This window comes from Acromyrmex echinatior, chromosome 2 (genome assembly GCF_024713525.1).
Source record: "Acromyrmex echinatior isolate Ae372 chromosome 2, ASM2471352v2, whole genome shotgun sequence".
In the NCBI taxonomy this organism is placed as follows: Eukaryota; Metazoa; Arthropoda; class Insecta; order Hymenoptera; family Formicidae; genus Acromyrmex; species Acromyrmex echinatior.
This window is the reverse complement of record NC_141853.1, coordinates 11,988,121-12,412,599: the sequence shown is the minus strand read 5'-3', so window position 1 is coordinate 12,412,599 and position 424,479 is coordinate 11,988,121. Positions and strand designations below refer to the sequence as shown.

General features: G+C 35.9%; 36 protein-coding genes, 7 long non-coding RNA genes and 1 other non-coding gene across 125 annotated transcripts in view; 22 read left to right on the top strand and 22 right to left on the bottom strand.

Annotated features, from left to right (window-relative positions):
• The window catches only part of cert (ceramide transfer protein), a 5,870-nt gene extending 1,553 nt beyond the window's left edge, over positions 1-4,317 (bottom strand). The window contains exons 1-7 of one of the 2 annotated variants that reach the window (XM_011067280.2): positions 4,185-4,317; positions 3,471-4,006; positions 3,235-3,354; positions 2,733-2,970; positions 2,259-2,542; positions 338-505; positions 1-74 (exon numbers count right to left, since the gene is read on the bottom strand). The exon at positions 1-74 is cut by the window's left edge and continues 358 nt beyond it. In XM_011067280.2, the coding sequence (XP_011065582.1) occupies positions 1-74; positions 338-505; positions 2,259-2,542; positions 2,733-2,970; positions 3,235-3,354; positions 3,471-3,743 (1,157 nt within the window). In that variant the 5' untranslated portion in view covers positions 3,744-4,006; positions 4,185-4,317. Of the gene's footprint in view, positions 75-337; positions 506-2,258; positions 2,543-2,732; positions 2,971-3,234; positions 3,355-3,470; positions 4,084-4,184 lie in introns of those variants that run through there. The other variant, XM_011067279.2, reaches the window with a different exon arrangement.
• Positions 4,318-4,838: 521 nt separating this feature from the next.
• On the bottom strand, positions 4,839-10,800 carry ari-2 (E3 ubiquitin-protein ligase ari-2). Of its 5 annotated transcripts, XM_087403623.1 has the most exons (8): positions 10,672-10,800; positions 8,244-8,757; positions 7,924-8,155; positions 7,721-7,838; positions 7,416-7,640; positions 7,112-7,324; positions 6,865-7,014; positions 4,839-6,546 (listed from the first exon to the last, which is right to left on the bottom strand). In XM_087403623.1, the coding sequence occupies exons 1-8, from the start codon at positions 10,798-10,800 to the stop codon at positions 6,544-6,546; spliced, it is 1,584 nt and encodes a 527-aa protein (XP_087259749.1). In that variant the 3' UTR covers positions 4,839-6,543. The 5 variants fall into 5 exon arrangements, with proteins under 5 accessions (XP_087259749.1, XP_011065703.2, XP_087259752.1 ...); XM_011067401.2 differs by having other exon boundaries at positions 4,839-7,014; XM_087403626.1 differs by lacking the exon at positions 10,672-10,800 and adding an exon at positions 9,839-9,919 and having other exon boundaries at positions 4,839-7,014.
• A 135-nt stretch (positions 10,801-10,935) lies between these two features.
• LOC105152811 (band 4.1-like protein 4) lies at positions 10,936-24,540 on the top strand. Of its 10 annotated transcripts, XM_087403614.1 has the most exons (19): positions 10,941-11,567; positions 11,853-12,064; positions 12,204-13,740; positions 14,170-14,384; positions 14,482-14,577; positions 17,444-17,548; positions 17,734-17,873; positions 18,772-18,869; positions 19,547-19,667; positions 19,993-20,080; positions 20,164-20,280; positions 20,499-21,002; positions 21,296-21,510; positions 21,842-21,920; positions 21,990-22,075; positions 22,302-22,457; positions 23,285-23,555; positions 23,994-24,100; positions 24,342-24,540. In XM_087403614.1, exons 4-19 carry the CDS (start codon positions 14,271-14,273, stop codon positions 24,382-24,384), a joined length of 2,340 nt encoding a protein of 779 aa, XP_087259740.1. In that variant the 5' UTR covers positions 10,941-11,567; positions 11,853-12,064; positions 12,204-13,740; positions 14,170-14,270; the 3' UTR covers positions 24,385-24,540. The 10 variants fall into 10 exon arrangements, with proteins under 10 accessions (XP_087259746.1, XP_087259747.1, XP_087259744.1 ...); XM_087403615.1 differs by lacking the exon at positions 12,204-13,740; XM_087403618.1 differs by lacking the exons at positions 11,853-12,064; positions 12,204-13,740 and having other exon boundaries at positions 10,940-11,567; positions 21,845-21,920.
• Positions 14,656-17,437, bottom strand: LOC147910502 (uncharacterized). The gene is made up of 2 exons (XR_015544294.1): positions 16,690-17,437; positions 14,656-16,615 (listed from the first exon to the last, which is right to left on the bottom strand). It is a non-coding gene; the product is annotated as an uncharacterized LOC147910502 (long non-coding RNA).
• Srp9 (signal recognition particle 9) lies at positions 24,161-25,636 on the bottom strand. The gene is made up of 3 exons (XM_011067278.2): positions 25,346-25,636; positions 24,762-24,830; positions 24,161-24,661 (listed from the first exon to the last, which is right to left on the bottom strand). Exons 1-3 carry the CDS (start codon positions 25,415-25,417, stop codon positions 24,566-24,568), a joined length of 237 nt encoding a protein of 78 aa, XP_011065580.1. The 5' UTR covers positions 25,418-25,636; the 3' UTR covers positions 24,161-24,565.
• Positions 25,637-30,970: 5,334 nt separating this feature from the next.
• Positions 30,971-33,761, top strand: LOC105152810 (hypothetical protein). Of its 2 annotated transcripts, none has more exons than XM_011067269.2 (4): positions 30,971-31,692; positions 32,054-32,355; positions 32,456-32,931; positions 33,235-33,761. In XM_011067269.2, the coding sequence occupies exons 1-4, from the start codon at positions 31,535-31,537 to the stop codon at positions 33,517-33,519; spliced, it is 1,221 nt and encodes a 406-aa protein (XP_011065571.1). In that variant the 5' UTR covers positions 30,971-31,534; the 3' UTR covers positions 33,520-33,761. The 2 variants fall into 2 exon arrangements, with proteins under 2 accessions (XP_011065571.1, XP_011065570.1); XM_011067268.2 differs by having other exon boundaries at positions 33,232-33,761.
• A 1,005-nt stretch (positions 33,762-34,766) lies between these two features.
• On the top strand, positions 34,767-35,441 carry LOC147910501 (uncharacterized). Its single transcript, XR_015544110.1, has 3 exons — positions 34,767-34,972; positions 35,062-35,172; positions 35,412-35,441. It is a non-coding gene; the product is annotated as an uncharacterized LOC147910501 (long non-coding RNA).
• A 1,546-nt stretch (positions 35,442-36,987) lies between these two features.
• Fkbp39 (FK506-binding protein 39kD) lies at positions 36,988-41,397 on the bottom strand. The gene is made up of 4 exons (XM_087402534.1): positions 39,330-41,397; positions 39,144-39,233; positions 37,660-38,725; positions 36,988-37,500 (listed from the first exon to the last, which is right to left on the bottom strand). The coding sequence occupies exons 1-4, from the start codon at positions 39,346-39,348 to the stop codon at positions 37,419-37,421; spliced, it is 1,257 nt and encodes a 418-aa protein (XP_087258660.1). The 5' UTR covers positions 39,349-41,397; the 3' UTR covers positions 36,988-37,418.
• A 175-nt stretch (positions 41,398-41,572) lies between these two features.
• On the top strand, positions 41,573-45,869 carry drongo (Arf GTPase activating protein drongo). 2 transcript variants are annotated; one of them, XM_011067266.2, is made up of 6 exons: positions 41,573-41,975; positions 44,003-44,520; positions 44,616-44,810; positions 44,916-45,098; positions 45,371-45,498; positions 45,593-45,869. In XM_011067266.2, exons 1-6 carry the CDS (start codon positions 41,812-41,814, stop codon positions 45,644-45,646), a joined length of 1,242 nt encoding a protein of 413 aa, XP_011065568.1. In that variant the 5' UTR covers positions 41,573-41,811; the 3' UTR covers positions 45,647-45,869. The 2 variants fall into 2 exon arrangements, with proteins under 2 accessions (XP_011065568.1, XP_011065569.1); XM_011067267.2 differs by having other exon boundaries at positions 41,827-41,968.
• Positions 45,870-46,128: 259 nt separating this feature from the next.
• dock (SH2/SH3 adaptor protein dock) lies at positions 46,129-51,337 on the bottom strand. 2 transcript variants are annotated; one of them, XM_011067263.2, is made up of 4 exons: positions 50,149-50,410; positions 48,795-49,080; positions 47,238-48,175; positions 46,129-46,922 (listed from the first exon to the last, which is right to left on the bottom strand). In XM_011067263.2, the coding sequence occupies exons 2-4, from the start codon at positions 48,811-48,813 to the stop codon at positions 46,701-46,703; spliced, it is 1,179 nt and encodes a 392-aa protein (XP_011065565.1). In that variant the 5' UTR covers positions 48,814-49,080; positions 50,149-50,410; the 3' UTR covers positions 46,129-46,700. The 2 variants fall into 2 exon arrangements, with proteins under 2 accessions (XP_011065565.1, XP_011065566.1); XM_011067264.2 differs by lacking the exons at positions 48,795-49,080; positions 50,149-50,410 and adding an exon at positions 50,736-51,337.
• Positions 51,338-53,043: 1,706 nt separating this feature from the next.
• On the top strand, positions 53,044-61,387 carry LOC105152807 (ras GTPase-activating-like protein IQGAP1). The gene is made up of 19 exons (XM_087403388.1): positions 53,044-53,205; positions 53,901-53,991; positions 54,121-54,355; positions 54,477-54,621; positions 54,780-54,937; positions 55,006-55,140; positions 55,226-55,310; positions 55,385-55,476; positions 55,563-55,728; positions 55,807-55,970; positions 56,078-56,212; positions 56,285-56,441; positions 56,525-56,770; positions 56,876-57,039; positions 57,117-57,260; positions 57,334-57,654; positions 57,737-57,901; positions 57,982-58,095; positions 58,172-61,387. Exons 1-19 carry the CDS (start codon positions 53,046-53,048, stop codon positions 60,347-60,349), a joined length of 5,055 nt encoding a protein of 1,684 aa, XP_087259514.1. The 5' UTR covers positions 53,044-53,045; the 3' UTR covers positions 60,350-61,387.
• LOC147910500 (uncharacterized) lies at positions 57,650-60,151 on the bottom strand. Its single transcript, XR_015544240.1, has 2 exons — positions 60,017-60,151; positions 57,650-57,889 (listed from the first exon to the last, which is right to left on the bottom strand). It is a non-coding gene; the product is annotated as an uncharacterized LOC147910500 (long non-coding RNA).
• A 503-nt stretch (positions 61,388-61,890) lies between the features above and the next one.
• Positions 61,891-64,073, top strand: Xpac (DNA repair protein complementing XP-A cells homolog Xpac). Of its 2 annotated transcripts, XM_087403398.1 has the most exons (7): positions 61,891-62,099; positions 62,287-62,325; positions 62,401-62,603; positions 62,913-63,024; positions 63,104-63,228; positions 63,343-63,619; positions 63,691-64,073. In XM_087403398.1, the coding sequence occupies exons 3-7, from the start codon at positions 62,464-62,466 to the stop codon at positions 63,850-63,852; spliced, it is 816 nt and encodes a 271-aa protein (XP_087259524.1). In that variant the 5' UTR covers positions 61,891-62,099; positions 62,287-62,325; positions 62,401-62,463; the 3' UTR covers positions 63,853-64,073. The 2 variants fall into 2 exon arrangements, with proteins under 2 accessions (XP_087259524.1, XP_011065561.1); XM_011067259.2 differs by lacking the exon at positions 62,287-62,325 and having other exon boundaries at positions 61,892-62,099.
• Positions 64,074-64,833: 760 nt separating this feature from the next.
• Positions 64,834-94,466, bottom strand: Hmgcr (HMG coenzyme A reductase). Of its 3 annotated transcripts, none has more exons than XM_011067255.2 (9): positions 94,230-94,466; positions 72,421-72,633; positions 72,040-72,151; positions 70,964-71,051; positions 70,577-70,874; positions 69,929-70,080; positions 67,021-67,615; positions 65,705-66,945; positions 64,834-65,337 (listed from the first exon to the last, which is right to left on the bottom strand). In XM_011067255.2, the coding sequence occupies exons 2-9, from the start codon at positions 72,598-72,600 to the stop codon at positions 65,247-65,249; spliced, it is 2,757 nt and encodes a 918-aa protein (XP_011065557.1). In that variant the 5' UTR covers positions 72,601-72,633; positions 94,230-94,466; the 3' UTR covers positions 64,834-65,246. The 3 variants fall into 3 exon arrangements, with proteins under 3 accessions (XP_011065557.1, XP_011065560.1, XP_011065558.1); XM_011067258.2 differs by lacking the exon at positions 94,230-94,466 and adding an exon at positions 81,029-81,139; XM_011067256.2 differs by lacking the exon at positions 94,230-94,466 and adding an exon at positions 80,737-81,019.
• Positions 81,333-92,388, top strand: LOC147910499 (uncharacterized). The gene is made up of 2 exons (XR_015544239.1): positions 81,333-89,876; positions 90,020-92,388. It is a non-coding gene; the product is annotated as an uncharacterized LOC147910499 (long non-coding RNA).
• Positions 94,467-95,602: 1,136 nt separating the features above from the next.
• LOC105152803 (BLOC-1-related complex subunit 8 homolog) lies at positions 95,603-97,118 on the bottom strand. The gene is made up of 2 exons (XM_011067254.2): positions 96,659-97,118; positions 95,603-96,194 (listed from the first exon to the last, which is right to left on the bottom strand). Exons 1-2 carry the CDS (start codon positions 96,807-96,809, stop codon positions 95,725-95,727), a joined length of 621 nt encoding a protein of 206 aa, XP_011065556.1. The 5' UTR covers positions 96,810-97,118; the 3' UTR covers positions 95,603-95,724.
• Positions 97,119-97,571: 453 nt separating this feature from the next.
• Positions 97,572-99,846, top strand: SsRbeta (signal sequence receptor beta). The gene is made up of 4 exons (XM_011067253.2): positions 97,572-97,813; positions 98,230-98,374; positions 98,831-99,145; positions 99,597-99,846. The coding sequence occupies exons 2-4, from the start codon at positions 98,231-98,233 to the stop codon at positions 99,711-99,713; spliced, it is 576 nt and encodes a 191-aa protein (XP_011065555.1). The 5' UTR covers positions 97,572-97,813; position 98,230; the 3' UTR covers positions 99,714-99,846.
• A 99-nt stretch (positions 99,847-99,945) lies between these two features.
• Positions 99,946-108,653, bottom strand: Gp210 (nucleoporin 210). Its single transcript, XM_011067251.2, has 9 exons — positions 108,445-108,653; positions 106,358-107,581; positions 102,733-106,075; positions 102,394-102,649; positions 102,060-102,298; positions 101,607-101,753; positions 101,394-101,520; positions 101,263-101,319; positions 99,946-101,148 (listed from the first exon to the last, which is right to left on the bottom strand). The coding sequence occupies exons 1-9, from the start codon at positions 108,621-108,623 to the stop codon at positions 100,958-100,960; spliced, it is 5,763 nt and encodes a 1,920-aa protein (XP_011065553.1). The 5' UTR covers positions 108,624-108,653; the 3' UTR covers positions 99,946-100,957.
• Positions 108,654-109,103: 450 nt separating this feature from the next.
• Positions 109,104-112,851, top strand: fsd (transmembrane protein fates-shifted). 10 transcript variants are annotated; one of them, XM_087403397.1, is made up of 8 exons: positions 109,468-110,053; positions 110,495-110,578; positions 110,745-110,882; positions 110,996-111,134; positions 111,342-111,543; positions 111,708-111,872; positions 111,999-112,128; positions 112,732-112,851. In XM_087403397.1, exons 1-8 carry the CDS (start codon positions 109,981-109,983, stop codon positions 112,764-112,766), a joined length of 966 nt encoding a protein of 321 aa, XP_087259523.1. In that variant the 5' UTR covers positions 109,468-109,980; the 3' UTR covers positions 112,767-112,851. The 10 variants fall into 10 exon arrangements, with proteins under 10 accessions (XP_011065550.1, XP_087259523.1, XP_087259518.1 ...); XM_011067248.2 differs by lacking the exon at positions 109,468-110,053 and adding an exon at positions 109,104-109,279 and having other exon boundaries at positions 110,498-110,578; positions 111,999-112,851; XM_087403392.1 differs by having other exon boundaries at positions 109,473-109,865; positions 111,999-112,851.
• Positions 112,472-115,992, bottom strand: Cog2 (conserved oligomeric Golgi complex subunit 2). The gene is made up of 11 exons (XM_011067244.2): positions 115,750-115,992; positions 115,431-115,658; positions 115,013-115,279; positions 114,616-114,917; positions 114,392-114,509; positions 113,999-114,321; positions 113,840-113,906; positions 113,531-113,711; positions 113,175-113,454; positions 112,863-113,043; positions 112,472-112,801 (listed from the first exon to the last, which is right to left on the bottom strand). The coding sequence occupies exons 1-11, from the start codon at positions 115,819-115,821 to the stop codon at positions 112,718-112,720; spliced, it is 2,103 nt and encodes a 700-aa protein (XP_011065546.1). The 5' UTR covers positions 115,822-115,992; the 3' UTR covers positions 112,472-112,717.
• A 141-nt stretch (positions 115,993-116,133) lies between these two features.
• On the top strand, positions 116,134-119,361 carry LOC105152797 (NF-kappa-B-repressing factor). The gene is made up of 7 exons (XM_011067241.2): positions 116,134-116,538; positions 117,324-117,457; positions 117,623-118,034; positions 118,202-118,328; positions 118,543-118,727; positions 118,820-118,996; positions 119,067-119,361. Exons 1-7 carry the CDS (start codon positions 116,369-116,371, stop codon positions 119,257-119,259), a joined length of 1,398 nt encoding a protein of 465 aa, XP_011065543.1. The 5' UTR covers positions 116,134-116,368; the 3' UTR covers positions 119,260-119,361.
• Positions 119,353-131,996, bottom strand: LOC105152796 (IDLSRF-like peptide). Of its 2 annotated transcripts, XM_087403400.1 has the most exons (5): positions 131,551-131,996; positions 131,175-131,463; positions 126,203-126,331; positions 125,463-125,615; positions 119,353-125,097 (listed from the first exon to the last, which is right to left on the bottom strand). In XM_087403400.1, the coding sequence occupies exons 2-5, from the start codon at positions 131,302-131,304 to the stop codon at positions 124,904-124,906; spliced, it is 606 nt and encodes a 201-aa protein (XP_087259526.1). In that variant the 5' UTR covers positions 131,305-131,463; positions 131,551-131,996; the 3' UTR covers positions 119,353-124,903. The 2 variants fall into 2 exon arrangements, with proteins under 2 accessions (XP_087259526.1, XP_011065542.1); XM_011067240.2 differs by having other exon boundaries at positions 131,175-131,996.
• A 2,561-nt stretch (positions 131,997-134,557) lies between these two features.
• Positions 134,558-135,764, bottom strand: LOC105152872 (uncharacterized). 2 transcript variants are annotated; one of them, XM_011067398.2, is made up of 4 exons: positions 135,625-135,764; positions 135,401-135,557; positions 135,175-135,213; positions 134,558-134,924 (listed from the first exon to the last, which is right to left on the bottom strand). In XM_011067398.2, exons 2-4 carry the CDS (start codon positions 135,407-135,409, stop codon positions 134,607-134,609), a joined length of 366 nt encoding a protein of 121 aa, XP_011065700.2. In that variant the 5' UTR covers positions 135,410-135,557; positions 135,625-135,764; the 3' UTR covers positions 134,558-134,606. The 2 variants fall into 2 exon arrangements, with proteins under 2 accessions (XP_011065700.2, XP_087273070.1); XM_087416944.1 differs by having other exon boundaries at positions 135,401-135,552; positions 135,625-135,757.
• Positions 135,765-135,846: 82 nt separating this feature from the next.
• Vps50 (vacuolar protein sorting 50) lies at positions 135,847-141,255 on the top strand. Its single transcript, XM_011067239.2, has 9 exons — positions 135,847-136,075; positions 136,651-137,166; positions 137,457-138,139; positions 138,220-138,595; positions 138,695-138,982; positions 139,058-139,531; positions 139,632-139,753; positions 139,847-140,036; positions 140,180-141,255. The coding sequence occupies exons 1-9, from the start codon at positions 136,007-136,009 to the stop codon at positions 140,288-140,290; spliced, it is 2,829 nt and encodes a 942-aa protein (XP_011065541.1). The 5' UTR covers positions 135,847-136,006; the 3' UTR covers positions 140,291-141,255.
• A 103-nt stretch (positions 141,256-141,358) lies between these two features.
• Arf51F (ADP-ribosylation factor 6) lies at positions 141,359-148,005 on the bottom strand. Of its 4 annotated transcripts, none has more exons than XM_011067238.2 (5): positions 147,727-148,005; positions 145,634-145,750; positions 145,303-145,406; positions 145,029-145,227; positions 141,359-144,884 (listed from the first exon to the last, which is right to left on the bottom strand). In XM_011067238.2, exons 2-5 carry the CDS (start codon positions 145,713-145,715, stop codon positions 144,742-144,744), a joined length of 528 nt encoding a protein of 175 aa, XP_011065540.1. In that variant the 5' UTR covers positions 145,716-145,750; positions 147,727-148,005; the 3' UTR covers positions 141,359-144,741. The 4 variants fall into 4 exon arrangements, with proteins under 4 accessions (XP_011065540.1, XP_011065539.1, XP_011065538.1 ...); XM_011067237.2 differs by having other exon boundaries at positions 145,634-145,745; XM_011067236.2 differs by lacking the exon at positions 147,727-148,005 and adding an exon at positions 146,137-146,354 and having other exon boundaries at positions 145,634-145,745.
• Positions 148,006-155,149: 7,144 nt separating this feature from the next.
• On the bottom strand, positions 155,150-157,154 carry LOC147910498 (uncharacterized). Its single transcript, XR_015544109.1, has 2 exons — positions 156,844-157,154; positions 155,150-156,716 (listed from the first exon to the last, which is right to left on the bottom strand). It is a non-coding gene; the product is annotated as an uncharacterized LOC147910498 (long non-coding RNA).
• Positions 157,155-160,386: 3,232 nt separating this feature from the next.
• sog (chordin short gastrulation) lies at positions 160,387-197,015 on the top strand. 2 transcript variants are annotated; one of them, XM_087403058.1, is made up of 8 exons: positions 160,387-162,708; positions 180,454-180,557; positions 183,698-183,818; positions 188,073-188,138; positions 188,584-190,374; positions 190,640-190,770; positions 191,560-191,895; positions 193,055-197,015. In XM_087403058.1, exons 1-8 carry the CDS (start codon positions 162,579-162,581, stop codon positions 193,253-193,255), a joined length of 2,880 nt encoding a protein of 959 aa, XP_087259184.1. In that variant the 5' UTR covers positions 160,387-162,578; the 3' UTR covers positions 193,256-197,015. The 2 variants fall into 2 exon arrangements, with proteins under 2 accessions (XP_087259184.1, XP_087259183.1); XM_087403057.1 differs by having other exon boundaries at positions 160,389-162,708; positions 183,698-183,827.
• Positions 197,016-197,106: 91 nt separating this feature from the next.
• Positions 197,107-198,897, bottom strand: Agxt (Alanine-glyoxylate aminotransferase; the record flags this gene model as incomplete). Its single annotated transcript, XM_087403688.1, is given in 7 exon segments — positions 197,107-197,516; positions 197,519-197,563; positions 197,658-197,746; positions 197,748-198,015; positions 198,095-198,132; positions 198,269-198,615; positions 198,796-198,897. Coding segments are annotated over 7 exon segments (1,032 nt in total), but the record flags the coding sequence as incomplete, so codon positions are not given.
• Positions 198,898-199,688: 791 nt separating this feature from the next.
• LOC105147195 (rho guanine nucleotide exchange factor 10-like protein) lies at positions 199,689-222,349 on the top strand. Of its 7 annotated transcripts, none has more exons than XM_011058060.2 (15): positions 199,689-199,823; positions 203,151-203,330; positions 203,555-203,910; positions 204,649-204,936; positions 205,013-205,236; positions 215,208-215,421; positions 215,496-215,733; positions 215,837-216,019; positions 216,102-216,398; positions 216,468-216,560; positions 216,641-216,865; positions 216,939-217,100; positions 217,222-217,431; positions 217,581-217,895; positions 217,991-222,349. In XM_011058060.2, the coding sequence occupies exons 2-15, from the start codon at positions 203,223-203,225 to the stop codon at positions 219,857-219,859; spliced, it is 4,782 nt and encodes a 1,593-aa protein (XP_011056362.1). In that variant the 5' UTR covers positions 199,689-199,823; positions 203,151-203,222; the 3' UTR covers positions 219,860-222,349. The 7 variants fall into 7 exon arrangements, with proteins under 7 accessions (XP_011056362.1, XP_011056379.1, XP_011056370.1 ...); XM_011058077.2 differs by lacking the exon at positions 199,689-199,823 and adding an exon at positions 200,095-200,735; XM_011058068.2 differs by lacking the exon at positions 199,689-199,823 and adding an exon at positions 200,095-200,744.
• A 132-nt stretch (positions 222,350-222,481) lies between these two features.
• On the bottom strand, positions 222,482-245,611 carry LOC105147177 (Golgi microtubule-associated protein). 3 transcript variants are annotated; one of them, XM_011058026.2, is made up of 13 exons: positions 245,024-245,608; positions 243,972-244,051; positions 242,464-242,538; positions 230,749-230,916; positions 230,576-230,680; positions 229,682-230,087; positions 226,857-229,553; positions 226,561-226,664; positions 226,369-226,468; positions 223,262-223,343; positions 223,007-223,190; positions 222,782-222,877; positions 222,482-222,707 (listed from the first exon to the last, which is right to left on the bottom strand). In XM_011058026.2, exons 1-13 carry the CDS (start codon positions 245,124-245,126, stop codon positions 222,552-222,554), a joined length of 4,356 nt encoding a protein of 1,451 aa, XP_011056328.1. In that variant the 5' UTR covers positions 245,127-245,608; the 3' UTR covers positions 222,482-222,551. The 3 variants fall into 3 exon arrangements, with proteins under 3 accessions (XP_011056328.1, XP_087259167.1, XP_011056337.1); XM_087403041.1 differs by lacking the exon at positions 242,464-242,538 and having other exon boundaries at positions 245,024-245,611; XM_011058035.2 differs by lacking the exons at positions 242,464-242,538; positions 243,972-244,051; positions 245,024-245,608 and adding an exon at positions 237,819-238,115.
• On the top strand, positions 238,267-239,588 carry LOC105147187 (uncharacterized). The gene is made up of 2 exons (XR_015544143.1): positions 238,267-238,635; positions 238,771-239,588. It is a non-coding gene; the product is annotated as an uncharacterized LOC105147187 (long non-coding RNA).
• A 2,752-nt stretch (positions 245,612-248,363) lies between the features above and the next one.
• LOC105147129 (uncharacterized) lies at positions 248,364-290,638 on the top strand. Of its 15 annotated transcripts, XM_087403044.1 has the most exons (18): positions 248,364-248,553; positions 249,762-249,981; positions 251,829-251,983; positions 267,921-268,234; positions 269,079-269,369; positions 273,340-273,531; positions 273,628-274,141; positions 274,214-274,447; positions 274,534-274,830; positions 275,099-275,233; positions 275,606-276,351; positions 276,537-276,726; positions 277,019-277,327; positions 278,416-278,452; positions 279,771-279,913; positions 284,252-284,686; positions 284,979-285,452; positions 285,562-290,638. In XM_087403044.1, exons 4-18 carry the CDS (start codon positions 267,960-267,962, stop codon positions 285,631-285,633), a joined length of 4,344 nt encoding a protein of 1,447 aa, XP_087259170.1. In that variant the 5' UTR covers positions 248,364-248,553; positions 249,762-249,981; positions 251,829-251,983; positions 267,921-267,959; the 3' UTR covers positions 285,634-290,638. The 15 variants fall into 15 exon arrangements, with proteins under 15 accessions (XP_087259170.1, XP_087259171.1, XP_087259177.1 ...); XM_087403045.1 differs by lacking the exon at positions 249,762-249,981; XM_087403043.1 differs by lacking the exon at positions 248,364-248,553 and having other exon boundaries at positions 249,336-249,981.
• A 1,947-nt stretch (positions 290,639-292,585) lies between these two features.
• Positions 292,586-297,317, bottom strand: LOC105147108 (ubiquitin-conjugating enzyme E2 N). Of its 4 annotated transcripts, none has more exons than XM_011057905.2 (3): positions 296,722-297,317; positions 294,644-294,906; positions 292,586-294,360 (listed from the first exon to the last, which is right to left on the bottom strand). In XM_011057905.2, the coding sequence occupies exons 2-3, from the start codon at positions 294,889-294,891 to the stop codon at positions 294,150-294,152; spliced, it is 459 nt and encodes a 152-aa protein (XP_011056207.1). In that variant the 5' UTR covers positions 294,892-294,906; positions 296,722-297,317; the 3' UTR covers positions 292,586-294,149. The 4 variants fall into 4 exon arrangements, with proteins under 4 accessions (XP_011056207.1, XP_011056198.1, XP_011056214.1 ...); XM_011057896.2 differs by having other exon boundaries at positions 296,640-297,315; XM_011057912.2 differs by lacking the exon at positions 296,722-297,317 and adding an exon at positions 296,015-296,526.
• Positions 297,318-298,098: 781 nt separating this feature from the next.
• On the top strand, positions 298,099-304,218 carry Elp1 (elongator complex protein 1). Of its 4 annotated transcripts, none has more exons than XM_011057855.2 (13): positions 298,099-298,338; positions 298,437-298,961; positions 299,499-299,927; positions 300,001-300,507; positions 300,587-300,819; positions 300,908-301,311; positions 301,391-302,513; positions 302,621-302,814; positions 303,011-303,272; positions 303,345-303,481; positions 303,677-303,831; positions 303,906-303,969; positions 304,044-304,218. In XM_011057855.2, exons 2-13 carry the CDS (start codon positions 298,524-298,526, stop codon positions 304,103-304,105), a joined length of 4,008 nt encoding a protein of 1,335 aa, XP_011056157.1. In that variant the 5' UTR covers positions 298,099-298,338; positions 298,437-298,523; the 3' UTR covers positions 304,106-304,218. The 4 variants fall into 4 exon arrangements, with proteins under 4 accessions (XP_011056157.1, XP_087259381.1, XP_011056173.1 ...); XM_011057871.2 differs by lacking the exon at positions 298,099-298,338 and having other exon boundaries at positions 298,556-298,683; positions 298,767-298,961; XM_087403255.1 differs by having other exon boundaries at positions 298,099-298,961.
• Positions 304,219-304,584: 366 nt separating this feature from the next.
• On the bottom strand, positions 304,585-307,769 carry LOC105146976 (G2/mitotic-specific cyclin-B). Its single transcript, XM_011057657.2, has 5 exons — positions 307,629-307,769; positions 306,124-306,729; positions 305,776-306,015; positions 305,560-305,678; positions 304,585-305,491 (listed from the first exon to the last, which is right to left on the bottom strand). The coding sequence occupies exons 1-5, from the start codon at positions 307,656-307,658 to the stop codon at positions 305,236-305,238; spliced, it is 1,251 nt and encodes a 416-aa protein (XP_011055959.1). The 5' UTR covers positions 307,659-307,769; the 3' UTR covers positions 304,585-305,235.
• Positions 307,770-307,876: 107 nt separating this feature from the next.
• On the bottom strand, positions 307,877-348,073 carry LOC105146997 (Poly(ADP-ribose) polymerase 16). Of its 6 annotated transcripts, none has more exons than XM_087403260.1 (7): positions 313,107-313,396; positions 312,083-312,427; positions 311,863-312,018; positions 311,560-311,769; positions 311,248-311,413; positions 311,033-311,165; positions 307,877-308,012 (listed from the first exon to the last, which is right to left on the bottom strand). In XM_087403260.1, exons 2-7 carry the CDS (start codon positions 312,404-312,406, stop codon positions 307,913-307,915), a joined length of 1,089 nt encoding a protein of 362 aa, XP_087259386.1. In that variant the 5' UTR covers positions 312,407-312,427; positions 313,107-313,396; the 3' UTR covers positions 307,877-307,912. The 6 variants fall into 6 exon arrangements, with proteins under 6 accessions (XP_087259386.1, XP_011056029.1, XP_011056020.1 ...); XM_011057727.2 differs by lacking the exons at positions 307,877-308,012; positions 313,107-313,396 and adding exons at positions 310,459-310,955; positions 347,644-348,073; XM_011057718.2 differs by lacking the exons at positions 307,877-308,012; positions 313,107-313,396 and adding exons at positions 310,459-310,955; positions 318,899-319,702.
• LOC105146986 (vacuolar protein sorting-associated protein 26C) lies at positions 308,367-310,761 on the top strand. 2 transcript variants are annotated; one of them, XM_011057673.2, is made up of 6 exons: positions 308,447-309,035; positions 309,113-309,256; positions 309,433-309,825; positions 309,893-309,989; positions 310,094-310,219; positions 310,294-310,761. In XM_011057673.2, the coding sequence occupies exons 1-6, from the start codon at positions 308,979-308,981 to the stop codon at positions 310,374-310,376; spliced, it is 900 nt and encodes a 299-aa protein (XP_011055975.1). In that variant the 5' UTR covers positions 308,447-308,978; the 3' UTR covers positions 310,377-310,761. The 2 variants fall into 2 exon arrangements, with proteins under 2 accessions (XP_011055967.1, XP_011055975.1); XM_011057665.2 differs by having other exon boundaries at positions 308,367-309,035; positions 310,094-310,761.
• Positions 318,277-387,014, top strand: Mef2 (myocyte enhancer factor 2). 7 transcript variants are annotated; one of them, XM_087403258.1, is made up of 8 exons: positions 318,277-318,864; positions 381,639-381,757; positions 382,337-382,540; positions 383,399-383,557; positions 384,559-384,694; positions 384,783-385,039; positions 385,352-385,488; positions 386,315-387,014. In XM_087403258.1, exons 2-8 carry the CDS (start codon positions 381,704-381,706, stop codon positions 386,757-386,759), a joined length of 1,392 nt encoding a protein of 463 aa, XP_087259384.1. In that variant the 5' UTR covers positions 318,277-318,864; positions 381,639-381,703; the 3' UTR covers positions 386,760-387,014. The 7 variants fall into 7 exon arrangements, with proteins under 7 accessions (XP_087259384.1, XP_087259383.1, XP_087259382.1 ...); XM_087403257.1 differs by having other exon boundaries at positions 318,278-318,864; positions 383,414-383,557; positions 385,352-385,536; XM_087403256.1 differs by having other exon boundaries at positions 318,278-318,864; positions 383,411-383,557; positions 385,352-385,536.
• On the bottom strand, positions 368,867-371,057 carry LOC105147053 (uncharacterized). The gene is made up of 2 exons (XR_846257.2): positions 370,564-371,057; positions 368,867-369,803 (listed from the first exon to the last, which is right to left on the bottom strand). It is a non-coding gene; the product is annotated as an uncharacterized LOC105147053 (long non-coding RNA).
• Positions 387,015-394,749: 7,735 nt separating the features above from the next.
• LOC105146966 (UPF0488 protein CG14286) lies at positions 394,750-396,985 on the top strand. Its single transcript, XM_011057646.2, has 2 exons — positions 394,750-395,953; positions 396,160-396,985. The coding sequence occupies exons 1-2, from the start codon at positions 395,933-395,935 to the stop codon at positions 396,670-396,672; spliced, it is 534 nt and encodes a 177-aa protein (XP_011055948.1). The 5' UTR covers positions 394,750-395,932; the 3' UTR covers positions 396,673-396,985.
• Positions 396,986-397,191: 206 nt separating this feature from the next.
• Positions 397,192-397,264, top strand: TRNAR-ACG (transfer RNA arginine (anticodon ACG)). Its single transcript has one exon. It is a non-coding gene; the product is annotated as a tRNA-Arg (tRNA).
• A 1,635-nt stretch (positions 397,265-398,899) lies between these two features.
• Positions 398,900-402,677, top strand: ThrRS (threonine--tRNA ligase). Of its 2 annotated transcripts, none has more exons than XM_011057635.2 (5): positions 398,900-399,056; positions 399,468-399,551; positions 400,173-401,728; positions 401,804-402,093; positions 402,211-402,677. In XM_011057635.2, exons 1-5 carry the CDS (start codon positions 399,003-399,005, stop codon positions 402,354-402,356), a joined length of 2,130 nt encoding a protein of 709 aa, XP_011055937.1. In that variant the 5' UTR covers positions 398,900-399,002; the 3' UTR covers positions 402,357-402,677. The 2 variants fall into 2 exon arrangements, with proteins under 2 accessions (XP_011055937.1, XP_011055929.1); XM_011057627.2 differs by having other exon boundaries at positions 398,919-399,188.
• A 1,100-nt stretch (positions 402,678-403,777) lies between these two features.
• Positions 403,778-417,739, top strand: d4 (double PHD fingers d4). 4 transcript variants are annotated; one of them, XM_011057587.2, is made up of 10 exons: positions 403,778-403,996; positions 404,079-404,188; positions 404,666-404,902; positions 405,012-405,217; positions 405,944-406,013; positions 407,746-407,901; positions 408,475-408,507; positions 410,720-411,154; positions 415,442-415,554; positions 415,936-417,739. In XM_011057587.2, exons 1-10 carry the CDS (start codon positions 403,905-403,907, stop codon positions 416,065-416,067), a joined length of 1,584 nt encoding a protein of 527 aa, XP_011055889.1. In that variant the 5' UTR covers positions 403,778-403,904; the 3' UTR covers positions 416,068-417,739. The 4 variants fall into 4 exon arrangements, with proteins under 4 accessions (XP_011055889.1, XP_011055899.1, XP_011055918.1 ...); XM_011057597.2 differs by lacking the exon at positions 408,475-408,507 and having other exon boundaries at positions 403,779-403,996; XM_011057616.2 differs by lacking the exons at positions 415,442-415,554; positions 415,936-417,739 and adding an exon at positions 411,914-415,113 and having other exon boundaries at positions 403,779-403,996.
• Positions 417,321-423,943, bottom strand: Iyd (Iodotyrosine deiodinase). Of its 3 annotated transcripts, none has more exons than XM_087403004.1 (4): positions 423,895-423,943; positions 419,159-419,365; positions 418,538-418,854; positions 417,321-418,068 (listed from the first exon to the last, which is right to left on the bottom strand). In XM_087403004.1, the coding sequence occupies exons 1-4, from the start codon at positions 423,926-423,928 to the stop codon at positions 417,883-417,885; spliced, it is 744 nt and encodes a 247-aa protein (XP_087259130.1). In that variant the 5' UTR covers positions 423,929-423,943; the 3' UTR covers positions 417,321-417,882. The 3 variants fall into 3 exon arrangements, with proteins under 3 accessions (XP_087259130.1, XP_087259131.1, XP_011055855.1); XM_087403005.1 differs by lacking the exon at positions 423,895-423,943 and adding an exon at positions 423,687-423,829; XM_011057553.2 differs by lacking the exon at positions 423,895-423,943 and adding an exon at positions 420,460-420,836.
• Between the last annotated feature and the right edge of the window lie 536 nt (positions 423,944-424,479).

Here is a 424,479-nt window from a genome sequence, read left to right as displayed (position 1 = left end):
AATAATTGCCAACCACCCGCTCCGCCTACGCCGAGCCGAGCATAATGCAGCTGTTCCATCGTAATGTTTTCTATCTACAAATTGATAATATGAAGTAATAAAAAGTTTGATACAATGAATATTTATAAATAATTAATAATTACTTTTATATTTGGAATTAATATTGTTAGGAATTTATTTAACGTATATCTGATACCACAATGATATTACTATTAATTGATGTTGCAAATTAATTTTTTATATAATCATTAATATGCGATAATCATTAATATGCGAGTAAAATTTCAAAGTGTTGCGATAAATTAGAAAAATGCAAAATATAAAAAGAGATAATTACTTCTGGCCATAGTCTGTGCGTAGATGCTGTTGTGGTGGGAGATGTCAAAATTGAGACAGATTTCTGTTTTAAACGATCCCTTAATTGATTCTCCTCCTCGATTTTGTCCAAACCCGTTTCGACGGCATCGTAAAATTCTTCATCGCAAAGAGCACTATGCGGACCTTCCTTAAAAACGAAATTTTAAATGTTATTGAAAAAAAATATATGCAAGTTACTATTTCTCTGAATCTTAACTTATAATTCATTATAAACATAAACGCATAAAGAAATTCCATGTACATTTAAATATCGCTTTTCTACAATTAAGGTCGCGTTCAAAGAATGCGTTATTAACGCTAATGCGTTATTTTAGCCTTATTTTACGTTCAACGAATGATAAAGATACAACGACACGATAGCATTGATAACGTGCGCTTCGAATGCAGCCTAAGACTCACATTATAAAACTTGATCTTCAACTTCATTTTTTAATATTCAAATTGAAATGATATACACAAATGTTTATGCGAAGAGTAAATACATAAGTTTTACTCTTTGGTGGTCTGAAGAATACTAAGCAAGTAAAAGATTTCCAAAGTAGTGACCTAATTCATAATTACGAAATATGGCCAGAAACGTATTTCTCTTACTTTCTATCACATAAGCGCTACTTATGTCATCTACAGAGAAGTTCAATATGTTGTCATAACAGATTTATTATATTAGGTGTTGGAATTAATTCGTAGCGTTTTTAATGAAAGAATGTTATTTATTTCACATGAGCATTAAAAAATACATTAATGAAAGTACTTCCCATCACTTGTAAAACGCTACGAATTAATTCCAACACCTAATAAATAAGTAATTATTAAAAATATTTATATAAAAATATTTAACAAGAAAAGACTCACAGATTTGAGATCAAAGACTAAAGATCAAAGAATTTAAAGAAAAAGTAATAACTGATTTTTGTATATAATGTTCTGAAATCCGCGAATCAAAATACTGCAAGAAGAAAGTTTGTGGGGAAATAAGTTGTAAAAGTACTTGCCATTTGTCGTTCCGAGCAATTGTTTTTGTGGCATAAAAACGACCGTTCAATCATAATCTATAATTGGCTAATTTTAACATTTATATCTCAAAAACCTATTGATTGACACGACGAGTGGCAAATACTTGTATAACTTTTTTTTAATTTACTTATTGTAGTATTTTGATTAAAAAATTTTGGAACACTTGTATATATGAATAGAAATAGAGAAAATTCTGAAGAACTCTTATCATCAAAAATAATAATACTAAGTGATAGTTATCAAAAAAATGGATAATTATGTATAATAAAATGTATAAGTATGTTGAAGTTTAAAATATTTTTCTAGCAAGAGTGGTACTCATTTAAGTCATCAATTTCATATATCTCTCTAGTTTTTACTTCTTTTAAAAGCTATCATAATGATTGTGTAAAGGATAATTATATATGTGCTGTTAATGTATTATATAATATAGTGGACAAACAATTTGATACATGATGTCCACATATCATTGTTGGAGATCTCAACCACGTACAAAAAATATTTTAATTCTTAAATATATATATATTTAATTATTTTAAATATATATATTTTATATATATATATAAATTTGTGTATAACTTAAAAATTCTAAAATAAGAATTTCATTAAATAGAAATTCAGGACGACGCATGACTTTGTACAGAAAAAAGCGGTGGATTCGACAAAACTCTGATCCAATCCCTTTCATCTCATATGCTATGATTTATTTACATTGTGCTTTTCGATTTTAAAAACGAATACTTCATTGAGAATACGATTGTGTAGTATGAAATTATAATTTCGAGAACAATAAATTAGTCCATATACATAAATCCATATATACAAATTGAAATGGCACAGCGATTGTGAAAAAAAAAACAACTAACCTCGTAATCAGGACCTCCGTGTATAACAACCCTAGGCCTCGGAGAGCCGTTATGATGCATGGCAATTTGATCTTTCAGAGCTTTATAAAGTTCTTGCAATTTTCGTTTCTTTTCAATTTCCTTCTCCCATCTACGGCGCCATGCATCCTCTCGCTGTACCATCAATTCGACGCAATGTTGTAAGGTTGCCAGCACCCCTTCACTGGTCGCTTTAAATGTTATCGCTTCCCCTTTGAAATCCACCGATTGTTCAGCTGGATTAAACATTGTCTCAATTACTTTTTCTGAAATTTATCGCAACAAAATTAATGAAATGTTAAGGTTTTTCCTATCTATTTCATATAATAATTATAATTATGTATTTAAAATTGCGCATTGTATATTTACATCATAAATTTACATTATAAATTTATTCTAAATATTTGAAACAAGAGACAGAAACATATGAAGAATTTACAAGTTAAAAGTTATTACCTTCCTTAGAAGTATTCTTGGCATTTTCTGCACAATTGTCGAAATACTTCTGCAGAGTATCGATCTGCTTGATTAGAATATCTCTAAACGTTTCAATTTCGGCCAACTTTTCCTTCAATCCTCTAATGCCACGTTTAGTAAGGCTACCGGCGCTGGTTGTCGATTGTGTATTTGATACGAGCGAAATGGCACTACCATGTCGTTTGAGACTATTCTCGCTTCCATAGCCGGATTCTGACTATTTGCGACAAATAAAAATTGCTAATCATCGAGCACAAATTTTTTCAGTGGAATTTTAATTTTTATTTACAAATATTGAAACAAAAATTTAATAAAAATACAAGTATATAAGTATGAAGTATATAATAAAAAAAGATTGCAATATTTAAGACAAGAGACTTTAGCACATAGTATTAAAATAATTGTATAATTTCTATTATTATAATATAACAAAAAATAAACTATTATCTGGAGACAAAATGTCTCGGTGCTATATCATTACCTTGTAAGATTTTAAGACATCTACCCATCGCTGCTTCTCTTCTGGATTATTTGCTCTTAAATACCAAACCAAACAATCGTTTACGGACACATCGAATCTACATTCGTCAAACTGATGTGCCTGTTAAACAGATAATTTAATGTAATGATTAATGTCATGACTGTTTGCGTCATTATGTTTGCAATGTTAAACATACATATTTGCTAAGACATATCTCATCTCGCATGACCTCTCACCTTGATATTAGCTTTATATAAACTAATCGAACCACGACATCCATATCCACTGTCCTGCTCGGATTTGTAATAAGACAAAGTACCATCTTTGAGTACAATAAATCTAGTTTGCCAGCCATGTATGTAATTTGTCCATTTGGATAGTGTACCCTGAAGTTCTGGAACTATGACCCCGTCGGAGTCATCATCATCGCCGTCGATCTCGGCGTCAACGATGCACTCGGTGTCCTCATTATTGAGGCCCCGTGGTGTTTCCACCAGCTCATCGGTCATTCTCAAAAGGTCTCGATTACGACAAATCACGATTTAGCGCTCGGCCGAGAGTGCACTTCCTGACATTGCCTGGAAGGCGAGTACGGAACTGCGAACTCGGAAAGGGCGTGCGTGAAGACAACGACTCCGGACTCTGGTGGATTCCGGTCCAGACGGGAAGTGGAGCAGAGACTCACGGACGGGACAAGTGAGACGGGTCAGCGAATTGTCACGACGAGACAAGACGTCTCAAAACATTGTCTTTGACAACCGTCGTACATAACCTATATGCCAAAATCTCTTATCAAGTGAAACGTCAATCGAGAAAGAAGTGCTGATATGACTGGTATACTACACAAGTACATACATACATGTACGCGTTAAGTATGACGAGTCGGGGGGAGGGGTAAGAAGGATGATATCAGTTTTATCATAAAGTCTTCAATCGTAGTTCATACATACCTTGTGCTGCGGAAAATAATACGCACTTTACACCACGAGGAAATGTCTCATGGTTCGGTTTAACGTTATTGGTCGCAATGTAGCCACTCACAGCTTACAGCAACCGTTGTGATTGGAATTTTTCCACTTAGCCCAACCAATCAGCAAGTTTTGTGTTGAATTAAATTGGTCACGTTCAGCAACTCAACTTGATGTATTCTCCTGGATCATCCAATAGCAGCGAGCGCTCATGCAACAGTTAAAGCGGACGGTGGAATCCATTGGAATCCATATTGGTAGAAACAGGCGAAACACGCCACTTAACCGCAGTTACCGCACATCGAATCACGTGACGCCATCTTGAAATTTCAAATGTGCACCGATAATGTGATAAAAATGGCGCCAACGCGCAGCGACTTTAGATTTCAAACACGCTGAAACAATCAGCTTTTTAGAATCATATAAATACATATGACACTGAAAATTTGAAAAAAAACTCCGGTTCGGAGATCTTTAGTAAATAATTAAATATTGCGCATCACTCTTTCGAGTTAAAATAATTTCTCTTTCGCGAACTACAGGATTTAATTTTCATTTGATATTTATATTTTTTTATTGCGAAATATAGGAGAATATGTTATGGTAATATAAATAAATTCATTCTCAGTAAAAAACTTTTGTTCAACCAGGGATGTATTCTCGACGGGTTAAATAATAAATATATACATTAATGTACTCTTTCTTGATACGATCTGGACATTCTTGGCGAACAAATAAAATGTAATTCTTTAAAAAAAAAAGCAAAAAATATCTTTTTAACAATAAAATTTAAATTGAGAAGACAAAATTATCTGAATTTGTATATATATATATATATATATATATATATATATATATATATATGTATGTATATATATATATGTATATGATTATTATTATTAGTATTAATTTATACAAATACTTTAATATTCTTATGCGGTAATGATTACTTCCCACATTGCACATTCGAGAAGTTCTACATACAAGGAGGGACAAATCAAGAGACTTATCACTCGCACTCGGTTCTCTCTGCTTTTCGATTTTCCGGAAACTATCATCTTATTGTTATCTTAGTTTTATGTTGAAAGATCTTATTCCTCTTATCGAGACATTAGTTATTACATTGCGTTTCGAAGAACTTTGAAATTTAGACTTTTGAATACCTACATCCCTCCTCGCGCTTGTAGGGCGAAGTAAAAGTTATAATGGTACGGTGAATCCTTGTTTTTTTTTTAAATAGCTTAGAAAATATGTAAGTTCGATTACGGCTAGGTGTGTCGCGGATATCTTTGATCGTTGCATGTATCTTTAAAATCTAGTTTAAATCAAAAGTAAAAAATCCGTCGCGTTCCTCCTTCTATTCCTCGACGTACATGTTTAATTCTGCTTAGTATGTACACGGCGGGATGGTACCGTCATCTCTTGGCACCGGAGTACTTAAATTAGGCTACCGTTTCTTTCTTTCTTTAGTCGATCATTGGGCGTAAAGGTATCTTAAGCATTAACAATACTTCGAAAAAGGTTCAGAGAGAGGATCGCGAACAGCAGCAAAGACATAGTACAGTTCTCTGATACTTTTCGTATCACCTCCTATGCGGTGCCTTCTATCGAACTGTGCGATTAGCGTCAGTAGAAATGTATAGCTGCGTTCAGCAGACAAAGCTCAGTGAGCGTTCAGAAGCTTTATTCTCGAAAAATATCGCGTAAGAAAATACCGTATAGTATATTTTCGTATGTGATATTATAATTTCAGAATATAGGCCCAGTTTTATTTATTTATCCAGATTCTTTTATTACGATTTTTATTTAAATCCAGTAAATAATTAAAAACAAGGATCAATCATATTTAAAAAATTATTGAACGCTTACTGAATTGCTTTATTTGTTGAATTGCATCTTTTGTATACTTGGGTGAATATACAATAGAATCAGAAAAGGAAAGGGAGCGTTCCGTTGTGACGCGCTTTTGAAAAATACTCTTAGACTAGGAAAAGGATATACGCTTTCGTCATCGAATTTATCATTGATAAATCAGTCGTCGATACGGTTAATACTTTCCTTATCGATTTCGTCATGAGAATAATATTTTTGGAATTTAAATAAAGTCTAGTCTTTGTCGTCGCATAAGTCAAGTTACCCTAAAGATTATTTTGGTGAAACGTGAAAAAATTCGTCTTTAACTTGAAACCAATACTACTATACATGATATTGTTACAATCTCTATGTCATATCAGATTCAAACAATGATTGAGGACATGGCGCTGCTAAATTATTTCCTGTACTGATAATACTCAGACAAAATCACATCCTTTTAGTCTTTACAGTCGCATCCCACATTGTCTTACTACAAAACAAAAATATTCTTTCTCAGAACTGAGCTACTTATAATTATTCTTAATTAATACCGCATAACAATTTTATATCAGTTACGTAACACACAATCGTGTCTTTTGTACATACAAACATGTATATACGTATACATTTAAATATATAAATATATACATATATGAATGTATATATGTATATACATGTATATATGAAATGCTTTGCAAATTGCTAATAGACGGTATTTGAAAAATAAAATATTACAATTATGATCCAATTTTAGATCAGATTTCATAGACTACAACTAAGAATGAAGCTAATACTCAATTAATTATACCTCGAGGAAATCCTTCAATAAAGTAACACGACGCTTTTCTGCGATGTCCATTTGATTTTCTAAATCTCCTCGATCTGTTGTTTCCGCTCGTTCAATCTTCCACGAGAGATTCTCTATTTCTGCTTCTAATTGAGCTTGTTGATATTCGAACTGTTAGCAAAACAATTCAATATCCATTTATATTATCATATGTATATTTTGTTGTTGAATATTATTATCTTTTGTCATTATTATCGCGAGATCTTACCAGTTCTTTACGCGGACCAGATTCCATGTAATAGGCATATGGGTACGTGTACTGTAAAGTATAACGACAACGCGCTAAAAGCGACGCCGCCTCAAATAGATGTTGCCAATCTATCCATGTACCACTAGCTTTCATCACTTTATTATTAATTCTCATCTTAATCCCCTCTAACGTTTGCTCCTCCAACTTTAATGATTTGCTATGATTCTCCCACTAAAAACAGCACAAAGTGTAGCGAATAAAACATAAAAAATAAAGCAAAAATTATAATCCAATGGCTACATCATTATCAAGTGAAACTTACTCGCTCATAATAGTGAAGGTACTTTTTAAGAGCTTCTCTCGCTTGTGCGTGAACGCTCTCATGTGCAATATTTGGATTCTCCTTGTAACGCGAACATTCGTAATATTCGCTACCATGTGCTTTCCAATCTCCAAGGCACATCCAGCAGAAATCATGCTTACAATTGTAACATTGCATGTGATTGCAACCACCGTTCTTCTCTATGCAGATATGACATTTTGGACACTGCAAAAACATTTTACGATACATTAAGCGTTTCCTGTTGTACTTTAGAAACAATTCTACAAACAATAAGAAATAATCACATCTTTGGTATGAGCACTAATGTAATTCGCCGTCTCCGAATCATCCGCACATTTCGTTAACCATTTTTTAATTGTACTGCAATCGGTAGGTGCATGGTAATCCATACCACATCGGAAGCTGGAATTTGCAACAGTATTCTCTCATTGTCAGTCTTGTAACATAAAATACTCGTCATATATAACACGTATCCACGACTATTTACCAGAATACAGTTTTACACGATGAACATTTGACTCTCTTTGCGCGTTGTTCCTTAGAGCGCAAAACAATTTGGCAATTTGGACCAGGGCAAAATCGAAGTTGTGGATGAGACTTGACATAATCACAGAAGGCAAACTGCTGATACCTTTCTCTCATGTTAGGCTTAGTAAGTAGGGAAAGGACAAAGTCCTCTGGAGCTAGAACATCGCAATCTTGTGCCATGCAGCTTATACCTAAGGTAAGACAAATATCAGAGATAGATTTTTGACAAAAATTACCGAAACAAGTACAACTACAACTGTGTGAAGGAATACTACTTACCAGTGGATATACCTTGAGTTATTTGTACTTCAAAATGCATACACCAACAGTCTTTGCAAAAAGAATGTCCACACGTGAGTGTAGCAAATTTGTCTGCGGGACAAACCATGACGCAAACCAAACACACGCTGCCCCGCTGACTCTTTGTTCCTGGCACTTGTTCCGGGGTAGGCTTAATCTTTGAATTTATTAATAAAGTGGAAGCATTGGTACGATACTTGGTGGCAATATCCTGTGACGCCCAGTTGTGTGCGTGCAGTAATACTTTGGCTAGGGATGGCGTGACATGAAGGCTAGTACTTAACACCTCTACGCTCTCATTCAGAAGCCGTTCCACTTGTTCGACTCGTAAACAATCGTACACTGCATACTCAGGATCTCTCCTGTTTTGCTCCGGGTCTACGTCGTTATCCACGTCGCCTCCCCATGGCTGGATGTTATAATAGTCCTCATAGCCCGGATCTCCGCAGTCAGAGTCCGAGCAATCCATCTCGCTGTCATTCTCGCTCGACATCTGCATAGAAAACATTCTACACGTTAGCAGACGATCAAACGCCGTGAATGTTACACGGATATCATGACGCGGAGATGAATGTCAAAGGAGAGCAGGAGAGCACTTTTCGGCATAACCTTTGCAACCGTGAAAGTTCAAGCGTATTCCGAGCTCCGCAATCGCGAGAAACGGCTTGGATGAATTTGGACGAGACACGAGAGGGAGTGAATTATCAAGCACGAGAGTCGCTTTGAAGCATTCGGGAACGGAACAGAACGGAGTCTCTTGACAGTCTTTCACGCGAAATGAAAACGATTTTTTCACGCGTTATGACGAACTCGTCGAGAGTGTTTCGAGCACGCGTCGAGACATCGAGACGTCGAGGCATCGAGGAGAGAGAACTTTCGTGAATTTACAATTCGCGTTCTTTTTTTTCGTAACCGTCTGTCTGGAAGTCTGCCCTCGAGCTTTCTCTCTCTCTCTCTCTCTCTCTCTCTCTCTCTCTCTCTCTCTCTCTCTCTTTCTCGCGTGCTCTCTCACGCGCTGCTTCGACAAATGGCAATACCGTCGCATGGATGCGTTAGAGTGAGGGTGCGTTGCGACGGTGAGTCGCGTTTCGAGTGATCGACAGGGAAGGGAAGGAGAGTCGAGGGAGCAATGTTTCTTTTTTTTCTACAGGGAGAGAGAGAGAGAGAGATAGAGAGAGAGAGAGAGAAACCTACCTTCTCGGTCGGCTGCGCCCGCCCGGTTATCAAGAGAGATGCATTTATGCGACCGTTTCCGCGTGCGAATTGATCCGTGCGCGGCCGTGGAAAGGAGGCTTCCTGAACGAATTATTCTCAATCGGCCGAGAGAGAGAGTACGAACTGTCGTAAGCGGGCGGACAGCGGACACACGAGCAGTACACGAGCACGCGACGCGAGCGAGAGCGTATCGCGTCTCCCTCTCCCTTTTCTCTTCCGACGATCACATCACCCCCTTCTTCATGCGCGCGCGTATGTGGGAATGTGAAATCGTGTACATGCACATAGTCAGCGACTCGCGTAGTTGTAACAGATGATCCTTATTTAACTGCATAGCAGATAAGAACGTCAAAAGTCACCTGACACGAAACAGCTGAGCACGATCATACGATGGCCGAAGATGAAGAATCGTTCCATCTCCTCCGCTCGTTTTATTATATACGTTAAGTTACTTTTTCTTTTCAGCTTCTCAGCGGAAGCAAATAAATATATATATATATATATATATATATATATATATATATATATATATAATTTGAGGAGATTGAGAGAGAGAGAGATGGAGAAAACAAACCGCTCGGGGAACGATTAATGACGTCACTGCACAGCTTTGCCTTGGGTTAATTCCTAGTATAATAGGATTCTCAGTATAGCTCGCTTCTTCGAAGTGCTTAGGCAAATGCGACTAATATATACTTGCGATAAGCGCGATTCAACCGTGTGATGCTACGTGTTAACTAAAGGTCAAATGTTTATTATTTGTTGATCAATTATTTCAAATTCTTCGTCAAAATCTACAATTTTTGAAACGAAATCATTTGTCCTATTAAAAGTTCTCGATTAGAAAATCACTTAATTTATAGATTCTCCTGTATTCTCGATTATTTTAACACCTGTTGTTCTTTGCTTGAGATTCAAATAAAACAATTTTGTCGCAACAAAGGACAACTAGTCCAATTAAAATTGATTATAAAATCAATCACTGAGAAACGTGAAATTGATTAGCGTGGCGCGTTGAAACCGTACAATTTTTAAATTTTCGCAGTTATCGACCGAGATCGGATGGCGCGACCTGCATTATCGATAATTTTGTACGATTGATCTGACTTATCGTCAGACAGATGGAGACATCGACGAGGTTCGTAAGGTTCGTTGCCTCGCTTCTCGCGCCCATTCCTCTTTGTCTCCTTACTTTCCGCTCCTTAGTCCTTTCTTTCCCACTGTTTCCCTCTCCACACTCCACACTGTTCGCGAAGCAGATCGCGAAGCGAAGGCGAACCTGGCGAACCTGGCGAACCATTGGCCGCCTCGCCCACTTCATCCCATTCCCTCCAGCCCCTCCCGACAGTCCCGACCACTCCCGACTTCCGACGACGTCTTTTCGGCTCGCGTCGGCCGCGTCGCTGCGCGCCGCGCCGCGCCGAACAACTTGAAAACTCTCGCGTCCATCGCGCAACGCGATGCGACTTCGTAGTTGGTTGAAATACGCGGAACTGTCAATCGCGACTCGCGAGTCTTCCTTTCCGTCGCGAACGTCACGATCGGCGCGAGTACGCGCCGCGGATCGCGTACGATTTCTCAGTTCCCGGTATCGCGCCTCCAAGAGACGCGCGAGATCGACGATCGCCGATCGCCGATAAAAGTATCTACGATCATGCCCCAATCGCACACGCGCGGTACCGAATGACGACGACTTGATTCCGCTTGACTTGACTCGACGGACGTAGTCCGTACCGAACAGTACCGAACGCCTCGTACAGCGTACTTTATACGTGCTGGTGCGCACACCCAGTGAAACGCAAGTGTACGTGTTTATAAAGAAAAGACGCCGCTCCTTTTCTTCTTTTTCCTCTTCCTTCCTTCCTTCCTTTCTTTCTTTCTTTCTTACGCGCGCATTCTCTACATGTACATGCCGGTCGTTGGTACGTTCCACGAGATATAAGTATACAATAAAGAAAATTTGCGTTACGATCCCAAGGTTCTAGTTGGTACCGGAAGTGCTGCGAGTGTCGAAAAGTGCCGGAAGTGCCGACCGATTCCACCAAGCCATCACGCGACATTTCTGAACGTAAATCGCAACGTACGGAGGTGCGTACTTTGCAATTCTTGGATACCTGACATTTTTTTTATTTATTTACCTTCTTTTACGACGTTTTAATCGCGTCTTTATTTTTACGCGAGACGTTTGATTGCAATGTGTATGAATAGAGAGAAGTGGAAGTACGTTTGTCTAAAACGAAAACATTTTTTAATTCCAAGGAGCATATATCGGATTGAAACAGTTTTCAATAAAAACCGAAAGATTTTTAATTTTATAAAATTTTTATAAAATGTTATAAATTGTGAAACTATAATATAACGTTTTATTTGTAGAAAACGTTGTTTGTGAAATTCGAATTTCACAAAGAGGATACATTTATTAATCTGTTGCTTACATTAATCAAGTTTTAATGGAAACAATATCGAGGAATGTCGAGTAACAAGAAAAACGGAGTAGAAATGCAACCGAATGAGAATTGTAATTATTTTGTCATCTTCTTCACGCTGTCTTTATAGTTACCCAACTAGGAAACAAATTTTAATAAGTAATAATTTATTATTATTATTATTATTATTATTATTATTATTATTATTATTATACAAATGTTGAATCATAATATGAAAATTTTTCAAAGCTCATTGTGCCATAAAATTATTGACTCGACAATTATTTATTTTTTACAGTAATTTCAATAAAAAAAGGATTGTTATTGTTAGCCATCGCTGTCTCTCGCGTCGTTCTCTTTTCAATTGCGAGGCCGGAAGTATGCGTCAGAAAATACTTTTTCAGTGAAAGAGTCACGCGTGTTTTTACACGCGATGCAAATCACACGCTAATTAGACGACGTCGTCGGAATGCCGGATTGCGAAAGGGAAGGCGAGTCAAGTGGAAAAAAAACATCTAACTATATTTTTCATCTACAAGAACATTTCATATCACCGGAATATCTACGAGATAAATAATGACCCTCGGGTGTTGCGAGAATTTCTATGCTAATATACCGATCGTTAGACGGCGGTAGTCAACACGACACTTGAAGAAAAGCAAAAAAGGAACGAAGAAAGAAAGAGAAAGAAAGGGAAACTTCGTTTACTCGTCGTATTTATATTTACGTGAATATTTTACTGATGTTTATTAAAAAAAAAGAAGAAAAAGATCGACGTGTAATATATACTTCCGAATGCACCGTTGGATTATTCATGTCGATTTCTACTAATGTAAATTAATCTCGTTTAACTTATTTTGTATGTTTTCTTACTTATGTCTATGTGTTTATCAATATAGATTAACTATAATCTCGATTTAATTTACTCTTTATCTTCCTACTTCTTACCAGTCTATTTCTACTAATATAGATTTCAATTTAAATTTCGATTTAATACGTATACTTTTTTCCTAAAATTAAAAAAGGATAATAAATAAATCGAGATTAAAGTTAATCTAAATTAAAATGGACACGAGTATCTTAACTGTGTATCGAGAGTATAATATATGCCGATTTCTTTTTCTTCTTTTTTTTTTTAAGAGCCCAAGACATCGATCACATTAGCAAACGTTCGGCAAAGCTTCTTCCTTCCTTCCTTCCTGTTTGCTCTTATCAGAAAAAAGCCGCGATGCCGTCCCCGTTAATCGTTTAATCGGGCCAAAGGGTTCATCAGCTTCTATTATCTCTCCTATATCAAGCGCGATTGCGAGAGAGATTCTGGATTCGAAACCAGTTCCATTCGACGCGACTACGCAAAGCCCGTACGTCTCCGCTCCTCACCGAGTTCAATGGCACTCGCACCACACTTGGGCCACATTGTGTGTACGGGCATTTTTCTCAAGCGACGGCTCGTATACACGCGAGGACAAAAGGTGTACTTGAATCCCCGCCCGTCTCTCGTTGCGAGACGCCACGTGTCTCTCGATTCTCGAACGGCGAATGTCGGTTCACTTATACCGCTATACGTTTCGAGAGACTCCTCCGCAACTACCCGCGTAATAGGAGCCGCCTCCTCTCGAGAGACTCGAGAGCATATTTCATACAAATGCGAGATATTTTCTATTTATTTTATTTATCTGTATCTACTTTTTTCCATAGTCTCTCCTTCCTCATCAATAAGATGCGCGCGACTTCAAGTTACTGACGCGCAATCAGAACGATCGAGTGTCTGATACATATTATCACGCCGAAGCGCCGAGACTTATGCCCATTACAGATCGTTCACCATTCAAGCGGTAACTATAAAGTATAACGGTGAACACCGTCCGGCCGATCACCGCTATTTATGACAGTTTCATATTCTCCAACTGTCGTTGGAATAACATCCACGCGGAAAATCGTAGAATCTTAAACGCGATAGCAGAGCCTCTCTTGAAAGCTTCTCGTGGATATTCATTCCTATCCATCAGACTTTTTATCGATCGAATTTTTTATTCGTATATATAATATTATATTAATATTAATGTAAAACGTCTAGGTGTGATAAGGAATGCGGAGGGACAGAATCCGTGATCTTTGCACTTTTGACATTTTTACTTGATTGAGTTGCAGTTTATTGCGCTGGTACCTTATAATATATAATACTATTCATAAAGCACATTGCAGCTTATGTTAATTCAAAGCGAATTGAAAGCGACAGGAAGAACGTTTGTATGTATTTTCAGAATGAGCGTTAACCCAAACGCGCCGAGTACGAGTGGATAAACGCAAGAGTCAGCGCAGGTATATACAAAATCGAATCCTTGGCCAAGGAAGGAGGGAAGCGATGGTGGTAGAGTGGCTATGCCCTGGACTCAGGCCGACCAGGAGCAACAGGCCCCGTCTTTTGCATTGCAAGGTGATTCTTCTGGACGAGCACGAATTACTGCAGGATATCCTGGTAAGTTCGGGTCTCGATCATCTTCGACCTCGATCAACTTTTTCCAACTTTTCTAGCTATTATTGACCGTCCTTTCCTCATCACTGATTCTCTTTAGAGACGCAGGACGACTGCCGGTCGCGTGCGTGCGCGCGATATCGTCCTCATCGAGAGTACGATTCAGCATATTCGCGAGCTGTTGGTACGGATGAAGGTATGCGGCGTAATCCTTTTACCCTATCCCGTAATTCGTGCGCGTAGCCAAGTTGTAATTTAGTGAATTAATAGCACATTTTCTTTCCCAGTCCGTTTCTGGATGGTTGTTTCGGTGCCCTCGGACTACTCGTGCCCGCCGGCACCGTGCCACGGTGGGTTATGCCCGGTTATGGCCGACTGTCGGCGGCTCCGCGCACGAGAAGAGGCGCGTACATATCTCAGGGGGGTATACCCGGAATTCCTTCGGTCTTCTCTGTTATTAGACGATATGCCAAAATTGGCGGTGGGCCACCGTGGGCCACGACGGCCACGACGGTGGTAACGCCATACCTCCTCCGCATCGCCGACCGCCGACGGCCGACAGCCGTGCCGCACACTAATTCTCGCGTCTTTTCAACCTACCCGTTTCCCTTTCCCCCTTCTTTCTTTTTTCTTCCTCTCGAAATCTCTCTCTCTCTCTCTTCCTTTCTTTCTCTTTTCCTCTTATCCTCTCGCCGCTTCCCTTTCACCATCTAGCTCATTTTGTCGATTAACATTCCGGACCTGTATAAGCACGAATCTTTCATTGTGTGTATCGCATATACGTGTAACGCCCGTAAGGCCGAACGCAAATCGAAATTCAGTAGGGCGTGTTAAAAACGAGAAGATTTTGTTCCTCGAGAAGGGATATCGAACGTTGAGTTGATCCCCAATGATTATGCCGGATAGCGAATAGTATCCATCATATTCGTGAATTTTTTAGGCAAATACACTCAACACACATACACAAAGCAATGATATACGTTCAAGAAGAAACGACTACGATAGAAACTGCCGTTTCAAGAAATATCGAAGGAAACATATATTAGAAACGATGATCCAATCGTCAATATCCTGGTGTAATCAAATGATGCATGAAAGTAGAAAAAAAGGTCGTTACAAAATGTCGAAGATGCAACCGAGAAATACGAAGGGGGAAACGATCATTGATAAGTGCGATATGCATAGGTGGTATCACGCGCTATCGTTACACCGGTATCCAAATCCGTATATCTTTCCGGTTTTATACCGTCAGTCGTAGAACCAGTCTCCCCGTAATTGCGGCATAATAGCGCGAAAGAATGACCATACGTCAAGATAGTGCGACCAGATAAACGTGTGTAACTTTTTTTTCTTCTTTTTCTTTCCAGCAGAATCAGATACCCCGCGTCGTTCCATCGTCGCGGTAGCAATTTCAATGGAATTAGCATAAGGCATCAAAATTCTGCGAGATACGGAGAACGGTTCCCCGAGAATCGACGAGAATTTTCATTCGAGACATCTGCTGGACACCCTATCGATATCCTCAAATTTATTCTCAACATCAACGTAACGCGACACGTAACCCTCTAAACTCCACTGTCCTTAGTTTAATAGATACTTGCGAAATATCAATCCCGTGATAATCGGAGCTCTTATCTCCGGGAGGAAAGAAACCAAAAACAAAAAAAAAAGTAACAGACAAAATGCAACCTCGTTTGCGTAGGAATTCCTTGAATTCTTGTAACATTACCATTCTCGCACCGTCGAAATCACCTCCTTGCTTCTTCGACGTCCAATTACACAAATGGCGCTTAGTACCCGCCGCGGGCGGTATAACAATTTTCTCTTTTTCCTTTTCTCCTGTCACGATCGTTGCTATACTTTTCATTGACGTTACCGTATCTGATCACGATATACCTGGAGGCAGAAATGAATCTTCTGTACAAAGCGAGTTAGCTGGTTGCTGTCACCGTTTTTTCTCTCTCATGATGTATCGTTTGTCAAGGACGTGATTTCTATTTTTGCAACTATCCTTTTATTACTACTCTTCTTCCTGTTTTACGGAATCTATATTTTCCGTTTCTCTTTATACATATTTGTATGGTTTGGCGTCTTCGACAATGAGAGAATTGTCGATCGTCCGGTAAAGAGGCCCTGATATTCCGAGCGATTTATCGCAAAGCAATCTTTCTCGGAGCTGGTCTTCGCGGGGACCAGTCAATCTCCGGTTGGTGTTTCGATTCCCACAACAAGCTCTAGGCGGGAAAGATTAGAATGCCTAAATAAATGTTTAAATTACACCGTACATGAAAAATGAAAGAATACTCACTGGAATAATCGACCGAAAGAGAAGAGAGAGAGAGAGAGAGAGAGAGAGAGAGAGAGAGAGAGAGAGAGAGAAATAAAGGAGGAATGAGCAAAAAAAGGACAAGGATCGTTCGGAACACGCAAGTTGGAGATGATTACCCATCTCCTGAACCTATACTCGACTCTTCTAAGCCTTAGGCAAAAGAAAAAGGGCGAGGTCTTTCGTCTTCTTCTCCTCCTTCTTCCGTCTCTTCCATCGCTCTCCTCGGCGATTTCTCTCGCTGTATTGTTAAACGTCTGCCACTTTCATTACGCCGCACGTATTTCGCGTTTCCTTTCGTTTATCGACTCGTCCGGTCTAATCTCTATCGATCGCTTCCCTCACTGCACTTTACGTTTGCTAAAAAAAAAAGAGAGGATACATTTACGCGTTAGATTCATGTATTTGCTTCTATAGCGTCGCGTATCGTCGAAACGCATAAATCACGGAGCGAAATGGGAAGATAATAACAAGCGTGTAAAACCTAACGATGAAAAACACATCCATTCGAGAGATCCCGTTTGTTTCCCTCGGGGAGGAAACAAACGAATGAACGTCACGGTTCGCAACACCAGTGGGAAACCGTCCTTCTGATTTTAATCTCACTGGGGTGATTTAACCATCGTGCAACAAGCACTCTCTCGCACTTGTATAAAATTCGAAGAGTTAATAATGCATTTTATTATGTATATGCATACTTATCTTCGGTGTTAGTAAGTACGTATACGTTTTCCAGAGCTCGAACCTGGGCCAGGAATTGTTGGATAGAGTGTTCAAGCACCTTAACTTGCTGGAAACTTCTTATTTCGGGTTACGCTATCTCGATCACGGGAATCAGACGGTAGGATACAATTTATTTTATCTTACAATCTTGTAACAAATTACTTTTGATTATCCAGCGACATAATTTAAGATACGAGATCGAGATTTTCAATTTGCACTGTGCTAAAATATGCGAATCCTGATATTAAAATAATTTTCCGCTAAACATCGTAATTGTCTACGTACAATATATACACATTTTAGCAATGGCTCGATCAAAGCAAAAAACTCGGCAAGCAACTGAAGATTCATAAAGGAGATCCTGGATCGGATGTTCATACTCTCTACTTCGGTGTGAAATTTTATGCGGCGGATCCGTGCAAGCTCATTGAAGAAATTACCAGGTATTTCTCCGAATCTTTGTTCAAGGAGACATACGCTTCTATTTGAATAATTTTTTTTTAATATTTATCTTCTTCAAAAGTATATTCTGTTACGCGATAACTTGCCTCGCATATATTTCTACAATCTTTGTTATTGACGAGCGAATCTTCTTTTAAAGCTTTGATTGCTCGTTTGTGACATCCTAAATGTTCTCATTTCGTGTCCATTTCCACTAAGAAACATAAGACGTGTAGATTAACTTTAATCTTGATTTACACTTCATCTCTTCCAGTTCTTGGAATTAAAAAAAAAATGAAAAGTAAACTGAACCGAAATTAAAATTAATTTACATTGGTATATAGAAACGGCTTTTCGATGACAACAGGATATATTTTTTGAATTGACACAAGGAAGAGAATATTGAGAAAAACCATCGCGAGAGTTCGTTCCGCAGCGGGCACGTTATGTGGATAATACGAACGATTTTTATTCGATGTCACGCTGCCGTGCAAACGATCCTTTCACGCTCGGTGTCTCGAAATTCCAGGAAATTCCAGGGACATCACGGTACATCGCGGACGCACGAGAATTCCACGTGCGTCGAATTTCTTGAAGCGCCCTTACGTACATACATACATGCACGCGCGTATACGATTCGTGGCTCGCGTCAGCGTTTCGCGGTGTTTCTTATCCGCTCGTACTTCTACCGTTCTATACTCTACCTATCTACTTGATTCTTGCGTTCTGTAGCACGTAAGATAAACGCGTAAAAATTATATTATATTTTCCACTTCGATACTTTCCGGTACGCGCCTTGGCCTTGTCTTCTATTTAAGATCGTTTTTACAACGAAGTGAAGAAAGGGAGGTGGAGAAATCATTAGCATGATGAATCATTTCTGACTTGTATATTCCACAGGTATCAATTCTTTCTCCAAATAAAGCAAGATATTCTGCAAGGAAGACTGCCCGTATCCTTTGATCTAGCCGCAGAATTGGGAGCCTACGTTGTCCAATGTAAGATATGTTACCTCTTATCAAAGCGTATATTAAATACACACACGCTTCTTATTTCTTGCGCACACTCGAATGCCATTCATCTTTGTAAAAAAAAAAGCAAATAAAGTATTAAAATTACGTGAGAGAGGTAGCATTCGCAATAGATGTAGAGAATAGAAAAATTTACATGTATATTTATTTATGGTAAGACGCAGCTAAACGCGAGCAAACAGAACACACACCGGTGGTCCACTCGTTATAGTTATCTGTTGGGGAGATTCAAAGATAAAAAAAGGAGAAGGCAAACTGAAATACATCCATGTTTGCATCTCATTGCCATCAAAAGAGACGAAATGAATATCCTCTTTTCTCTATTCAACTATAATGTACGTATATGGCGGAAAAAAGCATAAGGAGAAGAAAGAGAAACGGAAAATAGAGTGGTTTTAGAAAAAAACATGCTTCTTTTCTCGCAGTGATATAGCAATAAAATTGCATTTTGGCAATACTTTTATCATCATTTATTTTGTGCAACAATATTTTTTCCGCAATATGATCTTTTATATTCGAGCTTATCGAGACGATTTTGTATGAAGTAGTAGACGTAACTCCAAATCGATGCGCATATTTCTCTCCATGCGATATAAATAATTACTTTTCCTTTCACGTCCGAGAATAATGTGCTGTTATTTCAGCGGAACTTGGAGATTATGATCCTAGACGACACTCGCCCGGATACGTCACCGAATTTCGATTTCTCGCCAACCAAACCACGGAACTGGAGAATCGTATAGTAGAGATTCACAAAACTCTTATGTATGTCAACCGTGATGTTTAAAATTCGAATAATGTGCATTAAAACTGTCCGATGTGTTTACGATGAAGTGTCTACATTGTGACTATCCATAGTCTATAGCTTATATCTTATTTATAAAGTACTGATTCGAGTCCTTATAACAAAATATTATAATAGAAAATCGAATCATGCAAAAATTTTAAAAGAACCATATATTTTTTCGCGTTAGCAAGATTAAACAATTGATATATTTATTTTATTATATTAGTGATATTTTATTTATGTAAGTAGCAGAAAAATGTAAATTTAATTTTTGAATGTGCATATATTTGCGATTTTTTTCAGAGGACAATTACCTTCAGCAGCGGAATTAAATTATTTGGATAAAGTGAAGTGGCTGGAAATGTACGGGGTAGATTTGCATCCCGTATTGGTACGTAAGCGTGTTATTGATGTCGACATGACTAATGCCGCGATTATGCATTAATCTCGCAATATTGTAACTTTCGTTCGTAGGGTGAGGATAGTGTGGAATATTTTCTGGGTCTAACACCGAGTGGAATAATATTGTTACGGAACAAAACCAAAGTGGGAAATTATTACTGGCCTCGAATAAATAAAATCTACTATAAGGTATAATTTATAATTTCTGCAGTGTTATTAACTCGCTAAAATTGCTGCCTCTCTTTCTTTCTCTTTAAGTGCTTAATTCTCAAGTAAATTCGAAACCTGATTTTACAATAAAACATTGAAACGCATAAGAATATGACACAGTACTGCCAAATATTGATTTTTCCTTCATATTTCTTTCTTGTTTTACGAAATGCCAAAAAGAATGCATCAATTTTCAGGGCAGATACTTTATGCTAAGGGTAAGCGAAAAAAATTCTGAGGAGAGAACGCATGGCTTCGAAACACCATCGAAAGGAGCCTGTCGTCACCTCTGGAAATGTTGCTTGGAACATCAAGCTTTTTTCCGGTTAATGGCGACCGGTCCACCACCCCTTAGTCCGTACTCTCGCTTTCATTCGTACAGTCCTCCATCTACTTTGGAAAAGCACGCGGGCATTAGACGAAATCCACCGCCGTTTCAAAGGACTCCCAGTCGAAGAGCGCAGAGACGAGTCGTTGAAGGTCAAGAAATGGTCGGTTCGTTTGTTGAAACACCCGTCACCGTAATCTCAAATCCAAGCAACAATCCATCCAGCGGTAATATACTGTGCAATACGCAAAGACAGATAAATACATCGAGTCCGAGAAGCACAAGAAGCGCGCCGTGGACGCAGAGTCAACCTCGCGGCCTTTACACCTCGTCTAGTCCTCGCTCCGTTCGCTCCGCGGGAACGGCGCCGGCGGTTAGTTGATGATTATATTATATTCGCCTGTATATCAATGATAAATCTATGCTTAATTCAACTATAAAGTTGATCACAACATTTACTTAAATGAGAACGTTATATATATGCGTATGGCTTAAGCCTGGTTTTTTATTTAGTTAACTTTATCAAGTTAATCAGATGGTGAAAAACCGGGTAATCATAATAAACAAAAGAATCAACTTGTTGACGGGTCAAACATATTCGCGCAGTGCATTATATAAAAGTTTCCGCATCTGAACTGCCTAATAAATTGCTGTCTGTCGACGTAGCTCCTAAGTAGACTTCAACGTCGGAGCAGTTCGGTGGAGAGTCAAAGTTCGGGGGATAGTCATAGTCGAAGTGGTCACCGTAGACGAAGTCATAGTCATAGTCATCGTCGACATAGCAGACATTCCGATTGCGAGTCTGAGCTTTCGAGAGGTTCAGATACGAGATCCGGCCATCGAAAACATCGCAGAAAACACAGAAACTCTCGTTCCTCTAGGTACATTTACATATTAACTTTAGTTACGTAGCGTTACATTCTCTCTCTCTCATCGCGATAACATCTCGTTCTCATAATTGTTTCGTAAATAAAGTACCTCCTTGATGAATTCAAATCACGAACCCTTATAAGCATTAGTGTGTAATTAAAGCAGTTTGATTATAATGAGTCTTGTTCCCATCAATAACGGGTTCATTAATCTTTCCTAACATCATTATTTTTGCATACATTTTTCCTTAATAAAAGAATTTCTTTTCTATACAGGAGGAATTTTTTCTTTTAGATTAGATCAATAAATGCTAACTTAATCCTAATATATTATTTTTCACAGTAGACACGAGTTGGTAGATTCGGAGCCGCAATGGAGAGAGGCGCAGAAACGAAAAGGAGAAGGTGTGCAAAAAGCTATTGTAAGTATCATTATTCGCGATCGCTACACAAGATTATCTTGTTTATGATATTTGATTAATATGCCATAGGTGAGTCACACGGAACCCAGAAGAAGACACAGAAGCAGACATCGAAGCCCTTCTCAAAAACAACCATTGCCGGATGAACTTCGAAAGTAAATATATTATATATCTCAAATACTATGAATGTTACCGTCGTAGTTTTACGACATATTTGCAGGCTTACACTGACCGCAAAAAACAATTCATACATAGATTTTTTTCTTTAATACGAATTGCAATTTGAATTTACTGAACAAATTTTATTTTTGTTAGTCCATGCTTTTATGACTGCTGACATTTATCGATCGTGAGAATTAAAAGTATAACATATTCTTTCAGACACTTGGAATTTGGCCTAATCGACACTAGTGGAATGAGCGAGCAGCAACGTCGAGAGATATCCTACACGGTGGTACAGTCGCAATCTGTACAGCAATCTCCCTTACAGTCAAACAATTCTCGATTGGACGACACAGATTCATCGTCCCTGCCTAGGTACGATGATCTCAAGACGGCCTGCAATCTTCACAACCATCCTCCGCAATTGGAGGATGAGACGGGATCCGTAGTCATTGTTTAGTTACCCCCTCATCCTGATTTCCCCCTTGCATGTATTTTTTTTTTATTTATTTCGAGCATGTATATTATCTACTTTAAGCATGCCCCTTATTATTTATTTGAAGCATGACGAATCCTTAATAAATAAGTGAGATTAACTGCTTGTCGCACCTATTTATTTTTACGTCCTAGCTGTGGCACTCATTCGCTTCTGGCTGTGTTCCATGGAATTTCAAAGGCGATGCGTGCCGATCGCCTTCATACTGGGGTCATATTTTATCCGTGTGTTTTTATTTCTCATGCATTATGTATATTATACAGTATGCGCCATGTATTTGTGTAATAAATGTTGGTAATTTGGGAGGACGGACGATGTCAACGTTCGAGGCTCGGGACACTTCATGTTCCGAGTCTTTCTTATGACATTCCTCGTATATCCCATTCGATTCCCTACACGTACCCGGCGCATCTTGTGCATTTTATTATTTTACAATCTCTTTGTATCTTCAAAAAGTTATGCTTTAAAATGCGCTGCGATACAGTTTACAAAAAAAAAAGCGAATGTATTAATGGAGTTTGTGATTTTACGTTAATTTTGATAACGTGTGCACCGTAAGAATATAATCGAAGTGTGTGTAAATTAACTGTATACTAAAACAAACAAAAAAAAAAAGAAAAGCAGGCATCAATCTGAGTCAAGTACAGTGGACCTACTAGTCGCTAAAACGACTGAGGTACCAAGACTGTCAAAGATTCCCTTTCAGAACTGTCGGATCCGTTGGCAAAAGGGAAAGAAGACACATGCGGCATTATCGTGATGGAAGTTATAACTTACTGTCGGCAACGTCCAATCGAGTTGAGGCAAAGTATCCCGGAGCTCGAAACGAATATAGCACGAAGAAGGACTTTTATTATACTCGTAGCAACCGAATGTCAATAGGCAATAATGCAGACAGTGGACTCGGGGAAAGCACACCGCAGGACTTTTCAAGTTGCTGCTCAAGTTCTGCTGACAGCAATAAGCCTATTCACGTAGTACGTATTCCAGTTTGCTCGCATTTTTATTATATCATATCTCTGTTAATATTTGTTTTAAAATAAGCAACGATCGAGCGATGCACATTTTACTTTATAATCAGCTACTTAAAAATAATAAAAATTGATGAGTAAACACGAATTTTATATAATTCGTGCTTACTTCTCAACAAAAATTTAATGGAAAAAAATCACCAAGTGCTTCTATATACAGATGTGTGGCTAAGGTTTCCTACTAGTTTCCTACAAGTTTTGGCTAATCACGTCATAAATATCCGAGATAGCGGCATTAGAATCGCGCATACCCTTTCCAGCGATACATTTTCGTATATGCATGCTAGTACACGTAATAGCTTCATTTTATGAAGTAATAACATAATGTGGAATGATACTATTCTTCTAAATAGTAGATTAGTAAAACGGTTTTGTTTGGTATAGACACAATTGCAATTAGGGGGAGAGGTACACTATGAATTGCCTTCAAATCAAGAAATCTACCCTCCTGTTGATACTACTCTGGATGCTGTTCTCCAACCCATTATATCGTAAGTGCTTGTTTTTGTGCTTTGTGCTTTTTCTTACTCAAGTATTAAATCAGATCTCGATTTGATTTGTATCTGGCTTTATTAATATCTAATACATTATGCATCACTTAAGGACACACTTTGGATATAGATATAAAAAAGTTAATACATTATAAATATTGAAAAATCCTCTTTATATTATATCTTCGATAGTATCGATAGTATATTAATTTAATATACACAATGAATTTGATTGTTTCAGAACATTAACGAGGAGGCAACGGAGTCACCCAAAACAATCATAAAATTTTAATACAAAACGAAACAGTTTTATATGCTCCTGTTGTACATGTAAAATAACGTTCATACCTTAATTAAAATTGATATGGATCGTTGGATCATGTGAGGCGAGAAGAAAATATTGTTGAATAAAAGTAGTATGTTTTAGTCTCCATGATAAACATATTCCTTACATACAAATCTTATTTAAATGTCTTTGGATGCCATGTGTCTCATGAGATTGCCTATGAACTTTTCCATTTTCTTTAAGTCCTGAGCTATTTCTGTTCTATATTGGAGGCACTGTAAACAGTTTTGATTATTGTTGGTGTTCTTAATAATAGGAACAAATACATAAACTGTTTACATTCTTTGATCTTAAGATACATTTAAAATTGCTTACCCGTCGATTATCTGTTAACTTTAGACATAAAACTCCTTTACTGTGACAATACTTCATCGTATATCGAGTCTGAAATAAGACAGAAAGAGAAGTCAATATGTTACCTAAATAGTTATTCACTCAATTATATTTATACACAGCACTTTATTTTGCAATTTTGTATACATCATATGCTACTAGATTATATTTTATTTTTTTCTTTCTTCAATGCTTTCATTGCAATATTAAAAGGCAAAAGAAGATTGAAAATAATTGATGAAAAAGGAACAAATAATCTTATACATTATGCAGGAAACATTACAAATTTAAACAAAACCTTATAACAAATATATATATTTTTTTGTCATCATTCTTTAGTTCGCAGTTATGTAAATAATTACAAACTGAATGAGTGGGCATTTTCAAAGTGGTACAAAACGTCATATTGATACTAGAACATATCAAAGTACAAGCTTTTCTGGCATGCGTTATCATAATCTCTTATATACATGATATACGAATTGAGAGATTTTTGTGAAGTGTCGAAAGAACAAACAGCATTAAAGATTTTAAAGAAATTATATTTATAGTTTTGTAAAACGTACGTTCATCGGATCCTGCAGGTATAACCTCTCGGCGCCTCTTTCGAATTCTTCCCACGAACTCAGATACGTCATCTTTATCACTGATAAGACGACGTGTGTTTATTTTCGCGAGTAAAAAATATACACGAGGTGAATTAATGTTTTTACCGGGTTTCACCAAACAATGCTAAAGAGCCATTCACAAGATTATTGAAGATTATCATCGATGACACCGATTGTCAGTATCGTCACACGTGTATACACGTGTATACTCGACGACTCTGGCGACAAAGACGCTTTCCAACGTGTTTTGGAACACAACGATATCACGATCGTCCATTGACCGAAGGAAGTAAATGATGCACAAATCGACCAATCACAATTAAGAGCTCACTTCCACTTTCAAATTCACGACTGGGATTGGCCAATTCAATTGCTGCTTTGGTCGAAGTTTTCTTCGACCAAAACTTCAATTGACCGTCTCTAAATTTATTCTTTAGCATTGTTCGTTTTGAATCATGACCGATCGAAATGAACCATTTCGGCATTCATCATAATAATGAATGTTAGATGTACGTAATGTGAATCCTGTATTTCTGTTGAAAGTTTCTAAATAAATTGAATACATGATTCATTTAAGTCCAGTCACATTTAATTAGAACAGAACTTATAATCGGAAAGAAAGCAAAAGAGGAACAAAAGCTTTAAAAAACATCACAGTGTAATCTTAACAATAATCTTAATATCAAGTCAAATAAGCAGAGATCAATTGTAGTACTTCGTATAATAACAAATTGCTTATTTTCCTGCGAACAAGAATGGATTAAAATGGATTGAAATTTTTTTCTATCCGAATGCGTATTTTAAAAAAATAACACAAATACTTTTTTGGATTTAATTGGATTCAATTGAATTCAATTAGATTCAATTGGATATAGTTGGATTGAAAAACTGCATTTCCTATTCAAAATTATGAATTGAACACAATTGTGTTGTATTCACAATTGTGTTGTTGTGCACAGAAAAAGCTAATATTATTTTTAGATTGAAAGGCATAGAGATATGCTCCATGCAATTCCTATAAATGAATAAAAATTCAAGATTGAAAAGCATTCATTTTAACACTCGTGAATCAATAGTTCTGGAAATTTGAATCCATTTCAATTCATTTCAATCCATTCTCGTTTGCTGGGACCAACAGATCGATATTATAATTCATATTCTTAACAATTTCAAGTACGGGGTTCATTCGGAGCGACCCCGATTCGAGCAGCTCCCGAGAGACAAAACGAACAATACTTTTCTTTCCATGTGTTACAAAGAAAAAGATCGAATTTATTGAAATCTATTGTGTTACAAAAAAAGATAAATCTATTGACATTAACAAAATACAGATGTTATTCGATAAGATAATTAAATCAATTAAATTAATGATCAAAATTTGAAGTCATCCCAAATGTTGGGAATTCATTGTTCGTGCATTTGAGGCAGCTCATCAAAGATATCTTTTGAGAAAAATTTAAGTATATATACTTAACACTGTAAATTTATTGAAGGTTACGAAATCGAAAAAAAATAGAAAATGAAAGTTAGATACACGCATGCTTTCCGAAGCAAAATTATCATATGAGAATATATTTAGACATAAGAGATAACGAGAGTTGAAATTTGAGTCTACAGAAGTATAGTAAAAAGAACAATTATTATTCGGAGATTCATAATATATTTCGATAAGGTACGTTCAAACTGATAATTACAAAAATTAATGTCCTAATCAACATTACTTTCCCAACAATATAGAACTTATAGCAATATTGCTGCAAGTTTTGTTAATAAAATATTAAAATACACATATATTCATTTATATTGGAAAAAATGTGTCTGAAACACAAAATATTTTATTGAGATTTTGTCATTTCATCATAGTACGTAAATGAACAACACGCGAAACGGGGATTAAGTGCGAAAGGGAGCAAAAAATATGAAAGAGATGGAATAAACAAATTAGCCATGCAAAAGAAGACGAACGGTCAGGATACAACCCCGACGATCCCCACAATCTCCACGATACGAAAGAAGGCGATCTCGGTGCCGCTGATCACTCGTCGAACGTCGAGTCTTTCAGTTTCTTTTGGACCGTCGCGCCGCGAACGCGGGCAGTGAATTTACGGCACGATGCGCGTGTGAAAGTTCGCACATCCGTGTGCACGTCCTCTATACGGATACGGAGATGAGAAGTAGAAGGATGACAGAGAGAGAATAAGTAAAAGGACAGAGAGGTATAATTATACGATACGCCATCAGAGAACACGTAAAAACACACGGCAATAAACGAGGATCGCATTCATCGAATACGAATCCTCTTATTTCCGCGCGTTTAAACGTGGAATTATACCGTGCACGCATTTTTTTTGTGAGCCGCGTACGGAAAGAAATACTCTGTATTTTCCATAAGAATAAGCAAGCAGGAAAAAACGCGTATCTTTCTTCGTATATTACTTTAATTGTTTTTCGCAATGCCGCGCCGTTACGAGGAATCTCTCTACATTTCTTATTGCAGTTATTATCTGTTACTTAATCAACGACAGCATAAGTCATTGTCACTTTCTTTCTTTATGTTCCAAGTAGCTCCTACGGCGCGTAGGATTGTGTTGCAATCGGCAACAAATGTCGCTCCTGCGTTCTCCAAGCAACAATTCGAATCTGTCGCGTGTTAACACCTCAAACGAGAATAGATTAAAATGGATTGAAATTTTTTCCTATCCGAATGCGTATTTTAAAAATAGCGAATACTTTTTTTTGGATTCAATTGGATTCAATTGGATTCAATTGGATGCAATTGGATTGAAAAACTGCATTTTCCAAAATTTTGAATTGAAGTATTCACAGAACTGTACAGAAAAAGCTAATATTATTTTTAGATTGAAAGACATAGAGATATGCTCCATGCAATTCCTATAAATGTATAAAAATGCATTCAGGATTGAAAAAGATTTATTTTAACATTCGTGAGTCAATATTTCCGAAAATTTGAATCCATTTCAATTCATTTCAATCCATTCTCGTTTGCTGGGACCGCACTTAGAAATGAAAGTACCCGCGTCGGATGTTTGATTTCGCGGCAGATCCGATGAACGGCGTGAACAATGAATAAATTTGAATCGACGCGGAAGAACGAGATATGAGACGAAATGAAGCTGCGTGGACAAAACTTTTTCGTATTGCTCGATGATTATGCGAAGCTCTGATTATCACAGTCCATATATTACACAGAATTGCCAATAATAGACAGGGATCATCCCATGTTTGAAGGACACGATATATCATAAACCGCGACAATTTCTTCAGAACGCCAAAACGGTCGGAAATGTCATCCACACGTTTCGACATTTGCGAAAGCGATCTTGCTTAAAGATCTTTCAGTGACCGATCCCGATCCCGATCCCGAGCCAGATCGGAGGCGAAACGAGACGGCACGGACGACGTGCGCGGTGCGGCCTGCAGTAACGATCTTTTTTCCGTCGACGGTCCTAAATGAGTGCGAGTGAAAGTCCGTGAGTTAAATATTTTTCGCGGTTTCATTACATTTCGCGGGCTGCATACCGTTCGCCGCTTGCCGTTGGCGATGGTGGCGGCGATAGCGATAGCCATACGTTATTATTGTGCGTGAACTTGCGTATCCACCTGCGTTGTTTCTGTTCATATATGCAATACTACCTTCCTTATATGCATATATATAACACCCGTCGCCATAGAAAGGCCGTAGAATTTTCTGAGGAGAAAATATGCTAAAATCTTGCATTATTATTTCTTTCGCGCGTCAACAACCCGTATGAAAATCGTATTCATTATCATTGCCGGGACGAAATGGCAAGCGATATTGTGTGAGTTAAGTTTAGAAAAGATTCCATTATTTATTTATTCTACACGTACGAAAAAATATTCTCACTCAATCGGTGCTGTAACTCACGTACGATATGTATTCACGTAAACAATGGTAGAAAAAATAAAACTTTGTGAAAACCTGCTTACCGTTGTAAATATTTTTCATTATGATTGATTATACATTTCATCCAGCAATTAAAAATTAAAGACGAGAATCAATTAGAGAATTATTCGAGAATCAATAGTTGCAAAGATGCTTCTTCTATTAAACGCAACCAATTAATAACATGCGTCTTCGCGTTTGCTTTTCATTCTCGACATTTATATAAAAGATTATGTAAAAGATTATTATACATACGATCTCTCTGTTACGTGACGTTTATACACCAAATATATATACATGTTTTTAATTTAGAAATGAAAACAGCCGTAATTGGATTGTCAGTTTCTATCCCCGTTTCTATACCAATGTAGATTAACTTTGTAATCTCAGTTTATCTAACTTTATATCTTTTTTAAATTCTCAGAATTAGAAAAATCATGCTGATAACGCGAAAGTTAATCTACATTCGTATAAGAAACGGGTATGAGTCGACGAAGTTACACAGGAAAAATTGTTGTGAAAGTAATCACATTAATTTTTGCAGAGATAATTCGAATTCGTTGAAAGTCAGTTATATCGATGTATCCAGCAAACGAGAATGGATTAAAATGGATTAAAATTTTTTTCTATCCAAATGCGTATTTTAAATAGCGAATATTTTTTTTTATTTAATTGGATTCAATTGGATGCAATTGGATTGAAAAACATGCATTGAAAAACTTCATTTCCTATTCAAAATTTTGAATTGAACAGTATTCACAATGTGTGTGCACAGAAAAAGCTAATATTATTTTTAGATTGAAAAGCATAGAGATATGCTGCATGCAATTCCTGTAAATGAATAAAAATACATTCAGGATTGAAAAGCTTTCATTTTAACATTCGTGAATCAATATTTCTGAAAATCTGTATTCATTTCAATTCATTTCAATCCATTCTCGTTTGCTGGGTATATATGAAGACTATTCTACTATTACGAAGCTTTTATATTAACATTATCCGATATTTTAGGGTGCACGGTGTTAATATACGTAAACATTGGCGAACGTGCCGTGCTGATGTGAAAGTGGTTGACTACTACCTGGCCCGACTGGCCGTCTGGCTGCTGATGATGGAATGTACAACGATCGAACGTTGCAACGTGCACACTGATCTACATGTCTCCTAGGTAATTACGTACATACATTACGGATATACGTATCTCTTGCGTTATGAGGTAATGCTCACCAATGCTAAATGCTCATCGAACGTTGATCAGCAAACGACCGATCGATTTCCCGAAATCGTGATACTTTGAGGATTGGCTCCGAAAAATACCGAGTGGCTGGTGAATAATTGGGCATCATATCGTGGTATATATATATATATATATATATATATATATATATATATATATATATATATATATACGAGTATATGAATGACACGCGCAGCGGAATTTAATGCAACAAACACAAAGGGCGCTTTCCATTACTCAAGTTGACCTAATTCGAAAGCTATTCTCGCATATCCGCTTTCTCTTCGCCTCGTACGTCACGTTGTCGAAATTTGACACGGCGACGCCGCGGAGAGGAGTCTCTCAGAGGCTCGCTCGTGCCGAGGATACCGATAACTACGTCACGCGGAGGAGAATCGAGAGGAGGACGTCAAATAAAGTTTGCAATAACGTAAGCTCGAAGAAAAAGAACGACGATGACCTCCATTAACGTTCGCTCGTTCGACACGTCTCGAATAATACGTAATAGGCGTTTTACACTGGCCGATTTCTTACGTGAACACAACGAATGTGAAAGCGACCTTGAAACGTGGATCATCCGTGGATCACATACATGCATTCGATAAGATCGTTTGGTGAAGTAAACGTGTATAGAGACGGTAGTGACGTAGGTTCGGCGCTAAGCCACGCGCAACGACACTACCGTGGCTACTTTACGCGAGCGAGACCGCGAAGAATTGCGGGGGATAATTGAGATTATTAGATAGATTCAATAACGGCTGAATAAATTGATACATAAAGCGCGATTCGCTTTCGATAAGAGGCAGAAGAGACCGATCGCTATGGCCCATAGGAATCCACGTGGTCCGTCGATGACAAAAGCGCAGCTGATGATTGAGCATGCAGCGATGGTTCCAGCAGCTGGCTTTGGACGAGCTTACGTCCGATCTCTGCGGTAGCGTCCGGTAGTGTCCGAAGTCCGAATGCCACCGAGTGCCGTCGGGGGATGCGTCCGAGTGCCGGCGTAGCGAGGCGAGCAGCGATCCCGCGCGATCCTGGAGACCCTGGAGTCAGGAGTCGGATCGATCCTGAAGGTGCAGAAGTCGATATTAAGCGTGTTTATGCCGCGTCACCTACGATCGAACCTACGTACGACATCGAATGGTATACAAGTCTTCAATTATATTACATTATCTTGAGAAAAATTTTAAAAATTGAAAATTATATCAGTCCTTATCTATAATCCAATCAATGCGAGAAAAATTTCCAACAATTGCAAAATAAATTCTACTAAACGCGGCCGAATTGAAACCGAATGATGATTTTCTCAATTAATAAAATTCTCGATTAATATAAAAATGGAAGTTGTACTTTTTATTCGAAATTAAATTTTATACGAGAAACGCGACATACCTACTTTTTTCCAATTTTATAGAAATATTCAATGATATATATATATATATATATGTGTGTGTATGTATTTATCACATGTGTCCATTATACTCGACGGAATATAATTTTCCAGGATAAGATCGGATTTGGCAGACATAGAAATTTCTAAATTCGTGAGCGGTATCGCAGGCAGCAAGTCAACGGCGTCGCGCAATAATCCACGAAGATATTACAGAACGTCGACGAGCTCCGGTTATTCGAGTCATTCACCGCCGTTGTCAGCCGGCTCGTACTCTTATTATGCATCAGCGTCAACGAGAGATCCATCGTACGGTAGCCTAGCGGTGATTCACGAGAGCGAAGCGATACCACGGCCGATTTGGCCTTCCATCATCTATCATCATACCGAGGATCGCAGTGCAGGCGGTTATGAAGGTATAAACGGAATTAGTGACGATTTCACGCTGTATAGTTCACTTTCACTTTACAAAAATCTCGTTTATCGCACGTTAACATTTTTCTTTTATCGTAACAGGTATTTATACATGCCACGTATGCGGTTGCACGTATAAGTATTCGCCATCGCAGCCGCAGCTGATATCATCGAAAGCTCATGAGGTGCTGCTCGAATTATCCCAAACTCTCAATTCTGTGATAGACGGCAATGTTACGGCGCCACCGGAAGATATCTTGCGCGATATATCGCGCATTGTTTCCTTAGAGATTGGCACGAGGAACGACAACGTGTACGAGTATATTTGCCCATCCTGGGCGTTCAGTGATAAGAATCCAACGGTATCGCCGAGCTGCGTGAAGAACGTACCGTCGAAAGTGAATCCAATCAACTCAAAACTTTGTGTCAGTCCTCGTTGCCTCTACGAGTACAACTCGGCGCGATCCGCGCCGTCGCTCAAGAATGACAGGACGACGAGACGTGAAGGCGACAGCGATATGAGAAACAAGTCCAGCCTCGCGAGAAAGAAACCTTGCGCAACAGAGTCCAAATATTCGGTGAGTACTAGTTTCGTATAGCTTCTTCGATTAGCGTATAGCTTCTTCGAAAGACTCTTCGAATTTACGTTGTTTGATTAGTTGTTTCCATCAACGTAGATTAAATCTTTTATCTTAATTTATCTTTCTCTTTATCTTTTTTTAATTCTAAAAATTAGAAAAAAAAATGAAAAATTGAACGTGGATTAAAATATATTAATCTACATTTTGGTGGAAACGGACATAAATACGTTTTAATCAATGTTCAGCAAGTGTATAATATATACAGTCATAGCTGTATGGAGGAACATATTATTTCAGCAGCTAGTATGCAGCGACGTCGGGTCGTCTGTAACCGAAGGAACAATTGCTTCGTTGAGCGCGAACAACTGGAACCATCGCTTAGCTGGAGGCTTGGGCGAGGATTTTGATTTCACGCTCGACGTGACACAGGTCGAGCGTTTAGGCCGGACGATTGCGAGAGCGAAACGGAAGCGGCAATGGTGCAGAGCCCTGACCACTCTCTTCGGTCTAGTTTTCTTCGTGTTGAGCGTCGTCGTCGTCTCGTTATCTGTAACGAGGGGTCGTAAGGTGTTTGGAAGCATGTAAGAGTCAAAAGAACTTATGCATAATCTAATTAATATTTATTCGGCTTATAATGCTTTTCCTCGTGAAATTAAAGGAACTGATTAGTCGAATTGACGTCTGGAACATTTTAAACACTTCGATATAGCTCTTACCACAAACATTTTGCGATACGAATTCTCTCGTTCCATTATATACTATATATGGCTATTTTCAGTGCCTTATTTAAAAAATATATGCATATATATATATATATATATATATATATATATATATTAGGTGTTGGAATTAATTCGTAGCGTTTTACAAGTGATGGGAAGTACTTTCATTAATGTATTTTTTAATGCTCATGTGAAATAAATAACATTCTTTCATTAAAAAACGCTACGAATTAATTCCAACACCTAATATATATATATGTGTGTATACACTTAAATGTAATGAAACACGAAGAAGATCCTGCAATCACGATATATGGCTGTGACCATGTTCTTTTGCATGCGTATAATGTTAAATATCGTATAGCGCATCATGATCGTGTTAAATATGGATAAATTAGACTTCTCATAAGGACAGGTGCGAATAGCGTTACCAGTTGATTGATGTCGCGCAGAAAGAAACGGGTACTTATGTAGAACAAGGACGACTTCGACTAAACAACTCTAATTAACATAATCGGGCGATTAATTCGTAGCAGAAGTGCTCGAAGTGAAAATGTACAATTCGTTGTCTTTAAACTGTATATGTTAACTTTGGGATGCTGGTTTGTTCAAATTTATTGTATGATCATATCATTTGGACCAATGTGATTTAAAGCTCTGATAAAATAAAAAATAAATTTTATAGAAAATATATTTACATAGAAAATATATTTTACATTAATAAACGGAGTTAATGGAATAAAATTTTTTAAATAAAATATTAGTAAGAAGATAAATTACATTTTGAATCAAATAAACTCGAACAGACCAATAGAGTTAAGCAATAAAAAATAATAATCCACGTTAATAAAATATTACTTAATAAAATTAATTATCGATTATTAATTCAGTATGTTATTGAATTGCTTACTAAAATTTCTGACTAAATAAATTTTTATCGTTTTTGATCCAATCTTTTTGTTTTCCATATTTTAAATAACAGATATAATTCTAAATTAAGAAAATACAAATGTTGCTTGACAAATTATTCTTTAATCAAGTTAATCAGAGTTTAGTCGGAGCCATTCCAAAACTAGCTAGTAACTTGCGCGCGTCAATTTGACACTAGTCCAAGCACACTCCAAGAGTTCAAGCTAATCGCGCTTGGCGCGGCGCTGCGAACGACAGGCGAAGGAAGTCGAATAATGGATATGTGTCGTGTACTTCTGTGTATGTGTTGGTTTATGTTTGTTGTGTATTACGATCGCGAGTGACAGATCGAGCAAATTGTCGAAGGGATGAAACATTAAAATTAGAGGGACGAGTCAACATTCCAAGTAATCATCTCTCCCAGTGATTTCTAGCTCGATACATGATAATATCTGTTCTTAATATTCTTATCGACATATTTTCTGTATCCGTCAAGAACATTCCAGATTTTTTTACTCTACGTTCTCGTCCAGGTTATGCTCATATCGATCTCTCTCACATTTATCCGATTGTTATCTCGTGGAGGCTCGATATTCCTTTTCTCGAGGTAAGAGAGAATCATCCTGCTTTCCGCACCTTTGAAAGTGAACGTACGTAGCAAACACAGTAATGATAAGAAATAAAATGATTGATTGTGCGATCTATGAAGCTGCAGATTTGAGATGAACATTTGACATTTCTCTCTCTCTCTCTCTCTCTCTCTCTCTCTCTCTCTCTCTCTCTCTCTCTCTCTCTCTCTCTCTCTCTCTCTCTCTTTCTCTGAAAATTGCTTCTCTATAATTTTAGATTATAAAAATAAGTTAGAATGGTGTGCGTGCCATGCTTCGCGGTTCCTATAATCCTAATAATATGGAGGTTCCTTATACAACCGTTATTGATCAAGTGGTGGCAATTGAGAAATAAAGGACAGGAGGTCAAAGGAGATCAGCTATGTCCAGATTTGATAAAGGAATGCAAAAATGGGACATGTACCCTATCATGGAAAGATAAAGGTGATGCGGTAAAAAAAAATGAATGAAGAACAGCCGAGTTGCTTTTCCTTAGGATATGCAGTTTGCTCAATTGACATGGGTTAATTCAACATTTACATTTTTGTTAAACAATCAAAAGTTAATAATTTAAATATATTCTATTGACACAATTACAAATCGCACTTAAGACATTGATCGATCTGTATTCAACTAAAAATAAGATAATCTGTTGTTTTAGTTAATCGAATTATGTATGTTCTCTGTATATGATGATATTTGATGTCAACGTAATAAAACACATTAAATCATAAAGATTAGCTATGTGGTTTGTAAGGGTCTTTTTGTTATACATACATGAACATGTCAAGATTTGTTAAATGGAATTATCTTATGTATAATAGAATAAATATATAATATATATATATAAATGTTCTCTTATCATTTTACTCTAATATTATTTTAATTTAATTTATGATTTGAAGCTACAAAATTTTAAGGAATGTGCATGTCAAAATATTAAAACAACATAGTATAGCAATGCTTTTATTTACAAACAGTTTTCTTAATTCTTAATACTAAACTCCAATAATGCTAATCAACCTATGATATTAAATTTATAACTTGATATTATATTTGTATCATATATATGTTTATACAACGTAATATTTCAATTAAATTTACGTTTCAATCATCGAGCTCTCGATTTTATTATGTATGAAAGACCATAGGAAAAGTATAATTACATTATAGAATACAGTTAGTATAATAGAATATAATTGTACTATAGAGATGTGCTAATTTATGAAATATTCATAAATTGTAAATTTAATGTTCAAATTATTACATAATCTATTCACAGACATTTTTATAGAATTATCAAAACATTATCTCTCTTTTGAAATTCGTCAATTAATAATTATAACTATTTATTCTGAATTATTCTTATAAACGATACCTTATCCTCTTTTTCATAATAAACTTAAATCTAAAACTTTGAAAGATTCACTCTAAAAATCATTTGCAATAAACTTTAAACTATAAAGTTTTTAAATAAAAAGATCAGAAGATTTATGTAATATGTGTATATATATATATATATATATATATATATATACATATTACATAAATATATCATAGACATATATATATATATATAGACATATATATATATATATATATATATAGACATATATATATATATATATATATATATATATATATATGTCTTCATCTTTCTACCATCTGTGAATGATTATATATATATTATACATATTATAATTTAATATTAAATCACATGAAATATTAAAATTATATATGTATATCAATTTTATATAAAAACTTTTCCATTTTATTTACTTAATTCTCTAAAAAAACATTTCCCATAAGCATATATCAAACATTAGATAAAAAAAGACTATATATTCTAATAAGATAGCAGTTGTAAGGTTAATTAATAACTCGACTTTTGATGAATTTAATTTCACTTATAACAAGTATGAAATAAAGAGCATATCGAGTTCAAACCTTCTGTTTCAAATACAAAAAAAATTGATTTACATTCTAATGAGACAAATAAACAATCATGAAGTTAAAAAAGTTCCTTAAATTATTCATAAATATTTAAATTATTAAAATTTACTCAAGTTTTATAAGTATATCATATATAAGTATCAAATAAAGAAAAACATGTCGAAAATTTAAGAGTCTCTGATTAAAATACAAGATAAAAAATGTCATATTCATAAGGTAGCAGTTGTGAAATTCATTTAAAAAATTCTTAGACTATTCATAAGTTAGTCATCAATATATAAATTATTGACACTTATTCGACTTTCTTAAGTTCAACATCATATATAACTGTTAAATTAGGTGGAACTTTGAGTCCATAACCTTCATCTCCATATCTGTAAAAAAAATATAGCACTAATACGTTTATACGTTTTCAAACTGTGATCGGACATTGTACTTGAATAAAGAAATTTTTTTTAAATTATGAAACTGACTCAATGCGAAACGGATTGGAATATATGAGTAAAAAGCATAAGTAAGAATGCTACACATACGCCATATTGGGTGGCATTATAAGACGACGTTTTTCATCAATTTTCATTCCAATTATTCCTACATCCAAGCCCTTGATCACGAATCCTGCACCGAGTTTAAATCTAAAACCAAGATTTTCAAATCGATCAAATTCTTCCAATATTTGTCCGGTCTTCATATAAGCTACATAAAAGATTGTGACATATTTGCCCACTTCTGCGATTTTGCCAGTACCAGGTCTTAACTCTCGCATTTTTACACCATCCTTTATAATTCTTTCAGCTTGCTGCTTGCTATTCTTTTTTGTTTTATTAGGATTTTCCTTCGATTTTTTCTCGATTACTTTAGCTTTCTGTTGTTTCTCTTTTATTTCTTGCTTTTTAGATTCTTTCTTTCTTTTTTGCATCATCTTATTTTCATTTTTTCTTTCATTTTTCTGTCTATTTTTTGATCTAAAATGATATATTGACTTATTTTCTTTATCATTTTTTTCAACATCGTCATTACTTTCCATAAAAGAATCCTTAGAAAAACTCTCAGAAGATTCCTCAGACGAAATCTCAGAAGAATTCTCAGAAGAAACATTATTAAAATTAATATTTTCATTGCAATGAAATAATGACTTTACGCACTTTGCTTTTTTCGTTCTGTTGTTATCTTTCACAAAACTTTTTTTTTTTAAGTTTGGAACTTGAACAAGTTCTCTATCTTTTTGGATTTGTTTCTTTTTAATAGAGTATGGTGTAACTATCCATTTTTCCACGATTTTTACTGTTGTATATTTATTCAAATATTCAGTTAATTCTTCTGGAGAAGTTCCTTTATTTTTTAGTTCATTTATTTTTTCGTCTAAGATGTGCCAAGATAAAGTTGTTATCCAGTTTGGGTTAAATGGAATTTTTATCAAATCAATTTTATAATGTCCAATTAGATAAACGTAACTTTCACCATCGCATGAAAGGGTTACAACAGTTTTCTTTTGCACAAGAACGTCGAGTTGAACTTGCCATGGTTTATCTTTGTGTAAAGTACAAAGCAAAAATCTTGTCTGCTCATAAGTCATCATTACTTGTATCGGTTTGTCACCTGCAAAGAAGGTAATGCGCGCGCGATTTTCAGGCACGTAAACAACTCTCAGACGCAGGATACATTCACTATGTAAATAAAACACATGATACAACGCACATCTAATCTTAATCTTGATCTACTGAACAACTTGTAATACTTCTCTCTGTTAAAATGTAGCGTTAAAATTAATATATAATTATATATTATATGTTATTATATATTAGAATTAATATGTAATAATATATAATATATAATTAATATATAAATATTAATAATTAATATATAGTGCGCCACATATTGTATCTGACTATTTTACATGTACACGAAAGCGTAAAGATATGTCAAGACAGAGGCAGGAATTAATGGAGTTTACGGGGATGAGTTTCAGGTATGCCATCACGAAGTTTCACGAAAGAGTTCAGAAGTTGTGTCTTACTAGCATGTGTGATATCCAAACTTGCCATAGTTATACAAAAGGACTCATTCACGTATTGCGAGTATTTATTTCCCGGTTGTAAAGTCAGCGCTGTAATATGAATAACGACGTTGGTTGGATGAGACATTTCGCCACAATATTCATGGATTTTATTAGTATTTACAATTGAGAAGCAAATCATCTTACCCCAAAATGATGACCCCATTATATCTCCAAATTACAACGAAAAACTAATCAGATCAGAAAAAGAATGTGGAATCTATTCGCAACAGCTTCTAGCAAATGAGTATATGAGTTAGTCACGATCACTATGATCAGCAAGATCGAAGTAGATTCGAATTTATTTCGTACGTGCTTCCATCGATCGAGAGAAATTCTGCGCATGCGTAAGAGCGTCAATTTAACAATGCCTATTCTTTTTTTTGTATTAAGATGGAATGCGTGGTATATATTATATTTTGTGTACTTGGCTTCTTTAACCTTTTTTGTTATTCTTTATTCGTTATTTGGTTTTCTATTTTGTTATTCTTACAATAATTATTTTTTTATATATTTATTTGTATATACACACACACACACACACACACACACACACACACATATATATAATATAGATATGTGTACCTAAGTTAATTAATTATCTGTTCATACAATACATAATTCCTCAAGTATAAATGTCCTGAAGATGCCTATCGACTGATAAGGATGTCATCTAGACCTTCTTAGAACATCTGTTGGAGAATTGTATTGAATGTTTTACGTATTATGTAATTTATTATTTGTACATTTGGTAATACAAATATACATAAATTATTAAATAAAAATTGAAGAAATTCGAAAGAATACATGTGCCGATATAAAATCGATGATATTATCGACAAGAGGTCTACTGTTTATGTTGCTTGAAATCTTCCAAATTTTTTGTACTTAAAAAGAGACAAATTATTCAGATATTGAAAATATGCGAAGATGCTGAGTACAAAAAGTACAAGTAAATAAATTTAAAAAACGATCGATCTTGACTGTGTTCCAAAATTCACTGCCAGCTAAAAATCTATATAAGCTGCGTTTCGTTTTCACTATGAGTACTGAAAATTTATATAGTTCACTGCCCAGCAAACGAGAATGGATTGAAATGAATTGAAATGGATTCAAATTTTCAGAAATATGGATTCACGAATGTTAAAATGAATGCTTTTCAATCCTGAATGCATTTTTATTCATTTATAGGAATTGCATGGAGTCTCTCTATGCCTTTCAATTTAAAAATAACATTAATTTTTTCTGTGCACACACATTGCGAATACTGTTCAATTCAAAATTTTGAATAGGAAATGTAGTTTTTCATTCCAATTGCATCCAATTGAATCCAATTAAATCTAAAAAAAAGTATTCGCTATTTAAAATACACATTCGTATAGAAAAAAAATTTCAATCCATTTTAATCCATTCTCATTTGCTAGATGCACTATACATATATAAGATTTTTGACATTAGCAGTGAATTTTGGAAAACACAGTTCTTGTAGCTCTTTCTATTGAATTCGCATGACTTAAAAAATTTGAATTAATGTCCGTTTCTACCAAGATAGATAACTTCAATCTCGATTCAACTTTTCATCTCTTTTTTAATTCTTAAAACTAGAAAAGGATGAAGAGCTTGAACCAAAATTAAATTTATACATTAAACGATTGATAGAAACGACATAGACTCGTGTGTCGAATAAGTAAACAGATTACTCAGCTTTTTAATCTCGGTCTTACTTACTCAATCTTTATCTTTTTCTGATTGTTAGATCTATAACAGGATAAAAAGTAAGTTTAACCAAGATTAAAGTTAGAATTGTACATCATTAATTGTTATTTGTTTCAGGTTTATTCACGCGGGCGACAACCGCGTAGAAAAAATGCAGTTTTGCGATATACGCGATGATAGCATTGCGTTATCAATATATGTACGTTTAACTTATGTGTAAAGTATCTATACAATAGTCTTCATGAATTTAACTCAATACTGTATAATTAATCTAGCTAAAGATTTTGCTGTAATTAAACAATTCCACGGATCGATTTAAATGCCAATTAAATTTATCGGATTTTAATCGAAGTCGCCCTCTGGCTGTGACGTATGCACATATAAATACAGCTGACTCCTCTAACGTGGATTTCACACTCCATTCGACATCCAATGAGAAGATTCGTTTCCTAGGAACGAAAATGGCGTCTTAAACAATCCCTAGGATCCGCACGCTTCCATTGGATATCTCGCGTATCCTTGCTTGTCAAAATACTTGTCAATTGCCGAACTGCCGAAGTGAGGGAAGGAAAAGGAGTAAGAGCGAGCGAGCAAGTGAGAAGGAAGAATGAAAGAGAGAAAGAGAGTGAATGCAGCAGCATTGCGCATCGCAGTCAGTTTTGTAGGCGCGGCGTGATAGGTGGTTCGTACAATCCAGTACAATCCTTGGAACCTAGGGATCGCGCCCGCGTTCGACATAGCTCGAGCAAGCTCGAGGCTCGAGTAGCTCGAGTGGCTCGAGTAGTCGACTGAGCTCGACGACCTGGGTAAGGCCGTTCATCTCGAGGTTGTCTCGAGGCGCAAACAGCAAACCAGTGCAAACTCATTGCCGCCGCGCGCGAGCGCGCGTATAGTGTATACCCACGCAGACGGGATGGCGTCCACAAAGAGGAAACAGGACGAGAGGAACTTGAAGACGCTCCGCGAATTGGTCTCGCAGCCGGGCAACAAGGAATGCTTCGATTGCAACCAGCGCGGGCCGACTTACGTCAACATGACGATCGGTTCGTTCGTCTGCACCTCTTGCTCTGGTATGCTGTAAGTAGCTCCGGCTCCAATAAATTCTCTGTTCATCGCCGTCTCTTTCTCTTTTTCTCTCTCTCTCTCTCTCTCTCTTTCTCCCCCTCTCTCCTCCCCTCTACTTCCCCGACCTCGTCGATGTTTCCTCGATCGCGTGCAGCTTAACCGCTGTTAAGTATGCCCTTCTCGTCCCCTCCCCTCCCCTCCTCCCCGTCCTCTGTCCCCGAGACGTGACATTGGGCAAATGTCATACAATCATCGTCTCGGATGCGAATCTAGGAGAACCTAAGACACTCGCAGATCACCCTCGAAACGGTTTCATTGTCAGAGAAGGGCATGACAACGGTCAGCCCTGCGAATCGGAACTCGGAACACGGCGAGGTCAGCAAGTGCGCTACCACGATCGATGGTATCGCGATCATCGCGAATAGCCGTCTCTACCCCGCTCCAAATCCTAGTTTTGACCATGATTCGTGTGACGACTATAAATAGAAAGAGAAAATCCGTGCCGCGTGACCGCCGAGTGGGCAGATGGTCCTGGTGAACACAACGCCGTTATCCTCAGAAATGTCCTTTTATGTGGGACGCAGCCTCCGCGTGAAAATCGCTTCGGGCGACGTACACGTGTACAGGCTTCTTCCAGTCGTCTTCGTAAGCGTTTCGATGCGAAGAGAAAGAAGAGAGAAAGAGGGAAAGAGAGAGAGAGAGAGAGAGAGGGAGAGAAAGCGAGCGAGAGACTGTGCGCTCTCGCGCACGGACTCCAAATGAGTCATCGCGTTAAAACGTCGGTGTCCACGGCCAGGAAGTTAGCGCTATCAGCGACGTCGACGTCGACGTTTTCTTTGTGCGCAGTTCTAGTTATCATTGGTCAAAATGTTACGTGCAAAATGTTACCGCTAAAGAAAAAGAAATGCATTTTTTATTCTCGTCCCTTTTTCCCTCATTTCTCTTTTTTCTTTTGGTTTTCTCTCTTTCTCTCTCTCTCTCTCTCTCTCTCTATATATATATATATATATATCTATCTATCTGTCTGTCTATCTATCCATTTATCTATCTATCTATCTATCTATCTATCTATCTATCTATCTATCTATCTATCTATCTATCTATTTATCTATCTATCTATATATTTCTCTTGTTTCCTTCCCAGGAAACTGCAATCGCTGACGCGTGATACGCGAAGTACCGATTATCGACTCGCGCTCTTTAATCGGTCAAGTCGCATTGCACCGCTCCGCGTCGCATTGCACTGCACACGCGCGCACGTGCGGATTTTTAAATCTCGCTGTACTGTATTCGCAAACCTATATGACGTATTACTAACACGCGAGCCTCGTTATTATTCGTCACGGAAACTTAACGATTGACGTACGGGTATAAGCCGAGGGACGAAAGTCCCTCCATTCCAGAGCGAGCCGCGATTTGAAAAATGGAATATCTGTATGACGTAATTACAATGGCTAAGCACTCATTGATTTTCCGCGAATTTCTCTCCTCTCTCTTTCTCGTTCTTGTTTCTCATTTTTTAACAAATAATTTCAAATTGATAAGAGCATAGAAACGCTCAGTTTCCAAAATACAAGATAACGGATATTTCTCTGTTACCACTGATCAGCTAATTATTGTAAATATTTTTGTGAAAAAGATATCGCAATGATGATAATTTGTTCAACTATGAGGAACTGTAAATATATTTACGAGAGCTCTGTTTTTTGATGAATATTTTGAATTGGTGTACGCTAATACAATATCGTCTTAATAAGTATCTTAATAGTGCACTCCAACTTACTGCACCAATATACACCAGTTAGAATATCTTTCGAAAAGAACAGACCTTAAGATAAATTTCTCTATTATCGCCGGTGAGCTAATGTTTTTGTGGAAATGATATTACGATACTTATATTTTTTAAAACTGAAACTATAAGTGCGTGTTTACATAACTCACGTCACGATAAGCAAGATTTTCCTGTCTGCTCTATCAATCCGATTTCTGCGTCAATGAATCAAAATCCTGATCTACAAACCCTCGTGTTGCATTTCCAGACGAGGCCTGACTCCACCACACAGGGTAAAGTCCATTTCTATGGCGACGTTCACCCAGGATGAGATAGACTTCATAAAGGAGCATGGCAACGAGTACTGCAGAAGAATATGGTTGGGCCTGATGAACTCAAACTCCCCACAGAACTTGGATACTAAGGACGAACAAAAGATGAAGGATCTGATGAGCGCCAAGTACGAGCTTAAAAGATATTATCTGGACCCGTCAATCGCAAATCAAAATACGGTAACGACACAGCCAAAGTCACAGTCCACGAGCAGCATTCCGAGGGTACCGAACTCGGGAACATCCACGACGTTGCCCGCACCGGTCAGCCAGAAGCCGAGCACGGATGCATTAAACAATTCCAACAATTTCTCGACGGACTTCGTCGCCGACTTTAGCAAAGTTCCTGATCCCTTCTGCCCGACGACGACGGCACCGATCGGTCAACAGACGATCGCACCACAGCCGTTCTTCGCTAATTTTGACAATAATCCAGTCTTCAATAACTCGAAGAGTGAGTAGCGGTATCGGAGTGTCTCTGTCTCTTTTACGTTAGAATGTCGAAATTGTAACAACGCTTGTCTTATAATGAACAATTTTATTATTGAGGTATGGAAACGTCCGCAATGTTTAATCAGGTCGGTGGAAACGCCACGATGAACATGAATGGGATACACGCGCCACCCTCGGAAGATCGTTACGCGGCACTTAAAGACTTAGACTCATTGATGAAGCAAACGCAATTGAAAGAAGAGACAACTGGAACCTTATCTGCATCTACATGGAATGCAAATAATTCAAATGGTGAATATTGCTAACTTGCAAGTTTGGAACAAAGCGCCGATTAATTATACTCTTGTCGCTCTATTAAGAGGAAGCATTCAGAGGATATAAAATTCTCAATTGCAGCACCAAATGCTACATGGAGTATAGGAGTAAATAATCAAACACACGTCATCTCAAACCCGTTCACGGGTGGTGATTTATGGCGACCGTCTGCGAACATAGTCAACAATAATACTCAATCCGTCGATAGCTCTCTGTACAACCCCGCAAATCCGTTTAAATCGACTCAGTTTCCTGTAAATAATGGTAAGATATGAGAAAATTCATTTCTAAACTAAAATTCTTAAAAAATATAGCTACTAACTTTCATATAACGCAATTATTTTTCAAATTATTTTTTATTAGTATTATATGTATTTGTTTTGATCTTTTCAAAATTAAAAAAAAATCAATAAGGGGGAGGAGGAGTGTTAGTAGTGATATAAACAGTAGAAATTGTATTTATATTTACCGTCAGTAATTTTAGTTTGCAATAATGGTTAGTGTTCAGTCTAATACTGAAAAGATTAAACTTTCAGATTCGCAATGGATAGGCATTGGCACACCTAGTAACGGAGACGTACTCCAATTAAGTCAACTCATGACGCCGTTAGCGAACAAAGTATGGCAACCGACAGTACCAGCATATCATGCAAATCCATTCATGGTAAATCATAATTTTGTTTGAATTCTCTGTGAATGAATTCGGCAAATTTGTTCCTCGATAAATTTTGTTCATTTGTCGTTAATCATCGTTACAGGTGGGCACGGGAGTAAGTAACATGACAAGGAATTCAAACAATCCCTTCTTATGATTATGTACGCATAACCTTTCAATGGAGTTACGAACAAATAATGCGAATTAAAATTTATTTAGATTTAGGCAAATTGTTATATACGTGACCTTATTGGCAATTAGTGCCATTAACTTTTATCCCCAGGAGCACCAATCTCATATCTATATAAATAAAAAAGAATAATACTTTTATTTATGAATATATAATATACACGTTAATAAAGATTAATATTTGTTACTAATCGTGAATATTACTTGGCGATACTTCCAACTTCTTGGCGTTAATTTTTATATGAGAAATTTTTTTTTTTTTCATTTATTTTTCTTAACAACATACATGTATCTAAAAAACTAATTCTTCAACGTAGTAATGACGATGTGTTTAGTTGGAAAAGAAATAAAAAGTTTATTGTAGCGTAACAATTCTAAATGCATACGTATCAATATTGTACCTATTATTGAAAATAGAGGAAAGTTAAGAAAACAAGTTAAGAGGATACATTTTGTCTTATGCACACTTAAATACGGTTTATTTACTTAAAAACTTCTAATATAAATACAAAATCACAAATGAACACTTAGTCTTTGTTATAATTCAATACCAATAGCTCTAGAGTAGAGATCCACTTAATCGTTCATAATTGCATGATAATTAATTATTACTTGATCATTACACTTGCAGTCTATATTATATGCAGTTGTAATATATTATTAATCGTAATAACAGTCGGTTCGCGTTTTACAATTATAATATGAATATAAAGATAAGCCTTGTGTCAATTAGTTCACGTAGCTGCCGTATTAATGTTTCTTTGTTCGTTTGCTGAGTAATCTGGAAGCTCCGAGGAGTGTAATACGAGTTACCGATTCACTTAGAGTAATAAATTATATTTCACTGTATAAATGGTGAAAACAATCGAGAAACACTAATATATGAGTAGACCAATTATATTAATTGATATTGTATAAACGTACGAGATGAGTGATATTGATATTACTAGGCAGGCGTCGCGTATCTTAGCGATACATCTGAAAGCGCATGGACTGTCTCCTTCTTCATGGCACGAATTCATCTAGCAACCGTTGCTACTGGCATTGCCTTTTGGTAGTGGGCGCACCAAGTACAACTTCTCTCCCTGTTTATTGGTGTAGATTGGGGCCCTCTGATAATGATCTACAAGCTGATCTAACGTGTGGAACTTCCTCTGACCAATGCAGTATAGCGCTCCTTCCACGTGTACCCTAAAGTGCTTGTTACGTCCCGGTGCTTTCAAGGATACCGAATAGTCGCCCATCTAAAAATTGACAATAATTAGAGCGATGAGCAATAACATCATTCTCGCTATACTCACTTCGTTAAATTAATTGCGAACTGAATGAGCAAATTTTTGGAGTTATAATCAAATGTTGGAGATATGCGAATTTTATTGAAATACAAGCAGAAATTATATATATATATGAGTAAATAAGAACAAGAGCTATGCAGAAATCTTCAAGTATAAAACTTGGATAAAAAATACAAAATAACTGATTGCATCTCGTCGGAAATTTGTTAAAGCCGATTAAGAACGAGGTTCCGATTTAATCGTGACGATAGTTGTTATACTCACATTGGTTTCACTATCCCTGATTAGAAAATCTCCGTCGTGGCCGTGTTGATTGAGCAACGTGTCGCATTGCGAGCGCGTAATACTACCGTAGTACCAAGGCTTACCGACGAGATGCGGTCGATCGCCAGGATCCGGCCTCCGTTCGAGAGAATCCCCCTGGCTGATCTCGCTACTAGTCATACCACGCTCACGGTATGGTTGTGTCAAATACTCGCTGAGCTCCTGGAGATAATTGCGCGGTACCAGTCCGACCTGTCCCTGACTGTTTCTCGCCTTATACCACTCGGGATCCGCCGGTGGACGATCGAGGATCTCGAGGCGATCGCCCTTTTCAAACGATAGCTCTTGATCGTTGTTAGACGAGAACGAATAGAGAGCCACCACAATGTCGAGCACATTCTCGGCCATCGCATATGTATGAAGCGTATCGTCGGCATCGCCTTCCTCCTGGGTGTAATTTGATGGAAACCAGCCGGCCTGAGTGCCGCTCTGACCCCGCCACCAGCCATCATTGCTCTTCTCGAGTATCAGAATCCTGGTGCCCTTCACGAGGGACAGCTCGTCCGCCTGCTGCGCCTGATAATTGTATTTGACGACTGCGGTACCGATCGCCTCACTCGGATCGGCCGGCAGACGTCGCGCCATAATGGGGGATTCGACCGCCCGGGACGGCGAGTTACTGGATGGTAGGGTCTTAGAGCCAGAGCCCTTTTTGACCTTCTTCTTAATACTATCGAATAACGAGGGCTTCTCCTTCTTAACATAGTTGCTTGGTACATAGCCCGCCTGTCCTCTCGCGCTCTGCACTCGCCACCAATGCTTTGAATCATCCAGCAGCAAATAACGATCATTCTTACGTAAATCTAGCTCTTGGGCACCTTGTGCCCCATAATCATATTTGGCGACAACGTAACATACGTCGTCTTGACTCGTCTTGCCTGAAATGTATCATGATTATTATCATTGTACATTGTATGTACACGTAATAAAGGTGCGTAAGAAATGATTACGTTAAACTATTTCACTTTTATTAATGTTTGTTTAATGATCGTTTAGTAATATGTACATGATATTTATTACAAGCACTGCTATGATTTATGAACTATCAATTTCCAACTCTGATTTCTATAATTTTTGAATATCCAGAAAGTTTATCGTTATAATTTAAAATAAAATTATACAAGATCATCAGGTTCATGTACTATTTTTGATAAGACATAATAATGATAATAAGACATACAGAACCAAACTTACTGTTCTTCTTCATCACACAAATTACAATATACTTCAATAATTTACGCAACAAATCACAATCAATGCAAAATCTATTATTAACGCAGCAATCCAATTTGAGATCGAATGTCAAAGATAATACGAAAATAAAAATCCCCAATATTCTCGAGGAACCGAGAAATGTACAATAAAATTTATCAAAGTACACAAGAACAAGTTATGATCAAAGTAATACTCATGTGGACCTGATGAAAACGTCATCGAGATTTGTGAATCAAAAGAAAAATTTACATACAAAGCAAAGCGTACAAAAATAAAACGTACCATGCTTCATGGCTGCCATGTGCGTAAAAATAAATACATATATATGTACCACAATATATATGTATTTAGATTTTGTATGTACAGCTGAGTGTGGCGTGAGTAGCTGCTCACGTACTACTTCAACAAATCTTTTAAGTCTGCTTGTACAGAGTTGACGGCGTGAGTGCAGCAGGCATTCATTATTTAGTTTTTGCTTTTTTTTTTGTTCAGTGCTGATGCACCTGCTGATTTCTTTGGTCAGAATCCATCGTTCTCAAGGGTAGCGCAAGCAAGTGCATTACCAACACTTTGGGGGAAAACAAAATAAACGATCATTAGCACGAGATTATCAGAGTATAAAACTTCATTTTTATTATAGTACTTAAAGAGCTACGCATGTCATAGAGTGCATTATGTATCCCAGAATATTTGCGACTTTCAAAAAATTACAAAGTTTCTAAGAAAGTTCATAATAACAGTCATTTTATTTTAACTGTGCAAGATACTTATTACAATAATGACATTCATGTCAGTATATAATTTTGAATAATGAGTTTAAAGTTATACAAAGAATCAAAGACATTATGGTAAAAAAAATGAAATAATACGGATATACGTTGAAGATTCACTCTATGGCATGCATCTACTTTTCTAAAACTTTTATTCTTTTATAAACATGCAATATATTCTATAACTGAAATAATACTATCATGATAAATATGCTGTAACAAAACTATTTATAAACTATAAATACAAGCGACTCAATGCCATGTAAATAATAACATTATAAACTAGTTGGAAACTGTTATAAGCAATGTATATAAATCAGTGATCTGTATGATCATCATACTGTTTATCACATTATTTGAATTGAGTGACGGTTATGCTAATATAATAATACTGTTCTATAGACAATGCATAATCTACCATGAGAGATGCTAATACAAATGTATATTCATGCAATAGACATAAAGAAATGTCCTACTTAAACTAATAATTAACAAATGGTGCGAGAAATATACTAGAAATATCAGTTATATATATTATATAATATATTCAATATATTTATCAGTATAGCTAAGAGAAAAGACGTATTATCTGTATCAATCTAGTAATTTAATTCTCCTAATCAAATAAAGGCTCGACAGAAATTCATTTTCGTCAAATAAAATGTACGCAATAATATTAATATGCAATAATATTAAAATTTTTCCCTGCTTTTCTATCCTGTATCTTATCTGTGAAAGATCCCTCCGCATTCTGAGAGGAAGGAGAGTGTCCAAAGTGACGTGTGATCCAAATTCTAAAGGATCAATCAAACGTCATTCTTGAGCGACGATCTGCACCGATGCAATTGTGCTCCACCAAAACTTACGATTCAATTTCGCGTAAAACATAAGAGATGCAAATGCGAGTTCCTCGAAGTTGAAGGCACTTTAAATAAAACTGGTCACGTCAATTCGAATTCTCTCCTTCCGGTACGGTACATCTCGCGCAAGTAACAAACATAATCTAATGAAAAGCTACGAAAAGCGAGCGAAACATCTCGGCGAGAAACACGAGGACGAATCCCGCCGTGTGTTATGTTATGTGTATGAGAAATGCCCGGTGTCGTATCTGTGCGCACAATCAATCGTGATTCACACCGTGTTAGCGAACTTAGTGAGAGCACCGGCGAATTGGAAAACCACCGGCGATGGCGAGGTCGGCGAGGTATTACCAAGAGAAAATTGACTGGCCGAAGCGACACTGACTCAACTAACAAGCAACCGTGGTTCTCTACTTCTCCTTCTCTGTTTCTCTTCTACCTTGCGAAAAGGAGAAATAATCGAGGAGGAGACGACACAAGCTTCGCGCTTACGAACCGTGCGACTTGCGAGAAGCACAAGAAGCGAAGCGAACAGACAGATGGACAGATGGACGGACGCGCGCGCGCGCCGGTCGACCGTGTATTGGACTTACCAATTTTTAAACTTGACATATTCCTGCATAAAGAGCTTTTGGGATCTTACGTCGTTAGACGGCTTGTTTTCCCCCACCCCGAGCAGCAGCCATGAACGACTGGAGCGTACCTACGTGCCGGGGGGGCTGGTGCGTGTCTGTCTCCCTATCGCTCTTCCCTTCTTTTTTTCTCTCTCTCTCTCTCTCTCTTCCTCTCACTCTTTCTTGATATGCAAGCGAGAGCGGGGAGTCAAGGAAGAAGCGCGCGGTGAGCGCCGCGTTTCATCCGCTTTCAATCGTCGTCGTCCTTCCGTCACCTCCCGTTTGTCCCCGGGACACGCGAGCGATCAGCGGACGATCTTTCACGCGGAGCCGCCCTTCCTCCACGCCACTTCCCGTCCTGTCCCGAGAGTACGGCGCGAGACGGCGACTCGAAGCGATGCTCACGACGCCGATTCGCCACAGGTTCGCCGCGGCCGCGCTCGTACGCGACCCCTCCCGCAGGAAGAACAGACCCACCCTTAGGCCGGAGGTGCGGACCGAGGATATCGTGGATATCGGACTCGGATAGACAGCCCCCTCGAACCCCGGCTGTGCCCACCCGTGATCCGCTACGGATCGCCTGCCATCTCGCGACGAAACACGAAAAGAGATTCTTGTTATGCGCCTATTAAAGCTTAAACACAATAGGTACGGGCAACAGGGAATAACGAGCCGTCCAATTAGAGCTTTGGTGCGATTTAAATTCGATATTATATCCCAAAGCACTGATTGAACAGCTTGTTATTCCCTGTTCATCGTGCTGTTGTGTTTAAGCCTTTATGTTCACGCGAGATGATGCGAGGTAAAGTCTTAAATTTATAAGAGAAGCGTGACTGGTGTTAAATGTTCTGATTGATCATTGCGATTAAGTGATTAGCAGCCAATGATAAATTTATTTCTGTATACTAAAAATAGTTGCTTAAGGCCCTGCACAAAATAAATAGAATTTCTTAATAAGGAATTAGGAATAAAGAATAAACGATTTCAATCTATCAGAAATCGAATATATCGGAATAAAGAGCCTTACAAGAAGAGAGTGGCAAACTGCATCACCGTGACCCGTCTCCTCTGATTGGGTATGGGCATCAAAGCTCCATATGCATGGAAAAGATTGGAGAAATCTGATCACGTGATCCCGTCTTGATTAGACATGAGCATTCACGTGATGCAATTTGCCACATAGAACTCTAAGCTCAATATCCATGATGTTAGAAATCGGTCGGAAATCTTGGACAGAGAAAAATTTAACAAATCACATTTAAACAATTTAATCAAATGACCATTGCGATCGATCAATTCTTTCTCCAAAGTCTCGAACCGATTTCTAGCACCGTGAACACAAGGCTTTAAGATGTCATGAACCAATCAGAGTGCCGTAATAGCATCTTAAGACATTATAAAATGATCTTGGAATAAAAACTGATTATGCTAAATTCACATTGGATCTGACGTGCATCGTACGACGCTCTGCAACTAATCAGAAAATAGGATTTTGCTTCGTATCATCGATACGAAATAAAATCCTGCTTTCTCGATATCAATCATGAAACTTTATCCTAGGATGGAAAGTAAAAAGTAAAAATTTCAATCAATGATGTTAAAATTGAAATTAATCAATGATGGAAAAATTTTTCACTTTTCACTTTTTATTCTAGGAAAAAAATGATTAAAACCCTGTTTTGGTTGCAGAGTGTTGTACGACGCACGTTAGATTCAGTGTGAACCAATCTAGGTGCATCCAGAAGCATGACCGCTTACTGACCGGCTCAATGAACTCTTGTATTTGTTTGGTCTATATTTTTAGATCTAATAGAATATGCCAATCAGATGCAAGAGCTCAATGAGCTCTTAGTGAGTGGTCGTGCTTCTGGGGGTCGAGTGTATATCTTGAAAAGTGAACAAATACACTAGAATATTCATAATTTAATTGGTCAATACCTAGTAATCTTTGCTCACTTTTTTAATTTTCAATATACACAATCGAGCCCCTAAATATAACAACCAATCACTGAGCGCTTAGGTTGTGTTCGTTTTGTTGCTCACAAAAATGACGCTTTAAGTTTCATCCTTGTTATTTAGTAAATATTAAACAAAGATAAATGATGCTCACAAGTGTTGCCATAGCGAACACAGTGAGCTCAGTGAGCCTCAGTGAGCTCTTTCATCTGATTGGTCTGTATTTTAGGATCTAATGGAATATGCCAATCGAGCGCGTTCCATTTAAATACTCGTACAGCGTCTATAGCGTCGTGACTTTTGCTCTTTATCGTTGTCAACACTGATCTTACCATGGGCCATAGGATAATAAATTTGAATTTGGAAGAGTGTAACGTATCGGTATTACCTGATGTTTTTCACCTGTTGCTTTCAATTTTTTATGTGACAGCCGTGTTCACGTTCTCTCCCACGATGGTTAATGTGACTGGCATTTTGACAAAAGATAGGAAAGGTGAAGATACTTACATTATTTTATCATATTAATTAATTGTGGGTACATACACATATTTTATTAACGACTCATAGATTTCCTTCATCTTGTCAAACTATTGTTGAATAAATCGTAGATAATTTATTAATTTAATTACGCACGTAATTGTAATTTTGCACATGCGTATATGAATATATAGTCTCGTATATGAATTGAGTTTGAAATTAATAGAATCCTTGATAGAAAAATGTTGTTGAAATTATTTCATGTTTTGGAACACTTCAACAAAATTTCAGCATTTCTAAAAAATTTAAGTTTAATTTCAGTGATTTTTAGCTGAAAAGTTCATTTTCGACAAAGTTTCAGAAAAATTTCAGCAAAATTTTCAGACAAATTTCAGCAAGAATTTCAAAAAAATTCAATTGAATTTCAGTGATTTTTCAGTATGTTAGCTGAAAAATTCACTTTCAGTGAAGTTTCAGCAAATTTTCAGCAATTTCGCTGAAATGTTCCAAAACGTGGAATAATTTCAGTGAAACTTTTTCACCAGTGAAGATTGAAATATTGTACATAGGAAAATATTATATTTGTGGTATTGACTTTAATGAAAAAATTTGAGTACTGTATTGTAAATACTATACCTCGATATGGACAAAATATGTACTTTCTTACATGAGCTCTAAAATATTTAGAAATATTATATATATATACTTTAGATGACATGAGAACATCTGCAGAAAATATGGACGAGGAACGTAAAAGAGAACTATCGTATCTCTATCTCTGTCATTTGGAAGAAGCTAAAAAGTAAATATACATATATATAATGAATAAGTTCTGCCATATTTATTTATTTTATTAAGTATTTATATTTACAAAGAATTTACATTTTATTAGAAAAGTAAATAAAATATTATCATCTACTTTCTTCTATAGATGGATGGAAGCTTGCTTAAGAGAGCCATTACCTCCATCGATTGAGTTGGAGGAGAATCTTCGTAATGGAGTGTACTTGGCTAAACTCGGTCACTTTATGGCACCCAATATTTTACCAGTAAATAAAATTTACGATACTGAACAGCGTAGATATAAAGCTGCTGGATTGCAATTTCGTCATACAGACAATATAAATTATTTTCTGAAATGCTTGGAATCTGAGCAGCTACCGCTGGTATGTACAAAATAATTTTATTACAGTACGAGAATATGTTGTAATTTATATATATAAAATTATGCAGAATATATTGGCACAATTTTAAAATAAGTTGACAATATTTGATTTTTTTTTACAGATATTTCTGCCAGAAACAACAGACATATATGATAAAAAGAATATGCCGCGACTGATATATTGTATCCATGCTCTTAGCAAGCATTTATTTAAATATGGGAAAGCACCACCAATGCCAGATTTATATGGAAAAGTAAATTTTTCTGGTATGTATTTTTGTTCTACTATATTATCTTGAAAATGCAGAAGTATTGAATGTGAATGATTACTAAAATGTATTTTGGATATTATTTCTTTCTCTTTCTTAATTTTGGATCACATAGAGATATTTATACCTACTATTTTTATACCTACATTCTTTCAGAGCAAGAAATTGATATCGTTACTAAAGAACTGCAAAAACATGGCAATCAAATGCCTGCTTTTCAAAAAATAGGAGGTTTATTGACGAACAGCGCTACTATGGATACAGCTACTCTTCATGATTCCGTGATCGCAATTAATCAAGCTGTGATAGATAATGTATACTTGTTCCATTTTGTTTACAAAACATTTTGCATGGTAATACTAATATAATTTTATATTTTTAGGACAACGATAAAATTTTACAAAAACTTCGAAGTAAAGAGATGCAATTAAATAATGTTAAAATTGCTTATATAGAAAAATACATGAAGGCATTGTCGGAAGCTAAAACTGCAAAAACAGAGGCAGCACTTAACAAGGTATTTGATGCTTACATAATTTCGTGTTGTATGTTTACATTTAGGTAATTTAATTGATATAATTTATAATTTATATAATGTTTAGTCCCTTAATGATAGTTACGTAGCAGATGAATACGATGAGTTATTAACACAAGCAGAAATACAAGGACACATTAATTATGTAAATGGTAAATACTGTCAAATTTCGGCGATTATTACAAAATTGTATCCAGTTTAATTTATGACGAGATATATATTTTAGCCTCGTGTGCATTGGAAATCATTGTTTCATCTTTATCATATGACAACACAGAAATAATAGCTGCTTTGAAAGTGCCAGCATTATCTTTCAAGGTATAGTAAAAAGTTTTTTTTTTTGTATAATGTAATAACTATTTACTAAAATTTCGATCATAACGTTACATATGATTATTCCACAGAATATATATTCTGAGAATGTTGAAGATTATAAAGAACAACTAATGCTAATATTGAATAAATTTGAGTGGAATGATGTATATCCATCTGAAAGCATTCAGTATTGGACAGAAATATTTCAGAATGCGATTAACAAAGGAAACGAGAACGCACAACGACGTCGCAAACGTTAACATTATTAAATTAACGTATACTATTTTATAGTAAATTTTAGAGAGATGTATTACAAATTTTTATTTGTTACAGGAGAGAAAACTATCGAACATTTGAATATGGCTTTAGAATCTGCGAACAAAGAAAAATTTTATGAGCTCTTGCAAACTCCGTCTCTAGAAATCTCTCATTATATTGATGAATTTGCAGTTCCATTGTATTATCAGGAGATGAAGGAAGATCATATAGAATCTGGGGTAAGATCACATATCTATATTTATTTTATTAATTTCTTAGAAATAAAAGCTAAAATTTTCTTAGAGTTTTTTTAAATTAATAATACTGATGATTTTTTTTCTAATAGACCAATATCACTTATGATGACATAATCGGTTGTATATCTGTTTTATCTGTTATTGCCGCTATTACCAAAGCGGTGGACACAGGAAATCCAGATTTCGTGTATGAAACGCTGTCGAATCCTAATGCACGTTTAGCTGTAAGTATAATAACCATTCTTTTTCCATAGACATTGAAGCAAACTTTTAACATATTATTATCATTATTATAGGGATTGGATGAATTTAATAAAGTAAAGTATGCTCGAGAATTAATAACGGCTCGGCAAGCAAAGTTAAGAGCGTCCCAAGAATGTTCTATATTAACTTATAGCGATATTCAAGAATGCATTGATTTGGTGAACGTACAATGCGACGAAGGTTTTGAAGGTATAACAAAACTGCTACATAAATACAATGACTACGTTTATGTATCACATGTTGATTTAATATAATTAATTTTGTTTAATTAGTTATACAGGTTTTGCAACAAATTAATCGAGCCGTAGCAGCGAATGATCATGAGAATATGATGAAAGCTTTAAAAATGATAACCGCAAAGTTTGATATACCTACATATCCACACGATGCATCGTTTTATTTGAAGCTGTTGAAGAAACGTTTATTTGAAAAAGAATTTGACGGATCTGAACTATGGCTGGAAGATGTCAAAGCTATAGCGAAGGCAGTGACATCAGAGATCGAAGAAATGCAAGAAAGTAGGTCATACGTTCTCAATGTGTTTTTCTTCGTTTTCATTGACTTTATTGAATTAGAAAATTGATTTTAATAAATATACAATTTTTATTTACGACGTATTACAGTGATAGCATTTTTATGTAACATCAACACTTATGTGGAGAATGATAATATGATAGATACTCTCGACTGCCTAGAAACGCTCGGTATATCTGAAAAATTTAATGGATTTACTGAAGAATGTCAAGAGAGATGTTTTTTAGCATTGCGACAATTACAAAGATGGAAGGTATATATAAAGTATTTTTATTAAGTACATAAGATGTATGCTTAGTATAAATATCGAATATTTTATTTGTACCATAGCACGAAATGTACAGTTGTCCATATGTTTGCTATACTACTAACAAAGGAAATAAAATTTATATGGATTTAAAAGGCGGAAGATATACATGGGAGCGTCCGATAGATTTTACGAAAACTTGTCATCTCACCATAGATGATATAAATGTATGTATGTGTTCTTTCAAGTTTTATACCTAATAAACAATACGTATCGTTAATTTTGTTTGTATGCTCGTAGGAAACAATTAAATCTATTTTAGCAGAGAAACATGAAGAAGTTTATATGATATATGATGAAAAATTGTTTATTAATCTTCAAGCTTGTATTAAAGGATTTTTGTTACGTAAAAGGATTGCTGATAGATATGCTTATTTCGACGATAATTTGAGAAAAATCATCATGATACAAGCATGGTGGAGAGGCGTTAGGCAACGAAAACAATATCGTAAATTGTTAAAAAGAAAGAGACAAAATATATTGTTACATCAAAGTAAAAACAAATTATTAATTGCAAGAGCAAACGACAAGATTGATAAATTAAGTCGATATAAAAGACATGTAAGCTCGAATTTTTTAATATTTTAATACAGTTGCATTTAATGATTTCTAGGAAATTTCATTTGTTTATTATATCACATAGGAGGATAAAATAATTAAGATACAAGCTCTATGGCGTGGCCGAGCATCGAGGAAAGCCTTTCGCTCCTTATTGCACTCAGAGAAACCGTCGTTCCCTGTTGTCAGATATTTTTCAACGGTATTAGGTTTTAGCGCCGAGGATTATGACAAGGATCTGGAATTACAAGTACGATAACTTTTATATTATTTGCACATCACAACTCTATTCTTGCATATTATAGTTCTGCTATATTATGACTGTTTTAGAAATTAAAACACGAAGTCGTCCAATGTATAAGGCATAATCAGAATCTATCGGAGCAGTTAAATAGTATGTTCGTCAAAATAGGATTACTGATTCAGAACAGAATAGCATTACAGGTATAATCTCTAAAGTTTGAACGTTTTTACGAAGATTTCTGAATTTTGCTAAAAAATATCTCTTATTTCTATCTAGGATGTCGTGGCGCATGGCAAAAGTCTAGATACTCTTGCGAAGGAGAAGAACGTGAGCAAGGATCAAAACACTTTAAACGATATTGCTACGATGACACACAAAGGTCTCAAATCATTAACGAGGGAAGGTCGTAAGATGTTGGAGGGTTATCAGCATTTGTTTTACGCATTGCAGACGAATCCGCAATATTTGTCTAAGCTGTTATATTTGCCCCCTAGCAACAAATCAAACAAGCTGTTCCTGAAGAATATCATCTTGACGTTGTTTAATTTCGGATCAAACACTCGAGAAGACTATTTATTGCTGAAACTATTTGGTTGCGCGTTGAGAGAAGAAATCAAGTGCAATTGCCATCAGCCCTCCGACGTATTGACCGGCAAGCCTTTGGTTCGCGAGATGGTGGTCAATTACGCGAAACAATTCAACGGTCAAGCGGCATTAAAGCAGATCGTAGGTCCATTAATCGAAAAGGTTTTGGAGGAAAAAGATTTGTGCATAGAAACAAATCCAGTAGACATATACAAGCTTTGGCGGAATCAATTAGAAATGGAATGCGGCCAGTCTTTGGATATGCCTCATGCGGTGTCTCAGGAACAAGCGCTGAAACACATTCCAGTACAGGAGTCGCTCACAAGAGCGATAAATCAATTGAAGAAGATATCTCTTGAATTTCTTGATAGGATAACACAATCCCGCGATCTGATCCCTTATGGGATGCTCTACGTTTCAAAGGTCCTATATAACACGTTGCTAGAGAAGTTTCCGTATGCTCCCGAGAAAGATTTCTTGAAGGCGGTCGGCAATTTGATTTACTATCACTTCATCAACGCCGCAATCGTGGCACCGGACACATTCGACATCGTCACATTGCCGGTGGACAGAACATTGTCTTCTTGCCAGAGGAAGAATCTGGCCAGTATAGCCAAGGTACTGCAATTCTCTACTTCAAAGAAAGGTTTCGGCGAGGAGGCACCGCATTTGGAATGTTTAAATTCGTTTATAATTGCTTGTCATGAGAAGTTTAAAGACTTCTTCCGATATTGCTGCCAAGTGGAGGATCTCGAGGAGCACTTCGATATTCATGAATACACGGAGGCGACGTTGATACAAAGTCCGGAGATATGCATATCTTTACAGGAAATATGTGAGATGCATGTTCTGATGTTGAATTATGAGGATCAAATAGCACTGGATCCATCTGATCCTCTACATGACTTATTGGATGATCTGGGTCCAGCACCGACTGTAGCATCATTGCTTGGGATATCTAAAGCGACGTATGATGCAAATTTGGCGCGATACAGCAAGCAAGAGGTGTGCCTGGTATTGACCAACAAATTTCAAGTGCCACGGAATGACGACACGAATCTGAGCAACCTCTTTGTAAAGACGAAGGAGTTACTCGTGTCGGTTATTCCGTTCTTAAAGAAGCCGACCCTTGTGGAGTCTTTAGAAACCACAACTTCTCCGATGTGCGTAAAATTGTTCGACTATTCGTCCGTATCGCCGACAGTTCGCGAAAGTTCATCTATAAATGATTGTAAAATGCAGTTACGTGCGTATCTGAATAAACTGGAGCTCGAGGGATGGATCAGTCGCGCGGATGGTTATCAGACGATCGTAACCGCAATAGCAAGAGATATTTGCAACAAGAGCAAGTACCGCGTTGCGAGAGACAAGGAGTTGCAGACGCTACGAGCGACTAAGGACCGATTAGATGAGAAGACGCGATACTATCAAGATCAAGTCGGATTCTATAATGAATATATAAAGGGTTGTCTCCAAAATCTGCACAGTGGAAAGAGTTCGCTCCGTGCATATCGGATGACGCAGAAGGATACATACACGCAGTGCAAATTGAGATCCAAGATGACCGTGAAGTATTCCGCATGGAAGCTGCAGGAGAAGGGCGTGTTGATGGAGGTTGATCAGGCATTGAGTCCGACGGAGATGAAAAACGTGATTTTCGAGATAAGTCCAACAGAGCACAGTGGTGTATTTGCCGTACGCTGTAAATTCATGGGTGTTGAGTTGGAGAAGCTTGATATTAGCATACAAGAGCTTCTCGAACTGCAGTATGAGGGCAGATCTTGCATGGATATGTTCGGTAGAGCTAAGGTTAACGTAAACTTGCTCCTGTATCTGCTGAATCGAAAATTTTATGGCAAAAAAAGTTGAAGGAACTGTCTTAACATTCTTCTAATAGAATTCGGAACAACCGAGTCGATTCATGCGTGTTACATGTGCAATTCATTGCTAGCACAACGTGTTCAGAGCAAAAGCTTCATTGGTATTTTATCATCGCGACGAGTGTCGATGGTCTAATAAGTATTTTTCGTATCTTGAGGCTTCTTTCTGAGAATGATGATATATTTTGATGCAGAAAACTTCATATAATACATGGAGTACGGGGAAGTTTGTGAGATTTTACTTTCTCTTTGAGAATAAAGAGAAAGCCAATTATCTTTTTTTCATGACACAAGTACAATTATTTGAACGTGCGTCGTGTACAAAAGGTCTATTTTTTTTTACTACAAAATACTTTCTTCCAATTCTTTCCTTTTAATTTCTCCATCCTATTTTCTTCTCTTTTTCTGATGTAATTATATATTTATTTTTGAATGAAGAAAACCAGAAACAGACAAAAAAACAGACCGAAATTAATTACGTTTCAAATCACACAATATTAGGAATGCAATTAATTTTTTATGCAGATAATTTAAATTATTGGAAATTATTTTGCTATCTTAAAATATCAGAGCGATGGTGTTTTATGTATTTTTTTTTAATAAGCTGGAAGATATAATGTATTACGATTTGTCACTGATTTTATTTCACGTGACTTTAATTCGAAGTTATTCGCATGCATTGCTAACGATGTCTTACAAACTGCCGCATCCCAGTAACCTGTTTAACAGCAATCTATCTAGTCTATGATATAGCATGCGTTTTATAAATAATCATGTTCGTGAATGTTCGAAGTACCAATAATGCAACAATGATTACTTGACATCACATATATATGTACGACGAGTCTTTGCATTTGTATATATGGACTCTGATGTGTAAATCTGAAAATTATTAATACTCTCTCTGTTTTATGTTATAATAGAATAAGGATGCTTCGATTGGCATTGTAATATACGGTTTTAACAGTCGAAGGATTAAGTCGACAAATTTTAACAAATTTTAATAAAATTATATTTTTAAACATAATTTTGTTCTTAATTTTGTGGCGTGTATTTGTATAAATCTTTGTTGAATCATTAATTTAATTATTAACTAAAAGAAATTTTTTAATAATAAAACAGAACATTTGAAGGTATCAGAAAATAATATAATTAACATACACACAATTAGTTTATCGAAAAGATAATTATTAATAATTTTGAATATTGGATATCAAATCTGTTGTTCCTTACTTTATTTTTTTCAAATGTTCTATTTGTGTGTAATGATACTAAATTACACATTTGGATAAAAAATTTAAGATTTATTCCAATCAAGTATTTAAATGTTTATAATATTTATATTAAAAACTAACACATATATTTTGAGCATATTATAAATTAACATGTTGCGGTCTTTTTCGAAAAATTTCTTATTTTTTAGCTTAGCAGCTTTTTTCTCAATTTTGCAATTTAATTCATGGATACGTTTTTACAATATTAAGCTATCCTCTGTCTATATGTATGTATCAGTATGTATCTTGTATTGAAGTGTAGAAAGTGTAGAAAACAGCTGAACGAACAGGACATTCAGGACGCATCACATAAAATAATTTGAATAATTCACTTTGCCGTGAATAATTCTTCTGATCTAATTATCTCAGTTTATGTTATAATTTATAACTTGTTACGAATTGAGTTTTTGGTTAACGTCATTATTATTGTATAATTTAGAACTTCAAATGGATAACTCGGTGTTGGTAAGTAACCTCGCTATTATATGGAATACAACTTTTCATTTTTACATTCTAATTTTGCTTATAATTCTAATTATATAATCTTTCAAACAAATATTAACGATATGAGACTTTTAATGATCTGTTAAAAGTATAAAAAATTTTGATTTCTTTAATTTATCTAGGCATCATATTAACCTCTTTGTTATAGATAATTTTACAGTCAAGATTCCGAAATAACTTCTTATACGTAATATTCTTTGAATATTTACAATTTAAAAAAATAACTGACAAATATGTTTATACATTATTTACTTATTTTCAGGATATAATCCTTTAAAAATACATATATGTTATTGACATAAGAATTCAATGTTTTCATTAAGAAATGGCTAGTGTGGAAAATAATTCTAACATGAGTGGAAATAACACAGAGATAGAGAAGCAGCTCAAAGAGAGAGCTGAAAGAAATCGTCAGAGAGCACTCTTGTTAAAAAAATCTAAGGTTGTAACTCATCCATATGCAAGGTATATTAAGCATATACACAATTAATGTATTTAAAATGCAATAAAATCATCTTCTATGCTGATTCTACAATGAATCGGTGGTTCCAAGTTTTATCAGTGAAGTTGACCAATTTATTTATCCAACTTGTATGACTAATGCTGATTGACCAACTTCATCAATTAAGAAGACTAATTGAATGACTTCCAATTAGCAACTTATTGTAGAATCAGCATTAGTAATCAATTCTTTGACAGTTTTAAAATAAACATTTTTTATTTAAAAATTTAGTTAGAATCTCTTTACTAGTATTCTTATTAATATGCCTATAGAGAAAATAATGGTTCTACAAAAGAGAGAATGTTAAAAGTTCAAGGGCAACGTGTTATCGATAGCGGAGGAGGCTTCTTAATAGAAGAAAATGATGAATTAGAGCAGCAAATGGTATACATATGTATATAATTATATCTATAATATTACATTTATGATATCTATAATATTCCATTTATGTTTATTTATTTAGTTGAAGATTAGGACCGAGCCAGCACCAGATATCGGTAAATTTAATGAATGTGAGGAATGTCAACAGAAATTTAGAGACTCGTATCTTTTACAAACATTTGATCTGACCGTTTGTGATAAATGCAGGTAGAGTAGCGGCATTTAAAGTGAATATTTTCACTTATGTACGATATCTATTTCCTTTTTCGTATATCTTTTGAGAATAAGTCACGAATATTATATCGTTTTATATTATTTTAGAGATAAAGAAGGAAAACACTCCTTAATTACTAAAACTGAAGCTAAACAAGAATACCTGTTGAAGGATTGCGATCTCGATCGACGAGAACCGGTGCTTAAGTATATTGTACGAAAAAATCCTCACAATGTGAATTGGGGTGAGATGAAGTTATATCTGCATCTCCAGATAGAACAGAGGGCTTTGGAAGTTTGGGGTTCGGAAGAAAACCTGTTGAAGGAAAAAGAAGCACGCGAAACAAAACGAGAGGGAGCTAAAATAAAGAAATTCAATAAAAAGGTATCTTAATTTATATGTCATTTTATTATATCTTCTCTTGCTAAACCAAATCTTATTCTATGGAAACAAAGATCAAACAGCTGCGAATGCAAGTGAGAAGTTCATTGTATGATAAAACGACTAAAGCGTCGCATGTTCACGAGTTTGGAGAAGACACATACAATGAAGAAGATGATACGTATACACATACTTGCACAACGTGCGGTTATGAAGAAATCTATGAAAAAATGTGAAAAAATGCCCGACTATTATTCGCAAAACTATGAATCAATGTGTATTTGATATTACTTTACATGAAAAAGAATACAGTTTTCCCTTGAATCTTTGAAATGTTTTGCTTCTTGAAAATTTGGATGCATTTCTCGATCTTTATTGATCAATAGTAATTTTGATTTATACATCTTTTTTTATATTTTAAAAAAATTAGATTTAAATAAATTTTATTTTTTATTAATTATGTCTCTATTTATTAATTATATCTCATATTTTTCTCATTAATTTTTTAAGTCTATTACACATGAATATATTTTTATCTCATTTACATTAAAAACATTTTTATATTGGGTCATCTAAAAAATATCCGCGGTTTTTTGTCACTAGATGTGTGTTGATGGACATATATCTGTGACAAAGTACCGCGGATACTTTTTAGATGACCCAATATTAAAAAATTACTGTATACAAAAATAAAAAAATTTATATATAATTATAAAATTGGAAATTTTGATTGCTATTTTTTTATACTTACGTTATGAAATAATATATTTTCTTTGTCTAAAGATAAGGGAATTAAATTTTAATGTTCAGCAGACGACAATGCTAAAATAATTTGTGGTATCATGTAAACATGAAATACAAGCTTTATTTAATTCTTTTACGCAAACTTCATTTGATCTGAAATTTATTTTTCTATTTACACAATAAATGGACATATACTTACTGAAGAAAAAACTGAGAAAAAAATTTATAAACAGATAACGCCAAACGATCGCGTTGAAAATATCTATGTAATCTATTATTGTCCATTGTTGTTTAATTCTTAATAAGACTTTGATCAGTTAAAATTATATTATCACTATTGTATCGCTTATTTACAGAATTTCGAATAAAGGAAATCTTTGTTATGCAACTACATAATTATTATTTATACATTATAACATAAATTATAATGCAATTTATATGTTATAATTATATGTTGTAATAAATAATACAGATTAGTTTCATCTTTATTTCTTTATTTTCTTAAAATTTGCATGCGTTCGTTTTTTTAATTCGATATTCAGTTTATGAACGAATTAAATCCTCTGATTAATATAATATAGATATTTCAAAACAATTAAAAAAGTTTATTATTTACATCACCAGAGAGGGGAGGGGGGAAGGAGACAGTTGAACACTTCTCCAACGAAACACTTCTTCCATATACATATTTACAGATGGAATATATACATTATAGAATTCGACCAACATCTCATCGCAGCAGAAACATGCATACTTGACTAATTGTTTCTTTGGAACACTAATGAGGCAGGTGCGAAATGTAAACAACAGGCCGCTTTATAGAGAAATGATAAAAATATATGTTTGCCATGTACTAAAGCTTTTACGCAAAATCTGCACAAAAGTCTTAGAATGGCAAAATTTTTGGCACAGTTAGCTTGTTGCCATCCGTACTACCGTGAATAGTATGCACCGAGTTACTAATTAGGACAGATGATCTGTAACAAAAAGAGAAATGTGCAAATCATTACTTGTGAAAAAATATTTAATTATTAATAATAACTAATAATTGTTTCATAATTTGAGTCTTATCGACAAACTGTCTTAAATTTACATTATATAATTAATATGCATTGTATAATTTACAAATTTTTTCATAACTTTTATAAATTTAAATGGAAATCAATATCTTTAATTCGTTTTAATATTTTATGGTTTTTTTTATTTTAACTATTAAACTCTTCAAAAAATAAAGTTTTGTCTAGAAAGATTTTTAATAATATTACTAATAACATACACACTGATCCAATTCTTTTCATTTCAGTTGTATAAATTTAACAAGATTCAGACGTTCAAGTCACGTACCTATTATGCCTCAAATGACTCTTGACCAAATCTCCGGAAGCCAATGCGGCCATCAATGATAGCTCTGCGGCAAGCACGGTGGCGCAAACAATTCGAGAGAGTTTTCTTGCGTTCTGGCCGGGTTCTGTAGGATGTGCACCCTTGATCCCTAACATCGCTAGGCATGCTCCTTGCGCAGGCAGACCGGTACCACCACCTACCGTTCCGACTTCTATGCTAGGCATTGTGCACGTTATACGCAGATCTTTGCCATCCACTCCCCACGGTTCCATCAACGTTAAACAATTACTGCTGCTAACATTCTGAGCGGGATCTTGTCCAGTAGCAATGAAAATTGCGGTCACGATATTGGCGGCGTGCGCGTTGAAGCCGCCTATACTACCTGCCAAGGCTGAACCCGTCAAATTCTTCTTGTTATTGAGTTCGACAAGTTCGTGGACTGAAGTTTTCAGTACGCGCATAACGACATCCGCAGGTATAATCGCTTCGCACACCACACTCTTACCCCTCCCCTCAATCCAGTTGACAGCCGCGGGCTTCTTGTCGGTACAGAGATTCCCACTGAGGGAAATTATTTCCATATCTGGAAAATAAGTTTGTAATGTCTGCAAAGATCTCTCTGTCCCCTTCGATAACATGTTCATGCCCATAGCGTCACCGGTTGTGGCAACAAAGCGTAGATGCAAATCTCGACCGGCTATGCGTGGATGAATTTTTTTTAAACGAGCGAAGCGACTGGTTTGATCAAAGCTGTTCTTTAGTTCTTCAAAATTCTGTGGCTGTTCTATCCATGACATCGCCTCGCATGCACGCACAATATCTGGGAATTGTACCACGGGCGCTCGGGTCATTCCGTCCGCCGTTACACGAGTGATCACGCCACATTTCAAAAGTGCACGGCTACCGCGATTAGTAGATGCCACTAGGCAACCCTCTGTCGTCGCCATCGGCACATGATACAGCTGACCGTCGATCAGCAATGGCCCAACGATGCCAACTGGTACCGGTACGTACCCGATTACGTTTTCACAGCAGGCGCCGAGTACCTTGCTGTAATCATAGTGCTTATATGGCAAATCGATCATTTCTTCGGTGAACTTGCCAGCATCACCCACGACGAGACGCCTAATATCGACACCGCGCTCCATGTTGCCTACTGCTTTTTCTAATTGATAAGCAGCTATGTTCTTATGTTTCACCAATTGTATCACCTCCTCATTCGTCAGGGCACTGGCTCCAAGCTTACATATAACAATATTTATATTATATATATATATGTAATGATGTAATTATAATCTACCTTATTATTCTCTTACCTCTGACTTATATATCTCGAGACAATCTTCCACGCTTCTGGGAGCTTCAGACTTCTTCAGCGACGAATCAATTTCGCCGAAATCGCTCGCGTCACGATTTATTAATTCAGTTTGTATCTCCTTATCAGCGTATTCCACATCACTCTCATCACCCCATCCACCCACACCAGACAAAGGAAAGACCGGTGGCTGCTCTTGGATCGTCGGTAACGTTACGCCGAAACGTTCTCGTAACCATATATTCATAGTGGTATCTATATCGTTTAGATTGGAACCAAGAAGTTCCATTTTCTCCTCCACTGTCGCCTCCTCTTTTTCCTCGTCCTCTTCCTCCTTCTCCTCTTCCTCTTCCTCTTCTTCTTTGAATCTTAGTTGTCTGACAACATCGTTTCTGTCCTCGAAGAAAATGAATTTTACCGCCAGTGCTAACAGCAATATCGATATCACAATGTTGTCCGCGCTAACTGATAGCCAAGATGTCATCAGATGTTTATTTAACTCGGAGTTTTCGGTATCAGAATCGTTAGTTGCATTCGAGCTCGTGTATGTCATTGTTTTCGTCATGACCTCGCTTTCGTTCTTAAAGGGCCATCGGCTGCAATGTGGAACAAAAACATTAATATATATCAATACTATATAAATTAAAGCAATCTAATCTAGACATTTAAAGCAAAATAAATGTTTTATTATTATAATAATATAAAAAATATTATATACATGTATAATATTTTATATTATTTTCTGTATACATACACAAGATATGATTATATATTATATTATTATATTTCACAAGATTGTAAAAATAAATTTATTACATGCTTCATATTTTTCTGTTGATGTAATATTGATACACTCTACAAAGTTAAAAGATTACTTGTTCCCTACAAAAATAGGCAAATTTCAAGATAGTGTAACTTTGTCAAAAATCATCGTATCGAGATGTTTAAAAAAGCATTTTAAAGCTTGAAATCTTTACTTTTTAGATCGGTACTTTAAAAATCGGTCTTGATGATATTTTATGAAGTTACATAAACATAAATGAAAATGATAAGATCAGATTAAACAAATTTTTACGAAATTTGTGAAATTCCATGGCGTGAATTAAAAATTGTATACAGATACGGTTTACATGATTCGAATAAGTGAATCTTTACATAAAATTTCTTTTTTTATGAAGCTTCGTACGATTTGTTTTCATCACAACAATCCTTTTTGCTTCAATGTTGAATAATTCGATGAAATAAATCGTACAGAGGTCAATTGAGTATTATCATCTCTTGATAAATTACTTCTTGATAGCGTATCCGCATGTCGATAAATCGCCAGATTAAATTCTGTGGAATTTCGCCAGATTCATTGCAAAATATCCAATTAAAACTCAATTAAAACTTAATTTTAAAATTCACGCACGCGCGCGCGCGCACACACACGAGGTGTAAATCCGACCGCGTAACTTCCCCGTGGTACACCACGGGTAATGCTAATACCGGCGGCAAAATTTTGAGAAATTTTTAGAGAAAAAACTAGAAAATGTATTATTCACTTCAAATTACTCATCTAGTAGAAAAGTAGAGATTTCAAGCTTTAAAATACTTTTTTAAACATCTCGATATGATAATTTTTGACAAAGTTATATTATCTTGAAATTTGCCTATTTTTATAGGATGGAACAAGTGATTCTTTAATTTTGTTGAGTAGCGTATTATAAGTACAATTCTAATGAAATGACAATTAAGACTGCTAATCATAATTGTGTAAAAATATTTGATTAGTGAAATATTTAATTGTGTAAAAATTTTTTATTAGTATTTAAAAAGTGCCTTATATATATCTACACTGCGATGTAATTAGTATTATGTGAATGAAGAAATAAGAAAAATTCGTTTTGATCGAAAAGCGAAGCGAACGGAACAACACTTTTTCACAAACTAAAACGTAACCCAGAATGATATCCGGTATACAAACGGAGAGAGAATACTCAAAGAATTCTCTACCATCACCACCCAATAATGTCACTTATTTTTGGATTCTCATTTTACTTTGTATGGACTAACAGTTGATCCTTTGTACACGCGTTATTATTAACGTCTCATGCAATATTAAAATACACCACCATTCATACGGATTTCGCACATGAAAGCATAGTTCTCTCGATACATTAAATATTAAAAAATATTTACATATACGATTGTATAATAATGGAATTATATAATGTTACGCGTTATTTCGAATTAATACTTCTATTATTCAACGATCTCAATGAAGAAGTACCGTAACTTTAAAAACCTTTTACAAGACTCATTTATTTTTCATCGAAAATAGAATTATAAAAAATCCAGAGTTACATCCAAATTGATATTTGAATATGATATTTTATTCCTCTAATCTCTTATACACGTATTTGCGATTCGATCTTAAAACGACAAAAGACCGTCACAAAGAATTTTTTTCCAATAATTTAAAATTCTATGCCATTTCGCCTCCTATCTTTGTAAATATTCATCCAACGCGAGAATAACAATGAAAATATGAATGATTTTTTCGTTCGTTGCCAATTTATTATACAAATAACTCTTTGAAAACGCCCAAACTTGTCGCTCAAATAAGATCTTTCTTCCTATACGGAAAGCTTCATTTGAATATGGATATTTTATTGAATAGAAGTCCAATGCTAAAAGCGTTCACAAATGACTCGACGTTGAAATTAGAGACGTCAAAACTGTTCAACAAAGGCAAACATAAAAAAAAGTAATGGGGGTCAGAAGTACAATACATCCTCGGCCATCGTTTCCTGCTCCGTCGCGTACGATATACATTGTCGTACCCAACCGCTACATATCTTAAAGTTTGCATAAAAAAAACGAACAGATTCTTTTTTATTATATCATCGCAAGAGATAAAAGTATACCTGTTTGCATATACTACGAATAGGCCGGCGATCATGATCATCTTGACTCGCTCCACCACAGGATTCGGTTTTTGATCCTCCTCGTTTAATGGCTGCATTATGAATATCTTGTCCGCGCTCAATTGGCCCATATTATTATTCCCGCGAGAAAGCTATATTGGTACAATAATATTCTTTATCTATTCTTTATACTGATAAATATACATTCGATATATAACAATATAAGTATTACCGCGTTATATTGGATTATATTGGTCGATTAAATTCTTTTTGAAGATTTTCTGATTTCATATCTTAATATAAAATATTTTAGAATAACATTTTTGAAACTTTGATGAATTGAAAATTTGATGTTTATTTAAGTATCGAAAAAAAAACAGTAAGCGTTAATTACTATATATTTTTTACATATTTAACATTTGACTGATAATACGTTTGATGATAATACGTTTTAATTATTTGATAATATTCAATTTTTTTGACGATAACAGACTTTTTCAAATCTATATCTTTTAATTTCGCCGCGTTACGCTTTCTGCGTTCAAAATAGAATAATCATATATCCGCGACAATTTGAAGGAGAAAAACCTTATAAAAGCGGGAAAAAGGAATTATTCCAATAAAAATATCGAATTAATGGTTCTGTACCTCAAGTATGAGCGACAAGCAGGCTGGATAGAATGTCATAAAGACGACGTAGTTGACGATCACTCCGAAGCACGCAAAGGTGCAAAGGATCTCCAGTCTTCTCATACCTGATAAGGCTCCTGTGCCGATGACGAGGGTCTCCACGAGGGTGTTCAGAGTGATACCTGGTCCCAGTAAAGACATGCCGCGTGCAATGTTCGCTTTGACTTCCTCTTGGTTCCGCGAACTTAGCGCGTATTGCGCTAATGTTGCGGCCTTCGTGAGATCAATAAGAAGCAGAAAGAAAAATAAGGCGTCTCTAAAAGAATAATAACGTTCCATTACTTCGCCAATCGCGAAGACAGGAGCTTTATTCTCCTTAAAAAAATTAAATGATGGCGCGCTCACTTCAAGTCTGCGACGTCACTGCGGCTAAAATTTACTACGCTGGAAGTGAACACAACGCTAGAGAACACGGTAAACAGGCCAGCGATACCTGGAACACAAGTAACAAATTTGCTGAATGTAATTAAAGTATTATGATAATTGAAGAAGCTAAACGAAATTGAAGTGCTATATCTCGATAGAACCGCTATGATTTCGATGTAAAAGATGTGTAAAGAAAAGATGGATAGTCGTTTCATTTGTCCGTGATCCGATCGTGAAGGAAGAATTCTTATATGTGCAGTGTCCGCAATACAACTCGGTGTATATTATGATTATGAATTATATCGATTATATTCATCTCTTTCAATCTTCCAATCAATCATTACTACATCAATTGACTACATAGTTTTGCATTTTACGTGGTGAGATTTCGCGACGAATTAAATTATCGACCTATACCGACGCGCATAACATGCAGAATTAAGTGGTGCGTAAAATTCTTTCAGTAACCGAATTCAGTAATTGAACATAACACTTCGTACGAAACGTTATTGCTTTCCATAAAACTTTCACTATGCGCCATCGTGAGCTTTCACGCGCTACTCGGGAGGATCCGGTTTTATGAATGGTCTTGACATGCACGATTATTACACATTTTTCTCCGTGTGATTCCATCGTGATGTAGCAATGTATACAGTACCAATAATCATGAAAAAAATATTTCTATTCTCGATGAAGTAAAAAATTGAAACGCACTTAATCGTTGCCCAATTCATGTAATGCCGATTGATTTATTTTTATGATAATTTTTATAATTTTTAATTATTAGAAAACACATTCGGATCTCCTATTTACATAGCTTATAAAAAATATACATAGCTTATAAAAAAAAAGATTATTTAAAGAAAATTTTGTCGCGTGCTTCTTCAATCAATTCGATTTTTCCTTAAAAAATACACGTATACATATTTATATATGCAAATATATAATAACAAAAATATATTATAATAAAAATATCATATGACATAATGACAAATCACCTAAAATTGATGCGATATAAAATGCATGTCAAGCGCTTTATTAATTATTAATCTTACCTAGAATATATTTAGATCCCATTTTTTGCAAATTACGGAAATGATGATAAGTAAATAGCACCGCCAAGCAGCGTATTATTGTCATCACTATAATGTCAGCCGATTTTAAATTCTGTCAAACAACATATGTGTATATGTTAAAAATTTTTTCTATTAGAATAAATAAAAAAATAGATAAAAAAGTAGAAAATAACGTGCATAAAAATTTTGTTCGATCAAACAATTATAATAATTTTGTCAAATATTTAATGTAAATAAATATTTTTTAATATAATGCAAAGTATCTAGTACAATACTAATATAGTTGTACAAACATCATACAAACTACGATTTTATATGAAAGAAGTTAACATTCATTTCACATCAAAACAATCTGCTTACCATAGTATCGCATCTGTTGTGACGACAGTATGTCGCATCAGATAAGTTTTCTTCGTGTGCTTGTCCACTTCCTGTGTCCATATTAAGCATACATGCCGTCAAAGTGAAGATCGTCACGATTACCTCAAAGGGATAACCGGCACAGAACCGACCGTGCTTTTCAAACACTTGCGCAAACATCGTTATGGCCCCCGCGAAAAATTTGTACGAAATCTGTAACATATTAACATGAACGTGTTGAATAAGATTTAATATATATATATAAGATATTAAATAAATCTTTTAAGTAATGTAATAAATACACAATAAATAGGAAATAAAGGCCAGTCAAGCTGAATAGTATTAGTTAGTACTTAAATAATTCGGTGAATTTATATACTATATATCTCTAATCCTGCAAACTGTGCGCTAAATTTAATTTTCAGTCTTGAAACGAATCTTGATAGAACTAGAATAGTAACATCACAAATTAAATTGACAAGTAATTTATTAATAATATTAATAATATTGATGCTTACAGGTATCTCTTAGAAAGATTGTAACAATCTGATTCTAAAACCTATAAATTATTTTATTGCCTCAATCAAAAAATATTACCTCAATCGGAGTTTGAACTCGGATCTCCTTATTTAATATATATAGTTTATCGAAAAAAAAGACGGTTTAAAGATTTGTCGCGTGTTTCTTCAGTCAATCTGAAGTCGATTTTTCATTAAAATGCGCGCGCGCACGCACACACACATGCACGCACGCATATATATCTGTATAATAGCATTTTTTATTGATAGAATTAATGCGCATTCAGTGCATTTTAAAACCGCTGTACAATCGATGTAAAGATGTATAGTTAATAAAAATATAAAAACGAGTTAAACCGCAAAATACTCAATACATTTTATTATGTTATTTGATAAAATATAGTTTAGGCATTTTATCACGTCAGGTATCTCATTTTATTTTTACATTTTTACATTTAGATTAAAGTTGTGTACAACAGCTTTAATATGCACTGAGTGCGCACAAGTTTTGTCAATGAAAAACATATATATAATATTCTATTAGTGTCAAGAAAAATAACGAAAAAGTAACAACTTACATTTTGAGTGACGGTAAAGTAACGATAATGAGTTATTTTTATAAGGTAACGTTGCTAACCCTATATATATGTATACATTCAAACATGTTTATTTCAACAAATAAATTCTCTTTATTTGTTTGCCATTTCGTTTACGAAGAGATTCGAAATTTCTTTCGAGAATTAAATAATATATGCATAATTGTGCAACTAGAAAATTCATAAATTGCATTATATACGATTTATATGCAGCATTGAGAGACGATATTCAGATTTGGGAAAAGTAACAGTTGCATCATTTTTGCGAGTGTCAACATTCTATACGTATTAGCTTTTAGTCAATTAACTTATATAATTGTCGAATATTTTTTAGTATAGTTTTTTCTCTATAAATTAATCGGAAACGTTTCGACTATACTAATGCTTAAATAATGTTTTTAAGCATAATCGTAAGGTTCATAATATATTCAGTTTCTTATTAGCCATAAAATTTAAAATAAATTATAATACTTTATATATTAATTATGATACATTAATTATGATACTTATGAATAATCGTATTATGATATATACACATTAGAATACTAATCATAAGTTCTTATAAGTTTCATACATAAGTTTTTTTTTTATGAAAACACGTTACGAATCTTACGATTCTGCTTAGAATTGATCCATAAATCAATATAAATAAATAGAAGAACTACAAGTTAGTTAAAAATAAATTAAGAACATTTAATATTCCAAAATAAATACAAAGAAATACAATAACAATCGTTTCGACGTCGATCGGGTCATTCTCAATGTTAAGATACATTCAAAAAATTATAATATTACATAAGTTATGTAGTAAAATAGAATAAAGTAGTAACGTTGTCTGATATTGTCGGAATTATTTGTTCTCTGCTTTGATAGCGCATTAAGGCTTATATGGATTGTAATAACTATTGAATTTTTCTTTTTAAAGTTTGGTTCACAACAGTTTGACTAAAGCTGTTAAAAAATTGTTGGTGAACAGAATAGTTTTTCAAAGAGGAAACATGAAATTACCATTTGTATTTCTTTATATTATGATTTTACACTATTATCTTTATAATATTGTATTTTTCTCATATTTGTACATTAATTGCATACCTGAGAGATTTGATACAACCGAAGATTATGATACAAGAATAGATGAAATAAATTCTGAATGACATAAAATATGCGACATCATTAATAATTTGAATTTACAAAAATTTATTTCAATTTATTTAAAATTTATTTAAATTTTCGTGAACTCGTAAAATACAATTTTATTTAATTAACTTGATAACCTTTACAAATGTTGGATAACATTGCAATCAACGCACGACGTCAAATTCGATAATGCTATGCGATAATTACTGCGAAGTGCAATATCGTATCTCTTGACGACTCAGTTCACTTGCTAATTGATCGCTAGTTATCGAGAAAAAAATTATTGAAAAAAATCAAATTCCATACAAATATCTAAATTTAAAATATTGACCAGCAGATCCTCGAAATATGTATCAGATAAAGAAATGCATGCTCCAACAGGATAATCCTTCAATCATAAATATTGGGCAAGTTCTAGGGTGTCTTATGCATCAACGTATTTAGATAATCGAGATTTTTTTACATATCCAGTAATGATATGCTTGTTGATTATGAAGAAAGAGCACTAATTCACCGGCGTAACACGAAATGTCTGTCAAGGTCGGTGACTTTCCAAGTGTCGAGAAATACAAATATTTCTACATCCAATTGAACAATTATCCTCTTCTGCTAACAACTATCATAGAAATATTTTTTCTTATTGGCTACAATCTACGCTCATTATTGTAAAAACATTATTGTAAAAGCGGATATTATCAATTGAAAAATTGTCGTATTTACTTTGATATAAAACAAATAAACTATATTTATGTAATATAATAAAAGTTACAATACTGTAATTTTTTTCTCTTGAAAATAAACGCATATTAATTACCAGAAATAATTTGACTTTTTAAATTTGTCAAATTTCTTAACAATAATTTGTTTATTTTATTTTTATGTATATCATGCAGCAACATATTGTTCTCTTACTTCAAAAGTAACACAACTCAAGACATTAAGTTTCCTAGAAAAGAGGAAAAAATTATTTTTGAACTTGATATGAAATTATTGATCATTAAAATAATATTGGAAATAATATTAATATAAAAAAAAAATATTTTTAACATAAAAAACGTCATTTTTTATTTTTTAAAATTAAGTTAGTTCATAATAATTGTGATGGTAATATAATAATTTACTTAGCTCCATATTTGATTTAATGATTGATGATGATGTAATAATAAATTATTTCAAGTTAACTTATGCTTAACTTATTCATGCTAGCAATTAAAAAATTCCTTTGAACTATTTCTGAAGTGAGAAAACGCGATATACATATATTCTATGACGTATTCAGAATTTTCTTATAATAATGTTAGCGAGCATTTAACAAAATGATAATGTCAACATGACAGATATATACGGAATATAAAATGTCTGACAAAAAATAGGCTGTGGAAAGGATTAAAACACATGTTGTACATTTGTACAGTTGTGTTTTTTTACACAAACACTGTAAGTTTATGCTCTGTATGTAACATATATGATTGCTGAGAAAAGCAAGAGGTTGTTTAAAAAAAAAAAATTAATTGGGCTGTTAAGCAAATATTTGTTAATTCAATACAATAACACATTTTAAATTACAAGATTGTATTAATCTAAATATATAATTATTTAAATAATCATTATGAACGAAAGTTTTTAAAAATAAACTTGTTTTTCTTCAATTATACAGTAATTATACAGAGAATATATATATATATATATATTTCGGAGCTGAAGTTTTTTTGTCTTTCATAAATTATAGATCTGTTTTTTGATTGATTCTCCATCGATTGAAAAAAAATTGAAATATATCATCTGAGACGTTTGAGAGTCACACTCATGTAATTGAAGTATTCAATCAACTATCAAAACTTATTGCTGAAATATTGTCATCGTTCATAAAAAAAAATTTGTTATATAACAATAGGATGGTCATATGCATCTCTTATACAGGATGATATTACAGGATGACACCATGATCATCTCACACGCTTATATCAATTATATTAATAACTGAATAAAGACATATCTAGCAACGAATTCATAAATATTAATGAAAGAATGATAGAAGGTTAAAATTTCACACTATGCGATCAAGGAGCGAAAAATTAAATCTGTCTAATTTTTGAGAAATGTAAAATGTTTACAATAATTTATATTAAAATCAATTTCTTACATGTATATATATAATTGAATGTCACACTGAAGATGACAAGATAAATGTGTCGAAACGTTTATAAATAACTTGATTCAATTCCGAAAAATTATATAATAATTTCACAAAAATATCCAGCATTAGCTTTTTGTGCTCTTTAGTATTAAAATTGAAATATATACATTTCTGGTGAAGTTACAACAATAGGATCTTGCTTTTGTATTATAATTGAGATTCCCAGGATCCTAGTATGTACTTTATATATAAGCAAAAAAAGAGCGTATATACCTAAAGTATTAAATCACGTTGAAACATGATAAAAATTATTATTGAAATAAAAAAAAAAAAAAAATAAGCAATTGCATCACATAAGTAAAAAATGAATTAGTCGACACGGATTCTTCTTTCAGTTTCAATTGACCGAAATATTAGCGTTTTAGAATCGCAGAAAAAGGAGCATTTCTTTTAATTCAATTCCAATTTCTAATTGATATCCATAATCGAGAGAGAAAGCCACGATGTACATTTTACACATATATACTTCTCTCTCTCTCTCTCTCTCTCTCTCTCTCTCTCTCTCTCTCATACTTCCATTTTTGGCATATATAGTATGTTCAGAGGCGAAATTTCCTGTACTTTTCCATATACAGTTGAGGAATAACTACTTTCTTTACTCCTTCACGTTCCAGGAACGTTCACTTCTCTCCTGGCACATTAATGCAACATCGTCGCCTCATCGCAACGGCGTCGCTTCATCGCGTTGCTTACTTTTTCCGCGATACGTTTCTCTCCCGCGACCGGGTGACCCTGAAGTAAATGAAATTTACTTTCTTCGACGGTACAACAAACGATATGAACTCTAATGCGCCTCTAGTTTGAGTTTTCTTTTTTTCTTTTTTGATATAATTTTGCTGTTTGATTTATTGATATTAATCTGGCGCAGTTGTATATACGTGCGGGTGCATACTAAACACGCTATTACGTAAAGGGCAGGAAGAGAAACTTTTTGTGCATGTGTGACATGATGCTTGTTAATTTATTGTATATTGAATATCATTTTCTTTACTAAATGAAATTTTATGAATTCATAATATTAGCAGCTGTTTGCAAATCTTTAGAAGGCTATATATAATTTCCTTTGAAATATGGAAGAAACTTTAGAGCGAGAATTAGATTCAGTTAAATGTAAAGTTTTAGGTAAATTAGAGAAGGAAAGGAAAAAAGAGATCAAGAAAAGAAAAACGGAAGAAAAGACAACTAGCGAGGTAAAGGAGAAATAATATATTTAGGCAGGTGAACAAAGTTGCGTCTAGAAGTATGTGAGACATTTAGAAATGCTGTGATATAATATTAGAAATTTATATTGTACTGCGACATATTTATGTATAGTTGTAGCTATAAATCGTACTATTGTATTATATTGTATTATGATCAGGCTATGATAGGTAATAATATTATAAGATAGAGGAACATACACTGTGATATTCAGAGCTGAGATAGAATAGAGTAAAATAATGTCGACAAATAGAGAACAAGAATAAATAAGAATAAGAATAAGAAATGAAAATAAGATTAAGAAATTTATTTTTTTTTTTTTAGAGTTAGGTACTAGCAGTGTGGAAGGATGAGTGTGGATAAGGAATTTATGTAAACCAAGTCCTCTTCTTGACTATGTAAATGTTGAAGAATAATAAATTCTATTCTATTCAGTTTCCTCTAGATATGCTGAACAGCCAGTTGTCTGGCTGTTCAGAGGAAGAGTTTTCATTGGAACATCTAACTCCGAGTACTTATGCCGAAATTTGTGTGCAACATAATCAGCTATATAAATTTTAATTTTTCATTTTAATTTCATGATATAGTTAACCTGAAACGCTATATTTGAGTTCAATTATACCGTTCTGTATATGTAGACAAATCGCTCTCAAACTCTCTACGTCCACGTCGTTAGCTTTGGATAAAGCTGAAGGAGAATTCTACCCAAGATTTATTTTACTGCTACATTTTACATTACATGCAATAATGGCTTCAGCATTCAAAATTATCATTTTCTGACATCGTCACAGTTAGTGACCTCAAAAATCATTACATATGCATTATTTACAAATTTAAACAATTTTAATTTTTTTCATAACTTTCCCCGCTGGAAAGCCGATATATCGACTCAAGCCGTGAAACATTATAGAATATCCTTGATACAAACACATGTTACTTTTCAATGAGATTTTGATAACTTGTAATGCCGGCGGTCTGAAGGTTAAACCTTCTATTCCACTACCAATACGATTCTTGCAATTTTTAATGCAACGCACTAGCATTTTAATAATCTATTAATCTCCCGTGTAAGCAGCCATACTAAATCTCGCATAAAAGCTCAAAGTGTAATTGGCTGATTGTCCCCCATTAATTTTAGTCTACTGTACATCACCTTAGTTCATTTTTCTTCTTACATCATGGTTGAGATATACTAAAAATTGGCTTACAATTGACTATCGAATCTTGAGAAAAATATCAAGAACCCTGGAAAGTCCTGTAAAAAGTGCCTTCTTCTTAGGATGACTGAAAGTTGATAAATAAACTTTTCTAAAACTGAGACTCGTGGAGTCTCCAAAACATTTTTTTTCAATGTACAAAATAAATATCTCTAATAAAAATGTATGTTATTCCTATATATATTTTATATATATATATATATATTTAATACTTGAATCGCATCTTTATTAGTTTGAATTGTACTATTCTAGTTGAATCTACTTAAATTCCAATAAATGCAACGAGACTTTTTTCCAATTTATACATATATATATATATATATATATATATATATATATATATATATTTCGGTAATTAATAAATATAATTAAACAACTAACTAATAGTACTTGTTAGTCTTTTTTCGGCAGCTATACATATAAGATTAGTTATGTAACTTGTCTTTCATAAGAGTTGGTCCTCAGCGAGAAAGCGAGAAAACTTTTAACCACAAATGACGACGGCCGAAAAAGAATAAAATTAGAAATTATACGCACAACTTCACAATTTCAACAACTCTCGCTTATATACCTATAAATAGATACATCTAATCTATTTTCCGTTTATCAAATATCCTTTACAATCAATAAAACACTCAAATAATGATGATCATAAAAATCGATGTAAAACATGCTAAACGAATACAGTAATATTGTACTGTTTGAAAATTTTATTATAATTTTATTTTAAATTTAAATTTTAATCAAAGACATATTTAATACTAAAATCAAGAAATTTGCATGAATAATTGAACATTGAATTTTCATCGAGAGAAGATAAATTTCGATTTTTATAATATAAAGACTTAATAATTGAAAACAAAGTTTCTATGTTCACAATGCTAGTAAAAATGAAAAAAAAAAAATGAAAGTATAGATTTCGTATAAATTTTGTTAATAAATCTTTCAATCTATAATTTCATAAAGTATTTTACTTTCATAAATAAATGATATTAATTTATCAATATAAAGTTAAAATTTTTTTACTTTTTATTGGCGTAAGAACGACAGGATTATCATGTCCAACAATAAAGATAAATAAGTTTCGTTTTTGATCCAGATCAAGACTTGTTTATTTGGGCAAATTGTCTATTAGAAGTTTTTGATTTAATTAAAATATTCGATTGTACAAACATGAAAAATCTATCAAAAATTTATTTAGTGAAATAGAAATTAGCGTGATATTGCAAGTACAATAGCACACAATATCCACATTAGTAGGAATATCAGAAAGTATAGATATTTTTTACAGAAACCCAATTTAATACTGATCAATTTAATATTGAAAGATCAATGAAAGACTAATGATCAATTACTTATTTTGAGTACTAAAAGCACTGAAGAACAGTGTACAGTTATACAAAATAAATAATTACTAATAATGCAGAAGTCATACCTGCGCAAACACATACCTGATTTGAAATAGAGAAAATTTATTGGTTTTTTGATATCTGTCGCACACGTTTTGACTAGTAAGATACTACTTTCGAAGTGTTCTTTAGTAAATCTCTCAGCTCATCTCTTTTTCTACGGTCCCTCGAAGATGAGATAACACGTATTGAGTACGACGTGTCACGGTATACCTGGTACCACGGTATACTTTACATTCGTATACGCGGGTACGATGAGTAACAGTCTTCACGAATTCATTGAACGGCTCGACGTATGCATAAGAAAGAAGTTGAACAATCGCGAACCAAATACCTGGCCGCCCGGTGATAAACTGAACGTGGAGAGGCCAAGTATCGGCTTTAGTCTGCGACTTGATGCTGCAGACGCAAGAGATATAAACCTTCCCACCAAATCATGCGGCGTCCGACTGATTTGACGTTGGCAATGGACTGGGCTAGACTTAGACAATGCTCACAATTGCCGCCATGTTATATCTCGGCCGTCTCCGCGAGTGTTCGAATACACTCGAGATAGTCGCTAGTCGGGGCACGCATGCGTACACCAATCCGAATGATTTGAATGTACTATGACCGATATATTCACAGATATTATAATTAAGATAGTAAGTAATATCTTAATACTAATCAATTTTATAATTAAGTTAATCAAGTTTATAACATCTTAATACTTTGACGGCAAGAGTGTTACGTACATGTGATTTTTACTGCCAGCGATCAACACGTACAGACACACACACACACACACACACACACATCCAGTTGAGATCGTGTTAAGTCGGTTCTACATTAGTTACAAGCCGATCGCAAGTTCGTTGCAACAATTAATATGAAGCATTGATTTCAAAATGCAAGCTTCAGATTGACTGAAAAAACTTGCGATCAGCATGAAACTAATGTAGAATCGGCTTTATAGGGCAGAAGTCACAGTACTTAGTTCTTATTTTAAGACCTTCTTAAGTAATGTCTTAAGATGCTTATGCGACTCTTTCATTGATTCATGACATTTTAAAACTCTGTACTTAAGATGTCTTAAATATAATATCCGACTATGAATACTCGGCCATAATGTATGCAGTGAGTTTCCTTCTAAATTTTTGAATATTCTATTATTTAAAGATTTTAAATGCGTACACCAATCCGAATGATTTGAATACACTATGGCCGATTTTATAATTAAGACATATTCAGATTTTATAATTAAGTAATATCTTAATATTAATTGATTCTATCTGCGAAAAATGCTCTCTGTGAAAGAGTTAAGACAACCTTAAATATAAAAATAGATATACCGGTTTTTTTTTATGTAATTTGAGAATCTCTAATGAGATAAATCTGTAATGTTTATTCTTTTTTCATTCCATTTTTTCAATCTATGGAAATGGAATGAAACAATGATCGCACTCGAATTTCTTTATTTTTAACACATCTATATCTTTTTGTAATTTTAATGCTTCCCCTGTTCTGCTCTGTTGCTAATATTCAAGTCCCTATTTTGTAACTTTCAGTTCCGAAACATAGTAAGTGTAGTAAGTTTGCCATAAGATATTGATTAATCACAGTTTGAATTTGAATTGAATAATCGACTATAATTGATTAATTTTTTAAGGCTTACACCTATTGTGTTTCGGAGCTTAATGACAGTGCGAGTATTATATTGTTATTGCGCCATGTTTTTACTACGCTACTACAAAGAGTGTGCAATGACAGTATAATAACAGTATCGTAACTACTCAAGAATTATAGAATATAAATTATATATAGGTATATGAATCACATAAATGTAAAACAAATGAAATATGAATATAGGTATATAGGTATATAGGTATATGAATATAGGTATATGAACCACATAAATGTAAAACGAATAAAATAATAGTGTCATAAGAAAAGTGAACAATCTCTCGTTAGCATGCAGATGAAAACGATCCCATAAGTAAATTTTTTTCTACGATGCACCATTGTCACGATATTCGTCTTTAAGATTTAAAAAGCATTAAAAAAAAACTTTTATACTACTCTCCAAATGTCGATAATTTATGATAATTATTTTTATATTAGGCATTTCGTATTTATTAACTAATAACTTAAATTATTAATTCAAAGAAAAAATAAGTCAAAAGACCAATGACTGTAAGTATAAAAATAAATAAAAAAACGCTTAAAATTAATCAATTTAAAATAATGACCAATCAAAAATATACAGTTATGCAGCAGTAAAATATTTTTCATTTAAATTAAAGATACAAAATATAATATTTCAACATTGATTTGAAAAAGAGATGTCACAACTTTGTTTGACAAAATTATTTATTTTTCTGCTGCATAAATTTTATTCTTCATTTTTGTTTATATATACAGCAATGACGCTCGCAAGTAAAATCAGATATAAAAATCTTCAGTTTCTTATGAAACAATATTTATAATGTATGAGTAATGCATTAAATTTAAGAATTTAAATTTAATTTAAATTTATAATGACTGCTATAATCCGCACATATAAGTTACAATCAAAATTAATAAATAAATGAAGAAGAATAAAAATTTAACATTAAGTCACCTCTAGAATTAAAGAAAAAAGTAATCAATATGCAAATACCTACTTGTACGTGTGCAGCAGTTCGAAAAACAAATTCTATTCAATGTTAATATCCAGTTGTAATGTTTTTCAATAATTATATTTTCGATAATGTAAAATTATCTCTTGCAAAAAAAATAAAAAAAAAAAGATATGTGCACGTATACGGTCTAGCTGTTGTAAGTCATCCGATCATTACGGATGGTAATTTCGCAATTCGTAAGCGCATTAAGAAAGTAGGAATGCAGTGGAGCAATAGTGCAAAATTTTTTAGTTTGACGATCGAAAGGAAGAAAATTTTATACGACTAATCTGATGTAAAGTCAAACTTCATTCCGATTTAAAAAAGGGGAACTATCGGAAATGTTTAAAATCAAAAAGAGATTGACTGAAACTGAACAAAAAATTATCTCAATTAGAAAAAGGAGAATTATTAAAAACAATTATTCAAATCAATCGTTCAGAAAGAGATTCCAACAGCAGACCAAAAATCTAACGGAGAGAACACGGATTTTATTACGTTATTTAAATTGATTGCTATACTTTACGGTACAGTAGAATATAACGACGCTATTGAAATAGTACACAATTTTCTCAAAGCTATTTTTTTAGTGTCCTTTAGAATTAGATTAGATTAAATAGAAATAAATTTTATGTCGCAACATCGTGTGTGTTGGATGAAAATATTTTCATGCGCGCAATTTCAGTCGGTATACTCATCTCATAGCTTTCCAATCTGTATAATCTTCGCCGACGATCGACTTCGCCTCTCTCGCGAGACTCTCCAAAACTCTCCCTCACGCTATTACGCTTTTAAAAATTCGGCAGTTTTTTGTACTTTGTTTTCACAGATAATAAATTCATTAATTTTCATCATAAAATTATCATGCGGGTTCCGATTTGCGTTAATCAATTATTTATGATAAATGGAAGAGCGCTTCTTGCATGTACGACGCAATAAATTTCAAATATTTCTCTTACCATATAAAATTCGATATGTACTATTTTTCTTTTTAGACATAGTCAATTTATTCGGTAATTATTTATGGAAAGATGATTAGAAATATCTGATCAGATTTATCTCAATTTGAATAACACACCGGAGTAAATATAATTAATTATATTTACCTGTGCTGTGGTTTTTTTATGTTCTTTGGTTTTTTTTAATTTTTATAATTAATTAACATTATTAATACTATTATTTGTTAACAAAATTAAAATTTGTATTGTGCTGCTTTCAAAAATAAATGTATTATGATCAGAAAATAATATTTTACTTTAAAAATCTCAAAAAGAGATAAATCGTGCAAAAAGAGATAAATAAAATTAAACAATAAGAATATTATTTTAGACCGTAAATGTGAGAAACACAATCAATAAACTAGAAGCCTATACCGGTCGAACATAGATCTTTAATGCTTTTAAATAATTTAATGTAAATTGTGCGTGCGTGCGTCGTGCGTGCATGCGTGCGTGTGTGCGTGTGTGTACATGCATATATATTATATTTGTAGCTATTCAAACTGCGCGCCGGATTGATTTTTCAGAGTTATAAACGCAATTAAATTGCTGTAATATCACGAATTAAATTTAATTTATAAGCAATTTTTAATAATTCGATGCTCAATCAGGCATCACATTAGAACGATGTTAATTTGCTGAAAAACTCTAAATAAATTTATTGCGTAAAATAGTCGAATCTCTTATATTTCGTACGAACGCCTTAAACCTTTTTTAGATTATAGAGATTTAGTTCGATTCTCGGCCGAAGAAATATTTTTCGCAATAAATTTGTTTCTATCTTTCTAATACGATGCCTAATTAAGCATCGAATTATTAAAAATTGCTTATCAATTTAATTTAAGTCGTGACATTATTATAGTTGCTTAATTGCATTTATAATTCCGAAAAAACCAATTCGGCGCACAATTTAAATAAATCTTTAACGTCATCTTATTGTCAAATAAATTTAACTGATTGAAAACTTAGTATAGTCGAAATATTTCCGATTTATTCATAGATAAAAAACTGATTTAATTCTTAATGATTAATGTATGTTGTAAAAAATTAACGTTTTTAAAGATCCAAAATGTTACTTTTTTTTTTATTATTATTATAATATCTTTCCAATTATTAAAACAAGAAATTTCTTGAAATAAAATAAAAAAGGAAAGAATGTTAAGTTTTCACAGTTTTTTGATAAAAATAAAAGATAAATTACATGATATTAAAAGACTACTTAAGTGGAGTTAATGTATTGCTTATCTTGAGAAAAAACATCAGAAATGTGAAAGAAATTGTGATAAATAGTAGCTTCGAGACAATATAAGAAAATCCAGTACAATAAAAGTGCCCATAAAAATTTCTGTGAGTTAGTATATAAAAAATATTCATATAGTATAATTATAAGGCAAAAGGGTGCAATTTGCAAACAATTAGAACGTATGTATGTTTTATATTAAGAACGAATATAATAAAAATCATCTACGAATGTTTCGGTTCTGAATTTAAATTATCTTCAGTGCAAAAATAAAGCAAAAATTAAAGTAGAAACGCAAAGAAACACTTAATAACTAAGATAAGCATACCTCCATCTTTAATAAATTCATTTATTGATAAAAAATTGTTAGGTAAAAAATCAAAACATTTCCGGAATTAAACAACAAAAGCTGTTTTGTTGGAGATTCTTAAATGATTGACGAACAATAAAGAATTTAATGTAAAATAATCATTTGGTTTCGCACGAATTAGTTTTAACAAACATGCTTATCAAGTTATAAATATATTTAAATACTAACACAATTTTTACTTAATTATCGGAATATTTTGATATTTTATTCAATAATTTATCGATATATTGTGTTTGATAACGAATTTTTTCAAATTCTCGATGTTTCTCTGTTTTTAACGACATTACTTGACTCTACTTTAAAGTCCTTTAATATGATATATAATTTATATATCTCGGAATTTTTTCACGAGAAACAACTCGATTAACATTCCTCTTTTTTTGAAATAAAACTTCTGAAAATTCAAAAAATACAATAATTTCTCTCGGATAATAAATAATTTTTTTTTTTCCTTTTAAGTTACGAGCATTTCAGAATTGCAAAAGCGAATTATAAATGTGATAAGCGCGTGGTCCAACGTCCATATTTTGAAAGTTATAATATTTTATCAAAAGAAAAAACTGATGATCGTGCCACGTCTCACGTTTCGGTGTGTAAAGTGCACAGTAGTGCCACCAGGAAAACGAAGAGAAACCCTTCGATCGCTTCTCGAGCAAATATAATCGGCGATCGCTGTGCGTTTACATACAGTTGAAAATTGCAGTGAATCTGGCGGACCTTCTGGCTTCTTCTCTTCGCGCTACTCCGCTTACGCCTATTGCACACTGGACGCGATAAGAGTTGCCGCAGACAAAATTTCTGTAACAGTAACTTTAAAACATGAATTTAAGCCAATGAGCCAATCAAGATACTGCCTTAGATCTTAGATCTACGTACTCTAACGAAAAATAGAAATAGCAGTAAACTTATCCATAAGGCGAGTTTCAACCGGTTGAAATTCACCTTATTGCGAGGTTATGGATAAAACTGTTATTTCCATTCCCGTTAGATTACGTAGATCTAAATATCCTGATTGGCTCATCGGCTTAAGTTTACTTCTTGTGGAATTTTGTGTGCGGCAGCCAGCCTTAAGCGATGATGAGCGATATCCAATAAAAGCTCTGCTCTTTGAAAAAAGCTTTTCTCACGTGACGACGCAAAGCAAAGCTCTCACTGGATGTCGCTTGTCGTTCATCGCTCATCGTGTCTAGTATGCAATAGGCTTTACACCGATATCGTCCAGTTTATTGAGGATAAACGGTGCGGTCGGCGTTACGAGAAAGGCCCAACGCGCTTGCGACGTCTCGTAGAAATCGCTACTTCGCTTTCTAACTGATCGTTTATCACGATACTATCAGACATTTCATGCGCTGCGAGCGGATCCATGGAAAGCGAAGCTTTTCTTCCACCGCCATAAAATCAATTAATAATTCAGGCTAAATTTTCGCCTAACAGAAGAGGGTTATCTATACCTATTTCAAACGTGATCTTTTGACTGATAACAGTTAGTTTTTTGTATCTCTTTTATGATTTGAAACGTTCCCTTGTGAGTCCCGATAAAATTCTATGAAAAGCCCTAATTTTTAAAGATAAGAAATCCCCTCGTTTTTTAAAATTCCTTATCCTTTTTCCAGGTTTTTTCAGGAAATATACACTCTATTATCATTTGCTGCGGTCGATTTCATTCAGCGAGTCGCTAAAATTAAACTGCTACCTTGAATGAGGAAAATAAGAGGAAAATACGCGCCATTCGTGTCTCGTTTCTAGATCGAGAGAGACCTCAGCTTCTCATAAATCGTACGCGTTCTAAACAATTTACACGGTATGCGAGGATTTTCATGGTCAGAAGGCTGAAATTAACGGTGAGTATACATTTTCAGCTTCGCCGAATGCATAATAAACGTGTGCAATGCAGGAAGCCACCAAAGTGAATGAATACAATTCGCCGAAATCGCGATGTGTTCTCGCGACGATCATCGTTTATTCCGATCATCTATCACTTCTCGGATATATCATTTGCGCTACGTGATTACAATCTCAATTGGCGTCGATAACAGTACAGTTGCACGGCCAGATCTTTATTATTTCAGAGGGAAAGTGAAAATACCAATCTTCAACTAAGCTTTTGAATTCTAAGCATTGAAACGCCACGAATTACGTCATGCAGTTTTGGTATTCTTAAAATACACATTTGAATGTTACCATCAGTCTGTCCGTCTGTATACGATCAGCACGTTTTCGATACACTCGTAAAGTTATTGTTAATCGCTAAGTTCATTTGGTTTACGCAATTGATGAAGATAAAGAGCATAGCGTCAGATAAACTGAAAAGTTTGTTTCGTTATCTCATCGACATTACGGACAAGGACGAAAGAAAATTCAATTCAGTTTTATGTGCCTGTTTCTAAAGCTTGACTTATCGTTACTAAATAAAAAAAACAAAAAAAAAACAAAAAAATGCAAAGAGGAACAAGGGATCTTGTTTAATTTGGAAATAATCACGATGAATGATTTTTACATCTCAACAGCAAAAAACTAAAATTCAGTCTTGTAATATTTTCTCTTACTGATTGAAAATTTATACCCATTTTTTAATTTCTTCTTAAACTTTTTTCAGAAAACATCAATCTATACACACATATAATAATTTTAAATATTATATAATAATTTGTACAGCACTCAATATACATGTTATATATATGTAATTAATAACAATGATTTTTAAAGGTATAAAAAATATCTCAGGTAATTGCAGTTTATGAAAAAAAAATTGATAACTATTTGTGTACGTCGATACATGTAATGTGTACGTTAGCGCAAATACACCGAGAAAAAAAAATATTTTTTTTTTTTCGCAAATGTGTGTGTGATGTGTGCTATATGATATTTTCTTCAATATTTATTAGTTATAAAAAATTTGTCGCAATAAAATATATATCTATACAATATATATTATTAATTGTCGAAAGATAAAATAGATGATTTACATATTTAGAATATTTTATTTCATTGTATAATATTTTAAGAACTCTTTTCAATAAATTTTTGAAATAAATATATTTCACTGAAATTTGAAAGTCAATTTTTAAGTATTTTTTTCTTAGTGTAAACTCGACATAACGATGTCTGTGACAGAAAAATCGGAACAGGTTTATTGTAATTTAAAGTCAGTCCCATGCACAAGGGAGAACGTTCTTACGTGTGCAGCGCGGTTTCTCTCGCCAGAGAACGCACAAGGCATACTCATTGTTCGCGCTGACGAAGGAAAAATCGCTCGGGAATCCCCCAAGTTGAAGTGCACGACTGAAGAATTCATAAATGAACCCTTATGAGCTGAGATATATAACAATAATTACGCGAATCATCCCGAAACTATTATGAGTACGTGATAAGTATTATGATGGACAGAACCTTTTGTATAGAAAATAATTAACACTAAGTCAGCTTAAACAATTGTTGATTAAATATTGCAACCAGGAAGCATGCTATTAGATAATGTACTTTTAATAGATAATGTATAATTAACTGATATAATTTTCAACTTAAAATCATAATAATTAGCCAACAATCTTCATTAAAATTCTTGTTATAACTTATTTGACGAATATTTTGTTCCGTACTTTTAAATGTAATTTTTTCTATTTATTTTGTTTAATCTCACTTCATTTTAATTCATTTTTTATGTTTAATATTAAAAAATAAGCTAATAAAATATGTTAATATAATTTTTAAACAATGCTTAAAGATAATTCCTTGGGATATTCTATGCTTACGCATTTCAGAGAGACCTACATATCTAACGTTTGGTATTATTCCGTCGCCTTCGTGTAAACACTTTGGGACTTTTTAGTTTTAAAAGTCTAATAAAAAAAGGTTACAAAAATAATTCTTAAAATAGCTTTTTTTATTAGTTAGACAATTTTTAAAAATAAAACACTCTTCTTTAAATATTAGGTGTTGGAATTAATTCGTAGCGTTTTACAAGTGATGGGAAGTACTTTCATTAATGTATTTTTTAATGCTCATGTGAAATAAATAACATTCTTTCATTTAAAAACGCTACGAATTAATTCCAACACCTAATATAAAATTTTTTTAGTTTGTAAATAATCGTTTCAGTTTTATCTTTCAATTTGTATCCATGACGAAAGTTTGTTTCATCTGTCGCTTCCTGTCACTTTCTAAAGAATTAGCGGCGTATATATGTGTATGTATATACACGCGTGTGTACCATCCAAATTATGCATGACGAAATTGTGCATGACGAAATTATGCATGTATACCTTGCGTGCACAGCACAATCGAGCCGATGAACCGCGTAATAATAGATGCAATACTTCCAATAAAAAGAATTTCTATTTCTATTTCTATTGTCAGTGCACCGAGTTAGCAAACCGACTCAAAATCAATTATTGTAATTAAAAAAAAGAGATTTGTTGTTTTAGTTAAATTAATTTAAATTATCGATATCTTAAAATGATATAGATACATATATATTTAAAATTTTACGAAACCAAGGGAAAAAAATATTATAATCTAGTAACAAAAAATCATATGCGAATAAATATATGTCTGTGCAAAAAACAGGAATTTTTCTATGTTCGTACATAAACATCGGTATATGCAAGAAATAGAGGTTAAGGCCTCTGTTTTTATGTATATATATTACTGAAACCTCTGTTCTTTGAATAGATTGGATATTCTTATTATGCACATAGAATAAGATAAGCCTTATTTTTTGCATAAATGTATTCTTATTTCTTATTACGTATATTTTTTGTTATTAGAATGGAGATATCTCTTTGTTAAAATTATCCTCAACTTATCTGAAAATAAAAAAATTGCATAATTCGATCTCATTAAATTTAGCTCCGGATTAAATTTTTCCGGAGTAGAATAAACATCCGGTGTAAAATAAAACCTTTGTTCTTTACATAGATTTCTTATTGTATACAAGTATAGAACTCTAGTAAGTAGATGAAAAGAGGTATAAGCTTATGTCCAAAAATGCCTTAAAAAAATACAAATGTTCAAAGATTCTTAACAACATAATAGTTACAATATTCAAAAATTTTTTCTTCTGCAAGAATGTAGGCTTTCATTCGAACTAGTGACTGTCGAACTCTTTCGAATATTCCTACCATAGGCGTGAAATTTTTTTCGGGGAGAGGGATAATTTCTATCAACTCAGGAATGTATCAAGTGCCAACCGGAATGAGGACCAAAAAAAAGAGAGGAATTTGCTATATTATATTGAAAAGAACGTCACCGTATCAATTTTGTTGTTATGACATTTACAACAGTTTCTAACGTTAATGAATTCTATTTGGATATTCTTACAATGTTTGATATCTTGTTTAATATTGTTTTGCGTATAAGAAATATTCGAAAAAGTTCGACAGTCATTAATTCGACGAATGAAAATCTGCATTCTTGTAGAAGAAATAATTACTTTTCAAATATTTATTATGACTATTATAAATATTGATGAAAACTTTTGAACATTTGTAACTTTTCAATAAAACATTTTCATAATACATAAGTTTATTTGATCTTTCTTCATCTACTCGAGTAACATATTGTTTGAACCCGATCTTTCGACCTATATGTAAAAACAAGGTTTTACTTTATATACATAATAACAATAGGAGTTAAGAACATTTATAAAAATAACAGTTATCGTTATTTTTTAATGTAAAAATTTAATATTGCCGTTATCATTACAGCTAAAAAAAATAATGATCGTTATCAAAAAAATATGGATAATAACGGCGTTACAAATTATTTTCCTAATAAGTGTACGCAAAAAAAAATAGAAATCTTATTACATACGCGCATGCGTGCACGCATACAAAATATAACTTTTTTTCGCGTTAAATAATTTTTTTATTAAACAAATTAAATAAATTACATTAATGTTTTTTAAATTAATTCGACATTAAATACAGCCAAAATAAAAAATATACTATTTTTTTTGCAATAGATACAATTGTTTTTTCTGATTCTAATTTTTTTATGTATTATGCATTTTAATTTTTTCTAGGGCTGTTTAATGGGCCATCAGATATCCACAAATTAATAACACTTTCGATGAATATCTGAATATAAACGATTTCATCGCATGAAATTGCGTGAGGAGCGTGATTTCAAATTTTCTCGGAGAAACATCGAGCTGGAAACTATTATACATTGGATAATATAATAATCACTTTTGAAAATATTGATGTTAATATGTCACTGAAAATTCATTTTAATATCGCTATCTTGAATTCTTTAGAAAAGAGATTGCCACAGAATTAGGTAAAGATAAAAAATTTCATAAACAAATCATGCAGATGAATTGCCGATGTAAAAGAAAATTTCTTATTTAATGATTTCTAATTTCTGTTTCTCGATGGTGAAGTAAATTAAAAAAGAAATGTAATTTATTTAATTTGTTAAATAAAAAATTCATTTAACGCAAAAAAAGTTGTGTTTGGATCTGTGCGTGTATGTATGCGTGTGTGTATTTGTGATCATGTTTGATTCGGAATTTTAAAAATCGCGTTATTTGTATCCCTCAAAATTCACAACCTTAAACAGATACTTGTAAAGCCTAACTTTATTAAATTCCTTGGGAAAATGATAGAGCCGTGTCTCCGACACGACCAAATTAATCCATATAACCTTCGGAAAATTTTTGCAACTATACAGTGTTATCTCTTTTGACAAATACTTTACATATTATTATATTAGTTTTCTACTATTTTTACATGCGACATTTTCCGAGAATAAAGTCCTAGGTCTAAATCATCACAGGATCACGAGACACATGATTTTCAATTGTAATAATTAATTCGAATATAACGTTGAAATTTTTTCCCTGATTGGAACACGAATAAGAATTAAATAAACTTTGTTCAACTTTAAACCTCACAAAAGTTTAGAACAATATAAAAGTCGACTTTACTGTGCTAACAAGATTATTCCATATTATCATTCAAAATTATATGACAAAGTAACTTATAAAGATCAAGAAAATTGAAACTTCATAGTTTGTTTATGCTTTGACACACTATTTTTTATCTCATGTTGTTTTTCGATTACTCAATTTTGATAGCAAATATGTATGTACAACTTTTTTCAAATCTGAAAAAATTTCAGTATATTTTTCTTTTATCTTTTTCAAAATAATGAATTTTTAAGACAAAATACGTAATAAAATGTAAATATCTATTTAAATATCTAAGAATAGGAATATAATTGTTGTAAAAGCGAGAATATGCAAGGACGCAATGCTTAACAAAAATTCTCCAAAATTAAAGAACATTATGAGTATTTAGAAGAAAGTGTAGAAAGTTTCAAAGAACGCAAAATGATGTCTTAATCCCCATTTCTATCAATGCATAGATTACTTTTAATCTCGTTTTCTGATTCTGAGAACTAGAACAGAAGTTAAAAGGAAATTAAATTGAGATTAAAGTTGATCTATATGATAGATATGGACACAATCTGGTTCCACCAATGTAAGATTATTTTTTTTCTCGGTTCAATTTACTCTTTATCTTTTTCTAATTCTAAGATCTGATTTCATCAATATAAGATTCTTACATAGAATTAGAAAAAAAAGGAGTACATCGAGATCAAAGAGTTAATCTTCTTATTAATCTTATATTGATGAAATTGGACCGTAATAGAGATTTTGATATAACTCAAATATTAACTAAATCAACACTAATACAAATGAAGCTATTAAATTGATTAATAAAATCATGTTTAATGTATAGAAAAATTAAAGATAATAAACTGTATATCAGAGATTTTGTTAAGCAATTCTAACGATCGAATTAAGTTTATCAGAGTTTTATCGAAGTTTAGATTGTTACGAAAATAGAGCAAAATCCATCGTTCGATTCCAAATAGTCAAATGATCCTAAATTTTTTTTAACAGAAGGGAGTGAAACTAGTAGAAGAGAGCATATGTGACACATCGTTACCGAGTCAATTAATTGTCAAAGTCTGAAAAAACCACTCATCGATCGATCAGCTGATGAATGCATTCTGCATCAGCCTGTGCAAAGATTGCGTTATTACAAGCACGTGTGATAAATAAATATTTTACATCAAGCGTTGTAGTCCATCAAACCACATAACCTATACAGGCAGAAACAGCAAACAATGGGTGTTTTTTGTGGCTGAACTTGAAAAAGTGTACACTTTTGGAACTTAAAGTGAAATAGATATATATATTTATTATTTGGCAAAAGCGAGAAGGAGAGTTTTGATACAGTCTAGTAGGAATAAAAACAGATCTAACAACTTTGACTTACGTTACGATACACCGAGACTTAGATGATATCATCAAGGAGGTGCTGCCTGCCGACGCCACCTCTCCGGTGCCTTCCTTTAATCAACTCTCATATTCCCGGCATCTGATCATGCTGTTGCACCCATACCGCACTGCAAAATCTGCAAGCGGTTCAATGCAGCTTATGCTTATGCTACTTTATGTAAACCGATGTGTCCGAAGTGTGAACCTTCTCATTACGACATCTACATGACATTTCGGAAACGCATTGCGCATATATTGATCGTGGCATTTTTCCGCCAGAATTAGGTCGGTACATCTCTAGTCCGCGTCTTTGTATTGTTTCATGAGTGATTAATATATAGGTATTTATCATTATGATGATTACAGAGATATATGATGTCGACATTATCGAAATTTTTTTTAAATACTTGTAAAAAGTACATCCTATTTTTGTTTAATGTAATATTTTGAATGATAAAAATAACAAGTACAATATTTTATGATTTTTACGAATATATATAGTCTTTAATCATATTATATATTATATATAGTCTTTTATCATTATTAATAATGATTATTATTTATTATTAAAAAATATAATTATAATGAGTTTGACTCTTGGGAATTAGCGCTAATACTATGTGCGTGGTAAACTTCAATATTATTAAATTGTATCTCTCATATTTAATTAATAATTCATATTATACGAATTATTAATTAATTAATAATTCGTATAATTATTAATTAAATATGAGAGATACAATTTAATAATATTGAAGTTCACCACGCACATAATATTAGCGCTAATTAGCAAGAGCTAAACTTATTACAATTATATTTTTTATATCAGAGAATTAAAATTATCATTCGTTATTCATTACTATATATTTTTATAAAACATTTGTTATACGTTTAATAATAAAAATTCTACCTGACAAGATATAAATTATTCGCCGGACAGACGTTTTTACCTGTTTTTGTTCGCAAATTCATTCTTAGCGAAAAATAAAAAATATCATTTTACTATGTATACAATATTAATCGTGAAATTAATCAATGTATGCTCTTTAAAAAAAATACAAATCTCTTCTGTCCAATTTAAAACTAAAATAAAATTACCGAAAATTATCATATTCGACATTAATTTGGAAAATGTCATTCTACAACAAAAACATTCTATGATTATATGAAAGAAAAATTATAATATCGTTAAAAATACATATATTAACGCGAGTCGTAATTAAAAATATATATTTATATTCAAATATAACAGAAAAAGATTCAATAGAAACTAATGTAAATTTAGCCGTAAGACTATAGACGCACATCGGTCGCTCACGATAGCGGATAGAATAATGATACTTATATGATGACAAAGCAAAGATAGAAATATTTATGTTAATCATATTTATTACAGCAATAACATTATGTGCAGCGTTGCAATCTATATGTATAAAATTCGCGAATGAACGAGCTATTATCACAGAAAACCGAGCGTTCTTTCCTCCATCTTTCTAATTATGGGTGGTGGTCGATCGTTGTATGTCGCTCGAGTGACGGGCATGATTCATCATCGATTCCACGCGATTCGCTGTCTCCCGCACCACGTCCGATATCTCGTCCGGTAGATGATCCAGCGTCGGGATATGTGCCGACAGTCTCTTGTAGACAGAGTCTCTGCTGCCATCCTTCTTGTGTCGCCTTTGCTCCTCGTACTTGAGCTGCTGTTTGAAGAATATAGCGTTCTTAATGAACTCTAGGGTATTCTCGAAGCTCTTTCCAGCACCCTGCATCGTTCGGATGGCACTGACCGCGTACTCTACGTCATAGCATCTGCCTAGCAATTGTTGTTGTAGCGCCAGTACCTCTACTCGTTTCTCCACCATCGGTGGCAGAGCTTTTCTCACGTGCTCCTGCAGCCTGTAAAATGCAAGCGATGGCTCGTTCGCAACGATGTGCATGTTCTCTGATATACGTTCCGTTGCTACAACAAAGAGATTTTATTGCGTGAATCAATATTTACGTTCTATCACATTTCATATATCAATGTTAACATATACATACCGATCCCTATTGAATTCTTAAAAGCTAATCGGCATTGAACTATCTAGTCTGTAAGTCAACTTATGATATCAAGCAAATATTCAAAATAATATATTGTAAATTAACACTCAATTCACAATTCAAAATGTAGGCGTAATTGTAAATAATTTTAAATTTATATTTATAAAAGTTGACCAACCACACAATTGAATTCTGCCAATCATAGTAGAAACCATAAGATCATAATATAAACAGCAACATGTTGATTTCTTTTCTGCTTTCCTCTTATTGCTTAAGTTTTTTTGTGTGCCATATAACTCTTACAACAACAACTACTTACAACTATGCTTATGCAATTGTAGAACAGACTTAAAAGTAAGGTATCAAAACGCTAACATTATTAACCTTTCTTAACTTTTGTTTCCAACTCCTGATCAGGTTGATATACTTTCGCAGCCATCGTTTGGAATATCACATCAGGTCGAAATCTCGCAGTTTTAAATGCCACTTCAACGTCAATTCGACATGTTAAGATGTAAATAGTAGCTCTAATCATGCAGTCCTTGATACACGTAAACGAAATATGTCAGGCTCATCGTCGCATCGTGAAATCGTTCCTTTAAATTGATCGTTTGTTTCTTTTGAGATCTTCTATCTTCTCTCTCTCTCTCTCTCTCTCTCTCTCTCTCTCTCTCTCTCTCTCTCTCTCTCTCTCTCTCTGTTTATACAAGATTCTTCTAAATTCGAATAAACACGTACGATCGAAGTGATGAAATTTCTTTATTTTTTCACCCGCGCATAACAATCGAGCGACTGTCACAATCAGCTGATCGTCAACAGTTTTACACTTGTATCTATTGCACTTGCACTTCACATAGATAATTTCTCTTATTTGCAAAAATCAAGAGCGAGGAACGTTCGGCATTCTTTTTGTTGTAACAAGAAAATTTTATACAATATCTTGTCTGTATCTACTCTGAAAATATTTTGTAATTTAGATTTGATAATTAATTAGAACACCCGTTTGTCCCAATTTCGATGAAATTTTGCTCATTCCGGATTCATTAAAATAAAATTACAATCAATGTTACAGAGTTTAGAAATTTTATTGAGGAGTTCTTATGAAAATTTTTTTTCTATTTCTGCGTCGATTATAATGTCGATTTTGCGAATTATTGGTAGATATTTAATTAAGAATGAAATTATTTGAGTTTGTGGCAGACGCGTTTATATCGTTCATACAAAAAGTGCGCCACCCATCGCCATTTTAGTGCTTACAGCGCATACCGGAAGCAACGATGTGTACACGGACTTATCATCCCGTGTCCGGAAACGTGGCAGCATACAGAGCGCCGTTGGCACTTCTTCGGTTCTCCCGGGTATATTCCGTTCCGGTGTGCTGGGGTTGGCTCGGGTTCTGAATGCTCCTGCTATACGCGTATCACGTATGGAGCGATTGGCACTGAATGCACTGAGCGAGTGAAAACGAAAGACTATTTGCGCGTTTTGAGACAGCGAGCGACAATAATCACTGGTCCTTGACGTTTTACAAAGAAAAACGTAAGTTCTACGTTTCATTTTTTCATTCTTAAACACTCGCGAGGATAAAATCCAAGAATTGTTCTCAAGAGGTTGACAACAGGTCGAGTCTTTTAGTGGAACATCACAGGTGTTCTCGAATTTCTACCCGAAATGGCATAATTATGACCGTGAGAGTAAACGAAATAATTATTCCACACACAATTCTTGAAATAGTATAAAAATTTCACACAAATTTCGCTACTTTCGAATGTCAAAATTGTATTCAATGACAGAATCGTCAAGACGTATGTAAATGGATAAATTAATGTAAAGTTGACATAAAGTATCGTGATGTATGAACTAAGTAATTTACATCAGTGAATTTATGTATATTAATAGCGTTTTACAGTGAAAATTCATAACAAAGTGGTTAAAAAGATCTCTTAATCTTATAGAATGAAGTGGCACATCTTATTCACTGCGCTCGCTGTGTTATGCGCAACTGTATATGCAGAGGAGGAAGAAGAAGCTGCTAGATTATTAGTTTCCAAACAGATACTCAACAAATACCTGGTAGAAAATATGGACATAGTTATTAAGGTAAGAAAGGAGAATTTCTCCTATGTTCGAGATGCTTCTGATATCTATATAAAGTAAAATATATCTTTTTAGATCTGTTTGGGTTACACTTTTTATATTTAGTGTATCTTTACTTTCTTTTTCTTCAAAGCCCGAATATATATTGATCTCATTTTAGGTACAAGAATTTTTGAAGATTTCAAATAATACAATCGGATCTATTAAAACATTCTTTTAAAATGACTGCGTTTAGCAGAATATTTATTTTGCAATTGTTGCAAGTTTTTTCATTGGGAGAAACAGAACCATTCTTTTTTTTAGATTTACACGTAAAAATATAATCCAATCAATGTAAAGAAAATTTCCAACAGTTGTAAATAAACATACTGCTGAACGTGGCTAATGATCAACTTTAACGGACGTTTTCTAAACTGCCAAAATATTATTTTACTTAATAATCTGCATTAAAATTTGTAGTATACTATTTATAATACTGGCAACGTGGCAGCGTTGGAGGTCGAGATTACGGACAATTCGTTCCATCCAGATCATTTCACTCATGTGAGCGGCGAGTTAAATGCTAGAATCGATCGCGTGCCACCCTATACCAATGTAAGCCATACCGTGGTAGTGAGGCCACGCAAATTTGGATATTTCAACTTTACTTCAGCCGAAGTTCTCTATCGTCGCAAGGAAGATGCCCCCAGATTACAAGTGGCTGTGAGCAGCGAACCTGGCGAGGGACTCATTGTGGCATACAGGGACTATGACAAACAGTTTTCATCTCATGTGGTAAATACGAACACATATATTTATATAATCATACAAATATTATTTGTAATAGAGTTACAAGAGAAATATTGCAGAAAAAAGAGAGTAACTTTATAAGTTCATAAATTTTAGAAATGTAATCACGTATGTAATAACATGAAAAATAAGTACTGTACAGTCTTGTATATCACATTGTGTTATATAATGTACTATTTACGCATTTTTATTTTCTATTTCTCAATTTATACGACGATAGTTAATCTATTTTTGTTTTTGCTAAGTAAAATTACAAATTATTTTATTTTTGTCATATATAATGTATATTACATTATTTGCTTTATAACAAAATTACAATAATTATTGCCTAAGGTCTTAGTTGAAAATTAAGTATCGATATATTATCTTGATCTATATATATATTAGAGTTAAGTTTTATTGCTTCATTACAATCCTATTTTGTTGTGTCTTGCAGGTCGATTGGGCCGCGTTCGCCGTGATGACTTTACCTTCCTTGCTCATTCCATTCGCCTTGTGGTACTCGAGTAAATGTAAATATGAGAAATTATTGAAGAACACGAAAAAACATTGATTGTATATTACATATTAGAATCGTTTCTAGAAATTTCTAGGTCACTTTATAAATTTTCCTATATCATTGTAAGAAACACAACTGTTCTATTACGTACATCTACTTTTGTAATAAACGTGACGGTATTTATGAACATCATGTTGCATTTTTTGAGTATATTTCAACTTCTTACTTGAATACTTCTAACATCTAAAGAGTAAAATGTTTTGATTTGTTACCCACTTTCCTTAAGTTTTCTTTTTTCTTGTTTTACAATGAAATATCTTTCCTCTCAAAACTTTTTATATTATATTTGGCACCAGAAATCTAACTTGGATTTTTTACTTAACAAGCGAATAATTAAACTATTTCTAGCACTTCTATATTTAACTTAGAATATAAAATTGAAAGATTGTTCTACTATACATATCCTAGAAATATTAGGTGTTGGAATTAATTCGTAGCGTTTTACAAGTGATGGGAAGTACTTTCATTAATGTATTTTTTAATGCTCATGTGAAATAAATAACATTCTTTCATTAAAAACGCTACGAATTAATTCCAACACCTAATATGTACATATCACAGCTTCACAAAATATAAAAAAATAAGGTTTTTTGTCCTTTCTGTGATAATATGCAATATAATATTGTGTACATTGAATAACAAGTTGACTGTCATTTTATTTACGTAAACAAAAGTATATAGTTGTATGACTAGGAATTGTCGATATCGTTATAAAAATGAAAATAGTACACAGAGAAATCGTGTATCATGGCAATGTTAACAACAGAGAATTGTAATCTAATGCACGCACGCACGCCCACACACACGCACGCACGCACGCACGCACACACACACACACACACACACACACACACACACACACACACACACACACACAGTCATATATATGTATATATACGCATATACATATATATATGTATATATAATATCATACATTTGTCACATCAAGCAAAGAAACAAGTATAACATTTTACAAAAACTAAGCTTATTTTTCTTAAGAAATGTAGCATTGTGTTTCCATATATTATGGAAATAGATGACAATTTTTATTTTAAGGCACGATTCTGCAATGATTATCATATTCATTTATAATAAATGAAAATAATTCTCAATGAAAAACTTTACGTTTGCAAAACTAAACCTTTCTCATGAAATTGAGCGTATTAATTTAAATATTTCTTAACGAAAATATTCGAACGGACATTATTTTCAAATTTTCGTCAATAGTTCAGAGAGTTCTAACATATATCTCTTCTTCTAATATACGGTGTGCCGAAACTACGAGGGTCACCATAAACAGAAGATTCAAATGCTGAAAAAGGCCTTAACGGCGGAGTTCGAAGCGGGCTGCTACTTGGAGTAGTGGTCGTTGGAGTAGTTGTACACGAAGTACAGATCGTCTTTTTCATCATCGGCGGAGATTTATCAGCTATAAACAATGTCATTAATGTCACAATGCTGTATTGAGAAAAACATTGTAAGACAAACATCGTAACACTAATGTCAACAAGTAAAATTAGAAAAAAAAGAATAGCATACGTACCAAAAATACTTCTGTTTTTAATTGTTAAATCGACAGTCGCTACTTTATGTTTCCAAACTGAAAAACACACAAAATCTACGTTAGTAATACTAAAAATGACATAAGTTTGAAAAATTCAAATCTAGCTTTACCATAAAAAATTGTAATCACAATAACAGCAAACGTTCCCAGCGTGTATCTGTGAAAATACATGTAATTGACCCATTGTACTCCGGACATAGGGATAAATTGATTATATCTCGAGACACGTATGCGAAGCTGAAAAGAAACGCACGATATAAAATAACAATTGCTAATGAGACAGCTACATACATAAATGTGTTTAAAACACACATCTTACTTACAGATATGTTTTGCTTGGTCAAATCATTCGCAATAAATACTTTTTGTCCCTGAATCTCGTCTTGATTATTCATTAAACGCAATCTATATTGCATTGTAGATTTGGAAACATGTTGCCAAGTAATGGCCACACCATCTGGTACGTCAACCTAATAGAAAATGTTAGTGTTTTATAAAATTTAAAAAAAGATATACGAAATAATAAATATTAACATTCAAATATTACAAATTTTAAGCTCAAAAATCTAAAATTTGTAATATTTGTTAAATATTAATATTGAGATATCTTGGAATCTTTAATTCCTAAACAAATAATTTCTAAACAAATAATTCAATAGAAAATTAAAACATCAATAATTTTAATTATGTCATTTCTTTATGCGTAAGGCTAAGGTTTTTTAAATAGATTTTTAAACAAATATATATTTTTTTATATTCTTAAACGACCGACTTACAGTGAGATACTGTAATACCGACGGCAAGCCATACACTTCTAGCGTCGTCGACGCACTACCACTTTGTGTACTGACAAACATAATCTCCTTAGCATCGACATATACAGGTGGCAAATAAGCGAGTTCCAGAGCTGTCGACTCAATGTCCCGGCTCTGGACATTAATTTGAATATGGCTTTCTAATATACTAGCGGCTATAGTCGGAGAACTCATCGGTATGATGTCGCAGTAATAGAAGCCTGCAATAAATACGAAGAGTGCAACAAGCTTATTCATTTTCATCTTATCTCTCGCTTATCTCTATCCTTCATTATGCACATGATACTGCACTGACCTGTCACGATATCGAATCGCGGTTTCACGACGAATAGGTCCTTCACGCCAATTGAAGAGGTTGATGAAACAAACTGAATGTTACATGAATAGGGAAACGCGTTTAATGTGAATGACGATAATGTTCGACAACCGCCCAAACCTCTTGCCAATACATTATTTTCCTTGATTTCTTCATCCTTCCCCTTCAGCACAAGTGGCACGCTGAAAGTTTCTGTGCCAGTAATGTTTCTTCCTCTTAAAGGAACTATAGATACCTGTATAAAAAAATTATTTTATATAATAATGTACTATAAAAAGCATCATTATGACATTACTACGTCTTTTTGTTGTGAATTACCCGTGCGACTGGTAGAACGTTGACCTCTATTTCACTTTGCACGTGTGTCGCGAGACTATGTTTTATAACGGCATGCCCGACGTTTCGTGCGCGACCTATACCCGTGATAGGATCTACCAACAATATTTCGGGCGCGGAGGTTTGCCAGTATCCTGGATCACCATCAGATGAGAGAAGCGGCATGGAAAAACATATTATATCGCCGACAGTCAGGGTAGTCTTCGTCGGAAATATGATATCGCCGATCATCATGTGAACGTAGTCGTATATTCCGCTAGGATGTTTCTCATTGAAGGTTTTCACAACTAGTTCGCCATTCTCTAGAAATCTGGCAGTGATAACATTATCCGCACCTGCGGTAAATGATGCTAGATCAGCGCGATTTAGCATGGCTTTAACATTTGTCTCGGCAGCGTGGAATCTATTTCCTACGTTGTCATAATACTCAATTACGTAATTCAGCTCCATTCCCTTCGGTAACATATTCAGCTCCTCGCCGTTCCGTATACGTAATTTGGATTTCAGTGAAAGCATCATGTAATGAATAGGCTTGACTTCGACAACCACCATTAACGATTGCTTCAAATTGTACGTTTCTGTATTCGTAACTAAAATAATCGTTTGACCGTAATTCTCGCCGGATCTCACGATTCCGTTCTTCTCCACAGTCACGGCCTTCGCAGCGGGTGTCAAGGCGCGCAGATTCTCAGATTCGTCGCTGTGCATGCTCGACAGGATCTTGTAGGTTGTTGTACCGTGTCTGTCGCGATTGGTTTGCAGCTGCAGGACAGAGTTCGGTGACATTAATATCGTCAATACCGAATTTCCCGACGACGGTGGATTAGTCAGATGCAACTCTTCAAAAATCTCGATTTTCACGAATGTGGTGTATATGATGTCGTTCTTGTTAAAGCTAGAGAGCATGTTGCAGGGTACAGTAGCGTTCAAATAGATTGTTGCTACGCCTGGATTTATGGTCCTGGCCCTCAGCGATACCTGATTTTGATATCTGATATTGATGCCAGTGCCTTCGTACATATTGTGCAAGGTCAGTAGACTAGGATCGCTCGATGACCACGCAAAACTCAGCGGCAACTGCATGGAACCGATGATGAGTGGCGTCAGATAATCGGGAATACCAAATGCCCAGAGAGGAAACGTCGCGCCGACTTTTACTCTATTTACTGGGGTCGAGATCTTTACTCCGTCAAGATGCAGCACATATATATCAGCGCGATCTTCCGAATAAATCACTTTGTTACCCTTAGCGTCGAGTCCGACGGCACGCACGTGAATCCCAGTCCAACCAGCTGACTTTCCTTCAAGGATCCCATTGCAATCGACGCGTAGAATATCCCCGCTTTCTGTTGAGAATTCGATTTCAGCGTTTGGTGGGCCACCGATGGTCTGCATTTGATAAATGGTACCGATCAGTATCGTCAGATTCCTCGGTTGCACTCGTAGCGGGACAAATACTTGCACGGTGATCGGCTCGCTGCGTATTTCACGGTCGCCCGTTTTCACGAACATCAGTTGACTTTCACCCTCCGACAAACCGTGGATTTTATACAATATACGCTCATAAGGTGCGACGTCCTGTTCGTTAACAGGTAATTGTTTTATCTCGACATGTTCGTTGTCAATCTCCGCACGGAAATCTAGCGCACTAAGAGAGGGCAGTTTCACGAGGTGGTCGTTCGTGTCGTAAAGTTTCAACGCGGCTGTCACGCATTTCCCCTTCTCGATTTTATCCACGACGTTAACTTCGATAGCCGCGAGTTGTTGAACCTCCACATGTACTTCTGCTAACTTCGAGGGTAGACAGAGATCCATCAATGTTATATGCAGGACACCTGGTTTCCTCGGCGTCACACTGATCGTTCTTGTTGTATCCATGTATCGAATATCTGCTATGTCTTTCGAACTGAGGACTAATTCATAGTGACCAGAGCCTTGGCTGACTTGCAAGTACGACTTCATGCTCGAATCGTTCAAAATTATCAACTTATCGGGACTGACAATGGTGTCGTTCACCAAAGTCACCTCTATAGAAGCTTCTATCAGTGGAGTCTCTATTCCGCCTCTCTCATTCTCAATGGGAAACGGTGGCCATTCCGGCGAGATTTTCAGTCTGTTAAGGACAAGCTTCTGATAGCCAGTCACAGTCGCGAATATCGTGAGAATTCCATGATGCTTCTTGAAAATGATGTTTTGATAATGACTCTTTGGCAAAACCACATTCATGTCCGTCCAAGTCTCTTCCATCGTGCTGGATTGGATTTCTACAGCACCGCTGCTGGACGGCTTCAAGTTCCACTCAATATTCAAGCTCGTGATATTGTCAAACTGCTTACCATCCTCATCTTTGACAATCACAGCGATCTTTAGACGTTTATGGCTGTGCGCCATTATCTTATCCGTGTTCTTACTGATCGGACAATTCTTGTCGTGGTTCTCCTTGAATTCTGGTTGTAGATAGATGTACCTAGGCTTGCCACAAATAATCTCAATCGTTTCCGATGCGTGAGTGCGCCGACAATTCAAGAACAGGGGCACATTCGATACCGTATATGTCAATGCAGTTTTGCCTAATGTTTTGCAAATCACTTTGAAAACGGCTCTATCGAATGGTCCGCTTAATGAGTCTTCATATTCGGTCACTTCGGCAATCTCCTCATTCGATAGATGTATCTCCCGCGAGTAATCTTGAGATTTATTCGTCCATGGCAACGGTCCACCCTTAAATACCACATATCTCGAGGACCCTACAGTGAGTAACGTTTCCTTACTCTTTGGATGTATTGCCGCGAGCGGCTCGTATGCTGACACGGTAACATTGTCTGTTAAGTAATGGTCGATCACATCGTTATTATTTGCATTATAGGCAACGGTCACGTCGGATGTACCAACGCTGCGATAATTTATTACGGTTATCACGGCGCACGCGGCGCCAACCGGTTGTGCATTCTTATCATAAGTCCGTACGAAATTCACGTCCGGGATATGTACTTCGAAATCAACATCCTTGCAGTCACTGAAGGGTATCTCCCTGGCATCGGATCCATTAATTAGTAGCCCAAATAATGCGACGTGCAAATGAATAGGTTCTCCTATAGCTGCTTCCATATTATACTCGATAATTTTCAGCTTTACAGGAGGCAATACATGTATTTTCGCCGTGTCTCTGTTGTGTTGATTTCTTGCCATCATGACAACTACTTCCGCTGTACCCGCTGACAGAATTTTGATACCACCGTTCTGTGAAACGGCTAGTATCGACGGTTGTCTACTGGACCAAACATATGACCCGTCTCCTCCGCTCGTTTTCAACATTATGTCAAATCTAGAACATACACAAAACAAATTTATAATTACTTCTAAATTTATAATCTTTCAAAAAAATTAGAAAAAATTCATATTTAGTAGCTCATATTTGCAAAACAATGAAAGAAAAAAACAAATCAAAAACAATGGCTGAAGAATACTAAATCGAAACGTCCCGTTAAACTTAAAGTTTATATTATAATAAATTTATTTTATTTTTAAATATACAACATATTTTGCTTGTTTTTGATCTATTTATTCCTTTTATTAATCCTTCTGATCAACAATTCCTCTAGCTTACCTAGACTTGTTCACAATGTCCCATGGAACAGCCAAGACGCGAGGTTGAACTTTTACTGGTGTGTGTATCGTGAGTTCAGCTCTCGTAGAGAGCTGTGGCTCAAAGGCAATTCTCTTGCCATGTTCATCGATTATACCGCGTAACGTCGCTTCCACGGTCGTTATTCCACAGACGATCGGCATAACGATAGCATAAGTACCATTTTGCGTAATCGACTTCGGTTCTAGATATTGCTCGTTTATTTTCATGGAGACTTCCACGCCTTCTCCGATGTGGAATTTATGATCTTTGCTATTGTATAGTTCAACAACGATCTCGTGAGCGTGACCTAATACCAATCCCCAATTTCTGTTCGGTAAAACAGAAAGAGAGATATATGCAACTTCGTGTATGTTAACTATAGCAGAAGGTAGAATAACCGGATATTCTTCACGAACATTCTTATCATGTAGGAACACCTTTGTACGTCCCAGTTTACGTCCATAGGCAAAATCACGATCGTTATCGATCTCTAATATATCGGGACTCTCGGCTTCTAGATAATATTGGCTCAAAGGCAGGCTGATCTCCTCTAGGCGACCCTGACGAGTGTGCATTATCTTGTATCTGAAGCTGTCATGGGCCATTATTGTAATCTCTGGTGGAATGATGATTAAATTGGCAATGACGACCAATTCCAGTTCTATGGATGGAACATATTTATACTCCGAATGTGGTAATCTAACAGATACCTTAGCCGTACCGGTTCTAACGCCTTCTATGAGAACAATATGACCTCTTTTGTCAACACTATCTAACGTAGCTATACTGACGGGTCTTTCATATTGTGACTCCTCGTAAGTCATAAAACGAAGCACATTGCTCGTGGCTTTACTGTCCAATGGCATGTGTTTATTAGCATCGCCAATACTCCATACAAATTCTATGCCTGCTAGAGTTGTAAACTCATTTCCGTGTTCATCGTATGCTCGGACTTCGAAGGCTTCAGGTATATCCTCGATGTATAACTCTCTCGTAGTAGTAATGAGATTTAGAGAGAAAATTGCATCTACTATAATGTCGCATCTCAGAAAGTGACCAGTATTGATGTCTTCTGCCAAGACAATTGCAGTGTTCCTTGTCAGTTCTCTCGTTATAGTTTGAATCAATACCGCTGGAGAACATGTTCTGTCAAAGTTCTCGTTTATGGGAATCAGTTGTACAATATCCAAACGCGAGGTAGACCTATAAGACATCAAAGAAAGAAAAATAGAGTATCTAAAAACAGAACATTAATCAAATATTTCAGAGGAATTTCTCTAAAATACAACATTTTTATGCATACTATCTAACCTCCTCCTAGAGCTAACATAGATAGATTTATTGGACCTACTCAATTATAATCTTCCATACACAGCAAACTTTATCTGAGGAATGTCCTGAGAATATAAAGACATGTTCAGAAATCTTTAAAACATCCCTTAGAGGTTTATGCTGTATGGGTTTTATGAAAAATATCAAGTAATTCTTTTTACATCTGCAAATTTGAATTATTCTTACTAAAAATTTCCTTGAAATTAATTAGTGTTTTTTATTTAATATAAATTAAATGAGTCAGATCCAGTATTGCCACTTATGTTACAGATTTTGGCGTCAGCTTCGGAGGGTAATATCAACAATTTCGCAAACGGGCATCGCATTTGTTTATTCTATTCGAGGCAAAAGAAAATACTACGTCACAGAGGCGCAACTTTTAACTCGCGGGAAAATTACACTGATCGTCAAAAATCACGGATGCCGAGATATTCAGAATATGTTCCATTTCACGCATGATGTATCATTTCATCCTTCTTTATCTATATTCGGTGAACAATGAATATAGATAAAACGATACGTCATATGCATTAATGCGTAAAACGTGCGTGGAACGTACTCCTAAATGAGGTTATGGTGCGACCGGCAACCCCGGCAACGTGCTTAGATGCAATGGAAAGTTCATGTTCAAGAAAGGAGATAGCTTCGCGCAACTACGCACAACCGAGAGTCGGCGTCGGCGCGACTTGTAGTTTGTAGTTGCAAGAAACGAAAAGAAGAAATGATATAATCACCATTTATAGCAACCACCGTCTGTCACCTCCAACGTGAAATTCACCGCGAAGTTATTGAATACAGGCAACAGGACTCGAGGCACGTTCAATCTATGCGTTGTGGAAACCGTCGTGTCGTGAAACGCCGCAACCAGGCCGACGAACAGCACGACTCTCCAGAGTGTTGTCGACCCGAACATGTTGCTGATGTTGCGTCGGCTTGTATTACAGTATAATACCACTATTATCGCGCACGATTTCAGATTTCAGTCAGCCGCCTTCGGCGTTCAACTAACAGCTTCGAAATCTTCGAACCTTCGAGGCTCGAACTATTTCAAACATGAAAAATCGCATCGATATCGAGCAAGATATCGAGAGGAGCAAAACCACACGAAGTGCGTTGAGAAAACCGTGACTGACCACCTGTCCGGAATTTGAACAAATATTTGAAACACAAAAATTGAAAATTACGAGGCGAATATCGGCAAATATTGGAATTCTACCAATCCGGTGGCATTAATCTTAATCCTCCATAATTCTTCGTATTTTGATTGATCGAATTCTAATTGATTTTCAATTCAATTTTTTAAATGTTGGTTTAGTAATCTTTCAACAAGCAGCACTGTATAATGCCTACTGCACACGATGAGCGATATCCAATGAGAGCTCAGTTTTCCGCTCGTCACGTGAGAAAAAGCAGAGTTTTCATTGGATATCGCTCGTTGTTCATATATCGCATCCAATGTGCTGTGCATACATAATGCTAGGTATAAACACAGTGATCGTTTCATCTTTGTTCAGCATTGGCCGACAACAAGGATGATGTAATGATTCATTGTGTTTTATATCTGTGTCCGTATGTATAGTATTACATATATCTGTATCTCTCTTAAATCTTAATACGCACGTACAATTTCATCGACACACACGCTCAGCCTTAGTATGAAACACCTCCACAAATGACGTAAACGTTCTATATCTAATGAAAAATAAATTCAAAAATTTTTATTGAAAAAGACTATTTATTTTTATAATTTTAATATTTTGTTCGTTTGTCATTTATTATAATACCTTTTCCAAGAAAATGCAATAAATTAAAGATGTTTTACACTCGTCATCGAGACTGTATATACGTATAAATGTATTGTATATACATATGTATATATATATATACACATACACGGCGATATATACATATATGCATATGTAACACAATATAAGAGATTAGCAACCTGCGTCGCCATGAAATACTTCTCTTAAATATACAGTCGTGATGTGATATATTTCGTCGCGATGTTTTTACGTTTCGATTTCGATAACATTCGACGGGGATTATGAGAATCGTGAAGCGCGTGAGCGAGCGAGCGAGGAGATGCGCGATGCGAGAATGAGATCGTGCGATCAGTGGACAGTGTCGCGTGATGAACGCGGGAGCCTATTGCGTATAGTAACGTTATTAGTGTATATATTTGTATATAGATCCCTTATTTCCTCGCAATGTGTACCTGATTAATTAGCACGCTTTAATCACACCACGTTAAAACGTATCTACGCACGATGTCTGCTCTGCGGAAGAAAGCGAGTCGAAGACCGACGAAAGAGCGGAGAGAAACTGATAATCTTGTAGGAGGTTAAGTGCTCCTGTAGTAGATATATATATATATATATATATATATATATATGTATATGTATATAAATATGTATTACCACTTATTCGTATTGTAAATTTATTTGTCGCTGCACTGTGCGAAATTTATCTAAAGTAAAGAAGAATAAAGGTTCTATCAATATATATCTATGAAAAATTACATAAATACAAATATAGTCTTTATTTGAGCTTAAATTTTTTAATTTGAAATAACGTAAATTGTAAAAGTTAATTCCTTTTTTAATAAATGTAAAATAACAAAAGAGACTGAACTAATATGTTTAAAATAGAGGATTTTTTTATTAATTAAAAAATATTTATTTCTATCTTGTAAATAATTATTATTTTGATATGATAATTACTCAGTTTAACCCCAATTTTGATAAAATTAGACTCATTTGACACACTTTTTATATTTTACAGCAGATATGACCATTGACGACTCCGCTAATGCTTTACGAATACCTACAAAGTTCAAGAAATCGGTTAGAAATGTCTCTAATGAAGGTTAGAAAATAAATTATAATACTTTTAAAACATTTTTTATTGTTAAAGTGTAAATATGATAATTTCTTGTTTAAAGCAATCCTTAATATTTTGCATATTTCTATTTTTCTGGTATTACAATTGGTATTGCATGAGATTTTAATTCTGTTATTTAAATGTTATTCAGTGAAACAGGAAGTAACAAAACAAGAAGAGGAATTAGTATGGGATGACACGGATGAAGAGAACTTATTAAAAGATAATATGAAAGGAAGGAGGAATAGAAGAAGATTGAAATGTCAAAACAATAATGATGAAGATGAAGGTAAATGGAAATATATTTTAATTAAACAAATATTTACAATGATAAAAATCATAAACATATAAAGTATCTTATATGAAGAAATATTACAAAAATTTATTATGTTTGTTGACTAGGAATTGATTACCCATCAGATATATGGTTTATTATCTCAGAATACATACAACCTGAAGCAGTAGGAAAATTTGCAAGGATTTGCAAAAGTTCTTACTACGTAACTACCACTGGAAAATTTTGGTTTCATTTATACAAGTCGTAAGTACTTTATTATATTGATAATGATATATAATTTAAAAATCTATAAATTTATCTTTATAAAGATAAAAATTATTTTCAATTTATATTGATATTTTTTTAATGGATTGATAGCATTAAAAAAATGTAACATATCTGTTAATATGATAGATATAATACAGTTGCGTGATTGTAGAATTATTTGTAAAAATCAGATTGTAATTTTAGATATTACAAATTCGTACCATCTTTACCAGAGCGCTTGCAACCACAATGTCAGAGGTTATATGGACTAAGAGCTTGCGTTATCAGGGCATTACATTACAATTATTTTAGGACGTCGGAAGGAGAAGGAGACGATATGTCTTACTTACGACAGGAGGAACCGCATTCTCTTGTGAAAAGAAAATGCATTCTCATGTGGCATAAAGTAAATTGCGAATAACTCTTTGTCCACATTTAAGCTCTAAGCTCAAGTAAACGTGTAGCTGTTCTTTCGTATATCTTTAACAGTAATTATGTAATTGTATTGAATTTATCGTTCTTTATTTCACGTTATGTGATAATATATAACGACGTTGTGGTGTGTCCTAGGAGGGGAAAGTACGGTGGTATTTCTATTTTAAGTTGAAGGAAGTTTCCAAAATACGTAACAGTCTGTTGAAGCAAAATAAACAGTGTAATGTTAAAAAAACGGAATTTCTCGAAACATTGGAAGACGTGGCTGTTAATCCCGAAGACGGTTGCAAAGTGCTTAGGGTTTGTAACGTAGAACTTGTTCGTAATTTCTCAAAGAAATTGAAGTCATTCATACATTACATTTATTTTATTTGTGTGTGTGTGTGTGTATAATATATTTTAATCTATTTAATAATTTATGTGTAGGTGAGTTGCTTAAAGTATAGTATGTTACCACCGGTGATCGGATTGGTCCTGCAAACAGTATCTATAAACTTAATGCCCGGCTTCAGAGAATACCGACTTCAACTTGGATTCGGAACATCCGATGTTCCTAGTACGTTAACAAATCAAATAATACTTCGTAATGTTATCGGATACAGTATCTTGAATTGGTGGGATCCCGCTTATCCTCATCAGGATGTGGGTTATACGATCGAATTGCCACAAAACGACTCGTGGGAAATCTAAAATTTATTATAAGATTGTTCTTATATTTTGTGTATTGGGGAAGTAGAGAAGCCTTTAAATTTTATAAGACAAATATATCAACGCGTAACAAATGTAAAGTTATTCGAATTAATACCTCTTTTTTTTCGTCAGTTCATGAATGATTTCAAAGTTATAATATGATTAAGAAAATAAAATATAAACAATATCGAAATAATAGACAACGCAAATTTTGTGCAAAAATGTTTTATGTACATTATTGTGTTGTATAAAGTATATGTACATCAAAATAAAATCATTATATATGATTATAAATAATAATTTGGTTGATGTACCAATTTGATTGCAACATTTCGAATTAGAGATGTTTCTTTCAAAACTTTTACAGTGACTAATAACTTACTAATTGACGACGTGTTTAAGTTCCTGAACTGTACATTTTACATAATTTAATAAACAATTATTGCTGACAAATTTCATTTTTTAACAGCTGCTTCTACAGCATCTATCAATTCCTGCAGATGATGTATGTTATCAGTCGAAATATTAAGATCTTTGACCTAAAAGATGTAAGTAATTAGACATGAAAATATATTTTTTAAATGCATAATATTTTCTTACCATATTTGTGTAACCATCCACATCTACTTTAAGTTGAATACGTATTTTTTCGTCATCGCTGGTTCCCTGTGGTTCCGAAGGAAGAATTTCAGTGGATTTATCACGAATCTTTTTCAATCTCCTCAAACTCTCCTCAGTTTTTTGTACAAACGTTAACACATCCGTAACGAATAGTAAATAACTAAAATAAATTCCAATATTCTTACTATATGCATAATTAATTTTAAGTAATTTTGAAAACGTTTTCAGATTTTTTTATATAACAATATTATTGAAGAAATAATAAAGAATAAATAAAAAGAAATTATTTACCTTTCTGTTAACGAGGATAAAGTTAGTTCTAACCAAAGAATAATATTTTCGGGAATGATCTTGTTATATTCTGTATAAAAATTTGTAAGAGGAATCATCGCGCTCTTTACATAAGGACAAGGTTTAGTTGGCACATCTCGCTTTGTTCTTCTAAACAGTCGAGGAATGTCGCTAACTTGTTTCAAGTGTGTTACACATTGCTCTGAGAGCTCATTTACGATTTCTTTCATAACTAAAGGTAATAGATTAGCTAGACTGTTCGATGTTTCACCTAGAGAGTCTAAAATACAAGAATTAATAAACTAAATCTTAATACTTTAAGATAATATATATTTATAATTCTTCATATATATTACCTTCTAGTAATTTCGATATTGTAACAGTCTCGTCTTTAATTTTTGACTGTACCATTTGTAAGAAAGATGGTAAAGCATTTATCAATTTTTCTATATCAATATACAAATACACTAGAAAGTTCACTCTCGTAGAGTGTTCCAAGTCATTTGAATTATTAGTTTCGTTTATCACTGGCCATATCTTTAAATATAAAAATTGTTATACTTTCTTATATATATGTAGATTTATCTAATTTATCTAATTTATGTACATATCTTACACATACGCGCACGCATGCACACATATATAAGTTGAATGTGAAAACGTACTTGTTTCATTGCACTCTGACACCAAGTTTGATATCTCGAGCTTATTTGAAGACTGAGTTTCCAAAATCTGATAATAGTATCGTTGCATTAGTTTTAATCACGAGGAGATTAAGATTAAAATAAAAATGATTCAGAGAATTATAAAGTGATTGCTTTTACCTGTGAAATAGTTGATATAAATAAATGTCATCAGTCCAAATCCTAAGCAAATTATCCCAAACCACATCGGTTACATGAAGCGAGAACTCTTTTTGCGTTAGAGATGTTAAATTAGCTTTAACTGAGTCCGGCGATATTGGCTCAGCTAACACTGCCTCTACGGTGCCGGCTATCTCTTGAAATCGAATTTGAAAGTACACTGGCAAATTCCATTTCTTGAGAAAATTCTTGTATTGTGGATGATTTCTCAGTGTCGTCAAAATTTCGGGCGTAATGCATTCTGTTTCTAACTTTGTTAAAAACTCTAACGTAGCTGTATATCTCTAAAAATGTGATAACTTATATATTTCTCTCTGGGTATTGATATTACACATTTTTTAATACTTTACTTACTTTATGAAATAGTACCGGATCTCCCGGAGCAAAAATGGATTTTATATATTGCTCGATTTTTTCTTCGATCTCAACCCAAAAGCTATTCACCAAAAAATTAAATCCTTTCATAGACATTCTGCAACATCAATATAATATTCTTATTGTTCTTATTATCAATATAATAATTGATGTATTTATAAATATGTAAATTATATGCATAACCAAATGTAACTTATAAATACCTCTCAGGATGTAATGTGATATCTAACAATTGTTTCAACTCTACATTTAGAATGTTCAATAACCTATGATAAATGCTTTGCAGGCCAAGTGGATCAGTTTGAAGATTATCTTCGTTAACAACATTATAAATTAATGGCCTTACAAGCTCGTATCTAACTAATTCTTCTGCATTTATTATTTTGTCAAGCGTAAGATAAATTCTAAGGCAACGGATTGCCAAACTGGAATTCTTCTCATGTATACATGCCAAGAATAATTCGTTCAGACATGTTACATATAAATTTTCCAATTCTGTAGTTTCCTGTTGAAAAATAATCATTTAGTTTATTAGTTGGCTATTGTTTTTTTTTTATTTGACTATAAACACAGTATCATTTTGTTTCTAAAAATTCGTACCTTTTCTTGATTAACTGAAATATCCGATTTACACCTGGACATATGGAATTTTAATTGATTCAATTCAATTGCAGCCTGCTCCAGAACATCGATTTTTGTGGGATTTTCCATAAACGTTTTCATGCATAATATGGAGGAAAGCTTCCTCAGCGACTTGTATACATGTTGTAAACTGTGCAAACTTTGCTTGCGTTCTCTTATCTTCAGATTGTCATTTAAATTACCCGAAATAGCTGTTATTTCATCATCCAGAGCTTGTCGCACTTGCTGTCAAAACAAAATTCTATCACTAGATCCAAATAGATAACACAACTATGTAAAATAAAGATTCCTGATGTCAATTTAATTCTAAAATGATTAAAACTAACAGAATGTCGGACAGAATTTCTTTGTTATAATTGTACTTCTTTATTTTTACCATAACTTCCTCCTTCAGCTGTCCAAGTGGCGCCTGTAAATCATTGATGGCGTTATCTAGCCCGATTAAATTGCTAGACAGATTCACGAAATCTGTATAATCCCTGTTAATAAGGTCAATCATTGCCGATCTCAGTAATTTTAAGTACATGCCAAGATCATCCCGCATCGTCTCCAGTTTGCCATTCTTCCTGTGATCTTGCAGAAATGTGTCGACATCGAAATTTTCCTACGACGTCAAATATAAGAATATAAGGGAGAGAATATTAAATTTATATTTCGTAAATATTGTAAACGTGGCAATAAGAAAACGTACGAACCTGTACGAAATCGAGTTCGGAGAAACACAAGTCCTTAGGAGCTTTCGGTAAAGTGATATTATTGTTAGACATAATTATATTTATATCCTTCTCTCGCTTGAAGATTAATCGACAACTGTCATTGCAGGAAGACTCTAATTGCTCTCGATATTCAAAATTTCGCTATCGCTAACCCTCCTGTTACGACGTGACAGTTTGACGTCCCAACTTAAAGGCTTCCAGATAGCATCCGCAACGGTGATAACTATATAAAACTCGTATCGCACTGAGCATTAAAAAGTAATATTGTATCTTGATTGCGTGACAACCAATCATGTTTCGCCATACCCCACTATTTTCAAAAAAGCAAAACAATGATTGGTTATCGCGCGAATCGTGTTTGTTCTAGGCGTCGCCACGTGTTTGGTGGACATGAAGTTTCTCGTGCGTTTCCGATCTAAAAGAAGATTATTCTGTATTTTTGACTACACAAAATATCAACAAATATGTCCTAACCTGCAGTGAAAAGAGTAAGATAGAGATCAATTATTGTCTCTGAACTGAATTATATTTAAAATCGTATTTGTATACCAAAGACACTTATTAATATCTATAAGGTCTCTGAGGATCTAAGACAAGAATGAGCATATACGATAATTGGGACGTGGAGCAACATAAAGTAGAATACGAGTCTGACGAGCACTGGGAGTTACGGCGTAAATTTTTGCTGACCCACAAACATAAATTCCCCGAAGATATACTCGTTTGTTTAGCCCAAGTGTTCGTCAATGTCGAACTGTTAGGATGCAGGTAATGATATCTGAGATGCATGTTGTTCTTGCCTTTACATATATTAGGATACTTTTCCTTACATCAGCGGATGACAGAACAATCATCAGACAGAATAGTCTACTGTGTGGCAATATTACTGTGTCAGTTTATAGATGAAATGTTGCTTAGCTTTTTTATTTCACTTCCAGAATAGAATAAAGAAACGGTCTCGTATATCTATGTCTGAATATATCTGAATACAATCTTAAAATCTTTTATCGACTCTTAGAAAAATAAATGATAATAAAATGTAAAAAATTGTATTTATAAAATAATATAAAACGGCGACACAATCGAACATAGCATTTTAACTGTATATATATATATCGACTTGTAACACAGTTAGAAAGCACAGAATTATACACTGTGTTATACATTGTGTCGCCTATGTATATTGCTGGAAATCCTTTGATCTTTGTGGTTAAACTAGTATATATTCATTGTACTTAAAATAGAACTTGGGAGACAAACTGCTACTATAGCTATATTAATATTACTTAGATCAGAAAAATGACTTCTGTCAAGTGTTGTCAGTATTAGTCCATTACTAGGCCTTATGAAACTGTTTAACCTTTTCCTTTAGATTCTTAAATTTAATATAGTCCTAAAATCTATATCTTTTTAACTTTCTTTAATTAATTTCTTCTTATGAAATGATATGCCAACCAAGATATGACCTGGCATCTACTTATGAATCAATCATTCTCATACATATCACTATTTTCCCAGCTATATATACATATGTTTGTATAACTTTCTTACAGATATCCACAAGAAACAATGGATTTAGTCAAAGAATTATCACAAGATGTTGCAGCCGAATATAGAGAAAAGCAAAAGAAAAAGTTACAAAGAACATTTGTGGAAGCATCAGAGGCAGCTAGTTCTAAGGTGAAAGGTATAAAGAAAAATTGTGAGTTGTGACTTAATAATTTTTTTTCTTTTTTTTCGTATTTTATTATACACAATATATATCTGTTATTAAATGTAATAATTACAGGGATGGTAAGTAATGTATTATTTGCCATCTCTCTGGATAATTATATTGGTATTATATTTGAAGGATGCGCTGCTAAAACATCTACTGTCACAGAAGAATCTATACAGAGTATGCCTAATCCTATATCAAACACAGCTAATCATACTGACCAATCTCGTAAAAAAAATAAAAAGCGTTCTAAAAAAAATAAAAAACTTGATACTGAAATGAAATTACTTCCTAATGTCAAAAAAGAATCTATATCTAGTACAATGAATTACAACTATCAGTCTTGTGAAAATCTTGATATCAAAGAAGGACCGTCTAAAAAAATAAAAACAGAGAAAAATGTCTCAGTTCAAAATCATCCATACGAAGACATTGTTCTGTGGGAAAAACCAGGTACTAACGATAATGTACTAAATATACTAGAAATGTCAGCTGGAGTATCTGGTATCGCTATGCGTTGGAAGTACTCTAAAATAGAAGAAGGCTGGTGAGCATATTTTTGTATTATATTTTAAAGAGAAAATTATTTTATGTTTCTACACACACACACACACACACACACACACACACACACACACACACACATTTATATAATGTGTATGCGATACAGCAAAAATTATTATAGAAGATTTCTCAATATTAACTCTTTTTCAGGGAATGCTCTATTATTTTTGACTCACAAAAATTGAGTTGTAGCACTGATATCAATAAGAAAGTAGCTAGACAAAAAGCAGCCATTATTGCATTAGAAAAATTACAGAAACACTGCTATACGGTTAAGGTAAAGGAAAATTAAATGTATCTTTAGTTAGAGAGATAGGGAGATCTTGAAAACCCTTAGCATTGATATTTATGTTATTTTATAATGAATTGTAGCAAAACATAAATGTAATGTTTTTTATCATCGTTGCATGAGAGAGAAAGAGTGAGAGAGAAATACAATTTTCGTATCTTTTTAAAAAAATATTTTTATATACATACATTGTAAAATTTAGGTTAAAGGAGACATAGGTACAAAAATAACTGTAACGACAGAAGAACTAAAGTCTCAGGAATCTCAATCTGAAGACAATTGGAAAGTATCTAATTGTATTGGGAAAAATATGATGAAAATGATGGGCTGGACCGGCGGTGGTCTTGGAAAATCCGAACAGGGTATTGTGGAACCCATGTCTGCCATGTTAGTGAGAAACGACATTGTTCTTTTATTTCTAAAAAAAATTTTATTCTTTTATCTCTTTTGCTTATAAATTTTCATTTTTTTATTTTTAGGGTTAAGACGCAAATAAATCGAGAAGGTCTTGGCCTGAAAAAAAATTCTTATACGGAACAAGAAATAAAAACTAAATGTCGAAAATTATTTAAAGATCTCTTACAAACGGATAATTATTCGCGAAAAGACATTGTGTTTCTGGATTTCCCTAAAGAAGACAGAATTGTGATTCATCAGTATGTCGCTTAAAAGTTACATAACATTTGTAAGAAATGCCATTGAAGGTAACGTACTTCAATCTTTCAGAGTTGCGCGAACAATGGGTCTTAAATCACGTAGTCAAGGCAAGGATCAACGAAAACTGATAGTTTCAAGTAAAGTCAATATATGGAGTTTGGTCAGAGAATTGAACAATCTTGGTGGAGTCACCGAAAAATACGAATTGGTGAAACCGACTGACGAAAAATTCATTTCATTATCAACTTCTACTTGTACATAAAAAGGACAGATATTATATATATTTAAACGATACCTTCTGTGACATTGATGTAGTAGCATAAATATGGATTATATGAAAATAAATAGATAACTCTTTTCAGAAGTCTTTCCGTAATATTTTATTGTTTAAACGATCCAAAAAACAAGCTGTTTGAAGTAATATCACGACGTTCAATATTTTTCTAGCACGCAATCCGAAGTAGCGAGATTCATTCAATTCTTGTTTCTAACGGACATATTTCTGTCGAATGAAAAGCCGTACGTTGTAGATCAGAATATCGCATCACGTCGCCAGTAAAATAGCGCAAACAAATATAAAGGGTGAGACACAGTAAAAAGCAATCTCCTGAAATTGTGATTATGCAGGCAGAGCCTACAGATTCGTAAATAATCATGTTGTTCATCGAGCAATTACAATGTATACGCTCACGCTCGCATGCACGATCAACGAATGAAATCGTGTCGCATGATGCATAATTGGAGACATTAGAATTATTAAAATTGAAAAGAAGCGTTCTCACTTTATTTAACAATTATAATTATTGCGACAAAATCATTCCGAAGTGCGTCTGGCATTCAATCGAATAGAGGAGTACAAAATCTTAAGAAGTGGATGGTTACTTACAGCAGAATGTCGTAAATTGTCGTGTAACTTGACGTATAATAAGAGACTTTGGCAGTAGAACAATCAGAAGTCGAAAGGTAACATATACAGACAATACGACGGTGCGTGATATTTTAATACATTATCACATCTTTGAAATCTCTGATAATTAAATATCTTCTTTTTTTCTTTTTCTACATATAGATCGTGTATATGCATACATATGCGTGCGTACCATCAGTTTGAAATGACAAGGTTGAAGATTACATGCGTCTCTCCTATATAATCACTTCGATTTATTGATTAACTTAACGTTTACTTAGCGATGTATACATATGCATATTACAACAACAATATAACGCAACGTTGTAAATGGGCAACGAGAGCAACGAAACAACGCGTATACGTAAACGTGTATTTAGAAAAAAAGTAAAAAGTATCTTCGTTAATTAATTAATTGACCATGCTATCGCGTGCATAATAGTCAGGTGAAATATTTTCATAAGGGCTGTCACATCAGCATTCACTTGTATAGATTTAAATTTATGCAAAAAAAAACGCCCTTATAAATCATATGTATATTCTATTAACTCAATTATTACATTTTTTTCCTCTTTTGATAAATTTCGCGAAATACAAAGGATTTGTTGAACTGGAAATTGAACTTGAATATAACGCGAAATAGATTTGTTGCTGAATTTGGTGCAGTTAAAAGACACGTGCGAAAACATTACTGTTTCATCGTTTAATTAAGCTATTGTTTAATATTAAATTTAATATTAAATTATTATTATAATTCTCTTTTGCCACGTTACACAATTTTGAAACTGATTAATTTCCATACACAAAAATTACGACGTGATGCAATCTCCCTTATGCGATATGTCGTTTTCAGCCTGACCATTTACACTCAGCGCTGAGTCCCTCTGTTACCTTTTGTCATAATAATGTCAAAAGCACCGATAGGACACTGCGACCATTCGTTACCGAAACTGTGGACGGATCGACAATTTTTCCGAAACCATGCAGTTGCGTCGCTATTTAAATTTTAAATCAGGATAATAATCAAGATGGCAGATTTGTAAAAATCTAATATAGGAATAAGAATAAATGCATTTTAAAATAGATATAAATTTAATATGACATAAAATGTAATAAATTATGAAACATAATTTAATGTATTTTTAATAAAAATATCGCTAATTTTATTCAATCAAGAAAAATATCAATATTACTTGTTTGAACATCGATCAGATACAGTAAAACAGTGAGAGAATATCAAATTGATACATAAACCAGTTCGTCCATACTTCGTGGCTAAATATCTGCAACATATATAAATTATAATAAGGAAACATATAAATGAGGAAGAAGGAAGAGAGAGGGAGGAAAATATAATCTCTTATCATTTCAAGATAATGAGTAACGCGCCTTCGATACGTGGCATACATATGTATATATCAGATATCGGTGGAACTCCGGTCTGCCGCATTCGGGGGAAATAGATTTGACCTTATGACTTACGACTCGAAATTGGGGCCAAAGAGTCAAGGCACGCAACGGAGAGGCGGAGATAGATAGAAAGAGAAAAAGAAAGAACAAGAGAGAGAGAGAGAGAGAGAGAGAGAGAGAGAGAGAGAGAGAGAAAGGGATGTTCGCGGCGCGCCATGACCCCCCGGTCTGATATGCCCCGTTGTTCACTAAAACACACAAGTTCCCTCGGATTTTGCCCTCGGTCCAGGCCCTACTTTGGACCGTAATTGACATCTGGAGGGAATATTAAATATTTTTTTCTTCTTTATATACCAAAATATTATCTACCATCTGATAAAAGAGTGATTTCTCTGTTGATATGTATTCGCTATGTATATATGTATAATATTTATATACCTCTAGATTCGCTTATGTTAAATTAATTAGAAGATATGTCTCAATGTATCGTTTTCGATTAAAAGATACGCTTAATAAATAGATACGTTGTTACTTTTATCCCAGAAGGGATGCATTATTAATTCTCTCGAGGTAAAAAAAGAACCAGACTCTCGTGCCCGTTCGCGATTTCTCGATTGTCGCAAATAGCACAATTTATATACATATATATTATGTTATGTGCATATGTGTATATAAGAGTGTGTATATATAGAAATTTTTAATGCGTTAATTTTCTTTCTTTAAAGTAAAAGGAAAGCACGACGGGAAACTCTATATACCTCGAGAGAATCCGGTACCATTATTATATATATATATATATATATATATATATATATATATATATATATATAACATATGTGTGTATATATAATATAATTTTTTTAAATATAATTTACTGATATGTATGTGTACTGATATGTATCGTGTTGTCGTAATGAAAATATCATACGCTAGCATTATATATATATAAATATATATATATATATATATATATATATATATATCTTATACTTTATTTTCTTTTTCTAATGAATAAAACGCGCGTCATACCCTGAAAAAACGCGACGCGATGCTCCGTTTCCTCATCTTTTTCTTTTTATTATTTTTTTGTACCCTTTCTTTTAAAAACGCGTGCATCATCATCGTATTGTATATTACGATTGCATGACGTTCACGAGCACACCGAGAAAAATCACCTGTTCCTTTTAATACGAAAGGCAGTATTTTTACTGCATATTTTTATAATGTTAAACAAGGCTGCTTCATCTTACATCCGCATCCATCAATGCTATGTTAATTAAAACAAAAATTACAATTTGGTACGATGCGGTACAATTATGGATGCGGTGGAAATACTGAATACTTAAATACCGAAGACTTTCTCGGCAAGAAATTTAATTTTTCTTTTCCCTTTTTATTTTTTGTTTGTCGCGGTGTCGCGTCGCGAAACATTTACGCAAAAAGAAATAATTATGTGGTGACGAAGTTAAAATTATGAAAAAATAAAACATACGTAAAAGAACAATCGATTAAAAATGTAAATTTTAAATCAATATACTGTTCCAGTAGTAAAATCCGAATAAAAGCTGTCATCTCTCATCAATATATAAGATTACTCCGCAATTGCAACAGAAATTACGCAGCATCGTCGGACATTACGCTTAAAAGGATATTTTAGGGAAATAATTGAGAATAATCTTTACTGCGTAGTTCTTTTACGCAGAAGTAATTAAGAGCAATGTAGATTCCCACCTTCGACTCTAACTATCGAAACACGTGGTCCAATAGTTGCGCATCCGTGAAAGATAAGTTGCTTCTGGGAGAGCCAATTTTATGGCATTGTGTTTAATAAGAATTACATTATCGGCTTCTTCCGCTCGACCTTTCTACGAAGTAACGTAATTTTGATTAAAAATCATCCCTTGCCACGTGCTTGAGCGTAATTACTTTCTGAGAGCTTCCTCCCACGAAGTTTGAAGTTTGAACTCTCTAAGATTCTTAACAATCTCATTGAGACTCTCTCAGAAGAAAACTTATTTAAGTTTAAGAATTTTAATTTGTTAAATAAATATTTTATCTCAATTACAATCTCATAACACTTCAATCACAATCTCAAACATTTCAATTCTTCGTGTAGATATAATCATAATAAATTTCCCATCAAAATAACTCGCATAGTTTAAGTTTTTGATGCACAACTGTCAGACTGTTATATCACTACCGACCGCGAACGATTGTCATTAATGTTTCATCACTTATGCAAGACACCGTGTATGTGCTCGTATATTTAAAGATACGTACATCGAAGAAAGCCAAGACACGCATACACGTACATAGAGTGAGAGAACCCTAACAAAAGGTTCAGCAAAGTAGCTACAAGAGGAAGCTCAATATTTTAGAAATAGGTCGGATAAAAGCTCATTACTTGTTCACACGAGGAGAGGACCTCGACGCGTATAGTTAGGAAAAGCGATAGAAAACATAAGAGATCCGATTAAATCGTAGCCTGGTGAGAATTCTTCATGCGATTTTTCAAAATTTTTATGTGAATTTCAGAATTTCATATGTATTTTTATAACTTTTTAGAAAATATTTATCAGATTTGTTATATAAATTGAAAAATTTTTCACAAATACTGAGAAAGTTTACATTTTTTCTAGAATTCTTCATATACAGCTTCTTAAATATTCTAAAAGAGAGAAATTCTTCATTTTATCGTTTCTTAAGAAAATTTATAAAATAAAAAAGTTTAAGATATTTTTTCAAAAATCTTCATAAATTTAAAATATGACAAATTCTTAAAAATATAATTTCCTTCATCATATTCATGAAAATCCGATTGCGTTATTTAGGATCAACAATCGCAAAACTTTAGAAGAAGTAAAATAGTAAAATATTATAAAATGTTACAATTTGAAAAGTTAAAAGATAGTAATAAATCGTAGATCGTTCAGAGAATCTTAATACGCTTTTCAGTCATTTAATTATGTTTTTCTTAACGACGACGATTCAAATTCAAATCGAGGCATAATTAAATTTTAGAGTACATTAATCATATCAATCACGTTCTGATTATTGCACTTTCTCCAAGCTTCTCCAAGGATCAACGGTACACTTGACATTACACTTGACGCGTGTAATGAAATTATCCAAACGTGATAGAGTTACGAGATACACGAAATGGAAATCCGTTTGATTGTTCGTCATGCAGAAGATTCGAAATTCGCTCCCTTATACACGGGTCTCGATGATCATCTCGGTGCTCGTGATCACGCTCGGCGCGTTGAAGCGAGAGTAAGAGATTCGAAAAGGATAAGAAAGGAAAGAAAAATGACAGGCTACATCCTGCGCATAAGAACTCGCGACGAAGGAAAGATAGAAGTGCCCGCGGAAAGGATGATTTAGGCTTTATCAAACGAAGGGTCTGCTGATGCGACGACGGTGACGCGACACCGGCGGCGATGCGACGGCGGCGGCGGCGGCGGCGGCGACGACGACGACGACGACGACGACGACGACGGCGATGACGACGATGATTCCTCGTCGACAACGACGACGATGACGGCGGCGACGGCGGCGACGACGACGGTTTGGCGGCGAGTGTGACCGTTCAATCAAGGAAGCCCGTCTTAACGAGTTTCTCGAGGAAGAACTTGACGTCGCCCAGCTCGGAGTCCTTGATACCGATAGATTTCAGCATGCCCAGATCGCCGTTCTCCACCGCCATGAAAACTGAACGCAGGTGCTCGAGATCCGAGCGCATCAAGTGTAGCGCTGCGCCAAAGTCCTCGATCGTTTGCGATTCTGACGGCCGAAACAGATAGTCAGGGGCCAAGTCACGGGATCAGTTCATTCAAGGATAGAATAGCAACGACGCAAGAAAATCTTTTTCTCTAAATTCTCAAAGTCCTTGTACATCACCGCGTTAATTAAATAAGATAAATGTTTGTTCGACCGACATTTTTTACATGAAGTTGGATTAAAATACTTGCGATTTCGTTCTATAACGAAACGCGGCAATATTGCTGCTTTTAATAGATTTCCGATATACGTGGAAAAGATTTCAGTGAGATATCGGAGAAGTCGAACACATTCTATTCGATCGTGTTCTATTTGTCGCTTTCAGTAGCGGGAAGTGTCGTACATAATTCTAATTCTAAGGAACTTACCCGACAGCGCGATGGCCACTTTTTCCACACCACCGAGAGGTTTTAGCGTATCGCGTGCTTTGGTTCCGAACAATTTCTCTAGGTAATTGGGACCGTGGCTGGCTAGCAGAGATTGCAAAAAACTCGCAGTTTCCTCTACGGGCGGTCGTTTGGCTATAACGGCAAAAAAACAAAATTCCATAAAAATTACAAATAAATGCAAAATGCATAATGATCCACACTACGCCGGGGATCAATAGCACGTGCTCATAAACATTATTTAAATAAATTGGAATTTCGTCCAAATCTCAAAAAAAAACATGGGTATATATAAAATGTTGATTAATCAGTACTTATTACGAGTACGGTAGAAAATGAAATAAAAGATCACGTTTTGCGTCAAACGAGTGCAACAGCAATTCCTCTCTTATTACAGCTGCCTGGTGCAATTTCATGTAACATCGTCGAGTGTATCCACACCCTGCGGTATCCATTCTCTCATATGTATATACATAATGTAAAATTCACGTCAGTAAATATTTATAAAATAAAATCTACTAACGCCAAATCACGAGATAATCCTACGTAAAAAGAGATATAAATCATATTAAAAGTATAAAATATATTAAAAATGAAATCATACGTTTTACTGCGAATCAGTTTGTTTACCGTAATGAGAACAAGATACGTAATTAATAATGTTAAGTGAGTCGCACTGCCAATTAGATCTAATTAATTAATGAATTCCAAATTAAGCTCACCTGCGGTACACAATCTTGAGTCCTCGTCGTATCCATCCTGACAGTCGGGTGCTCCGTCGCAGAGATACTGTATCGAGATGCAAATACCGTCGCCTGGACACTTAAATGGTTCGTACGGATGGCAAGCCTCTGAAACGCACATAATAAATTTTGAACGAGTGAGAAAAATAATTTGAGAAAAGTAAGAAATTAAGAAATTGTAAAATTCACACAAAAATATTATTAAGCACCGAGATCCAAATATAGTCTTCTTCGCTTATTCGAATTAAACTTTGATTTTTATTTTATGATGAGAAAAATAATTAGAGTAATCTGAGGAAAATAATTTGAGGAAAGTAAACTAAAAAAGTAAGTTCGAAACGTACGCTGTTTCTAAATAATCAGAAATGTGTGTGTGTGTGTGTGTATATATGTGTATATGTACAAGCACTCAATCTTATTCTGCGAAAATGAAAATTCGAAAAAATCAATTACGTTCGTCGGTGAGACGGTCGTGAGAGTCACTGGATGATTAAATTACAACGATAACGTATTAAAGTGAGGGATCCGAAACGGAATTAATAAACACGATGTGGGTAATGCGACAGCACGCTTCGTGCAAGAGGCTTTCGGAATAATTGAGCAAACACGCGATCTTATTGTTCACGCTACAATAGCAGGCGCGCGTAAGTTAACGATCCTGAAAAAATCAATTAATCAAACTTAAGCTTAATCTGATAGAACTGCAGGAACAATCGTAAAGCGTATTGATTGTTTGCTCCTTAAAGCTCATAAAATCCTCCTCCCTTCGTCGCAAAGTTTTCCTTGCAATTAAGTCTCCCTATAAGTCTTTCTACACAAGACAGTAAATATTGTCAGATTTTATAAAAGTCGTTCGAAAGTCAACATTTTTATATACTAATTCCATTAAAAAGAAGAACAAAATTTTTCTATATTAAGCCTCTTAAAAAAAAGCAATTTTCTTAGATCCCTTAAAACATCTATCTGAGAATTTTCCGATTCCTAGGAGATCAGACATAAACTGCTTATTATATAAAGAAGTTTTACGAAAAGCTGTATTTCTGTATCTTTACCGGTCTCTTGGAGGAAATGTTTTGAAATATTTTATACGCAACATTTTTATTCAGACACCCCGCTGAAACAAGAAAAACATGAGTAATTTGATACCCGAGAAAAACACGAGTAATTTAATGCATGTATACGACGTATGTTTAAATCAAATAAAAATTTTTATCCAGTGAAAAACAATCCTCGTGACACCCGTGAAAGCAGAAAATATATTGTTCTCGGCGATCGATTGTGTAATATTGTGCCACATTCGTTATACGATCGCCCACGTTCATTTCGCACGTAAACTTAATTTGCACCGCAAACACAGAATACACTGTGTCCATAAAGCATCCTGTGACAGTTAATTTTGATCATATTGAGAATTCGATATCTACGTATCGAACCATCGCGCAACGGCGCGGCCATCAACGTTATTAAATTATCACGCACATACGTCACATACGTTCTCTTTTTCCATCTACTGTTAGACCATGTACTGTTTAGACAGGGCGTTTTTACGTGGGTTTCAGGCAAATATTTCACCAACGAGAAATCTATCCGGATCGCGTCCCATATTTGTCTCATATCAAGGATTGTTGCATCAAGTTTAAACCGGTCATGGGATATTATTAAATTGCACGAGCGTGAGCGTCGCAATTTTTCTCACATGTTTAGATAAGACTCCTACGTATTCGTGGGCGTTTCTCATCGGAGAGACATTACAAATATTTTACCGATCGACGTCGAGCGATGATTCCCCGGAGGGTTGCTGTTATCCCCGTGGGACCGCGACCTCGATGCATTTCAAATGAAATAGGTTCGTGGAGGGAATATTAAATAATAAGATTATGCCTTTTTACAGATGGGAGATACCTAGACAGGTTTAATGAATGTTAAATACAAGCGGTAACTATCGGTTTCGATCGGTAACTACTACTTTGAACTTTTATTCTCTGTACGCACGCTACGGAGAGAGTTTTTATAATATAAACTTTTCGAAGCTTTATTCGCGCATAAAAGTTCTCTCCATATAGGATACGAGTTACAAACAGAGTTTAAAAGCGAGCTTAAATCCACTCGAAGAGAAAGTTTCTACAAACTTTTCTCATCATCTCGCTGACGACCGAAAGATGAAAAATAAATAGACAACTAACTTTACGTCAACTAACATCTTATTTTTAAAAGCAATTTCTGTTTTATTAAATTTTCGGGAGCATGTTTTATCGACTGTACCTCTCTCATTTGACCTTTTACTCATTTCTTATTTTTATTGGAATCCGCAGGAAAAAAAAACGACTTATTATTTCTCGATTAAACGTTACTCTGGAAACGTATATTAAGATGATGACATAAAATGGGAAAAATTCTGCATAAGAGATAATCAAAAGGATTGACAGAAGAAAAATAATTCAATAAAAAAACAAAGAATAAGACAAGGAGAATACTGGATATAATATTTTTTATATCAAACCGTCGTGAGAGAGACAGAAGTTATATTACAGTGGAAGGGGGTCTAAATTTTATTCTAGTTAGCGCAATTTTTTGCGCGATATCATTTTTTTTTCTTTTTTTTTTTGAGAAAAAATAGATTTATGCAATAGATAATTATGAGAAACAGGGAGCTTGGTTGAGAGAAGGGATATTGGATATAATATTTTTAGTATCAAAGCACGGTGAAAGAGATGGAAGAATTATAAAGTGGGTCTAAATTTTTTTAGTTGACGCAATTTTGCAATCTCATTATTCTTTTTTAGAAAAAATAGATTTGTGCAATAGATAATTATCAGAAACAAGGGAGATCGGGTGAGACGGGGTATATTGGATATAATATTTTTAGTATCGAAGCACAGCGAAAGATGGAATTATAAAATAGGTCTAATTTTTTTTTAGTAGGCGCAACTTTGCGATATCATTACTTTTTATTAGAAAAAAATAAGTTTGTTGTCAATAGACAATTACGAGAGAAACGGGGACTTGGGGGTGAGACAACGAATATTAGATATGATAGTTTTAAAATCGAAATGTATTGGGTAAGAGATAGAAAATAAAGTGAATTTAAAGTGTTTCAATTGGTGTAACTTTGCAATATCATTACTTTTATTTAGAAAAATGAAATTTTGTTTCGCAATAAATAATTACAAGAAACGGGAGCGTAGATAAGGTAGGGGATGCAACGACCGCATGAAACCCGCTTCGCGGCATCCTGGCTCTGAATAGCCGCGAACTGAGTAAAAACGCGTGTTTCTAAATGTCATCGGCTATATGTGACTCGGTACGCGTTAAGTATGCGCGTTATTGACCGAGCGATTGTGCATGTACACGTAACTAACCAGAGTACAGCCATACGGCCGAGTTTCAACGAAATATTTCCGTCATAATTCTTCGGACCTGTTAATTTTAATGAATGTTTATTAGGAGAAACATGATAATGTAAACGACGACAGTATCTCTTGACAGCTTCCTCTTCATTCCACACCCTTATAAATGTCTCGTTCATATAAACGGTTACTTTAGCTTACTTCCTGTGAGCTAAAGCTTACACGTGTATCTACGTATACCTCGAATGTTACATGTGAAAGAGAAAGTTTTTAATTATTTCATTTTTAATTTTTATCTCTCGAATTGATGATTATATTCTTAAGTTAATTTTAAGCGGATTTTGCTTAGAAATTCGTTACTTGTGATTCGATTACATAATAATTTGAATAAATAAATATGTATATAAAGCTATAAGAAGTTGGATGCAATGAATAATTTCTCTAAATTCTTGTAAAGTCAAGAATTCTCGTCGAAGAATTAATTAGATGACGGTGGAACAGCTTATATGTATTTTAACGTATGTGAGATAAGGATTATATATGCAAATTCGTTCGTAAGTTTCATGTAAAGTTAATATGTTTAATTAATATATGCCTGCAGTAAGCTTCTCTAGTTAAAATTTCGTAATCACGTGAGCTGTAAATTAGTCTCTCTCTGTTATAGTTTCAACGGTTGCAGTAGTTAAAATTAGGTTTGGACAGACAGTATAATGCATGAGTTATCCTTCAAATGTCTATGTGTCTTATTTATATATTCTCTAGAAACATTTGACGTTGCATAAAATAAATAAATACATGTTTAAATTTATCATAAACAATTAAAGCTGTCATCAAATTGTTACAACTTTATATATACATGCAAATTATTAGTATTCGTTAAAAAAATGTAAAAGCACATAAAATGTAGTAAATCGTGAAAATATATTGTAATAAAATATTCCGATATAATTTTTATTTTAAATTACAAGATGTTCAAGCGAAAAGAAAACAACTGGTAAGAATAAAACTAAGTATGAACGATTACGAATATTTGAGAAATTTTAGTAATATTTGATTACTGCTTTTAAATAACTTTATATATAGGTATACTGTCGATGTACTGTAATAAAAACAATAAAGATAAATTCCATAAGGTAAATAAATCAATTAAATAAATGTTATATAAAAATTTATGTAGAGAGCAGGAGGCAAAAAAAAACTGTGTATGTTTTATTATGATAAAAATTTTACAAAAAAAGACATGGAAAAAATAATTATTTTTCAAATATACGAAAAACACACACATTTCATCATTGAATATTCTACAATTTATAAAATCATTCGAGATAAAAGTTTCAATTAAAAGTTTAAAATTGTAATATTCTTATAATAGACGTTTATATGTGCAATTCCTTAGATTTTCTCGAAAAGAACTTTAAAGTAGTATTTTTTGTGTAGAACCATCTGCGTGATTTTATTTTTGCGCGATTTCTTCCATGTGATCGCCTTACGATTGCGCGCCTAAAACTCGTGGTCTCGTTGGCAATTCAGAATAATGCTTTATCGAAGATAATTTTTGTCGTTTCCTAATTCTATCATGTATAGATTTCCCGTTATCGACTTACCCGAACGTTTCGTGTTGAAATGACCGTAGAAGCGGCTGAGGTCGATCGCCATGACGGCGCGCGGAAAAGCGGCGCAGGCCGTCAGGGCGATGCCAAGTGCAACCGCACCGTTGCAGAATCTCCGTACCATCCTTGCTTCGCGAATGCGTTTACAAGTTACAGACGGGCGCTCTTTTATCTTCTTCTTTGCTCTATTGCTGCTGTGACGACAAGTCGAGTTCGGGCTCCCTCTTCCTCTCTCTCTCCCTTTTTCACTTTTTGCTTGGGAGGGGACTTCTCTTAATTCTCCCTGAAGAAAATCCTTGATTGAAAATCCTTCCTCCTCGCGAACGCGAACCCGGTAATGTATCGTCACCCTCTCGCGAGAATCACTTACTCGCTCGCTCGCTCGTTGATATCTGGTTGTATCTGATGCGCCACCAATGACCAAAGTGTTGGAGTAACTCCTCGGGGTGGCTCGCGCAAGGTCCCTCGCCCCGAGAGCACTTGAGCACTCCGCTTCGGCTGCGCTGCGTCTGTAATTCTGTATGCGTGGGTGCGAGCGAATGTTAACGGCGCGGCGAGGTCGCTCTCACCACCCACTTCGTTCTCGCCCTTTCTCGGAATCTTTCTGGTCTCTCGCTCTCTTGCCACCCTCCTTCTCCCGCTTATGCCCGTAAGAAAAAGATCCCTTGTGATCCCTTGCTGGACGTGTGACGGTGACGGTGACGGTGCACAGGCTGCACAGCCACACTGCGAAGTGCGAAGTGCGAACACACGGTATACACCTGTGCCACGCGATCTCACCTGCGCCTGCGGCCGGCTCGTGTTGGTAGGTTGGTACTTGGGGAGGGGGAGGGGGAGGACGAAGAGGACGCGTGGGAGACCGGTCGACCAATCGGCCGTTGGGTTACGCTCGATACGACCAATCGACGAACGCGAGATCACAGGTCTACCCTGGAACACCCACGCTTGCCGTTGCGCTCGCATCGATTTCAACCCCTCGTCGCCCAGTGACGTAAACGAGGGGTTGATAACGTATTCAACTACGATGCGTCGGAATTATTAAGATCTTCATTTTTTTTTTCACCGTAGATATCTTTTATCATTACATTAAATTTTCACATAATCGGCATACTGATATTTTCTCCTTTCTTTATCTCCCTCTTTTCACCAAGTATATTCCTTCTTATCACGCTCCGTTCCCAATTCACTGTTACGCTCCTGCCTTTCTCAATAGGTAAGTTTCGCTTGTCGTTACAAGCGTATACTTTTAAGCACCCGTGATAATATGTCGACGTTTAGTAATTTTATAGCGAATCCGCTGTTATCTAGTTGAGAATTATCGTAATTACTCGACGTCGTGAATAATAGCTTCTCAAACGGCGCGCGATACTTTGGCTGCATCTTTAAATGAGATTGATAAATAATCGTCACGTAATCGTCGAGTAGTACCGTTTACCGCAATAGAACATCGCAATATCGATTACTTTCAATCGCAAAGAATGAACGCCCGGAATTTGCGTAGATTATTCAGCGCAATGTTCTAAATAAATGAAGATACTACGTTAAACACGAGAGAATATACAATATTATATTCAATATTGTATATTATTACGAAACTGTTAATAATAATTTTGCAATAGTCAAACTCCAGTGATATATTTCTACAATCGAAAAAGTTTATTGAAAATTGAAAAAAATTCTGTTATTTTATTCTTATAAATTCTATGGGTTTAACCGTACTCATTTGTCATTTTGGTCAAACGTTCTAATTTTTTCTTCTTTTATCTTTTCTTTCTAACTTTATACATATAGAATAGCAAAAAAAGAAGGAGTACATTTGGCATTAATGATGAAATTGATAAGAAACTTCGATAAAAAAAGAATAACAGATGTATTGTGTCCGAATGATGAAAATATAAACGAATAATACAATGTCTATGTTATATATTTATTGTTAGAAAATTTTCCTTCCCTTGTTAGCTATAAAATTGAAGAAATCACACAAGGAAAAAATTATTCTTTTTAATTTATAATTTTTAATTTAATTCAATGTCGATTTTATAGAACTTGGAGAAGCCTCTATTTATAAGATCTCTTTCCAGGAAGATGAAATGCGGTTATTCGATAGTTATCCAAAAGTTATTACGTGGATTAGCATCCTACGCACACTTTCATTTTATTTCATTTCACACTTTTCTTCTCCTTACGATTCTTCTTCTACAGTACTGATACGCGAAATTCATTATAAATATTTTTAAAATACAACTTTTCTTGATATATTATCATAATGATTCGTAAAATTTAAGTATCACAATATTCTAGTGATATATTTCTAGGGTTGAAAAGATTAAAATTTATTGATATAAAATTATTCCTTTTTTTATATATAAAATTATTCTATTAAATTAAACAGAAAAAAATCTGTTATTTTATTTTTGTAAATTCTATAAATTTTTTTTACGACTCGACGATTTATAGATTCGGGTTTAATCCCACATAAGCAATTTTTCGCGTTTAATATTGAAGGCGCATTTGCCTATGAGACGTACTTACCGCGTATCGCGTAACCATGTAACTAATCAAAAGTGATCTTATTACAAATGGCTATGTTGCGTACAAACGCGAAAGAATGTGATATATATTGTACAAACAGAGATTCATAAATAAGAGACATCAGGCATGTATCAAACGATGCCGGAAATATTGATGATAGTGCCACTGCTGTTATTTCATGTCTTATTGATTACTGACTGATAACACGGTTATGCGATTACGCAAATACGCTTTATGAGACTCCAGCATAAGGAGCCGAAAATGACTCCATTTGATGATATTAATAGTGTATTTGATTTACTGAGACTCGATCCGAGTCAATGGTCTGGTTTTTTAGCTGCATTTCTTAGCTGCTCTCTACAATTTAGCTCTTCTTTTGCAGCTAAATAGAACATGCTATAAGAGATCTTTAATCATCAGCGTCGGATCCGGCGTTAAATTGTAGGTTCCATAATTCGTCAACATGCCACGCATGGCAAGTGTGTATAATGAAGACCATGTATAATAGAAAACGCGACATGAGAGATATTTGTCATAAAGTTTTGTATTCTCAGCGTCATATTTTATTTAAAAAGTGATCATAATAATTATGATCATATTATTTTTAAAATTACATATAATAAGACAGAATAATATTAGGTGTTGGAATTAATTCGTAGCGTTTTTTAATGAAAGAATGTTATTTATTTCACATGAGCATTAAAAAATACATTAATGAAAGTACTTCCCATCACTTGTAAAACGCTACGAATTAATTCCAATACCTAATAAATATGTAAAAAACTAGAAGGAATGTAAACAACGGAAAAATTTAATGTATAGCTAATTTCACAGTTTTAAAATAATAACTATACAATTTCATGTAATTATTGCTTTAATTTATTTAACATACATTTACATGTATAAAAATTTTTTATATGAAATCCAATTCATTTTTATAGATTTAAAATATGGATTCGGATTTAAAATGGATTGAAAATTTCCAATCCATTTTAATCCATTTTCGATTACTAGGTTCTTCAGTATCGTATCCTCGATAAAATTATCGGCATCATCATCGATCTTTACGCTTTTGTCGACGATTATTTGTTTGTCGTTCTCCCTTGAATTATTCAATTTCCTCCTCGCTGTCAGAGATGACCATAGAATCGCCTTCGACTCGATAACCTGAATCACGCCACTGCGTGAAGCTCTGTTCCCTCTGTTCCATTTCTTGAATCAATCCATAGAAAGTAATTATCAATCTAATATATATAAATATAGTTATTTATCTTTCTATCTCATGAAGCAAAATATTCTAATATTCTAATCGTAGAAAGTAATTGTCAAATACAATTTAATATATACGAATATAGTTATTTATCTTTCTATCTCATAAAGCAAAATATTCTAATCATTATTGTATTTATTTATCATTCATACATTATACTTGCAATATTTGACGAACTCATAAGATACTTACGTTTGTAATGCGATCAAGAATTGAATTGTAGATTCTTTCCTGGTAAAAAAAAATTAATTAATTGGAACATAATAGTCATAAATGTAGAGAGAGAGAGAGAAAGAGAGAGAGAGAGGGAGAGAGAGAGAGAGAGAGAGAGAGAGAATAATCGAAATGTAATTTAAATAATTTTCTAACAGAAAATTGAGACAACGAAACGTAAAAAAGGCGTATACATTGTACTTACTTCTTTCATGTTTCATTGTTTTAATTCCCGCCTCCTTCTAGAAGGTCTAGCGTTCACGCTTGTATTACTTTCCCCTTATTCAACTTACGTACACTCCAATTTTTATTTTCGCCAGGATTTTCCTCTCTTTTGTCTATTTTTTATTATAAAAACTGTACTTCAAAAAAGAATAACTCAGTTAGGACTCATTTGTATAAACTTGTTTCGAAAAACTTTACACATACTTATTTGAACGTAGCAACATCGGATCCACTATTGGAAATCATGGTGAGAACTTGAAGTTCTCACTGCATATAATAGTGCGAGACAGTGCGAAGTAATCGAGCCAACTTCAAGAGGAATTATCGGTAATATCTCGACGTATTATCACTCGTTTTCATACATATACGTGAACAAAGTGGATCATCGCTTCTCTTTTTTCTTTCATCAGATTTGAATCAAAATTTGCGATTATAGAGAATCGAAAGATTATCGATATTCGTGGTCGAGATTTATTATGCCTCTTCCGCTTCTAGAGATGTCACAGTAACGCAGGGCGCACCAACCGATTTGAGCTGATTTGAGCCGATTGTGATCGTGTAAACAGACGAGAATGCGTTTGGCCTGATGATCGCGATGCAATCCGACATCATGGAGGATTTGAAGATTAAATTTTTTGGCCTCATTAATAAGCAGGCAAGCCCGTTCACGAATACTCCAAGCGAATATCATAATACGCCAAGTATAAGCGCGGCTTTGTTGCGTTGTTAGGAATTAGGTTATGTGACGACTCGGAAGTGATGTGTACAGTTGAATTTGACGTTTCGCTGTCAAAATAATATTGCGATACTTTTTGTACTTCTTATCTTCGTAATTAGTTTTAACGAGGACTAGTGATAAAACAGTAGTTTTAAGAATGTAACACTTTAATATTTAATTATATTGTCTCTCTCATGACAATTATATTTATGTCACAATATGTTTTATTTAAATATATCTATACATTATAATTCATCTATATTTAATATTTGTATTGAATCATGTGTAAATTCAAATTACTTATAATTTTCATATATGTACATCTATATAATTCAATAATACACATATTTGTGCTATAAAAATATCCATTTAATCTCGACTCTATTATTAGTATTATCTGATTATTAATTAAAATTAAAGAAAATAATACTCTTGATTTGAATATACATACACATACATTGCCTACATTATTATTAAAATAGATGAAATCCATAATTGTTTATCTTCTATAGAATGCGACCAAAGTGCCACTTATGGGCTTGAATCCAGATCTACTTAATCCACCTGACTTACAAAAATGTGAAGATCTTTGCTCCGAGGCGGATCAATCAACAGAGAGTGAGCCTGTACCTGATCAGGATGTGTTAGACTCTATCGAAGATGTTTACTTCAATACTGATGGCAGTTTTGATTCATCACGCTATGAACTAAACAAACTGCCAACGATATTGCAACCTAAGGAAATTGAGAAATGTTATAAGAAACTTAAGCAGCAACATCAAGTTGTCTCCAAGAAAGTGTTGCAGCTTATTTTACAAAAGCAGAGTGCTTGTAAAGCGGAATTTGACAAGATTTTGCTGCTGCAGGACCAACTAGAGGCTGTTTTAGAAATATGTAAGATTGGAAGGGCAGATCTACAATTAGCTGAGAAACAATTTACCAAAGCGAGTTTAGGCATATTAGCTAACTATCAGAGACGACAAGTAATTCAAGAATTGTTAAATAGTTTAAATACCATAAAGACCCTGGTAAGTTAATTTATATTTTATGTTTGTCTTTAAAAAGATTATCTCAGACAACACAAAATTCAAAATCGAAAGACATACGTCTTTAAAAGTCTAAAATTGGGATCTTAAATGTTTTTCAGATCACATCTCATGCTCCAATTTTAGACTTGATATTGTGTGTGTGTGTGTGTGTTTGTGTTTGTGTTTGTATTTGTATTTGAGTATTCCTTATAAAAAGCTAAATCTTAATTTCATGTCACATTAAACGAATTGAGGGTCTTTTATACATTTTAAACCTAATTATTTTGTAGCAATGTACAGGAGATCGTCTGCAAGAGCTTCTAAATGAAGGGAATTATCCTGGAGCTATATCACTTCTTTTGGAATGCCAGAGTGCCGCTCAGACTTACAAGCATTTCCATTGTATTGCTGAATTGAACACAAATTTGCAAAATATTTTAGATCAAGCGGAAAGGACTTTAGACAATACTCTCTCTAAAATGTGCATTGAATTCGATGTCACAGTGTATTCTTCCATTCAGGAAGCATATACATTGTTAGGAAAGACTCAATCCGCCATGGATCAATTGCATATGCATTTCACTGCTGCCATTCATAACACGGCGTTTACCGTTATCCATCGCTATGCGGGAGGTGATGTGAAAAGACAATATAAACAACTGTGTCAGGCTGTGCCTCGTGAGACACGTATAGCTTGTCTCACGGAACTGTGCAAATCATTGTGGACAATACTGAATTCGTATCATTTAATTGTAAATTGGCATAACGTACAAGAGGATAAAATCGAGTGTAAATCCGATATTAAGGATTTAGAAGTGACTTTAAGCAAGCAATACGTCAAACACAAATTAGAGAACGGTATGGTCCGAGTATGGCACGATGTGGAAATGAAAATATCGATATATTTGATGAACACGGATTTGACAAATACAAAGTTTGAACAATTTGTTCAGGTATTGGGTATAGTTAACAGGTAAGTATATAATATGTAACAATAATTATCAGTCGGTAAATAAATGAACTATTTGTTAAACTATCTTAATTTAATTATAGGTTGATGGAAATTGGGGAAGACCTCTGTGGTTTCAAGTCGGAGAATTTGCAGGAGTCCATTAAAAAACAGTCCCTATCTTACTTTTCTCATTATCACGCATCTCGTTTGGATGAATTGAAAATGTTTCTGGAAAATGACGGTTGGGAATTGTGTCCTGTGAAATCCAATTTCATGGCTACCCAATTATTGGAGTTTCGAAGTCTGAAACCTTCGCTCAATAATTGTAAAACGTGGAATAGTCTAGATAGCTCAACCTTAAGCGATAGTGATAATTCTACGGGAGTTGACTTGCAGAAATATCTGGAAGGTGGTTTGTCACCATTTACAATAGGATTGGATGATACTATGGATGAAGATATTTTAATGAAAGATGATGTAGGAAAATCATTAAATCAATACATTTAAAACGATAGATTAATTTTATTTTTGTTAAAATAAATCTATATTATTGATCTTTCATATTTTCTTCTTTAGATTGAGCAACCTGCGTATTTTTCGGACGAGTCCGACGAGGATATTCCCGATGAATTGAAACATGAATATGTCGACGAACCGGATCACACAAAAATTAAAAAGAAGTGCAAACTCAAACAATCTGGACCTATGGTTACAAATACGACGTTAAGCATACTGAGAGTGTGCGGCAAGTATCTACAGATGTCGAAGCTTTTACGATCAATCGCGGTTACTGTCATACAGAGCATGATACAATTTTTCGAGCTATGCTTCTACACAGTACACTTATTCTTTACATCGGATCTCGTAAGTTCACATTACGATTCTTAATTACGTTCGCATGACCGGATTCAATTTAGAATACGATTTTTATTCTTGCAGCAAATCAATAGTGACTCGTTGTACAGTCCGAAATTAAAATTATCTTTAGCTCGAATCAGAGAAACATTGATTATCTCTGAGAACGATACAATGGAAGAAAATGGCAATGCAAATTATGATAAAGTAAGACAACCACAGCTTTCATCCATTGTGAACTTGTCACAGCCCGAAAAACTTTACGGATTAACGGAACGTATTGTAGCTGTCGAGTCTCTGATATTTCTAGGACAACAATACGAAGGTTTAAAACCTTATTTAGAGCATCTCATTGTCAATAGTCCTCAGAGAGGATTTTTACATCAATTTTATATGCAGACGATAGCGTCTGCCGCCGACTTAAGAAAACCAGTCTATATGGCGGTAACATCGCAAACGTTTGACATTATAAATATTTTGAATTTAATGAACAAAGTCAATTGGGAAGTGACGGACGTCATGTCTCAACACAGTAATTACATTGATGCACTAATCCAAGTATGTATTAAATAAAATTTGTTAAACTATATTTCTTAAAAAATTTGTCAATCATGACATTGAACTATATAAATAACTATAATTTGATATTTTTTCATAGGAAGTGTGCACTTTGAATGAGAGACTTAATACTATTGGAACGTACATAACTTTAAATACGAATATATGCAATGCAGTATGGGAAAATGTGGCTCACTTGATTACACATACTTTAGTGGAAGGGTAGAAAATTTATAATTATAGTACTTTCTGAAAGTACTTAATATTTTAAAAGAACTACATTCAATTAATAGAAATATAATTTTGTCACTCTAGGTTTTCCAATGCTAAAAAATGTTCCAATGGTGGTAGAGCTTTAATGCAACTCGATTTCACACAATTAAAGTCAAAATTCGAGAAAGTGACGTCGTTAAGACCTATGCCACATAGAGAGTATGTTGAACTGTACATCAAAGCCTATTATCTTCCTGAAAATAGCTTTGAAGAATGGATTAAGGAGCACAAGGTATCTATAATATTCATAGTATTACACATACCCACACGTACGCCCGCCCGCCTGCACGCACGCACGCACGCACACGCACACCAGACATTTTTTATTCTTTACCTCCAATACTAATATATAAAATGTATCGTTATGACTTGCAGGAATATTCAGTTAAACATTTAGTCGGTCTGATTTCGGCGACGTGTCAAAATAATAAGAAAACACGGCAACGATTGATAGCACTTGTGGAAGAACAGCGGCCCAATAGATAGCATCCAACCATTTATTATAAATCTGTACAAGATTATATCGAAATAGGAAGTACTTGAAATGTTTATCAAAATCAGGGGTACGATAATCTTGTTGTTAATTGTACAGTATATAGAACAATTTTTAAGTACGCGTTACAAAACTGATCAGATATATTCGTGTTTAAACTATTTTATGGAATTTAAATCTCCAAGAGAATCACAATCACGAACCAGGCAAGTCACATTTCAATATATTTCTGAAGTATTCTGTATATGAATCTCATAATTCTAAGAACGCTTTTACAATGTACTAACTGTAGCTCTAATGTATATATTACAAATGTTTTAACATATACATTGTATTTTAGAAAATCTATAGTTAGTTCACACGCGAATTAGTACGATGGAACTTTAGTTTATTTGTAATATGTCAAGATATTTCTCAAATATTATCAGTTATATGAATCTCTCATTTATGAATCTTGGAATTTATAATTGAACTGCAGTATTAACACGCGACACCGTGATAACTAAGAACTCGAAATGTTGATTTACAATGAAAGTTATATGTATATGTATGATCTATATGCATTGCGACAATAATTTGAGAAAAAAATTTTTGAAGTATGATATTGTCATAATATTTTAATATTTGTCTATTTTAAGAATTTTATTTTATATAACTTTATTTTTGTAAAAATGTAAATCACATGAAATATGTGATGTTTTTTTTTTCTTGAGATTATATACTACTGAACTTCGATTTAATAACAAGTGTATTTCTGAAGCTAAAGTGGAAAATATGGAAGATGTGATGTGATTAATATTTGCTTTTACAAAACTAATTATAATGATTGTCGAAATAGTAAAACCATGACTCCTCAATAAATTTTAACAATATTACTTATTTTATATTACTATTAATTCAGTCTTATGTAAAAAATTAAGAATAATATATATTAAAATAAACTAATGAAAAAAGTAAACTGTAAAGTATCTTTAGTGCTTCTATACCCATGAATTATTATTACCCATAAGAAATTGCTACATGTTCATTGCATGGTACATATGTATATATACCACAGCATGCACAATTTTAAGAAATTTTTATTATACAAATGATAGTAATATACAAGTACATATATACTTTCTAGCTTCGTCGATTTCCGATTTCGTAAAAATTGCTATTTATATATTGCATTTATTATATATTTATATTCCATATATACACCATAAAACCAAAAAGCTCCTGTTGCACCAGTAAATGCTCCTAATCGAAATTATCTTAATGCCCGAGATTCTTTGTGAACAATCCACTCTTCCTATCCCGAAGAACACAGATTGCTCGTTGATTTAAGGAAGATTCCTAAAGTGTTAATTATAATTTATTTGAATCAGTATATGTAAATAGCTTTATATAATATAACATTCGAGGGCCATATATAATTAAGAGTGTAACATACTATATAGACTATTCAAACAATAGGAATAAATATGTAAATTAACAGAACAGTATTGAGTTTCTCCTTTATTGCGCTAAGTCTTCCTTTCTTCTAAGGCAGATATTTCATTCTCGGAAATATTCTATTCATGATCATGGTGCATTAGGAATTCTCTGGCTGATAGCGTCGATTCATGTGTAAGCTGACAGCGTCGATTTACGTGTAATATTATTTCTTATATTCCGAAGCGCTTTAATGAGCCTTAAATTTTTTTGTATGGCCCCTGATAAGATATACTTATCAAATGTCATTAATTTTCTAAATGGCAAAACACACCTGGATATTCTTTCTTCTAATGAAAAGATGCGTATATGTGTATATATGTATGTATATGTAAATAAAAGAGATGAAATGCTACTGTATGCTTTTTATCTTGAGTAAAAATCTCCAGCGCATCTCTCGAGAGCAATAAAAATGTTAGAGTCTTTATATAACATTGATAATATCAAATTGTCTAAAAATCGTAGCAAACAACACATCTAAATATTTACGAATGTCTTCTTTTCTGCAAGACAGTGCAACATAATATCATAACAAACCTATTTGTTTACTGAATTGAGTTTACAGACTACGTATTTTAGAGTTCGAGATTTATAATCATTTATTGGCCTTTTCATTACTTTATCTCTTAGCTCCAAATACGCGAAATTTATTAAGTTGCTACTCGTGGATATAATTCGCCGTGTAATAAAATTACAGTAATTATCCCTACAAACTAACCATATAGATTTTTCTGTAATGCTGTAAAATTTTTACTATGTTCAGGCTTTGGATATTAGTGAAGCAAAATAGTCGATAATCCTGAATTACCTCTCTGATTATATTTCTTATTTTATATTTTAATATGTTGAAATATGAAATAGTTTATTTACTTAATAAACTAAATTTATATTTAATAAACTAATAATATCATGTAGGATATATCTTCTGTGTGTGTGTGTGTGTGTGTGTGTAAAAAAAATTTAGAATTTATTTTCTTTCTGAAACTTATATTGTCTTGGAGCGACTCTTTTCCTTGCCTATGTATTTTTCTTTTTATCAAAACGCCATTGAAATAATATTTTCTATTAGTCCTCGAGAAACTTTTTCGTATATATATATATATATAATTCGTTATTATCATCTTTTATCTTTATAGCATATTAGTGTGGATATATGGAACACATAAGACGCTCGACATATTAGCTGATCATATCAAACATATTTATATACATAAAACTTCGTCAATTAACATCATAACATCACATTTAATAAGAGAAAATGACTTCTGCTAAAGCTGACTGTAAAAACGTAACACAATTATATAATATTATACGATTAGAAAGGGTACACAATAATGATAGCGCTACTTGAAACGGTGTTGTGAAAAAAATGTAGAGATTACGAGGTTGTTACAATACGTAGCCATAGAGTGCAAAGTAATATGTCTAATGTTCTCCGAAAAACAGCTCCGTATTTCCAAAGCCTGATTATGATTTTTATACAGATGATGCACGTTCAACCTCACACCATCTCTTAAGTAAGATACTTAACATTAATGGTACGGATGCTGAGGAAGTTATACAAACTTACGTCTGGAAAAATCTCTTGTTATAATCCAAGTAGAAGATTATAGATATTCATAACTAAAACATTTCTCTAACAGACTAATTCGCTAATGTATCATGGAATGTAAACAAGGTGTCAATGCATTCACAAATTACAAGGAGTGAATCATCACTGTTATTTACTCGTAACTTAATTTGATTCGATAATCATACATAAACATTTTGTGAACACTTGTTAACTTCTATGAATCAGTTATGAATCTCGAAGTATATTCTTACTAATCTTACTCTATAGATTATGCTATGAGAAATGAAATGATTGATGATACGGAAACATTTATCTCATCCGTTTAAAATGTCCTTAACGACCCGATCGTTACCTAATATTAATATGCTTTATTATCCGATATTCACTTAAATAGTAAAAAATATTGGCAGATTCAATGCTGTTATGTTCTTTGAAACATTGTTTTCTCTTCGTTTTTTTTTTGGTTTTTGAGCTCACAGTATCAGTAAACCGATAACTCCTTATTGCATTATTTCTTATTCCGCGATTTGTGCGTAATCATAATAACAATCGGTAAACAATATGAAAGAGATGAAAACTAATTTAAAACACAAATTTGGAAGACATCACAAAAAAAATAAATGAAAAGTAATATTTCGGCACAAAACTTTAAACAACAAGGATGTTTATCAAGAGAATAATTTTGCTGTACTATATAAAGCCTCAATACAGATATTTTAAATTTATTCACGTATCGTACTCACGGGCTATATGTATGAATATTATATAATACACATTAGATAGCATTTTGACAACAAGATATTACGAAGTTAAAAATCTCTACCTGCGTTTCATTAAAAACTTGAGGTACTTGCCGCTCAAATAACAGTTAGATATTAGATATGATCCTGCAAAGGTAAAGTTATACAGTATACTAATCCTTGTGAATCCGTGAACCTCTTAATATAACTAGATTCTCGTAATTTTTTTTTAACTTGTACAATTTGTGTCTCATGAAATAGTACACTTGTGTGAATATGTTACATGTACAGAGAGCGGTATTAAACCCGCTAGCGTAACTTTATTCGGTAATTATTTCCATGACATGGGATAAATAGCTAGTATAACAAAGGTTACGCGTAAACCCTTGGTACCTCGTTTACAATAAATTACTATTTCCCTAGGAGCGATATTATTGGAACACACCATTAATAGTCATCTTTATATCATTTCCCTTTTTTTTTCCTTCTTTTGCATATGTGATAACTGTACTAGTAAAAAAGATGTTGTCAAATATATCATTGTCAGTTGCTGTTCGTCTTGATGGAGCCTCCATATGATAAATTAAAATAAAAAATACAAAGCAAACGTATATTCTCTGTATATATAACTAATTTGTGAAAAATAAATATTTGCTCATAATTTATGATTACTGGTTAACCACGTAAGGCCTTCGTAAAGCCCGTCTCCCGTTGTGGCACAAGATGGCTGAACGTACCAATTTCTATCTCGTATCCTAGTTAATCCCAGTTTCTCTTGTATTTCGTGCGGTTTCATTGCTAAAGAAAAAACAAAGTACGGGCGAAAATTCGTATGTTGTGCTAAGCTATATAAAGATAACTGTAGCACATGTATATAATGCATTTACTTTAATATTTATATTTATAACTGCTAACAAATATCGTAAAATAAACATGACTTACCATCCGGAAGATCTTGTTTATTAGCAAAGATTAAAATTATCGCATCACGCATTTCCCTATCATTAATGATTCGATGAAGTTCTTGACGGGCTTCGTCGATTCTATCTCGATCCGCACAGTCTACTACAAAAATAAGTCCTTGCGTTCCTGTATAGTAATGACGCCATAACGGACGTATTTTATCTTGACCACCTACATCCTAAAAATAACAGAAATATTTTATTTAATTAAAAGCAAATAATTTACACTTTTACAGAAAAAGTTTCATACTTACCCACACATTAAATTTAACATTCTTATAGGTAACTGTTTCTACATTGAATCCTACAGTTGGTATAGTTGTCACAGACTGTCCTAATTTAAGTTTATACAATATTGCTGATGTAATTTCATTAAGGAAATAAATTTATACGAAAGATGAATTGAAAAACATTTTTTTTACATATTACCATACGTTATATAACATATAATTGGTTCAATTATAAAACGATACAGCCAAATTATGTAACGTCTTGCTTAACGATAGAAAAAAAATAAAAAGTAAAATAAATATAATAATAAATATAAGTAAGACACACTCGTAATTACAGTGTCGCAAAGGATACTAGTTTTTCCTGCTGCATCCAGTCCTAACATGAGGATACGCATCTCCTTGTTGCCAAAGATCTTTGACAACAATTTGCCCATTTTGCCAGCTATGTTCTACGCACCCGGCACCTGTACTTCACAAAATGCACAATGTATAATTAACGGTTTGCCTGAAATTTTAAACTTATCTAACAACATCGCGTCGTTCTGTCACCGCAGATCTCGGATATCTTCTGTAATTATCATAATAATGGAGTGCATGGATACAATTTAACCAAACGCGTTCACGTACAAGTTTTGGCACGATATTAAGTTAAGATCGCGTAAAAGACGCGTAAAAACCAACGGTAACCGATCGGTCTGTCGCGTAGAGAGGAATAAAGAGCGAAGCTCTCGCCGTATCGTATTCGTGTCAAGCTTGGCGGAAATCGACGTGGAAATCGTTTAAAGCCCACGTTTAAATCCCACGTCTTATCTGTGCATTACCGCTCTCGATCGCGCGGAATCGATCGACGGTTACCTCGACGTCTAACCTCCGCTACGAATCTCTCATCGCGGTCGGACGTTCACTGGAGATGACCTGCAGGCGAGACGCGACTTCGATTCTTCAACGGCAACGCGGATAAACACGAACGAGGCAGCGGCCAACACTTCCCCTAACCTATCTGCGTGCGCGAACATCATCGGCTACCGCTACCGCCACCATCACCACCACTACCACCATTATCAGCATAGCACAGGGTGTAATCCTCGGTGCGTGATATTTGCTCGTTTTAGCTGCACTTTCTGCATTCAAAATAGATCATCTCGCGTTCGTATCCCTCGCATTTTCCTCCGTATATTATATTTTGTTTCCACTGGTATAAGATCGAAAAGAGTATTTGAGTAAAAACGGCAGCTTGATTTAAAAACTCGCGCGTTGATAACATTGGCTGCTTTTCATTTTGGTGACATAAGTCGACGTAACACATCATTTTTATCTTTCTTGGCATTCAGTGAGTAACAAAGGTACAAAAGTGTCGTTTTACCTTTGTTACTTACTGAATGCCAGTAAGATAAAATGATGTTTGTGTCGACTTGTGTCACTAATTGAAAAGTACCTACATGGATCTTTAGTGTGTATATATATATATATATATATATATATATATATATATATATATATATATATGATATGTGTATAACTTTTTCTTTAGGCCAGTAAAAAAAAAAAAATTTCATCTTCGATGATGGTAAATATTTTTATTCTTCATGTTTTCGCCTTTTAAGAAAAAAGTTACATAATCACTTCCTGGTCTCTGTATATTAATTATTTTATTTAATCCGGTCTATAATATATTTGAATTAATGAAACACATCGCTTGCAGCTACAATACCTATCCTTTTGCATATTTAAATCGCATTCCTGATCGCTTTTGGTATGTTATTCAAAGTAAAACGTACAATAAGGATACAAAAAGGAGAAGAGGAAAGGGAAAGAACTGTGGGAAATACAAACCGAGGTAACTTATTCAAAAATTATATATTTAAGACTCCCTTATTTAAAAATTCATTTTGAATGTAGAAAGGAGAGTGTAACAAGTGCAGTTGAAACATACCTAACGGAACGCTCATATATTCAAGTCGTCGAGATCGACATCCAAGGTGCAGAAAGTGCAAAACGAAAGGAACGGACTGCTCCGCTCTGCTCCACTCCGCGCCGCCCGAAACGGAAAGGCGTGTTCATGTGTGGGCGAAGAGACAGGAATGAACTTTTTATCGAGCTGCGCTAATTCGTTCTACACGTCAGGAAATGTCTGGATTGTAATAGTAACAGGTTCTGAGAGGGGCAGACTATAAAAGACAACTATAAAAGAGCTTAGAGCAAGGAGAGAAGACCGAGATAGAATTCGCTTTGACGTTCGCGGGCTATCGATCGTCGGCGACGAAAACGTTGGAAAACGTTTCCAGACAGTCGTGCGAAAAATGTACTTTCGTTTGCAGCGAGTCGCGCTCACGGTGGCTCGCGATTCGCCGTTTCGAGCGGCGGCATGCGATCAAGAGGGAAGGGGTTGGGTAGAAACCAGCAGAGACAGTGGGAGAGGGAAGGCAGGAGCGCGAAGCAACTCACCGAAAAACATCTGCAGAGTAGAACGAGTACTTGACTGTTGATAATACTACACGGACACATCACAATAACGCTGCGCATAACTTTCTGTCGGTCGATTTAACAGTTCCCACCTCGTACGCTCAGAAAAAAAGCGTTATTTCATCGTTATTTCATCGAGTCAGGCACGACACGACGGCATCGTCGTCGTCACGTCCCTCCGTAAATTACAGGAATTACGGTTACGGGGCTGCGGCGCGCACGGCGCATGCAGCGCGCCGCGCCGCGACGTTTGCGTCGTTTGCTTTGCACTCTTTGCTTTGCAATCGTTTGCGCGACAGCTCGCGCTATCGCACGTCGCTCAACGAAACTAACAATCTCCCGCGAGATCTCGGTGGATGTTACAGAATTGTTTAGTTCTTTCTGTCTGTACTTTTCGCACAAAAGAATATATTGGGTCATCTAAAAAGTATCCGCGGTTTTTTGTCACTAGATGGTGTTGATGGTCAACACCATTTAGTGACAAAAAACCGCGGATACTTTTTAGATGACCCAATAATAAGTATATGCATAGGGTCCAATAAATTGTAATATTTGGATTAGCAAAAAAGCGATCATGTTGAAATTTTCTTGTTGTTGTTTTCTTCGCACAATTTCGAGGACAATAAAAAATTTCAAATATGAAAGTGCTTATGTATATATATATATATATATGTATATGCGTCCATCGCAGGTGTTCTTCATATAAACACTTTGTTTCAATCGTCTTTGTTTCACTAATGACAAACAACAAAGATTCACTGTGTTACACTGTGTCGTCTCTTGCTGAAAAACTATATCTATCCTAGCTGCGTTTAATGTATAAATTTAGTTATTCAAAAGAGAAAAGAGAACGCAAAATACAGAAAGCATGTTTAAAGCGAATGTACGTTTGTTAACTTTTATAAACTTTCTGGAAATAGAATTAAGATCTATTCACTTGAATAGTATCTATACATATATATATATATATATTAGGTGTTGGAATTAATTCGTAGCGTTTTACAAGTGATGGGAAGTACTTTCATTAATGTATTTTTTAATGCTCATGTGAAATAAATAACATTTTTTCATTAAAAACGCTACGAATTAATTCCAACACCTAATATATATATATGTATATATATATATAATATTCTCCATTTCTTCAATGCGTTGGAAATAGAAAAAAATAATAAACACATATAGTATATATATTCAAACATTAAAGAAAAAAGCAGATAACAAGCAAAGTTTAGAAAACGTACGGCTAAAGCTGGTACACAAAAAATTTAAGTAGTAAAACGTATGTAATAAACAAATCGGCCAATCACAATAGAGAACGTAAGATAATGATAATGTAAACAGTAACAAATTCAAAATGTTGATCCGCTTGTCTTACTGTTCAAATTTTTTTGTGCGCCATGGCTTTAGAGTTATAGATCATCACATTTATTTTCTTCAGATAATATACAATGTTATCGAAATATGAAATATCGAAAATAATTGTTTTGAGAAATAACAGTTACGAGGAAAGTTACTTCTCGAAGCTTATACTTGTATAAATATTCTTTTTACAAACGTGATTTCTGCCGAGTCTGTTCGTATTCGTCAAAAAGATTTCATCGCAGATTCCTCCTGTAAAAAGATATTCAATCGACATCAATTATATGGAAGTAACATCATTGTTATAATTTAACACAGAATGTGATTTTCAAGCAAATCACGAATCATCGCGTGATATTAAAATAATCACTAAAAGATACTTTTCAATCATTTACGATCCATTTTCACGTCATTTTGATGTTATGTGACTTGTGTTATTCTGTTTAAGCTGTTGCATTATATTTATATTGTGTCGAGTGCAAAATTATAATATTGATGTCATACTACTTTTAAATAATATCGACAGAGTATAAACTCCCTTAGCGAGTTGTAATAGCGTTTTCAAAAAAATTCCCAAATGGATTTTGTTATCGAAGATGTCATATGTCCAACATAAAACTTGCAGCCAATTTCTGCGATTTAGCAGAAAAAGCAGCTTTGCAACTGTTGTAAGATTCTTCAATATAATTAATTTACACATTAATGCCCATTTCCACCAACGTAGATTAACTTTAATCTCTAAGTTAAACTTACTCTTTGTCTTTATCCTATTTATTTATTGTCCTAATCTTTAAAACTAAAAAAAGACGAAGAGTAAGTTGAACCGAGATTAAAGTTAATCTATATTGGCATTAGAAATGAGCATTAGTCTTTAGATTCAGCGAGGAACCAAGGGCAACGCCAATCATATTAAAGAATTTTAAAACAATTGATTTTTTCTGCTGAGTGCAATCGATGGCACGAATTTTTTCACCACGTCGCATCGTCCGTTCAAAAGTTTGTAACGCTCGCGAAGGATGTGTATGTGGCGTGATACGGCGTGGGCGCCGACACCTCGTTTTATCTGACGCGAAACGAGGCGCGGCGCGGCGCGATGCGATGCGATGCGATGCGATGCGGCGCGATGCGGCAAGGCAAGACAAGGCAAGGCAAGGCAAGGCAAGACAAGGCAAGGCGAGGCAAGGCGAGGCGAGACGAGACGAGGCGAGATATGGACGACGAGACGAGCGGCGGAGAGGCGGAGGGGAAGAGAAGATGGGGATGCTTCTCGCTCCTTGTTACTCCAGAATCGAGATTGGACGTGGCCGACTGCTCGCGTTGCATTATTTCCTGGAGCGGATCGGTACGCCGCGCCGGCTACGCGCGCGATGCTGTATATTAGTATATACCACCTCCGCGCCGCGTAGTCATGCGACGGCGCCAACATTCCCTTCGTTTAACGACATGCGTGCGTGCGGCCGTAAAACGTCCGGATCTCAGCGGCGGCGCTTAACATGCCTATGGACATGTGGGTTTACACGCTACTAAGAAGTAAGAACGTGGGCACCGCGCGGATTTAAATTAGACGTACGTCTGTTCTGTACATACCTGCACCTGAAGAGAGAAAACGCTACTTGCCGCTATTTAAATGAATAGCGTGTGCGCACGTTACGGGCACACGCGGCTGGTAAATGCATTCAGGAATGCCGCATAATCAGCCATTAATTCACGCCCGGATGGTCGTTAATGCAAATACGATAAGTCCGGCTCTCCTCTCGGCGCGCCGAGAAAAAGTCGGCACCTTTCCCCGGTCTCGGTAAACATCACGCGCCGTTTGATATTTAAATTTCACGTTTTCCGATTAGAATTTATGATAATCGTATATTAATCGTGGCGCCGCGATGGTCGCAATATCCGCGACCGCGAGACACCGTGACTGGGATTCTCGTCTCGGGTCGGTCGTGGATTATGAATTACGATTGATTCGCTCTACGAGATATATCGAAAAACGCGACATACAGTCGAAGAGAGAAAAAGAGGAGATACGAAGAGATAACCTGCTTGCCTTTCACGCGATTGCGACGGAAGAAATATAACCATTTGATCCTAAAGATCAGGGTGTTTCCCGTGTGGTATACGGATCGGATACAAGCCGCGAGTTGCGTTCATCGTACATATATATGTATATATATATATATATATATATACATACCTTGGCGCCGCCGCTTCCGCGTACGGCTGGTGCAATTTACAAAACACACTCGGCTAAATTCCGTCCGAGAAACAGAGAAAGAAGTCGTTAGAATCATAATAATGACCGAATGTGTGGGACGCGAATAATACTTCCTCGTGCGCGTTGCACCTACAACCTATACGGTAATCTGCGCGCTAAACTCTCACCAACAAATATATAAGCGGCACGAGCGGAAATGAGCAAGTTCGCAAACGGGAGGGGGGAGGGGGGAGAAGAGTACGTCATCCAGATTCGCGAGGAAATCGAATAAGATAGAAAGAAATATAATGTCCCTCTCTTCCTTTTTCTTTTCTTTTTTTTTTTTCTTCCAAGATAAAGCGTCGTGCCGCGCCCCGTGTCGACGGTTCGCTTCACGCCTCTACGTGCCGGCGAGAGAAAGACCGAAAGGACGGAAAGGAGAAGATGAGATCGAGTCGGTTGGTCGTTCAACCAAGCCAGTTACTACACGCTGCGGTGTCGCGCGATCCGGTCAGTTTGGTAAGGAACGTTATATGGGCCCTGAGAGAAGTCGGCTCGTGGGAGAAGATGGGCGCGACAAGTAAAAGAGGCCGCATGGCACGGCAAAATGAGAGAGAGAGAGAGAGAGAGAGAGAAATAAAGCGTTTATATATATAATAATATATTAGAGCAAAAGCCCTAATTTAAGAACATAGATATTAAGCGCGTAGGAATACGGAGTATTTTGAGATGAATCGCGAGTATAAAAGCAGTAGAAATGAAAAATAATGACGCATGTTATAAACTGTATGAAAACTATGTGAGAAAATAAAGATAAATTAATATGAAGAAGAAAGAGAAGAGAGAGAAAGAGAGAGAGGGGGAGGAAGGGGGGAGTACCGTCGAAGTCAAATACGTAGGACGGGTAATGCCTTCTCGGAGCGTGTAATATACACGGCTGGCGGCGCGGCGGCCGTCGCGAGTCGGCGTTGGTCGGCGCTGGTCGGCGCCGGCGCCTGCACACGGTCTCGCCGACGAAAGACTGTGTATTTATAGTGTAATATTATTATAGTCTGTTTACGCGACATGACACATATTCCTCACCGATATGCCTGCCGTGAGAAATCTATAGTATCTCGTTCAAAGGATCTCGCGCCGAATCTCCTCGATCTCTTTCTCGTTCGTCGTTTGTTAGCCAAAATATATACGTAATAATAAAGATATGCCTACAATATTAAATAAAAGTAACACTCTCTGCGTACCGATTATTTGTTTCAGTTCTTGTTTCATCTGACAAACAGTCTTAGACGGAAGCTCGAGTGCGTAATGTTACGAATAAAATTGACAAGTAATTTAATATTATTGATGGTAATAAGCATTTTTTGAGTATTGAATAATGATGTAATGCGAAATATCAGTATTATATGAGGTTTCTGCAAAAGGATTCACGAAAATGTAAATATGTCCCTCGAAATAATAGAGTTTTTTCAAATACCAGAGGATTGTTGTTCAAATTCTTTATCATAGTTGTGATGATAAGTAGTTGAAAATTTTAAAACTTTTCAATTTTTACACTTTTCTGTATTTTATATTTTCTGCTTGAACGACGGAAATCATATTTCACTATTTCCAGATTCTGTAAATTATAAATTATATATTATATAATATAATAGTTTAGGCAATTGAAGATAAATTGTTGCAAGAAGTATATTCGGATGACGGGAGAGGACGCTAATTTCTGTTAGGCGAAGCTTTTGAATTTCGGATCATCTTTCAGGAATTGTGCGTCGTGACGTTATATAGCAAAGAGACGGATGGGGCTGTTCGATCAAAAGCAAAAGAATGTCGCGCCAAGCTATTATTCGAACCACAGACTTCTATAAGTCTGTGATTCGAACCGCATTCCAAAGCTCGTTCCATACATTTACAAATAACACATAAAACGGGGAAATTATAAAGGAGAGATTCTGAGACGATAAACGATCAGATTTTAGTACGTTGGTTTCCGTTGTCGAGAAAATTCGTGTTCGTGAATTAAATTGCCACAAAAGAGAGAAAAATACATTCTATTTAAAAACATTATTAGAAAGATAGTATTTCTACCTAAGCTATATAGAGATATATGACCATTCATAGGAATTCCAAGCAGATATTCAGAGAGAGAAAAGAGCGCCAGATTAGTCGCCACCTTGTCACAGGAGGGGGGGGGGGGGGGGTAACTTTCTCAATCTATACAAGTATTTCTATACAAGTTTAACGTTACAAATCGTATTATATGGATTTGCGTGTTCCGGCACATTGGTCAAAATTTACTTTTAGTTACAGAGCCCTTTAAATCACACAGAAGACCCTTGGTAAATCGGAACGTGACTTTGTGTTTGGCGCCAAGATTACGATTTGACAGCAGGATTACGTTACGAACTTGAGAATTGAGGGGCATTGTGAGAAAAGCTGGTGCAATAATTTCATTCAGTTTGGGATTGCGACGCTTTTTCCTTCGGTTTTTCGTAGATAGACGTATTGTCTCATTGTCAGAGATAAATGGTACCACGGCGCCGGCAGCTTGGCGCCGCCCGGGAAGAAGGGCGCTCGTTCGTTCCGCAGGAACCAGCTCGGTCGGAGCCAGCGTCGTCCGAGCGTCGCCCGAGCGTCGTCCAAGCGTCGCCCGAGCGTCGCCCGAGCGTCGGGAACCGGCTATGATTTTCAAGTACAAGGTTGTTTCCGTTGATCGCTTCAAACTAGATACTGGCACGCACTAGGCTTCACCTAAATATAGGCTGCACACAATACGTCTCTCCTTTGATTATTTACGTAGTGAACTGTACTATGTACCAAGATTTTCGATCGGCACGGCGCGGCAGCGGAAACGTTTCGTTTCCGCGAAGAAAGCATTCGCTTTCGGACGATATTCCGCTTTCTTTTTGATTGGATTGGAAACGAGCGTCGAGATTGATGTAAGGCGAAAAGATCTCGTGGAAGATGATTGCGCCCCTCTCTCTCTCTCTCTCTCTCTCTTTCTCTCGCGGTGTATAGGACATGCTCTCGATATATCGCTGTCTGAGGTCGAGGTGACCTTAGGTTTAATTTAAGGCGACGATACGACGCGATGCGCGTCCGCTCGCGTTCAAAAAACACACGCGCTTCGTTATAGCACGTTAGTGGTATTATCTTGCCGACCGATCGTTTACGACGCTGTCTATTGCCCCATTAATCTTCGAACGTAAATGACGACTGTTGACGATGTTCGAGTAAATGAAGTAAACGTAGTCGATAGGACGAGGACGAGGATACCGCGCTTTCACTTTTGTCATAATTAATTAATACAACGCAAGAGATACATGCTATCGTCCGCTCGATATAAATGTTATTTATCCATGGCAGTTTAGATTTCGTGAAAGCAACGCGTGCATTACCGCAAGAATAATCTCGAACGTTTGGCGCAATTCTACGTTAGAATCCTATGTATTGTAATATATGATAAGAACATACGTCAGATACGAAATCATCAAAGTAGAAAATTTTACGTCGAGAAGGAAGACCGTTTTCTGGGCGTTTATTGTTTATAAAAAATTATGTAGCTCGACGCGTATCTGCGTATCGTCTTTGTGTAAATATGCGCAGATCACGATGTTTATATAAAGCCGAGTTTAAAGTTAACGATGCCAACGAACGTTGATTGCGTCCGTTTCTCGTATATACGTATGCATTTGTACATACGTATACACATATATGGCTTACAATTTTATCGCTTGCGAATGCTCTCTTACAACCGTACAGTACACATACATTCGTACGTGTATGCAAGCAATAAACACAAGCACGTATCAATGTCAGTATCAAATTCTACACCGGGAAAAAAATTGATACATTAAATTGTAATGAATATTTATTTGAAAAATATTAACTTGACATTTACTTACGGTAAATAAATATTGATCAAATAAAAAAATGGCAATTCAAGAATCAAGTTAATGATTTTTATACCAAAAACAAATATAGATTTACATTTAAAAAATGTTCAACTACTAATATTATTCAAACTAATATTAAAAATTTTTTATTGTTGATTTTTTATGTTGGCATTTTTTTTATTAGGTGTTGGAATTAATTCGTAGCGTTTTACAAGTGATGGGAAGTACTTTCATTAATGTATTTTTTAATGCTCATGTGAAATAAATAACATTCTTTCATTAAAAAACGCTACGAATTAATTCCAACACCTAATAATATTTCGTTAAATATCTGTACATAAACACTACGAATATCAGACGACCTCTCATACGCTCTCAAGACATAAGTAATCACATCGCATTGTAATCAAACATCGTTATACCGAGTTTAATGTAAGCTTGATGAACTTATTTAATTTTTTAACATTCTGATTACGTCAATTTTTTCAATATTGATTCAACGTTTCAGTTAAATGACGAAATTTAATTTGAGTATTCAGCTAGATATCGCAGACATTGAAGTTTTTTAATCTTGGACGACAGCTTAACGATGATTTAATGACAGTACATCGTTCGCTTGTCTTTCTGCAATGTGTAAAAATTTCTTAGATGGACTCCGATATTTGTTAGTTATTACACTGAGGATGACCCAGTTTTAGGACCGAAACATCTTGGTGATTAAATTAAACGTAATTAGTGATTAATTTTATCTATATATATATATTTGAATTACACACGATCACTGTGTCGGTTCTCATTAGCATTATCATTTTCTTTGATCATTTCAATTCAATTTTTGGAGCCATTTTTAATTTTAATTATTTTTAATTATATCAATTATGTAGAAGTGAACGTTAGTTTCGAATTGTATCTATCTATCTGTATTATTGTTTTCGAGTTTGTGGGAATCTCCGCCGTTTTCTTCCTCGTAAAAAGTTATTGACTCCTCTAAAATCAACTGAAGTTAGCCGTTGGTTAAAATATAAACGTAAATAACGGAATGAGTTATTTATCGAAAAATTCGAACGCGTAAACTATATGTACTAATGAACGTTGACAATATCAATTTCTAAAGAGTCAAATCGTCGAACGCTTAGCCTGTGCGTCTCTCTAGATGAGTCGAACAACAATACTAAACCATCTTGACATTCCAACCGTCGGCGTCGGCGCGTCACGACTGTTAGTATTGTCCGAAAGTTTTTGTCGTAAAGTAGTTGACTTCATTCATACGCGTTGGGTCTCTCGTATAACACGTTTTAAAAAAGAATGAGTATTATTGTTAAACACGACCGAAGCAGACGGCGGTGACGGCGGTGACGGCGACGGGACGGCGACGGGACGGACGTCATTTTCGTCGTCGACGGAGCCAAACTCGATGGAGCATGGAGCGTTACATCCGTTATTGTCAACCATGCACTCTCACACTTCTCTTCTCTCTTTCTCGTTTCTTCCTCTCCCCGCGACTCGCGGCAGACCGCATCGCTGAGAATCTATTAGATTTGTCATTCTTGATTATGAATAGTCGAGCCAGGCCACATCCTTTCAAGTTGATCTTATAGTTATATTGTATTATAAGCCTCTCATATCTCCCTATATCCCTTTCTTTCTTCTCCTTACCTCGGCGTTCCGCGCGCTCGTTTCGTTCACGACTTCACGACTTCACGACTTGACGACTCCACGACTTCACGACTCACGTTCCTCTTATTCCTCTCGGCGCTCTTATTCACGCGCGGAGCGCCGTACCTGCGTTGTTGTCGTCGTGTGAAAACGCAAGATGCACCGTCAGAATTCCATCGTAAAATCCTACAATAGAGACTGATGATCCTGCGAGACGGTCGCGATTTCTTCTTATTTCCGTCGTACGGGCTCCGTACAATGACGACTTAAATCGCCGGCGAAATTGGGAGTCGCGCCTCCTCGATCCACGTCGTGCCTTCTTATTTTTCTTCTTTCTCTCCTTTCTTCCTTTCTCTCCTTCCTTTTTCTCCCCCTTTTATTTCGCGATCGGAGATATGCCGAATGAAGGCGGAGAGGGTGGAGAGGGTGGAGTTTTGTACGTCGGGTGGGATAAATGGACGGGCCTAACGGCGTGGGAGTGCTCAACATCTCGGTCTCGTCATCAGATACGCACCGGCGATAAAAGCGGCGCCGCGCCACGTCGCGTACGGATGGCGGGGGGGGGGGATGGGGGGGGGGTGAGAAGAGGTGGCAGGCGCGAGAAGAGAGATACCTACCTTAAAGCTTTTTCTTTCTTCGCCCGGGAATCGTCACACCACGTGATTCGTAGAATCACCACTATCCCGAGTGTGACCTTTTCTACAAAATAGATTTAACGCACACACGTTCATGACATCTATCCAATTAGTCGGTGGGAATAATAATTCGAGGGCGCGACGAATGGAAACGTGAGGACTATCCATAAAGTGGGAGAGGGAGAGGGAGGGACTGTCGGATCGAGCGTAGACCCTTGCTTGCGGCCCGTCAACAAAATCTGCCGTAAAATTCGTTTCAAGGCGGAAGATATTTTTCTTAGAAAACGAATACCGCGAACGAACGTCGTCCACGACGAATGTGCATCCGGCTTAATACCTCGCTGCAGAACGAAGAATGCCGACAGGTATCTCACGTGGAATCTGCGAAAACGCCGTCTCCTTTCTCGCCTTCAAACGCAACAACGACGGCGTTGCCTCAGCCTCTCTTTTTTCAGTCATTTTTCTTTTCTCACCTCGAGATCCCACATACTCACACACGTTCACACACTTCCGTAGATAAAGTACGACCTCCTTTCGGCCTCTAATCTATATTTTTCGAAATCGATAAGTTCGGTTAATACGAAAAGGAAAAAAATAAATGATAAATGCGCGCACATCGAGGCAAAGCACGCGAATGTTACCACATTAAGTTTTCTGCCTATTCGAGATCTTATTGTTACTCGGGGTGGAGGAGGGTGTGGGAGAGGGGGAGGGGAGGAGCAAAAATTTATTTTCATACAGAACACTTATCAAAAAATTTATACTTAAAGTCAGTCTTTAAGGATCTTTAATGTAAGCATAAGCTTTCGTACGAATGGATGGTAAATGACAATACGGTAAGAATAATTTTACTAAAATTTTGTTGAAAACTCAAACTGCTAAAATATATTGCTTACCATTTTTTTAGCTTCCAATTTAATTGTTTCTCCGTATCAAAATTTGAGAGAGACGCCTTCCCTTCCCTTCTTGCGTACGCTCATGTTTCTGTCTATTACTGAATGGATTCGTCACGATGGTCACGAATCATGTATCGTCGCGAAAAGGCGAATAATAAATAGTGCATGATTTTATTGCATTCTCGGTATAACCGCAAATTTTATACATGCGATCGACGTCGCGAAACGGATTTGCATCGTACGCGCGCAGTGAGCTTATTTAACGCCTACGTCATTCGACATGCCATGAATCGACGAATTTGATTAAGATTATCGCGTCTGCAAGCACTGTTCATCTCCATTCACAACACTCGAACCATTGATGCGTCGTTACCGATATTTATCGCCGCGTTCTTTCCGTTCTTCGAAATTCCTGCTCGTATCCTTTCGTGCATATACTCGGAATATTTCGCGATTTAATAATTCTGAAGGAAATATCGAGCGAAACTAAACTTGAACGTCGATTCTCTATTGATACTTTTACAATGAAAGATCCTTTTCACCGTCGAGGTCTGGCGAGAATGACAAAACGGGAAATGTCATCGTAATCGAAACGATACTTTCATCCCTTGTTTTGTTTGATTCCGACATGCCAAGAATAGGTCGGTTCGACATACACGCACACACACACACACTCACACACACACATACATATATATAAAAGCATTAAACATACTCCCGGGTATATATCTAACAAGTTTGTAAAACGCCTTCCGCCGGGCGAATTTAACATGCTATTGCATTCTGTATGAATTTAATCCCTTGGCGCTGCATAAATTTTACAAGACTGTAGGTGTGTGTTTGCGCCGTTGGCGAAATTTAGATGCTTGCGCGGCCAAGATATTTCTTGTTGCGTAGCGCTCCGAAATAAGAGCGAAGGAAGAAACGGAGATGTTGATATAAAGACGCGATGTTGATATACGATTGAAGTAAGATTATTTTTTTGTGTGAATAGTCTTTTTTTCTTTTCGAAATTTCGCGGAACGGTCCTTCAAAAAATTACAGATTTTGCTCTCTTTCTTATCAACATCGCCGGATATCTCGTCAACCGTTCTTGAGTTTTATGTTCACTATACTAGAAATTTCTCCCATATATATATATATATATATATTTATTTATTTATTTATTTATTTCGACAGAGAAAGAATTAACAAATCACTTTAGTTAGAACAATTCATTTGACCAACGTTATTGATCAGTTCTCTTTTCGTCTGAGATCTCCAAGTGATTGCTGCACGGAAGAAACGATTTTATTAAAAATTTAGCTACATACAAATTTGAAAATAATTTTGTTAACTATATAACCGATATTTATAATATATTTCAAATATCTGTATGTATCTTAATTAATGCTTGAAGACGTCAATATGGCTCTGTGATTGGCTTATGATATTTTAAGATTATATTTAAGACGGCCTTATGAAAATAATTATGTAGAATGCTAAAGTGTAAACGTATCAACGTTACAAGAAATTTTGGCATTTTAGCAATCATTGAGTGCCCTACATCCTAAACAAAACAAAATATTGGTAAATCTATTATAATTCTAGTTGATATAACCAGAATTCTGATTGCGATATAATCAGAATCTTTTGGTTCGTTCATTTTCAACCGAAATTTTTCTTAATGTATATTTATTTTGATGATCCAACAAAATTATTGTTCTGTACCTGTATCTGTACCTAGCAAAATTAAAAAAAAATACTTAAACAAAGTCGTTCTTTCGCGTAGCGTCGTGAACCCAAAGCTTTACGGAACGGACGGCGATACTGTGCGGATATAACGATGGTATTCTCGACGACGCCGACGCGACGATAGTGGTGTCTGTCGGACGCATCTCCGATCGAGCCCCCGGCAGCGGACAGACGGCAGTTCGACTCAGCTTTGCCTGACTCGGCTCGGCTCGACTCGGCTTGGCCAAAGTAGTGGGGCTAGTCGGTGCGGTGCGGCGCGGCGCACCCACACGCGTGGCATGGCGTGGCGTGGCGTGGCATGGCGTGGCGTGGCGTGGCGTGGCGTGGCGTGGCGTGGCGTGGCGTTACCTCGCATACCTTGATACCTCTCGGACCATCGCGTCGGATAGCGTAGCGATTCGCTACACCCGCTACACCCACCGCGTGCGATCGAGGTAACACTAAACACGCCGGACGACACGAGTTCTCTCGATTAACCCTTGCTCGCACGAGCGACGCATATACATATACATATAGCTGGGCCCCGGGGGCTCCATGGGCCCCGGGAGCCCCAGTCGGCGATCGCTCCCTGCAGGCATCGGCCCTCCCATAAAAGAGACGGAGCCGAGTGGCTTACGGGCAGTTGTCATTGCGAACTTACCGGAAGCGGTTATCTGAGAAAGACCGAAAAAAATTGACATTTTATTACATGTCGTTTCTCGGCTACGTCGGTTGACGAGGAGATAACGAGCTAGCGTTATCGCCTCGATAATCATTCGGCGCTTTTCTCTTGGTGAGAAGATCGGTCGTTTCGGTGCATGAGAGAGAGAGAGAGAGAAAGAGAGAGAAAAAGAGCGCGGTATCGGCGATATAGCGGTATAGCACGTGGCTGCGTACTATTATAAGAGAGAAGCGAGCGTGCAACGGCAGACAGAGCGACGCTTCCGTTGCGCGTTGGCAAGGAGGCGTCGCGCGTCGGTGGTCGAGTCGTCTTCGTATCGCGGAAAGAAGTGAGAGAGAGGAACGTACGAAAGTGGAAAAGCGTTTTATATTAGGCGTGACGCGCGCGATCGTCGGAATTCGAAGTGGGCAAGTGGCCGAAAACTCGGTCACGCTTTACGACGGCGACGACTATCTACGACAACTTCCTGGTTCCCGCGATCTCGCGTGGAAGAGGACACGGCCGCACGCTCGCGCTTCGCGTCGCGGGAGGACCTCTTCCTCCTCCTCCTCCTCCTCCTCCTCCTCCTCCTCCTTCTCCTCCTCCTCCTCCCACCAGGGAGGAGTTGAGTTGACCAGACGGCTCGCGGTCAGTCAGTCAGTCAGTCGGACGTTTGCTATCCGATACGCTTGACGCGCGTGCGGCGCAACTCGTGGTCGGGAAATCAGAGCTAGTGCCGGCGCGGCCGCACCGTGTCAGTCAGACGCGAACCGGCACCGTCAAGTAAAACACCGTCAAGTAGAAGTGGCGAGAAGTACGCGGTAGGTGAAGAAAATAAGAGACGTAGGCACGCGCGGGTGGCGCGAGAGCAGGGGCGCGAAACGAGACGAGGAGCAGGAGAGCGATAGGAAGGAGAAGAGAGAGAGAGAGAGAGAGAGAGAGAGAGAGACGAACGGAGTCGCCGACGACGACGACGACGACGAAGCAACCGCCGCTGCTCTCTGCTCTCCCGTGTCTCTTCGTCTCTCGGGGCATTCTCGTAGCTCAGCCGTGTACCTACCACCTTATAAAACGTGCGCCGCAGTATCGCGCGCTCTCGTGTGCGCCGACGGTGCGCGGTGGTGCGGAGAGGCGCGAGAGGAGCGCGAATCGAGAGATCGCTCGACGAGTAGCGGCTCGGAGTTGCGAGACTGCGAGAGAGCGCGGCGCGCGACCGGCGGGTAAGCTTTCTCGCACAGTTCTTCGCCTCGCTTAGCTTCGTTCCCTTCGCGCGAGACTGCGAGGTGTGCGGTAATGCGGAACGTCCGCGTGAGGATCGTCTTGGACTTTCGCGTATCATCTCGACGACGCGACATCGACACGCCGAATCGGCCGAATAGAAAGAATAAAAAGAATAGAGGCGGAGCATTGCGGGGATTTTAAACGCTTTTCCTACATCTTTTTTCTTCTGTCGCACGCACTGGAAGGCGTACGCGCCGCGACGGAAGTAAGGGATAAGTTACGTAGTGCGAGATAGTGCAGAAAGTTTTGTGCAGTGAACGGTCGTTAATAGACCAGTGCGACGACGACGCCGACGACGACGCCGACGACGACGCCGACGACGACGACGACGGCGACGACGGTGAGGAAGAAGAGCGAGAAGGAGAGAGTGCGAGACAAATAACGGAGGAGGAGGAGGAAGAGGAAGACGCGCTATATGCGTAAGGTACCAGCACGAGTGCCAGGACCGTGTGCGAGAGAGTAACCGGCTGATAAACGGCAGAAGGAGAAGAAAGAGAAAGAGAGAATAGGGTGGCCGCCCAGCCGCGTGAGAGACCGAGAGTCGCCAAGATGCAGCTTCACGGTGGTCTGATGTTGCCGATCCTATTTATCGTTGCTTCCTGTCCTTTCACGCTGCGCGCGCGAAAAGTCGCACCTTTGATTGAGGACGACTGGGCGAGGAGACCGCATCGGGCCGCCGGTGAGTAATGATCTATAAATCTCATGTTTATCCGTTGTTTACCCTAAACTTGCCGACGGCTCGCTATCGAACGGTACGATCTTCGGGAAAGGTGAGAGGGTATGTCACGAGACAAACGTCAAACGAAGGTCCATCCTCTTCTTCCGGTCCATCCATCTCGTCTCCCGAGCTTTCTCAATCTCCGTACGTACGTACGGCGATTTTTTCGCTCGGTTGTCGCCTGGGAGCGGTCTCTTGTCCTTTAAAGGTTAGAGAGGCGTCGTACGTGGCGAACACGGCTATACGTGCCTCGGACTCCGCGGCTCCGTTCTGAGCGCGACCGCGACGGCCTTACATAATGAGGAACGCGCGCGAGAAGAAAAAGAGGAATGAAGAAATGGGAGGAAAAAGGAAGAAGAAACGGAGCGGCGACCGAGCGCACATCCGTGACGTGCTCCTTCTCTCCCCCCCTCCCCCCTCCCCCCTCTCCTCCCCTCGCGGCTCATCATAATGCTTTCCTCACGACGGCTTTGCGAGATTACGCTTTCACCGTGTAAAACGTGTTCCTCCGTGTACCACCGTGCCACGGTTATCGCTAAAACGTGACCTTCGTTTGCGTCTCGTATTTTTTGACGAATTTGTCGAATCACGAGATCAACGTGAGATCCAATAACCGAAAGCTCTCGCCGCGTCGCGCCGCATCGTCTTGTCTTTGGCTGCGTCTTCGGTAGAAAAAGGCAACTTTACGTCTCTCGTAAGATCCTTCGATATAGTTGACTTGTGCATTCGTGCATCCAGAAATGTAGGGTAAGACTAATCATATTAAAAAAGGTTTTTTAATATAAATAAAATGCTTATACGAAGTCTCCACTCGAGTTATTGGTACGTAAATAATAGATTTATGTCGATAAGATGAGATAACATGTACCGCAAACAATTGAATGTATTTACCAACAAAGTTAATTACAAACGACTTGTTTCGACTCTGGATTTGAGTTACTTAAGTCCTCTCAGTGCGAAAGTCAAAAGGCCTGTTGCTGCTTATCGAAGAACTCTGAACTGGAGCACCCTGGTGCTCCAACCAAGTTAAAGTGTGTGAAACAAACTATATTTGTTTCACTTCAACTTATTGCACCGGTGTGCACCAGTTCAGAGAGTTTATCGAACAGACCCAAGTGCAAACTATTGAAGAATGTTACAATAGTTGCGAAACTGCTTTTCCTGCTGAACATAGTCATTTATTTATTTTTTTAAGTGGCAAATTGTCGCGCGCCGCTATCGATGTTAAATCTCAGCTCTCGTTATCTTGATGAATTTTTAAAATGCAAAATGTGCCGTATATTTGTCTGGCATTTACCGTGCTTTGTAAAGTAAACCAGGAGTTTTCTACTTCATGACGTAGCGTTCAAATATCTTCTTGGGGGAATTGTTGCGCCGGGAAAGAGAGAGAGAGAGCGAGAGAGAGCGAGAGAGGGGGGGGGAAGGGGGGTACGCGAGCAGAGAGAAAAGGACTCGTGTAGCTCGTTTCTCTTCTTTATAAGGATCTAGCAATGTCCACCGGCTTGCTCGTGCCCTCTTTTTCCCTCTGCCAATTCCATTCTTCTTACACGGGTTTCGTTTTACCCGTTCTAGTTTATTTCTGTCTTATTTAACTATTCCGTCTCCTTTATCGGACGCGCGTCGTCGAACTGTGAAACGCCCGTTGCGTCTGCTAGAGTGTTTACAACATTTATGTTTACGCGAGGAGGATGGAAGATCGAAGGTCTGCATAATTCGACCTGAACGAATCGCACCGTACGAGATTGCAATGATAATCGAGCGCCGCTTTTATGTCGCGACGTTTTCAAAACAGTAACAACGACATCGTATGGCATACAAATTTGGTCGATCAATGCCGTGTAGGTCAATCACGTGTGTTTGCCGAATAATCAAACGAATTCGCAAAAATTTCGGTTAAACGAACGCGCCTGTTTTTAATTCACGAGTGTACAAAATTTTCTTCTTCACTGAAAAAAAAAATCTACGCGATTGGAAAATTTATATTAAATTTTATACGTTTTACGTGTTGCAAGCAGTTTATTCAAATTTTTATGTTAATTAATACAAACATGTTAATAAATACCATTCATTGTGTTTTTATCCATTATGATGGTTACGCATTAATCGGAAATTTGAAAGATTCAATCAGCCTATTTGTTTGAAAACAATCGCAAAAATCTAATTCAAACGTTCTAGTTATAAAATATCATGATAGGAGTTCTATTTTGTTTCACTAGAATGCATTCAACTATATACGTCTCGTATAATAAAATATTTTTTTTTGTGTTCGATTTCACACGACGCTTTACATTACTCGCTAGAGGCTTTCGAACGATTTAATTACCACTGTAATAATGTCGGAATATTAGGAGCCAAGGAAGATTTATAGCAATCCTCCAAAAATTATATACCTATACATCCTATCATATATACGTTTGAAACTTGCCTCGATTGATTTCTGCTAGCCATCAGCTTAAGTCTGTTTAAGCTGTCGACCCTGAGATATTTTTTTTTTTACCATACTAACCATTTTCGGATCGTTCTTAATCGTATCCGATTAAGTAAATTCATTAGCAGGCTTCTCTGATTTAATACAGGGTTGTCCTTCTGAGGAGTCAGTTACCGTTTTGCAACTCTTCATTTCTTCCATGTTCGTTATTTCCGAATAGTTGTATGTGAAAGGAATGATTTTGTTAAAATATCTAAAAAATTTAGGTAAGTACAAATCTGAAAACAATTTTGTTGGCTATCAAGATAATTATAATAGGAAACTCGAGCATAATTCTGCAAAAATTTTTTAGCAATCAATTTGAGCATTCTACAAAATTATTTTGTAGTTGAATAAATTATTTTTCAGATCTGTATTTATAGCTAAATGCTTAGACTTACTTTTGTAAAATCGTTCTTTCCGTGCATATAAATATTCTAAGATTTTTCGAAAACTATTTTTCTAGAATGGCGAAAGAAATTTTTATACATGACGTTCTTTGAGTAAATCGAAAAAGTTGTACGTGTGTTTCTGTCGAAAACTGGAGAGGTTCATTTTTTCTTTTTCGTTCTCAGATTTCCACCCTCTTTCTTCGGATCTTCTTTCCTCGCTTCGAAACTTCTCTCACGGGAACACCTGTTAGGCGTTGCTGTTGTTGATGCTAATCTCAATTAGTATTTATCGCCGAGGTGGCGACAGTAGTCTCTATAACATCGTTGAAATAAACGCGTGCGTCCGCCTTTTACTGTCGCCGTCTCTGGGGTGCGATGCGTTTTCATGAAATTATCTCTTTTTCTTTCTCGTCAATAATATAACTTTGGTTTAACAACGTATGATAGAGCCACGTCGTGATCGAGGAAGAAACGGACGAGACGAGCCCGGCAGATTTCGTTCGATAAAATCTTTGATCGCCGCGCCGATTTCCGGCGTTTATAATTCACCCGAAGTTCGAGTTTCGAGTTCCTGGAAAGAGAGAATGTTTTTGAATTCTTTATTTCTCCGACCGAAGAATCCTCGCGTTACATCGCGTGTAAATCAGTTAACAGCACTTTTCAAATATCGTCGCTTTGAGAACCGGTCTGTTCTCCCGTGTGTATAAACATTTGTACGCGAAATCAGGCAGAAGGGAAGGATAATCGGCGAGATTTCTATCGAATTATCCGAGACGGACGGCATTTGGCTAAAAGATCACTGCTGCGCTTCGTTGTGTTCCTCCTATTCGCGGATTCGACCAATTTCTACCCAATTTCATACGATCGCAGATTACCTCGGAAGCGCGTGTTTAAAAACGTCTGAAAGTTTTACATAAATGGACCTTATTCACGTGGCGGCGTGGACGGCACGATCGGAACCCTTTCCTCGCCCTCGCCCTCGCCCTCGCCCTCGCGAGCGCGTCGCTCGATCCTCCGTACAAGATTCGCGGCTAATTGGCTGCAGCCACGAAGACAACGCCGCCGTTGTGCATTAAACAAGTTTAGTAAGCCAATGTGCGTCTTTTTTTTTTCTTTCAAGTAGGTAAACGACGGCGTTGCGTATCGGGACGTTATCATTCTCGCGTATAGTCAAATTGCTTTATTTAACTTTCGGATGTATTAGATTATTGTGTGATCGATAATAGGACCGAGAGGGAAGCTGATAGAAAAAAAAGGAAGAGAGTGAAAATTCTTCAAAAGATTGAAAATACTACTTCCTTCCTCTCCCTCGTTAATATCGACATTTCACTGTCTCTGTTAAATCATAATAATAATTGTATGTCATATTAAATGTCATTTTACTAAACTGAATTAAATAATAGAGCAAAATTACGCATAAAGTGATATGTAAACGTAAAACGAATGATTTCCAAATATTATTTTATTGATTCTTAGAATCGTGAATATTAACGCGAAAAGAAAGGAGATAAGAAAAATGTTTCGAATCTCTTATCAGTCTCATCTTTGATTAAAACGCGAATACCTATATATTTATACGGATCAATGAAAAATTGATGATATATACTGATGTGAATCAAATGGAAAACATGAATGAAGAATGAAGGAAAAGCTGATGTTTCGGTTAAACTCGTTTATAACTTGAATCGGCTAGATCGGTGCAATCTATGTGGTGATGCAATTTGTTGCCCTCGGCCCTCTCCACAGGCCACACTGATGCTCGTGCGATGCGCAGAGCGCAGAGCGCAGAGCGCAGAGCGCAGAGGGATTTCTCTAAAATCGTGGCAGGGTCCATTCCCGTCTCTCCTGTTTCTTTGAGAAAGGCTGCACCGCACCGAAGAGAGGATCGTATATATTTAGACGAGCTGCAGACACAAAACGACTTACCACCACCTCCGCGACGGCTTCTTCGTTTCTCCTCTCCTTCGTTCTCCCTGAGTTCATTCCTTCTGCCCTATCTCTCCCTCTCTCATTGTCGCGGACGCACTTGTACGAGATCTTGTACGGCTAATGCTAATTCAATGTCTCTCTCTCCAAAGTCCAAAGTAAGTACGAACGAATACCGGTTCGAAAATATCACGTTTCTTTCCTAGCGGGTCGATTTAGGGTGATCGCCGATCAAGATATCGCCTTGGCTTCTACGGCCATACGATCGATACTTTGCGTTTAGCCCGTTAGAGTCGACCGGACAAGGCACGGCAGGATGCACAAAATAGCGCGTATATATATTGTCATTATCCTTCTCAGATGATGTGGGTGCGGTTCGCGCTTTATACGTTTCCTTGTAGAGGACAGCCTTGCCTTACCACGTAACCTTGCTGGACTGGAACTTGAATTCGAGTCGACGCGATAGTTATTGGAATCGTTGGAAAGTAATTCGAGTAATTTGAAGCTCGTGAATTTCCGTCACGGCGTCGCGTTGAAAATGAAAATGAAGAGATGCACTGTATATGTCGCTACGCGACATACCGTGTCCTTTCCTTTCCTCCGGGAAGGGGAGAAAGTCAGTCCGGGGAAAATTAATCGCGTCGGCCGCGAGGACAAAGATCTCTAGCGGCCATCTAGACGCGCGATGCATTAACCGAGCGGGCCCGAGGTACTTCAAAGTAGAACTCTTCTTCGTCTACGAGCGTGCAAGTATGACATAGTGCTCCAGCATCTTTTTGTCCCCGTGTGCTCCCCGTGTGCTATAGGTCGACGCTCGACACAGCACACGTAAGAGAGGATAAGAAGCGATCGTGAGGGTAGGAGGGAGAGAGGGAGAAGAGAGCGAGGGACAAGAAAAAGGGAGAAGAGACCTTTCGTTCGGTGGGCTTGATGAATCTAAAATTACGAAGGCGTTTATTTGTCGGTTTGCTCTTTTACACTGGATGCACCCAAGGTCACCAGACGCAACGAAACAAGATTCCTCGTTACGTATGTGCGGCATACGGCCGACGCGTACGTATGGATATGGGTTCAACGTGTATATTGCCGTGTGTGTCCCCCCCAGTGCGTGCAGCGTGCGTATAGCACCGCATTAAGGTGCCTTTTTCCTTCTTTTCTCTTCTTATCTCTTTCTTATCGTCTTTTTTTCACCGCCAAACTACCACCTCATCGTGTTATCACCAACCCTTTGTAAAAAAAAGGAGGGAGGGGAGTATTATTTTTCAAAACCTTTCTAAACACCTACGTCGTGTGCCAGTGCGAATGTGAAATTTATTTCAACAAAGAGTTCTACCTTTTATTCGTATGTTATATTATACATATATACACATACAGTCTGACAATAAAGTTTCCAAACTGTAGCAATATAAAAATGTACATCTCAGATAACAAAATGTTACAGTATATTTTATCTTTCTAAGTAATTCCCATGACATCAATTCACTTTATCTTTGATACAAAGCTTTAAAACATTTTTTTAAGTCCATACAGTTGGAACGTTTTACAGAACATCTCTCTGAATTCTTCTGAATGTATTCAACATCTTGAAAATGTTTATCTTTCGTAATATTTTTTGAGCTTTGAGAACGGAAATCTGAAAAAGTTAGATCCAACTAATAAAGTGAGTTGCTAATCCTAACAACCTGTTTCTTGGCCAAGAAAGCTGCATGACAATGTCTCTGCGTATGAGGGAATTATCGTTTTTAAACAAGAAAGTGGTTAAGATTAGTTGTTAAAATTAGTCAACCATCTTATAACTGATCTGACTTTTTTATGCTTCTCTAACTCCATAAACACAGTAAGTACCTTAGGTTTCAAGATCACAGTCGAATGTGAGAAGAATAATCGACTACGATTTGGTCAATTCCTTAAGGCTTAAGGTCTTACTGCACTTATTGTGTTTGCGGAGTAAAGCAAATTTCATGCATTCCAAAGTTCAAAAATATCACGAAGGGTAACATGTTCACGACATGGAGGATATTCAGAGAAATATGACGAGTGTTCTGAATAGAACTCCAAATACGAACTTAAAAAATTTTTTAGTTTCGAAGCTTTGGGATGTATCAAGTGTATCTATGTCACAAGGAACTATTAAAAAAAATAAAATATATCATTTTGTTATCCGAGCATTTTTTGTTGTTTCAATCCGGGAATTTTATTGTCAAATCAAAACTTGTTTGTACATACAAAATTAATTAACAAGATGTCGGGACGTAATTCAATTAATTTTTGCGCTGTCGCGGCGGTATTCGAACCTGTCGAATGAATAAAAAATGCGGATAAAAACATTTTATTCGCATATACATTTCGTAGGCGGATTTGGTGAATGAACGAGAAACACGGTTACTGACTGATGTTGCGCGGGAGTTATCAACTCGGCCCGACAGAGTCAAGGTTTACACTTTCTTCCGCATCGCTGAGATTCGACCCACGGGTTTAGTGAATGAACGAGAAACACGGTTACTGATGTTGCGCGGGAGTTATCAACTCGGCCCGCCGGAGTCAAGGTTTACACTCTCTTCCGCGTCATTGAGGTCCGACTTACGTCTGGTGAATGAATGGCGAATCTGCGCGAATCATTTTCGTTTCTATTCATTTTGCGATATTATAATCGCAGAAAAGCGGAAACGTATCTTCGAAAGTGCAGTCGCAAGTAAGCAGATAGAAACAAAATTATTGTAAGATTAAGATGACGTTTAAAGTAGAAGTCATTTTAAGAGAAATAATGATCACTCGATACATATTTTTTTACTATGATTTTGTGATGAATTCTTGACATGACGTTGATTTTTTAACTAAAAAAATCACTTGATCTTTTGAGAATCGGAACCTTGTAAAAATTTTCTTTTTTAAGAGTTTTTGGGGTCGCTGAATTCGATTCTAGCCTTGATTTTCTCTGAAAACTCAAATTTCAAGAAAATAATCTGAATTGTTATATCGAAACTTGTGATTTTAGGAAACTCTTGATATCTTTGAATTCGAATGCAGTCTGAAAATATTGAATTTCAAAAGAGTAGTATGATTTCCATGAAGGAGGATCTAGTGTTAGAAAGGGCTCAATTAGAGTTAGCTTGAACATTAACTAACTGTTTACATAGCACTGATAAACTTTCAATAAAGCAAAACTGGAAATTTGACGTATCTTCGTAATTAAAAACTCCCTGAAACCTAAAGTTTTATAATAATCAATTTATTATTATAATAAATTATTTTTTCAAAATTCTGTTTGCCATATTGAATCCACCATTTAAAATTTTTTGTTTTTGATCTCAGACTTGAATAAAGCATTATTAAATTATCCCAATTATCTCAAGTTCCATCAAAAATCAAACTTGATGTCATCTTGGTCTTTTATGATTTTGTGCTCTACTTAGGAATCTGCATATGTATGTATACAACGGGATTCGATTTGATCAACGAATCCTTATTCTCTTTTATTATCACTTATATAAATCAACAATTTTATCATTTCCACACGCGAAAGATACGACCGCTAATCGGTACCGTTAACGTCGCTTTACATTCTCACTTACGCCGTTACTTAGATAGATAAATAGATAGATATCGCTATTTATTGAACGCTCTGAGATAGCGTCCTCTCGAGCGTTGAAATTAAATACATGATTATTTTACTTAGGTACTTATGTACTTACTAAGTAAGTCGAAGGTTTCCGCGAGAGTCGGCGCCCGTCTTTACGAGATACGACCGTGTATCTCCAACGATATCGGTTCGTCGATATCGGTTCGTATCGTTCGTATCTCATTCGAATTAATCTCGTGAATCCACGCTGGTTTATTAGCGGAGACACGCGCTAAGCGCGTTAAGCGGTTTCTCACTCCCCCCTTTTTTTCCTTATCTCTTTTTCGTGTGCGGGATGAACGCGACTCGTCGCAGATTTTACGAAGAACCGTCCTCTTGATTTATCCCTCGCGCTTTTCCCTCGAGCGCGAGATAAGATGCGTCATATCGCGGGATCGCGCCGCGATTTGCTTAACGTTTTGCCGGCCCCGCTGAAATAATATTGCGCGTTACGTTCCTCGCGGATGAGTTTAGTCTGGACGGCTGCTCGAAGAACGTTACTCTGGCGCCGCTCTATATATAATATAATCATGTTTTCCCGGACTAATCGGGTTTAAAGTTTAAATGACGTTGGAACATTTTCCATCTTTGCTAAGTTGAAGTTTTCTTTATCTTATTATCCTCGCGGTGACGGTAACGTCCCCCACTTTCGCAAGGATCACAGTACATGCGACGGACCTCGAACGATTAATAAGTCGCAAGTCATTGGAACGCGGCGGAGTGATTTCGCGGAACGGCATGAATGGCATAATCACCGCAAAATCTCGTAATTTACGTCATTACCGCGGCAATGCCTGCGCAATTACTGTACGGCGCATCGTCAAAATCTGTCGGGTGCCCGGGTGACGGAGCGAACGGCAGTTCGCGATTGGTCGTCCGTTATCTATCATCTGCCGCGGGAGTGTTGGAATCATCATCGCGTAAATAGGCTTCCTCGGAAATTTACTTTAAGCAGACGAGAGCTCGCCGGGGTTCTCGAACTTGGTTAAATAGAGGGTTGGACTCGTCGCTCTCAGCGCTGTGCCTCCGAACAAATATCGGCTCGGTCTGGTCAAGGTGCCAAATACGTCATCGTCGTCGTCGTCGTCGTCGTCGGCGCGACGATTACCAATGCCGATTGTATTCGATATCTTGAATACGTATTACGATAACGAAGAAAATGCGCACTGATTTCCTTACAGAAATTTAATACTGGAAGATAGTGAGATTACTTATTTTAATCTTTAAGTAGATAGATAGTCATAGCACTCCACACGTAATTATTTTAAAAGCCTTGTTTTGGAAGAAGAAAATGAAAAGTACTGCTCAGAAGTCTTAAAGTTATTTTTATATATTCTTGAGAGTATAAATAATGTAATTTAACTCTATACACACACACGTATACTAGATATTGAAAATACTTGTAGCTATAACGATAAAATTTGCTTGGGATATTCCAAGCATCCCACTTAGCCATTAAAGCACTGTTATTTAGTTCTTTTAATACTCAAAATATGTGATTAATCACTATCTTGCAATATTAAATTGGAATTTTGTAAGCATCGATTTAATTGGCGTTCTTGCTAAATACTTTAGCGTTTATTAGTTTAATTTACACTTTTTGCACTTGGGGGATTTCTCTGTTGAATACTTTGAGATATCCATTTCTCTCTCTGTGTGCACTGCTGACGCACAAAGAGAAGCGATTTCGATTGGTATCCTTGAGCGGAACCGGCAAAGACCTTTTCCTTATTCTCAGTAGCGATCGATCGTCGCTCCGATAAACGAAACCGACTCGCTCGGAACGAAGCGTTGATGTATTATTTATCGTTTGTACTTGCGGCGTGTCCATTCTCGCATTATACCAAGCTAGAAGAAGGAAAAGTAAGTACGTCATCGGCCTACCATCATCCATTTCTTATTATTTCACGACTGTACCGACTTCGTAATAGGCACGGCGTATTTTCCATTACGTATATATTTGCGTATAGTAAATTCGCGCGTAAATTACGTCTAGGAAAGACCGATATCTCTGCATGTGTGACGGTACTCGGAACATTTACGTATTAATTATTTTTATTCTTGGGAATCTCTCTCGTCGCCTTTTGCGGATATATTTCTGTCAATTACGCGCGTTGATGATCGATAGTTCTCGCGGCATTGAGTCAGCCGGTTTTCTTGGCTCTCGAGAAAATCGACACGTGCCAGCCGTGAAATTTGGAGTAATCCGAATGAGCCACTTAATGCCGACGTAACAGCGGTTTATTCGTCAGACAGTTCTGATTTAAGCCAAGCTTAAGCTCTGGCATAATCCCAATGCAGTTAACTCAATTACTCTTTCTCGCATGTGTGTGTGTGTGTGTGTGAGAGAGAGAGAGAGAGAGGGGGAGAGAGGAGATAGAAAGAGGAGCAAAAGTTTCATTCTGTTGAGAAGAGTTTGAATTGAACCGTGGCTCATTCCTTCGTTCGTCACGAGGAATATTACCAATTATCCGTTTCAGTTCCTCCAGAACGTGCTTCTAGGCTTTCTTCTTCGACACGTTACGTCACGCTTCTTCTCAATTGCTTGAAAAAAAGAGGAGAAAAAGAAAAGAAACTTTGTTTACCGACGTACGGCTGATTGAACGTCGGTCTCGCGACGAGGCGGGGGAGTAAAAGTAAATGACGTTGTAGGACCTCTGATGTAGGTCTTACCTAATATTTCGTCCGACCGCGACCGCGACCGCGACCGCGACCGGGTCGGCGTATATTTATAATTTACGGTACATATCGCGCGCGTACACACGTGCGTACACGTACTCTGCGTCCGCGTCGCAGATATGCCACCGTCGCCGTCGCCGTTTCTTATCAGGGCGGCCGTCGCACGACCGAGCGACGACGGAGGGATTGGCCGAAAGGCTTGGCGAACGTGAATGTATCGCATTACGCGTGCACTGACTTAAGTCGCGGCCGCAAGGTCGGCATTTCTGAGCCGTGCGTGACATCACGTAGGTGTACGGGCGACATATACATATTTACATTATGCGGGGATCAACGCATGTGTCCAACGGGAATGGTTTATATATTAATGTGTGTATTTTTCGAAAAGCGTCGTAGAGTCGAGACATAACGATATCCACGTGTTTATGTGTTTATTAGATATTCTAGGGTGAGCTCTCTAAGAATGTATTAATACATTGAGATTGACAACTAATAAGGTGAATAATGTTAACTGAGAGAAATGATTTTGTTATAGGAACAAATCAAGGGAAAGCGAATGTGATATTTGTTAAAAAATCTCGATCGATTTGTTACGATTGCATATTAATTCGTCAATGTAACAAATAATCAATAGTATCGCTAGCAAATAAGAGGCTCATATATATAAAGTAGACGATTGTAGGATTCCAAATCGTAAGAAATCGACCAATTCTAGTCCCAAAGTATTCTCCCTACATTTGACTGTGCTTGATCGGTTTCCTACAACTTAAGACTCCACGATCATCTACGAATTCTATGTAAACGAGCCTAAAGTCTATCCAAAAGATAAATTAGATTCTATATAGTTTGCTTCTGTTACTAATAATTGATTGGTATAGCAGACTAGCAGCAAATACAACAACAAAATTTGTCACATATTTACCGGTTAAAGGTGACTTGCTAAATTAACAAAATCCTTTCTTTCGGTATATGTAGTCGCGAGATCCAAAGTTTAGCGGAAGTTAGAAAAGAGATAATAGAAAAAATTTTTCTCTAAAGTATCCTAAACGGTCAATATTATTGCACAATATTGTTGATCATCTGTATTAAACTTTCAGACTGTTTGTCTTGAATTATTTAAACGAGACATCGATAATATTGTACAAAGTAACATATACCACAATATTTTAGCGTTTAGAGTCACTCTTTATATAAATTGTACGAATTTAAATGACGGCATTTCTCTTTTTCTCTTTTTCTTTCTTCTCATAAAGATACGTAAGCAGAAAGGAAAGAGATGACACGAGTGATGAAAAGAATGTATCGAGAAACAAACTTCAAAATTAATCTCAAATACAATGATACGTGTGAAGATATTTAGAAAAAAATAGCGATCTCTTTTTCCGACCTCTTTTCAAACTCACCGGATCGGACGAGACGCGCGACGAAGTCGTTATTATAAATAAAATTTAATAACGTAAAAAAATAGGTCGAAGTAAGGAGAAGAAGGGAGGGGGAAGAAAATAAAAATGTGCGGCAAAGTGATGTGTTTGCGCCGCCCACGTAAATCTGCGTGTCGACAGGTATCGGGCGTGCGGCGGTTCACGCATACATAAACAATCAGACGGGCATCCTACGTGCGCTTTTAACGGAGACGCTAAAACGTAAGTCGGCGCGATGCGAGGGCGGTTGATCGTTCGAGAAAGTGGCGGCTCGTCCGGTAGGCATCGCCATATCTTACAAAGGCGAAGGCAAGGGTCCTTCGTTTAAACGAACACGCGGCAGTTACGTAAAACGTACATAAATCTATGACGCGGATGATGCACATGACGTACATCACGATACGTGACTCGATCTACTTCCGGGAATCTGGCGTAATCGTAGATCGAGCGTTATACAGGTATCGCATTCTTTCGTGTCGATTAAACGCGACGAAAGTCTCTCCCTCCGTACGCGCGAAATTAAATTTATCGCTGATTGTATATTACCGCGACGTGCCAAGTGTACATATTAATGAGGATCATCGCGGATGATCCGACCTGCTTCTGGCAGAGAATCGATAAACGCGTCGTTTTCGATCGGCTAACGATCGTGCAATCGTCGCGACAGGATAACAGTCTTATGCACGCGTCTTTGCGTCACGTCGCTTTCCGTCGCGATGTCACGAACGATGAGCGAACGGGCAAAGCGAACGAGCGCGCGATGCTAAAGGTGATGTGAAACTCGAGACGAAGCGGGTAGATGCCGAAAGGCAGAGCGAGGGGAAGAAACGGGAGGCGAGGTGGTACGAGCGGATAGACGTCACGTTCGTAAATCTATCCGAGAAGGATACTGAAATGCGGGGGTCGGCGCGGCCGGGCAGGAGGGTGGAAAAGCGAAAAACGAAAGGTGTAGCACGTGTTTGCCATTCGCTTAACCTCCTCCTCAGCGGATTACGGGTTCGGTGCATTCCGTTGCATGCGCGCGCTCCTTTTCCACGCTCGCATTATTTATATTAGCGAGCGAAGACGTACTCATGGCATCGCATAGCACGAGCGGACTACATTTTATTTTCTCTCTCTCTCTCTCTTTCTCGGAGAAGAAGAAGAAGAAGAAGAAGAAGAAGAAGAAGGCTCTTCGGCTCGCGAAATCGGGCGATTTTCAGCGCACTGTCCACGATTTAAAGTGTTGGATAATATATCCGAGCATCTCAGATATAACCTGCTTCTCTCGTCCTGAAATGAACTGCAATTTGTTCACGAAATATTGACATTCTAATAATGGATCTCAATTACCTCAGAAATCTCAAAAATCTTATCGTCGATGATCGGTATAATCGTGCAGATTGTTAAGACTAGGGTACAGACTAGGATACAAAAAACACGTAGTAATTGGCATAAGTGGTAATAACTAATCAATATTTTTTATTTGCTACTACTCACGTTATTGCCTTATAGTCTTTACTGTGATTTGGTCGATTCCCTCATTGCTTACGTCTTATTGCTTTACGTTTTTCTGTGTGCTGTAGCTCTTATCATTACGCCAAGTATCGCTCGAGGACAGTTTGTGGATTGTGACTATTACTGCCTGCACGTCTTCTCGAATACACACGTTCGCAGTTTTCGTTTTTTTTCCAAATGATATTTATGCATACGTATTTATGTAAAGTGGTCTCTGATCTAGATAAATGTTCGGTTAATAGTAAACATTATTTAGCTCAATATTATTGTATAATTATTTTATATGATATTATTGATGTTTTATTCACAAAAAAAAGAATCTGATATAAATGATCTGTCAAATGTTGTGTGAAATAATTTTAATCAAATGTTCGATTAAAATATTACCAAATAATTTATTGCGTTATCCGACGTCGTGGAAGTCAGATGTTCGTTATTCTTGCAAATTTGCAATTCAATTAAAAAGACCAATGTATTGTACCACGATATGGATTACCATCTACCTGCGTCTTTTTTTTTCTCTCTTTTTATTAATGGACTCTCAACACATTTACCAATATTACTGACGAGAATATTGTTTTCTGACTACTTTGATTTCCGACTCGCAGCGTACTACACGAAATGAAGAATACGGGATTTAGAATTATAATGAGTTTTGTAATACCATGTATATTTTTGGTTTATAGCGATGTTTAAATATTATGGCAACATTGAAAATGCCTCGAGCGGAGTCGAAACGTTTTTGTAATTGTTATATGAATTTTATGATTTAATTTAAATTAAAGTTTTCTGCTACATTACTGGGCTCTTTGCCCTTCTTTTGACCACATTGTTTTATACTTACAGAGCCTTATTATTATTTATTAATTTTATCAAAATTATATTTTGATTATACTAACCGAATATTTGATTGAAATTATTTTACTCAACTCAATTTTTTTCAGTATATTTAAACGATTCAAAACAAATAATTTAGAGACTGTAATACAGTCTCTCCAGACGATCAACAATATTGCGCAATATCCAAATATTGTGCAATAATATTGATAGTCTAACGACCGCTTTAAGCTTTGCCGTTGATTAGAATTTACGTTTCTTCGGTTCACCCTCGTGCACATACGCACGTGCACAGACACGCATGTGTGGACAAAGGGGAGAAATTTATTTTGCCCGCTGGCAACTGGCAAGAGCCGTATACGCGCGGATGAGTTGCGAGTACGTCGCGCGAAACGTTATTAATTCTCAACTCGAGCTCCGCGCGTTAAGTCACGATCATTCGTATACAAAGTCGCGATAATAACGATCGCTGAAAGTGGTTGCACTTGTCGAGAAAACTCGATTTATATTAACACGCATGGACGCGGAGAAGCGTGTCGCGTCGTCCGAGAAAGCCACCCCGGATGATGAGAGAAACGGAGGAAAAGCCGAAGGAGTCATCATTATTGAGGAGAGAGAGAGAGAGAGAGAAAGAAAAGAGACCTAATACGCTTCACCTTACCACGCTATGCCGCGTGACTCGCATATTTTCGATGCGGTAGCTTGTGTCGTGGCTCTCTCGGACTCCTAGTTACTTAGGGCCGCGACTTTGCGCTTAGAACAACTTAGCGCACGCAGTGCAATGACCTCGTGCAAAACGGGCCTCTCTCCATTTCCCTTTCTCTAACTCACACGTGACCGAGTTCTCTCTCTCTCTCTCTCTCTCTCTCTCATTGCGATGAATAGTTTTTGAATAGTTTAGAGCGGTATGATCATGAAAATTCCGCCAATATATTTTTCCACAACATTGTCTATCTCTTTGTTTCTTCCTTATTTACACACACACACACACACGCGCACGCGCAAATAGTAAATATTTATTTTTTTACTTATATTAGAGCAATAATATAAGGCAAAGATTGTTTCATCTTTTTAAAAGACATATACACTGATGGAAACAAAAGAGATGTAACCAGAAATTCTATTGTACATGGTCTCACCAAAATACTATTCTTGTTGAATTCTTTTGTTGGTTTAATCGGAACATTTTTCTCGGGTAAGAAATAATTGTCAATTTTTTTTTTATAATATTAAGAGAGAGAGATATATATATATACATTCATCAACCCATACACTTTTTTTTTTGAAAGTTTTGAAATGTAATTCGCTCACCGAGCGATTGGTTCTTACTTATGGATCTGGACTATTTACGTTCTATCGCTCTATGAACAAGGCTGAGTTCCGAAATCCATAGAAAAAAAGTGTTGCAACCTTTTGGCTGGTGTCTCGAGCGTCGATTTTGGATTGCGCCTAGAACTGTGGAAAGAAAAAAGGCGGTACTGTAATCTCATCGTGTTATTCTCGGGCGCTTCCACGCCCGCCTTTATTTTTACACGTGGAAAAGAAAGGATAACTGACGGAAAATAATTATACTGCTAATAGCAGCTTGCAATCTTACTCTTTCCTTTTCTTCCTAGCGAATGAAGACGAATCTAATGAAATATCAAGTTAAAAAAAACTTAAGAAAAAGATATTGTTATCGATTTAATGGAGCGTATTATTACGTGTTTTGCTACTAACCGGCTATCGCTAGTTTATTGTAAAAGATAACGGTCTCGTCTTTATCTCTTCTCTTTTTGAGATTTACGTTTTACGATGTAAAACTAATCCGGCAATCCGGATTCGAAGCGACGAACCGAAGAGACTCGTCCGTTTTGTCATCGACCGGCATCGACCAGCTGCACAGAGAGGAAAAAATTTGTTATGAACGCTAATCCTATGCCATGACAGCAAATTCAGCTGACAAATATAAAGATCGGAAAATTATTTGCAACAAATATAAAATAGTTGTCAAATATGCAAATGTATTTGCTATAAACGGCAAACAAATTTGATAAATAAATTTTGTAATTGCTTTTGCGTTGATAGCAAATTTTTTTTCTGGTTTTTTTGGTTCACACGATACGTTTGTAATTTGCAAACAAGAGCCCGAGTTTTACATCGAGAATGACTGATGCGTCGATCATCGCGTCTCGGTGATGTCTCTACGACGCGACGCGACGGTTTGAATGAACGCGCGACGCATAATATCGGTGAATGCGAATGAATATGCACGCGGATCAATGTATGTACATACCGAGCGTGTTACGTTATACTCGCATCAAATTGCGTCTCATTCATCGATGATGACAGCGGAAGTGCGTCAGTGCGATGAGCCGTGTTTTGCGTTTTAAATATATCTTTTTTTTTTATATGACCATAATAGCTACTTTCAACAGGAAAAGCAGCTTTGCAACTGTGGTAAGATTTTTTAATACGATTGCTTTTTATTCTTAGTTTCTCTCACCGGATCTAAATGTATAAACCAATCGTATTAAAGAATTTTACATGATATATATGTGAGGATAAGATAAGAAAAAGAGCGAATCAAGTTTTCTTCTTGGCATGTTGTAATATTGCAGGTAAATAAAAATTCCGTTCCTTTTTTTATTAAAGAATCCTCAAAATAGAAAATATTTTCGCTTTTTCTGCTGAACGTTTCAGCCAATGTCTTCTCGATGTCCGCGAAATACAATCTTTGTAGCGTAGTTATCAGTAATCGATAAGATGAGAAATCATAAATCGGATAAGATGATGTTTATATTTGCATTGCTAATGTTACTTTACGGTAATATGGTAATACTGACGACGATATTGATAACGACGCGATGATGTTTCCTTTCTTTTCAGAATGCACTTTCGGCAAGCAGATTCGCGAATTGGGCTCGACATGGTTCGCGGACTTGGGACCTCCCTTCGGAGTCATGTATTGCATCAAATGCGAGTGCATACCGGTACGTGTGTATTATAATCCTTTTTATTTCTATTAAAGAAAAAAAAAATACCTAACTCGTTACAGCCCGTTATATTAAAAAATATGTCGTATGTCACGCGTGCAGCGTTCGGCGTGTACGTAGTGTTTAGTAAACAATCGGTACCACGCCAGCATTTATTAACATATATGAATAAAGAGCAACGAGCGCCCTCTCTCTATCCTTTGCCTTCGAATTTATTGTCAGGAAACATGCTATAATCACGTCCTAGGTACTTATTACGACTTTACGTTCACGACGTCGTAATTTTTTTTTTTCTCCTTTTTTAAATTCAAGTCACATCGATGTTTACCGAGTCATGGTATGTTTGAGCGTTATAAAATGGAGAGAGGATAAATTTCTGTCGCGGGATAAATTCAACGCTGCGGCGAGCGCAGCGGGTTCGTACATTCTTGCGATTACGGTGCCGGGTGTCCTCTGGTTTGTTGCGCGCGGCGCAGGTATAATTTAACTTACTGTTGGGCCTATAAATGCCATGCTATTGACACAAAGGTTGACGTATCGAATGTCGAGAGGCCGAATCCGAAACGTCACTCGGCGAGCGAGGCGCAGGTTCGAGTGATTCGACGGCAGTTGGCTCGCCGACGTGCGTCACGAAATACGCACGGATCACTTACATATTTATTCGAGATCGCGCAATAATTGTCATTTATATTCCGATTGTACGCATACCTTTTCTTCCCCCCCCCCCTCCTCTCTCCTCCCCTTCTTCCCGACTCCGTGACAGCGCAACGAATCTCGATGCGTAACACCGAATTCTTACGTGCAATAATGACACGCTATTGCTCAGCCTGTGATGTAATCATATTAATATTCGTGTTGGGCGGGTGTTACATCGTTTGTAAATACGCCGAGAAAACATTTGTTACGCGCATTACGGTCGCACGACTGTAGCGCTTCTTGCGATGTGCACTTGTAACTTTCTTTCCTCGCGCAGTATATTTCACATTAGCATTCGCCAATTTTTTTTTTCACGCCTTATCGCTGTTTAATACACGCGTAAAGAAATTCCGCGTAATAACATTCTCACCTGAGATATTTTATATTCTTGAATATATCATTTCTATCCGTTCTATCGGCAATGTGAAATTTTCATCCTTTATTTTGGTTCTTTGAACGTCAGTGCAGATTTTTATATTATTCCGGATTGTATAAAAATTTGAAAAAATTCTTATATGCCCTATGTGAAAGCTTTGTACAACACATTAAGTTTTTACTATGAAGTTGGATTGTATTTTATTTATTACAGATATTATCTATCAGAATGTTCACAATGAAAAATCGACTGTGTTTTAAAGTCTAACATTTCTGGCGAAAAAAGGCTACACTGAGAAAAAAAATTGTTAACTTGACTAAATTAATTTAATTCGTTTTTTATTCCTTTCATTGGAGAATGTATTTAGATTAAATATGATATACTTAATATATTAAAATATACACGTATAAAGATGAACTAAATTAATTTAGTTAACAATTTTTTCTCAATATATATATATATATATATATATTTTTTTTTTCTATAGAAAATTTTGCATTCGTATATTTTGAAGTGCATTCGTACGTTAAATGAAAGGTATTTGGATCAACTCTTGACTATGTTTTAATCGCTGTTGATCGCGAGTCCGCCATCCGGTCGTTATGAGAATTTCGAGCGCGCCGAATCGTTAAATCTTAATGTGGAAATGTTGCGGAATTTATGTGTGCACTAAACGACGATAAAACACGCGATAAGTAATCGGTGTAAATGCTAATGAGACGCTATCTGATGAGTTTACCGAGAAGAGAAAATTAATTATACGATCGTACAGAAGGAGTGGTGTACGATCATTACGTACGACGCCATTAAAGTCGCCAGTACGGTCAGATCATTAGAGGCCGCGGAGTTCTAATCTTTCTCGTAACGTGGCAATAACAGGTATGATTATGATCAAGGTGATAAAACATTTTTGACCGAAGCAATTGAACGAAAAGGACGCGTAAAGTCGTTGAAGATTCCATTGAGTTTCAAGTGAAATTTTATCGAAGCGCGGACGCTTCGATAGCTGCGCGCGATACTCTCTTGCGATTTAAAATTGTTCTTTCTTCGAAAATATTACGATCGACCGAAAAGATGGATGGAATCGAGACGGAAGAGAAGACGGGAGACGCTGCGGCGCGGCGGCGTGCTGTTATGTTCGGCTCGTGGACGAAGAGCGCGAGAGCGCCTCTATTTTTAGACTTCGGAGGAATGACAGTCCCTCTTCAGTGTACATGAGGAGCTATTGATAGGTCGCGGTCTTGCTTGGTGGAAGAAGCAGACGCGTCGCGTGAATCACACGTCGCTGCGAGAGAGAAGAAGCCATGTCTCTTCACCTAAAGTCTTGTCGGACGGATGGATACCCATCGAGTATCGGCTCACCACGCGATGCGAACTTTCAAATGATCACCTTTGGCAATTTTACGTATCGTTATATACTCACAGCGGAGGTGAAAATTATAAAAATCACTAGGGGGGTGTTGGCCCCCCCTAGAAAAGTTATAAATATTCTATATAATTCTATTTTATTCTTGTTTAATTTTCATCAAGTCCTGCGATACACGATATCGGACCCCTGCTTATACCATTTTCTCTCGTTGTCGAGTGTCGAGTCGATCGCGTCGAACGTGCGTCGTTTCACGCTTCAGGAATGCTGTGCGCGCGCGCCGCTCTATAAAACCACCGACTTAATTCTTCTCCGTAACTGGAACCACGCGACTCGCGGCCGCACTTTTAGTAACTGCGTCGCATTGCCGCGCTGCCTTCGCCTCGTAAACATTCCTTTCCATTGTCATGCCGGAAGGCGACCAAAAATTAAGTCTGAGACGCAATTGGAAAACACAGGGAATAATAAGTTTCAACTTACTCAGAAACCGCGTATTCTGGCAAGTCCAGGCAAATAAAAAATCTGTTATTTCCTATTTCTATCGTCTTTTTTCTTTTTTCAATTTTGTCTCAGACTTACCGCGAGGAAAGCAGGTATAAAGATGAAGTAAGGGCGGGAAATAATCGAAAATTTCGAAATAATCATAATATAACGTACAGTTCGTTCTTATTTTTACCAGCATATGTCTTTTACTTTTAGGTGCAAAAGAAACGGCGGATCATCGCGAGAGTTCAATGCCGCAATATCAAGAACGAATGTCCGAAACTCACGTGTGACGAACCAGTTCTACTCTCGGGACGATGCTGCAAATCCTGTCCAGGTGACTTCAGTAAGTTACGTAACACGTGTCCGTATTATTTTTCACCTCGCTGCGATTATTTCCGGTTAATGTTAATCTCTTTTTTCCGGCCGTCAAGAGCGCGGGAACGATGAGATAACCCGAGATAAAATTTTTGCGCAATCTTAATTGCTACTATACATATACATACATACAATATATTGATCTATATTGTTCTTCCCTCGATATATTATCTATAAAGGAGATTGGGAGTATCCTATGATTCTCTTAATCTATGCGATTTACTTCATCCGCATTCTATTGCGACTGGTTAGTGTATCCGATGAATACACCTAATATTTGAATAAACGAATAAAAAATGAATGAAAATACTCATTCGAACATACATTTCTTTTTTATTCGTTAAGAAATGAATAAATATTTTTTCATTCCATTTAAATGAGTATTTTTAAAATATATTTTATGATTGCAAATATTTTCATTTCGTATTCACTTTTACTCTTTATTATCTGCACATAGCTTGCAAGCCTACAAGAGAAAACAGAAATCTATAAAAACAATGGCTACGCGATTACACCGCTACGTGTTTTTAGTCCGCGACTTATACGATGGGCGTCTTTGTTTAACCTATAGATTAAACAAAGGCATTTCTATTGAGAATAAATAATATATCTCGGAATGTATGGTCCACAGACTATAATAAACGTCGCGCCCAAGATATCCTATAAAATATTTATAACGTTACTGTCATGTAACCGGAATTATATCGAAATATATATGGCGCTCTATCAAATAGATAGATTTATAAATAAAAAATGTATATCTTTCTAAAATATTTTTCAAAATTTCCAAGTTTTTTTTATAAAATTTCAACATTATAATGACCAAAATAAATAAAATTCATATTTTTTACTTAAAGCCATCAAAGTACCAATTAAGAGGTAACGATTGCTCATTGGAACTTTCTTTTTCAGTTTAAGTTTAATTTATATTTTGTTTGAATGAATATGAATACTCGTTAAATATTCATAATTTGTTATGAATAAATATTTTGAAAATTCAAAATTTTGAATGAATACAATTTGGAGCTGAATTACAAATTTTTCTATTGATCGGGCATATTACGACTAGCGCGATATACGCGGATCTCCGTGAGGTGAAATAGAACGTGCGTTGCCCTCCGCGGTGGACTCTCGAAGAATTTGGCCCATGCCGGCAATGCAGTGAAAGTAGTATATGTATCTCCCGCGTTATTGATAAGGCTACCAGATAAGACTCGCGTGCGCGAATTCCAGCGCGACGGTAATGAGCGCGAATTGGTACGAAACCGCTTCGCTTCGAATAGCGATACTATCTCCTTTACGCTTTTGCGCTTTGCGCTTCATATTTATCGCGCGTAAATTGTTTATTCAAGGAAATTGCAAATTGACCCGTGACAAATCTCCGCGCGGACGTTAGAATAACGACCTTCTAATCGGTGACCGCTGTATGCTTACGTACTTTCGGAAATGTCGATAACAACGTATCCCTTCTATGTAGATATACGAGGGGGAGGAAAGGAGAAATCGGGGCGAAATGGTTTGTCTAGCGGTGAAGAGGAAAAAAGGGACGGATGTGGAAGAGAAAAAAGAGAGACAGAGAGAGAGGAAAGATTAGCGTGGGGAAGATTGACCGATCGCGTTCTCTTGAGAGTGAACTCGAGTTTGTAATCGGTGGAAGAGGACTGAGGAGAGGAGCGAGAGGGATCGGGGACGGGGACGGGGACGGGGACGGGGACGGGGAGACGGACGCCACGGTTTAGCGCCATGGCGCCGGCTATATTACCGCATGGCGTCACTTCGATTAAGCCGTGCAATCTAAATGTAAATATTAGCATACGTAATGATCGGGCATAAAGCGCGCGATGGGAATAAGAATAGATGGGCGGACGGGACGGGCAGAAGGAAGATAGAGATGGAAGATGGAAGAGTGATCGCGGCAGTGGAAGCGAAGATCCGTTCAGTGGAACCGACCGCGGGGCGCGGCGCGGTGCGGCGAGATACACAGGAATGAGCGTAAATCTTTTCTTTTCTATTCTTTTTCTTTCATTTTATTTTATCCTGCGTCATTTGTACACGTACGTTCGAGTCGTTTCTTTCGATTGGTCCCGAATGCCTGTAAACAGAGACGGGGTCGTCGTTTCGTTAAATTTTTTACGATTGCTTATCGCGTGGCTATTGCCGATGCAACGGGAGAGGCGCGCATATTATCAATTAGGTTAATATGACACTTTTGATAAAGCGCTCGTTGTCGCCACAATTCTGCCGTCCGTGCCATCCGAGGGGATCGACGACGACGGAGCGACGAGGACGGAGCGAATCATTTTTGATAATCGCACCGCTCTTTCGACGCCAATTGCGCCACTCCCGCGTCGCTCGTTTATTCTCATAGAATCGTTTATTCGCGCATCAATATCACATGCGCATTAAAGTTTATTTTCTCCACGACTCGCCTATACGCGCCCTATACGCTCGTCATAATAATCATTGTCGTCAGCCGTCGTCGTTGTCTGTCTGATAGGGGCTCGTTGCCCCCTACTGATGAAAGGTGAAACTGACCGCAATTAGCAACGCCTGCCTTTTACGCTCCACGAGGAAACATAACTGCGACCCTTGAGCCCGTCGATTGGATCGTCGCATCGATTCTCATTCGGTTCTCGTCTCGGTCGTGATGGACGACCGAAAGTCGGTCTCGTCTCTTCTCGGCCTCCTCTCGACAACGTAAGAAGCAAATTAGATATCGTATAGGCGTCTGGAGTCAGAAGATGAAACGAAACGGTCTCGGACTCTCGTATCAGATTATGCTGGAAATAAAAAGAGTGAAAGCGAGACAAAGAAATAAGAGTTCTAGTAGAGCGCAAGAATACAGCTTTACGAGCGAGATTATCCGCGAGATCTCCGCTCCGCCGTTCGTCCAAAGTTCGTGACACATTTATATCTCTCTCCTTGAACGATTCTTAATCCTGAGTAATGGTCGTCTTTCGATCCGAAACGGTGGTTTGTGCCTAAGGTGGCGACTTTCGATAGTACAACCGCCAACATATTTGTTAGATGACGCGCGTTATCTTTCTGGTCGCGAAAAAGTGAAACGCAACATCGTACACTTGTGAATTCACGTCACTATTGTCGCAAAGATCGCGAAAGAATTTCAACAATTTCAAACAAAGCTCGAGATGGCAAACGAGAAAGGGAAAAAAGGGAAAGATGGACAAGCCAACCTATTCGCGAAACGAAAATGGAAAGGGGAAAATGCACAAAAAAAAAAAAAACAAAAAATAGGTGAGTCTAATTAATCGTCGTAATTAACCGTATTATCGGTCACATCCGTCTTTCTCTGATATTAATGGCGCGACAGAGCGGCGGCCATCGATCGTCATAGATCCGATTAGGCAGGCGGAAACGGTTTAGTTAGTAACTGGTCGGCACTCGGCCGTCGGGTGAGGCGTGCTCAGGCGTGCTCGGGCGTGCTGTACGTTTTGCGCGCGGCAATTAACGTCTCCGTGGCGCTGAACCGGCGCGGCATGCGCCATAAAAGTAGTATTCAAAGTAGCGGCGGTTGGCGCCAGCCGACTCTTTTCCTACCGCGCGCAGGCATACTTTATGGTCGGTGCACATGCCACCAGTGCCACCACCGGCCGCTGAATCGGCGACTCAATGGGGATCGGGGATCGACGATCGACGATCAACGATCGACCGGTTATTTTTATTTTTACGCCCGTCTCGAAGGAGAAACGCTCGGGGAATGGTGGGAATGGTGGGAATGGTGGATAGGGGAGAAACCACCGTCACTTTATGCGCTCGATGCTCGATGCTCGATGCAAAGTGCAAAGGACTCGCCAATCGCCATTCTCCTGCGCGCGAAGAGAGTTTTATCCTCCTAAGAGAGAGTCCCTGTAGAATGTACAATACATTTGGCTTTATATCCCGCGTGAGTTACGTCGTATTAATTCCGACGTATAGTATAATTTACATGCCCTCTCAAGGATATCCTTTTGTTATTATTCTAATATATTCTACGAATTATTAACATAAAATTCATCCAGTTTTTTTAAATGGAACAAATAGCGCAAATTGTGAAAATTGACTGAGAAAACTTTTAATAATCTTATAATATTAAGGAGTTTCGTAATTGCTCTTTTTCGCGAACGTAAATTACTGTGCGTTGAACGACCGGAAAGATTGTACAATCGAGCGGTCAAATACCCGCGTTTACGACGGAATAAATCTTTTGTTGCAGACGCAGACATAGCGCAGGATCTGCCAGTGCAATTGACTTCGGAGGAAGAGGAGCGAAGCCTGAAACGTAAGATTTTTGCACTTTTTTTTTTAAGTTTGATACGCATGTGGAGATATATATATATATATCTATAAATCATTTTTCTTTGCTCGACAAACGGTATCAGAAACTCAAAGACTCGGTCTCCAATAACGTTAGTTATCAATTTGCTCGCGATCATGAATATTTGTGAAATATATGGCATTTTTCTTAAAGCTGATTGATAGTCGCTTTAACTAGCATTGCAGATCCACAAACCTTTAAATTAATGTATCTTTGTTACTTTGTTATAGTTGACGTAATTGATTTTTTTTCATTTTGAAGTTCGAAATCCGAGGAATAAGATTAAAATTGTGAAAAACATTTGTTATAAATAATTTTTCACGACGCAATTAAAAAAATGTCTGATGGATCACTTGGATCTGCGAAATACAAATATCGACTAGAATTAAACGATCTTCGTTAATTACAGATTTCGGCACCCTGTTAACGGGCAGAACGTCGCAGTCTCTACGTCGCGATGAACCGAATCCGACGTCAGTTTACAACAGCGCGTACAACTATCTAGCGACCGGTCGTTTCACGTTTCACCGTAAGAATATCTACTACGCGTTCTATTTGTCCGCGTCGACGCCCCGACCGCGTAGCATACAATTCGTCGACGGTTCCGGCAATATTCTCGAGGAGCAGGTGATTGATCCGGTTGGTGGTGCTTATCAGAACACCACTGGCAAGCTTTGCGGCGTGTGGAGACGCGTGCCACGCGACTATCGCAAGTTGCTACGTGAAGAACGGCTACACGTGTCCTTCCTCTGGGAGCCTTCATCGAGCTTGACAGGCCAGTTGTCGCGTTACCGCGCTCTGTCGACCGAGCAGTTCTCCGCACTCTTGGAACCAGCGATGGGCGTCGACCGGTCGTTGATGTCCGGCGCGGGCGCAACGGCGATTGTGTCCGCTTCATCCGCGTCAGCGCCGTCGATTCACGTGTCCCTCATCTTCAACGGTCTCTTCCTGCCGAACGACATGGCCGATGTTCCGTTAGTTGTTCAGCTGGAGCATCACGAGAAGGATCACGTAGTCCTTCGCGAAGAGATAATAGTGAGAAAGCCGTCAAATGAGCTGAATTACGGAGAAGTCCGTAGCGCACTTTCCGGAACCGATCTTCGTCTTTTGACTCGAGGCAAATTGTTGATCAGTATAATGTCTCGCAAAGATCCGCAGGCTCTTCGAGTGATCGGCATGATAGGTTCACGTGCAACCTGCGACATGTATCAAACGTTGCTGCTGTCGGAAACACCGTCCGTGGCATCCGGATTGGCTTGGGTCTTTTTGGATCGTGTCGGTGCGCTACGCTACGGAGTGCAATTGATAGGACTTGAGGAAGAGAGCCCTTTGGTGACGTTGGTGGATGAGGGCGGGAAACGGAGAATGGAACTCGAAGATCTGACACCTTCGTTGATCGGCGGCTCTCTCGCGAACGGTTCCTTAGACCGGCCTGGACCCAGACTATTGCAGCCACTATTCAATGAGGAACTTTCTATAGTCGCTGCCAGCCACGTCGGCTCCATGTTACGCGGTAGACTTTTAGAGAGACCCGTAGCGGATGCTAGGGATACGGCCGCACCTGTATTACTACGAAGATTGACCAAGGAGCCAACGTATCCTGGACCGGTCGGTTTGATATGGACCGCGGTGGATTTAGATTGTTCTTTACACTATGAGCTAGAACTCGCTGGTTTCCCGCCCTCCTCCCAAGAACCGCGGACGTTCCGTTTATATTTAGAAACGATGCCAATGCTAGCGCAGGGAGCTCCTGTCGCTAGAAGACTTCTCGAAGAATTCACGGGATACTCTCTCGAAGGTTCGGTCACCGGACTGTCATCGTTGGAACTCTATAGGATCGAGTCGGGTATCGGTTTCCTCGAAGTGACAGACAAGCAGGTCACGCACATTCTGAAGGCCCCTTTCAAGGCGAGAGCACCGTTCAGTTGTCTGCCACACTATGCCGACAACGACGTTACCTCTGTGGTGGCGTATAATCTGCAGCCACCCAGGTCGGATATCGAGACTGGTGCGTGTTTCCACGAGACCAGATTCTACGAGGAAGGCACGCAATGGACCTCGAACTCGGATCCCTGTTCGATGTGTCATTGCTATCGCGGCTTGGCGCAATGCGACACGGTACCCTGTCCGACAGTTTCTTGCGGGTTGGGAAAGCAACTCAAGCAACCGCCGACTGGTCATTGCTGCCCGATATGCGCAGGTAAAGGGATTTATTTATTTATTGAAACTGGAAATAATTTTTTTTTTTTTTATACAAAACGAGAATATCTACGTAAGAGAAGGACAGAACGGAACATAAAACATAACTTGCATAAATTTATGTAGCAGAATTGCAAAAGAGATAAGTTAAATATCGCCTAAAACGCTCGAATGATAAATTGTATTTGGTAAAGTTGTTTGATAAAGTTACTCCTAAATGCGATATTATATCGACATGTTTAATGTTTCGTTAATAATTTATTCAGATCCAATGAGTGCCGAAACTAATGCTACGAGAGGTTGTACGTTAGCCGGACAATATCATCTTGCGGGATCATCCTGGCATCCATATCTGCCACCAGCAGGATTCGACACTTGTGCAGTTTGTACTTGTGACGTAAGTTTCTACTCCTATTTTTGTTTTATTAGAATCGTAGTTGATTTGATAGCGACATATATATTTATAAGATTTCAAAATATTATTTCATTTTCACTTTTTTTTCGTTACATTAATTTTTTTTAAACACAACAAAATATTTTCCTACATATGCGTCACACATTCTCCTAATACGTTACGCTTTGACTTAAATCGCGTTAAAGTGACCACCAATATTATTCACCATGATTAGCTCGGCGCGATTTTTGCAGCGCGGAAAAACCTGAGCGTGCCACACCACGTCTGAAGAATGCGGTTGCAGTCTGGCAGTTAGTAATGAGCTTAATTGAATGATTCAGCGACAAGATTTTCTAAACGATTGCAGTTTATTTAATACTCGGCAATCGCTTCCTAGCCAATTGACACCATGCAGAAGTCATTCGTGAAAATATCTCGCGTTATGTATTACAGGGAACGACGTACATTCTACAAATTTCTACACAACAAACATTCATACGCTTTTAAGACATTGATACGAAATTTCTAGGCTGCCGAATCCGATTCACAACGTCCTTAGAATCATTTTGTCCTTGTTTGTTATTAAATGTTAAAGACAAATTATGCTTATGAACACTATAAATGTGAATCGAAGCGCAGCCCTAAATTGCCACAGACTCCAGTAATAAATAGTAAATGCGACACACGATAAAGTGAGCAAAAACGCGTGAAACGTGTGTGTTACGTACGGGACGCGATTAGGTACGAGTGGTCACCTTCGCAATTTACATCAGAAATCCATTTGTCTCACAGGCTGTCACGCTGGAGGTAAAATGCCCGTTGGTACAGTGTCCGCCGCTTGAGTGCGACGAGAAGATCGCCGTCAGGCTAGACAAGAAAGCCTGCTGTAGACAGTGCCCATCATCAACGAGCCTTAGCAATGTAACCACCACCACATCGAGCGATACCATACGAAGAGATACTCTACCGAGAGATCAGGCTTTACCTTCGACGCGGCGCACCGCGGAAGAGATACTCTCTTCCGGTGGCTGCAAGTATCCTTTCGGTGGACCCTATGAAAATGGTATGGAGTGGCATCCCCGGATACACTCGCACGGCGAGGTAAAGTGTGTCAAGTGCCGCTGCAAGGTGAGAAATCTTGATCGCTGAAGTCGTGAGAAAAATGAAAAGTGAACAAACGCGCATTAATTATTACCGTAATTCTCGAACTGGTCGCGAATCGTTCCAGAACAAGTGACTGGATTGATGAATAAATCGCTATTTTTACGATCTCTCTTTATCAAGCGTGTCCGATTAACTTATTTGAACGAGATGAAGTGAATCTCGCGATTGCATCTTGTTGTCAAGCAGAGAGAAGTCTTAGATCTCACTTTACTTTTGGTCGTTACACTCAATTCACTCGTTAGGCGGTCATTGCGCGGCCGTCCCGTTGCGATATCCAGACATGGACACGACGAGAAATCTTTAAGGCGAAAACCTTTAACCGGACTCGTTCGTCTGGCCCGACCATTATAGGGTCCATCCATTACGATGAAAATGGAACGCCGCGGCCTCGGCTGGCTTGCGTCGCGTCGCGTCGCGACGTCACAAGACGGAGCGAAAAATAATCGTCTCAATCGTGAGAAATGGATTTTGTATTCCAACAGAGCTCGTTGCACCGGTTCTTCTCTCGCATTTCGTTTTTATTACTCGCATTCGGTTTTTTTTTTATTGATGGATAAATATCTCGTCTTACTACATATATACATTTCTTCTTTTTTTAGCTAAGTCTGTTAAGTACAGCCTGAGTTGTTTTCACGGTTTTCAGCGGTGTTCCTTAACACTAAAAGTTATTGTCCATTCCTGTTTTTTAAATTAATATTATATTCTTTTATGTAAAAGAGATTCTGAAATTTTTTTACTTATTAATATGATTATGTTTTTTATTACTGATGAAATATTTAGTTTTTCAACACTTTCTTTATTTTCATAGTAAGCCATGTAGCATAATTCATTCCAGCAGTATTGCAATAATTGCCAGCAATATATTATGTTGATATTCATTCGTATACTTTTAATGATACAATATATATACAAAGAATGGATATACATATATATGCATCATCTTACGTTACATCATAGAGTAGAATAGAATGAACGATGCGAAGCGGATCGCTGATCTGTTCTATGGAATGATCCGCTTCCGCGCGCCGTCATGACTGGCTATTTGCTGGCTGCATTCCTTCCGGATTTCGCGTAAATGCCTAAATGGTGATCATAATAGGACCGCTCCCTCTGCTTCTTTCAGAACGGCGAGGTCAGGTGCGACAGGAAACGGTGTCCACGGCCACTCTGTAACTCGATCGCGAATCAGATGAAGCGCGGCGAGCACGTGGCGGACGCCGATGACTGCTGTACGGCGCAGTGCGAGCATCGCGCGAGGCGTCATCATCGCAACAATCATCATCCGGCACGGCGACACTCTATGACGCCACGCGAGCTGAGCTGAGCCTGGTAGTTCCGGAGAAGAGTCTGCCCCGGTCCACGAGGAAGCTCCGCCGCCTGCACTATAGTCATCATCGAATGACGAAATCAGTCGCGGCCGACCATTATCCGTCACGCGATCGCTCTCTTCGTGTATCGTACGACCCGAGGGGCTCTCGAGACGGAAACCACATTAAACCACCGAACGGTTCTGTACACGCGCACGTTAAAATCGCGAGAGCTGGATTACAGGTGTTCATCTGAGCTGAATTAAGTAGGCGAGGAAAGAGGGAACAGCGGAAGAATAAGAAATTACAAAGCGAGAGAGAGAGAGAGAGAGAGAGATCGACTATACGTTTACTACTTCGCGTTTCGATCGACAAAATGAGCGAGAAATGCCTGTGTAAACTTTGTCATTTTAATTTTTAGGAGTGATATTCGAGGTGACAAGAGCAATTACTAATTAATTAAATGATGACGAATGCGTGCTCGTCGCTCAAAGTTCGTCGTTGTCGCGGTGGCGCGTACAGGAAGTCGCGAGAAATAACCTAGTGCAATAAAAGGAAGGACGTGGACGCGGTACGGACAACACGATCGGATATTGCTATTCTTGTCCGCAACGAGACCGCTCGGTCGTTCGCTCCGGAGCCTCCAGCGCCCGCAGCCAGACGCTTATTAATCAATTGATCCCCATCAACGGATTAAAAAAAAAGGAAAGAGAGGAACGTAAGCTAAGCGCCCTTCTCCTCGCCAAGAGCGACAACCACGTTACGACCGAACACGATTACGGTGGGGCGAAGGGGTACGGGAGAAGGGTGGGAAAGAGGTGGTGAAAACTCGGAAAGAGACGAGTTTTTAGTCGCGGCGGTACTACAGTGCCCTGCTGTATCCACTAACCTCTGCGAGTTACCCAGCAACCAAAGAAGACTGAAAAACCTCCGACGGCGGCATCAGTTATTATACGATTGCTAATACTAATAACTTCAATTTATTATACATGTTATTTTATTACTATTATTACTATCATTTCTATTATTGATAGTATTACTACTATTACCCGCTTATAATTATCGTTTTGATAATTGGTATCGCTGCGCATCTCCGTCACCTTTATTGCTCTTTATCTCGCGATTGTTGTGTGGTAAACCTAAATTATCGTTCTAACGTAAAAATATATTTATGTTGTACGCTGCATACTTATATGAAATCTCGTATGAAACCGTTCGATGAGGAACGCGGCGAGTTGTGCCGTTACTCCACGAATGAACAAACGGTAATATTTGTTAATGCGATAACACTTGTTATTATAAGTACGTAATATTTAAACTGTATTTATTATTAGGAATAATCTTTTTAAATTGGATCTTGCACCGGATTCTAAGACAAATCAATTTTTACGTTCTTTCGTAATTGTTATTACGAAATTTAAGTTTGCGACATTTGCAAGGTGCAAAGCATGTAATATAAAAGAAATGTAATATATGTCGATCAAGATTAGTATTTCCAAAATTTTATCAACGACAATTTCCCTGACTAATTCAAAATTGATTTTTTTTAATTTCGTATTAATTACAATTGGCAGTTCTCTATAAATATTATAGTTTTTCCAAATTTTTTCAAACATTAGTTTCAACGAAGCCGGTACGAAAGATTTGCCATATATACTTATTTAATCGTATTCCTTTGTGTAACACTATTTTGTATAAGTTTTGAGAAGCACGAAGGTGAAACTGAATAGTAAGATACTCCCGCACGCGAAGAGAAAAAGAGCAACTTCGACCGAAAACTCTGATCAATTTAATCGATTTGATTGGTAGAACTGCTCGTAGCAAAATTTCTAGGTGAAAAATTCGTCACTGCTGATCTCTAATCTTGCCTTCTATGTATTAAGAAATTAATAGTAGAATTCCATTTATACCAACAAATCATACTCAGTTCTGAATTCATAGTTGAGTTTCTATCGTCCAAACTACGGTGCTGTAGTTCGGATATTAATAAAGATTCTCTAATCAGAGACTGGCTATATGACGGTCACTTTTGATTGGTATATATATTTCAATATTTTTCGTCAACACAATAGGTATGAGCTTTAAGAAATTGGCCAATCATAGTCGATTATTCTTCTTTGACTATAATCGATCAGTTTCTTAAGGCTTAAAATTTACTACACCTGTTGTGTTCCGGGACTTACTGGCCAATCTCTGATTAAAAGGTTTCCAGAATCTAGATAATAGAAGCTCGACGTGCTTGGCTTCAGTTTTCTAAACGGAAGAGTTAGTAAACCTTTATTATCCAAACCGGTAATTGAACAGTCTTGGCCTTCGATATTTGAATAAACGGAGTTCTACTGTAATCTTGTTCGAAACAAAATAATCTTACAACCAAGTGGTTGTTCATCGATAAACTTGGATTTTGGTCGAAGTCACCCTTACCACTACGAACGTGGTACCGAATATCGTCTTCAAAGCAATATAATCTAGCGGCTGCTTATAACAAAGCCAATAAGAAAATCTATACGTGCCGATATCGTGGTTCGAGAGAACTTGAGCACCTAAGCAAGTCAGAGGATATCGTTCACGTTCGATTTAGGCTCAATTGTTACAGCCGCGAAGGCTTAGCAGGTTCCGCTCGCTATGTCATGATGAAATGTTATTCGACGTCGTGCGTGTCTCGCGTGGAGGCGTTGATTCACCGTTTACCGTAGGTGCCTTGTACTCGACAGTACGAATACATACGTAGTCAGCTGACGTCGACGTCGCCTATGCTCGCGTACACGAACGTTTTGTAAATAAGCGCGTACAGTTAAGCGGCTAGAATGGATCTTATTCTGGCGATGGACGTCAGCATTATACACTGGCGATTATTATTAATTATTTATACGTTACGATATAATTTTTAGTGCTACCCCCTGAACTCTCCTCCACCCCCTTCCTCACCCATATTACGTTTATTACGGACTTGCTATCGTCATGATTATTTAAAGTCATCTCCCGCAAGTTGTCAGTCTTGATATTAAACAAGTTAACATTAATTATTGGATAAGCGACATGCTCTTATATCGATATGCTTTATGTATACACGCTGTTTTAATTTAAAATCGACGCGGTCTCTGTAGCGCTTACGTCTACGCTGGAGGTAGAAATGTGTGTGAGAAGCTCGGTCTTTATTTTTTATTAAACTTAGCCAACGAGAGTTAGCTGACGAAAGATAAATAAAAACGGCGTATATGCGTATATGCGTTACGTCACGTTAGGAGGGTTGCCGTTGCTCGTTGTGCGAAGCTTGAAGGGAGGGGAGGGGGAGGGGGGAGGGGAGGGAAAGAAAAGGCGAGGAGCGGACGTTTCTCGAATCGCACCGGGATTCGTTTTACGCGAAATTGTGCCAATTGTTGCGCTGAAATACAGAGCACGATTAATTCAAGCTATGACGTCACGGTGCAGCGTAATGCTAATGTATACGTAACGTGAAATTATCGTTACGAAGGAAATGAATTTGTATATTTTATTCCCGCAACGCGTTCGACGAGTATGACGTCCATGTGCTCCCTGAGATGTAAGAATTCACTTTTTCTCGTGTACCCATGCGATCACGCGAACGGCGATCGAAACTACTATTTTTTTTTTATACAACGCGATAATTTTAATTAAATCTTTTGTATTTTTGCGACAAAATAGGCTGCTGAGAAACGCATGATGCACACTTCGATAGTTTTGTAGAGAATGGAGATCGATGCTATTCTGTACTGTGCCAAAATGATTTATTAATTAAATGCCGATTATTATTATTACTATTGCTCTTAAATAAGCAGAACAGCCTTACAATTTCCCAAACTACGAGACATGATCTTATCCATGTTTAGCTTTATCAATGGCTGCGTTTAGAAGAAAAAGCAGCTTTGCAATTGTAAGATTGTTATTGGTTCTTGCCTTTATAATTCCTCACTGGATAAAAAAATATATAAATTGAATAAAAATATATAAACAGTTATACTGAAAAATCTTATAATTATAAAGCTGCTTTTTTGCACTAAATGTAATCATTTAAGTTTACATCAGTTCACATTTTATATTTTGTTTTTAATATGTATCGTGATCGAGATCGCGGAACGAAAAGTACACGACAGGCTCGACTAATATAAGTGCTTTATTCTCGAAAAATATTGTGTTTACAAAAATATATATTATCTATAATATATGTAACGTATATTTTAATATTTTTGTATATCTTCGAATGCAATATTTTTCGAGAATACAGCCCCTGTACGTTGACCCCCATCAGACAGATACACTAACTTTACCAACCGTTGGTCCTATGCCATCGCTGATCTCAATTTGTACCTGAAAAAAGGAACATATTGTATTATTTTATATTACAATTAAGAATTCGTGCGTTTGTAGAATGCCATAAAGGAAAAAAAAAGATAATATCATAACTTTTTATAGCTCGCGCGATTAAGATATCACCGTCTATACTAAGTGGTAGTTTTAATGAGACAACAATCGATGTCACGAATTTTCGACATAATTTTGCACAGTCCGAGATCTCGAAAGCCCTCTCTAAAATCTAAAAAGCGACCACTGTCACGTGCCTCTGGAAAGTGAGTTCTTCCTCCGCAATTGCAAGTTGCATCAGAATCGTCTTCTGTGATAATACGCGCGTCGTGACGCATCAAACAATTTCAACAATTGCCGAGGATTCCCACGTAACAGTAAGCGGGTTGCTTTGTCTCTCGGAATATCTTTTTCCCGCGGAATATCTTTTTTTGACGCGCGATATCACAAGATACTGGAATTTATTTCCGGATAGTTGGAAAGAAATGTCAAGAATTCACACCCTCTCTTCAACGAATGCATATATGATTCACCAATTGTAGGAACCGAATAGGTGACCACCAAAGCATGACTCACGAATTCGATTGATATTCTACGCATTCTTAATCCCGCGGGTTTCTCGACGGTTAGCCTTTGCGTTACCGCAAAGAAACCCGTTCTCCAGCGATTGGGATCGATCGATTGGCATACGTACTTCGATCGCGGACTAAAGGAGACGAGGCAGCAGTCCTGAAGGTGCACCGAGCACTTTTGATTGCCCATGTCGGCGCACGTCGCGTCCATGAAGAACGGTTCTCCATTTAAGGACCACCGTGTCGTCGATTAACAGGACTCCCGTTAACGAAATTTTATTTCGTTCTTGCGACCATCGTAAGTACAATCTATTTACTTGTAAATCCAACTCGCCGATTCCCTCCAGAGGTTGCTTCATGCTCGTTGATGATTCTTATACGTGCGTTACAAACACGACTGCCAGCCGGTGTTTTCCGATAGTCTTGATCAAGGTCAACCAGATCGAACGATACGCCATATACATTGTTTCTAGAAATTTTATCTAAAATTAAAACTATTTTCTAAAATAAAAAAATTATAAAAAAAAACCTTACCGTTTTCTCTCTTCTTGTTGTTCTCTCTTTGTCTCGATATACATATATATACTTGATACATTTACGCCAATGCGACTGCAGCCATGTCAGCCGCACGTTTCCCCCCCGCATACCGTATTTAGCGGTCATTTATCCAAGCAAGCTTCCATTCCACCATGACCGGACGTACTTAGGATCAGGGTGAGCCTGTTCCCGGTTTGAAGCGTACCGTAATCCCTTGATGTCGTCGATTAACTGCGAAAGGAAACCCCCGGCAATATATCTCCGGCAGTTTATCGCTTGACTCCGCGGGAATTATCGTGCATGATGTTAAATCTGTTGATGTATACTATATGAAACATGATAGGGTTTCAAGGTGAGATTTTGCGTAGTCCCGGAAATATCTGGCATATCTCCGGATGAAGGTGAAGGCACTTAAGCTGTCTAGGAGAGCCCAATCTGAGCGGTCATTGCTTTGGTATACAGAAGTGTAAAGTGTGTACAGTTTTCTTAAACTTCCATTATTATTTCTATCTATTACGTCTATTATGTCTTCTTATTAATCTTAATTACATCTATTATGTTTTCTTTATATATTACTTTTACGAATGATTACGTGAAAAGAGAATAACAATTTTTGAAATTTTTAAAAATAATTTAAATGTTTTGTTGACTCTGGTTTTATACGAACATAAATATTTTCGATATAATTCAACGAGTTACATACGACTATCGAATGATAAATATCTTGATACATTCGGGGATACTAATTCGGATAATCTTATCATCATTCGTAAAATGAAATAGGTTCGAGTATCTTTACGGAGAATTTCTTATTTTTATAGAATTATACATACGAATACATACATCGAACTTGGCAATATCGAGATATTTTATGCCAGACAGAACGACAAGCAGATAGGCCTTCCGAGTATCGGCAGGTAAACAAAATAACAAATCATCCAAACCAGCGCCGGATGTATCAGGTATATGGTATACCATTCGCGCGGCATGTTATTATCGTGGTGCCATCTACGAAATGACGCTGACATGCGCGCGCAATTGAGAAATTCAGCACAATATGTGGCTCGTTATACATGCCATCCGCTGTACAAATCTCGCGTAGAACATTCCTGATTCAGACCTGTTCGAACGTGGGATCTCGATTGGATCGCAGGTGAGACCGCGATGTTCGCGAAATGTCGTAAATCGCGTTCCGCGGAAAAAGAAGAACAATTTACGAGAAAAAGCATTAGCACGCGCGAGTGTGTATTTTTCGATGCGAATGGCGTGCTTATCGATCGAGCATTTCTTCGATCGTTCCGTCGCGAGCCAGAGGTACAACACGGCATCTCTTGAAGAGGATCGCGCGGCGTTTTTACCGACGGAACGATTGATCGAGGGGGAAGTGGAGGGGAAACTCGGATTTCTCGGTGTGTTTCGCTATTATTCGAAATTTTCGACAGATCATCGGTGCGCACGTATACTCGTCGCGCGTAACGAGAGTGATGTGCAATCACAGAGGAGTTTGTGACGACGCACGACGCTTTCGGCTTTGCTCGCTTCGCCGTCATCGTTCCTTCTCTCTCTCTTTGCCTTCTCCGCCACCGCCACCACCACCTTCTCCTCCTTTATCTTCCTTCTCTTTTCGCTTTTCTCGGTCGACCGGTCGACCGGTCGACTGCCTTCTCAAGGGGGCGTGCTTGCTCGCTTCGCTACAACAATGAGCGAACGCGAAACTATCTAACTAAGCACGAGGCGCAAACGAATCCGTTGTTCGTGTGGTTCGTGTGTGGCCCGGCTGGCCACTCCGCGGCACTCGATCGCGAACAATCGCGGCACGTGAACGTCGAGTCGCGAAGATCGTGCCATCGTCGGGGTCTACTTCGAACTCCGCCTCCGCAGTCCGCAGTCCGCTCTGCGTATCTGCATTCTGCCATCGAACGATCCAAAGTGATCCAAAGGGATAAGGGCCCTCCGCCCTCCGTGTGCCGACGAGCGCTCGTCGGACTTGGGACGCGCGTGGTCCCGTTGTGCCTCTCGATTCTCAAAGCTGGCCCTGGTCTCTCTATCATCTCGCCGTTACGAGGTATCTGAGGTATCTCCGCTTATTATTATATCGGATATCGGATATCCAAATATACGCTGTTTCATCGAGTCTCGCGCCGCGACCTTCGTCCGATCGACGAATCCTCCAACGACGGATCGACGAACCGCCTTTCGGCCTGAAATCTCGTCGCCCGAGGTAATTCGCTTCTCTTTGGTGTTTCCAAGTGCGATAAACGTGCACGCGATAAACTGATTTTTCATCCTTTCCCCTTCAGTGCGTCTGTGACGGATTATTATTATCCAACAAATGAATTATCGCATGGTATTCGATCTTCTAGAGAGAATATAAGTAAGGTAATCTAGACAAACAACCTTCGCCAGTCAACGATCTATCATTTTTTTGTCGTGATGAGCAATCGATGTTGAAGAACTGCTGAAAAAGCTGTAGTTTTTATTTTCGCGAAGTAAATTGATCTCTCGCGTTTAGTGTCGGAGCAGATAATTACGTTTATTCGAGATCGTTAAACTAGAACAACTGTATTCTTCATCAATTTCTTAATGACTTATTTTTCATCGTGATTGCTGGGATAGTAAAAGAAAAAAATTAAACGGAACAGCGTATCGCTTTCGTGATACGTTAGTGGATTCTTTGATTCTTGCACGTGGATTCTTGCTAATGAATCTGCTCAGAATTTCTCTGTGTGACAATCAAAATATTGACGTCATATAACCAGTTGAATAATTTTTTTATTAGATTTAACTTCCATTTATATATATTCTCATAAATAACTTTGTGTATATGTATGTGAGTGCGTGTGTGGAGCTGTGTGTGTGTGTGTGTGTGTGTGTGTGTGTGTGTGTGTGTGTGTGTGTGTGTGTGTGTGTGTGTGTGTGTGTGTGTGTGTGTGTGTGTGTGTGTGTGTGTGTGTGTGTGTGTGGAATGGTTCGAGTTTCATACATCGCCAACACATCGTTTCATCTTCGTTTCGCGAGATCTTTCTGATTTCTGGTTTCTAAATTTGAACGAGAAAAAAAAATTTGAACAAAGTTTATTTTCGCCAACGATCGTAGGCTGATTTTCTGTATGCTTGAGCGTGTGGTTCTTTGCACTCAAGCAATATTTTTATCGCGATATTATGAAACGTTTAGAGTGTGAGTTACGCGGGATAGTAAATATTTTCACACTTCTGTGACTATTTGTAGGAACGCGAGAGAATCGCTCGTCGAACATCCAACATCGTCTTCTCGGAGATACGTATTTTTGTTTATAGGCGAATTCATCTGGCATGAAATTTTGAATTAATTTATTGTTAGTACAGATGAGCAAAGCCCAGTTACGTTCGACTGATTATTTCCTACATACAAACGATTAATAGAACTTGATGATGTGTAAATATTAGAGTATTCACATGAAAAATACATACTGTACACAGGTAATAATTACTTTGTTTCAAGTATTTCAAAAGTTCATATATAATCCTCTAATAAGTTTAATATTTCAATCAATATTATCAAATTAAAATAAATTTGATTTGCTTATTGTATACAGTATCACTTTTCAGATCAATTCTATGATATTTAAAAAAAAAAAGGAAATTTTTGTTTTGAGTATTAATGATTTTTTGTAAAATTTGTAATAATACTCTTTAAATTCCTTAGAATGGAATATCATTCTAAAGAGTTGAAAATTGAGTTTGGAGAAGAGTGGCTCAATTTTCAGTCTTTAAAAGTAAATCTCATTTTTCAGTATGATATTCAGTTTAAAAATTTTAAAAGTAAAAATTTTGTTTTTAAAAATTTTATGTATTAAGATTATTATGAAGAAAATATTTTTGTGTTAAGGATAACCGGTACTTAAAAAAGAAAATTAATTGAATAATTACTTTTCTTAGTAGTACAATATATTTCTGTGTAGAATGCGACCACACCTGCACTCTTGTCAAGAGGCCTATTCTTTTTAGCTGAATTTGCATTGTTCATCTTTTTTCTTTTTCTTTTCACGTTGGAGAGAAAAAAAGAAACGATTAACTGGACACGTATTATGGAATTGTTCCTTAGATTTCTATTGTGTTTTCTAGAGAGAATGGAATAATTCGGAATCCATTTTGAATTCGGTTCCATGATCTGTGCAAGAGATTCAATTAAAAAGAACAAATATTAGAAAGATAAGTATTCGCTTATCTATCTCGTGGGGCGCGGAATTTGCTTCCTCCCGTCTGTATTTTTCAATCATTATGGATCACCGCGAGCGACAAATGCGAAACGTTCTCGCCTCCGTGAGACAAATTTCGTAATGCCTTGTGTTTCGGTAAGGGCGTTAAATAACGTCGTGTAATCTCTGAGGACCGGGAACAACGACTTGATTGTTTCCCTGAGCACGTCGCACGACGCGCAAGATGCGCCGAATGGGCGCGACTCACGCGGTGTAAAATACATCTATTTTCCTTGTTTATAGAAACAACTCGATGGAACACGTAACGAGGAAGCGATCAGGGTGGTTCACTTAAAGTTCCCCGTACAATGTGCCATGGCTTCGTCTTTAGGGGGACCAGGAATGACGACGAGCGTCCCGCCGCCGCGAATAGTCAACCTGGAATTTCCCCCACCTCCACCTTATCCACCGCCTCACAATCAGGTAAATTTCGAAATGCGGATCATTAATTTCGCTAATGATGCACATTCGTGCGTTTCATTGCTCGCGGCAACAGTGAGTGGGGTAAGCGACTCTTACGAAAAGATACATTCTTATTTATTCACACGTATTTTTTTAAAGCATTGTAATATTCATAATGTTTGACGGTGGTTAGCGCTCAAAAGTCTGCTTTCATCGTGCACAGCGGCGCTTCATATTTTTCGCAGATATCGTGTAACGCATTAATGGAACCGGTATCGCCAGTGGTGTCACCCATCACAAGTTCACGCCAGCATCTTTTGGATTATTCGTATGCATACTACCAGTCTGATTCGGATCATTTCCATACGACATATCCGACAGAGGTGCTGTCGCAGCAGCAGCAGCAACAGCAGCAGCAGCAGCAGCAACAGCAGCAGCAACAGCAGCAGCAACAAGAACAACAGCAGCAACAAGAACAGCAGCTGCTGCTGCGACAACAACAACAGTTGCAGCAGATAAGGTCGGATCCTTTAAAAAGACACACTTACACAACTTGCTATGGCACGGAGGAAAACATTTATGAAGAGATATCGGAAATCAGGTGAGCGTCCATTAAATCATCTGCATGAACAAGAAGTTATCACCTCTGAGAAATGTTTAAACTTGCAAGTCGCCAAACACCGCACTCGCGATTTTCAGTGTTTATAGAAATTGAAAATTGACGAAGGAGAAATCTCAATTGATACTTTTATCAAAACTCTGTTAAAAATATTAACGTTTACGAATAGTCTTAAGACAAATTTTTCTGTGGGCATAAGCGAGTAATACGCGCGGCGCAAGTGAACAACAATTTACCAACTCGGCACGGTTCAATGTATCTTGCAGCGGATGCCGGAGATAACGATTGAGTTAGGAATAATAAGAAAACAAGTTGTGGATTATTCATCCAGCGTCCTCGACTGGCGCATAAGTCATTGAGACGAGATAAACCGCGCGCGCGTTCAAATTGAGAACGCTCGTTAAGTGCATAACTATATTATTTCATACATTGTCGAGAGACCACAGACAACTTGTAATCTATCTTTTCTTGCGAGCAGTAAAATCAGTGTGTGAATTTAATTTAATTGTATATTTACTTAGCGCGGAGTATTCATTTTATATATATATATATATATATATATATATATATATATATATATATATATATATATATATAGTTAGTAATTTTAGAATGATCATTATTTAGAACACGTAACGGCAGTATAATATAAATATCGCAGATACATAAGAAGGAAATTAAGCAGATATATTTTCAAACTATACCCAATAAATTTTTCAGCAAGCAATGCCATCGCGCGTTACACGGATCGCGAAGGTCGCTCGTGGCAGAAGAGGTGCGTCGCGTACAATCGCGACATCGTCGTGTACTCGGAGAACTCAATTTAAGCGTGGAGGCAATGTTAATGCCAACCACGATCGACAATAACGAGGAAGAAATGGCGCAGGAAGCTCATGGAACCTCTACCGAAGAGCTCTTACCTTCGGTTAGCCCCGCTGACGATCTCCTCTCTCGCGTTGGATGCGACATGGACAGCGGTTTCAGCGGGAGTTCTACCGCGAGTTACAGGTACTTTGATAAAATGTTCTGCCTTCATCTGCGCGCGAATAGGTCACAATATTATATTTTTGAACGATATTTTCAGTTCTGCAAGCAAATCTATCTTCCAGTCTTATTTGAATTCGATTCACAGATCGGGTTTGGGATCTTTAAGAAGGGGAATAGGGAGAACGAATGGTCCGGAACCAATGGGCGTTCTACGTAAGACGAAAGCCGCCATGATTTGGAAAAAAGGTTGGAAAGGCTGGAAAAAACTTCATTCCTTCGGGAGCAGCAACAGTAGCAGCAACAGTAGCAACAAGATCGTTGGTGAGTCTGATAAATCATTAATAATATTGATTTCATTCAACAAAAGATAAGATATAAAGAGATATATGGTAGCCAAAGTATTCAACGGTAACCCATCTTCGCTGTCGTCTTTATCACGTTCTCGTCGTTTCGTGAGTATGATAATCGTGCTCGGTAGCCGATTGCAGACTGCGTGCGGCTATGAATTACTTGCGCATGAGCAATCCGTTACAAATTCTCAATGCGTAGTTCGTTGCACGGCAAGAATACAAACACGACGTTTTCCTTGAAGCGCGTTTCTTAGAAGCAAGAAAGGAAAGGACGCGCAGCGATTTCTTTTTTCTCATTTTACATGTAGCCGCGTACACATTCCGAACGATAAATCGTTACAAATGAGAGAAAGGGCCAAAAAGAAAGTGGAAATGTTTAAATATGTATACCTATCGTAATAGCATTGTGCAAGACGTAAAATTTCAAGAATCATCCGTGACAGAATTGTTATGATCGGAGAGCGCGACTACGATTTACGAAAAAGAAAAAATTATTACGGAATTGCTCGGGAAGCGGATACTCGAGCATTGTTCCTGCGCTCGTTTTAAGATGTTTTGTCGCGTATAAGTACTGCGCAAGTACGCATAGCCTTTTTTTTTATAAGAATGCCTGCTCACGAGTATGAACACACGAGTACGCTCATATACTCGGCCCGTACGCTCGCGTGCATTTGGCGAATGGAGTTAATTATTGGTACTTGGAAGGGGTCAGCCGTGGGGTCACTCGGTGGAGAAGCAGATGCGAGATCACGTGAAACGCCCCTTCTCTTCTCTCCCTCCCACTCACCTCTCTCTCTCTCTCTCTCTCTCTCTCTCTCTCTCTCGCTCGCTCTCTCTCTCCTTTTCCTTCTGCTTACGTCGCATAACTCTCTTTCGGCTTTGCACGCTCACTTGGATTCGTTACATTTCTTTCCCCAGTTGTCGATCGCTCTACAGAATAGTTCTTGCGATTTAGAATAAATCAAGGAGATTAGCGTATCGTAATAAATTTGTGAAATAACATATTCCTATACAAGTAATTTATAAAATATATATATTTAACACAAATGTAAATGTTGAGGAGCATGAGGACCATATTCGATCAAGGCGGCCATTAGACGTTGCTCAAGATTCGAGTCTTCAGCTAGTGCTTAAGATGTCATGAACCAATCAGAGAACCGTATTAGCATCTTAAGATATTGCTTGAGATTGTCTTGAGATTTAGGAACGGACTATGAATTCCGATCTTAGTGCCTAATAATATTTTTTTGTGTGAATTTTTACACAATTTCCAGTTCAAGCAATTGTAAAAATTTATCCGTCTTGATCGAATATACAATATATAATTTTTTCATTCATTTGTATGAACATTCTCGATCCATTTTCATTTAATATTAAAATATATATGTACGGGTTTGTATGTTTAATTAATTATTTTCTCCGAATTATTTTCTGTGCGTAATACAAGAATCTGGAAGAAAATAGTCTTATTTATATGTTCAAGAAAACTTTAATTGTTTTCTTCTTACGTTCATCTCAATCTCTTTGCTCATTAATAATTACTCGTGTGGAATTTTTTTTATTGATATGAAGAGATGTAGAATACAAGGAAAGAAGAGAGGGAACACTATTACAGACTAAGCAGCTTCATCTATGAGCATCTTAAAATTGAGCTGACAATGTATGTATCTAAAACGTTAGTTTCTCGAGTCAAAACCAATGAATGCTTACATATGATGACTATAGGTATATATTTATGATAACTATAGGTATATACATATATTCTCAGCAGAAAAAGCAATTTTGCAGGTGTAAGAACCTTTAAGATATGACTTGTTTATGTATGTAGATCCAACGAGGAACTAAGGACAAGATCAATCATATTAAAAAATTACGTATTCTGATCGGAAGTTAATTGTACGGCTAGTGGCGCCGTCTAACGGTAAGGCAGTGACGAGATAATGTTAAATGCGTTCCGTACCGGTCGAGTTGCATTCGTATCTCATACATATACAACATATACATATACATATATTTATATTCGTAATGTGAGACCTCGACGGGGTCCAGTAGCGAGAAACTCGCTTCGATTCACACAATATAATTTCGCGTACCGCCCTCACGGTAATAGAACGAAAATTACTTTTATTACCCGGCTTCAATTACTCTCGTTAACACGTCACGCCGATTTGTAACAATCGCATTCACCTTACGCGGCATATATTTTCAAAGAGTCTCACAATGTATGCCACACACCGCCTAGCGATGGGGTCCTTCTTTGCCCAAAGCGAGATTATCTCGCGTCTTTCTCTAATGCTCTTGTACTATCTCGAGTCGTTCTCTATTACTCTTATTACGACTTAATAGTACAGCTGTCGCTACGTGTATACACACACGCACGCACACACAGATATATATATATATATCCTTCTCTCTTTATATCCCTTCTCGCGCGTTCTGCACCGCGCCTCTTCCTCTCTTTTATATTCATTCACCGTCTCTCGACCCGTCCATCCACCTCTGTTCTCTCCTCCTCTTTCGGCCTCCGTCGTCGTGGCCGCCGTACACAGCTGCGCTGCTGCGACTTGCGAGCTGTTTGTTGGTGCGTTTCACTCTCGATCGCTCGTACTTTCTCTCTCGTTTGTCGGCTGCAACACCCTCCTTCTGCCTTCGTCGTGTTGGCCGCTCGCGTTCCTTCCTCTTTCCCGCCCGGCCACCCGCTCGCGCTTTGGTCTCCGTTTCCTCCGTGCCGTGCCCTTCGCCTCTTTCTCCAACCTCCGGCGTCAGTGTTGTAGCGAGCGCGGAGGGCCGGAGCCAGAAACACGCGGCGCGGCCATGTTGACTCGCTCCGATCGCTCGCTCGTCTCGCCTCGCTTTGCTTCGCTTCGCTTCGCTTCTTCGTCGAGTGCGACGCGGCGCGAGCGCGACGCGGAGCCGAAGTCAGAGTCCTGTCCTCCTCCTCCTCCTCTTCCTTTTTATCGTTCGACGCCGCGGCGTTGTTGTTAATTGTGCGGGCCGCAACCGGCCGCGTGCGCACGTGTCCGATGTGATTTTTCGCCTTGTAAAATCGCGTAATAATCGCTACTCGCTCATCCGGGCCGTTTGTGCGTGCCTACGGTGCGTGCATACGTTTGCGCGGGCGCGCGTGCGTCTACCATGTTCATACACGCACTCTATGAATTCGCGTGTGGTAGCGCGATCGCATTCCGCGAACGCTTAGAACGATGATGGAGTGAGTGAGAGAGTACAGAGAAAGGGGTGTGTGTGTGTGTGCATGTGTATGTGTGTATGGTACGTGTACGTGTATGTGTATGTGTGTTACGCGAGTAAATCATCGTAAGGAACATTTGCCTCCGCGAGATGGAGGAACTGCACAACGGGGTTGTCCTCATCAAATGTAAGTAGACAAATTTTTCGAAAGAGCTACGCGTCGTCTTGCTTTTTCTCTCTCTCTCTCTCTCTCTTCATATCTGCTCCTAGTCTGGCCCATTTGCTTTCGCTACACTCTCAAATTGTCCCTCGCGTCGGATTCCGTCGATCATCGCGATCGAATGGGACGAAATCCGAAGCGGAAGCGGATGTGATTTCATTTCGAACGTAATCGTTTTATCATGAAGCACAGAGTTGTCACATTCCAAGAAATCTGGCGCGTCTACGTCTCGGGAATGTTGTTGGAGCGTCGATGGTTGACGCGATTACATTATGTCAGCGGTACCGGTACCAGTTTCCGGCTAACACGACGATATACTAATGTAACGACCGATGGTTACTCAGGAGCTACGATTTACGACGCGCAGACGACAGAGAAGATCATTTATATTCACTCCCCCTTCCCCCCCCCCTTCCCGTTTTCCTTAAAATCCCCAGTAAATTTAGAGGATTGTTGAAAGATACCATAATAGTAGCTTGCAGTTCTTGATTGAAATTCCATCTAAATTAGATTAAGAGGGTAGATTCTAGTTTATATAAAGCGCGAAAATGTGGCTTGTTTTTGAGAATTTATTTAAACAAAACAGCTATGTATTCTTCTTCATTTTTACACATCTTCCATATCTATAATAAATGTCCACAAATTTTAATATAGTTAAATATTTATTAGTTTTTTTGTTATGTAGATGTAAATTAAAAACAAAATATAAGAAAAAATGTTTCGGTGATTGACACGATTGTAAGCTTCCAACTTAACGAAATTAAAAATTCAATGGATTTTTAGTTATTACATATGTGGCTATAATTTAAATTAGAATAAATAAAAAGTGTTGCATATTGTTAAAGTGGCGCGGTTTTAAAAGACAAATACCGATTTTTTAACAAAATTTTTAAATTTAACATCTATGAAAAAATAATTTATTTATGGATATCGAAATAAACTATAGGATTATTGCAATGTCCATAAATTAACTTAAGAATTATATTTTATGTGTCAACGATTTGTAAAATATGATTTCGAGAATAACGCATTAATCTTAAAACAATTGCATTACTAAAAATGAAAATTATAAATTCTATGATACTAACTCTCCTCAAACTCGAAATGCTCATATTTTTCTACAGTCTACACTTGATAACAATTGCCTTTCAACACGTTGATAGAACATTTTAAAAGGTATTTACATTTTTGTTATTTTAACGATTATCGAAAATTTTTTAGATTCTTCAGGCCAGTATATTCATAGTTGGTCTTATTTTAAGACTGTCTTAAGTAATGTCTTAAGATATTATTAGGTGTTGGAATTAATTCGTAGCGTTTTTTAATGAAAGAATGTTATTTATTTCACATGAGCATTAAAAAATACATTAATGAAAGTACTTCCCATCACTTGTAAAACGCTACGAATTAATTCCAACACCTAATAATACGGCTCAGTGATTGACGGCCTCAATATTATACTTATAAAATGTAAAAAAAAAAGAAAAATTGATTTCTTTTTTAGTTTTAGACTAGAATATCCTCTTCAATTCTAAATTAGATATGATATTAGTTTCAAATTTCAAATCGCTTCAATCGCACATTCATAATATCTTCTTATTCAAATGTTTCGCTATTTAGCAAACTTAAATTTTGATTTTACAATCGTATTTCACGATTGTATGATCTTTTGATCTTGTTTGATCTTTCAGGAAAAAAAATGTATTGGGAAACATGCTATATTTTTTTGCCAGAATTACATAGAAAGAATGAATTCGCTAAAGTAGTTAAAAATTTAGCTATTATAGATACAAATTTGAAAATGACATTCTATTGAATCATTAAAATAATTATGTAGGATATTTAAGTGTAACGAGCAAAAAATTTTGACTTTCTGGGCGTCTTATATAATTTCGTGGTATAACAAAAAAAGATTATTTTCAGATCTGTATCTAGCTAAATTATTATATACTTTAGCGAAACCGTTCTTCCCGTGTGCATATAAAAATCTTTACGTCTGGTTGGACGTGAAGAATTCGAGGTGTAGTCTTGTGTACACAGAAGCAGGCATATTGTGTACTTTCAGAGTTGTCCGTCCAGCAAGCTTTGTATGTGTTACCATATATGTCGCAATAGAATTTTCATTGTAATCTCACACACACATACACACACACAAAATGATCAAATATTATGTAATTTGATTAAATAGGTTACAATCTCATAGTTAATTGTTGATTCAATAACTTTTACTTTAAATCGCATCTCACTATAGATACTATTAAAAATGTTATACTAGATAGAATTGATGTTTTATAAACATTTTACAAAAAATTTCAATAGCACCGATGTTAAGCGAATCATCACCATACCACTAAGAAGTGAGAGACCGGATGGATCAATCATATGGCAGATTAATTTATCAACGTCGCTCTAGCATTTACGTCTCGAGTATGATACTTCAATGATCGAGTTTACGTCAAATATATCGGCCTTGCATAGAGCGTTACGCTTTCGCACCGTAGTTAATTATACTTTCGGGCAGTTATATCGTCGCGCACTCCCTATCGTCGGAACAGCCATTGAAACGCCCGCATCGACGAAGATTGGGACGTTTGCGTCGGCGCATAGATGTGGACTGCCGTCCGGATTTATTTCATTTCGTCAATCCATCTTCTTGCTCGATTTTCGTCGATCCTCCGGATCAAAGATCAGATCATAATTGTTCGTTGGAGCGAACGATCGGTCGAATCTTTACGGCGGGAGGGGGGGGAGGGGAGGGGGTCACTCGGTACGCGCATAAGGTCATCATCGGAGGTCGGTTTCTTGCGTTAGTTTAGAATATGCAATCGGTTAATCATTAACGGGCGCTCTGACCCGTGAGTGGTATGGAAAATTGCTGCGTTGCTCGCGCATTGACTGTTGAACATTGCTGAGACTAACGCGAATATGATAAACGTCGAGAGCCAGTAAAGTCGAAAAAAAAAGAACGAGAAACACTTATTAAAATTGACATTTTTAGATTACTCCCTACTACTATCGATAAAAATGCATTTTTTTAAACAATAATTCTTCAGATCCGATAACACTTATTGAATTCCTGCTATATTTCTAATGCCTATTATATTTATAATGTGTCTTAAACTCTGTGCGTTTGATATTTCCAAGGAGATAAGGTATAAGCCGAAGAAAATGTCGAAGAAAATGTATCTGTAAATAGAAAATAATTTATAGTTTAATGACGAGTAAAGGTTTGGCCTCTGCATAAAGAGAAGATAATTTGTGGTCTAACGATTACGGCGGAATTATATATTTGCTGCTATGAGATATTTGCTGGTTCGTACAAGTACGTCCACGTTACGCAATACCGAATATCTAGTGCATCGAAGAAACCTTGCTGGTCGTGCGTAGGCGTTGCTCTTTATCGTAAAAGCGCCTATTGAAATGTCACGCGGATTTTTCGCTTGTTGCTAAAAGCGCGCGCAGTTACTCCACATTCATAGCCGCCGCGAACGAACTGGTTGAGATAGTGAAAGGAAATTGGGCGAGTACAAGATATACAAACGCGTCGAGATGCTTTGGATTATAATACAGGCCGATTTTGCGATCGCAGAAACTTCGTCCGACGTGAAAACGTTAAGCGACCTCCTCCTCTTCGTATTTCTCGTCTTCCTGCTGTTTTTAAGTTGTACGCTTTCGCGTACGTTTCGTGCGGCGCATGTTTGCTCATGCAAAGAAGAAACGAAAAGAGAAATGATAAGGATACGCGTTTTACGAGTAAACTGAGGACTCTTCGCTTCGCCGTTGTCAGGAACGAGATTACAGTGTTAACCTAAGAAGAGAGCCGTTGATCTCTTGTCGCCTGTCTGTGAACACCGAGCGACACCGTCGTCGTCAAGGCTCGATTGCCTTAAATATGTATAAGAGTTAAACAATTGTCTCTCGTTATGACATTTAGGTTTAATGCTCTCGCGGAAAGTGGAACGTTCTACGCTTCCCCGCTTCCCTCCGATTGTCTTTGAATAATGGACGAACATACTATTGGCTGCGTCTTGGTTATTCGTACCTTCCGACGGAATGAAATTCCGCGATCGCGATGTATTAGGTTGGAACAAAAGTTCATGGCGATATAAACTTCAAAATTCGTGCATCAGCTGTAACTTTATATTAAAAATGTATACGGAATTTTAATTTATACAAACGAAATTTTAAGTTTAAAATCTCTACTTTCGATAGGTCACTATGTATTTTAAATTTCTGTGAGTTTGATAATTTTATATACTAGAAAATTACGAGCTGGCCCTGGTGAAAATTTTTCTCATAATTTTTATACGAATTGGAACCTTTTTTCAGAAATATTTAGAAACATTTGGAAAGTTTACATCTTCTCTCAGAATTTTTCATACAACTGAATTTTGAAATATTCTGAAATTTCTCATCCCATAATTTTTAAATTTTTTATAACATTTCATCAAAAATTATACTTACAAAAAATCATAAAAATCTTACGATATTTCATATATTAACATATATGAAAAATTCTAAGAAAAGATGTAGATTTTCTGAGAAATGTTTCAATTCGTATAAAAAAAGAGAGAAAATTATAAAATTATAAAGAAATTCTGAAAAATTATATGAAAAATTCTGAGAAAAATTTTCACCAGGATCTAAAATGAAAATTGTCTGTTTCCAAAATGAAATCAGACGCGATACAAATGAAGCAGTGCTACGAACTTTTTGCTATAATCCAATAGTTCTATAATAGAAAAATTTTATAATAAAAACCTGATAAATTAATTAATTATTTCAAGAGGGTGCGCGCGCGATCTACGGAAAGCAGAAACGCGCAACAGTACTATTATGGATAAACACCGCACATCGCGGGTTCAAGTTAACCGGCTACGATGCGGAAATGAGCGGACGGGAGGGAGCGATTCGTCATTCGTCTCTCTCTCTCTCTCTCTCTCTCTCTCTCTAACCCGTGCGTGCGCGGGAGCACGCGCGGGCGCAAGCAGGTTGATAGATACGCGCGATAGAGGCTCTCGTTTATCCCGAGGAGCACCGAGCAGCATAATAGTATCAGCCGCGTGTGCACGTCCCTCGATCGCGCGGCGCGGCGTTGGCGCAGCGAGGAAGGAATACGCATAGACAACAAGGCAGCAATAAGGATGCGCGGCGCGCGCGCGATACTCGGTTAACTCGGTACTGCCGTGCGTGGTAGTTGTCGGTACCGATGTCGTGAATCACGGCAAGCTCGCAGCCTGCTGTCTTGGTGCGTGCCACCTTCGAGTCTTGGTGCGTGCGCGTCGCGCGGCGAGCACGCCGCTCGACGCGACGTTTACACATCGGAGCACGCAACGCGCAACGTTCTCGCGCGGTGCGTGGGTAGCTTAAGAGCGGAGTCGGACCGAATCGGATGGGACCCGATCTCGTCCCGTATTTTTTTTTCCCATGTGAAAGTATTGGGCAATTGATGCGTAGTAGGCGTATCGGTTTTCGTGCAGCCTGGTGGTGACACACGCCTAATCGCAATACGAGCGCAGCGCCGATTACGCGTGCCTTTGTATAATATAATTTTTCTATGTTATAAAATTCGTTCGTTTTTTTTTCATTCTTTCGCGCGCAGAGTTCGTTTCAGTGGAATAACGAGAGAAATTGACAATATCGATCACTCGCTGACTGTTATTTACCGTCATTCCAGTGCCCTCGATTTATAAAAAGACCTTGCGGCTTCGTAAACTGATTTGATTACGTGTTTTATGATTTTACATTTTTCTTTCCACGCTCTGTGGTATAGAATATATATATAATATATTTCCTGTGTATCGGCGTGAACGTGTGTTTGTGAGGCGCGATCGCTTTGTTTTCGCGAGACGTAGACTGAATAAGATTCACCGGGAGGGGTCCAGCTTGATCTCGGCGCTCGGACCTCGGAGTCTAACGCGCGCGTCGACGATTGCGTCGTAGATCGTTGCGGAGTTTAACGCGCATTTTGTTATCCGCATACGCGAGAAACGTGGGAACGGAACATCGAGCACGTCGCATTAACGCGATTATCGTCGCGACGTTAACGCGTTGGTAACGCGAGCGCGCGACACAGCGGAAGGTCCAATAAAACGGGGCGACGCATAGCGAGGTGATGGTGATGGTGATGTTGATGGTGATGGTGATGTTTCCACGCGAGGAAACGAGGGGCCCTGACTCGATCTCGCGCTCACTTGATCGCGCTTGAGGAACTCGTTACAGTCGCACTTGACGATTTTTTTTTTTTTTTCCTTTAACGGCCGTGGCCGGTCGTGTACGTCGCGATCGTATCTCCGAGGATGAAATACGGAAAGAATCGTCTGTTCTCTCAATGGTGACGCATAGCGGATATAACTGATCGCGATGACGCGCCAGGACTATTTACTTCCATCTATAGTCAGAGTTAGAAATTATTAAATCGGAATCATTAAAACTCTTCTCTTCTCCTCTGTCTTTTCTTTGTTTTAATTTATGAGAAGACGCGAGCGAAGTTGTCCTTTCCTATCAATCGTAAGTTTGTTGTTCATTTCCAGATGAGCCTCGTTCAAGGTGTAGATCGTGGGATGACGTAGGACCGGGCAAAATGGAAACAGTTAGCGGGAATTCACACACGCATCATTCCTCGTTAGAGACCAGCAGGTCCAACACGTCCACGCAGTCTGCCAGAAGCGAGGATTCCTGGTGCTCGGCGTCGGATCACGATCTCTCCTCCGATGACGAAAGCGAAAAGAGCAATATCAGTATTAAGTAAGTTCAATCTCGTTACATAACGCCGACGAAGCTAAAGTCCATAATGAAAACTTGCCGTTCGCTCCTTGCAGAAGCAACTGTCAATTGAGAAACACGTTGCATAAGGCGCGCACGCTTTGCGACAAGTGGCGGTTTCAGAATATGCCGGTGAACAATGTAGACCTTCTGGAATCTCCAGGGAACCACGGCCGCCTCGCAAGGTGGTTTAGCATCCGTCGGGGTTCCGTACACCATTATGAGGTCGATTCCTCGGACACAGTGTCTCTGACCAGTCCAGTCAAAACATCGCAAATGCCACAACTCTGTGAAGTGAGCATATCTTGATAACTTTTCAAACTCGACTAATTAATTTACGCATCGTTTACTCGAATAGTTTGCTTGAAAGGTTATTCATCGAATAATCATATTTTAGGTCGATGAAGAGAACAGTGCTATAGTACAATTTCAATGCATGCAACAGCGAAGACAAGCTCCGCCTACGCTTCCATCGCCACCTTCGAACTTGTCTCCTCAGCAACTGAAACGTAGACATATTGTGGCCGCGATAGTACACTCCGAAAATAGTTATGTATCTACTTTGCAAAGACTGGTAAACGTATGTATTGAAAAACAATCTGACGGTGTCAACGATGATAAACAGTGGTCATTTTTCTCAAATAAGTCACTTTAATTTTTAGGATTACAAAAAACCATTGGAGGAATCTTCGCCACCTATATTGAGTCAGTCTAAAATCGCGACGTTGTTTCATAGGCTGCCTGAAATTTTACAATGCCATACATTATTTAGAATTGCTTTAGCAGAATGTGTACGATCCTGGGACAAGGATGAAAAGTTAGGAGACGTATTTGTCGGGAGTTTTAGCAAGGCTATTGTTCTTGACATTTATAGTGGCTTTATAAATAATTTTTCTGTAGCGATGGATTTAGCTAAACAAGAATCGAAAAGAAAAACCGCACTCGCCGACTTTTTTAAGGTAGGTGATATCTCGAGATAACTTGTACCTTAATATGTTTGAGTTTTAATTTTGCAATCGTTTTTATAGGTGAAACAAATCAGTGCTCACGATAGATTATCTTTCTTTGGATTAATGGTCAAACCTGTACAGAGGTTTCCTCAATTTATATTGTTTTTACAAGTGCGTATATTAATAATGTATATTAATAATATATAGGATAATATTTAATTTCATTAAAATAATATATATTTTATATTTAGGATTTATTGAAGCATACACCACAAGGACACCATGACAGAATGTCGCTGCAATTAGCGTTAACACAGCTCGAGAGTTTGGCAGAAATGCTGAACGAAAGGAAACGAGAAGCGGAACAATTCCAAGCATTTAAGGAAATGTTGCGGCATGTTTCCGGAAAGTTATCACATCGTCCACTTTCTTCAACGTCTCGTTATCTTATTAGAGAGGACAATGTCACACAAATGGTAAAACTCAACAACTATAACTGTACCGTCGAAACACAACATGATGTATTTATAAACAAATAATTATTTATAGGAATTTAATCAAAATGGCATGATAACGAAATCTAAGAGAAGAAGGCTGTTGTTACTAAACGATTTAGTAGTGTGCGTTTCCGTAACTCCGAGATCCACGGAGGATTTTTCAGGAAACGAACGATTAACGTTAAAATGGACATATCCAGTGTCAGATATTGAGGTATATCGGATGAAAATAAAATATAGCATAACTTGTAGTATTATTCAATATTGAATTATTCATGAAAATAAATCGATCGAATGTTTTTTAAAGATACATTAATATCAATAAATCCATTTAGATTCAAGACACGAGCACTTCTCCGACTTTAAGTCGATTACTCACCGCTGGTTTGAATAAGGGCGGCAGTTTAAAATCTGACAAAAGCGGAGAGTGTGGACAAGCAGCCGATGCGGACAATCTCTGTGTAGAGATGAACGATCTTATGCATGATTACGAAGTGATGTCCAGAATAAGTGATTTAGTGGCCCAATTAAAAGGCAGATACGAGGTAAAGACAAATTGATAAGTTCGCTATTATATACTGTGTATATTGAAATAAATATATATAATTTATATATTTGTGTTTTTTTTAAATTTAAAAATTGTAATTGACTTGTGCAAATTAGTTAATGTTTTATTGTTCTCTGAATTCAAAAGGGGATGACGCTTCAGACTACCAAGCAAATTCTGCAATCGATACAAATGTCGATACAGCAGAAAGATGAGGATATGGTATGGGCTGATAGTTGTTGTCTCCAGCTAGTCACAAAACAAGGTCAAATGTACACGTTTCAAACAGAAAACCCATTAGTAAAAAAGGATTGGATAACGGAGCTTAGACTGGCGCAATTAGCTTTGGATCCTAATAACTCTCCCTCGTGGGAAGTACCTGAACAAGAGCAAAGGCCGTCCACGAAAATGCCACTTTTCGTTAGTTCACAAACCGTCTATCATTCGCAACATCAGACTGAAGTAAGTTGAGATAAAGAATATGTATGTATTATACATTACTATTTTATATCCTTATACATAACGCATTTACATGTTGCAATATATCTTGTTTACAGGTGCGTTGCGGTTGTTATTATTCTGTTGAAAATTCACGTCCCACGAGACGACGCGGTAGAAGTCAAAATTACTTATGGATATGTACAGGAGATGGCATATCTAGCCACGTAACGATTTTCGGTCAATCGACAACAGCTTCAGCGACTTGTTTGAAACGTATAACTACTTTTGATCTGGTTGAAACTAGAGTGAGCGCTATCGAGTTTGTAAAAGGAGTGTCCAGCGATTTTACCACGCTCGCCAGCGATCTTATATGGATGGGTACGGATTCTCGGAGGATTATAATTTATGCCGCGACGGAACCCGAGAAAGAAGAAGAGATTGGCAGTTATCCTGTTTCGGGGCCTGTAATAGAAATCAAGTATCATTGCGACAATGTTTTCGTAGCTTTAGGCATGGGCTTATTACTTTTGTTTAAACGACAAGCTGATGGCGCATGGAATTTGAAAGATCCTTTCAGCATATCATTGGGTAACGATCCTGTCTCGTGCTTAATGCCAATCAATACGTCAGTTTATGCCGCTTGTGGCAAGAAGGTGTGGGTACTTAACGCTACTTCGGGCGACGTCATCAAGAGTTTCAATGCGCAACATGAACATGTCGGGAATGTGAAACTCATGGCCCATTCTGGAGTTGGTCTTTGGGTCGCTCTGAAAAACTCTAGCACAGTTTGCCTTTATCATACGGAAACATTTAAACATCTGCAGGACATTAATATAGCGTCCAATGTGTTGAGAGTGACGAAAATGAATAATCCTGCAAACTCATGCGCTGGCACCCTCACTGTTAATAATCAAACTGCGGTCACGGTCACGGCACTTTTAGCATGCAAGGGTCTTTTATGGGTCGGTACTAATGTAGGCATTAGTCTGACTATTCCACTACCGCGATTGGAAGGCGTACCTATTATCAGTGGTCGTGTCAATATCTCGTATCACGCCCACTTCGGACCGATTACCTTTTTGCTGGCGATACAGAATACAAAGAATACAGTGTACTCTGCGAAGGAACGAGTTAATGTTGATGACGAAAGTGTACAATTGAGGGCGAAAGATGCCGAGCAGAGATCGCGTGACAGAACGAGTTTAGATTCTTCTATGTGTAGCAATATCGTGAAATTGAAACAACAGTTAACGGGAAGCCCGGTGATGTTGAGGAGAAAGCGAAGCAAGGAATATGACTGCAGAGGCTCGAAAACGCTTCCTAGAGGATTAGGCGCTGGCTGTGGATTTCTGTCGAGCTCCTTCTCCAGCTCGCAAAGTTCCGGTGAAAACTGTGACGTTTACGGACTGTATGGTGAATTGATGTACGTGAAAGATTACGAAAATGAAAACAATTCAGGTATAGATCCCATTTACGAGTCGTTGAGAAGAAGCGATCCAGAGCTGGCTGCCATACCAAATAAAGTGAGTACCTTGGATCGTAGATTAAAAATGAAAATCACTAGGCCTAGATCACTGGATCTTTCCAACTGGTCGGTGGACTCTCACACCAGCTCTTTGTACACATCTTCCGGATCGGAGGAGAACTTGTCTCTAAAAACTGGAAAATTATCGCGTAATAGTAGCATAGCTAGTCGTAACGGTCCCTACGACCTCTCTACACCTAACAATAGCGTAGTAGAATCGGGATTGGAAGCAACGTCCGCGACTAATCTCAAGGCGAATGGCAAGAAAAATGGCAAAGCGATTCAGCAAGTAGATCAACCCAAAAGAACGGTGCTAACACTGATGGGTGGACGCGGTTATATCAATTGGAGGCAACTCCACGCGCAATCCAGTGTTGACAAGAATTCAAAATCGACTTACGTGTTTAAAGATCCTAACAGCAACGACGCACATATCGTCTTATGGGAGATGAAATTATGATATACGATCGCGTTTTTAGGTCAGTCGTTATACATGGTGCGAGAAGCGAAACTTTGACGCTGATATGTATGTATAGTATAGTAGACAATAGGACCAAAAGAGTACTGATAATGCTTTAAATAAGATTGTTGACAATTGTAAAGGACTATCGAACACATGGTATAATCTCGATTGCGTACGAGTATCCGTGTCTTTTCGGATAGATGTTTCATTAGTATTGATTGTTCTATTTTAAAGCGATGTAAATCAAGCTGGTAGAATCAACAAATGATTCGAGAGTATTAGAATATTGAATGTCCCTCGATCAATTATCAAGATACTTAATAGGGACTGCAGGTTTTTTATGAACAATTTTTCTTTTAGAGAAGAATAACGCTTTGTTAACTAAATATACACTGAAATATATATGGATTGTTGCAGCGCATGACGAGATCAAATAAGTCAAATATCGGATACTCTCGTGCGTCAAAAGTGTTGCTTCTATTGCATATGAAAATAACTAATGTCTCAATAACAATATGTCACTTCTAGATTTAAAATTTTTGGAAATTTATGATCTGTATTTAAGATATTACTTGAATCTCGCGTTAGTGTATAATAAAACATGTGATAAGCCTGAAAAATCATGAGAAGGGGCACAAAAACGGAACTTAAATGGAGCTTAAACATAGTTCCACGTTGTGAAACGTTTTACATTTAATATCCGTGACATATGAGAATAATTGCTACAAAAATGTTCCGCTCTCTTATACTATAATAAATGTTCGCACTCAGTTAAAACTAACACATCGTTGTTCGCGCGCGTACGCGTTATAATTAAAATTTAGATGATTAGCCGAGTCTTTAAACAACGCGCTCATACGCGAAATATTCACCATATGTGCTGCAGAAACGCTGTATTTACATTAGATATTTTAATTTACATTGTTATAAACGATTACTGCGTTGTTTCATATTGATATGTATTATCTACGCAATAATTTCGATGAAAATCTATCGAGCGTTTTCTGAAAGTTATTCGAATTTTATACATTATGTCGATACGTGGTATTATTTTGTTTTTAAAATACGTATGTGTATTGACTTTTGTTTTAAACAGTAATCTTTCGGTTGCTTTTGCATCGAACAAGATTTAGAGACATCTAGATTTAAATATATCAAAGTTCATCACATTTAAAAAAACTGTAGCAGTACAATTTACGCCAAATTGTGCGGGCACAACTTTGTAGAAAATAATACCGTTTTGATATTCGACATAAAGTTTATAAAGTTTCATAGTGTGTGTAATATAAGACAAAATGATACATCTGTATCAAAATCAATTTTGCGAAATTATAAACTTTTATTCCGCTACAGGGAATCAATCATGTATTTTTTTTCTCTAGAGTGGAAATGTGAAGAATGAAATTTTTTTATACGTATGTGTGGTGTATATGTACATATATACATAAAAATTCACTTTTCCCGTTTTTGTCTTTAGTAAAAGTTACATGATCGATACTTTGAAGTTGAGGAAATTGAGGCATTTATTCAAAAAGTTCTTTCTTAAAAGAGTTACTTAGAAACTCAAATTTTGGTGAATTATCGACCAATATTTAACGAATAGAGCCTCAAAATTTTTGTCGTGTAACAATTTATTGATTTTTATGGAAATTATTGAGATTAAAACACTTACTGAATCAAGATTATGGTTTACATAGAGATATATTCTTTATAATGTATATGATAACATAATAATGTATTTCAGAAAATGATTATGGTAATTGATTATGGTCGAATGTTTATTAAAATTTTTCTGTTTGGGATATGAAAACTTGTCAGTCAATATGAATGTAATAAAATAAATGGAGGGTACCTATTTATAGATTATGAAACATTAATTATTAATTATTGATGGCTATTGTCTGTTTACTCTTGTGATGATTATTGAGAAATTTATAGCTTCAGTTGTTCAATGAAAAAAAAATATATATATATGGCCGGTATTCATAGTCGATTTTTATATTTGAGACTATCTTAAAATGTCATAAGCCAATCAGGACTGCATTAGCATCTCAAGACATTACTTAAGATGGTCTTAAAATAAGAACAAACTCTGTATACCGCCCTACATCCACTTTTTCGTAAAATGTTAATGCTGTCCAGTTTTTGTATGGTCGAGTCTTCAATGAAGAAATGCCGATCTGTGTACATATCTCTCGTATAAAATATGATAATAATGTATGTGTTACGAAACCCCGTTGAATAGATTTATATTTTGTACACTAATTTTGTTTGAATACATAGCCTTATTTTGTATTTATGCCTTTAGTACGCGCGTTAGTTACACAACGAAACTTTACTATGTATTTATTACTTATATATGATGTCACCGTTATAAATAGAGAATCTTGTTACTTTGCTGCGCCGAAAGAGTGCAGCGGTATAGTATACTTTTTGTTCATTGTAACATTTATGGCTACATTAAAGTTATTTCAAATGAAACAAAAATCTTATTTTTCATATATCATGTATAATATGCATACAGAGTTTTACTTGAAAAAAATTTTAGGATTGTTTGCAAAGTGATCAAAGTGGTATATGCGATCAGGCGATAGAAGTAATAATTATTACGGATTGATATAAAATGCAATCGATTATATTATAATTTCTAACATTATTTGTACAATATTTAATATAACGTGTTTAAATATCAACTATCCTTCAACACCTCCTTCAAAATGGATCCTGTATTTCTGGCTGGAATAAAGTCTGGGAATGTTGGAAGAGCAACGTTGGACAATAGTAATGTAGATTGCGCCGATGATGATGATGACTGTTGTTTATTATATCCTGGTCGCGATGAAGGCTACAATTATAGCGCATAATGAGAGCTTTTAATAGAGAATTATTGCATTATGCAGAGTTATTGATATTACTTACTGAATTTACAATAGGCAAAGCTGGTAACTGAGGCTTTGGCTTAGATTCACTTTCTAGAAACCTCACGAAGGCCGTTGATAAGGATGCTTCTTGATCCTATAAGATGTGCAATGTTAGATATTAATGATGTGATTGTAAGCAGAATTATCGAATTTTGAATACAAGCAGAATTATGATATCGATCGGCTAATAAAATTAATTTAATTAATAAACAAGTCTATGTACTTTTAAAGATGCGCCGTTATTTTTGTTGGCTTGACGGCTACTTTGTGCTGTCACGTTATTCAAGCCAGTCTTATCTTTCTCCGGTTCAGTGAAGTCCAAGACGTTGGCAAAAACTCTGAGAATTGAAGACTTGTCTGACGTGGTCGAAGCCAAATAGCCCAAAAGAAGATTTTTTATGAGAACTCTGTAAATATTTCAAAAGATTCATACCGCATTCATTTCATTAAAGATGGAATATATTTGGAACATACTCACTTGTCAACTTTTCCCTCATCACGTTCCGTTGCCTCTTTCACCTTTTGGTCAGCAAAATTTAAAGATGCTGTCAATCGTATCACTGGAAATGAATATTACACATATTATCCATCATTATTAACATAATTAATAAAGAAAATAAATGTAATTGAGCTCTTAAAAAAAAAAAATTAAATTTTGTTAAAAAAGAAAGTAAAAAGATAGAGAAGATTCAGTAAATGCATTCATCCGCAGAAAACTGCCAAATCTTTGTGGAATGTGGTTGATGCTTATTTATATAGTAATTGCGGAATATTTCGGACTTTTTTTTATGTACACCATGCGCGGTATCCATCGTTGTAAAGTTGGCAAATTGGTAGCTCGGAAAGACACGAGCGTAAGTATAACACAAGTACTGGTTGCTTCGATATCACACCAGTACCTGATGCAATACTCTCGCCTGCGCCTTTAGTTGCTCATGCTGCATTCTTCGTTTATCATGCCGTTCTACGAAACTAAGGTTGCGCGCATGCCACTAGAATTAAAGAAGCGTTTTAGTAAAACGATCCGTACTCCAGAGTCACGTACCAGAGCACGTTCGAACGGAATTTCCGAGAGATAGAAGTAGAAAAAGAGAATAAGAGAGCGACTTACATATATAACGCTTTATCTTTTGCCACTCCTCAAAATTTACGGATTGTTAAAAAAATAAAAAAAAAAGAAAGAAAGAAAGGAACAATTGTGACATGCTATGAAATTTTTAAGACCAAAAAAGGGACTGATTTTTTTTTAACTATCAAAATAATCTTTGACCGAACTAAATTCATAATTTTGACGAATCTTGGTAACGAGTGGGAAACCCCACGAGGTAATATGAGCTTTTCGTATTTACACGCTCACAGTTACCGCATGAGATTACCCACGGCTATCGCTACCAAATCATGATTACGTGTTCATTATTTATTTGCATTCAACATTTTAATTTCATTTCTATTTAATATTCTACATTTATATCTAATATTTATTACTTGTATACATATTACAGTATACACCATTATGGAGTACCTCAGTTTATTTATCACACTGTGATGTAATCTTGCGTAAAATTAAACAAAGCGTAATACGCATTCTCCTACAATAAGTCATTATTTAAATTTTAATAAGAAAGTGACCAATCGAATGTGAGATGAATAGTCGACTATGATTACTTAATTTCTTGTAGCTCAAGTAACGGCTTATTGTATTATACAAAGTCCATAAGATTTTATTATTGAATTATATCTCATTTAAGCGTTTCTTCAATTGTTTATATAGAAATTAATTACAACTCTGACATGATTTATTTATTTAAGAAATATTAATACTGAGCGAGGAATTTGTAGATAAAAGCAGTGGCAATTATTTCAGGATCGTATCGTTACAATACCTATATAATTATGATAATTATATCGTTATAATTAATACCTATTGTTATAATTAGTACATAATTAAGATCACTTCGCGCAATCTGACGTCTTGATTCGATGTTTAAAGTTTAAATATATATCGTTAATACATTTGGATTACGCATATGTAGAGGAGATTTGAAAAATTACAAAATATTTCGTGTCTTTTATACTACACATTGCTATTTTACATGCTTTCGACATAACAAATTATATTATTACGTAGAATAATTGCATAGTCTCAAATATTATAAAACGAAAACAAGACAATATCTTTACTAAATGTACGTACATAATAAAAAGGATACACAAATTTGTTGTATTACATAGAAATAGATTGCTAATAGAGGAAATATCTCTATGATATACATACAGCCATTCAATCATACTGTTAATTAGTCATCGTACTAAGTAATTAGTTGCGATATAACAATAATGAAATAATGATTCAATCGAACAAAAATAGGCGATGAGGATACTAGCTGAGCTTATCGTCATATATAAAAGAAAGTGCAACATTAATTATCCTTTTCTTTAAATTTCCGAACGTTAGAGTCATCGATAGGGGTGGGAGAAACAAGAATTCGTATGTGGTAAAGTGCAGAAACGTAGTACCAGCACCAACGGTAATTGCATGAACCAACCAATACGTGATTTGTGAGTATGCAAAGGCGATGATCCAGTTCGTAGCCAGATACCAGCAAGAATCCTGGGCTACTGTCATAAATCCCAGAATTACCAGCTGATATTTGACTACATTACCGGATTGTGTATGTGTTTGCTTTCGCAGATTAGTCACAGAACGCGAACATACTGATAATTCTACACTGTAGTTGGTTTGTATTCTCGACAATGCACGCTTTATCGTATCTTCTCTTCAACCGTATCCTCTTCTCAATCGTGTACATTACATAATAATATATGAATAATGTCCCTTCCGCTGTTACCTCATCATTTCTAAATCCTAAATGTTCTTATATGTTCTTTATGTTATTTACAAAAAAGCCATATATGAGATTGACGTATTCCATTCAGAGATTCGTAGAATAAAAATTTAGTAATGCTTTCAACGGTGCACGTCTGAATATTTTGCCGATCGCGGTAACTGCTAAGTAACTTCAATATTGCTATCATTGGGGAGAGGAAGAAAAACATGAAAAAATGTTTACATATCTATAATTTTGATAGATCTATTTATCACATCTACGATCTGTAAGACTCATAGCACAATTTGGCAAAAAAATTTGACTGTAACAAATATTTTATATATATTTGCGTAGAATAGGCAATTTTCATTGTCATCAAGTTATTGCACTCTCCGCTGACAACATGAAACTGAAATGACGTAGGATTATTGATAGTATCGAATTGCTCTGATTTTATTCTTTTTCTTTCCTTTTTTGTTTTCATAGTATTATTATCTTTCATGTATAAAATTTATACTTAACGCACTATTAAATTAGTGCCGAAGCGCGCAGCTCGATTTTTGTCAGAATGGGTTAAAACAAAAGCAGAAATATGTGTAAAAAAAATACGTGACCAGCCTTCTATATCGTGACGAGAGAGAAACTTATTTTCAACTTGCTTCTCATGATGCATAAAATGATTTAATCGAAAAACACTAATCATGCCATAAACAAAGAGCAAGATGCAGAAATACGTATAATCTTTGATAATAATTACCTTCCTCGTTGAGTCGCTCGATTTGTTCGTCCTTTTTCTCGAGTTGTTCGCTTAGTCTAGAGGCAGCTTTCAGGCATTCTCTAGCTTCACGTAACTGTTGCTGTAAGCACACCGTACAAGCAGTAGGTATATAGTTTTATAAGAAAATCGAGTCGTATTTATACGAATGCATGGAAAGATATAAAAGCAAACCTGTAGATTTGAAGCGTCATCTACTAATTTATCTTGTTTCTCGTATGACTCAGCGAGTCGAGATCGAAGTCTTTCTGTAGTCGCCATGACATCGCGTTCTTTATCTGTAAGCGTGGCATCGTCAATATATCATAGTACTTGAGATCTATGCTATATATATGTACATATACAATTATTATAAAATTTATAATACGAAGAGAGACTATATGAAGGCAAAACTGGTCTGATATATTGTAACATTGATATTATAAAATATTATATATATAAGATATATATGAAACATTATTATTGTTTACCTTGCTGAAATTGTTCCAAAACTATTTGTAAATTAGTCAAAGAAGCAGACTGCAACTGAATATTATCCTCTGCTGCGGATAATTTCGCCTGTATTTGATCCCTTTGTTGAGTAATCAAAGTTATTTGTTGCTGCAACGTTTCTACTTGTTGATTAGCCCTAATATTTGCCGATGTGAAGGCGGTTGAACTACTTTTTACTTTTTCTTCAGCTTGCAATAATCTTGCTTCTAACTCCTGACGATTATTTTCTGCGATTAAGGCTTCCTCCGTATAACTTGATTCCATTTCGACCAAGTGTGTTCTCAATCTCTCTAATTCTTTAGCGGAATTAGCTTCCTTGTTTTGAATTTCGATAAGCTGGTTTTGCAAAATTCTAGTATTAGACTGTTCTTGCATCAGAGCAGCTTCTAGGGCATCGCATTTTTTATTCAAAGCCATGATTTCGATATCTTGGCTGGAATCAACTCCATCGTGATCTCCTTGCTGAGTTTCTACATTCGCTTTATTACGCATCTCGTTCGCTGTTTGTTCAAAAATTAATTCTTGGATGCGAGCTGCTTGTTCATTTACGCGCTGAATTAACTTTTGAATCTCGTTTTGATATTGTAAGCTTTCGTTATGTTTAATAGAAACGAGTTGTTCCATTTCACTCTTCTGATTTCTGATTACAGCAAGATCGTTCGAAGACTGCGCGATAATATTCTTCGCGTGAGTTATCTCAACTTGTAAAATATTTATTTCCTGATCTTTTTCTCTAATAATATGAGAAAGATCTTCAATAGTTTGTTTAGCCATTTCTGCTGATTCTTTATTATTCTCAAAAGCAGTTTGTAACTTGCTGCGCAATTCGTTAATTTCATCCATTAAATTTTCATTATACGCTTTTATGATGTCTTTTTCTCGTCTTTCTTTATCGACAATTGATTTAAACGTTTGATGTTCGTTAGATGTTATGTTCGTATCTCTTGTCATTAAATCTTGATTTCCTGTGTTCACGCCTGTAATTGCATTTTCTACTCCGATTAAGTTATCTTCAGTTGAAAGCTTTTCCTCTTTATTAGTTTTGTCTATGTTTGTCGAAGATATCTCCGCAGCATTTTTTTTCAATTCTTGTGTTTCTTTAGTACGAAGCATTTCTATTTCTTGTTCCAAAAGCTTACATTTGTTTCTTAACAAGTTCAATTCTTCTGTAAACGATTCTTTGAAACTTGATTCATTTCCGGGTTCTATTTCTTGACTTTGAATATTCTTTTTATGTAATTGAAATTGTTCGCTTTGCAACTTAAATGCATAATATTCATTTTCCAATTTTGTATACTGTTGCTGTGCCTTGTATAATTTTTCCTTCAATACAGGCAATTCTTCCTTGTAAATCGATATTTCTTGTTTCAAATCTTCATGTTCTTGCTGAAGCAATGACATTTCTGTGTTTAATAATTCTATCTTATCCAAGGATTCATCATGCGTAGCAGTTAATTGTTCCGACAGAGATGTATTTTCTTTAATTAATCTGTCATTATCCTGATACAATTTTACTATTTCAGATTGTCTCATGTCAACTTGAATCTGCATCGCAGCCAATTGTTTTTCCTTATGTAAAATATCATTTTCCAAATCTAATTTTTCACAATTGGCTTTATTGAGTCGTTTCTGCAAGTCTTCCAACAAATAACCAGTTTCTTCTTGTAGGTCACGTTCATACAAAGCCTTGTCATGTAATTGCATATCCAAGTGTTTATTCTTCCGTAATAAATCTTTATTTTCTTCTGTCAATTTATTTACAATGTCTTGCAAAGATGCAAGATTAGTTTCTAATAACTTCGTTTCGGATAGCTTTAATTCTCCTTTTACATTTTCATGATCGAGTTTCAATTGCTCGATCGATGTTATACCTGCGTTTTTACTCTCTCCTAAAGCTGTTGGAAGTTCTTTATTTTCCTCTTTAAGTGTATATAGTTTGCGATTTCCTTGTACATCATCGTTGTTCGTTAAAGGCACTTCGTTACTTTGTACAGCAAGCATCAAAGTTGAATTTCTTTCTTGTATCGTTTTGTTTTCAATCAAGAGGCGTTTTACTTCTTCCCGTAAAAATTCAATATCCATTTCTAGAGAAGCTACTCGTTCTTCACTTGTCTCAGGAATAGATGGCAAATTCAAATCTAAACCCTGACACGATTTCATTCTCATATTTTTCTCTAACAATAACGAATCTATGTGAGATTGCAATTCTTCGCATTCCATTTGCAAGCCATCTTTCATCTCTTCGGTTTCCTTCAAATCTCTAGTAACTTCAGTTATCTTCCTTTCCAAAACATCTAGCTTCCATTTAGCATCGACATATTCTTTCGCAATAGATTCGAAGATCGATTCTCCCGGTTCAGTACTACTTATGGTACAATTCTTTAAAATAATTTTAACCTTTTCGGTAATATCGTCTAGTCTGCTTGTTTCTGATACTATGTCAGCTTGTGAAGAAACTGTTATTTGTACATGTTTGTCTGATTTATCTACATTATCCGTCTGAATAAACTGATGAATTGTTTCCGTACAGGTATTTTCATCGCGTTTCAATAAATCATTTCGTAATTCAATTATTTTTTTCTTGGCCTCATTGTAATCTACGGAAAGTTGTTCGTACTCATTTTGTAGAGAGCGATGCTTCTTATTACTTTCGTCTTTGACCGATAATAAATTTTCTGCGCAAAAATTGAAATTTATCACTATAATTTTTAGCAACGACAAGATTATTAAGAAAAAAAACAGATATATCAACAAAATTGTATATGTGATGTATTATACATATATAAGACTGTTATTTACTTACCAATCGATTGCGTATATTCCTCGTCCAATTTTTCCATAACATTTAGAAGATCTTTATTTTCATTTTGAAGTTCTTCTATTCTCTCTTGTAACATATCTTCTTTATTGAACAAAAGTTCCTCGGTCGTATCATGCGGTTTGCCTTGTTGCGAACTTGCATGTTTGAGAGCTAAAGAATTATATTCAAAGACATCGACTTTTTCGTCTTGATTGGATTTTTCATGATCTTTAATTTTTTCATTCGTCTCTTTTTGTGCTTCGTTTTCAATTTGTAAAGCTTTTAACGCTCCGCTAATTAAGTCAAATTTCTCGCGTGAATTTAATTTTGATATTACCGAACGAAAATCATTGATAAGACTGGCTTCATCCAACTGGATATGTTTAGCGTTTCGTTCTGCCTCCCGAGTCTAAGAAAAAGCAAAATGTCGATAATGAATATTGTGAAAAAGTAAAAGTAATCTAGTTCAGTAGCATATTAATCATCCGTGTGATTTATTAAAACTATTTTTTGTAAATTAATCAAGAGCCCACTTATTTAAGATAGTAAAAAATATAACTCTAATAAAAAATTATATGAATACCCGCAAAGAATAAATTTTTTCTACTCATAGCAGTACGATAAATTATTAATTTCTATTATAAAAAATTTATTTCCACCGGATTAACTATTCCGTATATTAGATCAATATCCAATTCCCGGATAAAAAACAACGTATTCTTTTCTTCTTTTACACAACTTTACATTTTAACATTTATTTTTTCTTACACACATGCGTGCGAGAGAGTTCGTCTCCTTTTCAATTCTACTGCGACTTTGAGTTCAACCTTATTTAAAATTTAGAATCTTAACAGGAAGATGATGTAAAAGATGCATAATTGATATATCGCTCCATACCTTTTCTTCCATTTGTATTATGCGATTCAGCATGTCTTGTTTAGCCCGTACAACCTCAGCCTTCTGATGTCCATCGGATATATCATCCTTGAAGGACGCGTTCACCTGTACATTAGTTATTTCCACCGACTTAACATCGTGTTACATGGCACTTTGCTGTTAACAATTATTACCTTCTGAACGTGCTTTAGCTCGCATTCTAATTCGCGTACTTTCACGGTGGCTTGTGCCAACTGTTCCTGTAGCTGGCGTACATGATTCTGATTCCTTGCGTTGCGATTGTCGACGCACGATGGTTCCCAGAAAATCCCTTCGGCCTCATCGGTGTGATTCGCGTCCCTCTACAATGAAAGATAGAATTATGGAAATATGCGTCGAGTCGTCTGTTTTAATGCTCTGTAATTTCGAATTTTTTTTTTCCTATTTTGAAAGTCAATTTGTACCTAATCTATCATATCGAAGTTGATCTATCTCAGCAGGATAGATCAGCTATGATGTATACATTCAGCCAGATGTGAATGTATCTTCGTGGAAGAGAAGGGAAAGGAGTCACAGTAATAGAAGGAAGTCGAGACAATTAGATTCTTATGACAGAAGTTCCTCGTGCGTCTTTAAAACGGGGGAATTTTCAATTCTTTGAAAACGGAACGCATTCAGATCAGCGTGTCTCATTCCGACGTAGATGCGTAACCGATACGGAAATATTTTCGAGGTGAACGATACACCGTTGTCGAAATGCTAATGACATGATATACAGGCGTTGCCCTGTGACCCAGGAATAGTATTGTGCTTGGACGATTTTACGCATATGATAAAACATTCTCATCTGACGCATCTTCAACTCGGATCGAGGAAGAAAAGAAAACGAGGATACAATACAAGAGCGACGGCTGAGGAAGAAAACGGCGGGTGAGAGATGAAGAGCAGACGATACCCAGGCTTTACGGGATTACCGCGATCTGATATCGTGTGATTAACGATATCAGACACGGGCAATGTATTGTATCTCACTTTTTCTATAATCTAGAAAAAGTGTATTCCAATCTCTCTCGGCGACGCGTTTTCTCAATTTTCTCCGAGCTGAACGCGCTTGGAAAAAGAAACTGCGCAATTGAAAGTACATCAATTATATTATCGGAGATAACTATTTAACATCTATTTAACTCTTTCGCGTTATATGGAAGCTATTTTTTCCTCCGGTATATCTTTCACACAAATCAATTCATGCGTTGCATCGGAGACACACGGTTTGCGTTTCGTGGTCCAAAGCGGCGGGCTGAAGTGGGACGATCCTAATGAATATGAAAGGAGGTTTCGTTGGGTCAGGTCAAGGAATAATGCGTCGTTTGACTTGCATACAGCGCTCACGACAAGAGTCTCCACCTTTCCTCCGTAACGGCCTTTTCTTTTTATTCGTTTTACACATTTCGGTATGTTAAGAGCAACGGGAAGCGACGTCTAACGTCACGCTCAACGGCGACATTTATGTAAAATCCACGATCGCAAAAGTGGAATATAATTACGCCAGTTGATTCTCATCGGCTCGCATCGATGCGACCAACACCGCAAAAACCATCCCGGACGACTGATAATTACGACTTTAGCTTGCTTCAGCTCATTCGAGTTATTACATGAAACCGACGTAAAAATGTTCATACGTTTTGTGTGCAAATGAAAGGCAAAGCCATAAAGTTGAATAATTCAATGGATGGAATTTGTTATTTCAGATGACGTGTAACGATCATCGTGTCATGGAACAAAAAGGAAAAGAGGGGGAGAAAGAGAATTTGATCGAAACAGCCGAATACAACGTACGCTCAGTGTTTTCGTAAAATGTATTTTTTTTTATTATTTTTTTTTTTTTTAGTTGCTTTTCGAATATTTCTGCATTTTTAACGTTGCACGTACACTAGGATATCTACACGGTCTACACCGTCGCAATGCCGTTCCGCGCGCACAGTTAACGCGTCGCGTCGCCGCGCGCATCGCGCAGATAACGCAATCCTGATACTAAGCGTGGGAAAGGAAGTTAATATCAATCGCAATGTAAACGCGCGTGAGTTATCGTAATCTCGTGAATGAAAAACCAACGAGGTGCACTGGCGGCGCATTCGACCGTCGTGCGTTGCGGTTTTAGCAGCGAATACAAGGGGAGGGGGGAGGGGGGGAAATAGGAGAAGGAAACAAAAGAAAATGGTACATAACGAGTCGACTAGGAGGAACGAATTTCTAATAGAACTCGCACTCCAACGCCGATTCGGCATGCAGATGTTATTCTACATGTCCCATATACGGGCCGGTAATGAAATCGCTATTACGGTGGCTATATAACACGTGCTCTCTTCTCAACTGGGACGCGAGCGGCTGCGTTCGAATCGCTCGAATCGCTCGAATCGCTCGAATCATCCGTTTCGAGGTTTCTTTTTGCGCGACAAATTGGCCGCAAGCAGAGAGATATACACGTGCGCCTCCTACTTGAGTAGATTTTCCAAACCGTGACACACGAGAATGAGCGAATATCGTTCAATCTTATCGTCTAATACGATTAAAATTAAATGTATACGTATAATCAGAGTTTGACGAGTGACAGTGTTTTGTTAACGCATCGCTAACGTTCGCCGCGCTTACGAATGAAGACATTTTTCCGTCTCGATGTCGTTTCACCTTCGGGGAAGTAGCAAGGACGCGAGACATCGTCGTTTATACAAGGCGCATCTCATTGATGGGTGCATTTTTCATTTTTTCTTTGCTGATAATGAGGAATATATCGCTTACAAATATATTTCTATGCCTCTCTTTCTCTGTCTGTCTCTTTCTCGCGCGCACGCGCGCGCGCGCTCGGCGTTATGAAATACACGCTCCGCTTGCGCACGGCAGTTTCAGGTTAACGCGGCCTGCTCTAATAGCGTGGCAGGCATATTGTACCTGCGTCAGTAAGAACATAATAATGTCCATGATGCCAGTGACGTAACCGAGTGGCCGCGACGCGACGTCGCACACACGCACACACATACGCGCGCGCGCGCGCGCGCGCGCGCACGCACGCACACGCGATATCGAGCACTAGCGCGATGTTCACGGACGCATAGTTCAGAGTTCAACAAATAATCCAGAGAAATAACAGCAATTCTCTGTTGTTTCATCGAAAACCGTCACTATGTTATGTGCCTGGATTTTTCGTTTACTCCGAGTGTCGAGATGAACTTGGAGCCCGGATGAGAAGCGATCTCGAGTCACACGCGGTAAATGAAACGCCCGTTCTCCAATTACGCGGTTACGGTTACGTCGCGTAAGACGTCTAAGTGACATCTCGAGATATTTTCGAATTGGATAGAAAGACAAATGGGGAACGGCAGTTCGTGAACGGCGGATTCGTGACAGACTCGATGCCGGATGGAAAAGGAAAGCGGTTTTCGTTTCGGCGCGAAATGAGAACCGTAGGTTACTATTTCCGGTTTCAACTCGCATGACCCCCGCATTGTCAAATATCCTGTGTGTCAAGTAATGACTCCGATCATGGATATTTCATCGGCCGACACGATAATTCGCCGGCGCAGCGCGACGATAGAATTTGCTCATCGATCGGAAGATGAGTGGAATATCAATCGGTGCGTCGTGGCATCCTCAGCCTCTCGCGGTCCTCGAAATGCGGCGATCGATTAATTAGCGAAGCGGAGATATAGTGAACGCTAATGAAAACAGGCGCGCGAGATGAGAGGATGCACGCGAAGAAGAGGAGCATTATCAACGAACGTAGCGAATAACACACCGTCTGTGGTGTTAGATACTGAGAAATTAAGGCTCAGCGCGTTCTTCGAGGCGAGAAATCGTCATCGGAGACGACGGGGAGTCAGCGAGTATAGCGACTCTCATACAACGAGTACGGCGAAAAAAAATTATGGTTGTAACCGTGTCGTTGCACGAAGATTCGCACGACATGGCGCCTCGCGGACCAGACGTTCTTGATCTTTGATCAATGCGAGAGAAAAGAGATCTCTCCCTACGAACGTTAGCTGCATAGATGATCAATGCCAGCGTCTTAATATTCTTTCATTCATCAATATTAACCTTTAGTAGATCCAATTGGGTCCTTTTTCGTGTTCTGCGTATATCTTTTCTTCGAAATACTAGCAATATCTGACTTAAAAATTAATAATCTCCATCTTTTTCACCATTTTACTGATATTGTAAAGTCGAAATATTTTGTCAATTTGTCAGTATTGTATATTGAAAAGGATATAAATAGAGGATCGAAACGTTTATATTGTATCTATATTTTATTAATATACTTTTTATACACGATTATCTAGTATCGGCTTGCAGCTTTTGTTGAATTTATGGTTTCTATCTCTTTCTCTTTTTTTTAAATACACAACTCTGCAATATATTTGCTAATCGCTTTATAATTAGCTGTTGTGTAATTAAGACGTTATTGTAAATCAAGTTTCTTTTTGACGATGTAAGCTAAAGTAATAAACTATTCTTCTTCTAATACATAACTTTATAAATACTTTCTAAAGATAGTATAGAATTAGAGTATATATCGTTTAATAATTTTTGTATATTTATAAAAATGAAAATTAATTCGGAATACGAATGATTCGTGTGTAGTAAAGAACGAAAAATCATTACGTGAAAAAGAATCTTAATAGCTCATCAAATATTGAATGAAATAATTTCAATTAAATGTTCGATTTTAACTAAAATAAATAAAAATAATTTTTTTTTTTTTATCGTTAACAAGTATTACAAGATAATAATAGGATCAATCATTTATTAATAATTACTAGACATTTAGAAATATTTAAAAACATTTAGAATAAAATTATTTTTGGTTATATTGAATATTTGACTGAAATTATTTCATTCAACATTCAACATTTGGTAGCTATTATTAGACTCTTTTTACAGTATAAAGATGTGTTAATTAATGATTTTCGAAATCTTAAGAGAAGAAACATTTTTTTTCTTATAACGCTGAAATTTTTTCATACAACGTTGAATGTTGTGCGTTTAATCCATCTTGTCCGTTTAGCTATGCATATCCGATCATCCTTCGGTTTAACGCTTATGTTTATTAATGTCGACGACAATACTCGAAAGTTTTCGAAACGATGAATGCACAGACGTGGCGTTCTTATATCGCTATTGTGAGCGAAGGCAAATGAATAGCCTATAATACTTTTTTATCATGTACACAGTATCCTTTAACCCCTTCTCAACTCCATATCTACCTACATACGTGCGTGCACGCATGTGTCGTCTATATATATATATATATATATATGTATGTTTCACAAGATTAATAGACCTAATTTAAAAAAAAAACCAAATTCAAAGTATGTAATCTACGTAGTCGAACATTTATATTACACCGTACGTAGCATCCGTTGGGGGTAGAAATATCCGAATGATCCCTTTAACGAATCTCCTAATTATTATCTCAAGTCACGTCCATTTAATCCTATTTTAACAAGTTAAACAAAGGAGATATCGATTATCCGCGAGCATACGTATTACATGCGAATTGTAAGCCTTCTTGTATTTCAGAACGATAACTCCAAATGGGAAAGAGAACGAACACTCAAATACATATTTCAATACTTTTTCATATAATTTTCATTTCAAGAGAGTGATCGCGAGTTATCAAATCGAAGCACGCATATACATACATACATACATACATACATACATACACATATATATATATATATATGTGTATGTATATGTATATATATATATATATATATATATATATATATATATACATACGCGATATGTACATAAGTTGAGATTTTTTTATTTTGATTGACATACGATAAGCACGCGTCAATGCGGCTTTTATCGTTTTTGCAAGTAATATACTGATTTTTGCAACTAGCACGATACTGCCGTACGAGCGCACGAGTAATCGCGCGTCGCGTTGGTTAAGTAATCATAGGTAAGTTTGTCCTTCGCGCATTATCTACCGATAACTCGCAAGCCGTATAGCTTAACGCGAAAAAAAGGCGCAAATTCGATGTGCCACGTAATACTGCGACTGAATAAAAATAAATAAGGCATCATCGCTTTTTTTTTTTTCGAATTCTAATCCTGAAATTGACCTCTTGCGTTTTGCAAGCGTACATCGCGAAAATATTCGTCGCTAAATTATACCTCTGCTTTCCGAGCTTTCCGTTTCTATTTTCGACATTATCTGGAATTTTTTTATAATGCAACAGTATTGTATAATTATCAAAAAGTTATTTTTTACAATGCGATATCGTTAATTATTAAAAAATAATTTTTTATTTAACACGATAATATTATTGAAATAGAGAAAACTGGATTTTTAAAGAGAGAGCGCATTAAACTCTATATGTATCTATATAAACACGATTTTAAAAGTAATATTAAATCGAAGAGGGAATCTAAAAGTTAACTTTGTTGTCCCGCCATTGTACATCTATATCGCAGCTGTAAAACGTGTAACGCAAATAGAGCAAATTATATTATCGTAGAGGGAGAAGGGAGGGGGAAAAGGAAGGGATAAAGAAACCAACGTTATTATTTTTGTATTGAAAAGAAATGCCATGCTAAGCATTTAATGTTGGAATGTGCGACGAACGTTTCAGGTTTAAGAAAGATTTAAGAAAAGGAGGAAGATACGGGTTATACATGCATATAACACTACAAAATGGAGTTATCTCTAATATGATCGATATAAATCGATCATACGGTTAATTTTCCGCGCGAAAGAAGAAGTAAGTGAATTATGAATTAATTATAAAATCGCACGAGGAGGGAACTGTTGGAAAATTTGTCGCGAAACTTACGAAATAGCATCGGTGGATGTGCGCGCGTGCGCGCGATAAGTTGCCTGGTCATCGCTTTGCGCGCGAAATAATGGCACGACAGAAAAGTGCGAGCCGCTATATTTCTTCGTGTCGAGCGACTGCGAGCTGCGTGCTTGTCGTCAGGCATCGTGAAAATTTATGGTTCGACGTTTCTCTTTCGCGGTGAAAAAAAAAAAAAAAAAAAAAAAACGGACGACTTCTCGCGCGTCTTCGAGACGAAGGTGTAAACTATGTAAAGTAAACGAAAAAGTAAAAAGAAAAAAAAAAATAAGCGAGCCTTTTCTCTTCTTCGCGAGCGCTAAAAAGCGCTGGACGGATGGACTTACACCGCGACAATTTAAGAGGACAAATTTCGAAAAATAATAATGTATTTCTGCGACGGAAAAATCAAAAATTATACAGCTTACGTTGAAGCGGGTCGAAAGATCGTTGTCATCAATGTCGCCGTCGTCATCATCATCATCATGATCGTCGCAGCCGGTCTTGTGCAACCGCATGTGCGGTCCCTCGTTCCGTTCTCCAAAGAATTGACGGTATACCGCGACGTACTACCGGGCGATTGGTAGGATCGACTTCCGCGGCTGGCCGTCTTTCCGAAAGGGAAAGGATCGACTTCCCGGGCTGTCCATCACAGGTTGGTGCACGTTCATTTGCGAGGTGCACGACGCGCGCTCGTCGCCGAATGACTGTACATACGTCTCGAGAGTTCCACCTTCCACCAGCTAGTGTAGCGACTCTAGCCAAGTTGGAGGAGGAGAAGGTGGTAGAGGCGGAGGAAAAGGAGGATAGAGGGGAAGGGGATAAGTGGAGGTTACGCGGGGCGATGTACACGTAAGACCGGGCGAGAAGAGCGCATGGCGTGCGTGTGCTTGTGCATATGCGCGATTTCGTGTTCAGAGCGGGATCTCCTCCCTCGTCACGACACAGGAATGTTTCCGAAAACCTGGACAAGTTTCTCTCCTCCACGCAGTGGATTTCTGGATTCTACACACCGTGTTTTTAAATTTATTTAATAACCGCAAGCCACCTCGTCACCGCAAACGAGTAGACCTTCGCAAGTATAATCGCGACACACGATATTTTCCGTATCGAAAACGCATTATATCATACGTGCGCCTTTCTTTCTTCCTTATTGTTCTTAGTCAAACTAGCAGAGGAAAAAGAGACGCAAAGAATTGGAAGAGGAGGATCTCAGTAGAGAGATCGAAATTAATATTGGAATTTGTAAGTAGTCAATTATAAATGTTATTATTTAAATAAATATAATTGTTTGCATTTCAAAATTTGATTAGTCGTACGCATAAACTTGTGTACCGCGCCTTAAACTTGTATACCAGCCATCGATTTGTAACTATACAGGAAACGTGATTATTAATCGCGTGGAGATGGAATGATGAAGGACCGCAAGAGCCAATATAACTGTAGATGTTTATGGGTGAGTAAAATATTGAGAGAAATTTCTTATTGGAAATGGACGAATCAAAAGATTCCGATTACATCCATCAGAATTTTCATTATATCAGCTAGAATTATAATAGATTCAATCAGAAAATTCTACAATAAGACTTTTTCTAATGATATACATATAATAACGGGATCCGTTGGTTAAACGTTGGGATCAAATTGGCGATCAATTTATTGAATATCTGGCCTTGGTACTAAACAACCCTAAAGTTGAAATCATAAAGAGTTATGGTTATATAACAGTTAGGCAAAATTATTTAAAAGTCGTAATGGCTGTTTGCTACCAATGCCGTTAGAACACGATCGTACACATGAACGCACAACGCGTCGCTGTTATTAACACAGGCGTCGACAGGACATTTTTTTATCGGCCCCTATGGTAGTGCGTTTGCTGCGGGCACAGCTGAAGGAAATGGAAGAATATTTTAACGAAAGCACACTACAGTAATCGCTGTAGGAGGATCGCCATAAGAGGCTCGTCTCTTCCGCTTGCACGCTCTTAGAGGGAAACCGATTAGAAATACAAATTTAAAATACAGAAAAGAGAAAGGAGCTGTAAACGAGATACAATGAAGGTACAATCATAGAAGGATAATGATAAAAAACATAAACATGTTTATATTTTACGTCTGATTCATTTATTTGTCGCATCGCTGCTGGCGATTTGTTTTTCGAGCTATGTAAAATGACTTTTAATAAAAAAAAAAAAATAACACAAAGAGAATAGAAGGAGAACCAAAACCCAAGAAACAACAAGTAAGATGTGACACTGAAAAAAATATTTAATTAAACTAACAAAAAGGCCCAAACAAGAACAGCATACGGAATTTCATATTTCAGATAACCAAGAATTTTGTTTGTTCTCATCAAAATGTCCATTCTTGTTGAAGCTTTTTATATTGTTTTCGTCAAAACATTTTTCTCAAGATATACTTCATAACGCATAAATTATATATTCACGTTACGTTCGTGGTATTCATGGTGTTTTACCAATCTTATTCTCTAACGTCCCACAGCCTTCTACAGTCTTTTATCCCTCTAATAATTTTATAGCATCATACTGTTTACGAAATCATGAAATTTCTAATTAATGAGATCGATCGCCGAGCAAGCAAGCGTGTTCCGCGAAAAAGAAGATAAAAAAGAATATAAGCTTATGGGGGGAAAAAAAAACGAGTTCGAATATCGATTATGTTGAAATAGATTGAAAACAAGCGAATAGCATTTAGTCGCAAAGTAGGATAATTAGCGAAATAGTAAATGTATTGCTAACCTTGGCAAATTTTCCAAAAGACCTTCCGTATCTGCTTTTAACTTTATTGCACAAATGGCACTTCGTTTCTACGCACCTAACTTCCACCACAAGAGCCTGAGTCGACCTGTATTTATAGGCACCCGATCAGGAGAGTAGCCATAGTCACTATCGTGCTGAAAACTGAACGCAACCCCCGACCGTATACTTATCGTTACTTCTGAGCGTTATCGAAGCGGCGATGAAACAACTGCGGGGTGGTACACGACTACTAATCGAAATCGATCGATCGAACCGTTATTGTATTATAGGATACGCGCGTTTTTCTCGTTGAACTCCTCATCGAATCGATTATGCACAATGCGCGCCTACGAAGAAATCCTCCGTATTCCGTGGATCCACGAAGAAGTAGATTTGATCTTCCGCACGTTTTACGACTGATAATAACGGTTTATTCAAAAACACATTATTATACGCGTTATATTTTCTATTTTTTTTTTTTTAAATCATGCGCAGACGTTCCGTTATACTCGTTGTGTAAAAACGCGCGAGAATGTCTCCACTGCTCGTTATCGATCGAATTTCACCGGGAAACGAAAGATGAAAAACGCGCGTTTCTAATTGTTTTATTGTTCAAATTATAAATAACGTATTGGGCAACTTTCTGAGCTGATGCGCTCGTTTCGATAGACTCCAAGGACTTTTAATGCACTTACGTAACGATGCATAAGCAATGAATCATCGTATCCTTCTGCCTTCCATTTTCTGCCTTTACAATATAAAGGAAATGGAAAACCGATATACTCTCGTCTCTGCTTTCGGCGTGTCATCGATTATCAGGAATGAAGAATGACGTGGAGAAAGTTTAATACACAAAGTTTAATATACAATGTTCTCTCATCGTTATTCCAATTTACAGCAGTTGACATTTCAAGCTTTTCTGATTTTTCTCGCAATCCTCACAGATTTCTTTAAGCGCGTTGCGACAGTTTTGAAATTTAATATTAAATATTATTAAATATTTAACACATATCCGATAATTGTTTCAACGATTAAATACAACGAATACATACAGCTGACAGAGAAAAATGGAAGGGAAGGGAAAGATTCAGTAAAAAAAACGATTGTTAATTTGCCTGAAAGAAGAAATAAAAGAAATTCTCTTCCCGGAGAAATTCGTGACACATTCCACGGCAAGTGAGACCGATCCTTTGTTGATCCAAGATACGTAATAAAGTGTAAGAACGTGGAGATGTGTTACCTGCTTATCTTCCGTTCCTAACACACGTTTAACACAATGAAAGGCATAAAACAAATCTAAAATATTTCGAAAATACAATAGATACTGTCTTCTTTCTTAAGTATTTTTAATTATATCTTGTCACTTCAATTTTCTTTTCTCGCATTGTATTTTTACGTACAGACGCACGTTCCTTTTTCCGTCGAGGTCAAAGTTCGTTTTTGCCTCGGTCTGCATGTTGAAACGTTTCTTCTCCACATGCGATCGTATCATCGTAGTTTTGGAAATGTATAGAAATGTGCTCCGATGCATATATATATATATATATATATATATATATATAGATACATACATATATATATATATAGAATTATATTACAATGTCCTACGTCGACGTAACAAAAGCCCCTTATCTAGGCGCTGATAAGGAAAAAATAGTCTTTCCGCTATTAACAATTACTATCGGTATCTGCTAAATAATGCCAAACGGCTAGTTAGTCGTTATCGCAAACGCATTTACTTCGCACGCACACATGTACAAATATGCGACATGCATGCACATATATTATCGTATTTACAATTTAATGGCAGCAGCAAGTAAAGACAATGAATCGCTCTATTATTACAATGATGTAACAACAATGAATTATCGCGTGATGTGGAAGCCCCGGGAGTCTCAACTGTTAACAAGGAGACAAGGTGGACGATGCTCTTTGCACGGTTTATAGGTCACGTAATCGCGAATGGTTCTTACATTTGAAAAGGTGATAACTAACACGTCGAACGTTCGCGAAAAACCTTACATTGCGTCCGTTTGAAAAAAAAAAAAAAAATGTGAAACGAAGAAAAAAGAAGATCACACTTCTTAGTCATTCTTGTCGATTACATGTGTGTGTCATGTTATACCTTTTAATCAATAATTAATTATGACAAACAAATTAATTATAGAAATAATTATGTCAGTTTTTATTGCCTCTCGAAATACCATAAAAAGTCACGCCTAATGCAAATAGTAAAGCTTTTTTCATTTTTTTTTCTTGACTGTTAACAACTCTCGCGGCAATTATTGGAGTTATTTAATACAGAATTAACTTACCGATTCCTTGGACTTTGCGTTTATCTCGATAACGGTTCTCTGAAGCTCGCAATTCTGTCGACGCAGGAGAGAAATCTGTATACGATATATAATTCTTATGTAAGTAATATATAATATATACCTCTATAAAAAAAGAAATTATACGAAGGTAATAATTGAAGGTCACAACTATTGCATATTAATATATATGCCAATTCCTCTTCGTTCTTTCTTTCCTATGTACGTGTACGTCATAATATTAAAAAAATATAACAAGCATTAATATTCATTACTATATGTATAGACTTTACTATTGCTAGATTATTAAAAGAATTTTTAAAATTTTTGTGATATTACCATAGATGATAAGTAAGCAAATTCATCGATAAGCGAAGACAAACCGCTTAAAAAGTGGGATAAAAATAAAGAAATTCGTAAAAAAATTAAAATTATACTGAGCATTAATATTTATTATTATAAAACGGGGACCGGAAATAAAGAAATTTATAAATTCAGAATTTAACGAGATTATAACGGTATATCGATTTTTACAGATTGTTATCAGGCGACAGCCGAAGCGCTTTTAACGTTCGACTTTGGCACTCGAGTAGAAATTCTTTCCGTGAAATTTGAAAAAAAAAATCTCACCACAAGCTGATCCGGATCGTTTATAAAGCGATCGCGCCCCAGATCCTCGACTTAAATATTAGGAAGCACAGTCAGAAGGAAGTCCGGTGGTGCCCCGTGGATACAGGACGTACGATACGCGTTTACATTTGCTGCTCTTATCTTACGTTTGCATTACGATAACGGTCCCCCCACCTCTCACGATCCTCGATGCGTTATCTCACATGACCCTTGGTACCACCAAAACTCCCCTCTTCCTGCGGGGTTTCCTCAGCAAGGCTCGAACTCCCCATTTGCCGCGAGATAGAAAAAGCGTCAAATCGTAGGTAGGTAGGTATGTACATAAAGTGCCTCACAATCATACGCTCTTTCACAATCCAGGAAATATCTTCGACGAGCTTGAAATCAGGCTTTCCTTTCTCTACTTTCCGGGATACCTAATACATACTTCCCGCCGCTTCGGTCTATCATTTTTGACCGGTTTAAAAGATCCCTGATCGTAATATCGTTCTAACGGATAAGGCGGAACGCGATGTTTGCTCTACACTCGTTTGCGATTATTGGGGAACGCGACATCTGTTAAAATAATTTCTAATCATAACGTAGCTCTTTTCTCTTATCTGAACTGGTAGACATCTGTGCGTATATTAAGTGCGACCTTTTTTTTATTTTTTTTTTATTTTTTCCAATTAATGTGAAAAATACAACCACGAAGGTTAGAATGATTTAAAAGAAAGTCATGTACATATCGAATAAAATTAATCACCTGATGATCCTTTTTCACGATTACAAATTTATGTATGAAATGTTGTGATTATAAAAAATGTTACTTTTAAAAAGAAACGTGCAAATTCCAAAAAATTAATTATAAATATTAATTTATGTGATACAAATGTATTCACCTCTGCATCTTTCGTGGTAAGCAGATCCTGCAGTTGGATGCATTTATCGTTCGCCTCCTTCAACTCCTTTGATCGTTCGTCTAGAAATAAATAATTATTATCAGAATCATTTATTATCGTGGTATTTTATAAATATATTATATTTTATAAATGGTATTAATCGCTGTTATATTGAAACTTATATTACTAATTTTCTAATTTATACATGAGAAAATAATTAGAAAAGAATTATGACAAAAGTTATGACGTGAATTATTACGACAATTTTTAATTAAGTTCCTAATATCCATTTTCCCACAGAAATCCAAACAGAATATGTCGATAAACAATCACGAATAATTGCGAAATTTAAACAATAATGAATTACGCAAAACTGATTTACGAAGATAATTAAAAAAAAAAGAAATAAAACAATTAATCTAAAACAATAATAAAAATTAATTAATTGTTATTTCCAAATCCATTTATATTCAATGTAATATTAATTTAGAATATGAATTTTAGATCAAAGTTTTAATTGATAATCATCAACAATCACAGAAATTGATAATAAAGCTACATGTAGAATTAATTTGTAGCAAAAAAAGAAAAAATACAACAAATTTAAAAACTAATGAAAATTAGTATTAATAATGTTTTTAAATCACATTCGATGTAATATTAATTATTGTTTGTAATTATTATAAATATATTGCAACATTCATTTTTAAAATGTGTAAATTCTCGTTCAAAGTTATAATTTATACGTTATATCTATTATAGCAGATTTATACTTTAATATATAAAAATTATATATATAAAAATATATGATCTTTTATATTATATAATTTAAGCTGATCAATATACTGTTTTGATTACAGTCGTTAAAAAAGATTACAAGTAAAAATAGACCAGCCACGTGATTAGTGAACTCAAGTGGTAACAATTTCTCAGTCGATAAGAAATAGAAACGTCATTTGACAGCCGTAACCTAACCTTTTACTGGAAAAACTACGTATTATGAAAATATAAGATCTGGAGTCGTGTTAGAATTTCGAGACATTAATACGTACCTATTTCGTCAACGATACCATCAGATAAAACTTCCCTCGTAAGATTCGTGATGTGTCCTTTTAAACTGGAGATACTGGATAAACTGTCACCGAACCACGCCATTTTTCACGTTAACGGTGAATGTCGCTTGTGTTATTCGATAAGTATACTGGCATTTATCACTGTGAACGATTGTCGTGCGTATGACACATCGCAACGATGGAAAACTCGAATTCGTTATGTCTATGCGAATTACAAAACATGCTAACACGTATACACTTGACAGCAGACAGGTTGAAACTCTCTCTTCTTGATGAGTTTTGGAACGCACTCGAGCCTTAGATTAGAACACATAGTTCTAATGGCTTCTGCACACTGGACGCGGAAACGCCGCGAGGCAAAATGTGACATAGCAGCTAATAAGCTCATAGCTTCTAACATGTTCATTGGTTATCGTGTTGCATTTTGCCGCGCGGCAAACGTTTCCATTCAATCACAATTCAGTGCAGGAGCCATAAGATTCTAGTCTAATTGTTCACGGAACTGCACAGTGAGCGATTGTACCAACTGTCGAGATTGCCTATACGAACAAGATGTTCGATCAAATTTTAATCATTCTATTTAATTTTAATCATATATCTTATTTAATTAAAAAAATATTTTGAATTTAAGCATTAGGAATTTAAGCATAAGTTTAATTAATAATGTATACATGCGAGATAAAATTTCAACAATTAAAAGAATAAAAATTAGTGATTTTGGAAACTGCAGAAATTTCTGGAGATCATAAAAAAATCATTAAAATCAAAATTATTAAAATAAGTGATGTATTCTGATACAAATGAAATAATAAAAGAGAATTGAAATACTTATCTTCCAAAAAATCTTAACATTTATAATTGTTGGTGCGTTCCAAAACTTGTCGAAAAAAAATGTTTTAAATCTTACTTTGAGTGTGTATATCCCTACGAAATATTAGCAGCAACGTTGCAGCAATATTATTTTGAAAGATATTGTAATAATATTGTCCGCTAAAATAAAATATTGAAAATGCATTCATATTCCTGCAATATTCAAAGAAATATTGCAGATATATTGCTGCATCATAATGTATATTTTATATTATAAATTTTGACGAATTTTTTTAGTAAATTCCGAATTTAAAAAAAAAACTTAAAGTTTAAATTGTATCTACATTGTATATAAAGAATACTTTTTTAAAAATAAAATATTGTATAAAGATATATAAGATTATCGATGATATATGCGTGAAGTTTTTTATATTTTCCTATTTTATTTTATATTATATTTTTATATTTTACTGAAGGTTTTAATAAAGCGCTAAATATATAAAAGGCCGCTGTTTATCTGCTTGCTCTTATATTCCATTCATTCCAATATTACATTTATTATAAGTCAATTATGATGATTGCGAGATTATTATACCTTGGAACTGTATCATTTGTGAGGGGAAACTAATTTTATACGTAATTTATAGCGTACGAATGACTATAATTTCGGAAATGTTATCATAAATTATCGATTTTCGCCACGAGTGCGACGTCCGCATGTTGCTAATTTATTTTTACTGAAAATATACTTGCCCCGCATGGAAACCAATGTTATTTCTGTCGTTACATTTCCCTCATTACATACGAAAGTTGGAGAATCGCTTGATGAAACGTATGCAAATCGCGTTTAGGAAGCACAGAGAGAACTTCACGAAACATGGTTTTGTTTCCATTATCGCTCAAGATGTCTCCAAAATAAGGAAGAAAATCTAAGCGTCAATTTATGAAAATATGTCATATATACAAACATAAATATTTATTATGTAACATATAGGATTACATCTAGATACATAAATATCCACACGTATGATATAAAATTATATAATAAAATTAAAATGACATCAAATAAAAGTCATTATAGAAAAAATCATAATGATGATACTTTTATTATCATATTTAGAATTCATCATAAAGTCATCATCAAAGTTAAAAATGTGTCGAATTACGTTATGATTTTTTCTAAAATGACTTGTATTTCATCTTATGATTTTGCGTTCTATCTGGGAGAATATAAGAAATACAAATATCTACGAGACAAAGTTTGCCTTGGCAATAATAATAATTGGAGTGTAAGTCGAATGTAAAGGGAGAGTGACAGAAATGTAAACGAAGCTTTTAGGAGGCAAAAATTGAGACAACGAAACGTAAAAGAAACATAAACGCTTCTTTTACGTTTCATTGTCTCAATTTTTGCCTCTTGTAAGCTTCGTTTACCCTTCTGTCAGTCTTCCTTTATATTCGACTTACGCTCTGATTTTTCTTTCCGTTAGACTCTACAGCATATAAAAATATATATAAGCTGTAAGGTATTTGTTCATGTATTTTGTTTTTCTCGCTAGGTAAAGGTTATTAGCCTCGCGAAAAGATATTTTGCATATCACTGCAGCGCAGAAAATATTCTGGGTAATCAATAACGTGTGTATAAAAGTATACGGAAGAAAGCTCGAAAAATAATCTGCGGTTGCTCGCGACTGGCCGTGTGTGGTACAAATGTGATGGCGCGTGTCTTTCACGCCATTCTTTAGATACAGCGATAGAATGATAGAAATTGCGGCGGCTATATTTCGTAAATAATAGCTTACTCTTACATCTATTGATTTATTAAATGATATTCCTCCAGACGACTCCGCAAATCTAAAAAGATAACGAAATGCAAAATACTATAAATAGATACGTCGATAAGAGTTTAACTTTAGATTCGCGTAAACTTTAGATCACGTTACTCCTATCCTGCAATCTACTAAATAGCAGATAAACATCGTTTCGCACCGCGTTAAAGTCCGCTCCTGGCATTTGCCGAGCAATAATGCGCTTTAATGTTGTTTTAAGCTCTTTTTTATTTTCAATACATTTTACATTTACGTCAACTGACACATTTCGATATGACGAAATTCGCACAGCGTGATTTTAAATAGCGCGAGGTCAACAACACGAGACCTCGAAATCATTATTCTTCACTCGATAAGTACCGGTTATTGGCATTTTATATTAAACGCGAATTTTTACACAAAAACTTCTTTGAACAGGCGCAACAGCAAAGAAAAGCCTCGAGTCTTAGTCAGTCATAGTGGTAGTAGTGGGTATATCTCTGAAAAAATTGCGCACGTGGTTTATCCGAGGAAAATTTCTGTCGGCGCCCATGGGGACGGAATCGGGAACGATGTCGAGCACCTCCCTCCTCTCCCAAGAAACGCGATGGCGAGGAAATCCCGGGGTGAGAGGGTGAGAGGAAGTAGTCCGTGGTAGTAGGAGTCGGTGGTGGTTTCGATGATAGGGATAGGGGTGGCGCGCGGATGGGAGCGCCATCTGGCCGTTCAGTGCCCGGCCACCCTCGGTACACCCCGTGTGTGACTCGCGCTCGCGGCTTCCGGATTATCGCGGCTAGTTTAGCGGGGCCCCGAGGATTGGGACAGCAGTAGTGAACCGTGCCTTAAATACAGTGACCAGTGTATGCCTTGAACGCGCGACGCGACAAAAAGGTAATTATCCCTCTGAGTGGTGGTGGTGGTGGCGACGTCGACGGTCGCGAGAGCGGCTGTCTTTCTCACGCGCTCTCTCTCCCTTTCGAACGTGAGAATGTGTGAAGTAATGGGAACCGAGTTGGAAGAACGGAGATGGAGCAATCGGAGTTGTGGCGTAGAGAGAACGTGGAAGCGGAGACGTCGACGTTGTAGATACGATTCCTTCGCAAGGATCCTGGCTTCTCGCGAAGGGGAAGCGATGCCGAGACGACCGAGACGAAGCGCACGCGATTCGACGAATCGATCCATCCGTCCGTCCGTCTGCCGCCCCGATACCACGGCACCACGGCATTCGCGCGACCCCGAGTGCGCGAGTAGTCGAGTACAAGTAGAGAGTCGGATGGGAAACAAACGTCATCGTCTTCGAGCTCCTGCGCGAGGATGTTGCCAAGTCACTCTTTCCCCTCAGGCGTCTCCCCCTCGACCGAACGACCGTGAGGCCGATATCGGCGACGTAATATCGGCGACGACGGGGGCGAAGACGCGCGTTGTGATTCGCCCACACGGGGGGGGGGAGGGGGGGAGGGGAGAACGGAGACTCCTCGAGGTTTGCTTAGACCTACCGAGATAGATAGATAGATAGATAGATGGATAGATAGATAGATAGATAGAGTGAGAGAGAAGGGGAGGGGAAGGGGCGAACGCGATATCGGCCGCTCGGTCACCCGCGGTAGAAACGTGGGCCGTCACCTCCTCGTCGACGCTCGGCCGCGTCCGTCGGGTCTGGCTCCCGCGCGCGATTGATCGTCGGCGGCGCGGCGCGCGTCATCGCCGTCTGTCCATCCGAGTCCCGACTCCCGCTAGTCCCGCTTGCTCGGCTAGTGCCGAGTAGTAGACGCGTGTCCGGACGACGGCGACGACCCTCTATTTCCCAACGCGGTAAGGTTGTGCGTGCGGAGACGGAGGCTCGTGATTTTTCACGCCGATGCGTGCGCCGTGTACGTGTCGCCGGATCCCGCGACGTTGGATGCGTCAAAGGAGAACGAAGACGCGAACGCGGGGAACGGAGTTTGATTGAATATTTACTGGGATTCTCTCCTGCGATCTTCACTGACGTGTCCCTCCTTCCGGAAGAGATCCTAATATTCCTAATACGCCGCGTGAGATCGCGAATAGCCTGATGATGTTTAATATCGCAACTATCCTGTTCCCTCTCTTGTCTCCAGAGGCGTCTCGCTCGTCTACGTTTTTCAAAAAGTAGTCTCTCGTTCAATTCCTTCGACGTGACTGGGATTTGTCATCATCTCCTCCGTCCGATAATTAAGCTCGTAACGTGACTCTGTTTGAACACGCGTCCGCCACAATGCCGAATTTACGCGGGGTTGACAACGAGGCGAATCAGATGGCAGATTATTTGTTTTAGCTTGACAAGAGATAAGAGCAGAGGTAAGCGAATGATTTGCTGATTTGTTACGTATCTGCACCTTGACCTACGCCTAGAGACCCTAGATAGAGTCTGGCTAGAAGTAATTTTATTAAGAATGAAAAAGAAGTGTATACAATAATCTCTTTTTATATATGCTATCTTAATTTAGCCTGTATCTTACTTGTTTTTACTTATTCTTATTAAAGTTTACTTATTAAAGTTGACGAAGTCAAGAGTTGACGAACTAATCAAAGGTTTTTGTCATCTTGGTTTCCTTATAGGGTCTCTAGCTAACCTCGCGTAAGATCGTTACGGAAAAGGAACGCTAGAATTAAGTTAAGAAAAACGCGAATTGCTTGTTTTCCTCGAGAAAATGTAATAGTAAGATATCTCGTTATTTGACTGTCTATCTCCAGCTTCGCGCATTCTCAGTTTAACATGAAGCGTTTCCTTAAGCAAAGTCAACAGGCAAGCAAATTTAGATAGAGAGAGCGAGATACCTGTTTACTTTATTCAAAGGGAGTTAATTCAGGGACCGAGTGAAAAGCTCGCTTCCGTCTCCACGTTGGTTGAATTTTTCTTTTTTTTTTAATTCGATGCGCTACGACTTTCTGCAGATGTTCACGAATGGAAGTAATCCAAACCACCGGTATATCTTTTCTGTTATTCCTTATGCGAGATAAGTATAGTATGCATGCTAGTAGTATATGGAAAAACGTAAGCAGTAAAAACACAAAGAAGTAAACAAATCAACATTTTTTGTTTTGCAGCTGCTTACGTCATTGTCTTACGTTTTTCGACTATGCATCGCTAGCTTTCCTCGCCTTCGGCTTGCTTTCTCACTGGTTACGATGAATATACGTAAAATTGAGGGAGAAACTAGTCGAGCCAAGTTACGCTTACTTTGCTCGCTTCTACCTTTATCGCTTTCTAATCTTCTCTCTTCATTTCCTCGACTCGCCTTCCCCCGTTTCGTGCGAACTCAATGTTACGCTCAATGTATACGCGATATTAATAGAGAAGCGAATTGTAGGCAATGTATTTCAGTCAATTTATCTAATCTCTCGATATTTTTTCGCAGACGCGAGATAGGCGAATCGCTCGCTATCTGACTTGCCTTCCTGCAATTTTATATTCACAATGTTGCATTGAGAAAAAAAAACGTGTACTAAATTTTAATAAACATTTGTTTGAATATGGTACTCAATATTTACTACATTCAAATATATATATATTATTTGGTACAAGAATTAATTTCATTTAACTATCATTCTTTTCTTTAGCAGATATATAGTATTTATTTAGTAAGTAAATGTTAAGTTATAGTACTCTTACTATTCGAACAAATATTTATTAAATTTTAGTATATTGTATTTTTTCTCAGTAAAAATAAAAATCGTCCCGGGATTTCGGATGGAGACCAGCGTGATTGGTCAATTCTTTCCCCACCTGGGGATCTCGGAACGATTTCTAGCATCGATTTCTGGACAATACAAAGTCTTACCACTGGCTTCTTGTATTTCCGTCGTGCAGCACAGTGCCGTACCTCGTCGAGCGTACGCGTATCACCCCTTGGACGCTCGGTGCGAATGCAAATACGTACGCACATGCACACATACGCATACAAGTAAACAGTACGTACGCACGCAAATGCACACATACGCACATACAGCGAGTCGATCGATTTTCCGTTCCCGATTCCGCGGCGTCCGCGGCCGCGGCCGCGGCGTACAACGATCGGCGCGGCGAGCCGAGCTGAGCCGAGCGTAAAGCCGCACGCGCGTACGCATACACACATACGCACGCATACGCACACATACAATATACGGGGGATTCACACGGGTTTTCTATGTCGTTTCTTACGTAGGTCTCAGGTCTCAGGTCGACGAGCGTTCTGCAATAACCCCCGCGATGCGATCGTTCCTAGCTATAGATACTTGAGCGACGACGAATGATACTTGATCGTCCGCCGCGACTTCGCGTCTGCGATCGGAGAGCCGGGAAGAGTATTTGAAGATTTAGGTATGTAGCCATTTTTCACACTGTCTCATTTTGCGATCTCTGTCCCGAAACGATCCGGATCTGTTCGGGAACGATGGGAGGCTCGGTTTAATTAACGGGAGCAGCTGGTTACAGACTTCACACAATTAAGAGTGAATCATTTACACGATAATAAGATTAGGAATATCACTTATTATAATTTTATGATATATTTTTCTTACCGATCTACCAATCTAAATCACGGGGTAGGTATGTTCGATTATTCGTTGTAAAATGGAAAATTCAATTTCAATAATTTGAATTTTTATATTTTTCAGACAATAAATTTTATTCTATTTTTTTTTTTTCGTATCCCAACAAACAAGCTGACGTTATTTATCGTCATTTTGACGTTTAAGTGATGACAAATAACGTCGGCTTTTTTGTTGGGTTATTATACGTATCCCAAACGAAAATGTCTGAATCTAGATTTGATTACAACTGTAAAAAAAGAAAAAAAATAACGTAAAATATCGAGTCGAAATATAAATATTTAGCATTCTCTTGTTGCGTATGTCACGTGCGTGGTTAATTGAACGCGAGCTCGTAAAAAACTGTTGCCGGAGTGGTCCAGATTGCTTCAATCGGGAGAACGCTATAACTTCCCCTTCTTCATCCCTCCACCCCCTCTTTCTTTCCCTCTCTTTCGGACGCATACTGTTCCAAAGTATTCACGACACCACGTATAGTGCATCTGCGCGTAATGCTCTTCGTTGACCGTCCAATCTTGATAAAGACAAGACATCCTCAGGATGTGCAATCAAGTTTGATTAATCCTCTGTGCACAATCTTGTTTAACATAAAGAAGGTGGATCAGAGAGAAAGTAAATGAGGATCTGAAGTTTAATGAAAACAACAGATTTCTGTATTATCGAAAAAACTTTTTCTGCTCATAACCCACTTATGAACATGAGATTCTTTTCGACATTCATGATTATTACTTTCCATACTTTGTGAGTCTTTCAGATTAAAACATATTTGCGGCTCGCAATCTCAAAATTATAGTAATTAGCAAGTAAATTTGGAAGTTCTTGAATTTTTTTATAATATTAAATTTCGTTAGCTTTAGTAACAGCGTAGACCCGCCTCTGATAATTGTTTGATTACTGTGCTGTATTTTCGATTGTTCGACTAGTTTTATATATTAAGATTCAACTTTATATGTATATAAAAATAAAAATATATATATATATGTATGTGTGGAGGGGGGGGGAGAGAGAGAGAGAGAGAGAGAGAGAGAGAGAGAGAGAGAGAGCATTTTTAGAGAATAAAATTCGCAAATGTTGCATTCACCGGAGAATTTCAATCAGAGAACAGAATCCGTCAGTGAGATTAACGAGAATCACTGTCAGAGAACAAAATTCTGACGCGTGATTCAGTTAACAATAGCGATGGGAAAGTCCGATTTTGTTTCAAGGATTCGATTTCATTAAAAACTCTATAATATGTGGAGAATGTAATTTTACAATTGACGTAACGAGGTGTAATGACTATAATCGGTATAATATTACAATGAGACGCGAACGAAATATCGATTCGAAGACATAAAAGAATTTCGGAAACATTCTTTTGTGAATCCGATGTAAAAGAGTAGGTAGGAAGAAAACTCAAGCACGGTTTCACAACCGATCGCCCTGTGATATGTGAAATATTCGATGTACACGATCCATCGGAGTGACTTCCTGTCGATTCCGTTTGGCGTATACCTATTTTTTGTGGCGTGTTGCCGACAGGTGCTCGTAGAATATCAGACGACCTATCGTGAATTTTCGAGCAAATGTACGTCGCTATATCGTAACGATGTCGTTCACCTTTCTCAGACGAGTCGTACGTTTCTAATCTCGTCGATCTTAACGTCCGCACGAAAAAGGGCTCGATCTTAACGACGCTTCTCTGAGAGTGAGTTCTTTTATCTTCACGAGGGCCAATCTGTATTTTAGAATCGAGTGAAACAAATGGTCACCCCGTGAGCTCGCTCCCTGTCGTCCATGTTCTCTCCATCGGGCTCTACCGTCCATGAATTCTTTCCATTAATTCTTTACTTACCAGGTAAAGACCTGTCAGACATAAAATGGCGGTATGTAGGTATTCGTAATGGAAATGTGACAGTCTGCTTCTTTTATTGTATAATAGTCGTTTATCTTATAACAGTTTTGCGAAAGTTGTTGTCTATTGCATTTCTCGAATACTCGAATACCAGTAGAGACGATCTTGCTATCGTTATGTTTAATATAATTTCTTCAATATTTAAAAAAAGATCAATATTTAACAAAATTTAAATCGTTATGTACTACATGTATAGAATATTATGCTATTTTACTCTCTAAATTTTTTAAAATTTGCACTCTTGAATAAGAATTTGAAGCAAAATTATTATACTCTTTTTTTTTGGAGGGAGAAATGAAAAATGAAAAAAATCTTATTCCTATTTTGTGTTGTTGTGTTTGCTAATTTTGGATTGAATCTCACTTCAAAAGGATGAAATCTCACTCCAAAAAAAGGAATGAAAATCTGTCGTTCAAGCCACTCTGCCATTCAAGAATGCAATTTTCATTCTTTTTTAATAGCAGCAGTATTTTAATTCCTTTGAAATGAGATTTCACTGCAAGGAATTTAGAGTTTACGATTATCTTTAATAGTTTCTCATTTGGAAAGTGTGACAGCCTTCATTGTAAAGGCTTTTTGTGTCCGGCAGATGGAAATCCTTATATAGATAAATAAAAAGTTATGCAGAGAGAGAGAGAGAGAGAGAGAGAGAGAGAGAATATAAAAAACACAATTTCGTCCAATCATATTATACATGTACTTGAAACGTATAAATGTGAATGTATTTCTCTGGAACAAGGAGGGAGGGGAGGGCAGGGAGGGGAGGGAAAGGACGAGCTATCGTAAAAATCTAGTTCCAGGTTTGACCCCGACCTGGTTCGAAATAGCGGGGCAAGTATAGCTGGGGACTCTCTGCATCTAGTTTACATCGGTTTTGCATTTCTTCGCGGGGAGAAGGGAGCACATCGTTAGAAGCGTGTCGCACTAAAAAACAGAGAGAAAGGGAGAGATCGGGCTTCACTTTGTACGTTACTGCTAAAAATACGCGACGATGGATAGGACAGGGCCGTTGGGGATGATGCGTTGTAGCAACGCTCGCATCTAAAGCGCGCCACTAAAGCGGATACTGCATGTGCATCGGGCATTGTCAATAACGCTACCAAGATGCGACAGACTAACAATACGTTACGACGTGCACGCGCGTAATAATGGCCGTGAGCTTTCGTTAATCTCAAACTCGCAATATGGAGAGAATATAAAATAAAAGAAATTAATGAGGCACGCGGAAAAAGAAATTTAATATACGGTATCATTTTCGAGTCAGGCTTTTTTTTGCAAAAATTTCTGCGCCTTAAAACAAAAATCTGGAAATGTTGAAAGGTAAAGTTAACGTGAATTTTTTTAAATTGGTTTTTTTTCAGCAGCAGGTATACACATATATATATATATATATATATATATATATATATACACGTTTTGTAAAAACGTACATGAAATTACGATATTTTCTTTTTATATTTATACTTCATGTTATTTAGGACGTTTAAGTTCTCAATATTTGTATTGTGTAATTTATTTAAATTACGGAAACGTTATGACGTATATTATATTTCCCTACCTTACTCAACGCTTGAATCCAGTGTCGTTCCGAGAGCTTAAACGCGGAAATCACAATACCGCGGAAAAATACTCTCGACGGAATTAATCGCGTCGTTAATACCTTACCCTTTGTTTCAACGAGTTTATTTGCATGCTTCCCCGTTCCGCTCGGACATAAATAATCGCCGTCGGCGCGTTTTTTACTATACGTACAGATCATGAGATGCGACCAAAGCAATAGAGAATTATTATACAAAATAAATGTTTAATTTCAGTAAATTTCGATTCTCAATTGAAAATTCTTATTGAGAATTGCACTATAATAAATAGTAAGGATGCACCGGATATTCGAGAAATATCCGGTATCCGATATTTTTGTACTATCTGGTCGGATAGCCGGATATCATTAATATCCGATAATATATCCAGCTGAAATTTTATATTTAAAATTTGCGTCATTAATGCAGAATTTTATTCTTTTCGGCTGAATGAGGAACTTCTTGCACAGTTCATCTTTCGTCTTTTTCTTTTCTTTTCAGTTGGCAGGAAGATAATGAAAATTATTATTATACTCAAAAAGAGAAGATATATATTAGAATTCTGACAGCCATGACCATTGAAAATAATGAATGCTTCATTATCTTTAATTGATAGTCGTAGCTGTTTGAATTCCAATATATCTTCTCTTTTTGAGTCGGGTTTGACCTATCGTCGTGATAACATCGTTTCGTTTTCGCTTTCTGTCGATTCGATTGGCTTTCCGCAATTTTTCATTTTTCCTTTTTCTCTCATATGCCTATGGTGCGTACCATGATTGTACATAGTCATACATAAAGAATAGTTTAACGTCGATTTCGAACGACGATTTTGTTTAGGATAGAGAAGTGCCATGGCAAGGATATTGTCGGTGGTTTGCCATTGCCGAGAGAAGCTACGAGCGTTCGAAAAATTTTTCGGTTCTACCTGGGATCGAAATCCGAGAAATCTCTGGCATAACAGTCTTATGCGTTGCCTGTTATGTCACGTTCGCACTCGGCAAATAATGTGTTATTTATCGCTAAAAAGTGAACGAGGCCCAAGAATTTTAGCTGCACCATTGTATCCGTTTGTTATCCCAAACTGTATTATCTAAATATAAAGAACGGTTGACAGTGAATGGCTAAATGATTAAAATCCTTTAGCTTTTTATTTCTATACTCGAGGTATTTCCGCTTGCCGAAGCGTAAATCCAGAATGAGAATAGGACTATAGGGGGATGTCTTGCCGTCTTCTCCCTGCAATTCGTAGATGTGAATCATCAGCCTGGTATCGACGTTCGATATGGCCGGAGACATATTGACACGTGAGTCTATATATATGTATATAATTGCGGAACGAGATGTCAAAGGGGATGGCAAAATTTTGAGAGCTAGTTAATGATGTATCGTAACGAGGAGAGAATTTTGTTGCGTTTGACAATTGGACGATTGAATTGCGCCAATGCAGAATTTGCAAATGCGCGACATTTGTGTAACTGGATAGAATAGAATTGATTGTAGTGGAATGATTCAATACGTCGTCTTTCCTGTATTCTGATTTAGTGCAAGGTCTTTATCAAAATTTAATTATCTAATTCTAATGCGAAATATTAACTAGAATGTAAATTCCGTTAATGAAGTGAAATACAGCACGCAATTTTAAGAGTAGACTAAATTGACTAAATATTGATATACCTATGGTAAATGTAGAAAATAATTATCGACGTATGTCGGTTGTTAAGACTAATTTATCATATCCGAAGGCTAAGAAACGTCATTTCGAACGGTAAGAAATCCTATCATATTTCTGGACAAAGAGTCTAGTTTCAAATCGTTATATTCTCGTAACGAGGGAGAAACGAAGGAGAAAGAGAGAGAGAGAGAGAGAGAGAGAGAGAGCAATATGAGTTGCAATGAGAGTCGTATCATATCACAGTATGCGCGACAATTAGGTGGCGAGAAGTTCATTTGGTAACGTATATCGGTGTGAGCTCGACCTGAAATCCAGTGCGACATTCGGCTGCTAAAAATAGGGAGCGTTTATCCGTCCATTGAGATTCCGAATCGATCGATCGCGCATCCTGGCGTGTAACATTGACGAGTAACCGACATCTACATCGTTTGAATTTCGTTTTTCCAAAGGGGACCGCCGGTTGTATCGATCTGTTGACCGTCGACGATGGCGGCGAACCGAATGACAAGCGGATAACGTAAGAAGAGGTAATATTAACTCCCACACTGTGCTATACGTTATTACAAGATTATAAGTGGGTGAAGTATATCAGGTTGTCTTTTAAATCCGAAGAGCTCTTTCCACTCGGTTTCCGCTCGACGTTGTTGTTTCAAATGGCAAGATCAATAGACGAGGTAAATTTCTAAATTGAGATATATTCGCTTCTGGGGAAAAAAATTATATTAATATCTTTCCAAAATGACGATGTATTAATCGTAATTTTCAATGATTATCTGTGATTATCGATATAAAAGAAAGATCTCGCATTTTATCCGATTTTTATTTTTAAAATTATACCTGTGTTTCGTTTTCAATTTTAAGAATAATTTGTTCCACTTGTGATTAATGCATGATTTGACGAGCCATTAATCAGATTTATTTTATCAACGTGCTCATTAGACTTCTATCGAATTTATTGTAATGAATGTATTGCTAAAATAGATCTGATTAATGGCACGTCAAATTACATATTGATCATAAGTGGAATGAGTTATTCTCAAAATTCAAAACTAAATATATAGTTAATTTTATACAAATCGGACAAAACGTAAGACTTTTTTTCATACATATGTCACGTCAATATCAGAGTCATCGAAGTGATGAATCATTCTGATAAGATATTCACATCAATTTTATTAATTATTACACATTTTACTCTCTCTCTTTCTCTCTCTCTCTCTCTCTCTCTCTCTCTCTCTCTCTCTATATATATATATATATATATATATATATATATATATAGATTAACAATTGTCACATTTTATTAGATATCTTGATATTTTTTTGCGCTCAGCGATCTTATTTAGAAAATACGATCAGTTATTTTCTCAAATACTTTCTCGCTTCAATAACATAATAGCATCTTTCATCTAAGAGCTATATATAACTTACACGGAAGGATTTTTTTATTGTACCTGGTACATGACGACCTCTCCTCTCCTCCCTCTCTCTCTCTCTCTCTCTCTCTCTCTCTCTCTCTCTCTCTCTCTCTCTCTCTCTATACCTGTAATGGTATACCTATGTATTCGTGTCATATTCAATGTATACAACGTTTCTCAATATATATATAATTTTTAAGGTAAAACAGAGATCTGGCACTTCAGTAGTTTGCATTAAAAATTAAATAGCATTATTAATGAATGAAGCAGGGAAAATATGTGTTCTCAGGAATATTAAACACTTATGAAGTACGTTCTCTATGAAAAATAAAAATGCGCTCCTACAAAGTTGTTTTATTTTTCAAGAGTTTTTAAATATTTCACGACAAAATGGAGTAAATCGAGTAAGAAAAAATGTGTCTTATCTCATATTTTTTAAAAATTAGATTACCGAATATCCTATATATTCATATAGTTTAATAAAAATTAAATACGCAAATAATCCGTCAATATTCTTAATTAATCCGTCAAATTTTCTTCGTATATCTGTTATATATGTAAAATGATTGAAAATTGCATCATTAGAGTGCGGCGTTTCGAATATATTATTTTTCTCTTTTTTGTATCTCCTCTCTCTCTCTCTCTCTCTCTCTCTCTCTTTCTCTCTCCTCCCTTTATTATTATTTACCCCTTTAATTTGTGCCGACCGTTGGTGATATCTCATGGTGAGACGTGCCGCGTATGAAGCATGCCATAACTCGTCGCGATCCGACAATATACGTCGGGCAGGAGCACGATCTTTTAAATTAAAGTCATTAGATCCGTAGCATTATTACTGGAGGCCTGATACTCCACGAGACTTCATAAAATTCCATAAATTGATTCAACGACGCAATTGCAGCGTTGCCACAGGGATGAAAGAGGCCCGTTGCTTGACGGCGCCAATATACGTTTGATGAAATTATACGTATCCCACTAAATTAGGTTCTTAATTAGATTCTATTTAAACAAAAATTTACTTAACGCGTAATTTTTAACACATTAATAACAAATTAGGCTTGATGAGACTTATTGATTTTTCGAATTAATCTTAAAAAGGATTAAAACTATATGATATTTATAATTATAGATGAGCTTTCTCTGAATCAACTTCGCGCGTTGTCACGTTCAATCTGTGACTGAAGGGATATTCGATAATTTCATAATAATTCATCTTTTATTCATATACTACATTTAATGTTTTAGTTCGTTTAGAGATACAGCTGCAGAAAGCCGCCATAGCGAAAAAGAGAAGAGTTCGGCGAAAGGTACAAATAATTGTTAAATCCCACGTGTCAACGATCAGTACTACACGCCATTGAATTAACACCAATAAAATCATCCGAAGTCTACGTTGATTATCGAATTGACTAATTACGATCCTTTTTCTTTTTCTTGCAAACTTTTCCTTTGATGAATCAAAGTTTTCCCCCCCCGAGGAAATTGGGATAACGAGCATAAAATTATGGGCCATTCGCCTCGCGCGATCGTGAAATTGATCCGATTCTTTTATTCTCTTCCTCCTCTTCTTTCTCCTCCTCCTTCTCCTCCTCCTTCCTCTCGAAGACGTCCTCTTTTTAATTGAATCGGATTATGGAAACGCGTCGGGCATTTCAGACGTCGTCGTGGCGAATGTCAATAATCTTAAGTGGCCATGAGAAGCGGGATTATTTGAAATTCATTGGATTTGCTGAAATCTCGAGGTGCTGGTCGCGGCTTTTTACGGGATCGCGAGATACGGAGAACCGAGATAGGTAGATATTGCGTGATAAAAGGTACAGCTAGATGTACGGATGCACCGTACATTTCGCTCTGCTAATAAATTTACTTGTCGACGTTGTACATACGTATTCGGATTTTGTAAAAAGGGAACGATATATTCGGATCGCTATCGCGGAGAATAAAAAGAGTTTAACACGGTATTCTAGTTTTCGCAAAAAGACCGCGACGTGTGTTCGAAATCCTGTTTCTCTAATGGAAAATTTTAGTTTTTCTCAAAAGAGAAATGATATTCAGTTATCCTAAATTTATCCGTGATCCGGCTTTTTTAAAGAAGCAGAATATACATTATCACGTAAAAAAGGAAAAAAATGGGTAAATAGAAATGAATGCGTTTGACAAATTAATTGTGATCGTCAGATAACTGGTATTGATACAGCCTAATTTATTAAGTCAAAAAGTGTCAGTCGTATTCGATTAATTATTGTTTGATACTTGTATAACCATTACTCTTGCCAAGAGCAATAAATTAATGTGTTATCCCATTATACAGCGACATATAAAAAACATGAAAATTTATATTAGAAATCTTGCTCGGTGAATTGATATTTAAATGTTGATTTAAAATTGAATCGCCAATGTGTCTCATTCCAAGAATTAAAATACTTGGGTAATGACGACGACGACGACGACGACGACTAATTTTGCCGAAGCAAATCGATCTCCGAATTTGGCAAAATATCTGCAAGATGAACGGTAGGGTGCATGCACGACAGACAATACAGTCGAGCTTAACGATCGACTTAACGATGCTAGCTTCATAAAAATTTTACATTGTACACTCATACTGATCATAATTCACGATACACGATAAAACCGAAAACAAGGCTAATGTGATTGTCCGTAATTGCAGCGCGTTTCGCAGACAACCGCGGATGGGAGTCCTTCGCGATTGAAGCGATGCTACATAAATTTCAGCACGTTGTATATTGGCTCGAGCCCAAACACTTAAGCGTTTGCATCGTTCCCGTGCGATCCATGTACGTATATATCGTATCGATACACCTAGGAAATTTCAGTATGTTCAGTTTTCGCTCCGTCGACGCATCTTGGAAGTAGCAATACTTTCCATCTTGAAAGTGGCCGATGCTTTTAATAAGCATCAATATTTTAAAATGCCTCGCGCGCGAGTGCGTTTCTATCTATACTGTGACGATATTGGAATCGGATAACAAGCAGCTACAAATTCGCCGATCGAAAAATCGATTTTACAAAATTATCAGCTTAACGAGATTACAAAAGTTGTGATGTCGGATCGTGATCAGAGAATTAATATCTTATCAACAACACCGTAAGTTTCTAATATACCAGGTTATTTATGAGCTCGCTGCTGACGAGTTTTAAATCGAATCGAGGTACAAAATTGCTGTTTATCGATTACGATCGAAAACATCAATTTATAATATATTCTTCGTTATCAAGTCTAATATCAAAACCCCTTGCGGTTCTATGAAACAAGACGTAGTGGCCATCGGGTCGCTACCATCTAAGAGGGTTGGCCTTTCTCCCCGTTCGACAGTAGTCGTTACACAGGGTGGGAACGAACTTCGTCTGTAGCACAAAGTACTCGTGAGTACTCGAGGGAAAACGCAGACGAATTTGTCTATGATAATCGATCGTCAGCGATGGCACGGCGCTTCTCTGCATACGCCATTGTCGCGCGTTTATAAAAAAAGAAAAAGAACCACCAGAGAATTGTTCGAGTCGTTTGAAAAACATTTTTTTCCCTCTGAGAAAGCAGGAAGAAAACGCGGTATGACGACGCGTGTCGAGCGTCGCGGCGCGGCGCGGTGGGATTCAAAATGTGCCGATTGTATCTGTTGGTGCCAGTGACCCCCTATTGATTCCACGCTCAGCGAAGCACAGAGCAGACCCTCTCGTTCCCACTCTCTCGTTTTCTCCTTCCCTACTTTCCCCTACCTTCCTCTTACTCTTTCTCCCTCTCGCTGCCGCGCCGGCAGCTCTCTTTCGCCTCTTTACCACCCTCCCGTTTTCTCGTGTTCGACCACCCTCTGTGCGCCCACCCACCCTGCCCTCTCGCTCTCTTACACGGTTACGCGCGATATACCGTCCGTTCGCAGCAGTGTCCCACGCCAACGAGCCCAACACCGGTTTCACCCTGTAGTAGCTGCCAGCCGACTAACCGACCAACCAGCCTGGGCGAAAATAATTTTAACTCTGTCACGAAGACCCGTGTAAAACCCGCGTCCTACCTACGGCCGTTCGTGTGGCTCACTGTAGGCTGATATCCCGCACGTTGGCTAAGTCGACCGTTTCTCTCAACCCTGACACAATGAAGGCGGGATTATTAACGGAGCTAAGCGTACCACGTTGCTTCGTTGTCCTCTTGAAGCTCGTGGGGTGAGCCAGGAGACTAGCTTGAAAAAGTAACGGAGATCTCTGAAAAGTCCGTAGAAAAATACGCCTTTCCTTTTGAGACTTTCAATCAGACTTCTTGCGTGTCCATTGTTCCATGGAAGCCATTAATTTTCTTTTATCGAGTAGCAGTATTTTGCAGTAACCTTCGAAGTAAATAATTGGCTTAAAGTATATTCTTTGACCGGATGCTTTCTTTCACGATTTATCATTTAATTATTAGATATCTTGGCCGTCAAACTAGCTTAACACTCTGTTAAAGTCTGCTTGACATTAATGAAAATTAAACGTCTGTTATATATACTTTTATACTTTTGAAATATATGTCTAGTTAGAGTTTCGATATCAGGTTTAGTTACATTAAACTTTTCGGACCGTATAAGAACCACGCGCAGTTCAAAAAAGGTTCGATCAATCATAATTTTAACCATTTTTTTTTTTCTAAATAGGGTATCCTTAGATTTATATGTGGGACTCGCGAGTGATGTATTTCATACTTTTTATCTCAGCCATTTCCATGGAGAATTTCCCATTTTGCTGTTCCGAGCAAACCCCTTTAAGCTCTTTAAGAGCTGCAAGAAATTTGTTTGTGTCCAATAGGAGGCGCCTGTGATAGAGTTCGAAAACAAGAGCGAGTCGATAGTAGCCGCTGTAGTTTCACTGGAAATCGCACGACGAAGAGTTACTGGGACAGCCGGTCTATACATATGCCGTCTATTGTCTCCCCTCCCTAGTCGTTTCTGAACCTGCGTTAAACTGTAGATCGTAGATTAATGGCTGGTAGACTACGTTGAAAATGGTGGAATGAAATCGTTTATAGAGCGTACTCCCATATTTTCAAGAAAACCCGCCGCCGTTTTCGATCTTTATTGCGACAGCCATCGGTCTATAAATTTGTGAGAGTACTCGACCACATAGTTTTACTTTATTAGACTAATACCAATTTTATAATTCTTCAAAAATTCGTCGTTTGAACTTGTATTATAGAAAAATTAAAAAGTATTAGGTGCGCAACTAAGTTCTCGCTGTTATTTTGATGCATTTTCATCAAAATAACAGCGAGAACTTAGTTGCGCACCTAATATATATGATATAAAAAGTGATATAAAGTTGAAACTTTTATGGTATAAGCACAACAGACTTTGCGGACTCGTGATTAAATATGATACTAATGGGAGGTGATGATCAGACATCTGTGTTTCACGCTGGAACACACAGCGAGAATTACGGACATTTCTCTTAGGGTAAAATTAGCTTCGCCGGTGCAATCTTCCTCCATTCCAGTAGGTGATCACATGTCCCGTCATATATATGATGGAAGATTCATGGAGGTCCCATTGTTACATAGAACGAGGAGAAGGCTGGTAACGCCGTCGCGTCGGCGTTCGTTCATCCCGCTTCCGCGCCAAGTAGGCGAAAGCGTACTTTTATCACTGTCGAGGAACGGAGGAATGTTCGTTCTTAAGTTCTACGTGCATAAGGTCTAGATTCTATGGGACGAATTATACGCTATTTGGGCCAACGTTCGCTCGCGTCGCTTCCGTAATTCCGGCTGCTTCACATTGGCGTCCGGTGAAGAGCAGTCGAATCTTTCCACCGAATTACGAAAAATGAGACGGAACACAATGAGACCGTGACAGATATCACGTGGCAAATTCTACTTTTGTATCGCGTACGTACCTTTACGCATTACACATCGTATTACGTAAAAGTCACGCAGCCGTTTATAGAACAAATCGTGCTTTCTTCAACAGCCATGCGGTACTGTTTGCATTATATATTATTACGTAAACTTATTCTTTACCTTCTCGTGCTTTTCAATGGGAAAATACTCCAATGAGGAAGGGAGAAACTGGGTACATGTAACAGAACACGGATCCACGGTCTCTCGTTTAGAAAATGCCACGTGAAACGACCGACGGGAATACGTTACCTGTCGGATGCCAAGCCGCGGCGACGGGCGGACGCGAAAGGATAAATCGAGTTCAGCTATGCGAAACTAATAACGCCCCGTGCCTGTCCGGCGCGGCGTTCCCTCGAAACGGCGCCGTTCCTCGCACAGCTACGTGCTTCCGTAAATGAAGCCGATATATAACGCGGGGGTATATAATATAAATTAGCGAATATACGGTGTCCGCTCGCTCCTTTACGTCGCTCCGCAATTCAGCGCTGACTCATGCTCAACTCACCAATTGAATACGCTGCGTACGATGACTCATGCACGCGTATTACGGTATCTCCTCCCTTCAGTATGACGAATCAGGATACGTTCTCGAAAAAAAAGAAAAGAGAAAAAAATTGAAACATCCTATTGTGACACGTTCTAAACTTGATTCAGTATTCTCCAAGTGTTCAATATTTTTCAGTAGATACGTATAGTAAATACAACAATTAATCTCCTGGGGGGGTTCAGAAAATGCAATATTTATTTATAAACGCGATTGCATCGTGAGTTACTCTTTTTCTATTTACCATCTGTCCCTCAAACTAAATTCGCGGTTACCTTACATCTGAATGCGCAACGTTTTTCTATATTTTTCGAAATAGATTGAACTAGAGCCCCTAGAAATAAGAGTCTGGCCAATGTTTCAGTTTGATAGAAAATGTACACATACCATACACGTACAATTACACTTGCACAATTGTATAACGCGTTTCACGCTTACTTACCTTTTATTTTTTTCACGCGCTAAGTTATCATCGAATTGATCATCACGTGATTAGTTACTAGTTGCCATTTTTCGTTAAGCCAAAAACAAATAGTACAATATAGAGGGAACAGACTCTTACATGTAGAATTTCTAGGTTGAACCATGTAAGTGTCATCAGCAGAATCAACACGATTGAGAACCCGAGACATCGACCGCGGAATTTTTATAAGTCCCGAGCGGGAAAAGTATTGTTAATTAAAAGCGTAAAGTTCATCTTGGGTAAGGCACGTTGAACCCGATGAGACTTCCCTCGCATCGGAGTTACTGCATAACAATAAATTCGGCGCGGAAAGTTCGCGACGGGGTTGGTCGGCTGCGCATAACGGGCGCTACTCGAGGTAATAACTCGAGTTTTGGAATAACCGTTTGCTCGCAAATTTCTCCGCAAAGAGAGGAAACTTCCTGTGCTTGTCCCAGCGATGTATATGTACGCTCGAGCCTATTGTGAAATGAAAGAAACTTGCGACAGGTAATTATAGTTGTGCAATTAGAGATGATTCACCCTCTTGGAGATACCACTGCTCTCTCGGAATTTTATGCAAAAATTCTCTAAAGCTCGTAAGTAATTTATTACAATAGATTTTTTTAAAACAAGTATTTTTTATTATTTCTGAAAAATTGGAAAAATCATTCGTATCTAAAATTCTCATAATTTTGTAATAATTTTAATCCTACGTCGGCAATGTGTGAAATTTCCACCCTTTGCATCCTAAGGTCTTCGAACTTCAGTACAAATTTTTATATCGTTTCGGAGATTGTATTAGGTGTTGGAATTAATTCGTAGCGTTTTTAATGAAAGAATGTTATTTATTTCACATGAGCATTAAAAAATACATTAATGAAAGTACTTCCCATCACTTGTAAAACGCTACGAATTAATTCCAACACCTAATATAAAAACTAGAAAAAATTTTGTATAAAAACTTTTACTGTAATGAAAGTAGAAAATCTCAGATTGTATTTTATTTATTTTTTACAAACTGAAATTTGTTTATCAGAATTTATAATTAAGTGTGTTTTTAAGATTTTCAGGGGAGGATTAAAATATAATGTTTGTCATCAATGAAAACAGCTCACTCGCGGAAGCATATTTTTTCAAAAATCTAGCATGATTGAAATTCAATTTAAATTTTAACGATTTAAGAATAATTTTGAGATCAATGTCGATGTATCTCGCAAAAATCTCTTTTGGATAATCTACCTCCGATAATTTTGGGCACGCAAGAAGCCAACCGGCTGCACGTTCGAATATATTACAGTCTCTGTGTGTTTCACCTCGTATACACTACTGACCCAACCCTTCTGCATGCGGTGCTCCAATCCCCTTTGAACACCGCGGCTCTGTATGAAGTATAACACTTTCGATGTCGTGCACACGAGTGGCGGCGCGGTTTGAGTGTCGCGTTGTTCTCGCACGAGTACGACCCCGTTAGAGCAAAGGGAAGAGATTTTTCATTCGTATACAGAGGTACTCGAAACTGCGGTGGTACACACATTTTCACGATGACCCGTTTAGATAACTGTAATAGTGATCTTTCTCTACAGGGGACTTAAAACTAGTAGCGCGAATCATCACAATCCAAAAAAATATGGATACGGATTTAACATCAAACATCGTGCGGTATTTATGCATATAATCCTCCAATCTCGTTGACATAAACATCATGGTGAGAGTTACATAAATAAAAATATGATTTACTCTCTTGGAGATAACACTTTGCACTCGGAATATCGTGCGAAGATTTCCTTAAAACTCGCGAGATGATTTTATAATAGATGAAGAAAAAAAAAAAATACACAAACGCCTTTTATTATTTCTGGAAATCAGAAAAGTCGTTCTCATGTAAAATTCTCACAAGAGATTGAAATGAGAATTTTTAATAATTTTTATCAATGAAAATAGTTCGTATACGCTGTGTTAATATTTTTTAGAGCATATTAAATACGCGAAATATTATTATCTTTAGAATATTTTCTTTTTAAGAGAAATATCATTTCAATCTTTCCGAGAAGGAAAACGGATATATCATTGGACACTTTACACGACACATGTGCAAGTAGATAGAGACATTCGTGAGACGTTGAAGAATACAAGGAGAGATGACGCGAGGAGACGTCTCTCGCCTCCTGGCGTCCAGCGTATACACCTATCTTAAAATGCGGGAACGCATGAACAGATCATCCACGTCACGTCTCATCCACGCCGCATTTAACAGCGCGAAATCCTCTCTGTGCCCGCAGAATGGACATCCTGCTGCGAGACATGAATGCGCCGTGGCGATGACAAGCCTGATCTTGGAGAACGCCGACTTGAATCGACTCTTTCCGAAATGCCGGCCTAGGGGCGGTCCACCCCCGGCCCCGGGGGCCTCCACGCAGAGCAGCCAGCAGCCGCATGACAGCCCCTGCCAGACGGAGGCCGCCGCTATCACCACCACCGTCACCGCCGCGACCGCCGCAACAGCCGCTGTCACCATCGCCTCTACGAACACGTCGACGAGCGCCTCCGCGATATCGGACGACATGATCGACCTCGAGCGCGACACCTCCGACAGGCAAGTTAAACCGATTTACCCAAGTGAGGGGGGAGGTAAGAGAAGGCGAAGCGGGGGGGGGGGGGGTTACTCGATCGGGTTAATCGAGCTAACTCCGCAACGTACTACGAGAAAAAGCTGAATGAATTTGAATCTTACAATCTAATATTATATTATAAGACATATATATCAATAGACAGAACATGTCTCTTTGGCGTCGATATTTTATAAAGGTTCATTTTACGTAGCAGAGCAGAGCAGAAAATTTATATATAATATAAAGTACTAAATACGCGCGGAATAATGTTATATACATTATACAATTGTAGTTTTTAACAGTACATTTAACAATAATTGTATCTTTTTATCCGTATCACTTTTTAATGAGCTCGTAACGAGCGGAATATTAATGATACGAAAGGTTTTATTTCTGTACATATTTATTATGCAATTATTCCACTTAACGTTTCATGCAAAATTATAGGATGGTTAATTATGTAATTGAGGAGCCAGATGGAGCGCAGGCGTGCGGAATGAAGATGAAAAGCTACATCGCGAGAGGAGTGTAAAACATAATTAGATTTATGGGCGAAGATACGTCGCACACCTTCGAGAGTAAATTTCTTCTATCAACTGTTTAATATAATTTTAAATGTAATTTCAAATTTTTGGAGAAATAGGTCGAAGTCGCATTAGTTCCATCGAACTCCTCAATTATAATCAAATAAACGTGCGCTGTCGATTCCCATCATAAAACGATGGTCCGGGAACGTTTCTTCTTTTTCTTTCTTTCTTTCTTTTTTTTTTGTAATTGTACTCCCTTCACCGATTGCCGATTGTTAAGAGTGCCAAGTTACGTTCGTAGGTATAGGAAACGAGCGAATGGCAGAAAAAAATCAGGTTCGCTGTCCCGTAGGACGGCGAGCGTGGTGCCCGGTTTCACGGTCGAGGGCCAACTGCCGCACGCCACGAAGCCGCTTTCGTCGAGCTCCTCCTCGGCGTCCGGACGTAGTGAGGACGCGCCACAATACGGTAGTCTGCCGGGTAGTGATCATCAGGGACAATCGCAGCAAGACGATAGCGGACCCGAGGGAAGCCCTGTGTACATTTTGACCTCGGCCAAGGGAGGCCCTAGCTATAAGCTTCGGGATTCGAGGTAATCAAGAATCACTTAACGTTCTGCAGAAATGTAATTAATGTTGTGTCGAAAAATACCGACAGTTCCGGAATATTTATTACCAACGGAAGTGCTATACTTTAGTTACCTTTGCCATACGTATGTAATAAATTGCTATTTCAATCGCCACACTTCGGAATACATATGAAAATATTATCATAAAATACTTACGATTAATGTTCTAAAATATAGAAAAAAAGATGAAAATACAACAAACTTTTAGTGAATACTAAATATCTTCTTTTCTGTATATTTGTAGTTAATGGGATTTCAAAAATTAGCTGAATGGAATATGGGAGAATTGAGTTAATTTAGTACTCTGTTCAGTCTCTACACAGAGTGTCTTAATAATTATTATTTTTTAAATATCTTTGAATTAAATATCTTTGAATTTATAAAGAGGAAAAATGTAACCAAAATAGCATGAAAGGGGCAACATATGGCATAATAATTTTTTTTCAAGCGGAGACGTTTCGAAGATTTCAAGGTAAAAACAGCTGATTTTCACAAAGATACGTTTGCATATTGCAAATTGCACAATTTCTTTATATCAATTAATTCAACTTATCATTCAGTGTATAAAAGTGTTGAGGTGCGATTGTCAAAAAATTAATACAAGTTTACGAGATATTTTATATTTCATGTTAAAATGTGCAAGAATAAAGTATAAAAGCTCTTGTAAACTTTGATTGATTTTTTTGATACCTTCATCTGAATATTTTATATAGCAAAATATTTAGAGATATCATATATATTACTTAAAAAAAAATCATGTAATTTTGTTCAAAAAACGAAAATACTGAAATATTGAAATCTTCAAAGCGCCTCCACCTGATCAAATATTGTTATCGCAACATGACAGTCTCCTTCTGTGTAATTTTGATTGCACAAATTTTCCTTTAGACTTCAATAAATTCGAAGATACATATAATACTTATTATGAACTCTACACAATATATTATAACATTATAATTAACCATATAACTATACAATGTACTTAAAAAATTTAGATAACGAAAATGAAACATGAATAGTAATGAAGAGAAGAGTCACAGTTTCAATATTTAAAAAGGAAACGTGTTAAAATAGAAATTAAAGTTAATTGTGGGGCGTTTGAATTACCAAGTTAAACGGTTAAATCGTGCGGAGGAATCGATAACGGGCGGCGGAAGCCGACGTGTGCGAACACTTGTGTACACGCAAAAGTGTGTTACGTGTCGTATCGCGACGTTAAATTCGAGCGTTCGCTCGCGATGTAACGTGTCCGTCGTCACGATGAAAGTCCATTTGACGTACGGTCTTTGTGTATCTACAACGGACACGAGCGCCCGGTTTCGATAGCCGATACAGTTTCTACAGAGGTTTCCACAGAGCAGTGAGGATTCCAGCGCGCGTCATGTCCATGTATATTCAATGGGGCGTTAATTTCAAGCTTAATACCGACGATATGCTCCAACGGAAATGTCAGTCAAATATCAGCCGCTCTTCTTCGCGTCTGCCGTTAATGTGTCGCGCGGGCTATTCGATGTATAGCAAACAAGTCAATAAGCCCGCGACGGTGTAATCTGCGTTCGGCAAATATTTTTCTCCTCTTTTTTTTTTTTCAGGCGTGGCTTCTCGCGACGGAATAATAACGTCTTCGTCGGCAGTAATATTTCGCGACTATTCGCGATTTACAACGACATGTTTCAACGTATTTAACAAAAAAAAAAATCACATTTCTGGTAAATATTGGAGTCATTAGAGTTGAGCAGGGCTCATTTAAAAGGATTTTGCTTAAACTCTAATAAAAAAAAATATGACACAATATGAATATGTGATAAATATTATTTAAATCATTTAACAAAATGGTTCTTTTCGTGTAATGATGCCTAATATATATCTTGTTCTAAAGCGGAAACTATTATCCCAAAGGTGCGCATAGTTAGATAAAGAAACGTTAATGTCTTTATGAATGAAACAAGTTGTAAAGAATTTCCGACGTGGTATCGGTTTGTCATTACTAATCGATTGGCACTCGAAAAGCGACTCGCTTATCGACAATGATAATCCGTATGTAGATAGACGCGCGTCCGAGTACCTTTTATTTTCCGATATTTCCGTTGTTCCGTATTTCGATCCGCATTTGCTCGGGTATAGTCGGCGAGCGCGGATACCCGATAATTTCAAATTATCCCATGAAGTTGTCCATTATTGGCGAAACTTCACGCGCGCAACATACGAGCGGAATTACCCGATATACCCGACGGATTTTTAAATCTAAACTTTTAGCTCATATCCCGATATGCGCCTGAACATCCGATATGCGCCTTAGCGATAGAGTTCGACTTATCTTCATTTTAAACGTTCTGAGAATTTCACTGTTGCACACGGAGCAATATCATTCTATTTCTGAGAAAAGTGATTACTCAATTTACTTTCTTTCTTTTAAGTAACGATTATCTTGAACAAAGAATATTTTCTTTATGTGGTAACAATCTTAAAATATACTTATTACAAATTAAACAAAATTCATTAGTCTTTAAATTAAATTCATTATCCTACTAAAAAAAGAATTTATTTCTTTTTTTTAAGCATGTTATAAAATTGATTGAAGAAACGACTTAACAAACAATATATAACCAGAACGTTGCATTAATATCATAATTTTAAGTGTGATATATAAACACATGCTGTATCTATACATAATAATTATACTATTGAGTAGGAAATTGTAGCATTGTGTGATACAAAATGTTGCCGTAGACACATTCAAGGTGGGAGAGTTTGGGAATTCAAAAACACCTCCAAAATTTGTGATTAAAAATTATGATTAACAAAACCTAATATTTTTTTCATTTAAAATCAGAAGCCAGGAGATATAAGCTTTAAAATATTCAAAAAAAAAAAAAAACAATTTATTGACGCAAAAAATTATGCGATAATAAATTGATAAAAACTCCTTCCCCTCCCCTGAAAAAAATCCTGAATATCCTTATAAATACTCACTGTCAGTTTATATTCAGCGGGAGGGAGTTTGTTTGTGTCTCAGGGCCCGCGGTCGATCTTGATCCGTCATTGATTCTTCCCGACGTTGGTTGGTCCGTAAATCGTCGAGGAGATAAGACCGAGTCGTTCCAAGTTCCAACTGCTTCAAGGCGACGGGAGCGCATCCAAATGGGCGCCACGGGAGTTACGGGGCTTAAAAGTCGCGCCCGTTTTCTTTCGTCTATACTACACCATACTACACACGTTTCCTCGTCGTGAACGCTTTGTCGTCGTGATCTCCGCATCAGCGGACCCGATGAACATTTTTCAATAAAGCATTCCAGATGCCGACAGGGCCGTATTACTCCCAAGACTGATAAATTGTGCGTGAGGCTGGAATCGGTCCGACCGAGCGCATCGAATTAAATGTAATCGTGGAAATGTAAAACATGGAACACTCCACGCGTCAACTTTGGGGTTAACTCTCTCTCTGCCTGTCAGGTCAGTCAGGTGTTCAATGTTGTCTGATCTGACGTCGAGTTTCGGGGATTCGCCACTTGTAATCGTCCACGTGCACAATTTGACGATACAACGGAGAGAATGTCGCTTATCGATGCAGTTATACATTGTACAAATATTGACCTCATCGAATCTGACGTCGAGATTTATAACGCTCCGAGCTTAATGATGATTTTATAAAAATGAGCAGCTGTAGAATATTTCGTTCGTGTATCCGTGAGTCATCTGTTTCGAAAGTTGCTTTCGATTGAATGTTGAAAATATATTGAATTCGATGGAAAAAGTTACAGAAACGAACCTGAGCCTTACTGGAGTATTAATTTTATATACGTGAACATTGACAACTTTGACGAGCATTAAATTCGAATAAAATAAGATGAAAATGACCAACGTATAATTTAGGACTGTTTTGCAGTCATATAAATCGTCATGAGTATGTAATAGTTCTTGTATTGTCCTGCAGAATTATAGAAATCGCTGGTGGCCGAGAGGTATTCTCGCAGAGCCGAGGGAAGGTGGCAGCTAGAAAGTCGCGATTTTTGGCTGCGTCAAATTCCATAAATAACGAGGATAATATTCAAACTGATAATAAGTTGTCTGTTAAGAAGAATAATAAGTCTCCTAACTCGCAGACCATATGGGAGCTACGAAGTCGGTAATTAAATTTATATTTCATCTGTTGTACAAAGATCTTATTATTATTGTCTATAACGTTCTCTTGTGTTCTATAAATTGTTGTAACTTTTTTCAGATGCGGTGAAACCAGAAAGCAACGTGCAAATCGAGAAGTGACGGAGACCGTGTTTGCCTCCGAAGTACATTCGGTGCGACGTAACGCTACAAAATCCATTCTCGATTACGACTCTCCTAAAAGCAACCGCAGCAATCGCATAATTAATTATGATTCAATCTTGAATAGCAATAATGTAGAATATACCATACCAAAAAGTATTACCGATCTGGACTATGGATTACCAAAGAGCTGCGTAGATTATCAATCGAATCACAACACCCCCGCGAGAAGTATGGCTATTGTCAGCGACGGCGAAGTTGTGGTATTTGACGATATCGATGATAATTGGAAGGGGGGGTTGCGATTCAATTTGCCGTCGAGCAATACGAATCAAGTTACGACGACGAATCTAGATTTGGAGACAGACGATTCGCAAAGAGGTCGTATTGCACCGGAACCACCGAGTTCCAGCGTTGGAAGTACTCCTAGTCCGACGACGGCATATCATCGCAATACTTCAGAATTTTTCAAAGTAATATGCATAACAGACACGTGCGTTTCTTAATTGAGAAAAGAACTTTTCACAAATTTTTAACTTTTGTAGGTTGTTACACCAGCGAGTGATTGCGAAGCAGATTCTCCTTCTCCAGAACGTAATCATAAGGTTGCGAGAGTAATTGGTGAATTACCAATCGCTCAGTATTCTGGCAGCCCGAGACGTTATGGAGTTCGTGAAAATACACAGCTTCCTAGCTTATTATCATCACCTTCAATGTACATGACACCGAGGCCTGGTTTCCCTCAAAGAGTATTGCCAACAACACCAAATCACAATGAGGTAAAAATATATATATCATTTATGGAATATTATATCAAATGGCTTAATAGTCTCTAATACTTCGTCCATGTATCTTACATTTCAAGAAGGAAGATACTTCTGCAGAAATCGTAGTAGACAAGACTGTGATAGAAAATATTAACACTGAAGATCAGCCTATACATCCTTCATCTCCATCGCCAAAAGTCGAAGAGGAAGAGGAAGATTCTTTAAAGCCATCAACTTTGCCTGCTGATAATATAAGCAGTCTTGTCTCACCGGGAGGTAGCACCTTCGACTATTTATATGAATTTTCAGAGACACGGAAAGTGTTAGAAGAATTCTTCAAATGTCCGGCGCCGACGAAAGAAAAGGAAAACAATATAGAATCCTTTCCTTTCCAGGTAAGTCTTTGCTGAAACATAAAGAATCCATAAATATTTGTTTACGAGATATTTCGTTCTTTTCAATGAGATCTATAAAATGTATGTCAAATAAATAAATATATATATATATATATATATATATATACATGAAAGTTAAATAATTAAAAAAATTTATAAGGTAGTGATATTAAAAAAAATCCAAGCAGATATTCGATCCAAGAAGATACATGCATGCATAATAACTAAAAGTTTGTAAATTGTAATTAAAAAATTACTTTTGGTGTAGGATCTTGATTATGAATTAAGAAGGCAAGGTGGAAGTGCATATGTTGGTCAACGATTAGCCAGTGGTCCACCTGCAACAGAAGAGGTTATGGTACATGAGTCTCCTAAAAAGCAACGGGCAGAATTTCCACAAAATGTAAGTATAACAATATATAAAGTAAGAAACATTATTTTGATAATTTTTTTTATATACCATTAATTTCGTTTCCTTATGTATTAGTTCAATTTATATAAAATCAATATTTATTTATGTATTATAAAGTTAAATGCAATAAACAAAAATACTTTTAACGCAAATATTATGTTTTTAACAATTCTAAAGTATTAATTATTAATGTTTGGAAATTATATTGCTTTCAGTAGTCACATAGATTCTAAATATAAATCTATATTTATAGATACAATTTTTAAAGTTACACCGTATAGCTGTTTGAAAAATTTTTCCACTTTAACGGTAATTACGATATTATGAAGTAAATATTTACATTTGGCTTTTTGTGTTCTTTAGACGGGTGAACATGAAAACAACTTTTTGGACCTCTCAGTAGGTACTGGCAGCAGTGAAGATCTTGGAGAGACTGAGGTTGGCTTGCAAGTGGGACACTCGCGTAATTTTACACTAAGTCCCGAGACAACCGATTGTGACAGTAATTGCGGTGACTTGGACAGCGAGGTATCCCTCATGATGATGGATAATGAATTGATGCCAGCAAGTGGCCTTCTCGGATCGGTCGGCGATTTGGGGAATAATTCGGATTCCCTGAGAATATACACTAGTATGCCGGTATTAGAAGACGGCCTGTCTAGTGGACACGCGAGTGATACTGACAACAATAATCCTACTGTGATGCTCATGAAACGGCAAATAAACGAGATAGAGAAAGAGATCATACAGAGAACTCGTAACGACATGTTAGGTACGAATGAGAATGACTCTGGGAAAGACGTTAGTCTAAATGTAACAAAGGATATTTTACACACGTTGAAGACTACATCTCCTGATCTATTTGTCGCGAAGAAGGAAAATTCGTATGACACGAACGAGCTCCAACTCGATGGATTGGATCCACTGGGCACGCCGCCGCCTCCGGCACCTCAAGGACGACAGAGTGTATCCTTAGAAGTAAATTGTGGAGAGGTAGAAGCAGCCATCAAAGATATTAGAATGGCCCTACAAAGGACTAAAGCTCTACCTGTGAAATCACCGTCGGAAGAACCACCAGAACCGAGCGTTAGTCCGATATGGATACCAAGGTATTTTACGTTTCGTTTTATGCGGCTAAGGGTATTCCAATTGTTAAAATTTGTCCATTATTTTGCCTTGGTACTTTTTTTACTTACCACTATGAAAGTTCTCCTTTTACGACATCGAATATACGTTTGGGATACCCTTTGGGATACCTCTGTGTTGCGTATAAACGCATCTAACTAAGATGCAGTATAATGGATGGCAGGCGGAGAGTCTGTATGGAAAGCAATAGCGAAGAATCTGATGCGCGTCGTATAGGTGACGAAGCTGATGTGGAAATTGAGGAATGTCCAGACGAAGAGGAAGCGGATACCGATCTTGAAACAGATCGATTGCTCGGACAACAAAGAACGGACGATCAAGGATTTTACGACGATAAGGTGAGCATATACTCGATGCTTAACAGTCCGTTCCATCATATTATTCTTATTAATTATTGTTTAATAATCTGTTTCTTAAATAAGGATAATTAGATTAAATTAAATAAGTTACAACACTTGTATTATCAATCATACATACTCTATTCACAACGTCCTACTAGGTAATATTGAGACGGTGCTAAATGCGTTTAAATTCAAGAAAAAAAAGGATACGAATAATCTACATTTTCCCCGTATTTTGTGCTATTCGATGGTATCGGTGTTCTACTAATATCGTCTTGGTGTTATGCAGGGGTGGAGGAAGCCTAAGACTAGGACTATGTTACCACCAATGAATGCGAAAGTCGCTACTCCAAAACAAACCCCTCCTAAATCTTTGAGTGTCGCCCCGATAGAAACGCTAGCGCCTTCCGAGCCCATACCCTCGACGTCTGCCTCGATCTCCCCTCCTCTTGTAGTGTCTGTTATACAATCGTCGTCTTCTAACGAGTGCGAAGTAGCCACTCCCGCGCAACCTACATCGAGTCCGCAGAAGACCCCAGTCAAAAACTCCCCCTCATCCCCTCAGAGCCTCAAGGAATCCAACAACAAGGTGAAAAAGGTGCCCTTTCAAATGCTACCACGGAATCTGTTTTATTATTAGTGACTATAGATATCTATATTTCTAGTGAGCTTGCGCGAAATAAAATAGCACACATTGGTGCATGATAGTACTATTCTTCTGTTGCTAAACGAAATACGTCCTAATCAGCTTAAATATATAATTTATCTGTTAATTCAAATGCATTTTCTAATAATAACATATTTGATAATTATTGACACGTTATTTATAATAGACAGTTATTTATTATTGTATAAGTTTTATAAAGATGATTTTCAAAATATTTTTTTTTACTAGAAAAATAAAATAGTTTTTGTTATATAATTAAGAAATAATTAATAAAAATGTTTAAGCTGATTTTTCTAAAAAAGAAAAGGTACTTTTTTTTATCTTATTGCTTTAGAGTTTTCCTTTATAGCTTCCGCTTATTATGCTTATTTTAATTTGTAACAGAAATATTAACGTTATTTATAAAAATATCGCATATATATATGTATGTATGTGTATATATATATATATATATATATATATATATATATTAGATTATTCCGTATCCAAATAGTGTAATGATAATGAAATGCTTTATATGATTTTTAATTATATATGCTTCAAGGAAAGAATCTAGAAATTGAAACAAGAAAAAAGTTATATAAACGTAGTCGTTTAAACTTTGTTTATATATGTATATGTATATATTATATGACGTTTTTTCTGGTTTAAACTCTAAATTCATATCTTGAAAATTAATATATAATTAAGAATAACTCATTTTTTCTGTGCTTTATAAATATAATTGTTGCTTCATAAAAGGAAGGATCAAATTATCGTAGCATTTAATACCTATCTAGTATTACTGTACTATTACTATTATTATTATTACTATGTTACTATAATAATTGTTTCTAGACGTAAATAGGAATATGTTAATGTTTATTAGCTTTCTTACATGGCAGTTGCTGCATGGTTAGCACATTCTACAGCTTAAGTGAGATTACATATATCATATTTACAAGATTTAATTGCGAGCGTATTCGTCAAAGTTTTATTTGTGCTATCATGCAAAATGCATTGTCTGATCTATTTTGCAGGATAAGGAAGGAAAGAAAAAGAGCAGAAACAAAGAAGGTACGATTGCATTTTTAATAATTGTTTTTTGTATTTCTTAGTCATTTTATTTATTACTATTATAATGCTAATATAATATTTCTTTTTCTATTGCTTGCTCGGATATATAAATTCGACATTCTGCTTCTAATCATTGTTTGATGGTAGGTACTCTTTATATGCATATAGGTATTTACACATATGTGCGTGTGTCTATACATACATATACAATAGAACATGCATATACAGTAGAATTTATTTAAATTCTCCATTTCAAGTTTTGTAAAAATGGGTTATTTCGTTCCAATACGAGCTCGTAACTGAGCTCGTAATTCTTATCCACATTATGGCGTCATATCAGTTCGGATAATAAGAGCACAACTTCAGTTTTCAGAACGTTAGTTCCTATCATTGAAATAACTAATAAGTATTGGCATAGGGGATAGCTAGTGAGCCTTTCTTATTCGAACTGTTCGGTTATCGAAATTGTCTAGTTCTTCGACATATTCGAATAAACGAAATTTTATTTTAATTATGTATATATATGTACACACATCCACATACATATACACACATATAAAATTATATAACACAGTTAGAGTAATTGTGCAATTAGAGTACACATTGTTATTGCAATTATTAGAAATAGTTATAATTCAGAATTAATTATTTGATATAATATTACTTGTTGGTTTTATAGTATTTCTTGATAATCCAATGTTTCTATCTTATTCATGTGTAACAATGCTTTAATACGTGTGATATGTTTTATCAAGATGCATCTCTAAATTTATTATGTGTTATCTATAGATCACATTCAGAGATTTGAGATGTTCTGATATTTACATTTCTCTATTTGTATTCCTCGATAAAGTCACTAATTGATAAGCGGTATTGAAGAGTTTCACAAGTGTCATAATCTTTCAAAGTGATGTAGTTGTACATTTTGAATGCGTGTACATCATTTGTCGTGCTTATTGTAAATTAAATAAATTTAATAAAAAATACGTAAATTAAATAAAATATATATGTAAATTAAATAAAATAAATTAAATATGATATAATTTCTAAATAATAACAGAAATGAAAAAAAGTAGTTAACATAATCGTAACAGAATAGCAAGATTATAAAAATTTTTATAATCTTTATGCAATATGAAGATATTAACTGAAGATCCAAACAAAATAGGACAAGAGGATCCATTATTGGATACTATAATTATGTCGTCTGTTAGACTGCCTCTATGTTCTTCCAAGCACTTAGCCGCCTTTGGCACACTACTTCATGATACACGTGGGCTCAAAAATCCTAAATGGTACGTGTCTGTGCCTCTTTCAGACTTGTTGGATGATCCATCAGTGTTGATCGAAGGTGTCCTATTCCGCGCGAGGTACTTAGGATCCACGCAATTAGTATGCGAAGGTCAACCGACGAAGTCGACCCGCATGTGTCAAGCAGAGGAAGCCGTTTCCAGAATAAAGGTACATATGTATATGAAACATTTCTTTTTATCTCAGAATTGAGATATATTCCTCTTGAACTGGTATTATACAAACGTCAAACGTTGCGAAAAATGTGTATATACGATTATATACAACTATGTGTATATAAAAGCACAATTTCTATTTATGTATATATACATATACGTGTGTATATATATATATATATATATATATATATATATATGTATGTATATGTATATGTATATGTATATGTATTAGGTGTTGGAATTAATTCGTAGCGTTTTACAAGTGATGGGAAGTACTTTCATTAATATATTTTTTAATGCTCATGTGAAATAAATAACATTCTTTCATTAAAAACGCTACGAATTAATTCCAACACCTAATATAATACTTATCTCATGTACAAATGGAACGAGTATATGAGGACTTTTTATACAGATTTTTTATATAGATTTTTTATAAAGAATTTTGTGAAGTGAAAAATCAATATAATCAAATATGGAGTACATAAACCATTAAATGCGATGTAATTTATTTGAAAGTCATATGTATTATTTTCTTAGAATGTTTGTTCTTAAAAGCAGTAATTATTAATTAAATGAAGATATCGCGTTTATTTGTTAGATAATGCATCCACGTAATATGTTGTGTTATATTTAGATCAGTAGCACTAAGTTTGGAAAACACATTATATAGATCAAAACAAGTACAGTTAGAGTCTATTCGTCGATTAAATGTTTCAATTGTTAATTTTTCAATAATGTTTTATTAAAACGAAAATCGAAAACGTTAGAAAATATTAGGGAGTATAAAATTGTTTCAGGGACTATTAGAATTAAACTATGAACAATAATAACGAAATTAGCAGCATGCTCTGAATGCTTTATACTATTTTAATTTGCTACTTAAATTGTAGTGAACAACAGTGCAATATTCTCATCTGCAATAATGTATATTTCATTGTTAAAGTTTTTAACTTTTTGAGGATTTTCAAAATTGCAATTTTTTCTTGGTGCAATCACGAAATATAATCTCTGTAAAATATTGCAAATAACATCTATAATATTTGCAAGGGATTTTCAGATTAGCGCCTCTTTACCAAGTATAAAATATTTTAGTTAAATATATTATATATTATTTTGAAACCATTAATTTACCTCAAATGGTTAAAATGCTGAAATCTTAAGTAAATAAGTTAAACCTGAGAGTTTTCTGTAGGAAAGAGTACTGTTCAAATTTTAAGACTCGTTTGTACCTCAATTCTATGGATATGTGACGAATATGTTGCAAAAGGACCATAGATAATTCACCAAAATACTCTCTTTAGTAAATAGTACAGATACTTACCATATTTCTGTTTACATAGTCCATATTTTTATTGGTATATTAATAATAAGCGACGATGTTTCTTTTTTAATTAGTACTTATAGTTTATGATACTTTTCAATCTTTTAAGGAAACTGTCAATATTAAACTCAATATAAAACAGTAAATTCTTTCCTCCTACTCTTAGGTTCTGCTCATGAGTAATCAAATGTCAGCATTTAGATAAGATAGACTTCTCGTCTCTGTTATCTTGTAATAATTAATTAATAATTTTTATTAGCGGCTTTTGTCGTTATCTAAGATGACTCTCCCCCATAGAAGTATCTAAATGCTGATTCTGTCTACCTATCTAATAATTAATCTAAATATAACTGTGAACTGGCCGTTGTGCAAAGAGGCCTGAATGTTTCAGTGTAGCGACCCCCTTCCTCACATCACCAACACCACCACCACCTGACCACCGAACACTGTCATCTTCTCAGTGTAACTTTGATGTGATTTCTGTATGTCTGTCAGTCTTTGTTTTTTTCCTTTGCGAATATTTAATTTATATATCTGTTGTCCGCTTGCTATGTCCGCTTTCCTGTAGATTCTTGATCAACTTTACGCACAAAAAATCCATATACTCGCGGGAGATATTTATCTATAAAAATCCAGCAAATTATTATACTGATCAGTAGAAAGGAAGAAAACTGGGAACGCGAAAAACAATCTAGGTGCAATGTAACAGATGGCTCTGTTTGAGACATATTTTAGGGAAATTACAAGAAATTTCATAAAATGTTATTCATAACTTCAAGCTTTAAAGAGATACGATTATATCGAATCGATAGCCCGATGATACTACGATATTCTGACAGTATCCTACAAGATTGAGCGTAATTAGTTCTTTATATACATATTCGTTCATTCAATTTGATTTTTCAAAATATAGATTGCTAAATATTTTTTTATAATATATTATTGTATCGCATGAAATGAGATCTTATATAGTTAAGTAGACTCGGATTGCAGTTCTTTTTTTGTCGCTACAAGAATATTTTGGTTGCATACTATTCGGGAATCAAGATAGAAATTATATTTTCATGGAATATCCGTTGTGAAAATCTATTGTGAACATATTCTAGTTTATTTGAAAAATGATGATATTAAGATTTATAGGAATTATAATATTAATTAATTCTTTGAATAGCGTGTGCATGAATTTGTTTAATTGCAAGGCTGCTAAGCTATGTTCTAATATAGGCAGTGTAAATAATGACAGAACATCAAGGATGAAGACGTTCCTAGTCTGTTAAAATTTTTTGGCGATTATAATATCTAATTAAATTACGTTATAGCTTTTTAATAAAGCCGTATTAAAACTCGTGCTTACATCATACTTTTAAATAACGCTAACAAAAGAACTTTACTTATGCTTGTATCTTTATATTTGTTTGAAAAGATACTTTGAATCGAAATTAATTATAGTTACGGAAAATAATATTATAATTTTATGTGTGATCACACAACTGCTTGTATTTCTCTTTGATTGTTCATTTTCAAAATGACAAAATAAGACAAATTGATTGATTGAAAAAAATTGGAATGCTCATCGCATTAACAGAGCCTTATCGTGCTTCGAGTTCTGAGTTGCTAGACACCTAGAGACGCAGCATCGCTATTAATACGTTCTTGAATTACAATTGCAACGAATCCGCGTGTGCTTGTCCATTGAATTTACCATTTTGTAACATAACATAACGCTTGCACGTTGCACAGCTTCCAGACACCATGAGCTTGTCCGAAAGCAAAATTGCATAATAAAGGTCGCATCGTGTGCAGAAGTGTATGCTACCGGACTAATGCATTTATATGTGTGAATGACTCGATCCGGCATACAATAGAAGACACAAGCATGACACTGTGCATAAGAGAAAAGTAAAGCCGTTGATATAGCAACTCAAGAACTCATGAACATTGGCTCTTTTGCCTCTCGTTCTGTCGGTGGTGCGTGGCAATGTGACTAGCAGAGCCTTTGTTTGTTTGTTTGTTTGGCGCGTACATAACGGAAGGATGATGGGCCAGTGCCGATGCAGGCAACACTCTTAAACTATGGGGGGCAGCATGGGTATGGTCGCTGCAGCATTGCCTCGCAAGGAAGCCTAGAGGAGGACGAGTGCGACTCGAGCGAAGAACTTATAGGAAGCGCTTCTGGTGGGGGCCAGTCCGAGTCACAAGCGCTTGGGGCCCAGCCGAAACTGGCCCCGATCAGTGGCTGCTTGGGGCCCACAACCGTTTTCAGACTACAGTTTCTTGGGTCGGTGGAGGTGGAAGAGGAAGGGGGACGTAAACGGCGTAAGCGCCTTAAGAACCACATGGTGGAGGAGGCTGTGACAAAAATAAAGGTCCGCCCTCATTGCCCTTCATCCCAGTGAACCCTCTTCGCTGTTAAATCCGATCGACTGCCCTTTGACTCTTACAAGAGCAGTCGTTCGACCGTTTCATCCCTCTATTGATTTTATATAATACTTATAAGAATCAAATCTTCTTACGGCCATTTCATCTTACAACTTGAACCCTTTTACGAATTTTATTTTATTCACCCACAAAACCCACAGCAATTTCCCATAATGCACTTTTCAGTTACGAAACTCGTATTACCTACGTATAATGCACATTCTTCATAAATCATAGCGACGAGTCTCTTGCAAGTTAAATGTTGCGTCAAAGTTAGGCGACTTTTAACTCTCAAACTCTCAGGTTTGTGATAGCGCCGTTAATGATTATGCTCAACTTTATACAGTTTACATTATCTTGCATTATTTAATTATTTTATTAGCAGTTAAGCGTTGTATTGTGTTGTTTAAAATACTAATATTATACGTATATATATTTATAATTAATTACTTGTTTATCTCTACTTTGTCATACATGCTGCTTCCTTATGATAGGCGCTGGTACGTAATGTATGAAATACATATATATGATGCAGAAATTCGTAGTAATGTAACAGTTTTCTAAAAAGGATGTGTTGAACTTATTCAGGCACCGGACGGTGACACTCAACCAAGTACGGAAGTAGATCTGTTTATCTCAACGGAGAAGATCATGGTTCTTAACACCGATCTGAAGGAGATCATGATGGATCATGCGTTACGTACGATTTCATACATAGCGGATATCGGTGATCTAGTAGTGCTAATGGCACGGCGACGTTTCGTACCGCACGAAATGGAAGAAGTACCAAAAATCAATCGAACTCCAAAGATGATATGTCATGTTTTTGAAAGTGAGGAGGCTCAATTTATAGCACAAAGTATTGGACAAGCATTCCAAGTAGCTTACATGGAGTTCCTAAAAGCAAATGGGATAGAGGATCATAGCTTTGTTAAGGAAATGGATTACCAAGAGGTGCTCAATTCGCAGGAGATATTCGGCGACGAGCTGCAGATGTTCGCAAAGAAGGAGATGCAGAAAGAGGTAATCTTTGAAATATGAGTGTATTACCCTTTCTATTTTAATCCAAAAGGAATAACTAATAATGTCTACAGTACATAGCGGCCCAGAGAAGCTGTACAAGAAAGATACTTTCTTGTCGATTAACAACCGCGATTTAACAGCCGCGAACTTGTTGGAAGTATCAGTTTCTCATGAATTCTCAAAATTGAATCAATTTCCCCAACTTCTAAGAGATGTAAAATGTTAATTATCGCGACCGATTTAAAGAAAATTTCGCAATTGTATTAGACTAAAGAATATCTCTGCTTTGCAGGTAGTGGTACCGAAAGCAAAGGGAGAGATCCTCGGTGTTGTGATCGTTGAGTCCGGATGGGGCTCGATGCTGCCAACCGTAGTCATAGCAAATTTGGCACCGGCCGGTGCCGCCGCACGTTGCGGTCAACTTAACATCGGCGATCAGATAATAGCGATTAACGGCGTATCGTTAGTCGGCTTGCCTTTGTCCACGTGTCAGACTTACATAAAAAACTCAAAGAATCAAACGGTTGTCAAGCTAACTGTCGTGCCGTGTGCACCTGTAGTCGAAGTGAAAATCAAGAGACCCGATACGAAATATCAGTTAGGATTTAGTGTACAGAATGGAGTGATATGTAGTCTATTGAGAGGTGGTATCGCCGAGCGAGGCGGAGTACGAGTGGGCCATAGGATAATTGAAATCAATAATCAGAGTGTTGTTGCTGTACCGCACGAAAAGATTGTTAATCTTCTGGCTACGTCAGTGGGAGAGGTATGTAAGCGCGTAAAATTAAAATATGGCTTTTAACGTGTTTTTTATTTGAAAGAATATTAGAAAATATGATTAAATGTATAAGAATAAAAGGATTTTTTTTTTTTAGATTTTGATGAAAACGATGCCCACATCGATGTTTAGGCTGTTGACCGGCCAGGAGTCTCCGGTGTACATATAAAAAGCGTTCAGTTGCCTGGCTGATGCGTAGTGAACAGACAATACATCCACCATCCACTACCATACTATCCGCTACCTTTATTGTACAGGTTTATTCTATGCAAATCGCTTTGTGTTTTCGATTCTTATGGGACGATTCGATACATTCACCAGCTCCTGCTTAGTAAACGAGACCTACATAGGTACGTCGCAGAAACGTTACTAAATATCTACTCAAGCATAATTTATATGATTATCAATTATTGTAAGAGATATACGTATAGTACTTATCAATGAGATTCTCTATAACACATATGTTCCCTGAAATCTTGCGAGCTATTGTTTCAATAACGGTCAGTGCATTACGTCAATGCTATTGATTTATCATCTAAGCGGTGTAAAAATTATGGTGAAATTGCCGCAATTAGGCAATCAGGCATTTGATTTGTTACGAGTCTAGCGAAACGATAGGGGAAAAAATATTGATTTTCAGTACACAACAAGTGGATGTTACAGAGAATCGCATTATTCGCGCCAAGAAAGATAGGTGATGCAAATGAGGCAGTTGCACATGATTATAAATAGCACAAAGCTCTTTACCAACAGCTGGAGCAGGGCTGGAACTGTATATTACGTAGTTTAATGACGTAGTAACATTTATAAAAAGGATCTCCTTCTATCTCTCATGGAGACACTTTAAGCTAAAGCGTTTATTTAATCTTTTTTATCTTTAAGGCCGGCGAATACTTGCGGCGCGATGCCCGAGTATATTAATTTGTACTAAAATTATTATCTATCGTAGTAACTTCGGACGCGTAAATCTCGTGATAAATAACGCCATAGTAATTATATAGAAGAGCACAGTAACGTATTCTGTACGAGAGGAATTTTTTAAACGAGTAAATTATAATACGTTTTTGCAATATATTTAGCTGATTTTCGATAAAAGATATAATAAATTGCGTATCATTGAATACGAAAATGTCATTGGACAAAAATGTTGATTCAACATCATGTATGCCTACATATCGCTTTATCGATGCCTATATTCTGTGGTATAATACTCATTTGTATCAAAGATAAAATTGTAATGTAGCACGTTTACAACGCGATATTATTTTTCAGAGGAATGTTTAAAAATTCTTCATATTATGCTTCATAAACGACTATCTAAATTGCGGGTTTAAACTTTAAAAATTTATTAGGAAATTGTATACTTACAGATATCGTAATATTTGGAGCAAACAAAACTTAAAATCTTTTTTTCATTGCCTATTTTCTCGCCAGTTATCGGTCGTAAAAAAATAGGCAATTAAAAAAAGCTTGAAGTTTTATTTGCTTCAAACTTTACGATATCCGAAAGCGCACAATTTCCTAATAAATATTTAAAATTAGTATGTTTTTTTTTTTTTTGAAAAAAATATGCGCGTATGTGTGTATGAGGTATGCGTGTGAGATTTAATTCGTATTTCTTGGATGATAATCAACTGTAAAAGCTTGTAAAAGTCATCTTTGTTCCCAGTATGTTACATTAATCGTTCGCTTTTTCGATCACATGTTGATAAATGTTGAGAAATGGCTGTGTATTTAAGAGTCTAGATTTTATAGACATAAGATCGCACGCGATGTAGGCACTTTAGAGTAGATGCCTTTAAACTTTTTAACACTTTACGTCCTCTAGATCTCTCTTGATATTTTATAAATTTCCTATTTATTTTAATAGAGATTCAATATCATCTCCATCGAACTCTTAATTATAAATCTTTAACTTAATATATATATATATATATATTTCTTTTATAGTACGAATTGTTCAAAGTATCATGCTGATTTTTTAAATAATTATCGATTAGATATTTCGGAATTTTCTCACGCCATTCCAAAGCAACCTCAATTTAGAAAATAATATTTTTAAGTGCTCTCATTTTTTTGCAGATTTCTATAAAAGAGTGATAAAAACATTTAAAAATCTATTCCTATCAATACCTACTTCATCAATATCTACTTTATCTAATTTTGTAGAATAAGGTTCTTTTTAATTCAGTTCTCCGCGTCCATACAAATTTAGTTTATAAAGATAGTTCTGATAATTAATCGTAAAAAGGCTTTTAGATGACACTTTATCAGCTTGCAGTAAGTCTTCACTCACCATGTATAATACTTACATGTAAAATATGTAAATTGTACTCGATTTAATGTGGCTTCACTGCATATAGGCATACAAAATGAGACATCTAACTTTTCCCAACTCTTGTAACTCTTCTTGTCAATGGAAAGTTTCTTCTAAAATATAACAGACTGACTTCTATGTATAACCCAATAAGATAAAAATTATATTGATTCCAGAGAAATGTAACTTTGGAGAAATGTTACAGTCGTACTGCTAAAAAAAGGGAAGAAAACGTCTCTTCTATATAAATACTACATGCCATAATAATCTAAGTTTTATCTATTTTTGCTGAAGATTTCTCACCTTTGAGCTATTCTGCTTTAAATATCAAGAAGTGTGCGATGACAAACTTTGAGATTCCTGATGTCTGATAAAATTTCAATGCCAAAGTACATTAATTAGTGAGGCGTAACAACGGGACAGCACATAATTTTTGACGAACTGAGAATTATTCAGATTTTGTCAGAGAATGTGTAATTATTTAAAGAATGACGTGTATCCTAATTTATTGAAAGTTAAGCTTATATTGTCTTCACTTCTGACATCATTCAGATACAGGGCATTTAAAGAGAAAGCGTTCATAGGATTAAGTAGGATATTTAAATAAATATTATGCAAAATATATGTAATAAACATAAAAACATTATCTTTTCGAAGAAATTAGGTTACGCTCGACATTCAAATCGAGAATTGTTTCTATTTATAAAATAATCAAAATTGCGAGGCATGTTAATTAAACATTTTTCACTTAATGAATACGCTCTCCAAAAAAAAACCATGAACTTTTTTTTTTAAACTGCCCGTTCAATCATAGAATTTATGTTCACACATAAGTATTGTAAAAAGTCGTACGTAAATTTGTTTAAATAATGAGAAACGATAGTTTTATAACAAATAAACTAAAATTTAATTTCAGAAGTGTTATGGGCATCTTTTGGCTTTGTATACATAATGGACATGAATTCTTTGTATCTGAATTTAAGTCAATTCTTCAATTATACTGATATTTTCAAAGATCTCTTATTTGCCATAGACGTGATATTTCCTATGGGACAATTCTCTGTGAGACGCGTGGATAAAGAATATGTATATACAATTTTTTTGTTGTCTAGATTGACTTAATGATGTAAAAGCGGAAGTAAGGCACAGTGCTGTAAATTGTTGCGCACAGCAAGTCTCATGAGGATAGTTACGTGAGAAATATCACATACAAAATATATATAATATATATAAATATATAAATAATTCTCCATTACTTCATTGAGGAAGGTATAGCGAAGTATATTACGATATTGCATATCATGGGGAACCGATATATCAATGTGGAGACCTTCATTCATTATGGATAAATATCTAAACAAATATGCAGAAAGTATTATCTTTTGCCGGAATCACCAGTCTAAGAGAATAAATCATGACTACGTGATATACGTTAGAGAAATGAATTTTGGCATAGAAATTTTAACCATATATTCGATGAGTAACACAGAGCGGTATGAATATAATATATGGGATCAAACAAGATGTGTTATATATTGGGTGGCTGAAACTTATCTAGTCATTACGCTAAGAATAAGATAAATATATATATATATATATATATATATATATATATATAAATATAAATAAAGAAAAATATATATATATATACATTATAAATTAATACTCAGCCATCGCAAGCCACCCTGACTGAATGTGTCTAGCCACATTTTAATAATGACATCTGCAATTCTTATACTGTCAACCTGACCTTGCGTGGTCATTACTTGTATGTTCATTAGAGATGAAATCTAATATTATTAAATCGTCATTATTATACAGTCTTCGTTTGTTGACTCAAATTTTATATTAAAAAGACAATAGATTTTTTTTTATCTTAATAACTTAATAAGTTATTAAAGTATGGCTTATTAAATTAAATGTATTTACGAGCTTAAATTAACCTTTACCCTACTAGGTACCTATAATTTGGTGCCTCATCCATATTAACGGGGGCAACTAGAATCAGTCCGTTTTTTTCACTTATTCAAAATGATTAAAAAAATCTCTAAAAATTCACCAACATACTTTCAACTTTCTAGAATAACTATTGGCGCTTCATTTTGGAAAATAATAAAATGTAGTATAATTTATAATTACCGAAAGATGCAAAGAAACTTGCACGAACAGGAATCGCTCGGTAACTAGTGACCCCCTTTAGTAGGAGTTAATATAAGCTCATTTGATATTATTTGTTGATATTCTATTAATCTTCTTCATTCTAAATTCGTTTTCTATAGAATTCTTTTTAGATTTTCTACGATTGTTGATAAATTATATTATATATGAACGAATGCAAAGTAAACTTGTTCCGTTTATAAATTTAAATAAGCATACAGTTTGTTGAAATAAAAGTTCGTCGTGTAATTATTTCCAAGCGTTACAAGACATTTACGTCAACACTCGTTCTTTTTAACGAGGAGATTAGCGAATGTCTAATTTATGGAATATTTCGCTGATGACAAAGCATGTTTTGCATCATCGAGCCTTACAAAATGAAAAATGATGATCGTGCAAAGTCAGTATGAATGGTAGAAAAAAATTCCAAAATTGCAGTCAGAATCAGAATCGTTATGAAGTAATTGAGAGAAAGAACTCAGCCATTCATGATAAATAAAAATAATTATATCTTACACACATATATAGAGCTTGCGCTGTAGCTTCACCAGTCATGAAACATGCTACAAGATATCATGACTGTCTTTATCAATGTTTGTGAGTGTATAATAAGTTATAAACTATAAGTGAGCTATTGAATGTGTATATGGTATATGCTAGTCCATATTAAGATACAATAAAATGTAATTTTGAATTCAAATTCAGACGCAGTTACTTTGAAGTAAGTACGACGCATCGATGAAAACGATATAGCTTTTTCTCGATTTTTCTTTTCTCTCTTAAAGGCTTTATTTCTTCAAAATATTCCACATGACATGTGAAGCAATGAGGTATATACATTATGAAGCGTTCATAAAAGCGGTCTAAAATTATCTAAACTATTAATATCATGAAAAGTAGAAGCACCGATAAGCCACTCCTTTCCTTCTAAAATGTCCTAACGAGATTCTTTATATCCATTTTAGCACCGAGTTAATGTTGACAAGGACATTAATACACCTTGTAACAGGAATATAAAATGACACTATTTAAGCTTATATGTATGCTTATAAAAAAAAAATCATTTTTCTTCGGTTAGTACTTTATCGTTATATTATATAACTTCCTTATTCTATTACTAATCAGTAATATAGAAGTTTAATTAAAATGAAATTTTACTTTGTAAATTTTATCGTGTATGTTAATATATTTTAGTAAAGCAATAATTAAACAAACATAAAAGAGAGCATTAACATACATGAAATACGTGATTAATTGCTCAATCAAATGTACATACAGTGGTATTTAATTTTTTTTTACTCTTAATTAGTAATTTATGTACGTTAATTATTCCACGATAGCTTTTGGAAAAAATTTATCGTACCGCACTGGCACAACGTGATACAATAGAATAATCAGTGAAAAATGTAAAAAAGCTCATCAGAGCCTACATCAAGATGCACAGAAAATTCTTTATTTTTGTATAAACGTAACAAAACGAAAAAAATATACATTTCAACCTTTCAATTCGGATCCTTATCAATATCAAATATAAATCAAAATTATATAAATAACGCAAATTCCAAGTTTCCGACAATTTAGTTCGTTTTTCTTTATCCAAATGCGCTATTAATGCGCCAAAACCGAAGTTATATACATTGCGTCACTGAGTAGAATCACATCGCTCATTAAATTGTCAAATTTGCTGTGTAGTCATTCAAAAGAAATACGAAAAATTAAAGAATTATTAAAATCATTTGTCTGAATTTTTTATATCAACTTACATGTAAGCGTTTTCTCGCGACTCGACGTAAAGATTTTATGGTATCGGCAATCAGAGATACAATGAGAAAATAATAAAGGCAAGCATTTTATTGAAATAAAAATAAAAATAAAAATAAGAACAAAAGAGACGTAAAATCAATATCACAATTCCGTAAACAAATTCATGTATAGTGGGAAATGTAAAAGAAATATGTCATTCTGTAAATTCAAACTCTGTTTCTGTTGCTTTATATGGATCGCTTCCACTTTTATCAGAAAAGATCAAAAAATTTTTTAAAAAAGATTTTAATACACATGGCATATAAAGGGATTAATAATCTTAGGCGATTCATCAGGGAGTCATAAAAACGTTCCTCATACAGGATAGTAAGCTATCTCATACAGACATTTATATATAAAATTGATTTCTTTTGAATTGATTACACAACAAATTTGACAATCTGATGAGCGATGTGATTCTACTCAGTGACACAATGTATATGACTTTGGTTTTACTTTATGTAAATTTTTATATTATGTATAAATTAATATTTTTGATAATCATTGGGCTATTCATTACATGAATGGAAATTTATTACATAGCTAATTTGGCATTTGGATAAAGAAAAACGAACTAAATTGTCGGGAATCATCGACTTGGAATTTGCGTTATTTATGTAATTTCGATTTATATTTGATATTGATAAGGAACCCGAATTGAAAGGTTGAAACGTATATTTTTTTCGTTTCGTTACATTCACATGAAAATAAAGAATTTTCTGTGCATCCGAACAGCTGATGTAGGCTCTGATGGGCTTTTTTACATTTTTCAGTGACAGATTCTTTTGAGCCTCATTTTATATATTTGTTTAACAATAGAATAATTATTTTATATATTCCAAACTCTTAATAATAATTTCTTTATTATTGCAGATTATCTACAATTGTTTTAATTAATAACTTATTCCCGTGTCCTTAAATTACAAAACCTCTCTGTTGTAATAATTATTTTTAAAAAAAGTATCATTAATGCAATATTCCCATTTTATTTTATGTATGCTCATACACTAACTGGTTGTACTTTTTCTCACATTAGATACCATTACGTTAATTGCAACGTACGTTAGGTATAAACCACTGACATTTTATTAAGCTGATTATATCAATATTAATATTAATTTATTGAGCCAAGGCATTACGATAATTATGTTAGATATTTCTATTAATATATATACTATATTCCTTTGCCACCGTTTTATTACAAACATATTGTTTCTATTATTTCTCTATTCATTTAATTACATGGTGTGCAATATATGCAAATTTAACTTTTTTTTTGCGTATGTTCAATTCTTGTTACAATCGTTAATTTTACTTATCAAATGAAAAATATTTACGTGTATATATATATATATATATATATATATATATATATATAAAATTATATTTTACATTGTCTCTTTCAAATAAGCAGTCGCCATAAAACAATTTTTTTTCTATATACTTTAATTGGATTAATTTTCACTATGTCAAAATTTATTGTATAGTTATAGATATCTTAATGAATAGAGAAATATTATTCATTGTGAGATACAATAAAGAATTTTTCTATTTTTCTTACTTATATTTACACATTTTAAGCAATTGGCAATTATTACTAATATAATGGAAGATTTCTATTCACTTATGGTTCAATTTTTTCGAGCACAAATCAAATGTATCCGCGAATATGTTTCTTATTAAGAAAATTAAAAAACCTTTGCGATAATCTATACCTCGCAATAAAATAATTGTAGATATTGAAAAACGCTTAAGTTTACACTGATTAAAAATGTTTTCGGATCTTTTTTAATATATTATCTATAAAACATGTGAGATAAATAATAGCTATTATTGATCGATCATATTATTCTCTATTCTACGTATGCAAGAATACTTAAATCTATAGTGTACTAGACAGAGACAACCAGTTAGCATACGTAATAAACTTGTTCAAAGAAAACAATTTGTATATCAAAACATAGATCTTTCAATTTCATTTTTTAATAATACATTAGGGAGAAAAAGAAGTTGCAAATTGCACTAGTTTCATAGCAATATATTGAAAGAATTGTATGTCGCATACTTTTCGTTAACATAATTTCAAACTTATGTAACAAATCTCACAGTGTTTTTTCACACACACAGAGAGAGGTTTTCCCTTGCAGATACGCAACGTTAATATAGGAAGATATTTACGAAGTTTTCTCAATGAGCGATTGAATAAATCCAACAGTGTTTTGCATTTCCCCCACGATATAGAAAATATCCATTCTGTTTTACTCTTACAAAACTTTTATTACTTTTATAGCAAAATTGTGGACACAGGTGCCGGATACGCAGTTGGTGCAGATAAGGTGACGAAAAGTTTGGGAAAGGTAGGAGTAACGTCGCTTTGCTTTGTCGTGGGCGATTTGACAAGGCTGAGATCAGTTGTCCATAGCGTATCTTCGAGTCCATTCTTTGGCATTACGTATCGCTTCGCTCTCATTGACTTTCCAAAGTTCAGCTACATCGTTTGCCAACGGATCATCGGGATTCGGTGCGCTCAAAAGTGCCTGTATGGACAGCAAAACTGTTCTAATTTGAAGCGCTGGACTCCACTTGTCCTTAAGGATATCCAAGCAAATCCTGCCCAGTCTATAAACAAATCGAGGTAAATTATATTAAAGCGTTACAATGTATTGAAACAATAGATTACCCGCTTTTATTATTTTTATTTTAATCGCTCAATTGATTAAATGTAAATGTACACGAATGATTTTGACGATAATTTATCATTGAAAAGATCCATGTCTGTCAAGAAAGATATTTTGCATTTTTTTCGATGGGAAATATAAGAAATGTTAGAAACAACTTGATAAAAGCAAAAATTGCGAGTTTTTGATAACCAAGATAGACATATCACATTTTCAATCTTTACCTGTCTATATTTGGATGATATATTTTTGTTATAAACCTAACTTTCGGTGCAGACATTGGGTAATCTTCTGGTAGGAACAATTCGAGCTTAAATAATCCACCTTCGAATGGCGAATCTTCAGGTCCCGTTACTATTACGTGAAAATATCTAGCATTTGTATCATCTGGCACTGCACTGATACCAGGAACTGGTTCTTGCATTAATCTTTGAGTTTCTTTAACGATCCTTCGTGGTAATTGCGCTGCCATTGTTTATGCAAAGATCTGTGAACAAAAGAAATTTGCAAGGTTACTAAAGATCACATTCTTACATATAAAATATATCAAATTAAAAACTATCAAATAATTTACGGACAATGAGAGCATTACACAGCGCGGGAATTGGTATGCAATTTATATAACAATCTTAAAAATTCACATAATATATTAAAAACAATGACTTCCAATACAAACTTCTTAGAACGTTTCGGTTCGAACTTCAAATCATCTTCAGCCAATTATCGTATAATATTATAATAAATGTGTAGGAAAACGTTGAATAAGATTGAAATTATGCTCTATGTGAGACAAGAAGTTTGTTATTGGAAGTCATATTAATATATTACATATTTAATTAATATTAAATATATTAATGTAATATATTATTAATATATTTTAATATATTACATGAATCTTTAAGATTGTTATATAAATTGCGTACCAATTCCCACGCTGTGTAACGCTCTCATTGTCCGTAAATTATTTGATAATTTTTGAATCTTGAAAGCCAATTAGTACAATTTTTGATATCAGATTAAAATTTAAAAATTTATTTAAAATTAACTTTAAAAAATTTTTAACATTATTTCTCACTCTCAAAGCTTAACTTAAAAAAAAATTCCTTTATTTTACCAACTTTTAAAGTTTACAAAATTCATGTAAATGAAATGAAAGTTTTTCTGTGTTTTCCTTTCTATCTGTCTTTTTTTTGTACAAATATATAATATAATTTGTAATGCGAATTTTAATTTAACGACTTGATGTCGCAATAAATTGTATTTTATGTCGCGCTAGAATTTTAATGAAACGCTAGTATACGCGTTCGCACAAAAATTGTTATTAATAAACGTAATTTTTTCTTTGTTACAAAATCGTCTTATATTAAACCACAAAGAACAACAGACGCGCCGATGCGAAAATCGTCTCGAGCCATCTCGTCAGCATCTCTCGCCTACCATCGGGAGAACTTCTCTCTCTCCCTCTCCCTCCCCCCCCTCTCTCTCTCTCTCTCTCTCTCTCTCTCTCTCTCTCTCTCTCTCTCTCTCTCCCGCCCTTTCTACACAAAACACAATGCTGGTCGTCAAACGATCGTTTCGCATTGCGATTTACAAACCGGATATCCTGACATGTGTTGAAGAGGCGGAGGATCGATAATCTTTCTTTCGCGAATAACTCGTAGACAGGGAAACGGACGTATCGGCTACGAATTGACAGCGTTGACAGTTCTGCTACACAGAAGAGCACGTACGCACACGTACACTCGCGTATGCAGATACATATACATGCGCGCGAGCAAAGAGGTGAGCATGTGTGTCGCGCAGGTTCACGGTATTCGTTACAAAGTGTCGAGGACGAGACGTCGTGGAGACCGCGAGAACATGAAATCCTCTCGGGGACGTCACGAAATATAAACGAACGCGCGATAAATTTGGAGGGGGTGGGGAGCAAATTGGGGCAAAATCCGAGGACCGTTTTTTGCACGAGCGAGAGAGAAAGAGAGACAGGAGTGAGGAGCACATGAATCGCGCGCATCCGATTGCATAAACAAAGGGTGCGAGTGTGACGTCGCGCGGCGATCCATTCGGTAAATTCGGTTGTTCCGGCTGTTCATTATCGGCGCCCGAACGGACGTATAGCGTATAGTTGCGTACATTAACGGCGGCTGATGCAGGCTGATATGTCTACCATTCGCAAATCGCACGCGGATACGTACAGTATTTCCTATGTAAGAAACTCACGCGAGTCCTCTGGCAGTTTTTTTTTCCTCGCAACCGCCTCTCTCTCTTTCTCTCTCTCGGCGCCCTGTATTCTCCTAGAAACCTCGACTTCGAATCGTCGTCGTCAACACTCGTTCTTCTGGTTAATCGTCGTCGCTGCCGCGGCCGCCACCGCCGCCGTCGGCTGTCGTCAACCTCGCAGCCGACTTTCCGGGGAAGGTAGAGAAGGGGGGAAGAGAAGGGGGGTTGAGACCCCAACCGGCCGGTGATCCACGGGTGCGTGGCCCGCGGAATACTCCGATTGTAGCCACTAATTTAATTTCCACTCGTGCGTGGACGTGATACTCGTAGACGGCTGGTGGTTGGTCGGCTCTGGATTGTGAACTTGATCGGTAGACCCCCTCACAGTCGCCTCTCGCGATTCATTTTATCACGCTACTTGATGGCGCTGCTTGCTCTCTCTCGTTCTTCCGTTCGTTGATCCGTTTGTCCGTTTGTCTCTCACTCGTAGATACTTGTTATCTACTCGCGCGCACGAGTCAAATCGTCATACGTGATACACTTCTCGTCGATATCCTTTATTCGCCCGTTATCTCGGAGAGCGTCACCGAACGAACGAACTACGAAACCATGAAATCACAAGAGGCTAGAGTGTGATGAGAGCGCGCGTCGACTAAACGGTGCCTTTTCCGAGAGTACGAGTTACATAGATGGCAAACTGAGCAGTGAACGTTATCATTCTACAGCTTGCTCGTCGAGCGATTGGGTGCATTCATCTGATTGGCATATTCCATTAAATTTTGAAATGTAGATCAATCAAATGAAAGAACTCACTGACGACTATTCTACACAACTTGTATAGTCGCATAACTATATATATATAAAGAAAATTATATAATAAAGAAAATTATAAATCAGCAATCGAGAAATGATTGAAATGAATTGAAATGGATTCAGATTTTCAGAAATATTGATTCACGGATGTTAAAATGAATGCTTTTCAATTCTGAATTTTTATTCATTTATAGAAATTACATGGAGCATATCTCTATGCCTTTCAATCTAAAAATAATATTAGCTTTTTCTGTGCACACAAACACAATTGTGAATACTGTTCAGTTCAAAATTTTGAATAGGAAATGCAGTTTTTCAATCCAATTGCATCCAATTGGATCTAATTGAATTTAATTGAATCTAATTAAATCCAAAAAAAAGTTCGTTATTTAAAATACGCATTCGGATAGAAAAAAATTTCAATCCATTTTAATCCATTCTCGTTTGCTAGGCACATTTCTGTCATAAAGACAAACGTAAAATACGATTGGGTGATTTTCTTTATGCAGAACTCTTGGAAAGAAAGAAGCAGAAATATACTGCCTACTATTGTGAGTTCCAATTGGATTCCGCTTTTCCATTTTTCCGTCAAGATGTGAACCTGGCCTAAGGCCGGAATCAGACTACGCATTGAAGATTGAGATTAAAGATTGAAAAATCAATGAGGACAAAACAATTTTGGCTCCTTTTGTTCTGATTGGTCAAATCTTCAATCTTTCAATCTTCAATCTCATTCTTCAATGCGTAGTCTGATTCTAGCCTAATAATTTTGCAACAAAAGTTGGCACGTGGTTTTTTGTCGCTGAAATGGCCAGTTTGAGCAGCTCGTGAAAATTCACCTTTATATGTCTATAACAACATAACGACATAACCTTTTTCATAACACGTGAGGCCAATTGCCTTTTATGATCACTCTTAACAAAAATATTTGTACTAACATAAAATGTTTAACTATCTCACACATTCTTTTCGTTAATGTCACAGATTATATCGAAATCACATCGGAAGGCATAATAAAAGAAGAAAAAGTGAAGACATTGAAATAAATTTGTTATTTATTGATAAGAAACCATGAGAAATCTAACGATTCGTCAAGTAAACAGTAGAAATGTCAAATTTATGGAAAACATAAAAACTAATCAAGAACTCTTGAAACGCATACAATGTGCTATCAATCCAAGTTTCAACGATATATATGTGCTATTGGACGAACATCTCTCCTTGATATCAAGTGAAAGAAAATTAATTGATGTAGACAATCCAGAGTATTCTTTATCCAAAATAGTCACAATGGATTATTGTGTTGCTCTGCAGGAATTATATTGTGCCTACGAATCAGGTTGTCTTGCCAAAATCATGATGGATGAAACTCATATTGATTACAATATGATACTGTCTGACATCAACTTACAGTGTATGAAATTTAGTCCGGATCATGAAATCATTGCTGCTGTAACAACCACAGGAGTTGTAATCACTATGGTATTAAACTTCCAAGTAATGTCAGAGGTAATATTATTTGATTTCAAAAACTTTTATCAGGTTTTATTTTTATCATATGTTTATCTTCTATTTATCTTTCTTCTTTTATAATCTTTTTTCAAATCTCTATTCCGTCGTATTTGTTCTATCACTTAGCTTGTCTGATTTCCTTCCTAATCTGGCCTGTATTCTATAACTTGTTATGCAATCGTTATATATTCATACAAGTTGCAAGAATACAAAAATACATGTTACAGAATACAGGACAAATATCCTAGTATCTTCCAATCTATTATCCATCTCATATCTCTATTTTGGATTCCTTCTATCTTCTCCTTCGACTCTAATATTTCTACTTTTTATTATCATTCATAATAGTGTATTAAATTTTTTTTTTTTCATTCTTTTTAATATCTCTTTGTGCATAGATAAAAGGCAAAGTGTTAAATTCTACCTTTCTTCTTATATTTATGATTAGTATCATTTTTTATTAGTAATAAATATGATGAATTAAATGTAATAAATTAATTAATATATATCTTAAATTAAATTATAACTTTATAGGTGGATTTATATTCAGAAGAATTTGGGCAGAATGAATTTGTTACTGTTGGTTGGGGTAAAAAAGAAACTCAGTTTCATGGTTCAGTGGGTAAATCAGCGGCTCAAGCTAAACCGATACACTTGATTCCAAACGAGCTTGATGATGGTCGTATTCGAATCACTTGGCGCGACGATGGTACTTTTTTTGCTATTAGTTTTCTACACAAGGAAACAAAAATTCGAAGATTTAAAATATTCAACAGAGAGGGTATGTTATGCTACACTTGTGAACAAATTAACGGATTGGAGGAATGTATAGCTTGGGGTCCAATGGAACGTCCAATTGCTATACCCCAAATATTAGACGAGAAATATGTTATTGCATTTTTTGAAAAAAACGGCCTTAAATACTCGGATTTATTGCTCCCTTTTAAACCACAAGAAGCAAAGGTATGTTAAATATTGAAATATATGATTTTTTAAGATTAGCAAAAAAAAATTTTATTAAACAGGTATTTTACAGGTAAGAGAGCTGCTTTGGTCACCATGTTCAGATATTTTGGCTGTTGTTTGTTATCAATCAAAAACGAATACTACATTGATACAGTTGTGGACTGAAAATAATGGTCACTGGTATCTTAAACAAACTCTTGTCTTTACTGAGAAGAATCCACTGCTATATGTAACATGGAGCGATAGGATAAATCAATTTGATGAGAAGGAATTGATTTACTTAACGACAAAAGAACTTACTTTCTGTTTATTTAATTGGTGTGTGAATCACAGCAGAGGCAAGACTGTGGATGATAAAGTTGTGATTGGTGTTATTGATGGAAACAATATTTTAGTTACCGGTTTTAAAGATGGAATAATTCCACCGCCAATGGCGCACCAATATTTGCATACTTCCGAATCACAAAATGCAATTGTTTTTGCACCAGAAATTAATGACAAGTCATCTTTGATAAATAGCAATGAATTCTGTACTGTTTCATGTAATAATAAGTTGATGTTTTTCAAACAGATAAAGGTAATTTGTCTTAACAAAAAATAATGATGTATATAGAATTTATTTATCGTTGCATTATGTAATTAATCATATGTTATAGGAATCCTCCACACTGACATATGAAGTTATAAATTCATATAGTATTGATTTTGGCACATTATATGATATCGAATGTGATGTATTAAAAACTGAAGATTTCCATTATTATACGAATAATTTCTTATGGTTTACAAAAGACATTATGTTGTTTTGTACAGTTACAAATAATCATAATCTTTTGTGTGTTTTATCTTTAGATAAAGAAAGTTCTTCAAAGAATTCTCTGACAATACAGTATGTGATTTTCTAGATATAAAATATCATACCATCTTTATAAAATTTGTAAAATATTATTTATCTAAACTTAAATTTTTTTTTACAGAAAAATTTATGTTTTGGATTATCCAATAGAACATATAATTTCTTCCAATGCAAATACAGCTTACATAAAAGCAAAGGAACAAATATTTAAATACACGCGGGATGGAAAATTTGAACAAACAAATATAACGTTGAGTAAATTATGCGCTCAACTTGAAATTGTAAAAATTAATTCGGACGACGTTATTCTTGCTCTATCTTTAGAAAATAGTTTTTTTATTAACGGAAAGGAAACTGCTAAGAATATTACAAGTTTTTATGTACATTCTGATTTTGTTATTCTCACAACACTGCAACATACATTGGTTTGTGTTCCGTTAAACGAAGTTGGCTTAAAGCAGCTAAGTGTATATGATTTAACTGTCAAACCTTGGTTAAATACTATGGATAAGATGTCACTTACAGGTGAATACATATTTTGTAATCTCTTTTATTTTATGTATATCACAATATTGTTTTTCTAACTTTAAATATATTGTTACAGATATCTATATAAGACGTCTCGAAAAAGATTCTCGTATAATAACAGCAATACTACAAGATTCGAAAGTAATTTTGCAAATGCCTAGAGGAAATCTAGAATGTATACAGCCAAGGGCATTATCATTGCATATATTAAAATTTTATCTTGATAACTGTAATTATTTGACGGCACTTGATATCATGACTAAACAACGTATAAACTTAAACTTAATATACGATCACAATCCACAATTATTTATAGATAACGTAAAAAAATTCGTGGAAGATATTATACAACATAAAAAATTGAATTGGTTGAATCTGTATTTGTCAGAATTACAAGATGAAAACGTCATCAGTACGATGTACGCGAATTGTTATGTTGATCACACTGTCAAATCTGACATTAAAAGTAACGAAACTAATGATAACGAAATAGTTAATAAAGTAGATAAAATCTGTAAATTATTAAGAGATGTCATGGAGAAGCATCATGATGCAGATAATTTAATACAACCAATATTAATAAGTTTGGTAAAAAATCAACAAAGACAGGGCTTGGAAAATGCACTTAGTAAAATAAAGCAAGTCAAAACGTTGGAAGAATCACAAAAATTAACGGTACACAAATCTTCCGTATCTGCTTACGAAGCATTAAAATATTTACTGCATTTCGTAAATATTGATGTGTTATATGATACTGCATTAGGCATGTATGATTTTGAACTCGCAATGTTTATAGCGTCTAAGTCATCGAAAGACCCCAAAGAATATGTTCCATTCCTGAACAATTTAAAAAAATTAAACACAAATTACATGAAGTATTCTATTAATGTATATCTTAAACGTTATGAATCAGCATTAGAGTTTTTATCTAAAGAGCCAGCCAAGTTTGAAGAATGTTTAGATTTCATACATAGTCAAAAGTTGTATAAGATGGCAATGAAATTGTTTGAGAAAAGTACTATAGAGCATAAAAAAGTAGCTGAAATTTATGGAGAATATTTATCAAATGAACAGAAATATTTCGAAGCTGGTATGATGTTTTATAGAAGTGGCAATCTTGACAAAGCTTTAGAAACGTTTAGCATGTCAAGTGATAATTGGGAGGACGTTATCACCATATTAAAAGAAATGAAATTAAGGTAAAAAAAATGTTTTACGTACATGCATGAAAGAATATCACCTTCTCATTAGAATTAATATTATATATTATCTTAAACTATATATATATAAGAATTAATTTCTTCAGCCCAGTAGATTTACATGAACATTATAAGGTATTAGTTGAACATTTAAAAGCAGGGCGTAAATATGAACACGCAGCTGTAATATTAAAAGAATATTTAAATGACATCGAAGAAGCAGTTGCAGTATTATGTGAAGGAAGAATCTGGAAACATGCAATACGGATAACGATTGATGTTCAACGTTTAGATTTAAATGGTTAGAAAATAGTTAAATATATTAAGTATATTTAAATATACTATATAAGTATTAATTATTTATAATATATTTAAATTTCGAAAAGCAATGTGTAGCATACTATCGATTAGAAATAATTATATTTATAATATGCTAAAAATATAAGTCAAAATCAAATTACTGTATCTAATTTTTTTTTTACTTTTTTTTTTAATAGAAACACATATTAAACCTGGAGTGAAGGAACACGCAGAACACGTGATTTCACAATTGAGTAAAATGAAGACCGATTTTCTAAGTTATAAATCACGCCTTGCTGTAGTAAGAACAGAAATGAAAGCAAAACAAACACAATTACGTGAAAATATTTATAATGATGAACTAGAATATAATAAAGAAATTCCAGATTCTATTAGTGACACAATCAGTATTGCAGATTCTGTTTCAAGTCGAATGTCGCAATTGTCAATGTCTTCTAGGTACTTGTAGTATATATCATACGTTTTGTGTGTGTGTGTGTGTCCACATATAAAATAAAAAATGTTTTTCAGCAAAAGCTATCGATCAAGTAAGAACCGTAGAAAACAAGCAAGAAAACTTTTAAATTTAAAAAAAGGCAGTATGTTTGAAGATTTAGGATTAATACATGCCCTTTATCAAATTATTAGCAATGCATACAAAGATAGAGGTTTGTTTATAGAAGTAATATAAATTTGCATTATTACATTATCAAATAAAATTCGTAGAGAACCTCTTTAATTAAATTTAAAATATAATTAAAATAATTTTATTTTTCAAATATATAAAAAATAAATAATATATGCATGCTATTTATTTTTAATATATATATTTTAATTATAATAAAAACAATGTTCGCCTGCAGACGAATGGTACCAGCTGATGCAAGTGCTAATACGATTCGAATTTGATGAAAGTGCAGTAAAGATCTTAGTGGAGGAAAAGGAGTTCTTTGAATTAGTGGAAAATAGTAAACCTGAAATTTGGGACAAATCAGCTCCTACAAGTTTAGCTGATATAGTAAGTAATTAATACAAAAAATATTCCAGGGATTTCCAAATATTACATTTTACATTTTTTTTATTTATTTGTAGGAGAAAAGTGCAATTCATACACAAGCACAACTTCAAGAAATTATTGCACCCATTAAATTAATGGGTAAGTACTCACAAAATACAGTAATTTCAATTCTTAATAGATTGAGCATTCATTGACCTTTAATACTTTTTTAGAACGCTATATAATGTTTCCACCTGAGGCTGATACACCACCACGCGTGCTAAACATTTTTTAAAAACTTTTCAAAAATAAATAAATATTTTTAAAATGTTGCATTAATGTATGAATGTAAGAAAAAAGTTTTACTATTACATAATAAATATAAGAGATTAATACAATACAGATAAATTATAGTAATTTAGCCTTTTATTTACAAAGGTGTGTGTATAGAGTTAGTAATTTAATCTATATCATTATTATAATTAAATTTGCAATTAATAAGGCCTAAATAATAGCCACTTGTATTCAATCTTAAAGTAGAGTCATGTATATATTAAACATCTAAATTTGGAAACGTTAAAATTTGGATTGCTTAACAATATAAAATTTTATGTTACTTCAGGCATGCGCAAATACCTATATACTAATTATTTTATATACATATTATAGGATATAGTAATATAAAATGTAAAATCAAAGAACATTTCTTTATCACTATATTGATAAAAATTTCCTAAGTGATATATGGTATCTTCAAAAATGATTACGCCTCACTTTCGTACACAAATTGTATCCAATTTATATTCCAAAATTAACAATCGAAAGACTTAACGATAGACTCCTATACTATTTAAGATAGATATTTGAGAAAATATGGATATAAAAGTATAAGAAAAAAATGAAATATGTCTTAGAATACTCACATATTTTCATATGGTGACATCAAAAGTATCTTTGTAGGACTTATATCAAAATTAAAATATTATTATAATCAGCTAGGAATAAAAACTAAAAGCTTTATTTAATATTTCATTATAAAAGATGCGTTTTATGTTTTCCGCTATAATTAGTTTTACTACGGCAGTCCAAAATAAAGTCCATCAGTATTACCCGACTAAATTTTTACTTATAATAACAAACATTTGTATATAAAACTCTAAATACGTCTTTTTGTTTTCGTACGTGACTAAATGAGAATAGATTTTTCAATAAGAAACTTGTACATAAAATAACATACAACATTCATTACTCTGTGATAAAGCTTTACTTTATCTTCTATTTATCTTAATTTATTTTTCGATGTAATGTTCCATGAACTATAATGTCCATAGTCATATTCATCGATATGATGTTTAATGTAACAAACATCTTATTGAAAATATCTCGAAATAGTGAGTTCACAAATTCTATTGTTTTATTACAAATTTATGACTTATTGCTTTTTCCTGCAATGGAAAGCATAATTGGCGACTTAAGTTCTGGTCGAATACTAATTTTCATGTGTTTCACATGAACGTACTTCTTCCTCACAGCTTGATATTTACTGTTTTCTGCATTAGTTATTATAGCAGCTATATCGTGTACTGCAGGTAACACATCGTCCTTGGAGTAAGTACTATAGTATGCAAGAGTATCTGACCAAATAACCTTGCCTTCGTCGTCTTCATCATTACCGATAATTCTAACAAACATTATCTATTAATCGAAGACGTTAAGATACGTACAGCATAAGATGATTTAGTTACTTACAAAAATGCTAGGTATATCGCTGCTGCAGCGATGAGACTAGGTGGATAATGACACATTTCATAATAAACCAAGCTTTCCTCAAGAAAATATTTAGCCATCGTGTGATGTACAGGAAGCGCCTTAAAAATCATTTAGACTTTATAAAATTATAGTGCTAGTTATAAATAACATAAATAAAACAACAAAAATTTTCGTATATTTATATACATATCATACCTTTCCAGCTTTGCTATATCTTCGAAGAAAATGCAGCGGTAATGGTCGCCCGAACGAATAGTCCAAAGTTTTCACAATAAGCATTTCCATATTCAATATATCTATCTTTGAATATGCTTTGTCCGTGATATATACAAAATCACTTATATCTGGCGAATACATTTCTTCATACTTGCTAGCGATAAACATAGCTGTTACACCTACCAGCTGTAATTTCTTCCTATCTATAGATCGAAACAACTGAAAGAACAAAATACAAATACAATCATTTAAATGTATGCATATAATTTGTTTGTAATATTAAAAGATATTTACTTTTATTGCGACATATTATATTATTTGTCTTACTTGTAAGAAGCGATCGATAATTGCGATGGTGAGATACAATGTTTCTTGCATCAATCGAAATTGTTGATGCACTTCTACCAACCAATCTACCAATACGCATCTCATCTTAGGGGTGATTTCCTGGCCCGCTAGATATCCCTTCTTAATAGTAAATTTGATTTCTAACGTCCTTAAATATTCATGTATGTCATTAGTATAGAGAGAAACTAGAATAGGATTATTCTTGTCTTGCTCGTCAATATCTTCAAATTTTAATAAATCCGTTGAAAACGAATTCCTCTCTTCTCTCTTTTGACTAACAAGAGTAGCTGGTACATTGACTACATTGCAAGCATTATTTACATTGGAAGATGATGTTGTTTTTACAATCGGTTTTACGACTTGCACTGGTGGCTTTTCAGGTGGATTTACATTTGGCTTTACAACTTGCCGCTTCGATACTGGCACTTTCTTCTTTTGTAATAAATTAATCCTATCAATGGGCTCAACACCCCTCAACGTGTTAACCTTATTACTTATTTCTCCTAGTACGGCTCTTTTTCCTTTCGATGGTACAACAACCACCGAAGGTTTTATACTTTTGATATTCTCCTGATTTGCATGGTTCTGAAACACATGTATAAAACAAAATTTAAAAGAATATGATATTTTACTCAGACAACATTGATTTTAACAATTACATACTGTTAGTTATAATTTCCTACTCAACAATATAATATAGTTAGTTATATTATTCAGTGAGAAATTATAACAAAATTATGTTACAGTTATTTAGTGTTATGTTATAGTTACAGTTATGTTACATGTTAATATTTATTGGATAAGTTTTTGTATAAATAGAAAAAGCGATATATATTCTTATTGAAATTTTTCCTCTTGATATCATACATTAAAATATTAATAAAAATGAAGCAGTATATACATCTGGAGCAGCCTAATAAAGTTACGAGTCAATGGTGCAAATTCAAGTTACATGTAATTCTTACATTTACATAATGTTTATAAATTAAATAAAAATATTATTTATACAGCATATTTTATTCCAGGAACATTCTAGAATAAAATAAAACATCTTCAGAACATAGGATCTTTAGTGGACTTTTGGAGTCCAATAGTCCCTTTGACTGGCTAATATTTTTAGTTAATTTCTAAACAATTTATACGTCGTCGTCGACTGCTAATATGACGCTAATATTATGCCTAAACGCCTTCCATTTCATATGTAAAAATTTTATAACATTGACAAGGGAGAAACTTCCTACGTATTATTCTTCAAGATTTATTTCAACAAAAATTATTCGCTTGAGGAATTTTCGTAAGATCCAAAATTATTGGGATGAGATTAAGAGATGACTGGTATTGAAATCTCGAGGTCATAATCGGAGTGGCATTTAAGCATGCGAGGGGGCATTTAAAGATGTCAGGCGTTGGAACAACCGTTGATACCCGTCCATTATTAACAGGAGGGATTTTTCTGCGCTTGCAAATTATAATTTCGTGCTCACCGTGATAGCGGTCCGATTTCTTGTCGCCATAGTCAGTCACAATCACGCAGAAAGGCCCTTGTTTCCGTTGCAGACACAAATCACCGTCCCTTCCTTTGAGAAGTAAGTCGCTACAGGAGATCAAGTCTGCTTCAACTCTCGCAAGTAACGACTTCGTCGATTTGAATTTGTTAATGCAGGAAGCCAGCGCAGAAGAAAGTAAATGCGCGCCTGCGCAGCAAGGATTATGGCTGCACCGAGCCGCGTCTATATAAGCTTACCCTGTCCCTTCTTCATTGGTCGAATCATCTCGGAATAATAAAATTCCCTTTGATACTTTTATAGTTTGCTCGTAAAAGTCTAATAAACAGCTTGAAAGTTGTCAAAGAATAAAATGGCGGTTTTCTGCAACAAAAACGATCAAAAAATGTAGAGACGCGAGAAAGCAGACGCGTTTGAGCTACATTTTATTAGGGTATTAAACGCGCGAAAAAAAATAATAACAAAAAGAAACATAAATTGTCTTTTACTATATAAGGAGAAATTATTATTAATATTATTTTGTAATCATTTCACTTCACTTTTTATCTTCGCTTTTCGAAAGATTGTCGTATATATCTTTAGATGTGGTATATCCAAATATCTTCAATTTGTTTTATTTTTTAATCAGTTCTATTGTCATTCTACGGCCGAATAATAGTTATATTTTATACTTAAATATCGGTTTCGTATATCGATCTGTTCATCATAAAGATCAGTCGCGTGGAAATATTTTATATTTATTCAATTCGATACTTTTCTTAACATTTGTAATGCCAATAACGACTTGTCCAGAATCAATCAAATACTGTATATTCTGGTTGCGTTCAGTTTTCTGGTGTTTACACGCTGTGAGCTTCATTGTATCCTTTATAGAAGGAAGATAGAATGAAGCTTACACAGCGTGTGAGCATGCAACGAATAATCCATGGTCGAAATATACAGAAATTGTTTACTATATACATATAATAATATTATAAATAAATTACATTAATTATAGTATACAATATTATTATTTACAAAGCGAGACAGCGTCTCGACTCGCATAGCTGTCACTCTCACATCCTTATAACTTATCAGCTTGTTTACGAACAGCTGATCGTAAGTCACGATTCGTATTGATCTGATGCTTTCTGAAATTTTCGAAGCTCGTGTATATACATGGTTCAGCAGTGATTATTTATCTTCTTTTTACATTAAACATATGGAATAAAATACATGGAATTAATATATAGTGATTAATCACTTGACGGCGTGTAATTTTTCGTAATAAATGAGCTGATATCTTTGATACTCGTTTGACAAGTGTCAAAAAAAGGGATCATCCGCAAAATGTCTATCAATATAGACATAAAATTGAAACGTGCGAGTAAAATATATCACGAAGGGGTTGGTTTTTTTATTTCAGTTTTTTATTCTCTTAAATTGTGGATATTTGAAATGAAAATTGAGGTTATATATTGCAGGAGGTAGTTGCTGGCCTGATACAGTTAAAAACTAATTCAGACGTGAAGCACGATGGTATATTTCTCACCATGGAAGGTTCAGTGAATTTGCAGCTTAGCTCCAAGAACGTCGGCATTTTCGAAGCATTTTATAATTCCGTTAAAGTAAATACTTTAATGTATATTTAATGTATATATAAATATACTTTTTAATGTATATATAAATATGGATACAAGAGAACTGTTGAATTACTTATTTTTTAAATTTAATTTTTGTTTTTCTCTTAATATAAATATAGCAGAGACTACCTTTTTATTGAATAAATCATAATTATTTTCAGCCGATACAATTAGTACAATATACATTAGATGTTGCTCCATCTGGAAAGATTCCCAATGGTAAGACGGAAATACCATTCGAATTGCCATTAAAGCCAAGAGGAAACAAATCTCTTTACGAAACGTATCATGGTGTTTTCGTGAATATACAATATCTGATACGCTGTGACATAAAAAGAAATTTCCTCGCAAAAGATGTCAGCAAGTCATTGGAGTTTATAGTCGAGGATAAAGCAAGTGCTAAAGTGGAGAAGGATCATAGTAAGATTGTGTTTTTCAAAATAATGCCAGAGTCTCTGCAAAATACTCGGGACAGGCCTAATGTACCAAGATTTTGCATTTCGGGAAGATTAGACTCTTTGTATTGCAAACTCTCTGAACCCTTGACAGGAGAAGTATGTGACTTTTTTCCATTTATTAATATCAGAATATTGCATTTTTATCTATTATTTGTACATACAGGTAGTAATCGAACAGTGCGAGGCTGTTATAAAGTCTATAGAATTACAATTAGTAAGGGTGGAAACTTGTGGATGCGCGGAAGGATACTCTAGAGATGGTAAAAAAATAATTATGCGGCGAATCCATGTAAAAATGGATACAATAAATGGATTGCAATAACTGTGATAACAGATCAAGATTAACAAGATTGTATTTTTGCAGCGACGGAGATACAAAATATACAAATCGGGGAGGGCAATACTTGCACAAATCTTGCTATTCCAATCTACATGATATTTCCAAGATTATTTACATGCCCCACTTTAAGCACAAGCAACTTTAAAGTTGGTAAGAATATTATTGCAAGTTATGCATTAAAACAAAATGTGAATTTACAGAATTATAATTTAATATTTTTCCAGAATTTGAAGTAAACCTTATAGTTGTGTTTGAAGATGATTATTTGGTCACTGAGAACTTTCCTATCATACTCTCACGATACTAAAATTTATGGAAATAAAAACATTTTGTATAAAACAGTATGTTCGTATATATATATATATATATATATAATATATATATACATCTTTAGCATAAAAAATATTTATTTACTTATCACATGTATATTTAAAAAATGTATATAAAAGATGATATTTTTCAACATACGAATTGGTAGATGAGTTCAATATAATCGAAGACTTGACAAGTAAAAAGGCTGTAAATGCCAAAAATGCAAATCACAGAAATGCTATTAAAAGATATTTGCTTTTATATCATTTTAAAGCATTTGCAGTTTTTTACTATTAATCTTGGCACATACAGACTAATTTTATAAAAATGTGGCATTTGTAACCTTTTTTCTTTCATATCAAGACTTCAACTTATAGCAATCAAGTTGTATAAATTTATATTCTTATCCTTCTTTTATTCGAATCCTGCTTTCTGAATAAATAACCTATAGTATTTTTCTACTTGTTTGTTCTGTGTTAGTCCAACTGAGGCTAACAGCACAACGTAGCCGAGCACAAATGTCAGTAATTTGTGTTGCTTGAACCATGCCAGCAATCCCGTACTATCAGTAGTACTAAAGTAGTAAGATTTTTATAATAATAATTGTGACAACGTAAAACTTAATTAATGCTTATATTATGTCTAACTTACCTAGTTGTATGGAGATCTTGAGTATAAACGAGCAAATAGCGTATCCTCACTAAGTCGCTATTTGTCACTACAAAGTACTTCTCTGGTATTCTTCCACTAACTGAATCACTCAATGTATTTTGTGCGTTATCTCCTGAAACATAAAACTATTGCAGAAATTTTCTTTTTAAACTTTGATATACTATAAACTATTATCAATTACATTATGCGCTTACTTGAATCTCCTCTCTTTATATCAGGATGATTAATAAGCTCACAGAGAGCTATACAGCTTATCTCGCTTCCAAGAAGACTACCTCCCCAGCCATAACCCACAGGACTGTACGGTAAGCTTACTCCTAATTCGCTTGAAAAATATATTCCTTTGCCAAACTGTGATCTCTGAAATAATAAAATTAAGTTTATGCTAATTTTGTATAACTTTATGGCAATAAGAAAGTTTAATTTTTTGTAATTTTAGCAGTACAAAAAAAATATAAAATGACAGAAAAATAATTCTAGTTTAATTTAATATAAATTTACTGCACTTTGCACATGTTTTGTTGTAAACCATAGTGTACGATGGAATGGAAGTTTTCCAAACGGCTGCCGTGATACGCATAAAATGTCGAGTGACCTTTAGCATTTGACTTCCATTTCTCTTCTGACGTAGATTGTTTCGCACTTGCCATTTGAAATATAAGATTTGGTGCTGCAACCGGTACTTCCAATGGCACTTTCCTCAGTATGGAATTGTACTGTAATATAAATATTCATCTAAAATTTTATACCATACTGTGATGTATCCTTTGGATTTTTAAAATCTCGGAAATTATGATATGTATACTTACGTATTCTTTCTGTACACTTTTAATGTATGGATCTCTTAATCGCAGCAGTACCCAATACAATAACTCTATTATTTCGCCGTAATTTTGGTAGACATCTGTCTCACCGAGTTCTTTGCATATCACGAGCAAAGGAGGGACTGATTCTATGACTCTCCTCTGTAGAGAAAAGGATATATCAGATAAATATTATATACTATTCTAGAAATATTAAGGATAATACCAATGCTTCGATATCTTTGCACTCGTTCTTGATGTACATAGGCGGAAACGGTTTTAAACAACTATCATAACGGTAAGTGTTGGATGCTGCCACAAAAAGGGACCATTTTAAATCGGCAGCTCTTGGATCTTTCTCCAATAATTGTTTCAGTGTCGTTATCTTTCTTTCCACGTCTTCCTCAGTTATACCGCGGTCTATCCGAGATGTATGTAATACATCTAAACCTGCCTTGGCTGCAGTTTTTTCTTCTGGAATCTCATATTGTCCATTCTGTCTTGCTCTGATACCTTTAGGTATCTCATAATTCTGATCAGAGTATGCCATTGTTTTATTTAACTTTTATACCTGTACAAAAATATTAATATATTGTCATTTACATAGGAATAAAATATAAAATTTCATATTATTGATGTATATTAATATGTATATTGAATAATTCAAAAATGATACAATTTTTACGCTGCTGCATATGTAAGCATAAAAAAATTACAGCTTAAAAAAAATTATATTATCAAAAGTATAGTATTATTAAGTCTGTTTTTTAATTCTGTTTAAAATTATACTATATAGAACTTTCTTCCTCACTTTCGCCAGATATTAAATATATAATATGTATCTTTCATTTTAAATTCCAAAAAATATACATTAGTTTGACTATAGAAAAAAACTTATTGCACTTATTAAGTTATAGTTTTGGTATGAAATACAATTAAAACACATTACATTATCTTCAGAAAATACATGCGTAGTGACATAATGATATACAACTTTTGATATATAATTTTTTAAGTAATTTGTAGTTTTATGTATTTGTATTGTTATGTAGTTTTATACAGAACATGAGAAACTTTACTCTATTCGACATTTTTTGCAATTCATTCTGTACACTATTAACTACAACTTAAAAAGTTTAGTATCAAATACAGAAGAAATACATTATACTATCTTCAGATAATAAGTGCATAATGACATAATGCATAAACATTATCATTCACTAACAATTCCAAATTTCCGGGGCACTTACAAAAATGTAAAAAAAAAACTCATTTCGAAACAAAGTGTAAACTCGAATCCAAGATAAACATACACGTGTCAGTAAAAGTTATTTATCATATATTAACGCACGTTGACGCACGTTATTTTTATCTTTTCAATAGTTTCAAATCGTCCTCGCTAACATATTTGGATATTCATTTTAACAATGGCGAATGGCTAAATTATCGTGAAATTCACGATATTGCAAAAATAATGAGGGTATACATGACACTCAGTTGCAGACTGAAACAACTGTGTTGATAACTTAAGAATTTTTTAGGGACATTTAATTTCTTGCATGCAGGAATATCTAGTGATATTACTAAAAGACGCACATAGATGACGCGATACATGTTTTTTTTTTTTAAATTATATCAGATTATATGTTCACGTTGAATATATGAGAGAAACTAAGCCTTTATATTTTTTTTATAATAAAAAAATATATAATTTACGTGATAAAATTTATTAACACCGATAATTTAATAATTATCATATATAATTACGAAACCTGATGAACTTTTATGATATCGTCTAAATGAAGCCTAAGGTAAGGGTAAAAAGAATGAAGAAAAATTTTACAGTAACATTATAATGTTAATAACACAAGTTTTATAACTTAACTAATATTTTACTAAAAATATTTTGTAAAACATTTTGCGAACAATCCGTAACTTTATAAAAATTCAAATTTATAGATCATTTATACATCATCTAAGTTATAATATTTTGGATTAAGAAATAAAAATTCTTGGTAATCCTAAATTTTTAATCACTACTTGTTAAAAATTTCGCTCTTTTCTCTTCGATAAATTTATTAAAGATAGTGCCGTGTGACATTATAAAATGATCTGTCATAAAAGATTATCTGCCTCTGCGATACTCACAATGTCTAGCATTCATCTTCCGAGACTTGATTTGCAATTTTATCACGCGCTAGAAACGATCAGTATTTAACGAGTCACGCGCTGCACGTGGGGTTTCTTTAATGTGGGTTTGCTATTTCGTTTCACAAGAAATTTACCTCACAAGGAAACTGCGAACATGTTCCTAATGTTTTTTTTCGCGACCTGTGCCATGTACATTCGCCTTCCATTTGTTTTATCATCTTCGTTTGTTCCCTGTGGCGCATTTCTCTACGCGCGAACGACAAAATACATACAGCGAAAAAAATACAGCGAAAGGAGAAAAAGAAAAGCTAAATTAGACATACATATTTGTACATATATTTATACATATATTTGTCTACACAGAATCGTTAATATTTCAACATTCATTTAGGATGATCGCACACAAAAAGTTTTAAGCAATGAAGGCACATTAGCAATATGCAAATCAAAATTTTGGATTACGTTCTCTATTATGATTAACCGTTCATTAATTACATTTTATTACTTTATAATTTTTTATTTTTTTATATCATGACCTATAGCCGCTTATTAAGGCATATATGGAAAACATATATGTATATAATATATTGGGGAAGGGAGGGGGGGGGGGGGATTTATTACAGTTCTTAAAAAAATTACAAAAGTAAGCAAATTCACTAAGTATTGACCGTGTTGATCGAAGTTATAAATATTCGAGTATATTCGCTCACTTTTGTAATTTCCACCTCAAGAATTATAATAAGTTCTCGGTATGCGCATAAATTCATGTGTTAAAATATTAATGACTTCGCTTGTATACGAAATTGCAAAATTATACTCAGTGCTGTCGAAAATTTGTAATTTGGTTTGATATCGACGTTCGTGCACATTAGAAAATTATTTGGAAATTTAGAAAAATAAGCGTGAACACCGATTATATATTTTTATCTCCATTAAGAAAAAAGAATGCAGTGTGCGTGGACATCGATGGCCAACGCTGACAATTAATAAATTTTAGACAGTACTGGTATTGTCAACTATCAGTTTCGTTCTTTATTTTCTGAAAGGTAATAATTTAAGCATAAACACTGACATTTCAAGCCAAGATAGCAATCATGTAACTTTTTCCTTAAGGCGGAAATATATAAAAACGTGAATATTTGTATCACTGAAATTTTTCATTTTTCCCATTTCCGTCTTAGAAAAAAGATCACATGAAATCTGTGCGTGTTGTTTGTACTTTTTGCACTTAGCATCTTCGCTTTCTCTCGCTTCAATATACGAATATATATTTATCTCCTTTTAAATGCAAACAATTTTTGGAGATTTTATGCAATATGAACTATTATTGTTAAATTCCAAATCTTTACATATCGCATCAATTTGAAAGGCATAATCTCTCTTTTTACTGTACGTTTTACTTTGACCATTGTCTCATCATTTGACTGTTTCGATATTGAAAAATTACCAAGAGGAGAGATTATAGTCTGTTCATTTCTGTGTGTTGACCATCAACACCATCTAGTGACAAAAAACCGCGGATACTTTTTAGATGACCCAATATTTGTTGAATATTATACTGAAGAGGATCCAAATCAAGGATCGAAACGTCTGTACACCTTTTACTTAATATATTGGATACACCAAGAAGTTCAATTGTTGATTTGGCTTTTTTACGCATGCATCAAGAACTGCAAAGGCTTGCACATACATTTTATATTTCATTGATTTATTCATTGGAGTCATATTTATTTTGTATTTAATATTATAATTTAATTTATAAATCGAATTTGAAAGTCAAAAATGAAAGAATTTTGCGATATTAAAAATTATACTCGAGAAATTCAGCGTTTTTTTTTTTTCGAAACTAAAAGTACACGGTAGAAATAACATTGCGATGAGATATCCTTAAGGTCTCTCTCTTGTGCGAGATCGTACGTTATGCAGGCAAGCTGTATCACGTACGATGATTTTCGCGTGTGATATCGAGGATTATGCATATAAATGTCGCGGTACGTCGAGGTTTCGTGTGAATATGCGTTTATTACTGGTTAGCACGAGAGACACGAGAGGCAGTTTAGCGCCCGTCTCGTGCGAATGACGTCGACGAAATAGCACACCTCCTCCCTCGTTTAGAAAATCTCAACGAGTTCTTAAAGAAATTCCGTCGCGCGTCGATAAAAAACGCTAATCAAACGAACACGCGTATAAAAGTATTTGAAATAAAAAAGAAGGTAATTGATTTCAAGTCAAAATGTGATGTAGTGCATGTGATATCATTATGTGATAACACTTATGCCTCATGAATTTAGGCTTGCATTGTCCTCACAGAAATTTAATACCAAAAGGTAATAATTAATTACTTACTTTAAATGAATATTAAAAACATTGAGATGTCAATGTGTTGATATACCAATGATTTCTGTGCATATAAAATTAAATTGCATTATTCTATGCATTTAAAAAGACCAGACGTATGATATCACGTATCTTAAGAATATTTTTTAAAAAGATGTCTAAAGATATTTTTAAAATGTTTTATTTATGTCTCCATCTTAGATTTTTTGTTGTCTGGGTAATAATTGAGATGATTGCATACCGAGAAAAAAAACTGAAATATTTAAAAGCAAAGTTATATATATTTATTGGTTACGACAAATTTGACTTTGTGATAACAGAATATTTATGTTTTAATATTTCTGTGAAATATATTTCTTTTTTTTTTATTAATTGTAAACAAAAAGAGAAAATAAAGCAAAAGAATAAAAAATGAAATAGACGGTTTATTTACTAGAAATAAAATATAAAATTTGTCTTTGTATTCAAAATAGGGATTTATATATTTCAAAATAAGGATTTATATAATGAAATGTATGCCACAACTAAATTTTTAAATATCTTTTTCTCAATATCTAATATTGTCAAGGAGACCTTTTTATCCTTGTTGCTCTCCTAATAATATTTGTGCACTTTAGCGATATGAAGCTAATTTTCACTGTGCGACTTTTCACTGATAAATGTTGAACAAGAAATGGATTGTTACATTTCGTCAATTCTGGATCACGAATTTAGTTGTAGAAACTATTTATCACATTCTTAAAATACTGGCTTTTTTTCAAGGGTATAATGACTTCATAAATATATTGCCGCTGTATTTAATTACATAAGATCGTGATATGTTAATGGCACACTTTGTCCTCCATTACAAGCGGAAGGGTTACATTCGCCACGGAGAATACTTTGAAATAATCACAGTCGCAAGGATATCGACTTAATCTTTCTGTTCGAGCACGAAAGCGATTAATCCACGATATAATGCATATTAAGTGCATTCTAAGTTTAAACGACACTTTAATTTTAGCGTGTAATAATTCTATACTACGCACTTACGTTAAACTTATCGTTCTTGTTTTATTCGTGCACTCGAAATAATAACACATAAATTATAATAGTTTCAAAATCACAGTCATTTTACAAAGATCTCGATAATTTCATTAAACCTCAATTCATGTTCTTTAAAAAAAAATTTATTTTATTTTTTAACACCTTGATTTTGCTGCGGTATTTAAAATATTATTTAGCTAGATACAGATCTGAAAATAATTTTGTTGCATTATCAAAATAGTCGTATAACGTTCAAACTAGATGCTAGAATGTTAAAACTTTTTGCAATATTGCTCATTATGCCTAATAATTCTATATGATTATTTTTATAGTCCAACAAAATTATTTTCAATTCTAGTTAAATTTTTAGATGCTTTAAGAAAAATTATTCTTTCTGCGCAGATATTCAGTTAACTTAAAAGATTAGTTATATATTTTTTAGCAGTATATGAAATTATTTTCTACCGTTATCGAACTTCTCATAGAAGCCCAGAATCATTTATAGATAAGGTTTGTCATTAAAAAAGCAATAGCATTTGGCCGAAAGGAAGATTAGATTATAAATTAAAAAATTTTGCTGGAAGTAATTCCGGTTGTCGAATCAATAGATCGTCGATTAATTAAATGAAAGTTTAATTAAAGTTCAGTAGAGATCGACGGGAAGTAGATTTTAATAAATTTCAAAGGATCGGGCAAGATCGCGGATCGACTTCGTGGACGATCGCGACTATCATGCTTGTGCGCATTGGTGCGCGTTGGTGCGCATTCTGCGCATTGTGCGCGCTTGATCACGCTGTCGCGCGCAATGAAAACCCGACCTGCGCGACCGTGGGATTTTCGCAGCGCGAACATCGCGATTGGCCGGCCTGCGGCTCAATGTCACGCGGCTTCAAGGTAAACTATCGGTGACGTCAGTGTACGTCACTTAACAAGTGGGAGTGGATGGATAGATGTCGGCAGCCGCGGTGGTTCTCGCGAATCGCGCTCGGTATTTGTGGAAGCCCGTGCCGCCGCCGCGACGCGATAATGCCGCGCGTTTCTTAGCGATATGTAGTGCTGTGTGCGGTAGCAGCAGTGGCGTCGACCGACTCGTCGCACGTGTTTCACTGTGCATGGAAAATCACCGAAATACGTTCGCGCATGCTCGATCGCCGATGACGTCACGAAAATTGTGCTTTTGATCAAGCAACCACTCTTCGGTGTGTATCTTTTTCTCTCCCTACTTCACTCTCCGCCTCTTTCCCTCCGTTTTTCTCTATCTTCATCTCTCTTCCCCTCCCCTGCATTTTCCCTGTCGTTCGTTACATTCTTTTTCTCCCTCTATCTTTCTCTCTCTTCGTCTCGTCCCCCTTCCCATCTCCCTCTTTTTCCCTTTTTTTTTTATTGGACGCACAATAATGTTACTGTGCAAAATCAAATAATCGCCGGGTCACACGCACACGACGGGGGAAAATCGTGGGAAAGCGATTGGACCGGCCGCGCCGACGGAAAACCGTGAGTATCAATTTGTCTTCCTTCGCCTGTTTACCTTTCAAAAGTCATCCGTCACAGAGTAGTAGCCGTAGCCTGTCGGACATGGCCTTCGCTTAGCGCGCACACCCGCGCGCGAGCGCGCGCATCTACACATACACACACGCGCGCGCGCGCGCGCGCACCCACGCATACACGTTCCCGCGTGCATGCGCGAGCGCGCAGCAGCCGCATGCACGCACACGCATGAACGCACCTACGTCACGTCTCGGTCTCGGATTTCGATGGACCGCGAAACGGAGCACCATGAGAGAAGAAGAAAGAGAGAGAGCGCGCACGCGAGAGAGAGAGAGAACGAAAAAGAATCTTTCGAAAGTGTTTCGCGCGACAAGATGCGCCGGGATGCGTCGCGAGGCGATGTCGTCGCGAGATTTATTGATCCTCTTTGCAATGACACCGGATCGATGGTGGGCGAGAGATGACGGCAATTGTTGCAAGATTGCCGTCGCCAGAAACCGGTAGATCCACGTTTTACATGGCGTGGCCGTGGAAGGGGAAGGGCGACGGCGGAGAGGATTCCAGCAACGCCGGTAAATCCCGAATCCCGAGGGAAAAACTGAAATTGACGTTGTCGTGCAACTGCGCTTGGGACCGGTGCGGTGGGGCGATGGATGGGGGAGACGAAGACAGTATCGGCAGGCAATCCGGATGCCTCGCGGATGTCAGGGGAATCCCGGGATTCGAGCCAGCTGATGCTCTTCAATATGGAACTCGGACGCCGACTACGAGAAAGAAAGGAAAAGGAGGGAGAGAGAGAGAGAGAGAGAGAGAGAGAGACAGAGAGAGAGAGACAGAGAGAGAGAGAGAGAGATATCTCCTTCGCTCTCGAACGAAATGTGCCGGTCGGAAAAGATGTCTCGTCAAACGCGCTGACAAAATTTCGATGGAGGAACCACGCCTTAGAGATATTCGTCGACGTCGACATTTAGTCGCTTCGACCGAGACATTACGATTGTATTATTATTGTTTATTACCTCGTTGTCGTACGAAATGATTTATTGTCGACTGATTATTATCATCGGCCGATTCTTCTATACGATTTGCGTCTTTTATTTTTACGCTATAATTGTACGACGTATTTAATCGTAAAGTTTATTAATAACATATGTGTGGGAACGTGTAATGTGTATTGGTTGCGCGCGTGTGCGTAATTTCTCATAATAATTTATTCTTTTAGTTTGCAAAGTAACGATATTGAATGAATCTATGGTATTTTTTATTTCTTTTAATCCGACAGAAAATAACAGTTGCGTACAAGTAGATACAAGTGCGCATAAATGCTAGCCATGTGAATTAATTTTACGCATGTTTCTCCTTTTGTTTTTGTATTCATGGCAGACATGTCTCTCTGCGAATAATGTACCACCGCGACGTCGAATTCCGACTTTACGCCGTCGCGAAATAATTAAATCATACATCGACTATTGATTCGCGGTGATTGAAAAGAATGCATAAAATGTTTACTGAGCGTATCTCGGTTCTCAGTCGCGTTTGCAAAGGCGCATTTAGTGGAGCACGGAGACAAACGTATTTTTTATTCTATTTTTTTTTTTCGACAATGAAATTACATTGTAAATTTGCCTGTATTTTAAGCTGATAAAGACGACGTGGCCTCCCTGATATCGAACCCCCATCCTGGTATCGTATAGTTGTGTTAAATATTATAAAACACAAGAAAAAATTTGTCTTACAACACTCCGTTTTGTACCGCCATCTGCACTGAGCTGGATCTCGTTTTCGCAAAATCGCAACCGGTAATACAGAAATCTATGTGCGAATCGCAACTGCACTTGTCTCTGATGTTGTGTCGATTTAATGCGTTTGTGATATGAAACGCGTGAAAATAGGATTTAGATCATATGAAAAAAATATTACAAACTCGCTAAACTCTATAACGTGTATTAACTTTAGAAGTAAATTAGACAAAATTAAATATTTATTTATTATATATATAAATACAGAGAGTCCCAGATTTTTTGTACAAACTTTAATATAGTATATTCTATGAGCAAAAATAAAAAAAAGTTATATAAATTGTATATATTGATCCTAAATGCTTTATTAAAAAGTTATAACAAAAATATCAAGCTTATTTTGATATGGACGACACTTTAAAATGTAAACCTAAAATTGTTTCTTACACTTTATATTGTTGTATGCAACTTAATATTCGTTGTAATCATTGTTTAGTATACGAAAAATATATCGTATATAGCAAAATATTCGATTCAATATGTAGGTATGTTAGAAACAGAAGAGTATCTTTTATTATTTTATTATTGTTTGTTTATTTTTCAAATGTATGTTGTGTAAGTAAACGTGCACAGCTGCACGTTTTATAAAAAATGAAAGAGATAGAAAAAAACAATGATTCATGAATGAAGCATTTGTATTCAGATTTGCGTTTTTTATATAAGTTTTAACCTTGCATTTTTTGGATTAATTAAAAAAATATGTAATTGAATCGAAAAATTAATGTTAAAAATTGATTGTTTATATGTATATAATTATTCGTTGTAATATATTGAATATTGTATGAAGCAATTTACAAAAAGATCAAGTAAATTGACTGAATTTGTTGAGTAAATGGGACAACATAACAATTTTTCGATAACAGAGTTAATTATCAATTTTATGATATTTTATGCATTATTTAATTATCTATTATTGTAACTGTTAATACATTGTCCCATATTCCTAAAAGTCTTGATTATCTAATTTAACATCAAATGTTATAAAATCGCATGATTTCTTTACATAACGTTGACGTGGGAAAATATAGTTAAGAAATGATAATATGAATAAGTAATGATAAACGGCAAAGCAAAATAATCTTAAAGAGACGCTAAAATCTATTTTTAAAAATCTCAAAGCAACGTTCCTCAATATTTCCAAAATCTCCGGGCTGTTGTGCTTCTCGTAAATAAATCCTAAAATAATAGGTATAGTAAGCTTAAGAAATTGACATCAACAATTACAGTCGATTATTTTTTTCACATTCAACTGTGGCTGATCAATTTCATAAGACTTAAGGTTTACTACACTTATTGTTTCAAATTAACAGACGAATATGTAATTAGAATTCGATTTTTTTCATTTTTTTTTCAACCTCAGATTCATTGTCGTGATTTATTATTATTAGGACATCTTATACAGTTGTATCCATCAAATTATACACGAAATTATACACGTCCTCGATTTTATCACAAAATTATAGATCTGAGATAGCCTTCGAATTTGCATTAATCGCTCTAAATTTTTGTAACTTTTTTATGCGTGTATTCGATTTCAGAAAAAAAAAATCTCTTATCTCTCCATCTCTTGCCATCAATCTTCAACGAAATATTAGTCGAAAGGTGAGAATCGTGGTTATTGTGTCATTTGTTGAATATTATTTAATATTTCATGAAGAATTTCGGTGAAAGGAGAGTTTCTCATCGCATTTTTCCTTTGTTCAATGTTTTCGTCAGAAGATGCAGAAAAGACAGTGGCGTGCAAGACACGCGTTCACTTTTTATGCGCGTTTCGGTAATCTTATCAGATGCCGGTTTATCGCGAACATCTCAGCCAACCGTGGCTCAAGAAGGGGAGGAGGGGGGAAGGGTAAACCTAGACCTACACAACGTATACAATAATACGTGCCACGCGACAATACGCGGCTTTCGGTATGACCTCACGCAGCAACAAAGCGCGGCACAATGTGGGTCCCCGAGGCTATGGAAATCCACCGAGCGAACATGTGATGACCTAAACGTTGACTCGTTCTATTCTACTCGCGCGAGTGGCAAACCGACTTGCTTACGATTATTCGACGGTTCGTCATCTTGAAGGTGCACGCACGTGCTGAAATATATATTGATCGTTGGGTAATTCAAGATGTACCTTTTTGATTTCGATCGTAAATCGTTTCGTTCACGTAGGACTACAAGTTGCGAGGGAAAGCGATAGAATCTCTTTTATCGAGATTAAATATTTCGTCGATCCGTACGCATAAAGACGAAGTAAATGCGTCTGATAGAGGCAAAAGCACTCGCAAAAATTATCTTGATCCGCTTTGTACTGTGGAATATTTCTCTTGGAAACGAATGTATTGATAATTTAATCTTAAAAGAATTTTTTATTGCGCGTGTATATGAATTTATAGATTTTTGCGGATTGTTACTCGTACATGCAAATGCTCTGATTTCAAGTCTAAGCAAATATTTTATAATATTTTCATTTATATCGCTTGGAAGCACACTTGCTCTATTTTGCCAATATAATTCATTTATCGATGAGATTTGCAGCTTGCATTATATTTATGCATTATATGTATCATTTGGTATATTTTCGGATATAATACGAACTCATTGAGTATAATACTGTTTAATCAGTAAAAGTAATAATCGGTAATTAAATTCTTCATCTCCAATATATGAAAAAAGTGTATTAAAAAATTTAATTACGATTCTATTTATTAGCTTGAATAGTTAACTGTTATTTTGATTCAATTGGACCTTAAAAATAAAATTGAGAAAGATTAGATAAAAAAGTTGATTGATTAAATTAGAATTATTTTCCGCAAGATTAATTCGTAACCTCGAAGAGGAAAGGAAGAGATTTCACGTAATCTTCACTTATGGAAAATTCAAACTAGACAATAATTAATCGTTGTTAATAATTATAAAGATGCATTATATCGAGCCCCTGAGAGAAATGTCACTTAAGGAGAATTAATACCTAAGAGGGCAATCGTAGTACATATTATCATCGGATAAGTAATACTCAGCACTTGTAAGTATTCGATGATAAAAGCAAAATTAGAACAGCAAAATCCGTCTTTGATTACACAGCTCTTAAGCGATTTGGTGATACAAGTATAATTGCAAGGAGTTAATCATTGATATTCATGAAATGATATGTTTACATCTGCCCATAGTAAAGTCATCATAAGAATGGTATTAATAATTAATTATAGTATTTACATATGCGATTGATTGTTGTTCGTTGAATTCTGAATTACGCGTGAATATGTAAATACCGGTTTTGCATAAATGTAACGCGATTAAAATGTAATGACATAATGACTTTTGAAGGTCACTTGATTATTAGCAACGCAAATTGCATATGAAAAATGTGCGAATATATAAATATTGTAGAAAAATAAAAAAAACGTAAAATATGTCAGCAGATGCGAAAGCATTTTTTTTTTTTTTAATGAAATATTTTTAGAAAATGTCATATAAATTGTGATATGACTTAAAAAATATGAGAATATAAATACTCAGTAAGAAAATGAAAAATATATTATACTACATTTCCAATGGAGGAGTATTAAATTTATTTTTGACGAGTATTAAATTTATTTTGTTATTATGAGGTAATACCTAAAATATTTTTATTTTTTTTCCTAATAACCTTGTTTTTATAACTCGATGATTGTTGATTAAACAATCTATTTATTAAGGACTATGATCGCGAATAATATGACTTATGATCGCGAAATATCTATTGGATCAACTGCAAAATTAAAAATTGTACATTTGTAAATTCTTTTTTGGCTTTTGATACTTTATCCGATGTTGGTACTCTCGCTGTTCAATATTTGAAGAGCGCGCATTTAATTTTCGATTACGTAAGTAACGACATCTATAGCGCCATATAATTCCGACTAGAGTTCTTTATTTATTTTAATAAGTAAGACTGATGCGACAAGAAGCATCTATATTACGTTAGCATCTTTTAGTGGTAGATCCTCACTGATATTGTATTGAGTGACATCAGCGACATGACTAACGAATTCAGTATCGAACCTGATTTTCGCATACATTATGTATTATGAGATTCTTGCTAATGCATAAGCATTATGTGATATATATGTATTCATAATGTAATACGTAATTACGTATTTTATATATATAATTATGTATTAATTATATAAAGTATAAATATTATATTGTGTACACATATAAACATTGAAAAAAAGATTTATTAAATTTTAATATATATTTTTTCTTAAAAGAGTACTATATTTACATACAGTAAATAAATATTTATTTAATAAGAAAATGCTAGTTAATTAAATAGTTTTTGTATAAAATAAATATATATATATATATAATAAATATATATTTACATTTAGTAGATATTTTAGTAGATAGTTGATATTATTCAAACAAATATTTATTAAAATTTAATACATTTCTTCAATATGTACATTCATACAGAGAATGAACTTATGATTGGGCAAGGGTGATTCTGAGAAAATCAAATTTGAAAATCGCAAATTAAGTATGTACTTAATGAATAGGGTTTTGTGGAAAGATACTAAACGTTATCATGTTTATAGATAAATATAGATATATATATATATATATATAAAACATCCACATGATTTTACGAATGATACATTGAAGTGATACATTGAGAGTACCCAAAAATTTAGATCTGTACAGATCTGAAAATAATTTTATCGAACATTAAAATAATTACGTGAGAAGCATGAGTGCAAAAAGTTTTAACATTCTAGCAAAAAGTTCGAGTTCCGCGTATTATATCAACAATTCAAGAAATTATTTTCAGCTCCAGTGTCAATATAAAAACTAATTTTTTAGATACTTGAGCGAAACCATCCTTTCCAAAGAGAAAATATGTTTTGTCGTCTTCTTCGAAATTTATTAGCTTATTAAATATTTAATGATAGGCAATGGAGAAATCAAATCGCAAATTTTGTTATCAGATCGATCAGCTAACGCACTCTGTTTACTTGTTTACCAAGAAACATGCAAAAAAAACACAATATCAATTAGTATACACAGAAGAAATTGTCGGGAATCCATGTACTTTCCCGACACGTAAACTTTCATGTCGACTACTTCACAGTAGCGCATTACGCAATGTATACGTCGAGATTATAGCCAGATGACTATTAGCCACAAAACGGATATGACATCGGCCGCAGTGAATTATAACACGGAAGATGATAACTTTGTGTATGTGTCGGTGATGCATATTTTTTTATAATTTGTCTCTATGTTAAACATGTTTTACTTAGAAATGCAAAAAATCTTAAAGATTTAAATTTTAAGTGGCACGATTCCGATCAATCTCTGTTAAAGTTTTAAATAGATTTCGTTGAATGTTTCAAGATAAACTAGTTTAGTTGATTTAAAACGGATATACGCGAATCTGAAGAATGTAAAAAAAAAAAATCTCGTTCTTCTTGCCTCCAACTTTCGGTTGTTCAAGGCGTACTTAAAATCAGTTTTAATCACCTATTCAAATCGAACAGTGATCGAAGCCATTTTCTAAATATTCTCGTTTTGTGCGCACGCTATAATAAAACGACCCCGTTAGCGTCGAGCTTTCTGTATCATTCATACTTTAATTCTTTAGCGGCCACTAAAGTGTGCAGTTAGACAGTTGCAGTTAGAAGTGTGCGATAAAACTCATGACGGAATTATCCATGGACATTTTTGGAAATCACACCGCACGTATGTATCTTTCACGGGGACCTGATTTCTAGACGTGCAGATATCTCTCTCGCTGCGCCCGAAAAAGCTCGCGGGTTCATAAAAATTCTACGAAGGAAGAAACTCTGCTGTGCATGTCGCGCGGTCGCCGATCGATTTGTGCTGCCATCGACGACGATGACGGCGACGACGGCGACGACGGCGACGACGACGACGACGACGACGACGACGACGACGACGACGACGACGACGACGACGACGACGACGGCGACGACGGCGACGACGACGACGACGGCGACGACGACGACGACGGCGACGACGACGACGACGGCGACGACGACGACGACGGCGACGACGACGACGACGGCGACGACGACGACGGCGACGACGACGACGGCGACGACGGCGACGACGGCGACGACGGCGACGACGGCGACGACGGCGACGACGGCGACGACGGCGACGACGGCGACGACGGCGACGACGGCGACGACGGCGACGACGGCGACGACGGCGACGACGGCGACGACGGCGACGACGGCGACGACGGCGACGACGGCGACGACGGCGACGACGGCGACGACGGCGACGACGACGGCGACGGCGACGACGGCGACGACGGCGACGACGGCGACGACGACGACGACGACGGCGACGACGACGACGACGACGACGGCGACGACAATGACAACGACGACGACGACGACGACGACGACGACGATGACGACGACGACGACGACGACGACGGCGGCGGCGGCGGCGGCGGCGGCGACGACGGCGGCGGCGACGACGACGGCGGCGGCGACGGCGGCGGCGACGGCAGCGGCGACGGCGATGATGGTGGTGGTGGTGGTGGTGGCAACAACAACGAAGAATGGTTCCATCGATCATCTTCCCGCGGGTATTGGATCCAATTTTGCTGACGTCAGGTGTTTTGGGAACATTATTACGTGAGCATGCCAACGCGTCATGTGTCACAAATGAATGGATTTGGAAGGAAATAACTCTTATGTCGCCAAATAGCCGTCAATTTATGATTCGTCTTCATTGAGACCAATCATTTTTTTTTTTTTTATTAATAAAGTTGGGGATGAGCTTTAAGACTCGTGACGTTACTTCGCTTATTATGCTTTTCTGCGTAGATTGTTATTTAAGATCTCATGTAGGAAAAATGAACGAAGGATCGTCTCTACAAGTCTGTGAACTGCCATTTGCTCGAATTTCAAAAATATGCTTTTATGCTAAAATCGATATTCACAGTCCGAAAATATAATTTTATTATATCAGCAACTCTCTTTTTTTCCCTTCTCTCTCTCTCTCTCTCTCTCTCTCTCTCTCTTCAGTCAGTTTGCAAACTTAAGAATTTTCGATAATTATAAAATTAAAAATTATATTATAGATATCACAATAAGAAAACTTTTTAACATTTCTTATTAACGTATTTAAAAAAATTCACATAATGAAGCATGCAATAGTTACGTTAAGTATAGAATAAAAGATATTTTTTATTATTAGCTGCTTTATTATTGCAATATTTCTATGGGCATAAATTTTGCAAGTTCAATACACGTTACGGTCACGAAATTATGTTCGCGTGAATTGAGTAATAAATTAATAATGAAGATTGTACTGAAACTACATCCTGCATCGTTAATGTAAAGAGATTGTGTCATATACATGGTTGCATAGATTAAATATTACTTAGAGCGATTAATACAAATATTACAGATTTGAATTATTTCTTTTTCAACTTGTTGTTCTTTACGTCAAAAAACAATCGTCAAACAAAATAAAGATATATATCTATTTTTCATAAAAAGTGCTATTATAAGAATTTCAATAAATGTCATTTGTAATAGCTATTATTATTTTTCGCGAACGATAAAGCGCCCCAACTATTATAATAATAATGAATAATTTAAACACACTGAATGTGATTTAGACAAGACGAAGCGTTGACTTATTTGATCCAGATACTCTAGAATTCTGACGCGCACTTCAATAATTCAGTTTGCTCGTATTTTTAGTAGCAAGATAGAAGTCCGCGATGGAATATATGAGATAAGTATATTAGGGGAAAATTTGATAAAAATTATACACTAATTTTGGCTACTTGCAATGTATTTTATGGAAATAAAACTGCGAGACATACTTTTCTTTTTACTTTATTTTAGCTTTAGCGCATTAAAAGATCTCACAGTACGAATAAAAATGGTATAAAATCCATAAAAGATTGTACATTAGAGAAAAGTCTTATTTTAAACGTTATGACATAAAATATATTCAAGATTTTCTTAATAAAATTAGAAATTTTAGGAACCGTCTATTATCTTCAATTCATAGCTTAGTAGATCTTAATCTTTACCTGAAATTTGTGTAATGGAAAGTTATGTGATTGATATCGGAAATTACACAAATAGAATATATTAATATATTAATATATTAATATTTAAGTAAATTTTCAGTGGCGGTAATTTTTTTAACTAATACATTTATTAATTAATTTTTAGAAAAAAATTTGGAATAATTTATAACTTATATAAAAGAATTATTGCCAGTTATTGATAATTTAATATAATATAATATTATATATATTGTTCGTTATTAATAAGAATACAATAATTTTGTATTGATCTAAGAAGCGTTAAATTTGGGAAATTTCCTTTATTAATTTAATATTATGTAATATAATTTAATATTATATTTAATATTATGGAGCATACTATTAAAATTATTAAATTTCGATATAGAATATTAATATACAAAATATATTCACAATTTTATTAATTTAAATAGATACGATGTGAGAAATATAATTCTTATTTGATGATAATAAAGTACATTACGCGTAAAATTATAGAATTAAGGAAGAAGCTTCTTGCAAAAATGTCAAATGTAAAATTTGTCTCTAACCTTTCACTTGTACAGGATTATTATGTACTACAAATATTTATTTTGTTGATAAAAATAATCGTGAGCTTTTCCAATAATTTATATAATGGAGACTAATTTTCCCTTTATCAGACATTACATAAAATTCCATTTCAAAGAAACTAATTAAGGTTCAAGGGTCATGAAATCAAGAGACGTAACTATTGCGCAATATTACCGTGCCATGTTGTTAAGGGTCGCTGAAAGAAAGACACTGATAGCAGTCTGATGTGATTAACTATGCTCGTTACTATTTCTATTATACTTATACTCTCTTTCGGCGGACGCCCTTCGGCGATGATCGCCGCGCGCGCCTTCGACGACCTTGAGGGCGCGCGTCGGGTCAGGACTGACGTAAATCTTCGGCGTGTGCTGGCGCAAACCCCCGGGTGCATTCTTCCGCCCACCCCCGTGAACGGTGTGCACGTGTCATCGCGTCGCAAGAGGAGTAAATTGCGATGTCCGCGCGTATCACTTGCTGTGAAGAGAAGAGAGATGGAGAGAGAAAGAGAGAAAGAGGGAGACAGAGCGTCAAATGACGCAAGTCCATCGGTTCTCTCGTGCGCAATTGCGAGCAAGACTGGGCAAGACGCCCGTACGTACGTACGTTCGTTCGTTCGTTCGTTCGTTCGTTCTCTCGTTCGTTCGTTTGTATCCTCGTTTGTTCGTTCCTTCATTCATTCGTACGTTTAGTCGTTCGTTCTTTTGTATATTCGTTCGTAATGTACGTAACGTACACATACGTATGTATGTTCGTTTGTTCGTTCGTTCGTTCGTTCGTTCGTCCGTCCGTCCGTTCATCTATCCATCTGTCCGGGCAGCCGATCGGCCCCTTTTTTTCGCTCCTTCACGCGTGTGAAACGCGCAGAGCGAGCGACACTGTAAGGGCGCCGCTCACCCGGCAGGAGTTACCACCGTTGCACCTTGCCGATGTTCATCGCCGTGCTTGCATCGGTCACCGATGCAAAGGGAACATTATCGAATGACGTAAGTCGATGTAGTGCGTTCGAGCAAGAGGAAGGTGCATCCTCTCTCCACCTCTCTTTGTCTTTCTATCTCTCTGTCTCTCTCTGACTCTCTCCCTTTGCCGACTTTACCCTTTGTCACGTGTGGCTCGCACGTGTACGACGATCCCTGCGCATCTCCGACGGACGTACCTCGCCTCATTTCTCGGCCAATATTGCGATTCTCAAAATGTATGTGCATCACGGTCTCGACCATGGTTGCACTATATAAAATAGTAAAATACTTGGGAAACAACAAAATAACGTATCTTCGTTCTGTGATATTGGACGAAACTTCTTTAATTTTGAACTCGAAAGAAGAAGAGGGAGAGAAAAGGAAATAAAAATTAAAACATTTTTTTATGGATGTTATGTAATGAATGTATAATTGGAGTAGTGTTACAAATATATAGTGTACATCATATAAATATATAATGAAAATGAGAGATGTTTAACTTGTTATCCTAAATTTAGTAATAGATTTGGCGCCGAATGTGAGGGTTGCAATTTCTCTTATGCTTTATAAAATATATATGAGATATATGATGTGATTTATAAATATCCTTAAATATAATTTATAATATGTATTGCATAAGATAATTGAACTAGTCAAAGCGAGAAAATCAAGTCTTTAGAACATTTCTTTTTTTTTTTATCGAATTTAATTTCATTAAGTATTTCTTTTGTTATTGAGGCAAAAACGTATAACAATAATGATAATGATACACAGATTAAAAATTAGGATAATTATTAGTACTCAATTATCTTCTGATACTTGAAAATGTAGTAGTTATAGTAGTAAAGTCTAACTGAGACAGGTACCTTCTTACTCTAAAATGAACTATTATTTATTGTATTTTTTCTGACTTTATATTTCTAGGGCATAGCTATATTAACACTATTGGATTGTCTACTTCAGAGAAAACAAAGAATCCTGGATGACCTTTTAAAGATATCTTTGATCTTGCTGCATAAAAATTTTGTTATCATTATTTAAAGCACTGAAGCTTTACCTTGGCTTAAGGTTTTTATCTTATCAAAGAGAAGAGGAGAGAGAAAGTGAGGAGGAGAGGGAGAGAGAGACTCGAAAATGCGATCGATATATAAGTTGACTTGCAAGTTTATGAATCGTAAAATTTAAACGATCAATGTATACATGTCGGCATAGTATTCGCTATTGGCATTACGAACATGCGAGCTGTCTGTACCTAATTTGAAGAAGTGTCCATTTACACGAATGGTCGTACCACTACGAAAAATCAGAAGAAGGAATGAAAAGTCTGCCGCGATTCAATAGAACATTGAAGGGTGCTAATCAGTGTCATTGCTCGCGAAGAAAAACTGAATCTGACCAGCTTTCATTTTGATCCTTGCCTTATTAATTTGGTCTAAGATTACATTTAGCAATTTATTAAATACAAATATTTTTTCGCAACGTATCATATTAAACATTTCATATTAAATGACAGTTCATCTAAAATCGAACAGAGGATACTGATTACTGATTCGCTATCTATTTATGCCTCCCTCTCCTAAGTTTAATTTACGGAGACCTTTAAAAGTTTAATTGCTTGTAACTCGACTACCATCAATATCTCTTCGAGCGAGTGACATTCTTGTTGATCTAACTTACAGGGTTTGTGATTTCCGATAATTGGTAATGGTTGCGGGACACTTCGCAGATTAGCAAGTGCAAGTTTCTTCTTAAATATGTATTTTTTATAAAAGTGTCCCATTTTATCTCGTCCGACGAATTGGACTTTGCTTTTTTACTTTGCGAACACATCTTCATTCACAAGTCTCTAGACTTTCTTTCTACGCGATACATTCTTTTTCATCATAATCGTATTTGTTAATACTTTTAGTGTATTTCTGATTGAACAAAGATTCTTGTAAATTCTTTCCCTTTCCCTATCTCCACGTGCGATTCGCACGTGTCGGTATCCTACGAGTTGACACAGAATCTCTCTATCGTGTCGGTCACCTCAAACGCGGGCATGTCGGCAGAAGGAAACACGTCGTATGAAAACACTATTTCGCGCCCGAGAGGAAACAAAAAGGGAGTAAGGGGCTTCGCACAATAAAAGGAACAGAGAAGAATAGAGAATAAGAATTTCAACCTATCAGAAATCATGAATTGTGGAATACACAGGTTTCTGATAGGTTGAAATTCTTGTTCTCTGTTCCTTTTATTGTGCGGAGCCCCTTACTCCCTTTTCCCAGGAAGGTCCAGGTCAGGAGAAGAGAAGAGATGAGAAGAGGTGTGGGGTGAGAAATACTTGGAAGTGGGAAAAGCGAAGAGCGTTCTCGCACGTGGCCGATAGGACCACGTGGGCTTTTCGCCTGCGTCACCGATATACCGGCCGAACAAACGAACGAACGAACGAACGAACGAACGAACGAACGGACCGACCGACCGACACCCCGTCGCGTGTATTGATTGAGGGTGGCCATGGTCGTTTCCATGGCGACGTTTCTTTTACCTGTATACCGCGCGCAGTGCCGCGCGCATGGCATGATACACCTTTCCGGCTTTATAATGCCGCCACCGCCGTCGCCGTCGCGTAGGTGCACGAAGTGAACCTGCGGCAGGAGGATGGGGCGGTATTCTACCCCCGACCTGACCCTCGACCCCTTCTTCTTGTCTTCCTCCGCTACTACCGTTACTGCCGTGCGGATTACTTATGGCGGAGGAAACGGAATGCGCTCGATATAAGAGAGATAAGAGAGTCCTCGCGACCTATCCACGCATACATATATTGTACATAAGCGACAATCTCGATTTCTTTCCTTGTTGAATAATAAAAACTATATTTTTCCTTTTATACGACAATTTTGATGCGATGGAAAAAGATGCTATTTTGTATTTAAAAAAACTCTTTCTCTCTGTATATGATTCATCGAGAAATAGAATTTCTTCCTTGATTCTTTCTTGTAATAGGAATAAAGTGGCAGAATATAATGACACGCGAGCCACATATAACGAAAACGTTATTGCGAGTTGAGTTATTACGGTAATCGAGCCTGTTTCTTTAACGATAATCTAATCCGTTCGAGATAATCAATCTGAATTTCATTTCCTCAACTTAGTTAATTTTTTCATGCTTTTAAAGAGCTTTGCTGTAGTATTATTATATTATACCCTTTGATTATTCATTATTTTGAAGTTGAAACGAATAAAAGCTCCAAATTAGTTCTTACATATAAATATGTTCATTGTTATCTCTATAATCTGGAGCATACAAAATGTAGTTAGACGTTTTATTTCGTTTGATAATCCTTGGAAGCATTGATTTCTTCAAAAATTTATTTTGTTTATACTGCGCGCGTCTACACTATATACCATATGGTACATAAAATAATATTTTTTATTATGTGTACAATAAAAAAAAATATATTAAATTTTAATAAATTTTGTTTGAATAAAACTAACTAATTAATGATTCTTGTATCAAATGGATATTTACTAAATATAAATATCTATTCGATACAAGAATCATTAATTTGATTTAAATTATCATGTTTTTTGATAAAATAAATCACTCAAAAAAGTGATCTTGCAATTATAACGAAAATCAAGCACAAAAAATTAGCTAAAATAGATAAATTTCTAGTACTGCGATGTTGAATATGTATTGCATCTAATCATATAAATGACAGAGATAGAATTTAGATTTGTATTATAAATTCTATGTAATTCTATGTGCGTATGATACATAATTTTTTATCAGACACAAAAAACAGCGATAGTTTTAACTGGAGCAGCAAATATATTTTTTTTTTTTGCGTGAATGTCTATTTATTTTAAGTAGATATTAAGTCAATACTACTGAAAAAAAATACGTATTAAAATTTAATTAATTTTTTTCAACGCAGGGAATTGGTCTATGATGTATTTCTTAAATACAATCGATTTATGTTATATTTATGTAAATACTAATGTTAGTTATCATAATCTGCGAATAAAGATTACAATTGCGAATAATTGCCCGAAATGTAAAAGTAATCCTAATTAGAACGATAATGACGATTTATCACTGTTTTTTCGTTACTCGAGATAATATGCGAGTGTAATTAAATGAAATCGTGGCACAAAATTTGCAAATGCGATGTAGAGATACTGATGATCGAATTTAAAGAACGCATAATTTCAGACGGTATATTTCGACTTCTTTAATTCGCCAAACTGACGATAATCCGAAGTTCTTATCCAAGTGTTAGGTTATCTTTGTTCGCCCTGTGTATCTCTCTTTCGTCCTCATCGACGAAGAGAGAAACATCAGACGTGATTATGTCAATATCTCAAAATATTTAACAAATGCTGCAGTCGTACTTTTAAGGAGCGTTACAAAATAAAGAGTTATATTGTGCTCTTTTCCGGTATTCTTCTACTTTCATCTCATGAATTTCATCAGATGAGATTAGTTTGCTTTTGCAAGAGATAATTTTGTATCATGTAATGGTATGACTTCCATATTACTCAAAATCTAAAAAAGTGAGTTCTAAACGAGATTTTCCGCACGGATGTTAAAATTGAATTATAAATTATTTTCTTAAATATCTCTATTGATTCTGAGAATTAGTCTTGCTTCTGTTTGATACTTAATTTTTCGATACTTAATTTGTTACTATATACTATATGTTTACAATGAATGTGACCGTTATATAATCAAGATGAAAAAAACTTTGCACTGAATACAGATATATATATATATATATATATATTTTGTGTGCCGGAAACTTGAGAAAATAGATGACAGGGAAATGTTCGTTTCGGAATCGAATTTACTTCCTTTTTTCCATTCTTATATCTCGAAACTCATGAGACTTTGTGCACTCGTGATGTTAATTCAGATTTATGCGAAATGAAGAAATGCGAGATGCGAGAACGAGAGGAGGAAAAACGATGTAGAACACGTGACTCGACCTCTCACGAATCGATACGTGAGAAGAGCCGTGTCGGTCAGCTGACAAGGCGCCGCGCCGGGCGATATCCGGCAGTGAGCAAGGAATAAAAGGAGCGTGGGAGTTGTGAAAAGTATGGAAGGTATCATCGAGAAGGGATGGTATGACTGGTATGAGATATAAAGAGATCTGCTATTACGTTTGCCGGCTAGCAGCATGTGCTTCAGCATCTTTACTAGTTGAATTTTATTTATTATTTATGCAGTTTGATCGGGGCGTGTCCTTCATTTCTTATTCATTAAAAATTCAGCCGGATTGCGAAGTTAAATTATCACAGAAAAAAAATAATCGTAAATATTGGCAATGTTAAATTAATTGATGTAAGAACAATGTTTTTGGAGCAGAGAAGCTTCGCTTATAATATTTCCTCATTCATTATCTTTTAAGAAGAAAAGCATTGGAATTACTTTTTTAATTATGTTGTCTATTCAAGCTACGTAATATTTATAATGCATAATATTTATAATTTTAAAGAAATATAAATATTCTTTCTGCGAATGCACTAAGGCACCTACCTACACACTACATTTGAAAAAGCGAATCATTTTATTCTCGGAAGTTGCATAAAACTCCGATTTGATTTCTTTCTCAAAAGAAGTCTTTATAGGACGCGACTATTGTTACACTTCTTACATAAAAAAAGTGCGATATCGAGAGAAAAATATCTACATACAATATCTTGAATTTAATTTTATTATGTGAAAATCAATATTGACAAATAAATTAAAAGATACCATTGTTCCTTATTAATTCATTCGATCGCCATCGATTAATTATCCATTTTCACCAATAAAAATTAATTTTAGTCTCGATTGAATTTTTTTTTAGTTCTAAGAATTGAAAAAAGAAGAGTCAAGAGTCATCGAATCGAGATTAATCAATCGAATCGAAAGTTAATCAACATTGATAGAAACGGACATAAGTGTCGCGAGCAACAACGTGTTCTCCGAATCCTCGGCGAGAAGGAAGTACGAGTGTAAAGAGGATACAAGAGAAATAGAGAAAAAGAGATTAGGCAGAAGAGAAAAGGAGAGATGCGAGGTGGATGAGATTTCATAGAGGCCGTCGCGACGCGGTTTGTGCTCTTCTCAAGAAGGTGTTGGGGGCGGCGGCGGAGAGGAAACACTCGGAGGACGCGGATGCCAGTAGCAACGTTGGTGGGGTCGAGGGAGCGTGTCGGGGAGGGACGAGAAGGGCGAGAGCGACGCCGGGCGTCCGGTGATCGCGCCTTAAAAGGTCCGACGCCGCACGCGCCCAGCAGCTGCCAGCTCTCCTTCTCTCTTCTCCCTCTTCCTTCCTCTCTCTCTCTCTCTCTCTCTCTCTCTCTCTCTCTCTCTCTTCCTTTCTGCGCTAGCGACGCGAATGTGCCTTTCAAGTTTCTCCTCGCCTCTTTTCGCACGTCACTCCTTTCTTTTCTTATTTCCTTACGTTCTCTCGCTTTCTCTTATCTCGACGAATTACACCGTGCGACGAGTTTTCTTAACTTCCACCGGTTTCCACAGTTCTTAATCTTTCCCTTTCCGTTTCTTCCTCCCACGATCCTTTTCTTTCTCTCTCCGTCGTCGTCGTCGTCGTCGGCAGTCGCCGCCGATCAAGCCTCCTCGTATCGTCACGCTTGATCCTCGCGTTCTGAACCACGGCGGCGAGTATCGCGTTTCAAGTTAACGTGGCAACGTGCACTGTGAGGGAGAGCGAGCGAGAGAGAAAGGGATGGAGAAGGCGAGAGAACGTGAAAGAAAAGCGAAAGGGAGGAGAGGGAGGTGAACGCGCGTGTGCGTGATTCACGCATGACGTCTGCGACTCCGCGACTGCACTTAGCTGCGACGTCGTTAACTCGCGTTGGAGATCGGATCTCCAGACGATGATGGTCCAGGTTCCCCTTATGTTCCCCTTATCGCGTAATGTGCTCTTTAACAATTTCACGATGGGATTGCACGAGCTCACTTTGTTTCCCTCCTTATTTGGATTTTTTTAAATTGACATTTTATACAATGAAGCGATTGAGGTTGATTTTTACGTAACGTCTTGTATCAATAGCCGTAAAATATGAATGATTGCTCAGAGCGCGACGTTTCATATGTATACTGACAGAATTTTTTTGTTGCTAATTCATTCCAATTTTGACTTTCGATGATGTTTACTTTAAATGTCATTTACACGACAGTCAATGAGAAGTCTGTATATATCTTAACGGTTTTCTTACATTGCAATACTTATTTTAAAACTTGAGATTTAGGTTACATACATGGTCGCAAAAAGACTAATGCATTTAAATATTAATCTTTGATATTAAAAGAAAATATTTAGTATGATTTATGAACTAAATCTGGTTTCCTATTTCCTGTTTATCAAAATTGATCATATCTCCGGTATTTTGAAAAATGATTTTATTCCAGGAAATTGGTACTTTATTACAGAAATACCGGCTTTTGCACTTCTTCTCGCTTATTGCAACGTAATTATTTTTACGTAATTTGCAAGGAATGTTAGAGACGACGCTCGCCTCGATTTTTCTGGTTAAAAAGTCTTTAGAACAAAGCTAATAAAGCTCCGAATTAATTTCCCGCGCAAGTAGGACGGAGGAAAAGGGCAAAGATCTTTCTTTCGGTGCCTTTTCAGTGCCTGTTGCAATTGCGCAGCGGAAGTGGTAGACCGGAGATGAATGCGTGCACACGCGATCCACGTACACGCGTATACTTCGTTATCGGAATGCCATATCAGCCCTCGAAAACCCTTTAGGCAGACCTCTCTCTCTCTCTCTGTCTCTCACACACACACACACACACACTTGCCCTCGCTCGCTTTGTACCACCCGGTGGAAGGGTGCGATACGGTGTGGCGCCCTGGCACTTACATTCAAGATGATCCGCTCGAGAAGTGACGCTGCAGTAGGCCACATTGTAACGATACCGTCGTTACACGTCGTTAACCCTTTGGCGAGAATTCGCTTGTACAATATTATAGGACGTGTGTTTAGCGGACTCAAAGAGTTCAGATCCAAAAAAGAAAGGTCGATCGAACTGTGTGAAATTTAACAAGATTTATTTATAAAAAGTAGAACCGTGCTCATTTTATTTTTGGAAGTTCTATCTTATCTTTTTTATCTTTCAGTTTTGCTGTGTTTTTTTTTTTATTTTTAAGAGGAAAAGAACAACTTAGGGGCGATTGCACAATCTTTTATTCTATTTTTTTCTCTTTTTATAGAAATGTTATTTTACTTCTTCCTGACTTCCAATTATGTTTTTTAAGAATCTTTCCTTTTACATTACTGTCTGTAATAGTCTGCTTCATTCACTTCAAAATGAAATAAAGTAGCGCTAAATAAAGTAGCATAGTCTTTCATTTCGATCTTTTAACACGTTTCAGCTCATCTTGAATATTACAACGAGCATCAAATGGTTGATACCTGCATTTTCTCTTCGTCTCTTTTATTGGATCCATTATTTGTTCCCGATGGAAAAATGAATTTTCGATTTTCTATTCGATAGAGGCGAAGCGACAAAGCGTGTAACGACTGTAAGTTCTTCCACGTGCTCCGGATGTGAAACATGTGTAGGAATTCGAGTGGCGACTGATCATTTACAAAACCTATGTGTAAATTAAAGAATAATATTTTATGTTCGCGCGGACTGGACGCCGTCCTTGTGATTCATTAATTTAGACAGAAACATGTTCGTCGTTCGAAAATTTCGGATGCAAGAAAGATCATCTTTTTTCATAAAAGATTATGCAATGTGTATGCTAATTTCGAATAACGTCATATAAATTTAATGTATTCATGAATCTCTGTTTTTTTGAAGGAAATTAAACTTTGTTTCTCTCTCTTTCTCTCTCTCTCTCTCTCTCTCTCTCGTCGTAAATTTCTGGCCGCCATTCGTTCTACACCGTGATTAACAATTCAAATATCCCATTAAAAAGTTCCTGTAAATCTAGTAACGAATAAAGCTTTGCATTGTTTGTGCACTCTCGATTGTTATTTTCCATAGCTGTATATTGAGTCGAAATGAGAAAAAGTATAATTAGTTATAAGTGTATTAACGTAAAGAAAAGAAAGGAATATCGCAGAGTGACGAAGGCTCATTTATCGTATGTATGAGAAGATTCCCTCGGTCCACAGTGTATGAGAAGTTCCTCTCGATCGATGCGCGTGGGCAACATGAAAATCTGGTAGCAAACGTCGTATCACCCCACACGTGGCCGCGTTGCTATCCGAGTGCTGGACATGTGTTCCTCGCTCTCCTACAGAGAGACTTTTCTCTGGGATAAGATTCGGCGCTTGGGGTTGCGTCTATACCACCGTGATATACCAGCCCTTTGAAGGTCTTATCGTTCGGCCAAGAGAACATTTCCTCGATAATACTATATGATACACAATTCTCATTATACACATTTGTGGTTCTTCATAAAGTAATACTTGTTAAAAGGAAAATAATGGAGAGATGAATATATAAAAATTAAGACATGTTAATACACTTTGTAGTTTTTGATAATTGTTTTTGTTCTTAAAATTCCTTTGTCCACAGATTCCTTTAAGTTTACCGTTCGTTGCAGTTTGCTTGAACTGAAAATCGTAAAATTCACACAAAATATTATTAGACATTAAAACCTATTTTGTATCAAAATATGAAAATTTTTAGTTTATTTCTATTAAAAAATGTCATAGTTGTACAATCGTTATCGCATAATAATTTTTTTTTTACATTGAAAAGCTATAATTTTATTAATTAACTTTTTGTACAAAGAAATGCATATACATTTTTTATAAACAAATATGTGTTTATATTATTTTCATACTGTAGGTTTTCAAAAGGTTTCTGAATTTCTCAAAGTGAGAATCTGAGTCTACCGATCATTTCTGCGACCGTTTCTGTTTTAATTCTTTACGTTCTTAAGGCTATGACACACAAAAATCGTAAATCAATAAGACGTAAGCGGTAGCAAATTCAAAATATTGATTTTTCCTTACCGCTTACGTTTTTACGCGTTCAAGTTTTGGTATGTGTCATAAACCTTTCGGACATTACAGGTACTAAGAATTGATTACTTAGAATTTCGATGAAGATTATTATACGTTTCCGCGATTACGCGTTTCTCGACAATTCGAAGCGTATTATGACGTCGTTGCACCAGTAGAGAGAGAATCCCCATAGGATACAATCTGCTTTCTAAGCAGATAATCCGTTTGATCGGCGCATATCTCATGGATCGCAAGCGTATCACAACTTCCGATAGGGTTCCGTAAACGGAGTTAAATGCGGATGTTGTATTCGCCTATACAAATGCGTTGAAGATGTTATTCTCGTGCTTGGTAAACGAGATGGCGGATTTGATGCATAATGAGACGATAGCGCTGACGATGTGCAGGAAGAAAAGGAAGGGAGAGGAGGACACACGGAATAAGGGCATGTAATCTGAGATATTTACGTTGTAATATCTCAACGACGTTATATACTGCGGAAATAGGAAATAATAGTTGTTCTAGGATTTTAGAACCTCCCTTCTTATCAGGCGCAGAGCCCAGGATCTAAAGTATTAAACTGCGTTTAATTCGTGCTCTTAATTCGTGGCTTTACTGTAAAAGCAAACAATAATGAACCGCATTCTTTCATATATTTGTTTCATATATTCTTATGATTATCTATTCTCCTTACATTGTAATGATATAAATTGCAACCTGAGAATCAAGAATCGAGAGAGAGAGAGATAGAGCTGAAAATTGAGAACCGAGAGTCGACATAAATAATTTGTGCGTAGGAATAAATCTGCATTCGTTATTTTTTTCGTTACTTTTTTACAAGTCATCACCATTGAAATTTTTAATGACGAAAAAATGTCCAATTAAATCAATGCCATCGCTACAATTTAAAACGCGACAAAACGGAAAAAACTCGTGTGAATTAAATCTTAATTATAATTAAGTTTCGTTCGACATTAAAATGTCAATTAGTTGGTTAGAATTTTAATTAGTTTTAGAGAAGAAAAGGAGATACGGAGCGAAAGATGTAGACATATTTGATTCGATAGAAATATCAAATTACGAAATAGTTGGAGTACCTCGATACCTCGAAGCGTACTGTAAGCACGGTTTCTCTAGGGCTCTATCACACAGGGATTTGGCGGTCGTTGCGAGAGATACTAGACGGGAGTCGGGAGTTTCGAGGGGGAGGGGGGCACCCCGGCACATAGAGCGGTTTAATGAGGAGGGCGCGAGGGGGTGAGAGGTGGGTAATGGGTACGCCAGGGGAGGGCGCGCGTCACTTACTTGAAGCACGTGCTCTGCTCTGGTTTCTGGCGGCTGCTCCTGCTCAGCCTCAGCCTCAGCGACTCGGCTGCCTGGCGGTTTAATTTTAGTCGCGAAGCTTTAACTTCGCCGTGTCATAGGACAAAGAATATGGCGCGTTGCACTCGCGCCAATATCCATCCCTCCCCTTTTTACCTCGCAACGCGTCGTGTCGCATCTTTCGTTTCTTCTCGCCGACACGCACTTCATCCCTGTTTTTTCCACCGATGAATTTCATTCACCTTATTACCTTCGCCTATAAAGACGACCGGTCTTCGCGAAGATATTCGAGACACTTTATCGCTTCTCGAGTCGCGGATTGCTGAAGAAGATAGGTGTATCAGTTTCCTTATTTACTATTATATATCGCGCGAGATCGCTTTGTTAGCTGAAAGTCGAGCAGCGGCGTGTAATTTCACCGATTATTTCTGAAACTTATTACCTATATTAGCAGAATTATATTGCGATAACTTTTGTAATTTTCAGCGAGAAATGAAAATTATTACAATAGTCAAACGAGAATTCATTTAATAACAATAGACAGTTGGAGAAATCTTGCAGAAGCAAGCTATATTGTTATTGCTACGTTTATCAGATTTATTAATTTATTATCATGTTTTCTTAGGGTTTTAAACGGTCTCGGCGCTACTCCTTGACAGAGAAAGGTTACCGTGCAAGAATATTACGTAAATCCCGCTTCACAGCTAGGCGTGAAATTGCCAAGTTATTAGACGTTCTACATATTTCCCAGCGAGAAATCTCACAATCGATATTACTTGGCGGAACGGCGCGGCGCAAAAGACCGCGGGAAAGACCGCGGCGAGCACAGAGAATGCAACGTACAGAGAACGTTGATACCCGACGATGATGGAGATTCATCGGATGATCTGAGAATCAATCGACGAGTCCGCGCAAGATTTTCCGTGCGAGCGACGCGACGCGACGCGACGCGACGCCTCCTTTTCAGACCCGATCGCGCGGTCGTGAAGCTCGCGCGGAACAGGGTATATCGAGTTTACAGTGCGAAAGGCGATGACGTAGGTAATGCGCTCATCGATTAGACACACGTAGCCGGTACACCGTGTATGCGCGATTATACAAAGCTATACGTACTCGGCGAAGCGAGATGTAACGCTCGCGGCTTGAACATGGAAACTCCAGCGGAAAACTCTCGCTACGCGCTGCTACTCGTGAAAGCGCGTGTATATGTGCGCGTTGAATTAAAGTCCAGGTAATTGAAAGAGCGCACAACGGACAGCAACGCTGCCTTGAGGCAGAAGAGTACAGTGACGTTTGTTTGAATATCCAAGTTGCTTGAAACGGTTTCAATATATTTTGATAGCACGTCATCGAGATACAATCGAGATCTGAAATCTCTCTCTCTCTCTCTCTCGATTGATGAAATATCGAATGATGTTACTGCGAAATTTTTGAACGCGTAAATCTCATTATCTCAGTAGCGCAACAATTATGTACTCGTATTTTTCCTTTATTTCATAATTGGATACAAATCTAAGAAAAATTCAAAATTACACTGAGAGAAAACTTTTTGATATTCGTAACTATAATTACGTATAACACTATAATTATGATTATGATTACTATTATATAATAATAATAACTATATGTATAGTTCGATCAATCAATTGAAAATGACAATATTATTGTCATTGTTATCATGAAAATGATGTTGAAATTACCATAAAAAATTCAAATAATTAGCCGAGCTGCGTTTGGAATCATTTCGCTTATAGAAATCATTTCATTCTTATTATCAAACGTTAAACAATGACAAATGACGTTTGCGAGCGTTACAAACGTGTCAAGTGGAACGCATCTGTCGAAAATTCTTTTCTCAAAATCATTTTACAAAACAGCTATACATCTTTTCTTCGTAATATTTGCGAGAGTCCGACCTTGCGGCATGCAATACCGTAACAGAATTTTGCGTTCGGGTCGCGTATACGAGTCGCCGTAGCGAACGAGGCGATCGACCGAAGCGGCGGTATAATTTAACGGAGAGGAAGAAGTCACGGCGCCCTCTCCCTGCTATGTCGCGTCACGAGCCGCACGTGTGCGCGCACTCGGTTGGGGATGCTGGCCCTCCTGGACCGTACGGTGAACGCAGAGACGAAGGGAGAGACAGGGAGAAAGAGAGAGCGTGTGCGTACGCGGGTGTACCGCGACGAGAGAAGGCAGAGAGAGAGAGAGAGAGAGAGAGAGAGAGAGAGAGAGGGGAGGGAGGAAGGGCGGATGACTCGCAGCAGCCGGCCGTGCCGTCAGCTGCCGACAGATTTATCGAATGGCACGTGCCGATCCGGAGCAATGTCGTTTTGTACTTTTCTGCTCTCGACTGAGAGCAGTGCCTCGCAGTGCCGAGAGGGCAAAAAGTCCCGCAGGATGGCCGGCCCTCCTTCTCCACCCGCTCGTAAACCGCGATCGGTTAGCTCGTCGTCGCGTCGGTCGGTCGGTGCAATCCCGGTGTTCTTCCGCTTTAAACATTCCTCGATGATTCTCGCGGGGTTTCTAGAGCTCAGTAGGGAGAACAGAGCGAGAGAGAGAGAGAGAGAGAGAGAATTATGAAGCTGCCATTAGCGCTACGTGGACGTGACGCATTTCGTGCGTGCGGTTATTTTTGGTAGCGGCATACACGCTCGCCGACGGTTCTAATTAACGTTAGGGACTATGGCAATACGGATGTTTAGCTGAAATGTCAAGGTAATAAAGATTCGGTATCAAGTTTGATTGGTATAATTATAAAGGAGCATCTCCCTCCCGAAGAAATTTCGAGAAGTTCGCGATCACAATTTCGATGGGATCGAATTTCAACACCGTCGACGCACATGAATAATTTCGCCGTTTGTAATGAGGAAAAATCCGACAATCCGTGCGAATTGCTTATTATCGAGTTGACATATAAACGAAAATAACATTAGTTTATTATTCTATAACTAACTGTCGTAATTTAGATTTCGAACGCGATTTTTTTCTTGACTTTCAGTAAATTCGATGAGATACGTTTTACATAATAAATCCAGAATGATATTTTCTCGTGACTGTTTCTGTTTTTGTTTTCGAAATTCTAAAATTCTCTCACGCTGGAAACGAATATCGTGCGCTTCATTGGAAATTTAATTTTGGAATAGATGCAACCTCGGAATTTAGGATTTTTCCGATCTCGTCGTAAATTCGTTAGAACAAAGGAACGTGTAAACTATTATGTATTCAAAGATTTCAGCTGGAAACCGCGTTACGCTAACCGGGTTTAGCCACGCCAAGTTTTTATCGTGATACAGACTCCAGATATACGAGTATTATCGATTCCTGATAATTGGCGGCACGAACTTTCGAAGTCGCGCGTCCTCGCATGCGAATTAATATTTCCATGGACCAATGACGTCGCTGATAACCAATGAGGGAGCAGGGAGTACTGTGGGACGTGGGACGGGATGGAGCAGGACCGCGAGGGCGAGGGGGAAGGGGGAGGGGGAGGACGTACGAGAAAGATTTTCGCCGATGGAAGAGAACGTATTAAGAGTGACTTAAATTAATAACGCTCGCTATTTCGGAGTCGCTTCCAGGCACCGCTAACCCGATTAGTAGCCGAATGCAGCAGCAGAGCAGTAGCAGCGGCAGCGGAGAGAGCGAAGTGAGATAACGCGGGCATAAGTAATTCATCGGCCGATCTCGCGGCGTGACTGGCTGGCTATGGTAGTGGCGCAGTAATTATGGAAACTTCGACGTTACGTCAGGCTTTATAATTGGACGGGTTTCTCTCTCTCTCTCTCTCTCTCTCTCTCTCTCTCTCTCGCGTTTACAAGAGGGATGTTGCGAAGGGATGCGAGGAACGGTGGACTTGGTATCGCGAATCACATTATGTCATGTCAGTCACGGATCGGTACAGGTTCTCTTTCTCTCTCTCTCTCTCTCTCTCTCTGGCATCGCATGATCTGATTTATAGCCAAGCTTCGTTAAATAAAATAGCTTAGCCTGCTGCTTAACGTTGGTTAACCATCACTTAATGACGGTATCATTTTCAGCTCCCAGCGCGCAGCGCTGTCGAGCGAAGATATCACGCCACGCTCTTCTGGAAAGCTATTCTCCCGCGCCGTAATTATTTCAATTATTCCTCTCGAAGATACGCAAACTGAATTTGCGAAGCGTAGTCCGATGTTTACCTCAATCGCTTCTGCCGATGGCCGATATAATTTCGTATTTATATGAAACAGCGCAGATCTGTACCGGATGTTGATTCTCAGCTGTCGATGTCGAATTCGTAATAAAATAACGTTACAGTTTCAGAATGTTACTAATAGCATCTGCCACAATTTTTGAGTATTATTAATTCATTATTTTATTAATTATTTATCATTACGTAGTTTATTATTTAATTGAAAGGATTTTGAAAGAGTTTCTCAGATTATCAGGTCAGTAGACAAGAATAGCTGTTTGAATAAGTGTTTTAGCAGAAAACTTAATTCGACAATGACTTGACAAGATATTCGGCGGACGATTAAAAGACTGTAACGAATGTTGATCTCTTATGAGATTTGTGTTAAGGAAAAGTAGATCTCAGAGGAGTTTTGTAGCTCGTATGACATCTAGTAACGATTGGAATATCTAAATGTCACTATGATTGTATCATAGATGTAGGCAGGCTTCTTGAACTTTCGCCTCTGTTTAATGTATGTATCTGTGATTTTTTAATGATTCACGGTGATGATTAAATATAAATTCTATTGAACGAACATCAATTATATAGATAAAATCCAGATTATATTGATAAAAAATGTATATATTCCGATATAGAATCTAATGGAGATTTATATGATTTTAACGGGACTTTCTTAACTTTGATTATACCTCTTTACATCAAAAGACCAATGTCGTTTGAGTTAACGCACGATATGACGTCATTTTTGCGTCATGTCGTTAAAATGCTCGCTATTATACATTTCCTCGCAGTTTTCTTTCCTTGAAACGAGTATAAGCACGTTTTCTTTCCTGCACATTTTTTTCTCGGATATGTGAAAACTGTTTGATTTTCCTACGATTCTAATTTCATGTAAAATAAAAATTATCTTACGCTACCTTTCACATTAGAATCGCTTTCATGCAACTCTACAATTTTAATCGGAATTGTACCAGACGAAGATTGCATCTACCCGATATATACGTTGAAGAAAATTCGCCGCAAACGCCGGAATTCCGCGCAGCACCTGATCAAACAACTTAGACTCCCCGTTGATTCTCTCTCGAGGCCGCGATTAAATCGCGGGAGTTTCGAATCGCTGATCTCCCTTCGTGGATCCTTCGTGAAATATTGTACTTTGCATACTGCGAAAACACAGCGCAAATATTGCTTTCTTCGAGAAACGTTACGTATACATACTGGGAATAATTGAAGAATTAGAGTTCAACGATTGTGGTCTGCAAAGCCTTACGATATATAACAATTTGATTATTGATAACTATGTTTTTCAGGCTATAGTTCTGCTGTTATTTTCAAGTTTATTATGGAATGAAATCAGTACAACGTCGACGAGTTCAAATTTCGATGCTATAGATACACGAAGACATATGTATGCCTAGTGATAGTAGAAAGAAGCTGCAGAAGAAATAAGGATCGTTTTATGTAGTTGTAGATCTAGAAGTAAACCTTACAAATTGTGTCTATAAATTCTTTACTTGTTTACAATTATCTCGCAGCTTGTTTTTATTGTCACAAATTCAATTCGAACAATTTGCAAGATCCACTTATGATCCTTTAATGTAAGTAATACTTTATGCCATAAACGCGTGAATCTTATTTTTATTAAGAAACTATTTTGCTAATATCTAAAAATTTTGTTAGATATAGATCTGAAAATAATTGGACTATCAAAATAATTATGCAGGAGACTCAAGCTAGTTGCTAGAATGTCGAAATTTAACAAAATTATTTTCAAATTTGTATCTCGTGATACTAAACTATACTCGTGATACGTATACATTTCTCGCGTGTTTATCGCAGTAAGAGTACATACAATGTTATTCAATGCAGAACAATATTATACGAATATTTTCTTAAAGTACATTTTCCTGTATCTGTAACATCGAAAGATGGACTCACCGAGATTACACTGATTTTTCAATCCTCGGTCTTTTTGAATCATGACGGAGGAGCCGCCATAATGGCGCAGCTTGAGATGCCATCCTCATCATGCCTTCTCATGGTCGCAGAGCGTCTTCATGGTCGCCGCCATCGTCGCGGTCGTCATCGTCTTCGTCTTCGTCTTCGTCATGTTCGCGATCGTCTTGTTCGTCTGTTAGGTTAGCCATCATCTCCGTCGTCGTTACTCTCGTCGAGGTTCGCGCTGTTGGTTGGATATCGTCGGAAGAGAGGTGGGTCGTTCTTGTGCGCACACACTCAATCACTCGTGCACACACACATACACACACACCCACAATCTCTCCATCTCTTCTTTACGCCGCGTCCCTCCACCCCACGGGGAAAAGGGGCGCGCTACTATAACGGTGGTATTTTGGTTTTGGCTCGGCTCGGCCCGCGGCAGTTCTGGGAGTGGAGTTCTAAAAACAGCAGAGGTAAGTCTTGCCTGCTGCTGCTGCTGAGCAGCTGCCCGCTTGCTTCTTCTTCTTCATCATCATCATCACCGTCGGCACGTCGCGGTCTCGCGGTACCATCATCGTCATCGTCATTGTCGTCCTTCGCGTACCGGGTTGCCGATATCATCCATCTCGTCATCAGCGATATCGTGATCTTCGCGATTTCCGCGAATGCGAGTTTTCGGATACCATCAGCGTACGCGAATTCGCCATCTTTGCGGTTGCTTTCCCGAAGGACGCCTGCTCCCTCTTTCTTTCTCTCTTTCGTCCTTTGTCTTTCTCTCTCTCTCTCTCTCTCTTTCTGTGTGTGTTTCTTTATCCTAAGAAGAAACCGCGACACCGATAGAAAACCAAGCCCGCGGCACTTTTGCGACTACCCGCGGCGATCGTCTCGCCGCGCTTCTTATAATACACACCCGCTCTCTCGCTTCCGATGGCGGTTTACTAATTCAGCTTACTACCCAGAACCCACCCGGTCAACCTTCTTTTAGGCACCACCCTGCCTACGGTACGGGCGCACCTCTTCTTGCCCTGCGCGCATCCCGGTATCCATGGATTTATTTCTTCGCGCGCGGGAATTATTTTTGGTGTCTTTTCCCGCGGTTTGTTAATATACACCCGCCGATTCGCTCGTTTCTCGATCCACCTCTCATTCGTTCGTCCACTCTCTCTCTCTCTCTCTCTCTCTCTCTCTCTCTCTCTTTCTCTCGTCCTCGTACACCCGTATTACTCTCACGTGAAGATTACTCTCTTTCCCTCACAGCTGTTCTCACCGCTAAAACCGTAACGACACGTAACGTCGCACGTCTCGCGATCGGTACACGGCTACTCACGCTTTTAGTCGCGTTGCCGCGAGCACTGTGCGCGCTATTCGTCGCTCCGATAGGATTTAACAAGACATCTCTTTAATCTTTGGTCGAATTCAACGGGTCCATTGGTCTAGAATAGATGGCAATTCGACTTGATATTTCTTCATCTTTATCTTTGTCTTCGTTCTGCTTTTTATTCCCATTATTCATCACGATGAATCATGTTCGGGGCGAGTGTCGTTCGCATCGGTTAGGTTACTCGAACGTAACGGTCATTCAATTTGTGATGTCATGAAGTCGTACCTTTCTCACGTAGTTCCGACTGCAAGTTCTCGGAATTCGTCAAGTGGAACCTGCTCGTTGGCATGAACGTAGAGAGGGCTTTGCCCGTTGCAAACAGATGTATTATGTGGGCACCGGCTGCCAAATCTAATCGCAATTTCTTATTCTTTATTTAAATGTGTCGATAATTAACGATAATTAACAAGTCGAACTTGTCTTTCGATTCTCAAGGCGAAACTACCGCCCTTAGAGCTGGAAACTTTTTCATACGTATCGCTTTTAATGGCATCTCACCTTTCGTTTCTTTCGATATATCTTAAACTTAATGTCGCAGACAAATAACTGTGTGATATTATTAAAAATTTAATATAACGCTTGTAAAAATATCTCCTCCAGATAATTTCCTTTAAATTATTTCTTATAAAAAAATCGTTTAAAGTAATCTCTGCCTTGTCAGGTTTGAAATATTCGATTGCGGAAAAGATTGAAAGATCAAATTCTGCAGCTTGCGAATTCCTGTGAAACTTGCAAATTCTCAAATCTATATTCACTGCGAATGTATGCACGTATCTAGTTATCATCGTTTAATTTAATTTACTTCCAAGTAATTTCAACCGGAACAAAGCGTTGTTCGTAATAGGAATTTCTCATATTACCAGCATATAGTCCTTAATCCAATTTCCGATTTTCACGGAAAATTGGTATGCGAGTTTAATTTAACATTTCCTGTATTTTAATATCGCTAATTACATCGAAAATATCGTTCATACATCGTAATTTTTGTACACTGAAAAAAATTACTGAATTTTAATATTTTTTTGAATAGTCCTATATAGCGGAATATTTACTAAATATAAATACATATATTAGATACAAGAACCATTAGTTTGATTTAACTATCATTTTTTTCACTTATCTAAATATTTATTTATCGTAAGTAAATATTCCGCTAAAACTATTAAAAAAAAAATTTAATAAAGTTTAATAAATTTTTTTCCTCAGTGTAGGATTATTGGGAGCAAGTTAAGGAAACTCTGAAAAATCGAAAACAAATTGAAACAAATGAATGTCAAAGAAAATTAGAGATTTTATAAAAAAAATGTTTTTTATATTTTTCTATAGAACTGGAGAATTACTTATTTTTGCAAAAATGGTAGAGAAGAGAGATAAACAATTTTGTAATTTACCAGTTAGATCTTAAAAATTTTCCAATATTTTAATATTGTGCCATTCGAAATTAAAACAATCTTATGTTTATATAGAAATGTTGTAAATTAAATTTTCAAATTTTATTTGTGTAGCGATTGTGATATTATCTCCTATTAAAATTGTGAATGTTTGAGCAGTTGAAAAAAGACAATTTACATGATTCATATCTACATGATTTGTATGTCAAATTATTTCATCTGATGCGAATCATGTTTTTCGTTTATCGGAAAAATTATGTTAATAATCTGCTCATTAATTTCTTTGCAGTTGATGATGTTATTAGCAGTTAGTACAAAAACAAGATAAATAATTTTCCGACTCCTTGATTTTCTTCTGTTAATTATGCTCTTCTTTTCTCGAAAGTTACAAATGATACAAATTGAATCATTAATTATCTTTGCGAAAGTGTTCACAAATTAATGGTCGCTGTCGTACTCTCCATTTTCGTGACGACCTCGCTTTGTACCATCATGGATAGCATCGACGTAAATTCTTATGATAATCGCCACCATCACCTTGACTGGATTCTACATGAGCCTGGCTTTTTCTCTCTCTCTCTCTCTCTCCTCTCTCTTTCTCTAACGATCTAATAACATAGAAAAAACACGGTTAGTGGGCGTACAATTTATTTCTGGTTTACCGTTTTTTTATTTTGCAGCGTACTATTACACGCCATATATATAAGCGCAATACCAAAGTATACTCTTCACGTATATTTTGTACGCTCCAATGCCCTCATCATGTCTGTTACGTACAGTGTACCGATCTATGTTTCGCCAACTATAATTGTTTATTTATTATTCTTGCATAAAACGAAATCTGGCGAGTCTGACGAGAAGCAGTTTAACGCAGTCTAGGACTCCACAATACACTTCAGTACTGTTAACTTTTTGTTCTGCACGATTTCGCTTTATCAACTTCAATTTCTTTTGATACAGTGACAATCAGCTATTCCCAGCTACAGATAAATTTTTTATAGCTTTGCGAAATTTCGAAAAATACGATATATTTAACGTACGAAAATCTCGTGGTATTTTTTTTTATTTTTCCCTCTTTTTCTTGTAATCCTATATGTGATTGGATCATCCCAGTTTGCGATAACAATGCGATATGTAAAGGAATCACAATGTTTAAGTTAAATCTTTTTTTTATATGTGTTCATTTGATTTAAACAATAACGTCGACCAGATGGTTTACGCCAAGTGCGATTTTTCTTCTTCTAACAACGTGATTTTTATTTTTCATCGTGGACTCAGTGAAGAATACTAACATGAAGTAACATGATTTAATTCATCTCTTTTATGCAAGCTTACTATATAATGCTGTTTGTATTATGTACCAAGGCTATGAATGTTTATACTTTGCGAAGTAATGTCGAATTCATCACGGAGCATGAAGCTTCGAATTTATATGCAGATAGCGTATACTGATGGAAAAACAAATGGATAAACATCTAATTAATCGCTTTTCAGAGAACCAAAGCTTTCACTTTGCTACAATGCTTTCGAATCGTAAGCGATGTTACGTTGTAGAAGCGAAAGCTCAAGTTTCCATAAATGAATTCGTAGAATTCGTAGATAACGTCACATATCGTTACGGTCCTTATATAATGTTACCATGTTCCTCGAACTCGATCACCTCAAGAGAATTATTCAAAGAAGCACGAGAGAAACATCTATTACGAGTTTTTTAATTACGAACTTTACTAGCAAAATAGACGAGAGATACATTTAAACTCCTTTTGACGTGTATAATTCAAATATCGTTTTTCGCATGAACCAAAATCGAAGATATATTATTCCCTTAACGATTCATGATGCTTTATGACTTACGATTTCGTTTCAACGTCAACTTAATATTAATCACTGATGCGATTTTTCACAATATTATTCCTAACGCGGAAGCGCGGATTCGCGACACGTCAATGATATTTTTGTGGCATTTTACATAACTTGACGATTAAATGCTAATGAACACAATGAGCCCACAGGTCAGGCCGGTCGGTTGGTCGGCGAAGTTCCGAACTGATATCACGTTTAATTGAATCTGACGCGTTTCATTGACATCGCGCGGCGGGCGAACATTGTGAGATTTAAATGCACGCGGGTTCCAAGCGAAGCTTTCGAGCGTCGCACAAAATGAAGAGTGATAACTCGAAAATCCGCACGACTATTTACGGTTCGCGTGGACTCGTAGAAACGCGATCGATAACGCATTCGGATTCCGTGACAAACGTCTCGTCTGTTTTTTCTTTTTTTTTTTTTTTTTGCGGATTTTTTCGCGTCCAATGTTTCTCGTTTTCTCCTACTTTCCTCTTTCCCTTCTCTCCCCATACCGTAGCTAGCGAGGTACTCCTTGTTTATGGTGACTGATAACTGTATCGTCATAAATCATATTTCAACGGTCTTCTGCTTTCATGATCGTGCAGGGGCTGGTCTTACAGGGGTCACCCCGCCGTGGAAAGCTCCGCCTGGTCTCGTTCCTTTTCTCTTGACGTCGTGCCAAGTGCGCGTCGCGTCGCGTCACTTCGCGTCGCGACGCGGCCGAATGGCCGACGGACGCGCGATGCTTTTGCACCGCGAGACCCCTGAGAGCTTTTGGTTGGTGTGCGAAACACAATTCGAAAGCGCCGCTTGCGAAACGGATAACTCTCTGAAGGATTTAGGGCAGAGATGGAAGTTAAAAGGTCCACACATCTTCGATTGATCTATATTAGAATCTGAAAGAGGATCTCTGATGTGTTCTCTTCTCAAAAGATTTATTGGTTCTTTAGGCGACGGCTTTGCGATACTTTAATCGAATTTTTGCGGTTTAATTGAAATTTTAGCATTCCTCGTTTGAAGCAAGATTTATTTTGAAGTTTCTATGATGTTTCTATGTTCGTAAAAATCCGTAATGTGTAATCGGCAAGTTTATTAGTATCGCAAAATTATTAGTATCACAAATAAAACGCTCTCTTCTCTCTTAATGGAAAGATCGTAAAACTAGCATTATTGTAATTATCATGAACTGAATTATGCATGATGGAGTTAGGTAAAAGCAAAACAATTATCATAGTACATTTTTTTATTACATACTAAATATTATAGCTTATTTCTAAAATCTCTTATTTATTTCTTATTGTTATTTCTTCATCACATATCTTGGACTTTCTGATTTAATTATCAATCCAGTGGGCTTCCATTTAATTAATATTCTTGCGAGAGTTAATAATAGTATGCAGCCGAAACATTCAGTAATTCCATGATATTATCTTCATATTGTGTGCTTCGATAGTACATTGGAATTTTATAATCCTCTCATTGAAATATCAACTATGTATGTAGGCAGATAAAGCATAATGATCAACGCACTCAAATCGTCCATTAAATTGCTTTAACAACTTAACTTTTTAGTGCTTGCAGTTTTACTCATACGTCATATATTTCTGCATTAAGTTTGCATTTATGTCTTTAAATATGGATGTTTGATCATAATTTAAGTGATAGTGACGCGTTTTTGTTGCAATTGATCACTAAAAATGCCACGTGGATCAAAACACGTTACATATCACGATATTTTTTCAGTTCTCGCAATATCACTCACACATCACATATTTTTACATTAAATGTGTATATCAGCTTTTTTCATATAACCGTATTTGATTAATCAAGCGATTGTGGCAAATTTTTATTAGGATTGAACGCGAAGTAGAATATCACGTGGATCAAAACATGGCTAATTACATTACATTATTCTTTTAGTATTCACAGTATCATTCACCCGTCATACACTTCACGCATTAAATTTACATCAATTTTTTTACCATACGCTGTTAAAAAAATAAAAGTTTGCTTCCGTTACGTGTAATGGAAGCAAATTTCAAGAGGGTACATTAAAAATATTTAATGTTGTCAATGAAAATGAAGTTACAAGTAACTTAAATTTCATGCAAATTTACATAAAATTTTATGAAAAGTTTCAATTGCAGATACATTAAATTTAATTTATTGTCATAAAATTGAATTTCATTTATGTAACTTAAAAATACATTTTAAATTTAATGACATTTTTAACAATGTACATAACTACGTGTTCGATAATTACGCATATTTATTACGACTAAAAAATATAGACATGCTATATATAATATGTAGATCAAAGCGCATTAAATTAATTCATATTATCCTTTTACTTGGTACTTGTGTTATCACTCACGCATCATGTATTTCTGCGTTAAGTTTGCATTTCTTTTTTTTTTTTTCATGTACAACTGCGTATTTGGTTACTTAAATGAACATAACGCGTTCAATTAAATGGCCTTATCCTTTTAATAATTGCTCACGCGTCATTGTATTTCTACATTAAATTTGCATTCTACTTCTTTTTTTTCATATAATTATATATAACGTATATATAACGTATTTGATTACTTAAGTGAGTACAAGTATACACATTTGTTACGATTAAGCTTGAAGTGGAAATATGGTAGACTAAAATGTTGCTCGTTTGAAGGTCGACCGACGAAAAAATTGTGGGTGAAACTCCAAGAGAGATTATGTTACATATTCATATATGTATAATTGCGCCTTCAATTAAGTTTCTTTCAAATAAATTGATTCATGAAGAACGCCAAGTTTTATCCCACAACCGCTTTTATCTCCGTGTCGTTAAAATATATCAATTCCTATTCAGTTTAACGTTAACAGTTGACGCAGCGGCAGCAGCTTGTACGCTCCATGCATAATGTCACATCATTTATAGTCGTTACCTCGTTCTGTCTCGCGATTTTTCTCGTTCCCGAGCTGGTTCACGATATGACTTCATACCTGTCATACCTTTCACATCGAAATATCATTTGAGTTACTCAAATGAAACTGAGAAAGAAAATATACTGTTCGTCAAAATATATGGAAAAAAAAAAAAAACACGAAATAACGTCGGTTCTAATTTTTATGTAATCTCGATTTTAAATTTCTTCAAAATTTGATCAGAAAAGAGTTTATTCGTAAAGAATTCATTTTTTAAATATTTTCCTCCAGAGAGCCCAGAGACTCTCGTGATTAAAATTTTCTATTAGATCCTCCGGTATTCTTGCGCGATAGGATAAAATTTACGAATATTTATATGATATATATATTTAGTAGTGTCTATCGTTTCTATTTTTGTCGCGATACGATGGGATGGAAGTTAATCGAGAAAATCGATCACTCTTTGATTCGCACCAGTATCCACTGGGTGCTATCGCGTAAAACGCAATGAAGGGTTAAACGTAGGCAGACATACTGGCTTTAACGTGACACGTTCTCGCGTTACTGGCAATATGTGAACATCCCGCCCACGTATATGTATATATCGTTTCGTTAAAACCCCCTTCGTTACCCTCGATATGCTTCTCTCCTTTTACCGTTGCTTCTCGTAGGAGCAAGATGTCCCTTCGAGATGTCGGGACGAACGGTAGGCAGGGTGAGCGGATATCCGGTATGGCAACAGACGCCTGTCTTGAGTCGGAGTGTCGCGCGCAGACTAAGAGCAGAGAGAGAGAGAGAGGGGGGGGGGGAAGGGAAAGAGAGAAAGAGAGATACAAGAGATCGTTCGTTAGCGTTGCTGCTCGAACGGGTAATACGAGGTATGGTCGCCACCTGGTATTTTCGTTCGAGCACGAACGAACCTTCAAAACTTACTTCTTCTACGGGAAGTCCAAGTTTCTTTGCTCCTCCGGAAGGAGAGCTTTGGAACAAACACCGCTCGCCTAGATCCAACCGCGGATGCAAGCCTTTTCCGGCGAGTTCTACGAGCATAACGACGAGCTTTGAGCATGTGATTCGAATAGAACTTTGTTAAGTGGAATCTTCATTATTCGCTTATTTATATTTGATGTTAAATGTTATAAAAACATTAAAATATCAACTAAAATTAACATACTTGATTGCCCTTAATTCGTGCTCTCAATTGCAACATCGATTCGAAACTAGACAAAATGTGTTTACCGTGTATGAATTTTTAATACGTATTATACATACACGCCAATATTCTTTTTTGTTAAAAAGAAGAACTGGAATGTATGTGCGCGCGCTTATCTTTTCACGAATAATTTCCTTTTGTACGTACTGTGACATGTATGACTTCACTCGATTCAATTTTCAAACCAAGATTTAAAATCGATAAGATTGTTTCGCTCGACGTTTTGAACGTATTACCGATCGCACATTTGTTGAATTTACGACACAATAGTGATGCGATAACGTATAGCATTTTGATATTTTATGTAAATCACGCGCCCTACATCATCCCTCTTCTTTTTTGTTCTCTCTTTCTCCTGGATTAAGTAATTATCCTTAATTGCGTACGCTTCTCTCGGCTCATAATCCCTTTTTCTCAAAATATCTCTTCTTGGAAATATCCGCTGGTTGGCGACGACCCCATTTGTGCTGTTTAAAAATTATACTTTATTTAATTATCTGCGAGATCCATTTTCCATCTAAGCTACTGAGATAGTTTGGAAATATATCAGGAACTCGTGATATATTCGAATAAGTCAGTGTTTGATGTCGGAATTGAAACTGCTGAATATATTTCTGTGGTTTTAATTTTCGCGCGTTATACAAATAGAAAAATGTATCTACTCCACGTGTCAACCGTTGTCACAATTAAGCACATTGATCATTTTCATTATATTTATGATATGAAAATTTACGCACTTTCCCGAATTATTTCAATCTGTAGTTGTCTCTGTCTGTACATGAACATATTACGATACAATGACGATTCACGACTTGATTTTCTTCTTAAAGTATATTATATAATTATCAGAAAATTATCTTCAGCACTAACTTTAGTCTTAGCTTTAGGGTATATTTAATTGATATCGGAGTGTCCGGGATAGCGTAATTGTGATATTGACCCCTTTTTATATTTTTGTAGTTGAATTTACTTTTTTTTTAAACTTTTCGCGCTTTCTTGTTAACCTTTTTTTTTCTAATTTGAACGTGACTTTCGTAAAACCTTCGTTAATTGACAAAAATTCTGATAATTAATACGAAATTTCTCACATGGATCGATAAAATATTCTTTTTGATGATTTACTTGATTTACTTATTTTACAATCTTGATCTATATTATTCCGCGCTTTTTAGAAAGATTAGAATTGTTAGCCTTAATGATGAAAACGGGATTGAAGATTTTATTTGAAACAGTGTATTTGTAAACTGTATGAATAGAAATCTGGAATTTTATTTTTGCTTTAGACTCTCGTCAATATTCGACAAAATATTATGTATAATCAATCATATTATGTAAAACATTTGAGTAAGTTAATAATTAATTTACAAGCCTTGAGAATCGAAAAAGTCTAAAAATATGAATTTTATATTTACAAGATAATTAATTTTTATAGAATAATTATTTGATGAATATAATTTAGATTTCGAGGATATGAGATTAATTATAATCTTCCGTTTTTTTTTTAAATTACGCTGAAAGCTATTGGAAAGGGATCTATTATATATATCAAGATAAAATTAATTATTACATCTCGACGGTAATAAACACTTGAGATGAATTTAAATATAAAGAATCTGTCAGGTATCTGTCGATTAGCCGGATCTCTACGTGACGAATTATCTCGCTGCATTATGAGCATTAATTGATAACGTCACATGAACTGCCGGCAGATTACATGTCGATCGATTTCAAAGTGGCGATCGTCGAGATATAAAGGATAATTGTTTTGCAGCTTTGAATTTTAAGAACCTCCGTTGTCCAACGTTTATTTTCGTTTCGCGAACTGTCTCGCTCTCCATCATTTTCGATGCGCTGCTATTTTCGATTCGGCGCTCGATCGACCAGGTCACACGGTTAAGCGCGGTTCATCCGATAATGAAGATGGACTTTCCTAGATTTTCCTGAAGAATTTAATATCATTGCTAACGTTGCTGCTGCCGTGCGAGTTTGACGATGAGAGAAAGAGGGAGATGGAGATAGAGAGACGAAGAGATGGATATATATATATATATATATATATATATATATGTGTGTGTGTGTGTGTATCATATGTACATATATGTATGTATGTATGTATATATATATATGTGTGTGTGCGAGAGAGAAAGAGAGAGGGGGGGAGGGGAGAAGGGAACTCTCGAGGTATAGGGAGGTGAAGAAGGAAATAGCGAGAGAGGGATGCGACTATAACATATCGCCCCGATATTGTTATCGATCCCGTCGGTCGGAAGGTATTTGTTACGTTCATTGTTTTTCCTTCGCACCGTCGAGCAAAAGGAGATCACGAGGGCCCGGCGTCCCTTTTACAGTGCTAAAAGGTATCCGCGCCCATCATCTCTACCTGTTTTCTACGCTTTCTCTTTTCCCATCTCTCGTCCCCTTTTTCTTTCACCTTTCCCTTTTCTGGGTGTTCTCTTTCTGTATCCCCGGGAATTTCTTTCTCGCTCGCATTCCCGGCTTTTTTTACGTGACGATTTCAACACCGAAAAAAAAAAGACTCACGTTACATTTGAAAGAGAGAAATAAAGAAAAAGAGAGGATAAAATGAGAGGCGTTTATTAGCAACAAGTACTTTGTGGTTCTAACATTGAACAAGCAAAAGTTTACAAAAATTAGTATAAATAATAAATTAATATCTTATAATAAATTTACCGTGCATTAAAAACTCTTTGTGCTGAGTAGTTAATAATATTATCGACGGAAAAGCGTTTTTTCTTCATTTTTTTTTTTGTTCAAACAAGACGGCGGTCGCAAATAGAAATGGGTTATATTTAATGCATCAAATGCATGGGAAATTCAGATCGTATGGATAAATCTTTTTGTGCAAGGTTCGTGGTTTATTTTCGTAATTTATACTTTTACCGCGCTACTCTTGATGCACATCAAGAGCGACTGTTGCAGCATTAAATCGGTCTTGATCGAAGTAAACGGTTTTAAGCATTTGTGTTTTACATTTTACGAATTTTTAAATTTCAGATTCAGTTATAAGATACACAAGCGATGACACTTTATTTCTATCTTCCACATTCTCCATTACGATCTCGGCGGAATGAATATAGCAAGATAATTATATTATATTAAAAATAATGCAACGTAGAGACTTTGTAAAATCCAAGAAAGAGTGCCGATCGCAATCTATATTAGTCGACAGGGTAAAGCAGAAGCGACGTTACTTTTCACGTGGCTCCTCTCGAACGCGCCTTGTAACCGAGTTACACGTCTATTATTCGTTACCTCGCTGTTAATTTGTCATTTCTAACTGAATGGATAGGTATATTTTCTTCTACGAAAGCGTCACCATGATGAACGTGCAGCGAGTAGTCGATCCATCCGGCGCGCAGCGCGTCGCGTCATCTCGGTTCGCTCCATCTCGCACGACGGCCATGCATAGCTTATGCCGCTTAATTAAATATCCCTGCTCGCCCGAACACCGCTGGCGTTTGTCTGACGTTTTTCGATATTTTATATGGCGCATCTGTACGAACGCGGCGTATACGAATCCTCATCAATGTTTGTTATGCGCTGTGAATTTTTTGCGTTAAAACTTTTACATGTGGAAAATAAATGTGAGAATTTTAGATATCAAAGTTTCCACGCATTGGGAATTTGTGTTACTCGATTTTTAAAAGAATCAGATATTTTGACTAGTTTTGAGAGATGCGTGTAAATGTGCAAATATAATTATCTCGTGTATAATTATTAAAAAAAAAAAAAAAAAAAAAAAATAGAAATTACTTGCAATTCATAGTTTGCGTGGTTACGAAGATATTTTTATATCAACATTTGGGAAAAAAAGAAAAATAGTAAATATACACAAAAATAATAGGCGGATAAATGATTATCTCCGAATTTCTTCACCGTATTTTAATCTCGATTAAATCGTTTTAAGATAATAGATATTATCTAGGTGAGCGACAAATAATACATATGAATATAGATGGAAGTATTACTTCGCTTTTTTTAAAATAGTTCATTTAAGTAATCGTCGAATCCGCGACGTTAATTTTCGGTAGATAAATTATAGAAATTTAGAGTAGTAGAGTGATCGCGTGAGCGCGATTATTTTAGAAAAGCTTGAGTACCTTCGAGTCTACTTCTGTAATCAATCCGCCGACTCCGTTCCTACCACACGCAATACCGTTACGTATTCAAACTCATATCCCGAGTGCGAATGATCATCGTTGACCGCGGACCGTTTTAGGCTTATTAATTACTTATCCGTCTTCCGTTTCTCGTGTCTTCTCGCGCTCGCTCGGCGCGAAATCGATAGGCCAGGACATATCGAGCACTCTCGCTTGCGTCGTCTCTCTCTTTCTCGACGGGTTAGGTTGTCCAATCTCTGTAGGGGTACAGCTACATTGCAACTCATGCATAATACATTACGATCCGACCTGGAGTAGATTTATATTTACTCCCGTACCGGCGGATAATTCGTTAAATATCGACAGGCACCGCACGGTTCCCGCGCGAGCTTTTTACGTCGACGAATATCCAACACGAATATTCCCCGCTTTGTAGATCCCTTCGTCTTATTGTACGATCCAGGGTAGTGCAACAGTTGTGCACGAATCGTCATAGCCTAAACCGGACTTCCCGAGCGAATGTCAGTCTACGATTGGACTCGAATCATTCTCGCGGCACAACCGCGCGCGTCATGAATTCTGAAAATCTTACAAATAATTCTTTTTATACGATACTGGTATCGTTGCCAAATGTGGAATAACTTTTATACACGAGCGGTTTAATTCGCGTTCGACAAAACAATGTTATGTTATTGATATTCTGGATTTCCACGAGAAGGTCGGATTTATAGTTACGGAGAAATTGGCAGTGTAACATTTTACTGTTCTAATATTTTACTATGTCTGTATTCTATTATTTTCGTATTTTACTGGGTTTCACCCATCCTGGTTTTATTTTGTGAAAAAAAAAAAGAGGTATGACTTGTGCACCTCCAGCGAGTGTAATTTCGAAATTTTTAGTGACGCGTCGTAAAATTTGGCTGCGGAAATGCGGAAATGCACATACGGATATTTTCAGAATTTGATGTATTTGTCAGGACGGAATTTCAAACGTCGTGCTATCTAATGCCGTCTACTCTGGACAGATGAACCGCGAATGTCGGCAATTCCGAGTGACGTGTTACCGCGACACTCGATATCGCCTTAGCAAATCGACGTCAATTTCGGATGCATCCGGTGAAAATCGGGACATCGATTTTGAACATCGATCGCGTGCTTTCGAAAATTCTGATGAAGACTCCACAAATGATTCTGAATGAGATCACCCTTTTTTCCTCTCTCTTCTCTCATCGAATGATCATTTTCATGCAGATATTTCAAATCTGTTTTTTTTTTGCTCTAGACTACACTAGAACTCTCTTCTTGCTTTTTGACAAATATATACCTATCTCGCTTCAAGTTCCAAAGTGTATACCAATTTAGCCATAGAAAACAAACCTTTTATCTATTCTTTTAAGATTTTTCATGAGCTGTGACACTGTAAAAAAAACACAATGACGTTTGTTCGTCTTTTTGACTCTACTATTTAGACTTTACTATTATATTTAATCTCTGTAATCTACAGACTGTTTATTGCAATTACGATATTTTCTACTATAGGAAAATATTTCGAAGAAATTGATTTTGTCGAACTTCTTCGATATCAGATTCTTGTCAATTTAACCAATTCGCGAATTATAACTTCGTTTAATATTTTGACTATTAAGTTAATTTCAGCATTGAGCTTAATAAATCTAGTGATATTACTTTAATACTTTATTATTTTTTAATGCCTTAATATAATTTACATTGTTTTTTAAATCTTAAGATATTGATTGGATAAACAAAATCATTATTGACAAATGAGCGACGGGATCTGCGCGAATTTTACATGTCGCTCAAATAGATGACATGGCAGTTAAAAAAAGTGTTAAGTAAACAATTTACTTTTCGTTTATCCACTTTCCTGGATCTTGCACACTATAATATGCATGTATGAACATAAGGTGTTGTTTGAATACGAATCGAATTGTTCAGCGGAAAACATTCCGATTATGATGGACAATCCTCGTTGAATCTCTCTCTCGTCTCAATTCGGTCGAATGCTGTTTGTGTCGCGAAACAAAGAAAGACGAGGGAGGGGAGGTACGCACCTCTCTCGTGCAATGTTACGCGGAAATCGAGCGGAAGCGCGGATAACACCTTAAATAGAATCGTGCACTTGCGATACTTGCATACCGCGATGCATGACTCGGGCAGTCGCCGTGCGTTCACGTACGACCGGTCTATAACACAATTGTTATTTTCGTCGACTCCAAGGCGCGCATACATACTTTGTAATGCGCCAGCTCCGTATAAAACGCAGGTCGATTCTTGAACCGTACCGCCGCGCCGCCGCGTTATTTCTGGCGGGCGAAATATTAATAAAGTGTAAGGATGCGCTACGTTTGCGTAAACACGCGGCCTTTCGCCGGTCGAATCGCGCGCATCGCCAGAGCGCCGTTAAACGGCATACCCCGTGTTTTTCTATTCATTTCTCTTTCTCTCTTGCGTGCACTTCCTATCTTAACCGCCGTACGACTACGTAACGACTCGTAATCTCGCTGCTAACTTTCTGTTTCATAATCACCTCTTTTTCGTGATGCGCCAAGTATTTTTTTTTTCTTTTTTTTTCCGCTCCCCCCCCCCCCCCCAAGGTGTGTGTCGCGGTACACAGGTTCTCTCACACTTTGCCTCACGCCCGAAGGAAAATACTACGTCGTGAAAGAAATTAATTATGTGCGTTTGATATGTGCATCGCAAAATTGCAAATTATATGCCAAACGATTACCATTAGGCATCGCGGATTGCTTGCCGCATATCGATTTGATTTCTTGATGGTAACCCTCGCACGAGCGAAGATTTGAGAAATCGTTAGTGTGTGACTTTCCCAAATCGCTATGAACTGCATTTATGCCTTTTATCATCTCCAAGCTTTATTTGAAACTCTCGATTCCACTATTATTAATTCTAATCGGTATTCCGCTACGTTTCCTTGATTAATATTCGCACGTTTAGAGAAAGATGTTTGTAACTTAAAATTATGTAAAGCTATGAAAAACATTTGTTGTATATTTTTTATAACGTTATTGAAGTAAATGTATTGAAGAAAATTCGGGTCCATTAAATCGCGAATATCGATTAGGGTTAAATAGAAAGTTAGTTAAAGCTATGGAGTACATAAATTTGATGGTATCTATCTAATTATGCAGTTTTTAGTTTATTGCATTTTACATCTGCAAATCTTTGCATCAATAAAAATCTAAAGACAGACTTTTTGTATCACATTTGTGTTGTCTGTTGTAATAAAAAATTTTTTCACAATTTATAAAGAAGTTTGTCTGTTTACGTATAATATAAATTAATTTTAATCTCGGTTCAATTTACTCTTTAATTTTTTTTCTAATTCTTAAAACTAGAAAAAGATGAAAATTAAGTCGAACCGAGATTAAAATTAATCTACATTGATAGAAACAATCATTAAACAGAATAGGCAGTCAACATTGAAGGTACATGTCGATACGCATTTCTTTCTTCATAACTTGAATACTTTTTCTACTTAATGCATATTGCATCAGTATTGAGTAAGCTCAATCACATCGTCGAGACAGGACAATCGACGAATCGGTGAAGCCAAGATTATCGTCATAATCGATAAAGAAAAGGTGATAGAGAGACGAAAAACAAAAGCGCGCGGTTTTTTGGTTTGCGCCGCTGTGATCGGAGCAAGTCTCGCGCGCGGTGCTCCACTCTTGTTGACGCGAGCGAAACGGTCACGTCGCGCACGCGTCTTGTTGCACCAGCCAGTCGCAAGAACATGCGACGGCGCGGCGTGCGAGTGCGAGTGCGAGGAGGACGCGGGACGAGCCAGCGACGAGCTGGCAATAAGCGGCGCGAGATGGCGCACGCGAGCACTGGACGGCGCGATTGGCTGGCTGCCGGCTGACGTCCGCGGCGTTATCGACCAATAGGGGGTCGCGCTGCCGCGACGTATCTCGGCTCGCCGTAGCAAACTTCAGAGGCGAGGTGGACCGACTGGTACACGATTACCAGCCGCGACGACTCGTTTCCCCCTCTTACTTGCTCGTGCCTTCTCTCTCGCTTCCTCCGCTCGCTCCATCTTTACCTCTCTCTCTCTCGCGTGCGCGCGCGCGCTCCTCCATCCGTCTCGCTCGCACGCATATATGCACACTCTCTCTCGCTTGGTTCTCAGCGCGACTTCCTCAAATCTTTATTTCAGGCTCGACCGCGAACTCGGGGCGAACTGGTCGAAGCGCGCGCGACCGCCCCGGTTTTTTAACCGTCCTCACGGCAAGCTCACTACAAGCGGCTACCGCCGTCGCCGTCGTCATCGTGCTAGTCGTGCGATACGTCGTACATACGCGCGACTGTGTGCGCCAGGGCAGCACCCGTCGCCGTCGGAGTCGCGGAGAGACGACGCGTGTCTAAATTTGAATACGCTCTGGTAGCGTAGAGGAGAAGCAGTGCCGTCCGCGCGTGTTACGCCGCCGGAGCGCCGTCTTCGCCATCACCGTCGTGCTTGTCACGCGTGTAAAGTATATTTTAAGAAAGACGCTCGTTTCGCCGTGCATCTCTAGTCAACGCATCTAGTCCCCGCGATCACGTCGCGGGTAAAAGCTAACCTATCTCTCAACCTCGCGCGCGACACACGAACGGAGTGAGCGCGCGTACCGACGTACCGACGCACACACGACCTAAGAATAATTCACCACGTTATCAATCGAGATAAGTCCCTATAAATATTATCGTGCGAGTGATTCACGGCGAAGGTGAAGGAAGCGGAGAGAGAGAGAGAACGAACGAAGAGGAAGAAGAAGCAAGAGCGATTTGGACTTTGATAAAATTGACAAACGTTTGCGGTTGATTTTTCTCTTTCGATACGCACCACGACGCAAATCATCGACTAGCGACGGTGAACAAGATCGAATCGTCGCCGACGGACCGCGAGCAGCGAGAAAGCAGAAGCGTCGCACGCGACACACACACACACAACGCGCGCGCTCGCGCGCGCGCGCAATTTGTGCTTGCGAGAGAGGAAGAGAGTAGTCCGATTGGAGAGTGTGCCAAAGAGAGGAAAAAAAGAATCGCCACGAGAAAGAAAGAAAGAGAGACGCAACAACGACGAGAGAAAGAAAAGAGATAGTGAGTGTGCCTGCCTGTCGGTTCTCGTTGATTCCTCCGTTCGTTCGTCGGTTCGGTTCGGCGTGGTATTGGTCAGCGACGACGCGAATTAGTGTGCGAGAATCAGCATCCGGCAAGGAGAACGAGAAGGAGGAGTAGTAACGACAACAGCAACAGCAACAGCAGCAGCAGCAACAGCAGCAGCAGCAGCGGCAGCAGCAGCGGCAAGTTTTGTTTTGATCGGCGAACGATCGCGCCGTCTCACGATCTTCGCCTCTCTTTCCCGTCTCTTCGTCGTAGGCGCCCGCGGGGGTGCTTTATCGCGGTGTGGAGGAGGAGATATCGATTGCGCGCACGGGACCATTGACGTCGTTCTGGAGAACGGCCGAACGTCGTGAGCGAGAAAGAGAAAGAGAGAGAGAAAAAAAACAAAGAAGGACACGGCGAGACGAGACGCGACGCAACGCGACGACGACGACGACGACGACGATACCTTTCGTTGTCGGCGACTTCCGCACGTTCTCCGTACGCTAACTAGTTGGCGGTGTACGTTCACGTTGTCGTCGTCGTCATCGTCATCGTCGTCGTCGTCGTCGTCGTCATCATCCTCGACGACACGCGGCGCGTCCTCGAGCGAGATCGCGATCGCGATCGCGGTTCGACGCGCCGCGTCGCGGCGCCGAGATCCCGAGGATCGCCCGCTCGCTCGCTTGCTTGCTTGCTCTCGGCCTCGCTCTCGTTGACGCTCTCGCGGGGCAGATCGATCGATACGCCGCGGCTCAGCAGGGACTCGGCCGACCGACCTGACTCCCGCCGTCGACATGCCCCGCTGATGATCCAGTAGGCTGCGAGATCCGGTGAGTTTACCAAACGCAGTAGCAACGACGAGGAAGAAAACCGGGTGAAAGAGAGTGAGAGAGAAAGAGAGAGAGGAACGTGGGTGGGAGGATAAGGAGAGGAGAAACACTCTTTCAGTCACGGTGAATCTCCACCAAGAGACCTCCCCCTCTACTATCGATGTTATGTTCGTTAGGTATGCGTGTCTTCTTGGACTTCATCCAAGAGAGACGGTCGAGACTTCTCGACCCTGCGAGCTTCGCGGAGAGAAGTCGGACCAGTCGAGATCCGTTTCGCCAAGTTCTGCGATGATAATCTTCATATTTTCTCTCACACGTTATGATCTTTGATCTCTCCGCGCGCGGACGAGATTCAATCTCTGCTTTATCCGAAACGCGACACATTAATTCTGAACAATTGTTCTAACTTCATTATCGCCATGGACAAGCCGAACGTCTTATCGCGAGATTTTAACTGTTATTAAAATAGCAACGTTTAACACCATTTTGCCGTGGTAGAAACGGTAATTTGACGACACTGAATAGTAATTGCGAGTAATGCGGTAACTGGCGATCGTATCTTGTCTTTAATTCGATTACTACTGTATGCTTTAGTATTCCGCTCCTAATTCGATATCTGGAACTGTCTTATTCAAGATGTCGTAATTTCATAATCATTCGGTATTAGATCTGTCATGGTCTGACGTTCTTTGGTCAGAATTACCAGAATGACAAGGGTATAATTCTCCTGGGATATATTCAATAGTGTTTTATTGATAACATGAGATACGAGGAGCGACTATGATTACGATAAAATAATTAAACCTTTTATAAAGATGGAACTATCGTTTTCTACGAATGCACGTTCGATACGGTTAATCATTCTTCAAGCTGGAATTAATGCTGTACTGATAAGACAATCAAAGAAATGTATGTGCAGTATTACATTGTTTACGTTGACATGTAGTAGTAATTCCTTTATCTAATTTATAGCCGGAGCTAAATGAAGAGATTACATAATTTAAATATTACATAATTTATAGCTGGGATATGAATACCGATAAAAAATGAATTTAAAATAAAAATGAAGAAGCGGGATTTTTCTAAAAAAAAAAAAAAAAAAAATCAAAATTTATTAATTGTCCTGTACAGAGTTCATTAAGAAAATTAATTCAAAGAAGGAAAAAAATGCTTTTCGTGTTCCAAAAGATTAGCATTGTATTCTTTTTTTAATTTGTTCAAAATTCTAAAACGTAATAAAATCAAATTCTAAAACGTTATCGTTTACGCTATGTAAGCGATTGCATTGACGATGTTCCCTGAAATCTCCCTATCATATTTCCGCTATTAAAGAATGGTCTGATTGTAGTATATTGTGTTAACGATAGATTTGCTGTCGTACCGTCGCGCGTCGTACGTTTGATACGCACATAAATTTTTCACACAAATTTTTACACAAATTGACATGATAAACTGCGATAAATGTACATTTTATTTCTAAACGCATAAGGAAGTAAAGGAAAATGCTAGGCATATCGAACTTGAGTAATGAAAGTACATGAAGTTGTTTAAGATTGCGAACCTCTGATTGGGGATTACCAATTCTTTTTTTCTGTCGTTATATCGACTTTGTTAGGTTGACCGAGAAAATAATGGGGACCCAGGCTCGGTTCTCTCGCTCCGATTAAAGACGCCCTCCCTTCGCAGAACATGAGAGAGAAAAGAGGAGCGTGCTCGGTACCTACCGTGTAATCCGAGGATCACGCCTCTGTGATAAATTATATCTCCTGCCCACGGCGAGATACTTTAATCAGATCCTTAAAACAATATTCGATCATCCGGAACACGCGCGCACCATTACATTTTTATTTGGGACGGAGAAAAAAAAATGTGGAGCAGAGGAAAAATTCAATATTTCAGAGCAGATCAATTTTCGTTCAATTTCATGGGATTATAGAAATATCTCGCTCCAATGGATCGAACTTCGCTTAATTTGTAACTAAATAAATATCGCAAATTTCGAAACGTTACAAACGTTCCCGTTATAGTGAAATTATTGTTGTGACTGGAATGTTACTTTATCTTTTAATTTCTCTATGATATATGCGCAGCATTTCATTCAGGATGTATCCTTCCGATTGCGTTTGCGATTAAGAAACGTGTAACTTTTATTACACGTTGCGTTATTTTACTCGGAATACCATAAATCATCGATGGTCATTTTGATCGGTTCGCTATCTAGCGCGCGAGCATCGGTGCGGAATCTGCGCAAGTTTGCACGCATAAACGATCCGACAAAGCGACATCCTAACGAGCCGGCATAGTTGTTAGTCGAGCGAAGATTTCATCGAGTAACACATACATACGCACACAAACGTAGGTCTGAAATTATCAGCTACAAGGATAAGATATAAAGAATAAGGCATAGATAAATAGGTAGATAAAGTTTATTACGTATTCTTCAACATCTTCAAATGGGGAAAAAGATTTCAGTGTGCAATACTCGTTTTTTACTCCATTTCTAAGTGTTTTAGTAATTTGTGTTTTTGCCATCGGCAGATGCTTGGAAAGAACGATTTTGCTGAAATATCTAAAAATTGAATTTTGAATCAAACTAATTACGTAAGAAACTCGAACAATGCTGTAAAAAATGTTGACGTTTTAATAATCAGCATCAGTATCCTTGATAATGTTTTTTGATCTAACTAAATAATTATTTTCAGATCTGTATTCAACTAAAATAGATACTGTGAATAAAACTGTTCTTTTTCACACGTATCAACGTTATAAACATGATAATCTAAATTCTAAAATTATTGAATTCAGTGGCTATGTATATTCAAGGAATGTCGAATATTTTTTTTTTTTTCCGAAAATAACATCAAAGTAGTGAGAATTGACACACTTAATATTTTCTTTAAATAATTTCCGTTAATACTATCATAACGCATCCTGTTCGCGCTGCGATTCTTAAACTTTGTCACCTCCGTCTTCGTATCTCGTTCTCATATTTCATTGTATCTCGACCTCGGCGCATCTCGCGCGATAATCCTTTGAATTCGATATTGACTCGGCTCGGTCGCGGACACAATCGCTCTCCGCGATAAGGCACAAGTTCTATCAGCTGGACCACATGCGCGCTTTCAGTGTGTGACATATATATATCTACTAGTCAGATAGCAACGCGTTTCTTCGATCGACAAAGTCGCATCTCTCTAACGGCCGATTATTAATCGGCGCGATGTAACGAGATGCAAATGAGCCTCACGTGTCGGCATCGCTGCAACCGGCTCGCCAATGAAACGAACGCACGATGATTAAGTACGGGCCGTTCGCTCGACTGGAACCTGCTCTCGTGTCCGCCTTCTGATAAGAATTTCATAATTTTCAATCACTTTTTTTTCCCTTTTTGACTCCGGGGTGAAGGTCAAGCATTACGTAATACATTTCGCGGATATCGTATTAAAGATGTATGTATACCTATTACAACGCAAAGCATTACCAAAAATACGAAAGTTTTTATAGATTATTTTATTATTACTTTTGAATATTTGTGGAGAATTTTTTTTACGATTCTTTTATTGGTTTGAAAGTTATTTAATTTGCTTGTTCGTCTTGGTTCTTGTGGAAAATCGCATTTTACGTTTTTACAAATTTGATGAGAGGCATTACGAATTAAATTTTATATATATGTAATAATAAAATTTCAATAAATATTCGTGCAAAAATCCATGTGGATCTCGATATGTTATATTTACCTATGTAAAATTGCATCAAAATATGATAATTATACTGTCAAACATTCAGTAACATACAAGAGAAATGTAATCATACGTCACATGTGTTGTGGATTTGTGTTTACTAATTATTCTTCAATTATATGATCGTCGAAACTTTCTTTATGGCTTAAAACTCGCCCCCACTGAAGCCGATTATACCGATCGGCACATTGGCACTTCTTTTTCTTCTTTTTCAAAGAAAAAGAAGAAGCAAAACTGTCGATTGGCACGCTTGGCTTCAGTGGAAACAAGTCTTTAACATATCCGTATATCGCCATTTGCTGCGACATAATATTTTCATTGCGTTTCGATACGCCGTAAGTTACGGACGGCACTATAATACGTACCGATAATAGACTTTTATATTACATCCGGATTGTTCCAAACCGTTAACCGAAGAATTAGTCCGTGGTAATGTTTGAACAGCTGTTGGCTTGCAACTTCTTGCACTTAAACCTTAAACAAAATATTCCGCTCGAACGAAAACCCTAATTCCCCAATTCTCCGACTAATCGACTTCTCGAACAAATTTCTTTCCGCACATCGAAATTATCCAGCGGTTTATTTCTGATATTACTTTATTATGCATCGTTGTAATATCATGCTCACTCGTTCCTGATACCGATTTCACTGTGTCTCGGCCCTGGGATGTATAGGCCGGCGTGCTGCAAGCTGGTGGTCGCTGACCCTCACTCCGAGTGGTGGTGTACGCTCTTGTATAATAAACCGAATTCGATCGCGGGAGACACGTCGAGCGTAGTCTTTTCCTAGATCTCGTCGCACATCGCCGGTAAAGATAGCAAAGGGGTATATACGTATAGCGAACGCGCGCGGACGTGCCGAGCGCTATGTCGCTTTTCATTCACTAGTCGCGCGCGCGCGAGTAATAATTTATCTCCACCCCCTCTTACGGTTGGAAAAGTCGTCGTTGGAAAACTGCGCGGGGAGTATGTACACCCACGTGGATCGATCGATCACACGCGGAACGTCGATTCCGCGTCGAGGTGGCAAGATGGTGATAGCGACGCCGAGAAATCATTATCTCGCGAACTCGGGGGAAGGTTTATGTTCCCTTTCCCTTTAGCAAACGATATCGAACGATATCGAACATTTCCCGCGAATCGGTTTCGCTTTTCGTCAATAGAAATCATCCATGTGTATCCATAAAAATTGTTTATTTAATAATTACTGCTGTACACAAAACAGGGGCGGTTTTACATGCAAAATGCCAAACTTCGAAAACTTGTATAATTACTCGCTTGATGTGTAATTACGTCGTGCAACGAACCTGAATTTCCTTTGTATAAAGTTAACGTGTGAAGTTAACCACACATTGCTCATAGTTTAATAATCTAATTACTGCTATTTACAAAAAAAAGAAGAAAAAAATTGCAAAAGGATGAAATTGTTTTTCATACGAAATGTCGAACTTTGAGAGCTTCTTCAAGTCTTGACTTTTTTTCTTATTAGGGGAAACCGATATTTTATACCAGTTATAATTGGCTATAAATGTTATATCAAAATTTAATAGTGTTATAAATTATGAGCACGTAACAACACTCGAGAGACTTGATTTTATTAATTATAAAGATCACAAAGCTTTCCTGTAGAGATATTTTCAATTAAAGAGACGCGCTATCTCATGCATATTTCGAATGTACAACACACACACACACACACACACACACACACACTGAAAACTTAATTTAATCTCGAGGGAATAAATTATTTTATACACAGACGTTGAATAGGATTTTGAATATAGTTTGCAATTAGTATCGATAATGACTGTCTACATTTCTTCACGGAGAGAACAAGAATGTAAATGAACAAAATGAAGTAGTTGAATGAGAAATATATAAAGCAGCGCATCTAATTTTTTTACATTTCGAGACGTGTAAAATTGTTATTTTTGAGAGGATACCTTTTTTTTTTTTCAATAATTGGAAGGGCAAATATTAAATATTAGTTTTAGCACGCGCGAATTTATTTATATCGCTCAGGCAAGAACCAACAAACGTTTCGCCCACTCGGTCGTTGGTTTGTGCGCTTTGGAAAACGTAAACAACGGGATTCGCGACCGATAATTCTCTCCACGCGCGCTATATAACGTCTGGCAGCTGGCGTACACGTACACGTAAAAACCCTGGCTTTAACTCGCCGTTCTAATTCTAATCCCCCCCCCCCCCTCCCCCTCGGACTATATTTACTGAAGCTTTTCCCATTCATTGCGAGCACGCGATGTGTCGTTACGTGAATTAACGCGAATGCAACGCAGCGGTGCGGCGCTGCATCGCGTTTTACCCCGTTATTTTCGTTGCACTTCATTTTACACTTCGTATCAAGATCGCGTTTCATAATCGCGCACGCACGAGACGCGATCTAATCGCGCGAGTTAATCGCGAGTCAATCGCGACCGTTATCCATTCTTCTCTCCCCTCCCCCCCCCTCCCCCTCCGATTTCCATCCGAAAAGAACCGCAACGAACGGAACGGCGTGATACGTCCTTTATTTATCGACGATTTTTATCTGTACTCGGAATAACGAGTAGTTTATGCTAATGTAAGTTAAACTAATGGGAACTAGAAGAGAAAATATGAGTCAGCAGAAAATAAATTAAGATAATCTGTGATCTGGATAAATTATTTAAATCTAAATGAGTTAAATCTATACGAATGCTGTTATTTTTGCGATATAAAGATACATTCACACAGTTTTATACAACTGAAAAATATCAATTTGTTGTACAGGATGATGAAAAAGTATGATCAATTTTTGTATGTTTAATTGTTTGTTAAATTATTACTCGGATAGTAAGCTGACATTGAGTGTGTTCCAGTAAAAAAAAGACACAGATGATTCAATGTAACACGATGAATTATTATATCTTTATTGTTAGCCAAAATTAAACAAAGATAAAATTACTATGTTTTACTGAATGGTTTTTGATATCATTAAAATCAAATAACACCAGCTTGTTACCTGATAATGATATGTGTTTAAAAAAAAACAAACTCTGAAATGTTAATTTGCACCAAAAAGTTTTTATCAGTTAATTGAAGATCGCTCTACTGGCTGCCTGGCAGAATTGATCCGTGAAAAGATGGGCGGTTATTGTTGATGCGTTTCCGAAGCGCCTTAAAGCTTGTTTCAAAGTTAAAAGTGATTATTTTGAATATTTATTATTTTTTTCTATTTAATAAAATATAACTAATAGTCCAATTTATTTGTTTATATACGTTACTAATAATTTGATAAAGACAAAACTTTGTGCATCAAACTTTTTTGTCATCCTATATAATAATTGTTAGCTACGACTTAAATGATTTTCTTAATGACATTCTTCGATTGTATCGTGTAGGTGGGAGATTTATTTATCTGATTTACATTAACTTTACATATTAACTTCATAAAAAGGAGACTTAGATTGCGCATTACATGACGTAATTACACATCAAGCATGTATCACGGTATGTCGAACGTACGACGAAAACATGAGAAACAAGTACGAACGAGCTTCGTCATTCGCATTTAATTTAGTTGTATTTCATCTTCTTATATAATGCATTCTTCACGGTATATTGCCGCGATCAGGTATGCGTGAAAAGGTACAAATATTTCGAGATACTACCGTTCGACTAGTAGTCTCGTCAACTTGTACAAATTTCATTAATATTTGGACAGCTTTCGAGCTAACGACATCCGTAGGTGAACCATTAAAGTCAACCGCCGAAATTACGGCTTTTACATATGCGAGGGAGCAAAAATCGATCGGTGATTTCTTCTTGTGAGTATCGTCGTGAGTTGTTTTTGTCCGTCTCATTTTACGCTTGTTACACGCCTATTGCTTTTGCGTGTTCTGCTTGTTTTCTCAAAGTTTTTTTATTGGCGCTTTGCTTATTAATCTAATTTTTGCAATTCTATTTAATTGATTAATAAAAAATGTAATAATTATTGTTTTCTTCTTAATCTGAAATTAATATATCAATATTATATCGATCGGAGTTTGATAGATCTAATCCAGAATTTCAATTGATCGAACTAGACATTTTTCTCAATGTTTTATAAATTTAAATAAAGAATATATTATTTTTTGCATATAAATGATACTTAATTGTGTTATAATTCATTATCTGTTTTCTCAATTTCAATTCTATTAATATTAATACTTTTCTTTGCTAAATCATTTTATTTATTCGATAAGCATTTATATTATAATAAATTAAATACTACATATATATTTTTATGTATTTATGCGCGTTCAATATATTAGTCGCATATATTTTTTTTTGCTCATTTATTTACGAATCATGCAACGTTTAATCGGATCCTCGCGTTGATCGATAAACTATGATCGATTGGCAGCTGTTCGGCGTCGATCGAGGACGTCGTGGCGGATCTCGTGGAAAATGAAAATTCCAGAACGGACGGTAGATTGTAACAACGTTCCAACTGCCATTCGCTTCCGTTCGCACGCCGATTAATCGCGCTTCTCTATCATCAAGACATTACTAGCTCTCTGGTTCTGTGTGTGTATATGTGTGTGTGTATGCGCGTGTGGCTCACCACATCCACTCTCTCTCTCTTTCTCTCTCTCTCTCTCGTATAAGCTTCACTGGCAGTAGGACAGCGCGCAAGAGGGGAGAGGGGCCAGGGGAAGAGCACCTGTGCAAGGTTGAAGAGTACACCACGACCACTCCTTGTTTGTCGCAACCTGTTAACGCGCCGCCTGTTCGCGTATGCCGGCGCGCAACAACCCTTCTTCGTCGTTCAACCGACGGGAAAACTTTAGGCCGTGTAATCCCCGGCAACTGGTCGACCAACCGACCGACCGACCAACCGACCGACCGGCTTGGCTGGATAGCAGTCGGTCGATCTGCACTGTGATCATCCCGGATTATCGTTCTTCGTCGTTTCTCAAATCCGCTATTGAAGTCGGCCGAGACCGCGCCGGCGAGAAATCGATCCTCTGACGCAGATCGCTCGACGAACGAGTGGTGGTGATGGTGGTGGTAGTGGTGGTGGTGGTGGTGGTGGTGGTGGTGACGATAACGACGGGAGGTTGTAGTGGGGTAGTGTACCCCGTATAATCGGATCCCTCCACGAGAGCTTTTCCCTTCTTCATCATATATCGCAACGTTACATCGTATGCCGCAAGGCACTCACAAACACGTTTAACATATATATATGTGTGAACAGGAAACTGATTTATTCATTAGTTTCACGGGACGCAAGCAGCGGCTATCTTTTACAGTTGCTTACGAAGTCATCCTTAACTTAACTATTTATTTAAAAAATCTGCAATATAAAAAATATTTTTGAACGAAAGATGTAAAAGGTCAGAGCGAATAATCGGTGTTTTTTAGTACACTTTTATGTAAAGTATATATGTATAATGAGGCAAAAAAATTTCGTATGTGTGAATAGAGGAGTTGTATGAATTTCATTAACGTTTATTCTTATTATGTTAGTTAGGTGTTTGTTAGAAACTGCTAATGAAAGTGAATGACAACGGTAAAGCGATTTGCATTTCTCCTTGCAAGATGAAATTTATTCATTATTATATGAATCAAACTCTTTAAGAGAGAAGGGAGACGAAAATCGTACGCGACAATAATAATTATCACAAAAATAATTATCTTACTAAAAACGTGAAAGATTGAATTGAAACATCATTACGACTTTGTTGCTCTTTTCTTGTAACGAATTCCGTTGGACGCACTCAACGTGCACTCATATAAAACAGTCATAATTGACGTAAAAGTAGGTACGTTTAATGTAAATACAGAAACGGCGAAATTTTCAGAATTTTATTGTGCTGTTAATAATAAAATATGTATTTTATAATTGGAAATATTTGCATTTCATTTTTACACTTAGACTAAATCAGTGTACAATAGCTTTTTGATGTACCCCAGCCCGCATTAGTGCGTTCAACTGAATTCACTATTAGTCGCTTTTACTCTTATCTCCTCCAGGAAAAAAATTGTTAACATTTCCGGGGGAGACATCTTTGAGAGTCTAGAAAAAAAAGTGTAAGTGAAATGTACAAAGTATACGCAAATAAACTTGTTGTTATCAGTAGTTGTATATTACGTACTCACGTCGTTATTTCCCTGGCCGATCGTTTGCATGGTAATATTACATACACGGTCAAATTACAGACACGTGTAATATTGTAGAGCGCGCGCGCGCGGGTACTTTTCAATCTTCCGCGATTATTCACTTTTCGCAAACTCAAAAATCCTTTCGCTGAACGTGACCTTCGTCACTCATTCGTATCAATAGCGATAAAATTCTTGAGCCACAACATTGCCAATTGACTATTTTATCGGGCAGTGCGTTGCACAATGAGATAACAATACGAATCTTTACGTCTATATCACAGGATTGTTTCTCTCTTTCTTTCTCTCTTTTTCTCTCTTTAATTTTCAAGTATTCGCACTGATGTACTTTAGATATTACTAGTTTCACAAAAGTCGTTTCGTTAAAAATGAGCGATATAAGAATGAACGCGTATGTGTATTTTAGGCATATTTAAATATTATATAATAATTAATGAACTCATTTGTGTACCAATTTGTCGTACATTCTTCTACTGGACATGTGAATACTAAACGCGCGTTAATATTATAGTTGAGTATGGAAAACATCACAAATTGCTAAGAGCTTATCTTTCATAGTTACTTTAATAGTTTAGATACTCGATATTTTTTTTCCATTAGAATTTCTAACTTCGGTTTAGTCAAAAGTAAAATACACCTGTATGACGTACGAATTTACATTATTCTTTCATCAAATTTTTTGGACTCGCAAACTTATGTCGTTATATATCATTAGGCATAAATATCAGTGTTACGTGAATCTTGTCTCAATTTATGCAAATGTGTGTAAAATATAGCATCGAGTCTTTTTTTTTTAGATATAGGCTGAGCACAAAGTAGACTTCTTCAACTATTGAGGACGAAAAGAGGAGTTTTGGGCTCGTGTAACGTCATACCTGCTGTATCGATCGTGTATTACGCAATTTAGGACAGTAGACATCATACGTATTACAGATTCAGGACACGGTAATGGCATTGAAGTAATAATCGCGCCACCCTCGTATTGTCCTCGAGATACACGCATCTCGCTTGCCTGTCGAACTTTTCTCACGAACGTAGCGTGTCGAGAGAAAGCATTTTTCGCGTTTTACTGTAGCAATAAACGTTGTAAGATTTTTTTACAACGAAATCCGCTCCGTTCACCATGTTCCCGCGGAACTTTTTATTCAAACCGAGAATTCTCGTTTACTTTATTAGATGTAGATCACCTGGTATAGGGTGATCCACCCACGAACTTTTCTCTCAGACGGGGGATCGTATTTCATCGTTACATTTTCACCGCATTAACGATCGAAGCAATTAACGTTATCTGCCTCAATACGGCATATGGTTGCGAGAGATAAAGGAGTCGCTTTCTATTTCCCAGCTAACATTATTGCCAATACGCTATGTGTACGAATACAAAGGCTCCTTTAATTGCTTTAATTACCTAGGCACCAATGCTTTCGAACATTGTAGGAAAGAAGCAAGATCTGTTTTGCATTCCGTATTATACAATTCGTAATTATCTATTATTCTATTCTATCCTCTCCACGATCGCGATAGATGTATCAGTATTTGCACACTGTTTTCCGATTATCCTTGATAAACGGTTAACCTATTTTTTTACTTTAATGTATCGACCCAAACATCTCCATTTTTTTCTTCACACCGTTTCTCAATTTTTAAGACTGAAATTTCAGTTGCTAGAAATCCACTAGTTTAGTCTGAAATATTTACAAGAAGAATTGGATTCTTGACTTTCTTTCATTCTATAATACAATATCCATCTTTGATATCAGATCGTGTATGATGCTCTGAATAAATCTTGTCAAGTCCGTTATTCGAATTTATTTTGACCCATTTTTATTTTTAAAATACGATAACAACACTCCGTATTGATTGTCGCGCTTATAAATTCATTTCATTAAAACCGTGTGATGTGTATTTTTTTAAACCTTAATCGCGCTAAAGAGATATACTCTGAGGACGAAACGAAAGGTGTAAAATCTTTCTTTCCTTTTTTTTTTTTTCGGGAAAATGCAAAGAGCTAAATGTGCGTCCTTTGCGTGATGATGCTAATTCTATACGAATTCTATTCTAAAAAATCATTGAAGCTGAGTGAACTCCATGATTATTTGCAATGATCGAGCATCGATAAAATTGCCGACGCGAGACGTATGTTGCTTTTCGTACATTTTGCATCACGCATTCATATACATTTGCCGCGACTAGAAAGCAATTTGAATATAATGTACGATGAATCATCATTCTCTTGGCGATCAGTTGCGTTTTCATTACTATCTCTGACCGGATCGTTTTTCTCGCACTCCTCTTTCTGACAGTTCTTGAACTGTATTTGATGAAAAAAATCGGCAGTTTTTTAATAAATTAATCTTTAGAGAATGGTCGAATAAGTAACATCATTTATTTCGAGCAGAGATTTTGTTTCCATTTTTAATTTAAAACTCGTTAAGACACTTTAATGTGAAAATGAGATGGTCACTTCACACACCCGCTTAGAATAATTCAACTCCGAAATTTAGTCCGAAACTCATTAGGATACTGAATTCCTTTCAAGTCGTGACGAAGAATTCTTTTTGATACCTTCCCTGAAGAGAAATTACGTGAGAGTAAAAAAATATAACTCCGACAAATACGCCGCGCTGGGATTTACGTCGCAAAAAGTCAGAAAAAATAGAAGGAGTGGGGATAATTTTTCCGTAATTACCGTGTTACATGCCTTTGTGTTGTAATAGTATTGTATTGTGATTTCAGTTTTTTATTGTTAATATTAATGAAATTATTGAATCGATTTGTCACTGTGTTAAGTAGCGCCATCATAAACTATAATCTACATAAAATGATTACTGTAGGACGTGCAAAAGACTTAGTGGTTATTTCGTGATACATGAATGTAGAGGAATAGTAAAGTGTGTTGTATAACAAAATACATAAAGTACTTTGCTCTTGTATTTTTTGTTTGTTGTCTTGTATACCCCACCTGTTTGAGATATATGGCTTTTTTAACAAGCGGGATTTATGCCTAAAGCATACAAAGTGCGCAGATTGAATTCAATGCACTAAATACATGAAATATGTACCTCATGTCATAACATTTGTATCAATACATCTGGGAACATTATTTATTACTTCATACACACATATTTATCATTCTTATTCCTTAATAAAACACTATAAACGCATTTTACAAATTATTGTCATTTTACATCTTAAGTTCATTTTTTAATACGAAATATAAATATTTCTAATATTTTTTTTTCATAATAGTAGACAGTACAAAGTTTTTACTGATATAGTAGATAATATTTAATAAATTAAGTTTTGATAGGTGCGGCGTATATATCGGAGTTACCGTATATTCGTGTTTATTTAACATATATTTTATTTTTAAACACGCTGTATACCTTCTTTCTGTTATTCAGCTGCACCAAAAAAAGTTCAATTATCTTGTTATCTTGGAATAATATTTTTATATGCGTATCTGTAAAATATGAATTATCTCGGGTTAGTAAGGCAAGTGATTAACGCGGCTTTCAATTGTATAAGTTGTTTGTAAAATTGCAACGATTTTGTTGAAAAGTTGCGATCATAAATTTTTTGTCTGCTCTTTGCGTCTTTTACAGTTACACTCTAAAAGGCTCGAGTTAGTTAGAAGACACGTTACATAAGAAAAGATTAACGTTGCCGAAGTTAAAAGATTATCACGGTTTAGCCGCGACGTAAATTCGTTGACCCAGAGCATATATTTCGCCCATAAAAACACCCACTGGCTTAAATTAGTTCCCCTTCCTCCCGACACTGACGATTTATTTGTGGGCCCGAAACGTTTAATTCGGTCGCGCTTGTGGCTAATTCTATACTGTACCGTAATAGTTGCGTATTTATAGTATATATTACAGTAATATCGTGACAATTAATTTACCGTTCATCGTTATATTATCCGTCATTGATTTTAGAATATATTGCAATAATAATGACAAGTCTTCTTTTGGGTGGTGCATTAAAAATGGATGTAATTGACACCTCGGCGTTGCGACAAAGATCAACCATTGTTCATAAGAGTAGAACTGACGAATCGGAGTAGTTCAATCTGATATTTAACTACTATATTAAAAATAATGTACAAACACAGGATATTACGAAATGGTATACTTAATAAACAGATATAGTATAGCTAAAAAAAAAAAACGAAAAGTATTGTATTTATGCGCAATGAATGAAAAAATAAAAGAAGAATAAGATCGAGCTATTCAAACTGAATTTTAAAAGCGATTCGCAAATTTTTTTCAGTTCACCTGTGTATATAATAATTTTTTTGTTAATTTTAATAACATAAAAATATTTTTTTGTCATAATAAGAGCTTTGATTACTTAGTTACTTTTGCAATTGTCATTTGGTCGAAAGTCATCAATCACGCTACTGGAAGTTATGGTCTGCCCGCGATAAATTTTTCGAGAATCGAGATAAATATTCCGTTTTTTTTATTTTATTTTATTTTATTTTTTTTTTGTTTGTTATTTAGGAGAATACCTGTCGCAGAATAAACGCACGTTTTATCTCAACACTTAGTTAAAAATTCCGTTGTATTAGCTCGTCGCTGCGGCAGCTCAATTATCAATTCCAATTGAAAAACACGCTCTCCTCCCATAACAACGTCGCGCACGACATCATTCCCTTTTATTCCGCTTGAAAGCCACAATCTCGCAGTGGTAAACGATTCGACACTTTGTTTGCCGGTCCGTGGGCTCTCTGAAGCACACGCCAGCCGGCGCTTTGCGAACTTGCTCGTATACACGCACGGCATCGTAATCGATACATGAAAGTGACACGCGCTCGAGTTTCCATTGAATATTAGGTTTTAAAGCGCGGTCCAGTTCTGTCGCTCTCCGCGAACTGTCGTGCTTATTTATCGCTCACAGCCTTTTCCCGTAACACCCCGACGAGCGAAACGCATTAAATCTAGAGAGACGAGTAATGTGGGAATCATTTAAAAGCCAAACGTCCCTTTCCACCGGTAACTTTTCCGTTTTTTTTTTTGTTCGAAATTCTCTCGTGACAAAATATTTTTTCTTGAATAAAATACTCGACGAATATCTTGTATCTCGTAAAATACAAGTATAAATTTTATTTACGTAATTTACCTATTTTTGTAATCTCTACCGTCATGATTATCGTTTCCTATTTTGATAACGAGAAAGTATAAGAGGTTTTTACATACGAATATTATCATGTTTTTCTACATTGTTTATTATAGATTAATATAATTTTAATTTTCAAATGAATAAAAATGTGTGTTTTTTTTTTTATGTTACAGTGTTCTTAATATTCCATCCAGTGTGATTTCGAAGACTTGCCTCTTATTCAAGACGTGGTGCAACAATGGGTCGAAAGAAGATTCAGATTTCACGTATCACGGACGAACGGAATCGTCAGGTAATTATAAATATTTTCAGTGAAACAAGTCTGACGTTTCTGTAGCGATTTAACGGCGCTCATTAAGAGCGCGTCAATTAGTACATATTTTTGAAAGTTGTTATGGGGAAAAATTGAAGCGTACAAGCAGCAGAAATTTATTTTTCATCTTTTACTATTGCAAAGAAATATCAATTTCCGAGAAATATCAATTTTGTATCACAAGTCAATATTTTGAATAGACGTTGAAATTCTACTTTTTGCTTTTCTACATAAAGTATAGAATGGCGCATAATTAAGATAATCGGCTCTGGGATATAAACACGGCGGCTCTATAGATACATTTTTTTTCTTAAAATAAATTTAATCTTTCTCGCGATGAGAAAGAAAAACGTAAGAACGCGTATAAAAAGATCTTGTTAATTATTGATGCGATTTTACGTAACGTGACTGATTGGGCAATTAAATAACGCGATGAATCAATTATCGCAAAACGAAGAGTATCGGCTGCGCCTACCTTTATTAGCAGCCTTATTACTCAAAACTTCGCTGAAGTTAACCTTTGATGCGATTCCCCCCTTCTGCTTTTATATGCGACAGGTGACCTTTAACAAACGGAAATTCGGCGTGATGAAGAAGGCATACGAATTGTCGGTACTGTGCGACTGCGAGATCGCGTTGATTATCTTCAGTTCGAGCAACAAGCTGTACCAGTATGCGAGCACCGACATGGACAAGGTTCTTCTCAAGTACACCGAGTACAACGAACCCCACGAGTCTCTCACTAACAAGAATATTATCGAGGTGAGTCGATTTATCCGTCACGGATTCTCAGGATGAACGAGAATGCGCCAAGGATCGATATTGATGTCGTCGCCGATTTTTTTTTGTAAATGTCTCTCTCTCTTTCGCTAAAATTTTCGATGGGAAAAGAAATATATCTCACGGATATCTTTATGGATATGTATATATGCCAAGGTCAAGACAGCAGTGTCGAATATACAGGGTGTATCGAAGAAGCTTGCTATGAATTATAAATGATAAAAAGAATTTTAACAGATTACAATACAGATAAATTTTATTGAACGTTACTACATATTGAAGGTTTTTTTTTTTTCCAGAAATACGAGTAAACAACAATCAATTTTCAAACACACATACTCGGGCCTTAATTTAATGAAATTTTAAGCTGTAGTTTATAAATTCTTGTATGAGGTGTCAAGACTTCTAAAATTGATTAATTTGAAAAAAATATTAAATTTTAAATAACAATATTTAAAAATCTGATGTAACATATGATTATGCCGCGACACGTGTATTCACATATTATGGTGTTTTAAGATAACTGAGAAGTTTTGAAATTCATTCTCCTTAGGCATGTTTTTTTTGATTTTGTCATATTATATTAGGTGTGTCGATAATTCAGAAAGAATATAAAATCAACGTTTCACGTACAATACCGTCTTCTTACACACTTGCGGAACGCGGTTTCACTTCGATGAGAGCAACGCGATCCCTTTTTCCTTTTCTATGCGGGCATAATTGCGAGAATAAACCGGGTAGGATAAGAAGCGCGCGTCTTGGTGTTAAATTAACGTGCATGTGAAGGTTGAGTGCCCTCGGGCGGTGTGGTCACGTGAACCTGTCTGCTGACACTTGCAGGCGCTCAACAAGAAGGAACATAAGGGTGCCATGTCTCCAGAGAGTCCGGAACCCGACGCAATTGAATATAATCTTACCCCGCGCACCGAGGCCAAATACACGAAGATCGACGAGGAGTTTCAGATGATGATGCAGAGGCATCAGCACAATGGCAGCAGGGTAAATATTCAAATCAAGTTAAATGTCAGTTGTATCGAGCCGAGCTTATGTTTATGCAAAAGAAAAAGTTATAGTTTTTTTTTTATTATGGTTACCACACATTTATGTTTATGCAAAAACGCCAATTAATTTATTCGTCTGAAATCTTTATAATCTTTAGAATACGAATATAATACCTAGGTATTTCTATATAATAATTTTTGATATCGGGTCCCTCTTTTGAAACATGTTATTCAAAATATTTAAAACTGTCTAGTTTGATTTATATAAGGACTATTTAAACAAGTTAATTAATGTTTTAAATTAACTTTATCGTCTTTATTAAAATAATTAATATGTGAATATTATGTTTTATTTAAAATTTTAATACGTCCTATCACAGATCAATTTTTGTAAACGTAGGTTACGATTGTTTTTGTATTTATTTTTCTACAAAGAGAGAAGACATGTGGTAAGGATTTTTTTTTACCTCTTTTTGAGAATATTTTTGCAAATGTTGCAGTTATTAGCAATTATTAAATATTTTATTATTTCAAAAATACATATGTATATATGTTATAAAATTATATATATATATATACATACAATAACAATGTTTTATGTACTATTTTGTTATTATTTATTATATTATATAAATTAATATACAATTAGTATATAGTACACAATTTATAACTTATAAGAATTTAACACATTTTAATTTAAAATGAAAATAATTAAATAGAATTAACTTCTATTTAAATAAAACAATCAAACATACGAATTTATATAAAAAATTGTTTGACGTGTTTCGCTTAAAATTGCTTAGCCAATTGTTTTTAGAATTCTATTTTCGTCACTAAGAAAAGAATTAAATATGAGTTTATATACATTCGCCATTATATTAAAGTTAAGATAGAACAATAGCAAATTACAAATTTGCTATCAACTGCTCGACACAGCGCTATATCTATACACTCTTCACTACAGGTATTATTAATTTGCATTGTCTGTTGTGATTGTAGACAATGGGACAATCGAATTATACGCTACCGGTATCTGTACCAGTGAACAGTTACGGCGAATCTCTTCTTGGATCTAGTCCACAGATGGCACATACCAGCATTTCTCCACGTCCATCGTCGTCTGAGACGGATTCAGGTAACTTTAATTAGTTACAAAAGGCTGGAGGCAAATTCCTAGTATTTTCAAGAAATTTGCGTCTAACTTGATAAATTATTTGTTGTAGTATATCCTCCGGGAGGAATGTTGGAAATGAGCAATGGCTATCCTCCGTCAGCGTCACCATTGGGTGGTTCACCTAGTCCAGGACCTTCGCCCGCACTCGGAGTTGGTGGAGGTAGTGCAAATAAAGGCAGCAATCCGTCTAGGCATTCGCCACAACCTCCGCCTCCACCGCCACCGCCTCATCCTCACAGGGCTAATCTTCGAGTGGTTATACCAACACCACTTGCACAACCTCTCTCCGAAGACACTAATTATGATGTAATTGTCTCATCATTATTAACTTAAATGAGTGTTACAAGAAATACTTTACTTTAATCTTTATTTTATAACAATTCTTCTGAATTTCTCATATTTATAAATTTCAAAAATTATATAATTTGCAATAATTATTAAAACATAAAGTTAGAAATTGAATTCCAAAATACAATTAAGAAAATAAATTCTTTCTTTTTGTAAAAAATATTTTAAATGACAGAGAAAAAATTTCTTATTAATTACTAAAGCATATATATTGTGTGTTTAAGATAAAAAGATGTTCGAAATTTACGAGAAATTCATTTGTGCTTTTAGAATGCCCATACGCAGTCTGCATTGAATACACCTGTAGTAGCGTTACAAACACCAACAGTACCAGCCGGATACTCTAGTTTTGGACCAACAGATTACTCCTCGGATCTCGGAGGCCTTGCATGGCCCACTCATCAGAGGTACGTTGTTGATGAGTTATATTCGGCAGCCACCATGTCCAGCATCAGGTAAATCATATTTCATAATTATTGTTGTGAAAGAAAGCTATATGTCCAGTTGGTATGACATACTTTCAGTTATTTTATCCATATTAATTAATAGATGACATGTTCGGTTCTAATTGGATTAAAAAATTGAACATATATAATAAAATATTTTTCACATTTTAATAAATTGCATTAAATCTTATTACAACTCATTTACATACTTCAATAATTGAAACAAATTCAAACTCAATGTACACAAGTTTCAATTAGTTTCTATTTTCTCATTCTCATTCTCGTAGTTGTTATTTCTTTTTGTTTCTTCTTTTCGCTTGTCTCTTTAAATTCTTCATATTCATTATTACTTAATTAAATAATTCGCATAGATCTGTAGCTGTAATATATCGACCACTGGAGCGCTATAGTTTTTTTTCGATTACAATAGTGTTTGGCATGTCATTAAAATTGTGAGTGTTGGATATTCTTCATTTTTATTTACAGATAGATTGTGTGCTTAGTAAAATCACATTATTATGGGAAAATTATCAAATATATTGTCAAAAGTACATTCCCATAAGTCACATCATGATTTGATTAACTTTCATTTATACTTTATGCATGATTGCATGTCCTCACATAAGTATACACAGGGATGGGACGCAAAATCATAGAAAAATTATAGCTTCTCACTAAACTAGACTTGTTGCGATAAGAACATATTCACACACATATTTTCTTTTTGAATTTTTAACAGTTTACACAAATATTTCCCTTGTATCACAAAACTTTTTCGACATTGCAGTGGTCTTCCTCACCTAGCTGTATCGAGCAGTACACCACCACCATCCACGTCGCCTTTACCTGTAAAGATAAAAAGTGAACCGATAAGTCCACCCAGAGATCCGCATGGTAACAGTGGGTCTAATGGTGGACCCAGTAACGCCAGCAATCTACATCATACAAACTTGAATGTCGGTCCATCGTCCAGTACCGGTCCACCGCCACATCACGTGTCTCATCCGGGACCTCAGACACTGAACTTGGTATCGAGCAGACCGAGTAGTAATCCACCTCCGTCCCACTCGGGTAGCATAACACCGACAAATCTACCGTCGCCGGGAAGTGGTGCAGTCGGTGATATCAGAACGAATCATTCTAGCGGTGGCGGGAATGGAGGGAACAGTTCAGACTACGAGAACGGACCGCTCATGAAACGCTCGAGAATCACGGAAGGTTGGGCGACTTAATGTCGATTAAATTGTTGCACTCATCAGTTGTTTGATACCTCCTCGACGTACAACGGCATATAGTGCTTGTGAGTTCCAGTATAATTAAACAAACTCCTTTTAAACGTCTTTGAAATGCGTACTTCGTACTATCGCGATAACGATAGCTGACGTGATGGATACGCTTCCGCCATAACTAGCGGAGTGGAAAAATCTGTTTATATTTTGAAGCTGACACAGAATATACATTTATTTGAAGAAAAAAAAAAAAGAAAATACGGTGCCATAATGTTGAAACTTTATATATATATATTATATATATGATAGATACATATATATATATTTTCATGTATATAATATAAAGTGTTGTTTGTATATATGTCATAAAATTCGTACTAACTTTCGCGATATGGCATTGAGTCCATCCTTGATGCTTATCGTACGAAAATTTATGCGAAAGGAAACAGTATGTTAAGGAATAACGCAGTACCCAAATTATAAAATTTCTGAAAGTGTAATACTGAATCTAAAAGAGCTTGTGAAAAAATCTACACGTAGTGTAAGATTTATAAAGACCAGAACTTACCATTGCAATTCGTTGTTATTTTGTATGGTATAGTAGTCAGAATACGCCATAACCCGTTAATATGATCTCGCGCTGCAAAAATATGCTTTGTTCAGAAACATTGCCATTGCAGTTCGCAAACATTATATTCCATTAAATATATCAGCCGTTTATTTATGGGCAACTTGCTTGTTCGCGAGAAATGCAAACTTTCTTATTAATTGCAGTTTTCTACTCTTAAGAGAGAATTTTATCAAAAAGAAATTTCATATTTTATTTTGCACATTAAGATTTTTAAATGTTTGAATTAACTAACTAATTTTATTGTTAACGTGAGTTTATTAACGGTCTGTGGTTTCCGAGCATATGGAAATCGACTGCTGTACTCAAACTTTTCATGATATTCTATAGAACAAGATTCGAAATTAATATATTGAATTATATGAGGTAAAATATGAGATAGATAGGCATATTATATAGTGTTGATTAATTAAAAAAGATATACACACAGCGCGCGTATAGATATATACATACATATATATATATATATACACGTTATATACATTTTCCACAAGTATTTTGCACATTTGTATAAAGAAAGATGGAGGAAGAAAACTTGAAAACTTGCAACCCTTGAAGCCTAAAAATATGTAACGAGAATTTGTATACTACAGGTGTATGCCGTATACTAAAAATGTGATTAAACAAAACTTATGATAAGGAGGATTGAGTGATATTAATATTAATAACTTTAATCGTAAATTTTTAAAGAAACCAAAATTACACACATTTTTAAATACACTTCATTATATTTGCCATGATCAATTTTATATAATTTTAACCTGTAGTTTTTTTAAATATAAAAACATTTCTAGAAAGATTGACTGTACATAGAAAACAAAATTGTTCTTAAGGTGAGAATTTAAAAAATCTTTCGTCGCAGAGATCTATTCTGTGATATGTAAGAAGTTATATGAATATATAGAAGAGATTATCCTTTTCGACATCAGAAACGCGACCTTCTCGGCCAACAATCATGTAAAGATAAATTTAAAAAGATCTTGGCAAAACAGGGTTGCAATTGTGTAACGATGTAGAATTACCTTCTTCCTGAAATCAGTAAGATGAAAATGTGTCAAGATGGTTTCAATGTATGTTTTACAATCTCAGGATGTATCCTGATGAAAATCGTTCTCGAGAGTTGTATTTGATAAATTATTGTAATTAACATACTAATGGAATATGCAGGTATATGAATGAATAGTGCCTGGCACCATTTGTGGCCCTCCTGTTAGGATGCTTTCCCAAATCATATATGCAGTACAATTTGTTAATAAAGTCTTGAAAATAATAAGCTACTTAAGCGCGATATATATACATATACGAGGAAACGATATATGATGTTGTAAGCTTTATAATGTGACTTTTTGACAAATAGCGTGGGAAGGCAACCTCTATTATAATCGAAGGTTGTACGATAAGGTATAACCCTCGATATTCATTTTCTTTATTATGCATATATTAGAAATGTTTCATATGACTGTACGAACAATCGGTATGTGGAATATGAAAGCGTAATGCGTATAGTCATTAATCTTAATCACGAATTTGTAAGATGATCACAAAGTGCAATCTCTTAGCCAACACACTTTTTTATCAAACAAAAAAATATAAAGAAATTGTTATTTTTCATAACGAAGAAGTAAACTTTAATGTATTAAAGATATATATGTCTCCACTAGTTATTAAACTTTTCCTATTGATACGAAATTTATTATATTTAATTGATATTTAATTGTAATATATTCTATTCATATATTACGAAAGATGATTGTATATACCTGGTACACAGGTATAAATGTTTGCAAGTGGATTTATATTTTAAAACTTCGTATTATGTTTAAATGCATTTGATCGATATGTTGAACAGGAATACGAATTAAATCCAAGGCCAATCTCTCGACGTTATTTTTTCGAGAATATTATACCCTTTATTGTGACTTTTGCATAACTTTGAACGTAAGATAAAAATGTTAAATCAGTTAATTTCACATTTTATCGGCGTTGTTATATCGGTAATTGAAATTTCTCACATATATTTGCCTCACACAGGATATAATTTAAATTTAATCTCAACGGATATTATAAACTCAAAACTTGTTAATTCTTTTTCCGAAATGCCCTATTGTGATATCGAAACTGACATGATCCTTTTGCATAGTAAGTCCATCTAAGATCATTTGAGTGTTCTGACATCAACACTTCTATACAGTCACAGTGTGATGTGAAAAGCATGAGCAGTACTTTATATGCAAGGTTTATATGTACTATCTGATCTATTTTACCATAACATATAGTATGATAATCCATAACAAAACCCATAAGAGTAGGCAATTTGTTAAATGTACGTTAAGTACATGTACGTACACTTCAATGTATATTTTTAATATGAAGTACGTGTAAGTTATATCTGTGAGCAAAAATAAGTTGATGTAATTAAAGATGTATTCGTCTTGATCGGCACAACTTATGACGAAGGTTACATTGTTATCAACATTGCAGAATAGAATAAAGTTCATACTTTGCAATTTTCACTGTTTGACTGCAAATACTGAGAACTATAATTTTAAAATCGTTTGAAAAATGTAATATAGACAAAATATTATCAACTTTGGAAGACTCCCGGTGACTGAAGGTATATTTTTCTGTATTAGCTTTTTTATTTTTTTTTTTTAACTTGAAAAGTTCAAAGCGCGATCCAATTGTGTAAAATTGTGCTGACTTGTGTGACATATATTTTATCTAAAATATATATTGCGTTTAAAATATTCATTTATATCGTGTTCTAAATACTCTTTGGTTACTTGCCGTGATCATACAGTTGTGCCTCAAGATTTCGACAGATATTCAATACGTAAAATAATGATAATTATTGTAGTTAAAAACTCAGAGACTATTGAAATTGTTGGAACGCTGTGAACGAAATGGACCATCGTTAGAAGAGCCATATGCATAAGATAAATGAGGTCTACGAATGGTTAGACGTTTTATATTGCAACATAAACTAAGATTGTTTGGAAAAGAGGCCATTATAGGCTTTAGGCAATGTTCGCAAATAATCGAATTGCAATGCACGGCACAAGTACCAGATCACTGTAACAATGTAGTAAAATAAAATACAATGTATATGTACTAGCCACAACTGTTGTCACCACAAATATAAATAAATAAATATAAATATATATATATATATACACAATTAAGTTTAAATACAGATTTAAGTACTGGACATATCTGTAAAGCCAAGTAGCATCACATTTTTAAACGTCATAAGGAGATATCGTCATTTTACTGTTACTATCTGTATTTGTGCATTTTGAAACTGAAAACGGTATAACCTGTTTGATACGTACGCAATCACACCAAAAGTTATAAGATCCTTCATATATTTTTTAACATATAGTTATCGTATTGAGTTTCCGCTTAGTTTTGAAATGCACTCTGTAAACAGATGATGAAGTGTGACGGGGGACATACTTTAAACATTATTATGTAGTTATACACGTATTTGTATAATACAGTTTAAAAGGGAGGTTGTTCAACAATTCCTCAAATTGCGTATCGTACTGTTACAGTTAAATTCGAAGTACAGTTACATTGTACAATGTATAAATTTTAAATAGAACAGTATGTATACAGACACGCACACACACTCACACGTACACATGCATAAAAGATTTGCATCATGCATACACAACCGGATGTATGCATATGTGGATATATATGTATAAAAGTTATTATGATAATGTGTAATAGTAATAACATACAATATTATAGTCGTGCGTTACGTTAGCTGATAATTGCGAGAATAAAGGAAAGTAATTCATATAGTGCCATCATAACTGACTAATTAAGGGAATACCGATTTTATGTTTTAAGTAGTATCATAGGAGAGTATATTTGAGGAAGAAAGAAAAAAAATACTTACAATGTTGAAGACAAAGACTCGGTTTATGTTTGTAATAATAATTATAATGTTTGCCAAGTTTGTTACATAAGTACGAAGCCATTGAGAAATTTTATGTGCTAAATCTTAAAGACATATTTTATCCTCTTATGCACATTCAATGCCACACGCAATATAATACTTGAGTACATAAACACAAACGGTTTGTGCTCATGGAGACGACATAAATACGCTGCGGACACGGAATTACAAAACTCCTTTGTTTGTATGTTATATCTTTGGTGCTCGACATTACCCAGTTATTGTTATACGTTATTATTACTGATCTGTATATGACCGTGCTACCATATTGCCTATTATTGGTCAGTATAATCATTGTCAGAGTTAGTGATAAATAATGATTATTTGATAACGCTCTGTGTACATCACACACATACATACAACATTGTAAACACATACACATTGTGGTTATATTTCAGTGTATCAGCATAATGATATATGATTATTACGATGTTGCCCATAGAATACATTTTACTTGGTTTTTACATTTGGCAGTATTTTATTTTGGTATTATTCCATCCACCTGTTGTATCTTTTTCAACTTGTTGCGACTTGTACGTGTAGTGAGTTCTCCCATTTTGTATTATTATAATATTATTTGTGCTATTTCAATCAGAAATATGAAATTGTTTTGTGAATTCATTGCTTGCATGCTTTTACTGTGTAATACTTTGTGATGATTTGTGTCATCCGAGTTCATATGATCTTTTTTAATTTGATCTGTAAAATATTAATTATTGTTTTGATAAGTTTGTTATCATAGAAATATATTTTGTTGCTTGTTCAAATAATTCTCATTTAAACCGTATTTTTCTAAATAATTGTGTAATATTGTTAATACGTGAAACTCCAATTTACATTATATCAATTTATTGTCTTATTGCATTTTTTTATATCTTTCACGATACACATATGTCAAGTTGTTTAGTAAAACAACTTCATTATGCTTAAAAACTATAGACAGACAACTATTTCTATGAATAATAATCGAAATATTTAACACATTTATGCAGGCAAAATATATAAGGAATAATATAACATCAATAGTCAATATTACATGACGGTGATTAATAGTATATGTCGTATTTGGAATCTTGATACACTGATATCTTAATTTATTTAAAGAAAAATTTTTAATATAATATATATATATATATATATATATATATATATATATATATATATATATATACATATTGCCATTAAAAAATATTAAAAAATAATTTTTTGTTTACTCATTATCTTTTCTTTAACGTTCAGTATCGTTATATTTCATCGCGATAATTGTATATTATACGCGTGTAATTTTTATGCGTTTACACACAGTTTTCTCTCTCGAAGATGTAATATATTTTTAATATAGAATTTTCTTGCGTAAATCTCTTCGTCAAATGCGATATTTTTGTAACACAACGTCTCTACGCCAATTTGGTTAAACTGGATCTGTATCTCGGAAGGCGCGATGATAAGAAATAATTTTGAAATGTTTAATGCGTAACGCGAATTTCTTCTCATAGATAATTGTATCTTAAGGAATATCACTTTATACGTGATTGCAGAAGACCAATTTTTTGCGAGCGATTCGATGTCGTATGTATGTGGTTACATGTTACGCTAAATACACTTTGAAATACGAAAGATATAAGCCCCCCCCCCCCCGTTTCAAGACAATTGATCCTAGAATTCTGTAAAAACGTGCATTTACAGTGATGAAAAGGATAATTAATGTATTGGCGTTGTTTTTTTCCCGAATTTACAATCTATAAATAACTGCCGTCGTATCAATGCTTTTTTCTTTTTTACTTTAAGTACGTAATCTGTATTATCTTCTATATAAAATTATGTCGATTTATATGAAATTCTATTTCGTACATATATCACAGAGAGAACGATCTTGTACTTAAATCTGGACCGCGCGATGTGATGATATTTTATATACTTATTATAAATATGTCGAAGATCAGGTGACGAGTAGACAAATTAAGACATACAGAATTTTCTGTTTTTGTTTTTAATGCTTAACAGAAATGTCATTACTTATCTGTGATGGCTAATGATTTTCGCATTGTATATAATGTGTCTTTTAATCTTTGACCTATCCTCTCTTCTTTGGATGGTCAAATGAACAATTAGCTATGTGTTCTAAACTTTAGGGATCTCGACCATGCGTTTGTGCATACAAAAGTACACATACACACACACATACACACACACACACACACACACAAATACACATACATACACTTTAAGATAAAAGTCGTATGTTATTCAGTGTAGCACAATTGGTTTGCACTGAATATCAATCTTCATTGTGACGTCCACTAATGTAATTTGCAACGATTGTAAACACGTAAGATAGATATAATTGATTCTCTCAAAGGCAAATGCGAAATGATTTGATGAAAACAATCTGTGAATAGACATATCTCGTTATCTTAATAATGTACGAGTACTTAAAACATATATACTGTATTTATCCGAGAGAAGTGTTTATCCGTGAAAGTATATTTTTATTTGTAAGAACGGAAACTTAATTTTCCTAGTTTATATATATTGCAAATAATTTGACATACATAGTGTGCAGATTCTGTTTAAATGTTCCGAGCATAACATAAAAAACCGGAAGCTGTCTCAAAGATAAAATCGCCTTTGCGATTTAGTTCTTTAGATAGAGAAAACGTTGTTTGCTATTTTTAACTATGTTATATTATCTGTATCGTTTCTTTGAAATTATTACTAGCACTATAATTTACGAAAGTATCAATTTGTCAATCCATTAATACAGATTATTGAAGGCCACAAAAATTTAAATGATAAAGATATTCTATTCTCTAATTTATGTAAAAGCTTTGCTTTTATATAATCTTATATAACTTTTAATATCATGAAGTGATAAAAAAATTTCTTAAGTAGACATTCAAAATAGATCGCGGACCGTTTGTTATCTCTTCCAAATTTTATATTTCTCTACGAATCAGGTGAGCGAAAGATGTAATTTAAATATGCCACGAATATGCTCGGAATGATCAATTTTTTCTTTCATGTTTATTTTTATCTTTCCTTTTTTAGAAAAAAAAACAAAACGCTATCTTACGTGCGTACGATCGTGTGTCTATCCTCTGTAGAAATGCCTTATTATCACGTGCCTCAATTAATATTTAAACTGTTCACCTGCTTATACCTATTACTCGTTAGTCGACGTAACGAATATATATGTGTAATATCGAGTTATTCTTTGTACTGCTCTTGTAAATATATTCTGAAGAATTAATGTCACCCTGTCGTCTATATATACTGTGTATACTATCTTGTACATTATACATTTCTACCGCTCTTTTACTGAAACGCACAAACATCTCTCCTTCTCTAAAGGCCGGTTGTTCCAGCTTCAGATAAACTGAGATAAACTATGTGGTGATTTATCTATTGAATAAACAAAAGAGTAAAAGTATAAGAGAGTAAGACAGCGAGTTGAAGTTTACCGAAAGGTGGAATAATCCAGCCTAAAAGGCCTTGTAGAAAAATAGCTAAATCGAAAAAAAAAGAAAGTCACGTTTATTAATTTACATTTGTAGCATATTTATTTGTACGTTTATATAGAAATATGTAATTTTTCCAATCAGAAGGTTTGTGAGATTTCCTTTTTTTCTTTTTACTCTTATCTATTAATTTTTATTATGCGTATCGAAATAAAATCATGAAAAACAACGCTTTAACAAGTTAATTGAAATTTTAAATATATTGATTCATATTTTCAAATTGAATTAAATATGCTAAATTGATTTATTATTATATTTTCTCTTAACTTTCAATCTTTAACACTTAATTTCGAAGATCAGAAATTTATACGATTCAAGACAAATTCCTGCAGACGATTCGTTTTATGAGGCCGCTGTACTTTTAATTTCTCCGCAAACTATCCCACGCCTTTATACCGCATGCTAACACAATCCAATCTTTTCAACTTCCATCGCTTTCTGATGTTGCGTTTCCGCACAATTACTTTCATACTTTTCGTATGTCCTTAATTGTCCGTCCTTAATTGTAAAGACTGACCAGCATGTACCGACATACAAATTTCTTTTTTCTCTTGTAATTGCATTTTTTTTCATTCCAGCACGATCAACAGCACGAGCGTTATTGAAATTTATTGCGCAGAAAAACCGGAAGATAAGAACTTATCCTTGCGATTTTTGTTTGGGAAAGAAGATAAAATAAACGCAAATTCCTGTAGATGCTAAACGTGATAATTTGAAGGAAATACGCAAATTCTCGCGTACTTTTAAATTAAAAATTTATGCTTGCTTCACGTTGCAAAATTTTATTGTTACTTGAAATTTCAAATTCTCGTCTGACGATCTATTTATCGATCGTCTTCATGATATAATGTCGCTTTATTTCTTCTTACGTACCACAAGAGATGGCTACACCATCGCCATAGCACGTTCAAAATTCAAACATAACCTAATACCTATGTATTGTCGAATGATGTATTCATGGACACATATTTTAGTTTTAGATTTCAATCGTATATAAAACTAAATTTAATATTGTGATTTTGTAATTACGTAAGCCGTTAGCTGAAATAAACCTCGTTGTGAAATGCCGCCAAAATCTGCACTGGTAATTCATGAAAATCCTCGTTCCCTTGTTTTAAAAAATAATATTTATTATCGAGGTTGAGAGCATTGTTGAATATGAAGCCTGTTCTTTTTATTAAATTTTATACATCGCTTATCTTTACTCTTTCTTTTCAACATAGAGAGGAAAAATGAATCGTACAAGTTTAGCTGAAAAGAACAGATTTATGAACGTCATATTTATTTCAGAATTCCAAACGCAACAAAAACAATAAGAGCGTGTCAGAACTATGCGGTTCTCCTAGAACAGACGTTAGTAATGCAAGCGCTTTGGATCCAGAAGCGAAGGACCGTTTCGAATTGGAATTATGCTGGTGCATACAACAAATGGAAACGAGCTTAGTTGGCGGCAAACTTCAGGAGAAGCAAGTGCAGGAACTTAGTAAACAATTACATTCGTTGAAGAGTAACACTGCGCCGTTAGTAAAAAAGAGACAAATAATGAGAAATACATTGGGAAACTACAGAGAGAAAATGGCTGAAGACGAGCGAAAATTTAGCAAAACTGTATCAGTAGTTAAGTTCACTGGTTCTACCTCTTTAGAAAAGAAATCAATATTTATTAAGAAAGCTGCTGGATGTAGTACACAGAATTCTAATAGACAAACAGATGATCATAGAACACAAAATACATTACAAAGTACAGAGCAGGCTGTTTGTAATAGTAATAAAACTGAAAGTCCATTTAAATTCAATTTTTAAACATATCAATAAAATCAACTGTTATATTTATGTAATAAACCAACTTATTTGTCATGTATAGTTTATACGTATGTCATATTTTATACGTATATTTGTTTTTTATTGTTTTAAAGGATCATTCGTAAAATATAGAATATATATATATATATATATATATATATACACGTATATATATGTATATATAAATTTGTTTTTGTAAAATTTTGGTTTTTACATGGAATTTTTTTATTATTTATAAAGTTTTGTAGTTAATTCATGTATTATAAAATATAAAGAAAATTAATTTCACGTAGAATAAAAAAAATATTAAGAATTTATTATAGATTAATTTTTAATAATATAGAGATTATAGAATACCTTTTTTCCAGTTTTAATAATAAAAGATATTAACAAATATGAATAAATAAATAAATAATAAATGAATATGAATTAATATATATGAATAAATATGTTTAAAAATGTTAAATATAGAATATATAGTGATGTAAAATATAACTTATAAAATATCGTATCCAGAAAGGTCCTGTGGCGCAACGGATAACGCGTCTGACTACGGATCAGAAGATTCCAGGTTCGAATCCTGGCAGGATCGATGTTTTTTTTAATAGATTTTTCATGTAATCTACATTTTGTTTTTGTATTAAAAAAAATGTTAACTTTAAAGTTTGTAGATTAATAAAATTAATCGATTAAAACTTTAAATGTATGTAGAAAAAGCGTGTACTTATAAAGTACAATTTCTTTAGACAGTTTAGGCGATATTTACACATGGAATACATTTGAAATATAATCTCGATCAATTTTTGAATGGAATCTTATTATTAGAGATTATTTAAAATTAAATGGTTTTAAATATAGACGCGATTCAAAAAGAGAAAGGAATCTTTGTATATTTAATGTTAATATTATATTTGTTTTTCAAGCGTCTTGATTACATGATTACAATATAGACAGATTTTCAGATTTCTTTATTTTGCAGCCACTATATAAATTTGAAAAATGTGTTGTACGACAAATGTATTTGTTACCAGCTTTAAAACGGAAACTAGTTAAGAATAAAAATTAGTTAAGGCCATGGTATATAGAAAAACTTAAGACGTGAAACTTACTAAGCAGTAAGCAAATCGACTTAAGTGTAGGAACCAATTAAAGAATCACTAACGACAGTAATAACCATTCATCAGTTCTCTGCTGAATACAGCCATTCTCATAACATCGTTGTATTCCAAAACACATTGAAAGAAAATCTTCAATAAGATTTGTTTGTGTTGCTCGAAATCTCTAAAAATTTTTACGCTCAAAATGAGATAAATATTGGGTCATCTAAAAAGTATCCACGGTTTTTTGTCACTAGATGTGTGTTGATGGTCATATATCTAGTGACAAAGTACCACGGATACTTTTTAGATGATCCAATATATGCTGCACACACACACACACACACACACACACACACACACACACACACACACACACACAGATATATAATAATAATAATTTAATCGCGTTTCATTGTGAATTGCACGTGTGAGACAATGGGCGCATTTATGAACTCAACAATAGAATGAGTTACTGTTATTCGTATTCTTTTAGATCGTCCAATTAAAATTTTAGATCTAAAAGAATATATCAATTGCAGTGAGTGCTCACTCAATTATTCAGTCTGCTGAACGCAGCCAATGAGTGTATTCAGTATGACATATTCCGTTAAATTTCCTAAAATATAAACCAATCAAATAAAAGAGTTCACTGAGCGCTAAAACGTGGTTGCGTTCAGCAGAATGTTTATTTTGCAACTGGAAGTTTTCTTCACGCTGATTGGGTTATGTTTTCAGATCAAGAGGAATGGTTTTATCTCAGCAGAGAATCATAAAACGATTACAAAAACTGTTGTGTTTTGCTGAACGCAGCCAATAAATTGCAAACACTCAGTCGCCAGTCCTCAACAGCCAATCAAAAGCGTCAATAATAAATAGTGATGCTTTTGATTGGCTGTCGTGAAGCATTGCAACTGGCGACGATATATTGACAATTTATTGTAGACCACGCTTTAGTGGCCTAGTTTCCACCGAGGGTTTAAACCGGATCAGAACGTAAGAATCAACCAATTACAGTCGAGTCTTTTCCTATCACAGTCGAACGACAGGGGAATACTCGACTGTAATTGGTTGGTTTAAACCCTCGGTGGAAACTAGGCCAGTGAGAGGTTATTGTTCTGAATTCACGTAATGCGACTACTCATAGTACTCATTACTGCGAGATTCAGTTGAATAAGTTGGATTCAGTTTTGAACCATTTTGAACTGGACTCGATCGCGTGGTACTCCTAACATGGGCGACAACGTGGTAACCGACGTGCAAAATCTGACCTTGACGGAGGATAAGGCATGAATCTCCCAACTTTATATACGACTTCTACTTCTCACGTTTTTTGAATATCATTAAACTATGCAGACGAGTTTACGTTTTCACATTTGTAGGACTGTTTATGGCGGTACTAAGTGGACACATGTTCGGGTTGGTTATGATGTTTTTTTCTTGTTTGATTCCCTTTTGTACTATTATTATGCTGCAGTTCTCGAATTCGTTGTTATTCTGTTGTCTAACAATAAAATTATGTTAGAATATGTCTTTTGTTTATAACATGTAACCAACCATTGACGTCAGGATCGATAATCTGATGTAACTTATGAGCATTGTTTCACGCCAAGTGTCGCCTGACACGCAACAATCCTTCGCGTCATTGAAAATTGTCATTCAAATTCGAATGATTTTTAATTCAAATTTTGTTTTCAGACGAAATCAATGAAGGCACTGAAGAAGAAACAAGCTGCGGAGAAGTCTATATCGGAGCTTAATCCTTGGCCCTCCTATATTCAGGTAAACTTAATAAAGTAATTGTTAAATCAATATGGGCCATATATATTGGGTCATTTAAAAAGTATCCGCGGTTTTTTCATTCAAAAATTGAACAAAAAACCGCGGATACTTTTTAAATGACCTAATATTAATATATCAAAAGTTTAAATATTTTGAAACTTTCTAAATATAATTACTTTTAATTTTTTAATTGTAATATTTTTCTATGCATATAAATAATAAATTAAATAAATTTAAGAAATGTAAACATAAATATATTAAAAGCTGATCTTTTCTATAATTATTGCTCATTAATTTCAATATACCTTCAGATTTGTTGATTTCTCTGTAAAGAACAAACATTGTGTGTGTTTTGTATAGAAATAAATCTACTTGCATATATCTATAAGCATTTTTAGCATGCATTGTATTTATATATTATTTATATAAAAATTTTTTTAATTGTAATTTTTGAAAAAATTTACAATGGTGCTAACTGTGTATATGTTGACGAATTGGTTTCAAAACAGTGAATTGAAAGTGTACTGAAATTAATAAACATTCGTGTATTTATTGATAATTCTTGAATTTAAAGATATAATTATTAGATCTTTATTTTAAAATGCAATTTTGTCTATATAGGACCGTATTGTATTATGGGATAAATTGAAAAAGCAATACGAGGAGACAATCGCAGCAAAGACTTCAATGAATATAACTGTAACTCTTCCGGATGAGAAGAATATATCCGCACAATCCTGGCGTACAACTCCTTACGATGTTGCGAAAAGTATTAGCCAAGGATTGGCAGATAATACTGTAATCGCAAAAGTTAACAATGAATTATGGGATCTTGACAGACCTCTAGAATTTGATTGCAAACTGCAGCTACTAAAGTTTGATGATGTAGAAGGTCAGCAAGTGTTTTGGCATTCTAGCGCTCATGTCCTTGGGGAAGCTATGGAAAGAGTTTATGGCGGCTGTCTCTGTTATGGTCCTCCTATTGAGAATGGCTTCTATTATGATATGTATTTGGGCGATAAGGGAATTTCCAACACCGATTTTCCATATTTAGAGGGTCTATACAAGAATATAGTTAAAGAGAAACAACCGTTTGAACGACTAGAAATGACCAAGGAAGATCTCTTGGAAATGTTCAAGTACAATGAGTTCAAAGTACGGATTATAAATGAGAGGATACAAACGCCCACCACTACGGCTTATAGATGCGGTCCGCTGATCGATTTATGTAGGGGACCACACGTTAGACATACGGGAAAGATTAAGGCCATGAAGATTACAAAGAACTCTTCTACGTATTGGGAGGGAAATGTTAACGCTGAGTCACTGCAGAGATTGTATGGAATAAGTTTTCCGGATACTAAACAATTGAAAGAATGGGAAAAATTTCAGGAGGAAGCGGCCAAACGAGATCATAGGAAGATTGGAAAGGAGCAGGAGCTGTATTTCTTCCACGAACTTTCGCCTGGATCTTGTTTCTTCCAACCACGTGGCGCATACATATATAACACCCTGGTTGACTTTATTCGTTCCGAGTATAGAAAGAGAGGATTTCAGGAAGTGGTCACCCCAAACATTTTCAATAGCAAATTATGGCAGACTTCGGGACATTGGCAACATTATGCGGAAAATATGTTTTCTTTCGATGTGGAGAAGGAAACTTTTGCACTCAAGCCCATGAATTGTCCAGGTCATTGCATGATTTTCGATGTTCGATGCAGATCCTGGCGCGAACTGCCAATCAGATTTGCAGATTTCGGCGTGTTGCATCGCAACGAATTGTCGGGTGCATTAACGGGTCTTATCAGAGTGAGACGGTTCCAACAGGATGACGCGCATATATTCTGTTCTATAGACCAAATTAAAGACGAGATAAATGGCGCTCTCGACTTTCTATGGCATGTCTATTCCATTCTTGGTTTTACGTTCAGTTTATGTCTATCTACGCGACCCGAGAAGTTCTTGGGCGATATAAAAGTTTGGAATGAGGCTGAGAAAGCATTGGAGGAGAGTTTGAACGCATTTGGTCAACCGTGGAGCCTTAATCCTGAGGATGGCGCATTCTATGGACCTAAAATCGACGTTACCATCCTGGATGCGCTTAAAAGGCCTCATCAGACTGCTACGATACAATTAGATTTCCAGTTGCCAATTAGATTCAATTTATCTTACGTTAAGTAAGTATACGTTAAACTTAAATTTTGGTTTAAAAAATTTGAATATGAATCATTCATTTTCTTGTATATTTACAGCGAAGCTGGAGAAAAAACTAGACCGATCATCATACACAGAGCTATTCTAGGCTCTGTAGAGCGCATGATTGCGATCCTAACCGAATCATATGGCGGTAAATGGCCATATTGGATCTCTCCGCGACAAGCGATGGTTGTGCCGGTAGCATCTCAATTCGATGATTATGCCTTCGAAGTGAAACAGAAACTCTGGGATGCTGGCGTTATGGTTGAAATCGACATCGACCCGAGTGATACTCTAAACAAAAAGATTCGTAATGCTCAGCTTGCACAGTTTAATTTCATACTCGGTAAGCTCTTGATAAATAAAATTATAAAAGAATTTGAATTATAGAATTGTAGATATATATATTATCGTTTGGTGTTCTCGTTATCTCAGCACAATAGCCAATAATGTTTTATTACAGTTGTGGGAGAGAAGGAACGTAATGCTGGCACGGTGAATATAAGAACGAGAGACAACGTAGTACATGGTGAAATGGCAGTGGACGAATTAATTACAAAGTTAAAAATTCTGAAAGAAACAAGAGATTCTAGCGGCGAATTAAAATAAAATCTTGATTCAGCAATTTTTTCAAGCAAATTTATTTATTTTTTTGCACAATATCTTGCTAAAGTTATAATAAATTTAATAATAATATGAATCCATTTTTTTTATAGTGAATTCTTTTTATGTTTAAGAAAATATACATTTTTAATTTTTATATGTACAAATTATTCTCTTTCCATAAATATTCTCTTTCCATGAAAATTAAGCTAGGGATTATTATTTATGTGCATTTTACGCATTGCAGCATTTATTATCAATGTAATTAAATATTTGGCCATTCTTTGTATACATTGTGTTTTATTATAATATAGCGATTATCAATTACTACGTTTCTATATATTATGTATATATTTATAGGCAAGTGTTTTAATTTAATTGATTTTAATTTAATTGATCATTAATCGCATTGTACTGCGCACATGTACTGCTCCACAGAAACTGCATTTGCACATGAATTTGCATTGAATTAAAAAAACTTGATTTATTTTATTGTTACACAATGATAATCATGATTTATAAAAATAGTCTATTTCGTGTCTCTCTGATCAATATTATTTATATGTCACAGTCAAAGTGTTAACTCAATGAATGTATATATATTATGCATTTACTAAAGTTAACACTTTAACTGTAATATATATACGTGTATCATGTAAAAAAAAGATATATCACTATATATATATATATATTGGGTCATCTAAAAAGTATCCGCGGTTTTTTGTCACTAGATGTGTGTTGATGGTCATATATCTAATGACAAAGTACCGCGGATACTTTTTAGATGACCCAATATATATATAAGGCCTTGATCTTTAATTCTTTTAATATACATTCAAGTACAACTAAATATTCATACTGCAAATATCTGGCTTTCTCCATCATATTTATAACTTGATAAGCTTTTAGAATCTGTAAATTTAATTGCTCTTGTGCAATAAAACTTCAAACATTGTAATCTTAAAAATTTCATTTATTTCTGAATTTTTCTTTTTGCTGTGAAAAAGAGACCTGCGAAGCTCGAAAAAATCTTTCTCTCTCTCTCTTTCTCTCTCTCGGCTTTAAAAAGAGAGAATGAGCGAGCGAATTTTAAGTCAAAATAACGTTGGTGCAACCGGACTTAATATCATGATAAGCAAGACTAGCAAGACTATTGACTTTTATGCTAACATATGTCATGAATATTTGAATGGGATGCGCACGCTTCGAAATATCTGCACATTTTACATTGATATAACGATATTATTTATGATAATCACGAATCACGATCAGTCGATATACATATGCGCAAAATATTTTCCATCGACATTTTTTCTTTTAGCGCAGTAAATAATAATAATTCTTCGTATCATCAGTTTATCGCTATTGTTGTTCGCGTTATTATTGAAAGATGTATTTTCACAGCATACAGTATAACATTTGATCATCGCGGTAGTATCACTTCCGGGAAGAAACCGGAGCGACATCATGTAGTATGTGGCATTACGGGACGAGGAAGGTAACGGGAAACGAGACGTGGTGCGCGTGAAGGCGTCGTGGACTACAACTCCGAAAATGACGACGGTGGCGATTTCCCCAGCTATGGCTCATAATAACAGCGGAATAATACAAGTGGTGAACGAAAGTAACCTAAGTAAAATCGAGAGGTACGTATTTTCCTGTATTATTCTATCGCGAGTGCAGTTTGTCGGGGAGCGGCCGAAAGATAACTATCGATCCGCTTTGCAGCTTCCTCAACGACACGGCTTACAGAGAAGCCATTGAGAATTCTTCCAATTATAATAGCCGATTATGCCGGGAACGACGTCTTCGCATGCCCTTTCTCGATTCACAAACGGGTAAAATTCACAATGATTGTCTGTTAAATTTTATTCGATTGTAAAATTAATTGATTGACAGATTAATAGTGTTTTGATTTTATTGATTTATCAGTCTGATTTATTGATAATTCGAACATCCCATATAAATATTTATTTGGGAAAATATGAAATTATTAATAAAATGGCCTTATAATTAGTCTACAAAAATTTGCTTAAAAAAATGATTTTTTTAAATTACTATATTTGGCAACTTCTCTAATTGAATAACAAAGCGTATCAATTTTTAATTGGGTTAACTTTAAAATGCACAATACGTAATAATATTTTATAAATAAAAATGTATTAATTTATATTAATTATTAATTATTAATTAATTTTTATGTTTTGATACTTATATTAATTGTTATATATTATTTACAATTGAAATTATTGTAAAAATTCAACAATATGATTTTGTTTTTAAATGATATTATTGGAGTTAATTTGAAATCACAGGTGTTGCACAAAATCATTCTGCACTTTTTATGTCCTCGAGAGAAAGATTACCAGGCTTGTTACATGGTCAGATTTATACTTATCCAAGTAAACGATGGCGAAAGAAACGTCGACAATATTTAATGCATTATTTACATCCAAAACGAGGACTAAGAGGAGATACAGAAGATGGAACAGAAGGTGTAGAAACTATTACGCATGTAAATGATGATAGCAAAGATTCAGTAGCACTTAAAGGTAAATAAAATTGAACATCAAATTATATATAAACAAACTTTTATCGGTATTATAATTATTTTATTTAGACAGTTTAATTTTTCTTTTAAATGACAAATTGAATTTTTAGATGAACATAGTAAAGATGCTTGGTATTATGATGAACAAGATATGTTAGACATGGATGCCTATGAAGAACCTGATCCTGATAGCGATTATGATTATGAAGAGAGCTATAGCAGTAAACGTAAACGCAGAAAAACACGTGGAGGTGGTCATCATCCAGCTCGTAGTCATCCACCTACCACAGATAGTCCAGGCGGCAAACGTACAAAAGTAAATTATAAATTAAATATAATCAATATATAAATAATAGATACTTTAAATGTTCTTATATAATAAATCAATATATACAGGGTGTTTGATAATTGTTCTGACGGAGTTTGAGAACATGTAGAGCGGACTAAACTGATATGGAAAGTCCTCTATCATTTTGCAATTTTCGCAATAGTTAACAAGATATTAATTGCTAAAAATTATCGAAAATTGGTCTTCAATAATTTTTTTTACTCAAATGCTATCAACTTTACAGAAAAACTGCAAGAGACGAAAATTGTTTATTCTTTTCTCATAGAGCTCTAAAAATTTTTTAAGAATTTTTTCAGAATTTTTTAATACCGTATTTTCTCATGTTGTTAAAAATGAGAAAATGCAGTACTAAAAAATTGATAAAAAATTCTGAAAAAATTCGTAAACTTCTATAAGAAGAAAACAATTTTCGTCTCTTGCAGTTTTTCTGTAAATTTGATAGTATTTGAGTAAAAAATTATTAAAGATAAATTTTCGACAATTTTTAGCAATTAAGTCCGCTCTACATGTCCACGAACTTTGTCAGAACATTTATCACCCTTTATACATTTACTTTATAAAGGGCATTATATTTAGGCACCCTGTATACATATTTTTTTTAAGGCTATAAAGACATAAAAATTACACTTTACGCGAATCTTGTAAATAATCTGATAAATTGATGTGATTTTAATAATGTTTCATTTAATGCAGGGTGGTGGCCGTGGACGCAAAAAGACCAACTACGACTCTGTTGACACTGATAAACCGTTCGTTTGTGACCGTAAGTTTAATCATAGATACAACTACAAATGACCTTCTTGTTATTAGTACATTATAAACTATTTCTATTATCGTTATTATTGTTTTGACACTTATTATTATTATTTCAATTATGTTACAAACGGATGAATTTTTTGTTAAAAAGTTTGTTAATTTTGTTCACCTATATTCATATCAATATATATTACATCTTAATTATGATATAGAAGAATCTTTATTACCTTGAGTTTTTTATGATACAAAATATGATGAAAATTTGAAATAAATTGTTGAATATTGCAGTTGAATATATGATAATATATATAGTTTTGAATATAATCTTGTGCAATGGGATAATCTCCAGGCAATGATAATTCAGATACGTAACAAACTATAATGCGGAAAGGTGCTTTCTAGTCTTATTTTCTCATTATCGCGATGATACTTAATATTGTTTGTTCAGAGAGATAATATATATTAATGAGTATTTGTTTCAAGTCCAAATAGCAACACATAACAATTTGAACATAAGGATTTTATTTTGCGGAAAATCTATATTTTATCATTTTATTTTGTTCTTAAGTATGGGCAGTCATGGTATGATTCTGAGTGCAAGGCAGAGACTAGTCGTTTGTTCCAAATATCCAAAACTTTGTGCATAAAAAGTATACGCTTTTTCATATTTATGCTCTTAAATATTTCTCTAAATTTACTAATTGGATTAAAAATAATTAAATAATAGATATAGTCCTTACATTCCATGTAAATAGCTTATAATTATTCCGTTGTGTTAAAATTGAAGATTAAAATTTACCATATTGCAATCTAATTAAACTAATATATTTTATCATTCAATAATAATACTTCACTTTTGATTAAAGCCAAGCAAATTACTAACATATGGTATTGTTATGTCAATTAAAAGCTTGATTTTTACTTGGTACTTTACAATCATCACGTAACATTTAAGTACATAATCATAATAAAATTATTAAATCTTGAATCTTACTAACTTTTGTACAAGACATATGAGTATTTATTATTATGTCGTTTTTCGAGAAACAGCTCACTTATATACTCATTATGCACAAATTTATGGGATTCGATTATATTTAGCATAAGCAAGCAAAAGAAAAAGATAAAAAAGAATTAGAATAACTCTTTGAACAATTTCGATATTATTTGGAAGGAGTATAATGGTCATTACTAATTTGGTCAAAGTTTTCCAGACATAAAGTCTATGAATTAACTCGAATGTGCCTGCAATCTGTTTACTTCTTGAAACCACTCCTGTTAGACTAGCAGATAATCTAAAGACATTTGGTCTGGTTATATTACGCTCATGTTCTAGACACAATTTTAACAGAGTATTAAACTCATTTGTTGACTATCGAGCTGATGTTACCGGCCCAAATATCTTCGGACTAGCTCTACCTGCAATAATAACAGAGCAAGAATGTACTGGCTCACACTGTAGCGAGCTCATTCTGTAGGAGTACAAGCATCAAGCCTTGCATCGTATTAGTTTTGCTTCTTGGGCTGGAACTCCTTCACTGCTTGTCCACATATAGACTCGTAGGTGGATAGGGATGTGTACTGGTGCGGAAGGTGTGCAAATGCTATCCCTGACCCCGCCCTATCAGCTTTACTGTCCCGTATTACCTCCCTTGATCGTCCGTTAAACAAAAGGTCTGTCTTATCATTGGACGTTGCATTGGATGGATTGCGGGAAAACAGTATTTGCACTTTTGCAGTATGCAGCGCACGGTATAAGACCAGACCCGGTCTGGTCTACCATTACGGTCATTCCCACTCTACTTCCTCCGGTGATCCTGCTAAGGAACTAAGTCCCAGTCCTGCCGAAGTTGAACCTAGGAGTGTTGCAGACACCGCTGCTTCGAACCAGCCAGGTTGGAGCCAAAATCAGCTCAGTTTTCTCACTTTCCTTTAAGTCCGCGTTCCTTACCCTGCCTTTAACCTTTACCTTTCCTCTTCCCGCCACCTTCTCCATTTGCCATTGTCTTCAATTTTGTCCTAGTCATGCAACTACTCATCCAATAACTTATCCCAATATAACAATTTAATATATATATATTTTTTTTACATGTACTGCAAATGTGTGTGCATGCATTGCAAATAAAATATCGTGACATTTTCTCTTCTCTACTTTTTTAAATTTATATTTTTATAAATATGTATGTGTGTGGAATTTATACTTTTTTGCGATGTTTTTATATATTATGTGTCAAGCTATTTATATATCATATGAATGATAAGTGATACTCAAGCCAATGTGATATAAGCGATTTTATTTTGCATAATTATTTGTATAGATCTTTACGTATATACATATAAGATATATTTTACACGTAAAAATTGGAATGTTTTAATGAATGAAGCGATAATTATTTGTGCTGCATGTATTTTGCAGTAGCATGCTTTTGAGACAGAATAGTGAAATGTTTTTTATCTCCTTTTAATAGAGTATAAGAGAGAAGAAAAAGATCATCCTATAGGTTGGTATTCTTCGGCGCGATTACAACGTCGTGACTCTTGAGCGTTTTGTGTGTGTGTATGCGTGTTTCGTTTTCATTCTCTTCTTTTTCTTTTATTAATAGCTCTTTTTTTTGTATCCCTATTTAGCATGATTATAGTTTTTACGAATGAATCTAACAAGTGTAAGAGCCTCTTCTTTTCTTTGCTATTTTGACGCTTTTATTACTCCTAGAGCGATTTTGGCTTCGATTCTCCTATTAATGAATGTTGAGGCTTCGTTGAAAAATCAAATAGGTATCTTTCAAGTTACTAAGTAGTACTTAATATGTTTGAAAAGCCGTTTGTTTATACCTGTCTGTACTTGGAATCGATATATCTCGTCGTTATATCTTGGATTTTGCTGCTGGTGATGGAATGTACTGATTGACATATGCACTTTGTTATACTTACATATAATCAGATTTGTTTTCTTTGTTGTAACAGTCGGTTGAATCTTGTGAAATTTAGAATAATTGATTCCGTTATATGAAGATTGCGATAAAAGATAAATGGGCATTACAGACTGTTTATGTGTATATTATGTATTAGGTGTTGGAATTAATTCGTAGCGTTTTACAAGTGATGGGAAGTACTTTCATTAATGTATTTTTTAATGCTCATGTGAAATAAATAACATTCTTTCATTAAAAAACGCTACGAATTAATTCCAACACCTAATATGTGCACATAACAGATGTAGAGCAATTAGTCTGACATTATACAGAGTGTCCTTGTAATTGTTACTTTTATCGATTGATTTCTTCTACAAATTTTTTACTTTTTACATTATAACTATTAATAACTTCTATATTAAAAAACTATTAATAATAATTCTCGAATTAAAATTAACACATTGTCTGCAAGTTGTGATTCAGTTTCTTTCAATTTATTCTCCATTTGGATAATATCTAAAAAAAATGAATGTATACACAAAAAATGTACGTATACAAAAAATGAATGTATTGTAATATTCTTCCGATTTTTATCCGCGTCACTTATTGTGAGATGTGATAATGAAGTTAAAGAACTCTCTGTATATATTCGGATGAACTCATTGAGTTACAGTGTTGTGCAGTACCTAAGTACTGTAACTAATTGTAAGTACAAATTTAAAAACTATATTGAGGTACTTTTTTGATATTTACAACTAGATACCGTTCCTCATATACTGGTTATTTAGGTACATTTTGGATGATACTTTTTTGCACTAAGGCAACTTTGCTATACACAAGTTTGTATTATACATTTTGAGATCATCATATTAGAAGATCAATCTCAAATTAACACTGATATTTTTAAGTCAATTTGTTACATCAAGTCATATATATGTTTTGTTATTTTGATTGTAATTTCTATTTCAACTTTATTTGATTTGAAAACCGTTAAATTGTACGAATAATGATCTAAAAAAATTAAGGTTGAAATATTTACGATTTATTTTTTTATGTTATTACTTATTATTCTAATAAATTTATTTATACATTCAGATACTGTGTGCTGGCTTTTTTTGTAGGCATTTTACATTATTAATTAATTAAATTTATTTGAGCATTTCATATTACATTGTATTTTTAATCATGAATAAGTATTAATAAATGGATTATTTGAATAAAACTAATCAATGGCTTTATAAGTGTTTGTTTTATATTTTATATTAAATTCACTTGCATAAAATATTTATGTATGTACATATAAAATATATGTACAAGTAATATAATAAATAAATATCACTATATCAAAAGTAAAACCTGTACCTAGATACTTTTAAGGTACATTTAAGGTACCTGTATCTAGGTATTTTATTTTTCTAATATTTGTACTTCGGTACATTTTTTCCAGAGTACCTGTATCTGTACTTAAGTATTGAAAATAAGAGTATTTTGCACAACACTGTCGAGTTGCTTCTATTCCGGGAATATTCCTGGCCCTTGTAGATACACTTCGACATAACTGAATCGATTATGAACGGATAAAAAAAAGAGAGAAAGAGAGAGAAAAAGAGAAAGCAAGAAAGAGCGAGTGCGAGAGAGAGAGAGAGAGAGAGAGAGAGAGAGAGAGAGAGAGAGTGAATGAGAGAATGAGAAAAGAGTCGAATATGAATTTGTCTATTGTCTATTATATAAAGCCAGTGTGCATGGTCATCAGCTTGTGACGGCAAAGCGCAACTGGGTATGTTGATCGGTTTGTGATCAGGTGGTACACGTCGGGGTCGTCAAAACGCTACTTCCTCGAATACCTCGAGTCCTTCCCCGGCGGCGCCTACCGCCGCACCCACTGCGGGAACGGCGTCGCAGCCGCAGCAGTCGCAACAGCAGCTGCAATCGGCCGTGCAGCCGCCAGTTGCTCCGGCGTCACCTACCATCCCACCGACCAAGGAAGATCATCTCCCGACGGCATCTTCGCCTGGCGGTACCGCCGTTTCTTCGCTGCCGCCCGTAGAAACCGCAGGCACCACGGGCGGGCCACCCACACCCGGAGGACCATCCGCGGAGAAGAAGATCGGCGGTGGCAAGTCGTCAGCGGCGCAGCCGTCCCCGTATTGCGACTTCTGCCTGGGTGATGCACGTGAAAACAAGAAGACTGGTGGTTCCGAGGAGCTGGTGTCGTGCAGCGATTGCGGCCGCTCAGGTAAGCCAGAGGAAAAGATGAAGCGCAAGTACACCCGGCGAGCGAATCACAATTAACTCGCACTGTCGTCGGCGTGCGACGACAATGATGATGACTATCACGACGACGACGACGACGACGACGACGACGACGACGATGACGATGACGATGATGATGACGATGACGACGACGACGACGACGACGACGATGACGATGATGATGGTAATCATGTAGCCACATGTATTTATTGAAATCAATATATTTCGGATCGGCACGGCGGTGAGAGCCATACATTTCTACGGACGGTACTTCTATTTTCTACGTCTCTTTGCGAGCCTATCGCGCATTGCGTTCTGTGCATACATAGCCAAATACAACTCAAAAAAGAAAAAAGGAATCACTTTGTTGCAATATCTTGCGTACGCTTCCTCGCGATACGCGCGAATGTGCGAGGTGATCAGCAGCTTATTTACGGGATGTACATGATTTAGATCCGAGCCAGCAATGTAAGATTGATTTTAATTTTCATTCAATTTACTGTTTATCATTTTCTAATAGAATTAAAATTTTAAAAGTTAGAAAAAGAGAACAGTAAATTAAAATTAATCTCTACATTGATGAAACCGAGTCTTACTGATTACTTAGCGACGCGATGATTTAGTCGGCAGTTCGATGCCGATATTGAAGCGCTACGAAGAATATTGGGTATATACATATATATAATGTATATATACACACGTGTTTATGCTATATATAATCGTTTATACTTCCATGTTTCAGCTGTTAATATCGTGAAAGACATTAAGTAATTCGTTAATTTTACGAGCAAGCAAGCAAGCAAGCGTACGTGCCCTTCCTTACGCAAAGAGGATCTCGCTGTTCTTCATTCGTGTATTCCAAACGTACCTACAATTGTTAAACGTGCAATCGAGATGTTTAGAATTATCTGTTACATTTGTATAATCCTTTTTTGCTTTTTCGTTAATGCGTTAATCACGAACGAACGGTATGTGTACGCGTAGCCGTTAAAAGTGTGAAGTGTCCAATTATCAGCTTTTACAGATCACGTCTCCTTAATATGCCTTAGATTTACCGAGATACGGGGGATAACTTTTTGAGTTGTATAGGGTTACAGTTGTCGCGTGACGCATTTTGTCACTGCCGCTGAGGGTAGTAGAAAGCCTGAAAGCCATGCTGTTGCAACTGAGTGCAATAATTAAAAGAAGAGAAGCATTCAATTATCTGCACAGTGTAGATCAAACGGTTACGAGCTTTATATACACTAGTCAAGGCGAGGAATACAAAACATCGTTTTGTCAATGGTGCAACTTGTCGCATCTGAGTAATAGGAATTTTCAGGAATTCCTTTACTACGCGAATTTGCTGTGATTTATAGTATCTCAATGATTAGTTCTAAGATATATTGAATCGGTAACGCGTAATTATTACGGGAGAAAAAAAAAAGGTACGAAACTAAAAAGTCTTCATCTGAAGTCAAATTTTCGTCGTGTGTGTGTATGCGTGATTGGAGCATCGGTAGCATAAATCGATCGTCTGTTTTTTTCGCGGAATTATACGCAAATTTGTTGAAATTCCTGTTGCACAGTACCACCAGAGCACGTATTGAGGAGGATGTGTTTGTCTTCTGTTTGACAGTGTATTCCGATATTTTCGTTATTGTGTTAGAAATCAAAAGAGAAGGAGGCGACGTACGGCGTGAGAAACGCACCGGCAGATTTAGAAGAATTTTAGATGCAATATATATATATATATATATATATATACATATACTTTATATATCCAGCACAATCATGAGAATCGTTTTAATGAAAGCAACGTATTTATTGTAAGATAACGAGAAGTGTTGATCGCGTCACATTTCAATATTTCTACGTTTTCCGCTTGTAAATATAATATACTTTGGTGGCTTTGCGTTTGTTGAATATTATGAGGTTTTAGATGATACGAGCTAAGAGCGCAGCGCAGAAAGAGGAATAACGAAAGAGAAGAGAATGCAATTCTAAGGATCTCCGTACTTTCCGCGACTTTGAAAGAATTTTGAGTAAAAGATTAAGTAACGACCGAGTAGAAATGATGTTTTATCTATTACGATTGGGATAATTTCGATTGGTTTAATGACTTGTTTAACGACTCGTTCATGTGTTCATTATATTTATTTTTCTAATTGAAAAATAAATCTCTCCGTATCTCTCAGAAATTGAGCAGGGATTCGTAGAAATGAGAGAGACGTTCTCTACAACGTGAGATATGCATTTTACATAGCCATGTAAAATGTGCCGTGTAACAATCTTTTGTTGAATAATAAAACTATTGTATTTTGAGTAACAATTTGTCCCCCAGACAACTTATTACTCAAGAAGCCTCATTTTACATTCTCACATAAGCTAGATTACGATTATTAATGTTTTCCATGTAGAGCGCTTTATGTGAGATGGTATTCTGAGGTAGAGAATTTATTTTTTAATTGTATAACATAATGTTAGATGTGTATCGCGGTGATGTATCGGATTTCGTTGTAAAGATGAAAGAAGAAAAAGAGAAACGCGATCGCGCGCGTTCTTGTTTAATCAGAACTGCTCGTTAATTTTTTCTAATATGTCGCACATTCCATTGTATCTGCCGCTCTTAATTACCTTTAGTTGTGGGCATTAGCTTCTCCGACCTAATATAGTATACCGCCCCCTTTGCTATTACTGTTATTTGTAATGACGCAATATATTTATTAAATATATTTAACAAGCAAGACGAAGATAATGGGATAAAGCTACATTTACAGACGAGATAAAAGAAATTTTTTTTCATTATCGAGTGTTTTAGTTAGGTATCTTTCTAACGATTGCGTCACACATAAACGTGACTAATATCTTCTTGTAGAAATCTGACATAGCTTAGTTTTGTACAAGCTTTGATACTCGTACAAATATCATTTGATTAGGGATAACAAGATACCGTGTACGAAATTAATGTAATACCTTATGAGTTTTTCAAGCATAGACAGCGCGAGAATGGCGTTGAAACTATCTTTGACTAAACTCGAATTATTTTTTATATTTTTTAATTATATAAGCATATTGCAGTTTTACATATCGCTTACTCTACATACGCTACATAAGTCGTACAACTTTTTTTATTTCCTACGCGTATAGACGTATGTACGCTGTTTTTTTTTTATATTCGACTTTTGAAATCTTTGGAAATTATTTACAGCCGTGAACCAATCGTCTTCTTTAATCGTACAGTTTCATGTTACAGAGTACTTTTTAATATACACATATTATGTAACTCGCGTATAGAAGGCTATCGACAAAGATATGTTACAGCTTCTTTACATATAACATACGATACAACGTAGAATATTCTATTATTTAACATGATATAGCTAATATGGCAGACTAGAGGGTACTACATTTCAGTTTTCTTGTATAAATTAATATTATATTATCCCTAGATTGTCGTAAGAAAAACTCACATGGTATAAAAACAATGGAAGCATGCAGATATATAGTTCCTCCTTGTTATATATAAAATTGAAGATTTGTTATTAGGCAGTTTTAATTAAGCAATACCCAATGAGGCTTATAAATATAGTATTTAAGTCACACTAGTTATATATAAATATATATATGTGGCTTCATATATATATATGATATATATAAAGAATGTGATACGTTATATGAGTTGCGTGTTGTGTGTATGACAATGAAAGAAAGAGAGAATTTGCGAGAGAACGCGAGGGAGTGAAAGAGAGCGAAAGAAAGAGAGAAAAGGAGCGAGGGAGAGTGTGCATCTGCGACGTTTATATTGTGCTGCGCAAGAAAGAACGTGAACTATTCCAAGGTACGCCCTGCTATTACTTACCACCTATTATTCCAAATAATAACAGTATGTTCAAAATGCAACATCAAAAAAAAAAAAAAGGAAATTACAGATATCATGAAATAAAATATTCTGTGCGGAAACATGAGGACGTATCATTATTCCGGACGTTTTTAGTGCTGAGGAAAGGTGAAAGACATATAGAGTCGTACTTTTGTGGATCAAATTTCTCATGCTCTTTCTTTCTTACATGTATAAAAAAAAAAAAATTTGATTTGACGATGTGACGATGAGAAAGCATCGAAAAGTAAATGATTTATGGAAAAAAATAATTAAAAAAATGAATAGCTTGGAGTTCACTGTTCTTCGGCACAAGATAACTGTCCTGGCACCTTTCTACTCGCATCCCACGACAGACTCCTCGTTCCATCCCACTACGTGTTCCTTGACGTGCGTACGTTCTTGTTATAGGGCATCCAACTTGTTTGCAATTCACTGCAAACATGATCGTTTCTGTTCGCAAGTACAGGTGGCAGTGTATCGAATGCAAATGTTGCTCTATTTGCGGCACTTCGGACAACGATGTAAGTATCTATTCCGCAATCTCTTTCGCAGGCTCTCTCGTAACACCTAAGCAATGAGTTTGGACGGTAATAGAATTCGCGCGCGAGCGAATAGTACGAATAATACGGTATCGATCTAGATTTCATTGTAAGAGAATTGCTGAATTATTGGAGAATCTTATCGGATCACGTTACATTATGTTCACGTTTTTAAATTTTAACTCGTGTCTTAAGTAATTTTAACACTTATTCGTTAAAATCGACGAGTTTAACGCGCTGTCAGACGAATTTATCGGCATTGAAATTTGCAAGAATCGTTGAAAATAAATGTATTAATATTATGCGCTTTACACAACCATGGATTGATTTGATATTAACGGTATATTTGGCGAACTAAAATAGGATCAGTTGCTGTTCTGTGACGACTGTGATCGTGGCTACCACATGTATTGTCTGTCTCCGCCTCTTGCATCACCTCCCGAGGGCTCCTGGTCTTGCCGCTTATGCATAGCCGAATTTCATCGCCGTGATTAAGTCCACTTTCATAGATAAGTCACGGAGCTATCCATTCGCTGTGGTATAGCGGTCATCTTATTAGGAGAATTAGGAGAGTATTCACGGGCTCATCCATATACTATAGTATTACTTATACGGCGTTTACACACCGGCAAATTTATTCGAGAAGAAGAAAAGAAAAACTGAATGGCAACTTCATCGATTTACTATTTATTATGAAATTTGCATTGATCATCAATTACCCGGTTAAATTAAATTATGTTAATGATAATGATAATGATAATAATAATAATAATAATAATAATAATAATAATTAAGAAGATACGTTTATATAGCATACTACATTAGATATCTCAGGCACTGGTGATCTCAACGAGATAAAGATGTAAGGAAACACATATTTATAATTTAACTGAGGTAGCTTCTACGAATAGATGTATAAAGATATGCCGCAACCCAACTGTTAGCAAGGTTCCATAAGTGGAACGGAGACAAAGAGATTACTAATTTTAAAGACAAAGACGGAGTTCGATTTACCGATGATGTTAGATTTTACATTCGTACTGAACAAAGTGTATTTTTTGCTCATTTTAGAAACTGACGCGTGTGTATATACACTCTACAGCGATATTACTACGTGAACGAACGAAACGAACGATAGAGATTTAATTAAAGATCGCTAAATAGGACAATACTCTCCTAGTTCTAGATTCTACTCTACTCTTAGTCAATGATATTTGAAATTTTGTTGCTTTCCAAACTTTTACAGTTGCTTAAATTTAAAATTTGGCGATCTTTCGAGTTTTCACATTAACTCTTAGCTCCTCGCTATCGACTTGACTCGGGCCACGTTTCATAGAAAAAGAGGAATACGGAAAAGAAAACGAAAGAATTCATATTCTAGATCATGATATTAATAGTATTTGTTCCATGAATAGTGATAAATAGAATATTATCTGTTTCTCTGTATGTATCATGATACTAAAAGCTTTTACACATAGCTATTAGTAGCGGACATAGCTGTCATATACAGACTTGCAGTACTGGAGGAAAATTATATTCTACATGTTCTTCGTCATTTATAGCTCAGTATTTTTATATTTTATATATTAAATGTACTTAATTTAAGACGGCGCTGTGGGTGATATTTGGTATATATATTCGTTGATTAATACAAAAACCTCCTTTTTCAATTTATCGATCTTATATTACCGCCTAATTGTATTATCATTAGACTCATACACTCAAATTTCTATCAACTCACTCTTAAGTTCTTTTTTTTTTTCTAATTAGAGCGACGGATTTATATTTTATATTGCTTATTTTTAACATTATGTATACAAATTTGAAAATAAACATTAGTTTATACAAATCGGATTATTAAGTTTAGAACAGTCTTATTGCGTGCCATTGTATACTTCTTATTCAACTCTCTCTCTCTCTCTTTGCAGGAGAAAGAAATATAATAAACAATATGACTCACGAACAGGTGCTATATTTCAGGGATTAGCTTTTCTTTCGAATGTTACGATTACTTTTGTAATATTGGCAGCGATGTTTTAAGCCAAGGGGCACTACATTCTACGATTATAGTAAATAATTATTATCCACAAAATGTAATGTAAGATATTAAAAAAAGTTAGTAATCCGAAAAATATAAAATTTTTCATAAAAATAGCATTAACATAAATACATGTTGGATTGTTTATTTCAAATACTCCCATTCTCATTTTTCCATGTAAATCAAGAAAAGTATGAAATATTCTTGCGATTTTTTTTTTTAGCGCATCAAACAATAGCTGTAAGGCATCAATTGTGTAATCTATACTTCCGTTAATCGATCTCGACTAGGATTTCAGTCAGATCTTTCCGCTGCAAATCGGGTACAGTGGCATCTTTAGCTGGATAACCGACCGGCAGAAGTAACACTAACTTCTCGTTGGATGGACGTCCAAGGATATTGCGTATTGCTGGTCCGCAATTCATTGGCGTAGATGTAAGAGTTACCAATCCGGTGTACTATATTTAAAAATGGTGTGCAATAAATTAAATATAAATACAATCATTACATAAGTGAAGTATCACAAAATTTATGAGATACAGTTCGTAATGACTCGTTTCAAAATTTTGTTAATAATCTGATCAGAAATCATTTTTTTTTCAAATCGATACTTCCTTCTATTTGATAAATTAATTTATTTTAGTTATATATATTGATTTTTGTTTATATATATTTGATTTTTTAGTTATATATATTTGATTTTTCATGAATGATAAAAAAGATTCTTCACAGAAAAAAAAGATTTGTTTTGAGATAACTTTTGATACAATCATACAATTATAATAAATTAATAAAATAATAGTGATAAATTATATGTATAGATTCATGATTTTTGGCATATATGATGGGAATCGTCAAATCGTTATGTTCATGACTCGTGAAATCGTCTTCAGTGATATTAATATACAAGGAAATATTTTAATTCACCTGTATAGCAGTAATGAGAATTCCACATGCGATAGAAACGCTCATTTCATTATAATAATGAATCTTTTTCTGTCCATTTGGCAAAATGCCATAAGTTTGCTTGAACACAAGTATCAAGTACGGAGCTGTGGTGAGGTATTCCTTTATCCAGTTAGTCCTTAGCGGAGATAAGTCAGTTGTCCACTTTATACCCATCCTCTTTTTGTAATTGATTTTTTCCTCTTGCTCTACGATATCTCTAATGTTTGATTTCGTAGTCGGATCAGATATTGCAATAAAAGTCCATGGCTCTGTATGCGCGCCGCTGGGAGCAGTACCTAAATAAAAAAAGAAGTCTTGTAACTTGAAAAGATGAGATGCGTATACGTAAGTATCTTGAATCAGCTTGTTTTAAGTACCTACTCCTAATATTCTAGAGTATTAAAGTTTAATGTCGATATTTTAACGCATAATTTATGCTATGAATCATTTTTTTTCTTTATTTTTATTTCTATAATAACTGTTTACATCTTGAAAATGTTTAAAATGTTTTGGATTTCAATTTTTTAATCGTACAGTGTTTTCTGGATTTAAATTTTTAATATTGGAACAGATTTTACTTGATAAATATCATCGAAATACCTGCGGCTCTTATAAGTTCACGGATAACTTCCTTCGGAATGGGATCGTCGCTAAAGAATCTTAAGGTTCGCCTCGCTGCAGCTATTCGATAAAATTCTGACGCACGAGCTAATAATTCCTTTTCGGATTTCCGGACGTTATGGTATGGTATATGCTTAAGATCGTGTGGTAAAGCGGGCTCCACTTCAAACGATCGTTCATTCACTTCTGGAAGATAGTAATATAAAGAAATTGTTATCTTATCAAAATGTTCTTATCATAAAATGTGTATAATTAACATATATATTACGGATAATTTATTAATTGATAAAGATACAGCAGAGAAAAAAAATAAAATTCAAACATTGTATTAGGTGTTGGAATTAATTCGTAGCGTTTTACAAGTGATGGGAAGTACTTTCATTAATGTATTTTTTAATGCTCATGTGAAATAAATAACATTCTTTCATTAAAAAACGCTACGAATTAATTCCAACACCTAATATTTATTTTGGCGGAATAAAATTATATAATATTTAATACGTTCAATATGAAAAAAGAATTTTAGATTCTCTTTTTAAAATCGAAAACGGAATAAGAATCACATAATCGCGAGATAGATTTTTTTAACACTAAGAACTATCGACAATTAATTATTTTAACTATTTAAACTTATTGTTATACTGATTTGGAACACAAAAGTTAATAGCGGTACAAACTTCAAAATTTAAGTGGTTGTAATTTCATTAAAAATAAAGAAATTTATCTAAAACTTTGTTCTATCGAATAGTATAATTGCCAATTTTTGAAAAAATCATGTAAACATGATCCAAATGAAGTAGCGCTACACATTGTTTTGACTTAATTATTTTTTAAAAGTAAAGAATAAATGGTAAAAGTAATTGATCAATTTACATACTAATACATTGCGACAAAAATCACGGAAAATCTTAGAAAAAGCACTGTAAATAAATTATATAAAAAATAACAAATCAGCTATTTTGATCGCTTTTTAATAGCTGCAAAACGTAAAAATTATATAAATATAAAATTTCTGATTATAATTAACTCAACAAAATTGAGCATATTAATCATTAGTTTTTACTCTTGTCATTTCCTTAATTATCGTTATTAAATCCTTTGCGATATGAGTGATGAATCTTCATCACTTATTGCAATAAAGGAACTGATTTTAAAATTTCAAGTGAAAAGACCTAATATTTTTCGCCGTTTCTTCACGGATTTTTTCCAAAATAAAACGAATATGATTGACATTTGAATCCAACGTTTTATATACGTAAAAGTATCCATTGCGACATTACTTTCACTTGATTCCTTAGATTTCTCGGTTAATACACTCGTCCCACTTTGCACAGTTCTTTGAACCAAATGTTCGAATAATTTTTTTAACAAAATGAGCGACACAATACCAATGATTATGTGATAAAAGTACTTGATCGTGAAGGGCAAGTATTCGGCGAACATTTCTACGCACAATGCAATTGGTTATGCGACTATTCACATGTTACTGACATTCACTATCGAGTGAGACAATGCAAGTTGCACGAAAGATAAAATGAAATGACGTCAATGATTGCATTCAGTAAAAACGCAGTTTTGCAATTGTCGCAAAATTGTTTAATATAGTTGACTCTTCACTGGATAAGTGATCACATCAAACTGATCACATTACAAAATCTTACAACAGTTATAAAATTACTTTTTCTGTTAAACGCAGCCGCTATCAGACATTCACCACCATCACTTAAAAATATCGAATATACATAATTTCAATTCAAGCGCGAGCTACGCTGCAGGGAAAGGAAAGGAGTGGGGATCTTTCTTTTCTCTCTCTCTCTCTCTCTCTCTCTCTCTCTCTCTCTCTCTCTTCGTTCTTCAGTAATTAAAGATTTTTTTCAAATAATATATTTTTAACGATAATTTTGTGATGAATTCTTGACATGATTAATGATAATGATTAAGTAATTTTTTAGTTAAAAAAGCACATATAATTATTAATTATGAGATTATTATCAAGAATTGTGTTTAATGCCATTTTAATCTTATTACTATTTTATATTCTATCTATATATGATCTGATGATTATACAACTCGTAAATTATGATTCTCGTTGATCACATTCAGCAGAAAAAGTAACTGTTGTAAGATTCTTTAATAATTGGTTTATGTCTCTAGTTCCATGGATCTAAATGTAAAGTAATCAAATCCTATATGACCTAGTATTCAATATTCATTGTTTGTAGATACAGAGAGAAACCTGTAATTAATTACACGATGAATTTACCAAGATAACATTAGTAAAACATGCAGGCTATCCGTCTGACTCGATTGTATTAGTATATTGTTCAGTTGTTCATTCTGTTATACTATCAGTAAAGCAAAATGCAGAACGTCATGATTATGACGTTCTGTAGTTTATATTATTGCAGTTCTGTATTTATACTTTTATAACAATGTATTTAATATATATCTTCATCAGAATGTTTTGTTTTTAATAAAACAAGAGAAATTCTTTATAAGGTAGAAACAATATAGCCAACTTAAATATATTGAATGTATACACATTGATTGTAATGTTTTTTTTGGTACTTCTGTTATTCCAAACTGTATATAGATTTTAATTTATTTGCTAAACATCGTAGAGATAAATAAGTAAATAAGCGATTATTTGGAAAGTAGAGAGTTCTTTGTGTATTCTTACATGTCAATAAACACGTTAATGTGTTAATAAACTTATAATCGTATAAAAGTAACACTGCATCACTTTATTTTCCATTTTTCTAACATTTTTTTTAAAAAAAAAGAGGAAAACATATATTTAGATTATATTGGGTAAACACACGTGTACTACTATACTTTTTAAAATCTTCACTACAGTCATATAAATATTTGAAAAAATCCCATACCTTTTTTTATGTTCAGAAACGTACTTATCCTCTTTTGAATCTGACCAACAGTTTTCAATTTTAAACTTATGAAAAAATGTTTTTAAATCACAAAGCCACATAAATAAAGTCCTATTATTTTCTACATAATTAATTGTATTAAAAAATCTTATAACAGTTGCAAAGTCGGTTTTTCTGCTGAACGTAGCCATTATTAATTATTAGGTGAGAGGTTAAAAAATGAGCGATATTAATATGTTACTTTGAACGTTAAATATTGTTACAAAATATTTTGGTTTTATTATGAAACTACTGGCCAACAGAAAGAGGATTTGTTGAACGCCTCCTTGTTTACTTTTAATATTTTGTCTGTTCTCCTAATGGAAATATTTATGCCTTAAAGGAACAAGCAACTTTTCAGCAAGTTTTTACAGAGGAAATGATGAATTTTTCTTTAGAATAAATGTGTCTTATGAGATACAAGTCAGGTTCGAGCGAAACTGTTTTTTGAATCAAAAGTAATAATATAATGATTCTATACTCCAAAATGTCCTCTCCAAGGAAAATTTTACTCACTAAGATGTAGTATATATTATGTGTACTGTATGTACATTTTGAATAAAATTTTTCTCGAAAGGGACGTTTTGGAATGTAGTTCAAATATGGAAGAATTTATATGTGCCAATTGGCGAAACGAGAAAGCAAGTTCGAGTGACAAGATTCTATCCTGTTCCAGATCTCGTCTCTTAATGACACTCGTTTCCTCACTTCTTTTTTGCTACTTATTTCAGGACTACTACTATCAACTGATGGAAGAGAATGATCAAATAATATAGCACATGGATACTCGAATTTGGTATTGATATTTGTATCACACGTGTCAAATTTCGAACATAAACTTTTAGTTTTCTGATTATAGATATATTAGCTGCACTGATTATAGATATATAAGCTGAGTTCATTAATTCTAACGATAGTTATTAATTGTCTCGGTTCGTTGAGAACTGAAAATCGTTTAAGAGCGTTTCGTTTGCATTTTAAATGCGTTTCTCCCTCATTTGCCAAATACGGCGACTAAGAATATAATTGAAAGAGAGAATTAGTTTTCTCAGAAATTTCTAATAGCTTTATACTCTCTTGCTCCATTTACATAATATTACATAACTTTGTTCAGCAACAGATCGATAATATAAAAGTTATAAAAAAGAAAAAAATTATAATAAATTAAAAAGGTTTTCGTAGGTATACAATTTTTATTTATTTAGTAAAAATAGATTTTTATTTATTTAATATAAAATAAAAGACTTTCTATTGAAACTGTATAAAATTTCTGCGAGAAAATTTGCTTAGGCAGAATAATTTTATAATTCTATTGAAAAAAGAAATACGTCTTCCCAACAAATAAGCTGACGTCATTTGTTGTCACTTTAATGTCAAATGACGGTAAAGACATCATTTTGACGTCAAAATGACGACAAATAACGTCAGCTTACTAAATTATCGATTCTTGCATTTTCTTCTCATTATTTTTATGTACTTATTAACGAATTAATCCTTTGACTTTGGCACTAATCTGATAGCGCATTTTTTCATTTTCTCTCTCGTTTTACGATCACGGGTGATGCAACGTGCGCCGTGCTGACCTTGATTATCAATAAGGAAAAATCGATACATAGAATTAACGAGAACGCAGTATACAATGTCTTCCTCCAGAATCGCAGAAAATATATTCCAATTGTATACAGACTTTTTGCAGAACAGAATAAATAATATCAGAAGCTGCGTTAGACACTTTGGAACTACTTCATGCAAGATAAAAAAAAGCAATGAGAGAGATAAGAAATTACGTACGAAATTCTCGAGAGAGCAGGACCGTGTCAAGCATTCAGTGTGAATGAGGGGATCAATTAAATACAGCTAACTTTCAAAAACTCAATCAAATTCTGCTTGACAAAGTATAATAATATGTTCAAATTTAATTTGTGTCTAAGTACTGTCTTTCCTTTTATTTTTTATTTCATCGATTCTGACATTAAATATTCTATATTATATTCTATATTACATACACAAAGTGATTGACTGGGAACGTGGTTGTCTGTTGGTGTGTTGCACCAACTATTATTCTTATGAAATATGTATTACAGGGATGCTTGGAATGGAATCCTTATACTTTGTTTAACTTTAGCTCAGAGATTCGATTATGTATCACACAATGAAAATTATAAAAATAAGCAAATTCATTGGAACATATTTATAATAATTCTAATTAGTTAAAACCTGTAATAGTAAATTTGCTCATTTTTGTATTTAATTTTTATATCATCAGCTTCTTAGATCAAGCAATGATTTCGAATAGACGTGTTAAATTCGTCAATATACATACTCAAAAAACGAGAATGAATTAAAACGAATTGAAATTTTATCTATTTGAATATG

Coding starts and splice junctions, on each gene's coding strand:
- ari-2 (XM_011067401.2), bottom strand. CDS start 10,800: ATGAAGTGGGCGAGGCGGCCAATGGTTCGCCAGGTTCGCCAGGTTCGC. Junction 8,758..10,671: donor AAAGGACTAAGGAGCGGAAA/GTAAGGAGACAA, acceptor TTTTCTATGCAG/ATGTCGAGCGAGAATGACAG. Junction 7,641..7,720: donor TTAGTGCTCATACCAAAGAT/GTGATTATTTCT, acceptor ATGTTTTTGCAG/TGTCCAAAATGTCATATCTG.
- LOC105152811 (XM_087403613.1), top strand. CDS start 14,271: ATGGTGGTAGAGTGGCTATGCCCTGGACTCAGGCCGACCAGGAGCAAC. Junction 17,874..18,771: donor CTCATTGAAGAAATTACCAG/GTATTTCTCCGA, acceptor TATATTCCACAG/GTATCAATTCTTTCTCCAAA. Junction 24,101..24,341: donor GTTCTCCAACCCATTATATC/GTAAGTGCTTGT, acceptor TGATTGTTTCAG/AACATTAACGAGGAGGCAAC.
- Srp9 (XM_011067278.2), bottom strand. CDS start 25,417: ATGACGTATCTGAGTTCGTGGGAAGAATTCGAAAGAGGCGCCGAGAGG. Junction 24,831..25,345: donor ACCTGCAGGATCCGATGAAC/GTACGTTTTACA, acceptor GTCTTATTTCAG/ACTCGATATACGATGAAGTA. Junction 24,662..24,761: donor AGTTAACAGATAATCGACGG/GTAAGCAATTTT, acceptor AACTGTTTACAG/TGCCTCCAATATAGAACAGA.
- LOC105152810 (XM_011067268.2), top strand. CDS start 31,535: ATGCGTCCGAGTGCCGGCGTAGCGAGGCGAGCAGCGATCCCGCGCGAT. Junction 31,693..32,053: donor CCTACGTACGACATCGAATG/GTATACAAGTCT, acceptor ATAATTTTCCAG/GATAAGATCGGATTTGGCAG. Junction 32,356..32,455: donor CAGTGCAGGCGGTTATGAAG/GTATAAACGGAA, acceptor TTATCGTAACAG/GTATTTATACATGCCACGTA.
- Fkbp39 (XM_087402534.1), bottom strand. Junction 38,726..39,143: donor TTTGGATATCACACATGCTA/GTAAGACACAAC, acceptor CCTTCTTTGCAG/GTGACAAACCGATACAAGTA. Junction 37,501..37,659: donor ATAATGCCACCCAATATGGC/GTATGTGTAGCA, acceptor TTTTTTTTACAG/ATATGGAGATGAAGGTTATG.
- drongo (XM_011067266.2), top strand. CDS start 41,812: ATGGCGTCCACAAAGAGGAAACAGGACGAGAGGAACTTGAAGACGCTC. Junction 44,811..44,915: donor GAATGCAAATAATTCAAATG/GTGAATATTGCT, acceptor TCTCAATTGCAG/CACCAAATGCTACATGGAGT. Junction 45,499..45,592: donor ATCATGCAAATCCATTCATG/GTAAATCATAAT, acceptor TCATCGTTACAG/GTGGGCACGGGAGTAAGTAA.
- dock (XM_011067264.2), bottom strand. Junction 46,923..47,237: donor TCAGGGATAGTGAAACCAAT/GTGAGTATAACA, acceptor GTCAATTTTTAG/ATGGGCGACTATTCGGTATC.
- LOC105152807 (XM_087403388.1), top strand. CDS start 53,046: ATGGGCCATAGGATAATAAATTTGAATTTGGAAGAGTGTAACGTATCG. Junction 54,622..54,779: donor TGGAAAAGTAAATTTTTCTG/GTATGTATTTTT, acceptor ACATTCTTTCAG/AGCAAGAAATTGATATCGTT. Junction 56,442..56,524: donor ATGCGACGAAGGTTTTGAAG/GTATAACAAAAC, acceptor TTGTTTAATTAG/TTATACAGGTTTTGCAACAA.
- Xpac (XM_087403398.1), top strand. CDS start 62,464: ATGGCTAGTGTGGAAAATAATTCTAACATGAGTGGAAATAACACAGAG. Junction 62,604..62,912: donor GTAACTCATCCATATGCAAG/GTATATTAAGCA, acceptor ATATGCCTATAG/AGAAAATAATGGTTCTACAA. Junction 63,025..63,103: donor ATGAATTAGAGCAGCAAATG/GTATACATATGT, acceptor TTATTTATTTAG/TTGAAGATTAGGACCGAGCC.
- Hmgcr (XM_011067255.2), bottom strand. CDS start 72,600: ATGTTTGCGCAAGTGTTTGAAAAGCACGGTCGGTTCTGTGCCGGTTAT. Junction 71,052..72,039: donor GGGATCTAAATATATTCTAG/GTAAGATTAATA, acceptor CTTGTGTTCCAG/GTATCGCTGGCCTGTTTACC. Junction 70,875..70,963: donor AGTGACGTCGCAGACTTGAA/GTGAGCGCGCCA, acceptor TTATTCTTTTAG/AGACGCCTTATTTTTCTTTC.
- LOC105152803 (XM_011067254.2), bottom strand. CDS start 96,809: ATGATTAGAGCTACTATTTACATCTTAACATGTCGAATTGACGTTGAA. Junction 96,195..96,658: donor GGAAACAAAAGTTAAGAAAG/GTTAATAATGTT, acceptor TCTTTGTTGTAG/CAACGGAACGTATATCAGAG.
- SsRbeta (XM_011067253.2), top strand. CDS start 98,231: ATGAAGTGGCACATCTTATTCACTGCGCTCGCTGTGTTATGCGCAACT. Junction 98,375..98,830: donor ATATGGACATAGTTATTAAG/GTAAGAAAGGAG, acceptor TAAAATTTGTAG/TATACTATTTATAATACTGG. Junction 99,146..99,596: donor AACAGTTTTCATCTCATGTG/GTAAATACGAAC, acceptor TGTGTCTTGCAG/GTCGATTGGGCCGCGTTCGC.
- Gp210 (XM_011067251.2), bottom strand. CDS start 108,623: ATGTTCGGGTCGACAACACTCTGGAGAGTCGTGCTGTTCGTCGGCCTG. Junction 107,582..108,444: donor GACGGTGGTTGCTATAAATG/GTGATTATATCA, acceptor GATGTCTTATAG/GTCTACCTCGCGTTTGGATA. Junction 102,299..102,393: donor GCGATTCGATATCGTGACAG/GTCAGTGCAGTA, acceptor TATTTATTGCAG/GCTTCTATTACTGCGACATC.
- fsd (XM_087403390.1), top strand. CDS start 109,981: ATGTCTGCTCTGCGGAAGAAAGCGAGTCGAAGACCGACGAAAGAGCGG. Junction 110,054..110,494: donor AACTGATAATCTTGTAGGAG/GTTAAGTGCTCC, acceptor TATATTTTACAG/CAGATATGACCATTGACGAC. Junction 110,883..110,995: donor CAATAATGATGAAGATGAAG/GTAAATGGAAAT, acceptor TTTGTTGACTAG/GAATTGATTACCCATCAGAT.
- Cog2 (XM_011067244.2), bottom strand. CDS start 115,821: ATGTCTAACAATAATATCACTTTACCGAAAGCTCCTAAGGACTTGTGT. Junction 115,659..115,749: donor CCGAACTCGATTTCGTACAG/GTTCGTACGTTT, acceptor TTGACGTCGTAG/GAAAATTTCGATGTCGACAC. Junction 114,918..115,012: donor TTTCAGTTAATCAAGAAAAG/GTACGAATTTTT, acceptor ATTTTTCAACAG/GAAACTACAGAATTGGAAAA.
- LOC105152797 (XM_011067241.2), top strand. CDS start 116,369: ATGAGCATATACGATAATTGGGACGTGGAGCAACATAAAGTAGAATAC. Junction 118,035..118,201: donor TCTAAAATAGAAGAAGGCTG/GTGAGCATATTT, acceptor ACTCTTTTTCAG/GGAATGCTCTATTATTTTTG. Junction 118,997..119,066: donor GACAGAATTGTGATTCATCA/GTATGTCGCTTA, acceptor TCAATCTTTCAG/AGTTGCGCGAACAATGGGTC.
- LOC105152796 (XM_011067240.2), bottom strand. CDS start 131,304: ATGGTACGGAGATTCTGCAACGGTGCGGTTGCACTTGGCATCGCCCTG. Junction 126,332..131,174: donor TTTCAACACGAAACGTTCGG/GTAAGTCGATAA, acceptor TGTGCGTTTCAG/AGGCTTGCCATCCGTACGAA. Junction 125,098..125,462: donor AGTGGCCATCGCGCTGTCGG/GTAAGTTCCTTA, acceptor TTCGGCCGTCAG/AATCGCAAACGATCGAGGAC.
- LOC105152872 (XM_011067398.2), bottom strand. Junction 134,925..135,174: donor TTCTTGATCGCATTACAAAC/GTAAGTATCTTA, acceptor GATTGATTCAAG/AAATGGAACAGAGGGAACAG.
- Vps50 (XM_011067239.2), top strand. CDS start 136,007: ATGATCGCGATGCAATCCGACATCATGGAGGATTTGAAGATTAAATTT. Junction 138,140..138,219: donor GTATTGGGTATAGTTAACAG/GTAAGTATATAA, acceptor ATTTAATTATAG/GTTGATGGAAATTGGGGAAG. Junction 138,596..138,694: donor ATATTTTAATGAAAGATGAT/GTAGGAAAATCA, acceptor TTTCTTCTTTAG/ATTGAGCAACCTGCGTATTT.
- Arf51F (XM_011067238.2), bottom strand. CDS start 145,715: ATGGGCAAATTGTTGTCAAAGATCTTTGGCAACAAGGAGATGCGTATC. Junction 145,228..145,302: donor ATGTTAAATTTAATGTGTGG/GTAAGTATGAAA, acceptor TGTTATTTTTAG/GATGTAGGTGGTCAAGATAA. Junction 144,885..145,028: donor TAAACAAGATCTTCCGGATG/GTAAGTCATGTT, acceptor TTTTTTCTTTAG/CAATGAAACCGCACGAAATA.
- sog (XM_087403057.1), top strand. CDS start 162,579: ATGCAGCTTCACGGTGGTCTGATGTTGCCGATCCTATTTATCGTTGCT. Junction 162,709..180,453: donor GAGACCGCATCGGGCCGCCG/GTGAGTAATGAT, acceptor CTTTCTTTTCAG/AATGCACTTTCGGCAAGCAG. Junction 188,139..188,583: donor AGAGGAGCGAAGCCTGAAAC/GTAAGATTTTTG, acceptor CGTTAATTACAG/ATTTCGGCACCCTGTTAACG.
- LOC105147195 (XM_011058060.2), top strand. CDS start 203,223: ATGGCTTCGTCTTTAGGGGGACCAGGAATGACGACGAGCGTCCCGCCG. Junction 204,937..205,012: donor AGTTCTACCGCGAGTTACAG/GTACTTTGATAA, acceptor CGATATTTTCAG/TTCTGCAAGCAAATCTATCT. Junction 217,896..217,990: donor ATTCGCAACATCAGACTGAA/GTAAGTTGAGAT, acceptor TCTTGTTTACAG/GTGCGTTGCGGTTGTTATTA.
- LOC105147177 (XM_011058026.2), bottom strand. CDS start 245,126: ATGGCGTGGTTCGGTGACAGTTTATCCAGTATCTCCAGTTTAAAAGGA. Junction 229,554..229,681: donor GGAATATACGCAATCGATTG/GTAAGTAAATAA, acceptor ATTTTTGCGCAG/AAAATTTATTATCGGTCAAA. Junction 226,469..226,560: donor ATGACGCTTCAAATCTACAG/GTTTGCTTTTAT, acceptor GTGTGCTTACAG/CAACAGTTACGTGAAGCTAG.
- LOC105147129 (XM_087403055.1), top strand. CDS start 267,960: ATGACAAGCCTGATCTTGGAGAACGCCGACTTGAATCGACTCTTTCCG. Junction 278,453..279,770: donor AAAGAGCAGAAACAAAGAAG/GTACGATTGCAT, acceptor TGCCTCTTTCAG/ACTTGTTGGATGATCCATCA. Junction 285,453..285,561: donor TGGCTACGTCAGTGGGAGAG/GTATGTAAGCGC, acceptor TTTTTTTTTTAG/ATTTTGATGAAAACGATGCC.
- LOC105147108 (XM_011057905.2), bottom strand. CDS start 294,891: ATGGCAGCGCAATTACCACGAAGGATCGTTAAAGAAACTCAAAGATTA. Junction 294,361..294,643: donor TATCATCCAAATATAGACAG/GTAAAGATTGAA, acceptor ATTTGTTTATAG/ACTGGGCAGGATTTGCTTGG.
- Elp1 (XM_011057855.2), top strand. CDS start 298,524: ATGAGAAATCTAACGATTCGTCAAGTAAACAGTAGAAATGTCAAATTT. Junction 300,820..300,907: donor AAGAATTCTCTGACAATACA/GTATGTGATTTT, acceptor TTTTTTTTACAG/AAAAATTTATGTTTTGGATT. Junction 302,815..303,010: donor TCAACGTTTAGATTTAAATG/GTTAGAAAATAG, acceptor TTTTTTTAATAG/AAACACATATTAAACCTGGA.
- LOC105146976 (XM_011057657.2), bottom strand. CDS start 307,658: ATGGCGACAAGAAATCGGACCGCTATCACG. Junction 306,016..306,123: donor TTATCGATCGCTTCTTACAA/GTAAGACAAATA, acceptor TTGTTCTTTCAG/TTGTTTCGATCTATAGATAG. Junction 305,492..305,559: donor GCGATATACCTAGCATTTTT/GTAAGTAACTAA, acceptor AATGTTTGTTAG/AATTATCGGTAATGATGAAG.
- LOC105146986 (XM_011057665.2), top strand. CDS start 308,979: ATGTCTATCAATATAGACATAAAATTGAAACGTGCGAGTAAAATATAT. Junction 309,036..309,112: donor GTAAAATATATCACGAAGGG/GTTGGTTTTTTT, acceptor TATATATTGCAG/GAGGTAGTTGCTGGCCTGAT. Junction 309,257..309,432: donor CATTTTATAATTCCGTTAAA/GTAAATACTTTA, acceptor AATTATTTTCAG/CCGATACAATTAGTACAATA.
- LOC105146997 (XM_011057727.2), bottom strand. CDS start 312,406: ATGGCATACTCTGATCAGAATTATGAGATACCTAAAGGTATCAGAGCA. Junction 312,019..312,082: donor GCAAAGATATCGAAGCATTG/GTATTATCCTTA, acceptor TTTTCTCTACAG/AGGAGAGTCATAGAATCAGT. Junction 311,770..311,862: donor AAAGTGTACAGAAAGAATAC/GTAAGTATACAT, acceptor TTTATATTACAG/TACAATTCCATACTGAGGAA.
- Mef2 (XM_011057809.2), top strand. CDS start 381,704: ATGGGTCGAAAGAAGATTCAGATTTCACGTATCACGGACGAACGGAAT. Junction 382,541..383,398: donor CTAACAAGAATATTATCGAG/GTGAGTCGATTT, acceptor TGACACTTGCAG/GCGCTCAACAAGAAGGAACA. Junction 384,695..384,782: donor GTCGTCTGAGACGGATTCAG/GTAACTTTAATT, acceptor TATTTGTTGTAG/TATATCCTCCGGGAGGAATG.
- LOC105146966 (XM_011057646.2), top strand. CDS start 395,933: ATGCCGCCAAAATCTGCACTG. Junction 395,954..396,159: donor TGCCGCCAAAATCTGCACTG/GTAATTCATGAA, acceptor TATTTATTTCAG/AATTCCAAACGCAACAAAAA.
- ThrRS (XM_011057627.2), top strand. CDS start 399,120: ATGCAGACGAGTTTACGTTTTCACATTTGTAGGACTGTTTATGGCGGT. Junction 399,552..400,172: donor CTTGGCCCTCCTATATTCAG/GTAAACTTAATA, acceptor TTGTCTATATAG/GACCGTATTGTATTATGGGA. Junction 401,729..401,803: donor TTCAATTTATCTTACGTTAA/GTAAGTATACGT, acceptor GTATATTTACAG/CGAAGCTGGAGAAAAAACTA.
- d4 (XM_011057587.2), top strand. CDS start 403,905: ATGACGACGGTGGCGATTTCCCCAGCTATGGCTCATAATAACAGCGGA. Junction 404,189..404,665: donor CTTTCTCGATTCACAAACGG/GTAAAATTCACA, acceptor TTGAAATCACAG/GTGTTGCACAAAATCATTCT. Junction 407,902..408,474: donor CGCTGCTTCGAACCAGCCAG/GTTGGAGCCAAA, acceptor TCCTTTTAATAG/AGTATAAGAGAGAAGAAAAA.
- Iyd (XM_011057553.2), bottom strand. CDS start 420,622: ATGTTCGCCGAATACTTGCCCTTCACGATCAAGTACTTTTATCACATA. Junction 419,366..420,459: donor ATCTAAGGAATCAAGTGAAA/GTAATGTCGCAA, acceptor ACTATCTTCCAG/AAGTGAATGAACGATCGTTT. Junction 418,855..419,158: donor TGAACTTATAAGAGCCGCAG/GTATTTCGATGA, acceptor TTTTTTATTTAG/GTACTGCTCCCAGCGGCGCG.